Here is a 576,716-nt window from a genome sequence, read left to right on the forward strand (position 1 = left end):
CATGCAGAGTCATCTCTGCATGACATCTCTCCGTTTCATCAACCAGTGGTGGACAGGAGTAAGGAAACAGTAATTATTTTTGCAGTTATGGCTAGTGATGCTAATAGGAAATTTTACTATTTACCTTTAACAATTATACACTCTACCTTTATGCATATTAAGCATATTACATGCTGAAATATGGCAAAGCCACCTCTCGTTCAACTAATTCCCCTTTGTTATCATTACACCTATTTTATTCTGGGTGAATGGCTAGACTGACTGAAGCACTGGGTACAGTGAGCTGTGACGGACATGTGCTCTGTCTATCAGTGAATTTCTGATAGAATGCAAGAGACAGAGTTACCAAAAGGCAAGAGACTCATGACTCATCACTCATCTGCGCTGCATCAGGGAAACAGATTTAATTTGTCAGGCCTGGAGACTCTAACCTTGGCAGAGTACAAACATAGTGGCACAAACATACAGTGCAAACAGACATGCACTATTTGATTTAAACTACTAGTGCATACTAAAAATAATAATGGCAAAAGCTATTACATTGCAAAATATCACTTTTTTACTTAGTAATCCATTTTTGTCTTGTTTTGCATGAAAAATAAATACATCTAAATATCCTTAAAACCAGAATCATTTTACTTGAGATGCAAAATGACAGATTAATCTGAAGACAAAACTTAATAGCTTCTAACAACATTTCAAAAGGTTTACGCCTAAAGCAAGACTTAATAACTTATGCAATTTTTCTTCTCAAGTAATCCAACAAAAATCAAAGACTAATGACCCCAGAATTCTCACTCCAAAAAGAAGTTCGAAACAGGACAGCATATCCCCTGTTGTCTTTTTGTTTTTGTGCTTTTACATTGGAATTCTTTAGTTTCCTGTGTTTCCTGTGTGGCACTTTTTTTGTACCACTGTCTCCCTAAGATGTTTCGCTGATGTTCTTCCTCTTTTGTAAGTCGCTTTGGATAAAAGCGTCTGCCAAATGAATAAATGTAAATGTAAATGTGTTAGTTTTGTAGTCCTTGTAGTTTTATTCCTTGATTGATTCTCACTGATTGGTTCTCATTCCCTGATTGTTTCCCCAGGTGTTCCTTGTTTTCCATGAGTATTTACACCCTTGTTGTCCCTGTTTCCTGTGTCAGTTCTTGCATGTTTTGTCATATTCTGTGCTTGGTTTCGGTATATTCTGTATTACTTTGTTCATCTTTTATTTGCATTAAAGCTGCACCTTTTTCCTCATTCTTTGCCTGCCTCGTCACAACGGTATACGGTTTGTGAACATTCAGACACCAGTCACAACTCTGTCAGAGGTGTTTAGAGGAACATTTACTGTAAATATGAAGATGTACAAGATTACACATATAAGCATCAACTAATATGACATGTGTTAATGACTTAATGCCTCATTCTATTAGTAGAATTTACACTAGATTAGTGAAAGAAGCTGTTTTAACCACTTGATGATGATATAAAGTAATATATGCAGTAGATAAGCTGCAATGTGTCATGTTTACATTCTACATTAATGGCCCTAATATGCTGTAAGCGGCCATAAAATACACCAATTACACTTGTTATTTATGATGATAGATACTTCTGCAAAAATGGGTGTATAAAAGAGTGTTAATGGGCACAATACAGATAAAAGAATCATGATATGAATGTTTTTCACTGCAGACAGCACATGAGTGAAGTAGCTTATCCAATTAAAGTAGCTTGGAGTGAATGGGCACTTTAAGAGTATTTGAGTAGATTTGATTCCTTTTCTAAACCAATTAAACAACAAATAAAGCAAAGAGAATGACATGTTCTTGGAAAATGTCTACGTGAACGATCATACAGATGTATAGTAGGTACGTTTGCACCAGTTCACTAATAATTCTGCAGACCAATGTGTTCATGTTGACTAATCTTTAAGCTGAAGTATGTAACTTTTTCATTTTTAAAATACTTTCTCCTATACAATCTTAATATGCAGAGACAGCTATAAGGAAGCCATTCATAGGGTGATTTTCTCGAAAATTGTAAGCACTGTGACGTTGCCAAAGTTGGTCTAGAGCACATGGCAAAACAAAAACACACAACAAGAGAGACACCATGGGGGTGTCAGGATCCTGAAACAAAGAACTATCAGGAATGCCAACTCAAGCATTTGAAGTGAGCCACATGCTTGGCTAAGGCGCTGACAAGTGATAAGTCAACGTAAAGTAAAAAAACATAGCTACAAATCTGCTCAAGATTTTTCCGACAGCAAGGCTTGGAATTTCAGCCTGCCAAAGCAAATGTAGTTACATTCATGTCACGTTCTGCCCTTTATAAGCGCTAAATGCATCCCAACTGATCGCATCTCATTATTATCAGTAGGCAAACTGACGAGGAAAAGAATGTGCCATGCAACAACATTACAAGGCTTTTCAAACTACACATCACAATTAATAAATGTATCAAAAACAGCTAGCTTCGGAATGTCGCGCTCTGTTCTAAGAAGCCCTTGGAAGGCGCGAACCTAGTTGTCATGGCAACTAAATAAACAAAAATCTCACCTGTTTAAAATGTACCCGTGAAGTGCAAGTCAGACAGAAACAAAAATATGGAAAAACATTATATTTATTTGTATTAAAATTTAACAAAATACATTTAAATTTTGTGCGATCTACCAGCATTGCCTTTGCGATCGACTGGTAGATCGCGATCGACGTATTGGGCACCCCCTGCTGTAGACTATTAGTTTTCTCATAACAAATACTAGTTTATATTTTAGAATGACAAGCTGACCTAGCCACAGGGTTGGGGAGTAACGAAATACATGTAACGGGATTACGTATTTAAAATTCAAAATATAAGTAACTATTCCACTACAATTACAATTTAAATAATTGGTCATTAGAATACAGTTACATTCAAAAAGTATTTTGATTACTGAAGAGATTACTTTGCATTTTATTGTCATTTGTTTCATTTAATATTTAGTCCTTTCAGTTGGAAAACATTTATACATATAAATTATGTGATCCAAAGTGCATTTGAACAGCGGAGAAACAATTTCTTATGATGTGTTACATTCATACGTGCAGACAGAGAAGTAAGTTTGAAGTAAGTTTGGAGCACAGGACATATAAATAAACCTTGTGTAAATAGTCAGCTTTACGTTAAATTATATGCTATTTCTAGCCATTTTACATGCACATGTTACCAGGCATGATTATATTTTTTCAAATATTCTTTTTTTCTAGTAAGACCTTTGATAGTAGGGCAAACATTATTTTTGTATTGATTTCATGTAAACACATCTAAAAACCCTTAAAACAAGATAAATTAGATTTATCTTGTTTTAGAAACACAGCTGCATAAAATATTTAGGTTTTTCAGAGAATGTATATTTAACATGTGTATTTTGTCTTACTGTACTGAGTTTTTATAGTCAAAACAAATGAAAAAATATACCAGTGCTGAAGAAGTAATCCAAAGTATTTAGAATACGTTACTGACCTTGAGTAATCTAACGGAATACATTACAAATTCCTTTTTACAGCATGTATTCTGTAATCTGTAGTGGAATATATTTCAAAAGTAACCCTCCCAACCCTCCCTAGCCATGAGGATGTCCTTATTGAATGCTGTTAAACCAAGAACTATGTTAAACTTTGACCAGGGCAAGAACAATGAAAGAAGAGCTTTAAAATCTGGACCTCCATGGGCAAAGTTTTCCTTCTGTTCTAATGATGTCTGATATACGGCAAATGTTTTGCCTTCAGAGATTTCAAGATATGACTTATAATCAGTAAGCCTGATCAAAGGAATACAAACTATTCACTAGAAGCACAGTCCCAACTCATTAAAGTGTTTTACTCTGTGTACAGTCAGAACATTTTAACTGGGCTTTTAGAAATAAAAGCATATAATACACTAGTTTGATTTCTCATAGCACCTTCAGGTGTTCTCAGTAATGTTTCCTCATTAAAAACATTTAAATCATGACCACTCACATTAAAATGACTCTAGTCATATCAATAACCTTATAAAAGCTGTTTTATTCTACATGGAGAGGGTCCGCACATGGGGGCTTTCATGTTAGAATCACATGACCAGCCAAATAATACTCACTTAATCTCAGAAACCATCCTGTTATTTGACACTTTCACTCATGGATTAAAATAATCATGGCTGACTGTGAATACTTAATTTCTACAATGGCATCTGAAACTGAAAATTATTGATTTTAAATTATGCTGCATCCACACCACTAGGTGTCAGTGTAAGTCCAAGATGACACAAAGACAAATGCTACGGAGTACACCTTTAAATAAAAAATAAAAAAGTCAAATAAAAAGTGTCATGGAGATGTTCAGAACCTACCCAAAATAGAAGTAAATTCCCTAAACTACCTAACTAATACTGGGTTCCCAGTACTCAATCTGAGAATCTTGTATTCTGTCACTACATGCTAGCAATTTACCAGAATACTTAACTCACATATGTAGACTCATGCTGCAGCATAATAACTCTAGCCTGACTCCAGTTTCTCCTTTATCTTGTTTATTAGAATAGGGCCTGAGAGATCTTTTTTCAATAGAGACTCTACCGAACAAAATAATTCAGAAGCTTTTATACATTATTGCATACGTAACTCCCATAATACTTGTTTACTTCATTTTGTTTGTACATAGTTAGGATTAGCTAATCTTCTTGGCAAGAGATCAGTTATGAAGTTTTTATTTTATTTTTATTTCCTCATTTGGAATGCCCAATCCGGGTTTCAGAGGACAATTCTCAGTTGCCTCCGCTTCTGAGACTCTCAATCTATGCATTTTATCATGTGGCTCATTGTGCATGACACTGCGTAGACTCGACATGTGGAGGCTCATGCTACTCTCTGCGATCCACGCATAACTTACCACACATCCCATTGTGAGTGAAAATCACTACTTGCGACCACATGGAGGTTACCCCATGTGACTCTACCCTCCCTAGCAACCGGGCCAATTTAGTTGCTTAGGAGACCTGGTTGGAGTCATTCAGCACACCCTGGATTCGAACTCGCAACTCCAGTGGTGGTAGTCAGCATCAATTCTCGCTGAGCTACCCAGGCCCCCTGACATTATGGAATATAGTTATAAATAAAGAGTATGATGAAAATTCCAGTCATTGTTAGTTGCATGTTCCAATACATAGGTTTCAACAATATGTCAGGTTCCCATTTTCTAGTTCCCCTTCTAAAAGATTCCACATGCACCCTTCTTAGCTCTCTTTAATACTTAACTCCAAATTTTTCATCAGAAAAGGTTATCAAAATAACTTCAATAGATCCGTTTAAATATATATGTAAACATACAAATTATTTTGTTAGTTATTAAATAATTGCAATTATGTAACCAACCAACTTTGAGCGTATGGATGACCAAATGTAGGTGAACTACAACTGAAGACCATTTTTGACCCAGGAAAAACCTTGGCCATAGTGTATGTGTGTCTTTTGAAATTTTCTATGCCACTTTAATTGGTGTAAGCATGCAGAAAAACAGATAATTATTTTCATTGTGGGGTTTAAATCAAACAGTTGATAGGGTGTTGCACAATTAAGATGTTAAGGCTACTAATACAAATAATGCATGCGTGATTGATTCAGACTATGTCATCAAAATCTCAGTCAAACCAGGAAACCAGAGTTGGCAACCCAGGAACTATAAACAAAGCAAGTGGTTGTGACAGGATCCTGACAGTAGCACAAAGCCATAAAGCTGTTGTGACTGTCATTTGAAAGATTTGAAAATACATATAACATTTTCATAAGTTCATTAAACTTTTTTATTAATTAATTAAAATATACTGTATATGTTGATGTCACCAGCCATTTCTACATGTATATGTACAGGTTTATACAGGTATATATCAGTAAGCCCATATTTGGGTTGCATAAGTTTTGTGAAGTTGGCATCTTATAGATCTATTTGAATTTTTATGTGGAACTTAAACTTTAGGAGACAATTCCAATCATCCACGGAACAGAATTCCGTTGCTGCAGAAACAATTGTTTGGTAGAAAGTATGCCTTACTTTAGACTGAGTGCAAGTTTCACCTTTGGGATCAATTATTTATTGACAACTGTGTATCAGTTGTTTGCACCAAGGGCCATTTGTGTTCTTCAAAGACAATAAAAAGAAATATCAGTAATAAACTGTAATTCCTGGCCTAGTCTGATTCAACCATGCAACAATATTAGTTATTATAAAAATTCTTTGAGAGTGCCTCTTGTATTACAGTGACGATGAACAGCACGAGAACTGGGATGATGCTCAGAGCTCATCTGACTCAGGTATAAATGTGGAAGACATGGATGATATGGGCTCAAGTAGGACAGTAGGAAGTATGAGAGGGGCACTGTCAGCAATCCAGCCCGAGGCTGTTCGGTTGAATGTGGGCCGCTTGATCACGGGGTCAACTACAGGTGCTTTTGGTAAGGGACTGGGAATGCCGTGGCCAAGGTCCACATCAAGAGGTTTAACAGGGCTGCTGGGCGCCTTGCCAAAGCCACCAAATGGAATCGCCACCCTGGAATTAAAGGAATGAGAGTTTACAGGGGATCAACACTAAGACGAACAAGAGTATTTACTGTAGGTCAACCTGGTCTCATAGAATCACATTAATATACAGTACCTACATTTTTGCAATATGCAACAATGACTGTTATTAACTTTCACAGAAATCAAGAGTAAATCAACGATTATCAGTTATCATAAACAATTTCTTTTCACTCTGTTCCTCCCACAATGCTCAAAAAACGTATTATTGTCCATGACTTGTAAGGCGATACGCACAAGCTTTTTCAAGCACGAGCAAGGTGCACAGAACTCAACTAATAGAGCGCAAGGCCGTGAGCCAAAAGTGTAATTGAAGCACCACAAAATGAAATGGCTGCTTCAGAAATCACACATTTTCTAAAAAAGAAATTCTCACATTTTTTGACAATATCGATTAGGTTTAGGGTTCAGGGTAGGGGGGGGGGTCAGTTTTGTTGATTTAAAACTCAATAGAGCATTACCCTTAAGAACCTCATCTGTTTAGGAGAAGATTTAACACTCTTTTAGTGGACATTTAACTCCAGAACTGCTGCGATATTTTTAACGAACCATGTTATGTAATTTTGCAAAAAAAAATTTTATGAGATCAGGCTGTTTTAGGTTTAGGGTACGTTTACACGACAATGATGTACTAAAAACGGAAAAGTTTTCCTTTTGTATTTTTGAACATTTTCGCGTTCACACGGATCCACGAAAACGACTAAACATGCTGTATTATTATTAGTCAGAAACAGTGCACTTATTACTTGAGCAGCAAAAACACGGTCCTGCAGTCCGCCATTGTAGTTTTAAATGTCTCGCGCATTGTTTTGAAATACTCGTGAGTGCATGCCTATAGATATTTTTTTATTTAAACTGCATATTAACATACATAACGTCAAGAGATAATTCCACATAATCAACATTGTATAATTACCATCACAGGTACAAAGGATTCAGAGATTCAAATAATAAGATCTAGAAAATGTAAACAAATAAAAATAATGCCAGAGTATTATAAAACAAAACAAATTAACAAAGGAATAAGATGCCATTTATCTATCAATTTTGAATTTGCAAACACCATTACAAGCCCTAGAAGCTTTTTTCTTTTTGCACTTATACAAATATTACAGTATTGTTTAAAATCATTTATAAAATGAAACTTTTTTTGTTTATCACCAGACCACTTCCCCAATAAAACTAGCAATTGAATGATATATCGCATGCCTATAGACTGAACATGTAATATGCGTGCGCATGACGTCATCGTTTTCACAAATGTGTGTTTTTGTATGTTTACACAGAGATGATAAAGGCATCGTTTTCAAAAACGTGCTCTTTGAATCCCGTTATTAAACGTTTTCAGGCACCAAAACGCCATTGTCGTGTAAATGAACAGCCAAAACGCTTAAAAAGTTTCCGTTTTCAGTTGAAAACTTTGTTGTGTAAACCGCCCCTTTTTTTTTAACCCACTTCAACAGACTCCAAGTTATCTGGCTGTCTAAAGTTTCTAATTCAAATATTCCAAAATGTTGCATGTATACATAAAACTGCATCTGTAACATTTTACTTCCGTAATATGACAAGATTGAAACAGGATATTCTGAGGCCTGCCAAAGAGGAAACAGGTTGAGCAAGTTGATGAAAGATAACAAAGACAAACATTCTTTCTTAGGAGTAACGTACGGATGAATATTGCACAAAATTACCGGACATTTTATTTAGAAAGTAATAACATTTTTCAGTAAATCTCTACATTACGGTTCCATTCATTAACATTTGTTAATGTAGTAGGTATCATGAACTAATCATTTATTAATCTTTGTTAATGATAGTTAATAAAAATGAAATTGTTAATTGTTAGTTCATGTTAGTTCATAATAACATGTTGAAATTAACATTAACCAAGATTAATAAATGCTGTAAAAGTATTGTTCATTGTTAGTTCATGTAAACTGATGTTCTTAACTAAACTTATTTTAAAGTGTTACCAAATTTTCTTTAAAGATCACTTATTAATATGGTTATTTCATAGACATTTACAGAAATTGTACAAACCTGTTAAAGCTCTTGTATTTCGGTATCTCATTCCTGGGCTCAGGTTCAGGCATACAAGTGACCAGCGTATCGACTAGAGAAGGGTCATTAATGATGGCCTGTCCCCAGGGGGACTGATAGGATCTGGGCATTGCTGTACTGTTGAACTTCTCTGATGGAACATCATTTAAGTGACCACCATAACCTATTGGAAGATTTTAAAAACAGCTTGTGACCATGAATTGGTCCATGAACTAGAAGCAATATGGGTTGTATACTGAAAACAACTTAGTCACTGGCTAAAAATAGTAGATAAACTGTAATACATTTACTGTAGAGATAAAGAGCATACAATCCTGCTCAAGAGGAAGAAACAGCACACACATACCATGACAAAGCAAGTGTTAGGACATGAAATATGAGCCTTATCAGTGGAAATAGAATGAGACACCCACAGGTCAAGGAGACACATGGCCTTCTTTGTCTTCATGGGGAAAAAAGGATGTAGTCTGGTCTATATAATATCACAATCCATGGAGACATACTAGCTATTTTGATCAGATTAAGAGCTTTGTCGGTAGTTTATTACCTTCTGAATTTACACAGAATCATTGCATTTTATTTTAAATAATGGTGACTTTTATGCCTTTATAACTTAAAGCAGAGGTGTGTAATTTATTTGCCAATAACGTCACCAAACGGTACTCCAAAAGTAATGACTGTGTTGTTATGTCAGGCTGATCAGGCTGCCTTCATTGCAGTTGTCTCTGCTTTTTAAGCTGGGATAGAAGTATTTTCATTGATATTAGGGGGGGGGGGGGGCTATATTTCTACCCCAGAGATAATGGGGTAGAAATATTAATATGAATATAAAAGTCAGTGACTATAACCCCCCACCCCCACCCTAATATCACAGTTCAAAAGATTTTCAAAAGAATCACAATGTGCAATGTGATTTCTGCAAGTCATCAAGTACAAATGTCTCTTTTACATACCAGTCATTGCTGCTGTAAGTCCCAAGTAGCCAGTGTCAGTGCAATTGTCTGTGAGCTTGCTTGGCTGCATAATCAAATGCTATATTTTAGATGTCCAGAACAAAATATGCCATCCAGTAGGAAAAGCATGCTAAACAAAGCATCAGTAAAATATGATCGAGATTGAGATTCTAGTCCACTCAGAGGCCGAGAGATTCTTTGGGGGTGGTGCGTGAACTGAAAATTAGACTGAATGTCTATGGAAAAGCACATATATGATTAGAGCATACATTTCAGATCTGCATATTGTGCTGGAATGTGATGGATACAAAAATATAATGTCATGATAGTCTGTTCAAGATGTTATAACCAAATGTTCTAGAAAATTCGAATTATTACAATCCATGTTTTCGGGAGTTTTTTGTCAAATGGATTTCTTTGAAATTCATGACATATGAATGAATGAGATGAAAATATTAAACAGTCCCACCCTCTAAACAGACTGCATGTCTATCCCTCACAGCCTAAATTTCAATAGCAAAAAAATAAAAAATAAATATTGGATCTACCATGAGGTCCTAAGGTCAATATCATTAAAAGAACACTGTGCTGTCCAGTTCTTGGCATTTTGTTGATCCCTTTTGTTTGCATTGCTACTGAAATGAAGTTAAATATTGTAACTCCATTCCTCATATAACCCCTTACAATAAGCTTCTCTCATGAATGCTCTCCATAATGTCAAACAGAATGTTTTATTCCCTGAGTGTTGACATGTTTAGCTTATTGTTATGCTCTGCCTTTAGGTTATTTTTATACTCTGTAGAATGCTCTCGCACTCTGTTAACTACTGCTACTGTACTGTGAGCTACTACAGTAATGTAGTACTATTTTAAGCACTGGTCTGTCTTCACAAGGTGCTAAAACATGCAGTGGAAGGAGTCAGGGGGACCCTTCAAAAAGAGTATCCCTCAAATTGCTGTTCACTGGCAGGGCCAGCAAGCCCAAAACAACAGATATATAATGTGGGTGTTCTGTCACGTATCACCCTTGTGCTGTGGATAATCTTCTTCTTGAGTTGTCCTGCCTCAAGGAAGCAATACAAAATGTATGTGCTTAACCCTGAGGGTCTGGCCAGCCCACTAGCCCTGGGAGAATAGTTACCAGCAGGGGAAATTTCAAAGGCACTGTTTTCACAGGCCAGCACACTGAGGCAGCTTATGTTTGCAATATAAAAAAGGTGCCATGGTTGCTGGTTTTAAGGAGGACTCAGTGGCACTTAGAAGCACAGCACTATGCTTTAAGTCATAAGCACAAAGTCAGTGGGCATGACCATGAAATGTTGGTATGTTCGTGCAAGCAGGCACAAGTGCAGTGCGATCCTCCCTATAGGCAAACTAAGCAAGTTGCTTAGGGCCTCCGATCCGCCAGGGGGCCCCACACTGTCAAAGACATTATAAGTAGTGTTATGAACATACTGATAGGGGCCCCCACATACATTTTTGCTTAGGGAGCCCAAAAGGCTAGGACAGGCACTGTGCAAGTGGGTTTTGGGAAATTATGCACATAAAGCGATAAGGCGTGTTTGAAACTGATCAATATTTTAGAGAAATAACGAATTGTGCTTTGGGGCACTTCATTAACACACAATACACTCACAGTTTGCGTGCATGCACCCACAGATACTGCAAAAACTCCCACCCAAGCCCACTTGTGCTTTACGCTGACACAAATATTGTGCTAGGAATTAGCACACTTACGAAAATTGGATAACATGTTGTGCCCGATCATACCGCGTAGCGCTGCGCTTTGCAAACTCACGAAAATAGAGTCCTGTGTATGTGCAAGCTGAATTGTATACTCACTGAGCACTTTATTAGGTACACCTGTACACCTACTTATTCAGATGATTATTTAATTAGCCAATCATATGGCAGCAGTGCAATGCATAAAATCATGCAGATACGGGTCAGGAGGTTCAGTTAGTTTTCACTTCAACCACCAGAATGGGGAAAACAATTTGATTTCAGCGATTTTGACCATTGCATGATTGTTGGTGCCAGACAGGCTGATTTGAGTTTTTTCTGTAACTGCTGATCTCCTGGGATTTTCACGACAGTCTCTAGACTCAGAATGGTGGCTAAAACATCCATTGAGTGGCAGTTCTGTGGATGGAAATGCCTTGTTGATGTGAGAGGTCAACAGAGAATGGCCAGACTGGTTCAAGCAGACAGAAAGTCTACGGTAACACAGATAACCACTCTGTACAATTGTAGTGTACCCGCGCCACACTGCCCCCGCCCGCGTTACAGAAGATGGGGCCGGCAGATGATCCAGAGGCGTTCATCGATTTGTTTGAACGTACGGCGGAAATTTGGGGTTGGCCACAAGACCAGTGGGCAGCCCGCCTAGTCCCTCTCTTGTCCGGGGAAGCACAACTCGCGGCGCAACAACTTCCGGCAACAAGCCTCCTGGCCTATGCAGACCTGAGGAAAGCCATCCTGCAACGGGTTGGTCGGAACCCGGAAGAAAATCGTCAGCTCTTCCGGGCTATGAACTGGATAAGTCTGACCGCCCGTTTGCGTTCGCCCAGCGGCTCCGTGATGCCTGTCGGAGGTGGCGTAAGCAGTATGCGGTCTGAGGATCCTATCCATGAGACGCTGAAACGTGGCTGGTGCCACGTTTCAGCGTCTCATGGAGGCCGTTTTTTCACGGGATATTGGTGTCAAGGGGATCTGCCAATAACCCTTCGTTAGATCCAAGGTCGAATAAAACCGAGCAGTACCTAACCGATCGAGCAGTTCATCAACACGGGGCATTGGGTATGCGTCAAATTTAGACACCACGTTGACTTTTCTATAATCCACACAGAAACGTACAGACCCGTCGGTCGTCCTTGGGAACAAGGACGACCGGGCTGGACCAATCGCTGTGGGATTCTTCTATTACTCCCATCTCAAGCATCACGTCCAATTCTTCCCGAACTACTTTCTTTTTATGTTCAGGCAAGCGATGGGGCGGCAACGTACCACCACGCCCGGCTCGGTCTCGATGTGGTGTTGTATGATGTTTGTGCGGCCCGGTAGAGGAGAAAACATGTCCGCAAACTCCTTTTGTAGTTCGGAAACCTCTGTGAGTTGGCGCGGTGAGAGGTGGTCTCCACAAGGAAGCGGGGTGTTAGGATTGCAGGCTTTGTTTGTTTTGAGAGGTGGCCTATGTTTGTTTTCTGTACAGCTGGTAGTGGACCAACCAAGATTTATCCACTCTAGTATTTTATTATGATACACGTTTTCAGACAAGCCTACCCCTTAATAACACGTAAAAAATAAAACAAACTTCAATTGATCGCTTTACATGTCAGTCCGATAGTCTTTCGTCTTAGGCCATGTCCACAATAATAGATGCGTTTTCAAACAAAAATGTATCTATTTCGCTATGTTAACACCACTCATCCACACTAGAATGCCATTTTCCTCCATCAAAAAAATGCAGCATTACTCTCCATTACTGCAAGAGAACCGATGATGTCAAATGAAAACAGATTAGTGTGGACATGGCCTAAGTGGGTGGTTCTATGCCAGAATAAGCTGCAAAGCTGGACAAAACAGAAAAATGTTATTATATATAAAGTTTTCTTTCAAAAAGCCAATAAATGTTGTTTTAGGAAAAGCAGTTCTACAACGGCTTGTTTTGCTATACATTTTTCCCCTGCCCAAAACTGCTCTAATGGGCAGCTTGAAAACAAAAGTATATTTGAAAAGCTGCAAGATGTAAATAGACAGAAGTGCTTAAAATTTAGTTTTGGCAGTACATTAAACCATTACTAATAAATTAAGCTCCATAGTCGCTTTGATATCAATGCAACATTCATTCTCACACATTGAAATTGCATTTCCTTTGAATCTTTTTCATTTATTATCAAACATTCAAATCATTGTGAATCCACTGGTTTGCATACCATATCTGGTCCACACCCACTTCAAATAAAGCCTCCCTCAAAGCAGCAAAACAAACAACATGATATACTGTATATGTGTGCTCATCCTCCAATCTCGAAAGGGTGACTAAGGCCAAAGGCTAGATCAGGACATGGGAGTTTAAAGGACATGATCTGTTTGAGATGCTATCATAGACAGATGCTGCACTGTGCCACTATTAAAATGACAGGAAATACTTAACAAGCTTCCTGTGGGGGCACTACAGTCACTGTTTGCACAGATGTAAAAAGTGTAGTGTGTAGCCTTTGCTCCAATCTATAAAAAAAACTGTAAATACTGCTAAACTTTTGAATTGAATTAAATTAAACTAAACTTTTGAATTGGGTTTAACGTTTGTATGCCATTTCTGTCTCTAAACTTCAACTAAATATTTTGCAATAAATCAGAAATGCAAGCTCCTACCAAGAAGTTTCATGTTTTGCTACATATCAAAGTTCAAGTTTGGTAAATTCTGGCCTGTAAATTTGAGTAGCCAAGATCACAACTTCCTTCATGGACCTTTTGGCTCAATAAAAATTATACAAACGTCAAAGCCGCATAGTTTGCAGTGTGGTGCAAAAGTGGAGTAAATGCTATTATTTTAGCATTTTTATGTATTATTTATTGTGTGTTATATGCAGAACATGGCATCATATCCTGTTGACATTATTGCATGAGAAGTCAGAAGTAATTTTGCATGCTTAAAGTTGAGTGTGATTACACCTCAGTTGTGATGAAGTCTATCTGTTGCATCTGTCAACACATTCTTAAAAAATTGCTGTGCACTAACCTGGGGCAATACTTTCAGGGTTGGATGTTTTTGGGGCCTGGTCAACTCCAAGACCATTTGCATTACTTAAAATGTCTGTCATTTCTGGATTTTGACCTGGAGGAATGGCATCACTCTGTGAAGCATGTGACGAACATTTTTGGAAATGGATGAATCAGTAACAATCAAATGATCAAAAAAAGGTACTTTTTGTAAATTGTAAAGTAAATATTCATAATAGCACACTATTTTTAGCCTTCTGTTTTCTGTTAAATAACATTACATCACTTACACTGTGTTGTATGTTGACTTCATTCTGAATACTTTCAAAGGTATATTTCTCTGAGCGTTTCTGACGCATCTTGAAGAGACGAGAGCCCCTGTTTGAGGCTAAGGAAAGTTCTTCCAACATTATTTCCTTTGGTGCACTAACCTTCCTTCCAAGATCCATCTCTGGTTCTGTGGAAGAGAGCATCATTAGTGTACATTAGGGTGCATTAGGGTGCATTAGGGTGCATGCAGGTCAGTTAGTGTAGAACATTACACACCCCCAGTCCCACCCCACTAGACACTTTAACCTCTTGCTGCTATCTAGGTTCACATTTACATTTATGCATTTGGCAGACGCTTTTATCCAAAGCAACTTACAGTGCACTTATTACACGACATGTAACTCCGGAGCAACCTGGAGTTAAGTGCCTTGCTCAAGGGCCCAACAGTGGCATCTTGGTGGTGCTGGGGCTTGAACCCCCAACCTTCTGGTCAGTAACCCTGAGCCTCAACCACTGAGCCACCACTGCCCCATTAGGTTCACCTGGGACACATATGTTTACAAGGACTGAAAATCTATTGCCCTCTCTGTTATTGCGTTGTATACTTTGTGTATTTATGGCCCTTAATGTCCTTTGCCCTTTTTGCACTGTCTGTATTGTTGCACTATGTGTAGTTACATGTAGGTCTAGGCTAGATATGTGTATGTCTATATATGTAGCACTGAGGTCCTGTGAGGCACGGCATTTTGTTTCTACATATAGTGGAATGACAATAAAGCTCAACTTGAACTTTTTGATCTTAATGTCAAAAAGTGGCCCAATTTACAGGAATACATCATGAAAAGCAAGGATTAAATGTAACGGCTATACTTTCTAAACTGTAGTAGCTCAGTGTGTTTTGCTAATATAGCATTTGAGTTGCATGGCCTGTCCCTATGGAACAATAGTTAGGCTAAATGATTAAGGCATTCTTAACTCTATTAATAAATTAATTAAGAAATCAAATACGTTTGATTTTTTTTTGTCTCATCTTTTATTCTTGATTTTAGCAACAGTACACTTATTTGTCAGCTGTCTTTAAAAGCTCAAACCAAGTTACCATTGAAGGCTGTAATGCAGGTCACTCAGAGAGATCTTACAGGCATATCAAAGGATGAAAGCATATCCTGCTGGTATGTTCTCACAGCTGTCAAGAACGGACTTGCACTCAACCACTAGCCGATCAGTTGTCCGAGCCTCTAAATATAATTTCAAACAGGCAACTACAAAAGTGTTAGTTGTACGCAGTAGTAATACATCTCTATGGGTTTGTTAATTAGCACTGGAGGGTATGGTAGTATAATTTATTATAAATCAAAACACTACAGATTGCAAGGCACAAATGTAAACAGTTTTTAATCAGGTGTTAATGGGTTAATGTACAAATGCTTGTTGCATTTACAGTATGTAGCTGTTTAACCCTCCTATTCTGATCAAGCACAGCTGCTTATGTTGCTGTTTGCAGTCATTTTTGACCGGACACTTTACAGGTGTAATTCTTTTTTTTTTTGAGAGAGAAATTATAACATTTATTTTTCCCTGAAGTAAAAACAATACAATTATGCACTTATTTGGGGATTTAATGTTTTTAACTTATGTTTGTTACATATTTACATATCATTTTCTATGAATTTAAAAATAAAGGAAATACAGTATGAGAATATGTGATGTGCTGGGGGCAGATTCCTGCCACCTGGTGAAAAAATTAACATGACTTGAAAATCATGTTATGACATTAATAGCCAGTAGATGGCTGCAGTATTCTTTGCAGCCACTTACTAGTCATTCTACATTTTACAAGTTATGCATAACTGTAAGATATACAGTATGTTTAGACATTATCAAACTATTATTTGTCAAAGTTTAGCATATGTTTTTTTTAAGTGTTTTGAAATGTCAGTTTTTGCAATAATTTCACATTATGCTTAGTCAAACCTGACCAGGTGTTACAAAAAGAATACATAAAATAAATATATTTATTTCAAACAAAAAATGTATAATAATGTCAAGAAAATAGTAGTAAACAGAAATGATCAGCAATTAACTGTGAAAATTAAATTAGTGCATAAAACAAACAACTCAAACTTTGTTCTTGTTGTGTGCATGCGTGCTTGAGTGTGTGTGTGTGTGTGTTGTGTTCTGTGTTAGTTTCATTTATTTATGTGTGTGTTTGTTTTGCATTGTGTTCCAGTTGATTGTGGTAAAATATGACCAAACAGAATAGGGCGTAGTAATATTAATTAAACAGGATTCCAAACATGATCACACAAGAAATCAATGTGTTGCTTACGAAAGTTAAAAGGCTTAAGCCACAACGCGTATGTGTATCTGTCACCAATTTTACTGCTAAAAGCCATGATTTAATAAAGGCTTTTTAACTTTTTTCTACACAATTCTAGTATTTTGGAATATTTAATCATTTTTGTTTTTGAGCTTAATTATCCCAAGCAACCAAAGAGCACCGAGATTTCACACCCTGTGCAGCACTTCTTTTGCATTCTTTGCTGTGATAAAATCAACCCTGTTCAGTCAAATAACTGATAAGTGCCTTCCTAAATTAGACATTTTTGCATCAATTCAAGTGTGAATTTAACTGTCTAAAGTTACGTTTTTATTCCACTGTTGGTTAGGTTTAAGGATGGGGTGTGGGTTAGAGTTAATAAAATGTGCATTCTTGTTGACTTCATTTACAACTAAAATCACTACACTATTTTGGTGCCACTCTGTGGACATTTCACAGGGAAATTGACAGACTGTTCTCACAGTACATTTGGAAACAGTAGTTTGACTTTTCTTAAGCTAAACTCAGCCTGTGCTTACCGGAATGCAAACACTGCCCCCAGTGGCCGAAGCACGAAGTATTTTTGAACATAAGGGCATGTATGTGCTCTGGTTTATGATTAAATGCCCACAGAAGAGCCCACAGGCGAGCTTTAAAGAGAGTTGTTTTTAGCTGTGCTCTACCCCCAAACTCAAATCTCAACACTAAACCTAACCATCAGTGGAGTGAATTGTTAATCTTAAAGGAAAAACGAAACCTCCAAATAGCGCTCATCAGTGATTATTCACATAAAATTACTTCCTGGTTTAAATGCAGGATGAGAACTTAGGTCTCCAATGCCTCTGATGCAACCTGCTTCCGGTCACGCCACATGATAAGGTAATCACACTTGGACAGATGCACAAATGTCTAATGGGAGATGCCACTTGTCAGAAACACAGCAAAGTTGAGCCAATGTCTGGGTTCTGGAACATTTTACTTTACATTTTACATTCATTCATTTGGCAGACACTTTTATCCAAAGCAACTTACGGTGCATACAAGGTATACAGTACAATGACTGCTCTTCAATGCTTAAGCCACTGGGAGGCAGTGCTTTGATTTCTGGTAAGCTCAACCCAATTTCAGCAGCAAAACTTTCTAATTACTGTTAAGGAGTAAACTTTCCATGTGATTACTGGAAAGGTATTTTTAAGTGGACACAAACATATTAAAAAATGAATAATTTAGACCATTTTGTGAACAAGTGTAACCGATTCATTGAAAAGAACAAACTCACAAGAATATTTCAAACAGCACTATGCCTTATGAGCAAGTTTTACTCTATACAAGCTTCAGTAGCTAGCCGAGAAAGTATTGTAGAGCTTAACTCCTGTAGAAAAATGCATATTCGCTATCAAAAATGTGTTCATTTCTATGACTTTATGAGGCCTTAAAAAACGAAATCTTAAGATTTCCTGATATTTACAGGTTTTTCATGACTGTGGAAACCCTGATTGAAGAGAACCACCTGAAGGAAAATAGCTGGGCAGTGTTTCACCAAAACATCTTAAACCTAAGTAGATCGTAGAAACCATTTGTGCCAATGGTTAGTTAAAATGGTTAGTCAATGGCAAATGCTGCCCTGCTGCCCAACAAAGGATGCATATTGAAACCACCATCTAGGGCGTCTCTTTGTCCTAGTGTTCAACATATATATATATATATATATATATATATATATATATATATATATATATACTGTATATATATAAGAGGGTGGTAATGAATCATTGTTCTTACCATTGGTGGCATGGATCTCTCTACAAATGGCAGCCGCCTGCATTTTCCTCTCCTGTGTTGACATCAGAGAATGCTGAGACATGTTGTCTGTGGAAAACATAAAATTAGGGAATGTGCATGTATGGCCTACACATTTTGTCCCTTACATTCTCACACCTGTTAACATATAAAAGAAAACACAGTTCCAACAACACTCTTACACAAACACATAGAGTTATCACATTCATAGTCCAGTGGGTGAAATTTATTACACCTGCTGGAAGGCTGACACTAGCACATCCCTTTAAATAACCACAAGCAATTAAACATGACGTCCGAGCAAAGGCAGCACACCCTATACTGTTCTGCAGGGGACTGTGAATCAATATGCCTGAAATAGACCTAACTGGACAGGACGTTGCCACCAAAGGCTGTGATGTCACCATGCAAGTCTACCAGTTGGAGAGGGTAAGGTGGCAGTTTGTGTCCACATGTATTACTGTCCTGATACATATGTGAATACTTGCCACACGTGTTAAAGTCCAGCTAAAGTTGGGCTGCATATTAACCACTACAGCAGGAAAAGATTCAGAAAAAAGGCAATAATAAACCTAATTTATTACATCAAATTACTATGGCAGTACCATGGTACTTTGATGCACACCATAGTCATGAATGGTACCATATACTTAAAAAACAAACAAAAAAACATGGTACTTCTATGGTATGGTATTGTCACAGTACATGGTACTACCATAATAAATGTAAACAAACAAACAAACAAAAACACAATTTCTATGTCCAAAACCCATTTTAGTACCATGGTACACTTTTTGTGTTAGTAAGGATAAATACACTTTTGTTATTTCCCCAATATGTATAATTTTTGTTCCAAACAGAAACCCAATTATAAAGTCTAGTTCAGAATGCATATAGTTATTTTGTTCTTTTAATATATTTCAGGTGTTAAATACACAATTTAAACACACATGCAAATACAGTAACACCTTGCAATCAATGATTACTATCACAATATATCCACAGAATCATTGGTCTAATTAACTTTATTGCTATTGAAACCTTACACTCCTGGTTTGAAGCATTACTGTATATGTCATTATATGTAATTAAGATTGATAGAACAATGATAGGACCATTTACCCACTGTACACACAACCCACATATTCCTGCTGCATAAGCACTTGAAGCAGGATGTCCTTACCTGCAATATGTCAGGTTGTGTCAGTATCCTTTAAGAGAGGAAAGTAGGGTCTGGAAAGTGCAACCTGTGTTGGATCTCTCTCTGACTTGGGACTGAGGGGCTCTGGCCAAGCAGGACAGGGGGGTAAGGTGAGTGAAGGGTGGAGGAAGGAGTGTCAGCTGTTGGTTCATCCATTTTCACTGCCATGCTGTTATAAATAGCACTGAACTCACACAAACAGACATACGTTAACATTTTGAGAGTAACGGAGACAACGGGTGTTGCTCTGGATATGACTTCACTGTGTTTGTACAGATCATACATTGAGGTTTAATATTCAGGTTTCAATTTGGTGAGGATTTTGGCCTAGTGTCTAATGTGAATCCTATGCTGTGAAGGTGAAGGTGCTACCTTGACTATGTTCTCTCATGTGCAGAGGCCTCAAAAAGTATTTGGATACTTAAATGTATGAATGTTATTGCATAAATAACACAATTTCAAACAAGGTGGCGTTTATTTTAAATTGTCAAAGCATATTTAATGTCCATCACACCTGTGTGAACTTGAGGTGTATGAACTGACTTCCTACATCTAAAATCACCTTGCGACCAGTAGGTTAAAAGTTGCAAAGATGGCTAGAAAAAGTGAAATTAGTTCTGAAATAAAGGGTCTTGCATCATTTGTATGCCGATACCACCCATTAAATGCAATTCCTGCATTTTAAGTGTGACTTACAGCTTAAGTATGCAATTTCAGCAAAACTAGAAACACCGTACGGACTTGCAAAACTAAACAATGTTTTCAAAACAGCTTTCTGAATATGACCTCACCTGCAGTTGTTCAAACAGTCAGGTAGTCCCGCCAGACAAACACAGGAATCTTTAAAGTGCCACAGAGACACAGTGTTTCCAGTTAACCTATGCATGGCTAAATTACAGTTGTCTCTGTATATTAAGCTGGGATATAAGTAAGTATTTTAACAGTGAAAAAGTTACATACTTCAGCTTTAAGTGTCCAAATAATTTTGGGAGCACCAGTGCTAATATCTCAATATCAATTAACTCAGCAAAGTGTTCAGATATTAACAACGCACTCTCAATAGCTATGGCTAGAGCCATGCTCAGTCATTTACAGTTTGTTTTCTTAGAAAAGAAAAACTGAGCCAATATAGCAGGGAGTTAGTAAGTAGTTTTTGTCTAGCATTCTGTCACCTTTTTCCTCCAACCTCAACCTCATGCAGAGGCAAAAATGTCACTCCCAGAGATATGACATAATCTCATATGACATAATCAATAACATTATACAGCAAATGTGAGCAATGAACTGCTTGTTTTAAATGATTGAAATAATTTTACAGGGTGATCACTGGTTTCCTTGCACTACTAGTACCACTATTTTCAGATCAATCTATGTACATTTACACATTTAAATTATACTGTTCATTAATAATTATTTATTGTGATGATTCTAATGCAAAATACACTGCCTGGACAAAATAAACAAGTTGGACCACCTTTAGCTTGGAGTACCATGCGTATTTGTCATGGCATTGTTTTGACAAACTTATGCAACTTCTCAACATTTATTAATCCAGAGTTGCATTAATATTTGGCTGAGATCTTGTATTGATGACGGGAGTTGAACCAATCCGTAAAGTCTTCTTCAGCACATCCCAAAGACTTCCAATGGGGTTAAGGTCAGGACTCTGTGGGGGCCAATTCATGTGTGAAAATTATTCCTCATGCTCCCTGAACCACTCTTTCACAATTTGAGCCTGATGAATTTGAACATTGCCGTCCTGAAATATGCCCGTGCCGTCAGGGAAGAAAAAATCCATTAATGGGATAACATGGTTATTCTGTACATATGGGAAGTCAGCTGACTTTGCAGCCTCAGTAATGCCGCATAAGGTTGCAGAGCCTAGACCTGACCAACTGAAGCAACCCCAGATTCACTGCCTCCAGAGGCTTTTACAGTGAGCACTATGTATGACGGGTGCATCGCTTCATGTGTCTTAGCCTGTTGTATCCATTGCTTTGGAACAGGGTAAATCTGGTCTCATCAGACCACATGAACATGGCTGTTTTAGAAATGAGAAGCTACATACTGCATCAGTTAGGGTTAAAAGAATTGTTGCCAGCTGAAACATATTAATAATTGCAATAATGATCCAATCATAGGCTCTTAAGGAACTGGTCATTTACTTTATTTTGGCCAGGCAGTGTAACTGGAATTGTAGACTGCAATTTACATGTTTGCTCTAGTTTATATCCCAAATGGCAGCTTAATTGCAGAACTCTATTTTGAACATGGTTCAGTCTTTAAAGTCAGCAGCCAGATAGGTCAGTTGCATGACAAGTACAAGATATTGAGTCGAGCCAAGCCTCACAACCATTATATAATAAGACCGCAACTGATCAACGACTAAAGGGGTGAAAGAAGGCTCTCTATGCTGTGCAGCATATTTTTTCTAGATATTAAATTAGACAAAAAAAATAAAAATAAAATAAAATTATATATATTATATATATAAAACAATAAAAAAAAAACTGTATTCATAAAGAGTTTTAAACATGTTACTTTAATAGAAGTGAAAAGCATGGTCTTGTGTCAGTCATACACAGAGAGTGGAGCTGTAAAATGAAGGAAATAAAATGCAAACATATCTTACATTAATTACTGTAATACTGAACTATTTGATCAAAATCAGTTTAAAGCTTCCCTCTGTCTCAGAACATACACTTGACAAATCAAGTCAACAAATATCCTTTAGTATCCAGATCAACATTTTACAAAATACTTGACGAGGATGCGCACTGCAGAAATAGACTGTCATTGAAGAATTTATATAACGTTATATATACATAAGTAAATTCCAACTCAGATTACACAGATTAGCTATTGATGAGTAAACTGTGCATTTAGAGCATGCATCTTTGTGTTACACAATCACATACATGAACCCTATAGCGTATGTGTACAAAATTACTCACAGACTAAATTCATTTCGTAGCAATAATATGACATTTAAGACTATTTGGTACATGACAGTTTCTTGCATTTATTAGCAAATAGAACATCTTATTTTAAGTGAAGCCAAGTGAATTTTATTTGAATCTGAATCTGGGGCAACAGGGCATGGCATAAATCAAGGGTCAGGCTGGGTCAGTAAAGAATGATTTAATCTTTTAAAGTGAAGCTTATGTAACAAGTACATGACTTTTACTGATTCAACAGTTTCTACTAATTCAGAGCTGTTATATCACAAACTCAATGCTATTAAATTATTTCTCTCTCTTTAATTTAACGAGAAAAGAATGTGATAACAAATATGTTTCTATATCTTCTCACAACAACCTAAATATCCCAAATCTTGTATAATCTCAAATTCACAGTAATATGCAAGCTAATTAAAGGCAGACCTATTTGAAATGTCTGAAATTGTAATTCAAAAAGATGCTATTATACTAGCACAATTTCTTTAGCATGTATTTACTGTCATGCATCATTTTGCCATATTCATTAGTACAACACTGAAAACTGAAAGTGTGAAGCATATATTTATCAATCGAAATCAGTTATTGTTGTAAGTTCCATAAACACTCTGATTTAATCTTAAATATATATATATATTTGTAACTTTTATCTGATCCTCGCTTTGCAACATGGTAACTGTTCCCATCTTTATGTTTAACAATAGCTGACTTCATCAAAATAATTTTAGCTTAAAGGGATAGTTCACCTAAAAATGAAAATGATGCTGTAATTTACTCCTATTTATGGAAGCCCATTTCCTCCTCATAATAAATGCTCTAAATCGAATCAAAAAGTAAATCAAAATTATGATCATCAACATGAGAGAAAAAGTCATAATTATTAAATACTAAGTAATATTTTTGAGATATGAATTCATAATGTTGCAATACTAAATCATAATAATGAGATGCTAAATCATAATTATGAGATACTAAATCATGAGATTACTTTTTATCTCATCATTTTGACTTTTTATCTGATAATAATTTGTTATCTCATCATTTTGACATCATCTCATGACTCGTTAGGGTAAATTTTGACTTAGTATCATAAATATGACTTTTTATCTCATAATTGTGACCATTTCCAATAAAAAAAAGAAATTGTGCTTTGGTAAATCAAAACTGTGAGATATAATGTCATAATTTTAAAATAAAAAGTCATAATATGCTAAGTCATTATTTTGAGATACAAATTATGAGATAACATTTTTTTGATCCCATAATTTTGACTAATAATTTTGACTAAGTATCTTAAGCATGACTTTTCATCTCATAATTGTGACAATTTCAGATAAGAAAATCACGCTTTAGTAAATCAAAACTGTGAGATTTAAAGTCATAATTTTGAAATAAAGAGTCATAATTATGAGATAATAATTAGATAAAAAAAACATAATTATGAGATACTAAGTCATAATTTTGAAATTCAAGATCAGAATTATGAGAGAATAGATAATAATAATGAGATGCCATTTCAAATTACTTAATCATAATTAGGAAATTCCTTAGGAAATTCCTTTTTATCTCATAATTTCAACATTTTATCTCATAATAATTACTCATAATTTAACTTAGTATCATAAACATGAATTTTACATCATAATTATGACATTTTATCACAAAATGATGACTTTGTATGTCAAGATGTAGACTTTTTATTTCAACATTATGACTTTTTATCTCATAATGATGACTTTGTAATCTCATAGTTATGACTTTTTATAATAAATATATGACTTTGTATTGCATCATTTTTATTTACCAAAGCACCATTTATTTAAAAAAAATAAAATTTTATGTGATGGAAATGGGCTTCCAGACATGCTCACGTTATTGAAAACCTGTATGACTTTCTTTCCTTCATGGAAATGGAGAGGTTAGGCAGAATGTTAGCCTCAGTCACCATTTACTTTCATTGTATGGAAAAAATTATGTGAATGGCGACTGAGGCCCTAGCATACAGTCATACAGTATGGGTTTGTAATAACATGAGGGTGAGTAAATGACAGAATTTTCATTTTTGCAGTGAACCATGCATATCCCTTTAAGAAACCCTTTACAATTACTCATACTTTCAAAAACAAACCCATTCTCATTTCATTTAACTTTCACTGCCTTCAAAAACCGATTCTCCATGTGCTGCTATCTTTGGCTTTACAGAGTCCCAATCTGTGAGGCCCCATGTCCTTCTGATCACCCTGTGAGGGCCCCAGATTAGCCTCTGTTAGGGACCTCTGGGGTTGGCCCTGTCTAAATGTTGACCCATATGGGATGGGACCAGCTGGTGCAGATGCTGTGCTCTTGGTTGGCGACAGAAAAGACAAGGGTGACTGACTCATACTCTCTTTAAGGTTCTTTGGTGGAGGTTGATATGCAACCTTTGCCTTCCACTCTGCGGGGGGTTCAGGTAAAAGTTTACTCTGTGCAGCATAACGCAGGTTTGAAGCAATAGACTGCGGGAGGTCCAGGAATGCAAAGGCTGCATCCACTAGGCCAAGTGGGTGGCGTGAGGCAGCTTCCCAGGGGGTGAGGGGCTTGTAACCCCTGTCCAGCCGGCCGGTCTGCCCGACTGGCGGCCGAAAGCAAACAGCATGTGGTGCAGGTCTGGGTGATGGAGAAGATGACACAGACCTGGGGGTGAAGCCCACTGATGAAAGTCTAACAGGTGGTGACAAGGATGAGCTCCTAAGCACCTGGAATTGCCAAACAAATGTGTTTAATTTCAGACATATTTTTCATGGCATTTAACAACAGTTGTTGCTACTCCTGAAAAAGCATCATATCTGGTTGAAAGGCTCTACATGAATGTTGATTAGAAGCATACCTTGCATGGCAGGGTGTCTTCAAGCCACACCATCTAAATAACTCTGCTGAGACCTAACTTTATCTTTATATCCAAGAATTCTCAGGAAGAACTTTCCTTCCATAATGTCAAGAAGGGCTGTGCTGCCACCACCTGGTTATGATGTGAACTTGCAGGGCACTTTAATTACTGCAACAATTAACTTGATTGCATTAATCAGTCTTTGCAATGTATGTTGAGCAAAGTAAGCACTTTCAAATGCTATCTAGTCTTTTTTGTTTTTAGAAAAACTAAGGACAAGACCTTTACTCTGCCAGTCAGTAGGGTACAGGCTCCCAACCGTAATGTGTGCAATTTGTAATTTAAAATAGAAGTGTACAAATATTGACAAAAATGTAAAAGTTAAAAAGAATGTATTATTTATAAAATAATTAATGTATTTATTTTGTACACTAAATTTAGTGTTTATAAAATAAGCTATATTAATGGAGTTTGCTGTTGATTTTAAAAGCCAATACTGCTGAAGAGTTAAAACAAAACAAAACAAAACAAAACAAACAAACAAACAAATAAATACATTATTTACTGGCAGGGATGACTGTCTTAATAATGAAGTAAATGTTATGTAGGTGTTTCAACTTTTCATAAAAACATGATCGATTAAGGCTAAACTAAAAATAACTGACAGGTGCCACAAACCGGAGTGCTCACCTCTCACCGCTTTGAGATCATGGGACCAGATATCACATTTCTCCAAATATAGCCATTGGAGCAAGCCTTGCAGGACATTCATTCATATCATTTCCACTTTTTCCCAATTATAAAAGTTGTATGTCTTAGCTATTCAAAAGTATGATGCAACCCAGGCCTAAAAGAACAATACTCATACAGCAAACATCTATTTAGGCTTAATTATTTCAGGTTTGCTTGTGATCGATTTTTTGCCATGCAGAAACTAATCAGTTTTCTGCATGTAAGACTTTGAGAAGAGTGAATATTATGTTTAAGATAATTTCATATATACCTATAAAACTATATATACATACAATTGTGTGTTGGAGTTTGTGAATATATATATATATATATATATATATATATATATATATATATATATATATATATATATATATATATTATATCAGTGATGTATTTAGTATCTTAACTGCAATACCCTATCCTCTGCTGTTAAAAAGCTAAAATGGCTGAACTGATAAATGTTCCTCAAAAAAGAAATTCTCAGTAATGTATTTACTATCTTACCTTTAATACCCTATCCTCTGCTGTAAAAGGGCAAAAATGGCAAAACTGCAAAAAGTTACTCTGAAAAGGAGTGTGAAAGAATAGCAAGAATGGTGACAAGACAAGGTGTACAAACAATGCAAGGAAAGATGAAAGTGACTGAGGTACATGCAAACGCAAAGCAAACAAACAAAACTGAAGGACAGTCATTTTAATGGCACTGGTACATATTACAACTAGTGTACTATGAAGAAAATATCACACAAAGAAATGAACTCAAAATTAACATTTTTTTCCTGTTTTCCACTTCCTAAACCTGTTGTGTTGATGTTCTTAATATTAATATTCTGATAGAACTGCTAAAGAAAAAAAGAAAAGAAAAAATGTCAAACAAACTGAAAAAAACATGGACAAAAAAAAATCATCCTTCAAAATATAAATATGAAAGGAATCTATCCCCAAATCTATTAATCTCCATAAAAGGTAAAAATTAAGCCCTTAAACTAGCTGTTTAACATTGAAATAGTGGCACCATTTAACCTAGTTTTTTTTTAAAGAACCATATACTGCATTACATTAGAGTACATTAATCTCATAAGTCTGAAACATTACTTACATTTTAGAAATATAACATTGTTTTTCCTCATATAGTGAGAGATGATTGAACTTCACCATAATACATTCTGTCTCTGTGTTTTATATTCACTTGCACTATTGGCTCAGTCAGACGTTGTTCTTCATTGGTTACTTGCATATCCAACTATCCTTGGACTGTTCACATTTTCATTTCAGTCTGTCCACTGAGGTATTATAAAATACTATCATATAGGTCTACTCATATATTGGTGGGACAATTGATGGTAATAAATATTTTAAAAGTCCAAACCCCTCAGGAAGTCATGTGGAGCTTTTTGTATTGCATTCAGCAGCCCTCATAGCAGACCATTAGGCCTATCTCTCTCATTTTTAACCTGTCAAATTATTTCTGTTTACTTTCAGTTTAAGCCTTCATAATTCTCTTCTTCATCAACTCGATCAACACTGATTCCTTTTGAGTCTTACATACATATTACTAGATTTTTTGGAACAGTATGAGCACAAGACCTTCCTACCTGTAATAGTACAGGTCACAGTTTTCAGAGCATTCATCTATAAACACCATATGATGTCCTTTTTTTTTTTTTTTTAAGATGTCTATGCCTTATAAATAAACAATAATATGCAATTTTTTCAGTCTATTGCAACAAACTGTATTTCTGGTAGTGTTTTGGAGTTTTACAGTATGTATCTGCTCTACATTCAGTATTTGCATCTGAGCTTTCTTGTCTAACGGTAACAAAACTTGGCAAAATAATTACTGTAACATTACTATTTTTCAGCACTTCCAGGCTTCCACACCTGGGCAGCACTCTTTTTGGCTGAAAATTTGGGCTTTGGAGCAGCAGTAATACTGCCCCCTGAGGCAGAGTCAGCCCTTGCTGCTACTGGGAAAGTTGGAACAATATGAGAACTAGTGGCTTGTTGGTAAGACATTGCCAGTCCAGCTTGATATATTTGATTGGAGCCTGCCTGATAGGAAGTTGGAGAGGGCTGTTGGTAGGGAGGGCTTGGTGCTTGTTGGTATGGATTTAAAGGAGGTGTTTGGTAAGCTTGTTGGGGGTCGTATGCTTGTTGATATGGGATTTGATGAGGGTGTTGCTGATAATCATTAAGGACAATCTGGTATGTACTTGGAGGGGCTTGGGGGTAATGGTCATCGTGCATAGATGGTGACTGACCAGCCATCCTGTAGGGTTGCTGGGCATGTTCTGGAATATAACCATAAGGGGGAGGGCTTTGGTTATATGTCATTTTCTGGTTTTGATTTGGAGGACCAATAGCTTGGGCTTGAATTTGGACCTGGGCTTGAGCTTCAGCTGCTTTTTGAGCAGCAAGCTTTTCAGCTGCCTCCTTTTCTGCAGCAAGTTTCTCTGCTGCTGGACCATAGGTGAAAAGGGAGGAATTCAGCTGATAGGGCTGATGCTTCATGACATCAAGAACATGAAGGGGTTTTGGGGCAGGTTTTCCTTTTGCTTTGCTTTTGTTCTGGTTGGCTATTGAAGGGCTAGATTGAGGAGGCTGTTTGATAGCACCCGGTGGATATGATGGAGAATTAATTGGATTATATGCCAAAGGAGGGGGTGCCCGGCAATTGGATGAATATTTCCATGATTGTGGCAAAGAAGGAGAAGGTGAAGATGGTCTTGCCTTATTTGCCTGTACTGTGGTCGAATCCACAATGTATTTCTCCATCCTAGACTGCCTCTTAGCAAACAGTTCAGCTCCTTTTCCCCTCAAGGCAGGCATCTCGAAAGCCGAACCAAAACCAGACATAGAACTACTAGGTGGAGTAGGGGACGGTTCCTTTGTCCCAGATGTATATGAGTTCATTCGTCTTGGAGGAGTGGGCTGATCAGACTGAGGTGGGTTCAATGGCTTGATTGGTTGGGGAGGGAACTTCTGGGTCTCAGCTTTGGGTACCCATGCATTTACACCTGGCTGAGATTGAGATTGCAGTGATGCCCACTGGCTCACAGGTGGCTGTGATGCCTGCTGCTGAGTTTGCTGTGCCCAGGGAGGTTGAACCTGAGCCTGATTTGGTGGCTGTTCCCTGGATGCCTGAATATGATTTTGCACAGGTGTGTAAGAGTTCATCTGTTGAGGATGCTGTGGAGAAACAGGCTGTTGTGCCCATGGTGGCTGGGACTGGGCAGGCATTGGTGCCCAAGAATTCATGGGATGCTCCATTTGTGCTGAGGGCTGAGGTGGTATTTGAGTCTGTTGAGCCCAAAGAGGCTGCACATGAACTAAACTCTGTGGTTGGGTCCATGCATTTGCAGGTGGCTGTGTTGGTTCTTGCTGATTCGGGTAAGAAATCCAAGATGGGTGGGGCTGTGGCTGGCTCTGAGGCTGGCTCTGAGGATGGGCCCAGGGAGATTGTGGTTGTTGTTGAGGGGTTGATGCCCAAGTTTGCATTACCTGAGATCCTTGGAACTGTTGTTGTTGGACCCAGGCTGGCTGTTCCTGAGCTTGATTGTGATCTTTATGCCAGACACTGATAGGTGGTTGTGCTGGCTCATGCGGCAGAGACCATGGGGGTTGTAGTGTTGACTGATTTGGAACTGGTGTCCAAGAACTCATGTGAGATTGGGGCTGGGTTTGAGTCTGTGGTTGAATGTTTGGTGGTATGGAAGCTTGTGTTACCCAAGTGGGCTGGGGTTGTGTTTTAGTAGGTGCTTGCAAATGTACTTCCGAAAGACTTTGAGCATGTGACATCCATGATGGTTGTACTTCAGATTGGTTTTGAGATGGGACTTGAGTTTGCATTTCGGTTGGATCCCAGGCACTTACCTGCTGATAACATTGACTTGGAGCTGGTTCCCATGTTCTGGTAGACTGATCTGACTGTGCATTTGCAGGAGGAAGAGCAGCAGGATGAGCTGAATTCATTTGCAGCTGGGAATTCATTTTCTCATTCCAGATCTCTGCTTGCTGGTTTTGTTTCACTGGAGTTGCTGGTGGTTTCCATGCATTATCTGGAGCAGGTTGTTCCGGACAGAGTGGAACATCCTGGGATTCAGGTGCAAATGAAGGTGAAGGTTCTTGCTCAGACATGTTTGGGGCAACCATTTCAGGGACAGGGGCAGTAGCGGCATCAGCCTCAGTGGCTGGAGCTTCAGCAGATGCTGGTCCATTGTTTTCAGTTTGCTGTGGAATCAGATGACCAGTAGTTTCTGGTTGAACAGACCATGGGGGAGAGGCTGCATTTATGTGAGGTTTAGGAGCAACCGGTGGTGGAATTTTGTGCTTTATCTTTGGAGACTGAAGAAAGTTGCATGCTTCAGCTCCTAAACTTAGATAATCTTCATCTGGGCCAGACTCAAAACCTGCCTTTTTGTCATTCTTGTTAAGGAGATTTAACAGCACAGGACTGGGGGAGACCTTGGGAGACTCTTTGAAAGTGAACATAGGTTTATTGGCATTCCTCCTCCTTGTATCTTGCAAAATTCCAGTCTTAATAGCAGGCACAGAAATACGCTCATCACGGGATGCAATCTGTTCACCTTGTCCAAATGAATACCCAGATTGTTCTTGACTCTCTGAAATCGATAAGGAGGAAAATGGAGTAGCCGTTTTATTTTGAACTGAGAATGGTTTGGCACTCCTATTTGTGACTGATGGCTGCATTTCATTGATTTGTTGATCAGAATTGCCATTCATATGTTGTGAATGCTGCTGCACTTGATGTTGTTGGAAGTGTTGTTGCTGATTGCATGATTGCACATGTTGATAATTTTTTTGTTGCTGATAATCTGGCTGTTGTTGATACTGTTGTTGTTGATGTTGCTGATATTGTAGTTGCTTCTGGTAGTCTTGATAATGCTGCTGCTGCTGCTGCTGTTGTTGATAGTACTGTTCTTGGTACTGATGGTACTGCTGATGCTGCTGCTGCTTTTGTGCTGATGTACTGTGGTGCACATTTACATCCATGTAATTCTGGGTCTCTTGTGCATTCATATAACCACGATCCTCCATATGATGGTATGTCTGATGTGTCTCAGTCTCCTTTAATCCTTCAACAGGTATCCCCTTTCGTCTCAACTCCTCATGTTCAGCTACTATCTCGTCCATGCGCTGTCGGCGCTGAGCAAACATGAGGGCTCCTTTGCCCTTGGTATCAGGTAGTTCTTCCATATCTTGATAGTTGTCAAGATTGCGTTCTATCTCAAGTAATCCAGTGTCCCAGTCAAAAGTCACAATACTTTTCTGGCCAGAGGCATTGGTGAAGAAGTCCTCATCAATTTCAGTTTCGCTGGTGGCTAGAACAGTGAACTCAACAGCGTGCTTCTCCTTGTTGTCCTTTTCGTCGTCGTCTCCGTCCTTGTAATCTGGCTCGTCCTCACCAGTACCGTAGCTTACAATGGTATACTTCTTGGCTCTCTGTCTATGCTTCTTGAACATCAACACCCCCTTGTTATTGGGATTGGAGGCTGGAGCAGAGAGCAGGAGAGCAATTCTCTTGCACTTAGATTTGGCTTCCTTCACCTGCTTCTCCGAAAGGCTCTCACTCCGCCGGAGCCCTAAGATTGACAGAAAAGGGAGGGGTTTAGGGTGCGGGGATAGAGGAAGTACGGTGAGGTCATAAAGGAGGAATATTGCACTTGACTGCTCCTGGTGGCCAAGTGTATACGAATCATATATATAGCACAGTTATGTTAGCAGCTAAAAAATCATTTGTTTTAAGAAGACATGCACTGGGAAAATGTAAGTATTAAAATACACCCTGTAGTTAATTCCTCTAACTTATGTGATATGGGATACATCATTTTTATAATATATGCCTAAAATATTCTGAATATAGAATGAGTTGGTAAAATTACATTTTAAAACAATTACTTAATTTACACAAAGTAATCTAATTATCAATTACTAATGACTACTCATATAAAACAACTAATATTTTGTAATTAATAAAAAAAATTAAATGACAGATGAATTTACTGCCCTACAAAGGCAAAAAACAGGAATTATGCCCAATGTCAGTAAAAAAGCTTCATATATAATTGTTTGGTTTTTTTATGTGGATTTTTTTTATTATTATTTTATTTTCACACTCTTTCACACATTTTACATTTACATTTACATTTATGCATTTGGCAGACGCTTTTATCCAAAGCGACTTACAGAGCCCTTATTACAGGGACAATCATTTTTCATTTTCTCTTTTTGACAATTTTGACAAAATGTGCATTTTGGCTTTTGCACAACAGAATATTTCAGAATATATGTTAAGAGATTTCTCCTTCCCTTATCAAATGATGAATGTCTTAAAGGAACAGTTCACCTAAAAATGAAAATTCTATCATCCTTTACTCACATTTATGTAGTTCCACATCCATATGATGATCTTTTTTCCATACCACATATTTTCTTTTAAAATGCTTGAATCAAATATGACGATTATGTCAATAATGTCAAACCTCATTAGTTATGATTGTGTCTCATGACCAAACGTGCAACATGATGTCATGACGTTTGTTCACGAGATACTATGAGAACCAAAGAGGTTTCATGTGATCAAGCTGCCATATTTGATTTAAGAGCTTTATTTTATTAATATGATTTGATTTGAGAGTGAACTTAATGATTTAAATTTCCTACTGTTCATCACACAAAAGTAATTACATATACAGTACATATGTAACGGAGTAAAAAGAGTTGTTAGTTAAATTATATTAAAAGTGATGCAACTACGCCATCTAGGGGCAGTTTGATTCAGTGTGACTGTGGGATTTGCGTTGCACTTACCCACACTGAGATAAAGAGAAAATGGGTAAGTCACGCAATTTGGGAGGTCTGGGACAATCAATGTTTTCTTATAATTCTAAGTACATATGTCTCGTATTTTGTCACGCAATGTACTTATAATGATTTCAGTTAACTATTTTGAGTTTAGGTGATGATTTATGTGTCTTGTAAAGCCATGTTTTAGAGATTTGCAACCAAGCATATTTTCATGTGAACTAGCGTGCTAATTGTCATTTGCTTTACATGCTATTTAGATTGTTGTCCCGAGATCTATTTGCTGAACCCAAGATTCAACACTGTCATACTGTATTCCAGGTAATAATCTTATGTTGTGTAAATGGTTTTATCGTCATGTTATTTGCTGTGTGCGAATCGAGTTTAGCTATCTTGCAGATCAGCGCGGTAGTTTTGAGATTAGCCAAACATGTGCTCGAGTGCTGCGTTTGCAATGATAATGTTCCTTATTTTGTTATTTCAATATAATGTAAAATGGATCAAGCAGTTTCATTATTGTACTGCTGAAATGTACTGTATGTTGTATGTAGAGATTATAATTCAGCCTAAATATTCTAAAATCACTATACGATCACACAGTTTTATTTTATTTCATAGACATACAAGTTATGCATTTTTGTTGTGAATATGTTTGATATTTAATTTATTATATATTATTTATTCCCCATTAGAGGTATCCCATACATTTGTAACTAGCATAAATACATTCCTGTATCTGTATAGCACTTACCCACACTGAGATAAAGAGATAATGGATTGTTGTCCCAAGATCTATTTGCTGAACCCAAGATTCAACACTGTCATACTGTGTTCCAGCAATAAAGAAACCTGATCCAAGTGGTTGTCTGTGGTGATGTGTAGCAGCAACAGTAGGATGGAGTGACCCGTCACACATATATAGTGCATCAGTTCATTTATTATGATTATAGGTGTTTTTTGTCCATTTTTGAGCTTGACAGCCTTTCACTATTCACTTACATTATGCAAATAAAAATAAAATAATTAAAAACACTTTATAACCTAAAAAATTCACCATCTGTGCTCTAAGAAAGAAAGAAAATGATACAGATTTGGAAATATGACCAAATGTTCATGTTTGGGTGAACTTTTCCTTTAAGGAGTAAACATATGGATCCACTGGCTAACATTAATGTCTCACAATGACCCAATAACTCATTTATCCATGCAGAGAGTTAATAACACCATCACCAATTAACTAAATCTCTGATGCATGTATAATATGCTTACATTATCATAAGTCACTTACAGCTGTGAATGCATGTCTACAGCTTGCTACTGAAGTTGAGCCAATAGCAGACTTGGTTAAAGAAAGAAGAAGAAGAAGAAAAAAAAAAAAGAGTAAAAATAGCCACGGGGGCACTGTGTGGGTGTGACAGTGCTTGAAAATGTTTAAACATTCTAAATTAAATTTAGATGTAAAGCCCAATATTTCCACTAGATGACTGTATCAATTCTTTCAAAATAGTTTTGGCTCAAATTGTTTTTAGAATGAGAGAGAGAGAGAGAGAGAGAGAGAGAGAGAGAGAGAGAGAGAGAGAGAGAGAGAGAGAGAGAGAGAGAGAAAGAGAATAAAGGAGAAACCTGATAACTAACTCTCTTACATTTCTGATTCTAGTCTTTCCAACCTTAAGATGGAGATAGCCATAGAAGCATGCTCCTCTCTTTTCAATGCTGCTAAGATAGCCCTTTTTAAAGGATCGGATAACGGGCCAGAGTCACATATGCTGGTGTCTGTCAAACGACAGTTCTGCAAGCATCATTAGCATGCCCGTGTTTTATTCTTAACTTCACCGGTCATGTCACCCTGCAAGCCCCCACCCCATCACTGCTACACAGTAAATCATTTTTTTCATTTTAGCTCATTAAAATATGAGCCCATATAAAGAAAAATCTGATATTAGAAGAACTAAACCAAACTGTAGTGATCATATGTATGCACACATCTATGCTCACTAATCACTGAAAGAATGCATTACATTTTCTTCATAGTTGTTACAATAGAATGGCAAAAAAAAAAAGAAAAGAAAAATGGTTTAAAAGAAACTTAAAGCCAGAATATACATTGTGTCAATTTATACTTTATGTAGAATAGTTAAGCTTAATTGAGAGCTGACATAAACATCCACAAGCAATTCAGAGCGGACACCAGGAATTCACTGATGCTAAATCTATAACCTAAGCATTTAATGTAATAAATCATACTCTTGAAACAGACATTGTAAGACACTATAAGAAGCAACATTCTAAGAATTAGATGTTACTTACTGGCGTGCCTTGCCCGGTGCTTGTTGGGCTTGTTGACTTCCCTCTCCGATTCGGAGTCCCACTCCTCTGAGGGAAGTCCAAAAGACACAGAAGAGGAGGTGGGAGCTTCTTCAAAGTACCCTCCTTCTTCTCCAGCAGAATCTAACCGGTCACTAGCCTGCACCCCCTCCTTCCCTGAACTACTTCCAGATAATTGCAGCAAGGTCACATCCACCTGTTTCTGCAAAGCAGAGGGTTTGCTAACCAACACACCCCGTTGACCAAGAGGTTTCCGGTCTTGTCTGGGAATGTAGACAGGGCAATCTGGAGAATATGAAGTAGTGGTAAAGTTGAATTCCTTACTTGTCTTTCTTTGATGGGCTTCTCCGACAACTCCACAAGCACTGCCTAGTAAAGTGCACTCTGGTTCTTCCATGGTGGTTTTGGAAAGAGATAGCTGTAATTCCACCACAGATCCTGGGGTTACCTCTAACCTGGTGTCTCCATCTCCCTGGGAAGAGGTGTTTTGTCTGCTTTTATTCCTAGAAGCTGGTACCTGAATTTGCATCCGGACCAATTGAGACCTCCCAGGACATTCGGCATCACTGTCTGTTTCCCCAAAATATGCTTTATCCTGGGACTCAGAAATGTAATTTTCCTGTGGGTTACGGAGGCTGGGTGGAGTTGGGACCTTAAGAGTGGTACTAACTAATTCAAGGCTCGTTTGAGGCTGGCTACAGCATCTACAAGGAGGAGATCATGATTATTTATCTATTTGAAGCTATTTGTAGTTAATATGTTCATTCAAACTCATCAACTCAAATTCATTCAAAATGCATTGCCATATTAGATAAATCATTTTGGGAAGCTTATAAATTTAACCCCAAAAATTTTATTTTCAGTTAACATTGGAAGAACTAGATTATCAAAATGTGGACATCATTGAGAACCATGTATTAGTATTTAAAGAATCTAAATGTAGATCACTTCCATGTGTTTGTGTATATGTCTGGTATTTCAAAGGTCACAGCAGCCATAAACAAGCTACTTCATCAACAATGCTATAAAATGCAAATAACTATCCAACTCAATGCATTGGATATCAATCTCATTAGCATCAGATCTAGTGTAAGTAATGTGAGGCTTAAATATTGTGTTATGCAGCTAGAATTAAACGCAAAAAAGCAATATAATTTATAAAAGTGCTAGTTAAAATAGTCATTTAAATCAAAGATTGAAATCCATTGACAGTTTTAAAGTTAACAAGGTGATGTTTTATAAGCTATAAAATATTTGCTCATATCCCAGCTTGAATCAAATATTCAATACAAGTTAAACTCAATCAACAGCATTTTTGGCATGAAGTTGATTAATTTAGACTTTTCTATAAAAAAACAAAATATCAGGGTTCCAGTGAGGTACCTACAGTGGAAATGAATGGGGCCAATCTGTAAATGTTAAAATACTCACTGTTTCAAAAGTATAGCCACAAGACGTAAATGATATACGTGTTAACATGATTTTTGTGTGATTAAATTGCTAACTAACCTTTTCTGTTTAAAGTTATTGCCAATTTTACAACTTCGTTGCCATGATGATGTCACTCCATGAACCCTAAAATCCTAAAATGACTGTTAAAAACAATGATTTAAACAACTTTACAGCTCAAATAATACATTTGTTTTAACAGAAGAATTAATGTAAAACAATTTTTTTATAAAATCTTGAGCTTCACAATTCTGCCTTTAAACCCCATCAAAAGGTGGCCCCATTCGCCTTCATTGTAGGTGCCTCTCTGTAACCTTAAATTAGTTTTTTTTAACAGGAACAGGAGGGGCGAGTTGAAATATTTTTTTGGATGTAATCAACATTATGCTACAAATGCTGTCAACTGAGCTGAACTTGTATTGAACCCAGAATATGCCATTAATGTTCAAATACAACTGCATGTAAGCCAGGCGTAGGTTAAATTATCAGTGCATATACTGTGGTTCATTGGCGCTATCAAAACATTCCTCTGCGCCTAACACAGCATCATTGGCACATTTGCCCAAGCAATAAAGTACCTTTTGACAAGCAGCAGTAGACAGTCAGTGGAGGCCTCAATGAGATCAATAACCTTTGAAAGACTGAAGTTTGAGCAGGGCTTCCCATTCACTGACAACAACTCATCATTCTCACACAATCCAGCCTGGGAAGCAGGACTACCATCCTCTATCTATAAGAAAGAAAACAATAACAGATTTAACTTTCAACAAAAAAAGGTTTGACTGTAATACAAATGTAGAAAGATGAGCTACACAAAGAAGCACCAAAATATTTACATAAAAAAATGGATACTTCTGTAAACTGGTCTGAATGTGCATTATACAACCCCATCCTTGGTTAAGAGACAGTGTATCTTTATTTAGACCAAGTGCCTCTAATTTACGCATCACAACAGCTGCATGTCAAATGACTTAACAGTGCTACTGGCCAAAGCAGGTCAATGACCCTTACATAGAGAAGCAGACACATATCAACATAAGATTTAATATCAGCCCTTTGTAACTTTGAGAGCATCACAAATCAACCGTGCTATAAGGTCAAGTCATAAAGCAGAGCAATCCTTCCTCTAAAATTGCATTTACTAATAACGATAGGGTGCAACTGCTTGACTTTATACCACAAGTATAATTACAATTTTTAAGCTAGATATTAAGCAAAGTGAAACCCTATATTGAACCACAGGGAGCCTATCTGTAACACAGATTATACTGTGTATTTACTGTATAAGTGAGAATGAAATATTTAGAGCAAATACATCTTTACTGCTGATCTATCTCTGAACACATCTGTGTTTCAATTGTATCTGAATGTAAAACTAAATAAATACATAAATAAATGAATGAATAAATAAAATTGTATAATGAGTGAATGAGTTAATGAATCAATGAACGAGTCCTAAAATGACCTTCTTTAAGCTGCCAATTGCAGTACAAGCCATTGCAATGACAGAGTACAATGACAGCATTACGAAAATACATGTAAATCTATTTATGACCTTATACAAGTGATAAATACCTTCACTATAAATAAACTTCTTAGATAAATCACCAAACTAGATCTTCAAACTACAGGTGTCACATCATGTCTTCAGAGGACAGCATTTATGCTACAGCAATTTCAATCAGGAACAACGAGATTAGTTATATTTACATTTAGCAGACGCTTTTATTCAAAGCGACTTACAAATGAGGAACATTGCAAGCAATTTGTCATAAAAAGTTCAACAACACCTACAGTGTTGGACTGCCAAGCTCTCAAGGTGGCTGGAGTAGTATAGGTGCTAGCTCAGAAGAAAGAGGCAAATTAGTAAGTGCAATTAGTGTGGAGTGGTTAAGTGCTGCCGGAACAGATGCCTTTTCCGCTGATTCTTGAATGTTGAGATGGTATCAGAAGATTGTGTGAAGGTTGGAAGCTCATTCCACCACAGTGGAACAGAGAAAGGGAACGATCCTGAAATAGACTTTGAGCGTCTTTGCGATGGGACCACCAGGTGCCGCTCGTTTATAGATCGTAGAGAGGGAGTTGGAGCACAGACCTGCAGAAGTGAATTGAAGTAAGAGGGTGCAGTTCCATTGGCTGTCCTGAAGGCCAGATTCAAAGCCTTGAATTTGATGAAGGCAGCTACAGGTAGACAGTGAAGGGAAATCAAGAGTGGAGTGACATGAGCCCTTTTTGGCTACTGATGACCAGATGCTTTGCTACATTCTGGACCATCTGCAGTGGCTTAACTATGTTAGCTGGGAGGCCAGCCAACAAAGCATTACAGTAGTCCAGTCTTGAAATGACCAGAGCTTGGACCAGAAGCTGTGCAGTATATTCATACAGAAAAAGACTGAAAAGCGCGAATCTCCATTACCGGGCAGTTGATGAGATGTGGGTGGTAAAATTAAGCTGGTCATCTACCACCACTCCCAGGTTCCAAGCTGTTTTGGTTGGTATTAGTGTAGTTATACCAAGATGAATAGTGAGGTTGTGGTCAACAGATCGGTTTTCTGGGATCACGTGGAGTTCTGTCTTGGCAAGGTTGAGCTGAAGGTGGCGTTTCTTCATCCAGGCCGAAAAGTCTGTGAGGCAGGCAGAGATATGAGCCGAGACAGTAGGGTCATCAGGCTGGAATAAGCTGCATGTCATCTGCGTAGCAGTGGTGGGAAAATAAATGTGCCTCAATGATCGGTCCAAGTGATGTGTATATCGAGAAGAGGAGAGGACCAATCACTGATCCTTGAGGAACACCATTGGTCAGCTGGTGTGACCTGGACATTTCTCCTCTCCAGGAGACCTTGAAAGATCTGCCAATGAGGTATCAACCCATCCAAGTGCAGTTCCTGTGATGCCCAGGTCAAAAAAAAACATTTTATTTGTACTTTTTTTAAAAACCTCTGTATCACAGCTCACCATGCATGCACACACATCTGCTCACACCAAAATGTAAATAACATATTTTTAAATATTTTATTTCAGGTCTGGCCCCATTTTAAATTAAGTGAATCTGTGTAATAGACTATTGCTTGAACAGCATGCTTGAGTTATCTATATGTAAAGGGATAGTTCACCAAAAAAATTACAATTCACTCATCCCAGATGTGTATGACTTTATATCTTCTGCTGAACACAAATTAAGATTTTTAGAAGAACTTCTCAGCTCTGTAGGTCTTTTCAATGCAAGTAAATGGTGACCAGATCTTTGAAGCTCCAAAAATCACATAAAGGCAGCATAAAAGTAATCCATACAACTCTGATGGTTTAATGTCTGGTATGTCTTCTGAAGGGTTGCAATCACTTTGGGTGAGAAACAGATCAATATTTCAATCCTTTTTTACCAAAAATCTCCATTTTCACTTTCAGAATGAGAAAGAATGTGAAAGTGGAGATTTATAATAAAAAGGAATTAAATATTGATCTGTTCCTCAGCATATTGCTTCTGAAGTTATTGATTAAACCACTGGAGTCATACAGATTATTTTTATTATGCCTTTATGTAGAGCTTCAAAATTTTGTTCACCATTCACTTGCATTGTTTGGACCCACAGAGCTGAAATATTCTTCTAAATATCTTTGTTTTGTTCTGCAGAAGAAAGTCATACACATCTGGGATGGCATAAGGTTGAGTAAATGATGAAATAATTTATAATTTTGGGTGAACTTTCCCTTTAAGGGAAGTGAGTGCTGATTTGTTTAGGAGAATCACCATTCGAATGCACTGTCGCCTAATGGCTTATTTTTTAAGGAAATATCTGGGAGAAGAAGTAGGAATGGGATTAGCATGTGATGTGAGCCAAACTCCAATTTGCATCACTAGCATGAGCACCACTGCTGACCTTAAGGAGCACATTTTGGACAGTTCATCAAGGGTTTTTAATAATAATAATAATAATAATAATAATAATAAAGTGAAACCATTTTGAGAATTGCTATCGATGCATAAAGATGTTTTAATTACAACAAGCTTCCAACTGTTTACTATATCAATATTTTTGCAGTCGCATATTTACATTTTTTTTATTTAAGCTTTGACATTTTAATCTAAAGTCCACAGTTTGGTAACACTGAGAGACACCTGTGGACAACTTTTGTTTAAAAAAAAAAAAAAAAAGTAGTCTGACAATATAGTTTATTTTAACCGCCATTAGAGGGCAGTGTGCAGTCAATAAAGGAAATGCCATACAAAAAGTAACTATTGACATTATTGTCTGTGGGACTTCTAATAATTAGTATAATAAAGTATAAGTGATCTGCTGAAAGGTTCTGTTTTTGGCTGTTTCACTTTTAGATAAAGTCCTAAGCCTACAAATACATTATTAAACAAGCAATACGACCACAGAGTAGACATTTTTATTATTAAGACACAGTTGGCCAACAGAATTACAACCCATAATAGCATAAATATTGCAAACATCAACACACAGTATTTTCCTGTTTAAATTTGTTAACAACGTGGCCTAAAAAACAACAATCTAGCAAAGCTGTTTTAAAGCCATTGTTATGGTAAAGGTTCTTTAATTGAATAAAACCATGAAGTTGTGGCACTGTTTAGTAACTGAAGCTGTATTCACTGCTCAAATGGAAAAGAGGGAAGGATCCTGATAGTTCTCATACAAAAAAGGGACAGAAAATACCTTTGGCATTAAGCAAGTGTCCTTATGACAAGGGAAGTTAGGGGGGATGACATACATATTTACTTGTAAATCGTTTGTTACAATACAACTTTCAACACATTTGCAAATAAAGTGCAGCTGAAGTGCTACAGTAGGTACAAACGGCATACCAAGAGAGTAAAATACTAAGTGAGAGACAAAGGCAGTGCTATTTATTAGGATGAGAATGTCAGTTCAAGCAGAAAGTGTAACAGATGGAAGTGAGGGTGTAAGCTCTATAAATGATCAAAAGTAATGTTCTTAAGTCTGCATTAAAATCCAACTGCTTCTTAAGACATTTGTTACACGGGAATAATAACTAAACATCATCTGGCACACAAAAGTTAATTTTTAAATGTCAATTTTGGAAGAGAAACCACAATTAGTGTTGGTCCTATATCCACACTAAGTAAATACAATGTGCTGGAAAGCCCACTGTGGGAAAGATATCACGTCTGGCTCAGCTAGTTCTTTCTTCCACAGATTAGAGCAATTATCTGTTTCAATTTCCATCAGACATTTCAGGTAAAATAAACCATGGTGGTCCACAGATTGTCAGGTTCCCATTGTTAAATCCACATTAGCTGTTAACAGAGTACTTTAATTGACTTGTTCTGTAATTTTGTAGTGTGTGTGTGGTAGCGGTGTACTGCAGCACTCATAAGTAAATCCAGCAGTAATTTAGATGTCTAAATGGCTTAAGGTTAAACATAGCTCTTCAATACTGATTTATGGAAGCTTTCCAAAGATCTAAAGGTTCATTTTGAAAATAATTTTGTAGGTGCATGTTCCAAAGAGTCATAATAATATATAATAAAAATGAACTCATCATCTAGCCCCCTTGTCTCTGCAAGAAAAGAACCTTGATTTTGTTTCAGTGCATGACCTATACAGAACAAAGGAGTGGACTAATAGCAAACTATTTTGGCTTTTTTGCATGATCAGACAATGCTCATACTTATATATATTTAGTACTATAAAGTTTTTAGACAAATTACTGAATTACTATATATACCCATACCAACATAAAGGGGAGACTCGGACTAGTTCTCACACTTTATTCTCTAAACAATAATAATATACAATAACAATAATACTGAATCATTTTACTCAACAATAGCGGGACATGTCGTCACCCTATATGGGGCAAGTTGTCACAATAGAATGTGACATTAAACTGTCTATTATAAACTTTAGCACATTTTAAAGAGTAAAAAATAATCAGAAAAACTATAAAAGGTTACATACAAAAATATCAAAGCATTGTTTTGGCCAACAAATATTGTAATTATTAAAATGTATAAATTTAACACATTTAAACCCTTGTGATAACTTGTTAGTTTGGAGAATAGAATTTACTTTAATTAGAATAGAATTTTATTTTAATTAAAAGGTTCGCTGGCCTTTTCTGCATATCGCGGTGCCGTTTTGTGGTCCATTCTACATAAGGCGGCAGCTCATTTGAGCTTATTGCGGCCCATTCGGCCCATTTCCCGGCCGACCCACCGGCCCACTTGGTTCTACCGATTGCCAGTATGCCCCTGAAAGTGCCCCAAAGTGTGTCAGCCCACCGGGAAAATGCCCGGTATGCCAGATTACCAGTCCTGCCCTGGTTCTTGCACGTGCACAGGATGGGGGTTGGGGCAGAGCGAGTATGAAATTCATTAGAAGAGCGATGGCAAATCTGGCTGATGCGAACTTTCGAAACTCCAAGCAGGACAAATGGCTGAGAAACAGACCAAGAGAAAAAGGTCAGACGAATATAAACTAAAAAAGAAGGAATATGATAAGTCGAGGACAGAGCTTCCAAAGGAGCATTGAAGGGAGTGGCGTGTATGTTTTGGCAGTTGAGTTTGAATATCAACATTGTTTCTCAGGAATCGCTGAGTGAACCTTTAAAAGGGTTTTAACCCCAACATAAAACACATGGCTAGAGAAACCACATTTGTGTAATTGGTCTATTGGCCAAAGAACTTTATAGTTATTGAGATATAGCCATTGTGACAACTAAACTCCACTAAACATTATATGAGATATAAATAAATGCATGAATAGTGAACAAAATGATCACTTAATAAAATAAGTGCATATTATAATAAAATTAGAATATGCACGCATAAAACAACATGTCATCTCTTCCAAACAGTTTCCTGCTAACAACAAAAACCATACCATTCAAGTATGTCTGACCTTTGGTATCACTTTGACCTACTGTCCATCATTGCTCTAGCAAAGTTGTCATTCAGCTCTTTTAAAGTTCTTGAGTCAGGCAAAAGTTATATCTTCCAGATGGCATAGAAAAGAAATGGGGTCACTCCACAAAGATGTTCTGAGGAAGCAAGTGTCTGTGAGAATGACCATACCATCAGCTCAAGCAGGCAAATATTTGAGCGTTTAGCAAAATGTTGTATCTCACATGTCTCATAAGCATGGAGTCAGATACAGATCTAACATAGTTCCAGATTAACAAAAGTCTGGAATAATTTTTGTATTTTTTACAAAAAAATATTTGCTTCTGTATAGCATTACATCTGCCTTTCCCTTTCTAGAAGAGCATGGACTCATTCACACATGGCTGACCAATAGCTGGGAACTGTTAAAATTTGATTTCAGCTAAATAACCCAAGTTTGTGCTTTCCACAACACACATTGTTTCAATGCAGCTTTACAGGATCTCATGCATTAAAACAAAATAATAATAATTAACTTAAACATCTAAAATGTCTTACAGCGATCATTGTGTAGTTTGATTAAATATGATTGTAATATGTGTATAGAAATTCAATAATTCAATAATAATTGTATTTAGAACCCCAGTAAGCAAGCCGAAGGCGATACTGTATATAGTGATACAGAAATCTGATATATGGCCATTAATAAACATATTACAGTATATACTGTTTTTACATATTATACAAACATACTGTAGCATATATATTACACACTCAATGAGCACTTTATTAAGAATACAATGGTCCTTATAACATGCCGGACGTGGTCTTCTGCTGTTGTAGCACATCTGCCTCAAGGTTTGACATGTTGTGCATTCTGAGATGCTATTCAGTTCACTACAATTGTACAGAGTGGTTATCTGAGTTACCGAAGCCTTCTAACAGCTCGAACCGCTCTGTCCATTCTCCTTTGATCTCTCTCATCAACATTCTGTCCACAGAACTGCCGCTCACTGGATGTTTTTTGTTTTTGGTACCATTCTGAGTAAATTCTACAAACTGTTGTGGGTGAAAATACCAGGAGATCAGCAGTTACATTAATACTCAATCCAGCCCGCCTGGCACCAACAATCATCCCACGGTCGAAATTACTGAGATCAAATTTTTCCCCATTCTGATGGTTGATGTGAAAATTAACTGAAGCTCCTTGACCCATATCTGCATGATTTTATGCATTACACTGCTACCGCACGATTGGCTGATTAGCTAATAGCATGAATAAATAAGTGTTCATGTGTTCCTTATAAAGTGCTCAGTGAGTGTATATTACATATATGTGTTTTGCATATATTGCCATACATCAGGTGTCTGTATATTTCTGTTACAAACAAGAACCATCTTGATCAAATTAGGACTAGATAAAACACAAGCACAATCATTCCTAGTCACACGTACATATTCTTATTCATGCCAAGCAAATGTATAATGCATTTGTTCAAAGGTTATGTTATGTTTATAGCAAAGTTATGTATACCTAGATGTTGAATGTTGCTGTTGAAAATATCAGTCGAGGGCTCTGTGGACACATTCCTTTAAACTGCATTTCTCTAATGCAACTTTATTTTAAAAGATTTGCTTTAAGATTATTACAGGGAAATGTTTTATTAACAAAACAGCTGCTTACTTTGCCAGTTATATTTTTATGAGGTTCTAACTTGGGTGTGTATCATTGCCAAAAGTCACATTTTTGTTTACTGGATTTATGCCAGAGCTAAAGTGTGGAGCCTATAAAAACACATATTAACTTCAGATAGGGGTCTTAATAAGAACTGAGATCATACTAATGGCTATTACTGTATTATTCAACTAAAAAAACTATATTTTGGCGAATTTTTTATGGAGCTACAAATATTTAATCTTTTCAGATAATAAAGAAATTATTTAACTGACTTTATACAGCTAGGAACATTGATCATCCTAAACATCAATGACCACTAGGTGACTCCTTTCGGTAGTTAGTTCTAGTGACCAGTATTTTACCCTATTTGTGTGCTCATAATGTGAAATCAGAACTATTGCTCGTAGTTCAGGCTCACAGTTTTTCATCAAGCATTTCATCGAGCTTTATTCACAGTACACATTGTTTGTCAAGGTGTATTCCTGGTAAGCAGGTGTAAATGTATTCAATGTCTTAATTGTCCCATATGAGCTTTGTATATAGGACTTAATGGCAATGTGTGCGTTAGATTTGTTTTTAAAGAGAAAACGTCTAAACCACTGTAGATATGACATTATGTTACAATATACTGTATTTCATGTATATGAAGATCTCATTTAAACTTGTTAAGCTGTTAAGTAAGCAAAGCATCTAAGTATAAACAGAAGTCTGTATAAACCAGAGGTCTGGAGGTTGGGGTGGTGCTGAGCATGGGGGCTCCTTCCATCAAAATACTACAAAATTCAGCAGATGCAAGAAAGAAACTGTATGTTTGCTCTCACAAATCTTAAATGTGAAAAACTGAACCCAATCAATTTACACGGTATGCATTTTGTGACACCTCTATAGTACAAAGGTCCACTAACATTTTCAGACCCTCCAGTACAAACAGTTTAGATTATTGATATCTATGGGAGTGATTGCAGACAGCTTGTACTTGGCCAACAAACTATGTTAGCTTTGCTGTGACCATATAAGGGCCCTTGCTCAAGACTTGAGGGACAAGCAAAGACTGCGCAGCCCATTTCTCCCTAGAAAACTCACCTAAAGAAAAAACAGCTTTGCCAATAAACATTTATCAAATAAAGCTTAAACTACGCTGGTGGCCAAGCAATTCCGTCACTATACACATATTCAACTTAACAGCCACTCACAACAAAGATGGTTAGCAGTCATTGTTTAGTGGTGTCAAAATGGCATCATTAACTGGAGACTGATTACAGTAGGTGCACGGCAACTCTCAAAAGCAGCTCAGATGGTTATTACAGATGTTGACATAAATGTATTAAACCAACCCAACCTCATCCAGGAGGGAAGCTTTGAAAGTAAAGATCAATGCAAATATTCAATACAATCACTAAAAAACAACAACAACAACAACAACAACATTGAAGTATATGGCCATAATGAAAGTCAACTACAGACGTCAACCCTTCCGGGTCATCTATAGCTAATGTTGTATAGACAGTGATGGTTATCATCATCATGTTGATTATGGTATATAGTCTTACCTCAAACACCTGAAGAAGATGTTGAGGCTCCTGAGCGCTCTGGCGGAGTCTGAAGCCCCATGGCATGCCACCGCGCAGCGTTACGCACACATAATCCCCAGTGCCCATCCTCCTGCAGCAATCCTCCACTCTGCGAAAGATTAAGTTTGTTCAGAGATATATCTGAAAGACTGCCTTTGGTGGGTGTACATCCATAACATCTGGAGTCCGGCCCTCTTTCTGGCGTCATAGTTTAGAAATCTTCCCGAGGAGCATTTCACTGTAGCTTGTGTTCAAGCAACAGTGTTCAGAACATCACCTCCCCAAAGTGTGAGATTTGTTGTTTGGACTTGATTATTAAAAAGTTTAAGGTGCTCATCACATTTTATTTAAATACTAGGGAACTAAATCTGAACTGAGAGCTAACAATGGCACAACAGTAATGTTATGCAAAAATGTGGGTATGGTTGATATTAGGCTTGTTTTGGGCAAAACCAATGCTTGATATTTTTTATATTTTATCAGTTTTTGAGGTTTCATATATTGTTTTGTGTTTTATACTTGTTTTACTGTTTAAATTACTGATATTCAATAGTTACAATCAAATTTTAATTTAAAATACAGCTATGCTGTTGTTATATTCAGCGATAAATATAGAGAAAGGGATAGTTCAACCAAAAATAACAATTCAATCATATACTCACCCTCATGGCACCCCCGATTTTTTTCTTGTGCAGAACAAAAATGAAGAGTTTTAGAACAATATTTCAGCTCTGTAGGCCCATAAAATGCAATTGAATGGTGGTCAGAACTTTGAAGCTCCAAAAAGCATATAAAGGCAGTATAAAAGTAATCCATATGACTCCAGTGGTTTAATTGATGTCTTCAGAAGAGGTATGATAGGTGTGGGTGAGAAACAGATCAATATTTAAGACATTTTTATTACGAATACTACAAAGAATGTGAATCGCAAAGAACAAAAGAAGAAGAATGTGTATGTGGAGCAGATCTGTTTCTTAACCACCCTATCATATCACTTCTAAAGATACAGTATGGATGTCTTATGCTGCCTTTTTGTGCTTTCTGCACCTTCAAAGTTCTAGCCAACATTCACTTGCATTATATGGACCTACAGAGCTGAATTATTTTTCAAAAAATATTTGTTTGTTTTCAGTAGATTAGAGAAAGTCTAACATATCTGGGATGGCATGAGTTTGAGTAAATAATGAGAGAATTTTCATTTTTGGCTGAACTATCCCTTTAAATGCCCCATAGCCAATTAATAGTTTTGAATCTGTTCATTTACATGAACCATTTGAACAAACCAATTCATTAGAATGAATATGGCATTCCAACATTACATTAAAGAATAGTTCATCCAAAAATGATATTTTGTCATTGTTTACTCAGTTATCCCAGAGGTGTATGACTTACTTTTTTCAGCAGAACACAAACAAAGATTTTTACAAGAATATCTCAGCTCTGTTAGTTCATACAATGCAAGTGAATGGTGACCAGAACTTTGAAGGTCCAAAAAACATATAAAGGTAGCATAAAAGTAATTCATATGACCCCAGTGGTTGAATCAATGTCTTTTAAAGCGATCCATTCGGTTTTGGGGGAGAACAGACCTTTTTTAACTGTCTCATGATATCTGCAATCTCATTTGCTAACATGATTTCAAGCTTGTTTACACTTTCTAGTGCCATCTAGCACTCTGCACATGCATGAAGTACTAGGAAGTGAAATCGAGCTTGAAACCACAATCATGCCTAGAGACTGCAGTGGCAAAATTAACAATAAACAATAAGTTAAATTTTGGTCTGTTCTCACCCAAAACTAATTGGATTGCTTCAGAAGATATTGATTAAACCATTACATTTTTTTCTTCCTTACTAGATAAACATTTTGGAAATGTCCTACTATGAGCATTTTTTGAATGCCACTGTTCGTTCATCTGTTTAAAGTAATAATGCTGAGCATGTACAGGCTACACAGAAGCACTACACTGGCAAATCAAGAAGGAATATATAACTAGTGAGATGCCTGATGTCAGAAACAATTTACAGAATTTAATCAAAGATTTATTGATCAAGACCACAAGAGAGATAGAGAGAGAGAGAGAGAGAGAGAGAGAGAGAGAGAGAGAGAGAGAGAGCTACAGAAAAACTTCAGAAGATTTTTTTATAACCATGATTGATGAAGAGAAACAGACTTTATAAAGTCAATGTTAATTCTAGAGAAAACTCTTAAAGAAGTACAAAATGAGATAACCAGGGAGACATAAAACAGAGAGTATGAATATGAAAGCCAAGATGGGCTTGGATCCAAGACAGACTTCAATCTCACTATTAAAGGGATAGTTCACCCAAAAATTACAATTCTCTCATAATTTACTCATCCTACAAAAAGTTATCCATAAGACTGCAGTGGTTTAATCCATGTCTTCTGAAGCGATCAAATCAGCTTTGGGTAAGAGCAGACCAAAATGTTAAAATGTTATTACTGTAGATTTTGCCATTGTAGTCTCTAGACACGATCATGATTTCAAGCTCGATTACACTCCCCAGTTCTTGATGAATGCGCAGGGCCAGAGATTATTTTATTTACTTAAATAACAACCTGACTTGGATCCATACCCAATAGCCAACTAGCCTCTTAACAGTAAGTCAGCGTTTCCGGGTACCATACAAATGAATGGGGAGAGCTGTAAACTGACACCTACCTGTTGTAAATTTGTCTTCTCATAAAACAACATTTTTTATCATAGTAAACTCCACACATAGTTCATTCATAAAGGATTGTTTAGTGAAACACATGTTGAAGATTAGCAGACTGGCAGTCAGTTCATTAAGTGATGAGCTGTTTCCTCTCAAAAGCATTTTATTCAACACACTGAAGCATCTCCTCCATATATGGGATAAAAAAATGCCTTTTGTATCATCACCAGTGTACCGCCCACAGAATGTCTATTGGAGCACAATGCATTGCCATGCTAACCTTGTAGGTTCCATTGATTGAAGAGCTCTGGCAGGGCACTAGATGGCGCTAGGAAGAGTAAGCAAGGACTTTCTAGCAAGTAAGTCCACTGTTGGCCACCTTTGGAATGCTCTCAGGAGGCTATTTCCTGTCATGACAGTGCAGCTTCTAGCTACTTGAACGGGGGAAGACAGAAATCTCCAAAATGGTTGGCCAAGATTACAATCAAACAACATATTTCAGATCAGCAGTAAAATCTGCCAACACTGGTCTCATAAATTTAGCTTCTTTACCTCTAAAGAAGCAAAAAATCAGTTAAAAAAAACTACATTTTCCAAGCTTGTACAGCTAATGCGCATGTGCATTCTTGAGTTGATTGACAGGTGATGTCTGTATCTTAAAGGTGATTGGCTCTTTTACCTGTAAGGCCAGACTTCCTTTCTACATCTGTTGATGGTTGCGTGCTAGCTCCATGGTTGGACGCAGGGACGGATTATGACTTGCAAAGGCACCGGGGCCAATTATCTCCAAGGGCCACCTTCCAAAAGTTGTTGAAGGGGTGAGGTTCATTTTCATGGCCCAAAATTGTTGAGCAGGAGAGTTTTGTTTTCATTGTTATTGGGTTTTCAAGCGGGGGATCGCCAAACTGGATCGCACAACCTTAAAGCCCAGGGCCCCCCCGGGCAGTCAAGGGCCCCTGGTAGTCAAGGGCACTTGGGCACTGTCGGCAATCCATCCCTGGTTGGATGTTCCAATTCCTCCTTATTTTAATAGAAGTAGCCCGTCTCTGCTAAATAGTCTCTGGTGTAATTGAGCTTGAAATCATGATCGCCATGGAGACTGCTAATGTAAGATTTCTTTTCTGGCTTGTACTCACGCAAAACCAATTGGATCGGTTTAAAACATTTATGGATTATTTTATGCTGCCTTTATGTGCTTTTTGGAGCTTCAAAGTTTTGGTCACCATTCACTTGCATTGAATGGACCTGCAGTGCTGAGATATTCTTCTAAAAATCTTTATTTGTGTTCAGCAGAAGAATGGAAGTCATACACATCTGGGATGGCATGATGGTGAGTACATGATGTAAGAATTTTCATTTTTTGGGTGAACTATCCCTTTAAAACTTTGGCTTCATATATATTTATAAGGGCTTTGTTATCTAAAGATTAATAACAAAAATAACTTAGTCTTTACAATGTCTTAAGACATACCTTTTCAATATATTGAGAATACAAAAATAGAAGATCTATTACCTTCTGTTATATCACATTCAAAAGCCTAAATAACAGAAAAATATATATGACACGTTTTTATCGGTGTCAGTCCATTTAATCTTCTTTATCTCTTAGTGTTGTCACATGTTGTCACCAACGTTTTTCAGACTTGTTTTTTACTCTTATGGTTTAGAACAATCTTGAATGATGCCGAGCTATTTTTTGCTAATTTTAAGCTCTTTTTACAAGCAGTAGCTAACACATTTAATATAGATAATGATGTGGTTCTTCCAAATTATAAACAGAGTAAGGTTTGCAACGCAGCGCAGTGCGCACTACGCACATCAGAATCCTTGCTGACGTGTAGAGATCCCCAGCAGTGCACGCATGCGCAAAGGCAGTTGCTCTATGACGCTGTGCACGCAACAAGACCGGGTGCTGGAGTTTGACGTGGCACTTTCGGCACGCAATTCAACATCAGCAGTGGAAAGGAGGCTTCAGATCATTATTGTCTTTGAGGTAAGCCCATATTATTTTGTTATGTTTTCAAGGACAGCCGCATTTCCACTATAGTCTGAAAGCGCTGTTTGTTATAATTCGATGAGAAATGTAAAGCTTGCGTGATCTGTCAGTTTCCGTCTCCAGCACAGCAGAAATACTTTGGTAACTTTCTATCAATAGAGCGACAGCTGGTGAACGCGGTTCCTTATCAATATATCGACCAAGTCCATTGCAAGTGCTGGATTGTATTCTGATGGACTTTATTCAGTGAAGTCAGCTGTATAGTGCATTGAAACATTACGAACTCCGGCATAACGGTCTTTGACGTGGCAGTTCAGGGCAGTGGGAAGACTGACTGCTATTGTACATTTACACTTACAATATGCCTATAGTGTTGACCCATCTCTGTCATTATCACTATTCTGAATAGTGTGTATCGTGCACGAGACGAGACATATTTCTCGATCTTAACTTGAGCGTTTATCTTGAAAAGGCCTTTCCAGGAGAAGTGATGACATGATGAATCAGACATCTTTAGAGGCCACTCTTGATAAACATGATATGGAGTTACTGATATTAAAATATTTTTTACATTTCAATTGAAAAACAGATTAAAACATTTCTCAAATATTTTATAAAACATGGGACATGTGTATTTATTTATTTATTTTTGTTGCTGGAGTTGACTTGGAGATCTAATGTGTTGCATATGTTAATAGGCATTTCTTTAAGTTTGGCCTATGCTTTAAGCACTTTGAGGAAGAATAATTAGTTTTTGAGTCAGTTAGAATGTTTATTTTTTTTAATTATTATTATTATTATTACCAAAAACACTCGTCTACCAACTAACAAGCTATAAATATTAGTCATCAGTAAAGTCCTCAACTTGTTTCAAGGTTTCATAAAACAATAAAACAAGGATTTTAAAATTTTTGGATGCAGCTTGACTCAGGGAAAGGCATACAGATTGCGTTATCATAATTACCTCTTATCTCTAAGCAGTTTAGTGTCAAAGGTCCTGATCAAACGTGTTTAGGATTGAGGTAATCGTATCCCGTAATTCAGATTGTTTCTGGCTTAGTTTCATTCACTTTGCAAGAGTAAATTCAGTATTATGTTGAATGCAACTGTTAGGTTTGAAATAACAAAATTATGTTAAAGTTTCATGGTTTTAAAGCTAAAAGTAAAAGGGATAGTTCACCAAAAAATAACAAAAAAATCTGTCATAATTTTCTCACCCTCATGCCATCCCAGATGTTTATAACTTTCTTTCTTCTGCTGAACACAAATTAATATTTTTAGAAGAATATCTCAACTCTGTCAGTCCATGTAAAATTACCTGTAAAACTGAGTTACATTTGATGCAAAAATCATGCAAAGTATGTTCTAATTCAGCTAATTATGTGGTTACACTTTATTTTAACATGTCCTTGTTACAGTGTAATTACACAAGTAATTACTGTTTATTACTAATTTACAACATGTACATACTATAGGTTTAGGGTTAGGGATAGTTGTTTGTAATTACGCGTAACTGACTAGTATTACTATAGTAAATACATGTATATGTGTAACAAAGACACATTACAATGAAGTGTTTCCAATCTTGTTAATTCCAGGCCACCGATTTTTCTCTGGATTGGAATGAAAGAATTATAACAGCAGAATGAGTCAGCAGGGTTATGTTGCTACCCCTCCATACTCCCAGGCCCAGGCTGGAATGGGGGGATACTCTACTGGTTTTGGGAACCCCCCACCTCAGTCCCATTACGGGGTCTATGGATCTCCACCACAGGCTTATTCTGCCCCTCCAACAGGTACAATGTAGAAGTGTTTTTTTTTTGTGTCCAGTTCTTTTATACTACCGACGAGTCCATATTATCCTTATGATATAGGCGTACCCATGAGACAACCCCAGCTTGGATGAATAGACTAAAATAAACAGAGACAACCAACTAGGAAAACTTATAACATACTTCATGATCTCATAGTTGCAGAAATTATAGTTTATTTGGAAATCACATGATGTATCTAAAGTCATTGCTGTCTTTTCAGGAATGCTCAAGCCACCTGCCTTCTCTCCTTCTGGGATGCCCCCACCACCAGTATCCAGCCAGTATGGAGCTAACATTCAGCAGAATGGGGCCCATGCCCATGGGTAAATTCTAGTTTTATATGATGCACTATAATTTAAAGGTGAAGTGAGTTAATTTCTGCACTATTAGTGTAACCAAACGTAATTGCAACAATGTTTCTGTTTTCCAAGCATTCCATTCATCAGTTAAACCGATTGTCCCGCCCAAAACACACGTCATTGGTTGAGGCAGTGTTGCTGTGTCATGCTGGTCAGGACACTCAAACAAACAGGGCGATGATTTGAAAGTGCCACAGTGTTTGCACTTTTTGAAAACACTTACTAATAGTTGTCTCTGCATATTAAGCTGGGATAGGTGAAAGCACATGGAAAATAAATTCACATTTCACTTTTAAATGATATATTATTACCTAATACTTGATAATATCATCGGAAGCTTATTTACTCTTTTACTCTCATTAGTTACCCTCACCCTCCTGTTGCATCGGCTCCTTCCATGTCTCCTTATGGACAACCACCTCAAAGTGTTTATAACAGCATGGCACAAGCCCCGCCTCCAACTCAACAGCTGACCAATCAAATGAGTGCAATGAACATTGCAGGATATGGTAAATCATGCCATTTTATAAGCAAATTCAAAGTAGTTCCTCTCTATATTGTCATTTGACCCCAAAATAGCTAATTTCATTGGTTTAACTGGGCCAGTTTATGCCTGTGTACCATGATTTTCAGGCCAAAGACCCATGCAAGCACAACAGTCCCCCTCCAGCTCGGCACCACAGCCATATCAAACAGCTCCACCACCAGCGATGGGACATCCTCCGCTGTCTCTACCAGGACAACAGCCACCCACACTGGGATCTCCTCCACCACTGGCCACAATGGGTTCTATGCAAGCTCCACCAATGGGAATGTCTGGCCCATCTGGACCGGGTAACTCTCTGGGTGGAGTTGGACTCCAACAACCACTTGGATCGCAAGGCTATCCACAGCAACCAGGTAAAAACTTGGGGATTTAATCAATAAGTTTAATGATTATTAAGTGGCGAACCCTACCAGTTAAACAAATAGGCATAGTTAAGCATCTTTTGATCTAAAGACTTATTTTTAAATGCTGAAAGTTTGTTTTGTAGACATTATGCCATATGCCATGTATGAATTTCTTTACAAAACTAGATGAGTTGGACTGGATAGTGAAGGTTAAGCAGCCAACAGGTGTACTGTATTACCGTATTGTGTAAAACGCATACGAGATGGCACTTTGGTTGACAGAATACCCAGTGTTCAGAGCTGACCAAAGGGTTAATACTTTGAAGAAGCTAAAATATAAGATAGTTTTGATTTATTGAACACTTTTGGCCACTACATAATTCCCTCACTTTTGTGTTATTTGATAGGTTTGATGACTTAACTATTATTCTAAAATGTTGAAAATAACAATACTTAAGAATGATTAGGCGTGTCCAAACTTTTGACTGATTGTGTATGTTTACAAGCTAAAATAGCCGTTCTGTATTTATGATCTAAAAGGAAGCCCGAATGCAGGCCCCTATGGTGGGCAAATGGCAGGACCACAGATGGCAGGGCCACCAACTGGTGCTTTCCCAGGAGGCTTTCAAGGAGGTTCAGCCCAAATGGCAGGGCCTCCTCAAAAGAAGCTGGATCCTGATTCTGTTCCAAGCACGGTAATAGCAGAGAAAAATTAGAGTTAATACAATTTTGCACAAACAAGCATCAAAAAAAATTGTTGATCCCAAAACCACCATCCCTGTTAACTGTATATGAATCTGACATTTATGTTGCAGACTCAAGTGATTGAGGATGACCAAGTTAAGAGAGGAGGCCAGGTCTATGTCACAAACGTCAGAGGTCAGGTGCCACCACTGGTCACCACTGATTTTACAGTACAGGATCAAGGTAAGCTTTTAGCAGATATACACATTTAAAGGAATATTCCGGGTTCAATACAAGTTAAGTTCAATCGACAGAATTTGTGGCATAAAATTGATTACTACAAAAATATACTACATTATACTTTTCTTAAAAAAAAAAAAAAGTGAGGCACTTACAATGGAAGTGTGTGTGTGTGTGTGTGTGTGTGTGGGGGGGCAATCTGTGCAATCTGTAACCATTCAAATACTCACTGTTTCAAATGTATAGCCACAAGACATTAACAATATGCATGTTAACATGATTTTAAGGTAATAAAGTTAAAGACAATTTTACGACTTCAGGTTCTCTCAATATCTCATCATCAGTCACTCATTCCAATTTAAATCAGATTAATGATGGTAACAATACCACTAATAATAAATATAACTGTTTAACCTTCAATAAAAACACAGCGTCTTCATGCATTTGCTTAAAAATTAGTGATTTGTGTTACAACAAAACTCAAAGACAGTAAACGGACCATAGATATTAATGATTTCTCACTGGAGCAGTTTTAGAGCTTGTTATGTATATTTTTGAATGGATCTCTGAAGTGTGTGTTGCTCTCATGGTTTTTACTGGTTGTCAGTATGTCACAATGGCATTTTGATATTGACACCAGAACTATTAATAACTGTTTCATTATTGTTGAACTTGGGCCTGTTCAAGTATAAATGTTTACGCCACTTTTAAGTGTAATTGCGAAATTTTTAATGAGTTGTTATTGAATAATTTTTTTGTTGTGACTATTCAAGTGTATGCACGATTTCTATTCATCCTTACAGAACTCTGTGGATTTGTGATTTATTATTGTACCTGAATATTAAAGTTAAAAAATGCTTTTACACCATTCTAAGTAGAAGTTGATTTTATATGCGAGTTTTATAAAAAATGCTAGCTGCACTAAGATAAATGCATTAAGCTGAAGACATCTTTTAGTTACATTGTTTACTTAGTTATTTTGGAAAACAAACCAAAAAACAGTTTGCAGCTATACAGGCAAATACAAGTATCGGATCAGGACTCAGTATCGGTAGATATTTACTATTTAAATATCGGATCGGAATCGGGGGCAAAAAAAGCTGATTGGGACATCCCTAATTAGAACTTTTTGAAAACACACTATGTAGTTTTGTTTTATATAGTAATCCTTTTGCTATTTGTTTAGGGAATGCCAGCCCAAGGTATATGCGATGCACAACATATACCTTCCCCTGCACTGCTGACCTTGCAAAACAGTGCAAAGTGCCACTGGCTACCATTATTAAACCCTTTGCTACTGTGCCCAAAAATCAGGTATGCAACATTTTGTCTTAATTATTTCTGTTAGTTTAGCAGACACTTTGATCAAAGCAACTTGCAAATGATGAATGCTACAACATAAGTTACTCATCCTAAGGAATACATTTTGTAAATGGTAAAATGTACTGCATTACTCAATGTATTGGGAAAGCACTTAAGGTTAAATGTTGTAAATTAACGTGTAATAGGAACTTATCCAAATGTTATTCTACTCATAAAAATGAGCTGGATTCCACTGTTTAGTTTAATTTATGAGCGTTCAATGTCCCCTCAGTTTATTTTGAGTAGTTTAATAGCTTTGATGCATGCAAGGCTTGTTTTACTTGGAAATCTTTCATTGTCTTACCCAATATCATTATGCTTCAGGGCCTTTTTAGGAAATGTTAGTATTAATATTTTCTTGAGAGGCTAATTAGTTTAAGTTCAGTCTCCAAGGAACATGATAAATTGTTTATTGCACTCTCAAATAAAGTATAACTACAGTAAAACTGCAGCGTCCCACTCAGTCCACATATTTAAAGACACAGTTCCCTTTTTGTATATTATTTTCTACACTTTTTAATTTTAACTGTACTGACATCACACCATATTACAGCATCTACAGGATTTTAATTTTGATTTTGGCTCACTTACAGTTTAATAAAAGCTCATTGTCTCTTAAATGGTAAATGGTCTGCACTTATATAGCTCCTTTTTTAACCTTAGGGGTTACCAAAGTGCTTTACACTGCGTCCCATTCACCCATTCACACATACACTCATACACCAATGACAGCAGAGCTGCCATGCAAGGCGCTAGCTTGCCATTGGGAGCAACTTGGGCTTCAGTGTCTTGCCCAAGGCACTTCGGCATGTGGAGACATGTGGGCCGGGAATTGAACCGCCAACCCTGCAATTAGTGGCCGACCCGCTCTACCACCTGAGCCACAGCCGCCCCAAAGCTCAGCCCTCTTAAAGATCAGATTTTGCAGTGTCAACTTATTAAAAAACACACAGCAACATTTTTGAACATATCATTTAAAGGTTGACTAAAACTTGAAAAGTGAACTGGAAATTAATCTCAGCTCAAATGTGTTCCCAGTTTTCCCCATAGTATCCTGGTAAACCTAATATTTACTGCAGAGTAACCACAAATATGTTTAATAAGTTACAGATGACTATTATGAATTTGTTTGTCTTCAATCAGTGAGAACAGCAAACAGTTACTCATGTTTTCCATTCTGAAATGTTAAACAATAAACATGGTTTAAAATGTTAAATAATTGTTAAACATTGCTTAAGCAATAAACAATATACAGTGTTGTTATACAGTACATATACAACTATATACAGCATGTATACAACTTATAACTATGCAAACCTTGCATAGCTTGTATATGTTACAGTACAAAGATTGTAATTGATCTATTTACGTATAGGTTTCATAGGTATTTTTCAGTCTCATTGTAATATGCTTGTGCTCTATAGACTCCTCTGTACATTGTAAATCATGGCGAGGCTGGACCAATACGTTGCAACCGCTGTAAGGCCTACATGTGCCCTTACATGCAGTTTATCGATGGAGGACGACGCTACCAGTGTGGGTTTTGCAGCTGTGTTAATGAAGGTTTGTGCCACTAGTCCATTCATTTTCAGACCGCTGGGACTTTAATTGTTGTACACAGCATTTCAAGAGAGTAAACTGTGTTTTCTGTAAACGTATGGTATTGATTATTTGTCATTCCTGTGCTGCAACTGTGTTTCTAAATTATGTGTCATCACTGTAGTTCCAGTGCAGTATTTCCAGCATCTGGACCATATGGGGAGAAGAATGGATCTGTATGAGAGACCAGAACTGTCTTTGGGCTCTTATGAGTTCATTGCTACACTGGATTATTGCAAGGTAACTCTCCGCTCATAAAACAAAGTTACACATAACATTTAGGCTTAATCAGCAAGGCCTTGTTTGAAAATGAAAAAAACATTCCAGTTTTATGAATATGGGATGATTTTTATTTTATTCAACACTCATTTCGAATACTGCCTGATTTTAGAATTTACATTATAGGCGTATAGATGAAGTTACTGTTTACAAATAAACACTCCGCTCAGAATCTTCCGGGTTCTTTTGGCAGCGCAGAAAACAACTTTCTGGCTCTTTGCTCAAATTGAGCAGAAAATGACCACCAAGTGTTGTTCGGTTTTTCAATGACCAATGCACATACCGATATCTAGAGAGCAGGAAGGCCAATATAAATGCAGATAAAAGTAATGCAATATAGTAACAGTAAATCAGATGTACACAGCATTTCTAAAGTGAAACAAACACTTATTTTATGCAACATTTACTTAAATTTGCATAAACTTGAAAAGAAAAACTTGAAAACACAAAGTGTTGACTATCAATTGACAAATCTATTAGTAGATTTTGGAACTGAAACAAGGGAACGTTAACACTTCTGTTAATCGAACAAGCAGACATGGTTATCAGCCGATGCCGAAAACCGCAACATGGCCATATATCGGATGATTAATCGGCCTGGCCGATATATCGGTCTTTCAATAGTGGTGAAAACGTTCATTGACGAAACTTTTTTTTTCATTTTGTTAAAGATAATGAAGACAAGATGAAAAAGGCGCATCATGGCGATAATTACAAATTTGATTAAAGCATACTGTTGATGAATTATGACGAGATCAAATGATACTGAAAGATGTTTACAGTGCAAGATCTAAAAAGAAGAAACATCTAGAGAATCTGTATACAGTAGAAGATACTAGATATGGATTCATTTAATCCATTAAGTTGGGCATTTCTCGATTGAGCTGCATGAGTTGAACCCGCTTACTCCGGCCAAAATGAACTGCTTCAAAACGGGCTAACTACCTCATTCAAATGCATCCTATGTACACATGAGTTTAATTACAATATCCATAACATATATGTAATATAACAACTTGCATCTGCACAGTGAAGCAAACGAACATGTGAACTTGAACTAAATGACACGCTAGTCAGAATATGCGTAATTTGCATTGTGTAACTTGCTTTGTGATTACGCTTTTTCTGAAAGAAATGCACTAAACGCTATGCAATGTCTTTTCATGGAAAATAATAATTCTCTTAAGCATGAAGAATTCAGAATACATTTGGCTAACTTCTAAAAATGTGTTAATACTTCAGTCAATTAATTATTATTTCAAGAAAAGTCTAAAACTATAACTAAAACAATAAACTGTACTCCGAATAGTTGAAACTGTGTTTTTGAAAGATTATTGGAGATTCTTTCAATTTATATCAGGATTGGACTACATAGTTCATGCATCACCATCATTTTAATCGCTTTTGTCTATTAAGACCCACGTTATTCACGAAAAATAAATAATTAAAACTTAGCAATAACATAATATATGTTCAGAATGTAGGTGTTTAAAAAAACACAATACTGTGCAAAAGTCTTAGGCACATAAGATGTTTCATAAAAACTTTTGTCTTAAGATGGTTATTTATATCTTCAGCTTTAGTGTGTCTGTAGGAAATATAAATGTTAGACTCCCAAACATTACTTTTGCAAATAGAAAAGATTAGAATAGAAGAACAGGAAGCCCTGCAACAGATGTCATGGCCCCCACAAAGCCCCCCACTGAACATAGTGTCAGTTGCGAATTCTCCAAGAAGCTTGGAACATCCTATCTGCCAACAACCAAGAAAAACTGTTTCCAGGTCTGACACCATCAGCACTCCGTCGCTTCACTGTGTGTATATCACTCTGCTTGTGTTCTTGCTGTTCTAAACTAAAGTGTTACGTAGTGCATATGTGTTAAGAGTTACTGTATAAGTGTCTCTTACATGTATTTTTTATTTAATTTCTTTACATTACATAAGTTAGCCAGCAGGTGGTGGCTTATGTTTGTGTGTAATAAGAGCAGTTGGTGACGTGAAGTGAATCCGTCAGTCATTGTTTACATACAACAGCGCTCTGTGATCACTCATATTACTCCTACACAACTACAGCTAGAAAATGAACAACTTCAGCATTAAGGCTCATCACAGCCGAGAGACACAACAGACAGTTTAATCACAGAACTCAAGGCGCTGACCTCTTACTGAATTTTCCACATTGGAGAAAAAGTGCTGCTCAAAATGGCGGAGGACATTGCGGTTTCTATAGTGAAAGACTCTTGCGCACCGGCTACCACGAATGGATAGACTGAGAAAGCTGATATTCAGAGAGCTGACTGCATGTCTGCTTGGGTGTGGCAAGGGGTGATCACACAGCTCCATGTCACTCACTCACTCACTCACTCACTCACTCACTCACTCACACTCTCACACTATCACATCCATCCTTGTTTATCCAATAACTTGTTAGTAACACCACAAGCCGTGATACTACTTCTGAAGTGACATTTTTTTAATTACTAACGGAGGCTTGGAGGGATCATTTGGTTTGAACCAGCAACAGCAAATTTTGATTGGTCGCATAATAAAGTAGTTCCACGCACAAATGCAGTATATATATATATATATATATGTGTATATGTATATGTATATATATATATATATATATATATGTATATGTGTATATATATATATATATATATATATATATATATATATATATATATATATATATATATATATATATATATATATATATATATATATATATATATATATATGTGTATATATATATGCATATATATATATATATATATATATATATATATATATATATATATATGTATATATATATATATATATATATATATATATATGTGTATATATATATGCATATATATATATATATAGTTCTGCAAGCAATATACAGTTAATTTGCTGCTAATCACAAAAGTTAACTTGCATCTTTTGAAAAAGCATGGATAGTATATTTTTAAATGTGAAATGCATTTCATAAGTACTATGTGTGACATTTTTTCACCGTTCATAGTGTTTAGATGGCTGTAATCTTAAATCAAGTTAATTCTTTTCAATTCAGATGTCAGACTAAAGAGATCGTTTGCACATTTTTGGCTTCTGTCCTTGCCAGGGTTCCTCATCTCAGCCTGACATCATAATCCGCTATTTGGGTTCTTATTTTACTCCGCTTTTAATTCATATTTAGAGATTTGCTCCAGCAGAGATTAATTAAATCATCAGAGCGGATCCCTTCTGCATACTGTTACTTAGGAAACAAAATGTGTTTACCTTAGCATTTATTTATGTAAAGATTTGCTTTCTCATGCATTAAAGGGTTTTTTACATAAAAATCCTATGACCTGTAAACATTATACAGTATGTATGTACTGCAATATACCAGTAACAAAATAAACAGAATACGAACCTTGATTGACATAATGGAATATTGACATTTGCATATGACTGCTTAAGTCTTGGTGATTATACTGTATAAAGTAGTGAACAAGTGAGCTGAGCAAACATGGCACACTATGAAGTTTGTGAACTATCGAAACAGTTAATTCTGTAATGGTCTTTTCTGTTTTATAGAATAACAAGCCTCCAAATCCTCCAGCCTACATCTTCATGATCGACGTCTCTTACAACAACATGAAAAGCGGACTCGTCAAACTAATATGTGAGGAACTGAAGATCTTGCTTGACAGACTTCCTAAGTAAGTTGAGAGAAGACTTTTGCTGTCTTTATTTTAAACTGTTGTGATATAAAGGGGAAGACAAATCTAAAAACTCCTAGTTCTTCATAAAATTACATTTCAGTTATAAATGCTTCCATTTAAAACATTGGTACTTTGACAATTTCTTGTGGTTTTAAGAAACTGAATGTGGGTCTTTCACAGGTTAGAAACTGCCCTTTGAGAGTGAAATCTTTATTTTATTATTAATTTATTTGTATTATATGTGTAGGGACAAATAAAACCCCAATTTCATAAAATTATTTCAACAAGAATAATAAAAAAAAAAAAACAGAGTTGCACATGCTAATTTGTATCTCGGGTTCCTAGTAAGGCATTTCCTAAAAAAGACAAATAACCTCAAAAATAAATACACTTAATTGAAAAGTAAAAGAGATACTATTAATTGTAATAATAAATAAATACATAAATAACTACAAAATAGGGGTGTAATATTTTGCTCTGACTATGATTCGATTTACCGTGAAATCTGTAATTTAGTCACGATCAGTTATTTTAGAACAATTCATATTTACTTTAAAAAATATGGCAAAAATATATGTTCCTTATTTCAATAATCTCGAGCAATCTCGTATGCTCCACTCCTTGTCCATTGTGAGAAGACTTGTGTAATATGAGATGGACACATTGGGTATTAATGTAGTAATTGTAATCGATTCTTAAATCCTGTAATCGATGCATTGAAATTTCTTTGACAGATAAATTTTCACACCCCTACTACAAAAGTTAGGTTGCTCCGAAACCTGGTAACATAAAATAAAATTAGGCAGAGCGATTTATAAAACATGAGAATAGCTCTGGCTTACTTTAAGCCAACGCTTCACTAACTGGTAATTCAAAGTGCTTTACATAAAATAAAATGATAAAGAAAATAAATACAGGATACAAAAAATTCTTTTTAAAACCAGTTTAGAACAAGAACAGTAAAATATGTAATTGTTTGAGAATTTTTATAGAATCTTTGGGATTTTCTCCCAATTTTCTCCCCAATTTGGAATGCCCAATTCCCAATGCACTCTAAGTCCTCGTGGTGACGTAGTGACTCACCTCAATCCGGGTGGTGGAGGACGAATCTTAGTTGCCTCCACGTCTGAGACTGTCAATCCACGCATCTTATCATGTGGCTTGTTGAGCGTGTTACCGTAGAGACGTAGTGCATGTGGAGGCTTCATGCTATTCTCCGTGGCATCCACGCACATCTCACCACGCGCCCCACCGAGAGCGAGAACCACATTATAGTGACCATGAGGAGGTTACCCCATGTGACTCTACCCTTTCTAGCAACTGGGCCAATTTGGTTGCTTTCGGTTGGATTCAAACTCACGACTCCAGGGGTGGTAGTCAGCGTCAATACTTGCTGAGCTACCCAGGTCCCCTACCGCAGTATAAACTGAACTCTGAATTGATTCTGAATGTTTTGAGAATCGATTTAGAATCAATGGAGATTTTATTTTCTCCCACCCCTTTGCTTAACCATTATTTTAAAGGACTTCATATCTTGTATTGATTTTATTTTAATTGGTTACATGAGTTGAGAGCCCTTTAGAGAGAGAACTTTTTGCCCGTGTTGTTTATAAGCGGATAAAAAATATCTCGATCCAGTATTCATAGACAACTGGAAAAGTCATGGAAATTCATTGGTCAAAAGGTGTGGGAACCCTTTACTGGCCAATGGGCTAAAATGTCCCAATGGGAAGAGAACATTATTTCTATTTGAATATTTGGACAGCTAAGACTGTAAAGATACAGGTTTGATATGATTTTATATGCTGACACCTAGTCCCAGGTGTTTGGCTAAGAGGGTCTGCAGAGGAAAGATGAAGCCACCCCTCTGTCGGCACCTCTCACGTTGAACACATGCTCATCTCCGCTACTATCAGACTGGAAAGTGAAACAATCCATCGAAAAAGAGCCCCAATACCCTGCCAAATATGGTAACAGGAGTGCAAGAGAGAAAAAAGACAAGAAAAAAAGAAACAATTCCAATATCTCATCATTTGAAAATGTCTGCCTGAAGGAAGGCAGGAGTTTTTGGTGGGGGTTGATAGAGAAAAAAAGTAGAACAGCTCTTAGTCCTGCACAAAAAGTATTTAAATATTTAATGCTGCACATGTCTCCGATTATGCGGTTTATTTGGGTGATTGCCAGCCAAAAGGTAAGCTTTTGATTCACCTCTGAGGAACTGATATATTTCTCCCCACCTCTCCTCAGTTGGTTCCTAAGGGTACAGTATATGCCCTTATTTGTATGGGAGCTGACCTCACTCTGAAAGCAGCCTGGTGGTAGTGCACTCCAGATAAGCCTGTGATACTATATCTGATTTCTCTCCTCTGTTCCTGGCATTGCTTGCTAGATCACAGTTAATAAAAACCACATTGGACACCCAGAGTTGATTGGGCTTTTTAGGGCCTGATAGGATTTGTTCTGTGAGTCGTAGAGAGTTTGTTTCTAGTTTAATGACAGATTTGGCATATATTGACTGTGAATGTTTCAAGCCACCACCATGTTTTACAATCTTGTAAATGTAGCCATAGAAAGCTACAAACTCCAGATACAGGCGTAATTTTGGAATGCTTCTATTTACTGATAAGCAAAGTTAACAGTGCTCTGGTATGTTAGTCAATGTAATGTGCTTATTAAACTATGTTACTTTTAGAAGATAAAATGGATGAAATATTGTACTTATAAACTCCTGGAATCAGCTAGGATGTTAAAGCCAATCCTTTGTCACCAAGTTGATATGAAGTTGTCCCTAAAAGTATTTTGACACTTAAGGCACACTTCTAAATGTATGAATGTCTTTGCATTAGATAACAAAATCAAACCAAACTGACATTTATTTTAGAGGAAGTTAGCACAAGCACATGTTTCAAGCATAACATTTCACAAAAAGAAGTTTGTGAGGTTATTGATAAAACAATAGATATTAGGTTCAAAATAAAGACCAGAAGTATTTGGACAAAATGAGTTGAACACATTAGTGGAACCACTAATTAAAAAAATAAAAATTATATAGAGAAATGACTCCATACATCTACAAAAAAAATGACCTTGGAGTTGTTTAAATGTTATTGCAAAATCAGCTAAGAAAAGTCAATTAAATGTCTAGACTAGCATTAATTTTTGCAGATATTATGCATTTAATTTAATTACATTTTGACACTAAGTATGACTTAAAGGAATAGTTCACCCAGAATTTTCTCATTATTTACTCACCCTCATGCCATCCCAGATGTGTATGACTTTCTTCTGCAGAACACAAACCATCAAGATTTTTAGAAGAATATCTCAGCTCTGTAGTTGCATTCAATGCAAGTGAATGGTGGCCAGAACTTAGAAACTCCAAAAAGCAAATAAAGGCAGCATGACTCCAGTGTATAAATACTTGTCTTCAGAAGCGATATAATAGGTGTGGGTGATAAACAGATCAATATTTAAGTTATATTTTACTATAAATCTCCACTTTAACTTTCACTTTTACATTCTATTCCGTTTGTTTTTGGCAATTTGCATTCTTTGTGCATATCGCTACCTCCTGGGCAGAGGAGAATTTATGGTTAAAAAGGACTTAAATATTGATTTGTTTCTCACCCACACCTATCATATCGCTTCTGAAGATATGGATTTAACCACTGGAGTCGTATGGATTACATTTATGCTGCCTTTATGTCCTTTTTAGAGCTTCAAAGTTCTGGCCACCATTAATTGCATTGTATGGATTAACAGAGCTGAGATATACTTCTAAAAATATTTGTTTGTGCTCAGCAGAAGAAAGAAAGTCATACACATCTGGTATGGTATGAGGCTGAGTAAATATTGAGAGCATTTTAAATTTTTAGGTGGACGTTTCCTTTAAAAGTCCAAATACCTTTTGGAGGCAATATCGTTTTTGGAAATACATCTTTAGCTCTTTGGTTTTGAACTGCCTCTGAGTGTCTTTGAGAATTTTCTCATGATCCTTATCTTTTCTCTGAAGAGAGGAGGGTGCAGAGAGTTCGGCCATCAAAGTGGGTTTTGTCACCTATAATAAGATCCTGCACTTTTACAATGTGAAGAGCGCTCTGGCCCAGCCACAGATGATGGTGGTCTCTGATGTGGCTGAGATGTTTGTACCGCTTCTTGACGGATTCCTCGTCAACTTCCAGGAGTCCCGGGCTGTCATCAATAAGTAGGTTAATTTCTACATGACGTTTAATTAAATGAGAGACCTCTGGAAATAATTTACCAGATCATGCACTGTATTTGAGAATGCCAAGTTATGCTGTATTCATGTCATGCCTGAATCCAACTAGCAAAAACTATTCACGTCTTTGTTGAACTTGTAATTGCAATTCGTAGTATTATAACGTCATAGAAAAACTATCAATATGTCAACAGTTGAAGGTAGTTACACATACAGTGGGACAAAAGTCTGACTCAACTTGTGAAAATGTTTCAATTTTGCATTTTTCAATACAGATTATATTAACAGCATACCAATTTAACTTCTGTTTATTTCCAGGTATAAATTAGATTTAATGTGGACTTTTGAATCTCCCTGTATTTCTGTCATTTTAATATAGACATTGTTACCTGATGCACACTCTTCTTGAGTTCCTGATGATTTTGCAAAACAATATAGAGTTCAATTAACTGGCAAAGCCACATCCCTTTGGATCTATTATGAGCTTTGTCATTGAAATTAATAATTTCCAAGGATGTCAACATCTCCAAGCTGTCATCATGCATTTACAGTAAATCTGATACAATGTGAAAGCATCATTACTTTCTTGTTTCTTGCTTTTCCTACATTTCACAACATTATTAGTGAGTCAACATCATTTAATAAACCATGGCTTAACTTTATTATAAGTAAACTGCTTATTAAGCTTTTTTTATTCATGTATTTAATACAATTGTTTGTATTGTTTTCTATAGTCTTTTAGATCAAATTCCTGACATGTTTTCTGACACCAACGAGAGCGAGACTGTGTTTGCTCCAGTCATCCAAGCTGGTGTAGAGGCACTAAAGGTAAAAACAAAAGAGACTACACTATTTAACAAACAAATGTCTGTGTCTGCATAGCAGTTGCATCAGTCCATATGTTCGCTGACTTTTCCAAAGGCACTTGCGTACTTGGCCCCACGCTTCTGTTGTTTTTTAACAGTTTAACAAAAGTGCACTTTAAAGGAATGTTCCGGGTTCAATACAAGTTATGTTCAATCGACAGCATTTGTGGCATAACGTTGATTACCACAAAAATTTATTTTGACTCGGCCCTCCTTTTCTTTTAAAAAAGCAAAAATCGAGGTTCCAGTTAAGCACTTATAATGAAAGTGAATGTGGTACATTTTGGAGGGTTTAAAGGCAGAAATGTGAAGCTTATGATTTTATAAAAGCACTTGTATTCATTTTTTAGTTGCTTTAAAGTTGTTTAAGTCATAATTTTTACAGTCATTTTAGGGTTTGTTGACATTACATCATCATGGTAACAATGTTGTAAGTAAAATTGGCAATAACTTTACTCCGAAAATGTTAGTTAGTGAATTTATCACACTTAAATCATGTTAACAAGCATATTGTTTATGTCTTGTGGCTATACTTTTGAAAAAGTGAGTATTTTAATGTAAAAAATTACTAGACCAGAAAACTAGCATTCACTTTCATTGTAAGTGCCTCACTAAAAACCTATATTTTTGCTTTTCTTAAAGAAAAGGCGGGATGAGTCAATATAAATTGTAGTAATCAACATTATGCCACAAATGCTGTCGATTGAGCTTAACTTGTATTGAACCCTGAACATTCCTTTAATACTGCATGTCCTGAGCAAGCTTTGTTTGATAAACATGTAGTCTTTTCTAATGTTTAACTCTTTCCCCGCCAAACACGGAATTTTCCGGGTTTTATGAAAAAACGCTTCACCGCCAAACACGGAATTTTCCGGGTATCCGTGTTTTAGGTGGTATATGGTAAGGAAGACCCGCACGCATGTTTTGAAAGAGTACGCAACTCTTTGATCAAAGAAACAGACTGCGATTGTCTCAAACGTGAAGTGGAACACCATACTAATACTAAAGCACTTGTTTGATAAAAACGCCTTTTTCTCAGCTTTTTGTCCGAAATGTTGTTTTTGACAAAACCTACCTCTGTTCAAGTGGCAATAAAAAAAGAACAAATGAAGATAAAATAAAATCGTTTTTTTTACCACTTGAACAGAGGTAGATTTTATTGTGATATATAGCATCTTCATATGTTCATGGAAGAAAATATTCTGCGGGCCATTAAAGTTTAGCGAAAATCGTCAAAAACCCTGGCGGTGGCTGGCAACTTTTTTTAAAAACGCTGGCGGGGAAAGAGTTAATGATCAAATTACTGCTTAATGACACAATCAGATTAAGCTTTTGGTCATTGTGTTGCTCTTAATTGTAGATGTCTGTTCTATAATATATTATCTATTTTTTATCTATTCCAAGATATTTAAGATTAAAGTTTGAAAATCTCCCATTTACTTAACCCTTAATGTTCGGGTCATTTTTTACCCAAATAATAATAATTATTATATTATTTTTTTTTTGTATAAAAATGGTTTCCTTTTTCTGAGCTGTACAAGGCTAGTTCCTAAACTTGCTAAACACACACACACACACACACACACACACACACACACACACACACACACACACACACACACACACACAAGTTGGACTAGGTTCCATAAGCCTAGGTGGTTTTATTAAACAGTCACCTGTTCGTACTGATCGATTTGACCCGCCATAGGTGAAATGAGTGGAATTACACAGAACAATTTCTTATTTTCAAATAAAAAACAATCAGACGCAATGCAGAACACACACATAAAAGAAGGGTGAGACAATAAAACATCCACAATTCAGAACACACACACACACACTCACACTCACACTCACACTCACACACGCACGCACTTCAGACCAAAGTCTACATCTGATCCCACTGAGAGAATGTTTACGTTTAGGTGTGGGAGCTGCACACCATGGTAAGGTTAGACTGTAAACATATTGTGGCATCATCCTTAAACACATGTGGTTTAATTATTATTACTATTATTATTATTATTATTATTATATATATTTTTTTATTTTTAAAAATTAAGAAATTAAGTTTGTTACATCATTGGCTTATAGAGATCAGCCAATGCATTGAGCACTGAAGCCATCTAGATGTCACCAGAGACCCCGATGCATGACATATTTGGATGTTTTGACAATCTTTCAATTTACTGAAAGGATTTTTATTGAACTGAATATAGCATTAAATGTGCTTATTTTAAATGAACATGAATGGAGTAATTGAGTAATTTAGAGGTAAATAAGGTCAAATAAATACAATTAAATCCCAAAAGAAATGAATAACTTCTGTGTTTTTTTCCTTAAGTGAAGATATGTGTTATTACATTTATTAAGATGAGTGTTATTACATTTAAAAAAAAAAAAAAGTACAGTTATAAATAATAAAAAAAAGGGTGATCTACATTTGATGATTCGGGTGAAATTTCACCCAAACAGAGGAACGTGGTACAAGGGTTAATCAACAGAATGGTCATCATTCAATCTAACCAGCATCATCATAATATTCACTTATGAATTTGGATTGATCTTCTGTCTTGCAACTATTTGTATAATGAATTGTTATTGGTAATTTCTTCCTTGCATCTGTTCACTACCTATTTATCTATGGCCAGCAATGAGAAACAAGCATCTAAACCAAAGGCTAAAATCAAAGCTTACCTGTAACTTTATTCTATTATTTTGCTTCTTTGCAGGCAAAAATATTTACTTTTGGAAATGCATATCTAGTTCTGTTTTTCTCTCCTCAGGCAGCTGAATGCAGTGGCAAACTCTTCCTTTTCCATTCCTCTATTCCAACAGCAGAGGCTCCAGGAAAACTGAAAAACAGAGATGACCGAAAACTAGTGGGAACAGAAAAGGAGAAGGTGGTTATTTATAAATTAAATATCAACTACATAATTGCATTTGCCTAAAAAAAAATCAACATGTACATAATTGATACTCATTTATCAGAATTGTGTTAAAAAATTTTTATTCTTGAATATTTGTGTCTGTGTTGTCAGACTCTGTTCCAGCCTCAGCGGGGTGTGTATGAGCAGCTGGCTAAAGATTGTGTAGCGCAGGGCTGTTGTGTAGACCTTTTCTTGTTTCCAAACCAGTATGTGGATATCGCCACCATGGGCGATGTACCCTCACGCACCGGAGGCTCTATCTACAAGTACAGCAACTTCCAGGTATATAATAACATGCATGTGCACACACTGAAACACCAAAAACTGTTTTGAGTCAAATTAAAGGAAGAAGCTGTTTTAATTTTTCAAGGTTTATAAATGTCTTTAGTGTCGGGAATTGCTGCCCTCTTGTGGCTAACCCATACACTATTATCTTCCTATTTTAGGTGGAGGTTGACGGTCAACATTTTCTTAATGATCTTAAGAGAGATGTGGAAAAGTCCATCGGTTTTGATGCTGTCATGCGTGTCCGTACCGGCACAGGTAGGCACTCTAGAAACAAGCACCAGAACTATGTATATTAATGTATTTGCAATCATCATATTCTATGAAATGTATTACATTTATCGGCATATGCTTGTCATAGAATTTGCATGACCCTTTGTTTGCTTGTTACACTGTAGGCTTCAGGGCTACAGATTTCTTTGGTGCCATCTATATGAATAACACCACAGATGTGGAGATGGCTGCAGTGGACTGTGACAAGGCTGTGACTGTTGAGTTTAAACACGATGACACACTCAGTGAGGAGGCTGGAGCTGTTATGCAGGTCAGTCTTCATGCATGCCACTTACTTTTCAAACTTCAAGTGCAAAAGTCTTAGGCACATAAGATGTTTCACAAAAGCATTTGTCTTAAGATGGTTATTTATATCTTCAGCTTTAGTGTGTCAATAGGAAATATACATGTTAGACTCACAAACATTACTTTTGCAAATAGAAAAGATTAGAATAGAAGAACCAGGAGCTCTGCAACAGATGCCATGGCCCCCACAAAGCCCCCTACTGAACATCGTGTCAGTCTGAGTATTACATAAAGAGACAGAAGCAATTGAGACAGTCTAAATAGATAGAAGAACTGATGGAAATTCTCCAAGAAGCTTTGAACATCCTATCTGCCAACAACCAAGAATGTGTACCATGTCCATGTGTACCTAGGAGAATTGGTGCTGTTTTAAATGCAAATGTGGTCATACCGAATATTGATCTAACTTTTTTGTTTAACTGGAATTTGTATGACATTAAGTGATAAATGAAAACTATTTATGCCATTATTTTTTTAAGACATCTTCATTATGCAACATTTTTCACAAGTGTTTGTGTTCACCTTACCGCATCGTTTCATGTGTTTTCACAGTGTGCTTTGCTGTACACCACGATCAGTGGACAGAGGCGGCTGCGGATTCACAACCTCAGTCTGAACTGCAGCTCACAGCTGTCTGAGCTCTACAAGAGCTGTGAGACAGATGCGCTTATCAACTTCTTTGCCAAGTCAGGTAAATGATTTTCTAACTCTTAAAGGCATCTAAATGTGAGGGATTTATGTAATTGGTCTTCAATGTGTAGCATGATGCTGTTTTCACAATGTAACATTTTTTAATATACATTTAAGTATTTATATTCAAATTTTACTATCCCGGATGTCCTTAGAGAGCAGTAAAGTGAAACCTATTTTTGAAGTGAAAAAGCTGTTACATAAAGGCACACATGAGGCTCTGTGCATGACACAGATAAAAAGATGCAGTATTAACCACAATAGTTGATGGTATTTTTTAGTTATAAGATTTGTTTTTGGCACCTTTTACTAGGGTCAATGACATTTTTTGTCTGGATCTATTAAGTTATTCAAAAGTGCATAAAAATGCAATTCACACAAAACAATTACTTGAATACACCTCTTCTAAGATCAACATAAGGTTTTAAAATGACTGAGATCAAAGTCATTTTGATATTTTTTCTGGAGCTAAACGTAAAAAAAGTCATTTGGTGTAACCAACATGTAGGTTGCCAATTTTTTCATGAAAAAAAAAGAGGACCCCTTTAGACTCTCAAACATGTGAGCAAACATGTATAAAAACATGTATAAAAAAATTATAAATAAAACAGATATTTTAATTTTTTTATAAAAAGGCTCATTTTGTTCAGGTCAGATGGTGTAACTATGAGAACTTCTTGATATTCCTGACTTAAAAATGTTATATATTTGGGAAAAGTGTAAAGCTTATAAAGCTTAGTCATTTTGAAACGAATGACTAAGTTGTGTACACTCACATTTATTCAAGATGCAAGGAAAGTGATTTAATACTTTTTACTTGATGGTTTTACCACCCAACATTTTAAAGGTCATTAAATCTTTCTTTTTTAATATTATTGGTTTTTTTTAGAAAATCATTTCAATGTTTTTCAAAATGTACTAAACCAAATTGGACTCAAATATAACATTTCTGCTAACTTGACAAATGTGTTTTCAACTAGATTTTTAAAAGATTTCTATCACTTCGGACAACCTTAATTGTTAATTACCCACCTACTGGAAAAGCCCAATTTTCATGGATTTAGAGTGAAACATAAACACAGCGCATGTCTCTCTATTGAATATGTAAATATAGCAGTGATTGTATGAAACGGACAGAACATTAGGCAATTTTAAAACCGTAAAATTGCATTTTTCAGGCCTGGAAAAGTCACAACGTTTTTGTAGTGAATATACATTTTCCAGTTTTCCTGAACTCTAAAATATTTGATCAGCCTGTTATTGCTCTTGTGTAGTGTAAAACTTGCTCACAAGCCATAAAGATGCTAAGCTAATCTGTCATTGAAATTGGTTGATTCTAAATGATCCATTACAGAATCCCATCGAGTTGATTGTACGATTTTATAATATCTGTATACAGTAATCACAAATGACTAGAAAGGTCATGGAAAAGTCATGAAATTTCATTGGTCATAAAGGGTGGGAACCCTGATTGTAGACTAAATGTAGACTCTGAATGTAGATTTTGATATCCTCCCTTTTAGGAGATGAAGCTGTTGATTGTAATGGTTGTTTTCTTTTTCAGCATGCCAGGCCATACTCAACCAGCCACTGAAGGCAGTGAGAGAAATCCTGGTTAGCCAGACAGCTCACATGCTGTCCTGCTACAGGAAGAACTGTGCCAGCCCATCAGCAGCCAGTCAGGTCAGTGTCAGAGTTTAAATAAATTAAAAAAATTATAATTCTTAGCATTTTAATTTGAAACAATCCTTCATTAATTCATCAGAAACTAATTTCAGGTTGCAAAACTTTTTTGACCTTTAAATTGATCATATCGTCTTTGTAGAGATAATATAAGGATTGCATCTCCCTCTGTACATTTTGTCCTGTAGTTAATCCTGCCTGATGCGATGAAGGTGTTTCCAGTCTACATGAACAGTCTGTTGAAGACTCCAGCTCTAGTGGGTAATGCTGAGCTCTCCACTGATGACAGGGCCTTTAACAGACTCATGGTAATGTCAATGGGAGTGGAGGAGACCCAGGTCCTGCTCTACCCACGACTCATCCCACTGGTGAGTAACACACAGACAGCGCACTCAAACTCACAAGTGTCCTTCCACATATACAAAGTAAATCCTCCCCATCATCAGTAAACAATAACAATTGAGCACTACAATTTACATGCTCTCTCCCTCTCTCAGCACACAATGGATTTAGGGAGTGAGTCAATCCCAGCACCGGTGCGGAGCTCTGAGGAGCGGCTCAGTGAGACGGGCATTTTCCTGCTGGAAAACGGACTCTCTATGTTCATCTGGCTGGGACAGGCCTGCGCACCCGAACTCATCCAGAACCTCTTCAATGTGCCCTCTTTCGGACACCTCAGCACAGAAGGGGTATGACGTACCCATAAAGTGGTTAAATATATGGTCATTATTATGAGCACACAAAAGTGGACACAAATAAATATGTATATGTATGTGTGTATATATATATATATATATTTTAGTGTATTCTTTAAATGGATGTAATCATACACTCTGTACTTAAAGCTGCACTAGTAAAGTAATTTTCTAAAGAAACAAATTGTACTTTTGACAAATATGTTTTAATTGATGCGCACTCACATGAGAGCAAGACTCCAGTTATACTATTCACATCAGACACTTTCAGGTGCAGAATAATAAATTCATCACGGGAGAGAAATGCGTCTGTAAAAAAGGTTATTTCTATATTGGGTATTTAGGGTAATTTTTATGCTTAAAACTACTTGGTGCACCTTTAAGTATATTGCTTCATGTTGCTTTAATCAAGCTAAGAACTTTTCTTTCAGTTCTTCCTATTATGTTAGTAATAACTCAGAGTTGTAATTATCTTTCAGCAGACGTCATTACCTGTGCTGGAAAATGCTCATTCCAGGAAGCTCAATTCAATCATCTCCAGCATTTCACAGCAGAGGGCAAAATCCATGAAGGTACAGTTCACTCTTGATTTCAGTTCTCTTTCAGCCTCTCTCTCTCTCTCACACTTTTTATATCTGTCTGAACTCCCTGTAAAGAGCATTAAAATAGTTCATAATGGTGGTTCTATGCATTTTTGCTCCTGTCATCATTATTATCAGGTGAATCTCACAAAAACATGTCCAGGTTTAATTTTCAAACCCCCCCCCCACAGAAAGAAAAACAAAATGCCAGATGTGTATTACTGTCTTTCTTCTGCTGAACACAAACTAAGATTTTTAGAAAGAATATTTCTGCTCTGTGGGTCCCATGAATGGTAACCAGGCCTTTCAAGCATAAAAGTAATACATAAGACTCCAGTGGTTAAATCGATGTCTTCATAAGCAATATGATAGGTGTGGGTGAGAAACAGATCAATATTGAAGCAAAATTTTGCTGTAAATCTCCACATTTACATTCACATTCTTTTACATTCTGAAGGTGAAAGTGGAGATTTATAGAAAAAAAAAGATTAAAATATTGATCAGTTTCTCACCCAAAGGGATTGCATCACTTCAGAAGACATATATTAATATATTATAGAGTTGTATGGATTACTTTTATGCTCCCTTTATGTGATTTTTGGAGCTTCAAAGTTCTGGTCACCATTCGTTGCAAGGATCTACAGAGCTGAAATATTCTTCTTAAAATCTTTGTTTGTGTTCAGCAGAAGAAAGGAAGTAATACACATCTGGGATGTCATGAAAGTGAGTAAATGATGAGAGAATTAACATTTTTGGGTGAACTATCCCTTTAAATAAATGAAGCCTATTTTTAGGACCAAGAGATTTCGCATTGCAATGTTACATGCAGATTCGTTATACATCCTCCCACATTCTCATTACTGGAATGCATCTAGACTGTCCACAGTCTACGTAAAAAATAACAAATCCTGTCGTTCCAAGCCCACATGTCTTTATTTTTTCCATGAAACACTAGAGGAGACTTTTGGCAGAATGTTAGTTTCAGTCACCATTCACGGTCATTTTATGAGGAAAAAAATGCAAAGAAGGTGAATGGTGACTGAGGCTAAAATTTTGCCTAACATCTCCTTTGTTCCACTTCAGAAAAAAGGTCATACAGGTATGGAACAACATGAGGTTGAGTTAATAATGACAGCATTTTCACTTTTGGATGAACTACACCTTTAAATGTCTTAAAAATAATACTTATTTACTTTAATTAAAACAGAATTTCTTAGTTTAGGGTAAAATATGACCCAGACATGTTTTTTTTTTGTTTGTTTTTTGCAAGATTCATCCTGATAACTTGTCTTAGAGCTCATGTTTATCAGTATTGACTGATCCCAGATCAGCAGTGTAATTTGTATCACTCTGTGCAGCTGCTGATAGTGAAACAGAAGGACAGAGCAGAGATTCTGTTTCGTCAGCACCTGGTAGAGGATAAAGGTCTTCACGGAGGAGCGTCCTACATGGATTTCCTGTGTTACGTCCACCGCGAGATAAGGCAGCTACTTACTTAACACACAAACAGAGTAAAGTGTGTTATAACGCAAAGTACTCTTCTCTTATACGCTCTACAGCTGCCTATAATATATGACCAAAATCTTTCTCTGCAGTTGAGTTTGCAAACTTTGTGCTTTATTCCTCAGTATTTCACATGGGTGGTGTCGATAAATAGGTGTTAGATTTAAACACCTTTAAATATGCCACATCTTTCTGTTCTGAAGAGGTATTTATGACATATCTGAGAGCTCTTTGAAATTATTTTCTTAAATCAGGCCCCAAATTACATTTAGTTTAACAAAAGGAAACGTTTAGTTGAATCCTTCTCAAAGTCAAAAAACAGCAAAATGAATACTGGCTTGTAAAGTGTTTTTTAAAATGAAAAATCTGTGCTGTCTATTAAATTAATAGATGACCATAGATCTTTGTGACCAGAACTATACAGTACAAATTAGTCATTGTTTTTAATTTGTATGACTTCAGGGATATAGATCCCTTGGATGGATGGATGTTTTGCAATGAAATCTGTTGGTGGTATTAAGTTAGCAGTAACATGAAAGGTTGTTTATTCATATACGCAGTATATTCCATTCTAGTTAAGAAACCTGTATATCAACATCTGTCTGCTATACCATTTTTTTGAAGAAAAAAACAAAAACAAAAAAAACTCTTGTCTTAATTTCTGTGATTTTACAAATCACTGATTTTTACATTTAGTTTGTATGTTTCAAATACTTCAAAATATGAAAAGGGACACTCCACGGCTTTTCAACATCATGCTTATGATTTCCATAATCACACTTTTATAAAAATTGAAAACTGAAAGCCGAAAGCTCAACCATTAAAACTTCAAAGAAAACATATCAGAATGTAATTGGGAGCTGCTGTATTCCTTCATTAAGGGAAGTGTGTTTATATAAAGGCATACCAATGTACTTTACCGACAGTATATTCAACGTTTCTTAACATTTCAAGTAAATATTGGAACTGATGTTGATTAAAAGTGGAATGCCCCTTTTATTTTGTTGCAGGTAATTATTTGTTATTCTTAATTCCATACAGTTTTGCTCTTTGAAATAATTCTAATGTGGCATTATGTTTGAGAAAGTGAGCAATTATTATGCTATATTTGCCTTATTATTTTTTCTTGACTTTTAATGGTACATCTCCGTACATACACTGTATATTTTATTACAGTTTGAGATGACTTGTAAGGACCGTAAGCAAATATACCTCAGGTAACTCGAGCATCCAGCCTTTGTACCTGCTCACAGTTCTTTAAATTTAAATGGACACACATGTGGTTCTTAATATTGAACAAAGATGCATTTCTGTAAGCCAAGGACAGCCTGCCATGTACATTTCAATTCAAAGCCTTTATACAGCTGTTTTTGAATAAAGGTGTAGTCCCTGTTAACCTTGCCTACTTGTCAACTGAAATTACTCAACAAAAAGCCCTTATTAGTGCTAGTATCAAACAATCAGTTGCATGACATAAAAAGAACCAGTCCTACATTATACATTCTGAGCAGTTTATTGACTCTATTTTACAAAATGCACTCATCTAGCACCACAGAGAAGCGTGGGATATGCACACAGAGTTCTCGACCTGCTCCAGTAAACTCTACCCATTACAAAGGGCATTTTGCTAACACTGTAAAGCTTTCTTCACTCACTAAACATGCAGATGTCAGCTTGCATATGTTGCATTATTAAAATCTCAATGGGAAATCCCTACATCGTAAATGATTCATGGAACAACTTCAAGGCTCAAATGCAACAAACAAGGCTTTGCATGAGATAACATTACTTTTTCAGTAAAGTACTATTAACAAAGGATCATGTCCTATGTTGCGACTCAATTGCAATGAAATGTGACAGAGAATTTAGAAAACTACAGGTTGTTCTGGTTTAGATTAACCACATTCAACACTTCGAGATCTATTTGGGATGAGCAATGATAAAGAAAGGCACTGATTTTCTAAAAGTGGGGAAACGCTCATGCACACTTCTGTTAGCTAATATTATGAATTAGGCATGCAGGTTGCAAAACAAATACAAGTAAATTGACACGTTCAAGTGTTCTTATAATAGAGTGTCATGATATTTTACCACAGAAAGACAAGCATAGATTGCATAATGTGAGTTTAAGCAAAATGTTGGATATGAAAATACAAATATATTATATTTAATTTGATGTCTGGATCAGCCTGGATATTACCTTTAGTGCCTCTCACATTACGTTAGCACAAGCTTATTTCTTGATTACCTTGAAACATGTAATTTTTAGGTATTATGAACTAACAATTAACTATTTTAAATAGCAGCTTTTATTCATCTTGGTTAATGTTAATCTATGCAAAATAAAATAGTTCATGTTAGTTCATAATACATTAACTAATGTTAACATTAACAACTTTTAATTTGAAAAATAAATATTTATTGAAATTAACATTAATCAAGATTAAGTGCTGGAGAAATGTTCATTGTTAGTTTGTTAACTAATGTAGATGTTAACAAAGACAACCTTATTGTAAAGTGTTTTCTAGATTTGTTTATTTTTTAAGACTTTTTAGAAAGGTGCTGTTGATAGAAGATAATGTAATTTTTCAAGCTTCAGAGATTTTTGCAGTTGTGGTAAACTTTGAATATGAAGATGATCGTGAAAAAAGCTTGTTGCAACTGAGAACATGTGATTCCAAATTTATTTCAGCATTAAAATAATGTAACAATACTGCAAAATCTAAACATTGAGATTTTACATTAACTAATTGTTCTTGTTTGAAATTAATATCTCATTTTACTCAAAATAAGCTTTGAGCATTGAATTTTGAACCGTAACTGAAGTGACTTACCACCAGGTGGTGACTGTTACTCTTCCCCTACAGCTTTTTGATTTTATGATTCTATGATTCGCCCACATTTCCATAATATTGTAACTGTAACAGTGCTGTTTAATTCAAAAGAACTAATTACAGTAATTGACCTGATAAAGGTCCATTTTGGGGTTTTATGAAATTGTATGAAATCTATAGACACATTTAGATAGTTACAAGTTTTAAGCAATACCCCAGAAGAAGAAAGACTACAATTTCTTTGACATGTTTTGCAGGCACACAAATACTGATGGTCAAAACAGAAATATAAATACATAACTAAAACCTCAAAGTGAAACCAAATACTGTATGGCTGCAGACTGAACTTATCTCAAAAAATAATCTCCAAAACATAATTCTGTTGCTTTAAGAACAGTAATATAGTGTCATGAAACATGTAAACATAATAGAAGGAAATGTGACATTTTCACAAGGACTTTATCAGTAATCAAGGTACATACACTGATCATCCACACCATAAAACCACCTGCCTAATAATGTGTAGGTCCCCCTCGTGCTGCCAAAACAGTGCCAACCCGCATCTCAGAACATCATTCTGAGATGATATTCTTCTCACCACAATTGTACAGAGTGGTTATCTGAGTTACCATAGACTTTGTCAGTTCAAACCAGTCTGGCCGTTCTCTGTTGACCTCTCTCATCAACAAGGCATTTCCATCCACAGAACTGCCGATTCTTTTTTTTTTTTTGGCACCATTCTGAGTAAATTCTAGAGACTGTTGTGCCTGAAAATCCCAGGAGATCAGCAGTTACAGAAATACCAATAATCATCCATGTGATTTCCTAATCAGCCAATCATGGGCCAGCAGTGCAGTGCATAAAATCATGAAAGTCAGGAGCTTCAGTTAATGTTCACATCAACCATCAGAATGGGGAAAATATTTTGATATCAGTGATTTGGACCGTGGCATGATTGTTGGTGTCAGATGGGCTGGTTTGAGTATTTCTGTAACTGCTGATCTCCTGGGATTTTCACACACAACAGTCTCTAGAATTTACTCGGAATGGTGCCAAAAACAAAAAACCTCCAGTGAGCTGCAGTTCTGTGAACAGAAATGCCTTGTTGATGAGAGAGGTCAACAGAGAATGGCCAGACTGGTTTGAACTGACAAAGTCTACGGTAACTCAGATAACCGCTCTGTACTGTACAATTGTGGTGAGAAGAATAGCTTATCTGAAAGTATATTTAATTATTTGTAATCATTCTATTACTTTTTTAGCTGTTATGGCTGGACCCCCAGTTTTAGTAAGAGTACTCTGGAATGATTCTGCAAAACTGTCAAATCGGCCGTGTCACAGGTATGTACTTATTGAAAAAAAGAAGGCTTTTAAGCGTGGATTATTACTGACTGATGTGCTTTAAAACACCACCAGCTGATAAGCATAGGGGATATATAGGGGTTATTCTCAGGAAACTGACATTTACTGTATTTGTGTACTATGTGTGTACACATTATTCACTACTGATATAGTTGACAAGATATTTTGCCACGTTATTTTATAGACTTGGCTCTATTTAGTGTGTAATGCAAAATACCTTTAAAAATAACTTAATTTTATATTCAATTTGTTTTTCATAGGAATACCAGACAATTTACAGATCATCATACATTTTAATGGACTACTGTATACACAATAAGGAATTTTGCTGTTATTGGAAATTTAAAATATCTATGCTTTCACAATGAATGTATTTTTTTTCTAAAATTCTTTTATGTGAAAATGCCGAATTTGTCTTGGCTCTGTTGTGACATTTCCTCCAATTAAAAAATAATGGTTTAAAAATTCATGGTACAATAGTAACCATTTGGAAAGAAACACATTTCAAGAACAAATGGCATGATTTCATAAGAATGCCCTGCATAAATGTTTCATTAAACTATGTGGACCACAATGAATCTGTGGTATACAATACATTTGTACTGACACATTTTAAATCAGTGGTAACTCTGCTAATTAGTTCAATACAGAGATAGACAATAAGAGGTGGCAAATGTGTCCAACAATGTAAGAAATGTTACTTTAAGATATAACATGGCTTAAGTAATGTTAACAATTTACATATTTCCAATTTTCCAAAACATCCTAGCAGTAACAAGCTGATTGATGGAATTATAGAAATGACTTTACTTCTACTTTAAATAAAAGTATATTTTACAAGTAAAGGATCTGACAAAAATGTAAAAATAATCTTTCTTTAGTATTAAAAATGGTATTAGCATTGTTTTACGGGTAAATCGATGAATTGAACTGCTAACAATCACACTTGTATCATTGAGGACACAGGGTTTGTGGAGTAGAAAGGCTGTTTTATATGAGGTGGCGAGCCAACAGAGTCCATTCAGATGTTAAATGACATTCTCAAACAGCTGCATTGACCTCATAATGTTCTCATCCTGTAGGGAAAGAAAAGGCACAGGTAAGACATCTCACCAGTGGAGACTAATAGACTGCTTAGGAAGACAGCAGGACAACACATTCTGCTGCAGGCTTTTTTAACTTTTAACATTATACAAGGATGTTTTTCCTTCTTTAACCCTTAAACGCACGCATCGGGTCTTTATTGACCCGGGACCTCAATCCACCCCCTGTACCTCATACATTTTTTGGAGTTGTGCCCACAACTATTATAGTACTAGTATTCCTTAATCCTTCTCTTATAAATAGTGTAAAAAAAAAAAAAGAAACAATTATTATGAATTGAGTACCGAATGTGCATAGGGTCAGTAGAGACCCTCTACTGAGTAATAGATGTAGGTTTTCCACTTCCATACATTTATTATGATTATTTAATATATATATATATATATATAAGATTAATATCACATTATATATATATAAATATTAATTGTTTATTACGGGATAAATTAGTACTGTATTCATACAATTTACTACTACATCAAATTGATTTTCTGTAAAAAGGTGAATTATCCGAATTTCATACTCGTGTACACATACATATTAAGCATGTATTTTGTTACTCAAGGTGGCACTGTAGTTTCAGTTATTGACTTGATTTACATTTGACATTGATATTTGATGAAGAAACAACATGGAAGTAAAACAAAAGAACAGTATGATATGACAATTGTCATTTAGGTGTACTACTGAAATTAAGTAAGTTCTGCAGCAATTTAGACTCAATAAGTGCCTGAGAAAATACATGTGTGTAGCTTATGTGTAGCTCAATGTGTTTGACAGCAAGTTGTGTCTCATGAAATTTCAGTGTGAAAGGAATTTGTCCTGTTTTGTTGCATTAACTCTTTGATATATGAAAAATAAACCATGAAAATACATAAAAATATATATTATTCTATTATTTTCTAATCGTCTTTAAAATATATTGAAATGTTACATTATCTGGGCATTTTGTAGATCCATTTGTGATATACTGAATATACGTGCTGGGTCACTAATGACCAGAATATACAATCAGAGTGTTTGGTGAAATTCCCATGCATTTAAGGGTTAAGTGCTGTACTCAAGAAAAACTCATTGTTAATGACAAAGAACGACATTGCAGCATACGACAGGATATTACATTCAGAACAAAACTGGAGTCTTACGTTTTGGCAGCAGTCTATAAATTCATCTATTGTGACCACTCCATCCCTGTTTTTGTCCATTTTCTGTCAAGACATGGCAAGGTCAGTGTCATTAGTATTTTCATTACAACTCTATTTAATGTTGCCTTTTCATTTTTATTGGCCATTTGTCTTGTTTAGAATACATCTAAACAATCTCTCTAATAACATCAGCAGATCTGTGATAAATAACAACAAAGCATACGATGGGGATCAAAAGTTCAATGAAAGAAAGCAAGCAAATCTGACCATTTGTACAAAGTTAACATGATCAATGTTACAAGTTTGCTTATTTGATTAGTGACAAATAAATAGCACAGAATCTTAACACTGACTTTGGAACCCCATTGTAGAGGGGAACGTTCCCACTCTAAGTTATGTCCTGATAGCTACAGTATATCAGGTAAATCTAGAAAAAACTAACTACATCTAGAGGTCCTCAAGTTAAAAAAACAAAACAAATAAAAACAAACATTTTCAATTTGAAGCTGATGTAACTTTTTCATTGTTAAAATACTGTCTTCTATCCAAGCTTAATATTCAGAGACATCTATAAGTAAGCCAATCATAGGAAAACTGTACAATTCCTGTTTGCTTTAAGAGACTTGCTTAGACCTGCCCTAATAATGTTACTCAACCAATGATGTGAGTTGGAAGTGGGACTATCTGACCGTTTAAACAACAGCAGACAAGGGGTGTATTCCTGAAGATTTTTTTATTTGTGTTTATTTGTTTTTTTGCAATTCTGTTCAATGCTAGTGTAGCAGAAATGACATTCTTCAGCTTTACAAACACAAACACAAATCAATACTGAATATCTCATTTACGACAGCAGACTGTGATTCTGTACTGCACAAGTAAGATTCGGTCTCACCTGGAAAAATATCTCCACATGCTGTCGAGGCGTCTCCTCTTTAAGGATTGGGTATGTGCATTTTCCCATCATGTCATAGATGGACTTAATGATGTCTAACATTTCCTGTGTAACCAAAACAAAAAGAAAAGGTAGACAATGTGTTTGCTTCACTTTTATACACACAAGTATAATAGTGTTACTAATATGTTATATGAACAGTCAGAGAGTTATTATTGCAAAACAAAACAAAATAAAAAGGGTTATCAAGACCCCGACAAGAAGCAGAGGAGTTTTAAATCACTGTGTTTATTTTGCAATAATTACCATCAGACATGACACTATCCCACTTTATCCCCATTATCCACAACTACTTAACAAATAAATAAATATACAGTATGGACATAAAAAGTTGGTTTGAGCTTAAATAATTTCATTGGATGAGAAACAGAAGAGACTGAGGAGTGATATGAGAGACATGAAACTAGCACATGGGACACCAGTGAATTATACACATTTGCGGTGATTAAACACAAATATTTTATTGCAGAATGACCAATCATTCCTGACAGCCATGTAAAAATGCTATTGAATGATTGTATTTATATATTACCTCTTTTGTTATATATCCATCTTTATTAATATCATAAAGGTTAAATGCCCAGTTAAGCTTCTCCTGAACAGTGCCGCGTAACAGAATGGAAAGACCCATTACGAAATCCTGTAAACCAATGAAAGACAGAACATGGAGATATAAGTGAAAGCAAACAGAATATTGTTCGTTCATAAAAAAAGAAATAAAAATAAAATACACAACATGAAGATCTTCAGTAAAGCTTTGATGTTACAGTAATATGTATTTTATAGCTAGGACACAATAAACCGACAGACAGACAGACAGACGGATAGACAGCTAGAGAGATAGATAGATGACAGAGAGAGAGAGAGAGAGAGAGAGAGAGCGAAAGAGAAAGAAAGAGACCAACTTTAAGCAGATTACCTTTAATCTGCTTTAAGTTGGTCTCTTTCTTTCTCTTTGTTGATTTAATTGGAATTTTTGAATTTGAAAAGTTTAAGACTACATCCACATTAATCCAGATACATTTGAAAGTGCCATTTCAAAATACTCTTCCTCTATACCAGGGGTTTTCAAATTGGGTTAAAGTGAGCCTCCCTCTAGAGAACTTGAAGACAGCCATGCCAACCCCCACCCCCCTCCCCCCCCCCATCAACTTTACATTTTAAATTCATTTTCATTTTTAAATAGGTTATATATTTTTTTTCAAAATATTTCAAACACATTTGTCTTCTTTTTAAAATATATTGTGAACATATACTTTTAACAAATTTTTACCACATTCAAGCAGTTGGGAAACTGTTAAAATTAGCCTTCTGAACAGAATCCTCCACAGTCAAAAAACTAAACGAAGTATTCTCAACAGCCCTATAACCAAAGAGCCAACAAAATCAGACATTCTGATCACTGAACAGATAACCCTCGATGGTCAAATAACTAAACTGGAAACATGTTCATTAACAGCCACAGGCTACTAATGTTATATCAACTGAATAAAAGCTGTTTTTGAGATTTTTAAGCCAATTCAACTTTGAAAACATCAACATCCAACAACATCAGCAAGATGGACAGTGCTGTTTTGTCACAGTATCAAATGCATAAAAATCACTTCCATATAGGCCTACGTTAAGCAAAAAAAATGTGTACAAATCTGATTGCCGATTTTACTTTATTTTCATCGCCCTACATCAGTGGGAACAATGAGTTCGACTTTTTGAGGCGCACAGGTGATCGATGCGGGGCTGCACGGTAGAAAGGAATAAACGTAAATTGTCCTCCACCTGCAGCCTTGATCGGTATTTGCTTTTAAGCAGGGTCAAAGCGGAAAACCCACACTCACATAAGTAAGTGCAGGTGAAGGGGATGAGGACTTTCGTAGCCTTTTGAGAGAGGTGGGGAAACTCAGTCAATGTAAAGCGATCCATTTTGCAACACGCATATGCATAACACGCACTTTAACACGCAAGCTAGCAGGACAGATGTGTACAGACATGAACCATTATCAGGGTTCATACACATTTTTTTTTGACTCACAAGCAAACATCCCCATAAGCTTAATTAACATGGCAATTTATTACATACAAACATTTAAAGACTTCATATATTCAAACAATAATGTAAGTATGAAATATACTAATTCCTTGTACACTATCCATATGAACTTGAACAATCGTGAGCAAACCTTTCTAGTGTTAATGAGGTACCAAATGTGACACTGCATGGTGCTACGCATATTCACAAACTACTCAGTTTATGCAGCAATCATTTTGCATACTGCTGCTACGCGCGGGGTCTGAGTAGCACTTATTCACGTTGCTCCGCGATCGCACCAAACTTGAAGAATTATTAGCACACTTGTACTGCTGAAAATATTTTTAAAAAAATTCCATGACTTTTCCAAAACATTTAGTGTTAACTTGATTTTCCATGACTTTTCCAGGCCTGGAAAACACCATTTCTAAATTCCATGGCATTTCCAGGATTTTCATGACCGTACTTTAATGCTCTCTGTGCCTCACCAGTTGAAAACATCTGCTCTACACTGACATTTTCCAAGAGTTGCTCATCCACACTGAAACTCTGAAAACACTTAAGTCCCCTTACTGTGCATGCAAAGAAGAAAAAAAACACATAACAAAGCGTGGCCCTGAAATGCATTTGTCCTTGTGTTCTGCCACTGGACAGCATTCCAGAGTAAACTTCCCATTGCCTTTGAAGAAATGCAATGGTAGGGTTGTACAGAGTAACATGTATCTTTAACAATCAAAGTGGATAGCAGGTACAACATCACAGCTACAACATGGACCTTGATTGTTTTGGATTGAATGGATTGCATGTAAACAAAAACGTCATTGTTTTCAAATATCTCAGTTTTCCCAGTCCACACTACAACGCAAATACGGCGTTTTCAAATTTGTCCACTTAGGAGAGCTTTTTCGAAAAGCCCATTTTTAGCTGTACAAAAGCGCCATCTTGGGATGGAAGGACAAAATGTAGAGACAATTATGCATTTTTGAATGTATCCAGATTAATGTAGTCTGAATTAACGAGCATTCCGTTGGCCTGTTTAAACATTCAGTCAGTGTAAGTCTATGGGAGTTTTCCCATTTTTAATCGTTCATTGTGTGCAAACCGTAAGTCTGATTAGATAGAAAAGACATAGGGACACCAAGTTGTTGCTTGAAAGCTTTGGGAGGAGTTAGTGTTAGAAATTTTGGTCTTGGTTTAGGGATTAATAAAAAACTCAAAAACGTAGTCCCTTTCAAGACAAGTCAGTCCACTTGGCAGCCTTATTTGCAATGCTCCCGGGCAGCTATTTTCTATGGATACAAGTGGCATAAAAGTACAGCTCCCATCTACTTAAATGGGAAAATATCTAAATCTCCAAAACCGTTGGTCAAGATTTTGATCAAAGATCATATTTCCTATCAGCAGTGAAATCTGACATTAATGGTTTCATAATTTGTGCATCTTTAGCACTGATCACGCCAAAAAACCCCACTATTTTTCAGGCTGGTACAGCTAATGAGCATGCACGTTCTCGAGTTGACTGAAAGACAATGTCCGTATCCAAAATGTGATTAGCTCTTTTACCTTTAAGGTGCGGCTTAAACAAACCATTTATTCCTGTAGGCACTCCAGCTGTGTTTATTACATGCAAATATACTAGTATCAAAATAAATGTTATTGGCATGCATGTGAGAAAGATTACCATTATGCAGAATGCTGCATTGGTTTACTTACCTCAAAACTGACAGAGCCATTGTGGTCTGTATCGAATGCATTAAACAGAAAATGCGCATATGTTGAAGCATCTGAAAAATAAACAGGAAAACAGCCCAGCTTCATCAATCACAGCAACGCCATTACCTCAATTTAGGCCTGGCTTATTTCTTTTCCCTGTTCAACAATAAAGGAGATCATAAGCTAGCATTCACAATACTATAAATAATAAAACGAGTGTGTGTGCGCGTATGTGAATGTGTTATAATAAATAAGGCCATGTGAGATAGATTTGTCATTTGTCATAAACCCTGACAAAAGATAGAGAACCTCAATCCCATAATTATTACACTACTACTTAGAATGTAAAGTACCACAAGTCATAAATCACCACAATAGCCATTTCCATGGTCAGACTTCCATTTGGATATACTGTAGGAACAGTCACTTCCTTTTCTATGTGTGCTGCACATCAGTTTGATGACTTTTAGGATTTAATTAAACTTGAGCCAAAAGTTTGCTTGGTAGTAGTCTAGATGTGTAGTTTTTGCAAAAGGAAAGTACATAGTCCTTTACAAGTATTGTAGCAGTTCCGAGGTGAAATGCCCACTCTTTGGTGCTATAAGTGAGTTACAAATTCTCCTACACAGATGAGGTTTTTAAGGTGTATATTCTATCAATTTTTAAATCAACAAAACTTACCTCCCTACCCTTAACCTAAAACCTAACCGAAAGTGTCATAAAAAGCAAATGTGAGAAACACAATTTCTGAAACAAACATGTCATGTTGTGGTGCTTCCATGACACTTTCAGCACGCATGTCGACTCGCATGCTCTTTAGGACCCATACCGCAGTCCTTTGCATTGCATCGGTTGAGCTAACGTGATTTGATCATGCTCAAAAAAGCTTGTAAATGTAGTTTGTTATTTAATGCAAATGTTAAAATGTATAGCTTTTCAAGTCATGCACTACTGTAAAAGTTGTTGTAAGATAGCATTGTGTGAGGAACAGGTTGAAATGTACGTGTTTATAAACTGATAATCTGCTGTTTTACTCGTGATTTGTGTGCAAGTAAATACAAGTTTTTGTCGTATAATGTTTATTACAGGTAACGGCTGTGATACATACAACGAGCCATGTAAAAATAATTTTGCAAAAATGTAGGTACATTAATATGATTCTATGAGACCAGGTTGACCCTGGAGGGCATTTACACGTGGTCTTTCATAATCAGACCCTAAGTTTCTCACTGCAGGGAATAGGGCATATGAGGCATTTCTCGTTTTTTAGTGATGGCACTCTCCACAAACCTCACTGCTTTTTTCTCACTATCTTGCATACACATCAACAGCCTTTCTAAATGTGAAAGATTCACCACTATAGGGTTGTACAACCTCAGAGTAAATTGTAGGCTACAAGAGTAGTGGTTCTCAACTGATGTCTGCCCAATTAAATTCTGCGTCATTTTGGTGCAAACTAATTTTTAACATAGTAATGTGATGAATATTCATACAGTATTGGCCCAGTCCATGTGTTAAACTGGTAAATCATACTTCTGCTGATGTTTATGCATTAACAAAATTTTACATTTTCCTATTCATCTTCTTCATGTAAAATATTTACATTTACATTTATGCATTTGGTAGATGCTTTTATCCAAAGCGACTTACAGAGCACTTATTACAGGGACAATCCCCCTGAAGCAACCTGGAGTTAAGTGCCTTGCTCAAGGACACAATGGTGGTGGCTGTGGGGATCGAACCAGTGACCTTCTGATTAACAGTTATGCAGTTTAGCCCACTACGCCACCATCACCACCACTATTTTGCATATTGCTCGGCATGGTCATTTTAAAACTAGGGCTGTTAGAATTAATGCATTATCACGTGCAATTAATTAAAAAAGTTTAACTTAATTTTTCTTAATCGCGATAAACGCATTTACTATTAATACAAAATAAACCAGCATAAACACTTGTTTATTACACATCACTACACTGCACACTTCACACCACATCCCTTTTACCAAAGAGAGCCTACAAGCAATAGCATAAAATAGCATAACACGGCGGTCTCATAGACATTATATGGGCAGTACTGTCTTAACGTGCTAGATGACCGTAACCCTCTCTCCTATGATAGAGGTTATCTCAGTAAATAAAATAATCACTGAATACACACACAACATCGCTTCCATGAGAAAATGATGGAGAAAGAACTTCATAACACTATTTAATGCACAAAAACAAGCCCAGATGGGATTGCTTTTTTCAGCCTATATAGGCACATTTTAATTAATACTGAAGCACGTCAAGTCTTTACTATCACCAAAATGCAGAATGATACATTTTTGTATGTAAGCTCTTTTCATGTGGAGTTCAAAGTGGTGCTTGGCTGTGGCACCCTGACGCGAATCATGAACGTGGCTTCATGATTAATGTAGGAAAGCAGATAGCCACAGTCCACCAGTAGATTAATATTGTGGAGGATGGGAGTTTAAGAGATTTAATGCTCATTACAATGAATGTGCAACCTATGTGGGGACTAGTTCTTTCAATTGGTCAACCTCCTATTAGACTTTGGGAAACATTTAATGTTACTTAAATTTAAAACAAATCACAGTAATAGAGAATATATGATTGCAAATATACATACCTCCCTGTGGGAAGAACTTATTGTAAATATCCTTAAATGTATCTTCATTGACCACACCACTAGGGCACTCCTGAGAACACAGATAAAGGCGTTTTATTGTCAGTGTTGTATATGATAAAATAGAGTCATTTCACCAAAAGGACCATTATGTGCACATCTATACACATAAAAGGAATAGACATAATGACTTTGCAAAGACTACATTTTCTTGTGTCCATTTCCACATTTTGATAGACATGTGCATCATTATGAAAATATGAGTAACACCCAAATGTATATTGCAGCAGTACATTTACTGTATTGAATGTTAATGTTAAAGAATATCATGAACTCCAACTGTACAAATGGTCCTTCATTCCAAATGAATGAACACTGGGAGATTCTGAGGAAACCTGTTTTCAGGCTTTGTTCATTTCACCAATGTTGTAACCATTCTTCACTTTAGTATCACTGCTTATTCAGCAAATGGGGAGCAGACCCCCTCAAATATGATTTGATCAGTAGTAAACAAAAGCAACATTTTACAGTAAGTAAATTAATAAAATGTATTATTACAAAATTCTTAACAGGTTGATCAGGTGTTGCGATAATGACCTTCTGACTGTATTATCCTTCTTACTACTTGGCTACCAAATAAGTAAACAAATGGACATGAAATATTGATTTGAGTTGAAATTACTGAGTTATAATGTGAGAAAAGAGACTGTGGAATGATGCAAGAGACATGAAACTATCACAGCTATTTAGAAAATCAGTTGCCTGGTGCAATAGTCAAATATGCAGTTTTTCAGCTGTTACACAAACATTTGACCACAGAATGCTGTGATTGACCAACCAGAGTCAAGAATCAAGGGCAGTGGTAGCTCAGTGGTTAAGGCTCTGGGTTACTGACTGAAAGGTTGGGGGTTCAAGCCCCAGCACCGTCAAGATACCACTGTTGGGCCCTTGAGCAAGGCCCATGACCCTATCTGCTCCAGGGGTGCTGTTTCATGGCTGACCCTGCACTCTGACCCCAGCTTAGTTGGGATATGTGAAAACAGCTGTATTTCATTGGCTCTGTACCTGTACTCTGCACAATGAAAATAAAGTTTAATCCTTATCTTATAAGGTACACCTGTACATCAACTTATTATCTAATCAGCCAATTGTGTGGCAGCAGTGTAATGTATAAAATCACACAGATATGGGTCAGGAGCTTCAGTTAATGTTCACAACAACCATCAGAATGGGGTGAAAATGGGATCTTGGTGATTTAGACCGTGGCAAGATTGTTGGTGCCAGATGGGCTGGTTTGAGTATTTCTGTAACTGCTGATCTCCTGGGATACTCACAAACAAAAGTCTCTAGAGTGTATAGAGAATGGTATGAAAACACAAAACAACAAGTAAGCAGCATTTTTCCCCTATTCTGATGGTTGATGTGACCATTAACTGAAGCTCCAGACACATCTTTGCATGATTTTATACATAACACTGCTGTCACATCTGTCTGATTGGATAATCACATAAATAAGTAGATGTACAGATATACCTTATAAAATGGTTGGCGAGTGTATAATAGTGTATAATAATGACCAGCACAAACAACAACAAAAAAAGGCAGCATATGTTTATGAGCAGCTCCTCAGAAATCATTATTTCAAGAGAATGCACTGTTCACGCATACATCATGAGGGATTGGTTGTTTTTTTCAGAACATTTGCAATGCATTTGCCCAGGGCCGGTTCTAGACATTTGGAGGCCCTAGGCAAAATGTATGTTGGAGGCCCCCCGCCATGCCCTCCTCCACCTTTCAGAATTCACGAGTTCACACTTACATCAAATTAAATAGAGTAAAGATTATGCGTATTTGGCATGCTGTCCAGGGGAGGGCTCCAGGCTCTGAATTTTGGCCAGATTTACACAGTATTACATTGGATTGCATTGTATTTTGGATTGTGTTGTTTACATCCAATAAGAGATTATTAAAAATCAAAGTGAGGAGATGGGGGTGGTGGAGGGATGCTGATAAACTGTCAATGAACAGAGGTAAATCTGCAGTATATATACCTCTTATCTCGTTGATTATCTGAATGTGCTCCTCCCGAACTTTGTTAATAAAACATAATTTAATAAAAAAAGACTTGAAAACAAATATGATTCCTAACCATTTTATTTATACAAAACCTGTTATCAGTATTTTTACTTAAATGTGCATATTAATGTAACTTTAATTAAGGTAAACAAAAAAAAAATCATCTGAAAAGTCATCTTTTTAAACAAAAAAGAAATCATCTGAAAAGTCATCTTTTTTTTAGCAGTCAGGAAGTTTTTGCAGTAATTTGTTCAGTAATTTATTTATGGTAACACACTAACCCACTATTTGGGATAATGAACAGTTTTGTTTTTGATAGACTAAATATAGTCATATTAGGTATGTATTGTAGAGAAATACCTTATGATACACAAATCAGCTGCTAGTGGAAGTGAAAAGACAAGTTAATTTCGTCAACTGTAATTGTGTGCTTATTCATATGCTTAAGATTGCATACTTATTTTCAATAAATATTGCAACAGTATTTATGATTGGAAAACGAAAAAAATGAAGTCTATTATGGTCTATAGTCTATTATGATAGACTAGAGCAGTTAATGTAGGCTAAACATTTGCGTTTTAGAAGATATACAGACTGTTTTAAAACTTAATAAACAATGCTTTAGTATAGTGCGTTTGCTCTTTGACTGACAATCTTGACTTTTTCTGTAGTGTTTTGCGAGTCAGCTCCTGACTAGGGCTGGAAATCGATTGTAGCTACATACGCTCGGATTCAAAGTGGCAGAAGCGAATTCAGTCCATCAACGGTGCTCGCGCTCTTTTGAACTGGAAATAACCGTCAAATGATCTATCTCAAAATGACGCTGATCGTTAGAATCAGTTTATTTTTTACAATACATTACAATCACTCAAAAATAGATGATACCTGAATCACGAGCTGCACTTTCTTTGCGTGCCTGCTTAGCCTTACGCTTAGCAGCCCCTGAAGGATGAGTTCGCTTCGGCGCCATCAGATAAATTTGCAGAAAAGTTGGATTTTATTCATCTACAATCTCTTCATTCATAAATTCAGAGGTTGGGAGTGACTCGCATGTAAACGGTGATATTAATTGGTTTAACTACAGGTGAATGACAATTGTTATATCCAATGGACAAACAGCATATTTTGCTGCTCTTGATTGGTGGATAAGCATGTGTATGTTTTGGAGGCCCTGCCTCCAAGGCCGAGGCCCTAGGCAACAGCCTAGTTCGCCTACAGGTAGCGCCGGCCCTGCATTTGCCTTGTTATGCTTGTTAAGGGTGTTGCTGAAATTCTCAATGGCAGTTACAAGATGCTTGTGGAGTTTGTTGAAAATAAATGTACAAATAAACAAATGTATTTAGTTATTCTCAAATTGTATTTACAGAGATTGCAGCAAATTTTACAGATGTACATAAGAGTACTGTTATTATTCAAATGTTGCAATATAATAACTGGCTGATAGTTAAAGCAATTTCAGATTGAACTTTATAAGACTTGTATTTTATGAACATTAGCCAGTAACATCATTGTTTATTTGCCCTCCTCTACATAAGATAAACCAGAAATCAAATTTTTAACAATAATCTCACTTGTTGACAGATATGAAAGTGCTAAACGACCTAATATGTTTGTCTCCAGGAAGATGACACTTATTTCTCATTTCAAATATTAGAATGTACCAAATTAACATACTGTATATTGCCCTTATTCATAAGCTTGTAATTAATAAACTATGACTCTAAAACTTTACTATATGGAAAGCACAAAACTGGATTCTGAAGTCTTTATAACATTCATCTTTTTTAGGAGAAACAGATGAGACAAAGAGCAGAATAGTTTTCATATTCAATTGTATTGATTGAGATGTATTGATTTAGTCTGTTCCAATTTAAAGTGAGTTACAGAGGTGTCATTTCTGTAGTCATAATCTGTGCATTTTCATGATGAATACAAGCATCCCATATACAAAAGAGAATCAAATCTGAGGGTCAGGTTTATGCTTAATTGTCCTTTCTTTCAGCATCATCACGTTTCTTAAATGTATTTTTCTACCTATAGCTTGTATCCTTGGTGTCCTATGATTTACACACTTTAAAGTTGCATTAATTTATGGCTCCTTAGATCTTTACCATAATTAAATATATAAATATAAAAATTCAAATCAAGGATCTTTGCACTCTTTCAATGATAAACACAAAGGGCTTTAAGGAATAGTTCACCCGAAAATGATGATACTCTCATCATATACAGTAGTCACCCTAATGCCATCTCAAGCTTGTATAACAGTGTTCTTCAGTGGAACAAAGCTTTTTTGAAGGATGTATACAGTCTTTTTTTCGGTACAATGCAAGTCAATGGGGTCCACAATTTTAAAGTTCAACATTAAAGTAATCCACACGATTTGAGTGGTTTAATCCATCTCTTCAACTTTTATGATGCCTTCATGCCCTTTTCAGACCTTGAAAGTTTTGGACCACACTTTTGGAATGAAAAAAAAAAATAAACACATAAGGTAGCAAGAAAATGTATGTGAAACCTTTGGAATTGGCTGTTTTTCTGCATCAATTGGTCATAAAATGTGATGTGTCATCTTTATCAAAGTCACAAGTATAGACAAACACACTGTGCTTAAACTAACAAGTAACAACATACAAACAATTCTAATTTTGAACGTCTTTATTGAACACATCCCATTAAACATTCATAGTATTGCTGTGTCAGCAATAACCCCAACCAAGCTTTTCCGGTAGCTGTGGATGAGAGCTGTACAACATTCAGAAGAAATTTTGGACAATTCTTTCAAACAGAACTGCTTTTATCCTATTCTTAGGATGTCTGGTGTGAACAGCCCTCTTGAGGTAATTCCACAGCATCTCTATTGGGTGAAGATCTGGGCTCTGACTGGGCCACAACAAAAGATGGATTTTCTTTTTTTAAAGCCACTCTGTAGTGGATTTACTTTGATGTTTACGGTCAATGTCCTGCTGCATAACTCAACTTCTACTAGGCTTCAGCAAGCACACAGCCACCCTAAAAATGTATCTGTGTGATATCTTGATAAACTTGGGAAATATTTCCCCCCTGATGATGGCAAACAGTACAGGCCCCAAAGCAGCAAAACAGCCCCAAATCAGGATGCTCCCTGCACCAAACTTCACCGTTGGGATGATGTATTCATGTTGGTATGCGGTGCCCTTTTTATGCCATATGTAGTGCTGCATGTGCTGTTGCTTGTATCACAAATTGTCTGCCAATTGCTGCAATTATGAAATGTGCATTTAACTATTTCAAGTGAGGTAATAGCTGAAAATGTATTGGATATTTCAGTTTTTTTCTGTGGCCAGAAGTGACTCTTCCAAGAAAACTGAATCATCCACATTATTGGATGGGTGAACAATTACATATAAACTGACAGGGTAAACAATCCATTACGGATTATGCTCTCATCTTCTACACCTTACAAAATGGTGTCCGACATTGTTCTTGGTTGGCCCTGGCTGGTTCAACATTCCCCTGTCCTAGACTTCTGGTGTGATCCAAGCATGGGGAAATCTGTATTTTCATGGCTATCTTTCTCTTTCTCAATGTTGTCAAGCTGCTCTTTCCATCAAGCTTCTGTTCAATTCCTGGGCTATATCAGGGTATGCAGATGGATCCTGGAAAGATTCAAGCCATTCAATCCTGGCCACAACCCACCACCTTGAATGACCTTCAGCGCTTCCAAGGATTCTCAAACTTCTACCTCCATTTCATCCAGAATTTCAGTTCCATCATCACTCCCTTAACTCCTAAAAAAGAAGCCCAAAATCCTTTCTAGGTCACAAGAAGCTGCCAAAGTCTTCCAGCAGCTAAAAGATGCTTTTATGACTGCACCCATTCTCCAGCATCCAAATCCCAAATTTCCCTTCATTGTTGAAGTCAATGCTTCCAACACTGGCGTCGGGCCATGCTCTTTAATGGTACTCCCCCGAAACTGCATCCTTGCACCTTCTTAAGGAAGTTGTCAGCTGCCAAACAAAACTTAATATTGGTAACTGGGAGTTGTTGGCCATCAAGCTGGCACTAGAGGAGTGGTGCTACTGGCTTGAGGGCGCCTGCCATCCGTTCCAAGTCATCATGGACCCCCGAAATTTAGAATATCTTAGTGACGCCAAGTGGCTGAACCATTGCCATTTACCCGATTTTCCTTCATCACATACTGTTCAGGATGCGGATCAATGCGGATGCTCTCTTGGTTTTTTGATCCTGAACCTTCTATCGTCACTCCTGAATCAATCCTACCTCCTGCGATCATCAGTTCCATCCAGTGGAACTTGGATGAACAAATAGCCCAAGCCACCACCACCAACCATGCTCCCGCTGAATGTCCAATAGGGTGCAAATTCGTGCCAATGGCCCTGTGCAACCAGCTCCTGGACTCTCTTCACTCCTCTCCAGAATCTGGCAACTCGGGAACGTCAACCGGAACTGATGGCCTCACATGCCCCGAGATGTACAATTATTTGTTTGCGCCTTTCCAGATTATGCCATAGTGAAAGTTCCTCCCAGCTAGCAAACTCCTTCGCTACCAGTTCCCCATGGTCACACCTAGGCGTGTACTTCATCATGGATCTCCCTCTTTCCAATGGTCATACCTGGATTATTGTCACTGTAGACGGTTTCTCAAAAGCTTGTCGCTTGTATCGTATTACTATATCGTATTACTCCTATTTTTCATGTGTCATTCCTCAAACCTTACATACCTTACGTTCCTCTGTAGAGTTTGATGAGGATGGTGATCTCTCTCCACCATTCCTGGTGGAAGGTCCGGTGTACGCTGTTCGGGCCATCCTGGACTCCTGGCACCAGAGGGATTTTGTCCAGTGCCTGGTTGACTGGGAGGGGTACGGCTCTGAAGAAATATCCTGGGTGCCACAGGAGGACATTCTGGACCTGTCTCTGCTCACCGCCTTCCACGACAAGCATCCTGACAGTCCTGCACCCCATGGACATGGTCGACCTTGGCGTCGGGGGCTCTGGACCTCTCTGTCACGCCTCCATCAGACTCTCAGCCTAATTCCACTCTCTGCTCCCACTCACCAGAATATTAATTAAACACACCAGTATACAATCAACTAGGCAATTACTCCAAAGACTCCATATACCCGCATCTTGCTTAACTTCAGTGTCTTGTCTCTACAAATACTGCAAAGACTGTGATGCTCTTCCTCTTCTCATCAAAGATGATCAACTCAAGATCCTCATCTATGCATTATTCTATACCTCTGAGGGTTTGTTTTTCCACTGCTCTGATCTGTTCTACCATTGTATTGAAGATCATCTATTACTGTTCATGCCTGATCTGTTCATCTGCTGTCTCCTACAATGAAAGTCCCATCATTTGGTTTTATTACCTCCATCCAAATGGAACCTTATTGTAAAGTTTTACCAAAAATTCTACCAGAGCAGCTTTTTTAAAATAAATTCTAGGCAATCCACTATTGGGTAAGAAGGAACTAAACTCCCTAGAAGTGAATTTTAAAAAGAACAATACACCCCAAAATGATAATTCTGCCATTGTCTAACAGAATTATTATTACTAATATGATTATTATTATTATTATTTTATGGAACACAAAAGAGTTGCACAAAAGTTATATGAGAAACAGACCAAAATGTAATACATTATTCGTTGTGAGCCCCTGCTTATGCTTTCATTGTAAGGGAAAGAGCAGCATAAACATTAATTAAAATGTCTTTTTTGTGTCTCACAGAAGAAAGAAAGTCATAGTTTTCTTTAAAGAAAATGTAACACAATTACGTTAAGGAGAATACATTCTAAGGTATGGATCGGACCTGTTGAAGAGTCAATCTAAAGGGAAAATTAATTAACTTTTATAAAGTGGCCGCATTTAAAAGTACATAGCAAAACTCTGAGGAATTGAATAACACAGAAACCAAATAATCAAAAATCAGCCTCTGGTGTTCAGAGTAAGATAAGAAATATTATTATAGTATTCCCTTGGCTGTGTATTGAGCAGGGCTGCAGTACAGAAAACTGCTTTTTGTTACAAGCACAGTACAGGACTGGAGAGATTTAATTCTTAGATCTCACTATTAACATCTTCAGGGGAAAAAACTGTCTGTTAACCTTTTAGAAAATAGTTTGAGTTTGCTGGCAGCTTTAAAAAGTTTTAAAGATTAATTCACTACTGTATAGAGAGAACACAGTAAAAACTGGCATACACATTCAATATATCAAGGCTTGACCTTGTAACAAACTTCTATTGTCCCTCTGTGCATTACATCAGAGTGCAGTAAGCCAACATAATTTCACACCTCAGCTGAGCTGGTATAAAATAACTACAACAGACAGAAAGTTTTTAGGACCTACAAAAATCTGTTGTACAATTTGAGGCATTATGTTCTGAGTGTTTACTGTATTTACAGTATCTTGTTCTCTCCAACAAATTAAAGCTGAGGTTTTAGTATTTTATCTCAGTTGATGCCTCTTAACATAAACTGGAAATCGAGCAAGCTCACAGGGTCCCGGCTCGGAGATCCGATGAGGGAGACAGGCCCTGATCAATTCTGGCAAAATTTATGAGATCATACGATAATGATCTTATGTTGCGTGAGGTAAGGAGTAAAGGAGGATTTCTTGGAGGAACCAAAAGGATTTTACTGTTCCCAGACTTTGCAAATTCGACAAGAGAGAAACGTGATCGATTCAAGAAATGCAAGAAACTCTTACATCAATGGACGGTCACTTTTGCACTGATGTTCCTGGCCAAATTGAGAATAGATACTATGGATGGCCGTAAAGTATTTACATGTCCCCAGCAAGCAATGTCCTTCAAAAAGTCAATGACTAAGTAAGATATTTATGGTTCTCATGTTGCAGCCAAGTGAGCCTGACTCCACTTGATCGTCCAAGGAGGCTGAGCGCAATTTTCTTTTCTTTTTGTGCTGGTTCCATCTAGCGGCTGGAGTTGGTTTTGTGTAGAAGCACTTCTCCTGGACAGTGTTGTGGATGAATCTGCACGTTCTTTGTGATTGTCCCGCCTATTGGCTGGAGTTTGTTTTATAGAATATCTTTTCTTGTGTAATTCTGTCTTACAAAATTTGTATAGAAACACGGAACTTGAGCAATTCAACAGCAAAGGTGTCGCGGGAGATCTCATAAGCGTACATGGACCGTTTGAGTATAGAGGGATGGATGCCGGTTGGAGCTATGGTACGTGGGGTTAATGCGTAAGTTTTTCTTTTTTCTATTTTTTTGGTTCGGGGGGAGGTTTGGAGTTTGATTGTTGCATTAATGTGGAATGTGGTCTTTATAATTTTATTTTTGACACAATCTATTTTTTCTAATATGTCAAAATGTAAAATAATAATATGAGTGGATAGTCTCTCTACACGTGGAATGTGAATGGGTTGATATCTGATGATATCTGATGGCCTCAGAGAATTGACCTGGTTGAAATACAGATATAATACTATTTTGTCATGGAAGGTGGAGTTTTGGCTATTCAGGGCAAGACAGTCATACTTTGAGTCAGGGGACAAAGCAGGGAAGCTTTTGGCTAGATATATAAAGCAGAGAGAGTCTTTTTCTACCATTCCCTCACTGAAATCTGCTGGTGGTGAAATTTTATCTTCAGCCATTGATATTAATAATTCTTTAAAGAATTCTATTCTATCTCTATAGTTCCACATCTTCGTCTACTGATGAAGATATTAGAAACTTTGTGGAACCATTAGAACTCCATAAATTGATGAATGAGGAAAATAATTCTCTAGATTCTGAGATATTCTTGGAGGAGTTTGGCAAGGTAATTAAGGCCTTGCCTACAGGCAAGGCTCCTGGGTCAGATGGCTTTGCTGCTGAGTTAATTAGATCTTATGTTACAGAACTGGCTCCACATTTGCTAGAAGTTTATACGGAATCATTAAAGAATGTAAAGCTTCCGTCAACCAGGATGCAAGCCCGGATTGGTCTGTTCTTAAAAAGATCCAAGGGAGTGTAAGAGTTACCATCCAATTTTCCTGATTCTGCTAGACATTAAAATATTGTCAGAAATGTTGGCTAACCGAAGTTATGACATCTCTTATACATATAGATTAAGTTGGGTTTATTCAGGGCCGTATCTCTTCTGATAACATTAGCCATTTCATCAATATCATGTGGTCAATGGTGAAGGATCAGACTCCAGTCGCTGCCACCTCACTTGACACTGAATCGGCGCTTGATATGGTAGAATGGGATTATCTTGTTAAGATTTTGGAAATGTATGGGTTTGGGAATATGTTTATTGGATAGATTAAGTTACTTTATAGACACCCGGAAGTGGCGGTACAAACAAATGGATTCATTTCAGATTACTTTACTCTGGATAGGGGCACCTGCAACCTGTCTTGCCCTGGAACCATTAGCAGCCACGATAAGAAAGGAGGAGGATTTTCCAGGGGTAATTGTGGGAGGTGTGGTGCATAAACTTTTGCTTTATGCAGATTATATTTTATTATTTATCTCTGACCCTTCTAGATCTATTCCTTGCCTCCACAGTTCTCAGGATATATCATTAACTGGTCTAAATCTGAAGCTTTGTGTCTGAGAGCATACTGCCCAGTAACAGGTTTTCAGCCGGGCTTCATTACAGTTATCGATGATTGGGAAGGTTAATGTTATTAAAATGAATTATATTCCAAAATTCAAATACCTGTTACCTCCCTATAGATGTCCCCCTCTCTTATTTCAATAAGAGAGGGGGACATCATTTGATAGCATAGCAAAGTCTTTCATTTGGAATGGTAAACGTCCCAGATTACATTTCAGTAAACTGCATAGGCAGATTGACAAAGGTTGGCTCATGGGGTGGCTCAGTTGGTAGAGTGGGTCAGCCACTAATTGCAGGATTGGTGGTTTGAATCCTGGCCCACATGACTCCACATGCTGAAGTGTCCTTGGGCAAGACACTGAACCCCAAGTTGCTCCCAATGGCAGGCTAGTGCCTTGCATGGCAGCTCTACTGCCATTGGTGTATGAATGGGTGAATGTGTCACAGTGTAAAGTGCTTTGAATACCATTAAGGTTAAAAAGGTGCTATATAAGTGCAGACCATTTACCATTTCATTGGTTGCTTCCACCTTAGAGAGACCCTCCCTTGTTTTGTATTGAAAAGGAAGTTCTTGCCACTATTTTGCTATTACAAATCCTTTCTATCAAACTAACCAGAGAAGTTAAGTTACACCCCGTTATCTCGCATTTGCACTCGAATTTGGACAAAAGTGTCCAGATTGTTTAATTCGGACATTTATAGAAATGTTGCCATGGAATGGTTCAACATTTTTTGATTCCCAGATCTCAGTTCTTTAGGTATTTACAGCTGCACCACCTGCTCTGTACTATTTTTGGGAGTAGCATACACCCCCCTAAAATGGCAGGCACTCTGGGAGGGGTGATTACTGCTTTTGGAAAAGGTCATGAGGCATCAGTGTATTACTTCCTGCTAATTCAGAGTCTGGGGGATGGTGCTTTAACTTCTATCAAGAGACTATTGGAGAAAAAATTTAACTTGGTATTGGAGGAGGGAGAGTGGGCTAGGATTGTAAAAAACATCGTCTGACTCTAGAATCTCAAGGGTGTACCTTATGCAATTCAAGATTTTACATCGATTCTGTTGGACCCCCTCTGGATTGTATAGGCTTGGTCTTGGGGATGCACCCACATGCACCACATCAAAGGATGGAGACATAACCCATGCTTTTTGGTGGTGTCCAGAAGTTTTGGATGAAGGTTCAGAGTTTGTGTGTGACGTATTGGGCACTCAGGTTTAATTTTGCCCCAGGCTCTGTATTTTGTGTGATGGGGCCGTCATCGATGAAGAGAATAGGCACATAAAGATTTGGGTCCTAACATGTCATGATCACCAGATAGTTTTAAAGGGATTGAGGTCGGCTGGAGCAAACTCTTTTCAGGAGTGGTGCTCAGAGATGGGGAGGGTGGCAGCCTTTGAAGAAGGGTCATTTAGAAGACTGGGGAAATTGGACTTGTTTGTGGGGAAATGGGGCAGATATCTGGTGTTTCTGGAAGGCTCTCGGGGAGGGGCAGTGGAGAGAGAGGTGTAGTTGTCAATACGTGTGATTATTATTTTTTTTATTTTTGTGTCAATAATCATGTATGACCACTGGGATGTTGTTGGGGGCCAGGGTAAGGGTGGGGTTGGGGATTGGTAGGGGGAGGGGAAATAGTGGGGATTAATTATTGATTCTGTGTATGTATGTTTTGTTTTCTGTGTTTAATAGATGAATCAGAAAAAAACACAAACTATACTTTTTTATAACTCATATAATCAGCATTATAATAAGAGTCAAATATTTAACTGAAAAATTCTGAAATTCACAATTTTCAATTAAATATTTAACTCTTATTATTATGCTGATGATATGAGTTATAATTAAAAATATGAATTAGATATAAAAAAAAAGAAAAGAAAAAGCTACAAAATCATATGTTGTAGTTATCTGCGTGGTGGTACATTTAAATGGTGATTTAGCCATCCTTCTTTATCCTCGAAATGAAAAAAAAAATAAAAAATTGTCCAAAATATTTCCATTGCACCAAGTCAGTAACTCCAATTACCTCAGACTCTAGTACTTGAAAGAAACGGCCTAAAGTTGTTTTGTCTGATCCAGCGTGTCACATCTTTGACATAAAAAGGCTGTGTCTGAGAATGTCCTCTGTTCTTACAGTGAGCTCTGTTTAATTAAAAGGGATTGTTTTGTGTTGCTGTCTTCCACCGTCTCTTGTGCACACAGCGTGAGAAAGACCACATGTAATTACCTTTTAAGAGACACCGCTCTCATCACAACGCCATCACTTATTTCAACTGCCAAACGTCTTCTCAAAGTTATCAAGACACTGCGAGCAACTCAAGGTTCATTAACACTGTTAAGATACACAGACTGCAATTAAGTATTTTTTATTTTTTTTCAGTTTACTCAACCATGATCTTTCAATGAATTGCGCACAAACAATCAGTGACAGGTTATCTGGCATGTTTTGTTTAAAGTTTGCCACTAATTTTAGCAATTAATTAAATAACACTATAAAAAAAGTGAAGATTCTTGGATTGGATGAGTCACATTTAAAGCCATTATAAATACCAAAAAAAAGCACATCTACCACAGCACAGGCAGTTTTCATGAAGCAAGTTGCTATGTTGCTTTGTAAGCATAACTAACCTATATTTAGGCTATAGACTATTTACCTTAAAAAATTATTGTTTATTCTGCTTATTATTATTATTATTAAATGTAACCATTTATTATTTAACATTGTTGCTTTTTATCATATTACTGTTGTTATTGTTAAAAGCAGCTTTGCGTTATGCTTAAAAACCCTCACCCATGTAACCTGTGGTAAAATCACTGTAACACTTGAATTTGTTGCAGATTGGATTCTTTTTAAATCACTTCTTTGCACAAGGTCCTGAGCATTTGAACAGTGTCATTAACCTAGAAACAAGAAATCATCATCAATCTTTATCAAAATGAAATCTCCTTTCAGTAAATCTGTAATATGCAAACTGAGCTAATTATTCTACATTGATTTAATATGTTGCATTGTTTTCATTGTAAAACCAAACAGTGCCTCTAAATACTGTAATCACTGTTGTTGGTTTGTTGAACAGAATCTATGAAAAGATTGGTAAACACAATCATTGTTATTTTTCCACAAGCTAAAATGCTCTCAATTGATATTGATGATAGATATATTGTCACACATTATACATACGTTTTTTGCATATATACAGTGTAATGTTTTTCCCCTCACATTTACCCCAGCTAAGCTGGGGTCAGAGTGTAGGGTCAGCCATGATACGGTGCCCCTGGAGCAGATAGGGTCAAGGGCCTTGCTCAAGGGCCCAACAGTGGTGTCTTGGCAGTGTTGGGGCACAAACCCCCAGCTCTGGGTTACGGGTCAGCCTTAACTGCTGAGCCACAACTATCCCCACCACTGTTCATTATTACAATAAAATTACAACAAATCAACAAAAAGGTACAACATAAAATTACGATGACAAGTTATACATTTCTGTTTTCAGTTTTATTTTTCCTAATCGATAAAAAACATTCAAGTGAAAGTGAAAACATGGATCCTTTTCTCTTGCTAATGCTGGTGTCCTTTGATCCGAATCCAGAAAAAAATATTTTAATGGACACCCCGGAAATAGGGACAATTTTTTCTAATGTCTGGGGTCTGACTGTAGGCTATTTCATGGACACAAGTGACAATTATTCACCCACTTACTATATTTGTACCTTTGCGATCAGGATAAATGCAAGACCAACATGATATCAAAAAGAGCAAGTTATCAACCTCTGAAGACCATGAGACTAACAGGTTAGAGGAAACATGTACCAGATGATTTTACTAATTTAATTTAGGCTACTTTTTAAAGATTTTATCTTTTCATAGATGGAAACAAAAGAAGTAGAAGAGCAAAGTGGAAGTGGCAGGTACATTAATGGATTTTTGTGTTAAGATGAAATATTTAAGAATTAGTGCACTCAAAATGTAAACCTTGTCTTAATTTACTCATGTTGTTCCAAACCTGTATGACTTTTTTCTGTGGAACACAAAAGGAAAAGTTAGACAGTTCAAGCTGCTCTTTTCTGGGTAATTGACAAATAATGTTGTCTGAGAAAAATAAATATCTTTTAAAAATCTAGTTTAAAACACATGTGTCAAGTTCGTAGAAATTTAATCTTTGTGCTCATGTTGATTTAATACATTTAAAAAAAAGATGTAATGACTTTAAAAATGTAATGTGGTGTAACCATTGAGTAAAAGTTATTAAAATACTTTGACATCATTGACTATTCCAAACTATGAAAGTGAATGTGGATGGACACTGTCAAGCACAAGAAAAGCACCTTAAAAGTATTCCATAGGACTCCAGCACTATATTTTTATTTACCGGTAAGTCTTCTGTATCAATATGATAACTTTGTGTAAACTTTGGTCGTATGGACTACTTTTGATGTGCTTATTAGCCACTTTTCCACCATCGGGCCAATATGAGACAGAGCTATCAACTGGTCAGCCATCGGTCTAATAGCCCTGAAAAGTTGCTTTAAAACTTGCCCTAAATATTTCACCCTGGTGCCAAAATCACACACTCCACCCATTTCACAAGCAAGAGGGAAGCTCAAGCTGAGGTATCAGACTCTGGAGACTGGCTAGTCCACAAAATAAACATGGAATTGTACTATGTCCGCAATTTCTTATTTTTCTCTAACCTGTACCATCGTGCGCAGGATACACAATTTGGCAAGTTCGTCAACAATATACTTAATCACATCTTTGTTTCAGCAGATGACGTCGGTCTGACATTGCCCAAATATTCAGAAGAGCCCTGATTTTTTCTACTGACAAATACTGACGATTCCCTGTCCTCTGTTGATCTGTTGAGGTAAACTGGTAGCTAGACATGAAAAATTGGGAAATGAGTATCTTGGTTTTGACTCAGCGAAACTCCGCCTTTGAAATTGACCCCACCTCAATTTCCAGTTGGCCTTCTTTGGCCCAAGGGTAATCATTGGGCCAAAAGATGCTTGGCCACTGGCCCTGAGGAAGCCCAGAGGAATTCCTAAGGAGGCATAATGAAGCATAAGGAAGTGGGAGTGGGAACACAACTGGCCATGACACACGCTAGCACACCCTCATTTGGCCTAATAGTGGACACGTGGCTATTTTGTCCTTTTTGGAGCTTCACAGCCCCAGGTAACTATATGCTTTTGTTGTATGGGAAAGAGCAGTGTGAACATTCTTCAAAACAGGAAAGAGCCCATTGGGATAACGCTGTATTGAAGGTCAAACTTAAAAGCTACGCAAACATTAGTGTTCTCCTCACTTACCCTTACGAAGTTAGTCACAGGCAGTTAAGAGCAGAGTGTGTATGCATTTGCGTGTGGCCTTAAGGAAGGATTACAGCTTTCTGATTTCTTTTCCTGCGAGTCTGATAATAAAGGATCCTTGCCCCACTCTCATGCTTTGTCACCTGACAATTTGGGTCAAGTTAATTTTGTGTTGTCTCATTACATTGTGCACCAGAGGTGTGCCTCAGGGCCACTCTAGAGACCTTTCTCTGACCTGATTATTGTAGGTTGTGTGATATGAGCTCATCTGCAGAGTTTTACATTTTACATAGCAAACCAAAATCCAACCAGAAAAACAATAATACTAATAATAATAGTAAAAGAATAAGAGCAGACATGTAATTAGAAGCATTAGCTCACGTTCTTAAAGCCCCGGTAAAGGATTTGAAGCTCTTTGCGAGAGAAGCGTGTTTGGGCCTCCAGCTGCTCCAGGCATTCTGGTCGATGCCGTACAGCCGACAGCTCCAGCTCATCTTCAACACTATCTGTAGACAAAGACAAAAAAATATGGCTTATGATCCCACATTTAACATTAGATTTGTATCAGCGTCATCAAAACTGGACTTTAATCTAGAATGTATCTGATTCTGCTTTTAAATAAATAAATAAATAGTGCTCTAAACAATGATAAAACAGTAAACAACAGACACTTTCACTCATGAACCCATTATATACCAGTAAATGATACCTTTTCCGGTAAATGTAGCACACCTGCTATTCACACATATGCACTAAAATGCTGTTAAAACTCTGTAATGTCATTGGTTGCAAATGCTCTGCTCTTTCATTTCAGCGTAGGCCCAATTTGACGGTATTTCTTTCCACAACATAGATAATCAAGATTTTTGTACAGTATGTTAAGTACAGTATATTTACTTAATATATTTCAACAGGGAATGTATTACAATTACAAATTACATTATCAAGTTAAAATCGATGGAAAAAATAAAACTATTGAATTAAAGTTGTAAAACAGTGCACTTTGTTTGCCTCGATTATTTGTGGTGGTGGTGGATTTTTTTCAGCAGGATCATAGGTAGTTTAGTTATAAACCACAAATTCTACTATCTTGGAGCTCAATGTATGGATGATGCACACATGTATTGATGTTGTATTTTGGATTCTTTATACACAATGCATAATTTAAATTCATTTTAACAGACTTATCTCAGTTCAGGAGACTCAAGAAAGGGTTAAACTGTCAACGTACAATGTAATGTGACAAAACAACATGGCGACAATCACAGCAGAGTTTTTCTTTGGGAGAAACACCAACAAAACTACATCTGGAAACTAGATAATGTTTTTACATTGAAACCTGTTTGAGTTGAAAGATTAGCTTCCCTATCTGTCACTCGCTCGATGTTGTGTCGATGTAGTAACACTGGGGGTCGGAGCCCCAAGGAAATTGGATTCCTCACCAATGAAAATTGGCAAGTGGAATTTGCATGCCACTCCCCCGGACATACGGGTATAAAAGAGACGGCTTACATCCAATCATTCAGATTTGTTCTTCGGAGCCGATCAGTATTGAAAGCTAATCCACTAGCATTCCAATCACCTCTGCAAATGTTTAAAAGCCTGTTGGATATATGGCTCATATATGGCGTTCTCCCATCTCACACAGATAAGTGCAGAGAATGCCCCTGGGCACGTCAGCAGTAACACTAAAATAGTTTATTTTCTCTAAAATAGTGAGCACTGACGGAGAGTGTCTTTTTTAAGATACCTTTCCGTTTATGTGCAGTTCCTGGGTGCGGCGTTATCTCTCTTCCTCTGACAGCCATGATTGCTGTCTCACGTGTATCGGCTGTAGTCACGCTGAGACAGCATTCGTGGATAGCTCATCTTCTCACTGCGAGAACGTGACCATGGCAATGTTGCGATCGCGGCTTTCTTTCTTTCACAGAACAATTTGGTGGTTTCAATGAGAGCATTTCCACTGGGTGAATCCCCACAAACCTTCCAGTCCCCAGCATGCTTGTTTCCACCGGTCGAGTTCATGGATGAGTTAAGCGGCTCGCCCCCAGGTGGGCTTGATGTCTCATTCAGGGCTTGTGATGAGGATGGGGTATCGATCACAGCATCAGAGTGCAGGCTTTTGCAGTTTGATGCTGAGGACTCAGCCGGGCTGCCACCATCTGGTGCAATCGCCAGTCAGAGGCTGACGGGGAACTGACGGCAATGTTTTCCCAGGCTTCCACCAATATCGGGCTGGAGTAGAACCCTCCACCTTGCGCTGAAAGTTCGTGGCTAGACGATTGGTTTCTGGGCTCAGAGCACTGCACGCAGCCACACTTTTCCCCAGTTCCTTTGTTCCCAGAGGTGTATGAGGAGCACACAAAGTCGTGGTGGGCACCTTTTACTGCCTGGTTCCGTTTCATGTGTTCTTCCGCTCTCACTATCCTCGAAGGCCTGCAAAATGCCGGCACCTATCGGAATCATCCTGGGCTCCCATCCAGGGCCTGTAAGTTCACTTTGTCCTTGATGGCCAAGGCTTACAGTGCTGCTGGACATGCCACCTCCGCCTTGCATGCCATGGCCATCCTGCTGGTCCTCCAGGCCAAGGCTCTGAAAGAGCTGCTCGAAGGTAGTCCTGACCCGAGATTGATGCAGGAGCTACGCTCGGCGACCGACTTCGCCATGCATGCGTCGAATGTCACAGCGTGGGTTCTCAGGCAGGCAATGTCTACTATGGTTGTCCAGGAGTGCAACCTGTGGCTCAACCTTGCAGATATGTGGGATGCCAACAAGGTCCGCTTTCTTGATGCCCCCATCTCTCAAGGTGGCCTGTTCGGTGACACTGTCGAGGACTTTGTCCAGCAGAAGAAGCGGACGGAGGCGATCCAGCACATCCTGCCTCAACATGATTCCTCTGCCACATACAGGCAGTCGAGATCCCATACCCCATCTGCTCATCGCTGAGGGTGTCCACCTACGGCAGCAACACCATAACTGGGGCACTGTTTGCAATGGGCATGCAGCCTCGGGTTCCTGGACAGGACCTTCACTGCATTTGCATATCAACTGCCTTGAGTTGCTGACGGTATTGCTGGCTCTGCAGAGGATTCGGCCATTGATCCAGGGCAAGCATGGGTTAGTTGGAGGGACAACAAGGCGACAGTAGCATATATAAATCGCCAAGGTTGTTTATGCTCATGTTGCATGTAGCAACTCACCCGCCATCTCCTCCTTTGGAGTCAGCAACGACTAAAGTAATTGCGGGCCACTCACATCCCAAGCAAACTCAGGAATTCTTCAACACAAAGAGAGCTGTCCACCAAATTATAGCAATAGCAAGCTTCCATGTCCCATTCTGTATTAGGCTTGCAAGGTTCTGAAACATGTGAATTCATAACACTTTGAAATACAAACACTAACCTGTTCAACAACTGCCCACTTTGATGAATGTATCCAATGCATCTTGAAAGGCCTGGAACTTCCCTGTCTCAACCTTATTATCTTTACATCTAAAAATTAACTGGTGCTCTATCAGCTTTTATACTATTTGAACCCTAAGAAAGCATATTTTACTGGATGGTCATTACTTCAAATATATCAGTTTAATTCATCTTGCATCCAGTATGATGTGCCTAAGATTTGCACATAATTTACACTCCTAAAGGCATATTTAAAAATTAATGCTTGAACAACATCAGTCTCTAAGCCAATACATGATGGCAGAAATGTAGGCAGAGTCTCTGAGCATTAATCAATAGGAACTGACTGTGCTATTGCGAGGCACAGTGATTACTGTGACACGTGAAGCATGGAAGACAAATGGCTGACATATGACCCTCTGATCCAAAGGGGTTGTCTCATCACCCATGTCAGACAGGCAGAACTGACATATACCAACATCAAAAGTTTGGCTTTTAACATCTTGGAACCAGTCCTCTGCATGGGCATATAGTGATTGAATACGACAGAGTAATAATAGCATCATTGCAAATTCATTGTAACAGCACCATTTTAAAGCAACATGTATAATGGCCCCAAAACATATCTGGACTCTTGAGCCAAATGTAAAAATGTATGAATGGTATTGCATAAAATATCAATATAGCAAACAAAGTGGTATCTACAAACAAATTAAACTAGAATTTTTTTTTTTTTTTTTTTTAATTAACTTGACTTTTCTAAAACATTTTTGCAATGGCTATTAACCAACTGGTCAGGTCCCCTCAAGTTCATACAGGTGCAGAGCAAGTGTATTTCATCAAATTGGATATAGACATGTTCTACTAATGTTTGACAAACATAAAGTTTACTTAAATACTCCTACTCCAAATACTTTTGGTCTTAAAGCAGTGGCGGATGCAGAAAGAGGTTGATGGGTGGGCCTGTAAAAGTTCAGGTCGGCCAGAATAAATCTCATCAATGCACGATTTCTTGTATCTTCAACAGGCTTACATTTTTGAAGAATAAATAAATACAATAAAAATAAATAAATAATGATGGTCTGGTCAGGTATAATCATACATTGATGTCCTATTTATTTAGTTTTTTCACTATTTATAGAGATCACAACATGATCGACAACCAACCAATACAGAATGTCTTAGTTCAGAGATCCCCCATTCACAGATATTGCAAGTTGTTTTAACCATGCCACAGCAGGCCAGACTAACAAAATAAATACATTAACCGTGTTGGCTTCCCTTGAATGGCTGATATCTGTTCTAAACAAGTCGGAATAATCTGGGTTTTGAATTGAAGTGGTTGATAATACATCCAAAGTGTCTGTTAGTTCTTTTTCAAACGACAGGAATGTCAAGTAATTAAGGCACCAAATTAACATTGATGATCTCAAGTGTGTCTTGATCTGGTTTGTTACAGAAAAAAGTCTCTCAACACTGCAGGACATCATAGGTAGTGTTAATATAGCCCTTAACAAACTGTTAATATTGGGAAAAATGTCAGCAGGGCAGCTATCAATTACTTCAATCAGTGAGCGAAAATTTTTGTTCTTTTTATCAATTTATCTTCTGATGTGTTCGATGAAAACTGTGTATTCAGCATCACAGACTACAATACCATACACATTGCATGGGGCTTTCAAAAGTTCTTTCATGCCAAACGTGGCGGATCCCGGTAAGAAGGAAGCTGAAGCTCACATAATCCCATAGGTATAATTTTTATATCAACTCTGCTATCTGCCTTTCAATTATACAGTTCCACATTACCCTTAAATCATCATTACATTTGACAGCGGACATTTTCCCCCAATGTTGTGTTGACGACAGGCTCAAGAAATTTAGTAGGCTGCTTGCGTGCACAAGAAGTGACCTCCCAGTTGGCTATGTCATGCTTGTGCATTAACTCCTTGTGGCAGGGCGGAGGGTGGGACCGGGTGTGTAGGATCACGACCCGGCCCTCCGCCCTGCCACACTCCTCTTTTAAACTGAGCACTTTGTCAAAGTCGCCATTTGAATCATCCTGGACAGTCACATAAGTAGTGTTCAGTGTTTCAATCAAAGAGATACAGTCAGTCACACAGTGTTGAACTCTGCAACCCCTTCGTTGCAAAATCGCCTCTCTTGTAAAGTTTGCAAATGTAACAAGATGTAACAGGAATTTCTTTGTTTGTATCTACTGTAACAGCTGTTCTGCATCTATTTAAGTTTGACCACTTGATTCGGCATATACAGCCAGGGCTTTCAGTATGACATCTAGCAAATCTAAGAATTTATGCACAGACCCTGATTTGGAGCTCCATCTTTTCTCGCACACTCTTTCCAATTCCATGCACTGACTGGTTGGATGCAGCACCTTTTTGTAGTATCGTGAACCTAGCGTGTCTTTGAGCCCCGGTGAAGAAATTGTGTGTATGATTTACAGTATCAAAAAAAGTACTCAGTGGCACTTTGGCAGCAGTTCAAAGCTCCAAACTGAGTCAGTGGGACTTGCAGTGCCCATACACTTGCTCTATGCTCTGATATAACCAATGCGCTATCCAAACAGATCCAACACAGAGAGAAGGATCCAAATCAATTGGTTAAATAACTTTGAGGATCCTCTGCGATATTCCTTGGGCAGACATTTCTGCAGTTTCAACAAAGCCTATCTCTCGTTCTTTAATTACCCCGCGATGAATGTATCAGATACACAAAGCAGCTAGTTCATGTTTGGATTGATCTTTATAATAATATGCAAGTATTGCATAATATGTGGGTTGTTCATGCAGTTCAGTTTTTATTTTACAAAGCAGCAGTGAGGCTACAGCCTCAAGCAGCTTGTCTTGAATGTGGTTGCTCATTTTGTGGAAGCTCCTTTAGTCTATTTTCAATTGCTGGATCATACTTTGACATGAACTTAAATAGCTCCAAGAAATTCCCTTTATTGAGTGTGTCTTCCATTTCCCTGTGCCTTCTTAATGGAATGTCCAGGTTAGCGCACAACTTAACGATGTCCAACATAACTTTAGCGTGCAGTTGATTTAACACAGTCCCGCGGCTTTGCACTCCAAGGCTTTCCTTGTAAGCATCCAACTTACAAAGCGCAATTGCATGCTTGCTACGCTCATGTTTGTTGCTGGCCTGTCGGAGGCGTTTCCAATTTTTATAATTGTCTCTTATGAAAGTAAACTCGGTATGCACCTCAGGGAAATGTCTACAAGCTTTACAAAAAGTAATGTCTCTTTCTTTACTATATTCAGTCCATTTTAACTTTTGGTATCATTACCATTGAAGGAGCACGATTTTCCATTTATTACAGTAATCGGGAATGTTACCAGCATTGGTTGAGTCGCTGGTTCCTCTACACCTGACAGATCCGAAGGCCAATGACTAAGATCTTCAGAAGCCGGTGGCGGTGGGGGTTGCTCCTGGGGTAGGGTATGCATACTGCCACTAACAGTAGCACAGCATTCTTGGGATGTTGAGGCTGTTTCTCTTTCTGTTTCAACTTCATTTCCAGATGAATCATGATCCTGTGATTCCTCATTTTCTTGCACAAGTATTGGTCTAGACAGGTTTTTTTTGTTTTGTTTTGTTTTTTAATAGATAGTTATTAACCATAATTAGAGTTGCTACAGAGCATTACCATCAAGGGAGCAGCGAGCCTGGGTAGAACTCATACACTATTGGCACGATTAATTGAACGTTATTGGCGTTATGACGTAGCATAATGGAAGACCAGTTCAGAATCGCCTGTTATGAATATTAGAATATAGTTCTAATGAAACTTATGACAAAACAAATCACATGGGTTACAGTGAGGCTATTACAATGGAAGTGAATGGGGCCAATCCATAAACGTTAAAATAGTCACTGTTTTAAATGTATAGCCACAAAAAAGATGTAAACAATATGCATGTTAATGTGATTTTAGTGTGATAAAATCACTTACTATCCTTTTCTGTGTAAAGTTATTGCCAGTTTTACAACTTCTTTGCCATGAAGATGTAATGTTAACAAACCCTAAAACAACTGTAGTAAATAAATTTACTTCTTACATAATACATGAGATTTAACAGAAGAATTAATGTAAGTGTCATATTTATGCCTTTAAACCCTTCAAAAATGGGCATTTTTAAAGAAAAGAACAGACGAGTAAAAATTTTTTTTGTGGTAATCAACAATATGCCACAAATGCTGTCAATTGAACTTAACTTGTATTGAACCTGGAACATTCCTTTAATTAAAAGAACATAACTGTCATGTCTTGTCCTGTCTTGTCATGTTATGTCTCACTTCTGTTCTTTCCCCCTACTCTGTCTCCCTCTGTTGGTCGTTCTATGTTACTTCCCTCTCCTTTACTCCGCTCCCAGCTGTTTCTTATTTTCCCTGAGTTCCTCGTTAATCCTCTGCCCACCTGTTCCCTCTTTCCTCTGATTAACTCTCTATTTCTCTCCTCGCTCTCGCTACATTCTCTGTCGGATTCTCCACTCAGTTATACTACCCCTTAGAAGCAACTACTGCCCTGTCTGTCTCTGTCCAGAGTCCTGTCCTGCTGGCGTATACCATTGTTATACTGTTCTCCACTAAGGACCTTCTCCGATCTCTGTGCCCAGTTACCTGACGCCACGAGCTAGTGGCACTCTACAGCTACCCGCTGCCTTGGGAGAAACCCGCTGGCTGTTATCGCTTCTCCACTCACCCTGTCTACTACCTGTGGACCACCACCGCTCGAAGGGAGCGTTTGTTTGCTGTTTTTGTTATCGTACTCTCTGCGGACTGTTTTATTTGTATTCCTCTCAAGGAGAAGACCCTGTGTTGACCAACTGGGGAGCATTCGCATTTCTGCCAGGGAGAAGGAGCGGAGAATCACCCACCGTCTCTGCCTCTACTGCGGTTCTGCTACTCACTTCGTCACCTCCTGCCCGGTAAAAGCCAGTGCTCGCCAGTAAGAGGAGAGCTACTGGTGAGCACTACAACTCTGGTCTCTCCTTTGAGGTCTTGCACCACTCTTCCCGTCCATCTCCGCTGGACTGGCTCTGCTGCCACCTGCAGGGCATTGGTGGACTCTGGCGTGGAGGGCTGCTTCATGGACGACACCTGGGCCCAGGAACATGGTATCCCTCTCTTGGACTTATGTCAGCCCACAGCCCCATTTGCTCTGGACGGCAGTTCCCTTCCTAGGATTCAGCGTGAGACGGTACCCCTGACTCTCACTGTCTCCGGTAATCACAGCGAGACCATTTCTTTTTTTATTTTTCAGTCCCCTTACGCCCCTATTGTTTTAGGCCATCCCTGGTTAGTTCAACATAATCCCTCTATTAATTGGGCCAAGAATACTGTCCTTTCGTGGAATGTCTCTTGTCATGTTAAATGTTTGATGTCTGCTGTTCCCCCTGTATCCTCTGTCTCTGTTTTTCAGGAGGAGCCTGGTGATTTGGCGGGGGTTCCGGAGGAATATCACGATCTGCGGACGGTGTTCTGTCGTTCCCAGGCCACTTCCCTCCCTCCCCATCGTTTTTATGATTGTAGTATCGATCTCCGTCCAGGTACCACCCCCCCCCCCCCCCCCGGGGTAGACTTTACTCGCTGTCGGCTCCTGAACATCGAGCTCTCGAGGATTATTTATCCGTAGCTATCGAGGCCGGTACTCCTCTTCTCCCGCCGGGGCGGGGTTTTTTTTTGTGCAGAAGAAGGACGGTTCCTTACGCCCCTGCATTGATTATCGAGGCTTGAATGACATAACAGTTAAGAATCGTTACCCGCTCCCTCTTATGTCATCAGCTTTCGAGATCCTGCATGGAGCCAAATTTTTCACCAAATTGGATCTGCGTAACGCTTACCATCTTGTGCGCATTAGGGAGGGGGACGAGTGGAAGACTGCGTTTAACACTCTGTTAGGGCATTTTGAATATCGGGTTCTCCCGTTCGGCCTTGTTAACGCCCCTGCCGTGTTTCAAGCACTAATTAATGACGTCCTGAGAGACATGCTAAATATCTTTGTTTTCGTTTATCTCGACGACATCCTGATTTTCTCTCCGTCTCTCCAAGTTCATGTCCAGCATGTGCGTCGCGTCCTCCAGCGCCTTTTAGAGAACCGTCTTTACGTTAAAGCTGAGAAGTGCTCCTTTCATGCCGCCTCCGTTAATTTCCTCGGCTCTGTCATTTCTGCAGAAGGCATTAAGATGGATTCTGCTAAGGTCCAAGCCGTTTTAGACTGGCCCGTTCCTAAATCGCGCGTCGAGCTGCAGCGCTCGGCTTCGCAAACTTTTATCGACGATTCATTCGTAACTTCAGTCAGGTGGCTGCCCCTGACTGCCCTTACGTCTGTCAAGTCATGTTTCAAATGGTCCGGTTCCACCCAGGGGCCTTTGATCTCCTCAAGACCCGCTTCACGTCCCGCTCCATCCTCGTGATGCCTGATTTGTCCAAACAGTTCGGTGGTCGAGGTTGACGCATCAGAGGTGGGCGTGGTGCCATCCTCTCCCAACGCTCTCCCTCGGACAACAAGGTCCACCCTTGCGCGTACTTTTCGCATCGCTTGTCGCCACCTGAACGTAACTACGACGTGGGTAACCGCGAGCTGCTCGCCATCCGCCTAGCTCTAGGCGAGTGGCGACAGTGGTTGGAGGGGGCGACCGTCCCTTTTGTCGTCTGGACTGACCACCGGAACCTGGAATACATTCGCTCCGCCAAACGACTAAACGCGTGCCAGGCTCGTTGGGCGCTGTTTTTCGCCCGGTTTGATTTTGTTATTTCCTACCGCCCTGGTTCCAAGAACACTAAACCCGATGCCTTGTCACGTCTCTATTCCCCCGAAGTCTCCATGGACCCCGTGGGGATTCTCCCTACGGCCCGTATCGTTGGATCAACTGTCTGGGGAATAGAGAGGCAGGTTAAACGAGCACTCGCTCTCAATCCCTCGCTGCGCACCTGTCCTAGACACCTCCTCTTCGTTCCCGCCCCCACCCGCCTGGCCGTTCTTCAGTGGGCTCACTCGGCCAAATTGGCTGGTCACCCCGGCGCTCGGGCACGCCGCTCCATTCGCCAGCGCTTTTGGTGGCCCACTCGGAAGCGTGACGCGCGTCGTTGCGTGGCGGCTTGTTCCGTCTGCGCAGCAGACTAAAGCCGGAATTCTCCCCGGCTGGACTTCTCAGACCTCTTCCCATACCCTCTCGACCGTGGTCACACATAGCCTTAGACTTCATTACCGGACTCCCTGCGTCGGCAGGCAATACAGTCATTCTCACTGTCGTCGATCGTTTTTCTAAAGCTGCCCATTTTATTCCCCTCCCTAAGCTCCCTTCCGCCAGAGAGACTGCGCAAATAGTCATCGAGAATATTTTCAGGATTCATGGCCTCCCCTCTGACATTGTTTCGGATAGAGGTCCGCAATTTACTTCCCAGTTTTGGAAGGAGTTTTGCCGCTTAATTGGGTCTTCCGTCAGTCTCTCGTCCGGCTTCCACCCTCAATCTAACGGTCAAGCTGAACGGGCCAATCAGACTGTCGGCCGCATCTTGCGCAGCCTATCCTTCCGTAACCCTGCGTCCTGGTCCGAACATCTTCCCTGGGCAGAGTACGCCCATAACTCGCTTCCGTCATCTGCTACCGGCCTGTCTCCTTTTCAGAGCAGCCTCGGGTACCAGCCTCCGCGTCCACCCAGTTTTTCACGTCTCCTGTGTTAAGCCCGCTATTCGCGCTCCCACTCGTCCCCCCTCTCTTCCTGTACGTGTTGAGGGCGCGCCCATCTATGGGGTCCGCAAGATTCTTGACATGCGACTCGGGTCGTGGTCATCAGTTTCTGGTTGATTGGGAGGGTTACGGACCCGAGGAGAGAGTTAGGTTCCTTCTCGGACGTATTGGACCGCTCAGCTCATCGATGATTTCCTCCGTCGCCGCCAGGTCTCCTCCTTGAAGCGCCAGGAGGCGTCGTTGAGGGGGGTACTGTCATGTCTTGTCCTGTCTTGTCATGTTATGTCTCACTTCTGTTCTTTCCCCCTACTCTGTCTCCCTCTGTTGGTCGTTCTATGTTACTTCCCTCTCCTTTACTCCGCTCCCAGCTGTTTCTTATTTTCCCTGAGTTCCTCATTAATCCTCTGCCCACCTGTTCCCTCTTTCCTCTGATTAACTCTCTATTTCTCTCCTCACTCTCGCTACATTCTCTGTCGGATTCTCCACTCAGTTATACTACCCCTTAGAAGCAACTACTGCCCTGTCTGTCTCTGTCCAGAGTCCTGTCCTGCTGGCGTATACCATTGTTATACTGTTCTCCACTAAGGACCTTCTCCGATCTCTGTGCCCAGTTACCTGACGCCACGAGCTAGTGGCACTCTACAGCTACCCGCTGCCTTGGGAGAGACCCGCTGGCTGTTATCGCTTCTCCACTCACCCTGTCTACTACCTGTGGACCACCACCGCTCGAAGGGAGCTGCTGTTTTTGTTATCGCCTCTCGGACTGTTTTATTTGTATTCCTCAAGGAGAAGACCCTGTGTTGACTTTTTACTGAGCTTCATTAAAGACTCTGTTTTGTTTCTTACATCGCGTATGGGTCCTCACTTTCCTTCATAACAATAACAGTATATTTATTATTTTATTTATTTATTTAAAACCTAACAACATTATTTTTGTAAAATGTTTTGATTGAAACATTTATTGTGTTCTTTTTCCTTAAAATAAATGCCACTTGATTTGATATTAAGTTATCTAATGCAATAATATTAATTAAATACTTGTTGGGGCAATTGTTTATGTATGTGCATTATAACTTTTCTTCATGTAGAATTATTCATGAAAAATAAAACATAAGAGCATTTCATCAGTTGATAACCATGACAGTTAATCATCAGCATCCCCAGTTACAGAATTCAATAAAACATTGATATTTAGGATTTTTTGTTGTTCCCTTAAAGCTGAAGTATATAAATAAAAAATGAACAATGTTTTTTAAAACAGCTTTCTGAATACACCACTCATATGCAATTGAGCGAATGAACAAAAAGTCCCCAACTAACTCCATTGGTTGAGTAATGTTGGTCTAAACAGGTCACTCAAAACATACACAGGAATTTTTATAGTGCCACAGAGACACAGTATTTACCGTTTTCGAGGAAATTAGCCAAATGGTTTACTTATAGTTGTTTATGCATATTAAGCTGGGATAGGAGAAAGTATTTTAACCCTGAAAAAGATACATACTTCAGCTTTAATATAAAATGTGTCTAAATGTGTGCAATTGTATGCTGGGAGCTTTTGTGAGGTATTCAAATAATTAATTATTGTTTTACCAAACAGACTGTTCAAAGAATCGACGTGATGAAGACTGAAGCAGAAGGCAATTGTAGAATGGATTGATAGCATTCAGTATTATACTCAGCAGCTATTACACTTGAGTACAGATGTCCTCGGGATACATTGAAAATAATGAAGAGTACGAGATAGAAAGAGAATGAGAACTGCATAGAGGCAAAAACATGAAACAGCTTAGAGAAGTAAAAGAAGAACAAAGGATGGAGACTGAGAGAGACTTGGTTTTGAAAAGAAACAAATAAACAGTAGCACTCTTTTAGAGTGTTTTGAAAGAAAGACTTGCTTTGAGTACTGGAGGATGGCTTTTTTGCAGACGAGCACATGAAGAGCTTCTTGAGGCGTGCTGTAACTCCACGCCTGCTACCGTTCTGAGAGCAAGTGTTACCTAGGAGATACAGCGTGAGTGTCACTATGGTAACCAGGCTTGACAGGAGCATCCAGTGGTTGACATGCTGGTGTGAGTGCATGAAGCAAGGGAGGAAGGGATGTGGAGTTTCATGCAAGAGGTTTAGATGTGTGCAGATCCAGAATCAGTTTTTAGTTTTCCATCAATGTAAATTAGAATCCTAAAAGGATCGTATTGGATTGTAACAGCACACAGAGAACATGGGTGAGTATAAGCTCAACACACAGACCTACAGCTTAAAGTGCATCATTGGACTATACAATTCTAATAATAATGTCAAAAGAAAGATAATCGTTTACTTTCTAAATTGGGATATAGCATAGACATGCCATATAATTGTTCTTGTATAAAGCTTATAAGGTAACACTTTACAATAAGGTTCCATTCGTTAATATTAGTTAATGTTAGTTAATAAATTGTTCATTGTTAGTTCATGTTAGTTTATAGTGGATTAACTTTATCCTATCTAATGTTACTATCCCCCGCAAATGATAGTATCTATTGATGATATTACCTTGGCATCACACCACAATGTTAATAGAAGTTAATTACAAATGGATATCAATGGTGCAGTTCTGAACAATCTGCAAAACAAGTTTAACTTGGTTTAATATGCCTGTATGATTATGTTGGACATGTAACAGGTTGATGACTAGGCTCTTTGCATGCTTAACACACTTCTAAAGCCTGAGAAATGTGGCATATAAAAATGAAAACTACCATGAGACATGCAAAATGTATCTTTACTGCTTAAGTTATTGGTCCACATACAGTAAATAATAGTATTTCACTTTGATTTCATCATATTTAATATTCAAATTTCAACAGCAGATGGTTTACTTATTGCAGTCAAAATAAATGCAAAGGCATAATTTAAGAATTATTACATTAATTTTATTCACATATCCTTTCAGAAACAGTATATGTAGCCTATGCGCAGCACTGGTGGAGATGGGGTCCTGTCGTATCGTTACATCAAACATGGTATAAGAACTTATTTGGCCTCACATCTGTCACAGGGTTACACTTTGGAAATTAAAAAGCAGCCATTTGAAATTGGAGTGTGTGCAATCGAGAAAAGTTCAAATCTAACAACAGCAGCTGCGGAGCAAATGGGTCTTATTAAAGCAGATTCAATAACAATGAAGGTGATCTGTGAAATATCATACATTTTGTCAAATCATGAACTTGCCCTGATCCACTGTTCCAGATGAAAATTTAGAAAAGGCCCAATTTTTTTTAGGAAAAGGGGTGTTTCTACCCCACAAACAGCACATTTTGGGCATTTTCAGCTCAATAGCAAAGCACCCAGCCTGCAAAAGAACACAGAGCGTTTGTTTGTAAACAGTAACTTCATCTACAGTATATACTAACCAGCCTGACATCATGAAATTTAAGTGACAATGGCAACATTTTTGCAAAGCAAAATTATGTGCTTCAATATACATATGGCTGCAGTTTCCCTGGGAACTGTCCAGCAAGTGAACTGTTCATGTCGCTTTATTGGCACTTTTATTTCACTTTCAATCCAAGCCTCCTTAGCTGGGCTCGAGGCTTGGTTTTCAGAGACCAAAGTCCAACACTCTTTCAGATGAGTTACCGTGCAAGCTAATCACATTGGAATAAGTGTGTAAATGTAGGTGGGTCTGTAATACAAGCATAAAAAAAAATCTAATTATACATTAGAGTAAAGTGTTTTGATATAATATCATAGCAGGGTGTGAGTAATAGAGTGACAATAAGCTTCTATAAAGTCATAAACAGCCATAGTACCCATTATTTGTGTGAAAGTGAATAAAGCGCACAGTTGTTATAGCACATCTAGTGATCATTTCACCAGGAATCTGTAGCAAACCGTGGAAGAAGCACATAAACTAAGTTTGCCAAAAAGTGGTTTTGGCCCCATTTTCACCAGGTATTAAGATGCATTTTTGGTGGTCCGATCACATATGATCTATTCCTAAATACAGGTCTCAATGGGGTCTTCTTTAAAAAAGAAGATAAATCCACAAGCACGAGAACTTCACGGATCTTCTTTAGTGTGTCCGATACCAACACAGATGACAAGCACAAACACCTGAAGCTCCTTTAATACAGATAATCAACTAAAATAATGGATAATTCTGCTTGATATATTGTGCATAGATTAAATTATTACAACCACATCTAGGAGAAACTGCACTGTTTTTTTTTTTTGTAGCTTTCTTTTCTGACTTTGCTGTGCTTTAATATCATGCCAAAACACACTGACATAGTGATTGATGTATGCTATTATGAAACAGAGACCCTCCCCTATAAATTTGAACTGAAGTGGTCACAGGAGATGCATTTAAACGATTAGGTGTAAACAGCGATGTGTCTCACCTAACCACATGTGATCGGATCTCCGTAATCAATCGTAATACGAGGTGGAAATGGGGCCTTTGTCAGATTTTGTCAGTTTTGGGGGCAATTCCCCTTTGTTCACACAATGCAGGCTATTTCAGGTTCTACTATCCTTATGAGGACACTTAAGGGGGTCGCACACCGAACGAGAAGCGCAGCTTAAATAAAGTCATATTGGAAATACAACGGATAACGTTACAACAAAATAACAGACTTAACAACGTGATAGACACTTTTACTTGATTAACGTTCAAACATCAGCTATTATTCAATTAACATAAAAAATAAATAATACATCAGTTAAAACTCACCCATCGTGCAGCTCTTCTAGATTTCTACCAGGAGTTGATTCAAAATTGAGCTCACGCAAATAGAATGTGTGCGTCCGGTGTGCGATACCTGTGAGTTGTTCTAGACGTGGCGCGGGCGCTTCTCGTTCGGTGTGCGACCCCCTTTAGTCCCTACAATGTAGGCAAAACCTGATCCACACATGCTGAACCATCACAGCCATTAATTCAAAATATAATGTTCAGTATGATAAAGATGTATAAGACAACTGAATTTAAAACGCATCTCAAGGTCTTACGAGCTATTAGTAATTAATCATTTTTGCATTAAGGTCATTCATTCTGGACAAGGCTTATTACATTGAATGTATCTGGAGTAAAATCTAACACTTCAAGACACATTATGGACAAAATATGCAGTTGTTTAACTATAGATAATGAGTGTGGCCTTCCCTTCATAACATGCTTAGGTAGGAGATATTATATTTCCTGTAGGGAACTGCTGGGGTTATCTCTAGGGCAGCACATGAGGTCACTATGAAGGCTATACTCTCTGTGCTTAATCTGTATGGTAACAATGTGATAGTTTGAACAGTGGTTTAGGCTACATTGTCTGTGATGTGTAATCAACAGAGCAGCCAGGAAATCAAATCTAAATAAACAACATGGTTACATTGTACCTTCTACCATTGAGCCTTCCTGAGCCTGTCTTACTAATTTTAGATTTCTCTCTGACAGAATGTGTTTGGTTTTTATCTGTAGATTTATAGATTTATTGATTTATGGTAAATATACCTCAGGTTACATGTTTCATATAGTATGGCATTTGTTATCAGTTATTTCTGATTGTTTGATGACCTCACCACTGGAAATATCAATGCTACTATTGAAATTGCAGTTTGTTTTTTTTATTGTTGGCCTATTCAAATATGCACATATACATTGCTACTGAGCCTCACTGTTGCCTGAAGAAAATTTGTGAAAGCATTGGAAGCTTTACGTCTCTTATATATTTCATGTATTAGAGGAATGTCTAACATTATATTAGATGTTATACATATTTATTAAGATTTGAAAAACTTTCTTGTTATTGTATTATATTATAACTATACATCTATTAATCAACAGATAAAAAACCCCACGGATATTGTGTCAACTTTATGCTTACTGATAGTTGCTCCAGGTGGCCAAGGTTGATACCACATGCTAATTGTTAGTTAGCAAAAATAAATAAATAAACAAATGATAATAATAATAATAATAATAATAATCTCACGTGTTGCATATTGAGGAGAATTTTTGAGAGAGAAACCAATTAAAAGAGAAAAAATATCTGAGAGAAAAATACATTTTCAGAGAGAAAAAACATTTAAAAAAAATGTATTTCCACAGTGCAGTTCAAGGCTTCCATACTACATACCACTTTAAATAAAACCCCTTTAAATCATTTCACAGGTCTCATTCATAAGCTCATGATGAGGTTTCTTCATTGACTATATAGATATTGTAACACTTGGCCCTAGCAGCCACTAAAGGTCACTAGGTTAAGTTTAAGACTTTTAGTTTGAAGTTCTGTGTATTCATTGTGTTCGTGGAGTGGTGGTGGCGTAGTGGGCTAATGCACATAACTGTTAATTAGAAGGTCGCTGGTTCGATCCCCACAGCCACCACCATTGTGTCGTTGAGCAAGGCACTTAACTCCAGGTTGCTACGGGGGGATTTTCCATGTAATAATTGCACTGTAAGTCGCTTTGGATAAAAGCGTCTGCCAAATGCATAAATGTAAATGTAAATTCATTGTCTTTTCATGTTATATCCTGTTTCCTTCATGTTCATGTGTCTTGTTCTCATTGGTTTATTGTCTTGTTAACTTGTTATCAGTTCTGTTTTATTATTGGTTCCTGTTTAGTAGTCTTGCTATCTTGTTATTAGTTAAGTCTTGTCAATGGTTGTCTTCCTGTGTATTTCCTTTGTCTGTGTATATATTGCCCTCATATTTTCTCTGTCTTTGTTAGTTGTTAAAATTGTGTGGATATTTGATCTTCTGTTTTGAGTTTTGTGTGTTTAGTTTTATGAATAAAAGCCTGCACTTAGATCCTCCTCATGACTCATTCCTACAGAAATGACAAATGCATCGGTTTACATGGGACAAAAATGTAAGCTATTAAACATGCCATGCAGATGAAAAAAATCACAAGGTGAGTCGGTCATGATGCATTTTTGCCATTCTCAGGAAAATTCTTGCTGAGATCAACAGAACTCTGTTGACAGCGAGTTAATATATCCATCAAACATGAAATTCATATCTATCCATCATACCATGCCTTTAAGAATTTCACATAAAAAGTCAGATGATATGAGTGTCTGGGGTGCAACACGTTTCAGTACATAATTACCACGGCGACGAATTTTCAAAATCGAAAATTCTCTCATCATTTGCTCACCCTCATCCCAGATGTGTATGACTTTTTTATTCTGAACAGATTTTTAAAAGAATATCTCAGCTCTGTACGTACTTGCAATGCAAGTGAATAGTGGCAACATTTGTGAAAGTGGAGACTTATAGTTAAAAAAGGGGTTAAATATTGATCTGTTTCTCACCCAAACTTAACATATCACTTCTGAACCACTTTAACAACTGAAGTCTTATGGATTACATTTATGTGGCCTTTTTGAAGCTTTAAATGTCTGGTCACCTTTCTATTACATTTCAAGGACCAAAAGAGCTGAGATATTCTTAAAATCTCCTATGAAAGAAAGTCAGTCATACAGGTTTGAAACAAAGTGAGGGTGAGTAAATGGCAACAGAATGTTAATTTCCGATGTTGAACAAACTCTATAATACAAATTTAGATTTTTTTTAACATGACATATGCCAATATGCTGCAGTTGAGCACACAATTCCCAACTGAATTAAGCATTGCACTGGTTTCTAATATTGGGCTTGCACGTCCACTTGCCATATGGTATAGTACATGAGTTTTACCCCATTGGTTAAATTCAGAGCACTGAAGAATGTTTTTTGGCAGGGTTGTGCAGCCACAAAACTGACTCTGCACTGCTTCAAGCTCCTCGTGATGCAGTTAACAAATTTCTGCCTTTTGTTTATGGCATCAGGAAAGACCAAGTTAAGGACTAAATGTCTAAATTGTTAAGGCAAGCGTCACTATTACTGCTTCTATTGTTTATGCAGTAACGGGGTTAGGAACAGAGATGTCAATTAGTAGCTGACGCAGAGTCCAAGTGAAGTCACAATTATTTCAAGCCCTATCCTATTCATTTTTATGTTCTTAAATAATTTTTAAATGGAATTGTATTTTTTTCTCTTTATCAAGTCTCTGTAAAGCACTTTAAATTTCCATTTTGTATGGAATGTGCTATATCAATAAACTTGCCTCAAGTCTTCATCTTTTGTCATAAATTCAAGTCAAGTTTTAAATCTCTTCTGTTAACACTTTCTTGTAAGCTGCAGGTTAGTTTTATAAACCATGTTGCAGGTCAATTTCATACAGTATGTAGTCCATGAGAGGCTCCCTTGTATCTAAACGGTGTTGTAATAACACCGTTTAGAAAGTATTTCTTATACAAGACAAATACTTATGTTGTTCACAACTCTCTAAAGTCAAGTCTCAAGTAAATTTGTTCAGTCTCAGCCTTAAGTTTACATATTTGGTTAATCTAAAACTTCTGCACCCAACTCGGCACTATTTGTGCTACCGATATAAATGATACCTAAAATCATGTGGATATAATTGAGACTTAATAGACCCATGTGCTAAAAAAAATCTACAGCTTTGAATGGAACAAAGTCTGACATTACAGAATACTATATTCATTTGCTAAAAATATGGCACACTTGTGTAGTTCTGTCATGTTTAGTATCGATGAGGCGAGAGAGCAGAATCCAAGTGCAGCAATCCTTTTATTCACAATGAAAAGAAGGCAAGGATACACAATAGATGATGATTATGGTTACAAGGTTAAGGTTATGTTGGGGTACCAAACTATGCAACAACAAACAAGAACTGACAATGATGGAACTGAACAAGAGGGTATATATATATATATATATATATATATATATATATATATATATATATATATATATACACAAGGTGTTGATGAGGGAATGGAGAACAGGTGACTGTGACAAGGGCAGTGACTCCTGGGAAACGTAGTTTATGGACAAGACAAAAACTATTTCAAAATAATAGTCCTAGAATAATGGTGACGATGACAGGTTCAGTATATTATGAAGCCTGGATAGTTTCATTGTTTCAACATTCTTCTCAGAGTCCAGTATTTAACAACATATTTTATGACTTCCTCTTGCCTGCTGGCACACATCACATTTCTTAGTGTTTCTCCATTTACAGTATAATGTATATGCACTTCAACCCTGGACAAGTAAGGTTATACTGTATGAGATTGGACACTTTAGAGTTTCTCAGAGACCCAATACTTCAAGGCCTATCTAGTTCACAGTCTGCTCTTAGACATAAACACCTGCTTGTGGCGTCAACAATGCAGTTTCAGAAATAAAGGAAAAAAGTAATTGCCCAAAAATACCACAAGTCAAGAACAAGCATAGTTCCTCGATTTACAGAAGAAATCAAAGACACTATTTAGAATAATTTTATTTTGGATATTAACAATGCCAAAGGCTTCGAGGCAATTCAAGCTCCTATACATAAAGAGATATTTCTTTTAATTAGTGGCTATTAAGTGCAGAGTACTACTTAGATTCAAACCTACATACTATAGTATCCAAATGACACAAAGCTCAAGTTTGTCAAGTTTCACTATGAGTGAGATACAAAAAATATTCCACTGGCACTGGTTGCTTTCAAGAAATGTTCCAGATTTGCTGTTGATTACTATGTAAATTTATTTTGACTCGTCTCTTAATTTGTAATAAACACAAATTACATTTACAGTCAGACACTTACAATGGAAGTCTATCAGGGAATACAATCCAGGAGGTTAAAAAGCAGATATATGCAGCTTGGTTGTTTGTTAAAGTGCTTATTAAAGGGATAGTTAACCAAAAAATGAAAATTCTGTCATAATTTGCCCACTCTCATGCCATTCCAGAAAACCAGAATATTGCAGCTCTGTAGGTCCATACAATGCAAGTGAATTTTTGACCTTTGAAGCTCCAAAAATCACATAACGACCACATCAAATTAATCCATAATACTCTAGTGGATACATCCTTTTAATCAAAAGCAATATGATAATAACCATATTTAAGTCATTTTTTATTCACATTTTAGAGTTAAAGTGTAGGTTTAAGGTAAAAAAGGACTTATATATTGATCTGTTTCTCACCCACACTTACTTTATCATATCACTTCTGAAGATATGGATTTAACCACTGGAGTCTTATGGATTACTTTTATGTGGCCTTTATGGGATATTGGGAGCTTCAAAGGTCTGGTCAACATTCACTTGCATTTGGACCTACAGAGCTGAAATATTCTTCTAAAAATATTTGTTTGTGTTCTGCAATAGAAAGAAAGTCATACACATCTCGAATGCCATAAGTATGTGTAAACGAGAGAATTTTACAGTTTTGGTGAATTATCCCTTTGAAGTATTCCATAAATGTTTTTTTTATTTGAGCTGTATATTTCTCTAATATCATCCTTTTAGTGGTGGAACTCTTGTTCTAGGTGTACGAACCTTATGTTTATGCATTACTGACCTGGAGTTTGCTCCATATAAACAAGTCCTTTGTGGTACCCTTAAGTGTATTGTGTGTAAGTTACAATGTTAAATGGCATTACATAGTCATGACATCAGTTGAAGAATTGGATATAACATTGCATAGACAAAGTTAGTAAGCGACTCCGTCTCACTATTGTAATATTAACATGTATACAGTTTAAGTTTGTTGGCTATACTTTTGTGTGTATCTGAATTGTAATGTACAGTCTCGATATAGCTTCACTTGTATTGATCCCAGAACATACCTTTAAAGTCATTAACATTTGCTTGATTCTAATCGTGTTAGATATTTTGTCTTCAAACTTGTAGTTTGAAGGTTGCCTGAAAGACATGCAAATTAAATGCTTACAGTAGCAACAGATTTAATTGGTTTTGGCAATGTTGTTTTAAAAACTTTTATATGACCACACTTTCTCTTCAACCAGCACCACCTGCTCATCTATACACGGAAATGGGGAAAACTGTGACCAGTGACAGCCTGTGCAGATGTGTTGTAATGAGGCACTCAGAAATGCATCTGTTCCTGTTCAAAGATGGACTTGGAATATGTTCCTGTACATTTTCCTACACTATGACATCAGGCACCATAGGTAATGGTGCAGAAAATGGCAAATAATGCAACCATAATCAGAAACATTTTCTTTTCTGAAATATTTTTAAATTGTACATTTTTCTTTGACGTATATATTTTTTCAGCGATGAGTAAGCCATTCAAAGGTTACATTCTCCAAAAAGTGTAAACACTGGCTCTGTGCCACTTTCAAAACATTGCTCTATTTGCTTGAGAATGCCAACCAGTCAGGCTGAGTTCGTAATTGCTCACTGTACTGTTCTTGTACTACTGTCTATGGCAGAAATAGTAAGAATAGTACGGTAGTATGCAATTCCGAACTCAGCCTCAGACACAGGAACATTGGCTCGACCAATTGCCTGAGTTTGAGGTGGGACTAACTGTTTGACTGACAAGTGTTGGGCAGGAGAGTGTTCAGGAAACACATGCCACCTTTAAAGAGGTAATTGTACCATAAAAACATACTGTAAGTTTCAGAACTCAAAACTTTCTCCTCACTTCAAAAAGAACATTTGTTGAAACCAAGCTGCCAAAACGACTCGTTCTCTACTCCCTCCACATTGTGATGTCACACTGTGGTAGAAATTTGCATCTGACCGCCTCCACAATAACTTATCAACGTCTACATTACCTTTAATCACTTCAGTAGCCTGCACACTAGTGGAAAGCAGTGAGATGGCAAGAAGAGTGTCAGTCAGTCAAGAGCAGAGAGCCAATCATAACAGTGGGCGTTTACTGTCAAGTCTTAAAGGACAAGCACCACCAAAACCGAGTGTTTCTAACACCGAGCGTGTCAAATGTGGGTAGAAAATCTTTTACAAATATATGGCACATCTGATGATCTTTTTCACGAGCACACATATAATGCGCAAATTGCGCGGTGGGCGTAAGAGTGAGGTTGCAAAAATAGTACATTTAAAGTGTACACCTATGTCACCCATGCCATGGGCTGGCCCTGCCTTTAAGTACTTAATTTATGTTGTCATGCTAAAATGAGCAGATAAGAGACTGGAACATCAAAAGACAGAGACAAAAGACATTTGATTTTGTCCAAATAACAGTGATTGGTTTATATGACATATCCAAATGTGCTACAGGTCGAGAGTGAACAGCAGAATTCATGTTTATGTTATGAGGTAAGTCTTCATGAAATGTTGACTTAGATAAGAAAATACAGCACATATTAGGTAATGACACATTCTGAGTTTAGTCTGTGGTTAAAGGGATAGTACATATTTCATTTACTCACCCTCATGTTGTTCCCAACCCATATGACTTTCTTTGTTCCATTGAAAAACAAAAGAAGATGTTAGGCAGAATGCTACCCTAAGTTACCATTGACTTTCTTTGTATAGAAAAAAGATACAATGAAAGTAAGTGGTGAATGAGGCTATCAGTCCATAACATTCTGCCTACCATCTCCTTTGTGTTCCACAGAAGTCATATGGCTTTGAAACAACATGAGGGTTTTCATTTTGGGTTAACTATTCATTTAAGTTTGAATTCAATGGCATTAAAGATGTCTAGTATGTATGAGAAGCATTGTTGTACTTTAATATCTACAGTCTATATAGTCCAAACCTGTTTATAGGATTGTCAGATGGATAAGCAAATCTACCTTTCTTATTTTGTTCAAGCACATTGTGGGCAATATTGTGGGGAAATAGCTGTCCATTTTCATCAGTAATGACACCAACTGTTCATGTCAACACCTTTTTCAGATGCATTCTATTTATTATAGGACATCACTGTGAGGTGTGTGTTTAGACAGTAATAAAATGAAGCATTAAGCTTCAAGCATCTTAGTTTTATTCTTTTCAGCCTGAAACATCAACTCAAGCACCATCACAAACCAAACCTGACATTACAATTACAATTTACTGCACACATTGTAGCTGGCTTTGCTTTCGGCGAAATCTGTTCCAAGACAATTTGTAACATAATTTATACCATTCAACACTCTAAATGTAAGGCTTGCCCTGTTTACTTAGGTGTACAGGCAATGTATATTTACAAGACAAAAGTCAATCCACATTTGCACAATGCATTAATGTAAAATGTATCAATTAGTATTGGTCAGAAAATTAGTTTAGACACACATCTATATGCAATGTACTTCAAGGACCAAAGTACAATTTACAATTACAATAATTGATTTGCTGAATCCAACTGTACACATTTCCTCTCTACATTTTCAGATTTTCAGCAAGCACTAATAAAGCAATGATGGCCACTGGACAACAAAGAACAGACATTTTTCATCAGCATTATACAGGACTAACAACAGTCACAAATATATTTGCATTACTGAGAGGAGAGTTGTGTCAAAATAACAGTGAGCGCTTTCTAAACTTATTTGTGGTCAAAAACATGAAGAGAACTCATGAGGTGGCAGCCATTTTATTTTTTAAATAATGAGTTTCCATGAATACATAAAAACCCAACACAAGTACATTTACTGTAGCTATTTTACAGTCATATCTAGGTATTTTGTTTGAAGAGTTCGGCAAGGACTAGACATGAACTCGAAAGCAATTTTTGCAGTAATGTGATTAGGAAAACCAAACTTTGACATAGGCTATTTTTCTTCAGAATTATTCAAAGGGATAGTTCACCTCAAAAATGATAATTCTGTATTGTTTTAAACCAATATTACTTTCTTTCTTCAGTGGAACATTCTAAGAGGTGCAAGTCACCATTCACTTTAATTGTGGAAAAAAGAGCATTCTTAAACATTTCTCCTCCATAGAAGAAAGAATAATTTACATTTTTGGGCGAACTATCCATTCAAAGGAGCATATTATAAAGCTATGTTAAAAACACTGTAATGCAGAGCAATAGTAGAGATTCAGACTACACTGTGCAGTATAACAACAAGTAATTTCTGCCATTATTCAGTCTCTGAAAGCTGTCTAAATCATAAAGATGTTTTTCATGGAGCCTTGCTGAGAAGTCACAGAGTTGATCCTTGAAAGAGTCTAGAAACAGGCACATTTTATTACCGTAAAACTATAGTATTGTCTTTTTAAATATGTAAACAAATTTTAACGTAGAATTTACGGTAACTACTCGTTAACCAATTTATGTATTTTTATTTTTTTTACTGTGTTTTACCATTAAAATTACGGGCATGTTTTTTTTACAGTGTACACAGGTAAATAAGTAGTGATAGATCTATACAATATCAGCCAGGCTGATTTTTGCCCATCTGCTTTATTGATATTGGTATCGATATTAGTCATTCTGAAATCCCATATAAGTTGACCACTACACATAACATGGCGATCTTCCAATCATTTAATTTCTGATGTTCAGCCCCAACAAAGCTGGTGTATTTGAGACTTGTTTTGTGAAACTAACTAATGAATACAATGTTAAGAGTGAACTTTTGTTTCCCTGAATGATACGGTATTGATTTACTGGAGTGAACAATCAGCCTTACAATTGGCCGCTCTACTGCCAATCCCCTGGTATCTCAAACATTAAAAAAAAACAGTTCTACAAAGTGGTGTAATTAAAGAGTTTGCTCTCTTGGTACCCCTTTTAGTGTGACGATATGATTTATGTGATCCTTACTGTAAAAATTCGATAAGCAATTATGAAGGAAAAGGTTATTCTATGTAAGTCCTGGGTGAATGCAATTGTCTATACAGAGTCTATACAAAGTCAGGGAGCAGATGAATGAGGCACACTTGACTATCAATGATCTATTTGTTTATGACAAGATACAATATCAAGGTGTCTTTGTGCCACTGCCAGTTTCCTTGTACCTCATTTATCATTTAAGAAGAGAAGTGTGACGTTAGTGACAACCTTTTTAATGAAGAAGCAACAAACCTCCACAAGTCAGCACTTTCAAGCTGCCACAGATTTAAGAAGCTAGTATAAGGAATTTACCTATGATATGCTACAAACTACAGGATAAAATTAGATAAGCCTTTACTAAGCACATTTTATGGGATAATTCACCCGAAATTAAATTCTGTCAAAATGTACTCTCCACATATGATAAACACTATGACAGAGATGTTAGGTAGAATGTTAACTTTAAATGTCCAGAATGTTCCCAAATTTAATTTTCAATGGTAAAACTTTACATTAAGGCTCCTTTTGTTAACAACATTTGTTAACATGAACTAGCAATGAACAATACTTTTAGAGCATTAATTCATCTTGGTTAATGTTAAGTTCAACATATAGTAATATTTTGTTTAAATTAAAAGTTGTATTTGTTAACATTAGTTAATTTACTATGAACTTTTTTATTTTATTAACTAAGAAATGGAACCTTATTAATCAGGTTTTTTTTTCCATGGAAGAAAGAAAGTCATATGCTTTTGGAACAAATTGATAGATTTCAATTTTTGGGTGAACTAACCATTAAATGGAGGTGATAGAAATGTAGTCAGATGCAACTAAACCAACCAAACAAGGAGGCTTAAAAAAGATCATAAATATTTGATGGCGTGTATCAGGGCCGTCCCATGACTTAGGCAGAATAGGCAAATGCTAGGGGCGCCTGTCAACCCAGAGGGGGCACCCAAATGAGTGAGTGATATTTGTCCTTTTTTTTTGCCAATACTATTTGAATACTATTAATTAGAAATATATATATAAAAAAAGCGAAAATGACAACAACATAACTACAAAGCTACATAGCTTATATTTTCTGTTGCCCTCTGCGTCACTGCGGCCTGGTGCATCAATCACCCCCACTCCCAGGGAAGAAAAAGAAGAAGAGAAGAGGAACAAAAACGGGATGAGAACAGAGGTAATGTGAAATGATAGTTTATCTAATTGCATAGTAGTTAGCCTTGGATCAGTGTTACTACTAGCTACCTTACTTTGGACAATACTAGTAACATTTGCAAATTTAAATAGCTAGCTAGATTTAATGTCAGTTACTTTTACCTTAGATTCATTATGCTAACCAAAGATGTGTGTGTGTGTGTGACCAGTGAAACTGCCATTAGGGAATGTTGGAAAGACTATTCAGGTGTTGTTTGGGGAATAACCTAACCTATAACATAAATAGTTTTGAGAAATTGTAAAAGTAAATTCAAATGCTTTTCCTTTTTTTTTTTCATCCTCTTTTGTAATTAATAGTTGTAAGCCATTGCATTTTCATTATTGATTGTTATATTATATTATTATTATATATTATATATTATTATATGTATTATAGCAATTAGCATACTAGAGAAGTGCTCATTGAATATATGTTTTATGCATGAATGCTAGGTGTAATTACACTTGCTATTTGTGTTTAGGCTATAATGTGGCTTAAGTGCTATTATTGTATATTGTTTCACCATCATCAGTTTTTTATTAATATAATATAACAACCATATACTCCTGTTCTCTCTTCAGATGCACTTTTGAAATATTTGAATTCCACCCCTTCAAATCCTGGGCCACCTGCAGACACCTTCTCTACCTCAGCACAACCCAGTGATGCAGCATCAAGTGCACCTGTCCCCTCTAACTTAGCACAGCACAGCCCCAGCACAACATCATGCATCAACAAAAAGGCTGCACCAATAGACCCTGCTGACTGGCTATCTGTTTTAAATGATAAGGTAAGAACAGAATTTGTTCTCAGAGGACCATATGAAATAAAAAAAAACTGTTTCACGTTTCCGAAACAAAACTACAGGAGAAGGTGTCTGCATGACTATTTTAACAGAGTCTTGGTCAATGGAGAAAAAAAAAAAAAAAAAAAAAAGCTGGCTAATGTACTCAAAAAAACGAATGATAGTTTGTACACAATGATCAGTGGTGGAATTGGCTGCGATGCAAGAGGCACCAGCTAAAATCCTGCCTAGAGCACCAAATTGGTCAGGGACGGCCCTGGCTTCTATCTTTTATGTTATGAATAATCATACAGCACACTGGTGCAGGATTAGTTGGCATAATTCTTCCGCATTTCGTTTATTAATTAAACTCATGAAAATGCTAATGGAGGATATTTGCCTGCATTGTTTTGATGGAAAAAAAGGCTGAAAAACCAGCGCCTGCAATAATCCGTATGCACAGTATTATCTTCAAAGCTATGATCTGAAAATGGGATTTAACAAGGAGAAACGTTTGAGAAACAGTATTGTAATTATAAAGTCTTTTAATAAAGCTATTCACATCAAAAGTGTTTTGTACATGCTTAAAAATAACATATTACTAATAAAAAGTAAGGTTCAGTTGAATAAACCAGGCCCAAAACCTCAAAGTAAAAATAAATCCTTGTTTCCTAAGCACTTGCTTGTTATTACAAATATGAAACATTCTTTCACATAATGCCCTGGATTAAACCTCCCAAGAGTGGTATTTATAAAAAAAATATTCCCTTATTGTAGCAAAATTATTGTCTAATTCACAGCTGTCAGATGTTGTGTGGATGAGGCGAGTATGGGATCAAAGTGCAGCTATACTTTAATTGACAATGACAAGAAGGCAAAGATACACATAAGACGATGACTTAGGCTATAAAACAAGACAGTCGTTGCGGTTAACATAAACTAAGCTACAACTAACAAGATCTGACCAGGATGGAACTGAACAAAAGAGGTATATATATATATATATATATATATATATATATATATATATATATATATATATATATATTAATATACACACAAGGTGCTGATGAGGGAATGGAGAACAGGTGGCTGTGATGAGGAACAGATGGCAGTGATGAGGACAGTGCATTCTGGGAAATGTAGTTCAGGGGAAAACAGAAGACAGAGGATGAAAATAACTTCACAGTGACTGTGACATTACCCCTCCTTGCCAAGGGGACTCCTGGTGCCTAAAGGTGAAAACAGCTCTAATATCTTTGCTTTGCCATATTTTCTCCAAAAAATAAATTTGTACACAGATATACAAATGTAGATTTTATCTGTAGACTTGAAAAATATAACAAGCTAATTATTAAACTATAGGTAAGGGTCCAAATGACAAGGCTGTAGTGTCATAAACATATGTAGCTCACTAGATCTAAAGCCTCAGCATTTCTGCTCATACTGTTATAATGGTTCATGTACTGTATAGTAAGGGTTTGGAGCAGAAGAGAGATTTAAGTGAAACTCTGTTATAATATATGGTATGGCTAAAATGGGAAAACAAAAGGTAATGCATTGACAACACCTGGGTGTAGTGTGGAAAATATTTTTATTTTAGCATTGGTACTAACACATTATATAAATATCCACCTGTTTCATGGATGAATTTTGACTTGGTTCCTAATATGTTGAATTTATGGTCAACTGTAACCCTTAAAGTTGAACGCATCATCACAATCTAAGACATCTATGAGAATGATCACCATAGGTACTTCATGGATTAGTTCAGTTCAAAATGTAAATTCTGCCATAATTTCTTCTACCTCATGTTATTCCAAATCTGTACAACTTACTTTCTTTTATGGAACACCACAGGAGAAATTTAGAATTTTGTCTTACTGTAGCACTACACATATTCCACCGCTGTCTATGATGACACACTTGTTTTCATCAGAAACTTCATCATCTTCAAAATAACTCTAGATTTGACTATGTTTAGTAGATTTGTTTAGTAGATTTGACACTGATGTTTTTCTCCCTTTTTGCATACTGTAGCACTACACATATTCCACCGTTGTCTATGATGACACACTTGCTTTCATCAGAAACTTCATCATCTTCAAAATAACTCTAGATTTGACTATCCTGTGTATTTCCAATTAGCTTTGACACTGTCGTTAGCCAGAATACTGGCTTGAAAGATAAAGCCTGTTGCATACTGTAGCTTTATCTAGCAAAGTACCACCACCTCAGACAAGAAAGGGCTGCCACATCAACATGTAAAACTACCAATAGATCAATTATTATGAGAAATTAATGCTACTGCAATAACAGATCAACATGCAACTTGCAAACAAACCTTGACTGTTAGAAGTGAGCTCTAAGTATCTTTGAGTACAATATTAATCAAATGTTTCCTTAACTCTGCTATAAACTAGCCATTTATGATTCCATAATAGTAACTGGATCCACTTAGGTTAGGCCACGTCCACACTAATACGGTTTTGTTTGAAAACACATTGATTTACATTGACTCTGTGTGACTGAATCGCAGGACTAGAGGGACATGACAAACTGCTACCACTTCCCTAGAGTCGGACGTTTGGCCTATTTTTCCCCCTACCTTTTTCATACTTTTGTACATTATTACTGAAAATGTGCTTTCTGTATTTTCTACTTATTATGGCTTATTAATTCAAATCAACCTACATGGAATCACAATGACCATAAAAACACCTCGACCAAATCAACAGATTAGTATATTAATGGATTTGAGGATACAAGGTCTTATAGACTTTTTTCCTTTTTTGCCATTTTTCAGCATTTACATTTACATTTATGCATTTGGAAGACATTTTTATCCAAAGCGACTTATTACATGGAAAATCCCCCCGAAGCAACCTGGAGTTAAGTCCCTTGCTCAAGGACACAATGGTGGTGGCCGTGGGGATCAAACCAGCGACCTTCTGATTAACAGTTATGTGCTTTAGCCCACTACACCACCACCACTCCAGCATGCATCGGGTTTTGCCCCACATTATTCTCCTATCGCGATACAACTGCATACATTTTCCGCATGCATCTGCTTTATATTTTTATTGCGATTAAACTGCGTGCATTTTACAGCGCGCACTCGTTTTTTTTCCTCTGTGTTACACAGATTTTTGCATCAATCTCAAAGCACCGCTTATCAAGAACAACCATAACAACAAACATTTGCGTGAGGGATTCACATCAATCTAAAACCTTCACTGCTCAGGAACAACAAACAACAACAACAATCAATTGCGGTAAGTCATGGCATCTGCTCATGTTATTTCTTACTGCATTGCAAGTCACATGTTTAGAATAGCTTCTTCTGTCAGCAGTGAGGGATTCACATGTGATAAATGTAAGGAATTAGTCAGGCTGACGGAGAAGGTTAATGAGTTAGAGACACGCATCCGAATGATAGTGGGTATTCAGGTAGAAAGAGAAGCCGGTAGATACTGTTCTGGATGCGGGTAGTACAGAGAGCAACACACACACTTTGGTTCTGGCTCTAGAGCCCCTGCAGCAGGGTATTTGGGTGAAGTCTCAGTAGCATACTCATAGGGCAAAGCGACACCACTCACCTGTTCCTCTTAGGGTTTCCAATCGATTTTCTCCACTCAGTGATGCACCCACTTAAAATCATGTTGAAAGAGCCCTAATAATTGGTGATTCTATTGTAAGGAACGTGGAAATAGCGACTCCAGCCACTATTGTTCAATACATTTCGGGTGTCAGAGCATCTGACATCAGATCAAATTTACAAGTTCTGGCTAATGCTAAATGTAGATTTTCTAAAATTGTTATTCATGTCAGCACTAATGATGTCCTGCTTCGCCAGTCTGTAATCACTTGAGATCATGATAAAGGTGTGTGAATTTGTGTCAGACACTGTAATATGCTCTGCACCCCCGCTCATCGTGGTGGCTAGGTTTATAGTAGATTAGTGTCACTGAATGGCTGGATGTCTGAGTGGTGTCTGGAGAATAGCATAGGATTTATAGACAATTGGAAGAGTTTTTGGGGTAGACCTGATCTGCTAAAGAGAGACGGACTACATCCCTCCAGGGAAGGGCACTCCTCTTTAGAAATTTGGCTTGTAGTTTTAATAATGATAGTATTTAACTAACTGTTGCCCAGGTCAGGAAGCAGACAAACTGGCTAATTCGTACGTCTGCTAGCTGCCTTGAGACGTCACACTCTCAATGAATTTACTGTTACATTGTCTTCAACAGCGAAGAACTTAGATATTTGATACAAATCAAATTTACAATGTTTGTAGAACAGCTAATTTATGACACATGCTCTATGTTGCTGATTATTGTAATGCATTCTGGGAGGATGTCCAGCAAGGATGTCCATCAATATATAAACTTCAGTTGGTTCAAAATGCAACAGCAAGAGTGCTGACGAGAACCAAGGAATATGATCATGTTATTCCCATTTTATCATCGTTACATTAGCTACCTGTTAAATTTCTTATTAATTTTAAAATTCTGTTAACCACGTACAAAGTTTGAACGGTCTAGCTCTGCAGTACTTAAGTGACCTTCTACCACGCTATATTCCATCACGTTCATTATGATCGCAACATTCTGGCCTGTTAATAGATCCTAGAATATCAAAATCCACTAAAGGAGGTAGATCCTTTTCATATTTGTCTCCTAAACTATGGAATAGTTTATCTAACTCTTTTCGAGATGCAGACACACTCACTCAATTTAAGTCTAGATTAAAGACTCATCTATTTAGCCAGGCTTACACCTGATTTATCCTGCTTTAGTTAGAAACCAGAAACATTGATCATGATCTATAACTTTGCAATAAATTGAATGGCATCTATGCTAATATTATTCTATTTGTTTCCCTGTCACAACCTTGGGACTCCTATTCTGAGGTCACCAGAACCGGCCGGATCCAGCTCCATTCCTGCTTCGTGTTGGACTCCACTGCTACAAGTGATGACGACTAATAGTAGCCGGTGCCAGCCAAACATCACTTCAGTCTATTACAATGGACTTGGGATAAGACATGGGATACTTCATATGCCATTGCCTGAACCTTGGATTTAGGATAGACCTCACCAAAATTGAACACCCCTGTTGAACTGCGATGCACCTAACTGATCTCTGTCTGCATCACCTCGGTCTAATGATGGACTACACTCTTGAAATGGAATACATAGACTAACAATTAATTGCCAACAAAAGCCTTCATCAGCCAACTAACAAGGACAATTGCAACTATGTGAACTACTGCAGTTAATCTAGGATGAACTTCAAAGACATTGGTTATTAATCTTACAGTTCATACAAAATCTTTGTTTAAACACTGGCCCTTAACACTTCAAGCACTATACATAAGTAATATTGGCATAATATTCACAATGTTAGCCAGAGGGAAACTGGCCCCCAAAGCCAGATCCTAGTTTCTCCCAAGGTTATTTTTCTCCATTATCCAACATCTTATGGAGTTTTGTGTTCCTTGACACAGTCGCCTTCAGCTTGCTCACTGGGGTTCTAAATACAATTATTATTTAATTACTCATTTTTAGACAAAATTCAAAATAATATTTGATCAAACTACACAATGATGACTCTAGACATTACAGTGTCATTTTCTGTTAATGCATGATTTTCTGTGAAGCTGCTTTGAAACAATGTGTGTGTTGTGAAAGGCACTATACAAATAGAAATTACTTGACTTGTAAAGCATGGGTTACCAAACAATGTTTAAATGCTTCTGGAAATGAGAAAGAAATGTTGAAATTAGCATTGTTAACTAATTCCTATAACATTAGGAAATGCTACAACACAGTGTTTAAGTACAACTTGGTGAGGTCAAAGAAACATGACATAAATGCTCTAGATCTAAACAACAGAAGCTTCAAAAACTTACTGGACATTCCACAGTAGGCAGGGCTGGACTGGGAAGAGAAATCAGCTCAAGATTTTACATAGCAACTGACCAACTGGGGGGCAATGTTGTTGAGCGGGGGTGGGTGGGCAGGGGGGTTCACAGACCTTTTTCTGCATATCGCGGTGCCGTTTTGTGGTCCTTTCTGTATAACGCACTAGCTCATTTTATCTTATCGTGGCACATTCGGCCTGTTTCATGGCTAACCCACTGGGAAAATGACTGATATGCCAGATTACCAGTCCAGCCATGACAGTAGGGCAGCACAATTATGACAAAAATTACAACTGATCATTATTTCCCTTGATATTGTAATTGTGATTAGTTTCAGTTAATATAATTAACATAAAAATTATTATTTAGGGTTATTCAACTGCATGCTCTATTCTTTATGTTGGCTACACAAAAACAAAACAAAAAGTAAAAAAAAAAAGCTGAGAACTGTGGTGCTGAATGACTTTTATTTCTGAATTATAATAATTGCAGTTTTAAGCATCAGTAAATCAAGAAACCAGTTGCCTAAACCTACAACCTCAAATTAGCCCCCATTAAAGCATAAAAAACAAAGCTGCTATTACAATTTTAAATCAATTAGCAACCGACTTGTCAACAATGCTCTAACACTGCAAAAACACATGTTAAATAGAGAATTATGACACAACATGAGTAGACCTACATGCATGGGCTACTATAATTGACATTTTTCATGATTCAATAATTGTTGCAGCTGTAATTATAATCTTGATTATTTAATCAATTAATTGCGCAGCCCTATTCCACAGTCAGTGATGTATAGCACTTACCAACTCACATTTACACTATACAATCTCATGATAAGGTCTTACTGATCTGCATTACCTATGTTGGTGATATACATTCACAAAATTGAATAAAGACCACTTTAATGACCAAACTGCCTCACAAGTAAACTCTAAGAACACAGGAACTGAAGTTATAACCTTCTGCAAACCCATTGGACTGCACTTTAAAGTAGATCAAATGTTTTTGTTTTGTTAGCTTTATATCCAACCCTCAAGGGATTTATGGTAGGAGAGATTTGGCCCATTTTGAAGTATTTTAGAGATATTTGAGAAGCACTGCACTTTTTATTTGACTTTTGCTGTCAGTAGGAGAAAAAAAAATCTCAATTGGGGTTCTGCCAGTCAAGAGTTTTTAGCTGAGGTGTGTGTTTGGTGTGTCTATGTGTGTGTGTGTGTCTATGTGTGTGTGTGTGTTTTGTGAGTCTTCGATAAGAAAGTGGATTTTGAGTGAATTGTGGATTTATTTATTTATTCCCTTTTTAAGGTAAACAGAGATTCTCTTTAGAAGACAGACTGTCTGATTGATCTGAACAACCGGTCGGAACATTCTCCATTACAGGACAAGTGTCGGGACGTTTCGGTTAGGTCTACAAGGTAACCCCCCCAGTTGCCCAAAGTCTCGCGAGAGTTGCATGTGACGATTACACAGCGTGTTTATGGTGATTTTTCAGAGTCCCACAAAAACCATACACTTACCCCTAAATCTAACCCTAAACTTGAAGGGATAGTTCACCCAAAGATGAAAATTTTCTCATAATTTACTCAACCTCATGCCATCCCAGATATAGTATATGACTTTCTTTCTTCTGAAGAACGTATTTGAAGAAAAATAGTAATAATATCTTAGCTCAGTAGGTCCTTAAAAATGCAAGTGGATGGTGATGTGACCATGAAATTCCAAAAAGAACAGTCAGCATTATGATTGTGTGGTTTACCAGTACTAATGAAATGCCACGATACCAAAAAATAAATAAAAATGTAAATGGTACGATATCATCTTATTGCTAATTGGGGTATCATATTACAGTATGCTGTCATTATCAAAATTATAATAGATAGGACCGTTTTGAGATGAATTCAATTACAATTTGAAAATAAAAAACCTCTGGACATGGCCAAGTATAATCATTAAACAGCAGAATTATGTCATTTAATTAAACAATATACACACTAAAGGTGCTTCATTTTCATGCAGTGTGTCAAGAGTATAAACGTCTGCTAACACTTAAATGAACTCCTCCGTGCAGCTTGGGGATTTCAGCTCGAGAGTCACGACGGGAGTATCCCAGCAATAATGGGAAGCTTGAAATAACTAACCCTTTAAAAACAGGAAGAACTCAAAGGTCTGTCAAAATAAAAGTTTCGCTAAAACTAAAGCTCTATTCAAACTGTTGTGTGAAATTATCGACAGAAAAATAGAACTACTGTAGAAAAATGTATATTCAAAAAGTAATATTAATACTCTGCATAACAACTGTATAATAAATGGTTGTATTATTATTATTATCATCATCATACGCAAGCAAATTTTACGGTGAAGCTCTGTTGTGCAGCAATTGATTTTCCCAAAAATAAAATAGGATTATAAATATATGAATTATATTTATTTCTTAGATGTATGCATCAGTTTGATTAAACAACATTTGATCATAACATTTTATTGAATCCTGAACAATTTAAATGGAAAACACATAATTTTTCTCTGTGAGACTTTATGCAGTTCTTTTAATCAAGTAATTTTCTATGTAATTTCATCATAAATCTGAGGCTTTTTATTTGTTTATTATAGTATTGATTTAGTACCGATAGTAAGGTACCAGGACTGGTATCGTTCCAAAGCTAAAATTTTGGTATTGGAGCAACCCTAGTCAGCATGAATGTCATTCACTGGTTAAATAGCTCCTAAAGTGAAACGATAGAATTTGGTGTGAAAAATATAATCTCATTTTAAAAATCGAGTCATAATTAAAAATGTGAATATTGCCCACCTCTTTAGCCCCCACTACACCACTGCTTTCACTATAGTGCATGACTTGTAAGATGATACATTTTAACATTTGCATTACATAATCAACTACATTTACAAGCTTGTTAGTGCATAATGAAATCAACCGATAGAGCGTTGTGCATGCAAAGCAAACGACAGGGGTACGAGTCTGAAAGACCACGCATGTCAACATGTGATTCAGAAGTATTATATAAGCCCCACAAAATGACGTGGCTGCTTAAGCCATAGCATTTTTCACAGTTGCTTTTTTTGACATTATTGGTTAGGTTTAGTTAAGGTTTAGGTTAAAACTCGACTGAACATTAACCTTAAAAACCTAATCTGTTAGGAGATCATTTATCTCGCTTTTAGCGCAGTGGATATTTCACTTCACAAACTGCCTTGATACATGTAAAGAACCACATAATATCATTTTGAAAAAATGTCACCATGTCACGAGGCGTAAATTTCATGAGATCAGGCTGAACAATCATTAACATTAACCGAGATTGATAAATGCTGTAAAAATATTGTTCATTATTTGTTTGTGATACCAAAAGCATTTACTAGCATTAATGAACAGAACCTTATTATACCAAAAAACCTCCTGACAGCGTATTACCATAGATCATCAGCCCTTTTTTGGCAAGTATTTCTGATCTAAAGTTCATCTGCAGACCTCTGTCATAATCTTGTAAATCTCTTACAAAGACATGTCAGGCCACGAATGAAGGTCTGTCACCATTTCTACCTGCAATGTTCCCTCTGCTAATGGCTGGCGCCAATGTTAATTTGACAAGGGCACTTTATGTATCCATGAGTCACACTCATTTACTGTGTGTGTGTGTGCACCTGTATGAGTGCAGGTCAAATGGGCAATATTTATCTTCACTAACACACTGATTATGTGCAACCTCTGGTCGTTTGTGCTTTTGAGATTCACAGTGCTGAGATAAAAAACATGGAGCAATGACCTTAGTGATCAAAAAACCTCTGAACAGGGGTCAGTGAGACTGGTGAGCTCATAATTAAGATCAGGGCTAAAACATTTGCTGTGCTTAAGTCATCTGTGATTGGGGTTAATGGCGAATATCGCCTATGTCAAAGACTGACCGAATTTTTTGTTTTAGAGTCCCTACATAAACCATTAAAAGATGCTGACATTTCAAGAAGATTAAAAGGATGCTTAAGTGTGATATAATCCTAAAACATGTAGGTTTACTTGTTCAGCTTGACATTTCATGAATGAAAAGAAACACTGTGATAATAAGATTCACTGTTTTTCATCCTACATCCTATTAGTTCTAATACTGACAGTAAATGAACCATTTAAATGAAACCACAGAGACATGACAAAATATAACCTACAAAATGAAGCAATGTGAAAGTAAATTGGGTTTGGATTGCTAGGTGTATATGTGTTATAGACAGAGGGGGTTGCCTACAGAGGTGCATTTAATCAACAGAACAAGTGTAAGAGAGTAAAAAGTGAGTAATGATCTTTGCCCAGTGTTCTGATGTCTCAGGACACTACTAATAATGGAACAGCATGATATTACAGTGTGCAGAATGACTGTAAATCTCTATGTGAGTGTGTTGGACTTTATGGGGAACAGTTGCTTGGCGCACCACTCAACAATTTCTGATTTCAGAAACTGTTTTCCTGTTACTCATTCAAATTTTTATAGAACATTGGAGCAAATTAAACTAATTCTACATAAAGCAAGTAATATCTAATGTTTTTTTTTTTTTTTTTTTTTAAATGTATACAGGAATGTTGTGGGTTCAATACAAGTTAAGCTTATTCAACAGCATTTATGGCATAATGTTGAGTATCACAAAAAGTCATTTCAACTTGCCCCATATTTATTAAAAAAAAGCTCCTATAGTAAGGCATTTTCTATGGAAGTCAATCGGGCCAGTGTAGAATCACTAAGAATAGATATTATTTCAAAAGTATAAGCATTTTACATGTTTTAAGCGTGATAATATGCTTACTGGCCATCTATGTAGATGTATATCCAATTCTGGGATTACAGGGTTTTGTTGTCATGACAATGTGGTTGTAATATTGAATATAACAATACACAAGTGAGGTTAATAAGCAATTTTATCATACTAAAATGTTAACACATATAATGCTTATACCTTGTGGATATACGTTTGAAACGATGTGTATTTTCTCATTTATAGATTGGCCCCATTCACTTCCATTGTAAGTGCCTTACTCTAACCACAATATATATATATATATATATATATATATATATATATATATATATATATATATATATATATATATATAAATAAAAGCGTGGTAAATAAAGAGGGCGATTCCCAAATTTCTTCTTTTTTTTTTTTTGAGAGAGATTTTTAGAGGAAATTTGTAGGGAAAATGTACTTGATGAATATCATTGCAAAATATAGAAAACTTATAATGCATCCTTCATACTGTCACAGTATGTACTGTATTTAATGAAGGATGCACATATCTGCCGGGAAAACAGTACATTCTTTTAGGTATGCATGCGAGTAGTATGAATAGAATTCAGACATACTTCATCCGGGGACGTTGGCATCATCTCTTGACCCGAATATATGAAGTAATAACAATAACCACAGAAAATATCTGCTTTGGTTTTGTTAAACAAGCCCCACTCAAGCACAAGGAACAATTATCTTGGTGTACCGTATATAGCATTTACAGTTGAGAAGAGGCATCCTTTAAATCCAGTGTTTTGAACGTGACGTTGCCTCAGCTCCCGAGGGATTATGGAATCATTAAGTGTCCAGTCAATCTGCACTTAAAAATCGTTCCGGAAATAGTGGGGTATCCGGGTATTTCTGGCTTAATGCTTCATGAATACTGTGGATTCGGACATACTACTCCAATGCCATACTGTTTATGATACTATATAGTAGAGAACGATGGATATTCAGAATCATTGTTAGTTTAGTTTTACAGTTGTAACAGTATACAGTAGAGACCAAATGCAATTTAAAATGCATATTTTTAATTTCTTTTTTTTCTCAGGCTGGTAACAAAGATTTTTCGTTAAATTTGAGGGAGTCAATTCTAAGTTTTAAGTTTAGCATATTTATTTTTGGGACATTATAAGGAGTATTTTAGATTTGTTAATTGTTGAATCAGTGGTTCTCTCATTTAACTAGCATTTAAAACATGAGCTGAGATATTGACTGTTCAACTAATTTAAATAAACCCTCAAAGTTTAAAACAGACCAAATGCTGTCCAGTACTTTTAAGAGAGGAAGGACCATATGTGTCCATCTGGCTTAAAAAAGATGCAAAACTCCTGACCTATATACATTTACATGTAAACACTTGTCCCTTGTTTCCAAATCCATATTTGTTTTCATAAAAGTAATGAATATTGTGCTCTTATATTAACTCAATCTTTGTTTTCAAAACATAGTCATGCACAGTAATTTAAAACTTCTGAAAAAATATATCAGAAATGTACGACATCTACAGCTTTTACTGTAAGGAACACTTTGTCTTCTACCATATTTCTTAATCAATACTTTTCCATTCTCAAAACAAGATGTCAAACATTTTCCCAACCAATATTACCTGTATTTTATTGATATAAGTGAAGCATCTTGCAATGTTTCTCTTACCCTCTGAGAAGCTGATAAGCCCCAGGAGATGCAGAAGCTTGAGAGACGCGCACACAATCACCACGATACCGAGCGTCTGAAAACCCTCTGTTTCCCACATGACATTCAACGCGTCCCCTGCTCCTGCTCATGCCATCTACCTGACTCCCCTGACCCCGCGCCAACCTCCCCGCTCCAGTTCCCCCCAACCCAGCTGCCTTCCAGCACTGGCTTGCACTGGCCAGGCAGCCCTAGGCACCCACCACGTGGTGCACCACTCCAGTCCTGCTCCAAATCCAGGCTGGGAGGCTGTGGTGCAGCACTTGGGTCTCCAAACACAACACAGTCCGAGAGAAGAGGAGGTGCTGAGAGTACCGGCTGAAGAGTTTGACCCACTCTGCAGTGTCAGTTTGAAATACGTGCTGAAGTGAGAGTGAACCAAGACTGGGGGGTGGGAGGGAAAGAGAGAGAGAGAGAGAGAGAGAGAGAGAGAGAGAGAGAGAGAGAGAGAGAGACAGCAAAAGACATTTGACGGGAGGGGAGAAGGAGGGATGAGAGCAGTGCAAAATTGTAGACGTAAAGTGTGAAAGAATTAGAAAAAATAAAATTATATATATATATATATATATATATATATATATATATATATATATATATATATATATATATATATATATATATATTCAGTCTTCCTGTCCTCACTTTTGGTTTTTAAAAGCACTTTAACCCATTCTCACCTAATTAACAACTCTGTCCATGTACATTGTAATGCGTGTCTTGGTGACATTACCCATTGAATTAGAGCATTGATCTTTATGTAAAACATTCTGTTTAAACCTAAAAGGCATACAGTTTTCCAATTTTGACTACATAATTCATATTAGGTATATTTTTCTTACCTTCCTGGAATTAAATTAATACCTCAATTACTAAGTATTAAATTATGCTAACTACTTATTTTCACATTTATTTATCTATTTTGTACCCATTTATTTATCTATTTTTATACCCATAGTTTAAAAATGTGGTGATTTTCTTTATTTTTTTTTATTTTTTTTTATTTGCAATCTGTAATAAATACATGTATTTATAAAAAATGTAAAATAATCTATAGAACTTTACTTTTTGATTTGGGAGAGCTTTTCATTGACTCCTTCCCCCTTGTATTGTTTAAATTCTCTATATAGATATATTTTTAAATGTATATCATGCATTGATGTATACTTTGCAATATATGGGTTTGTAGTATGATTTCACTCTCTAAATTGCCTTGAGATGCTACCTTTAACACAAAATTATTGGTAACACTATACAATAAGGTTCTCTTTATTAACATTAGTTAATGCATTAGGTATCATGAACTAATACATAATTGCAATGAAGAATTTTGTTTTACAACATGTATTAATGAATATTAGTTAGTGCATATTGCATTCACTAATGTTAATATACAATTTAATATACATAGATTAATGAATGCTGTAAAAGCATTGTTAATTTTTAGTTCATGTTAACTACTGTGTTAACTAATGTTACAAATGTAACCTTATTTTAAAGATATCATACATACATACATACATATATATATATATATATATATATATATATATATATATATATATATATATATATATATATATATATATATATATTATCATTAACATTTATTTTACTGACAAACCACCAGTTTCTGTATATACTGTATTAAAAAATGCAATTAATTGTATCCCCAGCATGGAATGTATCCACATTCACATTCTAAGGAGGTAAATTTAGCATGTTCTTGAGTTAAAATAAAGAACAAAATCAATGTAAAATTAACTCATCCTTAAAATTGTGTTTATTAACACAATTTATATCCACTAGGGAACACAAACTTTGATTTCATGGTTGAAGAGGTCAATATACTGCTCAATAAACAGCTGAAATACACTCAATTACCATGACTGAGCAAGCAAAAAAATAAAAGAACATTTGTTTTTGTAGTTTAATCACTGATAGGTTAGAATAACTACTTACTGAAGTTAACAAAATGAATAAAAAGGAGAGAGATGTGTATTTACTACTGTATTGTGTATAATCTAGCACCAAAAAACAACTACTCCAATAGTGAAAATACATGACTACTGCCACCTTCTGGCCCAAAATGTCGACCAATACATCTGAGCTTGAATCTAGAATAAAAAACAGGGGAATGTTTATATTTACACATCAGGATCAGTTTCACTCTCCTGCTAAATTTTAAAGAAATGTATTCCATGGCCTAATTTATAAATAGATTAATTGCTAACAACTATAAGCAGAAGCCATCCAAAGTCGTTTCTAAAATCTGTGGTGGCAAACACTAACTCTTTCCTGAAAATCATGGTACCAGTAAGTCATTGTGACACTACATGTACGCACAAAATGTTTTTCAAGCTGATTTTACGTAATCAATGGTTAACACCTTTTCATAACTCAACAATTTGGCATAACTAATTGCTTAAAGGTCTCGTACCAAATTATTTAATACTACTTTTGAAGCAATCAACTGAGTGATGGTTATTACCGCCGCTCATGTAATTATTCAGATTATGCCTTCAGCCATTATTAAAGTCTGCTCATTGTGATTTTTCCCCACCATCTGCCTATAATAGCTTGGTTTTTAATAAAACTATGACACTTGCCTTTGGGAATTACATGGAATATTTAGCTGCTCATAATTTTTGCCAATACGTAAAATATGCACAAGGTATATCAACATCTGCAATAAATAATAAGACACAAATCATTCTTACAATCTCAAAAGAAACTAAAGAAACCTGTGTGGACTACAAAGACAGCAGCAAGTGTCATAAGGGCATTCACCTCATGTTCTGAGTTTTCCAACTGTTATATCTTGAAGGTGAAGTAAAATGTCAGACAGCGTTGGTTGTGGGGTCGATTTCTTATCTGTGTCAAACAAAGGATGTGTCTCAGATGTGAGAGGTCTTTGTTCTTCGATTTCTGCAGTTGTAAAATCGATTTTGGCGAGAGATTGCATATTTTCATTTTATGGTCAAAGCATCGCTGTCTAGTGAGGACTCTTATCAGACCTGTCTAGCAGAGGCTTATATGAGGAAAGCCTGTCCTGGCTGACTCATATTACCATTGAGAGGGAAGCCAGTATCTTCAAAGAACAAAAAAATACTCATAAATCATTCTTGTTATGTAGAAATTGTAGAAATTATTATGTAGAATAATTTATTCTTGTTACACCCATTTTTTAAACCGCCAACAGATTTCTTTAGTAATACAATCCATAAATTATTCCAATATTAGTCAAAGAGCACAGTTAAAAAAAACATTTCAATAGACCTTTGTCAGGGTAGATGCCATATTGAATTGACATGGATAAACTTTACTTATCAAAAAAAGAGTTTGTGAGGGATAGACTTAAAGTCTTTACAATGGTATTTACTGTATGAAGTTGTTTAAAGGTTGCAGATGAAATCTAATTTTCACAACTTTTTCAACTTTTTCAAAGTTTTCTGAAGTTTTTATTTATTGATTTTTTCCAGATGTTTCATCAGCTAAAACTAAACAAAATATCAACATCAATTTAAGCAGCAGTACAACCCACTGATAAGAATGTAAGTCTTTCCCTCACCGCCTCATTTTCTTCCCCATCAAATATAATATATGCCTCAACTTTGACTAAGTTACATATTGAAATATAAAAAAATTAACCAATAAACCCATATAACGTGTCGGTTTATCTGTCATTTATGACCAACCAAGGTTATTTTTGTTTTGCATTTTCAAATCAGTTTTGTTTTAATAACATTTTGAAATTTGCTTTAAATTTCAGTTTACATTTAGTTAGTTTTATTCATTATTTTGTTAGTTTTAGTTTAGTTTTAATTTTTTTTGGACAAATTTCCATTTAGATTTTAAATATTTATATAGTTTCAGTTTTAGTGATTTTAGTCTAGGAATTAACAGAACATTTCCAGAATTTACTCTACATCTAAAATAAACAGAATCTTTTTAATTTAAAGAATAATTGGCAAACATTTTAATACACTTAAAGCAAGAGGAAACAATATAATAACAATAACATAAAAAGGAGAAATTATCCTTAATTTTGTATCCATTGTCAACGCAGTGCAGCAACTGCATACCTTGAGCGGGCTAGCTAGCGAGCTCATAGGTTGCTCTGCGGCAACTGCTGCAGCCTATAGACGAACTTGAGTGAACTTGCGTCCAATGACAGGCGCCCGCGCCGTCACTGTATCAAAGCCCGCCAAAATGGGCATGGCTAGAGTGCATATAAGCGTAAGTTTGTAGGCTGGAATCATGATTTTCATCTATTCAGCGAAGCTCTTCGCATCTCTGAACTGCAGAAGCCGCGTTGCCGTTCAAGGGGGATCTAGCAAGCTTGGACAGCGCTCGAAGAAGCCGGCCATCTTCGCCACCTTCAGGCGTCCTGCGAGCTACGCCATCCGGCGACGTATCCTTTTTAGAGCAAGCTAGTTCCTCAGCGAACTTCACAAAAAGAGCAACAAGCGTCTTTTTAAAGATGCCTCGCACCACCTGCGCCTCATGCGCGCCCCTCTCAGCGCCGGAGACCGCCACCTCATATGCGCTCTCTGCCTGGGACTGGAACATGCAGAGCTCGCCGCTGACGGGCGGATGCGACCTCTGCGAGGTGCTTCCGATGTCGACCCTGCGGGCTCGACTCGAAGCACTCAAAACCGAAGCCGCCGCGCTGCCTTTCGTTTCGCCGCGCAGAAAGAAGCGCCGCTCCCAAAGGCTGCCGGAACCGATGTTAGAAGCGACTACCTCGCTGGAGCCTCTCCCTCGAGCCTCGCTTTCACCCTCCCCGCCCCCCCGGGACGCACAGTTGCCGCCGAGCGGCCGCACTGTTGCCATATCGGATGACGAGGCGGAGGATAAGGGCTGCTGTTCCATCATGGCTTCGAACAGCGAGGAGTGGTCAGGCTCCCAAGCCTCCTCCTCGGCCCAGGAATCCAGCAGGACCCGCGCCGGAGTCGAGGAAGAACTAACACGCCTCCTCACACAGGCCGTCGACCGCCTCGGGCACCAGTTGTCACCGCCCTCTGAGAAGGCTCCCAACAGACTCGATGGCTGCTTTCTTCAGAGCCGTCGCCGTGCGGCGCCCGCGGCCCGGGCCGCTCCCTTCCTGCCGGAACTCCACGCCGAGCTCTCTAAATCGTGGAACGCGCCTCTCTCGGCCAGGAACCGATCCCATGTCTCCACCTCTCTTGCTTCGGTGGACGGCGCCACCGAGAGGGGCTACTCTTCCATCCCCCCGGTCGAGGATTCGGTAGCAGCACACCTTTGCCCGCCCTCCACGAGATGGCGGTCTAAGCCAGTGCTCCCGTCTAAGGCCTGCAGAACTACTTCCGCCTGTGTTGGCCGCGCCTATGCCGCCGCCGGCCAAGCCGCATCTGCTTTGCATTCCATGGCCGTATTACAGATCCTCCAAGCAGACCTTCTTCGAGAGTGGGATGAGAAAGGCAGGCACCCAGAGGCTGTTTCAGATCTAAGGAGCGCAACGGATCTCGCCCTTCGTGCCACCAAAGCTGCAGCTCAAGCCCTAGGAAAGTGCATGGCCGCGCTGACTGTGACCGAGAGACACCTATGGCTAACGCTAGCCGACATGGGAGAAGCTGAACGCTCCACGTTCCTCAACGCGCCACTCTCTCTGTCCGGTCTCTTTGGTTCCGCGGTGAGTGGCATTGTTGACCGTTTCTCGGAAGTCCAGAAAGCCACCCAAGCCATGAATCTCTTCCTGCCTCATCGCGCTAGCTCCTCTGCAGGCCGCCCACGTGACCAGCCTCCTGCACGAGCCTCTTCACAGCGCCCAGCTCAGCAAAGCCAGACTTCTCAGCGTCGACAGGGCGGCCGCCCTAGAACACGCTCAGACAGCCGCCGCAGACCGCCGCACCCCCGCGGGCCTTGGCCTAACATTGCGCTGAAACCTGAGCAACCGAAGTCCTCCTAGCTTTGTTAAGGAAACGACGGCTCAGTCCCGCCGCGGCCGGACCACCGTCAAAGCTTCGCCCCCTGTCAGTCCCCTTCTCTCAGGCTACTGCAGTGGTGGATTCAGCAGCCCAGGACTGGCCCAACCGCCCACTTTACGCCTTCCCTCCCGTCTCGCTATTGCCACAGGTAATGCAGAGGATCAGGGAAACGCGTCACTCGGTGCTCCTCATAGCCCCGCGCTGGGAGAATCAGACTTGGTTCCCGGAGCTTACGCAACTGTCACTGACAGCCCCGTGGCCCATTCCAGTGAGAGCAGATCTCCTCTCTCAAGCTCGCGGCACGATCTGGCATCCCCACCCAGAGCGCTTGGCGCTGCACGCATGGGTGATCAACGACTACCCGTCGCTTTGCCAGAAGGAGTAATAAACACTATCATACACGCTAGAGCCCCTTCCACGAGAAGACTCTATGCGTCCAAATGGTCTGTGTTTTCAAAATGGTGCACCGACAGAGACCTGGACCCACGGACATGTGGGGTGTCGTCGCTGCTCGTGTTTTTACAAGAGCTGCTGGATAAGGGCAGATCCCCATCCACGCTCAAAGTGTACGTGGCGGCCATCGCGGCTGAACCCTGCACGCCAGTCACTGGGAAAAACAAGCTGGTCATCCGCTTCCTCAGGGTAGCTAGAAGGATGAACCCCGCGCTCCCATCGGTTCCTATCTGGGATCAATTCTGTAGTTCTCGAGCTATGAAAGCCCCCTTTCGAACCGCTTCAATCCGTGGATTTGAAATACCTTTCACTCAAAACCGCTTTTCTGACTGCCCTGTCATCAGTTAAACGTGTGGGAGACCTTCACGCGCTGTCTGTCAGCGCTGCGTGTCTTGAGTTTGGACCAAGTGACTCCAAGGTCATTTTAAAGCCTAGACACGGCTATGTCCCCAAGGTGATCGGTACTCCTTTCAGAGCACAAATCATTTCCTATCGGCGCTGCCAGCATCCGATAGCTGAACGCGACGCCAATCTCCTTTGCCCAGTCAGAGCACTGAGATTGTATACTGCGCGCTCCGCCTCTTTCAGACGCTCTGAGCAGCTTCGCTTCGCTCGAGGGCGCACCAAAGGTTTCGCGCCTCGAAACAGACACTGTCTAGATGGATAGTGGACGCTATTGCTGCCGCGTACGGCGTCAAAAGACCTACCATGCCCGTTAGGCATTAGGGCTCACTCTACTAGAGGCATGGCCTCCTCGTGGGCATGGTCCAGCGGGATTTCCATTCACGACATATGTGTGGCAGCGGGCTGGGCTTCCCCCTCCACCTTTGTCAGATTTTACAATCTGGAAGTGCCCGCCCTGCAGGCAAAACTACTAGCGGTTTAATACGCTACAGCTCCCCTGGTGAGCTGCACTGATGGGACACATTCCACACAGACTGGCACCGCCGCTCTGTCTTTTCCTTCCCACTATGTGCTTATGTATTACACACACACTGGCCCGCACTCTTGCCGGCCAAATATTATTCCCCCACTCACAAGGGCTCCCCCGGGTCCCCCCACCCCTGGGGCTCATGCAGTGGATGCTTGGCTTGCACGGAGTTGACAATGGGTTCCCGTAGCATAAGCTAGCTTACGCAATACGAGAGAACCTCTCGTAAGAGAAGGAATCGGTTACCTTACGTAACCTCGGTTTTCTCTAGAAGAGGGAACGAGTATTGCGTAGCCGGCTGTGCTCGCGCCACGAGCGATTTTCGCTTCATTCAATGAAAACCAGGGTTCCAGCCTACGAACTTACGCTTATATGCACTCTAGCCACGCCCATTTTGGCGGGCTTTGATACAGTGACGGCGCGGGCACCTGTCATTGGATGCAAGTTCACTCAAGTTCATCTATAGGCTGCAGCAGTTGCCGCAGAGCAACCTATGAGCTCGCTAGCTAGCCCGCTCAAGGTATGCAGTTGCTGCACTGCGTTGACAACGGATACAAAATTAAGGATAATTTTTTGGCTTCAATATCTCAGAAAAGATGAATCTTTCCCGTAGCGTAAGCTAGCTTACACAATACTCGTTCCCTCTTCTAGAGAGAACCGAGGTTACGTAAGGTAACCGATTCGTTTTCATCTTAGTTTTCATTTAAAAAAATAACCGTGTGCCCAACTAACCATCTCTGTCAGTATTGTGTTGCACGATGTCAAACAGAAACTGAAAGGGCTTCACATCAAAATAAAAGCTTCCACCAAAATAAAAGCTCAGTTTAACTAAATGTGTGAAATTGAAGAAATTGTAACAGAAATATATCACTATTATGCAGTAGATTTTAATATTCAATGTAGTAGTAATAATTAATAATAATTATATTATATTTTTAAGCAATATCTCACAAGAAAGAGTACTTTTGTACTGAATAAAATATTTTATCAATGATTTCATTAGTACTGTGATGCTTTGAGGTGCAGCACTGTATCTGACAAAAATAACTCCAATTGTGTGTTTTGAATTGTGCTGTAAGGACCTGTATAGAAGAACTTAGTTTGACAAAATAATGCTATGGTGTGTTGAAAAGTAAGTGTTACGTTTTCATTTAATTAAAGTTCTAAATATTGACGTGATTAGACAGTTTTTTGAAAATAAAATTACATTACACTTTAAAACACAGAATTCAGAAATAATAATTTTGGAAAATAGATAAATAAATCAAACAGAACTGGGGGAAAAAATGCAATGGATTTCATAGGGCCCTAACTATACAAAGGCACATTTGCACCCCATGCTTGTGGGTGGCATCATTACAGGCTGTGAAAAGAGTCATGCATGGATGTACTCAGTCACCATGTCAGAGGTACAAATAGGACTTCTCTAGGTCAAATTCAGTGACCTTCCCTCATTATTGATTAAAGGCCTAAATTAATAACTATTCCATTAAAATTAAATAAAAAACATGCAATCATGGGCCTCATCTATGAAATGTTAACAGATTATATATATATATATATATTTTTGTAAATAATTTTGGAAAAAACTTTTGCTCCTATTTTTTAGTAAGAGTTTGCACAAAATGTACATTGTTTTACAAATAATTTACACAGAAATCCATTCTGCTCTTGTTTCATGAATGAGACTCATTTTGGGAAAAATGCATTAGTATCTCAGTTAACGTCTCAAAAAAAACATTTTAGTGTTTGGATGAAGACTATTTTAATAGTAATCATGTAAAACACGTTTTAGTGTTTCACGACCCTGAAGCATCAGGTTACAGATATACTCCTCAATGTTTCCGGTCACTTCATTTAACAGTGTATGTGTTACTGTGTGAGCACAAAGTTATATTAATTAACTATGTGTATGTACTGTGTAACTGTTTTGTGCAGTTGCATGTAAATACACATTGTTATTGTTATTATTACAGTAATTTGTTTTAGTAACATGTAATATGTGTGAGACAGACACTGAAAAATAGAATGCTACCATGTTTCTGATGTTCATAATCATTTTTATGATGCAAACTTCAATGTACCAACAGGAATCAGTGCCACAAGAGTGTCATTTTTTATTCTTCTTATTTTTTTAAATGACAGATTACCTACGTGGAGGACTGCTGAGGTAATCAAGTTGTTTGAAACAGTGGTGTCGTGCCTCGGGTATAATTACATGCTTCGTAACAATAACTGCTATATACCATGCAAAGCAATGTTGCTTTCCAATACGTTCCATTTCAAATTTTCTGGCATATTCCAAAAGCACTAAGTGTGAAATGTAAGCAATTAAAGTCTTTGAACCATGGCTGCCCTGGGCAGTACAGAATACACAACAGAGGATGAAATATTTGCACGTTCGCAAATGCAAAATACAGACCACAAAGCTTGAGAAAAGTCATCAATGATGTCTAGTTCTCTGCCTGCCCTCTCATAAGAGCACAAACAACTCATTTAATACCCTGCACAATATTTTTCAAGGGCTTATACGGTGTCCTCTGCCTGCCCCCAAATCAAACAGGATCATAGAGGTCTAAATAGCATCCTTAGCCTTAGCAAACATGAAAAAGATGCCAACCAATATTCTGTGAGATAAGCATTGTGGCTAAAAGCGATATATTATGGATTGTGATCTTGTTCAGCCAAACTGTGAGCAGGTTGGTCTACATTAGTTATATTGCTGGCAATTGCCTGTGACAGACTGCTCACAATAGGCTGAGAACACAACGTTTGCCTGATAACACTGACCTGTAGGTCCATTTATCTGTCAAGGAGTGGAAAGGATGGCTCACTTTTCTCAATGCGTGATTATACATCTGAATGATATTTGAAGGAAGATTTTGTTCTAGAATTAAAGTGTCACGAAACACCCCATTTCACATCAGGACAGTTCTCACCATACTTTCAAAATGTAAAACAAAAGTTGTAATTTCAACACCAAATGGAATTGCAAAAATAATTATTGTTTTTAAAAGGTTTATTTAAAAAAATACAAATAAATTAACAGATCTCTTCAACACTTCCCCTGTCTTTTACTCTTTGGGCAAACAGGTAGTCCCGCCCCAAACTCATCCCACTGGTTGAGCCAAACTTATGTTGCTGTGTCAGGCTCCTCGGCATGCTCAAACAAATTAAGCGATGTTTGATAGCACCATAGAGCCACAGTGTTTAAACTTTTTGTGGAAATCAACCTACAAATTGGCTTACTTATTGTTGTATCTGCACAATATAGGAAAAAGTATTGAGAAAAGTACACACTTCAGCTTTAATGGATGTAAGAGTATCAAAACTTCTCCCAAATTCAATGAAAAAAAGTACAAATATATTACACAGTGTATTTTAAGTTCACGCTATATTCCGCAAATATCAACTCACTTTTTGAAGCACCCATCATAGGAAAAGGTTATGCAGTCTCATGAATATTTATAAGGCTCTTGTCATGTGTAGACAAGCACTACAGTCCATGTCTACTTTACATCCAGTAACACTGACTTATCTTTCATTTCAAAACGTGAAAGAAAAAACTTCTAAAAAATATCTAAATTAACAGCTTTCCTCCGGGGACAACCGGGATCATTGACCATGCCCTGTGATGAGGGGGGGCACTAAGGATCTCTATATACAGGTATTGTATAGCCTACTTATTGGGCTTGGGTTAGTTTAGGGTTAATTTTGTCATGGAGATGATTAATTTTAGTTATGGCCCTGTAAACATGTACATGTCTGTTAACATCTCAAAAAAACATTTTTAGTGTTTCATGCTGGGGAATGGGGTTTGCATGAAGTCTCATGCTTAAGTGATATTTCTGGGACTGGAACATATGAAGAAAATTACACAGCATTTCATTGTACTGATATATGGTGAGCTTTTAAATGTCAAGAGCATTTGGGTGGCTTTACCTGGGAAGAATTTTTTTACGGTTAACACTTAAAGCCCCTAAAAACATGACAAAATGGGGATGGTAGGAATAAATAACTGAATATACATTAGTACACATAACAAATAGAGCAAACAAAAAGCAAATAAATAAGTGCAACTTATAGAAACTTTCTTTTAAACAAAAGCCGCAATAAAGTGTGGACCAAAAAAAAAAGACTTTTCTGACGGATCATTAGAAGGCAACAGCCTTGATAGACAAAGATTTTATATATGTTTTGGGGTTCTAAAAGTTGTAAAAAGTGCACAGAGCAGTTAATGAGTTGCTTAGAGCAAATGAATAAGACAAAGATTAGATTTTGTTTCCTTTTTTTTTTTGTAGGATTCTGTAAAAAAATTAAATAAAAAAAGGTATTGGAATGAAGTTTACTATAAATGAAAATCACTGCCACAGCTTACTATTTGTTCATTCATTTCCTATCATCAAGGAAAACAAGTCCAATTTAAAACCCAAACCAGACCAGACAAATACGGTAAAGGAGATCAAAACACACAATAAATGCAGTTTAGAGATGCATTAAATTAAGAAAGCATGACTTTGCAAAGAACTGGTATAAACATGAACCATATAGATCACACAGACCAACCAGGACTGCAAATACACACCTGCACGCATACTCTCTCTCACACACACACACACACACACACACACACACACACACACACACACACACACACACACACACACACACACACATGTTGTGTTTCCATGTTTTATGGGGACTTTCCATAGACATAATGGTTTTTATACTGTACAAACTTTATATTATATCCCCTAAACCTAACCCTACCCCTAAACCTAACCCTCACAGAAAACTTTCTGCATTTTTACCTTTTCAAAAACCATAATTTAGTATGATTTATAAGCTGTTTTCCTCATGGGGACCGACAAAATGTCCCCACAAGGTCAAAAATTTCGGGTTTTACTATCCTTATGGGGACATTTGGTCCCCACAAAGTGATAAATACACGCTCACACACACACACACACACACACACACATACACACACCACCTACTATTGTAATGTGATGAGTGTGATATTTAGTTATTTCCTAATGTGAACATTCATTGCGTTCCCTGGGATCTGGATCTTTTCTGGAAGGTTGTGATTTTAGTTTTATTGAGGTTTACTGTCAGGGCCCAGTTCTGACAGTATTGCTCAAGCAGGTCCAGGCTCTGCTGTTGACCCTTTACAGTGGGACACAATTGAACCAGGTCATATGCGTACAGCAGGCATTTGATTTCTGAGTCATGTTAGACCTGGGGCTGTAGATCACTCCAAACTGGTTGCTTGTTCGTTGATGTAAATGTTAAACAATGTTGGGCTAAAACAGCAACCCTGTCTCACTCCACACTCCTGGGAAAGAAAAATGTTATGCCACATTTGCTTTCAGTATACACTGATTTAATGATTTAATAACAGGTTTTACCTCCTATGCCACTTTCAATACATTTGTAAAATAATCCATTGTGCTATATTGAATCAAATGCTTTTTTAAAGTCAATAAAGCATGCAATATTACTTCTTTATTTTGGACAACATGCTATTCATTTAAGGTTTGCAATGTGAAAATATGGTCAGAGGTATGTTAATTTGGTATAATTACCATACGTTTGCAATGTGTAAACGTATGGTAATTTGGTAAAATTCCAATCTTCTGTTCAAGACATTGTGTTTTGTGATGAAGTTCAAAAGTCTCGAATGAATTGTACTACCAAATAATTTTCCCATGTTGCTACTCACACAAATGCCTCTGTAATTATTCAGGACAAATTTATCTCCATTTTTAAAGATGGGTGTTACCAGTCTCCAGATGTCAGGGAATTAACCTACACTCAGAATCACATTGAATCGTTTTAGAGTTGGAATTGGAATTTAGTGCTGGTATATTTTAACATTTAATTCAATATCCCATCAGGTCAAGATGCTTTTTGGGATTTAGAGTTTTAATTTTGTTTTTAAGTTCCCTGTCTAATGGGTTTTTCAGGTTGTTCCAATTGTCCCAAAATTGGTTTGTATTGATTGACTTCTCGATTATTGTCAGTTGCTTTTGGGTATATTGTGTTTTTTTGGTTCTGAGTGTATGTTTGTATTGTTTAAATGTTCCACAGTAAAGAAGGCTAATCTCTGTGTTTTTTGGACCTCTATGTTTTTTATTAGATAGCATTCTGAGGTTTTCTGACAATCTTAATCAATCTTTCATAGCCAGATTAACACCTTCCTTAGTGTGAGCGTAGGTGGTATCCAGGAAGTTACCTATGAATAGTTGTATTGTTTGACTGCTCATTGCTTTCTGGTACACCTCTGTGCTGTTTTCAGTCCATTTTTCTCTCTCTTTCATACAGACACACACATACACACACACACACACACACACACACACACACACACACACACACACACACACACACACACACACGTAGTGTTTCCATGTTTTATGGGGACATTCCATAGACATAATGGTTTTTATACTGTACAAACTTTATATTCTATCCCCTAAACCTAACCCTACCCCTAAACCTAAACCTCACAGAAAACTTTCTGCATTTTTACATTTTCAAAAAACATAATTTAGTATGATTTATAAGCTGTTTTCCTCATGGGGACCGACCATTCCAAAATTTCAGGTTTTACTATCCTTATGGGGACATTTGGTCCCCACAAAGTGATAAATACACGCTCACACACACACACACACACACACACACACACACACACACACACACACACACACACACACACACACACACACACACACACACACACACACACACACACGTTGGTGTAGCTATCATTATAAGGACTCTCCATAGGCATAATGATTTTTATACTGTACAAACTATAGATTCTATCCTGATTAAGCGATTTAAATTATAGGGACACTAGAAAATTATAGGAACACTAGAAATGTCCTCATAAACCACATTTATAGCATAATACGCTTGTACTTACCAGTTTGTAACCTAAACAAAAGTCCTCGTAAACCCCTTAAACCTGCCCACACACACACACACACATTTTACATTACATTTACATTTATGCATTTGGCAGACGCTTTTATCCAAAGCGACTTACAGTGCACTTATTTCAGGGACAATCCCCCCAGAGCAACCTGGAGTTAAGTGCCTTGCTCAAGGGCCCAACAGTGGTATCTTGGTGGTGCTGGGGCTTGAACCCCTGACCTTCTGGTCAGTAACCCTGAGCTTCAACCACTAAGCCACCACTGCCCCCACACACACACACACTCACACAAACTCACACACACAGACCTGTGGTCTATTATTTATAGAATCTGTTTGAGCTACATGATAGAGCAAAACAGGATATGAAAGTATGTGTTGTGTAGATGTCGTTAGATTTTCTTTACCCGTATATGAAGTCAGAAGTTTACATACAACTTAGCCAAATACTTTTAAACTCAGTTTTTCATAATTCCTGATATTTAATCATAGAAAACATTCCCTGTCTTAGGTCAGTTAGGATCACTACTTTATTTTAAGAATGTGAAATGTCAGAATAATAGTAGAGAGAATTATTTATTTCAGCTTTGTCCTGTCCTCCAGACAAAACTGTTGTAACCGAGTCATGTTTGTTGGCCTCCTTGCTCGCACACAATTTTCCAGTTCTGCCAACAAATTTTCTATCAGACTGAAGTCAATGTTTTGTGATGGCAACTCCAATACCTTGACTTTGTTGTCCTTTAGCCATTTTGCCACAACTTTGGAGGTATGCTTGGGGTCATTGTCCATTTGGAAGACCCATTTGTGACCGAACTTTAACTTCCTGGCTGATGTGTTGAGATGTTGATTCAATATATCCACATCATTTTCCTTCCTCATGATGTCATCTATTTTGTGAAGTACACCAGTCCCTCCTGCAGCAAATCACCCCAACAGCATGATGCTGCCACACCCATGCTTCATGGCTGGGATGCTGTTCTTCGGCTTGCAAGCCTCACCATATTTCCTCCAAACATAACGATGGTCATTATGGCCAAACAGTACAATATTTATTTCATTAGACCAGAGGAAATTTTTCCAAAAAGTAAGATCTTTGTCCCCATGTACACTTGTAAACTGTAGTCTGGCTTTTTTATGGCAGATTTGGAGCAGTTTCAGGTTATGTCGATATAGGACTCATTTTACTGTGGATATAGATACTTGTCTATCTGTTTCCTCCATCATCTTCACAAGGTCCTTTGCTGTTGTTCTGGGATTCATTTGCACTTTTCGCACCAAACTAAATTCATTTCTAGGAGACTGAATATGTCTCCTTCCTGAGCGGTAAGATGACTGCATGGTCCCAAGTGTTTATACTTGCGTACTATTTTTTTTGTACAGATGAACAACGGTACCTTCAGGCCTTTGGAAATTGCTCCCAAGGATGAACCACTTGTGGAGGTCCACATTTTTTATTTTCTGATGTCTTGGCTGATTTCGTTTGAGTTTCCCATGATGCCAAGCAAAGAGGCACTGCGTTTGAAGATAGGCCTTAAAATAAATCCACAGGTACACCTCCAAATCAGTACACCTCCTATCAGAATGTAAACAGTTGTTGGAAAAATTATTTGTGTCATGCACAAAGTAGATGTTCTAAATGACTTGCCAAAACTATAGTTTGCTAATATTAAATCTGTGGACTTCAAACTATGTGTATGTAAACTTCTGACTTTAACTGTATATATAACTTTTATGTAGTTGAAAAGTCACACTTAAATGTATAGGTTAAAATTCAAAATGATTATATGATAAAATAATTTAATGCAATTTTATGAATTTAAATTGTAATTTATCAATATGTAAAATATGGCAAGCAATCATCATCATGCACCACCTATTTTTCCATCAGCAGATTTATTATCTTATTATTTCATGGTTGAAGACATGTTATGGAATTATTAACACTAGTAAATGAAGAGGAGAGAAGATGAGGTGTGATTTTAGATTAGTCAAAATGGGCATTAAATATTTATTTAAGGCAACTAATAAAATGTACTGTTGTATTGCCACCATGTGGCTCATAGGCATTGCTGCAAGTGTATCACCTCTACACAAAACAATCCTCTTGAAATTCATTTGTGGCAAAAACATACGGTATGAAATGCTCATTAACACTATGAGAACAATGTAGATAATGCTTTTCTTTTATCTTTCAATGACAAACATATATCAGAGTAAACTGTATATACAGGACAGCAGATGGCCATGCAAGCAGTGTGCTTGGGCCTGACTGGTGACTAATTGGTGCCAGTGTGTGAGCATTTGCTTTCACACTGATTTGCACATGGTCTAACACCACCGTATTCAATATCCTCCTGCCTCAGTCACTCACTTCAGTACTTTGCACTGACTTGTTGGACCCTCATTATTGAATGCGTGTTATCACAGTATTCTGCTAAAAAATTGGCTTCAATAAGCAGGTTTAATGGCTGTAAATGCACATTTGTATTTGGGTAATTAATGCTTAATGCCCATGGACTTTTAAAATAATTGTAATTGATGAAGTATGTAACATGCAGCATTGCAGGACAAAAGTATTTTATGTCAACTACCCAATTGCTTTTTAATCAGATTTGTTAGTTCTTTATAAAATTTACCAAATTAAAACTAGCTTAGGCTTCCTTTATTTGAGATCTTATGAAAACTGTCATCTCTGCTCTCATCTCATCTGCTGTCATGTCTGTGTCATTTGGAGGCACACTGCTGTCACTCACTGTCACTCCAGCAGAGAGGAGGTGACTTGGGTGAAAGGAACATTTGCATCCAAAAGAGCAAACATCTATTTTTAACTGCACATCAGTGAAGGCACAAATTTGCTCTAGGAAATACAAAATGATATTCAAATAAATCAACAGTGTTTAAAGCATAAAAGAATGATACTGTACTGTTCTTTATAATGAAATCAATTAATATGGTGCCACAATTATATTTTTGTCTACAAAACTAATTTCAAACACTTAAGCGTATGCCTTCAGATCAAAAGATTTTTAAGATCATGAGAAACATTTCAGGCAAGTGTTTCAAAACTTTTGACTGGTAGTGCACATTAAACATATAAAATCCAATCTATACAAGGCAACCACACAATGTGGATTTAAACAGATAGACAAGATGGGGAAATATTATTTAAACATTGCAATCAATATTAATAATGAATCAGCAGAAATGCAACACTATTGACTATTGGCAGCCTGGTGCATTCAGCTTGGGAATGCTGCCATCATTGCATTCATTTGAATAATGCACACCAACTCCACCTGTCCAATTAGCTTGATCTACACACTCAACAGACTATAAATCAAAGTATTAATGCTACAGTTAGCAACTAAGTAGCTATTGTTTGTTCAAAATCTTACAACAACACTTTATCAATTGCCTAGCACAACTAATGAACAAAGATTACATTGAACAGCAAATGTGACGTATACTGTACTATACTGCTGTATAAAATAAAATTATAATATGCACTTTCAATGCAAGATAAACACATTTATAATCCCAGACAAACAAAACAAAATAAATCCAGATTTGCTCTACAGTACAATCTGCTTACAGGACAACTTTTTGAAGAAATAAAAAATAAAATAAAAAATACTACAGACTCAAAGCAAAGACAGATCTCTAATCTACATTCCAATTAAAAATTATTTAGGCAAAACACCCTCAGAAGAGGCACTGTGCCCACATGAAGCTTATAAATGAGCTCAACCCCAGTCCACGACAAGATAAAGACGGTAATGACAGCCAGTTTAACACAATTCTGACCTATATGAAGGTACGGCAAAACTTCAGACCTCTGTAAACAATTTTAAGCAGTCTTTTAAAACAGCATGTAACAAGTTGCCTTGAATTTGGTAGGTTATTCCAGAAAATTAGTATCACACTTTCAGAAACCCAGCCAGCAGCACTGTTGTCAACACTTTTTCAAAGCCATAAGGTGATATTTACAGTAGGTGAGGTTTTATTTTAATTTGTGCTATATTTAATCATTTCTTCAGCTTTCAGAATTACTCAAATCTATTCCATTGTTTCTTTTGTAAGAAAATTATAACTACAAATAGTTCAAATTATTACTGAATATATTTTTAAGTTACATTTTTATATATTTCATAAGGCCCTATGTATTCTTTCTTAAAGGGAGAGTTCACCCCAAAAAATTTATATTCTGTCATTTACTTATCCTCATGTTGTTTCAAACTTATATGATTTTCTTATTCTGTGGAATACAAAGGGAGACATTAGGCAGAATAACAGCCTCAGTCACCATTCACTTTCATTGCATGAAAAATAATGTCATGAAAGTGAATGGTGCCTGAGGCTGTCAGTTCCTAAGATTCTGCATAACATCTCCTTTTGCGTTCCATGAAAATAAAAATAAAATTAATTCAGGTTTGGAACAACATGAGGGTGAGTAAATGATGGCAGAACTTTCATTTTTGGGTGAACTATCCCTTAAACAGAATTTTATTTCACCATTTACAAAATTGTTTTTGAATATGTGAAAAAATAGAGTCCAAATTCATGTGATTACAATCTCGTTATCCACACAATATCATTTAAATATAAAGTATAAGTTTAATATATGTGCTTCCTGTTTCTTTCCAGAGCATTTTGGTATAAGTGCTTTCCACGTTTAAATCAAATTGAATTACAGTCCAATTATGAAGATATGCAAGTTGTAGAACTGAGATCAGTTAAGTCCATTTTACCATTTAGTGTTGGACATTTTATTGTCCTCAGTGGAAATGATAATCAACATACAGTACACATTTTATTGATTAAAACAAGAACTAATAACTGCTGTAGAACAGTTCATACAGAGTGCATGTTTCTAAAGACCACTTGCTAGTGAGCACTGTTCCTTCCTGCCACTAAGAATAGTATATGCAAATAAAGGGACAGCAACCCCTAAAATCCTTTCAAGTAATTTCTTTTTGTAAAGCAGATAAACACCATTGTCATCCTATTAATTAATATATATATATATATATATATATATATATATATATATATATATATATATATATAATATATATTAACATGGTTTGATTTTATATTCTTTATTTTTAACACAACTAATTCAGCAACAACAGGTAAAATAACTTTAAAAGACCTATATTCCTCGACTTTGCATTGCTCAAATATAGGTGACGAAAAAATGAGAAACAATCAAAAGCAACAAGCATAAGGTTCTTATAAATTCCTTACAGTTTAGTCTATCTATATTTTGAAATTAATTGACAGTAGCTACACAAGAATAATTCAATATTCTGTCTTCTTACCATCATAGCTTGTCTCTAAGAGTCCAAACTGTTCCAGAACCTTAACGAAGACAACAACCACAACCAGAACCGCAATCATCTCAAGCCCCTCCAGGTTCATCATTATGACTGGGTCAGGTCATGCTCTGACCACAGCATTGGACAAAGCGCTCTGCCTTTAACATCATTCAAAGCACCAGTATCTTCTTCCAGAGAACAGATGAGAGCAGAGCACAGGGGGAGGAGAGCGAAATTAAAGAAGAGACAAACAAAACAAAACAAAACAAAAAAAATAAAAATAAAAAATGAGGAGAGAAGGAGAGAATAAAACTATTTTAAAAAGTGGGGACCAAATATGAAATGAAAAACAGAAAAAAATAGAACCCATAGAGGAGACAAGCCTTTTCTTAAGCCCTACATGCAGGTTAAATGCATAGTAAAACTCCCCGAAATGTCACTCTCCAGTTATCTTACTCCTACAGACACACATATAGTGTAGATAACACCTGACATGCACGTACAGTGAAGTGTCATAGCCAGGCTTGTGAAACACATCTTCGCACAAAAAAAGCATGTCTCCATCAGAGGCATTGAACACCTCTAGGCACTACCACATAGACCATATGTTGTCAAGGAAACAGGATTTGTTTCAAATAAAGTAAGGACCCAACTGGTCACAATGACTTCTTTCCTGGAAAAAGCAGGATATTGTACACAAGTCTTTATTCTGCATGTTTTGTTTTGTTTTCTTAGTATTATCATTCATCGAGATGATTATTGAGGAGATGACAAGGGTGACATTATCATAAGCCTTTTTCAATGCTACAAAAAAAGACCTTCTAAATTTAGAAGTATCTCCCAATCTATGTGAACATTTCTAACCAGTTGCTCCAGAAGGGAAGTGATTGTTGTGAAAAGGATCATTTTTCTTCTTTAGAATGGTCGTAATCACATTATGGTGGTGGATTTGATTAGAACGAGAGGCCTTTTGATTTGTCTGCTAATGAAGGTGTATTGTTACTATTAAATTAGAAGTAAGCTTGCCACCTCTCCAGTAATTGGCAGAAACTCCAAAGTCACAAAGTCAGTAAATTGTGCTTTTTTAATCCATTTTTGCACAGCAAGTACTGAACATGCTGGACAACTCAGGTGTGTAATATTAACCAGTGATAAAGTTAAAGGCTGTCCCAGCTTAGTATGCAAAGAGAAGCCAGACTGATTTCCTCAAAAAGTGTAAACAGTCAGTACATTTACATGTGCAGTTATAATTGAGCTACAGCAGTTTTTCATAGTAGAGCTACTGTCTGTCCATGATACGCAGTGGTGGTGACGTAGTGGGCTAAAGCACATAATTGTTAATCAGAAGGTTGCTGGTTCGATCCCCACAGCCACCACCATTGTGTCCTTGGGCAAGACACTTAACTCCAGGTTGCTCCGGGGGGATTGTCCCTGTAATAAGTGCACTGTAAAATGCTTTGGATAAAAGCGTCTGCCAAACACATATATGTAAATGATATAATAAGTAATCAAATATTTGAAGGACTTTAAATGCACTGGATTAAACACAGGTCACACGTCACCTCCATCTTTTGGAGCATGCGCAAAACGCAGACTCCAATTGTGGTAAAAGTGTATACATATTGGAAAAAGTCGAGCTACAATAATAAAGTGCATGCAAACTTACTGACTGTGGCATTGCAAAACATTGCTCTGTATGTTTGAGCATCCAAACTAGCCCAACCCAGCAACACTGGCTTAATTAATGACATTAGTTTGGGGCGGGACAATCTGTTTGTCCAAACAAATGACTGTGTTTTGGGAAGCCTCCTTGAAAATGGTTATTCTTCAATTCCATTTGGTTCTGCAAATGACACAGAAATGACACACCTCAGCTTTAAACATGAAGTTGAAATGCCTGCAAATGCCATCATTTCCAGCAGCTACCAGATTGCTGGAACATGCCTTAATTTTCAACAATTTGCCACATAAAAAAGTGTACACTGTAAGCAGTATTGTGTGCTCTTAGGTGTGTTTTGAGGTCACTAAGAATGGTTGGCACACTAAAATATAATTTTAGGGAAATAACAGCATTCCTGTATGAGTAAAAACATGTTTTTCTTTTTTGCAAGGAATGAAGAGTAGTTGTCAGAATCTTTTTATCAGTTTTCGACAAACCATCTAAAATTAATAATGTTTTACTTTAGCACAAAGAGCAAAAGCCAAAATGGTCCTTTAAGATCCTACGGGGAAGTCCAAAACGGTCTTCAAAAGAAGTCATAATAACTAGGGCTGTCAATTGATAAAATGTTTTAATCTAATTAATTACATGGATGATAATTTTGATGTACTTAATTAAATAATTTGAATGAGATGAGGGAAGCGTATTACAGCTTATTGACATTCATGAGTCATTTGTTCTGCATTAATTAATATGAAATGAGTAGCAACATTTTTTCCAGATGTTTCCTTTCTTAAAATGAAGTGTTGGATAGAAGGCTAGCTAAAATCTGATGCATGTATTGGGTCGATTTGAAATGTTGTTTGTAGGTTGGTGTAGAAGTCGTACCTGTTCGTACGAGCAGTCATACAATATTTTTTGAGCTTTGCTTTGTGAGTACACCTGAAGGTCATATTAAAATAACAACATCTTGTGGTTAACCTTTTGGTGATGTTTAAATGTTTATGAAGGACATGGGGGAACTAAGAGAGCACAGATATTTAATCTCAGTGAAACACTCTGCATAACAGCAGAAAATAACAAAAACAGCTACTATTATATTGTAATCATGATATCACTCCATGACTATTCCTTGCACACTAGCTTTTAATTTCTTATTAGGAACAAAAACTACAGGTGAAAAAGTTTTTAATACAATTTTCAATTAAGCATTTTTCACTCGTATAGATATTTCCAACACAGCCAATCATGTGCAGTCAAGACCACAAACTGTGACTAAAGATTAGCACAACCAGATTCTGATTGCTCCATGTGCCTCCAATGCATTTTAATTATTTGTCCTATTGTGTTCATGCATGTTACATGTGCATGCTGGGCATGCATTCTCCAAAGAACACACACTGTACCGTTTAATCTCAATTAGATAAAAAAATCAAGATGTATCAAAATCGTGGTATCCATAGGAACACAGAATACAAAAGGATCCATATAAATAAGCACAAAAATGAAGCTGTGTCTTCATACACACAATATTCCCAAGTGAAAATATTTCATTCACACTTTCCTGTCACTGTACACAGGTGAGAAAGAAAGATACCTGTGTCTCAGATACAATAAACACAAACACGCACATGCACACATGTTGGTGCAGCTATCATTATGAGGACTCTCCACAGACATAATGATTTTTATACTGAATGAACTATAGATTATATCCCCTAACCCTCACAAAAAAATGTAATTAAAACATATTTTAGTATGTTTTTAAGCGATTTGAATTATGGGGACTCTAGAAATGTCCTCTTCTACAACATTTACAGCATAATACCCATGTAATTTCCAGTTTCTAACCTAAAAAAAGTCCTCCTAAACCACTTAAACCTGCCCACATACACACACACACACACACACACACACACACACACACACACACACACACACACACACACACACACACACACACACACATGTTTGTTTTCCTATCCTTATGAGGACTTTCCATAGACATAATGATTTTTATACTGTGCAAACTATAGATTCTATCCCCTAAACCTAACACAACCCCTAACCCTAATCATCACAGGAAACTTTCTGCATATTTACATTTTCAATAAAACATTGTTTAGTATGATTTTTAAGCGATTTGAAATATGGGGACACTAGTCTATGTCCTCATAAATCACATTTATAGCATAATAACCTTGTGATTACCAGTTTATAACTTACAAAATTGTCCTGGTATATCACAAAAACACGCGCACACACACACACAGACACACTCACTCACACACACACACACACACACACACACACATACAGGCTGTCCTGTCTGAGTGATTACGTTAGCTAGCCACACAAAGGCTGCCATCAGTGCCCTATATTTAGAAAGAGCTCAGCTGCTACAAATAAAATGGTAACAGATAGCACCCTAATGGCAAAGACTGCAAGCATAGGCCTACTACATAGAGGTCATTGCTATGATCAGACCATGATTAAACTTTCTTTGCGAGTTTCCATCATGAAAAATTCAAGGCCAAAGATTGATAAATGTAGCTGTAAAGGTCAGTAGATGCATGCTAGATGACTCAAATGATTGGGTTGAATGTGGATTGTTAGAATCTTTAAATCTAGATTCATTATATCTATATATATACTATATATATATATATATATATATATATATATATATATATATATATATATATATCACTTACATAATACTAAATGAGGTCTGATTTCTACTTTTTTTTATTAGTTTGAGAAGAAGACCTAAAAAGGAAGAGTCCAGTTAAAGGAATAGTTTACCCAAAAATGTATGCTGTGACGTCTCTAGACTGATCTCACATGAAATCTGAAAGAATAGGTTGACTTTTCTTTAGGTTAAAATTGGTCTATGCTTAACGATATTTGAAACACTGCTTTGTTGGGTGTATCGGCATTTGTGAGCTCCATTTTTTAAATGTAATCTCCACGGGGGGTCGCCAAAAGCGAGTTGTTAAGCAGGTTGTTTTCAGATGTACAGGCTGTAATACAGTGAAGAGGAATGTATATTTTTATAAACTGTAACTGTAAATCTAACCATCAGTGAAGTAAAATGAAATGTTAGAGAGGAAAAAGCAACCTCCAAATCGAACTTGTCACTGATAATGAAAACATGATTACTTCCTGGTTTTAACGAGCGATTCGAACCCAGGTCTCCTACGCTGCTGATGCAACGCACTTTTAGTCATGCCACAAGGGAAGATAAACACATTGGAGCCCATGTAAAAATGTCTGATATGAGATCCTAGGGTAACTCTCGGAAACAACATGCTGACGTTCTGTGTGACTATATTGAACACCTCACCATAAAAGTTAATGTGTAGTAGTTTATGTCATAGTAGTTAATGTGACTAATACGCTATATTCTGAGACTTCTAAAGTCTCATTTCATCGCTTTGTTTGAAGAACAGACTGACATTTAAATCCTTATTTATTGAAAATCTTCCCCTTTGCCGCAGCTCTCAAGTGGTCCATCATGTTTGCTTACAACACATGTAAAAAAGAATAGAAGCAATGGCATTTTGCTGTCAATAACATAAACTTGACACGATGCGCTGCCATTTTTAATCCAAGCACAAATTAATTTTCTTTCTGTTCTTCACATAAAGCTATAGTATTGCTTCAGAAAACTTGGGTCGTATTGACAACATTTATGCTTTTTGTCCTTTTTGGAACTAGACAGATGTGGTCACTATGAACTCTTTTACATACTATGTCATTGTATGGAAAATAGCTGTATTAAAAATGTATCTTTATGAGCTTCTTTATGAGGAAATGCTTTTACAGTTTTGGGTGAAATGTCCCATTAAAATAAAAAGGTTAGTTTGCATGTTTAGTCTAAATAATTACATGAAATAAATACAGACCAAGCTCATAATCAACCTGAATGATGTGTTCATCTTAATATTAGTAATCAGTAATTCAGAAACTAATGCTAGACAAAGAGACATTTACACCATTTTGTTTAAAAAATTAAAAAAAAAAAAACAGAGAAAGGAATTCATAATTTTGTATAAGTAGTTGTGTGAAGAAGAAACAGGACACATAACATTTAGATAGCAGAGCCGAAAAATAATTATACTTCCCCAATGGTCCCTAATCAGCTTAGCACTGGATTCTTAACACTTGATGAACATGCCTGTATCCAGAGAGTCTGTTGAGTGTTGAAAACAATGAATGCCCTCCATAATATTCCTAGAGACCACTAGCCATACAAAACAACCTAATACATATTTACTTTTTAATTAATTTGTTTTGGAGTGTGAGCAATAGACACACACATTAAATATGAATACAAATGAGTGAAACAGGAAAAATAAGTAAGTTTTAGAGCAGGATGATGGAAATCAAAGTAATAAAATAGATATGCATTTTAAATGACTAAAGTTAGTCTCAAACTAAAGTTGAGCCAATAGAAGTGGAGCTACAGGACTTTGCTGCCCCCGAGTGACTAATACAGGAAAGAGCAAGACTATTTTATAACGCAAGTTTATCTTGCACATAGCTCACAATTAGTAATTCAGAGACCTGTATATACAGTCATCTTGTGAAAAACTACAAGTATTCTTCTGAGGTTCTATGAAGATTACACTTGTTATTCAGAGTTTTGCTTTGGGAGAAAAAAGTCTAATAGGAAGCACAAAGGATTGGATGGAAGGACCAAGAATGCTTTTGAGCTGTGGTTTAACAACAGCCCCTTTCAATGGATTTGGGAAATGCCCAGTCTCCAGGGAGAAAATTATAATTTCCAGGTTATCATCAATTATGCTTTTAAAACTTTTTTTTTTAAACCCATATACTGGATTGAAACCCGAAACGTGGCCGAATGGCCGACATTTTTTTTAGTTATTTGGGATTTATACTTTACTCAAGTGCAAGTACTATTATGTCTCAAGGGGCTGGGTGCTCTGACATTGCAATTCATGAGTGCCTTGTCCCATGCGACAAACATTGTGTGACTGGTAAAGGTTTTGCAAAATAAAATGATGTGGTTCATTACACGTTTCAGGACTGTTCTGAGGTGAAATGCCCACTGTGTGGCGCTAAAAGCATTTTGTGGTGCTTCTATGACACTTTCTGTTCACATGTCAACTCGCATGCTCTTTAGGACTTTAGGTTATTCATTCATTCATTCATTCATTCATTCATTCATTCTTTCTTTCTTTCTTTCTTTCTTTCTTTCTTTCTTTCTATCTATCTATCTATCTATCTATCTAATCTCGGAAAAAATAAGGTAACTGTTAATAAATAAAAAGCAGTTCTGAGATAAAAAATTGTATATAGTCTGTTTTTATTTATTCATTTAACCTTTTTTCTTGGCTTTCTTTATGTTGTCTTTTTATAGCTTGGAACAAAAATTGCAGAGTACTTCCAGCAGGCTGATATCAAAGCCTTATTCCCCTACACCAGGGGTTCTAAATGGGGGCGTTCAAAGGATGCCAGGGGAGCTCAGAGCAAATTGGGGGTGGGGGGCTTTATGTTACAAATGGGGGGTGTTTATCAGTCATTATAATCAAATCTCTTGTCAAGTTACTCTTTGCATTAAAACGTTTATCTAGACTTGGAATATATCATTTGGTTATCAATTATACAGGTTGGTACGCATTTGTACCGCATTTCATCTGTTTTTGAAGTCTAGAAACGCATCTGAACAACGTCGGCTAATGCTGAATCTGAATTTGGCCCATATGTAAAAAGCAGCTGGGCTAACACAGCATTTATTATTTTATTTTTTTCATTTCTTTCAAGAAACTTTGTGGGAATTGAATAAGACATCATCAGAAACAGAATAATTCTAAAATGAAATTATATAATAAAAATAATCCACTTCCTACAAAGTGTATTGAATACATACTCGTACATAGCTTTAATGCTTTGAACCCAAAATGATCAAGATACTTTAACACTTTAAATAATTTATTGTATTTGATAAAAATGTAAATGTTTTTTTACTCCAAATAGCCACTCTCACTTTCCCTTTCAGAAGGGAAACTGAAACTTAACAGGCACCACATGTGCCTTTCAGATGTAAAAGTGAAAGTGGAGATTTAAAAAAGGATTTATATATTGATCTGTTTCTCACCCACACCTATAATATCACTCCTGAAAACATGGATTTAACCACTGGAGTCGCATGGATTAATATGTTTCCTTAATATCATTTTTGGACCAACAGAGCAGAAATATTCTTCTAATAATCTTCATTTGTGTTCTGCTGATGAACAGAACTCATACAACTATGGGATGGCATGAGGATGTGTAAATGATGAGTGAATTTTCATTTTTAGGTGAACTATCCCTTTAATTTTACATTATCTGCATTTATTTTATAGTGTAAGATCATGTGAATTATTTTCAGAACAAATATTACAATCATATCTAGAATTCTTTCTAAAGTGATGGACGGTGAGATGTTTCTATCTCCCCTAATTTTACATCTTAGCATGCATGGCTACGCAAGCGTAGCTAAGCCCATTTCTATACGTGATAGGCAACCGTAGTGGGATGACAGATGTTGATCCAAGGCCAAACATGTAATTTAATGGCCTCTCATTGAAACCCATGAATAACCTTAAAATAAAATACATTTGAAAGTCACATGGGAAAGGATTGAATTAAAACAGGCTTTAAACTAAAGCACTCAAAGGCTCAATTTAAATGCAAATTTAACGGCTTCATTTAACCACAACATTCTTGGACTGCTTTATCAATAGGCCTATACATGGGGTTCTGCTAAGTCATATGCATTTAGAAAACTGGGTTTTGGGAGTTATGTGAGCAAGAATTAGATACATGATAAGAAGGAAAAAGAAATGTGCATGACACAAACACAAATTACCAAAAGATAACAGCAAGCTGTTCTTTGCAGAACCATTTAATGTAACCATGATTTATAAATATGGTAGTAGTATTAGCTTGTGTTACCATCACTGTACAATGCTACCATTAAAGTAAGGACATAGTGAGTTTGTCTTGATAGGTGTGAGCCATTAAGTAATCCCTATTTATATTTTGAACAGGTGTTGCCCTATTTTAACTATACAGAGAAGAAAGAATCAAGTGAAAATTCACATCTTGATGAATTGTGTATGGGTATAAAGAGGACGCATGCTCTGCGATTCCATTAGCTATCACAAAGTTTTTGAACATGTACATTTTACTGTGAAATGTTGAACTCTGTAAATGCATGCTCAGTGTGGCTATATAACTGCATGGACTTGTATATATAAACTCTGCTTGCTCCAAGTGACAGCTGCTCTGCCTGTGGTGGAAAGTCGTGCTTGTTCTTTTTGCCCTGTTTATAAGTGTAAACACCAGAAGGGCCATGACTGAAATGTGGCCAGAAGCACATCCCTTTCACTCCCCTGCAGTCTACGAGAGAAACCAAATCAATTAGCAAACACACTGAGAGAACAGCGTGTGTTAGTGCTGACACAAGATCCTTCTTCAATGTGTGAGGACAGAAACACACATGAACAGTCCTCCACTCACAGATGAATCACACTGTGGATTGGAGGCTGACTTTACACTTAAATAATTATATTGGAGTACACATCAAAAACAAAAGTATATTTTGTGTAATGTATTGGGATAGTATGTGATGTTGGAATGGCACTGGTTAAACAGAGTTTCTTGAGATGGCGGACAGACTGGCTGGCAAATTAATGTCAAGCATTAGAGTGGGAGTAGAGTGGCTCTAAACCTTTCTGTTCAGTGTTTCTAAAAGCAGGCAGGCACAATCATCAAAGCCTACTGGATGCACTCTTATAGCGGGACATGGAGGACTATCTGACATACTCTCTTGTGTTCTCACATAAGTGGACACACTCATCGCATGCACTTCTCTATGTTTTCATGAGTCATACTCATAGATGTGTACACAAGAACACATGCAAAAACATGTGCATACAGACACACAAAAAACTGAAACAAATCATCGTCTGACATTAAACGTTTGCTATGGAAAATGCCACAGACCTCTACAATATTATTTCATATGGTAGAACAACAAAGGAAAATGCTGTAAGGAAGAGTTGAACAGAAAATAATAGCTATATTGCAACAATGTGATAAAACTTTGATTCTGACTCTGATCATCACTGTATCAAAGAATCTGTATGCTTTCATGTGCAATTATGTATTAATGACATTTATAAACATTAGAGAAGACATAAAGAAGGCAGAGACTGTGACAGAATGCAAGCAAGCTAGCAAGAAAGATAGAAAGAAATACAATAAAAAGAAAGAACAAAGAAAAAACAAAAAAAACCTCTGAAAAGGAAGGAAGAAAGAAATAAGTCTACCAAGGAAAGAGCCCACTGAAAAAGAAGTAAAGAAGGAAGGATGGGAGGGAGGAAGGAAGTAGGAAACTGAAAGAAATAAAGAAAGAGACAGAAGGAAATAAAGAAGCCCTGTGAAAAGGAAGGAAGGAAGAATCCAACTGAAAATGAAGAAATAAAGTAAGAATTCCACTGAAAAGGAAGGAATGAAGGAAGGAAGAAAGGATGGAAGGAAGGACAAAGCTAGCTGAAAATGAAGAAAGTAAGAAGTCCACTGAAAAGGAAGGAAAGAAGGAAGGAAGGAAGGAAGGAAGGAAGGCAGAAGCTGACTGAAAAGGAAGGAAGGAAGCCACTAAAAAGGGTGAAGAAAGACATAAGTCCCCTGTAAAGAATGGAAGGAAGGAAGGAAGGAAGGAAGGATGAAAGGAAAAAGCAAGGAAGGCCCACTGAAAAGGAAGACAAAAGCCAACTGAAAGAAAGAAAGAAAGAAAGAAAAGATAGAGTCTAATTGCAATACATTTTTATCTGTATTGGTCAATATAATATAATTTGTGATGCTGTAACTTCATTGCTTACTGAGAGTGGGGATGACTGGTACTACACAATGTACTGTTGTGGTAATATGGTTCAGTGATGGTTTCAGAAAGTACAACCATAGTACTTTAATATATATATATATATATGATGGTCTTGAATGATTAGCATAGTCATATACTATGGTATTTTTATGGTCTTTCAAAGAACCTATGATACAATGGTTAAATTTAGTACTATTTTTAGATTAGATTTGATTAGATTCAACTTTATTGTCATTGTGCAGAGTACAGTCAATGAAATACAGTGAGCATCTAACCAGAAGTGCAAACAGCAATATGTATTTATATATACATGTTCAAATAAACCTAGTCCAAACATACTGCAAACATCCCACTGTGGAAATCTGGGTTCCTTTGATTTCTGCTTACAATGCACAAAACTGTCTTCTTTATGATCTATTGCCTAGGAAAAGGACCAGGTCTGCCCATTCATTTTGTTCCCAAACTGTAAAATATAGGTTGGGAATGAGCCACTATACTGTATACAACCTTCCCTATAGATATACAGTACCTGTTACACATTTACTCACTACACTTCAATCTTCACATCCCAGAGCTTCATTTAAGAAGTGTTTTTTTTTTTAAGAAGATCACTGGCGAAGGCAAAAAAATCATGAAATCATATATTATGCTAAATTTTCATCCCTGCTATTATTGTAAACTATTGTTAACAATGGTGTCCTAATGCAGTGTTTCCAAAACACTGTGCCGCTGTGCTGTGAAATATTGTCAGGTGTGCCATGGAAAATTATTAAATTCCACAAAAGAAATAAATGCAAGAAAAAAATAATTATAATTTCAGGGATCCAAACTCCTGACCTTTCAGAGAAATTCGCCATTCTGAAAGCATAATTGGTCACTTTTGTGATTGTTCAGAGCAAGGATTCATGTGCAAAAGTGAGTGATATTTATACGCTTTAAGGGTCTTTCACGTGACTCGCGTCAGCAATGCAGAATACATTGAAGTCTATGGAGTGACGTTACACCAAAGTGTTTTTCACACTTCACTAACAATATCTTTGAGAGAACTAAGCAACAAGAAATATTTAAAAACTGTCCAAATTTGTGGAGACATTGAATGTCTCAAGTTCTTTTAATGAAATATAACCTTATCGTTTCCGAATATCAGAGACTCCAGCTATTGAACTAATTTAAATTCACCAAGAAAACGCTTCGACCTAAACATAAACAAGTCTTTTTATTACTTTCTGCTATCAAAGCAATTGCAAGCTTTTTTTCTCTCTTCCAAATACATGTTTTCAATATTTATTGTGCACACCTCCTGCTTTTTACGTGGCAAACTCGTAAAATCGCCCCTCTTTGATGCTTTCTGCAACTCTTGCGATGCGATGTGGCTCTTGGCGCTGGGTTCAGCCTCCAAAACCAAATTAAAACTGCCATGAGAAGTCATCTGTCCGAGGCAAAGATGCAAAATCTAATGAAAATTACCTCAGCATCAGTCTCCCTTGCGTTTGATTACGCACAGACGAGCACCCGTCGATGCGGACCAGGAGGAAGGTTTGAGTTGTCGATTGAGTTCTGTTCAGTTAATTTTTTACGTGTTTTGTTCATATTTTAATCGTATTTGTTTTTGTAATATTGCGTTGTTCATATTTTAGTGGCCTCCATTGTCACTGCGGGGGGAAAAAACATTAATCTGCTTTGTGTGGTGTCTCTGTTTTTCATCTGTTCTCTTCATAAATAAATAAATGCATAATCTGCTATATGATCATCCTGTAAATTCATGATTAAAACGAAAATGTGAACAAAAATAGAATCTATTCAATGTCATTAAAATATGAAAATTAAAATGAAGGGTAATAATAGATTATAATGGAATTTTTATGCCCCTGTCCGTCAAAATGAGGGCCGATGAGAAAGTCTAATGCAAGCACTGGATGTGACTTGTTTTTTGCATAGCTGAATTTCAAACATTACAAGTAAACACATTACTAAGACGGACAGAATACATGGACAAGTTCTTGAAAAGGAAAAATATTGACGATGGTTAGCCTATGTGGGATAGTGGTGTGCCATAGAATGTTTTAGTCATAAAAAGTGTGCCTTGGCAGAAAAAAGGTTGGGAAACAGTGTCCTAATGTGACCTGTGGTGACGTTTCTATGTCTATGAATGGACAGACCAGAAAACTTAAATAAGCAGTCAACACTTCTAAGCAACACTCAGGCTATTCAGAGAGAAAAACATGCTGTTTTTCACTGTGGGACATATATTTACAGCTCATGTTTTGTCAGACATCCTGTGATAATCCGAACAGCATTCCAGATTTTTACCAGTGTGTCCACAGGAAACACTTGGACCTTACAGAAGATTGATTCTGGAGGAGGTGCTCTTTGAAGTGAAACTGCAAAACTATTTCACATGGGAAAGGATGAAGGAGGATGTTATGATATATTCTAGCCTACTGATCATTGTATTTTGTCATGATTTGCATTCGATTTCAATTTTCCATTACTATTAGTATAGGATTTTTTACCCAAAAACTATGTGTCCATACACTAAATTAGTTACTTTCATTAATTGTAGCATTTCCTTTAGATTTGAATATAGAAGGTGACACTTGAATATATTTTACATCTCAGTTGTGGCAGGTCTGAAGCTAGAAGACATTTTGCATATATTTACATTTCTACAAATAAAAAATTACTAATAAATTATTTTGACCAGAACCAATAATCCACACATCATGCAAAAATGTTTGTTCATGAAGTCTGATCTCATGGGGAAATCTGTGAAAGGAGGTTGAATGTTTTCTTTGCTTACATGCGTACTGAGTCATTTTTTCCGCATTAGAGAAGTTTAACCCTTAAAGACATGAATTGTAATTTTGTAAAATATGTAGGAAATCATGACCTCTTACAGTAAAATGAAGACTCCAATCTTATCAGTTTTATTCTACATGGAGAAGGTCCGGACATGGGGGCTGCCATGTTAGAATCACATGACCAGCCAAATACTACTCACTTAATCTCAGTAACCATCATGTTATTTGACACTTTCACTCACTGATTAAAGTAATCAAGGCTGACTGTGAGTACTAAATTTCTACAATGGCATCTTAAACTGAAAACTATTGATTTTAAATTATTCTGCATCCAAGCCGCTAGGTGTCAGTGTAAGTCCGAGATGACAAAAAGACAAAAGCTACTGAGTGCACCTTTAAATTGGTCTATGCTTTCCAAACTGCTTCCAGTGGTTGAAGGTGGAACTACAGTTGTGTGCATATGCGCCTTCAACAGAAACAGCGTTATTTCTAAACTTGGAATAATCCGAAGATTTTCCAGATGTTTATCAATATTATTCAGGATTTTTTCATAGGTCTTTTAAAACATATTTCTCAATACAACTTTGGCAAAGTGTGAGCGGAAGGGTTATTTAAAATAGGTCGCACACCAGACACGTCTGGTGGATGTCAAAATTCAAAACAATTATATTCTATGAAGGTTCATACACACACCATAGGCTAGCTGTCTCAAGATACTATTAAAAATTCTGCAGTGCCATTGAGCTCAACTCACATAGTTGTCACATAGTTGTTAAATTCAACCTAAAACATTATCAAAGGACAAAGATTATTTACTCTAGTCATTGCTGGGTTATATATTGTGTATAAGTATCTTTCATAGAGCCTACACAATGTATTTGCAGTTACAAGTATGTCTTTTTGTGGTTGGAAGGCTTGAATAAAACCTCTTCAAAGCTACACACAGAGAAATTGCATAATAAACCTCGCAATTTCTAATTGTTCAGTTTGCACAGTTTCATAAACTAACCTGCAAACTCATCCACATACTTTTGTTAATTCTTGAAGAATTACAAAAACCTTCAAAATTAAAAAATTTGGCCGACTTTCAGTAAATGTTATGTCGCCCCCTTGTGGTCTCTCAAAGCTATTACGTCAGACTAGATTGAATGGAATGGAACTGGAGGTGAATTAAAATCACACAAATTAGGCAAATTATTTTTATTTAAATGTTGGCTGATTTTAATATATCGATACCTCAAAGATTTATAGATAAAATAATGTGCTGTTCAATAATTCATATATTTATATTTTATGACATCTCTGGTTATTATACTTACTTCTGTGCAAATATAGTATCTCATTAGCCGAAGATTGTCAATGGCACAGCGCAGGCGATTTTAAGGGGCATGAAAATGTACGATTCATGGTGGCACTTGCCTGTGTAAATTCGGTATATTGGGTCCAGATTTAGGTGGAAAACATTTGGAAATAACATATTGTACTAATGCAGTTTCAAGTTGGTAATATATGTAACAAAACACAAGCTTTACTGCTATAACTGGAACCTTTAAAAATAGTCTCTAAAATGACAGATAGTAAAGTAACCAGGACAGTATAGATTTCAGAATCTTCTGTATTCTATTAAACAATTTAAAAGCAGATATTCTCCTCTTTATACTTTACCATTATGTAATGAAGCAGTACAAAATCACTAATTTTAATCATTATACGCTTGAACCATATAGAGGTACAGTATAGGGTAGAGCTAAAAGCTTCTTGTGCACAGCAATAGTTTCTGCTCACTAAGATTTAATATTAAAACAAACATGAAAGGCCAAGTCCTCCGGGTCCTCCTGACCACAGTAACAACACACTAAAATCCAAAAATCCTCTCGAGTGAGGCCACAATGTAGGTTGAAGTGTGTGACGTGAGATTTATATGGATTATGAGGAAGGTGAATGGAATTTAATTTCACAGCCTGATGGCTCGGCAGATATTCCATAAAGAGTTCCTATAAAATCTAGCACCACATCACTAATGGTCCATTCTCTAAATTAATGCTGGAAAGCATTTATCCTCATCCCTTTAAATACAGAATTTCAAAAGGTTCTTTTACACACAAAAGAAAGTTAATATTATCAATATAGATTAAAGAACTGTAAGAAAAATTACCATAAATAATTTCTTATTCCGCTCAAAAATGTCTTCTTTATAATTATCCATTGACTAATTTCTCCAAAGAGAATATTGCACAACTTTCTTTTGAGGAAACCGCCCTTTGGAGTTCAACAAAGAAGTATAAGAGCTTGAATATCATGGCAGCACTCTCTGATAGTGCACACTTTTATCCGGGGGAAATTACACCAGAGGAACAACACTAACATCTTATATTCTGAAAACACATATATGAAAATAAAAATTTATTAGTGTGCGTAAACAATTTTTGTTACATCCAAATACAGTATGTCTGTGTAATTTAACAAGTATTAAGACCACGTGTTTTACAGAGTTAATATCAATATTAATCCAAATAATCAATATTAATTTTATTTGTATTAATGTAAATAGTAGTAGTATAAAAAGTAGGCTATACAGCATCACTGACTGTCATAAAATGAAACTGCTCTTTAATGCCTACCTGTCCTTTTTCTCCTTTGTTTTGTTTGCAGAGAAAATATCACCATCAAAGCGCCCATGTTGCACCCTCTCGTATTCTATCAGCTCTGCTCAGTAGTTCAGAAATCCTGCCTTGGAGCTTTCCCTTTAGAGCCCACCTCCACAGTTATCCAGCAACAACTAACTGTCCTTAAGTGCCGTTTAACTGCCTCGTTTTCATTCAGTCGCAAGCATGTGCACTAGATGGAGATCTCAAGGATTTCTCCAATAAGTCTCACCAATTTTAGATGAACAGAGGGAGATTTGGATTCTTTCAAACAATGGCTCAAAGCTGTTCTACTTAAGAGCAGTTGAGAAGCAGTTTAATTAAGCTCTCTGCGCTTTAAGCGAGTTCTCGTGGCGCACTCTGTTTTCTGTGCCTCCACTCTTTGAACAGATACTTCTTCAGAGGAAATGAGGAAGGCAGGAGAGAGAGCAGGAGGAGGGAGGAGAGGGCACAGTGTGGAACTAAGCACTGTTATAGCCTGCGAGTCAGTCAACGGAAATTAGTTGTTGTAGACCAGTGGCGTGTCCAGACTTTATTGACCGGGGTGGACCATGTGGGGTACAGACTCATATAAGGGTGGCATGATGCAAAACTCAACGTCCCTGATAATAATAATGATATTTTTAATAATAAATATTCATTTTCAGGAATATCAATAGTTGAATGCTTTTTGGTTATTAGATAATTGATTAATTGTTATTAAATATTAATACTGTACAACACAAAAAATTCCATGTTTTTATAAAAATAAAGAAAATTCAGTATAATCTTTATACAGTGCTTCTTAAAAATACTGCTAGTATGGTAACTGTCTCTTTAAGAAGAGAAATTTCTGTTATAATGAACACACAGTAGTTCTGTGCAGATTTAGAGAGATTAAGCTACTGTGGCATGATGTAATACTGTCAAGTAGGCTATTATTTTCGTTTTCTTTTTTATTTCTTTTTTTTAATAAATATAGGATATATTTATAAAGAAGCACATTTCTGCAAATTCAAAAAGTATTAGGCCTATTAATTTGGTTAACTCCAAAACTTGATTATGATAAAGAACCTGCCAAAGTTTACAATGCATCTTATCTTTTAAAGATATTTAAAAACTGCTTTTGAGGCAGATAGTTGTAAGTAAACGAGATATCCCTGCATGTTTGACAGTCTATTTATAATCCATACTGATATTATACACACTCCAAAACATCACACAAGAAAGTGAAGAGTGATTGGTTTAACATGTCATTCAGACATTCCATATCTGAATGAATGGTTCTTGGCCAGAATAAGTGGCGGTCACACTACACTTTGGGCTACATTCACTCCCATTCAAACACATCCAAATGCGGGAGACTGAAAACGAAAGCTCAAGCAATTTCATTTTGTACTATGCTGCAAATCGAAAGTTCAACTTTGGTAAACTCTGAACTGCAAATCTGTATGATGAGAGGATGCGCGTCCAATAGAAGATCGAAACGTCACATCCTGACCTCTTGGCTTAATTCAAAGAATACATATTTCAAAGCTGCGTGTTTTGTTGTTGCAGGAAAGTGACTAGACAATATATTAAAAAAAATAATAATTATATACAATTATTTGTTATTTGTGATTTATTATTTACATAAACCTGAAGCCCTCCTGTATGACATCATATTGTGGTTCATTATGTTGTCGGAAAAAAATTGCTGGCTCAAAGCCTAGTCTGACCGCCCCCTTTAAAGTTTTTGTCTAGTTGGGATAGAAAACAGTACTTGCCTTCTCACTTCAAGCACTGGTTACAGGAAGGATGATTATAGTGCTTGTTGTCATGTTGCACAGTTTTTGCAGTGAATGGAACCATTGTTTATAGTGAAATCCCTCACAGAATTTCATATTGGAGACTAATGTGTGGAACCACAACATAATACATGGTATAAGTCTGTAAGTATGAAAGAGTTTTAAAATTTGATGTGTGTGTTTACATCTGAAAGATGTAGTTTTTAGATTATTTGCTCATCTGCAATATGTCTATAAGACATTTCACCTCGGATGTCAAAAGGACATTCAGCAGATGTCAGCAATGATTTAGAATCAGCTCCTTTTAAGATGTTTAACAGATGTTAATTATTATGTAATGTTTTCCAGATGAACACTCTTAAACAGACGTCTTGGAGATGTATGTGTGCTATCTGGGCAACTTCCAATGGCTAGCAAAGAGAAAAATGTCATCATCTAGGATGCTTATTTTTCATCCTGAATTCCACTATCGTATATGCACGTGTAATGACATGAGCTGTTTCTCCCTAATATGCAAGGGAAAAACAGCCACAGTAAATAATCCAATTGTCAAATATACAGCTATTTAAAATAAATAAATAAATATATAAATAATAATAAAACAATAAGCAGATTGTAGAATCCATCTTATGATGCATCTTAGTTTTGCCGCCTATTCACAAAAAACATCGTAACTTAAGTAGAGTGTTCTGGAGTACTTGTACAGAGCTAAGAGCACCGAAAGCACATAGACTTATGCAGATGCCTGCAGGACAAATGTGAAATTACACCTGCTACAATTTAAAAACCTATAGCTAAACTTTAATATCAGGATAACTGTATTTTAATTTTTTTATTTTAACAGACAAGTCTAATAATAATAATAATAATAATAATAATAATAATAATAAAATGCATAAAACAGATATAAATGGATCAATACATTAATTAGTAAACAAATAAAGATATTTGTGTGGATTAGTTGGTAACAGCAAAGTGGTGGCATGAATGATGCAGACAACAGTATAAATTTAAATCAGAGAGGTAAGAAAAAAGTCAATAACTGCATGAAAATCGTTTGTATATTTTGGCTAATCCTTGTCTCCTCTTCCTATCTGACACCCAAAGGCACTCAAGCCAGCACTACAAGTTGTGTAGCACTGCGCATGCAGCATTGCTGTCACCGTTATCAATTTTGGGAGTAAAGAGCAGATCTTCACGTCATTGGTGAATATCCATAAAGCGCATCTTCTAAACGTCTCCTTATTTTGTGCTGCATGATATACATGATTAACGGTGAACCTCATAATGTTCAATGAATTCTTGTAATTAACAGGATCATACATGGGGCATCCACTGTTTTCACTAATCCTGGAAGCTTTAATATCAAGAGCAATGTGTGAAAACTAAATGTTACACGTGCACACCTGATTGTGGAAGACGATTGTGTAAAATAAATAATTCTGCACAAAATTATTGTAAAACAATATTATGTAAATATGTAGTTAATTAGGTTGAATATTTAAGAAAATATTTTTTAACAAATATTAGATTACAAATTATTGTAAAGTTACGCACAATTATAATAAAGTTACAATGATGAGCAGCACTATACATTCACATTTCACCACTGTCCTCCTTGCAGGTTTAGTACAGTTTTTGGAAACGCAGGTAAAAAAATACGAGCAATCGTAAAATTGCTCGTAGAAAATGTTCTTAGCCACTGAGATCAACCGTTATTGGGAAACGAGGCCCTGGCCAGACTGGTGAACAGTTGGTTTTAGCTGAGAGGCCAGCTGGTCTCCCAGCCTGTGCAGCTTAACAATGTCCAAACCCCCTCTAAAACCAGCCAACTGACCAAGCTGGGACACAAGCTAAAACCAGGCAACTAGCTTGTTGGTTTTAGCTTCTTTTTTTCTCAGCAGGGATGTATAGCAAAAAAGTTACATTTGCACACTGCATCTAGTCAAGAACCATCATTAGCTGGCATGCTGGCTGTTTTAATTCAAGTACACCAATCATACTGTGGCAAGGCAAGCCGGTGTTCATTAAAATGACAGAGAGAAATGCATAATAATATATTTACTTCAAACTAGCAGTTCTCAACCTCAGCCACCCTTCAAATGAAATACTTCTTCTTCGAGAAATGTAAAATGGCTCTTTATCAAAGGAACAGCGGCACGACAACTAGCAAATTGGTGGGCATCTGCTGCTGTGTACTGTAAAGTGACTTCTCTGAAAAACATATTAATCAAGATTTCTTGAGATTGCGATGTGTAAACAACAATTTGATCTTAATCAAAAAGGCATATTGCCATGGAAATTGCTATCCTGCAATCACAAGGGGTGTCATTTAAGAGTATGTTCGGAGTGTCCATGAATATGGATTTCTTAGAATTTAACACTGTGACAAGTAAAAACTGAGTTCCATGGAAACTCAAAGTGGGGGATAAAAAAAGAAAAGACTCTTGAGCACAATAGATGAGAAATCCATCTAGTGCATTATGCTGAGCATAAGAATGTCTCCACTGTGCACTTTCTACTTGTGCAAGTCTTTCATCTTAAAGCGACTGATTAGCAAAAGTAGGCACAAATGATTGCCCGTGAATGTGTGGGTGTACAAATTGCAAACGTAAAAAGCCTTCGCTTTGAGCCATGGTTCAAATTGTTTTCCAGTCACTTTGACATTTGACAGATGACAGCTAATTCTTTCCAAGTGCATTTGAACTGCTGCAACATTACTCTTCCTTTTTATAAAAGTACTTTGACATTTTATAACGTCAGGGATATTTTCTATTTGCTTTGTGCATGGTTAGAAGACAGCTCAAGTGGCCATCAAAGGTGATTATATTTTTTAAATTTTTATTAGAACTGGGTCTTATTCACAATTAGTTCCAATTTTTCAAAAAACACTGGAAACTAATGATTTTCCTGATGTTTGGTTCTGTTAATAGTTTTTCTTCCTGTGATGTGGACAACCAGTGTTGGGTGTAATGCATTACCAAGTAATTTAATTACAGTTACTTCTGATGTAATTGCATGAAATACTGAATAGACTATACAGTAGAATTGTTCTTAAATAAAATAAAACAATAGTGAATTTAAAATCAAACTGTAACGTCTAATGTTAAAACATATGTTTTCTAATTTAATGCTTGCCCCTTAAATTATTTGGCCAGTTAAATTATATAATATTATTTATTTATTATCCATGTCTATCCTTGTGTTTTTTATCTGGTCGAGATTGATAAGAGTTTTAGAACGTAATTAGTAATAAGTAATGCAATTACTTTTCAGACAGAGTAATTAGTACAGTAATGTTATAACCCTGTAGAAGATATAATAAGTAATGAATTGCTTTTTTAGAGTAACTTACACAACACTGGACAGAACTCAATACATACAAAGAGACTAGTGCAGTCCAGCTCACAAAATAATGACATATACTGTATGAGTATGAGGAGTCTCTTCCTTTTGTAAATTGATAAATCGGTCAATAAATAGTTACTGGTTTGAATCAGTTGTCACTCACACACTGAATCACTGACCATAATTCATAATTATTTTGTTATGTCCATCTGGAAATCCAGTCTTGTTACTGTGTTTGTGTAGTATTTATTTAGTTTCTTTCAATATATGGATTAATGTCGTGATGCTCTTTCTATTTTAGTCGGATCCAAGTTATTCAGAAATACATTAAAATGCAATTGACCCACAAAATAATTGGTAACACTTTAAAGTAAGATTCCATTCCTAAAATGATTTAATGTATTATCATGAACTAACAATGAACAATACATCTTTTTTACAGCATTTATTAACCCTTGTTAATGTTAGTTAATAAAAATACAATTGTTCAATGTAAGTTCATGTTAGTTCATAGTGCATTAACTGTTACCATTAGTATGTTTGGTTTTTAAAATGCATTAATATATGCTAAAATGAACATTAACCAAGATTAATAAAAAACTGTAAAAATACAGTTCATTGTTACTTAATGTTAACTAATGTTGTTAACGTCTTGTTATAGTCATTACCTCTGTTCCCTGATGGAGGGGACGAGGCATTGTGTCGATGTAGTGACACTAGGCGTCGCTCTTGGGATCCCCAAATACCACTAAAATTTGAGAAAAGGCCAATGGGAAATGGCCACTCCCCTGGACATACGGGTATAAAAGGAATTGGCTCGCAACCACTCATTCAGGTTTTGCACTGAGGAGCCGAGACAGGGCCCGGTCATTTCAGTTCAGCGGAGCTTACGACAGCAACCAAGACGTTCCCTATCTGTAACTCACTCAACATTGTGTTGATGTAGTGACACTAGGGGTCCCTATATGAAATGCCACAACTAGCTGAACTGTGTTATGTGGATTGGCAGTGCAGGTGACTTGAGTCACTTGAGTCGGAGTTGAGTCGCTGCTGACTCCGAAGGAAGAGACAGCGGGCGAGTTGCGACATGCATCATGAGTGTAAACCACCATGGCGGTTTATAAACTCTACCGTTGCCGTGTTGTCCGTCCGGACCAACACATGTTGCCCTGAATCAATGGCCGAAGCCTCTGAAGGGCAAATAATACTGCCAGCAACTTGGGGCCGTTGATATGCCAACACAATTGCGGCCCTGTCCAGGAGCCTGTGGTAGCGTGCCCATTGCACACTGCGCCCCAGCCTCGCTTGGAGTCATCTGTTGTAACAACGATGCACCTGGACACTTGCACTAAGGGGACCCCTGCCTGCAGAAATGCAAGGTCCATCCAAGGGCTGAACAAGTGGTGGCAGATCGGAGTGATGTCCACTTGATGTGTGCTGAGGCACCATGCCATCTCGGGCCTTGAGTCTGAATCCAGTGCTGGAGCAGTCTCATATGCATCAACTTGAGTGGTGTGACCACCACCAAGGATGCCATATGCCCCAGGAGCCTCTGAAATTGTTTCAGTGGGACCACTGCTCTCCACCTGAATGACGTCAGGCAGTTCAGCACCTACTGTGCATGCTCGCTCGTGAGGCGCGCGATCATAGAGACTGAGTCTAACTCCATGCCCAGAAACGAGATGCTCTGAACTGGGGAGAGCTTGCTCTTTTCCCAGTTGACCCGAAGCCCCAACTGGCAGAGGTGCCCAGGTCCCTGTATGCACACAACAAGTCTCAAGAGTGAGCTAGAATCAGCCAGTTGTCAAGAAAATTGAGGATGCAAATGCCAGCTTCCCTTCTGTAGGATATTTGGTACAGATTAATTTAGATGGGAACCGTTAATGTGCCCTCATTCTCACACCATTATATGTAAGGGAATTTAGGGTCTTGAAATATGTGAGCTATGAACTAAATTAAACTGTCCTTATTCTACACTATTAGGTAATGCAATGTATAATGAAATTAGTCGCATTCAACAACCATTTTAAATGAGATAAATGACAAATAACTAGGTTATTTGTCTGAATAAAATTCTCCACCATTAAAATCGTAATACAACGTCTCGTTGTATCCGCTCACAATTTCTACTGTAATGAATTAGCTTTTATAAGGGAATTATGATTAATTCACTTATTGGAGTAATATTATTCTCATGGCTTATTTAAAATAATATCACACGTATTTATGTACAGCTTTGAAGTGAAATCAACGGGAATGAGATTATTTATCAAAATATACCACAGTCAAATCATCTTTGAACACAGACAAACTTTATTGCTATTCTAAACATAAATCTAATCTAACACATATATACATGAGACAGGTTAGTGAGAAAAGTGGCAGAATGTGAAATAAATGATCAATACAGTGAAAATGAACTTTATGGAGTCTGTTGACAATGCCTTCAGAACCATTTATTCTTATTTGAGTCTACATCGATTTGCTATCGGATTACCCAAAGTATTTAACTATTACACCAGCACTATGAGCACAATATTGGAGATGTACTTCCGTGACGTGGTGTTTCCTTGCGTTCTTTGTGTTGCTTGGTTCTTGGCTCTTGGTCGAAAGTTCGTTCTGTCAATGTTTTGGACCTGTTTAAGATCGGATAGTTATTGTCTGTATGAATGATGAGGTTGGCTTTGAAACAAGGCCTTCTCATGGAGGATCCGTGACTCCCGTTGGAGAGTGAGGGGCTTCCTCGGGACTTTGAGTCCCGAGCTTCCTTGGACTTCAAATGGCATGGATTTGGTTCTGAAGAGATCCAGTGAAAACCACGAGGGAAGAGTCAGAGCGAAGTCTGAGCAGTCAGAAGAGCAAATGAAGACGAGAGAGAGAAGAGAGATGTTTGGAAACATTTTAAATGAAATTGGCCGCATCCCCAAAGGTGTCCTGCGCCAATCATAAGTGATTTTTCAGAGTCACATGGTCGACTGGGCTGTCCTTTCCGACAGTTGATTATATGGTCCTTTGTTTTTCGGAGTCTTACAAATCTCCCGCTCAAAAATATCTTGAGAATGGTACAAGAGACATGATATTCGTTGTCATCAGCTTCCTCCATGTAACCAAGCGAGTGTTTGCATACCAAATTTGACATTCTTACACGAATATTTTACGTGTAGGTAACAAAACATGGAAATCCCTGGTTACACATCATACTGGTTAATTCCTTGGCTATAATCAAAATCAAATCAAATCAAATCAAATCACTTTATTGTCACACTACCATGTACACAAGTGCAACAGTAGGTGAAATTCTTGTGTGCAGTTCCGAGCAACATAGCAGTCATGACAGTGACGAGACATATACCAATTACAATAAACAACATACTTACACAAAACAATTTACATATCAAATGTACACATACTTACACAAAACAATTTACAAATCAGATGTACACATACTTACACAACACAATAATTATATACAATGCAGAATATAGAACAGAATATACAATACAATACAATAAGTGGGAGTATATGAAATATATATGTGTATATATATATATATAGCAGTTGTATTGAGGAGAATATGTTGACAGTCCAGTGTGAGATTATAGATTAATAAAGTGCAGTGCTAATTATTGATCCTGATAGATCAAGAGTTCAACAGTCTGATTGCTTGGGGAAAAAGCTATCATGTAGTCGGCTGGTGCGGGTCCTGATGCTGCGATACCGCCTGCCTGATGGTAGCAGTGAGAACAGCCCATGACTTGGGTGACTGGAGTCTCTGATGATCCTCCGAGCTTTTTCACACACCGCCTGGTGTATATGTCCTGGAGGGAGGAAGCTCACCTCCGATGATGTTCCTGGCAGTTCGCACCACCCTTTGCAGGGCTTTGCAGTTGTACGCGGTGCTATTGCCGTACCAGGCGGTGATGCAGCCAGTCAGGATGCTCTCTACAGTGCTGGTGTAGAACCGTGTGAGGATGTGGTGGTTCATTCCAAACTTCCTCAGCCGTCTCAGGAAGAAGAGGCGCTGGTGAGCCTTCTTCACAACGGCCTCAGTGTGGACGGACCATGTGAGTTCCTCAGTAATGTGGACACCGAGGAACTTGAAGCTGCTGACTCTCTCCACCGGTGCTCCATTGATGGTGATGGGGCTGTGTTCTCCGTCTTTCTTCCTGAAGTCCACAACAAGCTCCTTGGTTTTACTGACGTTGAGGGAGAGGTTGTGCTCCTGACACCAGCGTGTCAGAGTGTGCACCTCCTCTCTGTAGGCTCTTTCATCATTGTCAGTGATCAGACCTACCACCGTCGTATCGTCAGCAAACTTAATGATGGCATTGGAGCTATGTGTTGCCACACAGTCATGTGTGTACAGGGAATACAGGAGTGGGCTGAGAACACAGCCCTGCGGGCTCCAGTGTTGAGGGTCAGTGATGAGGAGGTGTTGCTGCCCATTCTAACCACCTGACGTCTGCCTGACAGGAAATCCAGGATCCAGCTGCACAGCGAGCTGTTTAAGCCCAGAGCCCGGAGTTTCTCATCAAGCTTGGAGGGCACTATGGTGTTGAATGCTGAGCTGTAGTCTACAAACAGCATTCTCACATATGTGTTCCTTTTTTCCAGGTGGGAGAGAGCAGTGTGTATTGTAGATGCAATGGCATCATCAGTGGAGCGGTTGTTGCGGTAGGCAAACTGCAATGGGTCCAAAGAGGGGGGCAGAACAGAGCAGATGTGATCTCTGATTAACCTCTCGAAGCATTTGCTGATGATGGGGGTCAGAGCAACAGGACGCCAGTCATTTAAGCATGTGATTATAGCTTGCTTCGGTACAGGCACAATGGTTGATGTTTTGAAGCATGTGGGGACTACAGACAGCATGGATAAAACATTACACACATTTACATCAGGCTATAATCATTAATTTGTCAGTTATACAAGTTACCACAGTTCAAAGCAATTGTCAGAATTACCTAGCAAGAATATATTATATAAATCTTGGATTTAAATGCATTCTGTACATTTTAGAAGGTTAAATCGGTAAAGTACTGTGACTTTGTGTAGAATGTTCCTGGATTAAGATGAAATGTGTTAGTATTAGAGTCGTGCAAATCTGATGGTCTTTTGGAAACCTTTCAAGGAAAAGTCAACTTTAACTCTGTGTGGAAGTTCAGAAGGTCATCCCGGAGGGCGAGATCAGTCGTCGAGCGCAGCTCCTGCATCAATCCCGGGTCAGAACTTCCCTCGTGTAGTTCTCTTAGTGCCTTGGCCTGATACACCTGCAGGAGAGCCATGGCGTCCAGGGTGGAGGCGGCCTGCCCAGCAGCACTGTAATCCTTGGTCACCAGGGTTGACATGAGCTTACAGGCCCTGGATGGGAGTCTCGGACGATTCCGCAAAGTGGCGGCGTTATGCAGGCACAGGTGCACCAACTTATCCATCTGGGGAATTGCCGTGTATCCCCTGACCGTTCCACCATTTAGGGTAGTGAGAGCGGAGGAGTTCAGAGGTCGGGTCCGGCCAGTAAAAGGTGCCTGCCACGATTCCGTGAGCTCCTCATGCACCTCCGGGAAGAATGGGACCGGGGTGCGGCCGTAAGCGGTGCTCTGAGCCCAGGAACCCATCATCAAGCCACGAGGGTTCAGGACAGGGTGGAAGGTTCCACTCCAGCCCGACGCTCGCGGACGTCCGGGCAAGCATGGCTGTCAGCTCTGCATCTGACTTGCCATGAACTCGACCGGGGCAGAAGATAGTACTGGGGGGGATTACCCTGCAGAACCATTCCCAATGGGGTCCCCAAATTGCCACCCAGTACTAACCGACGTGGCCTCATACCCGTAGGTATAAGGATTGGGGCAGGGAGCAGCTGGACTGGCTTTGCCTCTGAAGCCAAACAAACTTCGAGAGAGTGACAGATAGTTAAATGAAAAATTGTATGTGTTGACACCAGTGTTGGGTAGTAGCTAACTACATGTAGCAACGCTACTAACTCCAGTAGCTTGACAATAGTTCAGCTGCTTCTAAAACAGAGTAGCTTTTTCAGTAGCAAACTACTTTTTCCAGCAAGTAGCAGTGTATCATGTTGGTCAGATTATAACTAATAGCCTTCCTTATTGCATAGAAGCCAAACTTTTACCGGCAAAACATCTGATCTGGCAGCATATTTCTGACACCTGATCAGAATCAGGCAGTGTCCTCTTCTTCTTTTGTAATGGCAGATCACAAACAAAAATAATGCATTACTTTATTCATTATCTACTGAGAGCTTATTACAGCTCACTGGGATAAGAAGAGATTGTCTGATGGTTAATAAAAGAACACAATTATATTCTTCTATTTAACAAAGAATGTTTCAGACACTCAATAGATCATTTGCAATTATTCCTTAAAAAACAGCAGTGAAACAATTTGGTTTTAAAATATTATTAATGCTTGAAAAACTTTTCTCCACTAAATCAAAGTCACTAACATGTAACCAACTTGTGTAACCAACATGTAGGTTGCCATTTTGATGGCATGTGAAATAATAATAAAAAAAAACTGATATATTTTTAAATTAAAAGTCTTTTTTTTTCAGATCATATGGAGAAACCCTGAGAAACTTCTCTATATTTTTTACTTGAATCTGACTCGACACTTGCATGTATTCAAGGTGCAAGTGAAGTATTTTAGTAACTTTTACTTGATGGTTAAACCACATTCCATTTTTTTGAAGTCATTCAATTATAATGTTATAAATTATAAATAGCTCACGGATTCGAGGCAGGCACCTTTTACTGCCAGGACCCGATCTCTGATCTCCTCCTCTCTCACTACCCTCAATTGTGGGACTGTCAGGGGGTACACGGCGATTCCCCAGGTGGATAAGGTGGTTGCGGTGCACCTGTGCCTGCAATTATTTTTATATTTTTTTTATTTATTTTTTTTAGAAAATGTTACAAATAATTAAAAAAAATTATGAAACCCAAGTGTACACCAATTGTACAACAATTTACTTGCTTTAAATTCGATTTTTTTTTGTTGTAAGATTTGGAATTATAACACATTTTTAATGATAACTAATTTGTATCACCTTGGACAACCTCGTTTTAGTGGTGGGGATGCTTTCTCAAAAAATATACTAAGAAAGTAAAAAAAAAAAAAAAAAAAATATATATATATATATATATATATATATATATATATATATATATATATATATATTGATTAGTATGAAACTAGAATCTTTAAGTGGAATCAGAATCAGAATGCTTAAATTCCTTCTGCTTCCCATCCATAGTGATGAAAATGCAATAAAACTTCATATACAGGTCCATCACAACCCTTATGTAATGAACACAGAAAGTGTAGAGCTTCAGTCTAACACAACAAGCCTCACATGGAGCACATACAGAGTTCAGCAAAGCCTCTATGAAGCAGTTGGTCACAAACAGATATGCTCACATTTAAGTTAAATTCTGCCCACACCTCGTTCATCCACAAACCCAATGACACTGTGCCAGCAAACCACAAAGAACCATCATCAAAAGTCCAATTCTTTCAGTGTTTCAATGGCCACTTTAGTGTACTCAGCGTGTGAAAATGATCTCAAGGTCTCCTGCAGAAACAGAATGAAGCACACACAGAGGCAGCATCAGAGTAACACCCCCCACCCATTGTTCTCTTTTATCTTCTTTCATTCACTTTATGTCTAAAATTGGTTAAATCTGATCAAAGATTCAGATTAAACTGTGTACAGTCACACTGGAATGGCTTTTCTAGGGTAGAGGTAAAATAAAGTGTGTTTCTGTAACCTGCCTGCCACTGTTTGAAGGTTGATTTGTTTTATTTTTATTTTTCAATGTAAACCACAGTAACTAATTTCTGTAGTTTGAAGCCAGAAAGCAATCACTTGGGTTTGACAGCTGATAGTCATTCCTAAATGTGCAGATATTGTTTAACAATACAATTTAGCTGTGCTAGGCAATTTTTTATATACAGAAACAGTGATATTTAAGTCATCATTGCTCCAGTTTCCTATAATGTTTGGTTCAGCACCATGGACAGCACCACAACAAAGCAGTAAGGCCAGCAGGCAGGATGAGTAATCAACACATAGTCACTTAATATTCATCAGCCCATAGAAAAAAAGGAAGTGCCAATGTCCCATATTGGTTCAGTGACAATGCTAGTGCCATAATGAGCACTTTCCATAACTAACCAAACAGATTCACACATTAATCCTGTACTAATAATTGAAGAGCATACGCAATAAAATGCAGAAACTGTGTTTGGCCTGCTACATAACACCTTTGCACTTTGCACTAGACACTACTATTTTTCTTTTTTCTTCAAAACAATATATTATGAAAGAGTTAGACAAGATGTGACATAATAACCTGGTATAGTTAAGTTATACACATAGCATGTATAATAATGATCACATAATAAAACAAATAAACACCTGAGTGTTTGTGGGCAGGTGCATAAGACACCGTCACTGTAATGCAAAGAAGAGAAAAATATAAATAAGATAATCTAAAACTAATAACATTTGCAAACTATACACCAGTGTGGATGACTTTTTCTCACAGCATAACATATACACATGCACTCCTTTATATATGTTTTCTTTTGGCAAAAATAAAATCAAAAGAAGAAATTCAATTAACATGTTTATTTATATTTACAAATATTTTTTAATCTTTAGTTGTATTTCAGCATTAAAATCTAACATTATTATTAAGTGATGTTGCTGCACTAAGTGATGAGAGCAATGCTAATATTCTAGAGTAACCACAGAGTGGTAGTATGAAAAAAGCTGCTGAATGTTTGAGACTATTTGTGTTCTATTTCATAACTGTAATATTTTGTTACTTTTTCGACAAAAAAAACCCCATCTGCATTCTTGTCCCTATATTTCATTTATAGCCTCTGATATCTAAACCAGGAAAATATGGAAAATTGCATCACTGCCACATGATAACAGTTGGGGTTATATATCATCTGTGATATGTCGTCATAGATTGGTTACCTACCATCTGTTTTTTGGCCACAAATATTATTACAAAATCCTGGGAGAGGCTGAAATTTAAGTACACATTCATATTTCATAACTGAAGGAAACCTCAGAGAATAATTATCTGAATTTAATCATACTCCAGAGAGTTTGTGCCAACGATGCTACTCTGTGCCCACTCTGTGCTTAGAGTGTTACAGTATTCGGTTTAGAATAGTGTTATAGTGTTTTGACTTTATACAAATTTGAGCAAAACAAACAAAATGTTTTCATGCACAAATACATACACACTGGGGTTCATTTTAGATTTTGAAGGAAGGGGAACCCTAAGATCTAGTGGTGATCCTGGTGCCTTAGGACAGAAGAAAATATCTCCCAATCACTAAGAAAGTATGTAGCACAATTACCTATGTCATATGGCATTACTAAATCCGGTAACACTTTACAATAAGGTTCCATAGTTAATGCATTAGGTATCATGAAATAACAATGAACAAAATATTTTTTACAGAATTGATTAATCTTAGTTCATGTTAGTTAATATACATACAATTATTCATTGTTAATTCATGTTAGTTCATAGTGCATTAACTAATGTTAACAAATGCTAAATGAATTAGCAGATGTTGAAATTAACATGAACTACTATTAATAAATGCTGTATATTGTTCATTGTTAGTTCACATTAACTAATGTTGTTAACTATTGTTAACAAATGGAACCTTATTGCAGAGTTACCCTATATACTGTACATTCAGTATATTTTCTAGGAGGCAAAAAAAGATGAACATAAATTATCGAAAAAGAAATTAAATACACACCAGGGACGTGCCATCCATATAAGCAATTTAAGCAGAAGGGTGAAAAGAAAATTACACTATGACATATTGAAATATAATTGTCAATATAAGCTACTGTTTTCATTCAAATTTGTAATTTTTCATCTCAGTTGAGCAGCACCGACAGTTATTAATTTATTCGCTTTTGTGCCACCCTCAGGTTTAAGTACTTTATGTTATGCTTTCTATGATTCGAAGCATTGTTTTCCGCCCTTTCATTCAACATTGTACTTTCATTCCAACCGAATCATGCTCGCTACAACAAATGGCCAAGGTAAGCATGCTTACCTAAACGAGTAAGCCAATGAGACGTTCCTTCCTTCAGTCACGCTATCTGATAGGATAGATTTTTGTGTCAACACATTCAAGTTCATGTAACTAATGCGTTATTAAGCGCTAAAATTGATATAGTGTAAGCATCGGCGACCTAGAGGGATTTTGCAAAGTTGATTTCAATGAAATCGAGAAAGAGAGGCTATTGAAAACTCAACCAGCGGGCGATTTTTACAAGAAAGTGATGGAGAGTAATGGAGAGTTTTCAAGTAAAAGTAAGTTAATATATTTATTAAAAATCTGTGTTATTTATACTAGGTCATAAATACTAGGTAATTGTTTCTGGTTAGTCTGAGGCTATGAAGTGGTGATCTGGCAATCATGCCTTTATTGTGTCATGCTCGGTCTGTTTTATAGTTCTAAAATTAGGGCACAGTGTCTGTTTAAAAAAATATTAAGGGGTATAGAACAATAGAATATTAAGGGGTATAGACTGCCGTGTCTATGTTACATTTGTCTTGTGCATTCAGGTAAATATTGTTGTCTTTGTTGGTCAGATTATTTAATTGCCGCTGTCCATTCCAGTGGTTCTGAACTGTGGGATGAGTGACGTGTGAGGCCTACATCTTTTCTTTTTCTTTTTATTGTATGTCAAAACAAGCTCATAAGGCACTCTGGTGCATGACAAAACCATGCTCGGCTCAATATATGACAATCTTTAATTTGTGTGATATGATTCCTTAATTTAAAACAATCAGGTCACGAAGTTTGCCACAGTGACATAATTGTTTCCATTGACTGGTGGGTTCTAAGGCAACAATTTACGTCTATAACATTTCCGTGACATTACACTCATCCGTATAATTTGTTTTGGGCACAGCCTTTAATAATGTGTATTAAAAATCTGTGATGCTTGCCCAGTCTCAAAGCTCATGGCACGTGCCTGATACACACATATACATGTGTATAAACATACAATATATTTATCTTTAGATGGCATGTTGTTGATACATTCATATAAAGTGAGAAAAATCTTTTTTGAAACGAACTCCGTTCCCTCCCAATTTAACCCCTGCATACACATACGAATACTAACACATAATACACATATATCCAGATATACACATTTGCAATTTAAATGAGATTTTAAGCATTTTCAGCATGTGCAATTTCTGCATTATAATGGTGACATTTGTTAACATTAGTTGACAACATAAGTTAGCATGAACTAACAATGAATACATCTTTAACAGCATTAATTATTCTTGGTTAAATTTCAACTTTTCCAAATCAATTTTTTTAATAAAATGTTGTATATGTTAGCATTTGTTAATGCACTATGAACTAAAAAGGAACAATTTTCTTTTGGGTAAACTAACATCAACAAAGATTAATAAATGCTGTAAAAAATAATGTAGAGTATATTGTTCTTTGTTAGATCATGTTACCTAATGCATTAAGTACTGTTAACTAATGGAACCTTATTTTAAAGTGTTACCATAGTAATATATTAAACGTTTTCATTATTGCGAAAGTGCAAAAAAATTTTTTAGTAATTTATTAATAAATTTATTAATCTTTATAAATGTTAGTTATTAAAAATACAATTGTTCATTGTTAGTTCATATTAGTTCATAGTGCATTAACTAATGTTAACATACAGTATACAACTTTTGATTTTACTATATGTTGAAATTAACCAAGTTTAATAAATGCTGTAAAAGTATTGTTCATTGTAAGTTAATTTAAACTAATGTAAAAAAATGGAACCTTATTGTAATGTGTTGCCAGTATTCTCCAATTATTTGATTTGAGGCAACTGGCATTGGTTTGCACTTTTGTGTATTTGCAGGGTCCTGTTCAGTCAACAGAGGGCGATCTTGTAACATGAACACAGATCGTGATTCTAAGGCATTTCCAACGATTGCTGTGTCTAAAGATTAAACTAGACCCTCATTTTCAAAATGGTAAATTTCTCTTGTGATAAAAAAAACACTAGAACAGCACTACGTTTGCACCACACTGCATTACTTTACTTTGATCACCAAATCTTGGTGATTTAACCCTTGTAGAAGAGTTTTAGCAGGTGGACAATTAGGACAAAATATTAGATAACAGATGAACAAATATGTAAACTGTAAAATAAAATCTCTCTAATATCATTCTGGAAAATGGAGATTTTTATTTTTTTTACGTTTTGGGTTTGTGAATCCAAGTCCCATGCTGCTTTACATTAGCATAAAGGCAGTCAGAATCTGTTGTGCCATTAAACAAATGCCTGTTTGCTAATGAGAATAATGACCTGCTGTTTCTAATTACAGCCAAATTAGGACAGTGGCCTTCAAAAGACACACAGAGAGGGATTTTATACACACAGAGCCAGGTGCTACACATTGCATATTTTGCTTATTTTTACTGCTCCTAATTACAGATTGAGGAATGTCATAGGTGGCAATAAATTAAGTTGGACAAAACCAGTACATACAGTGACACCACATATTTTAAGTGCACTGGGGAATGTTAAACCTTAGTATCCCAGATCTCACAGTGTTCTGGCTCATTCTAAGGAAACTGTGCCATTTGTGTTGTGGGAGTCCCCATGAAACAGTGGCATTTTTTAAAAGGTTTGAAAGAATATTGAAATGGTTTATTATTATTATTTCAATTATAATGCCTGATTTACTACCTGGCACAAAGAAACTACCAATGTGTACAGTACAGTGAACTCAATTATTTAGTAGAACTATACTTATATAAATTCCAAACTTACTGTGACAGTGTTAAAAAAAATACCCTTTAGAGTTAAAAGTAGCAAATAACCATTGGTGATGCAATTTTTAAAGCCTATAACCACATATTTAGGAATGGAAGGAGTAGGTTAAGAATATGCCACTGAAAAATCCACTGTTAACCACTAACCTGAATTTAAGGGGGCAATGTCTATAGCAGTTAAAACCCTGGTACTTTGGGCCTGAGATGGGATAATATGATTTCTTGACAATTCAGCAGTAACAAGTAAATCAGCACTTGTGTCTTAGCGTCACAAACTGAATACATGTGCTAATTGAAATGTAATTGCATGATAAGTGTTTTACATAAATTCTATTTGCATTAAGAACTGCCTGCTTCAATGTGAGAGCACCTGCAACTACAACAGACTGTGTGATGCAGCACCACCATCAGGACCGCTGGAGGTCCTCAGGCTGCAGGTGCACAGGAAGCTCTCTACAAGACATATTTGGACATCTGTGCTACTATACAACAAGAAAATGAAATGCCTTTGCACCATAGACCATTTCATTATACTGTAAATCATCTCATACATTTGCAATCAGCTGAGTTTGGAGTTGATGACAGTGTACTGTGTTATACATTTCTATAAACTGGTGCATCTTAAAGGGGCCACATCATAAATATTAGTTTTTTTCTGTGATAAAGCTACTCAAGTTTTCTTGCTCTGAAAATAGTTGCAATTTAATGTTACATATATTTCCTACCCTGTATTTATGCTGTCAGATCTTTCAGTTTTCTAAGTAAATACCCTTTTTACAAGTTAAATAAGAAACAGCACTTTCTTAAAAGTTGCAGATTTGCTACTGAATCAGGTCTAGTATTTTTAGTGCTGACCTATCCTTCAAAAACATGGTGCTTTCATGTGCCACACAAACTATTAAAGGAATATTTCGGCTTTAATACAAGTTAAGCTCAATCGACCGCATTTGTGGCATGATGTTCATGTGGCAGTGGGGGCGTGGTCGAGCGTTCGTCTGGAGAGAGAGAGAAAGCTGTAAGGGTGCATGTGTTTTAAGGAAGCCACTGATTACAGAAATTTAGATTTTGTAGCACTCAAGAGTACACAGACTACTTATTTTCATGTCTGAGAGAATATGAATAAAAGATACAGATTTTATATATATATATATATATATATATATATATATATATATATATAGTATATAAACAGTGAGAAAGTATTCAGACCCCTTAAATTTTTCACTCTTTGTTATATTGCAGCTATTTGCTAAAATCATTTAAGTTCATTTTTTTCCTCATTATTGTACACACAGCACCCCATATTGACAGAAAAACACAGAATTGTTGACATTTTTGCACATTTATTAAAAAGAAAAACTGAAATATCACATGGTCCTAAGTATTCAGACCCTTTGCTGTGACACTCATATATTTAACTCAGGTGCTGTCCATTTCTTCTGATCATCCTTGAGATGGTTCTACACCTTCAATTGAGTCCAGCTGTGTTTGATTATACTGATTGGACTTGATTAGGAAAGCCACACACCTGTCTATATAAGACCTTACAGCTCACAGTGCATGTCAGAGCAAATGAGAATCATGAGGTCAAAGGAACTGCCTGAAGGGCTCAGAGACAGAATTGTGGCAAGGCACAGATCTGGCCAAGGTTACAAAAAATTTCTGCTGCCCTTAAGATTCATAAGAGCACAGTGGCCTCCATAATCCTTAAATGGAAGACGTTTGGGATGACCAGAACCCTTCCTAGAGCTGGCCATCCTGCCAAACTGAGCTATCGGGGGAGAAGAGCCTTGGTGAGAGAGGTAAAGTAGAACCCAAAGATCACTGTGGCTGAGCTCCAGAGATGCAGTCGGGAGATGGGAGAAAGTTGTAGTAAGTCAACCATCACTGCAGCCATCCACCAGTCGGGGCTTTATGGCAGAGTAGCCCGACGGAAGCCTCTCCTCAGTGCAAGACACATGAAAGCCCGCATGGAGTTTGCTAAAAAACACCTGAAGGATTCCAAGATGGTGATAAATAAGATTCTCTGGTCTGATGAGACCAAGATAGAACTTTTTGGCCTTAATTCTAAGCGGTATGTGTGGAGAAAACCAGGCACTGCTCATCACCTGTCCAATACAGTCTCAACAGTGAAGCATGGTGGTGGCAGCATCATGCTGTGGGGGTGTTTTTCAGCTGCAGGGACAGGACGACTGGTTGCAATCGAGGGAAAGATGAATGCGGCCAAGTACAGGAATATCCTGGACGAAAACCTTCTCCAGAGTGCTCTGGACCTCAGACTGGGCCGAAGGTTCACCTTCCAACAAGACAATGACCCTAAGCACACCGCTAAAATAACGAAGGAGTGGCTTCACAACAACTCCGTGACTGTTCTTGAGTGGCCCAGCCAGAGCCCTGACTTAAACCCAATTGAGCATCTCTGGAGAGACCTGAAAATGGCTGTCCACCAACGTTTACCTCCAACCTGACAGAACTGGAGAGGATCTGCAAGGAGGAATGGCAGAGGATACCCAAATCCAGATGTGAAAAACTTGTTGCATCTTTCCCAAAAAGACTCATGGCTGTATTAGATCAAAAGGGTGCTTCTACTAAATACTGAACAAAGGGTCTGAATACTTAGGACCATGTGATATTTCAGTTTTTCGTTTTTAATAAATGTGCAAAAATGTCAACAATTCTGTGTTTTTCTGTCAATATGGGGTGCTGTGTGTACAATAATGAGGAAAAAAAATGAACTTAAATGATTTTAGCAAATGGCTGCAATATAACAAAGAGTGAAAAATTTAAGGGGGTCTGAATACTTTCCGTACCCACTGTATATATATTTAACTATACACATTAAATAAGCCTAACATATAAAAGTTCTGTGAAAAGGAGCTCTTGGTGTATTGTTAAGATCACAAGGTCCATTATATTATATTATAAACCTTATATAATCATAAGATTGATGTGGGCCCTGACAAACTTATTCTTGGTGTAGGAAACAGACAAACTGGCTAATCGGAACATCTGCTAGCTGCCTTGAGATGTCACACAGGTCAAATAAACTACAACACCGACATATCATATAGAGACTGCGTCTGTTCCCAAAACTACCAAACACAAAACACTCACTAAGTCATTTAGAATTTTTTTTTATTTCAAATTTGAAAATAAAATGTTTTGGTGTTACTCAGAGATCAGGATATAAGTTCAGTTCTTTTAAACTGATTATGCTTTATGTGACATCGTCAGATATAAATACAAAATCTCTGTTGTCTTTTGTTCTTGCTACAGTATATAGACCACCAGGGCAATCTATGAAGCATTATCGACCAGCTAGAACCATTCTTTAGACCACTAAAGATAGCATCACTAATAACCTTCCAAAAATGTCTCAAATACTCAGTAATCCCAAACATTTTGAAGAACTTTATGTAATCACAGAAAATATAGATACAGTCTTCTCTAGCACTCTTATTAGTGTCGCCGCCCTTCGATAAAAGAAAATCAAAGAGAAAAGCCCCGCACCGTGGTACAATGATCACACTCATGATCTCAAGAGAGCAACTCAAAAAATGGAGCGTAAGTGGAGGATTACAAAATTAGAGGTCTTTCGTGGTGCATGGAATGACAGTGTCTCTAGCTACAGAAAGGCTCTAAAAGCTGCCAGATCTGCATATTTTAGCAAACTCATAGAAAATAACCACAATAATCCTAGGTGTTTATTCAGTACTGTGGATAAATTAGTAAGGAATAAAGCTTCAACTGACACAGATATTCTATCGCAGCACAGTAGACTTTATGAATTGCTTTACCGATAAAATTTAAATCAACAGAAACAAAATGTAAATTATGCAACTGTCTGTAATATCACCTCTGAAGACAGTAGACAAGTTTCCATCCACTTTTCACTCTATCTTGTGAAATTAAGAGAAATATGTAAAATAAAAAATTGTAAAATAAAAAACAATTTGAGAAACTTGCTGTCTTTTCCATTCAAATTGCCTTTTATTGATAAAAATGGTGTGCGTGATGACATCATGCTTAAAAAAACATTTTGTCGCATAAGTTTTGGTTTATCGCAAAAGAAATCTGCCTTTAAGCAGTTTCCATACAGAAATGTGTGTTTATTACTAATTGTGTACCCAGATGTCCCTAATGGTTTTTCCAAAGTTTTGGTCAAATGGGGAAAATATTGAGACAATTCATTGAAATTAGCCAGCTTAATGTCATTTTAATTTCAGAAATAAATGCAGTCAGAAGATGAGGAATTGCAATCAAATTGGAGCAGTTGCCCTTCTGATAGGACTGTAATATTGGTCCTGATGTTGCCGCCGGTTCTGACCTGAAAAACAATAGTCATGGCCCTATTCAAGCTGGCAACCTGCTCCAAGTAGTGGGGTAAACTTTCGGTCTTAGTATAAGGACATTACAACTGTATTATGTCCTACATATTTGTCCTGCAAATTTTAACGATATATATATATATATATATATTATAATTGACAAATATTTAAAGATAACTATGTGTAATTATTTCATCATTATATATAGAATTATTGTTATATGAGGGGCTTTCTCAGCAAATATTTGTCTACGCGATTAAATTGATTAATTGTGATTAATTAATTGGGACACCATGTAATTAATCGATATATAATTGTTAAATATATATATATATATATATATATATATATATATATATATATATATATATATATATATATATATAATAAAAAATATTTAGATAATTAAGATGCATTACATTCTTGTGGCAAAAGAGTTAAACATTGATAAGACAATACAAAAAGCAGCTTTAGAATACAATATATTGTTTACTAACATAAGTCAATCATTGGCAAACAGTTCACAGCAATCCATTTCACAAGTGAATTTGTCAATCAGTTGGAGATGCTTGTGTAGCGTCTCGGGTGCGTCGCATCATAAACATAACATGTTTAGGTCACTGTGTCAAGTAAAATATAGTTTAATACTTAGAACACATCTTGAGGTCCCTTAGTTCGGATTTGTGCTCCATCAAGTGTTTTGAATGCAAGAACTTATCACATGTTTGTGTTGTTGCTGAAGTTTATTTTCTTCAATGTATAAACTGTGTGTTGCCACACAGCTGAAGTTTTACTTACTGCCCTCTGGAGTAAACAGGTGGTACTACAAGCTTGCATGTCTCAGGAATCCTCCTTCTACGGGTGCTTTGCGATTAATTGCATTCATTTGGTTTTTTTTATTAATCGCATTGAATTAACGTGTTAAATCGACAGCCCTAATTATTATTTATACTATATACACTACAATTATTATCGATTATATTAGAATAATTTTTATTGCAAGACAAAGCACGCCTTTGCTAAAAAAAGAATATAAATTATAATTCATTAATAATTCAAACAGATAACAGATTAAATTCTATTGTATAAAACAGATCGAAGGTAACACAAATAAATGAGCAGAAATCATGAAAGAATTCAAAGTGCTCAAGAAAAAAGTTTCCATGATGAAATTGTAATATTTACTCAATCATATTTTGGCTTGTATTATGGTGATAAATATTAATATCACCCTCACGCTTCTCCAGCTACAAGCCTTCGATCACAACATAATTTATGCCAAATGAGAATGAAATTATACCAACTAAATATAGGGGCATATACTAAAATAAAAATAAGACAATGTTACCAGGACAAATTGATCTGTATCAACTGTAGACAGAATGTCGATAAATTCAGTCTATAAGCATTTATAGGACAACTGCTGCCTAACTCACAGAGCCATTTTTAAGACCAAACCATTGGCAACGCGCAAGAGGCATCATCTAGCGATAATTATGTGTCAGTAGCAGTGCCCTATCTGACGACTATGTGGTCTTCTGACCCCTTAATCGCAAGAGTAGGTTACAGTGGCTCCGCGATTCTAGAGTCAAAGACCCCCTTTCTGAAAAGCCCAGTCTGCTCTGATTGGTCAGCTAACCCAGTCTGTTGTGATTGATTAACCGCTTAGAGCATGTGTCGGAAATGTAACACCCCTTACCATAACCGAAGTAGCCCTTGGGCGGGCATTATGCAAATGTTTTGCATAGTGACAGAGCTAAGTCACGGAAGTAATGGCTGGACTGCAAACCAGGCATTTCAGGCAGTTCAGGAGCAGTGATTTCTGTGGGAGAGAGTAACTCCCTTTGGCATGGACTTTGTGCTTTGTTACTTTGCAGACATTTTACATGCACAAACAGCTTTATTACTGTAAAACAGTTAAAGGATGGGCAAGGAGGAGGCGAGAACCGGCTTGTCAACATAAATAATAATTTAATAAGAACCTTAAAACACAACATCAACAAACACACATGCGGACATGCCCGTAATTCTCTCTCTCTCTAACAATCGTCACCAGCCGCCTTTATCCATCGATATTCCGACCCGGCCCCGCCCCCCTCTGCTCCACAATTACACACTAAAGGAAAGGTAAAATCCCAAAAAGCATAATAGGGCCTCTTTAAACCACACTATTATAACTCGAAGACATTACTATATTACAGCTTTTTCTGTTGAAGCACAATTATCTGTAAAGATTCTTTGAAATGTGTGTGCTGTGAATAGCGTTGTACAAATAAAAATGACTTGACTTGACTATACTACCACTATTTGTAAAGGAGATCCCCACAAGTACCCACAAATCCAAGAATGAAGTGGAAAAAAAATTATATCAAGGATGAATAAGGATGGAGTAGGTAGTAAGGAAATGTTTTAGATGGGTGTGAACATTAACATAAAAGAATAAAAACCTACAATTTGAACACAGGTGAAACTGCTGAAAGGTGATACTAATAAATGATGATGATTCTTTTTATTTGACTTTCTGATTAACTGGTTAAATGGAAATTAAATGAGCAATTATAGTGCCTTACAAAGTCAAAATGCAAAATGTTGTTACTGTATGACCTAAATCAGTTCTCTGACTTAGACTATGATTTGTCCTGTGACAGACAAGTTGGGCTCATATGCTGAGATTCAGAAAAAACATGGTGTAAAAATGCATCCAAATCCACATCAAAATAGTTTAAGCCATTATTCTCAGATTCAGTGTTGGTGTAGCAACTTGAGTTGGGCCTTTTAAGGGTAGTTAAGGGCATTGTTATTTTAAATGTGAAACTAAACATGCATAAAGTAATTTAGGTAAATAGACGGATGGATGGACAGACGGACAGATGGACAGATGCATGGATGTGTGGCTAGATGGATGGAAATGGATGGATGGATGCTGAAGAAAGGAAAGAAGCATGGATGAATGGATGGATAAGGAAGGAAGGAAAGAAGGAAGTAAGGTTGTATTGATGGATGGATGTTGAAGGCTGGAAGGAAGCATGGATGAATAAGGAAGGAAGGAAAGATAGATGGATGAATGGATGGTTGTGAAGGTAGGAAGCATGGATGGATGCATGTTGAAGGAAGGAAGCATGGAAGAATGGATGGATAAGGAAGGAATGAAGGAAGTGTAGGGCTTATGGGTAGAAGAATGAAAAATGTTTATGCAGAATGACTTGAATCCAAGATTTACACTGATATTTCCTTTCAAGTTATTAAAACTAAGACACAAAGGCCCGCAGTCCACACTGAAATTACTCAGGGCAATAAATTTGCCAAAATGGTGCAATAAAGTCTGAAACAACTCTGTGGAAATGAGACGAAATGCAAATCTGCCTAACCTTAACTGTCTTGAGAAAAAAGGGAACTTGTCCAGGATAGCACAAAACCTTCTTTTACACCCCTTCTAGTTCCTGTGGTAAGAAAAGAAAAACCTCATGTTAATGGTCGTCACATGACTGATATGGCCATCTCGATAAGGAGACCTCTCACCCCTAAATGTCATGTGCTAAAACTCATTACTACGACACAGAGCTAAAGCAGACTCCCTCAAGAAGCCCCCTGAATTATAATGGACAACACAGATCTTCGATTCTAAGAATTCTTTGTTCTGTTTCATAACCAATTTTTTTGCTTAAAATTAAACTAAGAGGAATCATGAAATCCTCTCTGATCATTATTCTGCAAACAGCAGCTAAAAAGTCTATGAAATCTATGAACTTACTCAAATCTGACTTTACACTTCACAATTCACATAACCAAATGTTATATAAGAATTTCATGTCTCATATGTAAATGCTTGTCTGTTTACGTAGAGAATGCTGATGTTCAGAAATATTATGTCTCTTGCAACGATTTAATTAGAAAAAGAGCATGCTTTTATCCTGACCTTTTTATGAGCAGGAAAACTGAGGAAACTTAGAATAAAGTGTCATAAATTAATTATTATCGTGAGGGGAGGACACTTTGACTACCGACCCTCAGAAAAGCTGCCTCTGATTGGCTTAGAGACTCTTATGACCAAACAGAAGTGGTTAAAAGACCAGCCTGGACAACCCCTCTGGTGCACTCTTCTCTGCTCTATGGCGAACACACACTTTGACCTCTGTCCCGGGATGTCTCGGGTCTCCCTTGCGGTAGGCCTCACTTCCGGGGCTCTATCTGGTCATTCAATGACCAATCCATCGAACTGAAAAAAGGCCTCCTGGACCTGGATCAAGCGGGAGTGCTCAGACTCCATCCTGTCTGACATCTCCAAAGATGTTGAAGCCATCGCTTTAAAGCCCCACCTGATCATTCCAGCATCTACCTATCTGGCATCCATGATCTTAAACAGAGGTCCAAAAAAATAGATGGAGCACAATCTGAACTTTCTATGGACCCAGGCAAAGAACCAAAGCAACGCAATGCAGAGACTTTTGCTAGAAAGTGCTGGTGTTTTATTTAAATACTTCAGGTAACCTGATTGCAAATTGAGGTACACTAAATTAAGTATCAGTGGTTCTCTGGACATGGTCAATAGATTTAATAAAGTTACATTTTCTCTGTAACAGATAATTTCCATTCACCTTCTGTTTCAGCTCACTTATCAGCCTGTTTTTATTTTATGTTAGTTTCATTTTATGTTGTTACCGCATGCTCATAATCATTGTTTAAATCTATTTGTGACATTATATTCAATCACACTGAAATTAGTATTACTGTAGGAATTAACATTACGTTCAGATCTACTCCTCACTGGCCGAATACTTTGATCGGACGTAAATATTAATTATTTTAATATTCCACAAATCTATTGTTAATCCACTGATTGAGCTAATGCAGGCATAAGCTTAAAGTCATGATATAAACATTATATGAACATTACCTACATATGATTGTTGATGTATGCTGGCAGTTGTAAATATAAGTCGCTAATTCCCTACATTTAATGGTGGTCGAATGCGACCAAGATTCTTAAACCAATTATTTACATGTAAAATCCTACAGAAGGGAGGAAGGAAGGAATCAATTAAGGAAGGAAGCTAGGAAGAAAGGAGGGAAGTATGGAAAGATGGATGGATTGGTGGATGTTGAAGGAAGGAAGCACGAATGAATAGATGGATAAGGAAGAAAGGAAGCAAGGAAGGAAGGAAGGAAGGAATAAAGAAAGAATGGATGGATGAATATGTTTTTATTTATTTATAAACCCATGTCAGCACCAAAACTTATTTTAATGTCAAAAACAGAGTAGTTTAAATTGCAATGACAAAAAAATTAACAACACAGAACTGTAAAAAGATTAAAATAAAATAGATGTAAGGCATGAGGTGAACACAGCATCTGTCAACGTCACTGAAATTACACAGGGGAAACTGAAGCATGCATCCCACAAAATTCAGTAGCCAGCCATAGTCAGGAATGGAATGGCATTAAATGATGAGAATATGCCCCCAATACAATTTGGGGAGCTAGCTAATATTGTCAGGGATGTGCATTCGAATTCAGGTCCAGTAATTCACTAGCACCCACACAAGGATGGATTAACCACCAGGCCAATTGGCCGTTGCCCATGGGCCTCTAAACACAAATGTCCCAAGCTCTAAATCAATTATTTATATATTTATTTATTTAGAGACATTTATTATAAACCCATGTAAATGTCAGACTTATGAGAAATACCATTTGTTCGGCCGAATAACTATATAAGCGTGAGCACAGGTATTCAAATGCATGCTCATGAATTCTGCGTCTCACAGGTGCTGCTCGTTTATTTGAAGGACTACAGAGAACTGCGTCTGATTTACAAAACACTTCCAAACACAAAGATAAAGTGCAGTTTACACTGGCTGTGTACAAAGTTGATGGTTTAAATTCATTTAAGCAACAGAATTCATGCAACAGTATAGAGGACTTTAAAATGTTTAATCCTGCATGCATTTAATGATTAATGATAAAGCGAAAGATGCCTTAATACCCTAAATATGTGCATGGTAACATTTTGTAATATTTGGTTAACCATGAGAGTTCACAATGTTTATTCTGTTGTTTGTCGAGACTTAGGAATGAAGAAAGTTTATTGCCATCATGGATGCATCAAACACAATCTCAGATAGCAGGGAATAAAGTGCAGTGAGCTATGAGCCTAAATAGCACAATACATAGATCTTCAAATGATAAAATCACATTAAAGTAAAACAAAAATAATCTCTATCACTACCTACAACAGAGTAGGCCTGTTCTTAATCAATGGAAAAAAACCAGTGCTGAATCTTTGCCAGGTGAAAAACAATCTGTAACCATGCAGTCACATTCCTCTTTGCAACTTCACCAGAATGTTGATTTGTGACACAAGCGCTGAAAAAGCTTGATGCAGTGCAACAAATGGTGAAGCCAGGTGTCTCAGGATGCGTTTATAAATATTAAAGTTCTTTTAAACTTAATGCAGTGTCTAAAAAATTTGACGGCCCTAAGTTGTGGCTCAGCGAAATGAACAAAGACGCCCGTCCAGTGCGTGTTTACATAAAAGACCATTTAAAAACAGCACAGATGCAGATGTGAACAGCCCGTAACTCAACCTACAGCCTACTTGAGAAACGGACCCGAACCTGGCCCAAAACCCGTAGGTTTGTCCGGTACCGTCAGATTCAGGTCGGGTTGAAGACCCCTAAACACGTGCAGAGTAACCGAATAATGATTTTGATATTTGAATACTGTGCACATCCCTATTAATAAAAACATTATTTTTATTCGGTTCATGATTAAAAATTACATATAATTGGCCACGTCAGACATTGCTACAAACTTTTCTTCCTTCTATTTGAAAATCCAGCCAAATCTGCCAAGCGTCTTGCAGTGCAAAAAGTTGAACTTTGTCACATCATGGGGGCCTCCACGGTGTACCGGCACACGGGCCTCTCAGGTCTTAATCCGTCCTTGCACCCGCAGCATGATTTGTGGGAGGAGGGAGAGGGAGATATTTGATGAGTGGGAAGAGGAAGCATATGGTACATCAACAGCAGCCACATCACAGTCAATGCTAGAAGCACCACTGTGTGAGGTCGCCTCTATAGTGTAAAACGTGTTGTTGCTTTCAGCACAATGACAATAAATCTCTGGTGCAATTTTGTGATTGGTTTACAGCTCACCCTCAAAGTTTGCAACACACAGCCTGCATCCAAATTGCTTTTCCAATGCACAAATCATAAAAAAAATTAATAGTTTATTGAATACAGTGTTTGCCTAATCAACATAATGCCACCAGTGCTGTTAACTGAGCTTAACTTGTATTAGAACCAAACTATTCCTTTAAGGTCAAAGTGCAACAATCAGGGAAACAAAAATGAACTTGATTGCCACTTGTTTTTAACACTGGAAGTCAGAAACAGCATAACATTTGGTGAACTTTCCCCATATCTTACTTTAATTGTCAGTTATATGGTTCATTATTTATATATTTGAACTGTTTGGAATGGGGAGGATGTTTTCAGTTCTAAAATGTACAGTATAATTTCATTGTAACGTACATTGAACTGTTATTTAAAAAAGGAAATTGTTCTTATTTAAATTTTCCACTACATAACCCATTTAAGCTCCAAAAACCACACCACAAAAACACATGTATCAAGACAGCAAGTATATAATACATTGCTTTCACAGGGTTCTTCTATAGACTGGGAAAACTGACATTAAAAGCCTTAGGGTTTACGGCTAATACCAATCAAAGAGTGTTCATAATTATGTAGTTATCTTGGGCAATAACAGCTATATGATCCACAGCCATATTAGTTTAACAGTTGATTTCGTGTTACTCCACATCACAGAATGTAATGAGGCAGGCAAGACATGAGGATCTAAATGCAACAAAACACAGGAATAAAACACAGTGAACCAAGTACAGAGCATAACAACACAACAAGGGGAAGCAAGGGAATGAGGAACACCTGGGGAATAAATTATGAAAGGAAACTACAAAGGACTACAAACTAATAGGAAACAGGAATGGGAACTAAACAAGAACTTCAAAATAAAAGTCTAAGCACAAAAACAGGGAACATGTGACAGAGCACCCCTTTAAGGAGCGGATTCTAGACTAGAGGTCGACCGATATTGGTTTTTTTCAGGCCGATGCCGATGCCGATCTTTTGAAATCCGGGTTGGCCGATGGCTGATTAATGCTGCCGATTTATTTTGGCCGATATTTGGCCGATATGTGCTTGTTTTTAACCTCTTATTTGAACCTTTTATTTGAAAGATAAAATGTAACACAAATAATTACTTAAGATAGACAACATTTCTCAACAATTACATTTATTGAACACTTGACCAATCTGCACTTGTACACTTAAAATTAAAAATGTATAATTTAAAAACATATTGTATAAATAATGTATAACAAATATATTAAATAAACAAAGCAGGTGTTCGAACTGCTCCGAGACACCGAAGGTTGAGATCCAAATGCAGCTTTAATTAAGGGGCAATCCAGACACGTAATCCAATATTCAGAGCATCCAAGAGAAGCACAGGCATAACTAGGGATGGGTATCGTTAAGGTTTTAATGGTATTACTATCTTACCGATACTGCTTATCGATCCGTACTTTAACGGTATTCTTAACGGTTCTTTTTGTTATATATATATATATATATATATATATATATATATATATATATATATATAATTTTATTTCAGGAAGGTCTAATATTACTGTTCAGGTGTGGTCTAAAAAGAAATCTAATAAAGTAATCAATTGTAAAATAACACTGCATAGTTTATCATAGATAGATTAATGCTCATTAATGCAGAAGTTATTCATTCAAGAGCTGTAAGTGATTTTCTCTTTGCCTTTTGTTGTTTGATTCGCAGTAATGGCTCAATCGTCACATGTTTAATAGACAGCTTCCCCTTTAAGACCGAGTTCAGATCTAATAGGCTCCTGATGCAGCATATTTTCTCCCCAACTATTTCCATAACTACGTCCATTTAAGACATAAACTGTGTTATAATCACAGATCTAATAATCACAGATCTAAACCAGGCTATGTTTGAATGTTTAGTTCTGTCACTCATTAAGCAGGGCTCGTGTTTTGCTTGCTGTAGCACCGCGTGAGCGAGTTCTTTCTCTCTCTCTCTGACTGCGAATAGCTAAATTGCATCACAGACAAATGGTTTCATATTATTATACATAGAAATGGCTGGCGAGATAAAATAACTGTCTCTTTATAGCAATAAAGAATGTATTTTCTTAATTTCTCCAGTACCGACAGCAGAACTGATAACGTCCGAGCTTACCAAAGCCAGTCCTTCAATAGCCTATAGTGCGTTGGTATATTTTTATTACTTATTTATCTGCATTGAGTGACAAACCTCTCAAATATAAGACACACAAACAGAACAAATAAAAGTCTCAGATTCACTGTCTGTAATTGCAAAATTCTTGCTTCCTTATTGTGGGGGGTGGGGGGGGGGAGAAACAGGCAGTTCAAGGGGGCACAAGAGGCAAGGGGAGCAGAGGAACAAAGTCAGGGAGGCTTGAGACCAAGGTGCAGCCGGAGGGATGGAGAGTGAGGGTGACGCTGCAGGCTCGGATGACCAAGCTGGAGCCAGAGGTTCAGAGGGCTGAGGTGGAGCTAAGAGACCAAAGAGGCCAGAGCAGGACAGGTGGACAGCCAGGAGACCAAGGAGACCAGAGCAGATCAGGCAGAAGGCCAGGAGACCAAGGAGTCCAGAGCAGATCAGGTGGACGGCCAGGAGACAGGCTGCAGGGCCCAGACCAGAGTCAGGAGGCCAGAGGACAGGAATGGATCAGGCAGCAGTGCCGCTGGAGGAGGGGTGGGCAAAGCTGCTGTAAGAGGAGTCTCTGGTAAGAGCAGATAAGGCGGGCGGCCAGGAGACCAAGGAGACCACCTAAGGGTAGGGACTGGGTCAGGAGTCCAGGTAGGGTCTCTGACGGAGTGGGCGGAGCCGCTGTAAGAGGAGTCTCTGGGGGAGTGGGCAGAGCCACTAAAGGAGGAGTCTCTGGGGGAGTGGGCTTAGCCGCTGGAGGAGGAGTCTCTGGGGGAGCGGGCGGAGCAGCTGGAGGAGGAGACTTAAGGGAAGCAGGCGGAGCCGTGGAAGACTCTTAGGGCGGAGCTGGGAGAGGCTCAATGAAGGTAGGGGGAGTGGTGGGAGGCTCGAGGTGCAGAGCCATGAAAGGCTGAGCTGTGGGGGGCAAAGCCATGGAAGGCAGAGCCGTGGGGGGCTCGAGGGGCAAAGACATGGAAGACGGAGCTGTGGGAGACTCAAGGGACAAAGCCATGGAAGACGGAGCCGTGGGAGGCTCGAGGGGCAAAGCCATGAAAGGCAGAGCCGTGGAAGGCTCGAGGGGCAAAGCCATGGAAGGCAGAGCCGTGGAAGGCTCGAGGGGCAAAGCCATGGAGGGCAAAGCCATGGAAGGCAGAGCCGTGGGAGGCTCGTCGAGAGCTGGCAGCAATTGGTCTCATATAACATTCTCAGATCAGCAAAACATTCAATTTAATCTAATAATCAAAACATCAACAGGACTGATGTATGCAGAGATCAAAGGCCTTCTTGTACCGTATAATTATTATTTTTTATTAATTAAAGGACAATGAATGATGGCCCCATCTATGACATATCCACAGATAGGATGATGTATGTTGCATTATTTTAATACATCAGCCACAGCACTGGTCATGGTATATGTGTTACAAAGCCACTCACACTGTTGACAGTTCTTTCATGTGTGTAATTCAGTGAGCTTGAAAGTAAGTGGCTGTGGCCCTTGAAGATTGTGAGCTGTCACATAGAAAAAGCTGTAATGATATGTGACCCTGTCTGTGAAAACCCAGCTAAAGTCATTTTTTTGTGATTCACTGTTTTCTACACAAAATCATCCTACATAATATCAGTAGAAAATGTCATTAATATATATATTCATTATTATAAAACATTTCAGTATAAACTCTCATTCTCTTACTGGGCTACTGTGTAACATTAGGAGTACAATAGGAGTAAAAAAAAAAATAACTGGTCAAGGGATAGTTCACCCAAAAATGTCAATTTTGTCATCATTTACTCACAATAAAACAGCTACAAAACTGATAGTTTTGGACATAATTTGATGTTTCACTGAATTTGAGTTTGGACATGGACTTCATTAAAACCTGCTGGTGAAATCTCTAAATTGCAAATGCAGCAACTGAGATTAGACTTTGCGCTGAAAACAATGACCTATTTCTCTGGAAAATTGCAAATTGCTCTTTACACCACTTCAATAACAATACACCCACAGTTTGTGTACATACTCTCATAGATAGTGCAAACACTTGTGCTTTGCGCTGGCATGACAATTGTGGCAACAGGTGAAAAATACTATCCTCCAAACTAAAATGAACCAATGAACAATGAGGAAATATAGACATTTATGTGAATTAGTTTAGTGAAAAAACACTTTTTGAAAGTAACCTACAAGTGAAGTACATTCAGTTAACTTCAGTAAAGTAATTCAATTACAATGTAATAGAAGTAATTAGTAATTTTTATTGGATTACTTTTTTTGAGTAACTTACCCATCACTGGCTTGTCACATTTCCATGATGGCTGATTGTCAAATTTATATTATATTGTGTTAACATTTTACAGATAGATTAACTACAATATCCACTGGCTGAAGCAATGGTTTGATTTTTTTTGTATGTTAATGTAAGTGTTTGCTGCTTTATAAATTGTTTTATGATGTAAAATAAAATTTCAGTGAAAAGCATTTAAATAGCCTATATATAATACAATAGGTTATTTTATGACAGGTTCCCATTGTAACAACTTACCCTTTTAGGTCAGCATGTGTTAAATTAACTGTCTCTTTTCCCTTGCCAATAATGGTGGATGTTACATTTTCAATATCTTTTCTGTAGCCAAGACTAAGGAAATATCCACAATAGTCTTTTTTCTGTTTCCTAACGTCATCAGTTTCAAAATTATGCGATAGTGAAGAGCAATTTTTTATTTCTCAGTTTTCTGTGGAGGAAACGTAGCAAAATCAATGTTTTTTTTTTTATTTTTATGAAGACATATTAGTGTGGATAAGTCTGGTCTCCTGAATACTGACACAGAGCTCAGACTCTTTAAGTTCATTTAGACTTCTCCCATACATCATTAAAGACAGTCTTTAAGACAGACACTAAATACCATCTGTAGAAGGGTAACATTACCTGTGGTGACTACTATCAGGTAGATGGGTGAGCGATTCTAAGCAATATTAGCACAAATTTCAAAGGTACATTTAGACCTCACAGACTGCTGTAACCGTTTTACCTATTTATAGCCCAGTGCAATTTTAGCACTCTTGGGAAACCCTTTCATTCAGCGATAACTTACAGACTGAAACCAATATCCCTGCATGTAGTTCAACCCCGTAACGGAGCACTTAGCGTGCATACACTACCCTGTCTCCTGCTGAGCCCTTTTTCCACATTGCTGCCATGCCAAGATAATGCCCCTGTCATGCCCAGTGATGTATGATCTGCATTTAAATTATTTCCCGAGTCTGAGGCCTTTAAAACATATATGTGTGGGATTCGGTGAGAAGTGTAAATGTAGATTGCAGCATGATGAGCATAGATATTGGTTATTTGCTTGAGTTAAAGATTACTTCAATTGACCCTTTGCTAAGGACTGCCTTAAAAACTTTACTGAGCAATACCTTAGCATTGATCAGAATGGAATAGAAATGCACACTGCATACTGCACAGTATAATTTTTTTAAATAAAATTAAACAGTATGCATAATGCAACAATAAACATTTCGAGCAAGTATACTATATTGTTTTCATATAATTTATTTTTTATTTTGCATTATTAATCCAATAGTGAGTTGCAGTCTGATCAAAATTTTAGTCAAGAAGGTAAAATAAAACTTAAGGAATGCATCTTGTGTATATAAATTATGTGTTAGCCAATTATGTGTTAATTATCAGTAGGGCCGCCTACATTTGCTCAAAGGTAAATTGTAAAAAAAAAATCAACATTAAATTGACATATTGCAAGTCATACTTTTTGCGATTTCTACTGAATGGAGTTCATAGTACCACAGTAAGAAGTAACATTAGGAACAGTTCTGTTTACTTATACTAATGTTATAAACTGTAATCAATATGCAATTAGGCTTCTCTTTCTTTTGTTGACTGCAATCATTTTGTCGTAATTCCTTCAGTACTGAAGCAAATCTCTACATTATGCATTTCTTTGTCCAATTTCACATTTTAATTTTACCTTCCATGGCATACTGAAAAATACAGTATGCATGACTTTTTGGTGACTATATATAACTACTAGTTATAAATGCTCTATGTATTCTACGGAGCCCCATTACGGAGCCCCTTAGAGGACAGGGCAGGATTGTTTTTCCAGAAATAGTTTTGCGTGCCCTCAAAATTAATTTTGTGTTCCCTCACAATAAGTTTTGAATGCCCATGCATTCAATTTACCATGGTTTTACAACAGTTTAACCGAAATTTGTAGGGAAACCATAGTGATAATACAGGAAAATTAAGACTATCATTAAAAAACTAAAAATAATGTTGTAGTTCTTATGGTTTTACTATACAAGTACCATAGTTTAACTGATTTTACTATACTGTACCAACCACAGTTTTTGGCTGAAATTGTGGTTTTCTATAGTAATGTGTTTTTTTGTTCGTTTTTGTTTTTGGCAGAAACCATGGTTTACTATCGTAATATTGTAGTAACTGTAAAAGTAAGTTAAGCAACCATTTTTTGGGGGAACCCATGGTTTTAATACAGTATACTGTATTCATATAGTAACCATGATTTTACTATAGATCAAGGCTACTCATCCCTGTACCCTTGAGGGCTGCACTCTTCATTTTTATTATTTTATGTATATATATATGTAAACATTTTTATAGAAAGAATGTTGGAATGTCAGTTAAAGGTATCGTTCACTGAAAATTCTCTCATCATTTACTCACCTTCTTGCCATCCCAGATATATATATAACTTTCTTTCTTAAGCTGAAGAATTATATAGAAAAAATATTTCAGCTCTGTGGATGAGAGACAGATCAGTATTTAAGTAATTGGCTTTTTTACTATAAATCTCCACTTTCAATTTCAGATGTGAAAGTGGAAGTAAAAAGTGGCCACATATGACTACAGATGTGAAGGTGAAGATTTATTGTAAAAATGTATTTAAAATTTGATCTATTTCCAACCCACACCTATCATATCACTTCTAAAGACATAGATGTAACCACTGGAGTCATATGAATTACTTTTTTCTGCCTTTATGAGCTTTTTGGTCCTTCAAAGTTCTGGCCACTATTCACATGCATTGTTTGGACTAACAGAGCTGAGAGTTTTTTCTAAAAAGCTTAATTTTTGTTCTGCAGAAGAAAGAAAGTCATAGACATCTGGGATGGTATGAGGGTGATTAAATAATGAGTGTATGTTTATTTTTGGGTCAATTATCCCTTTTAGTAATTATTTTAAACATAAGAGGTGTAACAGTTCGATTTTCTGATATAGATCAGTTCTGTTGGCACAGTGATTGTCGACTAACAAACACCATGAGTGTTCAACATCACATACACCAGAGATGTGTTCATAAACAAGAGCATTATATCCACAATTAGCACCAAAAGTCCTTCAGTGACAAGTCATAAAGATTTGTTCACCCCCTTAGCTCACTAAAAAGCATTTGTTTTTTTACTGGTAATACTGTTGTCATGATGAGTACATATCTCTAAAAACTCTTCAAGATATTGGACAGATTTGCACCGTGTTGAGTAAGTAAAATTATGAGCGTGCATGTTTGATTGACAGACCGTGCCTGAGCGCACATATAGGCCTACTGTGTGTGAACGCACGCGCAGACCAACCGCGTTCTCATAACATCAGCCATGCTCAGATATTATTTGTTGTTTTTATTCATTTAATTCTCATGAAAATGTACACCTCACAATGAATACAGATTTGATAGGCTGATGATAAATGTAAGCACAGCGTAGTTCTAGCGGGAAGACTAGCAGCTGTACATCATCGCACCATTAGCTGGGTAATTCCCTGCCAATCACATGTAAGCCATTGCTTTATAAGTCTGCTCACAATCTATCACATTGCTGTTTCAGTGTGCTAACACGGCAACCTCCACCACCCCACCACCACCAGTTGAGCCCTGTCCCACGGGGGTTGGCTCCTCGCTCCTGCCTCCTATCTCTGGCAGGATATGACGGTTCAGAGTACTACAACTTCGGACCGCCAGACGGGGCCTACGCCAAAGAGAGAGACATTACTTTTCTGCTTTATATTCATCAAATAAATGTCATCTTCAATTTCACTCAAGTCTTCCTGATAGAAATATATTTCTGATGGTGATATCATAACGCGGGCCGCAAAAGTTAGCTTGAGGGCTGCATGCGGCCTCCAGGCTATGTGTTGAGTTGTGGTTAATATGGTTTTACTACAAATACTACAAATCAAATATGGTTACTATAGTAAAACCATGGTAAACTCATTGCGAGGTAATGCAAACCTTTTAGCAAGAGAACGCAAAACTATTTAAGGAAAAACAATTCCCGCCAACAATTCTCATCTTTTAAGGTGCTCTGTAATATTATAATTTTTCTAACTACACCTTTTCCTTATTTTTCTAAACCTCCCACATTAGTGACGCCATAAATATATGCCATAAAAATCTACTTATTTTCACAATTATAACCCAGTGTCCTTTAGCATATCCTTTTATGGCATTATTCCCCATTATCCCCATTCTATTCATCTTATTAATGTTCTGTTTGCAAATAAAATACAAACATCTACTGTATTCCATAGGGTAAACCTTGATTTATGAGCGCTAAATTAATTATACTGCACAAATTGTTTATGCAACCTATGTTCTGTGCTTCTTTTTTCTTTCGTAAGGTTTTGTAAAATGATGACGGGGACAACAAAGTACTTCCAGGCCTGACTACACTGACAATGACTTCCAGCAGGATGCAACCTTCATTTATATACAATCATCCAGGATGGACATGTTGACACATTTTGATGATTAATGGTGCATACAGAGAGGTGAAAAAAGTGCTGTATTCTCTCTTTTTATAATGCTTTCCACAAAACTTGATCCAGGCAATGAACGCAGAACATGCTCCTGATGATGGACAGTAAAGTTGTGGAATTGCAAAATGAGGACAGGTGTGTATCTAAAGCCACCTATGAATAATTCATTAGGTTAAACCGACTGCCAGAAATGCATCCCTGAATTATAAATTAAACTTATTAATACTGATTTCAAACTTTGCTGTATTCAGTTTTAGTGCCCAGACAGGATGAAGTTAGTCAATTAAACATGTGTTTGAACATTTAACATTTTTGTAGAAGAATGATATGATAATGTGAGACTGTTCATAGAAGGATTCAAGGTAATATACGTGACGCCAAATCCAACGGGTCAAAACGATGCTTTTATTCACGACAAGCATTATTTTACATCCCATACATCTGGAGACTTTAAATAGCCAAATAAAGGGAAGGTGAAATTGTGCAAAAGAAGGGAACGGATCAGACAAAGCAGGAAAAAAAAGATACCAAACAGACATGATTTTCACACAGTGGACATTAAAATGGGTGGAAAAAAATCCCATTGATTTTCACTGAAGAAAGGATCCAAGCCATACAGTATCTAGGGACCAGGAAACCATAGATTGGACACTTTTGACTTGAGCCAGTAAGCAGACATCTAGCAACACCCTACCATCCACTCATAAACAGTTACATTCACCCATAAACACCCTAGCAAAGTCCACCTTAGCAAAGAATGTAAAAAAATACTGGAGAAATCGTTTGACCAGCTTCAACATTGTGGCGATGAATTGTGCAAAAGTGCCATTAACATTTTCAAACAATAATTTTTTTTATAAAAAGCTAGTTTTGATTACATAAATATTTCACTGTTGTAGAACATTTACATGTATTCATTAAACAGACAGTTTATCTAAAGTGACTTACAAAAGAGGCATACTACAACAAAGGCTAACTAACTAACCCAACCAATCAACCAACTACCAAAATATAACTAACTAAATGGAAGCGCAGTGTAGTTCTAGCGGGAAGACTAGCAGCTGTACATCATCACATCATTAGATGGGTAATTCCTAGCCAATCGCATGTAAGCCATTGCTTTATAAGTCTGCTCACAATCTATCACATTGCTGTTTCAGTGTGCTAACACGGCAACCTCCACCACCCCACCACCACCAGTTGAGCCCTGTCCCGCACGGGGGTAGGCTCCTCGCCCCTGCCTCCTATCTCCGGCAGGACATGACGGTTCCGGGTACAACTCCCTCGGACCGCCGGACAGGGCCTACGCCAAAGAGAGAGACATTACATCCTGTTTTACATTTATGAAATATATGGCATCTTAAACTTCACTCAAGCCTGCGTGTCTTCCCGATATAACTAACTAATGCAAGTCACATTTTTTTTTCATTTTCTGAAAGGTCCTGTGACTAATAAACTAACTATATTAATTAAGCAGTCAGTTTTATCCAAAGTGACTTATAAATGAGGAATACTACAACAAAAATTATTTACAATAAATGTAGTTGAACCTAAGGAGACAGTTGCATCTATCAACCAACCAACTACAGTGTATCTTGTATCGCTCTGGTTAAAATACATGAAGAACCATTTTACCATGATAAAATTAATAGCTTTTCATATAAAGTAGTTAAAGGTTTAGGCACTTTATAGTGACACTAAAATGCTGTCATTCCACATATATAATTGATAAGAAGCAAAAAACAAAAAAACAAAAATTGTATTCCAGTTTATGTAGCAGGTTATGAGTCAGTGAACTGTATATGATGTGTATCAATATGCTGAAAATAATGATAAACACTGCCAGGTCTTGAATGTCCTCGTAATCCTCCTCTTTACTCTATTTGACATTGGCTGTCATGCATGTTAACTGTATTGGCCATCTGCTATGGAAACAGTGCCCTGTCTGTCACAATGACTCATGGCTGCCTTTCACTGGCCATGACATCACGTGCCTCAATAGACTCATTAAACACTGGAGAGGCAGCTTTAGCATTGGTTACACAAGTAATGGAATATAAAGTGAAGTCAATCAGTAGAGGTAAGACATGAAGAGATTACAGAGAGCCATACTCCTGGCCTCTAAAGAAACCTACACAAGATGGAGAAAACTTGATTTAATATGAGACAGTGAATACCAGGCACATACCGTATTAAAGGTATCTTTTTATGTTAAAATATCTTGCTCATATCCCAACTTAATGTGCACAAACAACTATAAGTAATCAAATCTTAAGTTGATTTCCCAAATAAAGTAAACACTGTGACACTATCAAAACATTGCTTTGTTTGTTTGAGCATCTTGACAAGCCCAACACATAGGGCAAAAATGTGGGGTGGGACTATTTGTTTTTCCCAATTAATGGCAAATGGGGAATGTTGCTATTCCAGACTTTAATGCTAGTCGTGCAGAAATTAGACACTTCACTTTTAATTGCCTAACACTGTAAGTGTTTATATGATGCTGAGCTGTAACCAGCATAGACATGAAAGGGACAAATCACTCTCAATATTCAAATTAGTGGTCAACCATGTGCATTTTTAAATAACTGACTACATTTGGTTCTCCAAATCCTGAATATGCAGCTACTGTACATTCTTGCATTATAAACGTACTATCCTGGTAAAATAAATGCTTAACAATAAAAGGTGAAGCCACAATTATCTATTGTCAAAAGAATGGCGTATTAAAAATGATTGTGGATGGAAACCCATTTTTGACAAACACTTTACAGTTGATGTGTGCAGATCCTTACGTTTGATGTTTTAACAGTCCCATTGATAAGAGTTAGCATAGTTCGGTCATCATTTACGAAAGTATATGTCTGTGCTGTCTGACTGTGCTATTGCTAAGCTCTGTCTCTGGCTGATTAAGAGTACACAGCACATTGATTGCTTGGTATAAAAACATGTAATTGTTGGTGACTCAGACTCTTACATTGCCTAGAGGCTTCTTCAAGTATAATATGACCCAAAGGAAATGTGCTCACCCAAAGTGATGCTGAGAGCTGCCTCAACACTACAGTTCTGCTTGTTCCAAGCAAAGAAAGCTATGCTGATTTTATTGATGAAAGACTTTTTAAATGCAGAATGTCTCTGCAGAATGGAAATGCAATCTGATTTAATGCAAAATACATTTTGATCTGAAAAAAAATCTATGTGAAACCTCTAATCTGGTTACACACCAGAGGAGAGAACGTTGTTTAAATTCCTAGACCATTTCCGGTGGATAGAAAATTATATTTTATCTTTTTGGTTTTCCGAGAAGATGCTATCTAATTACGAAAAAGGAAAGAGTTGTATTGTAGGGGATAGTGGGGTAAGATGAGACTGTGTGTAAGTTGACCCACCCCATGAATCAAGGCAACTCTACATATTTTTTGTCATGTGACCTTGTAAGCAGAAAATATCCATAATTTATATCTGTCTGTGAAGAGTAGAAGTACATGGGGAAAGAGGTATGTATTTATGCAAAAATGTGTTCCCCTTCTGTCGCTCTCTCCATGTTGTGTCAGAGAAGCGACACTAGGTGTCTCTCTTGAGCACCGATATACACCTCTGATCTATGAAAAAAGGCCAATGAGAAGTTGGCAGCCGGTATTTGCATATTCCGCCCCCGGACATACGGGTATTTAAGTGGCGAAAATACGGGAGTTCATTCAGAAAATTTCGTCAGAGCCGATGGTCGTGCATGCAGTCTGCTGCGAGATACACTCCAAGTTCCTGTTTAAATCCTCTGACGCTCTGCATGCTGTTGGACTTTATGGCGCACAACAGCGGCTTTTTCCTTCGTGCACGGCTGTGCATTCTTGCCCCTTGGTGCTTCGACAGCGCAGACAACTCGAAAGAGTTATAATAAAAGAGCAAAACACAGCGCCATTGAACATCCTTTTCAGGACGCGTCTTTTTAAAGACGATTTTTCCGCCCCTGTGTAGTTTCTGGATGCGGTGATTCTCCCCACCTCTAGTCATAAAAACTGCCTTGCATTCCTGGGTTGCGATCACACGTAGGCAGCGTTTTTATGGCTGGTCTATGTTTTCAGTGTGAGAACATAACCGCGGCAGCGTTGCGATCTCTGCTTTCTCTTGTGGTGAGAGAGACCCATTTCAGCCGCCCCCGCACCTCGCCTCCTTCCTTCAGGATTGAGGCAGGCGCCGCGGGCGATGAAAGACGATCTGGGGAGAATAACGGGACGCTTTTGCCGGGTAAATCCCCTCGAAACCTCCCGCCTCCCCGGCACGCTTGCCGCTTCCCCCGAGCTCTGGATTAGTGCAGTCCGCTTAACGGCCTACCGTCCGGTCCCTCGAGCTCCCCGGCATTGGATGATGACATCACCGCTGCATCGGAGAGTGTAACAGCGGCGTTGGATGTGGATAACTCGCCTGGGCCGCCACCTTCGGGTCTCCGCCCAGTCTGAGCCTTACGCACGGAGGTCCGCTATACTTCCCCGTTCTTAATTGGTTCCGCGGGCATGTGCGCCGCTCACAGCAGCGCCCCGGTTCCTTCCCGGACGTGCATGACGAGCTGAGCAAGCCCAGCTTCCTCGCTCCTCCGCTCTCGCTACCCTCGGTGGTAGAACGTTCACAGACCGCTCCCCCCTGCACGCCATGGCCCCCTCCTGCAAGTCCACCGGGCCAAGGCACTCCAAAATCTGCACTTGGGTAGTCCTGTTCTTGACGTGCTGCAGGAACTGCACTCAAACAGGCGGTGGCCACCCTCCGTGGTCCAGAAACGCATCGCATGGACAGGACCTGGTCGCAGTACAGGAGGCAGACAAAGCACCCTTTCTCAAAACGCCCCCGTCTCCCAGCTCCGTCCATTCTGCTACACCACTTGACGACTCCGCCCAGCAGTCCTCAGTGGTGAAGAAACAGACGGCGGCTATTTCATACATCTTGCCCTGCCGCACTGTTTCCATATTTCCTCTGAGCAGAGCAAAAGGTGAGTCCAAGGAATGTACAACAAGGCCAGACACTGACTGGGTGTGAGTGTGAGGTTTAAGTGCATGTCCAAATAGAGCAGTGGTTCTCAACCTTTTTTGAACAAACGCCCCCTGACCTCTTAAAAAAATAACTGAAACAGTAGTTTCTTATTGTATTTAAACTACATGTAAAAGCCTCAAGTTGAGGCAAAAACTTGATGCAAAAACACATGGATTGTTTGAAAGGTATTGCAAATGTATTTAGAAATTCAAACAAATTCAGGCTCACACACAAATTTTTTTAAGATGAACCAATCACGTGAACAATAACGTTACTAACCTAAATGGCCAATGAAAAAGCAGCGGTCGTTCACTTTATATTTAATAATTAGGCAATTAGGCAATATATACTAGGCTTCAAATTTGAATAGCCTACAAACGGTCATTTGATTTCAAATGACGAACAAAGACGACAACAGCTCGACCACCTGAACTTAACCGAAGAAAAAACGACATCAAAAACAGACACTTTTTTTTTTATTAATTACGGTCATTAGTGTGAGCCCTGAGCTTGGTGACTGGCAGCCAACTTTTTAACATCAGGACACAATGATGTCAGCTTGAGCCGGAGTGCACCTGAGGTAACCAAATTGAGACGGCTGCGGTACTTCGTCTGCATGTGCAAAGCTTGACTTAACCCCTGCTCAACAAGGTATGACGTCGGAAAAGCAAGGAGCAGAAGACGAATCCTCTTCCACAAAAGAGGGAAACGCTGACCATGCGTGGCCCACATGACACGCCAGCCAAAGGTCCGAAAGGTTGACTTGGCCTCCTCATCATTTTGGAGGTCGATGAGAGTTTCTTGAATTTCGTCCTCACTCCTGGACACATCCACTTGAAATGGCTCCATCACCCACTCAGGGACAGCTAATTGGTCGAGGTCCCTGAAACGGTTCTCCATGTCTGCCTTCACTGCTCTCAAGTAATCGGTGTAATGCAGCAGGTGGTTGTCGGTCAGCTCATCAACCACCTGAATGTAAGTACAGAAAGGCAGTTAACATTACTGAGATTATTTTTAGGCTGCCTTTGTAAATTAAAATATACCTAATAATAATACTAATAATAATAATAATAATAATAGGCCACCTTGGCCAGCTGAGGGAAATTATTAAATTGGCACCTGCTCAAATTTTGTTTGTACAGCTCCAGCTTGGCGAGGAAACTGCAGATGGTGGCCTTTGAATGGACCAGTGTCACGGCATCTCCCTGGAGCTTGAGTGACACTTCATTCATCTTCCCGAAGAAATCTGCCAGGTAAAAGATGTCACCGCGACAGGACCACAGCGTGTCCCTTAGAGCTGCGTCGGCACCGGCAAGAAACTCCAGGACACTTGTGAACAACTCACACAGCCTAGCCAGACAGTTGCCCTTGGATAGCCAGCGTACCACGGTGTGGAGCAGCAAGCGCTGAAACGCTTCATTGTTCTCCTCGCACAGCTGCCTGAAGATCCGGTCGTTCAGAGCATGGGCCTTAATTTTGTTTATGGCCCTGACAGCGATGTTCAGAGACTGGTGGAGAGAAGGACTTATATTTTTGGCCACTAAATTGTGACGGTGCAACATGCAGTGCACTGTTAACACCTGCGGCACACGCTCCTTTAACAAAGTTGCGAAGCCACGGTACCTGCCAACCATAGCGGGAGCTCCATCTGTGGCACAGGCGAGGATGTTGGCGATCGGAATAGAGTTCTCCAGCAGGTAGCCACTCAGAGCCCTGAAGATCGTCTCCCCTCATGTGTCAGTGAAGAGATATTTGGCAAACAAAACGTCCTCGGCCACATCTCTCTCAGACATATAACGCACATACGCCATCAGCAGAACATTATTATCTATTGTCGTGGTTTCATCCAGCTGGATACTGAATGGATTTTCACGCAGTGTGGCACACAACTGCTGCTCTGTATCCAGCGCCATCTCCTTTATTCTCCGAGCCACACTGTCATTGCTGAGCGGGATGGCCTGCATCACTGGCGATGGGTCTCTCTCCATGATGGTGGAGATGGCCTCTTTAATCGCTGGGATAACCAGCTTCTCCCCCACTGTAAATGGCAACCCCGACTTCGCTATCAAGAGAGAGATGTTATAGGAGGCCAGTAACCACTCTCTGTCTGGTTTACCTTCCTAGCGAACATCTTGGAGATGGACTGTTTTGAAAGTTGCTCCTTGAGGTTCTGGAAATACGCAGCATCCTTGGATGCCTTATCGGGGTGAATTTTAGTTAGGTGCTCCTTTAGACGGGACGGTTTCATTGCCTCGTAAGAGAAAACCTGCTGGCAAAGCAGGCACATCGGGAGCTGGATGTTCGTTGGTGAGGGAATAAAGCCATACCTAATGTACTCAACACTATACTGTCTGCACTTCTTCTTGTTTTCCGCCATGATGTTTAAATGTGTTTTGATATCAAAATTGTTTTAGCCTATGTAATTGTGCTTGTGTGCATTTTGATTGGACACATTAAAAACCGCAAAACTTGTGTACATTTTGATTGGACACATTCTTTCTACCACTCTGACAGCTGCGGCATTTGTTTTTAGGTGTTGCTATGGAGATCATTTGCCAGTAACTAGCCGAGTGGGTTATTAGCAACATTTAAATATGAATTCATTAATTTGCACAGACATAATTTTATTTTACATTCAAATGAACATTGTATGTGTTGTCAGAGGCTTAAACATTGTGATGAATAACAGTGAGTAACGTAGGGTGACCACCTGGCTATTGCTCTGTTGCAGGTCAGCAGACCTGATTTTGCGGGACACGAGGGAGAGAACTTAAGTTACTATTATTATACTAGGTGAATAACTGCAAAAGACATCTAATATAAAATCAATATTTATATTATTATGACTTTATTATTCCCATCGGCCAATTACACATTGCAGAGTAGAGATGTGCGGATCAGCTCTAACGTCACCCGAATCAGCTGATAAAAACAAACTCACCATCACCAATGATTTTCTCCGATTAGATATCCGCACCCGATCATCACATTACAATTAAAATTCTCAGGGCCAGATGTACTAACGCTTTTGCGCCCACTTCAGGCATATTTGTTTCGCAAAGTGCGCATAAAACCATGGCGAGGTATGCACGAACGGGACGCACCGAGATGAAAGCGCAGATTGCCTGTCGCAATTGAAAATGGCAAAATGCGCTTTTCGTGTCATGCATATGCATTCATGGGATGGACAAGGGGAAAGTGGGAGTGTCACATAAATAGATGGGAGGGGAAGCGTAAACTGCGCCTAATTATGCGCCTAATTATGTATTCCGCGTTATGTACAGAAAAAGCCGGTGAAAGCGCTCCTCTATTTTGCGCTGAAAATTCTCCGCCTCTTAAAAGCATGTGTAACTTAGGAAGCGGCTCTCCTGGCATATCCTCCTGGTGAAGTGGCAGCAGTAATCCGAGCAAGACGAAGACATAGGCTAAGGAGAAGAGCTGAAAAGATTTTTGCGCAGGCCGCCTGTTGAGTACCTCTGAGTAACGCCCCCCCATTTTTGCCTGAGCGCCCCCCTCTCTGCTGCCTCGTTCACACCGCCCCCCAACACTGTCCAAACACCCCCTAGGGGGCGGTACCGCCCCCGTTGAGAAATGCTGAAATAGAGTGATGAGAAGCTGGAAGTGTGCATAATTAAAATTCAGGTGAGTGAGAGCGCTGTGTGGAGTGAGGAAGAGGGATCCGAGTGTGGCATGAGAGAGGGAGACCAGTGGATCCGTGACAGACTCCCCCTCCTAAAGGGTGACTCCTGGTGCCAAAAGATGGAAGAGGGCAAGAGAACACAGATAACAGGGGAGGATCCAGGAGGACTATCGGGAGGAATTGGCAGACAATCCGGTGGCCAGGTAGGAGTCTGTGGATGATCAGGAGACCAGGGAGGTGACCACTTGGCAAGGACTGGGTCAGGGTCAGGAGGCTTGGGAGATGGCCATAGAGTAGGGATAGGATCAGGAGGCCTGGGAGCAGCCACAGAGCAGGGACAGGTTCAGGAGGCCTCGGAGATGGCCACAGAACAGGGACAGGCTAGGAGGCCTGGGAGGTGGACAGGGTCAGGAGGTGGAGCTTCAGGGAGTGAGGGTGGAGCTATGGAAGAGGAAGGCTCTAAGGGTGGAGCCGAGGGAGGCTTGATGAAGGCAGGCAGAGGCAGAAGAAACGCAAGGGGTGGAGCCAAAGAAGGCAGAGCCATAGGTGGCTCGAGGGGGGAAGCCATGGAAGACTCTGAGTGCGGAGCTGAGGGAGGCTCGACGAAGGCAAGCGGAGCCGTGGGAGGCTCGGAGCAAGGGGCCATTAGTGACTGCGACTGACCTCCATTGTCGTGAGCACTGGCAGCAACTGGGAATGACCTCCATGATCAAGAGCACTGGCAGAGACTGGGGAATGACTTCCGTGGTCGTGAGCACTGGCAGTGACTGGGCAAAGACCTCCATAGTTGTGAGTACTGGCATTGACTGAGGAACGAGTCATACAGGTAAGTTATTTTGCTCTGAAGCAGAGCAAAAGGTGAGTCCTAGGAATGTACAACAAGGCCAGAAGCTGACTGAGTGTGAGTGTGAGGTTTAAGTGCAAGTCAAACAGGGGGATTATGGCAAACAGTGATTATGGGCTGGAGGTGTGCATGATTAAAGTTTGAGTAGTTAGGGAGAGGGAGAGGAGTGTGCCATGAGAGAGGGAGTCAGGTGGATCCATGACACTATGAGCTAATATTAATCAAAAGTATATTTATAAATGAACAGTAAACAAACTTAAGTAATGCTGTAAAACAATTATAGTTTTTGTTAGTTCATAATGCATAATGCACTCATGTTAACCTATACAACCTTATTGTAAAGTTTCACCAATTTTAATAACCCTTTTGTAATGTTTCCTACAATTCCTGTTCCAGTTCATGTAAGCAATGTGTATTCTGCCATACAAAGGCAACAGACGGTAACTATTTTGTACAAAATGACATTGGGTCTTTTCTACTATGATCTGTCATGTGACAGATGGTATTGTTCAACTATGCTTAGATTCAAAGAAAACGAACGTGAGAGTGTAAAAATAGTGATAACTTAAAAATACACACAAAAAAGCAAGTAACCTTGAGGCCATTTTTCGTCGCAGTCAGTATTGGGGGTAAAAGTAGCGCATGTTACTATTTGATATTATTATGCAATATAATTACGTAATTATGTAACTTTTTTGAGTAATGAGTAAAGTAACAACAAAATAGATATTTTATTTTAGACCATAATATCTTAGTTACTTTATAAATATTTATTACGCATTGCATTTGTTCACCTCTCATTTCCGTTTATTGTGATAAATCAGGAGTAATGTGTGCAAACTTCAGGGAGGAGACCTAGTGAATGATGGGCATTGTAGTTCTAGAAAGTGTGAGGCTTGATTACCAGAGATGCCCAATGAAGTTGTAATATGGGTGTGCATGATGGTATTGTAGTTCTAGAAAGTTTGATCTATGCTTATCAGTGATGTCCAAAGCATAAGTCTTCTTTTAGCCCACCCTGACATTTATGTTTTAAAAATGGCAAATTATTGCTGGTATTTGCAGCGGTTGATTTGTTGTGCACTGGAGCTTACATGAGCCATCATAAACTTTACCGTTGTCATGACAATAAAAGCAACAGTTAAGAAATTATTATATATTTTTTTTTAGCATTTTAACGTAAAAAAATTGCAAGCATCTCACAGATGTAGATGTAGGTGTCCCAGTTTATTAGCAAGAGAGAAGGCTCTCTTTGTTTAACGCATCCATGCTATTAGTGATTAAAATTAATATTTATTTTAAAACATTTTCATCTGAATGTAAAGAAAAGAAAGGATATTTAAAGACGAATTATTCAATGAAATTTGAGTGTGGGGTCTCTTCTTTGATGGACACATTACACAGAAGACATTTTCTGTTTTAATCTCAAGCACTTTCAACAAAAAAAGATGATTTCACAGTACACCAATGTCATGTTCATTGTTGTCCTTTGTTCTTTTGTGTACTTTTGTTTTGAAAATTCCTGTTCAGTTCCTAGTTTTGTCACATCCTGTTTTCCCTCCATGTTTTGTATCTGGGTTTTATTGGTTCATTGGTTGATTACCTTGATTCAGTTCTTGTTTGTCATTGGTTTTAGTTAATTATCTCGTTATCCTGTTTCAGAGTTCTGTTTGTTGATTGGCCTTGTTACCCTTGTCCTTGTGTATTTAAACCCTGTTTGTTCCTTCATTCCCTTGTCGGTCGTTGAATGTTGTTGTACGTGAATGTTATGGTTGTTTCTCCTGCCTGTGGATGTTTTTCATGTTCATGTTGTTTTCCCTTAGTGGATATTTCTTTGTTCCTGTTTGTTTGCCCTCACTTTGATTTATAATAAAGAACCTGCTTTTGGATCTGCACCTCCTCGTCTGCCTTCACTCCTGCATATAACCAACCAGGAACTCCGGGAGATGGAGGCTGCAGCAGCGGCACAAACAAAAAATCTGGTAGACGGGATACTTGGTGGTGCTCATGCAGGAAATGCGAGGTAATGCTTGGTGAAAACAGAGGCTGAGAGTTTTTGCTGCCATGAATTGACAATTGGAATGATTGGATAGATGCAGGAAAGCACCATTTTAAGACTAATACAAATCTACAGTATAGCTAAAACAACTCACTTCTTTACGCCATTTTTCTTTGCTGTAAACAACGTGTGCTTCCGCATTCGTCACTTCTCACCGGAGCTTAGACTACGCCTACGTCATACGCGAGAACTCGACTCTCTTGTGAACGCACGGACGTGGCCAGTCATTATAGTTTCTAAAGTTATAAATATGGATATTCTTCTTACAAAAACACATCGTTTCACATTTATAAGGCCTTTATTAACCCCCTGGAGCTGTATGGCTTTTTCGCTTTTTTGGGCTTCAAAATCTAAGGTACCATATACTCCCATTATAAAGCTTGGAAGAGCCAGGATATTTTTTTATATAACTCTGATTGTGTTTGGCTGAAAGAAGAAAGTCATATACACCTCGGATGGCTTGAGGGTGAGTAAATTATGGGATAATTTTCATTTTTGGGTAAACTTACCCTTTAAGGTCTGTATCATTTTTAAATTCTAAAGATGTGTAGTATCTTATTAAATATCGACAGCTGAAAACTGCCCATTTGAGGAGTGTCCTGAACATTAGCATTATAGCTAACCTGGCTGACTGTATGATTTTGCTATTTTAATTGAAGTTTCTTGACTGAAACTCATAGCTTCATATTGGAAAATGCATGTATGTGTTTTATAAAACATGAATCATATTTGATCATCTTAGGAGCACATACCATAAATCAATACCCTAGATTACATGAGTATACAGTACATTGTAAAATGTAGATTCTGCTAATGAGGCTGAAATGAAAGCGACACTGTCAGTCCCTATCATAAATCTTGACATCTCCTTTTGAGTTCCTCCCACAGAAGAAAGTCAATCGTTTGGGTTTGGAACAACATGAATATGAGTATAAATGATGACTCATCTCATTTGACCAAATATTATTATTATTATTTTGGATCAAATCTAGACAGGCCCCATTTCCAGCAGCCATCACTGCAACACCTTATGCTTGATTGCTAATTTGGTACTAGAAAATCACTTGCCATTATATCAAACACAGTTGAAAGACATTTGGTTTGTTAAATGAAGCTTAACATTGTCTTTGTGTTTGTTTTTGAGTTGCCACAGTATGCAATAGACTGGCATGTCTTAATGTCAATATTAGGTCAACAATGGCAAAAAGAAACAGCTTTCTCTAGAAACTTGTCGGTCAATCATTGTTTTGAGAAATGAAGGCTATTCAATGCTTCAAATTATACAAAGGTGTACAATACAGTCTTCAAAGACAAATCTGTCTCTAAGGACAGAAAGAGGCAAAATGAACAACTAAACAAGAGGATAAGTACATCAGAGTATCTAGTTTGAGAAATAGAAGCCTCACATGTCCTCAGCTGACAGCTTCATTGAATTCTACCTGCTCAACACCAGTTTCTTGTACAACAGTAAAGAGAAGACTCAGGGGTGCAGGCCTTATGGGAAGAATTACAAAGAAAAAGCCACTTTTAAAAAAGAAAAACAAACAGAAAAGATTAGAGTGGGCAAACAAACAGACATTGGACAACAGATCATTTGAAAAGAGTGTGGTGTTATGGATCTTAACCCCATTGAGCTTTTGTGGGATCAGCTAGACTGTAAGATGTGTGAGAAGTGTCGGACAAGACAGACAAATCTATGGCAAGTACTACAGGAAGTGTGGGGTGAAATGTCACCTGAGTATCTAGACAAATTGACAGATAGAATGCCATGGATCTGCAAAGCTGTCATTGCTGCATGTGGAGGATTCTTTGATGAGAACTCTTTAAAGTAGTTTAAGAAGTTCAGATTTATTTTTTATTCAAATTGTACACTTTATTAATGTCCTAACTATACACTGTGATCAATTGAATGCCCCTTTGATGAATAAAAGTACCACTTTCTTTCCATATGAGCAAAGGGTGTGTGTGTGTGTGTGTGTGTGTGTGTGTGTGTTGGGAGCATGGCTGGACTGGCAATCTGGCATGCATTTTCCCGGCATGCCGACGCACTTTGGGGCCGATCATGGGCAGACTAGCCAGCGGGAGAACCGAGCGGGCTGATGGTGCATCCGCGAAATGTGCCGAATGGGCCGCGATAAGCAAAAATGAACCGCCGCATTATGCAGAACGGACCACAAAAGGCACCGCTATATGCAGAAAAGGACCGCGTCACAAAACAATAAAATGCAATGCAAATGCAGTAATCAGTATTCTAATTATCAATCATTTAAATTGAAGTGGAATAGAGATACTTATATTTTGTATTTTAAATATGTAATCATGTTACATGTATTCCGTTAGTCCCCAACCCTGTGTGTGTGTGTGTGTATATATATATATATATATATATATTTCACCAAATTATAGGCACAGCAGATCTTGTACACTATGTAATATAGGGCATTAATTTACGTTTGTGCTCCTAAGATCCTAATATGATTTCTGTTTTATAAAGGCACTCTCTGTACTACTGATCTTTTGAAGTATCTAGTAGTGTGTCTGTTTGGCTCTGGTATGTAACATTTAAGAGTAAAGGTTTTGACGACACATACATATATTTTCCAATATGTAGCTAGGAGTGAGTCAAGAAACTTGGTTCAAATTAAAATAGCAGACTCAGAGTCAGCCAGGTTAGCTATGAAACCAATGATGTATAACATGACAATGATAACATTCTCGCACACATTCACACACCAATGATGGCATAGCTGCCATGCAAGGCGCTAGCCTGCCATTGGGAGCAACTTGGGGTTCAGTGTCTTGCCCAAGGACACTTCAGCATGTGGAGTCATGTGGGCCGGGAATCAAACCACCAACCCTGCGATTGGTGGCGATTGATGGCCAAACTGCTCTACCACCTGAGCCACAGCCGCCAGTAATTGAAATAAGGCCATATAACACATACTAAACATTTGTCCACAAGCCTTTTGAGAACTGGATATTGTAGCCTAGAGTTTTTGCTACAAAATGATGTGAAAACCATCCTGATCACTCATTCATACAAAACAATATAGTAACTGAACTTTTGTAAGACAATTTTAGTGTTAAAAATGTCATATGCAAGGAGACGTGAACTATCATGAATATTGATTGTAATTCACACCTGAGGAGACAAAAGACCCCTCCCCTGGGCATATCACTGAGGAATTTGACAGAAAGAGAATGAATGTGAGGAGACTTAATTATCAAAATCAAGTTTTAAGTTAAAAGAAGTAATCTGACTATACATTTTCTTTATGTAAAGACTTTACTTAATTTTAGACCTACATTACCGTTGATGAACCAACTTTATATTTGTGAATCTCTTTCCATTTGTATCTGAATTAGAAACAATTCTATCTCCATAGAAACACGATTGATCCATGTGTAAATATACGCTGCATTAAAAAATAATCAGTAAATGCTTTTAGACAGAGGGATTAAAAGACTAGCTTCCACTGGCCATGGCATGATATACAGGGTGAAATGCTTGTTCAGTTCACTGACTTATGCAGCCAAACTGCTCTGTGTTAGAGCTGCCCGTAACTAGGAGAATGGGATGAGAAAAGCTGACTCTGGATAAGCGGCTGAGAGCAATGTTCTTCATGGTATGTGTATGCAGACAAAATGTCTAAATTTCTACAAAATGTTCTATTTTTTTTTTTAATAAAAACAAGTAATGTGATTCGTGAAACATGCTGTTTTTTATGACAATTTGGTAGCATTAAAAACAATTCCATTCAAGATGTGTGTTTGAAGTGGCTATACGCAGTATGCACCATGGATCAACTCAAAACAAGCTTGCACTGAGATGACTGAAGTGAAAAATATAAATGTATTCATCAGACTTATACCTTGAACATGTTAGGTTGGCATACACAACTGAATTTAGTCCTGACTTCTGAAAAACATCTGGCATTGTCGATGTGCACAACATATAATGCAGGTTTAGACGCTGAACTTTGTTGCATTAGGTAAGTTTATTCAGTATGTTGGCTGCCATGTCGATGAAAAAACAAATCATGCATATTCCTGTTATTGAGACTTTATTATAAATATGACAAAGATCTATTTTAAACTTTCTAAATATCTGTTTGTTTATTATGTTGTTTTGACATGAGTGCTGTACAGTAGCTAGTGTGACCTATAATATCTCTTGTATGCAATGCGTGACTTATTTGTATGGAATGCATAGCATAGCAGAGAGAGTGGCAGTGAGAAAAAAGTAACACTAAAATAAAGCAACAGTACCATAACACATTACTTTCCATAAAAAGTAAATGAGTTACTTTTTAAGGAGTAACTCTATATTCTAATGAGTTATTTTTACAAGTAATGTAACCCAACACTGGTTCGCAGTGTTGATTTATTTTACTGTATGCAATTGAAAGTGATGAATCACATACTGTAAACTGTATACTTTCATTTTTATTGAACATTTAAGAATGCTTTTCTAAACAGCCTACCAGGAATGTAGATACGATACCGCATTGTACTGTATATAACAAGGTTCAAATTCTTAAATTAGTAAGACAGGATCACAGTCATTCATATATAATTTCTTTAAATGGCTCCCTACAGAGCTCATTCTGCAATCAGCCTGAATCACTTGAGAAATTACTTCATCTGCATGTAATATGTAGAAAGAGTTGATCTCAGGCAATTTATTTCACTCGTCAAAACTGACAGTTTGTTAATATGCTTCCTGCTGTTCTATACTATAGCAAGAGAAATATCTCTGAACACATAGACTCATGGGTAAATGGCTTATTTGATTATTACATTATCTTTTCTCCAAATGCAATATTTTTTTGCCACGTGATGTTTTTTTTATAGTCATGCTGTGAGACACTGGTTTAGTTTTGCAGAATATTAGATGAGGCCCATTTTTAAATTCAAATAGCTTCGTAAATTAAGCATGAAGCTGAGGGTGGTGCAGTTTAGCTCCATTCTATGAAGACCAAAGCTTTCTATGAATATCTCGTGAGACTGATGTATTACACCTCATTGACTAAAGGTAAGAGTTTAAGCTGTCATCCTTCTTGCTGATAAGCATTAGAGCAGAAAGAGCCTCGACAAGGTCAATAGGTTCATCAGCATGTAACATTGACTTGTAACAAGACTTATGAAAGGTCTAGCTGTCAATGAGGTATAAGAGAATCTTGAAAAAGCACACAGAGTAGGAGAGAAGTTCAAGATGAACTTAAACCAGCCTAAAGTGCTTCGCTTAAGCTGGTCTAGCTAGTCTCCCAGCCTTACCAAGCATGTGTTTAGCTGGTTTAGGTGGACTGTGACCTGGTCTCCCAGCCTGAACAGCTGAACAGTGCACCAAACTTCTCTTAAATCAACTAAATAGACAGTCTAACCAGCTTGGCCAGCCTTGGAGATCAGCTAACCACATTAGGCTGGTTTAGGCTTTTTTTATTTTTTATTTTAGGGTAAGACCTATTGAAGCTTCCCAGTGGTGTCTCGCATGAGAGCAATGAGTATTTATTCAATGTGACTACAGAGTAGAAGGGTTCCTTTTGAGCCATTTATTCAGTGTGTAAAGAAGAAAAGTGTTGTACCAATGACAATCTAGACCTTTGTTAGTGAAGGTGATCAAATCCATTCCTTGAAATCACTTTAAAGAACTATCCATGAGGTCAAAGTGAGATATTTTTAGCTCTAACATTTCAGACCCATGACCAATCTATTAAATTAATCCAAATGTTCCCTGATACCATTTCAATCATATTCATTTAATATAAATTATAATAATTATGCTGTTACTTCTTATGAACAAATTGGCTCCTCTGATGTTTTCTGTTGTTTAGTTGTTGTTTTGACAGTAAAAATGTGTTTACTGAAATATCTCTCCATGTCAAAGAAAAAAAAGGCAATTATCTGGGTACCAATTAACACAGGATGAGTTAAACAAGCACATCCTGTGTTAATTGGTACCCAGATAATAGCCTTTCTTTTTTTTTCTTTTACACAGAGAGATATTTCAGTAAACACATTTTTATTGTGTTGTGTTGCTTGACTCACAACAGTACTACTGAAGCTGTTTTGAGTGTTTGTAACAAGTGCAACAGACATTAACACCCAATTTAAAAAAAAAGAAGCAATGTTTCAAAATGACAAAAACTTTGATTAAGGCACAATTGTTTGAAAATACATGCTGATCATTACCACAGATAGAATGAAAGTAATTGGGAAAAAAGTTAAGTTGAGTGTGTAATTAGTAAAGTAGAAGGAGCTAGCTTTGAGATATATGGGATGGTAAAAAGGCCATTAATGCTGATAAAAGCATTTCGCTCAGTGCATTTTTTAAAAGCCTGGGATTTGTTCTTTTTCACATAATATGTCAGATTAATCATAGACAATGTATCGTAATACATCTCACTGTCACAGTACCAGGATTTTATAAGAGTGATTTGTATTGAAAAACGTTCTCTTAACGCTGCTTGATGTGGAGAGACAACTCTTAGTAAGTCATTTGTAGGATGATTTCAGTGAAAGTTGTAAATGTTGCGGTATGTGGTGCTATCGTAATATTGCTCAGTTTCTTTGAGCGGCCTGACATGTCAACTTCTGGGCTAACCAATTTGTCTGAATAATGACAAATGGGAGTGTTTTGAAATACTGTTAGGTGCCACTGATCATACCAAAATAACACAGAGCAGCAGAATAATAAAAAAAAAAAGATAAAGTGGGTAATTTCTGTGCTTCTAGTGTCACCAAACAGAATTGCAAAAATAATCATTATTTTCAAACCATTATTTGTTGGGCTTGACAGGCCATTCAAAAAACAAACAAACAAAGGAATGTTTTTGATACAGGTGAAACTCGAAAAATTAGAATATCGTGCAAAAGTTCATTAATTTCAGTAATTCAACTTAAAAGGTGAAACTAATATATTATATAGACTCATTACAAGTAAGATATTTCAAGCCTTTATTTGATATAATTTTGATGATTATGGCTTACAGCTTATGAAAACCCCAAATTCAGAATCTCAGAAAATTAGAATATTACATGAAATCAATAAAAAAAGGATTTTAAATACAGAAATGTCGGCCCTCTGAAAAGTATAATCATGCATATGTACTCAGTACTTGGTTTGGGCCCCTTTTGCATTAATTACTGCCTCAATGCGGCGTGGCATGGATGCTATCAGCCTGTGGCACTGCTGAGGTGTTATGGAAGACCAAGATGCTTCAATAGCGGCCTTCAGCTCTTCTGCATTGTTTGGTCTCATGTCTCTCATCTTTCTCTTAGCAATGCCCCATAGATTCTCTATGGGGTTCAGGTCAGGCGAGTTTGCTGGCCAATCAAGCACAGTAATACCATGGTCATTGAACCAGGTTTTGGTACTTTTGGCAGTGTGGGCAGGTGCCAAGTCCTGCTGGAAAATTAAGTCAGCATCTCCATAAAGCTTGTCTGCTGAAGGAAGCATGAAGTGCTCTAAAATGTCCCGGTAGACAGCTGCGTTGACTCTGGACTTAATAAAGCACAGTGGACCAACACCAGCCGATGACATGGCTCCCCAAACCAACACAGACTGTGGAAACTTCACACTGGACTTCAAGCATCTTGGATTGTGTGCCTCTCCATTCTTCCTCCAGACTCTGGGACCTTGGTTTCCAAATGAGATGCAAAATTTGCTCTCATCAGAAAAGAGGACTTTGGACCACTGAGTAACAGTTCTTTTTTTTCTTTAGCCCAGGTAAGACGTTTGACATTTGAAGCCCATGTCCAGGACCCGTCTGTGTGTGGTGGCTCTTGATGCAGTAACTCCAGCCTCAGTCCACTCCTTGTGAAGCTCCCCCACACATTTGAATGGCCTTTTCCTGACAATCCTCTCCAGGCTACGGTCATCCCTGCTGCTTGTGCACCTTTTTCTTCCACACTTTTCCCTTCCACTTAACTTTCTATTAATGTGCTTTGATACAGCACTTTGAGAACATCCAACGTCTTTTGCAATTACCTTTTGAGGCTTTCCCTCCTTGTGGAGGGTGTCAATGATGGTTTTCTGCACAACTGTCAGGTCAGCAGTCTTCCCCATGATTGTGAATTCAACTGAACCAGACTGAGAGACCATTTAAAGGCTCAGGAACCCTTTGCAGGTGTTTTGGATTAATTAGCTGATTAGAGTGTGACACTTTGAGCCTACAATACTGAACCTTTTCACAATATTCTAATTTTCTGAGATTCTGAATTTGGGGTTTTCATAAGCTGTAAGCCATAATCATCAAAATTATATCAAATAAAGGCTTGAAATATCTTACTTTGCTTGTAATGAGTCTATATAATATATTAGTTTCACCTTTTAAGTTGAATTACTGAAATTAATGAACTTTTGCACGATATTCAAATTTTTCAAGTTTCACCTGTAGCACCACATAGTGACAGTCTTTAAACTTATAGGTGAAATCAGCCTACAAATTGATTATTTATAGTTGACTGTGCATGTAAAGCTGGGATACAAGAAATAATTTTAACATCAAAAGAATTACACATCATATTTAACTGGACTGCTTTTTCAGCTTCAAAACCAACAGTTGATCATTTAATTTATTATCAAAGTACATTCGATTGATAAACTCAAATGAAATGTTTTGTTCTTTCCGTAGAATATCTCAGACCCCACTGCTTTGACTGTTTCTGGGCCATTGTGAAGGATTTGGTGTATTTACTGGACAAAGCAGCAGTTCTAGGTAGATTAATTAGTAAATAAATAGAAGTTCAGCTCATTGACAGCATTTGTGGCAATTCATTTAAACTCATCCCTTCTTTTCTTAAAAAAAGAGAAAAAATCAAGGTTAAAAAATCAGTGAAGCACTTAGAATGAAAGTAAATGGGGCCAAGTTTTGGAGGGTTTAAAGACAGAAATGTGAAGCTTATAATTGTATAAACACACTTATATTATTCTTCTGTTAAAACCATTTCTAGTTTTACAGCTTCTATTTGAGCTGTAAAGTTGTTTAAAAAATGTATTACAGTCATTTTAGGGATTTAATGTTTGTTGACATTACATCGTCATGGCAGAATAGTTAAAAAATGAGCAATAACTTCACACAGAAAAGGTAAGTGATTTTATCACACTAAAATCATGCTAACAAACATATTGTTTGTCTTGTGGCTTTAGTTTTGAAATGGTGAGTATTATAATATTATTATACAAAGGAGGATTGGCCATTGTAAGTGCCTCACTGAAACTTTTTAAAGAAAAGGAGGGATAAGTCAAGCTACTAACTACTAAACTGCAAAACTATTATGATTAATCTTACCCTGTAAATACACAAGAGAAAACTGCAGGCACAGCTAATCATTGTGATTCTACAACACTGCAAAATCACAGAAATTTCACCGTCCTGTTCACAGTATAAATTTCTCATTTCACTGTAAATATCAGTAGAAATTCTACAATAATTTACTGAAAACGACATCAACTTGTAACCAATTCAGTAAAAGTTACAGTGTATGCACACAGGCCTCAAAAACAAAAAAGATTCTTGCAGGTAAAATTCTTCTTGTCTTATGTCCTTGCCTTATTTTGAATTGTTTCATATGTCACCATCAATGCGGTGTTTTTTACTGCCCAGCTTTTTGAAATATATTTATTGGAGAACATCATAAGAAAGATGCAGGGGATTCTATTCCTGCAATCTTTATGGTGCAATGCATCTGTCATGGAGATCTATGGTTGTAATTCTCATTATTAGGCAGTCAAGCAAAAGCTGTGGATTCCTTGCAGACATTAGTGCAGCTCTGCAGAGTAACCATAAAGCTATACCACCCAACAAAACATGGTGACCAAAGGTGGCATGTCAATTTCAAAAATGTAATCAGCAATTCGTAGTTTTGCCCATCAATCTCCAGCCTCTGATGACTTTGTTGGTAATGTATCTGTCCTTGTTTAAAAATCAGTGTGAATGTAGGTGAAGCTACTTTCCCCCAAGAAATGTCATCTCCTGTGTGTGCGTGTGTGTGTGTGTGTGTGTGCATGCGTGCATGCGTGTGTGTGTGAGAGAGAAATGTATTATTTCTCTTTGTGAAGGTGTGGGGCATTTCAAGTATAATTAAATTATTATGTAGCAGTTCTAAAAGTGGCTTCTAAAAAAACGCTTCTATATGACTCAAACATAATAAAAATGTAAAAATGAATCTTAGATCAAAATAAATAATTTTTATATATGTAAAATCTATTTAATTTCAACTGTGGTCACCTTTCCCTCTAGCGCTTAGCATGTTGCACATGCAATCTCTGAGATAGCTTCTAGTCCCATGATAACCAGGATGTTATGCCGTTTACATAAATAATGGTGAGCGCAGTTCAGATATTGCATTTTTGTTCTAAAATTAAAATATTACTCCACTGAAAGTTAGGTTTAGGTTTGGGGTTTGGGTTAGGTGGTTGAGTTAAAATATGTATTCCAAGGAACGGACTGGCCATAAGGAGTATGGTGTCGAACAGGCGGTGTTAAGCTGAAAAGTGCTGCTGCATTATGTTGAATGGGCCGCAACCGGCAGAAGAGGGCTGCGATATGCTGAAGGGGGCCACGATATGCTGAAAAAGGATATCCCCCCCCCCTCCCCCAGTGACTCTTATTATGGTATCCACAGACTGATTACAGCAGCAAAATCTTAGACCTACTGTTGCCGAATTCAGTGTGATCAGTCTGTTTTAAGTTTGGTCAAGACATTTACTTTTAATAATTAACTAGATAAATTCAACTTGATAAAGTGACATGCAAATTGTTGCCTAATTTTTTTTATGTTCTATGAACACCTCATTGTTTTACAGTGTATATACAGAAATAAAGTTAGCATAAAATAAGCCTTTTCTTGATGAAAGAACAAGATAATCAACAAACTGATACACATTAAGGCAGATAAGGAAATAAATTATGGATTCACTGTATAGGCCAAGCTTAAATTAGCACACCTCACACGGACACAAAAGATAAACAACAACCGGGATTCTAAATTAGTATTTCAGTTTGCAGGTAATTCATCACTTGAAGACCACTGAAGGGCTGGAGGAAGGACATGCATACTGGTGCTGTTATGTAGTGTTTCAGCATTCTTTAGGAAGATAACTCCAGTTCACAAGCCTTGAGCTCATTAGTCTCTAATGCAGTGAGACCGACTGCATCCATATTATTGGCATTACTTTGCATTTAAATTTAATCTGAAAAAGGCATTCGCTTCTCAAAAGCCCATAGTTATTTGACAAACATTGTACTAGACTACTTCAGAATGCCTTCAAATTCATGGTCTTACAGGGCTACTTTAACTCAAACATGTTACTTTCTTGTTTGTTCAGGAAAGTTGTTTTAATGGGAAATCTGCATACAGTATGGTCTGCCGTTGGTCAGTTAAAGAGATAGTCCCACTCCCAACTCATGCCATTGGTTGAGTAACGTTGCTGGGGTTGGTCAAAATTGGTCGTTCAAAACAAACAGAGCAATTTTCTTAGCACAACAGAAACAAAGTGTTTATAGTTTTTGAGAAAATTAACTTATGAACGGCTTACTTATAGTTGTCTCTGCAAATTGAGCTGGGATAGGAGAAAGTATTTTAACTGTATTTAAATTCAGTCATTGTCATTCATATCAGTGTATAAATGCCTCTATGTAAATAGGCTTATTATGGATTAAGCCTCAGACTAACTTCACTACTGCCATATGTTGATACAATACAAAGATTATTGATACAGAAATATTATTGTGTCTTTTTGCAAAGTTGCACATTGCATTTGTCCATTCTACTGTCTACCTCATGGCATAATCTAATTCATGGAATCCCCTGGCGGATGGCAGTGGCGAGGACTCTGTGATAGCACATCCCTCCTCCTTCCTGGGTTTCGGCACCACTGTAACATGTAAAGGACGAGCAAGGAGGAGGCGGGAGCCAGGTGAACAGTAAACATAAATACACTTAATACAACATAAACATAAGGACACAGACACACATGCAACAAGGCCACGTGTGTCTCTCTCTCTCTCTCTCTCGAACAGCGCCTCCAGCTACCCAGACCACCCGGACATACATTCAAGGAGGCCACGTGCATCTCTCTCTCTATCTAACAGGCATCTCTGGCTGCCCCTTATCTCGCTCTCTCACAGATAACCGCCATCTCCGGCTACCCCTTATCTTACTCTCCCGCTGATCAGCTGATCCGTGCTCCGTCATGGCCCAGCTACACCCTCCTCCTCGTCACAGACTCCAATTAATAGACCTCGAAATTAGACTAAGGTTCCGATCAATTTCAGATTTGGTATTTTTAATTTTAACACCCGGCTTCTGCCCTGCCACATGTATCCAAACTTGTACAGGGGAAATCACATTTCTTTTACATTTACATTTATGCATTTAGCAGATGCTTTTATCCAAAGTGACTTACAGTGCACTTATTGCAGGGACAATCACCCTGGAGCAACGTGCCTTGCTCAAGGACACAATGGTGGTGGCTGTGGGGTTCGAACCAGCGACCTTCTGATTACCAGCTCAGCGCTTTAGCCCACTACGCCACCACCACTCCACTCAAGTGTCCACTGTATGTTAGAAATCATGTAGAGAAGCATTTGCATAAAACCAGCTCTTTTTTAAGCTGTGTGACATATTCACATTGGGTTTATATGTATACATATATTCACATACTATATGCCTCCAAACAGCCGCACTAAGGACCCTGAATGTTATATGATGTGATGTGTCAAGTGATTGGAAATAGTTGATTGTATGGAGGCAATATCAAAAAGCATTCACAATAAACAACACTAACTGATGCAAATCTATTGGAATAGCATTTCAGAGGTAATTTGTGCTTGAAACAGCTTAAATATGCTTTAGGAGAGGCTGAATAGTTTCCTTTTGAAGAGATTAAAGATTCCTTGTTGAAACAGATACAAATAAGATTAAATAATAAAAGACAAAAAAAATTACAAGATTGAATATTGTCTACACTTCATACATAATTTAAAGAACACCATGCAGTATACATTTCATACTGATGGAGGCAGCCAAAGAGTAGCCTATGCTATTTTAAACATTTATATTCAGCACCAGTGTCAGAGATTTACTTTTGTTTACTGGGCAGTATTTTCCCCCTGGAATTAATTTTCAAAGGTAACTTTTACATTTGGCTGTTTATTTCTAGCCATACGAAACCACAATCTATACAATACAGGTGTAACATTTCTGCTAGCCACCCATCCAACACTTTACAAATGTGGTTACTCCAAATTATATATAGGCTCACTTCACACTTGATTAGGAACACTTGTACACCTATTTATTCATGTGATAATCTAATTAGCCAATCTTGTCGCAGCAGTGCAATGCATTAAATCATGCAGATGCGGGTGAGGAGCTTCAGATAATGTTCACATTAACCATCAGAATGGGAATAAATGTGATCTCAGTGATTTTTGGCATGATTGTTGGTGCCAGATGGGCTGGTTTGAGTATTTCTTTAACTGCTGATCTCCTGGGATGAGCCCACTGATGAGCCAAAACATTATGCCTAATATGATGTTGGTCATCCACGTGCCACCAAAACAGTGCCGACCCACCAAGGAAGGCACTCTATAAGACCACTGATGGTATCCTGTGGTATCTGGCACCAAAAAATTAGCAGCAGGTCCTTCAAGTTCTGTAAGTTGCAAGGTGGAGCCACCATGGATTGGACTTGCTCCAGCACATCCCACAGATGCTCAATTGGATTGAGATCTGGGGAATTTGGAGGCCAAGGCAACAACTTGAACACTTCATGTTCCTCAAACATTCCCGAACAAAGTGTTCTGCTGAAAGAGGCCACTGCCATCAGGGAATATCAATGTCATGAAGCGGTACACCTGGTCTGCAACAACATTTAGGTAGGGGCATGTGTGAAACATTGACGTCCATGTGATGTAAAAGAAAACGGGTCTCATCAGAACAGGTGACCTTCTTCCACTGTTCCAAGGTCTAGCTACAATGCTCAGGTGCCCATTGTAGGTGCTTTTACAGTGGACAGGGGTCATCATGGGCACTCTGACCGGTCTGCGGCTATGCAACCCCATACGCAGCAGGGTAGACAGTAGACCTTCTGTTGGTTCAGACCAGACAAGATAGCCTTCATTGCTCTCATGCTTCGATGAGCCTTGGACACAACACCCTGTCACCGGTTTGTTGTTTGTCGTAATATTGTACAGCACTTTGGCGCAGCTCTGTTGTTTTTAAATGTGCTATAGAAATAAAATTTGACTTGACTTGACTTGACTTTGTCCTTCCTTGGACCACTGTCGGTAGATACTCACCACTGCTGACCTGGATCACCCCACAAGCCTTGCCATTTCAGAGATACTCTGACCCAGTTGTCTGGCCAATTCAATTTGAACCTTGTCAAAGTTGCTCAGATCTTTACTCCTGCCCATTTCTCTTGCATTCAACACATTGACTTCAAGGACTGATTGTTCATTTACCATCTAATCTACCGAGATCTTGACATGTGGCCTTGTAAGGATATGATCAATGTTATTCACCTGTGAGTGGTCTTAATTAGTAAATCAGTGTATTGCTCACTAAGACAAGACATTGAAATGGAATAATGTGTTGTTTACATTGTTTTTGTATGTTTACAGTAAGTCTTCTTATACATATACTAATGTACTGGGTAAGAGCTTATGTTAGTTTCACTGCCCTTGGATTTTGTAATAAATATAGGCCTTGTAGTAATAGCTAGTACTAATTATTACTACTTGTCATGAGACCACAATATCCCCAAAGTTTTGGACAATTCTGGAGTGACTTCTTCACGTTTTTAGAACTGATTTTCCTTTTTTAATTGAGATTCGCTTCATATTAGCACAAGTAGATAACAGCACAAGTGTGAGGGTGCTATATCTTTTATGCAATGTTATTTAAACAAGGAGTTTATACCAAGTAAATTACATTTTAGACTCCTTATGGACAGCATGTCTGGAATGCCGCAGACACAGACAAGCAGCGTGATACAAAGAGTAGTCTATTGCAGCATCCCTGTGCTGTTATACTAAATCCAATAAGATTGAAATAGCAAAACTCGCTGTTATAAAATATTACATATATTAAATGTTTACAGATAGGAAGTGGTGGTGCCGTAGTGAGCTAAGGCACATAACTGTTAATCAGAAGGTCGCTGGTTTGATCACCACAGCCACCACCATTGTGTCCTTGAGCAAGGCACTTAACTCCAGGTTGCTTCAGGGGGATTGTCCCTGTAATGAGTGCACTGTAAGTCACTTTGGATAAAAGCGTCTGCCAAATGCATAAATGTAAATGTAAATACAAATAAATTACAAATACAAATTCACTTAAGGGGCACTTTCTCCAACACATTTTAAATATCAGGAATTTTTTTTTATAATTTTCAGTGGATTGTTTTGCCCTGAGCCCTGATTTAATTTCTGATCCTGTTCAACACTGAATCAAAGGACTGTTTAAGGTGAGAGAGTAAAAGCACATTAAATGACCTTTTCTAAAAGGAAAAGAAAAACAATAAAGTTTGAAAGAGATAGTGTAACATCTTATGCAAAAGGTCCAGGCCTCTAGCAATGACTATGCAGCTGGGACATAGAGACCTGAGAGCATGGGGGAGGGAAAGGGCATTTACAAGAACATGCAAGTTTAGAAGCAAGAAGCATTTTCAGTGCATGTGGCAGATAGATGTGGTAATGACATGGGTCTTATGGATGAGTAATAAAATGGTAGGATGGAAAAGCACCAAAAGCACACAGACAAATAAAGTGCACTCAATTTTGAGCTGACTGAATACACCACCTCCATTGCTAACAGGTCAGTGGCCTTGACGTTCAGAGAGCCATTATTGAAAAAAGAAGAGCTAGGTAAAGGTTAAGGGTATTTCTTTTTTTCTTTTTTCAATTTGGCCTCTTGACTCTGCCGTCACAGAACATAATTTCTCCTCAATCTGGTGGTACAAGTGATTAATCTATTCAACACGTAACATTTCATGTGAAGTCTACAAAGCGTAAGCACTTCTAAAAATACTCTCTCCATTTTGTGGACTGAGGAGATTCTCATTTACAAACATTAGTGCAAATGAGAAAACTGATTACACTAGCTGAAGGGCCTGGAATGGAAGTGGGTGAATTGGCTTGACTGGAAGTTGCAGTCTGAATAAAAAGGCAGAGAAACAATAAAGCAATGGGCTTCCAAAGGTCTGGGGAACGACTCAATCAAAGATTGCATTGTGGCCACTGCTGCAAGAATTTCTGAGATAATACTAAGAGTATATACCATTCGTTTTTAATGTTAAAACCCTTAGGATGGCTACAAAAAGTACTGAAAATCTTCAACCAATGACACATAAACCATAGAAAAGAGAATCAAATCTTTGTTTTCCTTTTCCCTACACATTTAACAAGGTAAAATTTCTTGCATTCTGCGAAGAAAAAAATAGCGGTATTTATGGTTTTGGATATAAGTATGCCTGCTTGAGAAGTATTTAGAAATGTAACACTGGAATCAACAATATATCAGAGTGACTATCTGCACAGCGTGTAAATAGCACTGGCCACACAGTGAAACTATTTGAACCCAAATAGTGTAGTGAAAGCAGACCAGACAAAAAATTCAATAAAATACTAAATAAATTGGATGTCAGACAAATGCAGGTGACTCAAGTATATACAGTATATATACAGTATATTAGTACAATATAGGCCCTATATTTATTATACTATATACAGTTTAGTATGTATTTAAACTATATGTAAATATACTATACATACACAGTACACTATGAATGCTATTATATTATACACTATTTTATAAAAGTATGTTACTAGACAAAATGCAAATAGTGTGTGTTAGCATTCGTCAGCCTGATCTCATGAAAATGACCTCTGACCGGATCTTTCCCACCCGGCCTGCTTGCCATCGTGTGCCCCGTCATCGTACCCTGTGCCCGGTTACCTGTCGGACGGATCATGCCATCCAGCCCGTCCCAGGACAGCCCTCGTCACGCACGCGCTCTATCAGGATTGCACTTATTAACGCCGCTCCATTGCGTAACAAGGCTTTTACTCTAAATGACCATTTCACAAATGAGAACTTGGATTTTATGTTCATTACGGAGACTTGGCAGAGGGAGAACGAACACTTCCATCTTAAAGAACTATGCCCTCCGGACTGCTCCGTGTTTGGGACTCCTCGGCTCGCGCGACGTGGAGGCGGTCTTGCGCTGGTCTTTCGTGACTATTTTTGCTGCAGTTTGACGGACACAGCTTCTTTCGACTCATTTGAGATGCAGATGTGTAAGGTTGGGAAAACACACCCCTATTACTGTGTTTTAGTTTACCGACCTCCGGGTCCTGCACGCATTTCTTGATGATTTCTCTGAGTTTTAACGTCTATTATAAAACTAGATCGCGTTTTAGTCCTTGGGGACTTTAATCTGCATATTGATGATCCCACTTGTTTGATTGCAGCTGAATTGTTGACTACCATGGACTCGTTCAATTTTGTACAGCATATTTCTGGCCCCACACATAAAAAAGGTCACACGTTAGATCTGGTCTTCTCTTGTGGCCTAACCATAGATACATTGAGTGTGGAGGATTTAAATATTAGTGACCATTGTTGTATATCGTTTAATTTGTCACTTATCATGATGCCTACTGTCTGCAATGTTATAACACAAAAACGCATCATTAGTGAGACAACACTTAGTGATTTCTCTGCCTCCTTTGACTCTCGCCCTTTTGCTGATTGTGAGAATGTTGATTCATTTGTGCAAAGTTTCAACAACCACTGTCGGTTAGTTTTGGATACGGTAGCGCCTGTTAAAAACATTTCAGGGTCACATAAAAAAGCCCTCCCGTGGATGAATAATAACATTTGTAGTTTTAAGAGAAAATGTCGTAAGACAGAGCGCCTGTGGAAAACAACTAAATTAGAAGTACACAGACTCCATTTAAAATATATGATACTGGATCTGAATGAGTTGATACAGCAGGCTCAGCTCAGCTTATTTTTCCAAACTTATGTCAGGAAATAAGAAAAATCATAAAGTCTTGTTTGACACCATCGAAAATCTAACTGCACCTTCAGCTCCTCTTGTGCCTGTGTACACACATGAAGACTGTAACAACTTTTTGTCATTTTTTGTAAACAAAGTACACGACATTAGGGCCAGTGTCAAAGCCCCCTAATCACTGTGTGTTTTACTGAATGCTCAATGGTGTTATCTTGGTCGTCTTTTACTCCTGTTAGCCTACAGGATGTGAAGACATTAATAGGAAATATGAAACCAACTTCAAGCCCCGCTGACATTGTTCCAACACCACTGTTGTTGAAAATGTTTGATATCGTTGGCCCCTGTGTGGTAAAAATAATTAATTTGTCACTTACATCTGGCTCAGTCCCCAGCTACTTCAAACACGCTGTGGTAAACCCGATCCTTAAAAAGCCCAATCTCGACCCTTCAGAACCTAATAATTATAGGCCCATATCAAAACTTCCATTTATTTCAAAAATTTTGGAAAAAGTAGTGGCATGCCAGCTGACTTCCTTTATGGAGCAGCACAACCTATTTGATATTTTTCAGTCTGGTTTCCGGAAAATGCACTCCACTGAAACAGCTCTTATCAAAGTCTCTAGTGATGTGATGATGGCAGCGGACACTGGCCGCTACACTGTACTTGTACTTCTCGATTTGAGTTCTGCCTTTGACACGGTAGATCACAGTATACTGATCAACCGGCTTCAAAATGAGATGGGACTATCTGGATCTGTCCTACAGTGGTTCTCTTCCTATATTCAAGACAGAACCTTTAATGTTTCTATAAACAATGTACAGTCAGATGTGACCAATTTGTCCTGCGGAGTGGCACAAGGGTCAGTTTTGGGGCCTATTTTGTTTTTACTGTACATTTTGCCACTTGGTCATATTATGGGTTGTTTTAAGGATGTATCGTGATCATCTTTATGCCGATGATGTCCAGTTGTATTGTTCTTTTAATGATGCTGAGTTCCATCGATTGTCACTGTTCTTAGAGTGTGTGTCCTCTATCAAAGACTGGCTGGCCACAAACTTTTGCAGATAAATGCAAGTAAGACTGAAACATTGATCTTTGCTCCAGACCATAAGATCCCGGTGATCAAACAGCACCTTGGCTCCCTTGGCTCCTCTGTCAAATCCAGCCTCAGAAACCTGGGGGTTGTGTTTGACCAGGCCATGTCTTTGGAGATACACTCAAAACAGCTTGTCCGAAACTGCCTCTATCACCTCAGGAATATCTCTAAGATACGTAAAATGTTGTCAAAGAAGGATCTGGAAATTATTATTCATGCTTTCATATCAACTAGACTTGATTATTGCAACTCTGTCTTTACCTTCATGAATAAGTCTGCTGTGAACAAGCTGCAAATGGTTCAAAATTGTGCTGCTAGACTTTTAACTGGTGCCCCAAGAAGGTCTCATATCACTCCCGTTTTGTTGACTCTCCACTGGCTCCCTGTAAAATATAGGATTGATTTTAAGATTTTAGTGCTGACTTTTAGGGCATTAAATAGTCAGGCCCCACAGTACATCAAGGTCCTTTTGAGTCAGCACTCCTCTAGCCGCACTCTTCGGTCTTCTGGCCAGAACCTTCTTATGGTCCCCAAGACTCGTTATAAAACCCGTGGGGACCTGTCTTTTCAGTCTGTTGCCCCCAGACTGTGGAACGCCCTGCCCCTGTCTCTAGCGTCTGGCTGACTCTGTTGACTCTTTTAAAAAGATCTGAAGACTTGTTTATTTAAGAAGGCTTTTGGTTGATGGGTTTTAACTAGTGTCACTTTGATTTTACATATGTATTGTATATATTTTTATATTGTTTATATAAGATTTTGCTTTTACCTTTCTCGTGTACAGCACTTTGTGATTTTATCTGTGAAAAGCGCTTTAGAAATAAACTTTACTTACTTACTTACTTACTTACTTACTTGATGTTGGTGACATTTTTGCTAAATGATTAAAGTGGTTCCTTACACGTATCATGGCAGACATTCAGGTGAAGTGTCCGATGCGAGACATTAAAAGTGTTAAATTTTTTCCCAAACAGATGAGGTTTTTAAGGTTAATGTTCCAGAGAGTTTTAAATAAATAAAACCGACCCCCCTACACTAAACCTTACACCTAAACCTAACCCATAGTGTCAAAAAAAGAAATTATGGGGGGCCTGGGTAGCTCAGCGAGTAAAGGCGCTGACTACCTCCCCTGGAGTTCGCGAGTTCGAATCCCAGGGCGTGCTGAGTGACTCCAGCTAGGTCTCCCAAGCAGCCAAATTGGCCCGGTTGCTAGGGAGGGTAGAGTCACATGGGGTAACCTCCTCGTGGTCGCTATAAGGCTTCGGCACGAAGCCTCCACACGTGCTAATGCCCTCAATAAGCCACGTGATAAGATGCACGGGTTGACGTCTCAGACACGGAGGCAACTGAGATACGTCCTCCACCACCCGGATTGAGGCGAGTCACTATGCCACCACGAGGGATTGGAGTGCTTTGGGAATTGGGCATTCCAAATTGGGGAGAATTTTTTGTATTTATATATATATATATATATATAATGAGATGAAAAATACTATTGCTGAAGCAACCAATTAATTGTGTGGTGTTTCTATGACACTTTCGGATCACATGTCGACCCCTGTCCTTTGCTTCACATTTACAAGTGCCACACGTTATCAGTTGAGCTACCGCAAAACTTGGTTGCATTCGAACAAGCTTGAAGATGTATCTGGTTATGTAATGCAAATGTTAAAATGTATCACCTTAGTCATGTAAGTCATGCAGTTTATTAAAGGTGTTTAGATGTCATAAGATGGCATTGTGTGAGGAACTGGGCAAAAAGTAAGCATTTATGACCTGATAATCAGCCGTTTTAGATGTGATTTTTATGAAAGTGAATAAAAGTAACTGTTGCTGTAATTCAAAAATATAGGTTTAGTAAGGTGATTCTGTAAGACCAATTGTTTATGAAACACAATTAACTATTATAATTAGCTATTGTTCAATTGTCTCTTTCATGGTGCTCACAAACACAAGATAGTGACAGTACAGTAAGTTCATACTAACTCCAGTACAGCCCCATGAGAGGGAAGCAAGTCATCCAAGGCTGATATTGTTATTACAACATCATCATCTAATTATTCTTTCTATCACTCCGCTTATGTTTGAGCAGAGCCTTTACATTTTTACTTGTGACATTAAAGATTTTAGCCAGAAGATGGCAACAAAAGATTATTTTTATTTGTAATGAGCCAGTATAGTTTTACTTAAATTAAGTCAGTGCACGTCAGTCAGCGAGTGGTTTCTTTGAAGTCATCGGCATTGTCTCTCACTCCATGATCTCTTGGATTATTACTACAACATTACAGCATTGAAATACAGTTAAACTAACAGCTTCAGCATTAAGGCTTGTCACAGCTGAGAGACAACAGACGAAAAAATGTAAAACATACTCTAGGCACTTAACTAATACCGGAGTTACCGCTTTGCGTGAATATCAAATCAACATGGCAGAGGAGAGCACCGGCTACCGCAAAATACTCATGGGGGACCCCAACTCAGACGTCTATTTTTTACACAAAGAAAATAGGATGTATTTGACAAGTTTTGTGTGTTGAGCCAGTTGAGTTGACGTGCATGGAGTCAGAGAGCGGTTTCTTTGACGTCATCGACATTTGTCTTTTGCTCCATGATCGCTCGGATTTCTACAACACAACAGCTTACAACATTAAGACTTATCACAGCTTAGAGACACAGCAGACTGAGTACACAAACTCAATGTGCTTACCTTTTACAGGAGTTTCCACATTGAAGATTATGGAATTGAAGAAGGTGGCAGAGAGAACGGTTTCTATAGTAAAGGACTCTTGCGCACTGGCTACCGCAAAATAGGGAAGAACACCTCCGCTCGGATGGCTAGTTTTCCACAGAGAACATTTTTTTGTATTTGACCAAAATTATATAATCTTCAGCAAGCTGACTAACACACTACATCATTGTGGCACGCGGAGGGCGGGGACGGGTCGTGATTCCGCACACCCAGCCCCTAATAAGGCTGATAGGGAGAAGGCTGACCAGAGACGGCAGTGTGTCAGAGAGAGTGAGTTACGGACAGCTGTCCGACACATGTGTGTGTGTTTTGTCTTTTTGGTAGTTTATTAACCAAAAAGACAAACACACAAACACAGGTGTTGGACAGCTGTCCATAACTCTCTCTCTCTGACGCAATGCTGTCTCCAGTTGGCCTTATCCCTCTCAGGCTTAATCAGCCTTATTAGGGGCCGGGTGTGCGAAATCACATCCCGACCTCGCCCTCCGACCTGCCACAATCATCTCTGCTTTAGAGTTGCAATAGACACAGGTAATCGCACATTTCTCTCTCTCTCTCTCTCTCTCTAACAAACACAGACACACACACACATCCTTGTTTCTCCAATAACTTGTTAGAAATGGCCCAAGTCACCGTTAATAGTTCTTAAGTGACATTTTCGAATTAGTAAAAGAGCGCATCTTTTGAACCATTAATTTGTTGTGTAAAAAAGTAGTTCCACGCACAACTGTGTTTTGTTTGAGACAGTCCTTGGTTTTTCCTCTATTATGTTTTTCACTTATTCATTGAACTGTTGTATATAATCCATATCACACTTGCAATCCTGCTGTATGGCCCTAAATCAGCACGGCTGTGATTACCTGCGGTAATCAGCCGTGTGATTTACTTTAGTGATATTGCTTAAATATTGTGTATATATATATATATATATATATGTACATACATCAGGCTCTTGTTGCACTAAACAAGGCATAACACAATTTCATGAGGGGGTATGCATCCACTGATAATGTACTGTATAAAAAAACCTGTGAGAGGATAACGGTTTATGATACAGTACTTCATTATGGAATGTCTTGTGGCTGGGTGATTATAACTGTTAACTGCATTAGAAGAGTACAGCAATAGCATAGCATGCAGGAACACACATAGAGAACATACATGGTAGAGTACAAACATTACACCAAAATAAAGAAATAGACTTTTCTACGAGTCGCTGAATAAATAATGATAACAGCAATATTGCTTTAGGCTATTATCCAGTATATTTCTCTAAGGATTATGAAACAATCTTTCAAAATGGAGCAAGTTTATATATTTATATATATATATATATATTGTGGGAGTGAGAAGACTAGTAATAAGAATATGATACACAGAAGCTGCCCCACTTCCTCTGCTTTGTCTAGGAGATAGTCATTCTGCGGTAGTGACTTGACCCCGAGGATAATTTAAAGTGTCTGCTCAGTTTAAAAACAAAGACATGATTAATGTTTCATTGTGTGTGGTGTGGTTTCAGTAATGGCAGGCAATTTGACAACTGATTGCTAGCTACAAACAACAACAGAATTTAGCAGGAATTAAATGGTCTGATCGAGTCACAGACAGCATGGGAAAACAATGCTAAATGCAAATAATAAAATGCAACTATTCAAAGGAATATTCCAGGCTCAATACAGGTTAGGCTCAATCGACAGCATTTATGGCATAATGTTAATAACCACAAAGATAAATAAAAAATTATAAAAAAAGCAAAAATCTGGTTTGCAGTGAAACACTTACTATGGAAGTGAATTGGTAAAAGCCGTAAACGTTAAAATTCTCACTTTTTCAAAAGTATAGCCACAAGTCGTAAACAATATACATGTTAGTGTGATAAAATTGCCTACTAACCTTTTCTGTGTAAAAAAGAAAATTATGTGCTTCACATATTTGCCTTTAAACCCTCAAACAAATTGGCCCCATTTACATTGTAAGTATAATTTTAATACTAAGCTTCTATGTTCATTGGCACATTATTGTGCTCGCAATGGCTATGTCCATGTCCATGTAAATACTTAACGTATTTGTACTGTGCCCGCAATTTTTTGTCATCCAATCAAATCTTTCCTGAACCTGTACCATTGTGCACTGGACACACATCTTAACATGTTCGGCGATATATACTTAATCACGTCTTCTTTTTGTATCTTGGTTCTGGCCCTCTGACATAACTCAGCTAAACGCCTTTGACATTGACCCCACCTCAATTCCCTATTGACCTTGTTTGGCCTTGATAAAGCCCCAGAAGTGACCAGAATTTGATAGATCATTAGAGATTCAGCCTACGTCATATATTACTGTATATATATATATATATATAATAAATATATAATACTGTATGCATTTTTGGAACTATACAGTTCAAGGTTATATTAATTATATTAATTGTTTGATTCTACGGACATGTTTGTCTACTTTTGAACAATACTCAGTTTTGGCACTAGCCTCAATCATTAGTCATCCAGGTGTTCATTTAACCAAAGAATGATTTGTCCCCATGCTTAACTTTCTGAGACTTATAACTGTTTAGTACTGCACCACTATTGCTAAGAGCATCCTGAGGACATGTGCAAGGCTGTTTAATATTAGCTCAACTGTGAGTCTCAAACTGAACTGATAAGGCATACTTAAAGTCACAATGAGCTGCCATCTTGGATTAAATATTCAGTGTTTGCTAAGGATTATGTGGGCGCCTGGTACACTGCCTCACAGGACAGCTGGAAAAAGACCTGATAATAGCTGTCAGGAAACCAAATAGAAGAAACCTAGATGACTCATGTCACAAAGAATGTCCAAATAAACACATTAGACTGACATGACTACAGGCTTAGAGGACGCACAGGTAGATGACCCCATAGTGTGATACCATATTGGAATGCAGTGTTCCTCAATTGGGGGGTCGTGACCTAAAATGGGTCACAGGTCTGTTCTGATAGGGTCACAGACCCTAATGCAAATGCAAATTAAAAAATGAAAATTATCATAAAATTGCGTATAGTTAGAATAGCAAAATAAAAAAGCTTATCAAATTATAAAAGAGCAGAAATGCTTCCCATATCATTAGTTACACTGGTTGTGTGTCCAAACAAACTCTACATAATTTGAGCACAAATTCAACTGTAATTATACAATATTTGCCCCAGTGTTAGTTAGTGATGCACCAATGTATCGGCTGCAAATATGCATTGGCCATTTATTGACCAATTTAAAACCATTAGCATATCAGTTCTAAGTATGAAAACAGCAATATCAAAAACCGATGGTTGATTTATAAAAAAAACATTAATACATTTTTAATTAAAACATTTAAAAATGTTTTAAAAACTAAATTTAAATGCGCAATCCAGAAATAATAATAGCCACAATTTGTAGAAGGGTTGGCACTCCTAAGAACATGTAATATTTAATTGTTATTTTTTCTTGATCTTATGTAAATGTGGAAAAACATCATAAAGGGATGTGACAGTTGTGAAATCAGCACTTACCTATAGGCTACATGATGAGGGAAACCATTAAAAACGCTTTGAAACCAGCTGACTTTGACTTCTGAGACAGCAGTTTGATATCCATTAATGCTGCATGATTGATTGAATTAAGATTAAAATCACAGTATGGCCTTGCACAATTACTAAACCTCAAAAGGCTGTGTTTCTGCATTCAGCACTTCAGTCAGCACTGTGTGAGGAAGCAACACCCTCTAGTGGTCTGGATGGCATTATCCATTGTCACAATACCACTATAATTCAGAAATTAAAGCAGGGTTTTGTTCATTTACTTGCAAATAATTGCAAATTATTATTACGGTTTGAAATAATTGTTTTAATAATAATAATAATAAATATTTGTATTTATTCCATTTTTTCTTTACTCATGATGGCAAAAATATATGGTGTCACCTATTCCTTACAAAAGCATTCTAAAGTGCTAATTTGGTACTCAAGAAAATGTTCTAATTATTACAACAATTGAAAATTGTTTCGCAACCATGACAAAATCACAATACAGTGGGTTTTTTCCCCATTTGCTGAGGTATTGAGTTCTTAAAAGTTGCTTTACACTTACAAGTCAAATTATTTTTTAAAATAGGCAAAAAGAAACACATTTCTCCTGAAATTGAAAAAGTCTATTGTATTAGAGAGATGAAGTCTATTCCACATTACTGTTTTGAAAAAATGATCTCTAACCAGGATAGAGAGGGAAGTGGATGGCCAGATGTACAACAAAAAGACAAATAAATCAAGTCTCTAGTTTGAGAAACAGACTCCTCACAGGTCCTAAACTAGCAGCTTCTAAATGCCAAAGACCTGCATTGCTGCAAGAGGATTCTTGGACAAACAGAGCAAACAACATTTTTAAGAAAACAACATTTATTTAAATAGAAAAAGCCATTTGTAACATTCTAAATGTCTCTAAATCGTCTCTAAATGATAATTTGCCCATAATTTGCAGTCACCGAAACACATTCCTATTTCAGGTTTATTCTCATTCACGGATGTCCAAGTATTTTGGCTATTAAGTTAAAATACTGTACAAAACTAATATAATGCAATATCATAGAGTAAATTTATCCTCAATGATATTGTAGTTATTATCCAGATATGGAATGAGATTATTAAGCAAACTGTCATCAACTCCTAAATGCCATCTGAATAAAATAAGGCAAAAATAAACAATTCACAAAGTGAGAGATATGACTGATTCAAACACTAGAAGTGGCTGTTCTGTAGATGTACTATTGCATTACAGTTGTAATAATAAAGTCTTAATTAACATTATGGTTATTTAACATATTAAGCATTTGGTTGCATTATGTTTTGTGAGTTCTCATACATTCTTTCTACAACATCCATCCCTTGCGCACTTTTGGCTTCTAGCGTGGGTGAGGCTTTTCATACAGTTAAACAGCAGCACAGGGCAGGGAAGTACAGTACAGCACCATGAATGAGAGTGTTACCTGCCAGGACAGTTTATTTTGAACAAGGGAGCGAACAGTTATGGAATATAACACAGGATTATAATACTGAACTAATGCGGATTGATAGAACCGGATGGCGGGAAAAAAATTATCTTCAGTGAAAATTCAAAAGAAGATCTCAATGTTTGTAATTGTAAATACACTCACCTAAAGGATTATTAGGAACACCATACTAATACTGTGTTTGACCCCCTTTCGCCTTCAGAACTGCCTTAATTCTACGTGGCATTGATTCAACAAGGTGCTGAAAGCATTCTTTAGAAATGTTGGCCCATATTGATATGATAGCATCTTGCAGTTGATGGAGATTTGTGGGATGCACATCCAGGGCACGAAGCTCCCGTTCCACCACATCCCAAAGATGCTCTGTTGGGTTGAGATCTGGTGACTGTGGGGGCCATTTTAGTACAGTGAACTCATTGTCATGTTCAAGAAACCAATTTGAAATGATTCGAGCTTTGTGACATGGTGCATTATCCTGCTGGAAGTAGCCATCAGAGGATGGGTACATGGTGGCCATAAATGGATGGACATGGTCAGAAACAATGCTCAGGTAGGCCGTGGCATTTAAACGATGCCCAATTGGCACTAAGGGGCTTAAAGTGTGCCAAGAAAACATCCCCCACACCATTACACCACCACCACCAGCCTGCACAGTGGTAACAAGGCATGATGGATCCATGTTCTCATTCTGTTTACGCCAAATTCTGACTCTACCATCTGAATGTCTCAACAGAAATCGAGACTCATCAGACCAGGCAACATTTTTCCAGTCTTCAACTGTCCAATTTTGGTGAGCTCTTGCAAATTGTAGCCTCTTTTTCCTATTTGTAGTGGAGATGAGTGGTACCCGGTGGGGTCTTCTGATGTTGTAGCCCATCCGCCTCAAGGTTGTGCGTGTTGTGGCTTCACAAATGCTTTGCTGCATACCTCGGTTGTAACGAGTGGTTATTTCAGGCAAAGTTGCTCTTCTATCAGCTTGAATCAGTCGGCCCATTCTCCTCTGACCTCTAGCATCAACAAGGCATTTTCGCCCACAGGACTGCCGCATACTGGATGTTTTTCCCTTTTCACACCATTCTTTGTAAACCCTAGAAATGGTTGTGCGTGAAAATCCCAGTAACTGAGCAGATTGTGAAATACTCAGACCGGCCCGTCTGGCACCAACAACCATGCCACGCTCAAAATTGCTTAAATCACCTTTCTTTCCCATTCTGACATTCAGTTTGGAGTTCAGGAGATTGTCTTGACCAGGACCACACCCCTAAATGCATTGAAGCAACTGCCATGTGATTGGTTGATTAGATAATTGCATTAATGAGAAATTGAACAGGTGTTCCTAATAATCCTTTAGGTGAGTGTATATCAGATATTGTTAATAAAACATGAGAACTCACTGAATGGGCATATTTTGCCCCCATATTTAAAAAATGTGGATATTTTTGTTAATTTCGGTGGAATTTTTGCCCAAGTCCCCGTTAATTTCAAACACTATTGCTGTTGTATCTTACTAAGGTATTTACAAGTTTGTTTTAGACATATAGTAGCAATTAAACAAGATATCCCCACATATTTGTCAAACTACATGGTGTTAATGTTTGACAGTTAAAACATTGCCTACCTTAAAAACAAGTGAAGTTTGATCAGTGCTTAAATGTGTTCAGACGGTTCCCTCATACCAGAATGAACGGCTCCTTTCCAAAATAAAATTAAATATGCACAAAATCAAAGTATCACAGTTCTTGTATAGTGAGAGGGAAGAAAGTCACGAAGAAGCTAGAGAAGAGACGACACCAGCGGCAGATTATGCAAGCTGCTATGCTCATGATGCTGTGCCCTGCGGGCTTCCGTCATGCTGCGCACAGCACGTTTTAATTTATAAACAGATTTAACGCTTGTAACTTAATTCTTCCCAAAAATTCTGAAATATTATGTCATTTTTTGTACTTTATGATTGTGGTGGAAATAAACTGTAGCAAATTTGAATATTTAATTTTTAATCAATTCAAGTAAAAGTACTATTATTTATTTATACTTAAAAAGTAGAAACATTTGAAAATGTACTCAAGTACTGTAACTATTCTATCACATACAGTACGCACATGTAAAATGTGAGTTATGTTGTTTTGAACTTGCAAAAATGTTTTAGATGTATAAAATAACCTTTCTTCATATCAATCATAATTTTATCACATTTAGTTATTATCTTTTTATCTTCTATTTATCTTTCATTCTGGCTCTATTAAAATTTTGGCCTGTCATGTGTTCAACAGATCCAATCCATGTTCAATGGAAATTATTTATTTATAGAACAGTGAAAAAGATTTTGTACCTCTTTGTAAGTTTTTTAAGCATAATTCAAAAGTAAAACAGTGATTTGATGACAAAATAAGGTAAGTGGAAAAATATTGGTATGTATTTGTTAAATTGGGATCAGTATTGGACAACATTTTCATAATGGTGCATCCTTAGTGTTTGTTTAATGTGTTAGGGGCTGGATCAGACCAAACGCGTTCTTGTGCTAAAAACGCAGGATGCAGTGCAACGGATAGAACAGAACGTAGATGTTTCGAGACATGTTTTTTAAAGTTTATGTTTTTTTTTACTTGACAGGGCATCTTAAAAACGTTGCATTTCTACATGTGACGCTGGAAAAAGAGCGAGATGCAATGCAACGGTCAAAGACATCTACGCATATTTACAAGTAAAACAATTGGAAAACAAAACAGATGGACAAAAAAACGTGTTCAGTGTGAATGATCACTTTATATATATATATATATTTTTTTTTTTTTTACAGAATGATTACAGAATTTTGTCCCAAAATACAGTGTAATTATTGTGAAATTACATTTTGTTCAGGAAAATAAAAAATTCACATTTGTTGCTACTGAGGTTGAGGTACAGGTAGGTTAAGGAGTAGGGTTTAGATTAGAGTTAGGGTTAAGGGTAAGGGGAAAGGTTGGGGTAGGGTTAGGTGTAGGGATAGGGGTAAGGTTAACAGTTTAACAACAGATTAAATGTATTAATTGAATGCAGGTACTTTAAATGCAAGTACAATGCAACAGCACATATCAAATGATTAAGTATATAAAGTAGTAGTTAAAGACACCTATATAAAGTGCGTCCCAGTATTCTTATTCATTTTAGCATTTTAAAGTTTAGTGTTGGTTAAAGTGACATAATCATTTTTAGCGAGTTTATACTACAGGTCTCACACAGGATATAATGAAAACTATAATGTTAAATTAGGTACTGCGCCAATTAAATGTGATTCCATTGAACATAATTCAATCAAATTAATAGATTAATTTCATAAATTCATTATTTATGGATTCAGTATGGATTTCTAAACATTTGAAAATCTCTTAAAGTTGTTCATAGGTAAAATATGTTTTAGATGTTGTCAATACATCCATATTACACTGCATGCACAATTATTAGGCAAGTGAGTATTCTGATATTATCAGTATTTCCATGCAAATTTTCCAACTCCAAACAATATAAACTTGAATGCTTATTGGAATCAATCATTTTCAGGTGATATATATATATGTGTAATGAGGGAGGGTGTGTCTTATATCAAGGTGTGTATAATTATTAGGCAGCTTCAGGTAAAATGGGCCAAAAAATAAATTTAACTGACACTGAAAAGTCAAATATTGTAAAATGCCTTTCAGACGGATGCAACACTCTTGAAATAGCTAAAATCTTGATGCGTGACCACTAGTTGAAGCATCAAGATTGGGCAAAGAAATACATGAAGACAGATTTTTCAAAGGTTTTATAGACAGAAGAAATGAGAGTGATTCTTGATGGACCAGATGGGCCCATGGCTGGATCACTAATGGACACAGGGCACCACTTCGAGTCAGGTGCCAGCAAGGTGGAGGAGGGGTACTGGTATGGGCTGTTATCATTAAGGATGAGGTAGTTGGACCTTTTCGAGTTGAAGACGGACTGAAACTCAATTCTGAAACCTACTGCCAGTTTCTGGAAAGTACTTTCTTCAAGCAGAGGTACAGGAAGAAGTCCTCAGCATTTAAGGCCATGATCTTTATGCAGGACAATGCTCCATCACATGCATCCAAGTACTCCACTGATCTGCAAGCCAGCAAGGGCCTCAAAGATGCCCAAATAATGAAACGGCCCCTTCCTAACCTGACTTCTCAAACATGAGATTTACAGTGGGGGAAGACAATACACCTCTTTGAACAGCATTTGGGAGGCTGTGGTTGCAGAAGTTGATCGTGAACAGATCGAGAAATTGACTTCATGGATGGAAGGCTCATGGCAGTTATTGAAAAGAAGGGTGTCTATACAGGTCACTGAATATTTTTGAAAGGCCAAAAATGTTTGTTAATTGTCATTTTGTGTTATTATTTGTTGCACATACTCTAAAAAGTGTGAATAAATAATTGAGTTGGGAGAAATTATTTTTGTAATTTAGTTGCCTAATAATTGTGCAGACTTATATATTCCCCTGAGAAAGACAAACATCACTTTTCCTTTGTTAAACATTCAGGTTTGATGTTCAATAACATTTCGGATTGACTGAGAGCATTGTATTTGTTCAACAATAAAATTAATCCTGAGGAATACAATTTGCCTAATAATGTGCACACATTGTCAGTTTCTATACAAATGCAAGCACATGTAAATGCAAGTATGAGATCATGTTGCCATGTCATGATAATAAAGTTGCTTATTGTTTGACCTATACAGTTCATGGCAAGATTAATACATTTAGTTTGATTTTAAGAACATTTTTGTTTTACATTTGTACAGTAAACAACAATAAAAGGTTTCAAGTTGCCATTAGATGTTAGATACAATGCTGGATTGTCTGAATGCACAGCATCACAACTTCACTCATATTTTCACTTGTCACAGAAGTATACCGTTAATACAAATGGAAACTGTAAATGGTTTATGTGTAAATTATGGCCAGTGAGAGCAGCCGATAATCCCTCACACTGCAAGAGTGTAAAGGGAAAAAGAGCATAATGTCAAGAAGTTTAAGGATTTTAGCCTTCAGAGACCTTCACAAATTGCATTGACAAACTAAATCAAATCACTTGAAATCTATAGCGGTTTACTGAGCTGCATGCTAAAAATGTCTACAGTACTGTATGTGCACCTGAGAGGTTTGCATGAGAGATAAAATGTGATAATCCGAGAGAAAGTTCTGCAGATGGTTACAGGCAAGATAAAAAAAAGCCATTTGTGTCTCCTTTCCCCATAGACAAAAGGCAGACATTGTTCCACATCCTGTGCCAAGTATTTCGACCTGTCCCCCTAAAAATGGATGATATATTACAGAGGTGGATGAATGTGACAGCTGTGAGCAATAAACTGGAGAATAACAAAAACGGCAAATGACATTGTGCTCAGATTGAGAACAAAAAGACTGATTTCAAACATTTAAGTGTGAAGAGCCAGGCCACAATGTGACAAAAAGCTGCCACAGTCCTCTGGCTCCACGAGCCCTTTGAAAAATCAACTGTTTAAATTCAAAGGATTCAGCTTCCAAAAGCAGGCCTGAGGATGTATATGGAGCTCCCACATTACAGGTGCACATAAAGGAATAAAATATTGGTCCTTATTCATGAAACATGAGCAGAACACATTTCTGTATATCATTCATATCAATATTGCGTTAAATGTCCAATTGGATTGGACACAGAGATTCCATAAATATATAAATGCTATAAAATGCTACAAATGCTGCCCAATAATGGTGTTTTTAAGATACAGTATAATGCAGAGCTGAAACCTCATTCATGTGCTAAAAAAATTCATTTTCTTCATGATCTACAGTAGAATCAACTTTTGACTGTGAATAATATGACACATTTAAAGATAATTCAGAATTTCAGAGCACTGTTGTTCATTGCCATGCATTCACATGGCAAAAAAATGTCAAAGAGAGATTAAATGTTGATTACAATGATGGACACAATACAAAAATCAACAACAGATCGGTATATACTTTTCTTAATTTTTCTTGGATATTTTTGATTACTTGCTCTGACAATGCTTGCTGAGTTTCCGTCTAACTATTTTTTATGCAAAATTTTATTTGTGCCTAAGAAAACATGAATGGAAATGCTTGATATGCGCATAAACTCTAAAATTCTCTTAAAAGTTAATGTGCTAGACAAAGGTGGATTCTCTAAAGTTTCGTATAAGTCAAAGTGATGGAACCTGTTTATTCGCTAAATGATGACGCTTTGACAATTTGTGCACTTGTTATGGGTGTGCGATAGCTTGATGTGACTGGCCCAACAAAAGGTCTGACCTTGACACATGATTCTTTGTACATAGCCCTTAATATTCGGAAATGTTTAACCCACAGCTGGTCGTTAAAGAGTGGGAGACCAGATTCCACTTAAGTAACATCCTGATCTCACAGTGAAATTGGAAAGAGTAGACTGACTTCTCTTTCGGCAAAATCTGTATATGCTGACCAAAATTTCGAAACACTGCCCCCAGTGGCCAAAGCGGTAAGTGTTCTAGGGCATATGTGAGCTCCATTTATGTCCAGGAATGGTCGCCAAAAGCTAGTACTGAAGCAATTTGTTTTCAGCTTTACAGGACGTTATACAATGCAAAGAAAAGAATACATTTATAGATTCTATCCCCCAACCCAAACCTAAACCTTACTTTAACCATTAGTGGAGTAAAAAAGTAATATTAGAGGGAAAAGTCAAAACTCTAAATCATATTCGTCATTGATTATTCAAACGTGGTTTCTGCCTGGCTTTGAACCCTAGTCTCCAACGCACTACCAATCCCAGGGTACCGAAACTATTGAAAACATCATGCCGACTCCACGTGAGATCATGCTGTAAGTAATAACGTTTGCATAATCAGTGACGAGTGTGATTCGAAGGTTGCAATTTTCCACCATACAGTACATTTTGACCTTACTGATTTTTAGGTGTGGGGTTTAGGTTCGGAAGTACGTTTTATAAAACAAATGCATTCCTCTTCACTGTATTACATCCTGTACAGCTGAAAACAACTTGCTTCCCAACTCTTTGGATCTCCATATACATTTCACCTAGAAAATGGAGCTCACACATGCCCAAACACCCAACAACCCTTACCACTTTGGCCACTGGGGGCAGTTTTTCAAATTTCAGCAAGCACAGACCGATTTTAGCTAAAGAAAAGTCAACCTACTTTTTCTGATTTCACTGTAAGTTTAGTCTGGCATAAAATTGCTCCATTACTGCAAGTACAACTCTCCCCGAAGCAAGCTGCTCCATCATGACAAGGTTTACTACTTCAAGGTAATGTGCATGATGTAGTGAAAGGAAATGTTCAATGATTTTCTGTTTCTATAGATTAATGTTTTAAAATGTGCCTACAAATGCTAAATATTTGGATGACCATACATCTGTTACATAAATTGGGATTTTCATGAATTTAGAAACTGAAAATCTGCAATTGTACTATGTAGCTTATCAAATATTGGATAATGTACCAATTGCTTTATTGTGTTTTGTGATAAATGATTAACCAATATAAGCGGATTTCTCCCAGGACACATTTCGCTGTTCTATACACCAAATCCCATTAGGCTCAGGATTAGATCTGTCTTTATAACTAACCGATTTCTTTCAGGTGATCTAGCAATACCCTCAATCAACTGATTAGCTTCTATTGACATTCAATCTCTGTGCATTGCTTGATAAAATAAAGGAAATCTGTAATTTAAAGGAATATCCTGCATTAAAAAAGTTCAATTGACAGCATTTGTGGTATAATGTTGATAACAACAGCACAAAAAAAAAAAAAACTCAACATCCCTCCTTTTCTTAAAAAAAATTAAAAATAAATAGAGTTTACAATAAGGCATTTACAATGAATGTGAATGGGACCGATTTTTTGAAGGGTTTACAGGCAGAAATGTGAAGCTTACCATTTTATAAAAGCACTTACATGAATTATTCGGTTAAAACGTATGTATTTCAAACTTCCTAAGCAACCAATTGGCCTGATTGCCAGAGTGTTGTTGGGTTAACCTCCTCGTAGTCGCTATAATGTGGTTCTCGCTCTCGGTGGGGCATGTGGTGAGTTGTGCATGGATGCCGTGAGAGAATAGCGTGAAGCTTCTACCTGCGCTAGGTCTCCGCGGTAATGTGCTCAACAAGCCACGTGATAAGATGTGCGGAGTGACTGTCACAGACACGGAGGCAACTGAGATTCATCCTCCACCACCCAGATTGAGGTGAATCACTACGCCACCATGAGGACCTAGAGCGCATTGGGAATTCCAAGTTGGGGAGAAAAGGGGAGAAAAAAAAATTATGTGAGCTGTAAAGTTGTTTACATCATAATCTTTTACAGTAGTTTTAGGGTTTGTTGACATTGGGGCAATACTTTTGAAACAGTGAATATTTTAACGTTTCGGATCAGCCACATTCACTTCTATTGAAAGTTCCTCATTGTAAACCAGCTTTCTTACACTCCACCAGTGTAAGAGGGGGAGAAATCACTGTAATGAGCCATAAATACAACAGCTTTGCAGATGTGAATGGATCGGCGGAGGAATTCAGCTTGATGAAACATAACCGCTCAGCTCTGAAGAGAAAATCTGAATGAGTGAATATGAGCCAGCTCTTTTAAACCCGTATGTCCGGGTGAGTGGCATGCAAATTCCACTCGCCAATTCCCATTGGCCTTTTCTCAAAGATCAGAGGTGTTTGGGGCTCCCAAGGGCGACCCCTAGTGTCAGTACACAACATCGAGTGAGTGACAGATAGGGAACTCATCTCATTATCTTCTTATGTCTTTTAGAACTGTTATTTGCACTTTCTGGTTGAAAAAGATTACTTCACTACAAAGGCATCCGCATGTTTAAAACCTTTCCTATACAAAGTTTAACTGCTAAAAGGGAATTTTGTCAACTGTTAGGAGTACACCAGCTTAAACCTAGATGATATAAAGCAATCACACGTGGACTAAAAGTAACAAAACACAAATTTTGATATCATGGGGTCTTTAAAACTAAGTTAAAATGAATTTTCACTTTTTATTCTATTTTAAATGAAAGATCAAAAGAGGGTAAAAAAGACATGGTTCTACAACTGTCTTATTGTGTCAGCCAAATCAATATAACACCTTAACAAGGATTTCAAGTGAAGGCATAAAGACAGGCACTAAGTCTGATGAGCTGCCAGTCTGCAAGGCTTTAATATTAACACCAATTTTCAGTGACTTAGCAATATACGGTATCTAATATTGGGTTCCCTCCCAGAAATGATCCAGATAGCCTTTTCAGTACTTTTAATTCATTATTGATACATTCTGGTAATCGTTACCAAACTATGGAATCAAATGTATTGTGGTCACAGATCCAAAAATTATACGTGTGAATCAAAAAAATAAGCACTGATCCAAAAATAACAAACATTAATCACAAATATATAAACACATTTAAAATATACTGTAAAAAAAACAAAAAAACAAAATTTAAAGCAGTCATCAGAATTGCAAACAAAATCATGTATTTCAGTTTTTTGTGCTCTCTGACAATTTTGCACATATTTTAATTTTTCTGTACGCTTATGCTGTGTGCAGCCAATAATCTACAAACAAGGAAGTCTTAAATAATGCCTAAACTAAAGACTCTGATAAATAAATTCAGCTTACACAATACATGTGTTAACAGACAATGATAATGGCCTACTCGTACAATTCATTGTTTCCTATAGCTGGAAAGAAAATACTCAAAACAGACACAAGCAGTGTATCTATCAACCATAAATAATATAATATTGAGCAGCAGCTGTCGGAGTTGCATTAGAGTGACGTCACATCCCCTCTTCGAGTGATTGGCTAGAGGAGGAGCTGTCGATCAAGAACCAGTGGACCAATAGGGACGCAAACCGCCCCCTGATTTACATGAAATTCTACTCAAAAGTTTTGGAAAACCAAGCGCAGAACTTGGAAACAAAAGCAAAGAAAAATACAGCGTAAGCGTACAGATAAATGAAAATATGAGCAAAATTGTGATGACTTGGCTTTAATTGTTGGGTTGAGTTTTTTTGCAGCATATTTTAAATGTGTTAATATATTTTTGATTCATGTTTGTTATTTTTTTTATCTGTGCTTATTATTTTGATCTGCGCTTTTTATTTATTTTTGCCCTTTTTTATCTGCGTTTACGGTTTGATTCACGCTTATTATTTTGATTCACGCTTATTATTTTTGGATCCGTGACCACTTAGTGGTATTTTGATCCCATACCAAATAGCTGACATCAATATGAGGACACATTTATTTTTTAAGCATTTGACCCTTAATTCAATTCAATTCAATTTAATAACTGCTACTCACAGTTTTTATTAATAATGAATAGAGCAGTATATCTACAGTATACTGTACCTACTTAAGCTATGGAAAAGTGTGCAATAACTGGCAGCCAGATAAACTGTTCCAGACAAATCCTAAACTATATTGTAATGGAAGAGTTTAAATATGACTGAGTATACCTATAGTGTTGAGTATAGTATAGCGGTATGTATAGGGAATACATATATTTAATATAAATTAAAACCCTTACATTAAATGCATTTAGATCTTGCATCATCTGGAAGTAGGTTTATTTTACAACAAAGACCAGCTGACTGTACATTATCATTCTTATTACATGAGTACTTACCAAAAAAGTAAATAAATGGCAATTAAATATTAATTTGAGTTTCATTTATTATGTGGTTAAAACAAACAAAAAAAAAAAGACAGTGGAATGCTAAGAGAGATTTGGAACTAGCACAGTGTAGGAGATTGGTTGCCAGTGGCAATGGTCAAATATAAAGTTTAAGTCATTATACAAAATATCTGAATGCCGAATGGAGCAATTAACCAATCAGAATCAAGTATTCTAGAGAGCTGCGTAATAACGTGTATGTATTCACTGCATACATATTTAGCAACTTAGACATCACATTATAATGAATGACTTCTAAAAAAAAAACTGCTTGACTAGTATATTTTATGCTAAAATTATGTAAATGATAGAATAGGGATAGTTAAAAGTTATAAAGATAGTTATAAAAAATGACCTTAAATGTTTTTTTTTTTCAATACTAAAAAAATACTATTGAACTCACGCTTAAGTCTACATTACACATCCGTGTATTTGCACGTGATGAAATCGTACTAATTCATTTGATCGAAATCGTACGAAATCATACGGAATAGCCTACTTGTAAAATACACATTATCATGAGATTGGGTTGGTTTACAACAACATGAGGGTAAGAAAATCATTACAGAATTTTCATTTTGTCCTGTCACAACACAAAACTGCAAGGCATGTGCTCTACCAAGATACTGTGTGACTCCAATCAACACGAGTTTAATGAGGCAAAGTCTTTCTTTCTCTGTCAGTGTTTATGATCAAACACTATATCAGACCACCTACACAAATCTCCAACGCCAGCACTACTGAAAACCTTCACTGCAGGTCTTTTATCTTTGAAAAAGATTACACGTGAAACTCTTCACAGCTCACTCTAATGCATCATATTTATAAAAATTAGACCAGCAAAGCAATGTCAGTCTTCCTTATCCGTGGTGATTCTTGTCAAACACACCCACATATTCAGACACACAAGCACACACTGCAGAGAAACTGTGCACAGATGTTGAAATAGGCTAATCTTTACTAGCAAAATTAATACACTATAAACAATAAATGACCCAAAATAAACAGACCTAAAACTGCGCACAGTGTTGCATAGTAAACAAAGGTGTTTAGGTTGCATCACAGATAAATCACATCCGTTTTTGCCTCAATCAGCTACAGTAAAACTTGCAGTACACTATCATAACCAGAAAACTGCAGTCCAGACTGCAAAGGGAAAACACTTATCTGTGATACAAAATACATCAACTATAAAACTATCTGACCATTTTTGCTTCATCAGCAATGACTGAAACATATATGCAACAAATGTCTGGAACTAATTACTATTATTCATATTACATATAACTACATAAATCAATATGCACTGTATTTCAAAATTGGTGTTGGGTGGTAAACTTTGGGTATTTTATTATTTGTTCACAATGTGTTTAATTTCTTCCAGAGATTAGAACATCACATGTGTATCTATATATTTTCTTTAAAAACCTCTACACCATTGCACCCCCTCCCCCCTCCCCCAAGAAACCCACAGAAGACAGCTTCTCTTGAATAATGGAAAAGTAAACCATTTGTCAAGGTCAATGTGGTCACTACATGAATTTGTTTTGATTTATTGATATTTTCCTGCATACCTACCAAGTCTTGAAATATGATCTGCAGCACAAATGTCATGGAACACAATTTTGCATTATTTGTTGTCACTTTGGGAAAACTACAGCACAATACTCTTAACTAGACCCAAGGACAGGATGAGATAAGTAAATATGCTGCAATATATGAAGCAGAGCCTAATCTGTGCCGAAAGAGCTGACACGTCAATTTATATTTGGTAAATGATGGGGAAAATTTGTTTGCCTCGTCCTAATTGACAGTAGACTGGGATTAATTGATCTGATTAAAGAGATTAGGAAAGAGAAGACAGATAACAAAGGTCAAAATCAGGTTAAGTTACACCTGCAGGTTGTTTGAGATGCACTGCTTTTCCTCAACTTGTAATACATGCATATAATGTTCACTTGCACCAAAGTAAAGTGTTATATAAATTACATCATTACAAATGCAATCACGTACTCGTCAGATTTAGAGAAAGGAATGGTAATATATCACATAAATCTGACAAAAACAACATGAGACTGAAGAATCAGGCTTATATTATGGATAGTGTGTATTAAGTGTCTATTGTGAATATGTGTATACTGTTTATTCTATAAATTGAAGAAATTACCTTCTGAATGTACTGTATATGACTGCTATGGACCATGCACCCAAGTTTTTCACTCATCACTGCACTTGTGACAATAACAGTGATTTGATGTTATCTATAAATATTTACAAATACAAATTTGTCAAAAATGAGTTGCTTCAAACTTGGAAAACAAATATAACTTTACCTGCATTGAGTGTACCGGTAATAAATCTGAAGAGGTATTGAGCAAACTTCAGAATCTCCCGCTTGCATCGTTTCCTACAGCTGCTCATGTTGAGCCTTTTCCTTGCCGTGGATTTTTCCAGCTGTTTAATCCTCAAAGGACTCAGTGACAGAGGAAAACTTCCTCCCTGTGGCCACACTCCCAGAGTTCTGCCTCTACCTGCTCTTTCTTGAGCGTCTGTGATTGCCAGCTCATATGGATCCACGCTCCGCTCCTCCAGTCTGTGCGAGGGGGGTCACTCTCTGCTGTCGGGTCATAAATATTTCCTCTAGAGTGCTTGAGTGTCCCAGGTGCAGAGCGCTCCCCTCTGGGTCCCTCTAAGCTGTCTTCTCTCTCTTGGTGCTGACGCTCTTTCACGCACACACACACACACACATTTGTAGTAGAGCTTGTGTGTTTAAAACACCATCTGTGGCTGTTTCACCCTCTATGACCGTAGCTGTGGAGGCGGTGCCATTATGGGCCCTAGAGTGAAAGCACTGTAGATGGAGGAGGGGCGGAAGGAGAGAGAAGGAGAGTCGATGTCCACGAATCAGCAATGACAGGCGATTATGGGGCTGTCGTACTGCCAGTTTCGATGCTCTAACGCTTCTGAAACACTCTCGGCGATGGCATCTCTAAGTGCCATAAGATTGAGAGTGAAAGGTAAAAAAAGTGGGAAAAAGCGACAGACAGTGAGGTTGAAGATAAGAGAGACTACAGAGACAGCCTGCTCCTGCCTGAGAGAAGGTGAATAGGACAGAGATATGGGGAGTGAAGATAAAGGTGAAGGAGCTAGAACGATAGAGTAAAAGGAGAAAAGACAGGAGAGGAACAGAAAGGAATGAGATGTGGAGGCAAAGCAAAGCAGACAGAATAAACAGAGAGAGAGAGAGCGAGAGAGAGGGAGACTAAAGAAAAGAAAGACTAAGTTTAAAAACTCTGTTGACACACCTTGACATTTTGGAATGGCAGGGGTACAAACTGAAATTAAAGTGACCAGTTCTGATGAAGCTAGTTTGAAACTGTAGCTTCCCTTTATACAAGCTACTTAGAACTTAAGAAAAATAAGTTAAACTACAGTTAAGCTACTATTTTCACCCTAGAATGCATATATAAATTAACACCCCTAAAATGCATATGTGGGTCGAAAAAGACCCAGGTGAAATCTTGTTGCTTATTTTTAAGTAATGTTTAATTACTTGCTCAGCTCCATTGCTGCATGTGCAATACAATGTGACAGATGGAGCCTTTTGTAATGCTACACTGCTATTTGTTGGAAAATACATTGAAAAGGGTACACTATTGTGAAAATAGCAAAGCTATTGTCACGCTACTGAAAAATGTAGTTAAGTCATGTACGTATAAGTCAGTTGATACTTGATGCTTTTAGAGTAAGTTACTCCCCGATACTGCACATGACATCTGACAATCTGACCTTTAAGGGGGAATTAATGAAAACAATGGTCATTCATAATACAGACAGACCTATTTCAGGAACAGCACTCAAAATGAAGAGCATTCTCTCTCAGAAGATTTAAACACCTCGCTGTCCCTGGTGCTATAAAAAAAGGACCCGTTTCCGCAAAGAGGCGTGTTGTTCTGAAAGGATCTGTGGGTTGTTGTGACAAGAGAGAAGAATGTGGCTGAATGCAAAAAGAAGAGATTTTCCATACAGATTAAGCTATGTGCCCACTGTCAGAGCAGTGTACATTTTATAAAGCTGCCACATAGTCTTGTGTTTGGCCTCCCTAGCGCTGTCTCTGATATCACTGGCAATTGAACGACCCTGTCATTAAATGTTCACCCCCTTGCTAAAAACTTGGGAGTGATCTTTGACATGGCTCTACATTTTTAAAAACAAATAAGTACTGTGGTGAAGGGCAGCTTTTTCCAACTCAGATTGATTGCTAAATTAAAACCATCGCTCTCATTTAAGGATTTGGAGATAATTATTCATGCCTTCATCTCATCCAGACTTGACTATTGTAATGCACTGTACATGGGTCTTAGACATTCATCTCTGTATTGCTTGCAGTTAGTCCAAAATGCAACTACTAGGTTGCTGACTGGATCAAAGAAGAGGGAAAGTATTTCACCTATTAGCACCTCTTCACCAGTTACCAGTCCATTACAGGATTCATTTTAATATTTTGTTATTTGTTTTTAAAGCTATTAATGTTTTAGCCCCATCTTATCTTTCAGAACTCCTTAGTCATCAATAATCCTCCAGGACACTCAAATCCTCAGATAACCTTCCCCTGCAGACACCAAGCTCATGCTTGGAGTTTAAAGGGGGTCGTACCTTCTCCGTAGTCCGCCTAGACTATGGAATAACATAACTCTGGACATTAGATCCGCTCCTACGCTTCACATTTTTAAATAACGTCTGAAGTCGTATCTATATTCTTTGGCTTTTGTATGAATGCACGTTCTATTATTTATTGTTTTAATGTTAATCTTGTTTTTTATTTCGTCTTAATTAATCGTTTTATTTGCCCATGTAAAGCCCTTTGGTATATATACATATGTTCCAAATGTAAAGAGACGTGGAATTTCAGTATCCAGCTTTACAAGATGTTTTGAACGGTTATTGCAATGGAACCAGTTCATTACATTTGTCATGTATTATTTACAGCATACTGGCAGATCATTGAGATTCCAGTGCTTTCTTTGCATGCAATAAGAAAAATCACTAGCTATGAAGCCTTTAGAAGCCTGTATAAATAAAGTTTTAATATGACCTTTAAATAACAAAAAGAAAAACAAATCTTTTAGTTTTATAAACATCATCCCCTGGGACATGAAATTGCTTGAAGTTGAAGAAACACCCAAGTTATGTCATGTGTTATCAAGTGTTCTAATGCATTATACACGTTAACCTCATCCGACCCCACATACACTTATGTGGACGTTGTATTTTGGTTAAATTTAATTTAAACTGACTGATCTCAGTTCAAAAGACTCTGCGTAATCCGAAATTACTGTGCATTATCACATTCAGAATCAATTGGTTCATCGAAAAGATGAAAAATGTTGCTTTCAAAGGCTTTGTATGGAGTTAGGATGAACATTAGGTGCATTTCAAACTGTTCTGAGACCAGTGCAGACAGACCGCACACTGGAGGTTAAGTCGTTCACTAAATAGGGAGCAAGGGAGCATCCTATAGCTTTCTTCTGCAGCTAAGTGCATTCATTCCTAAAATACCACCAAAGGTTCAGTTTCAGGCTGCAGATGATGTTTGGACCACTCAACATGTTTGGCAGACATGGGACAATGGTAATCAGTACATACTGTAGATTCAGAATTTATATTGTATAATTTTATTTGAACATGGTTTGCAGTGATTGGATGATGCTGGTCATTATTTTGAAACAGAATTATTTATGCTAATTTATAATGTAATGTCTGTAATGTTTTATAAACATGAATAAGCAACACTCCTGGAAACATCATAATAATTTGATAAAAAATCAATATGAATGTCTATAGCTTGGTATTATTTAAAACTTAGTCCCACTCGCCACATATGTTAACATACAGAAACTTTCTAGAAACGTCTAGAAACTTTTTTTTTTGCATGTATATTAGGTACTACTAGTTACAAATCAAAAAGATATATGAAAATACACACACGAGTCATGCTCGGGACTCAGGAGGTTAAAGGTGTAACCCTGAATAGTATTATAATTTATTATTAATAGTGGTGGTCCTTGCTAATAATAACACTTTTGATTGGGGGTTGTAGCAGCCAATAATGTAATAAAAGTCGATTATGTAATAACTGCCAATAACGAAACAAATTTTCCATTCTTAATGTAATAAAAGTCAATAATGTAATAACGTTACATTATGGGCAAAAAGTGATTACGTTATTGGTTCAGAAATTTGAATACATTATTGGTAAGTTATTACATTATCGACTTTTATTACATTAAGATTCAGAAATGTTTTGCATTATTGCCAGTTATTTCATTAACGGTAGTTATTACATTACTTGCTGCTACAGGGGTTGTTACTTCAAATCCCTGACCTATATATTGAATGGGTCATGTTATGATAAATCCAATTGTTTTTAATATTTTGACATATAACAGGTCTTGTACTAAAAACAAAATATATTAATATATATATATATATATATATATATATATATATATATATATATATATATATATACTGTAAGTTTCAGAACTCAAAACTTCCTCCCTAAAGCATTTATAGAAAACAAGTTGCAAAAGCGCCTCGCTCTCTACTTTTGTGGTTTCCTTAGATGAATTGGGGGCTCATTAATTCATGACTGCCTCTAAAGTAAAACATCAATGCCTACTTTTCAATCATCACACTCTTGGCCCCTCTTGCTGGCAACAAGATGATAAGCTGAAGAGAAGAATAAGGACAGATATAGGAATAGTGGCCTACTATTACTCAACATTTGCATTGGATGTGCATTATGTGCAAACCCTGATCTAGTTGTGGTTATTTTATTTTTTTTAAAGATATATCAGATTTTAATGTGTTTTATTAGATATTATGAATAATTTATAAATTGCAAAGGCTTCATGAACAGTGTCACCAAAAATGTGTCAGTTCATCAGTTCAACTTTATTTTTATCCTGTGTCAGTTTCTGTTTGGGGGCAGAGTTGTCTAATTCAGACCAGACTTCAGCGAGCAACTGCAAATGTTCCTCATTACCAATAAGCAGCAGCTACTCAACCCGCTGAAAAAATCAATCTGCATTCAAACCAAATGCAGACAGCTATTGCAGCGCTGCAGACATGCCTCATACAGAGCTTAAGTGATAGGCTCAGTTGGTAACAAGAGAATTCGGCAGAAAACTGGCTTCCGCACTTAAGTTAATTGATTCACACTCACATCCACACAAAAGCAGACATACACAAGCTATCTCACCCTCAGCAAAAAACTGACTGCATTTTAAGTCATGTCTGACATCCTAGCCAAAATCCTGTAATGGTAAATGGTCTGCACTTATCTAGCCCTTTTCTAACCTTTTTTACACTGTGAACTCATTCACCCATTCACACACACACTCACAACCAATGACAGCAGAGCTGCCATGCAAGGCTCTAGCTTGCCATTGGGAATAACGTGGGGTTCAGTGTCTTGCCAAAGGACACTTTGGCATGTGGAGTCGTGTGGGCCGGGAATCGAACCACCAACTCTGCGATTAATGGCCAACCCGCTCTACCACCTGAGCCAATATTATTATTATTATTATTGCAATAATCAGAGTATAAGGAACAATTCGATTAAGATATACAGTGCAATACAGTTTACATGTTACTTGCTATTGCTCTGATTATGTTATGAGTGTGGAAAGCAGGAGAAGGCAGACGGGAGGTTCGGATCTAAATGCGGTTTTATTTGCAAACAATAATTAGGCAAACACAGGAACAAAGAAAAGTCCACAATGGGAAAAACAAACTAAAACACGAAATGACATCCAGGCATGCACAGGTTGAGGGAACATCCACGAAGAGTAAGGAAACCTCGAACAGAACATCCACGAAGGGTAATCCTCAAACGAACAGACAAACTGCAGGGAACATGAACAATGAGAGCATTCATGGACATAAGCAACGAACATGAAACGTCAACGATCGACAATGGAGAGGGGAAACAACAGGGTTTAAATAGACAGACATGATGATGACAAAATAAAAAAACAGGTGTGGACAATACACAGTGCTGGCAGTGATGAGGGCAGGGAAACATGGGAAATGTAGTTTCTTAGACAGAGACTAGTGAAAACACGGGGCGGACAACAAGGAAAACGTGACATGGAATGTGATCAGTGATGAGTGAAACAGAAAACACGGGGCAGACAACAAGGGATCATGACATAACCCCCCCTCAAAAGGACCGGATTCCAGACGGTCCAAAGAAAAGAACCCACAAAAACAACAAAACAACAAACAAAATGTCCAAAGAGTGAGGGGCTAGAACGGGGGGAGAACAGATAGACCGAAGGGAGCACAAGGGACACAGAGACAGTCCAAGGAGGCACAAGGGGCAATTAGGCAGTCCACGGAGGCACAAGGGACGGACAGGCAGACCAGGGAGGCCGAGAGGGCAGACAGACAGTCCATGGGGGTATGTGATGGGGACCGGGTCAGGTGGTCTGGGGGGGCATACACCAAGTAGGGACAGGTTTAGGAGGCCAGGGAGGTGGCCACAGGGCAAGGACTGGTTCCAGAGGTCTGGGAGGTGGCCACAGTGTAGGGACAGGTTTGGGTGGCCCGGGAGCTGGCCACAGGGCAAGGGCCGGTTCAGGGGGCCTCGGAGGTGGCCACAGGACAGAGGCCGGTTTAGGTGGCCCGGGAGCTGGCCACATGGCAAGGGCCGGTTCGTGGGACCTGGGAGGAGGAGTGGCCACTGGGGGAGCTGGCGGAGCTGTGTGAGGCGGAGGCAAGGAGGACTTCTGAGGCGGAGCAGTCGAAGGGCCGCAGGAGACCCTGGGGGCGGAGCAGAGGCAGGCAGGGCCGTGGGAGACACTGTGGGCGGAGCCAAGGCAGGCTGAGCCGTGGCGGACTCTGAGGGCAGAGCAGAGGCAGGCAGAGCCGTGGGAGACTCTGAGGGCAGAGCAGAGGCAGGCAGAGCCGTGGGAGACTCAGGTGGTAAGGCCTTGGGTGGGTCAGGAGGCGGAACCATGGTGGGCTCTGGAGACAGGGACAAAGGTGGCTCAAGAGACGGAGCCGTGGTAGGCGGAGCCAAGGAGGACTTCGGAGGCGGAGCCGTAGAAGGCTTGGGAGGCGGCGCCGTGGAAGGCGTAGGCGGAACCGAGGGAGGCTTGGGAGGCGGAGCCGAGGGAGGCTCAGGAGGTGGAGCTGAAGGAGGCACTGGAGGCGGAGCCGAGGGAGGTCCAGGAGGCGGAGCCGAAGGAGGCGAGGGCGTAGACGGCTCTGAAGGCGGAGCCGAGGGGGGCTTCGGAGGCAGAGCCGGGAGAGGCTCGGGAGGCTCCGGAGGTGGAGCCGTGGTTGGCGGAACCATAGAAGGCTCTGTGAGCAGGGCCGAGGCCCTGGGTGGAGCCCTGGGTGGCTCGGGGGGGCGGAGCCCTGGAAGGCTCGGGAGGAGGAGCCCTGGATGGCTCGGGAGGCTCGAGAGGAGGAGCCCTGGATGGCTGGGGGGCGGAGCCCTGGAAGGCTCGGGAGGAGGAGCCCTGGAAGACTTGGGAGGCTCAAGAGGCGCTGGCTCTTGGACAGTCATGGCTACTGGCACTGGCTCTGGGACGGTCGAGGCCACTGGCGCTGGCTCAGGGATGGTCGAGGCTACAGGCGCTGGCTCAGGGACGGTCGAGGCTACAGGCGCTGGCTCAGGGACTGTCGAGGCTACAGGCGCTGGCTCAGGGATGGTCGAGGCTACAGGCACTGGCTCTCTAACATTTGAGGCTTCTGGCACTGACTCACCGACATTTGGGGCTTCAGGCTCTGGCTGGTTAGCAGTGGTATGTGTGAGCTTGGGTCCGCTGGACACTGAGGGCAGAGCCATGGGGGGTTCTGGGGACGGAGCTGTGGGAGGCGGAGGCTGGAGAGCAGAGGCCTTACCCTTTCTCCTCTTCCTCCAGGCGGATGAGACTGGCGACGCTGGAACGCTGTTCATGGTTGGCGTGGCTTTAGGCTCGCTGACAGTGGCTGGCGTGGACTCAGGCTCGCTGACCGTGGCTGACGTGGGCTCAGGTTCGAAGACCGGGGCAGGCGTGGGCTCTGGCTCGCAGACCGGGGCAGGCGTTGGCCGGGAGGCGGAAGCCCGTCTTCTCTTCCTCCTCTGGGCGGACATTGTTGACCGCGCTGGCTCATGGACAACGACAGATTATTTGCTGAGAAATGTGACGTTTTAATGCTTTTTTATAAATGGCTATTTATTACAAAAAACTAGTTGTTGCAAAAATGTCTCTTTAAATACAGCTTGTCATAAGGAAAATTAGTCCATCAGTTTGTGAGTCTTTTTGAACGATTTATTAAAAGAACCGGTTAATAAGAGTCATTTTCAACTACATTGGATGCGCTGTCTGTTTTGATTCATTAAAAAGAATCAGTTCATAAGAGTAATTTGTTTGAAGGACTACACTGGTTGCTCTGTCTGTTTTGATTCACTAAAAATAATCGGTTCATACGAGTCATTTGTGTGTGAAACGATATACTCGCGATAGATGTTGTTTCAAAGATGTGTTTCCTTCCCATTATTTTGTGACACATGGTCTTTTCATCTTCCCAACATTCAATTTAGACTGCAAACTGACAGTCACAACTCTGGAAAATATGTTTTCTTTTGCCATGGGGCTGAATATGGGGGAGCACCACTGCTGGAAAACAATGCTCCTTGCATGGAACTGCTGTTTTACATGAAGCTACTTTTCTTTTTTATACTTTCGAACTTGTGCTTGAGTGACATTACTAGTGCAGGTGCACTTTGGTCAGAGTAGAAGAAATGTGATTAAATAGTTTGCATGCCAGTATAAAGTGATTAAAATAAAAGTATTCCACATTTCTTACTGTGCTTACCATTACTCTGATTATTAGAATAATCGCAACATCTTAGTCCCAATATTTTGTTGAACATGATCTAGAGTTTAATCGCAGTACTGCCATATTCACATTATAACACATTATGTTATATTTAACGCATTATGACGGTGCATTTAAACGTGACCATTTATTCACCCTCATGCCACCTCAGATGTGTAGACTTTCTTTTGTGGAATACAAACAAAGATATTTAGGAGAATATCTCATCTCTATTGGTCCTTACAATGCAAGAGAATGGGGACCAAACATTTGAAGCTCCACGTTGGAAGGCCACGTAAGTGTAATCCAGTGGTTAAATCAATGTCTTCAGAAGCGATATGAAGTGTGAAGAAGAAGTGGGTGAGAAACAGATAAGTATTAAGTCCTATTTTAATATAAATCTAAACTTTCACTTTTCAAAATGTGAAAATGTGATAGTGAAGATATGGATTACTTTTATGTGGCCTTTATTAGATTTTTGGAGCTTTACAGGTCTGACCACCATTCACCTGCATTGTAAGGACCTACTTCTAAGAGATATACTTCTAAAAATCTTTGTTTGTGTTCTGCAGAAGAAACAAAGTCATACAAATCTGGGATGGCTGGAGGGTAAGTAAATAATGAGAGAATTTGTGGGTAAACAATCCCTTTAAGTGTTAAAGGTTATAAAGACACATAATAGAAAAAAACATTAATATTGTTGCAGCCATAGCCTAGTGGTAAGCAGGGTCATGGTGTTCTTGTGGGTGATATGAATTAGGGTCTGGCTCATGTCATTTTCCAATCCCATTTCTACATCATTACCGGTCTTCTCTCTGCTCTCCTATCAATAAAAGAGGCAAAATGCCACTTTATAAGACCATTGATTCTGTTGCCTAGTGGGCAAACCTACTGAAAATTAAGCACTCTTAATTAAGAAACATTAAAGATGCTGAAAACACATCAACACCATTATATCATTGTGACAGGGCGGAGGGCGGGGCCAGCTCGTGATGCTACACACCCGGCCCCTAATCAGGCTAATCAAGCCTCAGAGAGGGATAAAGGCTGACTGGAGACTGAAGTGGGACAGATAGAGAGAGATTTACTGGCAGCTGTCTGACACCTTTGTGTGTTTGTCTTTTTATTTTGATTTTCATCAAACTATTATTTATATCATCAAGCCATTTCACGCCTCCTCCTTGCCCATCTAAACCCCCTTATAATCATCATGTATGCCATGTTTGTGAACATGACAATTACTAGTACAGTAAATGCCAGTGCACAACCTCCATTATATTTTCTGAACTACAATTCTCAAACTCATTAACGTACTTCACTCCTAATTGTTTAGTGAAATGGTGCTAATGGAAGCACTTTGTAAATCGGACTGCTTTTTTCCATGCTGAAACTATAATTCCTCGCTGTTGACCCCGCAGACAGATGACCTAACTCATACATCACCTTAATGGCTCCCCTATTGCAGAGCAACTCATGTATGGTAAAATGTATTCTCCACACAATGAAATTCAAGAAATAAGGAAAATCTGAATTTATCCAGCCCACTTTCCCAATAACACTATTAAAATCACTATAATGAAGGTTTATAATGAATTATTTTTGGATTTATCAGGTAAAAATTTTAAGAAGTATTTGAGCATTATATATATTATAAAGCTTGCAACTATTATTCAAAAATAATTAAAACTACAGGATGGTTTCAAACTGACTGTCAGCCTCATCTGTTGATAAGAATCGTCATGGTTACTGTTGTAACCTCCGTTCTCCGAGGAAAGGAACGAGATGTTGTGTTGAATGAAGTGACACAAGGGGTCTTCCTGTGACGCCAAACGTACCTCTGGCGAAAAGGCCAATGTCAAGTTGGCGGACATAATTTGCATGCTGGACATACAGGAATACAGTGAAGCGGGGCAGTGAGTGCCAGTCAGAAAATAAGGTACGGCCATTTACAGTGGTAGGTCTAGTGCTGTCGCAGGAGGGACGTTATGTCGAATGAAGTGACACAAGGGGTCCCATATAAAAACGCCACGCACTGACCGTGTTATGTGAACTGTCGAGAAAGGTGCAAGCAGTCTACTGCGTGCTAGAGGCACCTGTGTCGGCTGCATGTAGCCCTCCCCAACACCCCCAAAGAGATGTCACGTATAGACCTTAGGTTCCCCATACCCCTGAGGTGGGGGACAGGTGCTACATGACTAGCATGGGAGCAAGCCCGGCAGCCACGGCCTTCTCTCTCACTATGTCTCTCACATAGGATGTGAAGCGGCAGGGGCTATCTTACGCTTATGAAATGCATCGGGGAAGGCGGTCTTTCCCCTGTCCTATTCTTTCAGGGGGAAAAGACCCTGCGGAGGCCACATCCTGCCCAGTCTAGGGGGAGGTAACATGTGGCAAATACACCACGAGGGTTGTGAAGCCGTATATGTGAAATGGCGCGGTGGTAGGTCCAACCTAATGAGGGGGGACTCTACAAGCACGGCGACCGTGGCAGCGGGGATGCCCGAGGGAAACGCGGGTCCACCGACAGGAAGAACCACAGGCTGACAGAACGGCTGGAAGGGCAGTGTCTCCCCTCCAGAGATGGGGGGACCAGTGGCACCCCAGCTTGAATTGGGTGGGGGAGGAGTGTGACGAGGAGGAGGGCATGGCAAGGCCATGATGGTGCTTGACAGGCGATGAATCAGCTGATCAGTGGGAGAGTGAGATAAAGGGGAGCCAGAGGCACCAATTTGAGAGAGGAGAGAGAGAGAGAGAGAGAGAGAGAGAGAGAGAGAGAGAGCGCACGCGGCAGCGTTGCATGTGTGTCCTTGTGTTTATGTTTGTTTTATGTTGAGTTTCTGATTAAACTTTATATTGACATATCAACTTGCCCATCCTTTTACTGTTACACTTAAATATTGATTTATGGTCTGAGGACAGGTAGTTTTACAGGAAGTTATTGATATGTCATACTTTTATAAAATAAAGAGAAAATACAATTTAAATGGCATATTTGTGTTAACATTTAGTGAACATCTCAGATTATTTTCAAAGAGGAAATGTTGTAATTTTCAAAACTAATGGCAGGTAAAATTTAAGGCCATTGTTCCTTATCTCCACAAGCATTGAATACACAGTGGGAGTGCAGAAACAGATTTTACATTTCCTGCCTGTGATGTGTGTGTTGCTACAATGTTTCCAGACAGAGGCATTGGACTTGGTGTTCCTGTCTGTCCTTCATTGTCCTTTAAGTGTTGTGTGTCCTGGTTTCTACTCTGGCCCTACACAGGGCAAACCAGAGGAGGCAAGACTCCCTGACTTAACATGCTGTTGAAATATTAAAGATATGTCCCTGAACATGAAGCTTCATGTATCCGGCTAGTGGCATAGTGGGAGAATAATACCATCCACCAGTAGGAAACAGAAAAGGAGGAATGGAGAGAGAGAATATACATCAAACTAAAGTGACAAGAGGATCCCAAAAAGCACAACAAGCCAACAGAAAAATAATACAAAATAAAAAGCACAAAACTGTAGTCGAAATGGTAGAGCAAGCATACAAAGTAACAAGAATTATTACCATGACCTTATATAATCAGAATATCAGTTATTCAGCAAAAAACCCTGTTCTGTACAGTGTGAAATGATTTATAGCCAGTATTATGTTTTGGGTGATCAGAGCTCCTAAAGGACACATTTTGAAAGTGTCCTACATTGTAACCTACGGAAAAATCCCAAACTTGACAGAGGCTATGAACCTGTAAGCCTCAAGAGAATGATTTACTGCCAAAGTTTTTGATAGCACAGCCTTGCCTGGGGTACATCAATAAATGTCAACATCATTTGGAAAATTGCATTGAGAGGAGAGCATTTTGGCATACTGAGGGAGCAGCCCTTATGGCATTTCCAGAAAACAAGATTTGATTGAACTGACTGCCAACAGCTAAAGTGTGCCCAAGTATGAGAGCAATATTCCACACTGTCAACAGTTACACACAAGGAAACAAACCTTGACTCGGGCTGCTGGCAATAGACATTTAATGAGATGGTCTAAAGTCTTGATGCGCTGACACTTTTATTGATATTCACTTAGAAGCAAAAGTGCCACAGAATATCTGAAAGTAAATTTGGCTGATTGCATCACTTTTCACTTTCTCCGGGGAATCTAAACAAAGGCGATAAGAAATTCCACAATAATACTACACCAATAATAGGACATTTCCATGAATAGGGAACAAAATAGGGCTTAAACATTTAAATTATTACATATTGATAACAAATGTATACATAATTAGTACATAAATAAAAAAAAAAAAATATATATATATATATATATATATTTTTTACGGCAATTAATTGTATATCAACTTAACATTAAAATTATGACAATGTTATTTGATTATAATTGTTGAATATCATCTACATTAGGTCAAGACCTTTGAGGTGGATCATCAAGTACGGATACAGACATTTGGAGCAAGGGCGTAGATTTGGCTTATATATACATACATACATACATACATACATGCATACATACATATTGTTAGGAATTCCTTGTCTTGTTTCACTGTTGCCCTTTGTCTGCCACCTTTGCATTCCTTAGTTTTCACTTTTGTCTTTTGGTTAGCCTTCGTGTTCACTTGTCATTGTTTAGAACTACACTTCCCAGAATCCACCTGCCATCTTCACTGCCATTTTGTTCTTTGTTTTCTCCTGTATCTCATTCAGTCATCACTCACTGTGTATTTAAGCCCTGCTTTTTGTTCACCCCTTGTCATTCGTTGAATGTTGTTGTTAGCCTGGTATGTGTTCCCTGCCCGTGTTTTCTAGTTTTATGTTTTATTTCCCCATTGAGGGTTTTTCCTTTGTTCCGTGTTTTGTGTTTTGCCTGTTTGTTTACTTAATAAAGTTGAACTGCGATTGGATCCGCATCTCCTCGTCTGCTTCGCTGCCATGTCATATACATATATATATATATACATATATATATATATATATATATATATATATATATATATATATATATATATACATATTTAGTTTTAAACACCAAATCAGGGGCATAGATTCCAGGGGGGATGGGGAATAAAAACAAGCACGTACACCCCAAAAAATTTTTTTATATATATAAAATATATATTTATAATAATAAAAAATAAATAAAATAAAGTTTTGTTGCTATTAGTCCATATCTATTAGCTTTTGTCATCACTGGCTAGTCTTGTTTTTCACTTCTTGTGGATCCTGACACTTTTGATATATTATTATTTGTTCTTATCCCTCACCTGCCCTTGTTTGCCTCTTGATTTCTCCCGCTTTATATTCTTTACATTCTGTGCTGGATTCTTCCTCTTGTTTCCCTTGTATTCAGTCGTGGTTTTCCCTGTCCATCTGGTTAGTTCTTGTTTTCTTTGTTTATTTCTAAAGTTTGTTTATTTAGTTATTCGAGTTGGTTCAAGTCTTGTTTTTCCATCTCATGGGATTTATGGTTTGCAGACCGTTTGACCTCTGTCTGGGCCTTTTGTTTTTGGTTTTGGTTTTGTTTTTGGATTTTTTCCTTAAAATAGTTTTTAGCATATATTCTCTCTCCATTTGGGTTCTTCAGACTTGTTTTCGGAAGATATAAGCATTTCAAATCTGAAGCCCCTCTCCTCTGGCTTAAAAGACCAAGGAACATCCATGATGTCACATAGAGGTTGAGAAATCCAATCAAATGTTTTTTATAATGAGAACACAAACTTCTCCTATAAATGTCAAGTGCATCTGGCTTTGATCTAACTGGCACTGATCATGCTTTCTCAGGGCACATCGTAGGAAGCACAATCCATGCTAAAGGGTAATTTCCAATTTCCAATAAGAAGTGAGCTCTGACTGACCGCTGTTACCTTTCAGCCATCTGAAGCTCTCACAGTGGAGGATAATTGTCTTAGAAAGGAATAGGGCATAGGGATTTTATTTATTTTTTGCAGCCTGAGGTTTTTTTGGGATGTACAGCTCAAGTAATCATTCTTTATTCTTTATGCTTAGTGTATTTTGATTCAAAACATGGATATATTATCTTTTACACTGTGTTTTCTAGTTAATCTGCATTGAACTTACACAACGGCTTCAGCCTTGTCGTAAGCAAAACCCGCTATGTGCTGTCTGAGTTTGTGGGCTGGTTATGGATTAATGTTGTCAGTTAGATCATCGTTCAGTTGGAAAGTCAAGTTTAGTCTGTAATTGGCTCTGACATAAGCATTGTGGTGGAAAAGGGCATGTGTGTGGCTGTATACTTAAGTCCATTTTCAATTTTTAAAAATAGGATGAATCGCTCATCATGACCCCCCTAAACACACACACACACTCACACTTCCTGTTTTAGGATGATACGTAAAAAAAAAAAAAAATAGAACTGTGCTTCTCAAGGCACTATACAGAGACTTTAAGATTTACTAGTAAATAAAATGTCCTAGAAATAATAACACTAAATAATGACAAAAATGTAAATGATAAACTTTCAATTTACATTTTTTTGTGATTCTAGCTTTGTTTAAAGTATGATTAGAGAATCGAATTGTGAATTCAGTATTGTGTATCGAACCGAATCGTGAGATAAGTGTATCACTATTATTATTTTTTTTCACAAGTCCACTACACACCACTGTAACCAACCAACCTCAAAACTGAATCCATCTCATCTAGCCTTCCTTCACTCAATTCTTACTGTACAGAATAATTTGCAGTTTCCAAGTGACAATGCATTTACAGATATCAATAAATCTCAGACTCAAATAGACGGCAATGAAGAGCAATGAAAATTATTAATGCTGCCCTCAAATGGGCCTAAGTCGATTTGAGAGTATATGGAAACAGCATAATGGAGATTGGTTTCAAAAGGAAGACCATTAGAAGAGGCTTTTAATGTTGTGGTGCCTCAATAACAATAATGGTGTTCATGTCTCAGAGTGGTGAAGCTGTGATTGATAAGTTGGGAATTAGCCAGAAGATTGAGCATTAGAAAATGCATTTAGTGATCAGAATACTCAAGGCCTCTATGAGCTCCATGACATGAAATTATGTAAATGGGAAACCATGATATGGATACTGTAATCAATACAGTAATAATCTAGAACAGAGAATCAATGTATATGCACTAATAGACAAACATTTACAACCTCGTATTTCCTTCATATTTGGCTATGGTTCACTTGGGAGTTAATAGTTTGAAATTAACCAGGATGCCTCATTAACACCACAGTACACTGTAAACAGCTCTGTTTAAGTAGTCTCCAGAAAATCTACTCAAAATCAGATACCTGATATAAAAGATGTAAAATTGGTGTCCAGAGCAATTAAACGATTAAAGAGATGTGTGACAAGATGCAGCTATTGAAACAACATTTTAATTTCCCATGTGAAATCCTGTCAAATTATTATAATGCAGCCGAACTCACCATTAGTAACAATAACAAAGCATATGTGATTCTCTGTTTATGGATATGCATACTTCTTTGCAAAAAGCAGTATATCAAACAAGTAGGATGTCTGAATACTCAAGTCAAGTCAAGTGGTTTTTATTGTCGTTTCAACCATATACAGTTAGTACAGTACACAGCAAAACGAGACAACGTTCCTCCAGGACCATGGTGCTACATAAAAACAACAAAGGACCAACACAGGACCACATGAGACAACAAAACGAAATAAAATACCTATATAAAAAAAAAAAAAAAACCTACATATACCTATATAAAGTGCACGTGCAAACATGTGCAAAACAGTAGTACTCAGTACTCATGATACAGTAGGATACAATATTTTTGTCATGTTTTCCAGTAAAAATATCTAAACATCCTTAACCTCTTGCAAACCTAAGTACACATGTGTGGACATTGTATTTTGGCTTCGCTATACACAATGCATCATTTAAATGAATTTAAACAGACTGTTCAGGAGACTCTGGGTTGTCATTAAACTCTTAAACTTTCAACATACGGAGTCATGTGACAAAACAACATGGTGCAGACCACAGTGGAGTTTGTCTTTGGGAGAAACAACAACAAAACTACATCTGGTAAGAAACCTCATTAAGTTTTTACACTGAAACCAGCTTGAGTCAAAAGATTAGTGTCTCTAGTTTCATCCAGTATGCCATTCTTAAAATTTTAGCAATTTATCATGAAATGATAAAAAGCCATGCTGAATACAATGTATACTAATGTTTACTTTACCATACTGTGCATTATCAAATTGAGAATCAGTGGGTTTGTCCAAAAGCTGAAAAATTTGTGTTGAGTTAGGATGAAAATAATGTGCATTTCAAACTGTTCTGAGATCAGCAGAGACAGACAGCACACTGGAGGTTAAGTAGGGCTGGGATAAACAATTCTTTTTTAAACGATTAATCTAGCGATTATTTTTTCGATGCATCGATTAATCTAACGATTAATTTTTCCAGTCGGATTCGATTTCGATTAGATTATCTCCCCATTAATTGACTAATAGCAATTTATACATGTTGATTTACATATCTGCATGAAAAAAACATGAATTCTTTAACATTGCAATATATGTTTATTGCTCTTAAAATTCCAAAATAAAAGACTATACAAGTGCAAATTAATGCATTCTTAGTCAGAGGTAGCATTCAATAAAACCTTGATGCCTTGAAAACACATAGGCCTAGCTTACTGAAAAAAAAGTGCATCTTGTAATTCTTCTTTCAGATTAAAATAACAACAACTTGATGTCTAGCATTCAATACAAAAATTAAAAAGTCACCCAAAAAACTTGTTTAGAGCAATTGAAAGAATACAGTAACCAATGTAAACTTGAGGGCTTTAAGCTAATACAGAGTGCTTTTCCAACAAAAAATAAATAAAAATTAACAGCGACAGTGGGAGCCAGCAGCCTGTCATGGCGTCCTTCCTGAACCAACAGAATTGAACACTTATGTTGAAAACACATAGTCCTAGCTTACTGAAAAAAGTGCATCTTTTAATTCTTCATTCACATAAAAATAACAACAACATAGTAATACACTCTGCCACTCACCTTTTTCATAAACTCAAAATTCAAAAATAAAATTCAAGTAGAAGTGTACAAGAGCAAAATAATGCATACTGATGTCTAGCATTCAATAAAAAAATAAAAAGGTCACCCAGCCACCCTTTCTTAGAGCTATTGAAAGAATACAGTAACTATTGTAAACTTGGGGGCTTTAAGCTAATACAGAGTTATTTTCCAACAAAAATTAAATAATAAAAATAAACATTCAGAATTCAACATTTATGTTGAACATAGGCCTAGCTTACTGAAAAAAAGCATCTTCATTCACATTCAAATAACAACTTACACTCTGACACTTTCCTTTCACCTTAAGAATACTGTGTGCGTGTGTGTGTGCGTGTGTGTGTGTGTGTGTGTGTGTGTGTGTGTGTGTGTGTGTGTGTGTGCCGGGTGGCGCCTCTTCAGGTGCTGGTGCATTGCCATGGTGCTAGAATGGAAGGCCATCTCCATTTTGCAAAGATGACATATCACGGAATTGTTTCCTTTTAAATTAAAAAATTCCCATGGTATTTAATGGTATTTAATATTGTAAAAGTTTATTTTAACATATTGGCAGTGATTGGATGATGTAGGCCATTACAATGAATCAGAATGAATAATGACTTAAAGACTTAATAATGATGATAAAAGAATTTCTATAGCTTGGAAATATTTAACATTTCACAACTTAATTAATGCACTGCAAAAACTTGAAATGTATCTTGTTTTACCCTCCTGAGCATAGGCGGATTAGCCATATGGGCAATTGGGACATCAAGACTTCAGGGGAACCAAATGAATCACCAATACAAAATTCCAATACAATACATTTTCATGAGCACTATATTCTTTAAGACTTAAGTCACGCATCTGTGCCGTGTGGGTGTGACGCGCAACCGTTACGGTATAAAAATGAGATTCTTGGGCAAAGCACCAAAAATCTAATTCATATGTTGCCATGAATTATTAGGAAAACTGTTTTCTTTAGAATTTATTTATTTATTTGCATGTTTATTAGGTGCTACTTGAAACAACTCAAAAAGTTTGCCTCTATCTGCCAGCAAAGCGAAGCATCAACTGTAGATAGGTGTTTCGTTCTGTTTAATAAAGCAAGCATGTGGTGTCGGTGATCAGCACTCTATTCATGGTCGGATATCCTCCTCAATAAAGAAGCATGACTTTGCGATGACAAAAGTTTGTATGCGTAGAAATAAACTAAACCATTTGACGGGAGTAAAGTAGCCAATGCCTAGGCACAGTTTTGTTGTTTTGGAGACGCAAATGTAATAATTTGTTCATTAGAGAACATGTTTTTCCTCAGTCTTGTACAGATGCTGGATATTTGGCAGCCTGGTTCTGATAGGCTGCAAGTCCACGTTGTATAGCCTCTTCCCTCACTTTCTTTGTAATATGCCCCCATAAAGTTGGATCAGCAGGAACAATGTACTGATTCTCGGTTCCATCATTCTCCGTCTGGGTGGAGCTCTAGTTGACTGTCTCCTCTGTTTGCTCTTGCTACGACACATCAGGTGCATTGCTGTTTCTCTGAACAGAGGTGTCATCACTATCGCTGCTTGATTGTTTTGCAGAGCTAATATTTGTGCATTTGTTATTGCTGCTAGCTATCTTGACTTCAGTGGATCCCCCTGGCTGCTCATTCTCAGTGGTGGCACGAGTAAAGAAACTACATATTTGAGGAATTCTTTGTAAATTTGCAAATGTATTCTTTCTTTATTTTTAGTTTCCGTTTGGCACTGCCACTTAGTTGCTGCCGCTTGTCCATTACCTCATTGCTTTTGGTGCTCTGCCCAAGAATCAAATTTTTATTGATAAGATCACCATCCATGCTTAAAATATTTAAATTAAGACAAGTGTATTTTTATTATTATAATTTTTTTTTAATAACATACTGTATAGGGCCAGTTATGAAATGTATAATCTGAAATCAAAAGAAAACACGGTAAAACTTTATAATACTCTTCCATTATTAATTGTTAACTATGAAAGAATTAATCCAGAACAAATGACTGACTGTACATTATCCCTTACTTAATAAATGCTGTAAAAAAAAATCTATATTGCTCATTGTTCAAATGGAACCTTATTGTAAAGTGTTAACATTAGATCTTAGATGTGTGTATGTGCTCCAGCGCACGTTCAGGCGGATAAAGAGTGAACCTTGCTCTTCTTCCTGTTTCAGCTGAGCCCACTGACTCAGCTCGAGCATTGAAAATTGCAAGCCCTGAATGGATTTGAGGGTTGATGGATGTGTAGTTTCACAGTTCAGATTATTCTATTAGATTAGATTTATTAAATTATTCAAAAATACATTAAAATGCAATTAATATAAAAATGACTTAAATACACCACCCTTATGAGGAACATATTCTATGATTAAATTTTTTGTTTTGTTTTTTATGATTGAAACCTTTTTTTAGGATACTTATTCAATTGTGCACACTCTCATGTATTTATGGTGCTAGGAAAATATTTTAGTAGGCCTTCTTTTTACTTGGTTACACAACTTTAAATTTTTTAAATTGAATAAAATAAAATGTTTTGTAAAATATTATATTCATATTTTCAAAAATGTATGAAGCCAACATAAATACATATATTACATTTCTAAGAACTTAGCACAAGCATTCTAAACTACAGTAGATTTTCCCCAAAAAAATTCCTTTTTATGATCGCTAACACATCCTTATTTGTTATTGACTCATTCCTAGACACCAGATACTGAATTATTCTAGCAACAATTCTGCCAGGCAGTGATTTAGAGAGGTTTATAAGTTGATCCGGTTCATAAGTCTAGTTCAAGATCATAGAGGCCTAATGTCATGTTTCTCTGAAGATGTATTTTCATGTTGGCAATAAAAATAAAATCTTTCACATTTTGTTATAAGTAACTAATTAGTAGTTATTTTAATTTAGCTATAGTTAATTAATAGTTCTCAGTTAGGTAAATAATATTCAGAAATTACTGATTAACTAATAGTGAACTACCACCATCATCACAATTATCTACTGATTATTTCATTGTGTTTCCAAATGAGTTAATAGTGACTAAAGTGTTAATGTAGTACTACTTATTTCTTCTGCATTAATTTCTGCATAGCCACCTACTGATAGAACAGTATTATAAAGTGTTACAAAAACACATATTCTTGGGAAAATAAAAAGCCATCAGAAGTTGTTTGCTGAAAAAAAAGAAAAGGAAAAACAATTTGTGAAAAAAGTTGAAATCTCAAGATCTACAAAGTGAGACTGAGTAAAACGAGCTGAAACGAGACATGGGGAAAAGAATAGAGAGAGATTTAAACAATATTACAGAACTTGAGCAATGTCCAATATTTTTGAAAGAATTTTGTGTGAAGTCTACTTATTTATTTATTTTATTATTATATTTTTTTTCAATCAGGCTGTCTCTGTTTAGGCACTCTGAAATGAAACATCTCAAAAAATATATTTCTTATGGTGACTCATAAACAGTATTGGGAGATATAAAAATAAAACCACATAAAAGGAATGCATTATAAATCCATTATAATGTCAATGATTTTTCAAGGCGGCAAAAAAGTTTTGCCAAACTTTACGCTAGATACTAAGAATACTAAGACTGTGCAAAATTGTCTCATTAATTTCAACAACTCTACAGAAAAGAAAAAAAATCTCTTTTTAGCTTTCCTCTTTGCATATAATATTTGCATTTTTATGGAGGCTTGTGGTTTAAAGAAGTAGTTTGGGCCAAATGGTGCCAACTCAACAGATGCCTGTGTTAGCTTTTCCATGAAAGCACTGCAAAATATCCCATCTAAACAAGAACACCCCTGAGGCACAATTTACTGCATTGGCCATATTAAACAGGCCATTAGAGAACCCAAAAAACTCAGCTGAGTTGTTTATAATATACACAAGAAAAGGCACAAAATACAATACGATTTGTGGTTGTTAAGAGTTTTGAAGGGTAAAGAGAATTGGGGGGGGGGGTAATGAGGAACTTAGGGCAATAGTGATGATTACTCCATAAATCACTCCTGATGTGACAGCAGGGGACCCAGTGATTTAACCCCCGAAGGTACAAAAGAGCACAAAAGTGAAGCAAATATCCTAGTTCTCTTACTTATCCCAAAGCTATGAAAGACATTACATACAACTGCCCTCGAAGGTCATGCTGGAAATGTAATCCAAAATAGGGTCGATCAACTGCTATGAAATGTTTTAAAATGTTCCAGAAAAAAGAAGAAGTGAAAGCGCTAAGGTGATTTTGAAAAATCGATTTTGAGGAGAAACGTGATGTACTTTCAATGTGTAAACACTGTGGTTCTGTGGCGCCATCAGATAATTGCTCTGTTAGTTTAAGCATCCCAATACAGCAACATTGAAAAAGCCAATAGGGTGAGTCAGTTTGTCCAACCAGTGGTAGATAGAGAGAGTGCATGGGAAATATTATTTTTGCAATTCCGTTTGGTGATGCTCTTGGGGTAGACATGATACACTTTATAAAAGCTTAAAAAAGTTGCTGGTTTGGATTTGCAAGTTTGGTAAGAGAACTTGCTAAATCTTCATATATCTGGTATTGCTGTCTGTGATGCCAAACATTGTCAGCTATCACCATTTCATCAATAGGCAAGGAATAGAAATTCTAGGAAAAATATCTAGTGTTCCATACTTCCAGCAAAGGTCATGATGCCCTAATGGGCCAGACGTTTTGGCACTTGGCAGGTGAGAAAATGAAATGTAATTGCAATAAGGTGACAAATAGCAAAATGTATGATTGTCCACATGGTACAGTCAGTTTTATTTGTTTGTTTTTGTTTTTTTTAGCCTTGTAGAAACTAATTCATCATTTTGGGCAAGCAGCCTGAAATTAAAGATTGATGAATATGCACGTCTGTACCACAGAGATGAGCTAACTGATGTCTTCACCTTGACACCTTGACATCTTGTCATCTTGAAAATGCATTAATGTCACATCATAAGGGCCAAGCCATTGGTAGGATTTATTTTTTACTTACTGAATGCTTTATTCAAGAAAGGCTGAAACAAGGTTTTAAGTGAATGTCAAACATAAAACGCACACTGACAATTTTATAAAGGGTTGCCACACTTTATTAATGATAAATTTCCATGGCTTTTCCATGACCTTTCCGGTCGATCGTGATTACTGGATAAGAATATAACACATAACAATTTAAGTCCTTTGTTACTCTAAATCTCAACTGAAAAGCCTATTGGTGCCTGTTTAGTTTCACTTTAATATCTTAAGTGAAAGTGGAAAATTAGAGTAAAAAAAGACTTACATTTTAATCTGTATCTCACCCACACCTCTCATATCGCTTCTGAAGACATGGATTTAACCACTGGAGTCATATGGATAACTTTTATGTTTTCTTAAAGTGGTTTTTGGAGCTAAAAGGGTCTTTTCACTTTCACTAGCATTGTTGGGAACTACAGAGCTGAAATATTATTTAAAAAATATTTGTTTGAGTTCTGCATAAGAAAGTCATACACATCTTGAATGGCATGTGGGTGAGAAAATAATGAGAAGATTTTCTTGGACTCTTCCAAAAGGTCATTAATGAGTACTCTAGTCACATAAAGTTCTGTGAAAATGTATTTGCCCCTTCCTGATTTCTTCTATTTTTGTGTATTTTTCATACTAAATAGTTTTATATCTTCAAAAGAGATATAACATAAAACAAAGGCAACCTGAGTAAGCAAAAAATAACATTTTCAAATACATATTTTTTTTTAATAAAGCAAAAAAAGTTATCCAATACCTATATCAACTTTAGCAGCAACAACTGCAACCAAACGTTTCCGATAACTGGAGATCAAGTCTCTTACAATGCTGTGGTGGAATTTTGGCCCACTCTTCATTGGAGAACAGTTTTAGTTCAGCCACAATGGAGGGTTTAAGGTCCTGCCACTAGAGGTGGGGTACTCCAGTTTGGAGTCCGAGGCACAAGTCCAATTTTAATGGACTTGGACTTGTCACAGACTCGGATGCATTTTTAATCAGACTTGACTCGGACTCAAGCCTTTGGGACTCTGGATTTTTTCAGAGTCCAGCCGAATCCATGACATTTGTATTGCAATTAATAAAATGAATAAACAAATAACAAAACTGAAATTAATTAACACATCTCTGTCTGCATGCAACTGTATTAGCCCCTGAATTTGTAGACACAGCCAGAGTTGTTTCACTGCAAACACACGCACACACAAACGCCGTGCACAGGCACACTCATCAGTCAACCAATTTTCTTGAATGTTACTACAGTGACTACGGTATATCATCAGAGGTGGCTGGCGCAAAGAATACAAAGACGAGTATGTATCCAATTTAGTAGAAACTAAACAAGGCAGTTTCACATGACACGGAACCTGACAATTGGTTAAATTGCGTGTGGCAGTTGTGCAGCCAAGACGGTGCTCACATTGCAGTTTCATCATGGTTATAAACTTAAAATCAATAACTTTTTGTTTGCTGCTCGTGCACGCAAATTAACTAGAAAATCATGTCCGTGACGACATGGCCCTAATATTATCAGTGGGCTTTTCCCGTGTTTTTGGATGTAGCATTTGCAGTCAAATCGTGAGATGTAACTTCTCATCCAGTGCTAATGACTACTGTGTTGCCTCATTTGTATGTACTGTATTTTACCAAATTAGTCAGCAGATAGAGAAAAAAGATTCAGAAAGAAATCTCAGTATAGAATATTATTTCTTTAGATAGGTAGAATTTTAAATAAAACTAAATTAAATTGAATTGACAAATTGAAAATGAAGTAGAAATAAAAACTAAATTAAAATTTGAAACATAATAACCTTGGTTGTAATGACTAACACAGCTTTCACTTTCTTTAGTCTATGTTTGAGTCCAGGGGAAAAAGCAAAAAAAATATTGAAATTGTGTGTTTTGTGAAGTTTTGTCTTCATACATCTAAAGCAAATGCTTTCATTGTGAAACCTCTTTGAAGTCTGTTCAGCAGGATACTAATAAAATGTATTTTGTTACATTTATATTGACAAACTGTTTTTCTTAGTTGTGAAGTTTAAATAAGCTTAAAATATTTCTGTTGAGTTTACGGTTACAATTTTAATTCCGATTCATGACAGATTAATTTAAACTCGGCCTGTTATGGACTCGGTCTTGAGTCAGACTTGGCCCCTTTTGGACTCGGACTTGACTAAGGTGGACTCAAACCCAAAACTACATGCCACAGCATCTCAAACGCGTTCAATTCAGGACTTTGAATAGGCCACTCTAAAACTTAAATTTTACTTCTTTTATGCCATTCAGAGGTGGACTTACTCCAATCCTTTGGATCATTGTCTTGCTGCATAATCCATTTGTGCTTAAGATTCAACTCACAGACTGATGATTGGACATAACCTTTAAGATTTTCTGGTAGAAAGCAGAATTCATGTTTCCCTCAATTATTGCAAGTCGCCCTGGCCCTGAAGCAGCAAAGCCTCCCCACACCATCACACTACCACCACCATACTTGACTGTAGGTATGATGTTCTTTTTGTGGAATTTTGTGTTTGATTCGGACTTGATTCAGACCAAATGTTACGGGACACCTGCCTTCCAAACAGTTCCACTTTCAACTTATCAGTCCACAGAACATTCTCCCAAAAGATTTAAGGGTCATCAAGTGTTTTGGCAAAATTCAAATGAGCCTTAATGTTCTTCTGGCTTTTTTGTGACTTCCTGGATGAGTCGTCGCTGTGCTCTTGGAGGAATTTTAGAAGGTCAGCCACTTCTGGGAAGGTTCAATACCGTGCCAAGTTTTCTCCATTTGGAGATAATGGCTCTCACTGTGGTTCTTTGGAGTCCCAGAGCCTTTGAAATAGTTTTGTAACCCTTCCCAGACTGATGTATTTCAATCAACTTTTTCCTCATAATTTACGGAATATCTTTCAACCTTGGCATAGTGTGCTACTGAGACCTTTAAGCCAACTACATGCTGCTGAAAAAAGTTCTATTAAGGTGTTGATTTGATTGAACAGGGCTGGCTGTAATCAGGCCTGGGCGTGTTTAGTCCAGCTGAACCCAATTATGAATGTAGTTTCAAAGATTTGGGGATTTAGTAACTAAGGGGCAAGTACTTTGTCACACAGGCCAAGTTGGTATTGAATAACTTTTTTGCTTCAATAAATAACATTATCATTTAAAAACTGTACTTTGTGTTTACTCAGATTTCTTTGTTTTATGTTATATTTAGTTTATATTCTATTTTTGAAACAATTTAGTATGAGATATACACAAAAACAAAATAAATCAGAATGGGGGCAAATAATTTATTCACAGAACTGTATATCACTTAAACATAAAACAAATTTAAATCTTAGTTTACTATATTATAATGAATGACCCCTCACTGCTGTAATTGTAGAGAATCTGTTTGTGATCAGTACAGCAGTAATCAGCACAGAACATTTCCAATAACACCATTCAAGAGGTTTGTGTTTGTGATAAAATGAACTTAATCACCTTGGCCTGACTTGAGCTTTGGGTGTTACCCAAGAACAGACAGCTGATTAAACTGAAGTTTCTGCCAGGATTGTTTTGTTTGCTATCAGAATTCTGTCATATTGCAAACTGAATATGGGTCAAAACCAATGGTAAAATCTGGGTCCCATCTGCTTAAACAGACAGTGCATCAAAATAGCAGCTTTACTGATATTGGAGACAACTTATAGGACTGAAAAGTAGGTTGTCTAGGTCTGTCTTTGACAACCTAGACAAGTGACTAAAAATAAAAATGTACACAATAACATTCAACATTTTTAGACCTTAATTGTTCAACCCCAGAATTTTTGAGTCAGCCCAAAAGAAAATCTTCACAATTTCTTTTGTAAAACCATATCAAGCTAAAACGGACCTATCTGTCCAAACAGAACATGTATAATCTGCAGTAAAAGACCTACTGATGCTGACACAGTTTTTACTCTGACTGGTTTGATTAGCTAAACTTTTGAAAAAGGTATGGAGCTGTCGGTCGATCTACATTCCCTCAAACTAGACTTCAGTCTAAGCCTAAACAAAAAACCCATCTTGCATCCAGAACCTAAACAACCAACTGCACCCACTGATAGCAAAGGGACTTTGGGGTAACTGATGTTCTCTAGAATGGTAGTTTCATAAGTGACACAAATTATGAATCAGTCATGAACTACACAGGCCATTATGCCACAAATACAATATACAAATATTTGACATAAACCAAACCACAAGGTGTAGTGTAGAACAACAAAGCACATTTTACTAATCAAAATGTTTGTCTTTTCTTGTAAAAATATCTAAACATTCTTAAAACAAGATCAATTTCCTTGGAGCAAAATTGTCAACAGTCTCATGACAACTTATAATATTTCATACAAAATGGAACTTAAACTTACAAAGGTACGAATTTTATTCCCATTGAGATCAACCAATCAACAAACATGATTTCAAATTGATACAATACAGACATAAAATTTTAGCTAGTATCGTATCCAACAATTTATTTTAAGAAAGCAAACGCCTGTGAACAAATTTGGTTACTCATTACAATTCAAATGACAATTTGGTTTAGTGAATAACCTGTAAAATGTTTCCCTCATCTTGTTCCAAACCCTGATGCTCTTCCATACCACATTGGGAAACTGTATTTCTTGTTTTAAGCATAAACATCACATAACAGTTTTTTAGATTTAAGTAAAAAAAAAAAAAAAAAAACACAATACAGTGAGTATAAACTTAGTTATATTTCACCCCAAAATTCAACTTCTCACATCATTTACACACCCTCATTTTATTCCAGATGTGTTTAACTTTCTTTCTTCTTCAGAACACAAACGAAGATTTTTAGAAGAATACCTCAACTCTGTAGGTCCATAAATTGCATATGAATGTGGCCAGAAATGTGAAGGTCCAAATAGCATAAAAAGGCAGAATAAAGGTAATGCATACGACTCCAGTGGTTAAATCCATATTTTCAGAAGCAATATGACAGGTTTGGGTGAAAGATTATAAATATTTAAGTCCTTTTTTACTATAAATTCTCCTCCCTACCCAGTAGGTGGCAATATGCACAAAGAACGTGAATTACCTAAAACAAAAGAAGAATATAAAAGTGAAAGTGGAGATTTATTGTAAAAAAAAAAAGGACTTCTGAAGATATCTATATTTATGTGCTTTTCAAAGTTCTGGCCACCATTCACTTGCATTGTAGGGACCTACTAGAGCTTTGTTTGTGTTCTGCTGAAGACAGAAAGTCATACACATCTGGGATGGCATGAAGGCGAGTAAATGATGAGACAATTTTCATTTTTGGGTGAGCTACCCCTTTAAAAGGAATATTCTGGGTTCAGTACATGTTTAGCTCAATCGATAGCCTTTGGCCTGTCCTTCCTTTTCTTTAAAGAAAGCAAAAAAGTGGAAGAGAATGGGGATTTTTGGAGGGTTTAAAAAGGCATAAATGTGAAGTTTATAATTTTATAAAAGCACTTAAATAAGATTTTCTGTTAAAACTTTTGTATTACTTGAGCTGTAAAGTTGTTTACATTGTCGTTTTTGCAAAATGACAGGGTTTACAGCGTCATGTAACATGTTACTTCATCATGGCTACATAGTTGTAAAATCAGATATAACTTTAAACAGAGAAGGTTAGTACACACATATTGTTTACGTCTTGTGGCTATACTTTTAAAACAGTGAGTATTTTAACGTTTGTGGATTGGCCCCCATTCACTTCCATTGTAAGTGCCTCACTGTAACCGAGATGTATGCTTTTTTTTTTAAGTAAAGGAGGGACAAGTCAAAATAATATCTGTGGTAATTATCATTTTGGCACAAATTTGGTCGATTGAGCTTAACTTGTATTGAACCCGCAATATATCTTTAATTCAAGATATTTTATCTAAATACAGTCTTATTAACTTACACAATGTTGCTTCTCAAGACAAAAATAATGATTCAGAAATCTTTTTTTAAATATAAGTAAATATAATATAAAATTCAATATACAAAATATGTAAATATAATTGAAATAACAATGTTTATTTTTTCCCAGTAGAAAATTACTATGTTGCCTGTTTGTGTGCCTTGTCATATGTTTTTTTTTTTTTTTTACAAGAAACAGAGCTGATATCTGCTGTTGCAAGCTTTATATACTGTAAATATCCCAGAGACCCTGAAACCAATTCAGCCTCGTGGCAATGCCATAAACACAATAACAGACCTTGCATCAAACTCCTTACAGTTTAATACACTGTAGAAAACATTCTTCCAGACAGTAATAAAAAAAGCGTGAGGAAGCTTACTTGAAAATTCTATTACAGTGTGTGTCAAGCTTTGTAAATGATGGGCCATTTTGAATCACTCAGCAGGGTTCACTGTAGAACACACGCACGCACGCACGCACGCACCACGTTGTTGAGGGGCTATCCTTACATTCTATCCCCTAACCTTAACCCTACCCCTAAACCTAAACCTCACAAAAAAAAAAAAAAAAAAACTTTCTGCATTTTCAAAACAACATTGTTTAGTATGTTTTTTTTAAGCGATTTGAATTATGACACTAGAAATGTATGGCATAATACCCTTGTAATTACCAGTTTGTAACCTAAAGAATTTCCTCGTAAACCACACACACACACACACACACACCTCACCAACACTCTCTGTCTAGCTTTGTGAACAACTGCCTCTATATTCTTATTTCAGTGATTGCAGGCTAACACCTAATGTAATGCATTATTCAGAAGCTACAACCATTGCTTGAATGCAGCAATCAAAGCCTTGATGCAAAGGTAGCCTACTGGTCTCTTTCCTAAGCCAAAAGTAAACCAAAATATATGCATTCTTATAATACCCAGACATAATTCAATAGTTCAAAGTTAATTTTAACTAGTCAATATCACAACAGCAAGAGTGTTGTTATAAGAAATATCAGCACTCTTGGAACAACACCTGACCAATTAAATATGAGGATTGGAACTATCTGTTGCATAATTTGTTTTTAATAAGTATGGATTTTAGATCAAAATCACAACACAGTCTAATTTTTATCAATAATATAATATTTTGGGGTGGCTGTGGCTCAGGTGGTAGAGTGGGTTGGCCACTAATCGCAGGGTTGGTGGTTTGATTCCCACATGACTCCACATGCCGAAGTGTCCTTGGGCAAGACACTGAACCCCAAGTTTCTCCTAATGGCAGGCTAGCGCCTTGCATGGCAGCTCTGCCATCATTGGTGTGTGAGTGTGTGTGTGAATGGGTGAATGAGTTACAGTGTAAAGTGCTTTGAAAACCACTGAGGTTAAAAAATCGCTATATATGTGCAGACCAATAAAAAGCACTGTTTATTGCATATTCTCCATTCACATCCCTCGTTTTACCTTCATTAAGTTAATGAGACAGTGTAATCAAGAGTAAACACGTTGATGTTAAATGATTTCACTGAATGTTCCCACATGTAGACGTTTTCAAAGACATTCTCAGGACATTACATGCTGACGATGTAATCTAGCATCTCAAAAACAATGGTATATATACATACACTTAAACTATACTGTACATATATTGCTACTTATGCTGACATAATGTAATTATATCAGAGACTTGTTATATTGTTGTACTGAACATGCATTTTTTATTGCATCTTTGAATGCCACATATTAACCTTAGCATTGTTTATACAACTTGCATTCAGTGTTTTCGTGTCAGGTTTCTGTGAGTGCAGTGTTTGCCTGACACTGATACTGGGCCAGTAATTGAAGACTATGACAGGCACAGGTGAGTTGAAAGAGAAGCCACCTCTAATGCTGAAAGTCATGTCTGCCTGCAGGCAAGGGAACTTACAAGGGTTCACCTTATGCTATATCAATCATTTTTACTATTTATAGATTGCAGAGCCATCATTGGAATACAAAAATGGCCAAAGTAGGTTAACTGGAGAGAGTGAGGGTACAATATAGCATTAAACTGAGATTAATAACTAATGGAGCAACGTCTATTGCCAACAGAGGAAAGTAAATAAAAGTTAATAAAACTAGATTAAGCTTGTTTTGCTTTCTAAAAGTGGTATGTCCCATGCTGGAGAAGAATTCAAAAAGGAATGTGATGAACTATAAACAACCAATAATTAGAATTTAAATTTGTTTTGGATACAAATACTTACAAATTCAGACATCAAAATGTATTTTGTATGTACATATTACTTGAATGAAATAATTGCACATAAACATATTATCTATTATATGAATATAGATATATTAAAGGGAAGCAAATTACAGGGTCAAGATCGGTCCTTAACTGCAGCACAGTGTTCGAATAGTTTGAGAGGTTTTGCACCCCCTACCCTTTTAATACATTTGAATGTTTGCATTGCAAAACTAAATAAATTGACAAGCTTTTGCAAGCATTCATGTTGAATGTTATCTTAAATAATACAGCACTGCACTTGCATTGCGAAGGACCAGGTTACGAGTCCAGGACAGCACAGGAGGCAACACGTGAGCCAAAAGCACCATCAAATGACATGGTTGCTTCAGCATTTGTACTTATCGGGCTCTATTTTTGTAAGCATGCAGCACTACACACTATGACCATGCTTTCTACGTCCTATCCAATTTTCATGAGAGTGCTAATTCTAAGCGCAATTCAAGCGCTAAGCGCAAGTGGCCGTGGGTGGGAGTGTAAGTGCTAACTGTGGGTGTATGTGCACAAACTGTGAGTTTATTGTATGTCAATTAAGTGGTGCAAAGTGCAGCTATTTTCCTGAGAAATAGGTAATTGCGCTTGGATGTTTCAACACCATGTTTGTTTTCAACGCAAAATCCAAATTCAGTTCCTCCATTTGCAGTTTGAAGATTCTCAAATTATGTCCCTAACAATAACCTTTTTATGAAACATAATTGTTATTATTATTTGTATTTTAAATTTACAACTGCACTTATGATCTTATTTGTATTGGTATTTTTCCACCTGTTGTTGTAGTCACTAAGAGGGTAAAAGGTTTGGATTTGGTTAGATTTTTTTTAACACTTTGTTATTTTATTTTTGTTTGAAATGTAATTTGAATTTCGAACTATTTTTGGCTCAATGTTTTTTTTTTTTTTTATTATTAATTTAATTTTACAAAATCAGAATCAACCTGTAGAAGTGATGTTCATGTCGATATAATCACTGTTAATACTAGTCATGATTTGTGTGGCAGTAAATGAAAATTATTATTAATAATTACATTCTATATTATTTAATGGAGCCTATCCATATGTTATGTATACCCTGTCTTGTTCCACTGTTGCCCTTTTGTTTACCATTTTTGTCACTTTTGTACTCCTTAGTTTTCACTTTTGTCCCTTTTGTAGCTCCACAGTCTTGTTTTCCCTTGTGTTCACTGTTCATTGTTTTCACCTGCCCTTGTTAATTTGCCTTTGGTTTCTGTTAATCACCTTGTCATCTAGTTTGTGTTCTGTTTGTTCATGAGTGTTCGTGTATGGATCGTTTCATGTTTAGCTGTTCCTGCTCCATGATGTTAATTCATGTTCGTTCCCCTTCGTGGATGTTTGTCAACTTGTGTTCACCCGTGAGTAACTGTGTTTTTGAATGCCCTTTTCCCATCGTGGACTTTTGATTTATCCCAATGTTTGTGTTCTTTTCATCCAGGTGTTAGTTAGACTTTGAGTTTATTTTCCCCTCGAGGACGTTTCTTTTGTTCCCGTGCTTTTTCATGTGTGTATATATATATATGAATAAAAACTGCGTTTGGATCCGCATCTGCCGTCTCCCTTCTCCTGATTACCCAGATCGTGACACCATAAGCTGAACCACATTTTCCATATATGAAAGGAGCCATCCCATTTAACACAGATGCAGTTTATGCACAAAAATAAAGTCCATATTTCTATTCTTCTAATTCATTGCATAGTTAATTTATACAACCAACTTCTTATGAATATGCTGACTTTTTTTATATCATTGTTGCTTGAAGGAATTACCTTAATAACAGGACACAGATGGTGCAATAATTAGAGGAGAACATCAGAATGAAATTGCACTTGACTCAGCCTATTTCGCCTAACCTACTCTCGCAAAAACATAATTCAGGCTTCCACCAAAATATCTCAATTTTATGGCCATGCCCATTGGCTTTGCACTTATGACTTAGTGTTAGAGCTCTTAAAATAGTGCCCCAATGTCATATTTGCTTTTATGCCACATTTGCCCGTAAGTATTTTATTTTCTTATGGGGGGTTCGGGACACCCTCAGTCCCCCTCTAATTTGAATATGGTATAGTACTGCAGTTAGGTAGGTCTCAGATGTGCATGACCCCCCATGTCACGTCATCTAATGACATGTTGTGTGGTGTCTCACATGACATGGACAAAAAGCCCTGTCTACAAACAGACTGCCTTTGTCAACAGGCGAATTTCAAGTGTGTCCCTTCAGGGCTAATGTTCAGCTAGCAGCCACATTTAACTGCTAATCCTATCTATCATCTCCACTTCACCCCCTTTAGAGACTGAACTCCCACTATGTGAATCTACTGAAGCTAATGGAAAATGAATTAGCCAAGTCTTTCAGCAAGACAGCAGCTAATGTTCACAAGGCTAAGTTTATGCCACAATGCTAATTACAGTCCCAATAACATTGCAGATATCTGCTGTGCTTTTGCCAGTTGTAATTATCTTAAAATCATTCATTTCTTTTGATCCTGAGTTTACGTTTAAGTATGAAAGTAACCCACAGAGATATTTATGAAAAACATTCATACCAGGAACCATATCAGGAAAATTGTACTTTTAAGGTATTGCATAAAGAATTCAAATCAGGCAAACAAAAACATGGTTCTAAAGCTATATTGCAACACATCATGTTGTAGGGGTATTTGGTATGCTACATTTAGGAGGGAACCGTTAAAGTGCCCTCATTCTCACACCATTATATGTAAGGGAATTTAGTGCCTAGAAATATGTGAGCTATGAACTAAATTAAACTGGCCTGATCCTACACTACTATGTAAGGCAATTTATAATGGAATCAGTCGCGTTCGACAACCATTATAAATTAGATAAATGACAAATAACTAGATTAAAATTATAAAATTCTCCACCATTAAACTCATAATACAACGTCTCATTGTATCCGCTCACAATTTCTACTGTAAGGAATTAGCTTTAATAAGTGAATTATGATTAATTCTCTTATTGGAGTTATATTATTCTCATGGCTTATTGAAAATAATATTACACATATTTAGGTACAGCTTTAAAGGAAAATCTTTAACAAACAGGGATGAGATTATTTATCAAAATATACCACAGTCAAATCATCTTTGAATACAGATTAACTTTATTGCTATTCTAAACAAAAATGTAATCTAACACATATATACATGAGGTTGGTGAGAAGAGAGATACAGTGAAAATGAACTCTCTCTTTGTCTCTTGACTCTTCCCTTCTGCACTTCTGCACTCTCCATGCCATGTGAGGTCCAAGGACGCTCGGAGGAACGCGACTAATTCCATGATATATTTCATTACATAATAATGTTTAATTTAGTTCATAGCTCACATATTTCTAGACCCTAAATTCCCTTACATATAATGGTGTGAGAATGCGGGCACTTCAACAGTTCCCGTCTAAATTCATCAGTACCAAATACCCTTACAATGTATCCAACGCCTATTTTCAGTTGACGGATGTCCCGATTCTATTTTTGCTGTGCATCGCTCATCTGAAATAACACATTTTTGAACTGTTTGCCATATTTTACATATTTTTTCTGAGGGCTTTTCACCCGGAAACAGGATGCACGTGAGATTTTCCTGTACTGACAGAGATCTTTAATGCAAGCTGTAATTTAAAAAAGAAATGTCACACACCTCACAGCAGATGAACTCGAGGACAGATTATATTTTATCAAACATATAATGTGGCTTTTAGATGTTTATAATTATACATTATGACAGATAAGATGACAGATTACAAACATGATTGTCAGCTATGTACATCATCATATTATTTACTATCCAATGCAGCATGGGATTCGGAGTTCGTCAAGCATAGAAGGTTCTAAAAACCTAGCCCTTCCACTTCTTGCACCAGAAGTGGTGAGAAAGAGTGGCAGATGGTACGGAGGAAGACTCAAGTAGACTAACAAATTTATACATTCTTTGTTAGATGTCAGAAAACTTGCCCACATCGCTGCAACAAAACAGTCAGCTTCGACATAACAGCTTTAACTTTTATTTAGTGATTTTTTTTAATGTTTGTAGCATAAAAAAAATAAAGATATTGTGATGTTGAAAAGACTATTTGAGCAGCTGGTTCATTATGACAAGTGCTTCAGTCCCTCTTTGCTAGTAAACAGCAGCACGAATGCAGATCGTACCTGTTTGACCGTACGTGCGAAAGAGTTTCAGATCTTTTAAGATAAGACATCATATATACTTTTCACTTCTTGAAATGTCTTTGTAAATGTATCACACGATTCACACGCGATTTAATTTAAAGCCTAAACCTGAGCACGATGTTAAATTCCTGACCTGAATTGATGAATTCACATTGGAGTCCATCTATCGGTCTTTTAAAGTTGACCCCATTATGTCCACATCAGCAATTAATGAAATTATCTGGTTAAAACTTTATTCCGCAAAAAAAACAAAACATTTGTTAAAATGCTCCATAAATGTTTAAATGCTCCATAGATTATTAATCTTTTAGGAATATTCCTCCTTATGTAAATTAAGAAACTGAAACATGCTCCATCTATTTTTCTTCTTCTTTAAACTCTGCTTCCTCTGGTAAGGTGCTATATACATTTAACATTATTATTATTATTATTATTTAACTGAATAATGGTGTCTTATCTTAAAATTCCCGGACTTTCAACTGTTTGTAGGCTACACTCATTTTATTTTCATTTATTTTAATGTTTTAATTTGTATTTATAATTCACTGCAAAATGTGTGCTTGACATTTCACATTTTTCTTGATACCACCTGCCTTCAGAATAATGTTGTTATACGTGCACAGACAAATCAAAATTGTAGTTTTATGCAGATATTAATATCTGAAATACCAGGAGAAGCCACAACATATTCCACAGTTAATGTAGCCTATGAATTCAGCTTCATCTGGTAAGAAAAAAAAAAGAATAGTTGTATAATAATAATAATAATAATAATAATAATTATTATTATTATTATTATTATTATTAGGCTATTATTATGAAAAGGCCTATACAATGCATATTTTATTAACAGAAACTATACATGTAAGAGTAACATTTAAAAATGGGCATTTCATTTATTTTTGACGCATTTTCCGGTTTAAGCCCCGCCCACAACCGGATCTATCCAAATGCAAAGACAGATACAGATATTTTGTCATATGAACAGATACAGATACAAAAACAGACAATGGCTGGAGTTTGCAGGAGTATGTTTCCGTTTTTCCACTTTGGATTGTTGCTTTTTGGATTCTGCACCCTATTATTTTTTTATATGAATGTGCGTGACTTTTCTGTGTTCCTTTAGCTCAACTGGGACAGCATGTCACTAGCCAAATGAAGATCCTGGGTTTGATTACGAGGAAACACACAAAATTGATCAAATGTATGCATTTATTGCACTGTAAATTGCTTTGGATAAAAGTGTCTGCTAAATGCATAAATGTAGTTAAATGTAAATGTAACCTGGTCTCAGAATCGTTAATATACCTACATTGTTCCAAAAACTATTTTGTGTGCTTCATTGCAAGATTTGTGGCAACATTCTGGTAAAATGAACACTTGAGATGCTATAACAACCATGATTCTTATTTCCTCTCACATAAATCACAAGAAAAATGGCAGATTATAAATTCATACACACTTACCTTTTGCCCTGTTCCTCACACATGCTATCTTATGACATTTTGGGAATATATCTTAATGTTTCCATTACACAATCAACTACATATACAAGCTTGTTTGAGAATGATCAAATTGTAATGGAGCTCAACTGATAGGGCATTGCACTGGTGATGCAAGCTAGTCTCGCTGACTCTTAGCCAACACGTGAGCCAAAAGTGTCATAAAATCACCACTAAATGAAATGCCATCTGAGATGTTTATGACTTCTTTCTTCTGGAAAACATTTTTGAAGATTTTGTAGGAAAAGATCCAGGCTCAGCAGGTCCTTGGAATGGGAGTGGATGGTGATTAGATATTTTTAGGTCCAAAAAGCACAGATAGTCAGCGAATGGCCAAATTTACCCTAGTGCTCCTGTGACACAAGCGCATTGGCACATTCCTTCGACTCATTGGTTGTGTGTCTGTAACGCCTCAGTTCACGTGCCATCACACTTATGTCATGGGAGCGCTCAAGTAAATTTAGCCATTCATCAATGCCTGATGAATTTTTATAGGTTATTTTTGTCACACAAAGTGATCGATTTGCTTTAAAAGGCATTAATGCCACCGCTGGAGATAGTATTGATTACTTTTATGCTGACTATCTGTGCTTTTTGGACCTAAAAATATCAAATATCAAATCACCATCCACTCCCATTCTAAGGACCGGCTGAGCCTGGATCTTTTTCTACAAATCTTCAGAAGTACTTTACAGAAGATAGAAAGTCATGCACATCTCAGATGGCATAAGATGTGTGTGTAAATTATCAGAGAATTTAAATTTTGGGATTAACTATCCCTTTAATACACCCATAAAGGCAGAGTGATATTCTCTCTTTACATTATACTTCACACAAGAGTTACAGAGCCAGCACTGATACACTTACGATTGCACTTGCATGCCCCCAAATCCTTTCCAGTAAACTACTGTATGCACTATGATTTGTAAGAGATGCATTTCAATGTTTTTTGTTTTTTTTTATTTGTACTATGATGGGATTTATAATGAGAAATCTGACAAAAATCAAGATTAATGCTACGGATCTAAGGAATCATTGTAAAACAAATCTTTGAGAATGAATCTTTTTCATATGACATAATCTATCACATAGAAGATGTTTACTATGTTTTAATCTTTAAAATACTCTTCTTGTATTACAAGCTTCTTGTGTTCTTGTGTTGTTAATCCATTTCCTATCAAAAAATTACATGAACAGTGTGATAAAGTTAATAAAACAAAAGTTAATAAAAGGTCAGAAATTCCTGGTTACTTGTACAATTGTGTTTAAGCTCACAAAAAGAAAATAGGATATAAAGAAAAAGCTAATATAGTGGCCCCTATATTTGATGGTATAGCAAGAAGTTATCTAATACATAAACAATGAGAAAGAATAAGAGATATATTTCATACAGTGCACTATAGAGAGATTGTTTTCACTGTGAAGTTATCTTATGAACAGATGTTGCTGTAAGGTGTACGATAATATAATAACATATTATGGCCCGATTTCAGCTTGTTCTTTCCTTTTTGACATAACAGGTAAGATTTATTATTTTCTCCATGTTTCTCAGAAGTAAAAAAATGAACCTTGATACTAAGTGTTGCAGAATACTATTGCACCACCTTACCTAGAAATATTACAGATGAATTTAATCTTACTCAGTGGAGTCTAATGACAACTTGCTGTCAATGATATCTCCATATTCATGCAGTCATCATTAATTAATTCTATGCTGCAGAGTTTAATCGGTTCACAGAAGCCATTCATCAACATGAAGAGCATTGAGAGTCAGTGCACAGGAGGGTATCAGGCAAAAAGCTGAACTAATGCAAAAAATGGTGATATTAATCAATGTGTGCCTGGACTGTATCATGTTCAAAACTGTGATACAGCACACGGACAGTGTGCCTTAGGGCAAAGCACATCATTTATGTTCTCACCATGTTGCTCCAAACCTGTTTGACTTTCTTTTGTCCGTAAAACACAAAAAATTAGGCATGTCATAAAATAACAATATATTGATTATTGTTTGGCACATTATTTTATCGATATATTAACATTAGCATTATTTAAATTAGAAGCCTCATTTGCGTGCTCTCCTACTCAGTTGAGCTTCTGTTTAATGTCTGCTGTTATAGCGTTTGGAGACCACAAGGGGTGATATAACAATTGCACAGGACCGTTAGTTTAGAGCTCCTTGCACAGGATGCATACACACAAAAGCTACGGAGATTTTGGTACTTCTTCAGGAATTAACAAAGTGACGTTGATGAGTTTTTGCAGGATCGTGTATGAAACTGGTTTAATTATGCAGATTGAATGATTAGAAATTATTTAGCAATTTCTCTGTGTATTTTTGAAGAGGATTCATTCAAGCTGTCAAACCACAAAAACACATAATTGTATCTGAAAATAAACTGTGTAGACTATATGAAACATATCATTAACTGATGGCTAGAGTATATAATCTTTGTCCTTTGATAATGATTTGGGTCAAATTTTATGAAAAACTATGCATGTTGATTTTTGAGCATCCTCCAGAGACAGCGAGCCCGCACTGTGTATGTATGAATGCCAGACACTTCCGGTGTGAGATCGCTTTTAATTTACCTTGCCGCTCACACTTTACCAAAGTTGTGTTGAGAAATATGGTTGAAAAGACAAAGACTATTGTGCAATTGGAAGCCCTTTTTATTCTGAAAACCCCATATAGGCCTATATATATATTGATAATCATTGGGAAAATCTTCTGATTATCAATGCGTGTAAAAAAACTGAAGACTAAAATTTTCAAGTTCATCATTATTATTTATTATCATCAGTATTTGTAATGATTTTGTGACATTAATGATCATTTGCATTACATTATTGTACTTTTTGTTTTATATCATGTGTCATATATGCATTCTTACAGCCACTTGTATGTTACATTTATATAAGTTGTTATGTAAGATTTACATAAGGTCTTTACATTACCTAATGGTAGACTTGTAACTTGTGTCTTCACAAAGGAATCCACTTCTCTTTAATAAATTAATTTGCAATGTGGAATGTTATTGCATTTCTGCATAATGGTGTGTTAATGATAAAAACCTTGAGGATATAATGGAACTGTAATTAGGCCTCATAGACATTCGATGATGAATGACTCCCATTGTACCATCACTTGTATTATTCCTCTTACCTCTCTTTATTCACTGGCAAATCAGAAAATACACCACTATGACAAACACGTAGGCCTTACAAAATCCATACTAAGCAAGTGTAAACTGTGAATTCTGTTGTAAGTCATTGCCACCTACTGGACAAAAAAAAAGGTTCAAAATACTCTACAGACTAAAATATTTAAAGGATCTCCGGAGGCCTAAAAATGATTTTCCTTCCACTTTGCACAGTGCACCATAGCCATACTGTCACATTATGCCATTCCAAAATATGCAACTGTTAAATTATGCACTTGATTTATTATCTCCAATTTCCATTAAAGCATCATCTTACTCATGCATTTTCAATAACTGTTTGTATAGTTGAAACAAATGTAGCATATGATTTCACTTATTATAACTTATTGTTATGTAGTACAAACTTTTCTACTTGTCTACCAGTCTTGCACAGTTGTTAATTGGCTTGGTTGATGAAATATATGGATATAGCTCCCTCCAGTGGTCAGAGGGGCATTGCAACTGATAGAAAACTAGCCATCTAACAATTTCTATCACTTCTATATAAAGAAAAGCACTATGCATGCACTATTTTCATGTTTTATATTATGCTATTTCTTGATACACCACACTTTATCTCTCTGATAGCACTTAAACTTACAAAAAAGAGTTTATGACCAAGTTTTTTTTCCAATTAAATATCATGGTTTAAGACGTTTACATATCTTATACATTGTCTGGTAATCAAGCACAGTGTTTTTGCTGGTTTATGCTTTATTAACAGTAAATGTGTTAATCACGATTAAGAAAAAATACAGAGTAAAACTAATAGCATACGTTAACACGTTACTTTTGACTTTTGGTTTCAAACAAATTTGTTCAAACAAAAAGTAAACTGACTTTGGATGAATCTTTCACTTTATGACTGTAATCTACGTAAGACATATTGAATTTCTATCTATACTAAAAGTGACATGACCGCTCCCATTACAATTAATAAAGGCTCTGCCTTTCGGATTGAGTAGGGCATTGGGATGATAACTTCATACTGGAACTTGCCCCGATCTGCTGTAGCATGTGCTTTTAAAGGTAACATGAGAAGCCAAACAAAGCAACACATTTAACAAACAGAAAGAATTGCTGAATCAGTTTGTTACAATGATTCATTGATATTATCAGATCTAATGAACTGGGTCAGAACTTAATTTCCAACGCTACATTCAATATGCTCATTTATCACCACCTACTGGCATCTAACGAAATGATCAATGAAATGATGAAGGAATCAGTGAACTAATCTTTTTGGTGAATGGATTCAAAAGATTAAAAAAGAGTCACTGTGACGAATAAAAATTACTGCCACTAATTCTGTTTTAAAATTATGCATCTTCATAAAATATTAGGGGGCTGTATTTTAGATATATAATGTCCATAACATGGGTTTAACGCCATATACCACATTTAGTAATGCAGGCTTCTGCTATTTACTAGGTTTCAGTTTAATCCATCTTGAAAGTTATGCTTTTGGATGTAATTATACAGTCAAATCAGATTATGCTGCACTGAGACAAGCCAGTGTTGAGCAGGCCAGAAAAACCTAATTGAGCTTCACCATTCACTGACAGCAACACCTAACCCTGTGAAGGGCCCAGCTGTTTTCTGAGCCAGTGTGAAGCATGTAGAGTGAATAGCATCTTAAATAATAACGAATAGACAAAAATATACATACACAAACATACAAAACTCTGGCTGGGCCTCCATTGCTAATAGAGTACAAACATAAAATTTCAAGCACACACACACACACACACACACACACTCACACACTCACACACACACACACACACACACACACACACACACACACACACACACACACACACACATCTCATTAGTGATTTTACATTCCTAAGGATACACATACTTGTATGGTTTCTTGTGCCATACTGAATTACCTTAAGGATGGTTAAGGATACTTGAGAATTACAGCAATCTTTTTGAATCTTTAAATGCCCTTATGCATTCCCTCAGCATCTGCTTTAGTTTCATTAGGATCGTTATATTACAGTTTCCATGGACTTTGCCAGAATAGCCTATTTATTTTTTTAGGTATCAACACTCAGATGGCTGGAAACTGTTAAAATGGTATATTTGATCATTTCACACTGTATGTCTGTAATCATAACAGTGTCTTTCACACTGTAAGTCTATAAATAAGCAATAGACTATCACATGAGCAACTGAGCATGAGTACTAAAAGTTAAAATCAAGTAATTTACAATTTAGACATAATCTGCCCACTAATTTAGTCTATAATCGCTCCGCTAACAAAATAGTTCCAATTAAAGACAAAGCAGAATTAACCATTGTATGTCGCTGAGCAAAGCACACACTAAACAAAAAGAGCAATATAGCTGCAAGCAGCAATTACAGGGCCAAGCACTGCACAGCATTAATAAATAAAGCACAAACACACTCAGCATTACACATCACCTCAGGATGGATTTGAACCTCCAATTTTCCATTCAACAGGTCACTACACAGTCCACTGCACCACAACAGTGACAGTCACCAAAAGGACATACCAAGCACAGAGCAATCACAGCCAAGCATCATAATCAACTTCGAATTCATGTAAGTTTTACTACAAAAAGACAATCAATATTTGTTTGGAGAAAAGCCCAGCAACCATTTAGCAATCACAATGCAAAGAGCTCTGTAACAACAGAAATTATAAACGCATGATTTGTCAAGGTGGGGATTTGAACACATAACCCTTGAAAATATAAACTAGAAAATATAAACTTAAACACACTGAGCTACTAAGCATGTCAGGTCATATAAGTATGAAATGTCAGCCTGATGTCAAAGAGACATTATAAGGTTAGAGTCAGCACACAAGTGTGGATTATCTTTTGAACTATAGGTGGTGCTGTCTCAAAACTGCTCAGATATCCTCAGTATATGATGTTTATGATGCATAACATTTAACAAACATTGAAATCCTTGAAATCCTCATTATCTAAGGAATCCACAGACACTGACCACATGATTTTAGGGCATACGGTTAAAAAGTTACAGGCAAAATTTAACTCCCATATGGCTAGCATTACATCATAGTAAGCTCAACCCATTGCATTAATTTGACATACAAAGCAACCCCACGCTACTTCACAAGTCACCAAAACAAGTTAGAGAAACTTTCAAGTAAACGTGACAGGTGCTTAAGAAACATACCAAGCTGAGTGTGCTGATATGGCTGATATCAAACTAGGGATGGGCGATAAAACAATATAAATATTTATCGCAATAAAAAAACTCCACGATATCGACGATAAGAATTTGACTAATTTTCTATATTTAGCCTGTGTTCTACATCTAGACATGCATGTTGCTAAAAACACTTGCAGTTTGGCTTTCTTATCGTATGTTTCCACTGGTGCGTAGTGAGCGAATGTGAGCGAGCGCTTTCAATTCCTTCCTATGGAAGCAGAGCATCAAGCTTGCGAGGTGGATTGTAAAATTGACAGCAGCGCAGGGCAAGCGGTTCCCTAGCGTTGGGAGTGGATTTGTGTGGATTTCTTCTGCGTCAGTGGAAACGCAGCCTCAGACTTTATGAAGTTGCTATAGCCCCAGCTACCCAGGTCACTGCCAGGATCCGGACCCCAGATTGATTCCATCTTGACAGAAAGACATCATGATGACGGTTACGCCCTCTCATCGTCTCAAGTGAGCAGTGCGACAAAACAACAGTGCTGGTTACATCATATCTGATCTTTCTGCGCTGTATTCTTGAATATTTTTCTCTAGCACTGAAACACGCTTCACTGATGCCCTGTCCTGGTCTGCACCTGCTTCCTCTTTTCCCCACATGTGAGTGAACATGAGGTGTGTGTTTCCAGAGCACCTTTAGACCATAAATCTTTTTCTTTCTAAATTTAGTTTTATAAATCAGCATGTTCCAAGACATTAAATTTATTTTCATATTTCTTTACATACAGATATCTATATCTATCTATCTATCTATCTATCTATCTATCTATCTATCTATCTATCTATCTATCTATCTATCTATCTATCTATCTATTCATTATGATTCAAAATGAACAGATCATTCATATCCAACTGCACTCAATTGACAAACTCTATAAAATATTGTAATATTTTCATAGAAGATCCCTCAAGACACCACTGCATTGGCTGTGTCTGTGCCCCCAATGCAGTTTTGTAAAGACTATTTAGACTGTTTAGGATTTTGTTTTCTCCTCTTTTGCAAATGTGCAAATATCGATATCGAATGATGTGAAAAAGAATATTGGGATTATATTTTTTGCATATTGCCCAGCCCTATATCAAACATAAAAGAAAGAAAGAACAAACCAGACATGATATATTTTGCAATTACTCAAAGTTGTTCAGCACTACACGCCTATACTGAGACCATAAATTCTGATCACATGAAACACTGAAAGCAACATGAATCCAACAGAGAGCAGTAAAATGATCAATATAACATCAGCATTACCACCCTTAGGTTCTTTTTCAGTAGATTAGACTTCAATGTGTCAGATAGCTTGACGTCAATATGCAGAGGATCAAAAAAAGGTAATGAAATATACAAGAGACGTATTTACTCTTTTTCCTGCCCCGCTTTCAAATTTTCCTGCCCCACATACTTACCTATTCGTACCTGACAACACACGGAACAAAACCGGCTCAACCCGGAAATTATAAAATCTCATGAAAGTATTGGGTGTTGCCAGGCCCGTTGCAGCATTCCCTTTCTGCAAAAGCAGACAAAGATCTGCTCAGAGCGTCTAAAGCTCTGTGTACAATTCAAGTAGATGTGCAAAGCACGTACCGGACACAGCAAAGATAAGGCTGGGTCTGCCTCCTCCCGGAGCAGCGCTTGCAGGCTTACCACCTGATCCCAAAAAGGGGTTGTGTGACCCTTGGGTGAATAGCCCGTTCGGGATCTCAAGACAACGTGAGAGTCCTCCAGACCGAACTCCAGGCAGGTGTCGCTGACAGAGAATGCCTACAGGTCCCAACCCTCTTGATGGACATGAGCACAGTCAGGAGGGCAGCCTTCAATGAAACCGCCTTTATCTCAACTGACTCTAGGGGCTCAAACAGGGCTCTCTGCAGGCCAAGGAGGACCATGGAGAGATCCCACAAGGGAAAGAGGCATGGCCTCTCCTGTAGGAAGGAAAGCACTGACCCGACTGTGCATCTCTGTGGGTCTTCGCCTCGGCACCAGAGAACCTCAGTCTGAGAATACCAGAGCAGGCAGTGGGATGAGCATTTATGCATCAGCATCTTGAATGGGAGTCTGTGCAAGGCCCGGTTCAGAACTCGCAGGTCCAAGATTGGCCACAACCCACCTTTTGTCTTTGGCACAATGAAGTAAGCGCTGTAGAACCCTTTCTTCATCTTGGCTGGAGGGACAGGCTCCATCGCATCCTTCTGCAGAAGGGTCGCAATCTCCGCACGCAGGGCAGCAGCATTCTTGCCCTTCACCGAGGCAGCATTCTTGCCCTTTGCCTTGTGGCGGGGCGAAGCAGGAGATGCCATGTCGAGAAGCCTAGCATCCCGACCTCGTGGCTGCGCTAAGGGGAACCTTGAAGCACTTACCTCCCTCTGCATACCTCCTTGGCCTAGCGTAATTGCAGGAGGGCCATGGCATGCAGGGCGGAGACGGCCTGTCCAGTGGCACTGTAAGCTTTGGTCGCCAGAGACGACGTAGAACTACAGGCCTAGTACAGGTCTCTCGGGCCATTCCACCAGGTGGCACCGTTTTGTGGGCACAAGTGCACCTCGACCGCCTTATTCACCTGAAGAATCTCTATGTACCCCATGGCCACCCCACCGTCGAGGGTAGTGAGTGTGGATGAACCCAAAAGTCGAGTCCAGGCAGTAAAAGGTGCCCTCCACAAATTTGTGAGTTCTTAATGCACATCTGGGAAGAATGAAACCGATGCAGGGCGCAGCCGTGAGCGGCACTTCGAACCCAGGAACCAATCATCAAGCCATGAGAGCTCTGGGCAGGGTGGAGGGTTCCACTCCAGCCAAACACTCACAGCAGCCCGGGAATGCATGGCAGTCAGCTTCACATCGGCCTCAGACTAGGCAGCCATACCCGAAGATGGAAGCCCAGTCAAGTCCTCAGCATCTAACTGTACCAACCAGCTCTCCGATGCTGCTCACAAGAGCTCATTCTGTTCACATGCTCTGAAATATACATTAAACTTGCCCTGAGGTGATCTACCTGTCTCATCCCAGAACTCGACTGGGGCAAACAAGCGTGCTGGGGAATCGGAGGTCCGTGGGGGATTGCCCCGTGGATTTACTCCCATTGGGGTCCCCAAATTGCCCCAGCACTAACCGACCCGGCCTCGTACTAATAGGTAGAAGGCCCTGGGCTGCTCAACACCACTCCTCTCCCAAGAAAAAATCTGAATGAGTGGTTGCGAGCCAGCTCCTTTTATACCCGTATGTCCGGTGGAGTGGCATGCAAATTCCACTCGCCAATTCCCATTGGCCTTTTCTCAAAGATCAGAGATGTTTGGGGCTCCCAAGAGTGACCCCTAGTGTCACTACATCGACAAAACATCGAGTGAGTGACAGATAAGGAACACATGTTAAACCTACAATATTTCCCCAAATGATGTCCCAACTAGCCTAACAGAGTTGTCTGAACAAACCATTTTATATTGAACAATGTTGCTGATTTGCAAGTTCTCAATGGTTAGTGTAATAGGCTTATTTTTTACTGTTTGATTACTTTATTTATGTATAACAACATTAATGCTGTTAATGTTGTTTTATGTTGCCACTGTTGGTTAATTGTTGTGTGCTAATGTTAAGAGCCCATCTTTTAACTTTTTTTTTATTATTATTACTATTGTCACCATTATTGAGGTTTGTGTGTTGAGTCTGTTGTGTGTCTATGTCAAGGAATTGTACCCTGTCTTCAGAGGCAAGGATTGCAATTAACTTCATATAAAAATAATAATAAAACTATATATAAGATTGAAAGAGTGACAAAATGAAAGTTATCGTATTATGAGTTGATAGCTGACTGAACAAGAAATTAGTTGTTCTCTCAACAAAATTTGAGCTTTCAAATTTTTTGAAACAAATTCAAATTGACTATGATTCCATTTGATGGAATCATATCACTAACAATTATGATTCCCATTATCTTAAAGAGGGATTTACCTTTTTTGTTGGGGGATGCCCAGGAAATGATGCGTCTGACCAGACAGCAGTTGAGAAACACTTTCTTGGAAAGGCCACTATCCTTGCGGAAGTGAGTCAGGTTCCGCCTACATTGAGTCCTCTTGACTGGAGTAGACATGGTCACACTAAATCTATTAAAATCCAGTATACCTGCTGTTAGACATGTCATCTTCATTAGGTTCTACATACTCGTTTCTGTACAGTAAGTCAGGAATAATTTACATTTTCTTTTTAACTTGAGGACAGAGGCTAAAAAAACATGACTGTTAGGTCATTGAAGAGTCTACTGTATTAACCAATCAAAAGAGTTTTTCCAATAGATTTTAAACAAAAGTTCTAAAAGATAAGACGCATATGTTTTTCCATGGTTGCTTCGCTATATGTCTTTACCCAATGGGAGTAATTGCCATCTGAGCTCATTTGGGGAGTTTTAAATTAATAAATCTTCTTGTGTATATTCGTTTTTGAGAGCATGACCCATTTGGAACTAATAAAGACAAACAACTTTTAATATTTAGGAATGGAAATGGTTCTATGCCTGAAGGGTTTAAATGACTGTATAGTATTTTTAACAGTAGTAACTAGTGAGTTTAGCAACAGACACTTTTTGTATAAACTTAAAATTGACAAGAATGCAGCAAATAACTCCAATTCTAGTTTAAGCCCATTCCTACATTTAGACTTAATTTTTCTCTATGCCTATCTTTAAAAAAAATAAGCAGATTAATTCTACCCAAACAATAAGACAAAAGGGTCTTGCACTCTGTCTTTGAGCAAAAGTATATTCTTACCTTGTAGTCTTAGAAGAGCAGTTGAACCTTCCCCTGCAACACAAAGATGCTCGGGTTTCACTTGTCTGAGTGCTTTCTCTTATTTCGAGTGAGGGAAAAAAGGAGGGGATGATTATGACAGATACTCTCTATGATCAGACTGTCTGCTGGTGGGCACAACCTCTTATCCGCCCCTCTCTCACTAGGGGACACGTTTGCACAGCATCAGCACCTGAGAGCAACCAATCGGACTGCTGCGTGATCATTCATGCCAATGATGGACATTTTACTCACTGGACCCAGGGCTGCACTCATGGTAAGTATACTACTCTTTTTCCATCCAAGAACCCACATACACTCAAAAAAACGAATTCATTAAAACGTTTTTACAAGCAATCTAATTAAGTTCCTTCTAATGAATTCAGTTTCATTCAATTAACATGATTTAGTTGGATTAGGTCGAATACATTTACTAGTTGGTTTAACTCAACTTTATTATGTTAATCAAACTTATTTTTTATATTGGTCTAATGTAATTGTATTAATTTACTAAGGTTTATTTAATTAATTGTCTTATATTGGTTAAATTATTATTATTTTTTAATTGTTAGCATATGCCAGGTGAGCAAACGTAAGGACAGTGAAAATGTTTCACTGTCAGTCTGATAACAACTGCTTATAGAGCTAAGCAACATTCAAATCAAGTTTATCCTCAACCAAAGCACAAGCACCAGTCTTGACCACAATGGTAACCCTCCAAACTTCAGCCAAACAAACACTACATTTAGAAAATGATAAAACAGAACAGTACTCATGAACAAAACTCATCCTGTTCTTATCTTGCTTAGTTGAAACACACTTAGTTTCAACATTTGTTCACACCACCCAATCCCCTGCAAAGCATGATGGGAAATCGAAATCCCCTGGCCAGTTTCATCAGTGCTACAAAAAATAATCATGTAAACCTTACTTAAAATAATTATGTAAACTTACATTTTACAAATGTAATTGAATTTAATGTAATGAATTTATGTTATGACAAATGTCCTCTGTTCCCACTGTCTTCTCCTTCACACACACAAAGAGCCTGCCCTATAATGAAGTGTTGGATTGCAGACAGTTTCCCCTGCAGCTTCCATATTTAGCAACATTTAGACCCCCCATGAACTCTACCTCCAATAAAATCACTCTGCGCACCTCACATTCACAAATCAACAGGGCCAACTATGCTGAGAATATTCACGTAATTCACACCTGATCCTATCAGAGCAATGATTGAATTTCAGCTTCTATAGAATAATGAATGTGTTTACATGCACATCATTTTTTTATTAATGTCAAAGTGACATGGTTCACAAACCATTTTACTTCCGTAATGTGACCTATTTACGACTGAAACAGGATTTTCAACAAGTACAAATTAAGGGTGGGACTTGATTTGATCTATTAGGAATTGATCTCTATGTGGCAGGTGGTTTGAAGGTAGGGGTTTAAAAACAAGAGTGATTGGTGACAACAACTGAAAAGGAAAGTCATTACCACTGTTGGATGTAATCCAGTTACAAAGTAGTTAGTTCCTGTAATATAATTACATTTAATCAAAAAGTATTTGTGGCAGCGGGGGCGTGGTCAAGCGCCCGTTCGGGAGAGGAAAGCGGTAAGGGCGCTTACACCTGAGCTAAATTATGCCTAACACCTGTCTCTAATTCCAGTGAGCACGAGGAGAGCGGCATAAAAGCAGACACAGAGCCAGTCGAGAGAACCCGACAAGCCAACCCAGTGTGCTTGTGTTGCATTGTATTGTATTGTATTGTATTGTATTGTAGTGTAGTGTAGTGTAGTGTAGTGTAGTGTATCTTTGTAAAGTATTGTGAGAAAGACGGCAATTAAAGCCTTACCTTTTAGTTGGAGCCTCATTTCCTGTCATCCTTCCAGTGAGGGTTGTTACAGTATTATAATGCATTACATTTTAAATTCAATAAATGTAATTATTTTCAAGTATAGGGTTATGCTTATTTCTAATACATTATTTATGTAGAATACATGAATTGTGGCATTGTAACGAGTCATTGTGAAGGAGAAATGTGAGGTGCTGAATGTATGACTTGTGTGTAACAATGAACAAGGAAGAAATAGAGATATTTTGATTTTGTTGAGCAAGAATGTGTTTTAGAAAGTAACTTAAATGTCAAATAATTAGTCATTTGATTACTTTTTCAATGAATTAAACAGTAAAGTAATCTGATTAAAATTTTAGCAAAATCATTTGTAATTGGATTACTATTTTTAAAGGGATAGTTATCCCAAAAATTATTCTTCTTAGAAGAATATCTCAGCTATATAGGTCAATACAACGCAAGTGAAAGGGTATCAAAATTTTGAAGTTTCAAAAGGACAGCATAAACATAACCCATACGACTCCAGTGGTTCAATCCATGTCTTCTGAAGCGATCCATTTGATTTTGGATGAGAACAAAATAAAATGTAACTCCCTTCTCACTTTACATATTGTCATTGCAATCTCGAAGCACAATCATGATTTCAAGCTTGATTACACTTCCTAGCACTTGACATATGCGCAGAGTGCTAGATGGCACTATAGGAAGTGTAATCGAGCTTGAAGTCATGATCGCCAAGGAGACTGCTGATGTCAAGATGTACATTGAAAAAGGAGTTATAGTTTGGTCTGTTCTTTCTTAAAACCAACTGGATCACTTCAGAAGAAATTGATTAAACCAATGGAATTTGATGGATTATGTTTATGCTGAATCTCCTTTTTGGAGCTTCAAAGGCCTGATCACCATTCACTTGCATTGTATGGACCTACAAAACAGATATGTTTCTAAAAATCTATGTTTGTTCATTTGGGATGGCAGGAGGGTGAATAAATGATGAGAGAATTTTCATTTTTGGGTGAACTATCACTTTAAGTAACTTACTCAACACTGGTCATTACAGAGCAGAAAAGGTTGTTACATTTTGATTAAATATTTTTATCCACCAGAGATTGCTTGGTTAACACAATACCTAAATAGCAATTTAGTAATGGTTTAACATTGTCCAGAAGAGGGGGCCTGGGTAGCTCAGTTGCTAGGGAGGGTAGAGTACACATGCTGTTAGTCTCTGCGGTGTCATGTACAGTGATCAACATTATAAGATTCTTGGATTGACTGTCTCAGAAGAGGAGGCAACTGAGAATGCGGTGAGTAACCGCACCACCACGTGGACCTACTAAGTAGTGGGAATTGGGTATTCCAAATTGGGGAGAAAAAGGTGTTTAAAAAAAAAAAAAAACCTTATCTAGAAGAAAAGTCGGAAAGTCATTTCAGAGGCACACCATAACAATAATAATAAAAAAATAATAAAAACTAAATGCATGAAAATGTTTGTGCCACTATTTTCTTGTGGAAATACTGGAGATACTCATTCTTTTTGTAACTCTGTACTGTAATTAAATTATAATTATCATTCAATTGTTCATTGTTTGCATACATTTTTGAAAATAGTGCTACTTCCAGTACATCACAGTTGTGCTTTGGCCTATGAAAAAAATGACCTGAACTCACACTGGGAGGTTCACATTTGCAGGTTCATTAAAAAAGATTGATTTATTAGCCTACAGAGAGAAATCCAGTAAGACAAAACAATCCAGGCTCTAGAGCACCACAACATCATTAGCGTACTCACACTCTGCTTTTTCTATTTTGGGCTAATGTGACTGATTAATCACAAAGATTACTAACAACAAATGCACAAACGAAACAAATTAAATGAAAGCAATAAAAAGAGTGGAACTCAGGGTTTGTTGTTGTATCATGATGCAATTCTGACAATAGATATTACGCACCTAAATAAAAACTACAGTTCACTTCATTAATTACACTGAAAACATACAAGCTAACCAATGGTGTATTGCTCTTTAGTAAGAAATCTGAAGATTGATCTCAATGTAAAAAAACAAACGGATCTAGAAAAATCAATAGATACACAACCATGTATCTGCGATTACATTTAAAGGCAGACTGCACTGAAATCAAGATGTTTGAATGTACGGTCTCTGTCATAAATGCAATTTGAAAATATGAATTCAAAACCACATTATGATCTTTTTTGTAAATAAAGCTGGTTTAGTTAGTATGGAATGCAGGCTACGGTTTCTCAAACAGGATGTGAGTCACTACACATAGGTCAACTGAGACCACAGATTTTGAAGTTCTTGTATCTGCTTGCCACAACATTTGTTTCTAACAAATTTTGTAGCTATTGTTGATTGATCACTGATATAAAAGTGAAGCTTGCCATCTTGATATGCCCATAGCTTAGAGAAAGGGAACGATCGTGAAATAGACTTTGAACCTCTTTGTGATGGGACTGCATTCTGGACCATCTGCAGTGGCTTAATTGTGTTAGCTGGGAGGCCAGCCGACAAAGCATTACAGTAGTGTAAGCCCGTTTATCGGTCCAATTGCTATATACCTGAGATCGGTCACGTTCAAGTTCACACAATCAAAGATACTTCAGTATAGCCCCATGGAATTGCATACACTTGAATGTTACTTAACATTTTCTTCAGTAGAGGTCATGGCCACTATTACAGATGTAAGTTGACCAACATAACTTCTCTTGTAATAGCTTTGGATTGGCCATGCGTGGTTTCCCATGTACACTTATCTGGAGAAACATCAAATTAAAACAGAGGTAAGACACACCCGAATTTAGATTGGTCAAGCAGCGTTTGCTGTTCTAAACGGAAATTCCCTTTTTGTCTTTGCAAACCAAGTACACTTGAATTGATGCCAAATATTAGTCGTCACTAATCTGACGCAGACTTGCGGTAACATACGAATCGTTTAATCTGTTTGGGAAACACAATGTCAGAATCAAATCAAATGTTGACAATTCATTGACCAGGTAACATAATCAATTCATCAATTCCAATTAGACAGTGATAAGTCAAAGTTAGACATTTTATCAAAACATAAGAAATTCGAATTGCAATCACCTGATATAAATTACACACAGTTAACTGTGTGGGCTCGTCTGACTACAGAGAACCCTGAGCAATGTGTCACAACTCCTTAAATACCCAGATAATTCAATATGCTTACCAAATGGTGGTGTCTGTCATTATAATTAGATTTTGGTCCCCTGTTGAGGGGGTTCCTGTAGATTTACATACAGGAGGTATGGAGGATCTGGGGGAGGGCACACCTTTAAGGGGCACACCACAGTTCTCATATTTTATAACTTCTTTTTGCTTTTCATTATGGCTGGGAGGATGAGACCAGTTTACCAGGTGCACTGAGACACTTTAAATGATACCAAACATGTTATAGTTACTTTTTTGTACACACTTCACATTGCATGGGTTTTTAGTGAGCTTTAAGTGAGGAGGAGGAGTGAGATGAAGAGACTTTAGAAGGGAGGTGTTAGCTGCACAGTTTGTTGCATCTCGGATGTTGCTGTTACATCTGCGAGAGAGAGTTCAGATGTTAATTCTCATGAGAGCCTTTTGTTTTCTCGAGGAGTAGCCCAGACTCACTGGCACCCGCCTTACAGTAATCTAGTCTTAAAATGACCAGAGCTTGGACAAGGAAAAGTCTAATTTCCAACAGAGAAGTTCTCATTTTGCTGATGTTGTAGAGCGTGATTCTCCATTACTGGGCGGTTGATGAGATGTGGATGGTAAAATTAAGCTAGTCGTCTACCACCACTCCCAGGTTCCTAGCTGTTCTAGTTCTTGTTAGTGTAGTTATACTAAGAGGAATAGTGAGGTTGTGGTCAACAGATGAGTTGGCTGGGATCAAGAGGAATTCTGTCTTGGTGGTTGAGCTGAAGGTGCCGTTTCTTTATCCAGGCTGAAATGTCAGAGAGGTAGGCAGAGATATGAGCTGAGACAGTAGGGTCATCAGGCTGGAATGACTGGTAGAGCTGCGTGTCATATGCATTGCTGTGGTAAGAATAGCCATGTGCCGCAATGATTGATCTGAGTGATGTTGTGTATATTGAGAAGAGGAGGGGTCCAAACACTGATCCTTGAGAAATACCAGTGGTCAGCTGGTGTGACTTGGACACCTCTCCTCTCAGGAGACCTTGAAAGATCTGCCAATGAGGGATGACTCAACCCATCCAAGAGCATTTCCAGTGATGCCCAGGTCAGTGAGGGTGGACAGGAGAATCTTGTGGATCACAGCTTGCATCTTTCACAGCTCGCATAATCTTGTTCCATATACAGTGCATCCAGAAAATATTCACAGCACTTCACTTTTTCCACATTTTGTTATGTTACAGCCTTATTTCAAAATGGATTATATTCATTATTTTCCTAAAAATTCTACAAAAAATACCCCAAAATGACAACTAGAAGTTTTATTGAAATCTTTGCAAGTGTTTTAAAAATAAGAACCGGAAAAAAAAACACATGTACATAAGTATTCACAGCCTTTGCCATGACACTCAAAATTTAGCTCAGGTGCATCCTGTTTCCACTGATAATCCTTGAGATTTATCTACAACTTGATTGGAGTCCACTTGTGGTAAATTCAGTTGATTGGACATGATTTGGAAAGGCACACACCTGTCTATATAAGGTTCCACAGTTAACAGTGCATGTCAGAGCACAAACCAAGCCATGAAGTCCAAGGAATTGTCTGTAGACCTCCGAGACAGGATTGTATCGAGGCACAGATCTGGGGAAGGGTACAGAACAAAATTCTGCAGCATTGAAGGTCCCAATGAGCACAGTAGCCTCCATCATCCGTAAATGGATGAAGTTTGGAACTACCGGGACTATTCCTAGAGCTGGCTGCCCGGCCAAACTGAGCGATCGGGGGAAAAGGGTCTTAGTCAGGGAGATGACCAAGAACCCAATGGTCACTCTGACAGAGCTCCAGCATTTCTCTGTGGAGAGAGGAGAAACTTCCAGAAGAACAACCATCTCTGCAGCACTCCACCAATCAGGCCTGTATGGTAGAGTGGCCAGACAGAAGCCACTCCTCAGTAAAAGGCACATGACAGCCCACCAGGAGTTTGCCAAACGGAACCTGAAGGACTCTCAGACCATGAGAAACTAAATTCTCTGGTCTGATGAAACAAAGATTGAACTCTTTGGCCTGAATGGCAAGCGTCATGTCTGGAGGAAACCTCATCACCTGGCCAGTACCATCCCTACAGTGAAGCATGGTGGTGGCAGCATCATGCTGTGGGGATGTTTTTCAACGGCAGGAACTGGGAGACTAGTCAGGATCGAGGGAAAGATGAATGCAGCAATGTACAGAGACATCCTTGATGAAAACCTGCTCCAGAGCGCTCTGGACCTCAGACTGAGGTGAAGGTTCATCTTCCAACAGGACAATGACCCTAAGCACACAGCCAAGATAACAAAGGAGTGGCTACGGGACAACTGTGTGAACGTCCTTGAGTGGCCAAGCCAGAGCCCAGACCTAACCCGACTGAACATCTCTGGAGAGATCTGAAAATGGCTGTTCACCGACGCTCCCCATCCAACCTGATGGAGCTTGAGCGGTCCTGCAAAGAAGAATGGGAGAAACTGCCCAAAAATAGGTGTGCCAAACTTGTAGCATCATACATAAAAAGAATTGAGGCTGTAATTGGTGACAAAGATGCTCTTTTTTTTTTGCTATTGAGCAAAGGCTTTGAGTACTTATGTACATGTGATTTTATTTTATTTTTTATAAATTTGCAAAGATTTCAAACAAGCTTCTTTCGCATTGTCATTATGTGGTATTGTTTGTAGAATTTTGAGGAAAATAATTAATTTAGTCCATTCTGGAATAAGGCTGTAACATCACAAAATGTGGAAGAAGTGAAGCGCTGTGAATACATTCCGGATGCACTGTAAATACACTATTTGGATATATCTTGAAAATTAGATACATTCTTTGTATCCAGATAGGCTTGTTTATCTAAAAGAATAAATAAAGAACATTCTTTAAAAATCATTAAAAAAAAAAATTTTTCAAATTTCAGAGGCAAAGAGACTTCATTTACTGATCTACAATGCTGCCTGTTTCTAACACAGCTGCAAAAGAAGCAACACAACCCAATTTTTTATCCTGATGTATTGCGGAGTACAATGTTGCATGCACAGCTTTGACCTAATTTCCTGAGGCCACATAACTCAGTATGGCTTTGAATCAGTGGGAGTCTTTGGTCCCAAATCTATTGCTCTTCCAAAGTCACTGTGGTCAGGAGTAGCTGCCTGGCAGTTGCTGTATATGGATACAGGAGAACTAGACAAAATATTTTCATTGTTATCATGTTAAACCTAACAAACTTATTTTAGTGAAATGTTTTGCTTACAAAGTGTGATTATGCTATCTTTATTTAAAATGAAAATAAAATGTAATATTTTATTACCTATGCAGTGACATTTAAACATGTGGCTTAAGTGTTCAAATACTTTTTGAGGCCACAGTATGTTTACTAGATGTTTATGTAGGGGTGATTAAAGTTCTCTATTCTGGGAATAAACACAAATGATTATGCCTATAGGCAGAAACAGTTGCTCACAGATTGATTGGTGCCTATTAGTGATGCATTTATACTTTGTGATAATTTGCTGGAATCTACTTTTGAAAATGTCAGAAATAGCATCTCTGTACATCTAACATATTTGTGCACTTCCACACCTAACAAATGGTAATTCTCTCCCTCTCTCTAACACACACACACACCCACACTGCTTTCCCCTTAAGAGGACTATGATTCGATGTGAGGGGATGCTCACATATATAATTTAGCTGATCTACCGAGTAACAAGAGATTACAAGCAGCACATTGCCAGTCAGTCTGTAATATCTTAAAATTACATTCTGTAATGCTGATTTCCACTTAAGTCAGGCTAATTTTCAGTATAGAGTAAATCAATTGACAATACTCTTAAAGACACTCTTAAAATATTTCCAACAATAGGCCTACTAAAAATGTTGACAAAACTAACCATCTTGCTAATTTACAATATGCTATTAGGTAAAGCAATAAGCCAGGAGAGGTTGTGCATTACAAATTATTTTACATTTGTTAAAATCATTACAACTATTAAAAACACATCACAAGTGTTTACCTTTTTTTTTGTGTGTGTGTGTTTTTTGTTTTGTTTTGTTTTGTACTGTAAGACCCCCTTAATCTATACTATACTATACTTGTTAGGTTTAAACAATGATAGGGACTTTTTAAAACCAAAGACTATAGAATAGTATAGTATGAACTATGGGGATGCACTACATTTTTGCTTTGTACACTGAAATATTAAGGTGATTGTACAAAAAAAATAAAAATAAAATTAATTATTGTATAGCCCTTAGTCTCTTTACATTGGTAACTTTGGTAGGGACATGTCCTACCGGTCCATACCCAAAGTTGCACCTATGCACTGAATTTAATCATGTGACTTTGCAATTAAGCCACTGGATGTCAGTGTTGTATATGACTAGACTGAACTGATCACAGTGAACTGCACTCATTCTTCTCTAAGGTCCAAGGCATCCGCTCTATCCGTCAATTTATTCTGAATCTGTGTCAGTTTTCAAAATGGTGATAATTATGATAAAACTACTCACTGGCACTTAGAGTACAGGTAGGAAAGTGTTAGTCTTCAGAAATATGCAGAGGAGTCCAGTGGAGTGTAAATTGCTGTTTTGGTGTTGCAAAAGAATGAATCTCATTGCCATTGAATCGAAAATACACTGACTAAAAATTATATGTATACATTTAAATAAAAGGGCCAAATCCAAGCTATGATAGTAATTATATTTTTTGCTGAAAACATATGTTAAGCAAAAAAGAGATGTTAGAAAATGTTAGGGACTAATAGCCACTAGGAACTGAAGGTGTTATCTCCCATTAATTATTACGCTAAGATAAATCCTATCAAATAAAGCTTTTTTTTTATTCAATGGCACAAGAACACACAAAATAGGTTTTAGTAAATAGTCACATTTATAACATCACTAACATTGTCTCAAAAAATTATTAACACATTTACACATTTCAGTGGTTTTGATTTCTCTCTCTTACCAATCACAACGGAATCAGACAAATTCACAAAAATTTATGTTAATAAAAATTACGAATTAACCACTTTCCCTGATTATTTTGCTCTTCAACTCTACGGAGGGGTGTGTTATGTAGCGAAAAAATTTTATGCTTAAAATGTTCAAGCCTGAATAATCATCGATTGAAAGCTTAGAATCAGGACTCTTCCGAGATAACCATAATTTCTGCATTTATATGACATAAAATGACAAAATAAAGCCTGAAATCATTTGCGTCCCAATTCAGCGCCACCTAGAGTTCATACGGTAGAAACATTATTATGAATATAAAAGTCTTTCAAATAGCACTTAAATAGAATGAGAGGTTTTATTTGTTTGATTTAGTTGCCCTAATAACACAGCTTGAAAGAATTTCAAAATAATCAAAAAGTGAGATATGATATCTGTAAGACATCAAATGTCTCTTTTGTGCTGATCACTGCTTCTGTACAAGCCCCAATTAGCTAAAAACTATTTTTACCTTAGGCAGGTTTCAAGAAACAATAGCCATATTTTACTTTTCTGTGAGCGTCCTTGTGTGATTAATAAAATATAATAGATGTCCAAAACAAAATATATGGTCCAGCAGGAAAAGCATGCTAAACAAATCATTGGAAATATATGTTATCGACTATTGATGATAAAATGCATCATCGCAAAGGGGAGGATCAGCTTTCTAATGACACCTAGATTGAGCTTCTAGTCCACTCAGAGGCTGAGATATTCCATTAAACAATGGGGGTGACGTATATATATATATATGGTTGTACAAGGCAAATTCCTGTGCATACCCTCAGATGAAATCCTGCAGGCACCCATGATTGGTATTTCTTTTAGAGGACCAAAGGGCCATTAAATTGTAGCTGACTGTGTGAAAACTGTGCATTTAGTAGGCGATTTTAATTGTAAGACAATAAATTTAGACCACACATGAGATTTGGAGGGGATTAATTAGGGGTCAAATTCCCAAGGAAAGGCAAATAACAATAACAAGTCAACCCTAAACAATAACCATTCATTCAAACCACAATGGACGAATGCTGAAGTAAGTGATTGAGAGAAGCTGCATTAGCTGGCATGATACCCGAGTAAGCAAAAATAATTTTTTGGCATAAAAAAGCCTGGAGGGAGATTCTAAACATAAAAGCGTGTCCATTCTCCTTTTGACCCCAAGCGTTCATAAACAAACACCTTCTGTTCAGTCTTCTCAGTAAGTTATTTAATTTTTAATTTTTTGTGATCGCTCCCTCCACTGCTCACGCCTGGCCTCGCTCCGGCGGCAGGCAGCCATCCTGGCAGCTGTTACCACTCTCACTCCCGACGGGAAAAACAGAAATTTGGCTCTACAGCAAACAAAACCTGGTGGAAACAGCCCAAGAGACCAATGGGAAGTGCTCATGACAATTAATCCTTAGTTTTCCAAGGGTGTGAAGGGAATGAATATATTGAGTCTCAAAGCAGAAGAAATGCAATTAGTTGGGAATTCCATGGTTTTATGGAATAACCCACTTTGCCTTAAATTAGTATTAAAGGAATTAATTTATATGAAATAGATATGTACACACTAGGCTTGGGATATATACCTTTTTCATGAATCGGTAATCAGAAACTTTTACTGATGATTATCAATATATATCTGCATTTTTTCAGATATAAATATGGCTGCTTGTTGCACAATAGTATTTGTCTCTTCAAACATATTATATTTAAACATATACTCAACACAACTTTGTGTGAGTGGTAGGGTAAGTTAATGGGGGTTGCACACCGGACGTGTCTGGCGAATGACATTGCGTGTTATAAAATAAAGCAATTCTTTTTTATGAATGTAGGTTCACATACAACACACTCAAAATTCTGCAGCGCCACAGAGCACAGCTCACATGGTTTTCCTTAAATTTGCCTAAATCATTATCAAAGGACAAAGATTATTTACTCTAGCCATCACTGAATTATATATTGTGTATACATATGTTTAATGTAGTCTACACAATGTATTTTCAGAGTATGTAGTTTTGTGATTTTACAGCTTGAATGAAACCTCTTCAGGGCTACTTTCAGAGAAATCGCATAATAAATGTAGCAAATTCTAATTGTTCATTTTGCACAGATACAGCAGTTTCATACACAAACCTGCAAATTCATAAACATCACTTTGCTGATTTTTAAAGTACAAAAGGCTTTGTAAGTTTTGTATGCATAGTGACTAAATTCACAACTTTTGGCTGCCATCAGCACCGCATCGGTATTCAGTATATTCAATTCTATATCACCCTATTGTGGTCTCTCATAGCTATTACACCAGACTACATTAAATAGAAGGCAAACAGACAGTAAATTGAAAGCACACAAATTAAGCTTTTAATTTAAATGTCAGCTAATATATCGATTCCTCAAAAATTAGCGATAAAATGACATGATAAATAATCTATATATTGATATTTTATGACATGCCTAGGACACACCAATGCACCACAAGTGTGCACTCTGTAGACCTTGAAACATCGATCTGAATTTCAGACATATCACTTCCAACTTCTAAAGCAGAAATCCACCTACAGCACATGACAGATTCAGGGCAAAGTATATTCATCACCAATAAAGATTACTGCAGTGGAGAAGAGCCAGCTAGCAGACCCTATATCTCCTTATGTGGTCACAATCTCCATCCAGCATTAAAAGCTTTAGAACAAAACTTTGTGCTGTTCTTTTTTTGTTCTTCATTTTGTATTTTAACAACAGCATGAATCAAGTGAAAGCATGATTAGTGTATTGAACACAACAGCATAAATCATTTGCCTCTATAAGTGTGTTCATATCACAGTGGTAATATATATACACACACACACACACACACACACACACACAATGTTGGGCACTTTTCTTTATTATTTGGTCCAAATAATCAATTTCAAAAACTTGTATTTTTTTTATTACATTTTAGTTTTATAATTCAATAAATCCATATTGTGGCACAAATATACTTTTGTCTATAAAACTAATTTCAAACATTTAAGCATGCATTTTCAGATAAAAATATTTTTAAGAACATTTCAGTCGTGTTTCAAAACTTTTGACCGGTAGTGTGTAATTAATATATACACATACAGGTGCTGGTCATATAATTAGAATATCATAAAAAGTTGATTTATTTCAGCAATTCCATTCAAAAAGTGAAACTTGGATATTATATTCATTCATTACACACAGACTGATACATTTCAAATGTTTATTTCATTTAATTGTGATGATTAAAACTGACAACTAATGAAAATCCCAAATTCAGCATCTCCGAAAATTAGAATATTACTTAAGACCAATACAAAAAATTATTTTTAGAAAAGTTGCCAAACTGAAAAGTATGAACATGAAAAGTATGAGCATGTACAGCACTCAATACTTAGTTGGGGCTCCTTTTGCCTGAATTATTGCAGCAATGCGGCATGGCATGGAGTCGATCAGTCTGTGGCACTGCTCGGGTGTTATGAGAGCCCAGGTTGCTCTGATAGTGGCCTTCAGCTCTTCTGCATTGTTGGGTCTGGCATATCTCATCTTCCTCTTCACAATACCCCATAGATTTTCTATAGGGTTAAGGTCAGGCGAGTTTGCTGGCCAATTAAGAACAGGGATACCATGGTCCTTAAACCAGGTACTCGTAGTGCTCTAAAACTTCCTGGTAGACGGCTGTGTTGACCTTGGACCTCAGAAAACACAGTGGACCAACACCAGCAGATGACATGGCACCCCAAACCATCACTGACTGTGGAAACTTTACACTGGACTTCAAGCAACGTGGATTCTGTGCCTCTCCTCTCTTCCTCCAGACTCTGGAACCTTGATTTCCAAAGGAAATGCAAAATTTACTTTCATCAGAGAACATAACTTTGGACCACTCAGCAACAGTCCAGTCCTTTTTGTGTTCTGACACTGTGTCTTGTTCAAGAGTGGCTTGACACAAGGAACGCAACAGCTGAAACCCATGTCTTGCATATGTCTGTGCGTGGTGGTTCTTGAAGCACTGACTCCAGCTGCAGTCCACTCTTTGTGAATCTCCCCCACATTTTTGAATAGGTTTTTGTGGAGCGGAGGGGGGGCGCGGCCGATCAGAATATCGCGCGCCCGGTCCCCAATCGGCCTGATGAGGCGCGCGAGGGATAAAGGCCGCCGGTGACGATGGTTCGAGAGAGAGAGAATTATGGGCATGTCCGTCGTGTGTGTTTGTGTATGTGTTTTGGTTTAAGTTTTCATTAAATTATCATTTATATTGACAAGCCGGTTCTCGCCTCCTCCTTGCCCATCCTTGAGCTATTTTACAGTTTTGTTTCACAGTCCTCTCCAGGGTGCGGTTATCCCTATTGCTTGTACACTTTTTTTCTACCACATCTTTTCCTTCCCTTCGGCTCTCTATTAATGGGCTTGGACACAGAGCTCTGTGAACAGCCAGCCTCTTTAGCAATGACCTATTGTGTCTTGCCCTCCTTGTGCAAGGTGTCAATGGTCGACATTTGGACAGCTGTCAAGTCAGCAGTCTTCCCCATGATTGTGTAGCCTATAGAACTAGACTGAGAGACCATTTAAAGGTCTTTGCAGGTGTTTTGAGTTAATTAGCTGATTAGAGTGTGGCACCCGGTGTCTTCAATATTGAACCTTTTCACAATATTCTAATTTTCTGAGATACTGATTTGGGGGTTTTTCATTAGATGTCAGTTATAATCATCAAAATTAAAAGGAATGAACACTTGAAATATATCAGTCTGTGTGGAATGAATGTATACATTATCCAAGTTTCACTTTTTGAATGGAATTACTGAAATAAATCAACTTTTTGATGATATTACTGATATATCAAATGTATATTTGATGTATCACTGATGTAGCTGCAGTTGTTCCATTATTGAAAATCATATTTGACAAAAAGTGTATTGTTATATGTATTTGACATTTCAAACACTTAAAATTACCAATTCATTGTTGTTTGTATACTATTGCTGTATTTATTTACAAAAGGCACTTTCGCCAATGTTAAATGGAATTAAATAAAAAAACCAGTTGTGAAAGCAATCAGATTTAAATGTTACCATGCCAGTTATTCTTCTGTGTAACAGATTATTTAAGATCTGCACAACTGATTGACCAAGTCTTTCAGATAAGAAGGTGTAGGTTTTTGTAGAAAAAGTAACAGTAATTCTATAGAGAATTTGTAGCAGTATGAAGAGGCAGTGCGGATTATAAACTGCTGGTTTGCAATGCTCAGCCTTTCAGGAAAGACTTTCACGCATATTTATCACACGTAAAATTGTGAAGTCCACCTGGCAAGCCTTTGGTAACACCCACTGATTATATAATGCAAAATTGCAAATAAAAAGTAGGATAACAGAAGGATTAAAAAACAGGATGAAATGACATTGATAAGAGTGAATAAATAAACTACTCCTAACCAACCAATTCATGCAGTGATGCACATGTCACCGGTTCTATAGTATCTAAAGCCAGCAATGAGTGAGGTACAATAGGTCAACAGACCATTGGCTTTAGGTAAAAGTGTACTTTACCACAAGATAATCAACAGTTCAAAATATATTTAGTAATGCTTAAGTAAACACAGCTTTTTAATAATTTGCCAAGTAGCCTACACATGACACAAACACATAGTATGAGGACAAGGTTGGCACACCTTTTAAAAATGCTTCCGAAAGACTGCAGTCAAATTAAAGGTGAAGTGAGTGACTAAATTTTGATAACATTATGTTCAGTGAAATAATGTTTTTAGGTCGATTCCCTGAAAAGTCTAAACACTGCAGCTCTATCAAAACATCTGTTTGTTAGATCATCCCGATCAACCTGACAAAGTAACAGTGGCTCAACCGATTGCATAAGTTTGATATAGGACTAGGCAATGTTCAGAAAAACTTTTTTAAAACAATCATTATTTTTATAATTCATTTTTTTGGCACTAGTTCACAGAAATTATACTCTTCAGCCTTAAAAACATATTCTGTACTATTAAGCTGTCTCAACATGTGGATGAAGTGTTCTGACAGTCATGCTCATTATACGCTGTAGTCAGCTGAGTATAATGAAAAATAGTATTCCTTCATCCACCATTCAGGATTTTAAATATTCAACAGTGCTCAGCAGACTTATGCTCTTCCATATGTAAATATGGGCTAAAAGTTTAGCAGTCAGCAAAGGAACAACAATTACTTTTTCATCTGAGTGGCCATGGTTTCCAAAGTGTGGGTTGAGATTTAAGTAACTTGCAAAGTAAAACTGTCACCCACATAATATTGGCACCCTACTTTAGCCTACTATTTGTGGCAGTCTGCATCCTCTGCACGACCAATGGGAAAACACGTGCATGTCATTTTCTTTACAACCATCTAGTTTGGTAAAGGAAGAGTGCACTGACAAATTAAAATGTTATCATTATTTACTCGTTTCGTATTGCTTCAAATCTGAATGCTGTATAAAAGAGAGATTTTGAAGAATCTTTAAATGCAGCTCTTTTCCACAGAATGCTAGTTCTTTGTGAGCAATACTCAGGGGCGGACTGGAAAGAGAAATCGTCCCAAAAGTTGTTGAGCGGGTGGGTGTTCGGCCATTCGGCCCGGTTTCGTGGCCGGCACACCAGGAAAAGTCCCAGTTCTCTCTATGGCCAGTCCGCCCCTGGCAATAACCAAAATTCATAAAAATACACCATACAAGTAGTTAATATTACTTGTTTTACAAAACTCCAAATATTCTGAATACCATAGCTTTGTTTAAGGAACAGACCAAAAGTCTCTATTCACTGATAATCTTCCCCCCCAAAGCTCTGAAATCTCATTTGCTATCACATCGTTCAGATTAAGAAATGTAGACAAGTTGTGCTAGTTGCAATGTTGTGTCCTTAATGTTATGGACTTATATTTTGAAGCCGTGTTTTAGGTTCTTGGCCTGTCTCTGTCCTCTATAGTTTCCATCAAAGTTGTGTATTTATTTTATGCAAAAAAAACATATCGCAAGCTGCATGTGTTCAAAGAACAAAATCGCCACTTCCGGAGAAATTGTAGCCATTGTGAGTCTTTTCTTACTCACGGTTTAGAGCACACAGACAAAACACTGTAAAGAACTTTGTCTCATGTCTGGGAGCGACTGCGCATCACACAGTTCTGGGAGCACCGTGTGTTTGCGTTCCACATTTCTTATATCTTTTCTGTGCAGATCTATTATATATTTTTCAAAAGTGTCAATAAACCTGCACTTCGGCACAGTTCAAGTTTGTATTAGACTCTATGCAGCCATTGGATTTTCTAGACAATGTTATTTCAAGATTACCAGAGCAATACTTCATATGCAATTACTGGTCCACATTTATTCAGTCACATTACTTTTTAAAGCGCCTCTTGTATTCCTAATAAATTCAATAGGAGTTTTTACAGTTTCAATGCACATTTCTTTTTACAGAATAAAAAACATTATCCACCTCAAGCGAGCTATACATTTTTTATGCACATTTTGGAGATTTTATTTGCATCTTGGGGTTTCCATCCAGAAGTTTTTATGCAATTTCCCAAAATGTGCATAAAAATGTTGATGGAAAGCATGCATGTTGTGTTGAGCACACAAGAACCAATGGAGTTTTGGCATTGATAACATCAAACCTAGTGTAATGTTGTGTCCTTGGACTTTTGTTATTGACTTTTATTTTATAGCCATGTTTTAGGCTCTTGTCTCTGTTCTGTTAACCTTGATTGCTCCCTGGTGTGTTTCATTTACCTAATTAGTCTTTGTGTATACAATGCCCTCATCTTCTGTTGTCTTGTTTAGTTTCTCTGTAATGTTGGTAGATATGAAGGATGAGAAAACAGATTCAAATGCAAGCTTTTAAATATAAACTCAAAAGTAAAGCAAGAATCACCAGACACTGGAGAAAAACAATATAAACTGGTGCGGTACACAAACCACTACACCCAATAAGGACAAGAACCGACCAAAACAAGGAGAACATGAGGGCATTACATACACAAAGACTAATTAGGTAAATAAGACACACCAGAGAGCAATCAAGGTTAACAAGGTGAACAGAGACAAGACCCTAATGTATGGCTTCAAAATAAAAGTCCATAACAAAAATCAAGGACACAACATTACACTAGGTTGATGTTATTGACACCAAAACTCCATTGGTTCTCGTGTGTTGAACACAACATGCTGCAGGATGAAAAATGAGAGCTACAGCGGATGTTCGCAATAACGACCTGAATTTTGATCTCACACAAATCTATATACAGTTTCATATGACTCAGAATATAGCAATTTATAGTGGTCATATGGACTGATTTTATCATTCTTTTATGGTGTTTTTTGTTCTTTTTGGAGTTTGACGTCTATGGTTACTATGAACTGTCATTGTATGGAAAAGAGCTACTTGAAGATTCTTCAAATAAATCTATTTTTGTGTTCCACAGAAGAAGAAACAAAACTTAGGAGGTGATCAATCCATTTTGGCTAAACTGCTCTTTTAAAGCTTCCTAAACTGTTTCTAAAATGTCACAAGTTTCTTCATTTACACTAATCAGATAATTATTTAATTACTTTCATAACCTGTGCAATCAACTGATACAGTGAGGAATGGGTCTTAAAAGAAACAATGTTATTTATGGTTACATTTTCTAAATGCTTTAATATTTATCATTTTAATCCACAATGCAGGAGATAATTCGATGCCATCATTTCATTTTTAATCCTCCTTGATTTTTGTTTAATGCTCGCATCAGTTGCAGCCTTGTCACAAAACGTATTCGTTCCTTGGCTGTTAGAATTTCAACCATAAAAGACAAGTTTAAATGGCATACCCTTGAAAGCACTCAAAGCAGAACATTGCACTAAGGGTAATAAACCTGTCAGAATATGGAATTTGTAAGCGTGAGCGTTAAAATGCTAATGTTAGGAGGTGCATTAATGTCACTGCAGATTCAAAGTTTAAAGACTTTTGTATCTTGGCCTAACAAAGAAAATGCTAATTATTCACATTAACCTTGGATGTAACATTTGTTTCAAGTTGAAACCAACAACTCAATGTGTTTTCAAAGTAGATGAGTAAGTGTAAGGAATTGTGTGGGGAATAATTCCTTGTTTGGTTCCTTCAATTTAAACAAACAAGCTTTAGGTACTTTATCATTTAATACAGAGCAACATGGAGACTTAGCAAGGGATACAAATTCTCTAATGCACAACAAACGATTAGTGCAAGTGAAAGTCCTGTTACTGCACAGAAAACCATCACTATGCATTTCTGCAATTGTTTTGCGATTACTGAAGACAACAGTGACATGCAAGAATACTAACTTTGTATAATATTATAATACTTTGTATAATCAGAAACCACCAGAGTAAACTCTAAAAAAAAGAAGGTTCCTCAATAGCTCTTTACTGACCTTAATACATATATTTACAACCATATCTTCCTGAAATGCCCTTGTGATGACATGGTTCTTTGCGTTGGGCATTAGGCGTTCTTTATTCCCAACCCTTTTGTTTTTTTAATATATAACGGTCAATAAATTCTTTCAAAGCCACCACGTCATTGGTTGACTCACAGCACTGGAGTCATGGCAGCTCAACCGACAGCTACACAGACTGTGTCACCACAGGCAAACTTGATATATATTTTTTAAAATATGTCACAGAAACATTTAAACCATTAGTAGTTTTAGCAGGGAAGTTTTCAGGGATTAAAAGTCCCATTAGCTCAGTTAAACTGGAGTGAGCATTTGCTCATTTTTCTTTCACTTCTTTAACTGTTTTTGAAGTCATGATTTATTCCACTTTTGTTATCGCTATGGTTGTAACGGTTCATGTTGGAGAGATCACATTTTCTCAGTTCATTCACGTCATAAAACTCCAGGAAGAATATACAGTAATATACAGACGAATGTAAAATAAACTGTATGGAAAAACTTTCCACAAGCTATTATTATTTTAAACATTTGCATGACAAATTGTGCAGAATAATGTTTCTCATTGCAGCATTGTCCTCTATGCATTCAATAAGTATACTGTACATTATTTAACCCACATCTTATTAGCATTTAGATTTAGAAATGTAGCCCTACATAGTCCAAATAAAAACCTGCATTATTTTTTGCAAATATATTTAATAACCTTGAAGGGAATTATTGATCATACAACCTAGAAGAGCTCATGACATCTGTTTCTCTCTCCCTGCAGGGCATGAGACTGGTGGACCAACTTTAGCTCTTATAATCTCTAAATAATAATAATCACAGAATGAATTAAACAATGCCCGTTATCAGACAACAGACAATTTTGTCACTGCTTGATAAAGGCAACACAGCCCATGGATACATTTTTGCAAAATGTTGAGCAAGTCTGTATTAAGCGCTTTCATTTTTAACCTTTACAAAGTAAAACTTTCTGTAACTGGTGGTTTCCTAGCCATGAGATTGTCTTTTTTTATTTTATAGATCCCTACCAGAACATGCAAGTGAGACCAACTCAAGAGGTGAGCTGTCATTTTGTTTAAAATACTGACATTATATCCTGAAAAAAAAAAAAAAAAAAAACGAGGTCATTTTGGATTTTTATTGTGATTTCAGGTATTCACCCACCAGGGGTATGATTCATTGTCTGCTCTGCTCTGTTCCTGCCTTAAAGCTATCAGGTTATGTGAGTTTTAAGTGCTTTTATCTTTCTTTTTTCTTATCTATATATTTTCTTTTTCATTAATTTATACACCGTAATTAAATACTATGTTTTGTGACTACTATGTTTTTCTCCACTAAGCACTAACTGAATTTGTGATCCATATAGAATTTTGGATTGTTTCAATTATTTACTTGGGTTTATGCATACATATTTTTCCCAGTCACAAAATAAATAAATAAATAACATTAAAATAATCACAATATCACACCTTATTTCACTTTTTCACATTGTGACGAGCTCACTTACATTGTCCACATATACAGAAAGAATTAACCTAATTGTGTATTTCTACAGATGCTGTTGGACCCCACAACCTCATTACCTGCAGAGGGGGCTGCCACTCAATTACATCATAGAGGATTGTGCAGATATTTTAGTGAAATTTAGCCTTTATTGCAGCTATTTTGTGTTTTCATGGGACTTTGCACCTTGAATGACTGGTTGCCAGTATGGAATAAAAATACTCTCTATATAAAAGATAAAAGAATATACAAGTTTCTGTCCCAGCTTTAATGTGTGGAGCCATGTGGGTCTCATTTGCATTTGCATTTATGTGATCGATTTATGCATTTTGATTGATTTAATCACAATAATTTAGTAATGTTTTCAACTAATGATTGCTGTAAAAGCATTGCTTCTCATTTAAATATAAAATAAAAGTTCTTAATTGACACACAAGCCTTGCTTTTATTTGTTTGTTTGTTTGTTTGGTTATATTTAATGTAAAACCATAATTTATACTATAATATTTTATATAGTTTAGATATATAAAACCCTCCTTGCATCAAAAAGTGTCTTTATAGCACTATTAAGGTTCTTTACGGAACCTTTCAAATAGTGTTTTATTTAGCACCAAAAAGGGTTCTGCTATTGTTACATGCTGAAGAACCCTTATTTGGTACTATTTAGAAAATGTTTTTATTAGAGTGTACCCTCCTTAACACCTGTTGTCACTATGCACTGCAAAATATTCCTGATCTATGACGTCATTGCGTGTAATGTCTAAACGTTGATTTTGAGGTAATTTGATCTAATATTTAATAACATTTTAAATGTTGCAAATGTATTTAGCTAATGAAAACACCTGAAATTATAACTTTTTTTTTTTTTAGACAAAATAATGTACTTCTTTGTCATTTTCAGTTTTGTTCAAGGTTACTAAATCAAAAGATTTTCAGTAACTTTCCAATAAGTGAAAGAATAGTATTTGGAGTAAAATGCCTCTTTATCCCCCCAATAAAACACACAGTTTTTCTTAAGTGCTGGAAAATATTTGTTATAAAGAATGTTCAAAGTGAGCTTTAATTGACTGATCCAATCACAATGGTGATTCATTTGTTTACAGAATACTTTAAATATTATAAAATGCCAAATGTGATTTAAATGGACAGGAACCCATTTTCTGAAGTGGTCATTTGGAATCTTAATTTATTCTCAAAAAAAAAAAAAAAAAAAGTACTTGCATAAATTGACAAATTTTTGCCCTGTAACTATTGTCCCTCTATCTTCTTTTATGTAGCCTATATTAGATTTAATGAATTTTAATCGAAATTACCTTCAGATATTATTTCTTTTCAAACAAATAATGTTGCCCCATTAATATTCAAGAAAAATAATTCTATTTATTTTTTTAAATCTTGATACACTTTGCTACCAGAAATTGTTCTGGTATTTGGGCTCTCAATGGGGCTCTCTTTAGCCCTATTCAATGTAAATAATAATAATAATAGCATGTTCTGTCACTATTTTGAGTATTTGAGTGCACTGACTGTTTTGAGCTTTAGTTGTTTTGATGTCTAAGCAATTTATTTTTTTTATTAATCTATACCTAAATGTAGAAATATAAGTTTAGTCTACATTATGAAATCTATCTCCACTGGTTTGAAATTTTAGTTTGGATGTTTGTTTTGTACTTTTACATTGTTTGCTTTTTCATTCATCTTTTTGTGCTTCATAATTGTTTTAATGTTTAGCCTATACATTTCACTGAAAAGCCATTAGCCCATAATAGGCTATTTAACACAAGTACTATTAATACAGATATTGACTTTTAACAATAAAGAAATATGCACTGGAGTAAAAATAACTAGCCCTAGTCTCCCCCTATATCGGAGTATAATTGTAAATAGAAATCATTTATAGATGGCAAAGTCAACCATGTGTTTTCAATATTGATGGTTTGTAATTTGATAGAGAGTTTACTAGTTTAAATTAGTCTACCTGTTTCCATTCCCTGAATAATGGTCAAGACGTGTCTGCAGGCATGGTGGGAAGATTTATCACACTTGCTGTTATTAATCAATTGAATATAAAAGTGGTGGAGGAACATGACTTCAATATATTCAAAGCCAGTACTAGACAAACCTTGTTTGTAATAAACAGCTTATGGTCGGAATTGGCATGAACCACCTTGTCATTTCATCCTAAAAATCTTCTCACAGGTGGGAGCCATTCACGATATAGATAACACTGCACTTCCTTCAAAAATATCTAAAAGAAGCTTTAAGGTTGCGAGAGAATAATAATTATAATTGTTAATATTAAAAAAATCTTCTATCCACTGTAAAGTGACAGGCACACTGTCAAATTAAAAAATATTATGACGTATATGCCTTTAGATACAAGCTAAAAATTAAATAATAATAATAATAATAGTTATATTGAAAGAACGGCAAAAGTACAAACATGACCGTCAGGTTCAGTTTCCCAATGAAACACAAACTTACATGCAAGACATGGCCAAAAATCTGCATGCATGATAAAGCATGCCAAGGTGCGCGCGACCTCAACTTCCCCAAAGCATCCACGCTGCGACAGAAAAAACGTGCACATTTTGTCCTACCACTTGATGAACTTGAAGCGTCCACTCGGGCTGAGACGCTTTCTATTTTCTTCTCCATTGTAATGATAGTCCTTCTACTACTCTCAGTTACTCCTTGTGTAGTGCACTTGCGGATTCTGACTGTTGCGCTTCAGCCTTCGCCAACTTCATCAGTCGCGGATGCGCGTCACCGGTCTGGCGCGCTCGCGCCCTTCACAGTTGGTATTGGTACTGAACTTTATAAAGGCGATTCGTTTTTTGATGGAAAATATCTATTTTGAAATATATGTTTTCATTCATTGTATGTTTCATCATTACATCTAATTTAGCAGAGATAAAATTAAGAAACTAAGAAATAAAAATCAAACTGTTATGAGCTAAGGAAATCTTTATTTAATACGCAATTAAGTCGATAGTACAAAATTTACGAATGTTATTTCGTTAAATAAAATATCAAAATTTGACAGGGCGGAGGGCGGGGCAGAACGTTTGAACTAAAATAAAATCCGTTTAAAATAAAACCATTAGGTATAAAGACTGCTTAGAATTGACATCTCTGTTCTGTGTGACTGTGTCTGTCCAGATTTGTATGACTTTATTTCTTCTATTGAACACAAGCAAATCTTTTTTTTTTTAAATAATATCTCAGCTCTGTTGTTCCATACAATGAACATAGTTCCATAACCTACAATACAAGTGAATGGTAGACAGAACTTTGAAAATCCAAAAAGCAAAAAAAGGCAGTGTAAAAGTAATCGACACAACTCCAGTGGTTAAATGAATTAACAATATGATAGGTTTGTGCGAGAAACAGATTAATACTCAAGTCCTTCTTTACTATCAATCTCCACTGTCACTTTCACTTTCACATTCTTCATCTTTGTCTGTGGCAATTTGCAATATTCGTGCATATCACAACCTACGAGGCAGGGTGGAGTATTTATAGTAAAACTTGTCTTAAATATTGTTTCTTAATAACACCTATCAAACTACCCCTGAAAACATGGATGTAACAACTGGAGTCTTATGGATACATTTTATGCTGCCTTTGTGCTTTTTGGACCTTCAAATTTCTGGCCACCATTCACTTGCATTGTAGGCTATGGAACTACAGAGCTGAGATAATATTCTAAAAATCTTTGTGTTCATCAGAAGAAAGAAAGTTATACACATCTGAGATGGCATGAGGAAGAGTAAATGATGAGATAATTATTTTAATTTTGGGGTGAATTATCCATTTAAGGCTATTTTTATAGCTCAAAAACATACTTAACATTTTAGAATTAGGTTTATAATTGATAAATATCTTCTAATCTTATGAGAACTAATTCAAAAGCAGAAGCAAGATTACTATATCAGATAACAGTACATTGTGTCGACTTTGTGATACAAGAAACAACAAACAGATTGAAGCTCCAATAATATCTGCCAGCTGCTTTTGATTAATTCAATGGAACAAATTAAATAAGTTAAAAGAAGTAAATCTGGACATATCAAACGTTAGTGAACAAGTAGGAGGCAAACATTCCTCACAATGTAAATTATTTAAGCACCCACTAGGCAAACCTTCCCTCTTTCCAACAAGAGCATAAAGAAAGATTTGCTCCCATTTGCTCGGTACAGTAATTCATCCTGCTTCCTACATCTCACTGTATACTAGGTGCATGCAGAGAGAAAGTAGCCTGGAGATGAAGCAGATAATGTCTGAGTTATCTAGTGTGATGAGCTTATGTAACATAATGTAGAGGTCCATTTTTGTACCCACGAGGACTGAGGAAGAATGTGTGAGTTAATGCAGACATGCCATTGAAGCAAACTGTATGGAAATGATATGGTATGAATAGGATTATGTGAGGAATGAAATATTCCTGCTATTAGCTTAAGAAGATTTCATTCAGACATGCTCATTATAACCTGTCTCGTGTCTACCACTGCACACTTCATTATGTGTATTATATCTCTGACACCAAGTAGGCAGTTTTCAGCTACAAATTAACAGACAGTCTGTCTGTCTGTCTGTCTGTCTGTCAACTGTATCTTCAGTTGTGGCCAAAAATATTGGCACCATTGGTAAATATGAGCAAAGAAGTCTGTGAGAAGTGTTTTTCATTTATCCTAAAATCTAACCTTTATTTGAAGAAAACTAATTTATTTGAAGTAAAATAATTAAATACAAAATTTTCTCCAAAACATTTTTGCCACAATTATTGGCACACCTAGAAATTATTTTGAGTAAAATATATCTGAGGTATACTCAAATTCATAGTTTAATTTGTTTAGTACACCTGGGTGTACTTTAAATTGTTCAGCCATGACTTCCTGTTTCACATGGGTATAAATATGAGGTAACACACAAGCCAAATTCCCTTAGTCATCCATCACAATGGGTTAAAATAAAGAATAAAGATCTGATGTGCAGCAAAAGGTTGTTGAGCTTCACAAAATGGGAAGTGGCTATACGAATATAGCTCAAGCAATGAAAATATCAATTTCTACAATCAGTGCAATAATTAAGAAGTTCCAATCAACTGGAGATGTTACGAATAAGCCTGGAAGAGGACGTGTGTCTATACTGTATCCACGCATGGTGAGGAAGATGGTTCGAGTGGCCAACATTTTTCAAAGGATCACAGCTGAAGAATTGCCGAAATTAGTTGGGTTAAAAATTCTGAAAGTCTCCAGAACTACAATCAGATGTCACCTACATGACAACAAGTTGTTTGGAAGGGTTTCAAGGAAGCCCTCTAATCTCAATAAAAAAAACTCAAGCATCTTCAGTTTGCCAAAAACACTACTGGAACTTCAAATGGGACTGGGTTCTATGGTCAGATAAAACAAAAATAGAGTTTTCTTTGGCAGCAAACAACAGAGATGGGTTTGGGGCACAGAGAGGTAGCCTGTTAAATATGGTGGTGGATCTATAATGTTGTGGGGCTTTTTTTTATGCCAGAGGTCCTGGACATCTTGTTCGGATACATGGCATCATGGACTCTATCACATACCAACAGATAAAAATCAAAACCTGGTTGCCTCTGCCAGAAAGCTTAAAATGGTCTGTGGTTTTGGGTCAATGCTCCAAATCACACATTAAAATCAAAACAAAAATGGTACACTGAAAAAAAAAATGAAAAAAAAAATCAAGGTTCTGCCATGACCATCCCAGTCCCCTGACCTGAACCCCATAGAAAACCTGTGTGATGAACTGAAGAGGAGAGTCCACAGTGTGACAGATTTGGAGAGATTCTGTAAGGAGGAATGGACACAGATCACTTGACATGATAGGAGAAGACTCAGAGCTTTTATCTTTGCAAAGGGAGTTTGTATATTTGACAAAAAAATATTATTTTTTTGATGAAACTTGTATTGTTTGCAATTGTTTGATATCCACTAGAGGATAGTGGATCCATCCATCCATCCAGCCATCCATCCATCTAACTTCCTTGTGGTTGCTATAATGTGTGGTTCTTGCTCTTGTTGGGCCCATGGTGAGTTGTGCGTGGATGCCGCAGAGAATAGCGTGGGCCTCCACATGCACAACATCTCTGCGGTAATGCACTCAAAAAGCCATGGATTAAGATGCTCAGATTGATGGTCTCAGACATGGAGGCAACTGAGATTCGTCCTTCGCCACTTGGATGGAGTCACTACACCACCACGAGGACTTAGAGCGCATTGGGAATTGGGCATTCCAAATAAGGGAGAAAAGGGGAGAAAAAAAACTGAAATATCACATAAATATTCAGACCCTTTGCTATGATGACACAATTTAGCTCAGTTGCATCCAATTTCTCTGGATCGAATTCAAGATGATTCTACACTTTGATTGGAGACCACCTGAGGAAAATTAAATTGACTGGACATGCACACACCTGTATATACACCTCTATATAAGTCTCACAGCAGAGCAAAAACCAAGCCATGAGGTCAAAGGAACTGCCAGCAGAGCTCAGAGAAAAGATTGTGTCAAGGCACAGATCTGGGGAAAGCTACAAAACATTTTGGCTGCATTGAATGTTCCTAAGAACACAGTGGCCTCTATAATTCTTAAATGGAAGAAGTTTGGAACAACCAGGACTCTTCCTAGAGCTGGCCACCTGGCTAAACTGAGCCATCGGGGGAGACGGGCCTTGGTAAGAGATTTGACCAAGAACCTGATGGTCACTCTGGTTGAGTTCCAGAGATCATGTGTGGAGATGGGAGAAACTTGCAGAAGGAGAACCATCACTGCAACACTCTACCGTTCTGGGCTTTATGACAGAGTGGCCAGATGGAAGCCTCTCCTCAGTGCGAGACACATAAAAAAAACATCTAAAGCACTCTCAGACTATGAGAAACAAGATTATCTGGTGAAATGAAAATTGAACTGTTTTGCCTCAATTCCAAGTGACGTGTCTTTAGGAAACCAGGCACTGCTCATCACCTGCACAATTCCATCCCAATGGGAATTTTTCAGTGGCAGGGACTGGGGGACTGGTCAGGGTTGAAGGAAAGCTGAACCCAGAAAAATACAGAGATATCCTTAATAAAAACCTGGGCCAGAGCACTCAGGACCGCAGACTGGGCCGAAGGTTCACCTTCGAACAGGAGTCACAATGACTCTAAGCACACACCAAAGACAATGCAAAAGGGGCTTAGGGACAACACTGTGAATGTCTGTAGAGACCTGAAAATGGCTGTCCATCGACGGTCCCCATCAAATTTGACAGAGCTTGAGAGGATCTACAGAGAAGAATGGCATAAAATACCCAAATCCAGGTGTGCAAAGATTGTCGCACCATACCCCAAAAGACTCAAGGCTGTAATAGCTGCCAAAGGTGCTTCAACTAAGTACTGATTTAAGGGTCTGAATCATGTCAATGTGATATTTCAGTTATTTCCTTTTACAGTTTTTCTCAATTGCTTTGGCTCAATTCTCAAATAAGATTTAGCTTTTTTCAAAACAATAAGTTCAAATATCTGAACAATTAGATTCTTGTTCACAAGATATTTGAATTTCTTATTCATTTAAGCAAATTGCACATGTGTGCAAAAGAGTAAGTACAATTGTCACAATAAATAAATGCACATGACTTGCTGATCAAAACTGATGGGTTGATTCTCAGTGAAATGGTCATACTCTTCACAACTTCTAAACATTCTTTCATTTTGTGTTCCATTACATGCAAAATTATCCATTCAATTATCAAAAGCTGTCAAAAATATATATATATTCCATAAATATCCATGACATGGAATGTTTGTGATGTCTGCTAAACAAGATGTACATGAAGAAGATGGGAACTTGTAGTGATATGTACTGTGAGGAGGTACAATTATATATATATATATATTTTATTTATTTATTTATTTTTTTGCATAAATGTCATTTTGTGGCAATGTTCTGTTCACTATATATGACTTTACATGTAAGAAATGTATAAAAATGGACATGAAAATTTGCATTTTTTGTTTACATGTAACTCATTGCTACAAAAATATATTTACTGTATACATACAAATGTGCAAATACTTTTTTTGTGTACTACATTATTGTAAAGTATTGATGTTTCCCAGTAAGCTTTTACCTACAGTACTGTTGAAATGGGTATCTAAAAAGCTCAGTGTGATACACAGCTAGCATTCAGCTAGACAAAACGGACATTCTTGTATAGTACAGTAAGCAGTCAGTGTAAAAAATCATGTCCAGGGTTGACTGCCATGGTGAATAAATATCTAATCATTTTGACCAGTACGGCTCACACAATGACAAAAAACATTTCATTTTGGTGGCATGTACCAATTTACTGACACAATAACCAGGTTTTGAAGTATGAATCAAAAGTTTTGGGTGAGTTACTACATTTAGCAGACATGCAATAGAGTTGTGATGTCCCATAAAACAGTTGTGACAATTGCACTTAAAGTTTAGAGAATGTTAAAACTGTTTAAAAAAAAATGTCCAAAGCGATAGAGAAACATTGTAATAAATTTGCAAAGTTATCAAAAATCTGGTTTTTGCTTTGTCATTATGGGATATGGAGTGTAGATTGATGTAAAAATAAAATATATAATTTAAAGCATTTTAGCATAAGGCAGTAACAACAAAATTGTAAAAAATTAAGGGGTCTGAATACTTTATGAATGCACGGTATCTGTCCATCCATCCATCAATCTGGTAGAAACCAAATATAATGTCCCTATAACAAAAACACTTACCTCTCAAAATATCTGTGTTTGTGTTCTGCAGAAGAAAGAAAGTCATACGAGTTTGAGTCGGCATAAGGGTGAGTAAAAGATAGGAGAATTATTATTTCAACCATATCAAGAGCCCTGCAAAACACACCTGTACAGTATGGTACCAGAAAAGACTACATTACTCAAAAAGGACTATGTGAAAATATGTCTGGAGTTTGACAAACGGCATTATTAAGATTTTATGGTAGGAAAAGCCTAAGATCTCGAAGGCAAAATGGTTAATGCACTGATATGCCTCAAATCTGACACTGCCCACACCTCAGAAAAAAACTCAGCCCACAGCTAAGTTTGGTGGTGGTATCAGCGTCATACTTTGGAGCTGCTGATCATCAGCAGGGACTGGGCTTGAAACTAAGAATGGTGTAAAATACTGTACTGGGAATACTTCAAAGAAACCTTTTCATGCCTTGTGAAAAAGATTAAGGATGGCATCAAACACAAGGCAAAATAATCTTTGGTGTAATTCATAAAGATCAAATAAATAAGATGAATATCCTGCGATGGCCGATTCAAAGCTGATCTTAGTCCAATTGATAATCTGGCACAAAAATGTCAACCATCATATGACAGATCATTGTGAAATTCTATTAGTGGAAATGAGGTTACAGAAATTAGTAATGGTATTTTTGCTAATTGTAATTCTCTATTTGATATCAGAAATGGGTATTTCCACTAATAATGACATAATTGTTTTATATAAAGAAACGTTGGAAACGTTTTTACTGATATTATAAATATTTAAACTGGCTTTTCCTTGAAGAGGATCTATTTAAAAAAAATGCCAACAATATAATATAATATAAAATTATGTTCAATTTGGTATTACATTTTTTTTTAATAGAAACTATTTTAATCACATTTATTAAATCTTCCATTTCAGAGAATTCCTAATAAAACAAAGTATCTCGAACTGTCTAAACCATGATTTTTGCTTCAACTACTGTCCATTGCAAAGTTTGTGCATTCAGCACAATACTGTAGATGCAGAGCTGTGTCATGTTACTGCCTGACATCTGCTCTCTGATGTCAGACAAAATCGTCAGGAGTTGGGTTGAAATACATTAATATATACAGCAATAGATTTTATTATCACACCATCAAAAAGCACCTCTCTAACCCCAGGCATTCATATGTATAGAGAGTTCTAAGAATTAATGAATATGTTCTGTGTGCTATAAACAGGTGGTGACCTAATTCCATGTCTGTAAACCTGTGATCACTATCCCACACAGCAAGGGTCTGAGACAATTCCTCCATAAAGAATCTCTCCAGATCCATCAAATTCAGAGGTCCACGCTGGTGGACTCTCCTCCTCAGTTCACAACACTTTTTTGCAATGTGCATTAAGGAGTAAGATTTTATATTTTATATTAGATTACATATTTTGCAATTCCTGACATTGTGTCTAATTAGTCAACTAAGACATTTATTTTTCTTCCTACACTTTAGGCAAGCTAACTTTATCAGGCACAGATGGCATAACTTTACTATAAATATCAATCTTCATCTCGGAGGCAAGTCTCAAAGACACTGACAGATGCTTCTTTAAAAACATATTTGCCAAAATTCTAAAATATGGGAATGATTCAGTGCTACTCTGACATCCATGATAGTCCTAGCATTTGTACAAGCTTGTATTACACACACACAGACACACACACACTAAAAACAATGTATACACCGATCAGCCACAACATTAAAACCATCTGCTTAATATTGTGTAGGTCCCCCTCGTGCCTCCAAAACAGCGCCAACTCGCATCTCAGAATTGCATAAATGCTATTCTTCTCACCACAATTGTACAGAGCGGTTATCAGTTACCATAGAATTTGTCAGTTCAAACCAGTCTGGGAATTCTCAAACTGGTCAGTCTGACATTGTGCCAGCAGTCATATCACCTTGCATTCTGGGTGGGCCCTAATGCCCCAGTAAAGTGATGGGAACACTATACTGTAAAAACAACACTTTTGGATGAGACGTTAAACTGAGGTCCTGACACTCTGTGGTCATTAAAACTCCCTGTGCACATCTTGTAAAGAGTATCCAGGTGGATGCTGCACACTGGTGGTGGTTGAGGATGTTCTCCCTATACTATGAAGTGCTTTGAGTGCCTAGAAAAGCACTACATACATATAAGAAATTGGTATTATTCTCAGTTGACCACTCTTATCAACAAAGCATTTCCATCTGCAGAACTGCTGCTCGCTGGATTTTTTGTTGTTGGTACCATTTGGAGTTAATTCTAGAGACTGTTGTGTGTGAAAATCCCAGGAGATCAGCAGTTACAGAAATACTCAAACCAGCCCATCTGGCACCAACAATCATCCATGCAATTATCTAATCAGCCAGCAGAGCAATGCATAAAATCATCCAGATACGGGTCAGGAGCTTCAGTTAATGTTCACATCAACAATCAGATTGGGGAACAAATTTGATCTCAGTTATTTGGACCGTGGCATAATTGTTGGTGCCAGAGAGGCTGGTTTGAGTATTTCTGTAACTGCTGATCTCCTGGGATTTTAATGCACATCAGTCTCTAGAATTTACTCTGAATGGTGCCAAACAGAAAGACTGTTTGGCACAGTCTTTCTGAGAAAAAAAAAAAGAAAAAAAAAAAAAGAATTGGCAGTTCTGTGGACAGAAATGCCTTGTTGATGAGAGAGGTCAACAGAGAATGGCAAGACTGATTCAAACTAACAAAGTCTACAGTAACTCAGATAACCACTCTGTACAATTGTGGGGAGAAGAATAGCGTGTCAGAATGCTATTCTAAGATGCGGGTTGGCGCTGTTTTGGCGTCACGGGCGGAACCTACACAATATTAGGCAGGTGGTTTAAATGTTGTGGTTGATCGGTATATGTTTGCACAATTTATATTTCTCTACAAAACTTATTTCAAGAATTGTAGCATAGACTGTCAATCAATTGTTTGTTTGTAAAATCAAGTGTGTCAAAACTTTTGACTGGTAGCATTTATAATGTATATAGGCTATTCCATTTTGATCATCTTTTCTCATTGGGCCTCAATATTTGAAAGCTGAGACCTTCACTATCAAAAAGCAAAACATAAGTACAGCTAATATACAGGCCTTCATCAATCTGAGTTTTAATATGCCCATCTATGCATGGTTGAATGAGACTCTGAATCCTTAGATCCATGTTTAGTGGAAAAAACTAATAGCAACAGAAGAGCAATTGTGAAGAGATGTAACTCTTAATTTTGAAGGTCATATGGAACAGTAGAAAATAACTTACATTTACCATACAAAGCCTCAAGAACAGTACTTATGTTGGACCATTATTATATCTATCACTTGTATAGTCATAATTCAAAGCCTTATTTCATTTTGTCATATTCAAGAATGCCTGGCAATACATCTCTGTCTGTGATAAATATGTCTTTAATTTATCATTAGAGGGGTGAAAATAAAGAACATCTTGTCTCCTGTTCATTCGTTAAACCCCTCCATGAGCAAATACATCAGATTACTGAAATGGATAAGTTCAGTAATTTCCAAATGAATCGTTACAGCATGACCTTCTAAAAGAAGTTTCAATCCAATGCTTGTCCCTCATTACAACAGAAGTGAAGATTTTGTGGAGGCAATAGTTAAAGCATACTTTTTACATAAAGCATTATACAGGGTAAGAGATCTACCTAACAACCAATAAAGATTATTATATTGTTTAAAGGGACAGTTCACCCACAATTGAAAATTCTCATCTTTTACTCACCCTCATGCCATCCCAGATGTAAGCATTACTTACTTTCTTCTGCTGAACAAGAACACAGATTTTCATAAAAAAATATCTTTGCTCTGTAGGTCCATACTGTGCAGGTGAATGGCGGCCAGAACTTTGCAGGTCTAAAAAGCACATAAAAGTAATTCATATGACTCCAGAGGTTAAATCCATATCTTCAAAAAGCGATTTGATAGGTGTAGGTGAGAAACAGATCAATATTTATGTCCCTTTTTACAATAAATCTCTTGTAATAATTCTAGCATAGCTATTTTTCAGGCCTATTGCATCAGATAACATGGATTAAACCACTGGAGTCTTTTATGCTGCCTTTGTGCTTTTTGGAGCATTCAAATTTCGGTCACCATTCACTTGCATTATATGGACCTACAGAGCTGAGCTATTCTTCTAAAAAATGTTTTTTTGTGTTCAGCAGAAGAAAGCAAGCCATACACCTCTGGGATGGCATGAGGGTGTGTAAATGATGAGAATTTTCAATTGTGGGTGAACTATTCCTTTAATTGATTGTAAATGCTTCTGTTGAAGCCATTCATTCACATTGTTTAAACTTCATTAAAAACAAAAAAAGTGTTTTATAGGGAAATTTCTGGTAAGAACTACACTTCCCAATCTCCTGAAAGGAAACAATCCGCCAATCAGAGAATCGTGACCAACAAAGTGTGGCAAACAAGCACTGCAGTGACCACCCACTTCCATGATGCACTACAACTGCAATCAATTTGGTCTCCCTACAGTCTCAAACTACTGGTATTTTTGTATACATGAATGTTTTACACCTGACTGGAAGTATATTTTGTTTCTATACTTATAGTCAACAACTTTAAATCAGGTTTATATTTTCTCTTTTTTTGATTACATCATTCGCAAAGCTTCATTAGATTGTAGTTCATGCCCTCATTAAATACATTAAGTACACAATCATGTACCTTTATCTTTTTGTCCAATATTTCAATATGAAATCCCTAGGGAAAAATACTTCAGGTGGATTCCTCAAAACTAGGTCAGAATTTTTTTTTTTTTTAAACCATTAATTTGAGAATCTTACTTTCTTAACATTTATATTTCTGTCCAGGAAGGCACTGCTTTACCATGGAAAAAGTGCTCTATATGTCTATACAAATCTCTAGAGCAAAACAGTATCCATCAGCATGTCATGGAAGCAATAATCTCAATTTCCTTCATTGTCTTTACCACAATTGATATCTGGCCAAATATAACAAAGCAAAACCCCAATGGACTTCATTAGCACCACTAAACTCAAAGTTTTGGATGGTAAAAGTACAAACCAAGAGTTGATGTTGATCCACTATTATTGGCTGTGTGTGACACACACACACACACACACACACACACACACACACACACACACACACGCACGCACACACGTACGCTGAGGAGAGCTCGACAGACTTGTGGCAAGTTAGACAAGAATGGGGTAAGAGAGGTGAGGCTGCACTACATCAATTCTATTCCCATCACTACTAATGATGACAGGCAGTCCGACCTGAGAGTCAGCCATCTATCACTGCGTGGGCATTCAACTCTGAAAACAGCAGACCGGAATGTCTTGACATTGTCCATCGAACTGGTTTCACCAAAGTGTGTGTGTGTGTGTGTGTGGGGTACACAAATAGAGATCAAGACCTGCAGCTCAATTAGATTCTGGGCTCTCCGTGAAGCAGAACCAATGGTGCAATATGCTCCCAATTACTCAAAACCACAGAGCCAAGAGGAAGTTCTCAACAGAGGGTTTAACTCCCCTTTGAACCTGTATATGAGATTAAGTGGGCTGTAAAAAATGTTTTATTAAGACAGCTGCAATTAAACAAAATCTTCTGTATAATATGAAAACAGAAGATAAACCTAGTCAAAAAGTCCTAAAGGAATGTGTACAGGATTCCTATTGGAATTTCATGATCATTTAGAACCGGTCCTAAATGACACTAATGGAATCAAATTAGAACTTGCCAAGAATCAGTTCCTAAACTGCAGTTCATATAGGATTTTTAGGCCATGACGCTTTTGGTTGAAAACAAACATTTTTCATTTACTAACATAATTTTCCAAAGTATGAAGTAACGGAGAGCATTTTTGAAAGTCTTGGAGAAAAACACTGTTCCAGTGTTGATGAGAGGCGTAAACGCTGAAAAATTATTGCATTTTAAACCAAAAAAAAAATGTGTTTGGACATGACCTTAGATTCATAAAGAATTCTTAGAGCCCTTTTGAAAGTGTGATTTTTATCGGAACCTCACATGTATTGTATTGTAATCAAGTAGTGTTATAGGACAGTTAAAGGAGTTTTAAAATCCTGAAAGAGTTTCTTTATTTTTGTGATGTTTTACAGGGACATTTTATCCTACATGCAACCTAATTGTCCTATTGTGAGCTATGTGTTAAAAAAATCTAGTTGCTGTTTTGTGTTCTGTTGGAATCATATGAGTAAATAGCATTCAGGATCATTACAAATTAAGATAAACATTCCAAAAATACTTTTTTTTTTACTAGGGATATACAGTAAAGTATTAACCCTCAATATATTTAAAGGGTGGCAGCACATCATGCATCTTCACATATAAAATGTAAGAATTAAATACAAAATGGGCTTAAATGATACAAAAATAGAGCATCATGATTCACAGCCATATGGGAAACTATATGTCTTTGTATTTTGAAAATAAACAATTAAATGCAAATTCTTTAGAAAACTATTTTTACAAACTGTACCATTTGAATTGAAATAATAAAATACATGTTTCACAGTTACATAGGTAAAAGTCATAATATGTAGTCTTTCAGGGGGGAATCTCGCTACACAGTAGTTTCATGTTTCCACAAGCCAGTCTTAATTGTCCCAGAACTCTCAATTTTCAGGGGTGACAAATTCTGGAGTCTCTCTAAGTCTTTGGCAGGTCCATTTTGGCATGCTAGATTCAACCCGTAAGACTTTGGCTGTACCTCCAGCTCAACAGGGAGGGGATGTTTTGGACAGTCTCTAGTTTGGCTGGTGACATCAGTCCCAGACCCCTCCTCCCCTACTCTGACTACACCCCCATTACTCACCCCATTGGCTAAGTTGCTGCTGAGTCCATGCTCAAAACTATTACCAAGGCCGTTGCCCAAACTGTTACCCAGGCCGTTGCCCAAACGTAGGCCTCCACCTTTGTTTGTCCCCTTATCAATATGGCGTGACCGATGGGGTAAAGTCGCACTGGCATCGCTGCTGTCTTGTTGAAGCTGGCTCTGCTGCCGCTCACGGTAAGCCAGGTACGCTGCCCGTCGACTGTTGCGTGCATGCAGACTCTCATGATGGTGATGCCGCTTTTGGGGGACACTCTGCACACTGCCCTCAACACTGGTAGGGACGTCATAGGAGTACTCGCGCAAAACCGTGAGCCTGCTGGCGCGATGTGCTCGTGCCCTGTTCTTGTGATGTCTTCCTGAGTGGCCATTAATGTTTGCATTGCCCGTTCCTGGATGATTGTTGTTGTTGACAGAGCTAGGGCGATACTGGACCTCAACAGGTGCAACATGCATCGTAATCTCGGTGTCCACTGAATGCTCTGTCAGGCTGTTGTCCAGTAAAGTGGCCACATTGCCAGTTGAAGGGGTCGCTTTGCATTGGGCAGCTTCTACCTGCAGATTGGTTAGCTTACAACCCTGGGTGGAGTTACGGACATTTGGTGCACTCTTATTGGTGCTTGAAGATTCAGCACTGCTGGCAGGGCACTTGGCAGCCTCACCATTTCCTCTGGACATCAAAACAGATCCACTAGACCCTGAAGCAGGCACAAGCAAAGCATCAACCTGTACAGCATAGTTCTGTCGGCCCAGGCAACAAGCCCGTGACCAATGCCGACGCATATCTTGACGATTCAGGCAGTGGTGGGCCACAAGAAACGCCCCAAGGGCCAAAGCAGTGGCCCCGAACAGGCAAGCAAACACCAAGTCAGCTGGGCTCTCCTGGGACACGGCGAGAGCGGCAAAAACCCACAGTGCAACATAAAGAGCAAGGGACCCTGCAACACTGAGGAGTTGGGCCCCAAATGTATGTTCGTTCTCCAAAGCGGACATTAATACCGGTTGTATGGCACCTGCAGATGAGGACTCCAGAAGAGCAGGTGTAATTTCAGTTGCCTCAGCAACAGAGAGATGATGCTGCTCCTCAGATTGTTCTTTGAGTTCAAAACGGCGCTCAGGGTGTCGACGGAGCTGAATGAGAATACTGAGGAAGTACATGCAGTCCACAAAAACAATGAAGGCTGCAGGCCCATAAAAAGCACCAAGACTGGGTTCCCATGCCATCCAACAGCTGAGGAGACAAAACAGATAACTTTTTATTATGTTGATTTGAGAGAACAAATTATACATAGATTAAAATGGGGAGATCTGAGGCAATTTTGTAATATTTTGCTTTCACAGGAATCTTTTAGTGTAAGAACCATATGTGTGTCAACAGTAATAGCACCATTCAATATTTACATTGTGAAAGAATTGATCATTATATTGAATTAAATACAAGAAAAATAAATTATATTAACCTACGTTGTCAAATAAGAGCACAATGAGATGCAGTCACCAAAGAACTTGCATTGTTTTTAGCTAAACAATACAAGTTTTAGAGTGAACAAGTTCCTGCATGAGCCACTATGAAAGAGTTATATCTCATAGTGCACATAAACGTGCAATGGATCAAGATTTTCACAGAAAAATTACTTAATTTTGTTCAAATTAAAGCTTTCAGAAGATTGGCATTCCATGATGCTGGAGAATGTACTATGTAATTTCCCATGAAGTCACCTAGGAACGCTAACGTGTTTTGCGCCAGATAGCACATTATGTGCTGTATGCATAATGTGTTTCATGTGGATTATCAAGTGATCTACGCATCTGATTACGTTGTGTTTGGGCTAATTTTAAAGATAAATCACCTCCTCTAACTAATGGTGTGCTACATTTTATGTTCTCTTTATTTTTTGTGAAGTTATTAGCAAAAACACGGCATATAAGCAACACCTGTTTACATGTAACATGTACATCACAATATACACTACCGTTCAAAAGTTATGAAACATTCATTCTTTATAATAATTTTTTTTTTTCACATTTTAGAATAATAGTAAAATCATCAAAACTATGGATTAACATAAATGGATATTGTAACTAAACAAAATCCAAAATAAATCAAAATGGTGTAATGTTTTACACCTAATAATTTGCACCTTCAAATTATTCACCCTTTACCTAGAAATGTACTCTTGACATTTTCTCAACCAACTTCTTGAGGTATCACCCTGGGATGCTTTTTAAACAGTGCTGAATGAGTTCCCATCTATGTTGGCTGCTTTTCTTTATTATTTGGTCCAAGTCATCAATTTCAAAACCTTTTTTTTATTTTTTTTTTATAATGAAATAAATGACCAAAATATTTTTAAGATCATGAAAAACATTTCAGTCAAGTGTTTCAAAAGATTTGACCTGTAGTGTATATACTTCGATATTACTCGCTATATTTTTGTCTATGAGTCAAAATAAATAAGCTTGTTGTATTCTACTCTTTGAGAGCTTTTCAATGACTTATGACATATGGCTATTTGGTGAGTTTGATTTTTTTTTTACCGATTATAAAAAATGTGCAGCGCAAAATTAATTAATTAATTAATTATCAAAAGGAACACTTCTGATTTGTCTGCAAATTCCAACGCACTAGTTCAGTTTTGGTCAAAATGCCTACATGCATTGAAGTACAGCTTCTAAGCTTTAAAAAAATACCTATTTTGTGTTGGTCAAGACTTTAGTTATTAATATTTTGATAATTATTATTTTCTCCAAGCTTAAAGGGTTAAAACAAAAATCTAGATAAACTACCCCCTGTTAAAAGTACATATCAGTTGGAATGAAATACATTGGTTGTATTAAGAGTTTCATATTATTCTCAAAATGATAAATAGTAAAGCATATATGTTGCACTTCCCCTTCAACACATGGGAATTTGTTCTATGGTGCTCAGCAGAGCCTTCTTTGTTTTGTCACGGTAGCGTGAGATTAATTAAACGCCAAAGATCTCAGATGGTTTGGATTTTCAAATTAAACCATGCTGTTACACAATCCAAACAGCTGCCACAAGTGAGAGAGGGAGAGACGGGGAAACTAGCAGACACAAGGAGGGGAGACTTGAGACAAAAATAGAACACCATAATTAAGTTCACACAACTTCAGAGAGCAGAACTTAACTCCGACTTTCTCCTCCATAAAGTATTCCTCTGCACTCTGCAGAGCGTAGGCATTAGGCTCCATCGATAGCAAAAAGCAATTTCTCATGACAGAAAGACTATGAAAATGACAGAGATGTTCACTGGGGATTTTGAGTGTGCCCTCAGGCAGGTACAGACTACATTTTATGAGTCACTTGCTGTGTAACCATTTATAACAACAGTTATATAAACATTCTATAACATTGCTTTTCAGCTCACATGACTAAATGTACTAAAGCAGACGTCTAATTAATTATACAAAACCTGTCTTTTCAAAATATGACCCTGGCTTGGTTTTAACTATATGCAATAGTTAATCATAACTACTTGTTTTTAATTCTCTACGGGGTGCATTATGTTAAAAATACTAAAAAAAGGTTTATTTTACTTGTCTTGCATAAAATGGACTAGTTTACTGAAATAAATAAAACTTTCATATTTTTAGGCAATTTCTAGGTTTGGGTGCAAAACAAAGAAATTAAGGCTTTGATTTATATAAATATTTGCAGTGAAATGTTATGTTACTACTGTGCACTGCCTGCTAAATGACAATATGAAATAGAACAGGCCTAGCTATTAATACAAAATACATGTTAAGTAAATGTACTAGTGATGGATAACACTTAATTAAAACATACATTATATAAATGCAACATTCTCTATAGTGGATGCATGAGTAACATTGCTGCATTGGAGAGCTATATCCATTCCTCTGTTGTACAATGTTGCTCTTAGGCAACAACCACATTTAAGCAATTCCTCACAAAAGCACATCTGATCATATATATTTATATCACTGTATTATATAACTGTTATTTTTCTAAATGAAATTTGCTCACTAAAAAAAATGTGACTCATATGTTTTGATGGGTAAAAAACAAAAGAGAAATGGCTTTTCCCAAGGCAGTTATACAGAACAGAAACCTATGCCCTCCATATGGTGCACCATGCCTGATAAGGAATTTAAAATAGACCTCAAAAAGTACAAAAAGCTTTTCATTGCTTTATTCAAAGTCATCCCTTCATTTTTAATACTGCTGTGATTGTCATTTAATATGCATTAGAGTTCTAAGTATCTGTTCAAAGTATTATAACAGTTCATACTTACTAAGGAGCCTTGACTTGACTGCCATAGTTTTTGATGTTAGCAGCAGCTGTTATTCCACAGACAATGATTGGTATACCTCCTCCTATCAAGTAGAATCTATAAGACAAAATAATACAGAAATTTAATTTTGGTAACAATTTATTTGAGAGTCCTTGTTACACATTACCGGTAGATGTAGTAACTATAGTAATAACAGTCAATTATGCATTATCACAAGCAACTTACCCTCAACCAAAACCTAACCTTACAGTAAGTACATTTTGTTAATTAGTAATAATCTGTAATTACATATGCAAGTACACTGTAACAAGGACACTGTAAAATAAAAAGTAACCTTAATTTCTCTTTAAGCGTTGAACGTAAGACTACAGTTTAAATGAACATGTTATGTTATTAAATATCCTGATCTCATGAGGAAAGCACAATCATTCTACATCATTTATGCATCAAAAATGGCCTTGCTTTCTCTGGTATCATTACTGACACCAAGTGGAGAGGAGGTGAACTTAATTTAGCCTATGTAAACATAAATGGAACGTTTGTAAGCATTTAAATCCTAAAATGCATTGTGATGTATGACTTCATATGTTATCTCATTCATTACTTTATTCATTTTCTTTCTGGGCTGGCTCTTTGCCATTTTTGCAGATAGAAATAATTAAGAGACAGGAAATGAAGAGTCACAATCAAACGCTGGTCTCCCGTACAAGTGCCATTGGTCTATGTTTCTGAATTAGTAACATCCAGGCCACATCTCTGACTAATCTTTTACCTCAGCATCGGTCTGGGTGGAGGCGGAGGCTCATCCAGCTCCTCGTAGCGCTTGGCCTTGCGTGTCACTTGCTTGTAGATGTTGCGTGCAGTAACTCCTGACCATAGGGCTGTAGCCAGTGTGGAGTAATGCAGTACTATCCCCACCTTTAGAACAGGACAAAACTATAACCGCTGTGTCCACACACGCTAAACATAATGCAAATATTTACTAAATAAAAACAGCAAACAGCAACTTAAAGATGCTGTAATCAATTTATTTGGAATTTCACACATAAAATGTCCCTCCTACCAGACAGATAAAACTAAAATATGTGTTCGGTTTTGCATTCCCTCAATTATTTGGGTTCCTTCACAATAAATTAACTATGCTTTTACTACAAATACCACAGGTGAACTACGGTTTTTACAACAGTAACTATTGTTCAACAATGGTATTTGTAGTAAAATTGTAACTACAAAATGATCCAAGTTTTTACTATAGTATTCATATTTTAAACATGGTATTCAAAGTGAAACCATTGTAATAATACAGGAAAATGAAAACTATGGTCATAAAAATAATAATTTTCTGTCTACTATGGTTTTACTACAAATACCATGGTTAAACTATGGTTACTGTAGAAAACTATAATTTTCATAATGGGTTAACCTTGGTATTACTATAGTAACCACAGTTTAACCATGGTATTTGTAGTAAAACCATAGTTCCCACAATATTACAATAGTAAAACTATGGTTACTATATGGGCACTACAGTTTTTCTGTATTAAAACCACAGTTAATTGTATCTAAAGCATTATTTCAGCCAGAAAAAAAAATATATATATATATATATTGTTACTACAATATTCATATAGTAAAACCACAATTAAATTATTGTGAGGAATCACAAAATAATTGCGAAAGAACGTAAACCTTTTTGAGAGGAAATGCAAACTCTTGCAAAAGAATGCTAAATTATTTTATGAGGGAATGCAAAGCTATTGTGAGGGAATGCTAAACTAATTAAAAAAAAATATTCCCAAGGCAAGGCTAACCGATAACATTTTTGTTTAGGACAAACATTTTATAGAAGTGCCTATGCACCTAAGTGAAACATTTTTTAGTCCATTTGAAAAGATTGTCACTTGTAACTGTTTAAGAATTACTACAGAATTCAAAAACAAAAGATGCTTGATACATGAAGGACACCTTCTTTGAAAAACGTTTTTCAAAGTTATATTTTAACTCCTATTGCATTCAGAATCTGCATACACCTTTTTGCAGTCCCATTGTCAATTTTGACCCAGTGGAGTACAAGCTAATAAATCATTCATAACCCAATGTTTTTTTATTTATGCTTTTTTTAATCTAAAATGATATTGTAAGACATTAATAAGTTCTTAAATGTTACATACAAGATTGATAGTTTTGGCATGTTAACTGACAGATATTAAAAAAATATGAATTAATATACTTTGTTTATTTTTTATAATAAATTAAGAAATTTTGGCATTTCAAAACATACATTAACTAAAGCAAAACCAGTGTGATGCATGTAAAGAATTTGTTTTTAATCAACAGTTCTAAATATACCATGTTATAAAATTTTGAATTAATCCCCTTTTCTCCCCAATATGCCACCACGAGAACCTACCTAGAGTTCTCGTGGTGGCATAGTGACTCGCCTCAATTCGGGTGGCGGTGGACGAATCTCAGTTGCCCCCACATCTGAGACCTAGCGAGTGTGAAGGGTTCATGTTATTCTCACCGGCATCCATGCACAACTCACCACGCTCCCCACCGAGAGCGAGAACCACATTATAGCAACCACGAGGAGGTTAACCCAATTTGACTCAACCCTCCCTAACAACCGGGCAAATTGGTTGCTTCGGAAGCCTGACTGGAGTAACTCAGCAAGCCCTGGATTCGAACTCACGACTCCAGGTGTGGTAGTCAGCGTCATTACTTACTGAGCTACCCAGGATAACTAGTCATTTGAATGAATTTCCAATTACTCATTACCGCTCAATATTACTGGTGATCTGAAGTTATGAAACCTACGTATACTTTTTCAACTAAACATCATCAAAACAACTGTACAGTGCAAGTATACACAACATTAATACATCCTTACTATGTTTTTAAGCAAAATATATTCTATTTACTTGCTGAAAAATGAACAATGTATTACAAAGCTTCAACGTTTGGTTCTAGTACTAAAAACTATGTGGTATTTAAAAATGATCAACCTCTCCTGGGTCAAAAATGACCCAAACGCAATAGAAGGGTTAAGTTAACCCTCCTGAATGATCAACTTGATCAGCATCTAATAAACTAAAAATATGTTGATGACGCTTTATACTTCCATTTCTCATTAATAAACATTATATCAGATTAGTAGTTCACCAACACTTAAATATATTTAAATCAAACTTTCATGACATTTATAACTATTTGAATATATTTTAAGTTGTAACTATCTCTGTCAAGTGTTGTATAATGCAGTTATGCTTAATGTTAATTATTTTATTCATGAAAGTTATACAATTTTAACAATATATTTTCAATGACGTGCACATAATTTACCTGAAGGTCTTTGACCGTTGCGCCAGATCTCTTGTGCATGAGCAGCATTGTTTTTAAGACATCCGACAATCCGTCATAATTCAAAGTACCAGTTTTACTACCATTTTTATCAACCATAAATACTTTAACACCAGCAAACAATTCTGAAGGTTTTAAGTACTGCAACCCAAAAGCATGGGAATGTTATAAGAATGATATAAGGAAGTAAAAAGCAGGCACATACCGCTTGGCAAACACTTGCATTGTATGTTTGGTTGATGCCGCCGACAAACACAGCACAGGAGAGGAGGATATGCAAGCAAAGGTTAACCAACATATGCCAGCACTTCTTACTAATACGCACTGACCTGTGAACACATTAAACCTGTTAAAAGGAGCACATATCGAAACAGAAGCAACCAACATATTTTTAATATTAGATGATGTAACAGCTTAAACCAAAAGGTATTTTATAAGCAACAAGAAAAGCCATACAAAAGTTATAAGAGTGAAATCATAAAATAATAACAATAAACCCCACTATCCATGGTGGAAGTTTTCCATAGGAATGTTTTAGTACTTACTTGTGGTGGTAAATATAGCTGACTATGACTGACATCAGGCAGAGCACCAGTACGATGGCTGTGGCGTAGATAACAGGGTGAAGAGGCTTTAAGCTGTACGCATCGTACCCAGTCCTGTTAAGATCCTGTTAGACACGAGTACATCAGATTATATTAACACAAGTATTTCAGCTCCTAATAATTTGTTCTGGAAAGTAGACGGTGGGTGTTGAGACTTGAGAAATGATAAAAAATATATAATTACAAACAGGACTTGTGTTAAAGGCTCATGGTACTTGTCAAACATGAAGGTAAATCAGAGCAAAATTCAGCTGTCATAGAAAGGCAAACAAACATATAATCATAATTCATGTTTAAAAGTGTTCTACATAAACAATATTATTTTAGAATGTGAAAACCAATACATTTACTTATCCATCCATCCATCCATCTTCAACCGCTTATCCGAAGTCGGGTCGCGGGGGCAGCTGCTCCAGCAGGGTCCCCAAACTTCCCTATCCCGAGCCACATTAACCAGCTCTGACTGGGGGACCCCAAGGCGTTCCCAGGCCAGTGTGGAGATGTAATCTCTCCACCTAGTCCTGGGTTTTCCCCGAGGCCTCCTCCCAGCTGGACGTGCCTGAAACACCTCCCTAGGGAGGCGGCCAGGGGGCATCCTTACCAGATGCCCAATCCATCTCAACTGACTCCTTTCGACGCAAAGGAGCAGCGGCTCTACTCCGAGCTCCTCACGGATGACTGAGCTCCTCACCCTATCTCTAAGGGAGAAGCCCGCCACCCTTCTGGGGAAGCCCATTTCGGCCGCTTGTACTCGCGACCTAGTTCTTTCGGTCATGACCCAACCTTCATGACCATAGGTGAGGGTAGGAACAAAAATTGACCGGTAGATCGAGAGCTTTGCCTTTCGGCTCAGCTCTCTTTTCGTGACAACGGTGCGATAGAGCGAATGCAGTACCGCCCCTGCTGCCCCGATTCTCCGGCCAACCTCCCGCTCCATTGTCCCCTCACTCGTGAACAAGACCCCGAGGTACTTGAACTCCTTCACTTGGGGCAAAACCTCATAAGTATCTTAATTGAAAGTCAGTCACTGTAATCTGATTACAAGAATTTTAAATGTAGTGCATTACACAGCTATTTGACTTAAAGTAATTAGATTACAATAACTGATTTGTTTGTAATCAGATTACACTCAACGCTGTTAATATGTGCTCCCTCTGTGTAATACTGCTGCTGTTCAACCTATTTCCCTTTGGCCAGCCACCTAATCTTTCAATTATGACTTTATCACTTCACATTTGAAAATAATTCTTTTTGGAATTTAAAGGGATAGTTTCCCCAAAAATCTGTCATCATCTACTCGCAACTTCTACTGTCACTTAAAACCATGTCAAAAATTGTTTTCCTGTGGACCACAAAAAGAGGTCTTGCCAAATGTAAATTATTGTACAGACTATAAAAATAGTATACAATTTTTTAACTATATTCCAAGTCTTCTAGAGGTATTAACTTTATGGAACAAGCTGAAATTCACATTGTTTTTATCGAAAAATCATAACATCATCCACACAACGGTATAGATAATGACAGAATTTTAAACTCTCACCATCAGTAGAGCGTAGTTATTAAGTGAGTCGCAGGACATGGTGGTGAAGTTGTCATCTTGATGGATGATCCGGCAGCCATCACTCTGCCAGCCGCCCTGTCCCCCCAGTAGACTGAAGTTCCAGCAGGCGGGCACAGCATCTGAGCCCTGCAGGAAGTGTCTGAGAGTGGCATTCACTGGATTCTGCAGGCTCTTCAGTGGGAAGCCCTCTAAACCAGAGAGCACACACTTCACCAGTTATAATGTTACAAATATAACAGTTATAAAAGTTACTAAAACAAAACAAGTTTGAAGTTACAACGTCATAGTTAGAATTACAACGTCTTAGTTACAATTGTCTATCTTTGATATTATGATAAACTTAGGGATGTTAATTGATTGCTATAGTTAACTTCTTAATGCAATTAAGTTTCTTTTCAAGGAAAGAAAACTACATGACAATTCTTTGTGTAATTAAAGAAATAGTTCACCCAAATTGAAAATTCTCTCATCATTTCCTCTCCCTCATACCATCCCAGATGTGTATGACTATCTTTCTTCTGCAGAACACAAACGAAGAAACAAACGGTCCATAAAATGCAAGTGAATGGTGAGCAAAAAAAGAACAAAAATGCAGCATAAAAGTAATCCGTAAGACCCTATTTATGTAATCCATGTCTTCTGAAGTCATCCAATCGGTTTTGGGGCAGAACAGACAAAATGTTACTATTATTTTAATGTACATCTTGCCAAAGCAGTCTGTATGCACGATCATGATTTCAAGCTTGTTTAGACTTCCTAGTGCCTAGCTGGTGCTAGGAAGTGTAATTGAGCTTTAATTCAAGTTCACCAAAGGAGACTGCTGATGCCAAGATTTATAGTGAAAATTGAGTTATATTTTGGTCTGTTCTCACCAAAATCATTCGGTCTCATGGGTTACTTTTATGCTGCATTTATGTGCTTTCTGGAGCTTCAAAGTTTTACATCACAATTCACTTGCATTTTATGGACCTACAGAGCTAATATATTCTTCTAAAAATCTTTATTTGTGTTCAACAGAAGAAAGAAATTCATACATATCTGGGATGGCATGAGGGTGAGTAAATGATGAGAATTTTCATTTTTGGATGAACTATCTCTTTAATAAGTTCTCCACTGATGTTTGCATTTTCATGAATAACAGTGTTTTGCTTGTGGTTGAAATGTCTCTTGTTGAGCTTTTCACCAAACAAAGATTGCAAATGACTTTTGTTATACATATCGTCTGGGTTGATTTAAAAAATAAATTACCCATAAAGGGAGTCTTTCTCCACCATTTACTGGTTAAAGAATGCTATACTAGAAATCACAAACAACAGAATGAAACAGATCAGTTTACAATCAGTTTGTTAAAATCATACTGCAATGGGTTTTTGATGTGGTCAAGCTACAGTCTTCATCTGTCCGTTCAAGTGTACATGACAAAATGCATAATCGAATATTTGAAGGAATGTTGTCAGATGAGAAAAATGCAAATTGTGCATCATCTCTGTCTTTCAGAGAGTGCAAAACCCAAAGGCCAAAGCCAAGCTACAATCACATAATCTAGGTCTGCAAGTCTGACTTCACAAAAATCAGTAGTACAATTTAGTCAGACTAAAATATTCGAGTGATATTTAAAAAGACACATTTTTGTTTTAGTTAGACTGAAATTTAAAGTGCACGTAAACTTACTGATTATCCAATTGAATAAATTAAGGGCATTACAAATATTTATTCCAATAAATATTTAATTAATCACATATTTTAATACATGTTGTATTTTCTATAAGGCTGGAAAAGTACCCAATTTCACAGCATATTTTATGACGCAACATGACTAACTAAACATTCTGAGAAAGTGTGCCATTTGTATTGAGGAATCAATGTTCTTACCAATCTTTGTGAGGATCACAGGGGTGACCACACTTTTTCTCTTGCTGCCATCACTGAGGAGGGTGGAGTTGCCAGTTGGCGGGAAGAGTTTGCCATTCCGAAAGGCTAGCAGGTGGAGCTTGTAGACAGCCTCTTCGGCCTGACCTGAACTTCCAAGAGATGAGAAGAGAGACGGGGGAAGCTGTAGTGACGCCTCCACTATGGTGTTCTGCAGATATGGAGATGAGCAATAATGTAACTGTCAAAACAAGATGGATATTTTCCCTCCGTCACAAGATTACAGCTTTATTGGAGTTCTCAGTTTGAAGAAACACTCATCTCATATACTGTGACAAAAACAGACACTGTACTGTACAATCAAGAACAAAAACAACTTTTTTGGTACGTGTCCAGTGGTAGGGAAGAAACCCACTCTATACCACTCTGTGACAGGGCGGAGGGCGGGGCCAGGTCGTGATTCTATTGTTCATTCAAATAATATTTATACAAATATTTTTCATATTCACTCCATTTCTCGCCTCCTCCTTTCCATTAATCCCTTTACACAGGTGCCGAAACCCAGAAAGGAGTAGGCAAGAACCAGCTTGATGATATAAATAATATTTTAATATAAAACTTAAACCAAAAGACACAAATACACAAAGGTGTCGGACAGCTGCCCGTAAACGCTCTCTCTCTGACGCACCACTGTCGGCAGTCAGGCTTTATCCCTCTCGGAGGCTTGATTAGGGACCGGGTGTGTAGAATCACAACCCGTCCCCGCCCTCCGCCCTGTCACACACTCATAATGCCACATGAAATTGGTTAGTCATCTTTAAAAAAAAAAAAAATATTTATTTTAATATGTACATGTTAAAATGTTTTTTTTGTAGATAGAATTAATTTGTGTGTGCATTGAATTAGTATGTTTTTTTTACAGGTTTAAATCTTTGATACAAGTATTTGTATACATGCCATGAAATCAGTGGAGATGCTGTAATTAAGTTTCAAGTGGACTTTTTTTTAATAATAGGATTAAATGGGCAGATTCAATAAATATTAAGCTTTATTGGCAAGAGAAACTGTACGTGCATTATTAGGCATTATACATCAAAATAATGAAACAAAAGTTTAATTTGCTGAAGTTTAAAATCTAAAACTATCAATTTCTCTGGATGCCTTTCAGTCTCTCACAATTTTTAACATTGGTTCAGAAGACAAATTGGTTTTCAGGCAATGCAAAGAGATACGGCAGGTTGCACGAATCTCTCCCACACCTGGCTCACCACTTGCGTGTGTAGTCTCCATTACCCTTACATCAAATCTGCTCCTGTGTTCATTATGCCCCGGACATGCGTTGCGCAAATTGAATAAATTAGCACTGCTCCGCACAATCAGTTTCTGTGGTAAAATCTGCAGTCCAGTTGAACGTGTACCTCCTGGAAACTTATATATGCCAATTTAAGCTACACAAAGTGGTGAAAAACACATTAGTTTCAGTAAAAAAATGGATACTACATTAATTGCAATTAATTAATCACAGAAATTAATGCGTACATTTTTCCTGCCCTAATAGATATATGTAACAATGTGATTTATGCACCACCAAAAAAAAAAATCACTGTCTTCACAGCAACTAGTTGACATCCAGAGTTTTTCAGCTCTTATTGGACTTTTCTACTGCACAGTATAACTCAACTGGACTCTGCTCGCTTTTTGGGTGTTTTCCACTGTGGATAGTACCTGGTACTTTTTTAGTACCACCTCGGTCGAGGTTCCAAGCGAGCTGAGCCGATACTAATGTGATGTCAAAACTCTGCAATCACTGATTGGTCAGAGAGAATAGTCACTACTAGCATCACTGGACTTGCAACACGGGACATCAACCCGCTAGTTTTAAAGTTAGCAACAGAGATAGTAGTATAATTTGTTCATGCGACTTTCGAATTATAAAAAGAAATGACTGTGCGCAAAACCACGCCGTGCTCGATAATAGAGGTGCAGACGTTCCTCTCGTTAGCAACGAACATAACGATTCGAAACGAAAGTGTCATTCAGGAAGTGTCTCAGCTTTTGGCCGCACACAACCTACCAACAGTGTAGGGAAAAGTAAAAAAACTTAAGTGACTACAGAAGCATGGAAGTGGTTCGACCTAGACCGGCGAGCAATGGGAGGAAGAGTGCCCTGGAGTCCATGATGGAGGATGGTATGTTTTGTTACGTTAACTCTATATTCTGCTTGAAAGCTTCACTTTATTTAGTTGACCAGCTACTGAAAAGCTTGCTTTAAAACCACCAGGCCAATTTAACTGTTAAACTTGTGTAAAATCACCATGCAACAACTGCTTTATGGAGCACAATGAGCTAGTAGCTAACAGCTAGCGGTCGTGCTATTGTTTATCATTTTGTGTCACATTTATATGATATCACGGCAGTAGAGGCAGGGCAACTATGACGGTCAGCCTATAATTCCACCCACATTGAGGCGGCACTAAACAGCAGTGGAAAAGCAAGCTCAGAAAAGTAAAATGAGTCGAGTTGTAACGTGCAGTGGAAAAGTGCCACTAGTTGCATTTCTCAACTTTTTAACGATTTAACTGCTTGCTCCCCTGTCAATCCTACAATCTCACTCAGCTCCCAAAGAGAATTGAAAATTCATGCTCATCTCCATTCATGTCACACCACTGGACAGGTACTGTAAAACTACACTTCAAACACTGACATCCTGAGAGAACAGCCCAAAATACTCCAACTTACTTTGAGAGCTAGTGCTGACAGATTGCTGGTGACATTGCATTTGAAGCTGAGCTGACGATCTAGGTTGATGTCAGGGTCACGGGGAGGGAAGTGGGCCATGACTGTGCGGTCTGGTGCCAACTTCTGGAACAGTGTGCAGGTCATGCCATTGAAGCTGCTGACTTTGATTGCATGTGCCTCCAGGGCAATGTTATGAGAGTTCTGTTCAAGTAGAAAAGGAAAAAACAAAACAGAGATGATACCATTCTAGTGCTTTGACAACTAGCGTCCTTACTAACTCTTATTGCATTAAGGATAGATCCATGGAAAGGCAATACTTTTTAGAACCCTGTATGTCCTTTTTAGAGGACCTCAACAAATCACTGAAAGATACATTTCACAGTACTCACAGTAGAATAAGCCAGGGCCCCATTACTAAGCCGGAGAACAGCAATTCTCTGAAGACACTCAACAATACGTGAGCAAGCTCTGGCCTCCCTCTGAGCCATCCATAACACTCGCTCATCAGCCAGCATCAGATTACTGGAGATATCCACCATCACATCTCCCAGCTGAGAGAGGAAAAGCAGTTAGAGACAACATATGCACACCCACTCCCAGAACACCACCGATTGATTCCTCCAGGCAAACATTATCTCCTCAAACAGACAACATACTAATTCAATGCACACACAAAGATATTTTTGTTTCACACCTACCACCTATGTTATTTTATTTTTTTTAATTCTGTTTCTCTACCACATTCCTTGAGATCAAGTTTCTCTTAATATGAAAATTCTGTCATCATTTACTCATCTTCATGTTGTTCGATTCCTATATGAATTACTCAGTCACCATTCACTTTCATTGGATTTTTTTATCAATTCAAAGAAAGTGAATGAATGGTGACTGAAGCTAACATTCTGCTTAACATCTCAATTTGTGTGACTTAATCTTTTTTGAAGACAGAGACTATTGAATAAAATGAGATACTGAGAATCGGAGACGTGTTCCGTATTTCTAAGCAAAAGGAACACATAGTGCATATGTTGTTTATGAACCCTCTGGTGTCGACGGACGCAGCGGCGCGATACAAAAGTGAGAAGTAACTCTTGGATAGTGACGAAGTGAACGTTTGTATTTTGAAGAGAGACTTGATCCAGACGAGGATACAATTTTGGACGAGTAAGTCATTTAGTTTTAATTAGTTGACATGCTTTTTTATATAAACATGTACATATTTTACTAGTGGGACTGTTTCCAAACTTGCCAGCGAGGATTTAGAAATATGCCATATTAAGCAAGTTTTAGTTACATTTAAATGCTGTTAAATTTAAATGCAAATCAATGCAGTCTTGGTGAGCAGAAGAGACTTCTTTTAAACGGTAGTGTAGGTCTAAAATTAAGTAAAGACTTTATGTAAAGAAAACGTATAGTCAGATTACTTTTTAACTTAAAACTTGATTTTGATCTTTAAGTCTCCTCACATTCATTCTCTTTCTGTCACATTCCTCATTGATAGTCCCAGGGGAGGCGTCTTTGTCTCTTCAGGTGTGAATTACAATCAATATTCATGATAGTTCACGCCTCCTTGCATATGACCTTACTAACACTAAAAGTGTCTTACAAAAGTTCAGTTACTAAATTTTTTTTTTATGAATGAGTGATCAGGATGGTTTTTACATCATTTTGTAGCATCATTTTTCAAAAACCATGCATAAATGTTATTTTCTCAAAAATACAAACATGTACACACGTTGCTCACATATTATTATAGCCCAGTTTGTGCTGAATACAGTGAAATCAGAATTTAGCCATCAATGTGTTTTTAAGCAACTGAAAAAAGCACAAATGTCAAGGCATGTCAAAACTTCTCCTGGGCCCAAAATACCCTCAGACCCCAGAGGGTTAAAAATAATGCAGAAAATTATGGACCACTAACAGCCTGTTCTTTGTTAACACTGGAGAATTATGTGCTACACATGATTAAGTTTGAATACATTCCTAAACACACAGGATTCCCACACCTTTTGAAAATTATGACTGTGGGAATCCTGTAAACAAAAATGAACAAAGTCACAAAGCAAGGAGAATCAAAAAATAATTTCTGCAGCTTGATCGTTGAACTTTAAAGAAATATTTCACCCAAAAATGAAAATCCTGTCATCATTTACTCAACTTCATGTCATTCCAAGCCCATATCATTTTCTTTCTTCTGTGGAACACAAAAAGACATGTGAGGCACAATATTAGTGACTGACAGCCTCAGTCACCATTGACTTTCATTTTATATTTTTCACTAAAGTTGAATGGTGACTGAAACTGAACATTCTGACAAATATCTCCTTTTGTGTTGAGGTAATCCAATGATGGTAAGTAGTTAATGTAATCTAATTACTTTGTCAAAAAGTAGTGTATTTAGTACATTTTAAATTATTGTAATCAAATTAGTTACTGACTTCCAATAAATGCAATTAATTAACACCCGTAACGAGTGATTTTGAATGAGAATTGTGGGGAGCTGAACGTGTGCGTGACTTGTGTAACAATGAACAAGGAAGAAATATAGACATTACTTTGAATTTGTTGAAAAGATTTTAGAAAGTTTAAGTAATTTGATTTATTTTTTCAATGGAGAAATTAGTAAAGTAATCTGATTACACTTTTAGAGAAATAATTAGTCACTTAATAGGGTTACTATTTGTAAGTAATTTATCCAAAACTTCTCATAAATCAGAAAGTCATATGGCTTTAGAGTGTGAGTAAATTATGACAGAATTTAAATTTTTGGGTAAACTATGCAAGATGTTAAATGACGGTACAGGTGTTACATGATAACATGTCCCATTCAACACTTTGAGAGAAGTGAAACCACATTCCTCTACAGCCCTGTGTACAAATCCCTCCATTCTGAATCTAACTCCTCTTTCAATCCCACTCTCCTCATAGATTAAACTGTAAAAGCCCGCTTTGATCTCCAGAGTGGAAGAGTAACAAAATGAGGTTGTGAATGGTGACATTGGTTTGAATGGCCTGATCTGAGACATTTGGGAGTTGTCTAAAACTGTGTCAGAACAAGAAGCGAAAAATGATAAATTAAAAAAGCTTGTCTTTTATGTGAGATTTTGTCTTAAAAGGAATATTATGGGTTCAATCCAAGTTAAGCTCAATCGTCAGCATTTATTGCATAATATTGATAACAAAAATAAATATTTTACTTGCCCGCTCCTCTTTAAAAAAAAATAAAAAGAACAAATCTTGGTTAAGTGAGGCACTTACAATGGAAGTAAATGGGGTCAATCCGTTAACATTAAAATACTCACTATTTTTAAAATTATAGTCAAAAGACGTAACAATATGCGTATTAACATTATTTAAGTGTGATAATATTGATTACTAACCATTTCTTTGAAAAGTTATATTCAATTCTACAAGGACTGTAAAATTACAATTTAAACAATTTGACAGCTCAATTAATACATTAATTTTAACAGAAGAATAATTGCAAGTCCTTTTATAAAATTATAAGCTTCACATTTCAGACTTTAAACCCTCCAAAAATTGCCCCCATTCACTTTAATTGTAAGTGCCTCACTGCAACATAGAATTTAGATTTTCTTTTTTTTCTTCAAGTAAAGGATGACGAGTCAAAATATTTTTTTGTGGTAATCAACATTATGCCATAAATGCAATCGATTGAGCTTAACATGTTTGAACCCGGAGTATTACTTTAACAGACCACGACAATTGATGAGCAAAAGGACATTTTGTCTGTCACTTTCTCTTTCTGGGGTCTTGGGCTGGGTAGCCCTGCTCACAATGAAATCCTGCACCACATATGCTCTGATTAACTGTGTCTCTTTTTGTGTTTCACAGAAGAAAGTAAGTAATTTAAGTTTGGAAGTAAATGATGAAAGAACTAATGTTTTTAAACAGTTTTTGTGCACTTTTGACAAAACTTAAGGCAGAATTTGGTCAGGTAGGAACAGGTTGAATTACAACTGCAAAAGCATCTGTACTACTAGATTTTTTGCTTTTTCCTCAACATGGCATGACCTTTATTGACATACCTCTTTATACTTCTCAGCAAACTTGCTGATCTTCTCAATCATTTCTGCTACAAAGATCACATCCACCTTGTCTGAAAAGTTGGGTGCCTCTGCAGTGTATGCCAACAGTTGCTGTGCAGTCTGAACTGCATTGGTCAGGTTCAGAGGCATCTGACATGCCAAGATAAACCAAGAAAAGAGAACAGATGGTGAATTCATTATTCCACAACTTTCCAAAAGAGGAAAAAAGAGAGAGATAGATCCTACAGTAAGAAAGATTTACTTTACAGATTTACTGTCACTCCCTGCTGTATTTCATAACCAATAGCAGCAGTGTGACAATTGTTTTGTGAATACCAGGGTAATATAACACAAAATTATAGTGCTATAAAATACTAACATTTAAAATTACATAATTTGTATTTTTTTTAAATGTAAAAAGTTTGCAAGATTTACGCTGCTAAATTACGCTGGAAATGCATCATCACAGTCTGCGATAAGAATAAAATACAGCATACTGCATTAAAAACAAATAACATACATATTATAAACTGGTGAACCCAATGTAGAGCTACTAAAGCATAAAAACTGGGTCAGAAAGAAATTATCTACCTGATTGATGATAAACAACACACGTGTAACATCTTTCATATATTCACAGCGTGTGTAGTCCTCTTCCACCCACTGCCCACTCCGGTCACACCGTCTCCATGCCCGCCGCTCTTCTGCAGAGCTGCCCAAATAGATGCCAGTACCAGTCACCTGACGCTTACAGGGCAGGTATGCCGTGATGCCAGCCAGTGTACGGGGCCATCTACAAAGGACAAATGTTGAAATGTTTAATCTACAATTTAATGCACATAAAGCAAACATAAATCCACATAATGGAGAATAATGGAAATAATGTAATGGAAATAAATTACCTTAATCAGATTAAATTTGCTTTAAGTGGATAAAAGACACTGTTACAGTAATAGACTCTTATTGCACAATGTATTTGTGCACAAATGCATGATGCTTTCGAGTACAGTACAATGTTCATGTATCTGATCTATAACCACTAGAGTGCAGCGAAGAGCTAAAATACAGGGGACACCAGCATTTGTTTGGATTTTGTCTGCAATTTTTAAACATGTTTATCAATTAATGAAACAATATACAGTAATTATATTTCTACTGCATACAACAGAGCTTGACAATACATAAAGAGGAAATGGGACACGATGAGCGCTCTCTCATCTCAGTTTTATCATCTTTACCAGCGCCTCTTTACCAGAGGCATAGGAGGCACCATCTCTGATAATATCATATGTCAAATATAATAATCTAATGACAATATAATATAATAATATGTTGAAAAGTGTGCTTAATTATTTGAGGGAGAGAAAAAAATATCTGGGTGGCATTTTTACGGTGAATTGTCTTTTGAAACAAATATATACTGAGGGTGTGATAACCTGACTCACCTATACTCCCCCTTGTTGTTTGACACCCGATCTGGCAAGCAGTACTTGGCAGAACTCTCCAAGACCACAATGTGGACCGTCCTGGTGTTGTTTCCTCGACTGGTGCGCACACGACACTCCCAGTTTCCTGTGAATCCCGGCTGGATGTTGGAGATGGTCAGAGCACTGCGTGAGGACAAATAATAATAATAAAATAAATTAAAATTCCCAAATGAACAAGAAAAAACTAGTGCTGCTCAGGATGAAAAGTCTAACTTGTGATTTTGGCATAACAGATTTTTAGCAGTGCAACTGATAATTAAGCTTAATTGCTCTAGCAAAACATACAGTTTTCTTTAAGTTCTTTGTGGTATTTTCATATTTAAAGGGATAGTTCACCCCTAATTAAAATTATTTCATTATTTACTCACCCTCATGGCATCCCAGATGTGTATGAAACAAAGATTGTTTTTAAATATCTCCGCTCTGTTGGTCTATACAATGTAAGTGAATGGTGACCAGAACTTTAAAGGCCCAAAAAGCACATAAAGGCAGCATAAAAGTAATCCAGTAGTAAATGTATTTCTTCAGAAGCTAAATAATAGGTGTGGATGAGAAACAGATCAATATTTACGTAATTTTCTACTATCAATTCTCTCTGCCCAGTAGGTCACGATTGTGAATCGCCAAAAATAAAAGAATATGAAAGTGTAAGTGGAGATTTATAGTAAAAAGGACTTAAATATTGGTCTCTTGCTCACCCACACTTATCATATCGCTTTTGAAGATATGTTTTTAACCACTAGTCATATGGATTACTTTCATGCCACCTTTATATGCTTTTTGTAACTTCAAAGTTCTAGACACCATTCACTTACATCTTATGGACCTACAGAACTGAGCTATTATTCTAGAAATCTTTTTTTTTGTGTTTAGCAGAAGAAAGAAAGTCATACACATCTGGTATGGCATGAGGGTAAGTAAATGAGAGAACTTACATTTTTTTGGTTGAACTCTCCCCATGCATTATTGATAGACTATTTACTTTCTTAATGCACATACTTGGTCTCATTGTGCAAAATTAATTTGTGTATGCTATTCAAATGTGAAAACATTTTAATCTTTTATTACAATGTAAATCTTTTATGAAAATTGCTTCATGATTCATACATGTACTGATGGATAAAATTACATCCTGCCCTTTTTTCCATTGAATATCCTGTTTCTCACTCGGAAATGCATCACATTACAGAAATAAAATGGATTGCAAACTTCATTTTGACTAAGTCCTTGCAGTTTCCATCACATTGTTGGTGGATTAGGTGTTAGTTCACATTTCTGTCATATCTAACCTCATGCTCCCAGGCAAACACTGCTCTTAGTTAGTGATTAATGTATTTCTAGACTGCAGAAGTGGTGTTTTGCTGTAGGTAATAGGTTTATTCCCCATCATGGCTGGTTTCCATTACCTGGCTATTAGGGAGCAGTTTTGCACCATGCTTTTCTCTATGTAGATACCCTGAGTGGCATCAGGTTCCACTATCTTTCCATCCTGATACCACAAAACTTGCATGTCCTCATCCACAAAAGAGGCCATACACTGGAATGGCAGGCTATCTCCCTGGAAGACAATCTGATGCTGGGAGGGAGTCATTTGGAAGGAGGGAAGCTCTAGAGGAGCATCTAAACAGAGAATAAAAACAATGGTGTAAAACAAAAGACAGAGAAACAAAGTGTTTGAGATCTGCAAGATCGTGGAAAAAGACTGTGGTAAGCTACAGTTGATTGCTATGAGCAAAAACTGACATTTATGAGTGATCTAAGATTGTTCATTGTAGTTCTTGCATGGGCTATGGTTAGAAAGCATTGCCAAGATCAACATAAATGGGAGGCCCGAAACAAGGCTGTCAAGCTTTTATTGCAGATGTTACTATGTTTTTTGGTGTAGGAGATTTACTGAATTAGTAACAGGTCAGGAATCATTGGTTTGTGGGAGAAAAACCAAACATTCCAATAAGACATCTGCAAGTAACGGAGACCAGGGCAAAGGTAACATTGTTTATTTATAATTTCCTTCATACTGTAAGTCAAACTTCTGCCAATCTTCCTGCCAGCTATTGATATAGTAAACACATGTGCTAAAAGTAACTGTATATAATTAACAGACTTTGTCAAAATGTCAAAATGTTTACAATTGTCCCCGATAAGAGATATATATATATATATACACACACACACACACTCATATACATATACACGTTAAAATTAAAAACATGAAAAGTAATATAGAAACCAATTAATGAGGGTCATTTTTTCCCTTTACCTGTACCTAATACGAACTAACTGTTCGTATAACATTTAACCTTTAACCTCTTTTATAATGTCACCAGTCTTGTATATCTTATCCATGATTAAAGATATATAGTGTATTACAAATGCACTGTTATAGTGCATTTGTAACAAATGCACTCCCCTACTTTTCTTGACTAATCATTTAGGACTAGAAGCAATAGTGTTCTTGCACTATAAAAGGTTTTAACAGTTTTACCTCAGAACATAGATAAGGCTGCTAATGTGAGATAAGTCATGGCTATCTGTCTGCTAAGGTCAAGTTACTCTTATCAGACTTCACATTGCACAACATAAATAAAACATCATGAAATAAGGTGCTTATCTCATTTAATCTAGGCTGTCTGTTTGCATTTATGAGCTGGAAGGTGGGGAGTGTGTGCGGGAGTGTATGTATTCTTACCACAGGTGAGTGTTTCAGGTCTCAGTGAGGTTATAAGCTGGCCATGAAGGGAACGAGGGAACGAGCAGCGCGTTTCCTTCACGCCCACCCCCTTCTCTTTGATCCAGACCACCAACCATTGTAGGTTACAGTCACACAGGAGATAAGGGCTATCAAACTCCCTGAAAAATGGAAGCAGTATGTTAAAAATGATTGCAAAATTACAAACTACATCAGAGCCGAAAGTTAACTTTTTTGATAAGATCATCATATGTATTACATTTAGGCCAGGAGGTAAATTCTAGATGTTCCCTATCCAAGCATCAGTGTGTTTGAAGACATGGCAAATGTTATGATACCATATGTGTTTAAGTTACTGACTATGATGCTTTGTTAACTGATGCTCTAATTAACCACAGAACAGCTGGAGGGAAGGATATCAACACTGTAAAAAGAGTGTGTGTATTTTCGTTTAGGTATTCCATAGGGGTATTTATATTTATATTTCACCATTAAAACAGACAGTATATAGAACTTTTCCTGCAAGGAGGAAAAAACAACTTACAGTATTTTCAAAGAGCCAAGACTGTCAAAGATCCCTTGAGACAGTGATGAAAACTTGTTCTCTGAAAGATTACTATATCAAAAAAGAGAGCAGTTAGCTAAATGTACTGCGTCAATTCAACATTTAGATACACAAAATGTATGAAACGATAACAAAACAATACATGACAAACTGCACCATTGTCTTCCATCCACAAGTATTCTCAAGCCATTCGAGCTTGGATCATATTTATTTTATTTTTTATTATTTAATTTGTATGAAAAAAGGAGCACTATGCATGAACAACATTTAAATAAAAAATTAAAAAATGCACAAAGAAACACATTCGAAGTCTTCTGAAGTGATATGGTCACTTTAAATAATGACATCATTTTAATTTTTGGGTGAACTATTCCTTTAACAACATCATGTACAGTGGTGTCCAAAAATATTGCCACCCTTGGTAAATATGAGCAAAGAAGGCTGAGAAAAATGTAATCTGCATTGTTTATCCTTTTGATGTTTCATTGAAAAAAAAAAAAAACTAAAATGTAAGTATAAAAATTGAATGAGGGGATATTTTTCTCCAAAATACATTGGCCACAATTATTGGCACCCCTAGAAATTCTTATGTACACCTGAGTGACAAGGACTTGTTCAGCCATCACTTCCTGTTTCACATAAATATGAGGTAACACACAGGCCAAATTCTCTTTAGTCATCCATCAAAATGGGTTAGACTAAATAATATTGTTCTGATGTGCGGCAAAAGGTGTTGAGCTTCGCAAAATGGGAAGTGGCTATAAGAATATAGCTAAAGATTTGAAAATGGCCATTTCCCTCACCAGAGCAATAATTAAAAAGTTCCAATCAACTGGAGATCTTAAGAATCGGCCTGGAAAAGGACGTGTGTCTATACTGTCTCCACGCACTGTGAGGATGATGGTTCAAGTGGCCAAAGAATCTCCAAGGGTCACAGCTGGAGAATTGCAGTTAGTTGGGTCTTGGGGTCTGAAAGTCTAAAAAAAATAAACAATTGTCCCCACAAGTTGTTTGGGATGGTTTCAAGAAAAAAGCCTCTGCTCTCATCAAACAACAAACTCAAGCATCTTCAGTTTGCCAGACAATACTAGAACTTCAAATGCGAACCAAAAAAAAAAGGAGCTTATTGGCAGCAAACACCAGAGATGGGTTTGGCACACACAGAGATGAAGTACCCAATGCCCACATTTAAATGTGGTGCTGGTTCATTAATGTTGTGGGGCTGCTTTACTGCCAGAGGTCCTGGACATCTTGTTTGGATACATGGCATCACAGACTCCATCAAATACCAACAGATAAAAAAATCTAAACATGGCTGCCTCTGCCAGAAAGCTTACAATGGGCCCTGGTTGGATCTTCCAGCAGGACAATGATCCAAAGCAAACATCAAAATCAACACAAAAATGGTTAATTGACCACAAAATCAAGGTTCTGCCATGGCGGTCCCAGTCCTCTGACCTGAACCCCATAGAAAATGTGTGGGGTGAACTGAAGAGGAGAGTGCACCAACATGAAACTCTGAATTTGAAGAATCTTGAGAGATTTTGTATGGAGGAATGGTCTCAGAACCCTTGTCATGTGTTCTCCAAGCTCGTTTTGCATTAGAGGAGAAGACTCAGAGCTGTTATCTTGGCAAAGGGAGGTTGTACAAAGGTTAAACTATATAGAAGAATATTTATTTAATAATGAGATATTGTTTCAATTGTTTTACTTCAATTAAAATTTCTTTTTTGAGATTTATTTTTAATGAAAGACCAAAAAGATAAACAATGCTGATTTAAATTTTTGCTCATATTTACAAAGGGTGCCAATATTGTTTGCCTTGGATTTCCTTTTTCAGTACTGGTCCCACTTATTCAAGCGGGTTCCTTTAATGTATAAAACTAAAATCAGCATGACAAATAGTTTATGTTTTAAATTTTTCCTGTATGCCCTTGACATCACATATCTTTGAGGTGAAATCTGTTCAGTGGTTTAATTGAAACAGCAGGATCAGTTATATTCTTCACCTTCACCTGGTGAAGATGACACTCACTAATACATCTGCAGCTGTTGCTGCACCCATGGGAAGTCAACATTAACATGCTCATCTAACAGCACCTGTTAGGAGTTTTACCATTCTGTGAAGGCTAATTAGGCTCATGAATATCAGACAAACACCACAGAATGTGTGTCCCCATTACTGCACTCTAATACGAACGGTAAATAGAGTAACAGTAAAATATATAATAAAAATGCTTTTATTTACAGATATGTTTAAATGCAAAAAACTAATTAACACTATAATTATATAAGATATACAGGTCTATTCAAATATAGATTTCAAACAGAAAAAACTATAGACCTTTTAACTGTAAAAAATTTTGTCATGTATAATTAATTAAAAAAAAAACAATTTATTGAACTATCCAATGTAGAAAAAGTTGAGATAATGTCAAGGAATCAATAAAGACAAATGTTATGCAATTCAAGTTAGAGAAACTTTAAACAGTGAGTAAATACAATGTCAAGTTTGGTGGTGAAAGTAGAATAAACAGGCTTTTAAGCATTCTCAGATATGAATACTAAGAATATGGTAAAAAAGGTTGCATTCTTATACTATATCACGAATAAGGTCAGTTGACCCAAGCCAAGTTGATTTAACTTCTAAAAGTTTAGAATAATTGGTGCCTACACCACATTTTAAAGACGAACGACAGCAACAGGGCTTTCAAAATTTTGGAATGGTTTCTATTTCTGCAACGTTTCGCTGGGCAGCGCAGTCAACAAATGGGTCTGTAATTAATCTTTTAACAGTACCTTACAGCTAGCATCTCACTAGCCGTTTCACACCAACTTGATTTTGGCTGAGGGCGTCACACACCTACCAAATGTTGTGCTTGATGTCGATTTTTAAGAGTCGTTTTAGGGTTTGTTGACATTACATCGTCATGGTAACAAAGTTGTAAAATTGGATATAACTGTACACAGAATAGGTTTATAAGTGATTTTATTTTTACACACATATTTGTGACTTTATTTTACATACATATCCTTTATGTCTTGTGGTTATACTTTTGAAAAAGTGAGTATTTTAATGTAAATAAATTGGCCCCCATTCACTTCCACTGTAAGTGCCTAACTGAAACCTCGATATTTGTTTTTTGTTTTAAGAAAAGGAACAAGTCGTTATTAATTTTTGTGGTAATCAACATTATGCCACAAATGCTTTCGATTGAGCTGAACTTGTATTGAACCCGGAACATTCTTTTAAGTTTGACCAACTACTTGGTACTTTGGTAGGGCTGACACATGATCTTATGAAGAAATGTCGATCTACTTAATAAAGAATATCTTTTATATCAATAATTTTGACAATTATGGTCAGCTGTAGTTAAAAATGGAACTCATAATCCAATTTGAATTGTTAAATTGGTACAACTAATTTGTGTGAAGTTGACTAAACTAAAAATGGTTTTGCATCTGGTTGATGTAAATTTTTATATATTTTTTACATTTACTCAGCTTTTTATTTTTACAGTCTACCGCATTCACACTGCATTTTATTGCATTAAAGTAGAAGACAAAAAAATGTTTTAATCCTTGGTATGAATTGACCATAATATATTAAAAATAAATCAGATTTCCACTAATTTTTTTCTCTCCGTTGAAAAACAGGTAATAATACATAGAATAGCACATTTGTTGAAGTTCACAGCAGAGCTAAAACATGACTTACAGCTTGACAAGGTTTGTGAGACCCTTAAAAACATCCACATGGAGGCAGCCAATCAGGTTTTTGGACAAGTCACTGCAAGGCATAAAAGATAAGGGAATGCATTGTGTACATATACAAGCAAAATTCTTAAATTCTTATAGTCTTTTTTCTTGTGACATTGTAAAATATAAAGTGTTTTACATCTAAAAGGTCTAACACACCATTTACATACACAATTTGCAACAAGAGTTTTAAAGCTGAAGTACGCAACTTTTTCTGTTACTTTCAACTTTCCCAGCTTATTATGCAAAGACAAATGCATTCTGCATGCCATTCATTGGATAATATTCTCAAACACTGTGTTTCTGTTGAGCTATGAATGTTCCTCTGTTTGTTTTGAGGGACCAGCTTGAGTAACAACGTTACTCAATCAATGCATGAGTTTGGGGCGGGCCTATCTCTTAGATTGACCAATGGCAGATGGGGGCGTATTCAGAAAGCTGTTTTGAAAACAACGTTTATTTTTGCAATTCCATTTTGTGGGGCGGGAATTACATACTTCAGCTTTAATACTTTAATATTTTCAGAATATAGCCAATACATTAAAGAGGGAAGCTAAATAACTCATGGTTTGATACATTTCTCATTAAAACATTTTATAAATCGCACAATAAGTAATCCTGTCAGTTCCACTATGAACTTGTAGTGAAGAACTGCACAAAAGATACATTTTAGATACACAAATTGGGAACTGACCACAAACCTTGATTTTCTTCAATATTGACAGCCAAACTACCATTACATACAGTACTTGTAAGTGCGTAAATATATTACTGTCAATCTAGCAGCTATTCCACACTTTTGATAAGACAGAACATGCTTTTTGGCAAAGGTCTCTAAACCTCATATAAATCACTTGTTTTAATATCAAGCCACAAGTTTTAGAAATATAAGCATTAATCAGATGTATAACTGTGATTTATTACATTTCAATATTCAAATGGAGTTTTCATACAAATTTGTGACAGATTCAAATCATATTTTGTATATCTTATTATATAGAAATCACCTCTTTATGAAGCCAACTACATATAATGCTTGACATTGAAATGCTTGACAAGTCCCATATGTTGTAAAAAAAAAAAAAATCATCTTCTTTAAGATTCCCAATGTCTGTAACTTTATTCCTGTTATGGAACTTTTGGTATTTTTTTTTTTTTTTTTTTGGGTTTAATAAAGTCTGATTAGGGTTTATTCTAATATAGAAATATAATTCTACATTAGCATATATTAAACAAACTTTTTCAGACATTACAGAATATCATCACAATAAATCACTATAAAAGTTAGTACTACATTCATTCTCTAGCTAATATTTAATGAATGAATTTGCTATGCACCATTAGCAATTTCTTTTTAAAGTTCAGGACATTTTCTTCTCTGGAGGCAAAAAGTTTGAAAACTAAGCTGGGAGTATAAAACTGGGAAAATTTGATCTTGTGCACTCTCTGAAAATTAGTATGACATCAATCAATCAATCAATCAATCAATCAATCAATCACTATCTCTCTCTCTCTCTCTCTCTCTCTCTCTCTCTCTCTCTCTCTCTCTCTCTCTCTCTCTCTCTCTCTCTCTCTCTCTGAGGCGCTGCATACTTCTACATTTAACCAGCCAAAAAGAAGTTATATTGGCAAGGAGTGAGCCATATTAAAAAACCGCACCATACACACAAACCCTCACAGTGTGTCTGAAGAGCATATATAACCAAAAACTCCCCACATATACACTCAACTTTCTTCCTATTCCCTATTTTGTGTAACTTAATCTGCACTCTCCTTTCTTTTCTCTTTCAACAGATTGCACATACTCAAACACATACACACAATCACTGGCATATGTTAAAGTAGATAGCATCAGTCATGCTGTGTCGAAAGCTGTCTGGAAACTGTCCATCTGGAGTGAAGAACCACAGATATGTCTTATTTCTGTGGCTGCACACACCCAAAAGGTGCAACTGTGTGTTTTACTTGAATCAGAACATTTCCTCAAGTGCATTCTGTTGCTCCAAGATGTCAACTAAAACAATAAGCCATGAGAGGCTGTGCATTACAGTGATTTTACCACTGTAATTTTGACAACAAACCTCGAACGTGCCTAGTTTAATCAGAAATTAACATTTTATAAATATATGCTATATGCTGCTTAAGAGAGATTCTGAGCCACACTTACAGTCTTTTGAGGGCAAAAAGTCCATAAAAAGCTCCTGGTTCAATATGCGTGATTATGTTGTTCTTTATGTCCCTGCAAAAGAAAACAGGTTAAGATGCTGAACATTATAACATAAAGCACATAACAATAGTCATTGGTTAATTTCAAACACAAAATTCAAACTTGCACCACACACACACAAACAAGCCCTATAATAACAGGTTATTCAAAACTCAGAAAACATGCCAGTGGGTATAACACAAAAACCTTTTGATGCTTTGACGAGCTCTAGCTAATAGCCATAAGCAAGCACGCACCCCTTAATAAATCATTCTCATATAGCAGTGTAAGTAACAAACAACTGGAGTCCTTAGTAATTCAATAGGCAAAATGAATCAATTTAAGAAGGATAATTAAATAATATGCTGATGCACTGCAAAATATTATACATACATTTTAAGAATTGAAGGGCAAATTGTTTTACTGTAATTTGTTTTAGTATGCCTAGTATATAGACCTACATAATAAAAACTGACTGATAGCTAGCAGTTAATATAGTGCTGGGACCACACAGCACAAAATGAATCAGTTTGCAAAAATCCCAAAATGCAACAATCCATAGCCAAACAGTTCAAAGACTTATGTCAGTGATACCCAGAGCCCACACCTGAGCTATTCAGCTAGCCCTGTAGAAATATCACAGGGTTTCTGCGTCAAAGACTGGCTAACCCTACAGGTTTCTTTGATGTCATGCCATTTGTGGTTAAAGGGTGGAATAGAGTAGCGCAGAATACATGATATGGCAAGAGTGAAGGGTACACTATGTTAAAACCAATTATAACAGGTTCTTCAGATTGTTTTTTTTTTTTTTTTACTTTTACTGACTTAAATAGAATACCAGCATATATGAAGTTGTTTATATACATAATTGCTTTATACAAAACTTTTAATAGATTTTCAGGGGTAAAATTAACATTGTATATGGTTTAAAAAAAAAAAGCACTGATAAAATATGAAATTAAAGGGACAGTTAAACCAAACAAAATTAATTCTCTCATCATTTACTCACACTCGTGCCATTACAGATGTGTGACTTCTGTTGAACATAATTTTTTAGACGAATCTCTCAGCTCTGTAGGTCCACACAATGCAAGTAAATGGTGGCCAGATCTTTCCAAAGACCCAAAAAGCATATAAAAGGCAGCATAAACGTAATCCATATCTTCAGAAGCAATTGGATAGGTATGTGTGAGAAACAAATCGATATTTAAGTCCTTTTTTACTATAAATTCTCTTACCTGCCCAGTATGTGGTGATATGTTCAAATAATGTGATTTGGCAAAAACAAAACTAAAAAGAATAATGTAAAAGTGAAAGTAGAGATTTATAGTAAAAAAGGGCTTAAATATTGATCTGTTTCTCACCCACACCTATCATATTGCTTCTAGCTGATATATTTTTCAAATAAATCTTAGTTTGTGTTCAGCAGAAGAAATAAAGTCATACGCATCTGGGATGGCATGAGGGAGAGTAAATTATGAGAGAATTTTCCTTTTTGGCTGAACTATTCCTTCAAGATTGAACATAAACTGACTTAACATACTAACAGTTAATTGGACAGCTACTCTCAGTAAAGTGAGACACAAGTGGAGCGTATCAACATGCATATAGAGCAACAGAACCACACAGGTGCACTTGCAGAGGTTGTAACTGTGCCTCTTTATTTGAAGCTGCATTTTCTTTGCCAAACCATTATGCCCCAGATGCATTGTTAGACTTCAGATGAAGCATGGTACAAATGCGTTCTGAACTGTGGGTGACGAACCAAACAGTTTTTTTTGTTTTTATTATTATTATAATTTTTTATCATTACACCTCAATGTATGTACATTTTATTTTCAGAGCAACACATACTATCAAATGGGAAACATTTCCTTAACAAAAAATTTGCCAAACATTCCATAGTAATAACATGGTTTAAGAACGTGTCACCACGGTAATACCATGGTATTCTTTGAAGTAGCCTACCTTAGATACAAGGTACAAACCGTTGTATATAAATATGGTAATCGTTCAGAACCATGGTATGTATCCAATAATCAGAATACAGAATTTTTTAGCAAATGTTAGATGAAAATCACTAAAACAATTTACCATTAAAAAAGATATCTTTACTATTCAGACCAACAACAGCATTAATTGTACAACATAATACTGACTACTAAACAAAAAGGTTTAAAAGAAATGGATCCTGAGGGGCGGCTGTGGCTCAGTTGGTAGAGCGGGTCGGACACTAATCGCTGGATTGGTGGTTCAAATTCCGGCCCACACGACTCCACATGCTGAAGTGTCCTTGGGCAAGACACTGAACCCCAAGTTGCTCCCAATGGCAGGCTAGCGCCTTGCATGGCAGCTCTGCCGCCATTGGTGTATGAATGTGTGTATGAATGGGTGAATGTGTCACAGTGTAAAGCGCTTTGAATACCGTTAAGGTTAAAAAGAAGCTATATAAGTGCAGACCATTTACCATTTTATCATGAGAGAGTTTATTTCAAGTAAGAATAACTGTTGACTTGCTTTGAACAGCATACAGACAAGATTTTCCATACTGTGAGAAACAAATCCCTTAAAATATACTGAGAAGAGACAGTTGAACTTAAGCTCACAATGGGCAGCTCTCTGGAGTGAAAAGGCAAACACACATCCAGCACAGGGGGGATTCCTCTCCGAATCTACTCAGACTGGTTTAGAAAAATGCATTTGACATTTTATGTAGTCAAACCTCAACAAAGATATAATGCCTTATTGCCATTACCTCAAATACTATTTTAGCATTAGGGTATTGATGCATATTGCATCCATGGATTAGTTTTTATCATATTTATAACTTTATCTAAAAAGAAAAAAAAAAAAAATCACTGTTTTTAAATCACATTTTAACCATCCCTAATTCACTTTAAATGGTCCAGCGGTTTGACTAAATACATTTTCAATAATGTCAAACATTCCTTGTAGTCTCCCAATTAATTAAGTCATAAAAGCATGCATATAATAATAACAAAAGAATGAGCAAAATGCAGCTTAATATAGTTTAAATTAAATGTAGTATAGCATATCGTGGACATGTCAACTTTCCAAATTGCATTTCATGCCACCTACCCATTAATTGCAACATTAAGAGATCACTTTAAAAGGTGTGCAAAGACAAAATACATACATATACATACATATATACATATATATATATATAAAGGGGCTTTCATTGATTCCCCAGTTTTCAAGAGAAAACACACACACACACACACACACACACACTCAAATGCACAAATACAAAAGACAAAGACTCAGTGCACAGAATAATGCATGAATCAGAATGCTGACACTTCTGGCTTCAGCTCCATTCATTAGAATGACAAAAGCAGTGTGCAGCTCTGCGCTTGGGGGAATCTGAGTGAGACAGCTGTGGAAAACAGAAAGCCAGTGAGGGCACACAGGGAGCTGCACTAGTAGGTAACTGGGCCATTAGCTAAAAGCCTCCAGCCGCAGAAGCGCCGCTGTGCCATCAAGAGAGTGAAAGATGATTTCCTCAGACTTTCAAAGCATGGGAAGATCAAAGATGTTTACACTTCAAATGCGTTATAAAGATAAGAGTTTAGCTTTTTATTGCCTGAACTATACAATTTCTCCAACTTAAAGAGAGCAGAATTCCCTCTGATTATAAACAGAATGACATGCACATTCAGATTTGTTCACAGGGAATCAAGATGAAGCTTTGCACTTGGTTAAAATGGTCCAGTTAGAAGCTCTCAAGCCCTTATGCTTTTCTCTAAGACAATGCCTGCTGGTTGCTGGAATTCTGGGTCTCACCACAATCAAAACTGAACCAAACTTCATTTTCGTTTGCGTTCAAGCAAAACAAACTGAAAGACCATCTGTTTCTGAATGGGGCCCAGGACAAAGAGGGCTAAGATTTTGGATACAAAACCTCTTATTTTGGTCATGTTTGAAGGGTGGAAGTAGTTAGAAGTCCATGTGAAATGTATTTAGTCTAAGGCATAATTTACACACTCGTGAGCATGGTGTGAGTGCACTGTAAGAAGAACGTTTTTGTTTCGGAACCCATATTAACAGATTACAGCCTTTACAATTTGAGAGTGAGCTGCGATGTGTAGCGTCCCTGAAGTGTCCCAGATGCGGCAGCGAGCTGATCGTTTTGGCGTCTAACCTATTTTTGCAGCGCGGCTCACGCTCAACTCAGTGGCTGTCTTTGAGCAAATTAAAGCATTTGTTATACAAATATTTACTAGCAAATGAAAAGGTGTGGGATTCAGTAGATTTAGCAGTTTGTGCAGATGGTAAGTTAATGTTTCAATTTACTGTTATGGCTGTTTCACATTGCATGCGTGAGCAAGGTGTGAGCAGAGCACATTTTTGTTTGGCGTCCATGTTAACTGGTTAGACCATTCACATCTGAAACGTCAGCAGCACGTCAGTGCGTTGATAGAGCTGAAGTGCAGCGGGGGTTTCGCCCCGCTCAAGCAGTATGTGTGAATCAGGCATTAGGTAGCATTACGAGTATGCTGGTATTGGGCTAAAGTTGACATATTAACCGGTCTCATAGAATCACGTTAACACACATTTATGCAAACTTATTTTTAAGTAGATCGTTGTGGAACTGTTACACAACAGTTTTGTGGTGTAATAAACTCTAGGAGGTACCACAGCAAAAACTTTTAATTCCCTTTCACAGAAATCATGAGTAAAACACCAGCTTATCAATTCATAAACTCGTACTTTTTGCCCTTCTCCCAACACACTGTTACGGCGAAATTGTTAGGATTCGTAAGACGTAAATTTGGCTAATTCGTATGACATCGTGTGACAGCACTCGTTTGAATTCCTACGACTTTCACTACAGCCAATAATGTTGCTGGACATTGTTTCTATCCTATACGCAACAATTACTTGCTTGTCACACACAACAGCTTTCTATCATGTTAGCACACTCTACTGATTGGTTAATTTTAGATGAGGGATTTGAGTAAGGGCATAATATTAATAATTATGTCCTTAACTCCTCGTTCGCAGAACTCGCTCTTACTTCCGCATTAGACAACCAGGAATTTGCACGCGATGAAGTCGTACGAGGTAATGTGAACAACATCGTGTAAGACCATACGAAATAGCCAACTCGTAAATTATTTAAAAATGTTCATGAGATCAGGTTGCCTACTCCTTACATTGCTATCTTATGACATAAAAACGCTTTTACTACAGTCCATGACTTGTAATTCGATACATTTTAATGTTAAAATTCCATAAACAAGTACACTTAATAACTTGATTAAATGCAATCAAATTGTGCATTAGCTCAACTAATAGTGTTGTACTTGCAATACAAAGGACTGGGGTGACAAGACACGAAGAGCACGTGAGTCGACGCATAAGCCAAAAGTGTCATAAAAGCACCTAAAAATTACGTGGTTGCTTCAGCAATTGCGTTTTTCATGTCAAGTTTGCTTTTTATGACACCATTGGTTAGGTTTATGTTTAAGGTTTAGTGTAGAGGCTTACGTTTTGTTGATTTAAAACATTTTACAGTAGACAAACAGGAAAGGCATTAAAACTATGAAATGACACAAATGAAATTATACCAAATATATATTAAACAAATATTCTTCAATGGGAGGCAGGTCATTTATGACTGTTGCTCCTCGGCTTTGGAATGCTCTCCCACAACCCCTTCGGGAACTCACCACATTCTCCTCGATGGCATCTAAAAATTAATCTCTTCACTCATTGTTATCTCTTGGGTGCTTGTTAGGTTTTTTTTTTTTTTTTAAATGTGTTATCTGTCCATTTGCTGTATTTCATGTATTTTCTCTCATGTAAAGCAACCTTGGATTCAAGAAATGTGCTATATAAAATAAACATATTAATAAATAAAAACTCTCTCCTTTAGCATGTGGTATCCTGGGATGCTTTTCAACAGTATTGGGAGTTCTTATTCATGCTGGCACATTTTTATATGTTCATTAAATTTAGAAATCATTAATTTCTATTTGCCTACAAAAATATTTTTCACATTCAGTGAACTTTTAACTAGTAGTGTGTAACATATTTCAATTCTTGAACAGCAAATAACAGAAACAAAATTAAATTGCTTTTGTAACATGGTATTATATCATGAAGTATAGATGTCTATAATCAGCAACATTACCTCATGATAATATCAGTCATTTAAATGATAAAATGCACAACTGATAAAATTCTGGACGTGTATTTAGAGATTATATTGAAATAACAAAATCTGGAATAATGTCATGGATTATACACCCTTCGAATTCCTGCTGGATGACATCATGTACTTCTAGCGCTCAGTGAAGCAAAAGATTAATGGACTGCCTCTATTTTTCCTCATTTGAATCCATTGAATCTGGGTCTTCAATAGAACAAGCACACAAGTTAAAGCTTCATTCTTTAACAATACTTTTAGAACAAGCTTAATACACCAATCCCTTTATTCAAAAGTTCCTTGAAAGAAACATGTAATGTGATATGGCTGGATATCTTTTATGGTCAACCTCCTGCTGCAGCTCATTGAAAATCTGGGTCATGTAATGTATAGTCAACCAGCAGTATAATACAAAGTGCACACATAAAAAACAACACTAAATATGGCATTTCAATGTACAGGATCTAAATTTGGCCACCACAGGAGGGTGGGCTCATTTGACCAGCACCTCTACAGTGAGTGACACTGAATCACCAACGGAAGTCAAGAGCAGAGTGGTAAGCTGATGCCAAGATCAGACAATTGTGTTCCCTGAAGGCAACGGCTATAATTAACTTTCACTTGTTCATCCCCTTCAGTATGACCTCCTTGAGGTCTCTCAAACCAGCTTTAACCAACAGTCCCTCACTGGTACCTCACCAGAAATGATAAACCAGTGTTTCCAATTCCTTGACAAGATTGTGGTACAAGTTACTAAAGCTGGGTATTGATACAGATTTCCCAATTCTATTTGATTTTGATTCACAGCATGACTGAATTTTCACAAATTCACATATGAAATAATCATTCTCCCAGCTAATGCTGTTAATTATACAGAGGACCTTCTAACTAGGTCCTTTGTAAATGAGCGCATATTAACAAGAGAGGACTCCAATGTCTTTACCTCATCTGTGCCATTTGTGTTTAGATTTAAATATTTTTTTTAATTTTCTTAACAACTTAACAGAAAAGATATTAAAAGAGATATTATTCAATGACAAATGTATTACGTGGATCTCGTCTTTGGACACGCATTACATGGAACGAGTCAATTCAAACTCTCAACACACTAAAAATATGCTGAAAATTTGTGAGTGAAATCATAGTGTGAATTGGGGGGGGGGGGAGGTGTTATTTAAAAGCCTGTGATTTATTAAATATTTCATTTAAGACATTCTTTTTAATGCTGTAGTAATTAATTTATACAATTTGACATCAATGTTTATTTCTGTTTGGTGTGATTTTCTAAAACATGGTCAGAATCATAACTATTTATGATCATTGTAGAGATATATGTATACCTTATCTTCTACACCACTTTGATAACTGCATGGAAATCAGCCATCTGTGAGGAATACAAGTACATTTTTAAAGAAGGAATCGGTCGAGGTGGAAGACTAACTATTTGCAAAGATGAAATGCTGGACACAGACAACCCGATTCTCACCATAACCTACTATACTAAAGGCACCTTCCTTCTGCAAGGCAATGAGGCAAGCCTGAACTCATTCGAGGAGATCTTCCCCCTGCTGAAGGCCAGAGTAGAGGAGGAGAGAGACAAGCCTCACGCACACAACACAGACTCTGAGGAGGACGGCCCAGCCATTCTTTCACCTGCACCGTCAGACCGGTGACTGAGAGACAGTTTAGCTTTGCTAGAACTGGACTTCACTGAATTCAGAGAACACACTCAAGTCAAACTCTCAGACACACGCAACACAAATATTTACATCCAAGAGCACAAAGATGAGCTCAGACAGCTGAAGAAAGACACCAACTCCTCCATCACTGAACTCAACAGAGCTCTCAGAGAACTGCAAGGAGAAAACCAAACTCTCCGCGTACAGATGTGCAAGCTAGAGGAGGACAATGAGAGAAAAGAAGAGAGCTTCTCCAGACAGCTGCAAGAAATGACAGAGCAGTTACAGAAAAACACAGAAGACAACACACGTCACTACAGTACAGCTCCTACTACAGACTACACAAACACAGACAGCAAGCCTGCCACAAACACACAGACACCTGCAGAAACACAACCCCCCCTCCAGAACCTGATCCAGATGTTCTCCTCCTCATGGACTCTAATGGAAAGTTCTTGGACCCACAGAAACTCTTCCCACATCAGAAAGTCTCTGCAAAACGATGCAGCACAACTGGCCACGCCCACCAGATAATCAGAGACTTCCCAGGACACCCCTCATGTGTCATAATCCACACTGGGACCAATGACCTTCACTCGCTGCGCAACAACACTGCTGATGCTGTCAGAAAAATGGCAGAAATCACCAACAAAAAGTTCCCAGAATCCCGGATTGTTATCTCCACACTTCTCCCACGACATGACACACCACCACACATCATCCACAACATTAACACTGAAATTTCCCGCAGATGTTCTACACTTCCAAACATGCACCTGGTCCACCACCACCACATCGGCCCCCAACACCTGTACGATGGGCTCCACTTGCACAGAGATGCAGTGCGCATTTTTGCAAGGGCCCTTAAAGACACAGCTCTGGGCCGCACCCCGTCGTCACCGAGACATCTGCTACCGACTCCAGAACACTACCGGCCCATCCACCCCTACATGCCCAGACACACCCCCCCGACCCCGGTGACGAATCACCCCTACATGCACAGACACACCCCCCCCGACCCCGGCGAGGAGAGACGTCGGCTGGACAAGCATACCACATCATCCACACCCACCTATGGCTCACTATACACCTGTAAACCTGCAGTCACCAACTCCACGTCCACCTGCTGGCCATCAAGCCCCCATTAGCAAGAAGAAACCAAAAAAAACCCCGACACCCAGATAAATCCCTCCACCCGAGAGCACCGAGCTACGCTGAAGCTTTAGCCCGGCCTCCTGCTCCACCCACCAGCTCCAGCTCCAGCTCCGCCAGCGAACTGAGCCAGATCAGAGAGATGCTACACACACTGTGCAACCAGCTCCTGAACAGATAAGAACACACACAGTGCTCTACTGACAAAAAAAAAAAAAAAAAAGAAGTGCACTATTGTAAATTGTTTGCCATGTATGTTTTCACATGTACACTAGCTTCACGTTACTTTCTCTCTGTCTCACCAAATAGGTTTATCTTTTAGAATACGAATGCGTTCATTTCAAATAAGTTGCTGGAATATTCAGGGTCTTAATTCTTCAACATTTGGTTCTAAAAGCACAGACCCAGAATTTCTAAAACATATCGAAGATGTTGATATAATAATCCTCACTGAAACCTGGTGTCGAAATGATGCGCTTACCTACTGTCCCTCAGGCTATTATGAAGTAATTGTACCCTCAGTTAAAATAAGTACAGTTCATCGTGGACAAGACTCGGGAGGAATTCTGGTGTGGTACAGGGAGGATCTGGCCAAACACATTTCTACTATTTCAGTTGGAAAATTTCATTGCTGGTTAAAACTAAACCAAATTGGCATTTCTGCTACAGACACATATCTCTGTGCCATCTACATTCCCCCAGCGGATTCCCCTTACCATGACGAGGAATATCTCAACAACATCCACACAGAAATCAGCCGTTTCCAGGCCCAGGGAAACATGCTGCTGTGTGGAGACTTTAATGCAAGAACTGGATCTGAACCTGATGACGTAGATCCAAAGGGCAATGAATATGACTATGGCCAGAACCCCCCCGAGTCTCACAAGAAAACTTCCACCGAGAAACAACCTTGACCAGACAGTAAATAAAATCGGTAGAGAGTTGGTGCAGCTCTGCCGAGCCTCAGGCCTGTACATACTGAACGGCAGGATCAGAGGGGACTCTTTAGGGAGGTTCACGTGTTGTTCAGGTCTTGGAGCTAGTGTAGTTGACTATGCCATCACTGACATGGACCCATCCTCCTTCAATGCATTCACTGTCAAACAGCAAACTCCGCTTTCTGACCATAACCAAACTAACATCTATATCAAAACACACGACACACCAGAACAAAACAGACTGGAAACCTGCCAAATGTATCAGGTCCAGCAGAGATACAGATGGGCTCCGGACAGCGCAGTTAAATTTGTCCAAGCCCTCAGTTCTGAAGAACTAAAAAATCGAATAAATACATTTATTAATAAAAAATTTGAAACAACTAAAGATGGTGTTAATTCGGCCACAAATGAAATCAATTACATATTTAAAAAAGCAGCACATAGAAGTGAATTGAAAAAGAAAGGCAAAAAATACACTAAAAATACTCCAAAAGATGAAAAATGATTTGACTCAGACTGCAAAACATTAAGAAAAGAACCAAACAACACTGACTTAAGAACTGAATACTTTTCAAAACTAAAAATATATAAAGACACGATTAGAGTGAAGAAGCAACACCATCTGACCAAAAGTATACAAGAATTAGAACATTCAATAAAACAAAATCAATTCTGGGATATGTGGAATAATCTGAGCACAGCAAAACCACAAGACCTACCAATACAAGATGGAGAAATCTGGACAAATCATTTTGAAAACTTATATAAAGAAATCCCCCTGCGATGGACTGGCGACCTGTCCAGGGTGTCCCCCGCCTTTCGCCCAATGTTAGCTGGGATAGGCTCCAGCCCCCCGTGACCCTGTACACAGGATAAGCGGTTGACGATGGATGGATGGATGGATATAAAGAAATCCCATCAAAACAACTCAATGACAATTATAATCTGATCCAACAAAATCTACAAACTTATGAAGAGACAATTAAAAATAATCAAAATCCACTTGACTTCCAAATCACACATGAAGAATTGACAAACAAACTCAAAAAGCAAAAAGGTAATAAATCTTGTGGTCCTGACAGCATTCTGAGTGAGATGCTGAAACACAGCACACCGGAGCTGCAGGCGTGGTGCTCAAACTGTTCAACATTGTCCTTCGTTCAGGCTGTTTTCCTGACATCTGGAGCCAAGGACTTATTACCCCAATTCATAAGAGTGGAAATAAATTAGACCCTAATAATTTCAGAGGCATTTGTGTGAGCAGTAATCTGGGGAAGTTATTTAGCAGTATTTTAAACAATAGAATTGTAAACTTCCTTAACGAACACAATGTCCTGAGTAAGAGTCAGATTGGCTTCGTTCCAAATCACAGAACTACTGACCACATTTACACCCTACACACCCTAATCAATAAACACGTAAAACAGACCAAAAATGGAAAAATATTTGCATGCTTTGTCGATTTCAAAAAAGCATTTGATTCTATTTGGCACAACGGATTATATTACAAACTTTCACAAAGTGGTGTAGGGGGTAAAGTCTATGACATTATAAAATCAATATATTCGAACAACAAATGTGCAATACGAATTGGCAACAAACATACAGAATTCTTCACCCAGAAGAGAGGAGTCCAACGCTGTTCAACATCTACATTAATGAACTAGCGGTGCAGCTGGAGCAGTCTACAGGCCCTGGACTCACTCTACAGGACAGGAGCATCAAGCTCCTGCTGTACGCAGACGACCTGGTGCTGCTGTCACCCACTGCACAGGGACTACAGCAGCACCTGGACCTGCTGCAGAACTACTGCCAGAACTGGGCCCTGGCAGTCAACCTCACAAAGACCAACATTATGGTCTTTCAGAAAAAGCCCAGATGTCAGGAACACAGATACCAGTTCTCTCTAGGCAGCACCGGCCTAGAGCACACGATGCAGTACACTTACCTCGGCCTGGTCATCACTGCATCGGGGAGTTTCAGTGTGGCAGTGAATGCTCTAAGAGATAAAGCTCGAAGAGCTCTATATGCAATTAAGAAGAACTTCCAAAACACTGAATTACCGATTCCAATCTGGTGTAAAATCTTTGATAGTGTAATTCAGCCCATAGCGCTGTATGGAAGTGAGGTTTGGGGTCCACTCAGTGATCAGAGCTACACTAGATGGGACAGACATCCAACAGAAGCCATACACACAGAGTTCTGCAAAATGATTCTAAAACTACAAAGGAAAACACCCAATAATGCATGTAGGGCAGAATTAGGCCGATTCCCATTGATTGTTAATATGCAAAAAAGATCCCTCAAATTCTGGATGCATCTAAAATCAAGTCCCACAGAAACGCTACATTTTAAAGCACTACAAACCCAAGAACTGAACCCCGAAATGAGTCTCCTCAGTCAGCTGGTCCTGAGACTCACTAACCCGACTAACTCTAACCAGTCTCAGACCAGCACTGCTTCTCACACACACATCAGAATAAACCAAATTATCAAACAGTCTAAAAATACATATCTGGAACATTGGGATCAGGTAAATTACACAAAGTAAATTACAATTCTATCGAACTTTGAAATCAAATTATGAATTGGCAGAATATCTCCAGAGTGTGAGAGACACAAAGCAGAGACAGATCCTGAGCAAGTACAGGCTGAGTGAACACAGCCTAGCCATCGAGACCGGCAGACACAGAAAGAGCTGGTTACCCCGAGAGCAAAGGTGTGTGTTCAGTGTAGGACAGGAGAGATTGAGACAGAGACACACTTCCTCCTCCACTGTCACAAATACAGCTCAGTCAGAGAACTGTACTTCAACAAACTCACTGACTTAATACAGGACTTTACAGCCATGACTGAAATAGATCAGATAAAGACCTTACTAGGAGAGGGACAGACAGCAGCACTGGCTGCCAGATACGTGTGTGTGTGTGCCACAGCCTGAGAGACAGCAGGTGAATGTACGTGTGTGTGTGTGTGTGTGTGTCTGACCTCAGTGTGTTTCCCTACTGTCCACCACAGTGACCCTCCGTAATGTATGTGTGTGTATGTATATATGTGTTAAAACACTGTGGTATCGAATGTTCACAGATATTGTAATCTGTTACTCTGTACAATGAATTTAATTTGTACATTTAAATTTAAGTTATATACTTTATTATTTTGATGTCTTTATAATTATTCTCTATGTATAATCTATGTGTTCCAAGCTTTGGCAATATTGTATTATGTACAGTCATGCCAATAAAGCATTTTTTGAATTTGAATTTGAATTTTAATGTTAAAGATCGATCTTGGGATTTAAGAATCCATATAGAGATCGTTCAAATGAAAATCGTGATGCATTGGAAATTCGATATTATTACCCAGGCCTAGAAGTCACTAAATATTAAAGAATTACATATGGTTAGTTGACATTAAACAGTTTTGGAATGTTGTCCTGCGACATGATATGCCATACTCCATCTAAAACTAAATCAGGGATCCAGACTAAAAAAAGACTTAAGGAGGAAAAAGGAAAAGTTTTAATAAACAGTATATATAATTGAGAAGATAAGTTTGCATTCCATTTTGTCTCATAAATGTAAATGTTCACACCCCATTCATAATTTATACAAATATCAGAGACAAAATATTTTTTTTATTTAATACTGCCCTTCAGAATATACATTACATATAGTATGCATATAGTAGTGTGTTGTCTTCTTGAGCAGCAATTAATGTTTGCACCTTGTGTAGTTGTTGCGCGAGTCCCTCAATAGACCTTTTTCACACTCCGGGTTAGCAGGGTAAACTTCGACAGCAGTGAATGGGAGATCACAGCAAATATTATTTTCACTTACCCATTTGCTCCAAGAGCAAAAGAAAAAAATCCACTATTACATTTGAATGACTTTCCAGAAGTGCAAAAAAATAGAGCAGGGTGGATTAAGACAGGAGATGGGAGAAGAGGCCAAATGTACGGTCACTTTCTCAGCAGCTGTCATAGAAAACCCCTCACAGATGTGGTAATTCATTTTTTCAAACTAATTCCAGGGTAATATAATAGTAAGCATAATGTTATAAATAGATTTTCGCTGCTATATAAGGCGGAAACACATTTTCACAGTCTGTGAAATTATTTTTATTTAATTTTTTTATTGTTTTAAATATTTCTTTAGTCTTTCTTTACTGTTACCGGATGGCCCAGACACAGAGACTACGGTACAAGAGTGCTTCTCCAATCCCAATCAATAACTACCAGGAGAAAAAAAAGTGGTACACAATAGAGGACTTTTAATTATAAAGAAGCCCGAAATACACTTGGGTCTCTTATTTTGAAATGTCTGCACTCCCAGATGTGAACTCACTTACGGATGATTCGCTGAGAAAGTGAATCTGATTCAACTGCTAACCTGAGCTCCAGAGTTCAAACCCGCAGTTCTTTTCTGGTGATTCATGAAAAAGATCCGGTTCAAAAGAGTCTTTTGTTCACAAATCTCTTGCGCTGGGTTTGTTGTTGCGTGCGGTGCAGCGAGCTTGTCATCACAACAGAACGGGTGAAAAGTGGCACGAGACACACTGGTGCGCGCTCTAAAGATGTATTCAATAACTCACAAGATGATATCTGATGAAACTGCATATGAACGCACACAACCTAACTGTAGCCAATGTCGACTGGATTTTAAATGATTGTTGCAATTAATTATATTTGGTCACATTTGGAGCCCTGTAAATAGTAAAATTATAATGCAATTATGCATGCAATTGTTATGATCTCATATTAGTTGAGAGATGCATGGAATATTTGCACTTTTAAAATGTGTTTGTCACACCATAGGAACATTTAAAGTGAACCAGTGAAAGAAGAGTGAAAACTTCTACAAAATTATGTCCAGTTAAATGACATAAGATATACAAATTCCCTTATTTATAATTTATATATACATATATATACATACACATTTTAACCTAAATTAAAGAGGTAGAATATAAACTTACAGTCTTTCCAGTGATGACAAACCAGTGAAAGAGCCGTTCAGAATTTCCTGGATTTTATTGTTGCTCAAAATCCTGTAAGGGTAAAAAGGCTGATATTAAAAATCAGGTCAGCAAAGATAAACAAAACCTTACTTGAAAAATAAAAATATTGTTGAAAATTGTTATATTTGATTAAAGTTTTAATTAATTAATTTAAATACCATTTTGGTGATAAAACTGAAAATATGTTGAACAATACTGATACTTTTTTTTTTTTTAATTATCGGGACAATCATAATCATATTTGTCATCATTACTGTCCTATTAACTCACAAAGTAGCACATAACATATTTTGTCTGTTGCACAATGATACATTAAATCAACACGTTCTAGGCAAAGCGACTTGAATGCACAAATCACATGAATCATTGCATGAGAGACACACAACCAATGAGTCGAAGGAGCGTGACAATGTGCTTACATCACAGGACCACTAGGGTAAATTTGGCCATTCATCAACGCCTTACTAGAAGCGATTTTTTAACAGTTAAAATGTGCTTAAATATAGTTCTTTTTCGCACATAAAGTGATTGATTTGCTTTAGAAGACATTAATGTCACTGCTGGAGACAGGAAGTTTTACTTTTATGCTGACTATCTGTGCTTTTTGGACCTACAAATATCTAATCACCATCCACTCCCATTCAAAGGACCTGCTGAGCCTGGATCTTTTTCTACAAATCTTCAAAAGTGTTTTGAGTCATACACATCTCAGATGGCATGAGGGCAGGTTAAAGAAAATGATCATCATTTACTCACCCTCATGTTGTTCCAAACCCGTAAGACTTTCTTCCATGGACAACAAAGTGAGATGTTAAACTATGTCAGTTATCAGAGAATTTGGGTGAACTATCCCTTTAACTTGGTTTTATTGCAAATTTCTCAGCTCACTAAAGTCATATGAAGCTCAATGGAAAATGAAACATAATTTCACTGACATAAGAAGTAGGTTTTTACTTTGTTTGAGCTACTCATACAAATGAAAACCACCAAACACACAATACATAAGATATTCTGTTGAGTCATGTTTGCATTTACATTCAAGAGCCAAAACATAGGGGAAAGCTCTTCCGCATGACTCTTCCATTTTGTGTAAGTAATTCAGCAGTAAACACAGTGATTTTCATTCCAGAGGCAACACCACAACTGTTTGCAGTTGGCTGTTTTAGGGATGGTTTAACCGGATGTGGTCTCATGCTCACAAACCCTTATCCACAGGTCCCAGCCAGGTTGTTATTATTATGGGATGCTGAGGGGTGACTTTATTACAAACTTGGCCATATTTTCCCAGCTTTGAGAACACAAACATTTAATATGCTTTCCTTATTTCACACATATAATTTGTCAACATTATTAACATTTTTGGCCAGTAGACTAAAAGTGAACGAATGTAAGCAAATTGACGTCAGCCCAATGGGGTGGGGCGCATGAGCTTCAACAGATGTGCAGTGCATTAAGAAATAAGTGTATCAAATGTCTCACAGCACTGAGAAGACACATTTGCATGATAAAGAACCCTTTAAAGTCTACATAAAATAAAATGACCCCATTTACCTTCTTACTAGCATACTTGTTCCTGGTCTTATAGTGCACGATTCAGTGTATATTATTCGATCTTTCTAAAAAAATACACTAACTTGCTCCACTTCTGAAACAACTCTCCTTTTCAGCTGATGTCAACAAGGCTGCTTAGGTTTCAACTAGGGCTGCACGAATTGAGGAAAATGTCATATTGCGATTATTGAGGCTAATATTGCGATATGCAATATAATAAACAAATGTAACATGAGTCAACTTGCTTGGTTATCAAGGAAAATGCACAAATTGATTACTGATAATGCTGAAATGTGTATTTCTCAACTCAAACATACAAACTACCAACAACAACAACTATAAATGCAGTTTTTTCAAATTAAAATATTGTACAAAATTAAATAATAACATCTTTGCATTACTGCAAACTTATTTTCTCAATATTACACCTAAATAAAATGGAACAATAAATAAGAACATACAACTTTTCATGAAAATAAGATTGTCCAAACAAACAGGGACATTTAATCAGGATGTAACATGTACTTTCAATAAACTCTTTTGAAAAGGAAACTGGATATAAAAGTGTGGTTCACTCAAACCACTAAAACTGATGTTGCTGTTGTGTTTTTCTTTTTTTAAATGACCAACTGGTATTTCCAAATCCTCGTTCTAAAAAGTTCTACTTATCGCTGGTACCTCTTGTCCAGTGTGTGGTTAATTTTCTGAAATCCCAATTTGCTAACGGTGCATCATGACTCTTTATATCTCTGTGAAGACTTGTCACATGGCGTGACACTCGCAAACACATCTGTAATTGTGCTTTGTTTTGTTTACTGGGCTTTTTAATGTAGTTTTAGTCAATGAAAACTGTTGACATTTTAGTCATATTTTAGTAACATTTAGTCATATTGATATTTTAGCCACTGAACACTGTAAACATTTTAGCCATAAGAGTATTATTGATAAGCATTTGTCAATCTTGTCTATCCAAAACCAATATATACCTGGTATATATATATATATATATATATATATATATATATATATATATATATATACACACACACACACACACACACACACACACACACACACACACACATTTAATTGTTGTTGTCATTTTAGTGTTATGTTTCACATAAGATTGATATTATCATGATGATCTCATCAATGATGCTACACGTTGCAAGCTGCAGACAGCGGCGGTGAGAGACGAGCGTCTCCGTGTTAGAGTGCGCATCACCCGGCAGAACTTTATATCTCTCACGGTCTCGACTCCCACTCAGATTGTGTCTCTTCCGCGACTGGTTGAAGCGGCTCTGACCGCACCAAGAAAGACAGTTTTGGAGTTTGTGTTTATTTACATGGCACACTCCCGTATTATATGAACTTTAATTAAGGATAAAATAAAGATATAATCGCAAAGCTGTGATCTGTGTTTCTATCTGACACTCGAGCTGCAGACAGTGGGGTGAGAGACAAGCGTCTCAGTGATCGAGTGCGCATCAGCCGGCGGAACTTTAAATCTCTCCCGCTCAGATTGTGTCTCTTCTGCGACTGGTTGAACCTCTGACCGCACAGAGAATGACATTTTTGGAGTTTGTGTTTATTTACATGGCATGCTCCCGTATTATATGAACTTTAAGGATGAAATAAAGATATATCGCCAAGCTATGATCGGTGTTATTTTTTCTGGCCACCAGTTCAGTGTCGGTCTGCTCGGCATCCATCTTCACCCGATTTCCACGCTGCACACCGGAAACTCACATGACATGACCACACGTGCCACTCCCTAAACTGAGACTGACTGTTATCTTTTTATTAGAGGTGTAGAAAATGGGCAAACAGCTGTCAGAGAGAATGGGCTGTCACATTCACACATGCACTTATTTATTTAATAGTCGCAGCATTTGCCATCATATAATCGCACAGGCTGACATTGCGATTGCGATATGGATTAATCGTGCAGCACTAGTTTCAACCAATGGGTGCTAGTGATGTTCCAGAAGGCGAGTAGTCCTCCACAACTGACAGCAAACTCTGATATGGAATGCCTACTTTTCACAACCCAAACAATTCCCAATGAATTAACCAAGTCTCACCTTACTTTTGTTTTATTGAATATTGTTTCAGTTAGAAAAGTCACATTACTAGAAATGTCACATTACAAAAGCAAAATGGGTTGCAAATGCCATATCATCCTAAATTTAAAGGGATAGTTCACCCAAAAATGAAAATGCTCTCATAATTTACTCACCCTCATGCCATCCCAGATGTGAAGACTTTCTTTCTTCTGCTGAACACAAAGTTTTTAGAAGAATAATTCAGCTCTGAAGGTCCATACAATGCAATTGAATGGTGGTTTTGAAGCTCTAAAAATCACATTAAGGCAGCATATAAGTAATCCACATGACTCCAGTGGTTAAATCCAGGTCTTTAGAAGAGATAAGATAAGTGTGGGTGAAATCAGATCGATATTTCAGTCAATTTATTACTAAAAATGTACACTTTCACATTCTGATTGTGAAAGTGGAGATTTATAGTAAAAAAAAATATTTTAATATTGAACCACGGGAGTCGTATAAATTAGGTTTATTCTGCCTTTGTGATTTTTAGAGCTTCAAAGCCACCATTCACTTGCCATGTATGGACCTTCAGAGCTAAAATATTTTCTAAAGATCTTTGTTTGTGTTCTGCAGAAGAAAGAAAGCAACACACACCAGTGATGGCATGATGAGATTATTTTTATTTTTAAGTTTGAACTATCCCTTTAAATTACAACTTATTGCAAAGGTCGGTTGTCATTAGCATTGCTATGGGACTAGTTTGTCATTTAAAACAAAAACGTACAACTAAATAGTACACATGTGGTTGTTTGACGAGGAAAATCATATCTGAAATTAATTACTATCTGATATTAATTACTATAAAATGAGTTTCATCCTTACATTCATGTTCAATGTTAACTGTGGATTAATATCATACTTTATAAGGCAATTCTTTCATTTTGACTTCTCATCTGTCTGCAATTACAGTCATGTTTGTTTACATTTCCATTCTGGGCAACACTAATTTGGCTTTCAAAACCTATTCCCTGTCAAGAGCAGAAAACACGCGAGATCAATGCTGAAGTTTGTAGAGATAAATATGCACACGCAGCCTTGTGACTGTCAAGATCAATTTGAAAACGATACTGACATTAAAATAAGTGCAGTATTTTCCAGCTGGCAGCTTTTCCCCTCCCTCTCTCATGACTAGAATATGATCCCATGAGAATAAACGGCACAGAAACACTTCCATTGTGGACCTAAGTACAAGTTTAACCACATCCTACAAAAGCAGGGTTCCCACACTGTTCCTACCAATGGAGTTCCATGAGGTTTCCAGTTGTTAGTGATTACTGTATAAAAATTTTATTTATATCTTTTAAATGTACACCAATTAATTAATTAATCATTCAGACCAATTTGTGAATTGGTTTTACCAAATAATTTAAAGAACTGAATTAAAAGACAATTCGTTTACAAATTTTTACAAATTCCATTTTATTTATTTTTCCCAAATTCCATGTTTTTTTTTTGTGAATATCCTTGTTTTAACGTTTAAATAAATTTTAATCATCAAAAAAAAAAAGATGTTCTAATTAAACTGAATTCATAGAATTTTAATCAAATGATAATCAAAATTATTTTTCAACTTACCATTACATTATTTTTGTCAAATGAAGTGCTTCTATACAGATCCTCTCAGCACATCCAAAACAAAATACTGTTATATTATTTATTTATTTTTGTTAAATACAGTGCAGCACAGCAGAGCATCACACTTTCATTCAGTACAACAGCATTCTTGCTTGAGATATTGCTAAAATATAATGTAATTATTTGATTATTATTATTATTATTATTATTTGTTACTACATTAAAAATGGCATTTTACTACACAGTTATAGTATATTCTGGTCACAATTTCACATGTCTAGTATGAAGCGTAGGCCCATTGTAAAATCCTCAAGTGATGAAGCCTGTGATGACCAGCAGTCTCAGTCTTGCATCAGTGGACAAGACATTTCAACAGCAAACATGCCAATTTTTGTCTGGCACCTTTAGGTCTCCTAGTGCTGCAGATAGACAGTGAAGATAATCTTATCTTCATTTAGAAAAGCTCTGCAAGGACCCAGTGACAAAACAACAAATAATACCACAAATACACTTTATTGGGAACACCTTTAGACCTACTTATTCATGCGATAATCGATTCAGTCAATTAGGTGGCAGCAGTGCAATGCATAAAATCATGCAGATATGGGTCAGGAGTCAGTTAATGTTCACACAATCCTTCAGAATGGGGATAAAATTCGATTTCAGTGATTTCGACTGAGGCATGATTGTTGGTAACTGACGGGCTGGTTTGAGTATTTCTGTAACTGCTGATCTCCTGGGATTTTCACCCACAACAGTCTCTCAGGGCTACTAAACTGAAACATTAAGGAGCCAAATGGCTGTTTTTAGTCGCCAAATCACAGAATTGCTTGATTTAGGTTGCTGTTCTGAAACCAGATAGAAAGCCAAAGGAAAACTGCTGCTAATAACCCATTAAGGAGGTTTAATATACAGTATATATAAAAAAATAAGTTTGGATTCCCCTTTTGACTCATAAATGATCACACCCCTTTCGTAATTTATAGAAATATCAGAGACAAAAATACTATTTATTTAGTACTGCCATTCAGAATATACAATACAGATATTTACATAAAGTATAATATGCATAGTAGTGTGTTGCCTTCTTGTGCATCAATGAATGTTTGCACCTTATGTAATAGTTGTGTACAAGTCCCTCAATTGTCCTAAGTGTCAAAAGCTGGAACTCATATAAACACACACACACACACACATATATATATAAATAATTTAAATTGTTTTTAAATATACTGCTACCGATGGACTAGACACAGAGACTATAAGAGTGCAAATTGAATGATACCGCAGGTGCAGCTTATTGTGCTACTCCAATCTCTATCAATAATTTACCAGAAGATCAAAAAAGTGGTACATAAGAGGCATTTAATTATAAAGTAGCCCGAAACACCCATGGGACTCCTATTTTGAAATGTCTGCACTCCCATGAACTCACTGGCAGATGATTCAAACTGCTAACCTGAGTTCCTGAGTTCAAACCTGCAGTTCTATTCAGGTGATTCATGAAAGAATCATTTGTTCACGAATCTCTCGCGCTGGGTTTGTTGCTGCGTGTGGTGCAGCGACCTCGTCATAACAACAGAACAGGTGAAAAGAGGTGCGAGACACACTGGTGCACACTCTTAAGATGTATTAATTAACTCATAAGATGATATCGGATGAAACCGCATATGAACGCACACAACCTGACTGTCGCCAGTGGTGACTAGATTTTAAATTATTGTTGCAATCAATTATTTTTGGTCACATTTGCGACCATTTTAGTCAAGTCTGGAGCCATGTCTCTGTAAGTGGTAATGCCTTGTTGAAAAGAGAGGTCAATGGAGAATGGGCAGACTGGTTCGAGCTGACAGAAAGGCTTCAGTAACTCAGATAACCACTCTTTTTTTTCCAATTGTATTGAGCAGAATAGCATCTCAGAATGCACAACAAGTCGAACATTGAGGCGGATGAGCTACAACAGTAGAAGACCATGTAGGGCAATCTATTAGGACCATGGTGTTCCTAATAAAGTGCTAAGTGAGTACAATACCATTGTGTTTGATAGTGCATATGTCTTGTCAACCTAAAATCTAAATCTGCACATGGTCTTTTTTCTTTACATCCAAATCTTTAAAAAATAAATAAATAAACTTTGTTCAAAACTACTTTGAAACCTATTTGGAACAAAGGTCTCCAAGAAGCCAGAAAGATCAATAACAACATTTTAAGCTGCAAACACATTATGTTTTGGTCTCATGAGATGCAAATACAGTGAAAATATTCTGCTTGCTCTAGATACATTCGTTCCACCTTCATCTCTAATATATAAAAATATACCTTCATTAAAGTAACCGGTCTCCCAAAAGTTAAAATGCTGCCATTCTTTTTTCACTATCATATCATTGAAAACCTTATGGCAATTTTTTTTTTTTTAGGTGGACACACAAAACATGAAACTTTTAAGAATTTTGTGTTCACAATTTTCTCTAATTAAAGCAAACTGGGGCTATCAAGCTCCAAAACGTAAAAAAGTATCATAAGAGTTATTTTTGTCTGTTACACTATATTCATAGCCACCATAAATGGATGTCAATCCACACATCTTATCACGTGGCTTGTTGGCGCATTACCGCAGAGACGTAGCGTGTGTGGAGGCTTCACGCAATTCTCCGTGGCATCCACACAGAACTCCCCACACCCCCACCGAGAGAGAGAACCACATTATAGTGACCACGAGGAGGTTACCCCATGTGACTCTACCCTCCCTAGCAACTGGGCCAATTTGGTTGCTTAGGAGACCTGGCTGGAATCACTCAGCACACCCTGGGATTGGAACTCATGACTCCAAGTGTGGTAGTAAGCATCAATACTTGCTGAGTTACCCCGGCCCCCTGACAATTTTCATTCTTGGGTGAACTATAACATTACATTTTTTTTTTAATCAAATTTTTTTTATTTTTTTAAACGAACAGCTATTAGTCACATATTGCTTAAATACAGTAAACAAAATGACTCGGTTACTAACGTAATCTCGGTTCCCTGAGAGGAGGGACCGAGTATTGCGTAAGTAGCTTACGCTATGGGAAAACTCCATTTCTCGAGAAATATTGAAGTCTTTATGTAAAACGCATTGCAGCTGCACAGCATACAGCAATGAGCGAGGCAGCTCGGTCATTGGCTGTGCTGCGGCAACTTGCTCGAACCAATGACGGGGCGACTCTGCTTCGCGCTCGCTCGCTCAGAGCCCGCCAAGATGGGCGTGGCTAGGGCTATATATTAGGCGCCCCGTCATGAGAGTTCTTTAGGTTCAATCGACTGAAGCGAACTGACCAAGCACAAGCACGGCAGCTTACGCAATACTCGTTCCCTCCTCTCAGGGAACCGAGGTTACGTTAGTAACCGAGTCGTTCCCTCTCGAGAGGTCTCTCCTATTGCGTAAGTAGCTTGCGCTATGGGAACACCATGCAAAACGCCGTGCGTGCTGACTTCGCTCTATAAAGCCAGAGGCGGATGCCTGAGCCTTAAATCAAAGTGATTATCCAACAAGCCGGCCAACGGCGAGCTATATAATGGGAAAATACAGAGCCTTTGCCCCAAGGAGGTCCATGGTGGGGCTCATTGTAAAAACACAAGCACATAACTTATGTACTGATTTTTCTATGTATTGATATGCATAAAAAATCCTCTAAGTCAGTCAGAGACGGACCTATAAGGGAGGAGATAATGCTCAGCATATACATACTCCAGTCCATTCTACAGTCAGGCTGATGGAATGTTGGAATGCAAGAGGGGACCTGTAGGTTATAAAACCTGATAAATGTCGAAGGCGAGGCCCAGCCTGCCGCCGCACAAATATCTTCAAGTATCCCACTCGACCACGCCCACGAGGAGGCCATGCTCCTCGTAGAGTGAGCTCTGACGCCTAAGGGACATTGAAGGCCCTTGGCTTCATAAGCCAGCGCTATAGCATCCACTATCCAGCGCGATATTCTTTGCTTTGAAACTGCGAGACCTTTAGTGCGGCCGCCAAAGCATACTGAATAATTGTTCTGTCTGTCTGAACGGGCAGAACGCTCCAAATATACTCTGAGCGCCCTGACCGGGCAGAGTAAATTAGCGTCGCTTTCGTCCGCTGGGGACGATAGAGCTGCCAGAGATATCACCTGTACTCTGAAGGGTGTGGAGAGCACTTTAGGAATATACCCGTGCTTTGGCCTAAGGACAACTCTGCAGTCGTTAGGTCCAAATTCCAGGCAAGCAGCTTGATGACAGCGCGTGCAGGTCGCCCACTCTCTTGACTGAGGCGAGCCAGCAAGAGCGCAGTTTTGAGCGAGAGCTGTTTAAGGTGCACGGTTCGGAGAGGTTCGAACGGGCACTCTTGAGTGCGTCCAGGACCGTGGCCAGGTCCCAGATCGGCACCGAGGGGGCGAGGGGGTTCATCCTCCTAGCCTCTTAGGAAACGAATGATTAGGTCGTTTTCCCTAATGAACGTCCTTTATCAGGATTGTGTGACGCCGCTATGGCAGCCACATAGACTTTGAGCGTGGAGGGTGTGCGGCCCGCCTACAGCAGCTCTTGCAAAAAGGCGAGTACACTTGGTATCTCGCGACGATTTGGGGTTCAAGCTCTTGGTATCACACCAGTCACTGAACACTTTCCACTTTTGGGCATATAAGCATCTGTAGAGGGCGCCAGGCCTCGTGATGGTTCTCAAAACTCCACTGGGGAGGTTCTCGGGAACCCGTTGAGGGGCCATGCATGGAGGGCCCACAGATCGGGGCAGGGATGAAGAGCCATCCCGTTGGCCTGCCTGAGGAGGTCTAGCCTCAGCGGAATCGGCCATGGGGCAGATTGCATCATCTGCATCAGTTCTGGAAACCACGTCTGGTTTTTCAAGAGAGGGGCTACCAGGAGCACTGCACATTTCACTTCCCTGATCCGACTGATGACCTGAGGTAGCATCGCGATCGGGGGAAAAGCATACAAGGGGCGGCTCGGCCAGACTTGGGCGAGAGCGTCCGTGCTCTTTGAGAAGAAAAGGGGCAGTCGCATTTTCCCTGGAGGCGAAGAGGTTGACCTCCGCCTTGCCAAAGGTTTGCCATAACCACTGAACCGTCAGGGGGTGGAGAGACCATTCTCCTAGGAGAACCTTGTCTCTGGACAGCATGTCCGCTCCCTGGTTCAGGACGCCTGGCACATGCGCTGCTCTCAGCGAGCGCAAGTGGTGCTGTGACCATGAGATGAGCTCCCTGGCCATAGAGTGCAGGGAGCTCGACCTGAGTCCACCCTGGCGATTTATATACGATACTACCGTCATGTTGTCAGTTCGGACCAGGACGTGTTCGTTTTTCAGGTACGGAAGCAGGGCTCTGAGAGCCAAGGCGACCGCTTTCATTTCCAGACAGTTTATATGTAGGCGGAGACAGGCCTGCCCTCGTAAAGGGCCCCCCCATCCTATTTTGGAGGCATCTGTCGTGATCATTTTTCTCTGTGTGTTCACGCCCAGACTCACGCCGGTTTGATACCAGTCGACAGCTTTCCAGGGCGTCAGGGCTTTTATACAGCCGTGATTTGCTCTGATTAAAAAGTGGCCCGAGCGCCACGCGTGAGTGGGGACACGGCTCTTGAGCCAGCGTTGGAGAGGACGCATGTGCAACAATCCTAGCTGGAGTACAGCTGATGCCGAGGCCATGAGACCGAGCATCCTTTGAAATCGTTTGACGGGCGCTACCGGTCTGAATGGTGTTGCAAGGCGTCGAATAGAGAGCGCGCTCTGATGAGAGCGCGCCGTCATCTGCACTGAGTCTAGCACTATTTCCAGAAAGGAGATATTCTGGCTGGGGATAGCACGCTCTTTGCAAAATTGATTCTCAGACCCAGGCATTCTAGATGGCTGATAATCCAAGATCTGTGCGTCGTTAACTGACTCTCTGATTGTGCTATGATTAGCCAATCGTCGAGGTAATTCAGTATTCGCGACTCCCGCTGTCTCAGGGGGAAAGTGCTGCGTCCATACATTTCGTGGAATGTACGGGGGTCAATGATAGGTCGAATGGTAGTACTGTGTACTGGTATGACTGTCCCTCGAAAGCGAATCTCAGAAAAGGCCTGTGATGAGGCGCTATCGGAATGTGAAAGTAAGCGTCTTTCAAATCCACTGATAGACACCAATCCCCGGGGCGGACTTGCGCGAGGATATGTTTGGTCGTTAACATTCTGAACGAGTGAATCATTAAAGCTTTGTTCAGATGTCTGAGATCTAGGATGGGGCGGAGGCCACCGTCCTTTTTCATAGAGGGAGGAACAGTTTCTATAGCGCCCTTCTCTATTAGTTTGAGCACCTCGGTGCGTAGAACATATGACACATCTCTCCTCACTTTCGTCTCCACCACCGCTGAAAAGCGGGGTGGTCTACGAGCGAATTGAAGCGAGTAACCGTGTTTTATTATGTTCAAAACCCATTTCGGCATGTCGGGGATTTTTTCCCAGGCTTTTGCTCGCACAGATATGGGCTGAATGCTGGCTGGGGGCATGTCGCAGTGACGTATGGGCCCCACCGGCAAATTGCCTTGTGCTAACACTGAGCTTACAGCTGTCAGAGGCGCGGGCGGGGGTTTTTTGGCTATGCATACAGTGTTTGTGTGTAGGGGTGCATGCAGGACAGCAGGCACGCGCGCGCGCGCTACCTTTATAGTATTTCCCGCTTTTACTGGGGAAGTGTTTATAACTGTGGGAACAGTGCTTGCATGTAGTGGTGCATACATGACAATAGGCACACGATCTACATATATGGTGTGTCCAGCTGGAGCTGGGGAAGCATTCGGCACTGTTTGGACAGTATTGATACGTGGGAATGCGCACTTAAGTGTGGACACGTGACCCCTTAGTGACACAGGCAGAAAATGACTCTTTTTGTGATTTCTGTGTGTTGCCGTTAAAACGGCGTTTGATTGCAGGTGAGCGAGTTCTGTGACTGGCCCATTGACTGCTGTACAGACATTTCCAGCCGCCTGTAAGGGAACTGGGTAACGTTTCACACGTTTTAGAGAGAGTGGTCCGGCTTTTGCGAGACACGCACTCTCTCTTTTTCTTCCTATTGCTAGGAAAACTTATGAGGTTCCGGGTTCAGCACGATCTTGGGCCGAGGACCCCGTTGCTCAGGTGGCTTCCTTCGGTTAGCGGAATGCGAGCGGCGTTGAGCGTCCGTTTCAGGTCTGCTCTTTGGCTGGGAGACGGGAGGCGCCTCCCTGGCATGCTGCTGCTGCTGAGGCAGTCTCTGGAGGCTCTGAGACGAGCTGGAGCGCTTGGGCAGGAAGTGACGCATAGCCTGCGAATCCTTCCGAGCTTCAGTGAAGCGTTCAGCAAACTCTTTTACCGCCGGTCCGAACAGGCCGCTTGGAGCGATAGGCGCGTCAAGAAATGGCGCCTTATCCGCGTCCATCTCTGTTAGCGTCAGCCACAGATGGCGCTCAAGGACAGTCAGGTTAGCCATGGCCCGGCCGATGGATTGGGCGGTGGCCTTTGTGGCTCGCAGGGCTACATCAGTGGCGCTGCGCAGGTCCTTGAAAGCCTCAGGTTCAGGTCCCGACTCCTCCATGGTGCGGAGAAGTTTGGCCTGATAAACTTGTAGAACAGCCATGGAATGAAGCGCTGACGCAGCTTGGCCAGCGGCGGCATATGCGCGGCCGGCGAGAGCTGAGGCAGATCGGCAGGGCTTCGAGGGATGAGAAGCTTTGGCTTTCCATCCAGCGGTGGAGGGTGGGCACAGATGGTTGGCCACAGCCTCCTCCAGGGGCGGGGTTCCCTCATAGCCTCTTTCTCTCGCGCCGTCCACCGAGGAGAGCGAGGACGAGAAAGAAGGCTTCAGGCGAGCAGAGTGCGGGGCTTTCCACGACTTTGTGAGTTCGTCGTGAACTTCGGGGAAGAAAGGGGAGGGTCTCTGTCGAGGGGCCTGCTGGCGCCCCTGCAGGAACCACTCGTCCAGCCGGCTGCGGGCGGGTTCTTCCGGAGAAGACCAGTCGAGCCCGAGGTCTTCCACGGCTTTGGACAGGATGCGGACGATCTCAGTGTCCATGCTGGTGCCCGTGCTCGTGTCCGCTAATGTCGACGGCGCGGGGTTGAAGGCCGAGCCCAGCCAGTCGTCGGATGCAGCATCAATAGAAAGGCTGTCATCCTTTTCACCGTCGTCCCCTGACGCGCCGAACGAGACGAGACCCACCGCTCTGTTGGAGGGGTGCTGGTCCACCTGCGTGAAATGGACTGGCGGCGGGGAGATCTTGGGTAGTGGTGAAGCACGCGGGACTGGCCCGGCGTGACGTCACTGAATTCGCGTGCTCTGGCAGCCTCTGTAAGTGGCGCTTTTTCTTGCGCTGCTCGAACGGAGGAGACGGCAGCACGGTGGAAGCAGGCTCGCTTTGCGGCGAAGGCGGCAAAGCGAAGCGCACTCGGCGAGGCCCAGGGAGTCACATTCGGGGCATCCACCCTGAATGAGAGCAGCTTCTGCGTGGTCAGGTCCCAGGCAGCGAGTGCAGATAACGTGACGGTCCCCGTCAGGAAGAGGGCCACTGCACGAGGTGCAGGTTAAAGGCATTTGGAACAATGCCTCGAAAATTGCTCTTTTACTTAAATCAAAAGCGTCGCAGAGGCGAACACTTGTAAGTAAAAAAGGATATCAGTGATGCGCGCCGGAAGGCTTCGAAGGCGGCTGAAGGCGCCGGCGTCCTCTTAGCAGTCCTGCTGTAGGCTTGTCAACGGCGGGCGAAAAGACTCCAACAATCCGGAGGATCCAGCGAAGAGAAGGTCTTCGCTGAAGGAGATTAAATCTAAAGAACTCTCATGACGGGGCGCCTAATATATAGCCCTAGCCACGCCCATCTTGGCGGGCTCTGAGCCGCTGAAGCGGCAGCGCCCATTGGTCGCGCGCTCAGAGTCGCCCGTCATTGGTTCGAGCAAGTTGTCGCAGCACAGCCAATGACCGAGCTGCCTCGCTCATTGCTGTATGCTGTGCAGCTGCAATGCGTTTTACATAAAGACTTCAATATTTCTCGAGAAACTGACTTTTCCCATAGCGTAAGCTACTTACGCAATAGGAGAGACCTCTCGAGAGGGAACTACATTTTGTTTGTAAAGAATATTTTAAATATGTTTTATTTTGTGTGTGTTCTAACTTATTTTACTTTTAACTTGATTGCTTGATTATACCTTGGGATGTTGTCAAGGGATTCCCTGTTTTTCTAATTTTACAAGTGGATATTCTCTTGCCAAGTTACAACTGTGAAAGTTTAAAGAAATCAAACCACTATTAAAGAACATTTAGTAAATTTTCTGAAACCTGTCCCAGTTTACCTCTCTACGGTCAACAGGTGTGCTTTGCGGAAGACAGCTCATTCCAGGTGTAGCTTTCGACACAAACATGAGCTCTACAACAGAGCTCACATAAAAAGACAGCTGCACACACAATATCCATTTACAACAGAAATTGCTATGAAGCAGACTTGTTCCAATTCCAAATCCTAAGCCACAATGTTTCAATGTTGGGCAGACAATAGTAACTTTCCTAAAGCAATTTAGAGGATATTTAAGGTAACGTATAGCAGTAATCTTTAAATGGCAAAAAATAAATAACAATTCAACAACTGTAATTGCAAGCATAATGGCAGTGTGAGAGTTCCAGCAAGCTACAAAGCAAGAATAACAAAGAAAAAGAAACTATGGCACAAACAAAACACTGAAATTTGAAGATGTCACACATATGTTTGCTAAATATAAAGACCCCAAAAGAAGAAGAAAAAAACTCTTAAAGTATTACTGACCACATACAGAATTTTCTTTTCTTTCTTTTTTTTTAAACTAATTGTAGGCAATTAAATTGGGACAATTTAACAAGGTTTTTAAATGGAGAGTTTCTTCTAAACACTGGTAAAGTGTGGCACAATAAACCTGCTGACCCCAAATATACGTAAGGGAAAGGGTTTCCCACACCAGGTTAAGGGAAGTAATTGATTTTCAGGGTCAGAGAAGGTTGAAAGTAGCAGTAGGACTCCAGCCATGGATATCCAAAGCCCAGTAATGCCACATCCAATCACAACCTCTCCACAGGAGAAACCTCCCAAAGAAAACATCATGCAAAGTGGCAAGACTGCTGGGTCTACTACAGCCCTCAACACTGCAAACTTCTCTGCAAATGGTGGTTTGGTTATGGCAAAGGACTAAGAAGCAATTAATGAAGTTTAAGTTTAGTTTGCACATTGTATTGTTGATACTTCCTGTACAGCGACTGAAAACTTGACACTGCTGAATTTTAATTAGAGTTCTTATTCAAGGGAACCTTTTTACAAACTTCAACCCAGTTACCACACGTACATCTCCAAGATGTCCGTTTTAGATGTTTTCCTCTGGAAAGCATAACATCTGCTAAACACCAGATATACAAACTTTGTAATTCAACAGCATCTCAAAGACATCTGCTGAATGCAACATCCAAGAGGAAAGTTCTTATAGACATATTGCAGATGAGCAAACAACCTAAAATGTCTTCCAGATGTAAACACACAACAAATAGACATCTAGGTGATGCACGTGTGTTATCAGGGAAAGATGTGCCGTCTCTTCATACACTAAAAAGAATCGGTTCATAAGAGTCATTTGTTTGTCAGAATACACTGGATGTGCTGTCTCTTGATACACTAAAAACAATTGGTTCATAAGAGTCATTTGTTTGTCGGACTACATTGGATGCGCTGTCTCGTTTGATACACTACAAATAGTCGGTTCATAAGACTCATTTGTTTGTCGAACTAGGATGCGCCGTCTCTTTTGATTCACTAAAAAGAATCAGTTCATAAGAGTAACTTGTTTGAATCTGAAAACACGTGGTCCGCCCGGGAGGAGAAACTCATTTGAAAGATGTACATGCCATTATTTTGCGGTATACAGTCTTTTTTTTTGTTATCTCACCAACATTCAGTTCAGACTGCAAACGGACATTTGAAGCTGTATTAGGTACACCAGCAGGGGGTGCTCACCCGGCGGGCTGTGTGGGTCCCAATGCCCCAGTAGAGTGACGGGGATACTATACTGTAAAAAAAGCACAGTCCTTTGCATGAGACATATAAACCAAGGTCTTGACTCTCTGTGGTCATTAAAAATTGCACATCTTGTAAACAGTAGGGGTGTAACCCCAGTGAACTGCCATTTCGCATAGAGCCGAGAAGTACAGCTTCTGTTTCGTGATGTTTTTGAACCTGTGCTATTAGCATAATCACAATATTCTGTTTACAGATTTATATTAAATAAATGAGTTACATTTTGGTCTGTTCTCACTCAAAACCAAGTGGATCCCTTCAGAATGCATGGATTGAACCACTAGAGTCTTATGGATTACTTTTATACTTTGCTTTAAAGTTTTGGAGCACTATGGAGCTGAGATATTCTTCCAAAAATCTCAGTTTGTGTTCAGAAGAAGAAAAGTCATACACATCTTAGATGGCATGAGGGTGAGTAAATGATGAGAACATTTTCACTTTTGGGTGAACTATTCCTTTAAAAAGCAATGCACAGCACAGCGTTCAACCAAAATCAGTTTTGTGTCAGCCAATTAGTGCACAACTGAACATAAACCATAATTGCATTTTTCAAATTATATAAATATATATAGTAATGTATTAATTTTAAATATATATTTTTTTTCTATAAGAACGTTTTGCATTCCCCCCCAAGTGGCAGATATGTGTCACGTATGACTGAGGTAGATAGAAAAACACTACTTTGAACAGACTTTATGCTAGGATAAGGTCTCAACTATGTATTCATAAACATCAATTAACAACTTTAACCCATGGGCCTTAATTTGATATACCAAAATGCATGACATGAGAAGTTAGGTTGACCCATTTTATTATTTAGCAGGGCTGTAATTACTAGTAAAAAGAACTACATGTAGATATACAATAGGCTAATACAGTTAATTTTGTTAAAATGTTAAATGGGGTAATGGCATGGTAGATGGGTGTTGACTTACAGTGAGACTGTCCTGTTAGGAAATGATTCTGGAGATGGCACTTGATGGAGTTCCATATTACTGCAGGCCACTTTCCTGTCCAGTGTGGCCCCAGACGGGGAGCTTTTCCCTGCATTTCTAGAGCGTTCGTCATATGATTTACATTCAGATGATCCTGCGGAGCTCGCGTCTCGAAACAGCACAAAAGCCAGGAAAAGGACGCAAGTAGCGCCCACCGACATTACTCCTTTCTTCGTTGAAATTCACAAGGCAAGAAGAGGGGGTTCAATTAGCATATAGCCTAGAAGCTTTACGTTGTTGTTTATAACTAAACGCGCCCTCTCGATCTTTGCGACAAATACAAACAGTCAGAGACACTGGTCAGCACTCTCAAGTCATGGTCATACTACTGACTCAATTCACAATTCCAGTCCGAAAAGAAACGGTCGAATATCCTCCTTTGTTTTCCATACCTTCTCCTGTTTTCGATATCGGTCGATTGTCCAGTAGTTTCCGCGAAGAAGCAGATCCGCCGGTAAAATATTACTTAAACTCGCTACATTTTCTTTGTCGCCCGTCAAAGTGGAGCTCTCGCTCCTCCACTACGAGACAGCTGCAGCCATCCCAAGATAACAATCTCACAACTCAAGGAAATCTGATCACATAAACTTTTTTTTTCTTCCTGTGGGCAATGCACATTTGGCTTGCCACAGTGTGTTCTTTAATTAAGGTGAAATAATTGCGACGTGGTTGTTATTCTATAATTCCCTAAAACGGATCGTTATACTCGATATCTCCACATGACGAACAATAAAACCATTCTTGTGAAACTGGAGGCGTAAAGTTATTTTTCACTTTGGGATTTGTGCCTAATAGGCTATCGTATAGTGGCCGGTCATAACTGTAAAGACGCTGCACGAAACATACAGGAGAAATGTATAATCTAAAGCCAAGAAGTGCGATCCTTGCAGTCGGATAGATGGTAAATCCGTGAGTACGTTCAGTGCAGTTGAATCCAGTGAGAAGTGTGTTTTAAGAGCCCCAGGCTCCATGTTCCATTTCCTCCCCTGACGTCATCGTCATTGGTTTGGTTTAAACTCCAGTGCCTGCTGCTCCAGCCAACCCTGATCCAACACTGCTCCAGTCTGGTTAGTTGTGAGTTGTAACTGAGTTAAAGCTGTGGAAAATCGTCATCGTCATTTTTAGGAGACAATTAACCCAAGTTGTACTGACGTTATTAGGAGTTGCAGTTGTTGTTGTTTTTTTTAATTATTATTATCTTTTACATTTGTGAGAGATATTTTCTGAAGATCTGTAAATAGTAATCTAATATATTTGATGTACAGTATATAGGATTGTTTAATTTTTCATAATAATAATAATAATAATAATAAACAGCATTTCAGCTCAGAAACTTTACTATGGATAAAAAGCACTCTAGACTTGGTTGTATATGAGAAGTTTAATTTAGCTTAAACTGTGATGTGTTTCAATAATTAAATGTGTAGGAAACAGTTTTCTGAAGGTATGTAATGCAATCTGAAGGGATTCTTTTTTATATATAATTGGTGTGACACTCATATATTTGTCCTGATCTATTAAATTATTTAAAAGAAAATATGTTACAATTGCAGTTCACTCAAAACAGTGACTTGAATACACCTGGTCTACAGTGAACATGCTTTCACTCACTAAGTTCAAATTAATTTTGCAATATTTATCTGGGGCTTTAAGTCAAACAAAAAAAATAAAAAAAATACATTCTTGAAAAATAAATGTTGGCATGAGTAGTGCAGAATAATGTTTTATTAATATTTCTTCAGAAAGTAACCGGTTAAACATTTTCATTTTAGATTTAAAATTAAATTTGATTTATTAATTTATTATAAAAAAAAAAAAATAAAAAAAAACGTGTCACATGGTGTAACCAACATATAGGTAGCCATTTTCTTGTCATGCAACAAAAAATAAATAAATAAAAGAAACAGGTGAAAAAAACATTATTTTGTCATGCCATTAAATATCAATATTTTTACTTTTATGAAAAGGCACATTTTGTTCAGGTCATATAGTGTAACACTGAGAAAACTTCTTGGTATTCTTGAATTGATATTTGATAAAACTAACATTGAAACTTTTTTTAAATTAATGATTAAGTTGCATTTATTCAATGTGCAAGGAAACTATTTTAATACCTTTTACTTTATGGTTACACCACATTACATTTTTAAAGTCATTCAATAAATTTTCGTTGCAGAAAATGCTAAAAATTATTATTATTATTTTAACATGGATTCAAAGATTACATTTCTACAACCTTGACACATGTGTTTTAAACTAGATTTTTAAAATATTTCTAATATGTTTCCCTTGGACATCTTTATTTGTTCTTGACCTATTTTCTGAAGATGGAAACATAGTCATATGGATTATTTAATCATCAAAAAAAATAGAATAATAAATCAGACCAGCATTTAAAACAAAGAAGGACAAACTGGTTATTAAATAAAAAAATTAAAAAAGATATAAGGTTAATAAAATGTTGAAAAACATAATAATACACATTCCTTTATACATTATATTTTTTTACAAAAATAATCATGTCTGGGAAAAAAGGTATTTGTCAACTACCCAACAACATAGGAGGCAAATTACCCTGAAGTAGTGCATGAAAAAAGGACATCCAGTTCCTTTAAGGTAACGGCTTCCCTTTACAAACCACACAACAAAATGCATCACAGTAGTAATGGATTCTTGAGCCATTGTGCAAGTGCTCATTTATTTTTGTGGCCCTCACAAAAGACTCTTCACACTGCACTAAAAACAAGTTCAGACTGGCTGCTTGTAAAAAGATATAAAGGGACCAATGCCATATGTGCAGTGTTTGTGAATTGAGTGGAGTTGATTCCTATGGAAAAATAACTCTCTCATATGTTATCATTATGATCAGGACGGTTTAGAAGGTGTGTGTGGAGAGAGAACAGAATCTCATAAAGGTCAAAGGTCTTTGTCCTTGGGCAGTTTTCTCTTTCAGTAGTTTTTGCTTTTCACACTCTCATACTCTGAAGTCTCTTTTGAAACTTGAGAGTTGGAAAACTCTAGTATTGCATGCTTATGCCATAAAATCGGATAATCAATACGTTTTTATTGAAAAAAAAAAAACAACTGTTCAATTCACGTCACAAATGTAAATAAACGATTTTTTAACATGTCAGATTTTCAATAATTTTGTCTCAAACTTCTACATGCCATTTTAAACGTCTAAAAATATAAACTAAAAACGTATAAACATTTCTAAAAAAAACGTGGTCATCTGGCTTTGTGTGCGCGATGACGTCACGCGCAAGGCGTACTGACGCTCACCACGTACTTTGAAACGCCACGGCGCTTTAATAGAACGTAATGGCACAAGTGAATAGCAGTATTCAGTTTACTCGCTTTAAGAGTGCGATAACGTTATTTTCCTCACCGTGTTTAAAAAACAATGTCTGCTCTAGATGTCAGCGTATTTCCCAGCGACTTTGCATGGGGAGCTGCGACAGCTGCTTATCAAATTGAAGGTAAAATGTATACTAGTGTTAACACTATTCACTCTTTCTTAACACTAAAGGTCCGGTTTACATTATTGTCATGGGTTATACTGTTAGTAAAACTTGTTTAGGTACTTTATTTTAACCACTGTTTCGTCAACATGTGAATTGGTGCTACTAGAAGTAGTAGGAGTAGTTGAATTCTCTACTCCAGGGGTTTTCAAACTTTTTGATGCCAAGAACCCCTACAAATATGATGGTCCCCTTGCAGAGGACTCTCTTCTTAAAATGTAAAGACATCTATTTATTTTCTTGTGCAAATACCTACGTATTTGTACTGTGGCAAGTGAGAAAAATATAGTAAGCTTGGTATTATAAAGACAAAATTAAATAATAGTCTTTTACGTTGTCATTTTACTAAATCCATAAGATAGTACAATTAAAAGTAGTTTTAATTATTATTATTTTTTTTCTCTGAAATTTTAGAGACCCATAGACAGTGAAAGAAAAGCATATAACAAGTGTCCAGCATAAATGAGAACTGCTTTCATACTTTTTAAACAGCATTTGGCTACCTTGTGAAATCGGTTTAGAGAATATGCAGAAAATAATAATAATATATATATATATATATATATATATATATATATATATATATATATATATATATATATATTATTATTATTATTATTATTATTATTATAAAATGTGTGAAATCGTTATAATAATATATGAACATGCATGTTTAAACATGTGACTGGTAGTGTAATTAAGGCCTAAACTTTACTCAGGTTTGATTTTGTTTCTTAAACTATTTTGCAGGGGGCTGGAATTTGGATGGTAAAGGCCCTAGCATATGGGACACATTCTGTCATGCCAAAGGGCAGGTGTTTGAGGACCAGACAGGAGAAGTAGCCTGTAACAGCTATCAGCTCTGGGAAAAGGACCTGAAATGTATCCAACAGCTTGGACTCACACATTACCGTCTGTCCATATCCTGGTCACGGCTCCTTCCTGATGGGACCACAAATCATGTCAATCCAAAAGGTGCTCCTGATGAAATTACACCATTAGTTTCACATATCAAAACCAAACATTTGTTCTTTAATTTGTGCAAATTTGATTTTAACTTAATTTCTGCGATTAATAGTTGACAATTTAAGGGGTTCAAAAAATGAACAATTGATGTTAGTATCCATTTGTATTTATTTATTCACTTCCTGTGGCCAAAATTGGCATATTTAAATTTCCAAGCAGTACATGCTGGACTGCATATCCTAGCACAGAAACTGATTGTGTGGAGCAGTGCATGCTTATTCATAACACGTGGCATATGTCATAGGAATAATACACACGGGAGCTTATTTAATGTACAGAGAATGGAGACTTCACCTGCAAGTGGCGAGCAAGGTGTGGGAGAGATATGAGACTGATTTTTGGAACTATCGGTTATCTTCCAAAACCTATGCTGATAGATTTTTTTATTTTTGTATTCCTCCGTGTTCCTCTGAAAATGTAGTTTTTAAAAATGTGACTATATAGAAACGTCCTTCATCAGCACTTATATTGTGTCTCCAACTTGATATTGTGAATAACAATAATAAATAGGCTACTTATAAAATAGACTAAATATAAAGCTTTGTAACTGAGGCAAGTCTACTCATTTTAAAATAATAGTCCCTGGTGTGTTTCAGTCTTTAGTGTTAAAAGTCCCACCTTATGCACCCAAACTTTATTCATTTTGGGATTTTATTCATTTTGGACTCTGACCCCTGTGTCTGTGCCGACTAAGAAAATATTGTAACATTCTATGAATTGATTTTAAAAACTATCGGTCGATTAGTCTATAATCGGCCCTTTCCACCACCTAAATTATTGGTATCGGCAAAATCCACTATCAGTCAACCTCTAATATAATCCCTTACATATTTACTGATGTTACTGCCCTAGGTATTTGACCCTTATTTTGTAACCCTTAGGTGTGGCGTATTATAACAAAGTGATCAACGACTTGATTACTTGTGATGTTACCACCATGGTGACATTGTACCACTTTGACTTACCTCAGGCCTTACAGGATCGTGGCGGATGGAACTCAGCAGAGATTGCAGACATCTTTGAAAGTTATGCCAGGTTTTGCTTTAAGACTTTTGGGGACAGAGTGAAGCTCTGGATCACATTGAATGAGCCTTATGTTTGTGCCAAGCTAGGCCATGAGGATGGCATTATTGCCCCTGGGATTAAAGAGCCTGGAATTTCAGCCTACGTAGCTGCTCATAACATGGTGCGCGCCCACACCAAGGCCTGGCATAGTTATAATGCTGATTTCAGACCTTTACAAGGAGGGCAAATATCGCTTGCCCTTAACAGTGACTGGACAGAACCATTGGACCCTGGTTGTCCTAAAGATGTAGCAGCCACAGAGCGATACAAAGCCTTCACATTGGGGTGGTTTGCTTGGCCCTTGTTTTGCACAGGGGATTACCCAGAGTCTATGAGATCAAGGATTGAGGCTAAGAGCTTGGAACTGGGATACAACCAAGGCTCACGGCTACCACACTTCTCCAAGAACGAGCCCTCGCCTCTGGGTACTGCGGATTTCTTTGCGCTGAACTACTACACATCTCGAAAAGTCAAAGATTGGAATAGTGCTTGTAAAAACAGTGAGCTCAGTTTTAAATGTGACCAAGGTGCAGAAGGGGTTGTTGATCCTTCATGGCCCATATGTGGGGTGCACTGGCTGGCTGTTGTGCCTGATGGATTGCGGAAGTTGTTAAAACATATAAAGGTACCTTAATTTAGGTGCAAATTCAAAGATCTGCTCTACCATCCCTGTACTCTTTTATCTAGAGTTATAATATTAAGTTGGTTTTGATACATCAATATACTATATGTTCCCCTATTAACATTTGAATGTATTTTTCAGGACACTTATACCAATCTACCCATTTATATCACAGAAAATGGCTTTTCACAGATGGGGCCTGTTCAAATAGAAGATGTTGACCGGTGCCATTTCTATCATGACACTCTGCAAGAAGTTTGCAAAGGTGCTTTCTTATTAGTTAACACTGCACAATATATACTAAAGTAAATCTAATTTTCTTTTTTTAGTTAGACTTCATTCATAATACTGTTATAATTTTTTTTTTATCTTCAAACGGCTATAGTCATGAAAATAGAAATTCCAGTCAATCATTCCTTGTTACTTTGCAAAGAAAATATCATTATTATAAATCAACCGAGCTCTGTTCTGAGGCTGATATGGGTAATGTGCTTGTTTTTCAGCTATCAGTCAAGATGGAGTGAACGTAAAGGGATATTTTGCCTGGTCACTAATGGATAACTTTGAGTGGATTCATGGCTTCAGTGTGCGCTTTGGCTTGTTTCATGTGGACTTCGCCACACCTGAGCTGAAACGCACCATTTACCGCTCTGGTAGAGAGTATGCAGCTGTGATATCCAAACATCGCACAGAGACCAAGTCAAAAAATGTTGAAGACATTTTATCAAGAAATGTATAAGTAAAATTCAGTCATTCTACTTGTGAAAAAGTTGCGTTTTTGCATCCTAAATCATGTTGATTAGCCTACCTTTTGATCTGCCATATCAAAAATGTGGTTGCCCTATTGTAGATACAGTGATGGTTGCTGTGTAATTTAGTGGGACATTTGAACCTATTTTGTATAAGCGATTTGATCACACTAAAATCATGTAACACACTATAGTTTTGAAACAGGGAATATATTTACATTTGTAGATTGGCCACATTTACTTCTAAAATCATGTAACACACTATAGTTTTGAAACGGGGAATATATTTACATTTGTAGATTGGCCACATTTACTTCTATTGCAAGTGCCTTACTCTAACCCAAATTTGTGCTTTTTTTTTTTTTTTTAAAGAAAAGGAGGGACAAGTCAAATGTTTTTTTTTTTTTTTGTTAACAACATTATGCTACAAATGCTGTCGATGGAGCTTAACTTGTATAGAACCTGGAATATTCCTTTTAATATCTTTTGTTGAAGCCTCTTGAACATTTTAGCTTGAAGGAAAATATATGGTATGGTTCTGTTCTGTTGTAAGATGAACTGTAATTTCCTAATATTTTCTATATGATAGTTCATTTTTGGATACTTCTCATAACCAAAACAAAAACTAAAACCTTTTTGAGCTCAATGAGAATGAATGACCTTTTCATGTAGTATTTAAGAATTGTGCAGATTACAAATTAATGAAGGAGTCACATATGTATTTACATTTACATTTATGCATTTGGCAGACACTTTTATCCAAAGCGACTTACAGTGCAATTATTACAGGGACAATCCCCCTGGAACAACCTGGAGTTAAGTGCCTTGCTCAAGGACACAATGGTGGTGGCCATGGGGTTAGAACCTGTGACCTTCTGATTAACAGCCCTGTGCTTTAGCCACTACACCACCACCACTCCTTATTTAACCAAACTTACAAAGTTAGGCAACAGTGGAACTCATTATCATAATATAAAATAACTGACTAATTTGCCTGCTAAAAAACAAACAAAATACAATGCAGATTTTTGGTTTTTAAAGATGCTGAGAGAAAGACAGATGTATTATCTGCTGTAGAGTGGCTTTCCCCCACTGTAGAATATTTGTACAAAGTAAATGTATAAACAGGAGCAATTAGTCAAATATGTTTACATATGAAGATAGATTGATGAAGACATGACTCTGCTCTTCTTCTTTTCATCATCATAAAAAGATATTACAAATACAGAGGGTGCCAACATCCTGTCTCTGTGATTTGTTGACATGCACTGCCTCTGTGTGGTTTAAAATGGTATTAGAGTTGTAACAGCATTTTAAGCTGGTTTATTTTGCTTGTGACATTTCTAAATGTATATGTGACAAACAAGGTATGTGAACCATGATTCCTACAGTGTCTGTAGGCATTGCACAGACCTATTTAAAGGAGCAAACTGAGACACATAAGGCAATGTAATGTGCATGCAAAATAACATTTTGTTAACTATACTGCACATGCAATTGCTGTTGGGAATGTTTACGCTTAACCTAATCGTATAGCCAGAAACTCCCAAGATATGAAGATCCTGTTCCATTTATTTACCTTCTTGCATTTAAGCTCAACACTGTAACACCTTTTATTATTCCGTCTAAATAAAATATAATATCACATATCTTTAAAAACATTCGCTTTGGAGACAATCCATTATGAGGGCATAGTATGGATGGACTTGAGGTTGGAATATACTGAAATATTAACATTTTAATTATTGTCTTGTTAAGATTTTCAATGAGTGAAAACCATTAAAAACTCGCTTTTATTATTGGCGAGGTTATGTGTTATAACTACACTTCAATCAAGGTGGCAAATATAGAAATATGAGGGCACAGAATGGACTTGAGGTTGGAATACTAAAGTATTAACATTTTAATTATTATCTTGTACAGATTTTTAATGAGTATGTAAGTGGAATATTCAGACTTTATTGTTTGAGAATGTATCTGTTAAACAGTGATGGAAGATATTTTTAACCACACACTCCAATCAGGGTGGCAAATATAGAAATATGTTATACAGAAAATTGCAGACTCTGAATTAGTGCAATTAATTGTAGTATTTAATCACGTTCACTGATGGACATTTGTACTGATGACAAATTAATGAAGGAGGCACATTTTTATTTGACCAATCTTAACTTGTTACGTTTTGACAGACCGTATGAAATATTCAGCAATAATGGAACTCATTAGCTTAATATAAATTAACTGGATAATTTAGCCGCTAATTAACTATTTCCAATGTGAATTATATTGGGAACTTGTGTCCTTGTCTCAGCAAATCATCCTGCAGTTCTCATTCTTTCTGAAAGAATGTTATAATTGATGTGGCTCCAGTGTTGGTGGAAGCTCAGCAGGTTATGAAAGACGGTCCCAGAGATACTAAGATAGGAAGACAACCTGGGAGATAAAGGCAGTCTCGATGTATGGACCACATAAAAGAGCATTAAACAAAGTGTGTATGAGAGAGAGGGAATCCATTTCTAGGTGCATCACCTACCTAAATGTCGTCTTTGTAATTCAGAGACTAAATTCAACACTATTATGATGATGCTAGAGTTTGTAATTTTCATACACCGCAGAATCACAATACATCAATTTGGGCCTGCTGGAAATAATTACATTTTTGAGGTGCAACAGAACTTGAAAAAAAGTGCTTTGGTAAATCAAAATTATTAGATAGAAACTCATAATTATGATTTAGTATTATCATGTTTACTTTTATGTCATATGTATGACTTATCTCATCATTTCTACTTTTTAATCTCAAAATTATGACTTAGCATCTCATAATTTCGATTTAGTATCTCATAATTGACTTTTTATCTCATAATTATGACTTTATCATAAAATTATGACTTTGTATTTCATAATTTTGATTTAACAAAGCACTTTTGTTATGTTGCAGAAATGGGATCCCATAAATGCAGTTCATATTAAAAAAATTGCAATAAAATGATTGTCAGCTTGTGTCCATAAGTATACAAAATCTTACCAAGTGTGCACTGCAATCATGTTGGTTTTAATCCAGTAAGCAAGCCAATGCCATAAGATGTTTAGATAGATTAGGAAGAAACCTTAGGAATCAAACTTGGTATGTGTTACTATAGAAGGCTATTGGTGTGCCAATTGTGACTGTTAAGCTGTGATTTATTATGTAGGTTCAATATGACCCATCTTCAAAAGTAACACCTCGGAAGGGCAATCTATGTGAGAGTGTCTGTGAATGTAAAGCTAAAGTGTTTCACATTGTCATGTTAATTATTTTATTATTTAGAGGTAAATTAAGGATAATTGCAAAGCATTGAAAAGCTATTTTCAAGTTGTGTAAGAGACATGCAAGAAATTAAACTCTCCTCTACTTCACGACATTCAATCGAGTGACTACAGCCTATTTGAACTGAAGTGAATGGGAACACAAATGGCACAATTATAAGGGATTTGCCATTTCTGCAGCCATGAGGACTGTACTTTCAGCAACTAGTTCAGTGTGGCATGTCCATTTTCAGTTCCATTTAGTCCTGAATAATAGGCACTTACTGTGAACTGTCATCATCTGAGTGGCTGAAAAAGGCCTCCCCGGGGCCCAAATAATGACAGAATGATATTCTCAATTGATACTGCTGAGTCTTTGTTTGTATAAGAACTCTTAAAAAAAACATTAAAGCCTGTTTATCAACTTTAAACCAAAGGGTGCAAAGACAATTGCACCAGTACCATTGTGCATTTTTAGAGAATAATCTTCAAATGTTGGAATTCATCCCTTCATGTGTACCACTTGCATATCATTAACTCAAATTCTCCATGTTTCTGTTCATAATAAAACCATCCTAATTACTCTTCACAGCATTAAAGGGATAGTTCGTCCAAAAAGGAAATTTCTGTCATCATTTACTCATGCTCATGCTGTTCCAAAACAGTTTGACTCTTTGGAACACAACAGATATTAGGCTGAATGTTAGTGACTGACAGTCTCAGCCACCATTCAGATTCATTGTATGAAAGAAATATGCAACGTGGCACTGCTCTATCCCAATGATGTGAAAAACGGACTGACTATTCTATTCTGAGTCTATTGGCATGCAGGTCCGTACAGGTAAGCGACAGTCATCCATATGGCTGACACATGGAGCTATCAGCTCAGACAGTGACTGATGGCACTGAGTGTGGCACTGGGAGTGATGCCATGCCGGAAGAGGTTGTGTACCCCCCCCCGGTAGATAAGAGATGGATACCACCACGGTTTGGGAGCTCTGTGGTGGATGGAAGTCTGTGTGGCTAAACCTTAAAAATAGATATCGGTGAGAGTTTGAATTACAGTCTCTCATGTTTAGATGTGATGGATTGGTGGGCGGTATGGTGGTATGGGAGCAGTGGAGAATGCCCACCGGAGTGTATCAGCTGTTGCAGTTTGGTACTTTGGTAAGGACGGCATGTGGTATCTGACATGTGATCAAATATGTGACCAGTGTAGCCCACAATTCAAGAGTTTTGGTAAAACATATTGTTTATCTTTTACCTTCACTATTAATCAATCTGTGTTTTTTTTTATCCTTTACCCCTTGAATCACTTATCAGTAGCTATCAACTATACATACATTTTGATTGACTTTTTAAGATTTTAATAAAATCCGCTCACAAGATTTCAATAAAATTTAGATTAGGGAAAATTAGGGACTGACAAAATGACAAAAGCGATTACCATCGGCCCAAAAGGCTCTAAACACGGTGAGTAATGGTTCAAGTAGCATTTCTAATAGCACACAGTTTGGTAAGATAACCAGTGTTTGGTGTAATCTGATTACAAAGTAATTATTTACTCTAATCTAATAACGTTTAATATAAAAAAAATGTAACACATTACATTTAACATTTTGTAATAACAATACAGTTACTGGAACCGCTTCAGTGATGTGGCGACTCACAATTGGTCACTTGCTCAGTCAGTCCATCCAAATCCTGATTTTGCAGCACCACACTGGGGAAAGAAACCGTAAATGTGCCAACTAGCCCGGATGGGTACAGCACAGCACATTTACATGAGAACTGTTCAGCATGATGGTTGAAAAGTGCCTAAAATTTATATTTTGAAGCACTGAAAAGTTGCTTTGGATAGAGGCATCAACCAAATGCATTCATGTAAATGTAAAAGTGAACATTTTCCAAAAGTACTTGAAGGGGAATGTTTTCTGTTTTAATAACCCCCTTTTATTGACTTTTTGCCACTTTGATCAATATGGACAGGGTCAACTACTAATAGGAATCCTTGTTCTTAAACAATTAAATGAAAATGACCATGAAAAGACAACCTAAAAGATAATGTTCATATTTGTAGATCCTATTCCAAATGAGGTGTAGCACAGTGATAGGGTATCATCTCTGGTTTGTCCGATGGTTGGTCAGTTTGCCAAAATTTGATTTGACTGTGATCTAGTGCAATGTCTATTTATTTATGGTTAATAAGGATGACATTTTTTAAAATGTCAAATGGGCCTAAACACGTCAAAACACTTTCATGAGACTGAATTGAGATCTATGGAGAACCCAATTAGGGCTAAAAATATTACAAATGTGATGTAACAACATTATGAGTTGCTATTTAGTTCAGTGCTTGAGGTCTACCCCGCACCATCCCAGAAATATATATGCAAAAGAAGCATGCATGATGCATAAATATCTGCTGTACTCTGTTGTCACCTCTATAGGAGTGAGAAAATACCCCAGAGATAGTGTGCAATCAACATTCTGTCCTCGTCCTTCACATTCTCTTTTGCTTATAGCTAGAAGCTACCACTTTATAATCCAGGATTGCTTACCTGCCAGCCAACCCATGCAGTGTATAGTCATGTCCTACCCACTGACCATATCAGATGTATACAGTTTTTCATATAAGTACTTTTTTAATAATTTAGAGGTTGTTTGTAGTTTCCAAATCATATATTAAGCTATCGCTGACTCTAGTTAAATATTCATGATCTGTTCACGCTTTATACAGTTTAAGGTGTCTTTAACTACTTAGTACTAACATTAAAATGCATAAAATACAATGTACTTATTGTGTAACTACATATTGTTCTGCAAAATTCTCACAAGATTCACATTTGCTGCTACTGAGGTTGAGGTACAACTAGGCTTAAGGGTAGGGTTAGGGTTCAGATTAGGGTTTAGGGTAAGGTTTGGGGTGAGGTTAGGTTTAGGATTAGGGGTAAAAGTTAACAGTGTAACTAAAGATGTAATTAAGTGCAGGTATTTTAAATGTAAGTACAATGCAACAACACGTATGTACTGTACATATTAAGTACATTGTATCAAATGCTTAAGTATATAGTCGTTAAAGACACCTAATATAAAGTGGGCCCACCAAGATTAGTAAATGCCTTAAAAGTACTGTTAATTGTTAGCCCATGTTGACTAATGTTGTAAACTAATGTTAACAAAAGGAACCTTATTGTAAAGTGTTCCCAAGTTAATGTTACAGAAAAATTAGAAAATCAGTAGTGTACTTACACTACCTTCAGGGACTTACCTCGCATATCTTCTATAAGCAATCACAGCCATTTCACACCAAGATAAGGATCCCCAAAACCATTACACAGAGATGCTGTGTCTCCAGTATCAAATGGATGGGAGGGGCTCTGAAGTGGAGGACGAGATAATCAATTTACTTTATTGAAACAAATGGAATCTCACCTCCAGGGATGCATATTTATGAACCCTCTGTGCCTTTTTTATGACCCCACAACCAAGCCCAAGGGCACCCAGTCATTCCTTTTAATATAATGACAGAGCCTCACTCACAGGTATTCATGCCATTTTTGACATATAAAAAGGTGTGTGGATGGGGACACATACCGAGGGGACACTTTAAGGACAGCGATTGCAAATTGAGGGCAACCCCATTTTATTTTATGGGCCTCAAGTAAGCATCATGGATTTCCTGTGTCACAAGCTGGAAGGAGCTAATAAGCATGTCGGAGCATTAGCATTATGAGATGGGCTGCTATTGGGCTTTGCTAAAGAGGTGTGATGTTTGAATCTTTTTGTCTTCTGGTTTCATCCTCTTTGCATTGGTCCATAAAGAAATCCACACAGTTGTCTCAACTCCATGATAATGAAATATAAAATGGCGTGGTCATTTATTTGGTCAAAATAAATAAATACAAACATTTTTTTTCATCAGTATTTTGTCTTGTTTTCCAATAGAAATATCTAAACATCCTTAAAACAAGATAGATTTATTTGAAAAACAAAATGATATGCTAATGAATGTGACATGAGATATTAAATGTTGTTTTCAGAGAAATCTAACAACATTTTGTAAGGTTAAATTTAGTGAGCTTAATTTAGTCAACTTAAAAACAGGAATGCGCCAGAGGCGGTTCTAAGGTCAGTGGATAGCCAGGATTAGCCCAGACATGTGTGGATACATATGGAGCCATCCACTGATGAAATGAAATGCTTTCTGTATGTAACGGGAGCCAGCTGGTAGATAGCTGTGCAGTGTGTAAACCTCACTCTCCTGACCTCAAGAGTTGCACTAGCGACTGACGCTAGAGGCTGTAGCCTATAGCCTCCTTGTTAACGCACCAGCCCCCCACACCGGAGACGTCAGTTTCTAGTCCCGTTCGGAGCAGGGTGATTAGGACCGGTTACAATGGTGCCGTGACCCAGATGGGAGTGAGGTTTAGGGGGGAGAGTGTAACGGGAGCCAGCTGGTAGATAGTAAACCTCACTCTCCTGACCTCAAGAGGTGCACTAGCGACTGAGGCTAGCGGCTGTAGCCTTTAGCCTCCTTGTTAGCACACCCGCCTCCCACGCCAGAGACGTTGGTTCGAGTCCCGTTCGGAGCGGGGCGATTAGGTTACATGTAGTTCGGAACATTGTGTAAAATTGACAGTTTAAATAACTCAGATAACCACTCCGTACAATTGTAATATAGCATTAGTATAGCAGAATAGCATTTCAGAATGCACAACACATCGAACCTTGAGGCAGATGGGCTACAACAGCAGAAGACCACGTTGGGTACTTTATTAGGACAATAGTGTTCCTAACAAAGTGCTCAATTAGTGTATATCTAAATATTTTTGTACTTACTGTACCATTGGTCCATTGGATGGACCAATTTAATGCAGTTTCCAAAATATCACATTCCAAATAGCTTATATGAAAATCAAGCACATTTTAACCATAATAACTAAAATAAATAAGTAAAATAAGTTTACAAACACCTATTTACCCACTTTTTGTCTTATTCCCATATATAGACAAAAACACATGCTCTGAAAAGGACCAAATATGCTGCCCTGGTATATTAAGAAGCCATATAATGAGGTATGTTGTTGTGCTATGATTGAAGTTATGTGTTTGCCATTCAGTATTTTATGAATTAATATGTCCTGTTCAAAGTAATCTGTCCTGCCCACTTACATGGTTATTAATCATTCCAATCAAACTTGAACATAACTGTAAATCTTTGTACAGTCAGTTTAATGGCTAAAGAAGTACAGTCAAATTCCCAGACAGCTGTCAGGGAGGACAAAACACAGCTGATGTTCATGTGTTCAAGCCTGTGCACAAATCCATGAGTCTAAAGTGAAGCGGTGAATTTAAGAGCCGTATTTAAGTAGTGTCACTCGTGAAAATGCTCTCTCCACATGATTAATAGATGTGGGAAGAGTTAGCAATATGATGACCATGAGTGCTAAATTCTCAAAATAACCTGCAGTGGTCTCATGCAGCATCATTAAACATTTAGCAAAAAAAAGCATCAATGGTCATGGGAGAAACTCTCAGATGCAATTTCAAATGGGCATGAGAAAAGCACCACAGATAAGCCCTGGCATTAATCACTATTTGAGATGATGGCAATATCCCCATTTTCAACATGTTCACTGACATTTTTCAAACCTTTTAGCTAAAATCCACTTGTAGCTAAAATCCGCAGATCGCGGATGTTTAGAAAACACTAGTGTGTGTAGCAACTCCTAGCTGCTCTGAACAGAATTGAACACATTTTCTTTCAATCAGTGCTTTGGCAAAAAGATTGAATTACTGTGTGTGGGGACATTTTCTTTATTTTAGTTGCATGCAAAATTGAAATTCTTTCAACACAAATCATGTAAAACCTGCTCGAATTTTGTCCACCTGCCCAAGCACGTTTCCCCGCATAATTAAATCAAATGCAACACTGCACATTGTGCTGAAAAGCAGCCGTCCAGCAAGACAGTGTGTGGGTTCTGAATTGAGTCTGTATTTGGTATTATACTGTAGAAAGTCCAGTATCATTAATTTGTAAATATTACTTAATATTAAAAATATATTACTATTTATTATCAATTTGATAACGAAGCAGTGGTACTTTTAACACCACTACAAGATGATAAAAACATACAGGGCTTTACTAAAAACATTCTGTGCTTAAGCCAATGGCATGCAAATAAGTTGGACCAACCTGAAAAATAGTGTTTTTTCCGTGATCTCAGCTAAAGAAGCACAATATATTATGCCTTTGTTGTCAGATTTTACTGCTGATTTGAATTTTTTTGTCTTTGATCGTAATGTTGACCAACCATTTGGAGATTTCGGTCTTTCTCCATTCAAGTAGATAGAAGCTGTACTTTTATGTTGCATGTATGAACAGAAAATAGATAGCCATGGAATGTTCGAGTTAGTGGCCAAGTTGACTGACTTGCCTCGAAAGGGACTTTGGAGCACCAGAGTTTTCTCAGATATATAACTTACTATGACTGTTGGTTGAACTAAGGTGCTAACTATATTTAGGACACTATATATACATTATATCTTAGTGCTGCCTTTGACACCATAGAATTATGTTGACATTTGTGAACAAGCATTAGCATGGTTTTGGTCCTATTAATCCTACCGTTACTACTTTGTTTTTGTAAAAGCTTTATTTTCAGATCAAGTAAAGTACTGCAGGGCTCAATATTATGTTCTCTGCTTTTTTCCTTGTATATGCTTGCCTTGGGAAATATTTGAAAACATGGAATTTTTTTTCACTGTATTGTCGACGATACTTAGCTTTATATTTCTTCAAGACCTGGTGAAATTTTCCAATTCTCCAAGTTTCGCAGAATGTATCAATGATATCAAAGATTGGGTGTCCCAAAATTTCCTTCATCTCAATTGTGACAAAACAAATTGAGATTGTTTATTAATTATTAGAACAAACACTTCTAAAAATAAAATGCTAGAATATAATTTATCTCAAAGTATGTACTGTTACATCATCTTCTACAGTTAAGAACTTGAGTTTGATGTTTAAAAGAAATCTGTCCTTTGAAAATCGTATTTCCAATGTATAAAGAACAGCATTCTTTCACCTCATAAATAATGCTATGTTACGACACCACACACTGTCTGTTTCTGATGCTGGAAAACTTATTTATGCATTCATGACCTGAAGACTAGATTTGTAATACACTACTGGTTGGATTTCCTGCAGGCTCAATAAATAAGCTTCAGCTGGTTCAAAATGCAGCTACTAGAGCGCTTACTAGAACCAGTAATATGATCAAATCAGATACATTTTATTGTCACTATATTGGCTACCGGTTAAGTTTCATATTATTTTTAATTTCTGCTAATTACTTACAAATCTTTAATTGGAACTGCACTATAATCCATCACATTCACTACAATCACAAAATTCCGGCCTGTTGATAGTCCCTAGAATATAAAAATCCACAAAAGGAGGTCGACCCTTTTCCTATTTGGCTGCTAAACTATGGAATGTCCCACCTAATTTTGTTAAGGACTCTCAGTTTAAGTCTGGACTAAAGAGTCATCTCTTCAGCCAGGCATATACCTAATTTATTCCTCAACCCATAGTTATGCTGCATTAGTCAGGTCTGCCGGAATCAGAAACACTTCTCATGTTTTATAACTCGGCTTTAAAGTGAATGCCATCAACGTTAATATTATTTAATTGGTTTCCCTGTCTCATCCTAGGGATAAATATCTCAAGGTTACCATAGCCTGCCAGATCCAGCTCCATTCCAGTTCGATGTCCCACTCCCAATGCTTTGTGTCGCTGAGCGACAAGTACAAACTGCAGCCTGTTCCATTCAGACAGCGAGGGATGCTTCGGAGATCACTGTCTGCATCACTTCAATCTATTTCGATGTACTTCACAGAGGATGAACTGCTGCCAACTCTAACTGCACAACAAGGGATACTTCATTGGCCACTGCCTGCACATCGGAATTAGGATGGACTTCACTGGAATATAAGCTTCCAGCCAGACTGCGAGGTACACATCACTGACCTTTGCTTGCAACATCTTACTCAGTTAACTCAAATATTACATGACTTGCACAACACATAGATAACTAATTTTGGCATTATATTCATGCTCTATATCCAGAGGGGAACTTGCTCCTCCAGCTGAGCCTTGTTTCTCCCAAGTTATGGAGTTTTAGGTTCCTTGCCACAGTCGCTTTTGGCTTGCACACTGGGGGCCTAAAGACAAATAATTTTTAAAGCATAATTTTCATTTACATTTTTCATTTAAATTGCTCAATGAGGACTTTAAGACATTAAAGCATACTTTTCTGTAAAGCTGCTTTGAAATTCAGAGTTGTGAAATGCGCTATACAAAAAAATTACTTGACTTGACAAGGTCAGCTTGTCCAGATTATTCAAAACGCCTATAGTTACACTATCTGATCCTGACATTTTCGCAAGATAACTGCCTTTATGTGCTATGAGAGAGAGAGGGGTAACTCATTTTCTGGATGTCTGCTTCACACCTGAAGCCACACTTGTTTCCATAAGCACGTTCTGCTACTTATGCAAAATGGCACGGTGGTGACAGAGAGAAAATCAGTGCTGTCCGCTGCTTACGTTTTGACAGGCCATGTCTGCTGGGTGGAACGACCCAGTGTACCCTTCAAGCTGTGTCCTTTTTTCTAAATTAACGCCAATTTAACACAGGTGAGATATGACAACAGATATTCATTAAGTCCTATGCAGATCAGTTCCCTGACCAGTACAATTCGATCAATTGTAAACTGAAAAAAAAACTGTCAGTGGAGCACGATTTTAACAATATGTTTATATGTCATTCTCAGAAAATGTTATTATTTGTGCCTTGATAATTTAGATGAGTGGTCAACAAATGTGTTTTCAATGGCTGAAACTATTTCCTCCAATCCTACACATGGTTACAGCCTTGCAAATTAATAATCATTCAACGTTACTAACCGTGATGAAGTTAATATATTGAAAAGAGGTTCTGAGATTACAGGAAGCAGCTATTTCAGAAACATAGGTTGGACATGGGTTCTAGCATACATTACTTTTGATGCTTAAATAAGCTTTTTTAGCCATTCCTGACCTACATCAAAGGAATGAAGTTGCTCGTAGACTGTAAGATCATTCCAATTTTCTTTATGATGGTCTAAATTCTATTAGTAAAGAACTTCATGAAGCAGTTACTACTGTGTTGCAAGGGAATATCTGGTTCAGTCAATGTTTTGTTCCTTTTCAATTTAGCCAAGGTACTGAATAAATACCTAGGATTGTTGTGGTTATTTTCTATACGTTTGCTAAAATGTGCAGACCTGGCAGCTTTTAGAGCCTGTCTGTAGCTACATAGACTATATACTCTTACACTTGCATTTGATTTTCCAGACACAGTCTCTATATGTTAACTAGGTGATACAGTCTCTATGTGTCGTAGTTTATATGAACTGTGTGATGTCTTAAAGCAGCAAGCAGTGTGTCCATGGATGTACTCTGTAATATTTGCATCAAAGAGCAATTAATGTTCTGGGCCATTCTGTAAGGCTCATATTAAGAAAAAAATGTGGCTAATTATCTCAAGGGGAAGTTGTCACATCTATATATTTTAACATCTGAAGGCTAACTATTAATCCCAATTACACAAATGTGTGTTCTTAAGACAAGGGTTTATTTAATAAATTTCAGGGCAAGTTGTCAAATGTTTTTATTGTTGTTAAATGAACTCATTCATTACAAAATTTGCTGGCCAAATAAATGGTTTGATATTTTTGTATGTTTTTTAAAATGGGCATGATGTCACAAAAGGTCAATGTGTATTCAATGAACTGTATCTCTTTTCCCTATGCAATACTGGTGGACATGTTTAACAACTTTTTTCGAGCCAAGATTTTAAGGTATGTGCCTACACAGAAATTGACTTTCAAAATCTAACCTACTCTTAAAGATTTTCACAACAGTTAAAAAGTGTGAAAACTAGCCCCAGTCAGCCCTTTATTATTCATTGCAGAATGTGTTGTTTGCATTGATAGATAGTGGTAGTCATGAAACTCTCTGCTCTCTTGAGCCCTTTACTTCATGTGTATGTGCAAAAACACACTCACCTACAACACTTAATTGATCATCGTAGCGCTGCAGGAATGGATTTTGAGCAGAGGATGCTTTGGGCATGGGGGTGGGGTGTAGTCAAGGATGAAATAACTGCAAGAACTGTAAATATGTAAATAGTATATATAGACATAGATATAGAATTAAACCCTGCATTTAATGGCAATAATCAAAACTGTTTAGCAACAGCCCTCAAACAAATATCTTAAAAAATGTCTTAGCTTATCGTACATGTACTACAGAACCCCCAAGCTTGGCAATAATAAAGGCTCTCTTTAAGGCATAAATTTCCAGACTCCAAAATAACACCATAAACATGCATAAGAGAAAGGAGTGTCTTTTTTGGGTCATTGTAGAGTGTAACAACATCTTCAAACGGCTCAGGGTGGAGAAGGTTCTCTCAGATGAAGCTGCTGAGATGGGAAGACTCAAACAAAGTTTTTTGAGGCTTTTAGCTTCTTTGAAAATACCCCTTGTTTGTGGATTGTGTTTGGATATGTGTGCGGCTACAACTTGTATAGTGTTTGGGGGAGACTCACCCATGACATCTACAAGCTTTTTCAGCTGGAGTTCAAGTCGGCCTCTATCACAGTGTAATTGCAAAGGAAGGTGAAGGGATTCTACTTGTACTGTTTGGTCCTTGTTGGTTGCCTTAATAACTGCCTTCTCTCTATGAGAAGCTACTTAATACCATCTTGGTCGAATCTCCTCTTTAGTTGCTCAGTAACCAAATCCACGGCTTTATAAAACTTGTGTCTTCGTGAGTGTTGTGCTGGTGCCTCTCTATCTGCTGAGTACCTGTAACGGACTGGGGTTTTACTCATCTGGTGCGACCCACCATCTGGCATTATTAGTCCTGCTGTAGAGACCCTGTGTAGGATGTTCTCGACCACTACATCATTTTGAAATGCTTCAATGTGCCTCCAAAGCAATTCAGTACATTCCAAGGCACCCTGGCTTCAGATTCTCGGACTCAAAAAGTGCTTCACAAAACAGAAGGCCGAAGTACATTCCCATTTTTTTTATACAGGCCTCCGATCTTTGCTCTGGCATCTCCCCTCACACTTTTGACATCCTTTAGCTGTTCCAAAGTTCCAAGGGTTCCTCTGAAGGGGCAACCAACCGTTTGATAGATACTGTCCTTATGCACCATCTCGTTGGACCCATGGCTAGTATGGCAACAGCAATGATTCAAGTATCACTACAGCTATGCCCTGAACAAAGTTCATTGACTCAGCAACATGGCCCACCTCACGGGCAACCTCTTGAAGAGCTAAGTCCAGCGAGTGGGGCATATTTCTTTGAGTCGCACCTGAACTCCAGAAAACCGGCCGGACATATTACTGGCTCCATCAAAACAGTAGCCCTGAAGCCATTCAATAGGTAGGTTCAGTCAGAAAAAACATCTTTGATGCATTTTAACTGTGTTTCACCACTACTGTCAGGAGAAGAAATCAGAATGAGTCTTCATATTCTCGTCCACATACTGCAGCGTTAATGAAAATGTTTTCATTGTGCATCTTTCGTTCCATAAGCTGTTAGTCCATAATGTGGACTATTTAAAGCACAATATACAATCTCTCTCTGAAAGGCACAGGCATATTGTTGAATGATTTCATTTTGAGATGTGTCCGAGAGCCAGTTATCTCTCCAAAGAATCCCTTCTCTTTCTTTTGGGAGGTTGAACAACGCTCTAGCATAAGTTTATACAAAATGCCGTCACGGCTGCTATCACCCCGAAAATCTACTCCCTTGTTCCCGAGAAAGAGAACTGACCTAAACATCAATTCAAGCACATACTGTGCTGTTATCCGAGTTCGGCTGGTAGCGTCAGACAGAAGTTTATTGATAGGGGTGTTCCCGAGAGCTGAAATCTTCTGAATAGCATCGCTATGAAACTTCGATCTTTCATGCTCATTACATTTTTCTGTTGCCTTATGCCAATTGTTAAAGCCTCCCTTAACGAAACAATTGTCTAGCCGTACACTATACTCATGAATTAGGCAGTTCTGCACGGCTTTGGCACGGCTGAAACAAATAACGCAATCATTACTCTCGATGAAATGCAGCCACCTCCATTTTTTGAACCAGCTTGCATTGAATGAACGACAAAATGTTTCTTTGCCAAACTGCCTTCCCGGAAAACTGTAGCTGGTTGGTTGATGTGCTCTCTCTGTTAAAGTTAAGGCTGGGCTAGCCATTGTGCATCTGTGGTGTTATCCTCTTCCAGACGTTCTAACCTGCTGTTCAAGCTCTCCTCATTAAACTCTGACAACAATACAGTACTCGTCTCAGAGGTGCTCAGATTCGGACTAAGGAAAGAGTGTGCCACTTCGCTGCTGCAACACTTTTTATTTTGTTGTGGCTTCGAAAAGAAATCAGAAATATGTTTCTGAGCCATTTTGCATTTTACCGTTCTGAGCAGTAAACCATCAGATAAACGCATGCATATGTCATCAATGTAAGACTGGATTGTCCAATCAATGATGCTGGACTAGCTGGGATGAGTCACGTGGAGTGAAATACTAGATAAGAAATATATAATCCTAAACAAATGATTTGCATATTGTTTTAATCACTCAAATAACATGAATTGTCATTAATTTGATTGATTTTACTTTCTTTATTTGTATATGTTTTGACAGCACTTCACAATGGGTGCTGCATCGGCAACAGGGGGTGCTGCAGCATACCGCGGTGATGCCTGCCTCTCAAACAGGTCCTCTACACCCAAACAAGCAACCTCATGTTCTTCACTTCCTCCCTCAACTGCTTCTTTCCTTAGGAAGCTGATTATAAATGGTAAATTTAAAAATAGAGGCCACTCACTGAAAAAGGCACAAGGACGAGCAGGAGTTGCCATCCACCTGGAAATGGCAAGACGAGAGAACACATAACATATTCCCCCGTGCAACGCGGTGCTGTCTGGCAAAAGAAGAGAGATAGGGGAGTGTGGGGGGACTTGGAAATTCAACATCTCGCCCTCAGCATTTAGATCACAAGTCTTCTCAAAGCAGCGATGTATCATTTCAGTCACTTGTTGTTAGCACTATGGAGAAAAGCCATGGGCTGTCACCGAGTGTGGGCTTTTCATATTTTACCAAAGACAGCATCTCTCGCTCCCCATCTCTCTCAAAGCTAATGCTCGCCTTTGAGGACAATATCTTCAAAATATCTCTTTCTCTCTTTTCCCACTGAGAGGCTATTTTTGAATATGTTGCTGCCCCACTCGCTAACCGCTTGAGGAATCAAAGTTTGTCCATCCTCCAGTACTAGATGTGGCACTGTTCTTATTCCTGTCAACAGCAATCTAGACAGTCTTTGTTCATGTTGGGTTTATAACTGTATTGTTAAAGGGCATACATTTTAGAGCCATATAGCTCTACTCCAATACCTAGTGAGCTGCCTCATTGCCTACTACAACTAAATAGGCAACTGTCATTGAACTTCATAAGTAAGACTGATTTGAAGCACTTTAGATTGGCTGCAACTCTCTGTGTCACACAAATAGCACTCCACGAGGGAGACTTGACTTCCTAGTTCCAAGTGGCTAGAGTTTAGTGTTAGCATGTTGCTAACCTAAAAACGTGAGACTGTAATAAACATAGACTACATTTACAAAAACACTGTACATATTACATTTAATAAAGACAGATATTGGGAAAATAATACATTTTTAATTTCCAATTTTATTTGAAATGTTATTTCATCTATGTAAAATCATAATTTCTCTCATTTAGTCTGCGATCTTGCATTTTTTTTTCCCATTGAGCTTGTTGCAGTGCATTCTGGAATTGCATTTTCCATAGAATAAGCCTAGCAGATAAGCTTTTGCATCAAAGCACTGCTATGATCCCTAAAAATGCTGTCTCCATAGGCAGCTAACTATGTTTGGGATGGTCCATGTGTTTGTTCCTTAAAATAGTTGCTAGTACTGCAGTCATTTCAACAGTGTGGACTAACACCAGACACCCACGCATACTATTCTCACAGATAAAGAATTTAGGGAATTGAGAATAAATGCCAGTAGCAAAATCCCTTTCAAGGCAAGTCAGTCCTCTCGGCCGCCATCTTGGGAACGCTCCCAGGCAGCTATATTCAATATATATAAGTGGTGCAAAAATAAAGCTCATAACTACTTGTGTGGGGAAAGACCGAACTCCCCGAAACGGTTGGTCAATATTACGTTCAAAGAACATATTTCAAAACAGCAGTAAAATCTGGCAACAATGGTTTCATAGATTGTACTTCTTTAGCTTGGATCACGCTAAAAATCGCTATTTTTTCAGGCTGGTCCAGCTCATGCGCATGCACATTCACAAGTTGACTGACTACCTAAAAGGTTATTGGCTCCTGCTGTTCCCTTCTGTTATAATTAGAGAGAGAAGCTTTTTTGGGCCCTTGACACTTATGATTCACAGAAGAGTGCTGCTAATACGATGGGATGTATAAATTTATTGTTTTTACTTCTTTTCAAAGAGACTTGCAAGTGCATGTAGCACTGATTCATTCAACAACAAAAGGAACAAATTTGATCTGTCATTTAAATGAACTCATAGTACAAAAAAGGCACATCAATTAGACATCTAAAAGTATACTATAGTGAGTCAGAAGTGATTTTAAGGAATATTCCGGTTTCAATACATGTTAAGCTCAAACAACCGTTGTGGCATAATGTTGATTACCACAAAAAAGTATTTTGATGTGTCATCAAGCAACAATATGGGTTACAGTGAGGCACTACAATGTAAGTGAATGGGGCCTATCTGTTAATTTAAAATACTTACAATGTCAAAACATATAGCCAAGAGATGCAAACAATATGAATTTTAACATGATTTTAGTTTGATAAAGTTGCTTACTAATATTTTCTGTGTAAACTTTAAAGCTCAAATAATACACAAGTTTAAAAAAAAAAAACAATTACTAATGTAAGAGCTTTTATAAAATCTTGCATTTCTGTGCTGTTGATTGAGCATAACTTGTATTGAACCTGGAATATTACTTTAAAGATGAGTAGGAGTATGCTTGGGACATTCTACTTTTTTCTCTAAAAGTCACTCTCTAAATATGAATTAATTAAATTTCTGACAGGACTGTAGAAAACATACTGCTATAGTACTTTGATTACTAAGCACCACAACATAAACCCTACTAAGAAACTTGGATCATGTAATGGTCCACCAAATCCCCTGATTCAGGCAAAAGCTAAATTTGTCAAGCCTATTAAAAGTTGATGAAGAGGAGGACTGTGTCTTTGAGAGGTTCAAGGACAGCAGGCATTTTCGGGTGAAATATATTTAACATTGCAAACATCCAACTCAAATACATGGAAAGAGCCACATCACTGCAGAGTCTCCCAGGAAAAAAAAAGTACATTTTACCAAATATATTAAATACAACAGTGATAAACCCTGGTTCACCCCAGAGATTAAGGGCTTCACAAAAAAAACGTTCAAAGTAAAAAATATGATGGCCAATACAAAGAATAAATATAATCTTTACAAAAAGGTTCGGGCTTAGGCAGCAGAATAAAGAGAGCTCTGGTCATTAAAACACATGGTCATCTGGTCATCAAAAAATAAATAATTATATGCAGCAGACGACACCATGATATCAAAAAGCTGAACAAATTGTATTCACTGTGAAATTCGAGGTCAACGTATTGGTTCAAATTAATATTGTAAGAAGGCAGATGATCTTAGGTACTTACAGACACTTCCAACCTATTATTGTGTAAGTGCATTATTATTGATTGTTAAATTGATAAAGATGATTTCTGTGATTCACAATAGGCTATTGAATGACAGACCTAAGCCAAATTTTCATCTTTAGTTCTTCCCTCAGCTAGCAGCAAACAGAAGTCAAAAAGGCTATAAAGTCAAAAACTGAGGATGATGTTGCCAACTTGTGCCCCCAGATAAATGACACTGCAACGACTTCTGCCAGGGTTTTATTAGTGGATTATAGCTCTTTGTTTTATAGGCTATCATAACCCAGAACTGCTTCACAACAAATTATCACAGATAAGCACATCTAGAAAATGTGTTCATGTATTTTGGAAGGAACCATTTTAACAGGGGCATCCCTCTCACTACTCCAAATTTCTAAGTACTATATAAGGTCCCACAGTTAACAGTGCATGTCAGAGCACAAACCAAGCCATGGAGTCCAAGGAATTGTCTATAGACTTCCGAGACAGGATTGTATTGAGGCACAGATCTGGGGAAGGGTACAGAAACATTTATGATTTCTTATGAGCACAGTGGCCTGGAAGAAGCTTGGAACCACCAGGACTGGCTACCTGGCCAAACTGAGTTATCGAGGGAAAAGGGCCTTAGTCAGGGAGGTGACCAAGAACCCGATGGTCACTTTTACAGAGCTCCAGCATTTCTCTGTGGAGAGATGAGAACCTTCCAGAAGAACAACCATCTCTGCAGCACTCCTCCAATCAGGCCTGTATGGTAGAGTGGCCAGACAGAAGCCACTCCTCAGTAAAAGGCACATGGCAGCCCGCCTGGAGTTTGCCAAAAGCTACCTGAAGGACTCTCAGACCATGAGAAACAAAATTCTCTGGTCTGATGAAACAAAGATTTAACCCTTTGGCCTGTATGGCAAGCGTCATGTCTGGAGGAAACCAGGCACTGCTCATCACCTGGCCAATACCATCCCTACAGTGAACGGATGGAAAGATGAATGCAGCAATGTACAGAGACATCCTTGATGAAAACCTGCTCCAGAGCACTTTGGACCTCAGACTGGGGCGAAGGTTCATCTTCCAACAGGACAATGACCCTAAACACACAACCAAGATAACAAAGGAGTGGCTATGGGACAACTCTGTGAATGTCCTTGAGTGGCCCAGCCAGAGCCCAGACTTTAACCCGATTGAACATCTCTTGAGAGATCTGAAAATGGCTGTGCACCGACGCTCCCCATCCAACCTGATGGAGCTTGAGCGGTCCTGCAAAGAAGAATGGGAGAAACTGCCCAAAAATAGGTGTGCCAAGCTTGTAGCATTATACTCAAAAACACTTATATATCTATAAATTCATAATGACAATTTGCTTAACCGGAGTAGAGCACTTAGACACATGATCTGATTAATATTAATGAGCTAAGCCAGGAGATATTAGCCCTGGCCATGGGAACTCGAGAAGGTCCAGCATGTCATTTAAGCACATGGCAAAAATTGCAAAATGGAAACAAATAGGTGGAATTATTTAGAATTCACTCCTATATTCACTTAATTGTGATATTCAATCTAAATATATATATATAAATATATTAGGGCTGTCAATCAATTAAAGTTTTTAAGACAATACAAAAAGCAGTTTTAGAATACAATATATTGTTTACTACCATATTATTGAACATAAGCCAATCATTGGCATACAGTTCACAGCAATCCATTTCACAAGTGAATTTGTCACTCACTTTTATTATGAGGGCTTGTTTAAGGACCCGTCAATGACACCTGCATCAGACATGCTTGTGTAGCATCTCGAGTGCGTTGCATCATAAACATAAAATTTGTAGGTCACTGTGTCTAGTTAGTTATAGTTTAATACTTAGAACACATATTGAGATCTCTTAGTTTGGATTTGCGCTCCATCAAGTGTTTTGAACGCAAGAATGTGATGCATGTTTGTGTTGTTTTGCTGCTAGATGGTTGTATTCTTTACTGTATAAACTGAGCATTGCAACACAGCTGAAGTTTCACTTACTGCCCTCTGGAGTAAACAGGTGGTACTACAAGCTTACATTTATCAGGAATCTTCCATATGACATCCGGGGGGCTTTGCGATTAATTGTGTTAATTTTTTAATGCGTTATTTTTAGTAAAATTTATTGCATTGAATAAATCAATAGCCCTAATATATACAGTATGTATATATATATATATATATATATATATATATATATATATATATATATATACACACACAACAGTTAGTTCCGGTCCTTGAATCTGATTGGACGAGAGATGTTCCACCATCAGCAGTCGGACGCTTCACTGTGTGTGTATCACTCTGCTTGTGTTCGTGCCATTCTAAACTAAAGTGTAAGAGCAGTGCAGATCTGTTAAGAGCTATGGTTTGTCTTTTTTTTTTTACGTGTATTTTTTGACTTTACGTTAGCCAGCAGATGGTGGCAAAAGATAATTTTTATGTGTAATATGAGCCAGTTAGGTGATCTGAAGTGAAGCAGCTTCAGCTGTTTACATACAACAGCTCTTCGTGATGGCATGTATTACAACTACTTATGCTAGGAAATAGCTTACAATGGCTTTAAACGAACAAATTCAGAATTACGGCTCATCACAGCTGAAAGACACAAAAGACTAATTAATTACAAGAACTGAAGGCACTTACCTCTAACCGGAGTTTCCACATTGGAGTGGACACACTGTTTAAAATGGAGGACATTGCATTTTTTTTAGTGAATGACTCTTGCGCACAGGCTACTGCTAAATAGGGAGAAATATCCCCGCTTGGACCGCTAATTTTCCACTGACAAAGCTGATCTTCAGAAAGTTCACAGCATCTCTACTTGGGTGTGGCAACTGGTGATCACACATGCTCCATATCTCTCTCTCTCTCTCTCTCTCTCTCTCTCTCTCTCTCTCTCTCTCATACACACACATACACTTCCATCCATCCATCCATCCATCCATCCTTGTTTATCCAGTAACTAGTTAGAAACAACATAAGCCATGATCCTATTTCTGAAGTGAACTTTTTAATTGCTAACGAAGGCTTGGATGCGTCATTTGGTTTGAACCAACAATGACAAACATAATTTTTTTTTCCCCGCTGTCTGGTTCTATCAATCCGCATCAGTTTTGTATTGTACTACTGTGATAAATTCCATAACCGTTTCACCCCTCTTGTTCAAATAAACTGTCCTGGCAGGTAACACTCTCACTCACGGTGCTGTACTGTACTTCCCTACCCTGTGCTGCTGTTTATCTGTATGAAAAGCCTCACCCGCTAGAGGCCAAAAGTGCGCAAAGGATGGATGTTGTATAAAGAATGTACGAGAACTCACAAAACATAATGTAACCAAATGCTACAATTTACTTAATAATGATATCTCACTATGTTAAATAACCATAATGTGAATTAAGACTTTATTATTACAACTGTAATACAATAATACATATACAGAACAGCTACTTTTAGTGTTTGAATCAATCATATCTCTCACTAAATACTGTGTGCAATTTTAATTGTTGCCTTATTTTTTTCAGTTGATAACAGTTTGCTTAATAATCTCATTCCAAATCTTGATAATTACTGCAATATCATAGAGGACATATCCTCTATGATATTGCAATATACTAGTTTATTGCAATACAGGGATTGTCCCTGTAATAATTGCACTGTAAGTCGCTTTGGATAAAAGCGTCTGCCAAATGCATAAATGTAAATGTAGTTTTGTACAGTATGCTAAATTAATAGCACAAAATATTGGACATACGTGAATGAGAATAAAAATGAAATAGGAATCTGTGTAAAGCAACTTCAACTTCAAACTCAATACCTCAGAAAATTCACACTACATTTTTATTTCCACATGGTAGTGCAGTTTTCAGTTGTTCTAATAATAAGAACATTTTCTTAAGTACCAAATTAGCACTTTAGAATGCTTTTGTTAGGAATAGGTGACACAGTATATGTTTGCCATCACAGGAAAAGAAAGAAAACAAGAAAACAATTATTTCAATCCGCAATAATAATTTGCAATAACTGATTTTGGCAGAATTTTGTATCAATTTAATGCATCCTTGGTGAAAGGAAGCATACATTTCTTTCAAGAACAGAAATTTATTTGTGTTAAAAAATGGAAGCATATATACTATATATAATACAGTTTTCATAAAGTAACTTGTAATGTAATTACTTGAGCAGTTTTTCGGCAAACTAACTTATTTACTCTTACTTGAGTCATAGTATTTCTCAGTACTACTACTTGTACCCAAGTTAATTATTTCTTCAGTAGCACTACTTTTACTTAATTTAAAAAAATCAGTACTCTTTCCACCACTGCTACTACTACTACTACAACTACTACTACTACTACTAATAATAATAACAATTCAATATTACTTGCATTATATTTAAGCAATATCTCACATCTGTGATGCTCTGTTGAGCAGCACTTAATTTAGGATTGTGCTGTGAGGTTCTGTTTAAAAGCACTTCATTTTATTAAAAGAAATGTAATATTATGATTGTTATGATGTGGGGAGTCAGGAGAAGGCAGACGGGAGGTTCGGATCCAAGTGCGGCTCTTTATTCACAAGCAAATAATAATAATACAAACACATGAACAAATGAAAGGTCCACGATGGGAAAAGAAACTAAAACACGGAAGAACATTGAGGGGCAACACAGGTTGGGAAAACATCCATGAAGGGCAAGGAAACCTCGAACAAACACGAATACATGTCAGGAACATGAACAGCGAATATGAAACGATAACGATTGACAAAGGAAGGGGGAAACAGCAGGGTTTAAATAAACAGACACGATGATGACAAAATAACAATCAGGTGTGGACAATAACGCAGTGCTGGCAGTGAGGGCGGGAATGATGGGAAATGTAGTTTTTTCAAGGACAGTGAAACACGGGGCGGACAACAAGGAAAACGTGATATGGAACGTGATCAGTGACGAGTGAAACAGAAAACACGGGGCGGACAACAAGGAAAACGTGACATGGAACGTGATCAGTGACGAGTGAAACAGAAAACACGGGGCAGACAACAAGGGATCATAACAATGATAACAAAAATGTATCATTCTGTGTTTATTTGATAAATGTTTTAATTCATTAATTTATTTACACAACAATTTGATTATACATTAAAATAAACGATTAAAATAGAATTTAAAATACAATAAAATGGAAAACATGGAATTTATGAAAATAAAACATAATTTGAGAAATAAAAATAAACTGATTTCATAGGGCCCTACATGTTAACTTGTAAAGATGCTTCTGTTTCTGAAAAAGAACCTGCCCCTTTTATTTGGAAAATAATCCTTACTGAGCCATTACATATTGGTTATTATCATGTTTTTTTGTTTTTTCTGTGAAATTTTAGATTGTTTAGAATTTATCAAATTGTGAGAGCTAAAAATGTCTTACTGTTTTTTGAGATACAGTTGCTGAAACCTATAATTTCAGTAGATCAGCTCTCTTGGTTTTTTTTTATTTAGTGATTATTTATATATATAATTTATATATAAATTTGTGTGTGATTGTTTGTGAAGCCCAGTGTTTGTTCAGAAAAACGAAATCTCTGCCGACATAGAGATGCCAAAAAGTCACACAGACTAAAAAACAAGCAATTAACTTGTAGCCTGTTTGTGATGTCTGTTGTGTGCTTTTGCTTATCTCAACTGAGAAGTAAACAAAACATTGTTTTTGTTTTTATCTGATTTTTTTACCATCGTTTCACCACCGTCATGCTATAGGGAGAAATATGAAAATCTGAAGAATTTAAATACATATGTGACGCCCCTGTCTGGTGTTGCTCTGTATTCTACTTCTCCTCCACAGAGTGGCCGCAGGAGTGGGTGCTTACCTGATTGCTCTGCTGATGGGCATGAGGATAAAACATATGTTCCTGCCAGTGCTAACTCTCTCCCCTTCCTTCCAGTACTTCCTGGGGGCTCATTTGACTATTATTTTGCTGCTTTAAAAACCTTATTTTCTTTACTTTAAATACATTTATTTATTTATGCTAATTTGAGTATGGCATTTTCTTCATGTTGCCCGCCAAGAGCAAGGCGTGTGTAACATAGGGGGCTCGTCCAGAATTTTAAGTTGAAGTGCTGGGAATGAGGGGAATCATTGAACGTCTTTGTAACTGAGAAGTATAATTCTGGCTTTTGTTTTCTCAATATGGACTCATTGAGTGAATTTTTGCGGCTCTGTTGGAAGAATTAATAGCTGGCTTAACAAAAGACCAATTACGTGAAGTTGTTGAAACTATAACTTTAAAATTGAGGTTCCAAAGGTTTGAAGCCCTTCACAGCTTAGGCAAAGGGTTAAAGAGCACCTCGCTGAATTGGAAGTGATTTATTTAATAACGCTGTTATGTCTACAACAACAAATTTCGGCTGAACTTTTGAACAGCAAAAAGAACAGCTGGAAATGTAAATGCAGCAATGGCATTTGGAGATTAAAGAGAGAGAGAATGAACAGCACTTAATTATATAAATAGTTAATTAAAACAACGTGAATGAGAGAACGAACTGGAGGTGGAAAAGCTTGCCCAAGAAAAAGAGCATTTAAAACTGCTGTTTGAAGGTAGAGTTCAGAGTGGGGATCTTTTAGATTCGGTTGGTATTGGTACAAGACCTATGTCTGACCTATCTGGCATGATAAACATTTTGTCAATATTCAATGAAAGGGATCCAAATATGTTTTTAATTGTGTCATTATTTGAAAACATTGCAGATAATTGGCACTGGGGTGACTCTGATCACATTTTGTTACTAGAGTGTGTTTACTGGGAAAGCCTAGGAAGCATATATTTTGTTTTCTGCTACTGAAGGGAAAATTACAAAGTGGTAAAAGAAGCAATTTTAAAAGTGTACGAACTGCCATTTAAGTTGACAAGTTCGTACTTACACACAAAAACCCTACGAAGGATCATTTGCGTGGTGATTTCGGACCTAGGGAGCACCGCCCTGATCGCTTTTGTGGAGAGTTTGCAGCTTCTTCCAAATTTGATCAGAATGTACGTAAAACTGATGTTAAATCCTCTTGTAATTATTGTCTTGAGAAAGGACATAGGAAAAATGTATGCCTCGCTCTGCTTGCTATAAGTACAAGGAGCAATTTCAAAGCTTCTGCAAAGTCATTTGGATGCGTTGTACCTGTTCTTTCCTCGGTTGAAGCCATGTCGTTAAATGACTCGCCTGTTTTAAAGCTGATGGCGATGGCAACCTCTGTTGACATCTCTGGTTTTGAGAGGCCTGACGTGTCTTCTGAGGAGCAGTGTAGTTTATTTGATCGTCAGGTCTTGGAACAAATTATGCCCCCTTCATTACAGATGTGTTTGTTTCTTTGGGTGGTAATTCTCAGCAAGTATCTGTGAAAATACTCTGTGACACTGGAGCATCGGAGTCATTCATGCTTGAGTCCATTTTGCCTTTTTCTTCAGAATCGAGCATGGGGAGTTTTGTTCCAATTCAAGGAATTGGAAACATTTTCCGCTCCGCTGCATAAAATTCAATTGAAGTTGGAACTTGAGCAGGGAGAGGTTACAATTGCTCTATGTTGTTCGTTGCCTATAGAAGGCGTACACTTGATTTTGGGAAATAATTTAGCTGGGGGTCAAGTGTGGCCTGATGTTCCACCGCACGTGGATAAAACTGTGCTGTCTACTCCTTCTGAAACTGACAAATATGTCCATGACTTTTCCAAAATTTTTACAGCATGTGCACAAACCAGGATCCTTGCGTCTGATATTTTGGGTGAGACAAAGTCTGAAAGTTCCAAGTTGAATGTGTTTTGTTTGCCTGACCTTCCTTCTACTTTAATCTGCAGTGACTTAGTTTTGGCACAAAAGGAAGATGCGGATTTGGCCGAGCTGTTTACTAGTGCTCTGCCTACTGATAAAGCAGAACATGCAGGATCTGGTTATTTTCAAATCATTGTACCGAACACTTTCCAAAGGTTGGCACTACAGACATTGAGACGTAGCTGGGTGCTTTGGGGTTAAAAATATCTTTGAAATTTTGTTGTTGACTATTACTGGCCTTGCTTAAAAAAGTTATTGCCAGTTTTGTGAAGACCTGTCACATCTGTCAGTTGACAGGAAATCCAAATCAGACCATTTAGCCAGCACCCCTGTATCCAATTCAAGCTGTGGACAGTTTGGACAGAATTCAATTCAAGTTTTTGGCTAGAAAGTCAGAGGGCCATTATCCATCTTAAAAGACGGATTGGAAAATCTGTGCAAGCGCAAGCTAAAATGAAGAGCTCCTTGTGAGTAAACCATATAATAAGTTTCATTTCTGTACAGATTATCAGAGAGTACATTTTGTGACGAAGCCAGATTCTTTCCCACTGCTCAGAATGGATGATTGCGTTGACCGTGTGGGTTCGGCATGGCTTGTAAGTAAATTTGATTTGCTTAAAAGATATTATCAAGTCCCGTTGACCCCTCGGGCTTGAGAAATGTCTGCGTTTATCACTCCATTTGGGCTGTATTCTTATTGGGTTATGAGTTTTGGTCTCCGCAACACCCCTTCCACATTTCAGCATTTAATGAATAGGGTCCTCTTGGGGCTAGATGGATGTGCGATTTACCTTTATGACATTGTCATATATAGAGACACATGGGAACAACATCTACAAAGGATTGAATCACTTTTTAATCATTTCATGGAAGCCAGACTTATGGTTAATTTGTCCAAATGTGAATTTGCCCAACCAACGGTTGTTTGTTTGGATAAAATAGTGAGATAAGGACAAGTTCGACCTGTACGAGCTAAAATGCTGGCCATTGATTATTTTTCACCTCCAGCGAATAAGAAAGAACTGGGTATGGTCGGATATTATGGGAGCTTTTGTGTGACTGTTTCAACTGTTGTGGATCCTCTTATCATCCTTTTAAAGAAGGGCATGAAGTTTGATTGGTCTATGTGTAACGGGGTTGTAATATTCATAATATGAATAATTCAGTTCACTAAAATCCCTCTGATATTTTGGAGATTATTTTCATGTTTTGTTTATGCAATCTTGTTATTTTGACAAAGAACTGTTTTTGGGACTTTTGTTTTATCTTGGTGCTGGTATACACCATTTTTTGGATCTGCGCGCTTCTCTCGCCAGTTCACTTTATGCATTCTGGGGAGAGGTAAGCGTTTTCCCGTCTCTTCATATAAATAGACGTTAAAGTTCGTTGCCGTATTAAAATAAGTTTGTTTATTACAACAAGTGTTGTAAAAGGGTTATATTACGCTTTAATATTAGTTTTATATTTGGATGGCATAAATGTGTAATTATATCGAGTTCAGTGGGCCATGTAACACGAGTTGGTGCACCTTGAATAATTGCAGACCAGCTAATGAGTTTTATATCATGCAGGAGGTATAAACGATGCGTTTACATCCTGAAGATGTACTGAACTTTTCATGCTTTACACAGGTATTTCTCTTTAATTCTATCCATTCATGTAAATGTATTTTGATATATTTTCACAATGGATGATTTATTGAAATGTGTTCATGCTGTCTGTAGAGATCACAGTGTGTGATAGCATGTGATAATTCAATTAATTATTAATTAATATTAATGTGTATTTTCTTAATTGTTATACATTTTATTTAAGTGTTTGTTATTCATTCATATTGTAGATGATACTTTTGATACATATATATGTGAATATTTATATATGTATTATCTCGCCAGTTCACTTTATGCATTCTGGGGAGAGGAGGTATAAACGATGCGTTTACATCCTGAAGATGTACTGAACTTTTCATGTTTTACACAGTTACCCCATGCAAGCTGAGGAAAGAGTGAAAAAGACCAATAAACATCCTTTGGTTAATCAGAAGCAGCAGTTGTCCGACCTCTTTTTCATACACAACGCAGAACGGTTAACAGCGGTTAGGAGTAGACCGGTTACATATGCGTTGTCAGCAGGCTTCTGAGAATATTAAATGCTGCTGAGTTCTGCACCCGTTTTGGCCACGCCTAGGCTAGACCAGCCATTTCAAGTTCAAGTTGATGCAAGTCACGTAGGAGCTTGGGTGTACTTTTGCAGACAGATGAGAAAAGTGTGGAGAGGCCTGTATATTACTTTTTTTAAAAGTTTAACAAACATCAGCTGAATTATTCAACTATTGGACATTTACAGAATTTCGAAGTGTATGTGGGTGGAGGGTTGTTTTCAGTGTTGGTCTATTCAGATTACAACCCACTCACCTTTTTGCACTTGTTACAGAGCCCCAGTCAATGTTTTATGTGCTTGGCTTTATTTTTTCAGCTGTACAACTTAATGATTCGCCATATTCGAGGTGCTGATAATGTGTTGGCGGACACTTTGTCGCATTCTCTTATTGAGTTGGAGTAATGTCTCTATACTTGCTCTCCTCTTCTCTATTCTATATGTCCCTATTTTCCTTAAATGTTGCTTTTCCAGGCGCCGGGAATTGCAGTAACTTAAAGTAGAAAGTAGAGCTGCATGGATAAGGCAGCGCTTGATACACTAAAGTAGATGATTTTTAGTTTATATTTTTGGAATTTCATTTCATTTCACCATCTGAATGGTCTTGTGGCTATTAAAAAAATATATTTTTTAATTAATACATTTTTTGAGCAAGAAATGTGTTTACAGAGTCCTTTTAAAATAGTCCTCTGTCTTAAGAGATTGAATGTGTTGGCCTTGTGTTGCTCTGTGTTCTACATCTCCTCTGCAGAGTGTCCGCAGGTGTGGGTGCTTACCTGATTGCTCTGCTGATGGGCATGAGGATAAAACATCTGTTTCTTCCAGTGCTAGCTCTCTCCCCTTGCTTCCAGTACTTCTTATAGGCTCATTTGTCTATTATTTTACTGCTATAAAAACACAATTTTCTTTACTTTAAATACATTTATTTCTTTATGCTAACTTGAGAATGGCCTTTTCTTCATGTGATGTTGCCTGCCAAGAGCCAGGCATGTCTAACACATATAAACAGCACAACAAGAGAAAAATTAAAACACATGATATACATGGCACTAGGGATGTCTGTACAATTATGAAGTAATTAAAGACATTTTACACAGCAAGAATGAACACCACAGCTGCTGCTGGAGCTCAAGAGGACTGCTGGAAACAAATTCTGAATGTGATTTAAAACAGCTAATATATCAATAAGTTCATTTATATAGGTCTACAACAAGAACACACAGGTTTATTAATTACAAATGTTCAGCTTAAAAACTTTATTTACAATATTAATGCTTTTATATTAATGTAATACTATTACAAATTATTATAGGCTACTATAAAATAATGAAAAAGTAACAATCTCTTTATATATATCTTTTTTTAAGACCTATTATCTGTACTGCTTATATCGAAGTTCAAGTGAAATACTGTATGTTAATTTCTAGTTTAATCCATTTCTTATATAGACATATAGTTGAGTGATTAAGCATTTAATATTTTAAAATCAGTTTCATTGCCAGGTATTATATTAATCCAACTTAATATCTGTGAAAGCCTAATATTATATTACGTTAATATTTTCATAGATCTCCATCTGCCAAAAATCTATATTTAGACTCTGAAATAAAAAATTAATCATGAAGAGTTGATTTTGTGAATAACTAAGATTTTTTAAAGAGCTTTAAGAGACACAGGGAAGTGATTTCATTGCATCTTAATTCTCAGCTATCTGATAGCGTTCAGTATCTGATAGCGATCTGTTACCCAGAACAAAACCTGCTTTGTAACAGGTAAGCCATGGAAGTTACTATAGCAATGAACACCGGTAAAGGCCGACCCACTTTCATGGTACCTATAACCCATAGACAATGCAAATCTAAAACTTACCTGGCTAGCTAACTAAACCAGCTTCATGGTACAGGCCTCTGCAGGAAATCATAGATCTTTCACACTATCAGTTTACAATGAGATTTTGGAATGCTGTGCCATTCTTCAGTTCTCACTGATCATTGTTATATTATCAGTATAACAGATAAGTGAAAAGTTGAACTAAAAATGCATGTAAATTTCACTATTTCTTAGTATTTGGTAGGCCTACATTATGCACCCATTTATCTTTAAAGACAGCATGCACTTGATATAGCATGGACTCTACAAGTTTGTGCAAAGCCTGAAGATCAGTGCTATTCAAACATGATTTGAGAATGTTCCAAAGGGTATCTTGTGCATGTCAATGTAAGCAAGGACTGCTGATCTTTTGTACAAAGGAGTTAACCATTACGTTCCTTAGTGTTGGGTTCAAGTCCATCTTAGTTGAGTCTGAGTCAAGTCCGAGTCCAAAAGGGGCTGAGTCTAACTCAACACCAAGTCCATAACAGGCCGAGTCAAGTCTGAGTCCGAATGAAGCTGTTCATGAATCTGAATTAGATTTGTAACCTTAAACTCAATGGTTTTTAACACACAGAGGTTGCACTACAATTAGCAGAAACATTTATAAAAATCTTTAAATCTGCAATAAATTGAATGGCATCTACGTTAATATTATTATATTTTGTTCCCTGCCTCACCCCCGGGATTCATATCCAGAGGTTACTAGACCTGGCCAGATCCAGCTACGTTCCTGCTTGGTGTCAGACTCCACTGCTACATGTCACTGAGTGATGACGACAAACTACAGCTGGTGCTAGTCAGACATCACTTCAGTCTTATGAACTGATGTCCAACTGTAAGACATTGGATACTTCATATGCCACATCCTTGATGAGCGGCAGTTGTGGCCACTCCAATATGGAGTGCCCAGATAAAACATGAGGGGAGAGATCGCAATATTTTAGGGTAGCAGAAAGTTGATTTTTGAACCTGTAGCACGACATTGGTCTAGGGATGGGGTGATGAGTAGGGGAGAACAAATAACAAACTGTGAGCTAGTTTGCAGATATTTCACCATGGAGGTGTTGGGGCAGAAGGGGCTGGAGATTTTTTATATAGTTATATTCCGGCTGCACCTCGAGTGGTCTGTTTTAGAGTGTTTGAGAAAAAGGGAAAATGCTTAGGACAGAAGGAAATGTTTTAAAAAGGTCAAAAGAAGGCAGAAAGGAGAGAGAGTGAGTAGTGAAATCTCTGCACCTCAAAAAACCCCATAAAAAGCTAAAAGTAAGACCAAAAGAATATAGATATAATCTGTAAAAAGACCTGAACTGAGTGATGAAATCATGAGGTGAAGGATGCCTAAAGTTATTGGTATCTCTTGCCGGGGAGAGAGGGGTGGGATTTTTTTTACTTCTTTGAGCAGCAGGCGAATTGGGGAATTGGAAAAGATGCTGGGGTGTCAAGAGAATGGCATCTAGCATGAAATTGGATGCCGGCCACCATTTTTGTGATGGAGGGAGATTTCAGAATTCTGGTGTGGATGCAAAAGGAAATGAAATCATAAACTGTGGAGATCAGGACGTGAAATAGAGGAGTCCTGTGTGTTTGGAAGAAGGAAAAATAGTGGAAACAGGCGGAGTTATAGGTAATGATTGTTGACCGGGCAAGTCCTTTCAGCATGAGCGTTTTAGAAGAATCTAATAGGGGTAGGAGTGAAGGGCTTAGTATAACAGACGGTCCGAGAGGAGTAAGCAAGGGACAGGAAGTTTGCTGGTAGAGGGACATAGTCGATTATACTCCTGAAAGCTGAAACGAGATAGGAAGTCAGCGATTACATTGAAAAACCCAGGAATGTGCTTGGCTTAGAGGATGAAGTTGAATTTGATGCTCTGCCATGTCAAACTTCTCTGTAAAGACATGATGAGACTAGAGGAAGACTGGCCTTTATTAATTATCAGGATGACTGCGGAGTTGTCGCAAAAAACTAAGATGCATTTGCATGCCCAAAGGGAACCCCATAATATGCTGGCGACAATGATGGGTTAAATTTCGAAGAGTACGGACGAGGGGGAGCTCAGAGCGATATTGAGAAATTCCTTTAGCCATTTCTCTGCGAACCATAATCCTTGAAAATAGCCCCCGAACTCTATGAAGGGAGCGCGTCTGTGAAAAAGGACATGCAGTCTGAGGATTCTGGTTTTTTCTTATGAAAAAAAAAGAAATACCGTTCCAGTGATTTAATAGCAGGGACCAAAAACGGAGGTCCAAATATCAGCCATCATCAACCAATATGTTGTCGGAGAGGTTTTCCACGAAATGGGTTAGTGTGAGGAGGAGGGAGATGAAGGAGCAGCCTTGAGGAATGATATGCAGAGCGAAATTGAGGTGACCAAAAAGGAACAGGAGATCACGTTTGGAGAAGGAAACTGACAGGACATATGACGTGGAAACTGACCTGATCCTGTTTAGTTTGTTCTGAGGCAAGGTAGCTTGCATGTTTAGGGAATCAAGCATGATGCCGAGAAATTCGAGAGACGTAGTGGGGCTCATGGTTTTTTCACTGGAGAGGGGAACATCGAGCTCATTCAATGTGGAGTTGTGAGCGACAGAGGACTCGATGAGCAGGAAATTGTCAAGCAGGTGCAGTACGAAAGGAAGCTTAAAGTCATTTAGAAGGATCCAGCATAAGCCTTCTGACAGAGAATTAAAAATGTGAGGACTACTTCTACACCCGAATGTGAGTCAAACAGCAAAGTCTTCCCTGTGCTTTGGGAAAGCACTGCAGAGAATATCTCTTTAAACAACAAAAGCAATAACAAATTGGTTAAAGGGAAGATTGCGCAAAATTCTGGGGTGTGAGGACTTGAGGACCACTGACACATCCCCACAATTCACGAGCTGACGGTCACATGCAGGAGAAGGAAGCAATAGAGATGCTAAATTAATGTCTTTACCTTTAATAATTTGAGCTCTGAGTGCTGGGAAGACCGTTGCTGCTGTGGGAGAAATCAGGAAGAGCGTGCATGTGAGAAGGGCTAGCTATAATGGCTATTGAGAGAGAGAGAGAGAGAGAGAGAGAGAGAGAAGCTGGTTGTGCTGAAACTGAAGAAAGGGAAGGTCGAAAAGACTTGAGGAGTAAAAGTCTTGAGTCAATGATTTTGACCGACTTGGGGATGGAGCGCATGGCTTCGAGCATGGGGTCGTGCATTCCGGTTGAAGTAGATGCGGTGGCTTTGCTTGAGGCAAGTCTCCACCTTGACCGCGATCTGGTCAGGGACCCAGATTTAGCTGATCGCTTACGCCCGTAGATTCTAAGGCAGGGACGAAAAGTTGAGATGCAGTGGCGGTATCATCAGGGAGGGACGGTGGGCTTCCCAAGGAGTCCTGGAGAGACCGATGGAGATGCTTTGTTGGCTAACATTTCTAATATTATTCAGAGAGGGCAGTGATCCCACTGAGACTCTAGAAGCTACAGACGCATGCTGTGGCCGAGGAGCTGTCTGACCCTGGATAGAAGGTAAGGAGCTGGGAATTAAATCCATATCCAGAGCTAGTATTAGCTCATCGTGAATTTCAAAACTGACTCTTCATCGGATATAGTAGCTGTCGAATGAATTTGCAGTTTGGCATACTGAAACAGCAATTTGATAGAGTGTAAGCTGACTTATAAAGCAATGGCTGATAAATGATTGGCAAGGAGCTACCTAGATATTGGCGTGATGATGTACAGCTGCGAGTCTTCCTGAAAGAACTACGCTATGCTTACATTTCTGGTGTGCCTCTCGACATTAACATAGCTGGTTGCAGCATTGATTGTCCAGTCACTTAACACAGGTCAGTAGCCCCACACCTTAGCCACTTAACATTGTAAGCACAAGTGACCTCAACAAACATAGAGTCATCAAACTTAGCTTAACACAGACAAATATAGGGGCCTTTATTACACAAATGAACACACACACACACACACACACACACACACACACACACACACACACACACACACACATTCACACAAAGACACACATATAGACACTTTGATGCAATCTAACCCTCCTTGCATGTCCTTACTCACCAAAGCCTGTAAGATTTATTGCTTTTTAAATGAGCAGTCATTGAATTAAACAACAGTTCTGAGAAAATGTTAGTTGGCATCCTTCACCTGGCCTTCTTGCTGCTAAAAATAACCAGTGATAATTGTATTGACCCAGTCGTCCTCTGTCCACGCATTGCTATGGCACCGAGGGTCTCACGTGCGCTTACGTGTGTGATCACTGGTGTTCCTGACACCTCCTTGGCAGGGATTCCTGCATAAGAGGAGAGGATGGATGCTCTGTTTACTAAGAACAGAGTTGTCTTTCATTTCTATCCAGAGCAGTTCAATCTGTGAAATTATTTTGGGAAGTTGACTTATTGTCCTTCGGTGTGACATGCTGGAACCCACTGTATATTAGGTGGCCTTAACTACTATGAACTTAACCATTTGATAGAATGTACTTATTATATACATGTTTTTGCATTGAAATTACATTTAAAGTACTTGCATTTAATTACATTTTTAGTTATGCTGTAAACTTTACCCCTAACCCAACCTTTACCCCAAAACTTAACTCTAACCCCTAATCCTAACCCTACCCTTTTCTTAAACCTACCCGTACCTCAACCTCAGTAGCAATAAATATGAGAATTAATGTTACACAGTAAATACATAGTCTTGTATGTATTAAATGTTAGTACATAGTAGTTAAGGCCACTTAATATAAAGTGTGACCACTTGCTGTACTCGTAATTTTAGACCAGGAGCGGATTTAGACATGGGTGACATGGGCAGCCGCCCTTCTGCTTATAATATTATAGATAAATATTTTAGCTCTTTAGATCCTCACAATAGCCACCAATTTGCCATCTTCTGCCTGTTTTCATTCAAATGGCCTTTTATCTATAAAAATGGTGTGTGTGATGACATCATGCCTTAAAATAAACTCTTTGTCACATAAGTTTTGGTTTATCGCAAAAGAAATCTGCCCTTAAGCCATTTCCATACAAAAATCTGTGTTTATCGCTAATTCGCCTCCCAGATGTCCCTAATTTTTTTCCTCCAAAGATTTGGTAAAATGGGGAGAGTATTGAGAAAATTATTTGAAATTAGCCAGCTTACCCTCAAATAAAAGCACTCAGAAGAGGAGGAATTGCAATCAAAAGAGAACAGTTGCCCTTCTGATAGGACTGTAATATTGGTCCTGATGTTACACCTATCGCAGGTTGCCACCAGTTCTGACCCGAAAGTGAATCATCATGGCCCTGTTTAAGATGGCAACCTGCTCCAAGTAGAGGTGGAAACTTTCAGTCTTAGGATAAGGACCATACATCGATGTGTACAGTATGTGCTGTGTTCACAGCTATTAAAAAAACATTGATCCGGTGCAATATCAGGTTTTGCATATGATACATTCCTGATATTCAATAGGCTATTCTGAACAATCATCTAATCTAAAGCATCACCATAACAACTGCATTATGTCCCGCTTATTTGTCTAGTGTGCACATTAAGAAATGTGTTTAAAAAAGTAAATAAGGTCTGTTTGATTTCATGTTCACTGTAAAACTTTTACACCTTGCTTATGTATATTTAAGTCTAACCACTGAGGCTACATATATCTTTAACCAACACACTGTATATCTTATTGATTTGACATCAATTCCCCAATGTAGAGTTCCACAATTAATACCATATATAATTTTCACTGTGATAATGGATAAAATGGGTGTTCTCTGTTTGAAAGTGTACAGTGTGTAGCCAATTGGAACGACCAGATGTATTATTACAGTGTCACTTAATACATTCTCCATTCCTTTTTAATTATAATGTATTGTGTTCATACTTGCTTAGAACAAATCCTTACTGAAATACACTGAATATCTAATATCTATGATTTTTGTTTGATACCAGCGATGTGTAGATTAGCTTATTGGCAAACGGGTCTGAATATACAGATATCTAGAGAATATGCAACACAACATTTTTGTGCACCATAAGACAATGAGGCATTTCCCCAAGCCCCCATGCCCTTATGTCAGAATCAAATTTCAGGCTTTTTTCTTAGCAAATTTCAGCTGCAGCAGCGCTAAATTTCTCCACTGTATAATTAATCCATGTCAGCTAAAATGGCTGATGTATAAGGTGCCTTTGATGATGCAATGGTTTATTGCCCCACACTTCACACCCTTATCCTGTGCATTGTTTAGCTGTGAAAGTGAAATATATAAGCCCAAAGGAAGCCATTTCTTCATAGTTTTATGTCTTTAAAGGCCTTTTCACATGAATCGCATCAGCTTGCCCAATACATTGAATTCTGTGGAGTGAAGTGTCAGCTTTAGCAATACCCTTGGTGCAGTGTTGTTCTAAAAGTTCAAACAATTTCAACTTTAAATCCTGTTACCACTTTTTGAAGTGCCAGCCAATGATTACTAGACAATTTTCACAATGTTTGCCAAGTCCGTCTTTGCAATTACACTTTACACAAGTTATTTGAGATTTTTCAGAAATAACCAGATGGCAAAATTGTTCAAATGAACCAACCAACAAAAATAATAACAAATAAATAGATTCATCACCTTCTCATATTCTTATGATTTTTTTCTAAGACAAATCCCTAACCCAAGCCCCTAACCCAAACCATAAAATCCAATCCATATCCAGGATATAAATTTTAAATCAAAGAGAGCACAACATCTGCTATTTTCCATACAAGTAAGGTGAAAATTCCTTTGGGCTTTCCTATGCTCACATTTTATCAACCACTCGGTCTTGCAGGTTCGCACTTTACAACATCAGGAAAATCAGACATTTTCTGCCTAAATATGCTGCACAGCTCCTGCTCCAAGCTCTAGTCATCTTGAGAACGGACTACTGTAATGCTCTATTTGTCGCCTCCCAGCTAGCATGTACTATTTTTGATTTCACTCAACTGGTTGCCAGTAGCTGCCTGCATCAAATTCAAGGCTTTGACTCTGTCCTTCAGGACAGACTGTGGAACTGCACTCCAAACTTCAATTCACTCATCCAGCTCTATGTCCCAACTCACTCTCTGAGGTAAATGAACGCACGCCGCCTGGTGATCCTGTCGCATAGAGGCACAAAGTCTATTTCACGATCATTCACTTTTCTCTGTCCCTCTGTGGTGGAATGAGCTTCCAACTTCAACAAGATCTGCTGAAACCATCTCAACATTCAAGAACCAGCTGAAAACACATATGTTTAGAGAGCACTTAACCAATCCACAATAAATGCTCATACTTAATATTTAACTATATGCAGTATATGTACATATATATATATATATATTGTCTGTCTCTTTTGTATGACAAATTGCTTGAAATACTATATTTCAAGTCCTGTGATGCTATAAGTTAGCTTTTAAATCAGGTGTAATCAAATCTACCACACGTACGATACACGCAAGAATGGTTTCATAGCTCTGATCACTGGAGGAGAGGAAATTGAGCTCAAACTTAATTGGTTCTCATTATATGGCTTCAATAAGGACTTGAAATATATCAAACGACTTGCATGGACTACTTTTATTTTATTTTTATTGACAGACCCAGATCTCATTAATTTATGGCAAAATAATAGCAAAATTACTTTAGTGCAACACGAAAGAAAGAAAAACATAGGGGTTCGAAACGACACAAGGGTTAACCTGCAGGTATAACCAAATTTGTTAACTGACATTTCACTTCCTAAAATAAAATCTTGGATATGAAGCTACCTGAAATTTTATTTGATTACATTTGTTTCAAATTCTGTTAATTGGTTTGTCTCATTGGGAATAAAAGTCTTATGTTTTCGTATCAGCCAACTTGTGCAATATCTTACAATTTGCCAAGTGGTTAACACGTGGAATTATTACGAGTTTTTAAAGACTACATTTGCCTCACTATTATTGTTTTTTAGAGCAAAAAGCAACAAGAGATATTTGAAACTTTACTGTATTGTTTCCAAGCATCCCAAAACGAGATAATGTAAATTTGCAATGAGTGTCCCGGGATTTTCAACAAATCCTCTTTATTTCTTTTCTGCAAAAAATTATATTAATGCAATTGCCAGCTGTTCTAAGCTCAAATACATGTATTAAAAGTTTACTACATATACCTCCTGGTTCATTCCCTTGCAAACTCGTAAAATTGCTTTTCCAATGCTCTATACAACGCTTTTAATGTGGAGGTCAAAGCAGCATATGACAATTGCATTCAGATGTACGTTGAAACCCTGATGTGACTTGTGAAAGGGCCATTATGCACACTAAAGAAGCACAACATTGGTTTTTAACTAAAGTATGGTTTCTGCAGGGCCTCAGAGATAGGCTATAGAAAAAAACAGACACTTATGACCATGATATAAGCCTTATGTCAGTCAGGGAGAAATGCTGAGTTGTTCTTGACCAGGGGGTAAAAGTTTATCAATTAATCAGGGTATTTGTTATTTGAAGGGCTGAACATTGGGATTTACCACTGTGGGCATACTCTTATTCATACACATGCACACACACACACACACATACTGTATCTTTCTTTCTTTGAAGAAATTATTCATCCTCCCAGCAATTTTCCAACTGCTTCACTGATGCTGTCCCGCTGAGCTGTGCTGCTTCTTTGAGAATTGAGGTATTGACCGTCCAGATGAATCATTTACGGGTAAAGAGGTACACATTCAGTCAATCCTAAAAAGAGCTGTATGTTTTGACAAGTGCACTTGAAGTAGGGAAATAAATGTAAACATGAGATGGAAGTGTGTCCTGGACTCCATTTGTTCAGCAGTTGAATATTTCTGTGTGTATATACTGACTGCACAATTTAACAATAAATCCATAGCGATGGCAATTGCTTACTCTCTCTTTCTAGATGCACAGAAACACAACTACACTGTCTCTTATGATGTCGCTTATTGCCTTCTACCTTTTAAAAATCATACATACAAAAGGACATCAATACTACATGGCCAAAAGTATGTGTACAACTGAACACCACATTTCTTGAATATTTCATTTCAAAATCAAATCTTTTAATTCCTCAGTTTGCTGCTATAGCCACTTCCACCTTTCTGGGAAGACTTTACACTAGATGTCTGAACATAATTGCAGGCACTGATGTTGGGTGAAGGGGCCTGACTTGCAGTTTGTGTCCAATTCATCCCAAAGATGTTCATTGGGGTTCAGGTCAGCTTTTTGCAGGCCAGTCAAGTTCTTCCACACCAGACACCATTAAATGATTTTTATGGACTTTGCTTTTTGCACAGGTGGATTGACATGGTGAAACAGAAAAGGGTCCTACCAAAACTGTTTCCACAAAGTTATGGAAAGTACACAGTTCTCTAAAATGTAATGCTGTGTCATTGACATTTGTCTTCACTGGAATTACTGGAATAGCCAAACCTGTCAATAAGGGGGTGGTCCCATAATTTTGACCATTGAATGTATAATCCACATACATAATTACATAAGAAAGATCACCTTAGTGTTAAATGAACAATAACCATATTTCATATTTGTCACACTGTAATCACTATTTAGTATAACTGTAATGTAAATCACTATATCCTTTACACCAACTTTTTAACTTGGAACTTGCAGGCCTCCCTCTCAGAAATCTGAGTATCTAACTTGAAAAAAACCCTAGGCAATATAAGAAAAGGCATTATAGAAAATTTAAACAACACAGGTTTTTCAGTCAGACAAGGGCTGCTGGGAAATAGCAATGTAAAACTTCTAGAACCCATTTCAGCTTTCAACAGAAAATGTGTTCCATTCGAAGCTCCTCAAAGGATGAGGGATTTTCAGACTCATTCTAACCCAGCACTCATTTAGAGTGTATTAAACTCATTACTGACTCAGTTGTACATATTTAACATTTGTGGGTCCATTTCCATTTCATGACAGAGAGATGAGGCTGAAGCAGGGAGCTTTACAATACCTATAAAAAACTGCTGAAGCATGCATATAAGTCCCAAATGGCAGCAATTTATCAAGTGATCATGCCAATTAAGTGTTAAACTTGAATGTGTCTTTTTTGTAATGGTCTGGCAATAATCCCTGGTTCTTTTCTCAATTTATGGATTTGAGCTGTCAAAACCCTGCAAAAAGTTGTAGTTGAAACTTGGACCTGTGTATCACATGTACTAATTGATAACAAAGATCTTGGATACTTGGTTCATTAAAAAAAACTTTGAAATGTATATTTAGATTATGTTTGTTGAACCAACATGATCACATGGGAAGTCGACATGTTGTTTCCGAGCAGTCCAGTACACTAGGATTGGACACATAATGCCGACACACTGCCAAGCAGCATCTCCTATCAGACATTTTTGCATTAGCTCTAGCGTGTTAACCTTTCCCAGTGGCGCGACCAGAAGCTTGTTGTGTCAGCAGCGTGGGTGACCGGGTTCAGCAATCGCATTCTCATAATTATATTGATGAGCGCATTCGAAGATTGTATTTTTCCATCTTACATTGTATTTTTAAGGTTCAGGTTTGGGGTTTGGGAGCACAGTTTTTAAAATATGCATTTCTACACACGTGCCCATACACCCAAAAATACGGTGCCCAGGAAAGGACGGGTTCAGTTCACTTAGATTTATTGTGACCACATCATTGAATTATAAATGACATACAAGATATTTATTAATTATGAATGGCATAACCTACAAAGACATAGTGTGGCCGCTGGTGTTAAGACATGCTTAAGTGAAAGCCATCTAAAAGGCATTCTAAAAGATATGGGTTTTGCAGACAAAAATGTGCAAGTTTGAATGAAACTGTCGGATTTATCATGTATCATTTAAATGGTCATGGATGCCTATGTATTCCATCCAAAATGTATCCAAATCCATGTATTTGTATCATATTGATTGTATGTAGCCTGTATTAGTAACAACATTTAGGTTTGTAACTTTAATATATTCACTGAAAATATAAATCAATTTGTAAAGGCTTTTGAGACGGGTGTACATTTGTTTATTCATTATTGCTTGGAAGGACATTATTATTGTAACGAATACAAGTAGAGACAGTCACAATGTCGGAGAAAAAACTGCTTTATTAAAATAAAAGCAGGCAACAGTACAAAACAAGGCAAATCCAGAGAAGAATGGTCAGGGTGAGCGTTAGGTCAAAAGCCGGGGAATCAAGATATAAACAAGGGGGCAAATCCAGGAGAGAGTAGTCAAAGGGAGCGTGAGGTCGAAGCCGGGGAATCAATATACAAACAAGACAAACAAGAGGAAAAGACAGGGTATCAAGGGGGGCTGGCAAGCTAAGGGGTAAACGAGAGGAGTACAAAACTAGACGAGACTAGCGGGGGGCGAAGATGCGGGGTAAACTAGAACAATAACCAACACCCGTGAAACGGATGTGCTGTGGTATTTATAGGGGAAGATGCAGGTGTAAACAATGAAAGGTGATGAGACGAGTGCAGGTGAAACGAATAATGGGGTGATTGAGACGAGTGCAGGTGGTCATAATGTTTTGGCCATAGGAGCGTGCATGTGAGCCCGAGGAGAGAGACCTGCTAACGAGCAGGAGATCTCGAGGGAGCAAAACGAGCGTGAGAGCTCGAGGGAGCAAAACGAGCGTGAGCTCGAGGGGGGCGGAACGAGCGTGCGAGCTCGAGGGGGCGGAACGAGCGTGCGAGCTTGAGGAGTGAGTGTGTGTGCGACGAAGCGGGGATGGGGCAGAGGAGCGGGGTTCGTGACAATTATGGATAGTGAATATAGTTCGGTATGCCGGTGGGCTAACTCTGCTGTTGGAGGTCTGACCACGGCAAACCGCTGGCGACGTGTGCCACCCCAAAAATTATTTTAAACCAACGACCCAGACCACTGTAGGAGAAGTACGGCTGCTGCCGGCTGGTCCCACCTATGCCACTGGCAGTCTGCTACTGAACTGCTGGTATTATGTTAGGGTGCCAACGTTGACTCCATTGTAGACAATATCTTCTTTTCTTTATACCACTTTCCAAACATTTTGTGTGGATCCAGCGGTATCCTATCTGCGAAGGCACCCGGGACAAATCCAACAATCTCATTCACTTGCACTTGCAGAATGTGTTTTAGATGGCTTTTACTTAACAAGCTAAATGCCAGTTACCAGGTACCACACAATGGTCTTTATTTAGCCCTTTACATACAAAGTCGTGGCCACGAGAAAAGAATGTTGTTCCCTCAACATATTATCTAGTGGCCACAACATATTATCACATTCCAATGAGTTAATATGACGTGGCCACTGCAAAACAAATTGAACTTTTCACCGTACAAAAAAACGTAATGCTTTGGCCACTGGGGAAAGTGTTTCGAATTTCTGTAAGCACAGAAACATTTGAGCTAAAGAAAAATCAACCTACTGTCTCTGATTTCACTGTGAGATCAGTCTATAAACAGTTTGGTGATTAAGCTGAAATTCGTTACTGTAATAAATTCAAGACATGATGTGAATTATTTGAATAGCCTATACAACTGAGTAGTAAGTTAATTGGGATAAGGCTTTATTGACTCCTGATGATATATGATGTCAAACTGTAAGAGCTGTTCCATATGAACAGATTTGTGTTTTCTGAGAACACAAACAAGGAACTGTTCTAATAATTCAGCTGTGTGTCAAAATCTCTTGGAGCAGAAAGCATTATGTCCTCACTGCCTTTGGATGGCTTTAAAACATGAGGGGAGAGTGGAAAAATATTGGTAGCCTAAGGTATGTGAAGGCAGGCCCATTCCCCTTGAGAGATGGATTAAGAGAGAGCGAAAATGAATTATTGCACTTTAAATAGCCTTTTGGCTTTCTTTGTCCTGTCCTATTTCATTTTCTAAATTGTGGCTGGACTTGAATGATATTCAGTTCATCCTTCCTTCCTTCCTTCTATAATCCACCTTCAGCTGTATTTAAAGTTCACTTTTAGTAAATTCCTCACCATAGTACAGTTAATAATAGAGGCTATGATAAATAAATATCTTTGAATTGTACGATTAAGAAAAAAAAAGGCATTTGTTATGTAACTTAAAAATGTAATTCTAGACATCTGTGACCTTTTTTCTATTCAAGGAATTTGAGGGACTGCCAGTCCCTAACATTCTGTCTAACATCTACTTTATAGATCTCACAAAAGTGACCGCTATTTGACAGATACAGTTAACATCACGCTATTATGGCCTATGGAAAGCAGGTGGAAAAGGCATTTAATTAAAAGAGATGTTTGTGTGTGTTTTCTATTGATCATGGCAGCATCAAAAATGTATATTCATGCATGGAGTATTTGAACGCACTTTAATGCACACGCAATTTAAAGAGTATGGATGGGAATCGTAAGGAATTTAATTATTAAAGGATTAAACCATTCAATTCATCTGAATAATTTTTATGCTGCCTTTATGTCCTTTATGGATCTTGAAAGTTCTTTAATATTTGATTTACTGCCCTTTGGAGCCTGTTACAAAATGATGAGATCATTTTATATTTTAACAGGACGGATTCTTGCAAATAAAGCCACTAATTACAGCAAAACTCACAATGGCACATTTTAATATCAGCAACCATCCAGTAATTACTCTGATTTATCACATGCCTTAAATACACATAACACAGTAACAGTTCTGGGTTCATTTCAAGTCAGACATGATGACGAATTTAATGACTTGTGGTTCAGTAAAATATTCAGTAAAAAAAGGTACGGTTGGTAAGAGTAATTAGTTCAGGGGGTAGCGCTGTATGTTTTGCTGTGTATATACAAAAGAATCAACTCATAAGAGTGATTCGTTCATGAATCAGACCTCACTGGTACAATGTTGGGTAAAGCTGGCTCTACACTGGCTGATTTTTCCAATGATTTTCAGCTGTTATCTTCATTAACAAAATCACCAGCCAGGCAGAGGGAGACAGAGCGCCCGTTAGCACCTTTCAGCGGGAGGTTTTAATCACTTGTCCATTGTGACTCCCTACTGAGTTAATGGCTTCAAGCACACATCATTTTTTTTATTTTTTATAATTATGTCACTAGGAAGAACTGACAAGATGACAAGCTGATCTGAATTTTTATTTTATTTTTACGCTCAGCTGCATATCATCACAAATGCTGATTAAAATGTTGATGGACATTTTACAGTTTTGGTGCATTTTTAAATATAACCTTGATAAGGCCAACTGAACCATGAAGAAAATACAACATTGTAACTATTTTTGCCCCTGTTTCGGAACAATCAAGCAAGTTACTGGTCTAAAAACACTCCAAATCACTCTATTGCAATTTTCCTCATGTTGTTATTTTGTCAGAGAGAGATAGTTGCGGTGAGTCATTATCAGAGGTGCATTAACATACATGCTTACACTGCCTGCACAATTATTAGGCACATTTTATTCCTCAGGATTAATTTTATTGTTGAACAAACACAATGCTCTCAGTCAATCAAAAATGTTATTGAACCTCAAACCTGAATGTTTAATAAAGGAAAAGTGAGTTTTGTCTTTCTCAGGGGAATATAGAAGTCTGCACAATTATTAGGCAACTAAATAATTTCTCCCAACTCAATTGTTTATTTTCAATTTTTAGAGTAGGTGAAAAAAATTTGTAACACAAAATTACAATTAACAAACATTTTTGGCCTTTCAAAAATATTCAGTGACCTGTATGGACACCCTTCTTTTCAATAACTGCCATGAGCCTTCCATCCATGAAGTCAATTTCTCGATCTGTTCACGATCAACTTCTGCAACCACAGCCTCCCAAATGCTGTTCAAAGAGGTGTATTGTCTTCCCTTTCTGTAAATATCATGTTTGAAAAGGGCCCAAAACATCTCAGTAGGATTTAAGTCAGGTGAGGAAGTGGGCCAATTCATTATTTGGGCATATTTGAGGCCCTAGCTGGCTTGCAGATCAGTGGAGTACTTGGATGCATGTGATGGAGCATTGTCCTGCATAAAGATCATGGCCTTAAATGATGAGGACTTCTTCCTGTACCACTGCTTGAAGAATGTACTGTCCAGAAACTGGCAGTAGGTTTCAGAGTTGAGTTTCAGTCCATCTTCAACTCGAAAAGGTCCAACTTCCTCATCCATAATGATAGCAGCCCATACTAGTACCCCTCCTCCACCTTGCTGGCACCTGACTCGAAGTAGTGCCCTGTGTCCATTAGTGAGCCAGCCACGGGCCCATCCATCTGGTCTATCAAGAGTCACTCTCATTTCATCTGTCCATAAAAACCTTTGAAAAATCTATTTTCAGGGATTTCTTTGCCCAATCTTGACACTTCAGCTTGTGAATCTTATTCAGTGTTGGCCGTGTTTCAGCCTTCTTGACCTTGGCCATGTCTCTGAACACTTGGCACCTTGTACTTCTGGACACTCCAGGTAGGTTGCAGTTCTGGAATATAGTAGCATTGGAGGATAATGGGTTACTGGTAGCTTCACGTTTAATTCTTCTCAAGACTTTTGCAGTAAATTTGCGCCTTTTCTTCTCCATGCATTTTTTTTTGTGCCCCAATTGACTATTCACAACAAAATGTTTGATTAGCTGCGGCACTGGTTGGGAAACGCTTGACTATAAAAACTAAATAGCATTTCTTTATTCATTCCTTGTAGAATCAAAAGAACTCATAATAGAGATTTGTTTGGGAATCAGACCACAATGGTTGGGCTTTAGAGTGCTTCTCAACTGGAAGGCTGCAGCCTCGTTAGACTAGATTTCTCGGCTACCATGTCATCAAGCACCGTCGAAGGTCGACTCAATTGTGAGGACACTTGGAAGTCAGCCTCGTTTCGCAGCCTTCATTTGGCATATTTTGGAGGATGCATCAGGTGTATCCTTCGTGGCCTTAAATGACCAACAATCCTTTGCACATGTCCCAAACTGTTTTAAAAAAGGGTGGAAAATGAGACTCGTTACTGCGGTGATGGAATACATTTTGCAAAAATAACTAAGGAAGTAAGGACATATTTCTGATTTTATGTTGTATATGGGTTTTCTAAACGAAGTAAAATATCACATGGTTCCAAGTTTATGGTTCGCTGTGCACACTTACTAGACCGTCTCATTATAGTGCTGAATGGATGAGTCTAGCCTACAGCCTCTGAAGGACTGGTCTAGGAAGGACACAGCCTTACTAGGCTGCAGACTTCTGTTTTAGAAGCACCCTTAGATTCAATAGAACCAGCTCATAAGATTCATTCATTTTGGACTACACCTGCTGCACTGTATGTTTTGCACTGCTGATTTAGTAGCGGTGTTGCAGTGCTGTTAAATAAGGTTTAATGAAAAACAAATATTTTAGCATGGTGTTCTGTCTGCATCGGTGGAAAAATGCACGTTCAAGAGTCGTTAATGGGAACCGAATATCATGACCATCATTCGGTTCTGGTATTTTTAAAGAAATGGTTCTTGGTTCCCAACCCTATTAAAGAGCTAATTCAGGTGCTTGGGCTGCTGCTCAGTCCAATTAAAAGTTTGCTATTCCTGACTAGTCTACAGGATCCTCCACCATTGGCGGACTTAGCTATGTTTCACCCTTTTCAATTAAAATTGGCCTCACCCTCCAAAGGGCCCCCAACTGACATGCCAGAATTTAATAATTTACCCACTTAAAAAAATGATATACTGTTTATATATATATAGAGAGAGAGCTATATTGTGGCCATGGCGGCTGTCTGGATTCCCGCAATCGTAATTTCTCTCTCCCGCTTGGCTTGCTCCCCCTCTGTCTCTCCCTCTTCTTTTCACTCTCCAGGCCTGTAGTGAGCTGTCTGTGGTTCTGAAAGTGCACAAAGCGCAATTCATTGTAAACTACCAATAGTTTCAGACACCTTTAATTCCCAAGCAACTAGGGTATTGCTGTTGTTGTTATTTTAATATGAGGGAATTGTTTAAGCTGTTTTTATGTCAGCTAATACATAACACATTGTGCTATTAAGTGCAGAATAGTATTTGCTGAAGGGCGAGGCTTCTCCTTATTCCAAAGCAAAAATAATGGCATTTTTTCCTGTTTTTAATTAAGGGAATTGTTTGGATTATTTCTATGCTGAGCAGTTGATGCTTAAAGTGCTCATAATGGATGGTGATTGAAGGTGGATGTCTGACAATATACCATATTGAATAAAACCAACTTGAATCTTTGCTGTTTTATGTTTTTTTTTATGTGGGTAGGGCCCCACATTAGCTCTTGAAATGGGCCCCCAGATGCTTAAGGCTGCCACTGTCCTCCACAATACAACACTCAGAACCGACCTGCAAGATTGGGAAGTATGCCATGCAATTGAATTCAGCGCATTCTTTTTTTTTACCTTCAGTGAATTGGGTGCTAAAACAATGCAGAGAGCACATAAAATAAACAGTGCTATCTTGGGGTGCAATTTATTCTTCGTGAATTCACCTCTTAGAGCACAAATACTGTCTTGAAATTGCGTTGACTTCTGGAACATCAGTATTGATGCTATCCAAAGAATCAAACAACATGGCCCTTACAGATAACCACACGAGTCAGATTCAAGCTCACCAGTACAAGGGCTGTAACTTTTATACCAGTCAGTGCAGTCTGAATTATAGCACAACCATCCATCATGTAGCAAAACCAAATGTCATGTAGTAACCAAACAGAAGTTAGAAATGGCAGTTAAATATACTCCATTATTACTCAACATGAAAATGTAGCCCTTGATCATGAAAAAAAAAAAACAAATGTAGGTGTTTTACTTATTTTTGTTACACTGGGTTTCAATACGATTTACTCTGCAAGGCCAAAATCTGTCTTCATATATGGGCCAATATTTTATAATTTAGTTTAAAATAGGCTTATTTATTTTGTGATTTTAAGGCTCTGTGGTAAAACTTTTAAAGTCAAGAATAAGAAACACATGAAGGACATTTTAAATGGTTGAAAGCCTTTCGAAAATATTTGTAGATTGTTCACAGTCTGAAAACTATAGCATTGATCACTGTCAGGGACTCATTTTGGAATAGTACGGCTCAGAATGCAATTTTGCCCACTGGTTGAAATTTATTCCAGTTTGAAAAAGCTCAGAATGCTTTCATGTTACCTTTTTTCCTCTGAGTAGAGCAATGAACATTTTCATTTTGGCTTTGAATCATAGGAGACAAAGGGGAAAAAAAACATTGTTTATTAAAGGTGCACTGAGTAATGTCATCTTGAACTTACTCTGACCACTAGGGGCTTAGATGCGGAATCATTCAAATGCAATAGTTTTCAGTTAATGATGCCATTGTAGATATTCAATATTCACAGTCAGCCAGGATGAATTTAATTCCTGAGTGAAAATATCCAACAACAGGATGGTTACTAAGATTAAGCGAGTAGTGGGCTATTTGGCTGGTCATGTGATCCTAACATGGCAGTCCTCATGAACGGACTCTCTCCATGTAGAATAAAACAGATTTTATGAGGTTACTGATACGATTGGAGTCTTCATCTCATATGAGTGGTCATGATTTTATAGATACATTTCAAAATTAAAATTTTTAAGATATTTAAAAATGAGAAAACATACTTGATGCTGATTGGTCGATGAAGTGCTAAAAGTGATAAAAAAATTTTTTTTATAACAAATTGTGTCCTTTTATATTTTTATTATGTAGTAACCATTTTCGAAAAGCAACTTTGGCACTTAAGACCATACTACATAATAATAATACAAAATAATTGTATGTATTGTATGCATTGCTTGTGAATCTACAGGATTAGAAGGCTGGAGGATGGCCACAGAATGAGGTAAATTATCAAGCCTTGCTTTCGCACCTTTAACTTGACCTGAGTCTGGGGATTAGCACCTGAGCAGAGCCCACATATGAAAGCAGTTTGGGCTTTGGTCAGGGGTTGACATCACTCATGCCTCTGGCTGACTGAAAACACTGCGGAGGGGGATGGGGGATCAAGATGAATGACCAGCAGGACACTGCTACTCTATCATACTTTTAGCATGTGTGTGTGTGTGTGTGTGTGAGAGAGAGAGAGAGAGAGAGAGAGAGAGAGAGAGAGAGAGAGAGAGATGTGGTAGATTTTTATTGCTAGATTTTTATTGCTTGTGGGGGTTGAAACACATGGAATTTGAGATGTGTGTCTTAATTATGACAAAGGAGTGTAAATACGAGTTATTATATTCTTATATTTTAACTGTTTTCAGACAAACAACCACACCTAAAATTTAGTTTTGTGTATCAAAAATAGTATATACTTCATGTATAATTCAACCCATTTCATGTGGAGTTGTATATTTAGTATTAAATTGTCACAATGGCACACACTGACTCGGTCTGTGAACAAAGAATGTAATCCCAACACCATTGCTTAATATACTGTATACAGAGATACTTGAAATATTATGGGGCTTTTCCACTGCACAGTACAACTCAACTCGACTCTGCTCGCTTTTTTGAGGTTTTCCACTGTGGATGGTACCTGGTACCTGATACTCTTTTTAGTACCACCTCAATCGAGGTTCCAAGCGAGCTGAGTCGATACTAAATGTGATGTCAAAAGTCTGCAGATCACTGATTGGTCAGAGAGAATCGTCACTATCAGCGTCTCTGGATTTCCGACACTCGACATCAACCCGCTAGTTTTAAAGTTAGCAACAGCGATAACAGTATCATTTGTTCACGTGACTTTCGAATTGTGAAAAAAGATATGGCTGTGCTCAAAACCAATGAACAAGGTGCAGACGGTCCACTCGTTAGCGATGAGCGAAACGAAAAAGTCTCTCAGGAAGTGTCTCAGCTGTTGGGCACACACGGCTACCACGGACCTACCAGCAGTGTAGGGAAAAGTAAAAATAACTTAAGTAGCTTACAGCTAGCGGTCGTGTTATTGTTTTGGTCAGTTTGTGTCGTGTTTAAGATGATGTCACGGCAGTAGAGGCGGTGCAACTATGACCTATAATCCCACCCACGTTGTGGTGGCACTAAACTGCAATGGAAATGCAAGCTCAGAAAAGTAAAGCGAGTAGAGTTGAGGCGAGTCGAACCATAACTTGCAGTAGAAAATTGCCATTAGTAATTCTTTCGTAGGTTAATTATCTTGAAAAATGTAAACTCTGTGGCTCTTTTGCGCTATCAAAACATTGCTTTGTTTGTTTGAAGCCATCATAAATACAGAAAAAATCCTAAATACAGAAATATTTGTAGCTAAACTATTATAATGATATGAGTTAATAACAAACCTGTAATAAAATTTTTGCTGAAAAGCCATGAGTTGGAAATTATCTCCATAGTCCAGTCAGCTCTGTTGATGGAATCCGATAAAAGTGAAGCCCTCTGTTTTTGCCATTGCAATTTTAAGACAATTTAAAGGTAACGGCATATTTTTTAAAGACCGTTGGGTCAGCTAACAGCAGGTTTGGTTTACTGTTCGCTCCGGTCTTTTTGCCACCACTTCTGTCTGTGACATAGGTGATGACGTTGAAAGTATTTGTCTATAGAGCACTTGTAACCGGTTGATTTAATATTTTTAATTTTGTTTTGAACAATTTAATATGTCATAATAATCTATGGTGTATGGAGTTAACTTTAGTAAAACTTGTTTATAATGCATTTGTTATTTCATATTTTTTTTATTTTTTATGTTTCCTTTTGGGGGTTCTTACCGATTGTTGTAGGTGGGGCTCTAATTAGTGGCACAGCTTAGGATGCTATAATGCTTCGAAGCATGGTGGTATTAACCGGGTAAGCCGTGTTTGTTTTGCTATCATGTATATCTTGCATTTGCTGTTCATTTAATATGTAATCGCTGTTTAATTGTGCTTATGATGTTATAGTATTGTAAGCTCTTAACATTGAAATGTACAAATGTATTCTGCAAAGTTTTGATGTGAATAGTGCTTTTAATCATGCCATTTTAGTGTCTCATTTTCACATATATTTTTCCATACAGGGATGAGAGAGTAGCTTTGCCAATGTGTGCGTGCTAATTCTACTTTTGTTAAATGTATGTAGTTTACCTTTAGTTAAAGCATTTTGTATTTATATATATACATTTAATGTACTCTGTGATGCTTTTGTGATCAGAGACATGGTAGATGTTAACATGGGATGAGAGAGTAGCTTTGCCAATGTGTGTGTCCTAATTCTGTCTCATGCTACTTTTGTTAAAGGAATTCAATTCAGATCTTCAATCATCCCATCCGTGGTGTGGTTGTATCTATATGTCGTCCTGCAGTTGCCACTTGAAGTCTGCTACACACACACACTGCCATTCACTATATAGGAAATACTGAATGAGTGAACGAGTGAATGATTGCGGACATACCTATCAGTCTGGTCAGTGCATGCCCAATGACATATGACGTATCGCATGGCATTGTGCTTAGGATGTAGCGCTCTAAAATAAGGCTCTTGAACTCTTTTTTATTTGCAAACATCTGCCTAGACAGTAAAAACACAAGGGGACTATACTGCCTAGGGGTGTTTCCACATGCATATATGTATGCAAACAAAGTGAAAAATCAATGACTGATGTTATCAGTTTTCAATACAGAAATGTACATTGTGCATTTTCCAGTGTTCACGAGAATTCTCTTGAATTGCAATTGCTGTCAAAAGTGGCTATGCTTAACAATAGAAAATCACCTCCCATCACAAAGCCCTCTATAACAGATGTTAGAAGGGATTGCAAGATATTTTTGTTATCAGCTTGTCACCATTTATTGCAACTCTGATACACTTAACGTGATCATGCGAACGTGGTCCAATCCAGATGGCCGTACACAAGGACTGATTTGTTACTTTCTGCCCACTACAGCTTAACTACAAACCTCCAGACTCATCCATGCACCCAGCTGGCCAGCAGTGATGAAAATGGGTTTAGGGAGCCCCATCCTGTGTTTCTTTTGCTTTTCAGTAAGCACCTGTCGATAACTAATCCAGACCTTTTCCATCCGCAAAATTGAAAATAAGAATAAAATAAAATAGATGGTGTATGCTATCAAGGGGAGCGCATCGATGGTGGAGGAAATGGTGTTACTAATGGATTTATAGGTGGAAAAGGATATATATATATATATATATATATATATATATATATATATATATATATGATCAGAGGCGTTTCCAGCATTGAAGGACATCCGGGGCTTAGCCCAGACCATTTTATTTTCACACTAGCAACCACTTCTCTGTAGTCCAAAGCTGGTGAGATGGTATTCTTTGAGTTTTGCTCTGGCTGGGCCTGTTTCTACAGTTCCTAAATCTTCCACTCTAGTACTATCCTCAACATCCTCTCTCCTCCCTGAATCATCTGTGATGCAAAAGAACAGATACAGCACATAACTTATTGCAAATCAGCTTCAAACAACTAATTTTATCAAGTGCTACATATTTCAAAGTGTAGACCAATACCATTGAAGAAAATGTATTGGGAAGAGCAGATCAGTGGGATTGCCCAAAGATCTATCACGATTCTTGAATTTTCATGTACATTACCATAAATTCATCACAAAAGAGTTATATTATAGTGAGTAAAGTGAAGTAAACAATTTTTTTTTATATAAATAATTTATATTTTTTGACATAAATAGTCAAAATGATGTATAAGATCCTAAATTAAAGCAATACATGAATGACTTTAGTCTAAGTTCATTGACACACCATGGCATCGAACTGTATATAATTCTCCATGTTCATCTGTCAAAATGCTTTCATTAGGATCATTAGGAGCATTGGGATAAACAATGTTTCACTTTTAACTTTCTATAAAGTAAAGTGACTGATTAATTTTTACCAGTTTCCATGCCTGATTCTGGCACATCTTTGCTACCCTCTACAAAACCATTTAATCAAATCAAAGTGTATATTTTCTACAAACTAATATCAGAAAACAAGTCACACATACATTTTATGCTAATGCTTATTGGTTATCCTTAGCGAAAACAACACCTGATAAACAAGAAAAGTACACTCTGAATGGGATTGGAACCGACGTCTCCGGCGTGAGAGGCGGATGCGCTAACAAGGAGGCTAGAGGCTACAACATGTAATGACAGTCGGTAGTGGACCTCTTGAGGTTTAGCCAACGGTGGGTGAAAGCCAGCCAGATGATGATCTTAAGACTTTAAGGACAAAAACAAATGTGAATTCTTACCCACTGACTTCTTTCGGAAAAATCCCCAAAGCCTCATTTGCTTAATTTTTGCTGTCTTTCCTGCTAACTGCTGTTAACTCGCCACTAATTAACGTTAGTTGATGTCAATGACTGTGCAAGCTCCTCCCCTACCTGCTGCATAATCAACAGAGAGGAAGAAACGGAGTCGCCCATAGGCTACCGACAGCAAAGGAACTTATTCTATAGGCTAGATTATGCTTATGTCTATTTTTACCGGCTGTATGCAGTATGTGCAAAGCCAAAACACAATGAAATAAGGCAACTTATGATTTCGGGGGTTTACATAGGCTATTGTCCGGTTTCATATTTGTCAGTCAACATTTCAAAATACATTCGGGGTTACACTCAAAACATTCGGGGCTGAAGCCCCTGCAAAATCGGCTGCCGCCGCCTCTGTATATGATAGCTGGGCCAGCCCCTTCACCCCTGGGCAAACTTCTTCTACACACCACAAGATCTCATTCCTTCCTTCGCCAAACCACATAGCCTAATCCCTGTTTCTAGGGAGAGAAAAGTTGTGATGATCACTCCCTTGCAAACACACATGCGCGCATACTCATACCAGGGGTGTTTTCAGCGAGGAGACAAGGGAGGCAGTGGCTTCTCAAAAAAATTGGATGAGAAAATAATTGTCAGTACAAAAATGACACTAAATATATATTATGAAATAAGAGATTGGACAGTGTGCTAAGCTTATTTGTCAAAAGTATCACTGTCCAACAGCTACTCCAGAAATAAAGATAAAGAGAGAGTCTTTTTTGCCTCCCCAAGTGGAGGGTTGAACAGCCAAATACAGGCGAAAAGTAATGTGAGAAGAGGCAGTAATTATGTGTTGCAAGACTATCAGTTCATCAAAACAATTTTAGTTGAGTGCATGACTTGTGATGCGATACATTTGGACTTGTACATTACATAACCAACTACATGTACAACTACATCACACTGCATGGTAAATATCAACTCAAAGCATTGCAAGGATCGGAGTATGAATCCTGAAGATTTCACAAGTCGACTTATGAGCAGTAAGCAGTGGCATAACAACAGGAAGTGCAACAGGACCCCGTCCAGACCTACTTACTGGTTCATCAATGGTATGCTTCTGTTGAAGGCATCAGTCCGCCATATTTCAACTTCATGAATAACTACATTACCCATGGTCCAGAAGAGAAAGATCCCCCAAGAAAGCCTGCTAAACAAGCCTGGAAGCAACTGTCTCCTTTCACTCAAACTAATTATATATTTGTATATATCGAAATATTTTGCAATTAAAAAAAATATATACTGTATATGTACACAATATATGTAGATATAAATTAGCTCTTGAAATGGGCCCCCAGATGCTTAAGGCCACCACTGTCCACTAGGATGCATGCTGAAATGGGCTATCTATACATAACGTGATGATTATCTAGCTGCATTTGCAAGCTGCTTGATTGTTCATAGATTGCATGGAGTGTGCTTCAACTCAATAGTATCCATCTCCTTCTGTCAGAGTCCTAGCTCACCCAGAGCCATTCCTTATTTGGCTCCAAGACAGTCATACCTGTTAGAGCTGGAAATTACCTTCTTGCCAGTGCCACAAGCAAGAAGGTAATGCATCAAGGATGCTCTGCATATATTTTGCTACCATTATGCCAAAACCTGTGTTAAAGATGGAATATTGTATGTATATAGCTAACTAAACTACAAAACTGACTTGAGGAAGTGAACTCAAGTGTAACACCAGAGAATTGAAGACACAGCCTGCAAAGTCATATAATGTTACTATTATATGACTATTATAAAATAACTATTCTAACTATTTCAGACTGATCTAAGAGTAATTATGAGGATTTGTATGCAATGTTTATGTTGCGAAATATTGGATATTTGTAGTCATAATACAGTGAGATCATAACATGCATGCATTCCTTGTCTTGCATTATAACCTGGGGATATTTACTCCCTGACTAACACCTAATTATGCATCATTCTCTTGAAGTTAATTTATATAAAAAAGGAAGGTAAGATTAAAATCTTCAGTAGATGTAAGCCAGTGTATCTAAAAGCATCAACCTGTTTACATATGCCCATTATAAATACTAATTAAGAGATAAAACCTATCCAAGAAAATCAGGTTTTCTCCAGATACCTCAGAATAGGTATATAGCTATTTAAATTTATTATTAATAAGGATTATTTCTCTCTAAACAGGTCTTGTCATGAGAAACATATTAAATATGCAATGCTTGTGGCTGATATTATGCTGAAGGCCACTAGAGGGTGTGTTGGTATAAAACAGATAAGACTGTGGACATTCTGCTCTTTTATCCTTATCAAATGAGCTGCGAGAGTTTGCTTGTAAGCCCCTGGACTGGGTTTAGCTTCCATCACTTTGATCCTTGTCATAAATAGGACAGCAGTTCAATATGTCCAGTATGATGAGATGTTTAAAGCAGGTCAGCAAACTGTAAACATGAGCAGCTGAAGAGGTCTGACTAAACATGTTGAGAGCATGGTTATCATGAGCTATGTTCACAAAAAGCATGTGATGTGTGAACTGTTTAAAAACAATGTTTTCTGTTCAGTATTTTGTAAACAATGAAATGAATAATTCACCATAAGTCGTTTCAAACCTTTATACTGTTGTTTTTTCTTCTTCCGTGGAACACAAAGAAGAAATATTAAAGGATCATTTTACTGCTGTATTCTATACAATAACAGTTTATAGTGACAAAATATGTCAAGCTCCAAAAAAAGACAATAAAAACACCATAAATATTATCCATACAGTTTCAAGTTTTCTAAAAGCCATATGATAGTTTTGACCCTGCTTCCACCTGGTATTAAGATGCATTTTTGGTGATCATTTATGTCTGATCACTTGTTGTCAGCGTTAAATGCAGGTCTGAACGGGGTCTAAAATGTTTTGTGATCGGACTACAAAAACCACATATGTCCACATCAAAATTTGAGGTTTAAACATTAATCCGTTCTGTATGCGTTTCGATGTAACTGGTCCTAATCGCCCCGCTCCGAACGGGACTCGAACCGGCGTCTCAAGCGTGGGAGGCTGGTGCACTAACAAGGAGGCTAAAGGCTTCAGCCTCTAGCGTCAGTCGCTAGTGCACCTCTTGAGGTCAGGAGAGTGAGGTTTACACACTGCACAGCTATCTACCAGCTGGCTCCCATTACACTCACCCCCCTAAACCTCACTCCCATCCGGGTCATGGCACCATTGTAATCGGTCCTAATCGCCTGCTCCGAACCAGACTCGAACCGGGGTCTCCAGCGTAGGAGGCGGGTGCTATCTACAAGCTGGCTCCCGTTACATCGACAGCGGTGAAGCGCCACCCCTCACCTGTCAATCAATCGCTGCGCTAAAACAAGGGTTAAAAGTTTGCCAATTATGAGCTGCTTTAAAAGGAAATAAAAAAGCAGATACATTCAAAAGAGTTTCACAGATATTCTGTCTGATAGCTACACAGATAACAAGCACGAACACCTGAAGCTCCTTTAATATAGATAATCCATTAAAATGTTGAGTTCATATCATATGGAAATTAGCTGTGTGAAGAATTCTCATTTTGTTTTCTGCAGAAAAAAAATGACAGCATATGGGTTTGGAACAACATTAGAGTAAGATAATAATGACAGAAGTTTTATTTACAGGTTAACTATTCGATTGGGAGCTAGACAACTCATTATGACAGTGTAAAGCTTTATTTAAATATATACAGGCATGACAATTGCAAACAAATATGACATAACATTATTTCTCTTCATCTCGCTCTATAATCCCGCTCTGATTGACAGCAATCAGCATTCCTGCAGAACACTGCCACGTATACACAAACAAACACAGATATCCACCTTGAGAGTGTTATTCATTAGCACAATACATTAGTTGCTCAGTGGGTGATGTGGCACCACTGGTTCAGAAAAGCAACCACCCCGAGTCATAGACTTGATAGACTTTTAAACAAGGCCGAAGCATACAAAAAGCACATCCAAAAAGACATCTCTCTAGATAAATGATAGCTCTTTTTTTCTGTTCTACATATGGATTTATTTGGTAATACCCTCTAGTGGTTAAATGTACTTTATGCATTTTTTATGTTTGAGTAAAATGGACTGTATGTTCCTCTAGATCTTGCTTCATTAATTAAGTGGAGAAGTTATTTCCTTAGGTAGACAAAGTGTATGCCACATTGGGCACTTTAAGAAACAGTTTGTTCTGAAGAAACAAGAATAGAATAATGGTCAAAGAGGTGTTAGAAGAGAACATCATTTAGTAATCTGGTAGTAAACCCATTAGGCCCTTTGCCAATTAAGTATCAGGTTGATATGAGACTTCAAATTATGAAAACTGATCATAGACAAGCTTTTAATTTGAGAACCTGCTTCAAACATCCTCCATTACTTATGTTTGTGTCTCAGAGACATACTGAAGATACAGTTTTTTTTATTGTATTTTTCTACAATATGTTTTTAATGGGCCAAATATACCTTAAATTGCAGCCTTGGTTTCAGAAGTATTTTTTTTATTCTATTTTTTTATATTTTTAATGGTGAATTTATAAAATCCATCAGAAACAAGTTCTAAACCATGAACCAAACCAACCATGTTCGAGGTGAATCGCACCATTACAACCTTTGATTTGAAAATCGGACAAATGAACAAGACTGTGTTATTAATGTCTTCCATAAAGGTGTGAACTTCCATTCCATGAAGCATTGTGAATGACATAATTCACATAATATATATATATATATATATTTTATTTATTTATTTTTTTTAAGTTTTTGATTTTTATAAGAATAGAAACAATATATTTAAATTTATATATGATATAAACAAATATATAAGTAGTGTGAGGTGTAGGGATACTGATATGATAGCGTAAATTCTCAGTGTGTCATGGAAGTGGGTGGTCGCTGAGGGGCTCTTTTGCTGCAGTGTGTTTGCTGCAGTCCTCTGATTGGTGGATCTTTGCTCTTAAGCAACATGAGTAGTGTAGTTCTTCACCAGGATTTCTTATAATTTATTCACCCTCATGCCATCCCAGATGTGTATGACTTTCTTTCTTCAGTAGAACTTTGTGGGTGAAAAAGAAATCAAAGTTGAGACCCTTTTTACTCTAAATCTCCACTTTCACTTTTACATCTGAAACCCACATGTGGTGCCTGTTTAGTTTCACTTTCATATCTGAAAATAAAAATTAAAGTGTAAATTTAGGGTAAAAAAATTACTTAAATTTTGATCTGTTGCTCACCCACACCTATCATATCTCTTCTCATTATATGGATTTAACCACTGGATATGGATTACTTTTATGTGATTGTTGGACCTACAAAGGTCTGATCTTGCATTGTAAGGACCTACAGAGCTGAAATATTCATCTAGAAATCTTTGTGTTCTGCTTAAGGAAGAAAGTCATACACATTTGGGATGGCATGAGGATGAATAAATTATGAGATAATTTTCATATTTTGGTGAAATACCCCTTTAAGCACATTTTTGAAAAAAAAAAAAATAATAATAATTTAGTTGAAACAATGCTGACTGATGCCTTCAACAGAACGCTATACCATTGATTAACAACCTTGGAGCTCACAGTAGGTCTGTCTTTAAAGGTTTATACAGGAGTGGTGGCGGTGTAGTGGGCTAAAGCACATAACTGTTAATCAGAAGGTTGCTGGTTCGATCCCCACAGTCACCACCATTGTGTCCTTGAGCAAGGCACTTAACTCTGGGTTGCTCCAGGGGGATTGTCCCTGTAATAAGTGCACTGTATAAAAAGCTTTGGATAAAAGCGTCTGCCAAATGCATAAAGGTAAATGGTAAGTTATTGTTAAAAACAATTATTCTATGGAAAAAAATTATGGGAATGCAAAGACTGCTTTGAATAAGTCACATTTCTGAAAATCATACTTTGTGATATTACAGAATATTAAAAGTTCAATCATTTCTTTCAAGTGGGTTTTGATTAAAGGAACACATTCAAAGACTCCAAAATGAAAATATTTGGTTAATTTTGAAATTACAGTCATTATTTTACATGCATATCAATGGAGTCTCTGAGACCCCAATGGTGTGCAAAGGGGGGTTGTAATTCTACAAATGTTTACAGTATGAGTATGTGTGTGTGGGAATTCAGTATCAGAAGCAGCATGTGTCCCCTGTGTGTCCCCACATAACATAGGAGCATGTGATGGAACAAAGCACTTAAGATATCAAAGGCAGAGAAGAGGGGGGAGAGATTCCAACTTTTGAGAACGCCCACGACAGTGAATCCACTGGTGATCCTCTTTCCGCTTCTCTCTCTTCCTGTGTGTCTTAAATCTGATAGCACATCGACGTTTATATCTAATGCATGACTTGTAAAGTGCATACATGCCGGAATCCACTTTGATCCATTGTGGATATAAAGCACTTTGTTTAAATGTGGATATGACAGAAAGGATCAATATAGATAGCCACATCTCTATGCATGCAGACTCATTCTCTATCTCTAACACACACACACGCACAAACTCTCTCGCATGGAGTGAACTATTGACAGCATTGATGCAGCGTAAAATTCACTCAGTGTTATGTGTATGTGCACTCAAAACCGCCCCACACTGCTGCAGTGAAAAATGTTTTTCATTTTGTCACCTGCATCAAGGATAAAGTCCCCAAAATACCTCAAATCTGTCCATCTGTCAAAATGTCACAGCCTATGAATCATCAGTTGTCTTCAGAGCAGTGGAGTAAGACAGCAAACTTCTCAAAGAGCAAAGACAGATCTGTCTCGTAGTGTCTAATATAAGTTACTGTGAGAAGAGCACAACGTAAAGGGCCTCAAAACAACAGATGTGGTGATGGGATTTAGACTATATCAAATTTCAAGGCTAAATGTCTTTTCGGAAGTCTTTAAATTCCACGGCTAATGAATTAATGAAAACTTTAAAGTTGAAGTGTATAATTTCAGTTCAGTTCAGTTCAGTTCAGTTCAGAGTTGTTCAACCAAAAATTCAAATTCTGTCATCATTTACTCACACTTATGTCGTTCCAAGCCTGTATGACTTTCTTCTGTGGAACACAAAAGGAGATGCTAAGCAGTATGTTAGTTTCAATCACCATTCACTTATATTGAATATTTTTTTTTAAACATACAGTGAAAGTGAACAGTGACCGAGACTAACAATGTGCCTAACATCTCCTTTTGTGTTACAAGGAAGAAAGAAAGTCTATATTTGAAACAAAGTGTGAGCGTGAATAAATGATGGGAGTTTTCTTTTTTGTGTTTACATTAGCATCTCCCGCAGAACGCGTTTAAATACCTGAGAACGTTGATGGGACAATACAGTGACAGCTTTTTTGTGTGTATTATTTGAGCTGTAAAGTTGTTTAAATCATTGTTTTTACAGGTTTTAGGGTTATGGCCTTATGTCATCATGGCAGCAAAGTTGTAAAATTGGATATAACATTAAACAGAAAGGGCTGGTAAGCAATTTTAGTACATTAAAATCATGGTAACACACACATTGTTTATGTCTTGTGGCTATACTTTTGAAACAATGAGTTTGTAAACATTTACAGATTGGCCACATTCACTTCCATTGTAAGTGCCTCACTGTAACCCAGATTTTTGCTTTTTTTTTAAAGAAAAGGAAGGATGAGTCAAAATACATTTTTGTGTTAATCAACATTATGCCACAAATACAGTAATTTGAGCTTAACTTTAATTGAACCCGGAATATTCCTTTAAGATACCGCATTTAATAAACATTTGCCATTGATTTGCATTGGACTGTTCAGAACATTCTGTTTTAATTCTAAAAATATGTCTATATGTTCTATCCTCTTTTCTTTCTTTCTTTCTTTTGCCTACGGCACTAAAATAAATTTAGATGGTAATCGATTAAAATCAAAGTATGCAATATTAACATGTTGATTAGTTCAGTTGGTGTTTTGAATCGTTAAAAATGTATTTCTATTTAATGCGGGACATAATAGACTACAGTTAAGATTGTGTTGCATTAGATTAGAATGATGATATGGATATTCAAAATATTTAATAGGGGAGAGATTTAGATTTTTGTATTGATGACGTTTAGATTTTCTCTCCATATATGAATGGATTATCATCGTGTTTTCTGGACACGTCTTTTAGGATTTCACAACAAACCTTTGATCGTGGCAGTGACCTCCCCACTCGTGTTCTCCTTCACCATCCCGTCATTAATTTTCAATAAATGTCAGTTGATGCAGAAATAAAGAGACAAGACACAAGCATGTAGTTAAGTCAAGATTTACCGCAAGCTTAACTCAATAATCGGGATCGTGAAAACAGCGCGAAAGCGAAAGTAACCTTCACGCTGGAGGTCGAACATTACCAAGTGCCGCTAGATTTTAAATTAATATTTTTTATTATCTTTCTGCTTATATCAGAAATTCCATCTATTCTTCATGCCAATAGTGCTTAACACGTGGTGAATTATTGCATTAAGGTCCGTTAACAGGTGTTTTTCCCGTGATGGAGCGTTAGAGGAGCGCTCTTGGAGCGAGAGAAAACAATGAAACTCAAAAACCTGCTCCTCACTCCAGGCAAAATCACACCACTCCACTCCTCACTCCGCTCCGATCACATACTCTGGTTGCTACCCATTCACTTGCATTGTATGGATCTACAGAGCTGCAGAAATTCTTCTAAAAACTTAATTTAAGTTCAGCAGAAGAAAGAAAGTCATACACATCTGCGGTTGCATGAGCGGGAGTAAATAATGAGAATTGTAATTTTTGGGTGAACTATTACTTTAAGGGCTTATGTCAGATCTGGATGAATTTGTCAATAAGAAGAGAGGTTTGGAAACATTCCTAGTAATTATTACAGTGAAAACATGAAAATGTCCCACAAAGACATTATATATAATGCTGAAATATAATGCCTTCTTTCACTATTTCATAGCTTTTAAAGTCCTGTGTGGATTCTTATTTCAGTGTAGTTACAGTTTTCAGTGTCTTAAGTATTTCGATCATTAGTTCTGTACAGCAGTACCGCCGCTCTTTAAATGCAGAGTACACAACCTTTGAAGGGCACCAACCCTGATCGTGGAACACTCGCTGTGTCTGAAACCACCCCCTATCCACTATATAGTGCACTATTTCAAGTTTTCACTATTTTGTAGGAGTATCTGAATTCTGAGTAAGCCACTCGTTCCCTACTTTTGTTCACTCATTCTTACACACAATGCACTCTAATTTCAAGTGTCATTTCAAGTACACTCGATGATGGTTAATTTCCCACAATCCACCATGGGGAAGATGTACGAGCTAGGAGTTTACTGCTTCCTTCACTCCTGCAATGTCAACTCTTTATTTGATCAAATGGGATTACTCTTTATATTAACACACAGTATATGTTAAAAATGACAAACAGAATGAAGATTTATTGTATTAATTAGGGATGTCAATTGATTAAAATTTTTAATCAAATTAATTACATGGTGTCCTGATTAATTAATCACGATTAATCACATATACAAATATTTGCTGAGAAAGCCCCACATATAACAATAATTCAATATATAATGATGAAATAATTATACAAAGTTATCTTTAAATATTAAACAATTATATATATATATACAGTTATATATATATATATATATATATATATATATATATATATATATATATATATATATATATATACTATATATATACAGTTAGACAGTTATATATATATATATATAAAATAAAAAATATTCAGATAATTAAAATGCATTACATTCTTGTGGCAGAAGAGTTAATAATTTATAAGACAATACAAAAAGCGGCTTTAGAATACAATGTATTGTTTACTACCATATTATTGATCATGAGACATTCATTGGCATACAGTTCACAGCAATCCATTTCACAAGTGAATTTGTCAATCATTTGGAGATTTATTATGAGGGCTTCTTTAAGGACCTGACAATTTACACCTGCGTCAGACATTTTTTTTTTTTTTTTAGAAACAAGCCAGGGGTATACATAGTACACAATACTACAGATATATTTTACAATAATGCCAAGACATTATATTCATTACATAGTGCAATGGTTTTCAATGCTTTGGAGTTGTTGAAGGTACAAAGAGGCCAAATAAAAAAATACAAAAATACAAAGAGGCTTTTAATAAAAAAGGCCAAAAAGCGAGGAGCAGATTCATCTACAGCATTACAGAAGGAGCAAAGTGGATCTATTTCAGGGAGCATGTTTCTTAAATAAATATTGCCTTGGAAAACCGGTGATAACATTTTAAAGGACACCTCCTTAACCTTGTTGGTAATTAAATATTTGTGAGGTAAATACCATACGACCTGCGTCAGACATGCTTGTGTTGCGTCTCGGGTGTGTTGCGTCATAAAAGTAAAATGTTTAGGTAACTGTGTCAAATTAAATATAGTTTAATACTCAATCTTTAAACAAATCTTGAGATCCCTTGGTTCGCATTTGCACTCCTTCAAGTGTTTTGAACGCAAGAACGTAATGCACGTTTGTGTTGTGTGTCTGCTAAAGTGTTGTTAATGTTTTGTTCACTGTAATACACTGTGTGTTGCTCACACAGCTGAAATTTCACTTACTGCCCTCTGGAGTAAACAGGTGGTACTACAAGCTTGAATTTCTCAGGAAAGCGTTGTGATTAAATGCGTTAATATTTTTAACGCGTTATTTTTAGTCAAATTAATCGCACATTATCAACGCATTATTAATGCATCGACAGCCCTAGTATTAATATATTATTTAATAAGAATAGTAAATAAGGCCTAAGTATTTAAAAATTTCATATGTGACGTGTCTACACCAGCCCCAGAGCTCCAACACTTTCGTCCGAATTCGCTGTGTTCATTCACTTACTGCTGAGATATAGTGCACTAACTACCATTCACTATATAGGAAATAGTGAATGAGTGAACGATTGCACACACAGCCACTCTCGTTGTGATGATTGCCTTGCGCACATCACACGTGCGTGCACCCCGCACACCTCGCTGTGCACGCGCAGAAATGCTGTCTGTTCGCGCTCCAGTTGTCGATCACGCGAATGACAGTGATTTACGCTCAACTTGGATATTTAAATGGATTTATACAGTTAATCCGCCTGAAGTAGCTGCGATAGTTTCCAGTACTCCCGCGAGGGCACGGAGTAAATGCATAAATACTGCTTATGACATGCGGGACAAAGCACACTGATATATTGCTGCACTGATTTAAAAATGTACACTTAAAAACTGATGTAATAAGAGCCCAGTGATGTAATAAGTAATATATTATAACTGATGTAATAAGAGCCCTTATCATTACACAGAAAAGACTGCTTTAGCTCAAAATTTACCTCAGCGTGCTGCCTTAAATTGGAGCTGTGACTTTAATCTTGAAATATCAGCTTGTCTTGGTGTTAAAAGAAGGCATTGCATGACAGAACTATTCTTTTTTCACTGTGTGGAGCAAATAAAGTTTTTCACTTTGAAGAGTTTGATGCTGCTGCACTGATAACTTGAGAGCCAGTCTCATCACTCAAGTGGGAGCATCTCATCACGCGCAGCTGTGTGAACTTCCGCTATCGTAAAAAGTCTCATTCAATAATCTCTCAATAAATTACACATGAATTCAAATTAAACCCAGAAATGTAACGACAGTAATGCCACACATTGTAAAGAAGTAAAAGTAAATTTATTTTTTTGAAATTAGAGTAAAGAGTAATAGTGAGAGTAAATAGTACCCACTTTTAAACCTACTCTAAAATGTTACTCAAGTAAATGTAACAGAATAATTGTTAAAAAGTTACTACCCACCTCTGGTCAAATGTTTACTCTGTATCAGGGCTGAACTGGGAAGAGAAATCGGCCCTGGATGTCACATGGCAACTGGCCCAGAAGTTGTGGGGGGATTTTCTGCATATCGCGGCGCCGTTTTGTGGTCCGTTACGCATAACGCAGCAGCTTATTTTTGCTTATCGCGGCCCATTCTGCACGTTCGCGGATGCACCTTCAGCCCAAAGTGCTGGCCCAATCCAGCCCTGCTCTGTATCAATACTTTCACTTAAGTATAATTTTTTTACACCAGTACTTTTTACACCCCTGTCTCTGTCTGGTAGTAGAGCATGAGCTGATAAATCAGAGCAGTGTGTGATGTGGCAGGGTTTAGAGTCAGACCAGGCTGAGATCCGCTCTGCTGTGATGATAGACTTCTCGCTTTGAATTTCAGCTCCCCAGCTCTCACATTACCATTATGCTTCCATCTCTACTTTCCATATCAAGTTAAGACTCTGTGCCCCTCACTGCTGATCTAGGTCCAGTTTAATCATCTGGAAAGTATAGGAGACAGCCAAGAGACTAAGGACACTGATTGTAGGCCAGCAATTTTTAGTTTAAAGGGCTGCTGGTGCTCAGTTGACTTGTAGTTCTGTGGCTGAATTTTTTAGCCATGCTTTTACTAAAAAAGTTTGGAATCATGAACAAGGTGCTATTTTGTTAGGGGAATAGTATTAGGCATCAATAATCAGAAATTACAAAAGGGACACTCATATTATGGAAATGCCATCATAGTGTACAGTATATTTAACCCTCTGGGGTCGACAGACGCGCGGCGCGTCCTGCTGGATATTTTCGTCATTACAGCGGAAACAACTTAAAATACTCATCGTCATTTCGTCATTTTTGGGTATACAGATGTGTGACCGGGGATTTAGATTTACCACCAGGAACACATTAGAGGGTTTAATTTATTTTTAAGTTTATTATTTTACTGATTCAAAGAAAACAATTTACTCACAAATATGGCTTATCAATTTAATTGACAAGAAGAGTTCACATTAAACCTCCCCACCACTCTACATTACTCTGAGTGTAGTTATCTCTGTGATACACTGTACACTTGAGTATCACAGTTCACTTGTGTGTAACAAACACAATACTCTTAAACACGGCAGTACAAGAACACAACCGTATCGAACTACAAAAATATAAACATAAAAAAAATATGTGTGATGCAACACGATTCCAAAACATTACAATACAATAAAATACAGCAGTGAGAATACTGTACAAAGAAAACAAAACATCATAAGTACATTTTTATATTTCCCACTTACATATCACTTGAAAGAAATGAGAGAAAATAACACTCACATAACGATCAGCTGCTACATAACACCACATTCATGGAGTGGTGGTGGTGTAGTGGTCTAAGCACATAACTGATAATCTGGTAATAAGAAGGACACTGGTTCGAGCCCCACAGCCACCACCATTGTGTCCTTGAGCAAGACACTTGGGGGGATCTTTGCTCTGGGGGGGATTGTCCCTGTAATAAGTGCACTGTAAGTCGCTTTGGATAAAAGCGTCTGCCAAATGCATAAATGTAAATGTTCACTTCATGAGGGCTGAAATGCTCAACATACTGTTGTACACTGTGGAAATAATCACATTAAATGTAAAGCACAATAAACATTTGAAATGCCCTGCCCTGTCTCTGTCTGGTAGTAGAGCTGGTATATTAAGAAAAGTTCATAACATTTCTTAATATAAAATGAACAGGCCTACACCGCATGGTGTGACGTCATATCATCGCAGACATTACACATGACATAACTTCTCAAATTTGATAATATCTCCATATTTACACAACAAAGTATACATCCACAAATGATATTTATCAAGATTATAATCACATAACATTATATTTACTCGTGGATGATCTCTCAATACTCCACAATTTCCCAGAGAGTGCGCGTCTCTCTCACACTGCTCGTTGCACGTCAAACAAAACAATGACCGAGGTGAGAATGCATGTGCATAGTCTGGTACGCAACACACATAGTGCCACCTGTTGACAACTCCAGGGAAATACTGCTTTTCCTGTCTTCATAATTCACTTAACATATTAAATGACAATGAAATAACAGTTTTAAACATGCAAGGAGAAAAACAAACTTTAAGAGGTATTTACCACCTGGTTATATTCTCCCCTGCAATAAGTCAGCGTCCTCGATGACTCACTCAATCACCAGTTTCGGCATTCATGGCACCCTGTAATGCCTTCTCAAACAATGCAGTGCCAATACTGGCCAATACTTGAGACACCATATCTGTGCTGACGCTCACTGTATGACAAGCAGACCTGGGTGCATGGAAAGGATTTGTGTGCACACCTCCAGTTGATCGCTTGCTTCTGCGCACATCTGGAACTGGTACTTCTCTCCGGACTGTGTTAGGCATTCCACCAGTCTCTAGCACCTGAGACTGGTCACACTCATTTGTAGCCTCTTGAGAGTCATCACCTTCCAACATCTGAAGTACCCGGTGCCTCTGAGTTCATTGGAGTGTTTGCGGCCACCCTGAGAGAGGGCTGCACAAACTCCTCTACTACCACAAAATCTGGCTCAGAAGCCTCATTCCCATCCATGATGACAGGCTGTGGATCTGGCAGAGATTTCTCCCCACTCCTAGGCTTAGGCTTATGAAGTGACACTAGGGGTCCCCTACAAAAATTCCAGAACTAGCTGAACTGTGTTAAGTAAACTGGTGGTGCGAGACGGGCAGACTACTGTGTGCCTTGTAGCCAGTGCACCAGGCCGACACGTAACCTCCCCCAACGGGGACAATTCGATTGCCCAAAAAAAAGAATAGGGGCAGGTTAGCCCATTCGTGCCCTTTTCCCTCTTTTTTCGTTTTTTCTTCCCGAAAGAGTGAACATTTTTCAACTGTCTGGGACCACCAGTGTCCAAGTTGGGAGTGGGGGGTTACTCCAAAGGGGAAGACACCGTGGAGACCACACCCCGACCAGAGGGGGGTATTTTGAGTGGAAATACGTCACATGGTCTTGCCGAGTCTTTTTCGTCGGAAGTATGTAATGTGGAGAAGTCCCATGGTAGGTCCTACCATGAGGGGCCTCTGCCCAAGGAAGACACAGTTTACCAACAGGGAAATGATTTCATGGAAGATATACATCGCATGGGGTTATCTACAGGCAACCAGCACATGTGGAGCACCTACCCCTGTAAAGGGCAATTTTGTGAACACCACTGGGAGTCAACAGCACATGTCTTCAGCTCAGTGGCACTATGCACAAGCTATATACCCGGCCAACTTTCCCGGACTTACCTGTTTGTTTCTACTAAGTTACGGGATGAAACCGGCTCAACCCGGAGATTATAGAGCCTTGCAAAAGTGTTGGGTGTTTCCCAGCCCTCTGCTCTGCAAATGTCTGTTAGGAGGCATCACACTCCTGGTAGAATGGGCTCGTAGCTCTGCAGGAAGCGGCACGTGCTAGGCGTGGTATGCCATAGCTATGGTGTCAATGATCCAGTGGCCGATCTTCTGCATGGAGAAAGCGCTGTCCACCAAAGCAGACAAAGAGCTGCTCAGAGACTCTGCATGCGATCCAAATAGATGCGTATAGCAGGGTCTGTGCAAGAAGGCTCACTGGGGGGAAAAGCATATTTACGCAGTCCAGGGGGCCAGCTGAGTGCCATCACGTCTATACCGAGGGGTGCCTCGGTCAGGGCGTATCAAAACGGGCAAAACTGGGGAGCAAAACTGGTCTACCTGTGCATGCACGAATTGACTCCAAATCAGCTGGACCACCTGAGGGTGGAGTCTCCACTCTCCTTTGCGGGTAACATGTCGTGACAGCGTGTCTGCTGTAGTGCTGAAGTCGCCCGGGATGTGAGTGGCTCGTAGTGACTTGAGGTGCTGCTGACTCCAGAGGAGGAGAACGAGGGTGAGTTGTGATCTACGACGGGAGCGTAAACCGCCTTGAAGATTGATGTATGCCACCATTGTTGTGTTGTCTGTCTGAGCCAACACATGCTTGCCCTGGATCAAGGGCCGGAACCTCTACAGAGCACGCAGTATTGCCAACAACTCGAGGGAGTTGATGTGCCAACGTGGCCCTGGGCCCATCCAGGACCCAGCGGCTGCATGCCTGATGCATACAGTACCCCAGCCCATCTGGAAGGGGTCTCAGGCTCCTAAGAGTGACCTCTACTGTCACTTCATTGACACAACATCGAGTGAGTGACAGATAGGGAACTATTGATTTGAATTGATGCTACATCCAGGCCACTAGGTGTTCTTTTAAGTCCAAGATAACACAAAGATAAGTTACTTAGTGCATATTAAAGTAGTCTTTTGATTATGAAATTGTTAGTAGGCTTTTTACGAATGATTTCATCAATGTTTGTACATTGTGGAGGATGTGAAATTAAAATGGAGAAACTTGTACTTTACTGGAATAAAATTGCTTCTGGAGTGAATTTGCTTTTCATTCAGCCTGAGAAAATATCGCCTCGTCTCCTTGAGAATAAACCTTTTGTTTTTCAACATATGAGAAAAGATTGTTTCAAAAGTTCAGTATATCGGCGCAGAACTGCACTGTATACTCTCTTAAGCAAAACTAATATCTAAGATGACATCATTTTACTTTTTTAGTTTTATTTTTTTAATTTTATATTGCTATAGAGGACCACAGTTTAAATGCTGGTACTGGCAAAAAGCTATGTCCTGTCACAAATCTCTCTCTCTCTCTCTCTCTCTCTCTCTCTCTCTCTCTCTCTCTCTCTATCAAAACATGGCTAATGCCTCTTGACTCGGTAAAGTGCAATCACATTGATCAGCCTAAATGACCAGATTACGAAATTGAAATTCCAAATGTGCTATGAAAAACTGGGCTTTTTCCTCCTAATAACTATCAAGATGAGTTTATTTTCATATGTACACTGCACATATACTGAAAATTATACAATTAAAAATTATATAAAACAGTTTTTATAATTATCATTTGCTACAGTTTTGTTTCAATATAGTTTTACTGCCATAATAACATGATCGTGTAATGATTGAGCCTGCAGCTTGAATTAAATATGAAATTAAACTAAATTGGTTAGAACATTTGTATGCATTAAAAACAGCAAGAAGATTATTAAATACAATATGGCTTTATTGAATCTAACACTAATACACAGGAGAGGTGCCATCATGAATATTTATTTAACATGTGCATGCTGATTTACTCTAATGTCTTTTAATGTTATACAATTAGCTTGTAATTTGTCATTATTAATATGTCAGAACCTTGTGAAGCAGCAGTAATTTCTCAAAACTTTTCATCTCTGACCTTGAGCAAAAATATTTGGTTTGGCGAACTCATTTTTAGTCATTTTTCTAAATCACTATGACAGCATTGTTTTATTCTTTCATAGATCAAAATATTAGGAGAGAATGTCTTTTGCCTGTAAGCGTATATTTACAAATGAACAGTTTTAATTTAAACAAATGGCTCAATTCGCTGATGATGTCAAAGGCATGATGACTAATGCTTTGCCTGGCATGGCGCCACAAATGATTGGTTTTCTATTGCATCAAAATCAAAGATACATAGATCAAGATAAGCCACTGTGACCTGAACACCTCTTCATTAAATTCAAAGAACTGAGAACTTAAAAGCTCATAAAAATAGTGATAGTTCACTTAAACACTTTTGGTGGAGCTACAGTTGTCTGGAGTGGTGGACATGGCTTGAGGCTTCATGTGAAATCAGTCAATATAAGGTTGTGCTGTTTGTCTGAATAATTCATAATAATCACTGAAGACTTCTTTGGACAAAATAGTGTAATGCTAATAATAAGATTCTCTTTCATGCAAATTTGAAAACAGCTTTGACAGGTTTTTGATTTTGATAAAAATCTGACCGCACTGGTTGAGCCAGAAACTGGCATGACCGACTGCTCAAATATACAAAGCAATGTTTTAAAAGTGCCACAGTGTTTATGCTCTTCTGGGAGATCAACCTATGAATGTCTTATTCTAATTGTCTCTGCATATTAAACTGGAATTGGAGAACACATTTTAACCTTAAAATGCATGGAAATTTCAGAGATAATGTGACAAATCAGAACAAATCTAACAGGATTCATTACTTTCACGCGGAAATGTTCTGAGACACAACTGGCTGTCAAAACATATTTAGTTACACATAAAACATAATATACACATAGGCTACACATAAGCTAAACACAAGTTACACATAAGTATTTTCATGAGCACTAGTTGAGTCCAAAAATATGTAGAAATTACAGAATTTCAGTAGTACACTCAAATGACAATAGTCATATCATACTGTTCATGTGTTAAACCTACTATAGTTCCTTGTTGTTTCTTCATCAAATAGCAGTGTCAAATGTATATCAAGTAAATCACTGAAACAAACTTGAGTAAGAAATAACATGTATAATATGTATGTGAAGACGCATATGGAATACTGATAAATTACCATTGTTGTTGATTCATTTTTGCACAGAAAATCAATGTGATATAGTATGTATTTGTGTGAGTATAGTACACATTCCTCTCGAAATAAACAAATAACTTTATGCAGGGTATTAAATATAAATTTAGAGATGTGGACTATTTTGCATGCATTCTACCACCATTATATGTAGGGTAATTTGCATGCATGCTAAAAAATGTGAACTATGAACTAAATTAAACTGTCCTTACTAGGTATTGAAATGTATAACTGAATTAGTCAAGTTTGACAACCATTATAAATTAGATAAATAACAAATAACTAGATTATTTGTCTTAATAGATTCTCCACCATTGAAATCATAATACAACGTCTAGTTGTATCAGCTCACAATTTCTACTGTAAGGAATTAGCTTTAATAAGTGAATTATGATTAATTCACTTATTGAAGTGATATTATTCTCATGGTTTATTGAAAATAATATCACATGTATTTAGGTACAGCTTAGAAGCGAAATCTTGTAGAAATAGGGATTAGATTATTTATAAAAATACCACAGTCAAGTCGTCTTTAAATCTAATCTAACATCTATATATACATGAGACAGGTTGGTGAAAAGTGACAGAAATTAATGAAATAACTGATCAGTACAGTGAAGATGAACTCTACGGTGTCTGTTGACAATAGCTTAAGAACCATTTATCCTTCTTTGAGTCTACATCGATTTGCTATCGGATTACCCAAATTATTTAATTAATACACCAGCACTTTGAGCACAATATTGGAGATGTACATGCTTGTCTTTGTGTTGTTTCCTTGCGTTCTTTGTGTGGCTTGGTTCTTGGTCGAAAGTTTGTTCCGTCAATGTTTTTAACTTCTGTGTGATCGAATTTATTGTCTGTATGAATGGTTAGCTGTGAAGCGAGGCCTTCTCACTCCTTCTCGGGATGTCGAGTCCCGAGTTCCCTTGGACCTCACATGGCATGGAGTCAGAGCAAAGTCTGAGCAGTCAGCGGAGCAAAAGAGAAGAGTGAAGTGAGCGACGAAGAGAGCAAGAGAGCGTATTCTTCCTGTTTGGAACTATTTGAACTGAAATTGGCTGCATCACCCAAAGGTGTCCTGCGCCAATCAGAAGTGACTTTTCAGAGTCACATGGTCAACTGGGCTGTCTTTTCCAACAGTTGAGTTATGGTCCTTTGTTTCAGACACTTAAAAATGTCCCGCTCAAAAATAGTGCATATTTAATCATGATCTTTTTTATCTTGAGATTGGTACAAGAGACATGATATTAATTTTCACCAGATTTCTCTTCATACACCAGCGAATGCTTACATACTTAACATGAAATTGTTTTATGGATGTTATACGTGTAGGTAACAAAACATGAAAATCCCTGGTTACAAAATCATATTGGTTTTACACATCATTGTATTTTGTGAAGTTAAATGTTATAGTTACCATTCTTAGTAGAATGAGATAAATTATACAGAATTAAAGATTATATTTATCAATTATATTTACATTTATGCAATTGGCAGACACTTTTATCCAAAGTGACTTACAGTGCACTTATTACAGGGACAATCCCCCCGGAGCAACCTGGAGTTAAGTGCCTTGCTCAAGGACACAATGGTGGTGGCTGTGGGGCTCGAACCAGCGTCCTTCTGATTACCAGATTACCAGTTATGTGCTTAGACCACTACACCACCACCACTCCAATTATAGGTGATTGCACATCGCTACACACATTTTAAAGAGGTCCATCAGTCTATAATCATTCATTTGTCAGGTACTAACGTTACCATAGTTCAAAGCAAATTTCAGCATCATCTAGAAAGGCTAGATTAAGATGAAATGTCTTAGAGTTGTGCAAATCTGATGGTCCTTGTAACCTTACACAGAAACAGCCTGGTGTAACTGGGTGGGGGTTCCGGTGATTTACGACGTTGAAACATTCCAAACTGAAAGGCTGTTTTTTTTTCTAGTTTAAAATCATGTTGGTGGAATTCTTCTGCATATATAATCGTACATATATATTCTCTGATAGTAAACTTATATACAGTAGATATTAAATAATCATAAAAATAAAATTTATGGAAGTGCAAAAAAAAACAGACCCTCGCCCCATGTCTCTAATGACCATATACACTTGGTACTTATACCATTATAATTGTATTTATTAATTATTATCATTTTGGCACTGTCATTAAGAGAGAGAGATAGACTGAGATTGAGTTGTGTGTGCACAACTCCAAAAAATGGATGAGGTACTGGGGGTTGAATGAGGTCAAGGATAAATAAAGACCCAAGGTATGCGTTTAAGGTTTAACATTTCAACTCTTTACTTAATTTAAATAAAATTGCTTCAATTGTAACTGCAATATAAATACAAAAGCTAAAGTATATGTGTTATTTTTTTATTAATTTGTTTGTTTGTTTTAGAGCATAAGGCCTTGCTGACACAGCCAGCATTGTGTCCAACGTTGTACCTTCAAAATATGGTAAATGTTATTGTCCTTGAGTTGTCCTGGTGGGCTACATTCACCCTTCTGGACTCCCAGCTCTATTTCCATTCCCTCTATGTCTCTTCCAAATAAGAAGGGTTCAAATAGGGCTGTTGGGGGATACTAGAGAGGAACACATTTTATGGCGATAAATGCTGAGAAATCAATGCAGCCTTTGAAATGAATGTTTTCTTTATAGGCGGACAGGGAAATCTGTGGCAGGGGGTTGTGTGTTTTTCCTGGTTTGGGTTTGTGTGTAGGTGTTTTATATGCCACAACACTGGAGAAAGTAAGATTGGGGAAAAAAAAGTGATCTAACAGATAGATTTTTGGAACTGTGTAAAGGTTTTTATTTTAATATGAACAATCATAATAAAAGTGTATAACAGCACTATTCTGGACTATCAATGTAAACAGCTACCATGTGTTAGAATAACATAATAAATGTAATGTTACTGTTTTGAGATGGAGCCAGCATAGAGTCATTCATCATATAAAATATTACATGCAAACATGAAGGCAAAGTCTATTAAAGTCCCCTTTGTTTACATTATTCAGTCAGTATTCAACATGAACACACTGGCGTGCAGAGGTATTAGTGAGCTGGTGCATATTTAGCAACATCTGTGCAATCGTTCGCAGAGAGACATTTTCCAAGACCATTTAATGCAATTTAATTTTTTGTTTAATTAGTCTACAAAAGGAATCCAATCTACTCAAATACTCTGAAGTGCCCATTCACTCATGTGCCATCTGCAGCGAAAGCCATTCAAACATTTGCCCAAAGTCAGATATGCCTCTGTCACCATTCTTATGTCATTTTTCTCTTTTATAAACATATCTTTGCAGTAGTATCAGTGTCATCATACATCACAATAACAGAGCGTAATCAGTGCACATCATGGCCATGTATAGCGTTTTAGCGCATTAGCATCATGAATTCAGAATCTAAACAATACAAATAATTTTTTAGAGTGGTTAAAACAGCTTCTATAAGCTTAATTGTATAGCTTTTTACTCTTATACTGTATGTCTAAGTCTAATTTATTCTATATTATTTGTCCTTGGGAATTTTAGGAGAGACATCAAAGACATATATGATGCTTAAATGACATATATGAGAACTCTGACAATCCTCTAGAATTGCCCTTTTTTGACTTAATAAACTTAAATTCACATAAGAAGAAAACGTAATTTAACCTTCTGGCCACATTATCTATCTCAAAGATCAGCGCACATCTGTGTCGGGGAAGGCTAGAGACATGGAACTACACGTCCTTCAGGTCTACCACAGCAAACCAATCCTGATGCCGGACGCTCGGTAAGATGTGTTTTTGCATCAGCATCTTGAACGGGAGTCTGCACAAAGCCCGGTTCAGAACTTGCAGGTCCAAGACCTGCCTCCGAGGCGACGAACCTGGCAGAAAGAAACGGTGCCTGGCGGTCGTGATAACGATGGCTATGGACACCGAGATTAGGGCCCAGGAAGTGAGGAAACTGCTCTTTAGGGCGTGCAGCGAAATCAAAAGAAAATGGAAATAATGATTCTCCGCCCAGCCCTCCACTGTGGGAATGAGTGGTCTTCTTACCAGCTCCAAAATTGCAGATTCCTCACCTCCTGGGCAGCCCGGTGAAGCACCTCCAGGAAGCCGTCTGGTTCCTGCGGGTGGCTGTACGCCGAGGCCAGCCAACTGGGGCAGGCTGTGGTGGAGCCGGTGTTACCTCGGCAGGGGGACGCTCTTGGCGACAAGCAGACAGGGTGTGGGATCATGAGCCATGCTGGGGAAGGATGTGTTGAATAGCCTCATCTGCTTCCTCACTGTCGGGCGAAGTCTCTGACGGTGTCGCCGAACAGGCCAGACTTGGAGATGGGGGCATCAAGGAATCGAACATTATCGACCTTTCTCAACTCGACAAGGTTGAGCCAAAGACCCCTAGTGTCACTACATCGATGTGAGTGACAAAAGGGGAATGACCTGCCAGTTTAACTGCGATGTACCTCATTGATCTCTGCATGCATCACCTTTGTCAACTGTTGGACACCACTCTTGAAATGGAATATCATAGACTATCATTTAATTGCTAACAAAAGCCTTCTTCAGCAAACTAACAAAGGACAATGCATCTATGTGAACTTCTGCAGTTAATCAAGAATGGACTTCAAAGACATTAGTCATTAATCTTACAGTTCATAATTTTTTTTTAAACACAGACCTTAACACTTACATAATTTACAAATGTTATACTGTGACTTGTACTGCACACAAATAACTAATATTCATGTTGTTTAGCCAGAGAGGAACTGGCCCCACAATGAGCCTGGTAAAACATGATTAAAAACTGTTGTGCAAGTCCTTAATTGTGCAAATTTATAGAGCTGACGAGATAAACTCATCTGTTTCTACCACATACCAATTCTGTTCATTCAAAGTTTATTTTTTTATTCCATAAATTTTTGTTTCAGCATATCTATTAGTCCATCATTGACTGTGTGTCTGAGAGAGTGCTATTTAAATAGTTCTGTGCTGTGCATCAGTTATTGCTTTTCTCAGTAAGAAATGCTCAGAAGGTAACACTGCTGTAAGCCATTGGCTAAATTGCAACCATTTGCTGAGATATGTCAGTTTTGATTCCCAGTGTTAGGCTGGAGTTTATCTGCATTTTCATCCAATTAGGATACAAGTTTGCTTTAGAAAGTCCAATAGGACACTGAGGAATACCAGCACACTGGTATCCTCATAGCAATCACTATTATTGAACTCTCATTTACATCACAGAAGGGATAACCAGGACACTTGAACTTACAGTGTGAAACACAGATTCTAACACACATACCTGCTTCACCACTGGAAACACACACTTTCATGTCTGCATACAATCACATCAATTGTAGTGGTAGGGTTATGTAAGATAACCAGCAAACCCAGGCTGACAGGCTGGGCTGGGCCATTATTGAGTTCCAGTGAAGACTATATTACTTTAGAGTGGGATAGAAGTCTACATACAATACAGATGGGAGGGGGACATCAAACAAGACCATGTCCATATTGTGCCAAGAGTAATCCTGTTAAAGGCAGCCTTGATTTCCCCTAGGCCAGGTGCCATTTCTCCTTGAATAATTCTACTCTGGCTTTGGCCTATCTTTAGATTATTTTTTTTTTTTTCATTCTTTCTTTTTTTAGCACACTCCTCCCATATCCAGTTTACTAACACTAGGTTCTGATGATATGATTGAAATTCTTCAAAATCTTTTAATCTCACCAGGTGCGCTGGGGCCTGTACTAGATGCCTGGGCATACAAAGGAGGAAAATCACAAGGGAAATCCACAGCATGCACACACAGAAAAGCCTTCCAAAGCAACAAGCGCTGTTGTCAAAGCAGCTTGCCGGCAACGAGCTATTCATTAGTTTAGGTATTTATTGGAATTGTCTCGGTCCAATGAGCATCACTCACACCTTCAACAGTAAATTAGCTGCGATGCACTTGACAAGATAAAGCAAACCAGGAAGCAGTATCAGGGCTCCATATACGGGTCTTTAGAGTAATGACAACACATAAACTGCATTTAAAAATCTATTAAGATATTTCATTTTACTTAAGCTGCTTTTTCACATATGTTGAATATATTTGAAATGTACTGATGTAGGATTATCCATGAACAAAGCCATCAAATGAACACAACATCATGTTCCACAGATCAGAGAGATACCCCACTGAGCCATTAGAGAGTTAGAAATCAAATCTTTAGTGCCTAAATTACTGAAGGAGACATTCTCTCCCATGCCTGTTTAATTTCAAACTAGGGTGTGTAATGACAGGGCTGACCAATAAAGAAGATCCTTCTTTGTTCCACAAACTTAAACCCTCAGCATGACCTTCTGAACTTCCACACAGAGGTTTTCTTTGAAAGGTTTCCTTGTGAGATCCTCATGAGATCCTCATTCCAGTACTTATGATTTAACCCTATAAAATATACACCATACCTAGCCTTGCTAGATAATTCTGAAAATGACGCTATGACATGTGATCACTTTTATAATAATTATTATAGCCTGAAGTACCTTTTTAAAATATATGTAGTGATTTGTAATCACTTCTAACTAACAAATCGATTATTATAATCTTTTATCTTGTATGGTAACTTCAAGGTTCAACTGGATATTATACACTGACACTCAGGTTTCTCATAACATGTAATGTATTATCCATGTTGTTAAAACAATGGATTAACCAGTATGATTTGTAACCAAATATTTTCATGTTTTTTACTTACACGTATAATATTCATGAAAGAATGTCGTATTTAGTATGTAAATTCTTGCTTGTTTTCATAGAGAATGTTGATGACAACCAATGTCATGTCTCCTTTACCCTTTTCAAGATATAAAAGTTCATGATTAAACATGCACTATTTTTGAGAGGGAGTTTGAGAGTAAGAATCCTCCACAATGGATCATAAATCAACTTTTGAAAAGGACAGCCCAGTCGATCATGTGACTCTGGAAAGTCACTTCTGATTGGCTCAGGACACCTTTGGGGTGTGGCAAATTTCTTCTGCTGAACTTCGTTCTGGCAATGCTCTTTTTGGAAGCATCTCTTGATTCTTCCAGATCCTCTGTGCCAAGTAGAGTCCAAGGAAAATTGGGACACCAAAAGTCCAGAGGAAGCCTCTCATTCTCTGCTCTACGGTTCACTCGCCCAATGGGAGTCACGAGTCCTCCTTGCAGAAGGCCTTGCTTCATCCAGACAATAACTATTCGCGATCATAACAGAGTCTAAAACATAGATGGAACGAACTTTCTACAAATGCCAAAGAACCAAGCAAGGAAATGAAATGCAATGCATGGAAACGCAACGCAAGGAAACGCAATGACACACAAGTACATCTCCAGGATTTTGCACAAATTGCTGGTGTATTAGTTGAATACTTTGTGTAATGCGATTACAAATAGATTTAGACTCAAAGAAGGATAAATGGTTCTTAAGGCATTGTCAACAGACTCCATAAAGTTAGTTTTCAGTGTATAATCTCGTCCCTGTTTTTAAAATATTTAGCTTCAAATCTGTACCTAAATATGTGTAATATTATTTTCGATAAGCCATGTGAATAATATTACTCCAATAGGTGAATTAATCATAATTCCCTTATTAAAGCTAATTCCTTACAATAGAAATTGTGAGCAGATGAAATGAGACGCTGTATTATGATTTTAATGGTGGAGAATTTATTCAGACAAATAATCTAGTTATTTGTCATTTATCTAATTTATAATGGTTGTCGAACGCAACTAATTCCATTATAAATTTCCATACATAATAATGGACAGGACAGACGAAGAACTTTAATCTGAACAAAAGAAGAGGACATATCAACGAAGATAATATACAAACAGGAAGGCAATACAAACTCTACAGTAATATGCTGGTTACACACCAACATGCAAACAAGAACCAACAAAGGAACAAGAGGGAATATAGAGTTGGAGATCGGTCGCTGAGCACAGCTCCTGCATCAATCCCTGGTCAGACCTACCCTTGTGCAGTTCTGTCAGCGCCTTGGCTTGGTGCACTTGCAGGAAAGCCATGGCATGCAGGGCGGAGGCGGCCTGTCCAGTGGCACTGTAGGTCCTAGTCACCATAGTGATTACGTGAGGCGACAGGTATAGGCCGAAGGGGATGACCCTGTACTGGTATGCCCGGCACTCAAAGGCAAACTGTAGGAAGGGTAAAAGCGAGGTAAAACCGAGACGTGGAAGTACGCGTACTTCAGGTCTACCGCTGCAAACCAATCTTAATACCAAATGCTCGCTAAAATGCGTTTCTGCATTAGCATCTTCAATGGAAGTCTCTGCAAGGCCCAGTTCAGTACTCGCAGGTCCAAGATTGGCTGCAACCCAATACCTTTCTTTCGCACGATGAATTAGGGGCTGTAGAACCCCTTCTTCATCTCGGCAGGAGGGACAGGCTCTATCGCGTCCTTCTATAGAAGGGTCGCGATCTCTGCACATAGGTTAGCAGTGTTTTCGCCCTTCACTGAGGTAAAACGGACGCAGCTGAACCGGGGCGGGAACCTGGCGAACTGAATCGCATAGCCGAGTCAGACAATCCTGGTCAGCCATCTCAATGGGCTGGGGAGCGCAAACCACACCTCCAAGCTCTAGGCTGGGGGACCAAAGGAACAATCATGTCGGATGTACCGGCAGGTGGGGCCTCACGGCTGGGCAGAGCCGGAGGTGCCCTGATCTCGTAGCCGTGCTGAGTCTAGGTACATCGAAACTCTTACCTGGCTCCGGGTATTCACCATAGGACCAGTCAGCAATGAGGGAGGAGGGAACCCGTCCTCGTTGTTCGTCACAACCGCTCTGGCGTGGGTATGTTTGTGCCACAGCTGGGCACGCAGGGGTGGGGGACCCGAATAGTTTGGGTAATGCGATTACAAATAGATTTAGCCTCCACAGCGCCATACCTGCTGTAAAAAATGCGGTGTCCGGCGGTCGTGACAATGACAGCCATGAACACTGGATGAGTGACCCAGGGAGTGAGGAAACCACTCTTTTTTGGAAAATGTGGGTAACGCAGCCCGTACGGCATTCTGTGAAATCAAACAAAAGGCAACAAAGGATTATCCTCCTGGCCTTCCACGGGGGGATGGAGTGGTCTGTTCACCAGCTCCAGGCCTGTAGCGGGTTACCACATCCCTGAGTCGCCAACCTCAGTGGCACATCGAAGACTTTCTCTGGTTCCTGGTGGCGGGCTGTGACGGGGGCTTCAACTTCCTGTGGGGGTCTCGACTGGGGCAAACGAACGTGCAGGGGATGGGAGGTCTGTGGGGGGAAAATCTGAATGAGTGGTTGCGAGCCAGCTCCTTTTATACCCGTATGTACGGAGGAGTGGCATGCAAATTCCACTCCCCAATTCCCATTGGCCTTTTCTCAAAGATCAGAGATGTTTGGGGCTCCCAAGAGTGACCCTTAGTGTCACTACATCGACACAACATCGAATGAGTGATAGATAGGTAACAACACATTCTTTGACAAAGTGAGTAAACCATAAATGTTTTATGAAATATGTACTGAGGACTTTTAACTGACTTCTATTTCTTTTGCTTTTGTCAATCACATTTTTAACAGGATGTACATAGTTCTTGAAGTATTCCCTGAGGGATCAGGTGGACAGAAGAGAGATGAAAGAGAGAGAGAGAGAGAGAGAGACATACATGAAGAGTGCTCAATATTCAGCTGCTCTAAATGACTGCATCTTCGGTTAGGTAAATTGATTTTACTTACCTCATCATTGAGTTTGTCTCAATGATCAAGAACGCTGTGCATTATAACTACTGCTTTGGGAATCATTGTGAAAACTAGCTCATGTCATTCTTTAATTAAAATAAGAATAAAGAATAATGAGTTAATAAATAGCATGCAAAACAAGTCACATCCACTTGGCAAGGTAAGGACTCATCTTCACATTTTTATTCTGTTATGGTTTGAGTGTGGCGATAATATTAAGAAGATGAACAATTAAGTAACAATATACATTTTTAATGAGGCCTACATAATGTCCCCCTTGGGCCTTTCACCTCATGGTTTTAATTAATAAGCACTTGGTACACATTACAGATTTCAATTATGAATGGGGAAGGAATGTCCGGGCAATCAGTGGCCACGTTTCATCCATATGCTCATCGAGGGTCAGAGAGGTGGCTTTTTAATCAAGCACCTCAGGCCCAAATACAGAGAGAAGAATTCATCCATCCATCAAATTGCGAAGACAGAAGGCAGGAAGGATGGGATTTTTGAACTTCAAGAGTTCTCTTTAATGAGCTGAGATTAAGACTGTAATGTAGAAGGAAAAGAGTGAATTCAGAAGAGGGAAAAATGAAGTAGAATCCCACAAGGTTGAATGGAATTAATGAGATGCAAATTAGTCAACATTTGTTGGCGATTACTGACAGCTGAAGTGTCTCATCAACAGCAGTGTGCCATTAACAAAACAAGTCCAAAAGAACAGTCCAAATAAATGGAAGCAAATTTATACAAGACTATTTATTTAAACATGATAGAACAGATGTTATTAAGCATTTATTTGATGAGATTTTAACAAAAAAAGAGAAACTGGATTTTGACATTTTATGAGGGGTGCTTGTCTGTGAAAATCTCAACTCCTTGATGCTAAGGTGTGGTGGGTATTTGCCAGGCTGTTGCTATGTGGTTACTAAGGTCTTCTGAGTGATTTATAGCATATTGCCAGAGCCTCTCCCTAAGCATCATAAAGGTAATCATGTTTTCTGAAGTGATAGAAGCGGTTCCCCGTCTGTCGATCACTTCAAAGTTGTGTCGAGTGAAGTGACACTAGGGGACTTTCTTGAAGGCCTCGGTTACCTCTAAACTTAAGAAAAGGCCAATGAGAATTTGGCAGACAGAATTTGCATGTCCCTCCCCGGACATACGGTTATAAAGGGAATCATGCCTCTTTACATTCAGATTTTTTTCTTCGGAGCTGAGCAGTTGTGCGATCAGTGAGCTGATATCACTATTGTTCCACTCACCTGTAGAGCATTGCTGTTGGATCTACGCAGCATATCAGCAGATTTCTCCTTCTAGTGCACAGCAGTGCAGCTTTGCCCCAGGGTGCTTTGACAGCGTTTCCTTAAAGAGTAAAATAGTATATTTTCTCTAAAAGTGTATACACATTGGCGTTGAATGTCTTTTTAAAGACGTGTCTTTTTAAATATGTTTTTCCACCTTTGTGTAGTTCCTGGATGCGGCAGACGATGAAGGCGATTTGGGGAGTATTGCTGGTTAAACCCACCCCCCAGCATGCTCGTTTGCTTCCATTCGGGCTTGAGAGGAGAGCGGCTCGCCTCACAGCCAGTCTGTTTACTCCCTCGGACCCCGAGAGCTGGATGATGATTTCGCCGCTGCATCGGAGAGCATCATAGGAGCAGTGTCTGATGCTGATGACTTGACTGGGCTGCCCAAATGTGCCAAGTTGCTCCCAATGGCAGGCTAGCACCTTGCATGGTAGCTCTGCAGCCATTGGTTTAAGAATGTGTGTGTGAATGGGTGAATAAGTCACAGTGTAAAGCGCTTTGAATACCGTTAAAAAGGCGCTATAAAAGTCCAGACTATTTACCATTTACCATATCAGCTCACCACGACGCAGTGGAGAGTAAGTCCCTAGGGAAGCACGATCTGATTATCAGGTTCCTTAGAGGTGCCCAGAGGCTGAAACCTCACAGGCCATGCCATCTCTCCATTGTCCTTTCTAGCCTTCAGAGACCCCCCTTCGAGTCGCTAGAATCAGTCGATCTCAAAGCCCTGTCCTTGAAGACGCTTCCATCAAGAGGGTTGGGGACCTGAAAACATTCTCTGTCAGCTTGCCTGGAGTTTGGTCTGGCAGACACCCATGTTGTCCTAAGACCGCGGCCAAGCTATGTGCCTAAGGTTCATTCCACCCCTTTCTGGGACAAGGTAATGAACCTGCGAGCGAAGCTGCCCCGAGAGGAGGCAGACCCAGCCTTCTCGTTGCTGTGTCTGGTGCGTGCTTTGCATACTTATGTTGACCACACGCAAAGCTTTAGATGTTCTGAGCAGCTCTTTGTCTGGAAAGGGAACGCTGTCTCCAAACAGTGCTCTTCATGCACTTTCGGGTAAAACCAGGGTGGGGGTGATGCTGTGAGCGGCGCGGAGCCCCCAGGAACCAGTCATTTGGTTTGTTTCTCACCCAAAACGTCTAGGTTACTGTTCTAACCTCCGTTCCCTGAAGGAGGGAACAGATGGGGAACGTGTGAACCTTCGAGAGCGTTGGGGAAGGGTACGTGCAGTCTGACGGACATGTCACTTTGGCACGCAACTGCCTGCCCACACCTACATCAGGATGGAGGTTTCCAGTCCAGCCCCACGCTGGCGGCGGCCCGGGAAAGCATATCGGATATCTGTGTATGGGAGTCAACGAGGGGGTGTACCCGGTGGAGCTGCACCCACTGCCGTCCCCAGATCGCCTCCATTGAAAGCGAGCCGTGACCGCAACGTTGTCATGGTCATGTTCTCGCAGTGAGAACATGAACCATCCACAAACGCTGCCTTGGTGTGATCGCAACCCAGACACAAGAGACAACGCCTGTGGCCGTCTGAAGCGGCACTCAAGAGAGACCCCTAGTGTAGCTTCTTCGACACAACGTCGAAGTGAGCAACAGACGGGGAACGTGTGAACGCCTTCGAGAGCGTTGGGGATGGGTACGTGCAGTCTGACGGACATGTCACTTTGGCACGCAACTGCCTGCCCACACCTACATCAGCAGTGCACATACACGGTTCAGCATGTGGCGTGATTGAATAGGGACCTCTAGTGTCGCTTCACTCGACATAGCGTCGAAGTGAGCGACAAACGGGGAATGTCTAAGTTACAGTTGTATGCTTCATTCCCTGATGTAGGGAATAAAACGTTGTGTCCCCCTGGCCACAACGCTGAATCGAGCAACTGCAATGGCTGAACCTTATTCTCAGCTCCTCAGTGCAAAACCTGAATGTAAAGAGGCACGATTACCTCCCTTTATACCCGTATGTCTGGGGGAGGGACATGCAAATTCTGTCTGCCAAATTCTCATTGGCCTTTTCTCAAGTTCAGAGGTAACCGAGAACTTCAAGAAAGTCCCCTATTATTGCTTCACTCGACACAACGTCTCGTTCCCTCCATCAGGGAACGGAGGTTACAACAGTAACCTAGACGTTTTGGGTGAGAAACAAACCAAATGTAATTCCTTTTTCACTAGGAATCTTGACATTAGCAGTTTCCTTAGTGTATTTATGAGAGAAGCTCAAAAACAGTTCCTTGCACAAGGAAGCTTGTTGCATTAAACTGCCTTTGTGTTCTTTTTGGAGTTTGAAAGTTTTGGACTCCATTGACTTGCACTGTATGAATATGAAAATATATTATGTTTTTGAAAGTATCTTCAGTTGTGTTTTGCAGAAGAATGTCATAAGATATTGAGACAGCATAATGGTGAGTAAATGATGAGAAAATTATAATGTTTAAGACTATTCTTTAAAGAAGTCTTCAGGCCCAATATAATTCATATGAGATTGAAGAAAAAAGGGTAAGACTTATAGAATGAGGTGTTAAAGTAATTGATAACACATTTTAATGTCACATTAGTTAAGGTTTTACTGAGCATCTCGCCTGTCTCAGTGACTCAGTGACAGACAGCAGGGTAGCGCCATCTTTGCTTTTTGAAAGTGGAGACTTTACTTCTTTTGTTTTTATATTAATCTAATTAAATTTTATAACCTGAACCTTTATAACCTTTTATATATTTTTGATATTATGACATTATTCAGATTGTTTATAAAGCTGTATTCCTCAGTAGAGACAATGAGGAATTGCATGAAATAAGCTCTCTAGCTCTCTGTTTGACAATTGGGAGTCCATATATTTGTGCATTCATGAGCATTTTTTAAAATCAATTCCAAAATGCACTCGTAATACGCAATGCTAGAGGCATGGTTCATTAAGGACAATTTGCCATGTAATTTGTGGTTCTGCATTCCAACTGTGTCTGTGTAAACAAAGATATGATTTGAAATCAAATTTCTCTGGTGGACACGATAATGTCCCAAAGCTATTACAGGAAGCAACACTCAGGACATAGTGACCATGCAAACTGCACTACATGTCATCACTGTATGAGTTGCAGCTGCATTGTGCAAATATTTCATGACTGGCATGGAATTGGAAACATTCAGCACTAGGTGAACTACAACTAAAACACTAATGCACACCTCCAATTATGCATCATTCTTATCATGGGGTCCATTTACAATATAATTATAGCACAATCAGGTTGTGAATCACAGGCAATTTTCTAAGTATCACAACATCTTAAAGGGGCAGGCTCAATTGACGAATTGCAGACAGGGGCCTGAAAAGAGTGGAATCAAGGTATCGAAGACAGCAGTTTGATACCACTCTACACATTTTACACAGATGAAGCAAAAATTTGTGCCGTGGTATCTCTCAAACACCTGAAAAAGGGAATTGTTGGAAATTAGCAACTTTGTGGCAGGGTATATTTACTACTGCCAGCATTCATTACCAATAATATGTAATATTTATTTAATGGAATTAGTTTAGGAATCTTGGCCATGTTCGATCACCATTATATGTAGGATAAATGACAAATTATCAGACTAGAAATCTGAATAAAAATTCTCCACCATTAAATATGTAATACATGTAAACAGGCTCATTGTATCTGTTCACAATTTACATGTATAGAATATTAGCTCAATAAGGGAATTATGATTAATTCTAGGAATATTGAAAGAATTAAGGTGTACGTTTAATCACTCAGCCACACAGAGTTGATGTGACGCATCTGTTAACTGTCAGAGTGATCCTATTCTCATGACGATTGATAATAAAATCACAAATATGTTGAAATATTGTTTGAGTATGGAGGGCTTAAGGTATGATATTTTAAGAATCAATTGACAAGATTTTTTATCAAAATATTCCACTGTCAAATCCTATTTGAAAACAATCAAGACATTATTTCTAATCTCACGCGCATGCGCGCGCGCGCACACACACACACGTGAGCTGTAACTAAAGGTGAATGAAATAGTCTGTAACACAGAAAATGTAACATTATGAAGTCTATAAAGCATGCCCTGGACCATCGATAGTTCATTTAGTATAACTAAATTTGTAATGGGATACCCAAAGTATTTGTAACGGTGTTGACAAACAGGCAGAGACGAAAATGATGAAGTTGAGATGAACCCAAGTGCAGTTTATTCTTCAAGCGTGGAAACCAGCATCCCTAACTATAAATGATAAAGAAACAAAAACAAGAAACCATGGACCTTACTAAATATGACAAAACTAGACTTGACACAACATGACATAACTATGACTAAGGCTATGGCTATGGCTAGACTGGACCAAAACAACAAGGTTACAAACACACTGCTAGACTAAACTTTGGCAAAAAAAAACAACAAGGTTACATGTACAATACCTGACAACCGACAAAGGCAAACATGAGGGTTTAAATACACAAGACATGGGTAACAAAGGCCAATGAACAAACAGAACTCTAAAACAAGATAACAAGACAATTAACTAAAACCAATGACAAACTAGAACTGGATCAAAGTGATCAAACAATGAACCAATGAAAACCAGACACATGAACATGGAGGGAAATTAAGTGTAGCAAATTGTTGATATCGAAGGATAAAGAAGTGTATTAGATTTCCATGGCAAACATGGGGGTTTCTTCAGAACAGTCTCTTGCAGATGGTCGACCATGTCATGTGATGACCATTATGTATGGGGGTACAGTATTTCCTGATTTATAACATGAGTGAGGAAGGGTCTGAAGGATGTGCTATCCTGAAAAGTTTTCTTTGTTCAGACAATGGTTGAGAATAAACTTTAAGGGCACCATCTCGGAAGAGTCTTTAATTTATTATGTTGAGGAATTTCTGGGTAGTCTCTGTGTAATGTATATTACGCTTCTTCTGTTTCTCAGCTCCTCAGGTCTTACAGAATTGACTACCATATGTAGCATAGAATGATTCAGTGCCAGACTGTACAACACAGGTGCCAAATTATCCTTGATTTGGGACACAAGATGCTTCAAATCAAAAGAAAAATGTCTTTCCTGATGTTCATTCCGCAATGACTACCATGGAAGATATTGCATTTAAGTATGGGTAATATTAAAAGGATAGTTAAAGGAATATTGTCATCATTTACTCACTCTTGTGTAGTTCTAAACATACTGTATGTAACACAATAAGCAGATGCAATGTTAGCCTCAGTCACCATTCACTTTCATTGCATCGTTTTCTTCATGCAATGAAAGTGAATGTAACTGAGGATAACATTCTGCCTAACATCTTGTGTTCTAATGAAGAAAGAAAGCCATATGTGTTTGGAACTGCATAAGGGTGAGTAAATTATAACAGAAAGCTTGTTATGATATGCAACATTTCTGATACAATGAAGGATTACATTTTAGTGTAGTTGTAAAAGCTAATACTTCTTTAAAGTTTAAAATATACATTTTCTTAAAAAAAACATGTTGCTTATCTTGATTCTTGTTACTTTCTTAAAATGTGCAATGAAAGCTAAATTATTTTGCTCACATAAGTTGACACTCTCTACTAAACCCATATTGAGTTGGATCTGTGATGCAGAATTGGATTGGAAATGTAAAAATAAATGCGTGTAGGGCTTTCACAGTTGCACTCAGTGGGAACAACAAAGATTATTTATACATATATACCCAGTGACAATTTATTTAAAATAATAATGATAATAATAATAATAACTGTTTGTGTCTGTTTGGAAGATGAACTAATCTGAGGCTTGTCAAAATAAGTTATGGCAAACAGGGTTTATATTAAATAAAATTTATTTTGAGTAGACAAACAGCCTAAAATTGGGAATTGATATCTGCAAAGGGTAAATAACAGACGCATTTTATGAAATAATAAATGCAAAATTACAACAATCTTGTGAATCAGCAAAGGAAAGCAAAACAGTAAGCAAAATGGACTGCAAATTAAAATAATGAGTTCTGTATGAACACGCTGTCTGTTAATTAGTATGCACATAGTGCTTTCATAGAGTGGAAGAATTCTGTATTATACACCGCATTACTAAAAAGGCCAACAAAAAGTGTACAGTACATGGCCTACATTCTTTCAGTACTGCTGCAAGTGTTCTTCAGAAATCCTTTGTTTTGTCAAGTTGCTGTTGGACGTCTCCCAAATGCCTCAAGCTTATTGGTACTGCATATCTGTAGAACTAATAGAGGACAACCAAAGGTAACAAGCCATTCTGGAACAGTGCTAGGTACAGAAAATGTGGTCACATTGCTACAGGGGACTCTACTGTATAAGTCTCAAAGTGGACTACTGTTAAATTTACCACAACCACTGATGGCTGAAGTGATTTCTTATTCCACCATTTGAGGTGATAGTATGCCTTGCTACAGCAGCAAGACTGACAGTCAAAAATAATTTATTTCTAATTATAAGGCCATTATTTAGAATTAAATAATATGGGGGTTCAATACAAGTTAAGATCAATCAACAGCATTTGTGGCAAAATGTTGATTACCACAAACAAATTATTTTGGCTCGACTCATTCATTACTAAATAAAAATAAAAAGCAATCACAATTACAGTAAGATAAATAGAAATGATTAGGGCCAGTTCATAAATTCTAAAAGTATAGCCACAAGATATAAACTTTATAAATCGTAGCAATGACGTTATCATCATGTCACACTATAATCATGTTATACACACACACACACACACATACACACACACACATGTTGTGTTTCCATGTTTTATGGGGACTTTCCATAGACATAATGGTTTTTATACTGTACAAACTTTATATTCTATCCCCTAAACCTAACCCTACCCCTAAACCTAACCCTCACAGAAAACTTTCTGCATTTTTTAATTTTCAAAAAACATAATTTAGTATGATTTATAAGCTGTTTTCCTCATGGGGACTGACAAAATGTCCCCACAAGGTCAAAAATTTCGGGTTTTACTATCCTTATGGGGACATTTGGTCCCCACAAAGTGATAAATACACGCGCACACACACACACACACACACACACACACACACACACACACACACACACACACACACACACACACACACACACACATTCACCACCTCTACATTTATGCACCAGAAAAGTCAATCTTAATATCTAGAGATAAACTATTATGCACTTCATCAGTCTCTCTGGATTCTGCCATTTCTCACTAGCAGAACAAATTGTCAGTTATCAAAACTCAATTTATAAAATGACATGTCAGAATTCACTCTACAGCTGTCACCAGCACCTCTCGCCTCCTGTTTAGTGAAAAACAGAACATTCAAGCTCTACTGTCAAACGACAAATGAAGTTCAGCTCTCGAACTATAACTGAATCAGCTTACCACAAACAGTTTTGTATGCAGAGTTAATGCGTAGAGGTTAATCAGTGAGGCAAAGCTCACCTCACTGCTGATAAGACTGTTTGTGAATTGATTTGTTTATGCTTCACTGATAGTAACAGGAGTCAGCTTTTGTTTCAGAGACACACAAAGTCAATGCCCCCTTCAGATCTGACATGGAAGGGGAAAGCAGTGGGTCAGGTTTAAACTAGAAGGTCAGACAAGGAGAGAAAGCAGAGCGACGTTTTTTTCTCCATTTGGAATCAAGTGACATTAGCATTTCCTTTTTTATAAGGGTTTAAATCAAAGTGAGTCCAAGCTCATATGTTTTGGATAGTGTCGGGGAAGCTACTTTGAAACTGTAGCTTGTCAAGCTATAAGCAAATCATAATTCAAAGTAGTACAACAACAATTAAGCTACCCTATTGAAAAAGTAGTTCGCTACATTATAAGCTACTATAAAAAACGTTGTTTTTTATAAATTAATTAAACCTTTTTTATAACTATTTATCATTCGAAAACATATTGATGAACACAAACAATTAATTAAAGATGATATCATTTTTTTTAAATTATTGTAATAAATATTATATTATAAGCAGGGTTTGAAATTAACGTTTTGGCTCACCGGCCACTGTGTCTAGTGGTTTCCAAGGTCACTAGCCAAAACCCCCTGCCTCACAAACGGTGATAACTGGAGACTGTAACTGAATGAATTTGTGTAAAATAAATCACGAAAGTTTCGCTCTCCTGTGTCTGTGGAACACGCTGATGTGCACTGCTGTCACGTGAAAGCATGCTTCATTCACCCTGCACAGACATGCATGCAAGTTATGAAAGGCATGGATATTATTACATTTGCTTCTGTAAATTGGCTCTAGGTCACCCAACATTCATAGAATTTTCAGTGCAGGAAAAACCCTGAAAATGTCTCTCACCAAATAAATAAATAAAATAAAATAGTAAATGTGACAGAGTTAGCTGCATTGCTGACTTTAACCCACATTTGGCGGGTGTTCATTTCAGACCCTGATTATTAGACTGAATCAATTTAATTTTTCACTTCGCAGAGGAACCGCTTAACTAAAAGGAAATGTTGTTTCAATCTGGATGAGAGGCTTAAACGTAGCAAAATCAATACTTTAAAAAAAAAAAAACATATTACTATGTTGAATGAATAAATAGTTTGCATGCACTGCTTGCTGCACTTTCTGACCTTACAAAAAAATCTAGAGTTCTGGCAAACTTGTCCCACTTGTTATTTTCACGTGCAACTGAGCTCGCAAACAGTATTGAAGATACTGTACATCTATCCCTCACAGCCTTGTTGTCATTCCCATCAAAAATCAGAGATGGTGCTGCTGTGAATAAGGTCTAATTGTCAACTCAACCTCAAACAGACTGGGTACCAAAATATAATGACTAAGTTTAAACATGTATAGTAAATTGTAGCGGCCAAACATAGGGGTAAGTGAAAATATGTGAAATTACTGTATATCCCCTCCTCGTGCGCGCAACACAATCCACATCAAATTCATGCGCGACTCCTGATGAAAAGATGATTAGCCGTTCCTGAAACCTCACAGTTAACCAAATGCTAAAAACAGTATCTTGATCCCAAGTGCATAGTAACAAGATATAATGTGATGTGAATCTGTTTCTTTTTCTTCCCCTCTTTATGTTTCAGTGTATATTTTATTTAGAAAGACATGGATTAAACCACTCAGTTCATACGGATTACTTTTATGATGCCTTTATTTCCTTTTCAGAGCTTAAAATGTTTGGACCCCATTGACTGTCAATGTATGGACAAAAACACCTCATCCTTAAAAAAAACTTTGTTCATGTTCTGTAGAAGAACGACAGTAATGCGAGTTTGAGAAGGCACGAGCGTGAGTAAATGAGAGAATTTTTGTGTGAACTGTTATTTTAAGTTAGTCAAAAGTCTTGTTGGAACACCAGCACAGCAGCATTCAAAACACAACATATGCTGGATACCAGCAATTATGTTTTTTAGTAGGATTTACGAACAGAAACTCTTCGGATGTACATTTTGTCCCACAAAATGTCCTAAGAAGACAAAATACCAAGTGCTTCCTCACACTCCTATAAAGCCAGCAGTGCATGCTGGAGGGGTGAACTTTACAGTCAGTGGCTTCCAAATGTCCATGACGCAAGCACAGTATCGAATTAAATTTACATTGCCATATAACCTTGACTGAAGTTTTGAATCATTTGATTAGTCTACCTTTAAATCTGCTCAATCGGTTTAATGGGATTGTATCACTTTTGAAATATGGCTGCTGCCATATCATTGAACAAATGAGTATCTGTGTGAACTTATGTTGTGTTTCAATAACCTTCGATCAGTTTTTCAAATTAGGTAAAACATAGCCTGAGTGGAAGTGTTTGTTCTCATTTTAGTTCTCACTGAGTGTTTGTCCTCTGTCCAACATACTCAGTACCTGCTTGTGATAAAATAGAATAATTACATTTTTTAAAAGAAGGCCAGTAAACAAGTTTAAATAAGCAGAATACGAATCACCTATTTAAGCTGATGAATCTGCGCCAAACAGTGAGATTTATTAGGTTGTGGGATGTGTGAGTCCAAATTTGTGGCTCCATGAATACTAACTTGAGATCAGAGGAGCTGAGAGAGAGGGGGCTAAAAAAAACAGCAGGGCATTGACCAAGCAGAAAGAACAGTCTCAATTATCATAAACATCTTGCCCGGCACTTGGTTTGACAATAAATCCCTGCAGTCAGCTCATCAACATTCCGGGGGACCTGCCAGATTACTTAGGGCACTCTGTAATTTGCAGTAAAGAATAAAGATGACGGCAAAACAAAAACAAATCTAAGATTATACAAATTAGGAGTGCGCACAGTTAGTCTGTCAACGTTCTAAATTTCCAGCATGTAAAAATGCCGGTCCCAGGCCAGAGCATGAGGAAATTAATGAGCTGTCCATTTGCATTACTTAATTCCCTTGCGACCTTGGCATCTCCGAAATGGCAGAGAATCAATCTGCCTTTATGATAATGATGCTTCAATGCCTAAAATTATTACATTAAATGGATGCATTCGTTTGGAGTGTATGAAGCCACGCAGCATGTTTGTCCATGTGCCACATCTTCCTCGCAGTGCCAGGCATTAAAGGTTTTGGATGACTGCATCTTTATTTTTCTTCATACCACATCTGTTTATGATTAGAATGATATCTTCACACCATGCAAATACTAGAAAATGTCCACTGATTGATACACAGACTATTAAACCATAAGCCATAGCTGATATACACTCACTGAGCACTTTACTAGAAACACCTGCACACTGTCTTATTTATGTGACTATCTAATCAGCCAATCGTGTGGCATCAGTGCAATGCATAAAATTATTCAGATATGGGTCAGGAGCTTCAATTAATGTTCACATCATTTTTGGTGCCAGACGGGCTGGTTTGAGTATTCTATAACTGCTGATCTCCTGGGATTTTCATGCACAACAGTCTCTAGTGTTTACTCAGATTGGTGCCTAAAACAAAAAACATCCAGTGAGTGGCAGTTCTGCAGACAAAAATGCCTTGTTGATGAGAGAGAGGGACGGAGACTGGTTCGAGATGACAGAAAGGCTACGTTAACTCAGATAACTTCTCTGTACAGTTGTAGTGAGGAGAATAGCATCTTAGAATGCACAACATGTGGAACCCTGAGGCGAATTTATAACATGCATAAAACGGTAGAAAATACTTTCCTGATATCAAGAATTATATCAAATGAGTATCAGACCACCCGTCTGGTGGTCCGAGGGAGTTGTAACCGGAACCGTCATGTCCTGCCGGAGATAGGATGCAGGGGCGAGTAGCCTACCCCCGTGTGGGACAGGGCTCAACTGGTGGTGGTGGGGTGGTGGAGGTTGCCGTGTTAGCACACTGAAACAGCAATGTGATAGATTGTGAGCAGACTTATAAAGCAATGGCTTACGTGCGATTGGCTAGGAATTACCCAGCTAATGATGTGATGATGTACAGCTGCTAGTATTCCCGCTAGAACTACGCTGCGCTTCCATTTCATATCCTGTGAATGATTAAAAGTCAGTTTGGCTTGCAATAGACAGCGTTTTCAGAAGTCTGTCTATGGCCTAGTCCACACTAATACATTTTAGTATGCAAACACATCTTTTTCTCTCCATTTTGGCCTTCCATCCACACTGAGATGGCGTTTTTGTCTGTGAAAACAGAGCTTTTTGAAAATGCACTCCAAAGTGGATACATTTGAAAACGCTGTTTTCGCATTGTAGTGTGGACTGTGAAAACGGATGCTCACTTTGCTAGCATGTCACTTTGTACAACCTTCACATTGCATTACTTCAAAGGCGAAGGGGAGTTTACGCTGAATTTTTGTCCGGCGACGGAACAGAAGGACAATTGCGTTTCAGATCAGACATGCAATGGGGATTTTCCGCAAGTGCAGTGACGCGATTTAAGCGTTTTCATACGTTTCAGTGTGGACGAGCAACTTTTGGAAAACACTTGAAAACATTAGTGTGGATGGAGAGCGCTTTGAAATGAAAACACCGTTTTCAAATGTATCCGGATTAATGTAGACACAGCCTATGTCTGGGTTTAGGTCTTGTGCGGTAGCATTCTGTTAAACAGAGTGGCGGTGGTCATCACTGATGTGTGATCTTTTTGTTTCATTTTGTTTAGATTCATTATCCAAAAATGTTGTTCGCAAAGGTTGGAGCTTTCAAACATAGGGTGGACACAGGCTGCGTGAATTCGTATCTGTGGCATCAAGGCATTAAGTAGGAGACCGTAAATATCAGTGGTTGAAGCATCTTTGAATTTTGCTTTTAGGCTACAATTGTATTGTAAATCTATAAAGTTAATGTGGTGTACTAGCGACATCAGTAGTAAAAGGATTGGCAAAGATGTCAAAGGTGGAGTGCTGTGCTTGAAAGTCAGTGAAGCATCAGTCGAATTCAGTGATCAACAGGTTCACTTTAGCAGTCAATCGTTACAAGTGGGATTGAGGGTGAGATGCTTTAACAGACAGGAAAATGTGCTACAAAAAATTCTCTGCTGCCATTGCCACAGTTTCTTCTGAAATGCTGTGACTGGGTCATACATATAATTTCTGACCTGGCTGCAGCCCTGCAGGCTCTCAATCAGTTTACTGAGATGCTCGATTACATCGCACCACCAGTTTGGATTTTTTGATTTTGGGCAAGGGTTTCCCTTTACTTTTTAATTTTAATTTCTTCCCAGAGCTCAGAAAATCCCACACAATAGCGTGACTCATACGTGTGTCTGTATGGTATGCACATCCCCATGTACCGTGCCCATCTCTTTCAAAAATAGTAGGGACTGAGGATGGGTCAACCACCTTTTTTGTTGATGAGACACATAGCAGGTGCACCAGCAGTTGTAAACCCCACCAATTTGTCCCAGTTCAAGGTCATTTTACGTCTCAACTGAGGGGAAGCACAGTGGCTCAGTGGGTAGCACTATTGCCTAACAGCAAGAAGGTCCCCGGTTTGAGTCCCAGCTCACTCTGGTCTTTTCTGTGTGGAGTTGCATGTTCTCCCTGTGCTTGTGTGAGTTTCCGCCAGGTGCTCCAGTTTCCCCCAATATCCAACAACATGCAGTTCAAGTGAATTCGACACTCTAAAATGCCTGTAGGTGTGAGTGTGAGTGAGAGTGTGAATGTGTTTGTCTGTGTGTGTTATCCCTATGATGGACTGGTTACCTGTCCATTGTGTTTCCTTGCCTTCAGCTAGGATAGGCTCCAGTGCTTCCCACAACCCTCTGTATGATAAGTGGCTACATAAAATGACAGATAGATGGATGAACTGATTTCTTGACTTCATTAAAGATGTCCCTCCCTGTTGTCATTTCATGCATATCTGCTACATCAAAAGGTTCTTTATTTACCATTAAATCTGGCTTTACTCAAAATACAAAAATTGATAACTGTGTTGGATCAGTGATGTCAGTGCTTTCATCGACTGCGAGCGAAAACACAATATAAGAGCTCGCTTTCTCACGTATGTTTTCAGACTCCCTATTTGCAATGGTGTGCAAGATGACTTTAGAAAAGGCTTGCTTTTGGTCAGGACAAATTTTTTGCACATTTATAATATGCAATTTTTTTAAAATTCACCTTCTGAAAAAATCTATTTTTTTAAAAAAAATCTCAAGTTGGCATTATAAAATGAAATTTGTATTAGTATTTTAGGAATCTGTTATACAGAGTAGAAGTACTATGTTATCTCAGTTGTTGTTAGTGGTTGTGAGAGATTATTGATTTTGAGAGATTTGAGATATACATATAAGATATTTAGTCATTAATATGAATAGGTAGATTATAATATATCAATAATAACCTATATATATACATATTAATGGTAAAAATGCACAATTATATGTTACAGCCTTCATTGATATTGATTAAAGTTAATGCAACAATACAGTATACTTCTGCTCATAGTTTGTTAATGTAAGATCATTATGCATTAACTACTGTTATTGTTTGCAGCTTTTAATGTACAAAGTGTGTTAGTAAATTGTTCATTGTTAGTTCATGTTAAGCATTCTTAACTAATATGAATGAATATGACCTTATTTTAAAGTGTTACTGTTTTATCTTTAAACTAAAAACAAAAAAGTTGTGATGTAAAATGAAGGAGAAACAGTTGAGATTGTATAACTAATAACTATAAATTGTCACTAATCAAATGTAAGCAAAATTTGTGACATCAACCATGTTAACTCCTTTGTAGCCTACAAAAGGTCAAATTGTCATGCTTCCATTATTGTACACAAGATGCTCTTTTGAACATTCTTAGCTCATGCTGGGATAACATGGATCATCAGGTTTTGCACAAACTTCAGGTCACCCACAGTCATGGAATACCTGTAAATATGAAGAATTTGTTTTAAATTTTGTTATTTCCAGGCATGGAAAAGGCATGGAAATTGATACAATTTTAAAATCATGGAAAAATCTTGGACATTTCTATAGTGAATAGACATTTTCTACTTTAAATGTAGAAAAATGCTAGATTTTGCTCTTGTCAGAGGAAAACTTGCTTGCAAACCATGGTGAGTTCTGATTTGTGAGCGAATATATATTTATTTATTTACAAATTGTAATGATGTTACTATAATTTGTAATGATGAAATGCAAAATAGAAGCATTGACACTAGTTGTCTCTTGGATCCTGCTGTATAGCACAAATGTTCTTTGCATGTTTCTTATGACACATGGAACCAAGAACACATGCCATTAGTATGTCAGGTCTTCAGTGGTCCCAGAAGCACTGCAGGAAGCAACTGCAAATCCACATCTTCATGTCAGCACCTGTGCGGCCAAGCGGAGCATCTCTTCAGAGGGTCCGGCCACACATGTTACCATGACACCACCAGCACCTGTATGTAAGAAATCATTTTTGGCTTACAGTAAGCAGAACAACCAAGTTTTGCTCTGTGGAACAGCATGTTGTTTGCGGACTGTCCATATGCTTGTCTCATGTTGGATGCCTTGTTCCACTAATGGACTAACATTCAGGGTTCAATGACTGGCTTTCCTGAAAACCAATGGTGTAATGTTGCTGGTTTTTCTAGTGTTCATCTACTGATATCTCCTTTGGATCTTTCACCAGATTCATCTACTAAATTTTGTTGTTTCATTTAGCAGACAGATGTCAGAAACACAATATTTAGTGGTTCCTTTGGTGAGAGACGTTTTGCCATATAAATGCATGTAAATTATAGAAAATACAATGTGGGGACTATTAATTTTGTGCTAAAGTTTTAACTTAGCTGAGTTTTTCCTTGTACGACGGAGGAGTTCTGCACTACGACTGGACAGGGTGCTTATTTGGAGCGCGCGATGATGCACCTCCATTTTTCCTGTATCTGTTTTAAAAGCATCGTCATGTGGGTATGCCTATGACGTTACCAAAGCAACCCATGCAGATAGGAGACCGGTAAATACTGTGATGTTCCATGCTGCAGTCACGATTTTTGATGTCATTGTTGTGTGTCGTGTTAAGAGTGACGCAAAAGAAAAAAATTTAAATGTGCAGCCAGAGCATCCGGACTGAGACGCATCTGAAAAAATCAGATTTCAATCGCATTTGAAACCACCTGCCTGGGCCTTGTTTCCCAATAGCGATCAAACTTAGCAGTTAAGAGCATTTTCTACGAGTGATTCTAAGAATGTTCGTTATTATTTGCATGCGTTTCCCAAAACTGCACTTAACATGAATGAGTGAGGATCTGCTTTACGTGCTAGTTAAGAGGTTCGATGTACGTGTGACAGTGCAGAAATGTGACCATAGTGCTGCTCGTCAGTGTAACTTCATTATATTAGCGTGTAACTTTACAATAATTTGAATTTTACCTTGCTAATTTTTGTTTAAATATATTTTCTTAAATATTCAACCTAATAAACTACTTATTTACATATGTTTTACACAATTTTGTGCAGAATTATCTATTTATTTTACACAGTCTGCTTCCATAATCAGGTGTGCATGTGTAATATTTCATTTTCACAAATTTATCTTGATATGAAAGCTTCCAGGATTAGTGAAAACAGCGGAGTATGATCCTGCTAATTACAAGCATTCATTGAATATTACGAGATTCACCATTAATCACTTTTATCATGCAGCACAATATAAGGAGACGTTTAGAAGATGCGCTTTATGGACATTCATTCGCGGTGCTACACAACTTGTAGTGCTGGCTTGAGTGCCTTTGGGTGTCAGATAGGAAGAGGAGACAAGGATTAGCCAAAATATACAAATTATTTTCATGCAGTTATTAAATTTTTTCTTATCTCTCTGATTTTAATTTATACTGTTGTCTGCATCATTCATGCCACCTCTTTGCTGTTACCAACTAATCCAACTAGTCCACACAAATAACTTAATTTGTTTACCAATTAATCTATTCGTTCATTTATATAGAGTAAGCTATCTACTTTAAGCATTTCGCTATTATTATTATTATTATTTATTATTATTATTATTATACAAATGTTTTCCATTTGAAAGGACTAAATATTAAATGAAACAAATGACAATAAAATGCAAAGTAATCTCTTCAGTAATCAAAATAATTTTTGAATGTTACTGTATTATAATGACCAATTATTTAAATTGTAACTGTAGTGGAATACAGTTACTTATATTTTGTATTTGAAATATGTAATCCCGTTACATGTATTTCGTTACTCCCCAACCCTGCACACACAGCAGGTGAAGAAAAAAAACAATGTTAAATCAAAATAATAACATGCAATAAACCATAGTCGTACAAAGTTAGGATGACAAAATAAAGCTTATTTCCACTCTATTTTAAAAGGGTGGAAAAAACAGCCAACAGCCATTCAAAGCTGAAAAAAGTGCAAAATCAGCTGTCACTTATTTGAAGCTAGCCAAATCATGCAGATGGCAACATTGGCATGATGTGCCATGACTAAAACTACACGTGGTAAAAGAAAATAACACCCAGAAAACATCAAATATGGGTTATGGGGTTGTATTGTGTTGGGCAACCACTTGATGTCCAATGTAAAATTTGGGTCGGTAAACCACCTTATTTTTTCCGTAAGACAAGAGATTCTTTGTGTCTTATTTCTGCAGTATCTTAGCAAGAGATTATATAAAAATAGTAATTCATCATCTGTGAGATGGCACTTCAGAATAGGTGTCGTCACATGGTGACGGCTATTAATTTTACGCATGTGTGCTGCCATACAGCCACTATTTCACGGTGTGATAGCGTGTCACAGCGTGTGTGTTAATTTTGTTAAAAGTCGAGAAGTTATTAGACTTGTCTGTTAAAATTAAAATAAAAAAACATGGTTATTCTGATATTAAAGTGTTGGCATAAAGTGTAGATATTTAAAGTGCAGGTGTAACCCGCACAAGAAGAGACAGTCACAATGTAAGTCAAACTGCGTTTTATTGCAGGCAGGCAAAAGTACAATCAAGGGGCAAATCCAGTGAAGAATGGTCAGGGTGAGCGTTAAATCGAAGCCGGGGAACCAAGATAGGGTAAGGGGGCAAATCCAGGAGAGAGTGGTCAACGAGAGCGTAGGGGGTCAAAGCCGGGGTAATCAGAATCAGCGAGACGGGACTAGAGGGAGCAAAAGACAGGGGAACAAGGGGAGCTCGAAAGCCGGGGAATCAAGAGGAAAATGACGAGACTAGTGGGAGCAAAAGACAGGGGAACAAGGGAGCTGGCAAGCTAAGAGGTGAACGAGAGGAGGTCAAAACTAGACGAGACTAGCGGGGGCAAAGACACGGAAACTAAATACAATAACCAACAGGAGTGAGACGAACGGGTTGTGAAATATATAGGGGCGAGTGCAGGTGTAAACAATGATAGGTGATGAGACGAGTGCAGGTGAAACTAATGTGCAGGAGTGCAGATGACGCGAGTGCAGGTGGTCATAATGTTCTGGGGGATTGGAAACGCGTGAGAAACTCGAGGAAGGGAGATTGCCTACGAGCATGTGAGCGAGTAGGAGCAAAGTGGGCGTGAGGGCTTGAGCGAGCAAACAGAGCGTGCGAGCTCGAGGGGGCGGAACGAGCGTGGGAGCTCGAGGGGGCGGAACAAGCGTGGAAGCTCGAGGGGGCGGAGGGAGGGAGCGGGGTTCGTGACAGTACTCCCCCCTCTAAAACGGACGGCCCATGACGGCCGCGCTCGGTTGCAAGGAAGTGGTGCTGGACGAACCCAACAAACAAAAAACCCTGAACAGACAACCCACAAAACACACAAACAAAATTGAAGGCAGTCCAAGTGGCACAGAGGGAAATGAGACAGTCCATGGGGTCAATGGGCAGTATCAAGGCAAGGTCTGGGGGAACATAGCGGACAGGCGGGTGGTCGGGAGATCTAGGGGGCAGCCGTAGGGCAGAGACAGGGTCAGGGGGTCTGGAAGGCGACTGGAGGACAGGGACTGGGTCCGGGGATCTGGAAGGTGACCACCGGACAGGAATAGGGTCCGGAGGCCAGGGAAGAGGCCACAGGACAGGGAGAGGGTCAGGAAGTCCGGGCTGAGCCGTGAAAGGCGGTGCCGTCAGAGGCGGCACTGTAGGCGGTTCTGGAGGTGGGGTTCTGGAAGGCTCTGGAGGTGGAGCCGAAGGAGGCTTTAGGGGCGAAGGCCTGAAAGGCTGTGGAGGTGGAGCCGACGGAGGCTTTAGGGGGGAAGGCCTGGAAGGCTCAGGAGGTGGAGCCAATGGAGGTGGCGCCGTGGGAGGTCCCCGAGGCGACGACCTGGCAGGCTCTGTAGTCTCGGGGGGTAGAGCCGTAGGAGGCCCGAGAGGCGGAGCCATAGAAAGCTCTGGAGTCTTTGGGAGCAGAGCCGTGAGGGGCTCGGGAGGTGGAGCCATGGGAGGCTCGGGAGGTGGAGCCATAGGAGGCTCGGGAGGCGGAGCCGTAGGAGGCTCGAGAGGCAGAGCCCTAGGAAGCTCTGGAGTCTCTGGGAGTAGAGCCGTGAGAGGCTCGGGGAAAAAGGTTGTGGAAGACTCGAGAGGCTCTAGAGGTGGGGCCCTGGAAGACTTGAGAGACGAAGCCCTGAGAGGCTTGGAAGGGGGTGGAGCCCTGAAAGACTCGAGAGGAGAAGCCCTGAGAGGCTTGAGGGGAGGAGGAGCCCTGAGAGACTCGAGAGGGGAAGCCCTGAGAGGCTTGAGAGGGGGAGGAGCCCTGAGAGACTCGAGAGGCGAAGCCGTGAGAGGCTTGAGGGGTGGAGCCATGAAAGACTCGAGGGACGGAGCCCTGAGAGGCTCGAGGGGTGGAGCCATGAAAGACTCGAGGGACGGAGCCCTGAGAGGCTCTAGGGGAGGAGGAGACCTGAAAGACTCGAGAGGGGAAGCCCTGGGAGGCTTGGGAGGAGGAGCCTTGGGAGACTCGAGAGGCGGAGACCGCGAGGGCTCTGAGGGGCGAGCAGAGGCTGGCAGAGCCGTGGAAGACTCTGGGGGCGGAGCAGAACCCGGCAGAGCCGTGGAAGACTCTGGGGCGGAGCAGAACCCGGCACAGCCGTGGAAGACTCTGGGGGTGGAGCAGAACCCGGCAGAGCCGTGGAAGACTCTGGGGGCAGAGCAGAACCCGGCAGAGCCGTGGAAGACTCTGGGGGCGGAACAGAACCCGGCAGAGCCGTGGAAGACTCTGGGGGCGGAGCAGAGGTCGGTAGAGCTGTGGAAGACTCTGAGGGTACCTCTGCGGTCTTGAGCACAAGACGAGACTGGGGAGAAGGGGCCCTCTTCCTTCTTTTGCGTCCTCGGCCAACAGGGACTTGGCCATGGGGATGGTCGAGGCTACAGGCGCTGGCTCGCCGACCGTGGCGGGCATGGGCGCTGGCTCGTTGGCCGTGGCAGGCATGGGCGCTGGCTCGCTGGCGTGGCGGCATGGGCTGACTGCTGGCCGGGCGGCATGGGCGCTGACTCTCTGGCCGTGGCAGGCATGGGCGTTGACTCGCTGGCCGTGCCAGGCTTCGAGACTGGGGCCGTGACAGGCTTCAGGACTGGGGCCGTGACAGGCCTCGGGGCTAGGGCCGTGTCAGGCTTCAGGGCTAGGGCCGTGTCAGGCTTCGGGACTGGGGCCGTGACAGGCCTCGGGACTGGGGCCGTGTCAGGCTTCGGGACTAGGGCCGTGACAGGCTTCGGGACTAGGGCCGTGTAAGGCTTCGGGGCTAGGGCCGTGTAAGGCTTCGGGGCTAGGGCCGTGTAAGGCTTCGGGGCTAGGGCCGTGTCAGGCTTCGGGGCTAGGGCCGCGACAGGCTTCGGGACTGGGGCTGCGACAGGCTTCGGGACTAGGGCCGTGACAGGCTTCGGGACTAGGGCCGTGTAAGGCTTCAAGATGGGGGCCGTGGTAGGCTTCAAGACGGGGGCCGTGGTAGGCTTCAAGACGGGGGCCGTGGTATGGAACGCTGGTTCAGTTTCTGCCTCCCCCACAGTAAACAAGGAACCAGCGTACAGTAGGGTGAGGTCAATAAACTGTGCCAGGTTGAGAGAGCAGCAACCACCAGGCATGAATGATGAGGCTGGCTCATTCAGTCCAAATTGAAAAATGTCTTTCAGAGCCACCTCATCAAAATTCACCTGGTACGCCAGGGCACAAAAATCCATAATATAAGCCTCCAAGGGTTGGCTCCCCTGGCGCAAACCCAAGAGTCGGGCCACTTGCTCCATAAAGTCAAGGACGGGGTTATGAGTTACATAACCACTGCCTTGCACAGAAAACCCTTGGTTCACGTCCGATGAGCCATAAAACCTCTCCGGGGATGGAGAGCATACGGCGCTCGCGGATGCGTGGAAAGCATCAACGGGCTCAGGGGCAGACACAGGTGAAACAGGGTGACATAAATCAGACAAAGAACATACCTGCTGCCCCTGGGCCGCGAGCGCTCGGTCCTGCCTCCAAACTGTAGCTCCTCGCGCCGAATGTGACGTGCACCTCCGCTCTAGTGAGCTGCGCGAATCCTCAGCGCGGGGCATTGTGACTGTCTTCGGTAACGGTTGGTTATTCTGTAACCCGCACAAGAAGAGACAGTCACAGTGTAAGTCAAACTGCATTTTATTGCAGGCAGGCAAAAGTACAATCAAGGGGCAAATCCAGTGAAGAATGGTCAGGGTGAGCGTTAAATCGAAGCCGGGGAACCAAGATAGGGTAAGGGGGAAAATCCAGGAGAGAGTGGTCAACGAGAGCGTAGGGGGTCAAAGCCGGGGTAATCAGAATCAGCGAGACGGGACTAGAGGGAGCAAAAGACAGGGGAACAAGGGGAGCTCGAAAGCCGGGGAATCAAGAGGAAAATGACGAGACTAGTGGGAGCAAAAGACAGGGGAACAAGGGGAGCTGGCAAGCTAAGAGGTGAACGAGAGGAGGTCAAAACTAGACGAGACTAGCGGGGGGCAAAGACACGGGAAACTAAATACAATAACCAACAGGAGTGAGACGAACGGGTTGTGAAATATATAGGGGCGAGTGCAGGTGTAAACAATGATAGGTGATGAGACGAGTGCAGGTGAAACTAATGTGCAGGAGTGCAGATGACGCGAGTGCAGGTGGTCATAATGTTCTGGGGGATTGGAAACGCGTGAGAAACTCGAGGAAGGGAGATTGCCTACGAGCATGTGAGCAAGTAGGAGCAAAGTGGGCGTGAGGGCTTGAGCAAAAAGAGCGTGCGAGCTCGAGGGGGCAGAACGAGCGTGGGAGCTCGAGGGGGCGGAGCGAGCGTGGAAGCTCGAGGGGGCGGAGCGAGGGAGCGGGGTTCGTGACAGTAGGTGTTTAAATTGTAGCAGGTGTAATTTACGGTGCTCTTAGCGCTGTACGAGTACTCCAGAGCAACTCCAGCACTGCTTAAGTTGCTTTTGGGAACGGCCGCAAAACTAAGATGAATTGTAAGATGGATTCTAGGATCTATTAGACTTAAGATGCATTTGGGAAACGAGGCCCAGGTCAGTTGACTGGTTTAGATGTGTTTTGGGCACTTTTAGCTGGTCAGGCTGGGAGACTAGCTTAAACCAGCGAAGACCAGATAAAACTATGTTTTAGTGGTTTAAGATGTTTTTTTCAGCAGGGTACAGCTGTGTAAACACCAGTACCGCTGCCCCTATAAGCAGACTACGCAGTCTGTGAAGGGCATCAACTCCCTATGGGGGCACCATCTTACCCAAGGAGGGCACCAGAAAGTCCACCGTCTGCCCTTACTTGCACGTTATACGTTATTCAAGGACCCAAAAGCAGTTGCGGAACACAGATGATCGTTTCACGCTCATATCATGTGAATCCCCCAACCCCCCCACCCGGAACTCTGCGTAGGGCATCAATTTGGCATGTGGCGGCCCTGGTAAACACAAGTATTTGTATAGTTTAGCCAAGTTTTTGAAGTCATCAAATGCATAAAATATTCATAAAGAAATATTGCACATCAAAACCTAAAAAAAAAACCCTACTAAATTAATATTTATTTTTCCTCGAAATATCAAATATTTTTGTTCAGTCCTGCTGCATACTAATAAGTTACTGTAAAACTATCTATTTAGGATCAATCATCAAGACCCTGGACTTCACTGCTATTAAAAGTCTGAAACTCCCAATGTAAAAAGGAAAAAAAGCAAAAGTGCAGAGTTAAACACAGACTCGCTCAGATGCTAAATATAAATATATATATTTGTGCTTTCCAATGGCAAAGGGGTGAGTTGCTTGGCTGAAGGTGCCGGACTAAAATAATCCATCATGTCAGACAGCAGGGTAAATGGGAGTGGCCCTTCAGTAGACCCAGTGCACTGATGTCAGGCACGATTCAGCCAGCACATCCTCTCCTCCCAGGGGGCCATGGATGTCAAAACAGAGGCTTACGAGAAGTAAAACACAAAAATACCCCATCCTTTCAATGCCCATGGGCTTCAGCTGCCTCCGTGTATCCATTACTGCCGCTTTTTACAGCTCACACATCGATACAGCCCAATCCAGACGAGCAAAAGAGAGAGCGACTGGTAGACCAAGACACTGAAAAAGTATGTCTCCACGGATCAATAGCTTATTAATACAGGACAATGGTGCACAGGGACTGCTGGGGCCGTAGACAGATGGGGCAGGTGCCCCTATGGAAGAGTGGAACAGCCTGGAGTTGGTTAGGAGGTAGACAGATGTGGGTGGCTGAGGCAGCTGATCTCAAGGGTGAATGGTCACTGAGGTACAGCATTACATTTCAAGTCAAGCACATTAAGAAAGTTGCTTCTAATTCTTGGTTTGCATTCCAACCAAAACATTTTGCATTGCGTATTTGCTTGTCTGTGCATGTTAATTAAATGTTTTGTTATTAGATTTAAATAAGACTTTATGAGTTCATGTTCTTCTTTTTTTGGTTCATGTTCTTCTTTTTTTGTGTAAAACATGGTGGAGAGAGACCAGTGGTTGATGTTGGCTGTTATCTCCACCCTTTTAAAATAGAGTGGAGATAAGCTTTATTTTGTCATCCTAACTTTGTACGACTATGGTCTATTGCATGTTATTATTTTGATTTAACATTGGGGTTTTTTCACCTGCTGTGTGTGCAGGGTTGGGGAGTAACGAAATACATGTATACATAAATGGGGTGCTGGTCTGTTCCAATAGATTCACACACACAGGGTTGAGAGGGTTACTTTTGAAATGTATTCCACTACAGATTACATATTACATGCCGTAAAATGTCATTTGTAAGGTATTCCATTAGATTACTCAAGGTCAATAGAGTATTCAAAATACTATGGATTACTTCTTCAGCACTGTATATTTTTTTCACTTGTTTTGATTATAAAAACTCTGCCAGTACAGTAAGACAAAATACACATGTTAAAAATACATTCTCTGAAAAACCCAAATATCTTGTGCAGTTTTGTTTCTAAAACAAGATAAATCAAACTGATCTTGATTTAAGGATATTTTTACAGGAAAACAATACAAAAATGACAATCATGAACACAATTTTTGCCCTAATATCAAAGGTCTAACTAGAAAAAATTATTGAAAAATCAAGTGAATTTTCTTGATAAAAAAATATGACCATGCCTGGTAACATGTGCATGTAAAATGGCTAGAAATAAAATTTTTGTTTAGTGTAAAGCTGACAATTTACACAAGATTTAATTCTATTTTTTCTGCTCCAAACTTACTTCAAACTTACTTCTCTGTCTGCTAGTATGAATATAACACATCATAAGAAAGTGTTTCTCCGCTGTTCAAATGCACTTTGGATTGCATCATTTACATGTATAAATGTTTTCCATCTGAAAGGATTAAATATTAAAAGAAACAAATGACAATAAAATGCAAAGTAATCTCTTCAGTAATCAAAATACTTTTTGAATGTAATTGTATTATAATTACCAATTATTTAAATTGTAACTGTAGTGGAATACAGTTACTTATATTTTGTATTTGAAATATGTAATCCCGATACATGTATTTCGTTACTCCCCAACCCTGCACACACAGCAGGTAAAAACCCCCAATGTTAAATCAAAATAATAACATGCAATAGACCATAGTCGTACAAAGTTAGGATGACAAAATAAAGCTTATCTCCACTCTATTTTAAAAGGGTGGAGATAACAGACAACATCCATTCAAAGCTGAAATAAGTGCAAAATTCACTTGTTTTAAGCTAGCCAAATTATGCAGATGGCAACATTGGCATTATGTGCCATGACTAAAACTACACATCGTAAAAGAAAATAACACCCAGAAATCATCAAATATGGGTTATGGGTTTGTAATGTGTTGGGCAACCTCTTGATGTCCAATGTAAAATTTGGGTCGGTAAACCACCTTATTTTTTCCGTAAGACAATACATTCTTTGTGTCTTATTTTCTGCAGTATCTTAGCAAGAGATTATATAACAATAGTAATTCATCATCTGTGAGATGGCACTTCAGAATAGGTGTCGTCACATGGTCACGGCTATTAATTGTACACATGTGTGCTGCCATATAGCCACTATTTCAAGGTGTGATAGCGCATCAGCTGCGTCAGTGTTAATTTTGTTAAAAGGCAAGAAGTAAATCAATTCTCCATCCCCCAAACTCTCTTGTGTTGGACATGTTCTCTGTAAGCATGCAGTGCGGAAAGCAGGTCATCACTCATAGTCTCATACTAAGGAGTGGCTACATACCTACACAAAACCACACACACATGTATATAGGTATGCATACAGATTCAAGAGTGCATGGAAAAAAACATGCTGTTCTTTAAAGTTGTTTCTATTCAAATGCTCTGAAGGGAACATGTTTAGAATTTTATATGGCTCTCTTAAAAATAAAATGTGCCACAAAGAACCATAAAGGGTGTTTTGCAGCGATCCCATAGAAGAACCTTTTTTAGTTCCACAAAGAAACTTTTAGTGACAATTCTTTTAAAGAACCCTTTCCAAAGGTTCATTGTAGAACCACTCAAAAGAAGGTTCTTATGGCACCAATTGATCCAAAACCCTTTCATTTATGCTTTCTATTTATATTAACCCTTATAAATGAAAGGGTTCATGTTAATATAATTAATTTGTTAAATGAAACCAGTGTACAAAATATCCAGGAGTAACAAGACTCAACATATTATAGTTAACATGTTTATTACATTTACAATACATGAATAATGCCTGCATGAAAGCATATCAATACAAGGCACTAACGTTTCAACAATCAACACAAAATTGCACAATATCAAACAGTGCAACACATAAATCTTATTTTTAATGGAAAAATATATTGAGAAGAAGAACATTTAACTTTTGATTGTACTTCATTTCATCAATGAGAAACAAGCCACATGTAGCAAAATTGGGACGGAGGTTACGACAGTAACCGTCACTTCGACGTTGAGTCGAATAGTGACACCAGGGGTCCCTATATTAAATGCCACAAAGGCTGAATGGTCACGTGAACTGCTGATGCAGGTGTAGGCAAGCTACTACAAGCGTAAGAAGGCGGGTGGGGCCACTCAGCAGGGCAAAGCTCTGACCCGAGGCCATGGCATTAACAGCGGAAGCGGCCTGCCTGGCAGCACTGTACAGTTTTGTTTGTCAAGGACGACATCGTCCTACAGGCTGGGGAACGGAGTGCCGGGCGAGTCAACCAGATGGTAGCGCTCAGCGGGCAAAGTTGTGCCGCGATCGCTTTGTCCACTTGGGGCATCGCGGCATAAACCTCGGCCATCCCCCCGTCAAGGGTAGTGAGAGCGGACGAGCCAAAGGACTGGGTTCGTGCAGTAAAAGGTGCCCTCCGCGATCGCTTTAGCTCGTCATGCATTTCCGGGATAAACGAAACAGGAATGGGGCAGGGCCGCAAGCGGCATGCCGAACCAAAACCCAGTCGTCAAGTTGCGAGTGTTCGGGGGCGGAGGAAATGTTCCACTCAAGCAGCCCGGGCAAGTGTGGTGGTCAGCTCCACGTTGGCCTCAGACTGGTCTGCCACACCCGAAGGCGGAAGCCCGGCCGTGTACTCAGTGTCTGACATCACCAAGGTGCTCTCCGATGCAGCGATCGACATCTCATCCGGCTCACGAGCTCCGGAAGAATCATAAGGCTGGTGGTGAGGCAAGCCTGTCTAATCCCAGTGCTGGACGGAAGCAAACGAGCATACCAGGGAGTGGGTGGTCCGTGGGGAATTTACCCGGCAGAACCGTACCCACTGAAGCCCCCCAAATTGCCTTCAGTGTCAACCAAAGCGGCCTCGTACCCTTAGGTAGGAGGAGCCGCGAGGGGGATAGACGAAGTTGTTTTCCCTAGAAAGAAGGAAAGCCGCGACCGCAATGTTACCATGGTTATGCTCTCGCAGTGAGAACTTAAACCATCCACGAATGCTTCCACAATGCGCTTATAGCCCAGGCACGTGAGGGAGTGATCATGACTGTCAGAGGCGGAGAGGTAACGACCGCATCCAGGAATTGCACAGAGACGCATATTTAAAAAGACATTCAACTTCACTGTGCCTGCTTAATTTATTCAGCTGTTATATCTAGCAGCTAATAAATACTGGAAAGTGTTGTGAAGATAGAGGTAACTAAATTTGGCACTTATCCTACACATACATCAGTGGTTTTATTGTACACTTTTTAAAAAAAGTATTTTTGACTGTTTTTCCTGTTAAATGATCTAAACAGTCTAAAAACATGATTTATTTACTTGATTTACTGATTTAAGCCTTGTTTTAAAAGAACTTTAGACTTAAAACAAGAAAAAAAAAATTCTGCCAGTGAGGTAAGAAAAATAATATTGTTTACCCTGTAGGGTCTGGACCAACCAGACACACACTAATTATTCATTATATACAAAGGTCTATGAAACTCCTCCGAAACTAACATCCCAAATGAAACAAACACCCTGGCAGAACCAAGTCTCAGGTTACAGGGCTGATAAGGTGACTTTTACGACCTCCAAAGGAATGTTCAGAGAGTGCTGAATCTCACTTAATTCTTACTGAGAAGGATAAATGAACCCTTTTAATCCTATATATTCTATATATATATCCATCTGATAAATGTATTGACATGTATCTAATGTTCCATCTCATGATGTTTTCTTGCAAACTCTAATGGGTTAATGTTTCAGACTTTGCATACTATGGTTAACCGAAATCATATGTGTGGCGTATTTGGTCTCTATAACTTGGTATTTTGAAGATTGAAATGACTGTGTACATGATATGTCGATAACAACAACATATTAGTATTACAAGAAGATTTCCTAGTTTCTTCATCGGCTACCACCCCTCCAGGGTGCACATGCAATGAGCACCCTTAGAACAAAGAGCAATAAACCAAATTCCCGCCTGGAACTTCCACCCTTCTTATTGGTTGAGCCAATGAGAGGTGGGACACGTTTTCTAAGGTTATAAATTGCATCCACACTGGCCCTTCTCTCTCTCTTGCTTCTTGTCCTCTTGCTTCCTGGTCCTCTTAGCCCTCTCTTAGCTCTCTGAGTCTCGTGCTCTCTTACTCTCTTGGTCCTTCCTGAGAAGTCCTAATGAAGATGATGCTGAACTAGAAGGCCCCCAAGGACTCCCAAGCGTGCGCCAGGCTACGGCCTTGTCTTTCCATTCACCAAAGATCCTCTGACTCCCACTGGTTCTCTCTCATCAAGACAACATCATCAAAGATCAACTGGAGCCTCAACAAATTGCATCAGTACAGTTTAATTCAAATGGGACATGCAAGTATCAAACTTAGTCTCATTATTTGATACATTAAGTATCCTTACCCCTTTCTAAAAAGGGCGTGTCAGAACTAATATGATGGTTTGCTCAGGCTGTTGATCTGCTGAACTTCAAACAATGCTATAACTTCTTGCCTTCCTGTATTCTGCTTCAGCCCTCTTTCCCTTGGTAAACTGTATGCATGTATGTATATGTATGTTAGAGTAGTTTAAATGTTTAGTCTAGTTAATAAAGTCTTGTTCATGTCACACGTAAGGTTGTCTGTGTCTCAAGCTCATATCTGAAGTCACTAATCATAGATTTTGACTACTTGCTCTTAATACTTAGTAAGAAAGACATTTCCCATGCCCCGGAAATGTACATTTCTATTAATTAATTAATTAATTAATAACCAATATTGAGTGTTCACGGGATGAACCAAGTATTTGGTTGTAATGTTAATGTAGCTACATCAAGTTAACCCGATCCAAATATTCATAATCGATTATAACAAGTTATGATTGATTATTAATATTTCATAGAGCTGATTCGCTACAACCCTTTTGAATTAAGTTTATTTTTCTTACTCCATTCGCAAACTGTTTTTTCTTGTTTTAAGCATAAATCTCACCAAATTTGGTTAAACTTCTCTCAAAACAAGACTTAAAATCTTATGCCATTTTAAGAATGTTTAGATATTTTTACTTGAAAACAAGACAAAACTTTTTATCTTGAAAAGCTTTTTTTAAATGTAGATGTACAGTATAGCAATTAGCAAATACATTTGCAACAAGTTATCAAAAAGTTAGACTTGCCTTGTTATCTGAGTGAGGTGGTTCATGGGGATTGAATTAATGAGTTTTATTTTATTTATTTTGTTCAGTTGGGGGCTTTTGGGGGTCCTACCTCATCAGAAAGGAGTGTTCATTGACATTACATGTTCAGTGCCGCTCCGGCTGAAAACAGCACAAAGCATTCTTATATATATCTCATCATATGCTAACATTAAATGGTAAACTGGTGTATTTCTAATACATGTCTATTATAAAATTACATTACCTGTTGCCTAATCAATCAGAATAAAAAACAATTTCAGGTCTTTCACCACAGATAAAATATTATCTCTTCTTTATATTTGTGGGAAATGACACTCACTCATGCTTTGAGTCATTTTAATAGTGTTGTGCCAACCAGGTTTTGCATAAATCACAAAATTGGCTATTATTTTGCTTAGCATTCAGTTTAGTCACACTACATCGACTGTAGTGTGAGACAAAGACAGGGAAAACAACATGTTGTCGGTTTAAGATAGTAGATCAGGGGTTTTAAGAATCACATTTCATTCTGCAAGACAATAGTAAAGCAAATAGTTAAGAATACTAACCAGTCTCTACTTAACTATAGCAGGCCATCTGCTCTTCACATTGGTCTTCAAAGGTTGTGATCAATTCCTTTCACCAAAAATAATGTGTGCTTCCCACCAAGATATGGATAAATGGAAGATTATTGTTGATGATACACACACACACACACACACACACACACACACACACACACACACACACACACACACACACACACACACACACACACACATGTTGTGTTTCCATGTTTTATGGGGACTTTCCATAGACATAATGGTTTTTATACTGTACAAACTTTATATTCTATCCCCTAAACCTAACCCTACCCCTAAACCTAACCCTCACAGAAAATATTCTGCATTTTTACATTTTCAAAAAACATAATTTAGTATGATTTTAAAGCTGTTTTCCTCATGGGGACCGACAAAATGTCCCCACAAGGTCAAAAATGTCGGGTTTTACTATCCTTATGGGGACATTTGGTCCCCACAAAGTGATAAATACACGCTCACACACACACACACACACACACACACACACACACACACACACACACACACACACACACACACACACACACACACACACACACACACATGTTGGGTTTCCATGTTTTATGGGGACTTTCCATAGACATAATGGTTTTTATACTGTACAAACTTTATATTCTATCCCCTAAACCTAACCCTACCCCTAAACCTAACCCTCACAGAAAATATTCTGCATTTTTACATTTTCAAAAAACATAATTTAGTATGATTTTAAAGCTGTTTTCCTCATGGGGACCGACAAAATGTCCCCACAAGGTCAAAAATGTCGGGTTTTACTATCCTTATGGGGACATTTGGTCCCCACAAAGTGATAAATACACGCTCACACACACACACACACACACACACACACACACACACACACACACACACACACACACACACACACACACACACACACACACACACATGTTGGGTTTCCATGTTTTATGGGGACTTTCCATAGACATAATGGTTTTTATACTGTACAAACTTTATATTCTATCCCCTAAACCTAACCCTACCCCTAAACCTAACCCTCACAGAAAACATTCTGCATTTTTACATTTTCAAAAAACATAATTTAGTATGATTTATAAGCTGTTTTCCTCATGGGGACCGACAAAATGTCCCCACAAGGTCAAAAATTTCGGGTTTTACTATCCTTATGGGGACATTTGGTCCCCACAAAGTGATAAATACACGCTCACACACACACACACACACACAGTGAGGTTGTTCCACAGAACAAGCCGTTAAAGTTTTAAAGTTTGATTTACCGATTTGATTCACCTTACAAAGCAAAATAAAAACATTCTGATACTAAAACAATCAGTAATGACAATGAACTCTGCACTCTACTTACCATAAAATCTGAAAATGGTGCCTTTTCAGTTCCCACAGGCATTGTTCGTCATCTGCGCATATGTAAGATAAATGATGACGCAAGTGTGACCAAATGGAAATTGATCGAAAAAGTCTTTGAAAATATGTAATTAAAAATAAAAAAAACACTTGTTGACTAATTTTGTGTTTTTATAACCTTATTGACTAATTGCTAAGTGAAAACATTCTTTCTTTATTTACTTACTTATTTATCATTAATAATTTATATTTCACTTCAGCTTTATAAGCTGTTTTCTTTAAAGTGAAATGCATAATAACTATGGATATAAGTCATTATAAATGTATATACACTGGCGGCCAAAAGTTTGGAATAATGTACAGATTTTGCTGTTTTGGAAGGAAATTAGTACGTTAATTTACCAAAGTGGCAATCAACTGATCATAAAGTACAGTCAGGATATTACTGATGTAAAAAACACCTCATCACTATTTGAAAGAAAGTAATTTTTTATCAAATTTCCAGCAGCCATCACTTCAACACCTTATCCTTGAGTAATCATGCTAAATTGCTAATTTGGTACTAGAAAATCACTTGCCATTATATCAAAAACTTTTGAATTCTGACATCTGGGATGGCATGAGGGTAAGTAAATGATCAGAGAATTTTAATTCTTAGGTAAACTATACCTTTCATACTAGGGTGTTGTGGGTGGTTGCCTTGGTATTGCTGCACGGTTTCTAGGGAGGTCCAGATACCATTTTTTGAGACAGAGTATGAGTATCTCAAATTTTTTACTTTGGTACTCGCCGATACCGAGTCTGATACCTGTTTTTTTATTCGAACTGCATATCAACAGTTTATGTGCTGCATAACAGAGCATCACAGATGTAAGATATTGCATTGTGTGTGTGTGTGTGTTAAAGTGCACGCATGCTCGATTAATAATTACATGTATGAAAATAATTACCTTTAAGATAATGATCAAATTAAAATATACAAACATTGTCTTTTATTTTTAGCAGAAATACATAGTTTCACTGGATTGGACTGTTTGATTTCGTAATGTAAATTTCATAATGTAAGCAAAGACGTGCACAGAGCGGGGGCCCCTTGCGTTCACAAATCTATAGGTGCACTTCACAAAAGTAAAGGTACCCTTGAGTAAATGATGAGATGATTTAAGTGTTTGGGTAAGCTTTCCCTTTAACACCCGATTTTGAACAAGCGAGTATCACTTACATTTTCTTCGGAAAACATACAAAATAAATATTATTAGATAATCCCAATTTTGATTTAATCTTGTGTCATATGTTTGTAGTTCATCACCGTTTGCACAAAACACAGCTGCACTAAGTGATTTGTAGAACTTGGCAAATTGATTTAGGAGTCGGGGCCTATCTACCAGTTTGTTATCAAAGTTCATGCATTGTATTTACCCGAGTGCGATTAACTTAACAAGGGACATATATCACATAATTAATCTGACTGATTACCATCAAAAATCTATAAAGCTGCAGCATGTTTCTCCACTTCGCTTCCATTAATTATGTTTGCCTGATAAAGAGCGAGAAACCAGAGAGAGCACAAGTTATGCACACAATGTCAGCAGTTACCTAGACTGCCAGCGGTTTGAATTGGATATGTGTGTGTGGAGATTTTCATTGTTGCATGGCCAGTTTACAAATTTGGGCAGCATAATAGCCGATATCACTAAAATACAAAACACTGAGTGATTGTAGCTATAGGCCTATAGTTCAGATTTGCCAATTAGTTTACCTATTTAACTTAATGAATAGTTGCTGTGGTTCATTCTGCTAAAAGCTTAAAGTATTGTTTAAATAAAGAGTAGGCTCTTGGGTGTTGTCCCAGCATGTATTGCAGCTCTTGGTTTTTAATTAGTGTGCTATTATATTATTTTGTTCCATTGTTTTGGACTGTAAGTAATCTGTGCATTCTTTTTATATATATATATATATATATATATATATATATATATATATATATATATATATATATAATTAGTTCAAAGTTAATTATATAAAACATTTTTTTAAGGAGAAGTACATGCAGGGACTTGTTTTGTTGTATTCCATTAAAGATATCTTTGACATTGGTTCACATAACTATTAAATAAGTTGTGTTAATTAAAAATCATTAAAATCATTTTTACTCATGAGATGAAGACTCTAGTCATAACAGTAACCTTATAAAGTGGTTTTATTGTACATAGAGAGGGCCCGCACATGGGGGCTGCCATGTTAGAATCACATGACCAGCCAAATTCTACTGCCTTTATCTCAGTAACCCACTGGTTATTGGACACTATCACTCATGGATTAAATTCATCATCGCTGATTATAAATACTGGATTTCTAAAATGATATCAGTAACTGAAACTCGTTTGAATAATGTTGCCTCCTGACCCCTAGGTGTCAGTGTAATCCAAGACGACATACTGTACATGAAAAATTTCTAAGTGCACCGTTAAATGTTATTTATATTTTTTAAGTCAAACTGTTATTGTTTTCAGCATCTTTAGGTAATAAATAATTTAGACACACAACTTACTGCTCAAATTTTGTTCTTGAGATGTTGCTCTTTAAGGCTCCATCATCCCTGCAAACCTACATAGGATTATCGCAAACAGAAGATGGATGAATGGATTGATGTTGCTCTTTATCTTCTTCTTACAAATTAAGGTGTTGAGTAGGGCTGAACGATAATAGAAATAAAATCGAAATCGCAATACAATGTAGTGTGGGTTTCAATTAAATTTAGCTAACTGGTTAGTTTGGCGGTGTTGTGAAATGCTATTAGCTTAGCTGTACTTTGTTTACAATATGGCGTCGGCAGGTTGCAGATGCATGGTAGATTGCCCTGGAAGAGTCTCTAGATCTAGATTATTAAATTATTTGTCTGAATCAATTATCCACCATTATAATCATAATACAATGTCTCGTTTCATCAGCTCACAATTTCTACTGTAGGCAATTAGCTTTAATAAGAGAATTATGATAAATTCTCTTATTGGAGTAATATTATTCTCATGGCTTATTGACAATAATATTACACATATAGGAATAGATTTGAAGCTAAATCTTTTAGAAACAGCGACGAGATTATGTATCAAAAAATATACCACAGTCAACATATCATTAAAAGGGAAACATGAATAATTAATCATAACTCGTTATAATTAATTATGAACATTTGGATCGGTTAAAAGAATTAACTTGAGGTAGCTGAATTAACATTACAATCAATTTATATGTTTGTCCAGCGAACACACAAATCTCAGAAAGGATATTTTTCGTGGCCACACAAAAATAACTCTTTCTAAGCATGGAGCTGAGATCGAATCGTTAAATTTACATTGATTTACAAGCAGACCAGGATCAACTTGCAAGATTGTACACAAAAAGTACACTAAAATACGAACACACAACTAATCTAAACAAAAAACATACACACAAAACACTCTTTCTGTGGAGTCAAAAGTCCACTGAAGATTATGAAATTGGTGAAATTTAAATCGAAAACAGACCACACATCTTTTGGAAAATCTAAGCCCAAACTGAGTACACTTCTTGAACTTCTAATTAAAATATAGCTCACCCAGTAGTGTTTACATGTAAGCAAATAAGTTATGTTTACATTCATTCTTGAGGTCTAACAAATATACGGAATGCATTTCATTCCACATTAATGTTAAGAAATGTGTATTGTGATAAATATCGGTTTCAAACAATATGAAAAAAATATTGAAATAATATTTGTGGTCATATTACCCAGCCTTGGGTTACATGGGCTTGCATTGAATAACATTGGAGCTGTTTTTATTTTTTTTAGTTTTTTATTCCAAGAGACAAACACAATTTTCTTGTCTATCTTGGACATGGACGGCAAACAGTTTGATCTCAACAACTGCAACATCTGTTTTGATTGACATCTCTAATTACAGTATTGAGTTCCAAGTTTCAAGAGTAGTTTGAAGTTTGTAGGCCTTTAAAATTCTGAGAGCAATTTAGAAAGAAATCTGTAATTTAGGTATATTTTTATTGCTGTTAGAAAATGCCCAAACCATGACCTTCTCATTCATTCATTAATTCATTCGTTCATTTGTTCATTCGTTCGTTCATTCATTCATACATTCATCCACATTCCATCTTTGTGAAAGTAGTGGCACTGAACAGTTTTACATAACCGAAAACATTTGAATTAATTTTGTAGTGGAATGTACTAGCTGACTAAACTAATGTAATATATGTAGCAGTGTGTTTGTGAGGATCTGGGGTTGGGAACCGAGAAGCGGTTCTTGTTCAGAACTGGTTTAATTCTTTAAAAAATACCAGAATCGAATTAACTTTGTGACTTTTGGTTCCATTAACGGTTTTCCTGCGTGCAATTTTCTGCTGAGGCGGCTGGAACACTGTTATGAAATATTCTAACATTGTTTCCAGTTGTGCATTTCTGCAGCAGTGCTGTCCTCAATTGACTCTACAGCGTAAAACACACAGATCTACCAGTCTATTTGATTCCCGATCTTGAGATGGCTCTTTTGAATCTACAGCGCGAAACATATGCTCTTCTGATATAGTTAGATTCCTGAAAGAATTATTCAAAGGAGCTGGTTCTTTTGAATCTACAGTGCAAAACATACAGCGCTTCCATTTACAGGTATAGCCCAGTATACAAGTAATCTTATACTGAAGTGCAAGTTCCGTTAACAGTGTCCTTAAAACTTTCAGCGGATAACGGAATTACAAGCACAACAAAATATATCCTCTCAGATGAATAACCAATCAAATTCCAATATAGGAGTGTTCTCAACCAATGGAGAAACCCAAATAAGGACAGAAAGATTATGAGGAATTTACCACACCCTTTTATCTGCAAGTTTGAATTCATTTATCTAGGAATGGTGGTGTGCCCCTAGGTGAAGAAAAAAAACTGAAATCTTATCCTCATTCAGCTATCTCTCTTTTGAATAACAGCTAACAGCACCTCTGCAAAATGCATAGAATGTTGACATATTTGTGGCCTTTGTATTCACAGACTTCTACTTGTTTCTCTTAAGTTCTGTTATACCAAAGTTCTTTTGAAAGTTTGTTTTCCATATTTGGAGATAATGAAGCTCTGTAAAGATTATGGCTGCTACTCAAATGTCCTCCTGCCCGTACTGTCTCAGTTCCTGAGCCAATTGCTTCAACTCTGGTCAAATAAATTAGAAGACAATGTGGGAAAACAGAGAGGGGGTTAATTGGTTGTCAAACTCCATACACTCTTCGCCAACCAAGGCCCCATGACAAACATCTATCAGCAGCCCCACCTCCTGTGGGTAATGGGTGACCTGGCCATCTAATCATCCAATCTGACTGGTTGGCCTCCATTTTAGGCTGCTGTCTGTCCAACGTAAGGCTCGTTTTTGCTTTCCCACAGTCATGTTTCAAGATCTCATCTCCTCACATCAATCAAAAGCATCTTCTTCAAAGGTTTCTTTGCCTTTCCCCGAGTATAGACACACAGTCACTTCCCCTTTGTCTACATATTTGACTGAGCTTCTACTTGAGAGTTTTTCTATGCTGACACATGTCTGTCTTATGGCGTTCTGTCCCTCTGAATCTCGTCAGAGTGCACTTTTACCCTCTTTGCCCTCCAAACTCTTAGGAGCCCTGATACAAGTATCTTTTAGTGTGATAACTTTACTCAGGATCTGTAGTTTGTGTAAGTTTAGCACTAGTTGTAAAATGGACAGTTTAATCTTGTGATTTTAAGTTGCTGGGTTGCAACCTAAAAATGGGTCCATCCTGGTCTCATCAAAACACTTTACTATACCTAGTTTTTTTGCTAAATTATTTTGTGCATGGCTCATTAAACGTATCACAGCATTTTCCTTGTGAAATGAAATCTAGAGGCACTAAAACAGCAATTACTTTTAATCCCTTTCACACAAATCATTAGTGCAGACTGTCAGTTCATAAACACGTATTTTTCGCACTGTTCCTCACACAGTGCCATCTCATGACATCAAAACACTTTTACTATAATGTATGGTTGCACAATATGTTGACTTTATATAAATATCACAAATGTACATATCACAATATGCATATCGCAAAGGCTAACGGGATGATTTTAATACATTAAAAATTAACATTCATGGCAACAATGACAGCAGAGAGCAGACTGGGCACGCAATTATCACTTGGTGTGTGTGTGCCTGCAGTATACATAGGCGCTGATCACGCTGGAGATTTCCCCATTAATTTTCACCAGTCATTTCAGCATTAACAGACTGGGCGATCACACAGCCCCAGTCCGACACTCAATTAGAAATTATTGACTTCCAGTCTATCGTTTGTCAGATACAGCGAAAAGGCGGCTTTGTCCTCAAAAACCATAAGCAAATCTATGTACAATATAAACACACACACACACACACACACACACACACACACACACACACATATATATATATATATTAATTAATAAATTGTTGTTTTTAAAGACATTTAGATTTAAAATTAATTCAGGTTAGGGTTAGGGTATTAATTCATATTAATTCAGGTTAGGGTTCATCATGAGGAGTACAATAAAGACAAGCTAGACCTTTGGAAGTGGAGGAGTTGATTAGTATTGGCAATTGGACTTGGAGTTTGCTCAGCATGTTCCTCTACATTTAACAATTATTTACATGTTACACAAATAAATAAACTGGCCTTGTTGAATATTCAAACGAACAAGGTAGGTCATAGCAGTGTAAACAGAAAAGTCACAGATCCTGGAACAAGAAGATACCACAGAGTCTAAGTGTCACAAACCTGCCAATAGTAAGATGCAGATGACACTCTGATGATAGAAATGTGACTTTACTGAATGTCTGACAATAAAACTGTGAAAGGAAAAGCCATGTGGTTCTGATTTCCCATGCAAATGCATGTTGAATGACTACTAATATGCAATGGGTTAATGACAAATAAGGAAGTTTAAAATAATAATACAAAAAAATAATAATAATAATTTAAAACTCTAATTAAAAACAGAGAAACAAATTCCTAGAAATGTAATATTTGTATAACTGTTGGTTTCATGGAGTTTTATACTTAAAAGTTTATATATATATATAATTTTTATATTATTTTAAACAAACGTTTTCATTTAATCAGTCTTAAAATTCCAAGATAATATCATAATTTGTTTCTGAAATCATAACAAAATACATATTTATAAAAGTAGTTGTGGCAGCGGGGGCGTGGTCAAGGAGACAGAGAAAGTGGTAAGTCCACCTGAGCTAAATTATGTCTAACACCTGTCTCTAATTACAGTGTGCATGGGGAGAACAGCATAAAGAACCACAACACCAGCAGACAGTGAGAGAGAGAGACTGGGTCTTAAAACTCTTGGTGAAGCTAAAGAGTAATGTGAAGCTAAAAACTAATGTGAAGCTAAAAAGTAATGTGAAGCTAAAGAGTAATGTGAAGCTAAAGAGTAATGTGAAGCTAAAAAGTAATGTGAAGCTAAAGAGTAATGTGAAGCTAAAAAGTAATGTGAAGCTAAAAAGTAATGTGAAGCTAAAAAGTAATGTGAAGCTAAAGAGTAATGTGAAGCAAGTTGAAGAAACCTGGTTCCCGTGTCCTCCCTCTGCCCTGGTGCCAAAACCCAGGAACCCTGGAAGTTGGAAGGAAGTCGCCCCATAACGTCCTCCAGTCCATCACTAGCCTGCATCAGAACCACCAAAAAATCCTGCTTGAGCTCCGGCAAGACCAAGATCGTCATTTTTTTTGATTCTCAAGCAGAGGACCGGCATGCGATCCGGAGCCTGCTCAGCCAGGAGACTGCCCAAGCGGCGACCCCAGACACCAGCACCCTTTTGCCCCCGCCCGCGTTACATAATATTATAGACCAATTTTAACTCTCCCATTTATGTAAAAAATACTAGAAAAGGTAGTGTCGACCCAACTATGTTCATATCTACAGATAAATAGTATATATGAACAATTTCAGTCAGGATATAGGCCCCATCTGTCGAGCAAGAACATGGAGAGGGATGCAGTTTGAACTCAAATGCAGAGTTTAATGATGAATAACTGACAATATATATATATATATATATATATATATATATATATATATATATATATATATATATATATATATATATATATATATATATATATATACAAATTTAAATATAACTAGGAACTAGGAAGATGATAGGTACAATAATAAATACAACAATGAGACAAATGTTACATGCTATTACAGACGTGACTAGACCAAGAGTGAGGAAACAAGAGGGAATATATACAGACACAGGTAATATCAAGGAACAAGGAAGGAACAGCTGGGAACACTGATAGGAAACTCGGTGAATGTAATGATGATATCTGGAAGGTGCATGCTGTGAAATGTAGAGTGGGGAAAAACTATGAAATAAAAGTCCATGAAAGTGTCAAACTAACAGTTTGTGATGACGTGACACCATCACAGTACAGAGACTGCACTTATCAGAGGTACAAATGACTTGCTCTTATCATCTGATCACGGCTGCATTTCTCTTCTAGTGCTCTTAGATCTTAGTGCTGCCTTCGAAACCATAGATCACGACATTCTCTTGGATAGGCATGAGAATTATGTTGGCATTTGTGGGCTTGCGTTAGAATGGTTTAGTTCCTATTTAGCAGAATGCTACGCCTTTGTCTATGTAAACAAGGAATTGTCAAATCAAACAAAAGTTAAGAATGTAATGCCACAGGGATAAGTTTTAGTGCCTCTACTTTTCTCCTTATGTGTGCTTCCCCTGGGAGATATTATTAGGAATCATGGAATAAGTTTCCACTGTTATGCCTACGATATGCAACTTTATATTTATTTGCAACTCAATGAAATTTCACAGTTCTCCAAATTAGCAGAGTGAATCAATAAAATCAAATAGTCTAGCCCCGCATTATTTAAGTGACCTTCTACCATGCTAAACTCCATCACATTCATTACGATTGCAAAATTCTGGCACGTTAATAGTCCATGGAATTTTAAAATCCACAAAAGGAGGTAGATCATTTTCCTGTTTGGCTCATAAACTATGGAATAGTCTCCTTAACACTGTTCTGGATGCATACACACTAACTGAGTTTAATTATAGACTAAAGACTCATCTATTTATCCAGGCATACACCTAATTTATCCACAAACTCACAGCAAGGCTACTTTAGTTAGGTCTGCCGGAACCAGAAACATTTATCATGATCTATAACTCTGCAAAAAGTGTAATGGCATCTACACTAATATTATTCTATTTGTTTCCCTGTATCAACCTCGGGATTCATATCCCGAGGTTGCCAGAGCTGACCAGATCCAGCTCCGTTCCTGCTTGGTGTCAGACTCCACTGCTACGTGTCTCTGAGTGATTACGACTAAATGTAGCCGCTGCCAGCCAGACATCACTTCAGTCTATTATGATGGGCATCAGAGGATGAACTGATGCCAACTCCAACAATAAGACATGGAGTACTTCTAATGCCACTGCCTGAACAATGGACTTAGAATAGACCTCACCGAAATGACCTGCCGGTTGAACTGCGATGGACCTCTCTGATCTCTGCCTGCATCAACTTGATCTAATGATGGACAAAGGACAATACATCTATGTGAACTTATGCAGTTTATCTAGGATGAACTTCAAAGACATTGGTCATTAATCTTACAGTTCATACAAAATCATTGTTTAAACACTGGCCCTTTATACTAAACAATTTTGAACCATGACTTGCACATGCTGTTTAGATAGAGGAGAACTGGCCCTCACAGTGAGCCTGGTTTCTCCCAAGGTTAATTTTCTCGATTAACCAACATCTTATGGAGTTTTGTGTTCCTTGACACAGTCGCCTTTGGCTTGCTCAATGGGGTTCTAAATTCAATTATTATTTAATAATTTATATTTATACACAATTTGCAATCATATTAATTCAAACTACACAATGATGACTCTAAGACTTTATAGATATTACAGTTTCATTTCCTGTTTATGCATGATTTTCTGTAAAGCTACTTCAAAACAATGTGTGTCGTGAAAAGCACTATACAAATAAAAATGACTTGACTATGTATATACACTACTGTAATATTCCAAACCATACGATAGCTTTGTGTGAGGAACAGAGTGAAAATAAATGTTTTAATCTCTGAAAATCTTCCTCTGTGAATGTAGTGACATCCTGATCCTAGCTAGGAGATTGAAAAGATAAATCTGAACTTGAACTTGTCGCAATTGGTCACAAGAGCCAGTGGCATTTGACTTCACTGATGTCAAACCTGAGTCTTAATGCTTCTTGAGGCAGCAATTTTTGTATCTTTTGAAGGAGTTGAGAGCAGAATGTGTTATGGCGGGGGCTGGGGACCGTGATATTTGAATAAACGTAAACAGTGTTGGGGAATGTTACTTTTAAAAGTAACTAGTAAACTATTGTGTTACTACTTGAAAAAGCAACTAAATTTATTTAAATTAACTTTTTATGGAAAGTAAAGTGTTATATTACATTTCTGTTACTTTTCCTCACCATCTGCCACACTCTCTTTTTTCAGAGCAAAATCACTATCCATTTAGTGCCCATCGACAATGCCAGTGTCAACTTAAAATGTCAAGAATGTGTCTGATAAATAAATTAATATTTTTCAGTGAAGTCATCTCAGTGCAGGCTTGTTTTGAGTCCATTGCATACAGCCGTACTGCTGCCATACAGGCACCACTGGGTGATTGCAAACTACTTCAAATGTTTATATGGATATAACGATTAAATAATTTTTAATGCTACCAAACTGTCATAAAAATGGTTTCTTTCACAAATCACACTACTTTTTTTTATTATAAAACAAACATGTACACTGCAAAAAAGGTTTTTCAAGACAAGTATTTTTGTCTTGTTTTCCTGTAAAATTATCTAAACATTCTTAAAATGTGATTTATTTACTTGTCAAGAATTTTTTTTATAATATATTGTCTTGTTTTAAGAAATATTTGACAACATTTTGTGATCTTAAGACATAAAACAAGAAAACAAATCTGCCAAAAAATTAAATAAAAGTTTTCTTTTTGAATTAAGTTTATTTTTCTTACCCCATTAGCAAACAGGTTTTTCTTGTTTTAAGCATAATTCTCACCAAATTTGATTAGATTTCTCTCAAAACAAGACTTGAAATTGTTTGCCAGTTTGCTTGTCAAGTAAATTAATCACATTTTAAGATTGTTTAGATATTTTAATAGCCATGCCCCCTTTTTCCAAAATCCACACTCAAAAGATACCAAATGCTTTACTGAGACCAACACGAGCAGAAATGGTTGTCAAAACAACAGCAGCAAAATTATGCCCTCAACTGACAACTGGTATGAGCAACATGGCATAAAAATGGCAATAAGCCTCAATAATTAGTTGCAACTACAATACAATGAGAACATGCAAAATGATTGACAGGCAGAAAGCGTCATTGTTGACACATTTTTGTTTGCTGTCTACCGAGTCTACAGCTGTCACAAATACAGGTGAGTTATCTCAGGACACGTCTTTCATTAATATCTTTCAGGGAGTAGTAAATATTTTTGCATACCTTTCCATAAAAAAATTGCTTGAGATCAGGGCTCTTTGGGGGCAACACACACACAATTATCATGAATTTCTGAAATATGAATAACATGAATTTATAAATTTTGTTTTCTGACACTTTAAATTAACCATGCCATAAAAAGTCAATTTATCTGATATTTTTAAAAAGACATTAGGCTGAGTTTGGAATGGTATACTACCATTCTCTTATTAGAAGTAGTAAAAGTAATTGTTTGCCATTCCGAACTCAGTCTTACTAACATTTACACAGTCATGATGGTCTAGAGGGGTCCTCTGTGTAAATTTTTTTATTTATGGGTGTCTTGTGTTACGGGCCCTCTTTTAGGAGAGCAAGAGAGTGAGGGAATGCACAAAGCACAGCGACACCAGTATGATGAAAAATGTTTTAAAAAGTTACAAAGTTTTATTTAACTTATTGTGGGATAAAAACAAACAAGGCTTTAGGAGGGGAAATTACCAAAATAATAAATAAAAGGGTTTTTGAAACTCCTTATCTTTTTTCAAAATAAAGGGAAAATAAAGACAAATTGCTTCCCTTACTCCCCCTCTATTCACAAACAAGGGTTCTCAAATAGAAATGGCATCCACCTCCCTACGGATAATCCCACAAAAAGGTGGCTGTAACACTATTCACCCACTCAGGGCAACAACTAACCCTACACATATAGAGGTTAGCAGATAACACAACTAATAAAAATAATAAATACATTTATAAATTACATATTATACATACATTTCTGCATATACATGGTGAAATGATTTATTTTTCACATCAGAGTGCAGGGTCAGCCATGATACAGCACCCCTGGAGCATATAGGTTCAAGGGCCTTGCTCAAGGGCCCAACAGTGGTGTCGGGGCTTGAACCCCTGACCTTCTGGTCAGTAACCCAGAGCCTTAACCGCACAGCGACACCAGTATGAGCATATAGGTTCAAGGGCCTTGCTCAAGGGCCCAACAGTGGTGTCGGGGCTTGAACCCCTGACCTTCTGGTCAGTAACCAAGAGCCTTAACCGCTGAGCCAGCGCCACCAACTCATAACTTATCAGTGTCCACTTTAACATTACAGGTAACAATACACACATGAAAAACAACAATGAGCAATGGGACCAGAAGATGACAGTTTCTCACAGAGGAATAATCTCTCTCATAGTCTGGAGATCACTGGGTTCATTCATACTCCTCCAGTAACCCCTTAATGAGCTGGAATCCAGATCAGGTGACACTCATGAACCTGTCAAATGGATAGTAGGAGGAGCAACAGAGAAACACAGAACACAGGCTGAAACAAGCACCATATCTCACGCAACAGCACCAAAACGATTCAAAAATAATTAAAAAAAGAATTTGACGAGTTTGAGAGAGAGAAAGAATGACAGGCAGCTGATCTGTGAGTTTATGTTTGTGTGTTTTTGATTCAGTTTATTATTAAACTATCATTTATATTGCCAAGCGGGTTCTGGCCTCTTCCTTTCCCTTATACCCATTTACATTATTATTATTATTATTATTATTATTGTAAAGATGTTTTGTACCTTTTCATTAGCATTAACAACAGATTCATTTAATTAGCCTCAAAAAGAAATTATAATATACCTTGCTTCTGAAGAGCCAATTGAGCCTCTCCTTTCATAGCTCTAAATGTGTCATGTTGGCATTTGTTTGGATGCTGACTGTTTGCTAACCAAGATTGAAAATCGCTCCCCTGGGTCACAATTCGTTGTGTCAAAATGTAAATGTGAGCAGTTTGTGAAAGGGGATGACACTCTGCACAAATCCTACCCTATTAAGATAAAACTGTTACCTTGTGATGTAGCACAGGTGATGCTATCAGCAGGGAAAAGGTCACTTTGAAAAGTGGAAATCTAATATGTGATTTTGGAAGCCATTAAGCGGCACTGAGCAATTAGTATTCATGTGGTAGGAATTAATAGAAAACAGATAGATTAAACTCAATGAGTGTTGAATTGACCTGCCTTAGGATGAAGCATCTCTACCTCACTGTTCTGGCCTGCAATTAATATTAATGTTCCCAGACTATTTATAATAAAAAAAGCTGCTGTCAAGAAAGCTCTTTACCAATACAGTTGTGGTTGAAGTAAAGCTACTTCAACCACCAGGGCTAAAAGGTGAAAAGTTTTAAATTCTGGTTCTACAGTAGCAAAGGCTTATGTTAAAGGGTTAATTCACCCAAAAATAAAAATGATCCCATAATTTACTCAAAATCAAGCAAAATGTAATTGCTCAAGATAATTGTCATTTTTGGGTGAACTAACCCTTTAAGGTAGTATTTTAATATTACTAATTCAACTAACTCACCTTCATCTCCATTTAAAAATTAAATGTGCTTTTAAAAGTTTAAACAAAAAACACAGAGGCAACTGCAAAAGACATTAGCCTTTTTATGACATTTACCAAAAACATGTCCTCACACCACAGGCACCGATTTATGTTTCTGCCGGTGGTGCCCTAACATTCCCGTGGGTGATCGAGCACCAGAGCACTGCTTGTTTTAATCCACAACGGGAAGTCTGGACATGATGTTTCAGACAGATTGGTGTAGGCATACCAGTAGGCCTCCTAGCATACGCTCTGCTAACAGTTTGTAGCAGTTGGCATTTAGTGAAGTAGACACAGGACCACACTTTGTCTTTCATCAGCACACACACTTCCTTTTCTCCTCTGTAAAGGCACTATTTTGTAAAGCGGACAGGAGAAAAGGGCCTTGGGGCTCCGCCTCGGTGTTACACTTCCTCCAGCAGAGGAACAAGAGGATGAGTTTCGGTCCAGAGAGAGTAGAGAGCAATTATGGGAGCAAGCAGGGGAGCATTCTGTCCAGACGACTCATTTTTCCAGCCCCTGTTGTACATAGTTCATAGTTTTTTGTTCTTTTTTTTCTCTTACAGATGGAGTTAGACTCCAGGGCCCTGTCCTATTGACAGCAGTGCTAAGCCATCTGCTTACCTGTCTACTTCATCACATTGTGTTCCAAATTGCTGAAGTTGAAGTATATAGATCCTTAGATCCCATTATAACTTTAATAGAATTGAGAAACACTACACATGCAAAGGGAAAAGGTCTTTGTAAAAACCTTTTTTTGATGAGTGATGAACTTGATTCATAGAAAACTGTATCCATTGGTTCATGGTTTATGAAACTTGAAATCTGCATAAAATGTGCAAAGCTCTAATTTAAACAATAAAACATTGCTATAACCACTAAACACATTTATGTTGTGGGGATTGCCATCTCAAATAAAGCATCATAATTAGGGTAGACACCATATTCAATTTGATGCAAATGAAAATTAAACTGTGGTTATAATTTTCAATGGATTATAATGTTTTGTGGAGAAAAAAACCCCAATTACATCACCTTTAAGACAATGCAACCTATTGAACAGACTGTCATCTATCCCTCACAGCCTAATTTGAGTTAATCTCATTTTCATCAATGATGAGCATGATTTTGAGATCGCATATTCCCTTTTACATTGCATTTTTACTCTGCTGACAGTTAGATTTAGGGTTGTGGTTTTAAGTTTTAAAACATGTCCAGCTAGAGATGTTAATGACTAACTGATAATTGATTAATTGTCATTAATAATTTGATCGATTAAGCTTATCGATCATCAAGTAATTTCAAGACGAATGCGTTCAGTAATAATGCCTCCAGATGTTGATAAGTCTATCTAACATTCATCCGACACTAGAGGATGTTTGCATGCTTCATCTCACATCTTGTCCACATCACAGAAAGAAAATAAAAGACACAAGCAGTGTTGGAGCGTTTCTCTATAAATGAACATTACGGTTTTTGCATACATCATGATAGTGTATTGAAGTACAACATGACCACAAGCACATTTGATCTGCTGGTCTCCTTGTTTTATCCCAACCTACAATTTCCTCAGTGATTGTCGGGAAAGCACGAAGGCACGTTCATCTGACATCTCACCAGCACCAGAGAAACGGTATGTTAGGTACTGTGTTATGCAGCATGTTATGAATTGACTTCATTTCAAATTAAAAAAAAGTCCAAAGGTCCTAAATATCCCCAAATATACAATGTGAAGTTTTCATAAAGTTATTATTAACAGTAATTCATTAACAATAATTAAACAATTGACAAATGAATAATAAACATAGCCTAAATGTATTAACTAAGAACTATGAACTAAGAATATTTTAAGAGGACAATGCCAATAGTTGCATTTCTTAAGTGTATAACTTTATACAGCTTTTAAAGAGTAGGCTTCATGCACAAATTAGTCCTCCACGTGCAATTTGCAGTATAAATGTTTATGATTTATCAATTAATTGATAGGTAATTTCCACTATGATCGATTATTAAAATGTCTAAGTATTGACATTCCTATTTTTTCAGCTTCGGACACTAGGGACAGTGGTTCGAATTTCAGTAAGTAGACCGGTTGCAGCCACAGAATTCACAGCAAGATCAGTCTTGTTTAAAGCTGTCAGAGTTCAGAATGAAGAGTTTCACATTTAAAAGTCAACAGCAATATTAGTACTTATTTGGTAACGCTTCAGATTACAGCCTGCAATTTACAGTGCAAGTACACCATATTTACAGCGTACCTTTTTTGCATTAATAGTGTTACTACACAGTACATACTTGTAGGTATAAGGGAACAATATGCAAAGTTTGGGGAATAAAGGGGTAATAACCTGGAAAATTAAAAAATTATTTATACTTTAAGTATTTTATAACTAAGGGGTAACTATTCTTGTATTACATGATATATGACCTTATACTATGCTAAACAACAATCTTACTTTGAGGGCAATTATGCAAAAACATACACAGCACTGTAGGTTTTACTGTATTATAACATGATACATGTTATAATACAGATAGTGGTGGTAGTGGTCTAAAGCACATAACTGGTAATCAGAAGGACACTGGTTTGAATCCCACAGCCACCACAATTGTGCCCTTGAGCAAGGCACTTAACTCCAGGTTGCTCCAGGGGGATTGTCCCTGTAATAAGTGCACTGGAAGTCGCTTTGAATAAAAGCGTCTGCCAAATGCATAAATGTAAATGATACATGAGTTTTTTTTTCTTCAATACTGTCATCTGATGGAGTTTTTGATCCTTGCTATTGTCACCTTTCAATGGGGGCTTAAATGACTATTAATATTCAGAAAATATTATTGAGCTAACTGTATTGACACTATCGGATGAGAACACAAAACTTGTTCTGAATTGATCTGAATAAATACATTAACGTCTTGAGCTGCATTATAGCTGAAATTTAAGTATTTTTCATAATTGATGCATTTTGAAACATTACTGTTATTTTTCTGTTTATTACTGTGAAGCTGCTTTGAAACAATATGTAGCCTATAGTATAAAGCACTATATAAATAAATGTGATTTGAATTGACTTAACTTGACATTATGGAGATATTATGTTGTATATGACTTACTATGCTAAACAACAATTGTTTGGGAGCAATTTAGAAAGAACATACACTGCATAACTTTTTGTAATAATACATATTATATTATACATATAGGACTAGGTATTCTTTTAACTACGGGGTACATATTTTATTATTAAATTATGATATATTATTGATATGTTGTTTTGATAGCAAAGTGCATCTGACTTAGTTTGGTCTTCCGTGTTTCAAGGCAAATACAACTAAATTAATTAATTTAATTACTGGCAAATATACTCCCTTGTATCTCGTAGTTACAGAGTAACAAAATATGCAGGCTATAATTTAAAGTGGTATAGTTACCCCCTTGTTTTACATACTTACAGAGTAAATACAACATCTGTAGGATGTAATTTAAAGGGGTGCTTGTTACCCCCTTGTTTCACATAGTTACAGAGTAAGTACAACATCTGTAGGATGTAATTTAAGTGGTGCTTGTTACCCTCTTGTTTTATGTCGTTACAAAGTACAACATCTGTTGGCTGTAATTTAAAATGGTGCTTGTTTCCCCCTTGTTTCACATATAATAGTTACAGAGTATGTACAACATCTGCAGGCTGTAATTTAAAATGGTGCTTTTTACACCCTTGTTTCATGTAGTTACAAAGAACAACATCTGTGGTCTGTAATTTAAAGTAGTACTTGTTACCCCTTTATTCCACAAACTTTACATATTATTCCCTTATACCTACACGTAAGTAATTTATAGGTACACTATTATTACAAAAAGGTACGCTGTAAATTCTGTGTACTTGCGCTGTAAATTGTGGGCTGTAAAGAGTTACCACATATTTTTCAAGCCTTGGCAATAAAAGAGGCCATAATTACATTTACATTTACATTTTCAGTCATTTAGTCAGCATTAGTCATAAATGAATAATTGATCTCCATTTGAAATTTAGATGAGGCTGCATTCAATTCCCACGCTGTGCCTCATGAGGCCCTGAACAACAAAAAGGGCTGTCGTGAGAAAATAAATGTTTTAGTACTGGAAGCAGATGCCCCTTGCCATTGTGGTAAGCAAAATTCGGCTTTTGTGTTGCCCATCATCACAGTCATTTTTTTTTTTACTCGACAACAAAGATATCTATTTGGGGCAGTAGAATAATTTTAAATATCATCTAACAGCAACTATCTATTAACCGTGGTCTGCTATTATTTACTTACCAGTAGACTGCTCAGAGCACTGTATTGTTCTCCAATATCTCACTGAACTTTTGAACTTTTTAAAGGAGGACAGTCCTGACAGCTCAAAGGCAGCAAGTTGCCTGCCTCGAAATAAGGAAAAGTAAATGCAAGAGGCTATTAGATTCAAGACATGGTGAAGATAAGACTGTTAACCATATATGATTTAAGAACTATCTCGGAAGAGCTAAACAATTATGGCAGCTGTCACTTGTCAGAATGGTCTGTAGTGCTATATGCGGCTGAGCACATACAATTCAGTATTTTAAGAAAGAATAAGCTTGGCAGTAACCTTTCGGGGTTGTACTCGTGAACTGTTTTTATATTTTTCCAACACTCAAGATGAAGTAAAAATAAGTGGACAGAGAAAGAACCAGACAGGACCTTGCATCCTTGTCCTTTTAGCTGCTCTGTGCTTGCATATTATATATCCCCAGTCTTACAGACTATGGCTTTTCACAATTTGATAACAGCTCCCATTTTGAATCCAAAAGGGATTTTTGGGGCGCTTGTCAGATAAAGGGCGCAGTTGTCATCTAACTTCGCTCCCTGATGCCAACAACGACTTCTTCCCCCACTTCCTCTCATATTCAGTCATTGCTTCCCTCAATCTGTCATTGGGCTGCTAGAGTGTGCTCTTTAGAGTTTTCTCTGCTGTACCCTTTTTGTTTTAACTGATTTTGTAACATGCAGGGAATTCTGTCTTGTGTTTTTCGAATTTACAGCTCTCATGTGGCTTTTACATGTTCATTCATTTATTTTTAATTACACATTTGTATCTTGTATTTTAAAGTTTGGGTTCTATGTTCTGGTCATGTCCCACTGCTTGTGCAATAATTGAGCCTAGGTCTGTTTTGTTCATTTGTTTTATCACATGCACTCTTGTGTATATATAGCCAGAGACAATATAGGATGAGACGGGTCACTCATATGGAAGAAATCGTAATGCTAAATATGGCGGCTGTAGGAGTGGAAGTACCACCTGACGGTTAAAAGAGCCAACCACAATCCTTTTTGATAAAGACATCATCTGTCTGTTTACTCGAGAACATGTATGTGAAACCGGTCCTACTCGACCCGCCCTGTGCGGGATTCTAACCAGTGTCAGCCAGCACGGGAGGGAGGAGTGCTAACTAGGATGCTAAAGGCTACAGCCCCTAGTATCAGTCGCTAGTGCGCCTCTTGAGGACAGGGGAGAGAGGTTAACACACTGCACAGCTACCTAACAGCTGGCTCCCATTACACTCACCCCCCTAAACCTCACATCAATCCAGGTCACGGAATCACTGTAACCAGTCATCTCCTCCCGCTCTGAGCGGGATTCAAACCACCATCAGCTGGCATGGGAAGCAGGCACGCAAAACGAGGAGGCTAATGGCTACAGCCCAAGTATCAGTCGCTAGTGCACCTCTTGAGGTCAGGGTGGTGAGGGTTAAACATACCACACAGCTATCACGTACCAGCTGGCTCATGTAACATATGTGGAATTACAATGTATTGTGAGTAATTGTAAAGAGTACCATTAAGTTAAAGTTATCTTTAGATTAACAGTCAAGCACATGTATAGTAGTATTTATTAGATATGGTTGGTAAAGTCGATATCGATATTTATCAGTAAAACATTTTCATTTTCGAGTCAATTTCTAAATTAATCCGATGTTCAACATCTAGACAATCGCAACAGGTCACTAAAAATGCAGGAAGTTCAGCAAAGTTATACACACAACTAACTGAATCACAGTCATGAAATCAGCCTGATAGGAATTAAAACACCTGTTAGCAGGCAGCCCTGCTGTCATGGAAACCGGATAAGTGGCTTGATAGCCGCTAGCTAGCTATCTGGCAAATATGACATTGTATATCGAACAAGACAGCACTGACAATGCCATGTAGCCATTGACTGAACACAACAGCAAATTTGACATCAACAACATTGCTGTTTATGTCAGAGAGCAAGAATTAGACAAAGAGTCTCAAGAGAAGAGGAACAGTTGAAATAATTTATTAACAAGAAATATTAACTTCACTGTGCTGCCGAAGATCCCGGCACCGTTTGCAGTTGTGGGGAGGGTTTTGAGGATGCGTGCATGCCATGACTGCGCTATGAGCTATCCGTGAAGAGTGTGTTCATAGGCGAGTGTGTACATTGGTTTGTGGGTGGCTGTGGCTCAGGTGGTAGAGCGGGTCCGCTGCTTATTGCATGTTGGCGGTTTGATTCCGGCCCACACGAATCCACATGCCGAAGTGTCCTTAGGCAAGACACTGAACCCCAAGTTGCTCCCAATGGCAGGCTAGCGCCTGGCATGGCAGCTCTGCTGACATTGGTGTGTGAGTTAGGTGTGTGAGTGTTAATGGGTGATTGGGACACAGTGTAAAGTGCAAAGTGCTTTAGTAACCGCAAAGGTTAAAATAAGCGCTATAAATGCAGACCATTTATCATTTATATTGTGGATGTCAGCAGTGGATTCGTTGGAATCCTCTGTAGAAGCGAGGTGCAGAGAACAACGGCCACCAGACTGGAAGACAACCAATCTCCCAACACATGTGAAGAGACGAGGACTCCTCCATTGAAGACTCATGAGTGCAGAGTTCAAAAGATAAGCATACAGCACACTGGAAGGCAACCATAAACCCGACACGAGCAGAGACGGTCAACCAAACAGATACGCAAGACAGGACCAACTAGGCAGAGATAGTGATGTAAGATCAAACAACAATCCAGCAAAGATACTGAGAAGATAAAGGGCTTAAGAAGGGAGTGAATTAGTGGAGAACCAGGTGGTGCTAGCATGCTAATTAGTGGCATGATCAGCGTTCCCCTGGGAACAATCAATGTTCCCATGGAAACACTGATCATGCATGCCAGCAGTGCCTGTGAGACATGAGGGAGAGAAAATAACAAAACACACAGAACAAACCAACAAACTCACCGGAGCCGTGACAGTTTATTTATGTACTATTTAGTTAAACCTTTTTTCATGATCCATAGAGCTGTCACAGGCAAGAAAGTGTTTCTTCCTCTAATGATATTTTTTGGTGGTTGGCAATCCAGCTTATGGTGCATTACCGCCACCTACTGAGCTGGAGTGTGAAGTGTCACAAAAATGTCTTTCAGTGGAGTCAAACATCCGCTGAAGATGATGAAATTGGTGAAATTTCATCAACAAGAGGTCACTTTATGAAGGATTAAACACTAAACTGAGTATAACTTTAAAGATAGCTTAGCATCTGGGGTTTACTTGTTACCAAACAAGTTATGTTTACATTTATTCTTAAGGTCTAACAAACAATTGTAATGCATTTCCTCCCCCATTAATGGTATGAAATGTTTGTTGTGATAATTATCTGTATTGAACAATATGAAAAAAGTAAATACATTTTTTTTTTAATAATATTTATGGCCATATCGCCTAGCCCTACTATTAATTTTAAAAGGTTCACACCCCTGCTGAAAAGACCAGTAAAGCTTGTCATTATGGGTTTTGGTCACTGGTGTCCAGCATGGGATGCTGGTGTGCTGGTGTCCCCAACAAGCTTCTTAACTAACTTGACTCACAAGATTCCTTAGTCAACCAGCCTCACCAAAAAGATCATGATAATTTTTTAATGATGGGAATCATATTAAGTTTCTTTAATCACAATATCATAATTAAGTGAGCATAGGGGTGTATTTTAAAACATTTAACTATTTTGGTTTGCTTAACATTTTTGCTATGCCCCCACATAGTGTACTAACCTCAAAAAATGAAAATCTGGCTATTTATTTTCTAGGTGTTATTCTTAAGGTCTAACAAACAATTGTAAGGCATTTCCTCCCCCATTAATGGTATGAAATGGTTACTGAGATAATTATCTTTATCGAACAATTAAGTAAATACATAATTTTTTTTAATAATATTTATGGCCATATCGCCTAGCCCTACTATTAATTTTAAAAGGTTCACACCCCTGCTGAAAAGACCAGTAAAGCTTGTCAGCAACAATAATTATTATTGTTATTTTCATTTCTCCAACTGGAAGGTTTTAATCTAAATATGTTTAGAAATATTGTATTAATTGGTTATTAATTCATAGATAAAAAATTTAAAATATATATATACTTTACAACTTCACAACAGAAATGGCCCAGCTAAGTGTTGCAATGCTTTGCTGGCCCAACAGCTATACCAGCACCAAACTAGCACATACCCCTATAACCCATCTTGGAACAACATGGAAATTCATGCTGCTCATGCTGGTATAAGAAGTTGTTTCAGCATGGAATTCAACAGTGAATAAAAGTTATTTATTTTCTAGTTTAGGCTGAGGAAAAATTGTATAGGAACCACAACTATCCACAAATACCAGGTTCCATAATCAATAGTCTCATTCACTCAACGGGTTGATATCATTAATAACACATGACACCTATCTATTGATTATATACCAGTGAATGTAGGCCGTTATTGTTTAATAATGGATCCTAGACTGTGTTCTCAGAAGACAGCGGTTGATCAATAAGCACAGTTAGTACAGACTAAAACTCACCATGGACAAACCACTGCTTGGATGTAAAAAAAAAATTATCTCAGATTTTACAAGAATATTTTTACTTCAAAGACAGAACGTTGACATTATTGCTGTAGTACTCTTGAGGACTGTAGGTTATTATGGAAGCCCTGAACCACAAGGTGAAAAAATATTCACTTGTTGGAAAAAAGCAAAGGAAAAAAAGCAATTTCAGAAGAAACAAAATTCTGAAGGAAAACAAATTGCCAGAGAAAACAGGCTCAGGAAATCACCTATTTTGGTGGCTTCCTGAGCCTGTTTAAAAAAAATTTGCTCTTCAAAAAATATTTTTTCTCTCTTCAAAATGTTTTTTCTCTCTTCAAAAAAAAAAATGTGCAACACATGAAGTGCTCTTAAGAAGCATTTTTTTTTTTTTTTAGAGAGAAAGCATTTCTGAATTTCAGAGTATACAGAAGAAGCATCCTGTCTTGCATCTTGTACATCCACTGTACTAATAAGAGTACCAAAATGTATTACAAAATTACCATGTTATTTGAACATTCCCCATTGTAGTACTGTGGTATTATTTATCTTGCACATTATGCAAATGTCATAGTACATGAATACAATGATCATATAGTACCATGCTATATTAAAGTACCATGGTATTACCATCTGATTCCATCACTGTACATTGTACCACCACAGTACTTTTAAGGATAGATACTGACTTCTTGTCTCCATGTCAGTGAGATTGTGTGTATGAGGACCTACATATGAAGTTGGGGCATCTGTAAGAACACAGAGCCCTTTCCTGGTTGAATATTTGAAATTATATGATTGATTTGGGACAATGATGAGTTATCGTCTCATTCTGTACCAAAGGGGGGAAAAAGCCCATGCTTGGAATGAGAGATTTCTTCTCTAGCCTCTCTGACAATACTGAAATATGGTTTGTATTGGTTAACCAAAAGGAACACATACATTTTCTACATTAGAAGAATTCCCATTATTTCTCCCTCAGCCATGAAAATCAATTCTAAAATGATTGGGTTCAGGGGAGAGGGAAAGATAGTTGTGTGCCTTTGGATGGTCAATGGATAGAGAGAGGTTTTGTTTTTTTCTTTGTGCTCCATTTTTTTACAACACCATTGGGAGTATTTTGTGAGAAAGGAACTTGTTCTTGTCCATTTCTTTCAATTTTTCTTCAAACTCATGCTCCAAGACTTTGAATGGTTGCTTTGCTTTTTGATGATATGGGTTGAATTGGAGAGGTGTAGTTTGCCTGTCTGTTATATTTGCATTTTTACTGTTCTGATAATTACCCAGGTGTGCGGAATATTAATTTATCTTCAGGATTAAGTTAAGCTTTCCAGATGTCTCTCATGAGTGAACCTGGTCATTAAGATGTGTCATCATGGAATAGTCCTGTACTCCAATAGTGAATAGATACTTTTTAGAGGCTGTTCACCAAAGAGAGGGCATCTTAGTTACACTCAAGTCCCTTTTGAATTAATCTATCACTGGGTCTCAATTTGCATACAGCTACTACATCCAATACATGTATAAGTAAACTTTGCCAGGGACATTTACATGCATTGACAATACCCCAGCTTTTAGATATACTGTACTACAAGATTGCATCTTGATATCCACAGACCTGCTTGCTGCATACTTTTTGCATTTTGCAGATAAACATTAGCATCTAGCTGAATTCATTATCTTAAAATGTATACATTTTTTGTACTTAATGTTCTTCATACATTTAGAAAGTGCGGTATAGGAGCTTCAGCCTTGCCTTCCTCGTCATTTTTCTACAACTTGAAAAGTTGATATAGAGCTTCTGCAGTTGTGGAGTAGAGTACATTATTTGGCATTCTAATTTTATAAAATTTTGTATTAAACATTCTATGATATGGGAAATAATTGTAATCTCAAATACTATTTAGAATAGACAGTATACAAATTTTAATGCTGTCTGTGATGGATGAAATATGAAATATAACATTATCTCTCAGCTAATGCTCTTAATTATGAATGAGCATTCTAGGCAACCCTTCTTGGTCTATTCAAAAATATTAATTTTACAAATTATAGTTTATCATTAGTTTTTCATCAAATTGGTCATATTTTAGCTTTTGAAAGTTTTTCAATTTTAGTCTATTCAATCAATGAATATCTTGTATATTTTATGTTGCATAGATATGTTTGTTAAATTTGTATTGTTTACTTGCATAATTTGTACTATTAACAAGTATGTACATTGATACGTAGAACACGCACTTAATCTTTTAAGAATCAATATTCAAATTCAATGATCATTCAAAGATCGGAATGCATAGGACAATCTCTATTTTAACCCATACCTAAACATAACCCTAAATATTCGGACATCAGAAAGCAGTGCATACTATATAATATGGAGGGCCCTGCTCTATTTTTGACACAGACACTAAGATAGGAAAGACCACATAAATGACAAATGTTTGCAGAAATATCAGATCTAGAAAAGCTGGCAATGTGTCTGTGGTTTATAAGATAAAAGGAAAGCAGGTCTTTCCTTGTATGACAAGCTGTAGATGTATGCTTTACTGCAATAAGTCTGTATGCATCCATATCTCTAATGTTTTGAGCACGTATTTCTGCATGTGATGTATGTGTGCGAGGTGTGCAAATCTGTATGTGTGTGTGAGGAAATTAAAATGCCGGCTCTACATCTGTTTGAGTGCTTTAGCACCATAGCTCATTCCAGATATATTCATCTGTTAAAGTGGCATGGAGTGACATCCACAAGGAGCCATTGCATCCTACTGAGAAACGTGAATATAAATGAGGAGCTGCCAAAGGAGAGGGAGTAAATGTAGACAAATAGAGAGAGAGACAGAGAGGAGGAGAGAGAGAGGAACTTCCACCTAAAAATACCCCCACTTTGATTGATTGGCACGTTTCCTTAAATTACCCACAATTACTTTGAGAGAGGTGATTTGCAAATTTAAGGATCTCCAATTTACATGCCACACGAGAGTTCTGGTACAAAACCTAAGGCATCATGGGCACACTCATGACATGGAAGCTTAATTATGCTACCTTCTAAGATAGCTAATTTTAACCAAATTCTAAGGCATTGCATGTAAATCAGTTTAGAATCAGCAAGACCAGCTGAATACCAACTAAGACCATCATACTATCTTAGGATGGTTTAAGAAGTGAGTTTAGTCTGTTCTGTGCATCACGTGAGGATCACTACTTTATGGCATGAGATGCCTATTTAGAGTGGTACAATAATAAGGTTCCATTTCAGTTAGAATGCTGCTTTAGAAGGCAGCTGCCTCTGTAGGGTGTAGGCAGTGAGGCAGTTTTCTAAGTTTTGAAACAGATGGATGGGGATGGTTTGTTTGAGCATCAGACTTAGTGATAGTTCACCCAAAAATTAGAATTCTCTTTTAACCATTTTAACCTAGTGTTATGTGCCACTTTCTACATTTTGCTGCAGTTTCCTGGTGAAATTAACACTATACACTCTACAAGAACTGTGCGTTTTATTCACTTTCACACAAATCACGGGTACTATGGCTGATTATGACAATATAAAGTCTTATTTTTGCACTATTACTTATATTTATATCAAAACACTTTTACTTTAACATATCATTTGCATAACGATATTACAACCCACCTACAATTATATACTTATTCCAATGTGATTAACTTCCACATTAGCTCACCTGAAAGAGTGTTGGACTTTGGATGCCAAGCCTTGAGGCAAGCCATGGAAGCTTGGAGTGAAAATGAAGCAAAAGTGTCATACAAGCAACATAAAATTATTGGTTGCTTCAGTAAATGTGCTTTTTATGTAGAATTTGCTTTTAAAACACCATCGGTTATGTGTAGGTTATGGGTAAGGATGTCTGTTTATGTTTCACCTCTCATTTATCGTTTAAGACACTATTGGTTAGGTTTAGGTTAAAGTTTTAGGTTAGCAAGGTATGGTTTTCTCATTAAAACTTCCATCTTATAGTCACCTTAAACATATAGTCTGAATACCACCCCCATTGTCATTTTACTGGGAAACTGCACCCCAACGTAATAAAGCACTCAATTTTTTGCCTTTGTCGCATACATTTCATGAGATCAGGCTCAAACATCTCCCATACTCACCCTTACGTTGTCCCAATTGTGTATGACTTTATTTCTTCTGCGGAACACAAACAAAGATATTTTGAAGAATGTATGAGATGTTTTTGTCCATACAGTGTGAGTTAATGGTAATCCACACGACTGTAGTGGTTTAATACACTTCTGAAGCGATATGAGCACTATGAGAAGACATAAAACATAATTTTAATTCTTATTCACTATAAATCATGTCATCCTGCCCAATTGTAACACAGTACAGGCTTCAAGATGGTGATGCTTTGTTGCTGCACGCGGTTGCCAGACCCTCAATCCCGGTATCATTGTACATCAATGAGATGTTGCATGTTTATTTCTTGTTCATGTTTACATCAACCTTTTGGCAACCGCTTGTGGTTGATAGCCAGTGCTATCAACCACATCAGCATATATTCTTAGCGGGTAGGGTAAAGTATTACACTTGTAAAAATAGTCAAAAAACTCTATAGTGGCTCTATAGTGGTGATACTTTTACAGAGTCGAGGTGACATTTTTTCTACAGTCCTCATCTGAGTATGTAATTGACATGAACCGATAGTCCGAGGTTTAAAGATTTTACTCCAAAAAAAAAAATGGTTGTTGTTCTCCATTTGGGCCAATCATTTCATTTTGTTTTACATTGTGTCTCGAGATAAGAAACAGCAAACAGGCAATTAGAATCATCATGGTGCTGCCCAGTGGTTGCTCAGGAAAACTGTGGATAGACATGTATTAAACCACTTATACTCATATGTACAGCATTACTTTTATGTTGCCTTTCTACAGTAGAAAGCTTGAAAGTTTTGGACCCCATTGACTAACTGTACATTGTATGAACAAAATCACCTCAAATATTCTTCAAAATATCTTATTGTTTTTGATCCACAAATAAAAAAAGAAATCATACGAGTATGAGATGGCATAAGGTTGAGAAAATTCTGAGAGGATTGACATTTTTGGGTAACCTATTCCTTTAAGGCCAAAGTACACCTTTGGTTTTTCGCATGCCGCTATGTCTCGCACAAAATGCGCATGATTCCATGCAAATTCCTTCATATGCATTGGACTGCCGATGGTATTCTGATATTTTATTGAGAGAACTTATTCATCAATGTGCGTGTGTGAAAGCATTGTGACCTCACGTCTCAAATGTGACTACACTGAATCGATTCAAAATTCATGAGGCCTTCTCTATACGGCTCATCACTCACCCAGCATATAGTGACCCAGCATATACAAATGAGACATTTTCATTCAGCTGTCTCAGGAGTTCAATGCTCATGCCACTTCCAAGTCGTCCTGGGGAGATCCTACTTCAGAATTCAGAAATCAAAATTATGACTTGATAGTGGCAAGAGAAAAAAAATGTGTCAGATAATTCCATAAATCTTTCTCTATTTTGCAATTTGTGAACATACAGGAAGCTTATTTTAGGACTAATTCAATAAAATGAAGAGCAGAATGAGTATCAGGTGTGAAGTTTTTTTTTTACGGACAGGAATAGACTTGAAGGCGTTGCTTTAATGAATAACTAAAATGACTAAGACTCCGTCTGTACCATACATTTCCCAAGCGAGTCAATGTAGGCTACTATTAGATATAGATAGATAGATAGATAGATAGATAGATAGATAGATAGATAGATAGATAGATAGATAGATAGATAGATAGATAGATAGTTGGTTAGTTCTGACTTGAATTTCTGAGCTAGATTCAAAGCTGGTTATATTTGTAACCAAAATTTTGTTTGAAAATGTATTTAATTAAAAGTGTTGTCGATGTATTGTGCACAGAATTCTCCACTATAAACGAAAGTGCAGGCTTGATGTCATGTGAACATTTTTACACGTTTGTGCAATTAGTCACATAACCAAACCATTTAATTCCACTGTGCCTCTCTGAATGCTCCATAAAAGGAAGCAAGTAAAACATGTCACAACACAAATACTAACATTTTTAATACATGTAATGTTTAAATGGTCTATTATTGATTACTTAAAAAGATTGCTCTGGCTCATGTTAATCATACTCACAGGACAAAACATTATTTGGTCACAGTTGTGACAAGTAGAAAACAAAGAGCTTAATTTTTGAATAATAACCTAATCAGTCCCATTATAAAGTGACAGATGTCAAAGTATAGTTACAATAAATGAAACTAAGTAAAATGAAAAATAAATATGCCTTGGTTTTATGATTGCCTTTCCCCCCACAACTGCCTGTATTGCAATCAATTTAGCATTGTGATACTCCATGCTACAAGCATGCTCATTCAAAATGCATAACAGACTTGGAATACAATATGTAGGCTACTTAAAGTACACTGTATGGTACATGTATCTTGAATGAATGTACCAGATTAAATGTACCAGACTGCACTTTTAGCATTTGTTACTGATCAAAATCTGAGTGAATTTCGTACAGGCGCTTTGACTGTATAAGTCTAAAAGTTTAGCATGGCAGGGATGCTGACAGAGAGGAATAAGAGAGGTCAGGAGAGAGAAAGCAGGCTTCAGCTGTTTATCGATCAGATGGGAGTCATACATGAGGGCCTCTCTCTTAGCGCAAATCATATTCACCAGTCTGCCAGCATTCACTCCCAGTCCCACAGTGAGAGAAAGACTGCTCTGTGTATAACAGAGCCCCAGCAATTCAGTAGATGAAGGGTGGACACTGACAGTGATTAGTGTTGGGGGCTCAAGGCTACTCTACCTGACACAAAAGAAAAATTGATGGTAATACTTTTGAGGATAAGCATGCTTCTTTTGAAAAACACTAAGTTTGATATAAAGCTTGTCCAGTCACATCAACATCACACCTTAAAGGGTTAGTTCACCCAAAAATGAAAATTCTGTCATCATTTACTGTGGCTTTTGTCAGTCCAAACCCATATTTATTTTCTGTTTTTCATTTTATTTTCATACAGTAAAAATGGATGGTTAAAAACACAGAGCTCCAAAAAGGATCATGAAGCATCATAACAGTGGCCCATAAATCTTAGTTTTTTATTGTATATTCTAAGTCTTCTGAACTATACAATAGCTGGAACAGACGAAAAAAAAAAATAGCTTCCCCTCATAACTCTCAAACACATTTGCACCTGTGTTCAACTCCAAACATTAAAATGCTAATGAGATTTGAGGTCTTCACACAAGGCTAATTTTTGAATTCAGAACATTTGGAATATAGCACAAGAATCCATCCTTCATGGTACATTTTCTGTGTTTTTTGGAGCTCAGCAGTGTGAATCTTATTGTATGGAAATTATCAGCTTGGACATTCTGCAAAATATTACCTTTTGTATCCTATGAAATTTTAGGGCTGTATGTGATGCTGATTTCTTTATTTGATTTGGTTTTGATTCAGAAGCACTCAAATTCAAATCCAATTATGATTCCTCAAGTAATAGATTGATCTTGGGATTATAAGAATTGATATCATGATTGTTCAAATGAAGATCGTGATTAATCGGAAAATCTTTATTTTTTATCCGCAGTCCTACAGAAAAATATGATAACAGAATTTAAGAAGAATTTACCCATATTTTTACAGTAAAGCATGTAGGTAACCTGTTAGGTGCTATATATTGATAAGCAAATATGTATCAACATTCATGATGAAGTTCCATTCCACTTGGTCCATAGAACACCCTGAGACAAGTTAATCATACTAGTTGTCTCTCCTATCACTCGCAGGCACTTTAATCAAATTATGACCTTGTAAAGCACTTGTCATTTGGGACCTGAGACTTTTTGCTAATGACAAATTAGCCCATTCACCTGTTCCTGCAAACTTCCATTAAACCCATATATGCGCTAAAAGTAATGAAATAAATAAGAAAGGAAAAAAAAAACAACCATCAATGACAGAACTTATGAGGAGACATCAATCAACACGATGGTAATTTATAATGGGAAGCGTAGTTGTGCTCTCCTCTGAAAGCCACCCCTCATTGGGCTAGAGGACAGTAAGTATACACATTAATTACTAATTATTTTGTGATTGCTTTCCCACAAGGGGCAAAGAGCAAAAAGCTCGACTCACAGCCGTGACCCTGATCGAATTACAGAATCAGCATCTAAGTAATTAGCTGTTAAATAACAATACTCATATAATAGGTTCTGTGTCATACAATATATGACTAAATAATGAAACAGTTGTTTGTTTTTCAGAAATAAATCAGTTTGAACCTCTAGTGTTTATCCACTCTCAATCAAAGGGCTAAAGATCAAAACAGAAAAAAATCCCAAGTGTAACCAGACTCTTAAACATAGAGATATATAATATTTGTTGCATTTGTATCTTGCTCATAATAAGTATTACCTTAAAGAGTACAGATGTGGTTGTTGGCACTAAGCATTGCATCAGTCAAGGCGATTCATTAAGGCTATTATTTTACAGACCCTCTGCTGATCTCTCGGGGCTCCCAAGCATTTGCCTGCAATATTAGATTGAGAGGAACGCAACATAGAGAGATAGCTAATAGGACACACAAAAAAAGAGAGCATTACTTTGGTGTAAAAAGGGAGTGAGGCAACAAAAACTGTTCTTTTAAAAGAACAACAAGAAAGTTTTTTTTTATGAAGAAATATTGTAGAGATGAGTATGAGTCCCAGACTTCACATAATAGTTACATCTTGCTCAGGAACAAGATGGCTTCTCTTTGGTGGACACAAGTGGTCAGACCAGTTGCTTAATTTCCTTTGGGTTTTTAGCCTTACTGCCACAGTGGTTCAATTGAGCTTAGTTTAACCTATTGATACACCCCCCCTTTTTGAGCACAAACCATGAAAATGACATACCTGAACTTAAATGGTTGTATTTACTGGACCCTTGGGAGTATGGACACAGCTGTAGTATCTTTTGAAAGAATACACTTTGGGCTTTATTTCCCAAGTTTCAGAATTAATATATGATGTTATTTTTAAAGTTAGAGTAGCTGAAAGTTATAGTAATGGAAACATTTTGTGCTGAACATGTTTTTATAATCTAAAAAACTATATTAAAAGTTCCAAGCCAACCCAGAAATACAATGTTCTCAAAGCAACAAGTCTAAAAAAGTTATGTTTAAAATTTTTAAATTAGGTTCCTGCAAGCTTTTTTCTCTGTAAAATAGCTGGAAGCTTACAGAGTAAAATTAAGGCTCCTTCTTTCAAGACGACACAAAATCTGACTGCACTGCAATTACTTTGGAGATAGGCTCGTTTTGTTTATGAGACTCTAATATACAGACTGATCTTAGTTCAGGAGACTGTGCACTGTCAGTAAAGGGTTAAAATTTTGACGCATGGAGTCATGTGACAAAACAACATGACGCTGGCCACAGCGGATTTTGTCTTTAAGAGAAACTCCAACAAAAATATATATCTGATAAGAAAGCAAATTAAGTTTTGTAATTAAAGCACAACGTACACAGTCAGTGAAGCACAATGTACACTAATGTGTACTTTAGCAAATTTTTTCCTAAGAAATCCTTTATATACTGTGCATTATCACATTGAGAATCAATGGGTTCACCCAAAAGTTGAAACATTTGCTTTCAGAGGCTTTATATGTAGTTAGGATGAAAATACTGTGCACTTCTATGGCGGCAAATCAGTGGCAATAATCTGTGTGCATTTTTGACACTCGCACGCGCAATAAATTGAAGCCACGCGAGGAAACAAGTAGAATGCATGTGCATTTTAAACCTTTGCGCGCATTATTGACACTCATGCACAGTAGTTAATTGCTGCAATTAGGAGGAAACAGGAATTAATCTTTTAATTTTGTCAGTCTTGGGGAAGGCTTTTATTGTTTTGTGTGTAACCTCAAATTTGATTGGTTATTACAAAGACAGAATGGCTGGTCAACAGGGGAGGTATGTGCAGAGAACATAGACTGCTGGTTATTTATCAATTTATTTTAACATTATTAGTTTTTTGTGATCATCTGCTTGATCCGGTCATAAAACACTGAGTGGGCCAGATATCTTCCAAAAATATTCAAAAGAGATTTGCAATTACTCAGGTCAAGTGTCTTGGAATAAAGCTCTGGCATTACTTCACCATTTTTATCTAGAGTCATGGCCAGGGCTGGACTGGTAATCTGGCATACCGGGCATTTTCCCGGTGGGCCGACGCACTTTGGGACTATCAGGGGCGGACTGTCAATCGGGAGAACCGAGCCGGCCGGTGGGTCGGCCGTGAAACTGGCAGAAAAGGACGATTTCTCTTCCCAGTCTAGCCCTGATCATGGCGTACTGTGAGAAGGCCAAAGACCTTGGAATATTATATTTTAAATGTTATTTTCAACATGTTATATTCATGGCAGAATCTGTAAGATTAAAAATAAAAACACTATTAAAAGAAATTGAAATTGAATTTTTTGGTGCAGTATACTACAGCTATTAATTACAGTTTAGGCACAATTCAGGCCTAAAAGCTTAGCTGTGGTGACGTATAAGTAGGAACACTTGTACGGATGGAAAGCATATAAAACACATTCAACCATGCATAATGACAAGATATCAATATTAAGGCTGATAACAAAAAAAATGCTTTCTCTAAAATTTGTATATTGCATGCTTATTTATTTGTACAAGTCATTTACTTTTTTATCTAACCTGACATACATTATGCAAATTAAAGATAGTCCCCTTATAGCAACTTTGAAATCAGTGGTTTAAAGTCACGAATGTAGACACCAAAATCCTGTTAATAAGGCTATGATATATTTGCCTAGGCTCACAACTTTTCAATTAATTATAAAGTGTCTTACATCTGCAATGACAAAAGTCAGATTAAATATTATATATAAATACATGGCAGTAATTTAAGTTCTACTGTATATAATAACATCACAAGAATGCAACAGCTAGCTGGTTAAATGTCTTCCAAAGATACACAGTACACAGTATACATTAAATCATCCCTATTATTAGCAACAAATAAAGTAATAATGACTAACATGCAGAGGGTCCCTTGATGAAGCCATATCTCTCACAAAGCACAGGCAAGTTTATGGTTCTTTATAGTAACAGGAAGCCAAACACAAATGATTTCCAGAAAAAAAGATAATAAACAATGATATTTGAGGTTACAAACAAAATGCCTAGAGCCTGCCCCACCATTGACAAAATTAAAAGGAGTTTGCACGAGCAAATGCAGAAGAATTATCTTACTCGCACACGAAAGTTTGTATTGCGTGTGCGATACAATATCCTTGCTTGGCTTTAATCTATCACGCATGTGAACGTCAATAATGTGCGTGCTGATTATTTGCATTGAATTGCCGTCATACATTTATAACTGTTCTGAGACCAGTGCAGACAGACAGCAGTGGCAGAACTGACAAAAACAAATGACAAAAAAAATGACTTAAACAACAATTGCGAGTGGGGTGGCCAAATGGGTGGCCAGGCTTCGGTCCATGGTGGCCACAGCCACCCCTGGGCACCCCCATTGGCCACTCCACTCGCAATTGCTGTTTTAGTCATTTTAGTGACAGCACAATTGAGTTGTTTAGAGCTCAAATTATCTCTGTACAAATGTGCAAACTTGACACGTGCGTACACCAAGGTTGCCTCCACTCAACCCCCCCTTGAGTCATTCACTAAATAGGGAGCAAGAGAGCATCCTATAGCTCTCGATGAAGTTAAGTGTATTCAAACCAACATGTTTGGCAAACATGGGACAATGGTAATCAGCACATAGATTCAGAATTTATAATGTATAATTTTATTTTAACATGGTTGGCAGTGACTGGATGATGCAGGCCATTTTCAGAGAAACTATTTCTCTAGAATATGTTTTTGTATTTTTGCATGTTGATTAGGTGCTACTAGTTACAAATCAAAAATGGAATCGGAAAATGCCCACAACAGTCACAATCGGGCCTCAGGAGCAGCTTTACAGAAAATCATATTTTATTGTATGTACATTTACATTTACATTTATGCATTTGGCAGACGCTTTTATCCAAAGCGACTTACAGAGGACAGGGACAATCCCCCGGAGCAACCTGGAGTTAAGTGCCTTGCTCAAGGACACAATGGTGGTGGCTGTGGGGATCGATCCAGTGACCTTCTGATTACCAGATTACCAGTTATGTGCTTTAGACCACTACACCACCACCACTCCATAAAAATGAATGTATGTAATCTACATTCCGCTTCATCAAAAAACGTCCAATCTACCACCGATGATGGCTTTATTTATTTATTTATTTTCAAAGGCGATGTTTCATAAGTCATACAGAATGCAAGATCTACGCATCTACGCATCTATGGACTATACACCTGTAAAGAGAGAGCATGTTTTCTGACAAGAAAGAAGAGAATGATGCTTTTTTTATTTCCCAAGATGAAACAAAAAGCAGTTTTGATGTGATTAAAGTTGAAGTAATGATTTAGTCTGGGTGCACAGAGTCAAGCAGGTTGTCTTTATTCCAGTGGCCTTTGGACTGTCTGTTTCCGTGCCTTATTCTCCCATTCATTCATAGTTCCAACGGCACAGATGTTTGATGAAACTGTAGCAATTCAAGACCGCAAAGTGGGGTAAACAGTAAAACTAAATGCACCCCAAACAAATGTGTTTATGATAATAATAATGAATGATAATAATATGATGACATACATTATCAGCCTGCAATATAAATCTATTTTCTCAATTTTCTGTAAAGCTGCTTTGGAACAAATTCCGCATTGTAAAATGTGCAATACGAATAAAACTGAACTTAACTTGAAGGGCATCAACATCTGCTTTAAGCGGCTATTTTTCCATGAGGCATCTGTCTGTTGATTGAATTTAAAGTCTTTAATAGTCTTTTATTAGTATTGCAGACATGAACTCACAACCGAAACCCTCTAAAAGCATTTATATTTTCAAACATATTTAAATATAAGTTCCTTACATATGTAATTTAACCTTCTGCATTGTTTCTTAGGTAAATGCTATCAATACTTAACTGAGTGCTTTTGTTTGCACTTGTTACAGTTGCTCCTCTTGTTGTGGCACAGCTCCAGTTCTTTATTGAATGTGATGAATTGAGGTTTCTAGTGTCCCAAATGATGATACCCAGGCTTCTCTGCCATTGTAATGAAGCACTTTAAAATAATGTGGCCAACCCCAATGGAGGTTGCATTAAATTTGATCTCATTCAATTTTGTTAAAATATCTGCCAGGCTTGCAAGGACAATGGCTGTCTTGTATAAATCATGGCCTTAAAAGGGCACTTGGGGGTTGTCCCTGGGGTACAAAAATAAATAAAGCCAGGCAAATAACAACAAAATGAACACTACCTCAGAATTGCCAATGAGTAAAGGTTATACAGGCTTATGATGTCTTGATAAGGTCTAAACATCACATTTGGTATTTAGGAGAATTATCAGAATATGTATGGTGCACCTGATTGATAGTGTGCACCTGTTTGATTTGACATTTTATTGACTGACATCAATCCATGTCTTCGCCCATGTTGGTTTTAATTGTATTTGTGGTTAGCATAGCATGTTGATCAATTCTATTTAACTCGATATTCTCCACCAACTCACTCCTGTCAACACTGTTCTCAACTGTGATAATCCACATTACAAATAAGATGACATATCATGTGGACAGAATTTATATGGAGATTACTAGTGCTGAGTACTGATATGCTATGGGTCTGTATGAGGTGGTAAAGTATGTCATTATTAAGCCTGGATCACTACAAAGTTCATTACTTTGGAAAGCCATGAAGATTAGGTTTAACAATTAACCTTTGTTTTTCACAGACACACTCCTACATACTGTCGTACTATCCATTTGAAATCATTAACATTGAGCACAATTTAATTGGAGAACATCTGACATCTGAACATGAGAATAATCCATAAAAGTAGCAAGACACCCAATAGTGAAAATAAATTAAATTGATTAGATGTTGGGTAAGGCATGGTAATCAAATGTATGTGGACACTTGAACACTACGCCAGAGTATATTTAGCAGAGATGGGCCACTTCTATTAAAATGAATGGGATAAAATGGAATGCTCAACAGTCAATGGATATGGAAATAAAGTCCTGCCTTACAGATAAAAGAGCCAATCACCTTTTAGATACAGACATCACCTTTCAATCAACTTGGGAACATGCATGAACATTAGCTATATACATTGGGGAAATATCCATTTTAAAAATAATATAAGTAAAATAAGTACAATTTATGATACCAGTGTTGATTTGAGATATGTTCTTTGATAGTAATCTTGACTAACCGTTTTGGAGCTTTTATGAGATAAATTACACATTACTGCTTTTCCTTAGGTGAGAAGTGAAGCTGCCAAAAAACATACGCAACAGAAATATATTAATTCTGTAAAATAATATAACATGTAAAAATTACATTGAAGTATTTAATGTAGTAGAATTAATAATGATGATAATAATGTTTCAATAATAATTACATTATATTTAACCAATATCTCAAGCAAGAGATCCATCACTGCTTTCATTAATACTGTGATGCTCCACTGTGCAGCACTGTATTTGAACAAATAATAATAATAATAATAATAATAAAAAAAACTCTAATTTTGGGTTTTGGATTGTGCTCTGAGGATCAGTTTAGACACTCTCCATTTAAAGCAATGCATGTTGAATAATGTATTTTGAAATGTAATTGTTCTGTTTTAATTTGATTTTTTTTTTTTTTTAAATAA

At 37.8% G+C, this 576,716-nt stretch overlaps 6 protein-coding genes across 12 annotated transcripts; 2 read left to right on the forward strand and 4 right to left on the reverse strand.

The window, feature by feature from the left end:
* Nucleotides 1–3,611: 3,611 nt before the first annotated feature.
* LOC127653247 (myozenin-2-like) lies at nucleotides 3,612–20,021 on the reverse strand. Its single transcript, XM_052139871.1, has 6 exons — nucleotides 19,893–20,021; nucleotides 18,692–18,778; nucleotides 14,610–14,776; nucleotides 14,339–14,453; nucleotides 8,622–8,805; nucleotides 3,612–6,552 (listed from the first exon to the last, which is right to left on the reverse strand). Exons 2-6 carry the CDS (start codon nucleotides 18,771–18,773, stop codon nucleotides 6,297–6,299), a joined length of 804 nt encoding a protein of 267 aa, XP_051995831.1. The 5' UTR covers nucleotides 18,774–18,778; nucleotides 19,893–20,021; the 3' UTR covers nucleotides 3,612–6,296.
* A 4,356-nt stretch (nucleotides 20,022–24,377) lies between these two features.
* Nucleotides 24,378–47,281, reverse strand: LOC127653197 (synaptopodin-2). 2 transcript variants are annotated; one of them, XM_052139802.1, is made up of 5 exons: nucleotides 47,161–47,281; nucleotides 37,646–37,797; nucleotides 35,601–36,322; nucleotides 29,199–32,071; nucleotides 24,378–25,602 (listed from the first exon to the last, which is right to left on the reverse strand). In XM_052139802.1, the coding sequence occupies exons 1-5, from the start codon at nucleotides 47,266–47,268 to the stop codon at nucleotides 25,027–25,029; spliced, it is 4,431 nt and encodes a 1,476-aa protein (XP_051995762.1). In that variant the 5' UTR covers nucleotides 47,269–47,281; the 3' UTR covers nucleotides 24,378–25,026. The 2 variants fall into 2 exon arrangements, with proteins under 2 accessions (XP_051995762.1, XP_051995753.1); XM_052139793.1 differs by lacking the exon at nucleotides 24,378–25,602 and having other exon boundaries at nucleotides 26,887–32,071.
* Nucleotides 47,282–51,735: 4,454 nt separating this feature from the next.
* Nucleotides 51,736–78,204, forward strand: sec24d (SEC24 homolog D, COPII coat complex component). Of its 2 annotated transcripts, none has more exons than XM_052139815.1 (23): nucleotides 51,736–51,852; nucleotides 53,454–53,651; nucleotides 53,890–53,992; nucleotides 54,392–54,537; nucleotides 54,662–54,928; nucleotides 55,460–55,614; nucleotides 55,735–55,846; nucleotides 57,030–57,157; nucleotides 58,630–58,768; nucleotides 58,929–59,044; nucleotides 62,651–62,775; nucleotides 66,791–66,982; nucleotides 67,732–67,825; nucleotides 70,650–70,766; nucleotides 70,905–71,075; nucleotides 71,240–71,336; nucleotides 71,477–71,622; nucleotides 72,210–72,348; nucleotides 73,912–74,030; nucleotides 74,219–74,398; nucleotides 74,528–74,719; nucleotides 75,205–75,297; nucleotides 76,665–78,204. In XM_052139815.1, exons 2-23 carry the CDS (start codon nucleotides 53,501–53,503, stop codon nucleotides 76,803–76,805), a joined length of 3,123 nt encoding a protein of 1,040 aa, XP_051995775.1. In that variant the 5' UTR covers nucleotides 51,736–51,852; nucleotides 53,454–53,500; the 3' UTR covers nucleotides 76,806–78,204. The 2 variants fall into 2 exon arrangements, with proteins under 2 accessions (XP_051995775.1, XP_051995784.1); XM_052139824.1 differs by having other exon boundaries at nucleotides 75,208–75,297.
* Nucleotides 78,205–80,756: 2,552 nt separating this feature from the next.
* kcnip4a (potassium voltage-gated channel interacting protein 4a) lies at nucleotides 80,757–319,890 on the reverse strand. 5 transcript variants are annotated; one of them, XM_052139883.1, is made up of 9 exons: nucleotides 319,786–319,890; nucleotides 318,974–319,125; nucleotides 106,915–107,039; nucleotides 90,577–90,646; nucleotides 87,943–88,013; nucleotides 84,736–84,843; nucleotides 84,144–84,248; nucleotides 83,252–83,314; nucleotides 80,757–82,081 (listed from the first exon to the last, which is right to left on the reverse strand). In XM_052139883.1, exons 2-9 carry the CDS (start codon nucleotides 319,110–319,112, stop codon nucleotides 82,034–82,036), a joined length of 729 nt encoding a protein of 242 aa, XP_051995843.1. In that variant the 5' UTR covers nucleotides 319,113–319,125; nucleotides 319,786–319,890; the 3' UTR covers nucleotides 80,757–82,033. The 5 variants fall into 5 exon arrangements, with proteins under 5 accessions (XP_051995843.1, XP_051995851.1, XP_051995869.1 ...); XM_052139891.1 differs by having other exon boundaries at nucleotides 318,974–319,147; nucleotides 319,786–319,813; XM_052139909.1 differs by lacking the exons at nucleotides 318,974–319,125; nucleotides 319,786–319,890 and adding an exon at nucleotides 272,136–272,472.
* A 35,771-nt stretch (nucleotides 319,891–355,661) lies between these two features.
* On the reverse strand, nucleotides 355,662–418,917 carry LOC127658367 (adhesion G protein-coupled receptor A3). Its single transcript, XM_052147629.1, has 19 exons — nucleotides 417,799–418,917; nucleotides 400,522–400,593; nucleotides 385,562–385,633; nucleotides 383,354–383,425; nucleotides 379,615–379,686; nucleotides 379,071–379,231; nucleotides 377,788–378,001; nucleotides 376,340–376,504; nucleotides 375,486–375,687; nucleotides 374,895–375,044; nucleotides 371,235–371,396; nucleotides 370,846–371,046; nucleotides 368,110–368,317; nucleotides 366,217–366,425; nucleotides 364,614–364,738; nucleotides 364,274–364,397; nucleotides 361,481–361,626; nucleotides 360,709–360,804; nucleotides 355,662–357,658 (listed from the first exon to the last, which is right to left on the reverse strand). Exons 1-19 carry the CDS (start codon nucleotides 418,017–418,019, stop codon nucleotides 356,158–356,160), a joined length of 4,173 nt encoding a protein of 1,390 aa, XP_052003589.1. The 5' UTR covers nucleotides 418,020–418,917; the 3' UTR covers nucleotides 355,662–356,157.
* A 2,265-nt stretch (nucleotides 418,918–421,182) lies between these two features.
* On the forward strand, nucleotides 421,183–426,482 carry gba3 (glucosidase, beta, acid 3). Its single transcript, XM_052147643.1, has 5 exons — nucleotides 421,183–421,337; nucleotides 422,130–422,354; nucleotides 423,287–424,095; nucleotides 424,234–424,357; nucleotides 424,596–426,482. Exons 1-5 carry the CDS (start codon nucleotides 421,262–421,264, stop codon nucleotides 424,829–424,831), a joined length of 1,470 nt encoding a protein of 489 aa, XP_052003603.1. The 5' UTR covers nucleotides 421,183–421,261; the 3' UTR covers nucleotides 424,832–426,482.
* Nucleotides 426,483–576,716: the final 150,234 nt, after the last annotated feature.

The sequence above is a fragment of the Xyrauchen texanus genome, chromosome 2, assembly GCF_025860055.1.
Source record: "Xyrauchen texanus isolate HMW12.3.18 chromosome 2, RBS_HiC_50CHRs, whole genome shotgun sequence".
NCBI classification, from domain to species: domain Eukaryota; kingdom Metazoa; phylum Chordata; class Actinopteri; order Cypriniformes; family Catostomidae; genus Xyrauchen; species Xyrauchen texanus.

Bases quoted from the DNA above. Each gene is read 5' to 3' on its own strand.
- LOC127658367 (XM_052147629.1), bottom strand. From the start codon at position 418,019: ATGTCGGTGGGCGCTACTTGCGTCCTTTTCCTGGCTTTTGTGCTGTTT. The intron at 360,805-361,480 runs GTAAAAGATTAG...TTTGTCTTATAG, and splicing joins CCACCCAGACCGATGCTGAG to ATTCTACTTGATAGGAGGAG. The intron at 357,659-360,708 runs GTAAGTATGAAC...TTGTCTCCTCAG, and splicing joins AGTCAAGTCAAGGCTCCTTA to CTGTTGGATGGCATGGGAAC.
- sec24d (XM_052139815.1), top strand. From the start codon at position 53,501: ATGAGTCAGCAGGGTTATGTTGCTACCCCTCCATACTCCCAGGCCCAG. The intron at 57,158-58,629 runs GTATGCAACATT...TGTGCTCTATAG, and splicing joins CTACTGTGCCCAAAAATCAG to ACTCCTCTGTACATTGTAAA. The intron at 59,045-62,650 runs GTAACTCTCCGC...TCTGTTTTATAG, and splicing joins CTACACTGGATTATTGCAAG to AATAACAAGCCTCCAAATCC.
- kcnip4a (XM_052139883.1), bottom strand. From the start codon at position 319,112: ATGTCTACTCCAGTCAAGAGGACTCAATGTAGGCGGAACCTGACTCAC. The intron at 83,315-84,143 runs GTGAGACCGAAT...ATGTCTTGACAG, and splicing joins ATGTGGAGATATTTTTCCAG to AAAATGGACAAAAACAGGGA. The intron at 82,082-83,251 runs GTAAGACTCCAG...CTTTCCCTACAG, and splicing joins TTATAGACTGCTGCCAAAAC to GATGAGAACATTATGAGGTC.
- LOC127653197 (XM_052139793.1), bottom strand. From the start codon at position 47,268: ATGGGCACTGGGGATTATGTGTGCGTAACGCTGCGCGGTGGCATGCCA. The intron at 37,798-47,160 runs GTAAGACTATAT...TCTTTCTTATAG, and splicing joins ATCTTCTTCAGGTGTTTGAG to ATAGAGGATGGTAGTCCTGC. The intron at 36,323-37,645 runs GTACTTTATTGC...TCCTCCTTGTAG, and splicing joins CTACTGCTGCTTGTCAAAAG to ATGCTGTAGCCAGCCTCAAA.
- LOC127653247 (XM_052139871.1), bottom strand. From the start codon at position 18,773: ATGTCTCAGCATTCTCTGATGTCAACACAGGAGAGGAAAATGCAGGCG. The intron at 14,454-14,609 runs GTAAGTGATGTA...CATGCTTCACAG, and splicing joins AAGTCAACATACAACACAGT to AGTGATGCCATTCCTCCAGG. The intron at 8,806-14,338 runs GTTAGTGCACAG...ATCTTCCAATAG, and splicing joins CCCTGAAAGTATTGCCCCAG to GTTATGGTGGTCACTTAAAT.
- gba3 (XM_052147643.1), top strand. From the start codon at position 421,262: ATGTCTGCTCTAGATGTCAGCGTATTTCCCAGCGACTTTGCATGGGGA. The intron at 424,096-424,233 runs GTACCTTAATTT...TGTATTTTTCAG, and splicing joins AGTTGTTAAAACATATAAAG to GACACTTATACCAATCTACC. The intron at 424,358-424,595 runs GTGCTTTCTTAT...CTTGTTTTTCAG, and splicing joins TCTGCAAGAAGTTTGCAAAG to CTATCAGTCAAGATGGAGTG.